The sequence below is a fragment of the Vipera ursinii genome (assembly GCF_947247035.1).
Source record: "Vipera ursinii genome assembly, chromosome: 7".
Lineage (NCBI taxonomy): Eukaryota > Metazoa > Chordata > Lepidosauria > Squamata > Viperidae > Vipera > Vipera ursinii.
The window spans coordinates 51665316-52242031 of NC_139521.1; the positions used below are offsets into that span (position 1 = coordinate 51665316).

The window sequence follows — 576716 nt, forward strand, 5'->3', positions numbered from 1 at the left end:
ATAAACAGGCATATACACAGAATGAAGGCTATTGCTAAGCACATTGATTTGTGCTTTAAATTGTAAGCCACTTTGAGTCTTCGGAGAAGGGCAGGATATAAATGGGATTTTTTTAAAAAAAGACCAAATGGGAGATCTGCTCCAGGTTTTCCAGCCAGCCCGCCCAGTTCCTAAGTCAAATGTGTCCTTAGAGCTAAGCCGCTGCTCTGGCTGCTGCCTTCCCCACCTGCCTTTCAAGTTGGGATATACTACAGCTGCTCTTCAACTTTAGAAGAAAAGACGCCCAGACCCCAGCCTGTAAAAAATCACAGACTGCAGCTTCTTCTCCAATTGGTCCCGCTTTCCCTGCGCAGACTAAATGGGAGATCCGCTCCAGGTTTTCCAGCCAGCCCTGTCCCTAAATTTTCAGCACCCGGTGTATAAGACAACCGCTGACTTTTGAGAAGATTTTCATGGGTTAAAAAGTAGTCTTATACGCCGGAAACTACGGTATGTATTAAAACAATAAAGGTGGGATAAAAATCTAATAAATAAATAACCTTTGTTTTTCATTTATATTTAATTTTTGTTCCATGTTGATATCATGTTAATTTTTATGTTTTAATTTCATAATAGATATTAGTGAAGCTGGTTTTTGCTATTAACATATCACTTATATTTAAACAAATATTTTTAAAATTTCAGTTTATTTTTTGTTGTAACATATACTCAAATGATTTTGTACACCAATTTTGCAATATACATTGAAATACAAATGTAGGCTGTGGCAAAATATAAGATTTAGATACTATATAAAATTATCTCCATTTTCTTTATCTATGAACCATGTTGTTCCACAGGTCCGGCGTAAAGTTATATACATGGTTGAAAGATTGTTTGGAGGTTAAAAATATTTAAGTCATACAAGCAGAGCAGTATCCTTGAAAGCATGAGATACAAGAAGATTAAAGAATCATACTGGTAAGGTTATAGTTTGCCAGATCCATTTGCAATACAGGTAGTGCTTGTTTTGCAATCATGACTGGTACCAGCAATCTGGCAATTAAGTAAAGTGGTTGCTTAGAGAACCACCTCAATTTTAAGATTTTACTTCAGCTTTCCTCCACTTTACAGACTTGTAAAGTTCGTAAATGCGTGGATTGATTGCAAAGTTATTTTTTCATTATTTTCAAAATGGCAAACAGTCACTAAATAAGGCAGTAGGCAAACAATCAATCAAGAAATGCATTTCGAGGAACAAAATGTATAACTGCACACCATAAGACTACTATCAGAATACAATGTCCTAAAAATTGTGTTCTGAAAAATATCTATGTTTGTGCAAACATGATATACAAAGAGATATTAAAATGTTTCAGAAATAATATATGTAAATTTAATTAACTTTACCTGAAACAAAACTAAGTAAATTGCAATCATGTATGCAACTTAGTTGTAGAATGCAAAAGTTCACTTTATATTTTTATGTAATGAAATAGAGGACAAGTTTGTGGACTAATCCCTGCAGTTTTCAGAAAGGCTTGCCACTGCCTCCATCCTAGTACGAATTTTAAAATTAATAAAGAAACCATGGATCATGTTTGTAATAAAGTAGAAACATTTATCAGTATTACACCTATTATAAACTAATTTCTGGATTAACCAACTAAATTAATTATACATTTAATTAAAATTCCTTTATATTTTAAACCAAAGTATCAGTCTCAAATAACACCTCTGTTTCCAAAAACATCTCTAGGCCTTGAAAAACCCCACTGACATTCGCAGAAGATAAAAACGCTACATGACTGTAGCCATCTTCATAACACAAAACCTAAGGCAGTTTTAGATTACCTTAGACATAAAAGCTGGTGATTTTGGGCCGCTGACTCTCTTTTAGGCCAACTCACCTTACAAGGTTGTTATTGGGGGTAAATAGGAGGACAAAAGAGTATATCTTGAATTATTTATAAAAATAATAAAGGTGAGATGAAAACAATCTTTAGAAAACCAATGCAAATCTGTTTATATAGATAATTTAGCATATTTTCATGAATACCTATTGGCCTTAAAAGAACACTGACAAGACTAGGACAGGACTTCAGGGAAGACCATCTAGTACTAAATGAACAGAAAACTATAATAACATTGCATTCACTGAATTATATTTCTATATAAAATAGGTTTTTTTTAAAAAAAATTATCACCTGTAATAATTTCAGAGAAAAATAAATATCATTGTTCAAGATACAATATTGATTCTCAGCATGAACAGCAACATTTAAACATTAAGAATTTAATACTTCCTAGCTACCTAATATAAAATGAGAGACAAAAAAAGAAAAGAAAATAGACATACATAATTAGCCAGTGCTGTTTACAAAGCAAACATTAAAAATGAAAAATTCTCTATATCCAAATTCCCTTCACTTTTACTCTGACATGAAATGTCCATGTCTCAGATTAGAACTACATCTAAATCAATTATTAGTGCATTTTCCAAGAAAATGGCTTACCTCAAATTCAGCATGCCTGTGAACATCTTCCGCTCTCTGCCTACTCAAGATAAATTCTGCTTCATTTGCTACCCTCACTAAATGATCCTTCATTGTTTGACTTAGCAACCTATAAATGCAAAATATTTAGGACAAAGAAATTGTAAATTTATAAAATAAAACATTTTATAATATTTAGCTACTGGAATAAACAGAGCCAATAATTGTGACTGACTACCTAAAACAAATTTCCTGTTAACTCCAAGAGATAGAGCTTTGTTTTCAGCAAGATGCAGATTCCACTGTCATGTGCTGACTATTATACAAACAAATTTCATCCTCATGTAAGTATATAAGGAATATGTATTTGTTGCAAGTAGTACCAAATATATGCAGCTATTCTTGAAAGAAAGTGGAAATTGGAAATCTAATTGCACAAAGATAGTTAAATGATCAAAACAAATAAACAATGCATATGGCAAATAAAAAATGAAATTCTAAAAACACATTCATAGATGAAATTTTTAATTCAAAGTACAAAACACTAAATTTCTTTCTCCATTCTTTCAAATGATTTTCTTTTGATATCATTTCTACCTTCATCATTTCCTTTACCCCTTTTAATGTTCTGCTCAGTTATTTACTATGGTTTTATATCAGAAGTTATTGAAGTATTATGATTATGAACAGAGAACATTGGCATTAACTTGTAGTTTATAGCAGCATAGTTCTCAACTAGCTGCATATTATATTCAAAACCAAATATATTTATGTGGTATTAAATCAATTAAAAATAATAATTACAGAGTTTTTGTGAGGAAATGTATCCCAGATAATTTTTAATGAAAAATTATTGGGATACATTTCCTCACAAAACCTCTATAATTATTTTATAATCAGTATAATAGCTTTTGTTTTTATTTTACATTTTTATACAAATAATATGACTGATTATCTCACCATATCCATGCATTGAAGCCAGGCTTGCAAACCTTTATTATACAACAAGGATGACTTATTTTGAAATTTGTAGATTTATTATTTAACTAATCATGGCTTATAATGCCTAAAAATCACTTCTGCTTTTCTTCCCTCTCTGTCTTTGCCTCCTTTTACTACCAATATTTAAGACAGATTTCAGAAACAAAAATATTTGAATTCACAAGCTAAATAGTACAACTATTAAATTTGGGTGCAATATACTATACAATGTAAGCATAATTTTTCTTAAATATATGTCAATTTTATTACTGTTTACTTCTGAAATCTGTATATTTTTACAAATATATATTCTCTGCCAAGGTGGTAACAAATCCTGATGTAAATATATCAAGCAGAAATATTAAAATATAAAGCATGCCTTTAACACTAATATTAAAAATGCTAAAATATAGTTTTATAGACAAAAAACTTAATAGCATTTAATATAATATTTATACATTATTTTCAAATGTATTGTTATTCTCTCTGTGTAATTTTGATTGTTTCAGTTTAGTTTATTTCACTTAAAATAATTTTGAACTGAAAATCAATGCATTTTATCCAAATTTTGAAGAAGACTTTGTTTACCCTCATATGCATTAGTCTTTGCACTCTAAAATTCACTGCTATTTTAACACATCCTGCTACTGAATACACACTTTTAGATTATTATTTTAAAAAACTGTTTTATCTTTTAGGAAAAATTTATAAAATCTCGGTGGGGATTAATGTCTTTGAGTGTCATGAATAAATAGAAAACATAGAGAAAAACATAACTGGCTAGACCACGGGTCGGCAACCCGCAGCTCCGGAGCCACATGCGGCTCTTTGAGCCGTCTCCTGCGGCTCCCAGTCGCCCGGTGCACGCGCACCTCTCCGAATGGGCAGAGGTGTGCGTGCACCACTCCGAACGGGAGGAGGTGCGCGCGCACCACTCCAAAGGTTTGGAGAGCTGCACGCGCACCTCTCGGAATGGGCAGCGGCAGTACCCGTTTGGAGACCTGCTGGTGCCGGTTTGGAAAGCTGCCGCAGCCCGCAACAACTTTCTGAACCGGCACCAGCAGGTCTCCAAACGGGTGTTCGGGCGGAGGTGCGCGCGCACCTCTCCAAAGGTTTGGAGAGCTGCGCGCGCAGGACACCTGCACGCGCAGCTCTCCAAACCTTTGGAGAGGTGCGCGCGCACCTCCGCCCAAACACCACACACCTTTGGAGAGGTGCGCGTGCACCTCCGCCCGAACACCCGTTTGGAGACCTGCTGGTGCCGGTTTAGAAAGCTGCTGCGGGCCGCGGCAGCTTTCTAAACCGGCACCAGCAGGTCTCCAAACCACACCTCAGCCCGAACACCAGCAGGTCTCCAAACAGGTGTTTGGGCGGAGGTGTGCGCGCACCTCTCCAAAGGTGCATGCGCACCTCTCCAAAGCTCTCCAAACCTTTGGAGAGGTGCGTGCGCACCTCCGCCCGAACACCCATTTGGAGACCTGCTGGTGCTGCACAAGCAAGTCTGCAAACGGGTGTTCAGGCGGCAGTTTGGAGGTCCCGTGGGTGGCTCCGGCGGCGGCCAGGCTGAAGGCGGTGCCGCAACCCAGCGCCCGTCACCACGGAGACCCGTCGCCGCTGGCATGCAGGTGCGTCCACATAAAAAAAGTGGAACCGTGTGCGTGTATCCATGCACGCGCATGCGCAAAAAACAAAACATTTTGCACATGCGGAAAACATTTTGTTTTATGCGCATGCACGTGTGTGGATGCACGCGCGCGGCTCCCACTTTTTTTTATGTGTGATGGAACCGGTTCCCAGTGGCTCTTTTGCTTTTTCAGGTTGCCGACCCCTGGGCTAGACCATCAGTTACACTATCTGCGGATTATTTTGAAGCATAGCTCCCAATGGTATTTGTGTAGACTATTTCATCTCAAACATCTGAAGTTAGGAATGAAAAAGACTTGCACTTCAGAGGAGTTAGTTTCCAGATTCAGATATCAAAGCCCTTAACTTTTATTTTAGAAATAAAATTATATCCACGTAAACATTATCTGCAATGCTTAGCACTGACTTACAGTTGCTTTATTTGGAAACATCTGTACTAAAAATGAACTCGAAAAACTGAATTAACATTTACTTTAAAATAACTGGGACCTTTTGTGAAACTATAAGTTAAGGAATAATGCAAATTACAATGTATTTTTATATTGAAAATAGTTATGCATAAATGGTTATTTTTTTAAAATGCTGATCTGAAAAAAATATATCAATCCAATATAAGTTCTAGCTCACCAAGAGTTAAATATTAGGCTCTGTTAGTAGCTGACAAGCTATTGTATTTAAGCCAAAGAAAACATGACCGAGCCCTTGTAACTTATTACAATCAACTCAGAAGGGTTAAAACAACATGTATCTTCTATAAACATATTGTGATTACAAGTAAAAAGAAGCTAAATCTTAAACTATTACCACAGAGTATTCAGGATGAAGAGTATTTAGAAATTAGATCAGACCTAAGAAGTTAACTATCCAAAAGAATGTGTAGCATATTTCTAAATAAAAACATTTGAAAACTTAATTGTAAGTGATCAGAGGAGGTAGATTTGTATGCTTAATCACTACAAAATAATAGTATTAAAGCTAACACGAGATAAGGATACATTTAAGCTAACTAGGAAGTTACCTTCCTTCATTGACAAGTTCAATGAAAGCTAGGCCTGCATTCTTCTGTATTGAGTTCTGCCATTCCTATAATACAAAAATGATAAAAAAGATAATTAAAATGTATTAAAAGAAACAATTGTTTTGCTTAACTAGTAAAAAAACTTTTTTATGACAGATAAAAAAGACCATGAACAAAATCCTAGAGCTGATAAAATATCACATAAGCTGAGTTCACTTATTGTCCTATAGTATTACAAGTTATTATGGCTAGCTTCATGCATGTCAAGCCAAGTAAAAAAAAAACAAACAAACCAGAATATGGGATAGGTGGTATATGAACCATTATGTGCCTAATATCTACTCCTAAATTTAAGTGAGTTAAGTGTTAAGTGAGTTTTGCTCCATTTTACAACCTTTCTTGCCACAGCTGTTAAGTGATTCACTGCAGTTGATAAGTTAGTAACCTGGTTAAGTGAATCTGGCTTCCCGGTTGAGTTTGCTTGTGAGAAGGTTGCAAAAGATGATTACATGACACAACAACAATCATAAGTATGAACCAGTAAAAGTTTCCCCCATATATATTTTAATAGTGGATGAAAGGGGTGAGGAAGAATATAATGCCTATTGCCTGTCATATTTAATCCAACATTCTAACACACTATACATATCCTATATTGCAATTAAATTCATGGAGCCAAGTGCACTGTTATGTCAAGATATTTGTTATTCTTTTCCCTAAAGTGTTAATAAAAAAGTATTAATAAAAACATTAACAGCCACAAAGCCAATCACTAATGAAATCCAATAATTGTAACATCATTTCAGCAGTTTAAAAAGAACTGCAACAAAAAACAAACTCAACAAATTCAACTCATAATTAATCCATATGGTGTGGCTGTAGTATTATTATTTACCCTTCTTGCTATCTTCTTTACTTCCCACTTTTATTGGTATTTTATTGGGAAGGTAACAGCGTTCCGTGCGCCTTTGGCGTCTAGTCATGCCGGCCACATGACCACAGAGACGTCCTCGGACAAGCGCTGGCTCTTCGGCTTTGAAATGGAGATGAGCACCGGCCCCTAGAGTCGGAAACGACTAGCACGCATGTGCGGGGGAACCTTTACCTTTACTATTATTATTTATACAATATTATATTATACAAATTCCTTGTATGTCTGATCACACTTAGCCAAATAAAGTATTCAATTTGGTTCAAAAATTTCATACCTATTATAAACTGATATTATTTTCTATTCCTATAAAATGTATCTTGTTTCCAATATCTCTCATCATACTGAAACTTATTGAAAATTTGTCAATATTTTATAACCAGGAGCTAGAATGTAAAATAGTATTAGACCAGTAATATGAATTGCCAGAAAACCGATTGGGCCATAAGTACAAGATCTACATCTAGATAATCTTTTATAATTTAGAATCTTTAAAAACAGTTCCTGGATATTGGAGTAAGAAGCTGGAATGTGATCAGCAGCAGATGAAAGTTTTGCTTTCATGCCAAGGCAATGTAGATCTAATCAGACACTTCAGATTCCTGACATATTGGACACCTCTGCTTAAAAAGAAACCTGAGATCTGAATACACATATATGGATCTGTATACAGTTTATGTCCTATCAAGCACCAGATATAACAGTGTCTTTGGTTGGGGCAGACATGCAATTATGAGTTTGTATGTACATGTGCATGCATGTGTATATGCATTCAAGAAGTTATTTTATGTTCATTATAATTACATTATTTTCTTCATCATTAGAAAACTGTCTTCTAATTAAATTATTTTCATTGGTCAATAGTATTTCCACTTCTTCCACTTCTTCTAATTCTATTCCACCCTCCAGGTTTTCCAACTAACTGAGGAACAAGGATAAAGATGGCCTCCAAATCTCAATTCATGTATCACACACAGTATCCTATACTTTCCTGATGTTTGAATGTTCCTCTCTTCATGCCAAAGAATTGAATGGGCAGCCCATGAATGTGAAGTCAGAGGGTTGCCCATTCCAACTCTTTAGTATTGAACTTAATTATTTATGAAGGAATAGCATGTAACATTAAATTTTGATTGTTTATGGCCATAAAAATTTAATTTGGCATTGAACCATCTATATATATATTCTTCTCCAAGGATGTAACTTTGCCGAAAACTTTATCTGAGACACATTTTTCTCTTATACAATGCAAAGGGTCTGCTTTCATAAAGTCATGATAAAAGTGCTCAAGGTCCACTCTTTTACAAGTTGCAACAGATGATCAACATTAAGCCTATATCAAGCTTCTGGGGTTGAATTGTACAAATGTGTTCTATTAGTATACAGCCTGAATGTTTGGCAACTTCATTCTTCAAGACAAATGGCAGCTGCTGCCCTTTGAGGTCTCAAGTCAAGTCTTTAGGGAAGCTCAAAGCCCAGGTGGGGAAGGGGGAGGCCTGTTCATTAGAGACTGCTCCAGGCTAAAACGTTCAAGGCAGACATTAGAAATGTATGTAAGACTTTTTAATTATAAAGTATAGTGAAATATAAGAAGTAAGTCATTCATACCCTTTGTTATGTTACATTCATATTTATATACTAGTTATAGAGCCTGACTTCCATCTAACCAACCATATTGCTATATTTACCCAAAAGGAACAATTATACAACCGTGTAGGCATACACACATTTTTATGTTATATAAGCCACTTTGTGCCCAATAAATCCCCAATAGGCATACACACATTTTGTATGTGACATCCCATTTTCAATCAATGTCCATAGGAAAAAAACAGGGAAAATTTAGACTTATTAGTGCATAAAGGAAAGGAAATGCAAATTCTGTTTGTGTCTAAGGCACTTTTGGTTTCCTCTTATGCTGTGATAAAGAAAGAAAGAAAGAAATGCTGAAGACAGTATTTTTAAAAGGTATGGGGTAATTCTGTTAACTACTAAATCTACCTGATTTAAAATCAGATTGAGATTACTACAGAAAAATGTTTAACAACCATGATTGTTTGAAAAATGTAAAGAAAACAGTTTGGGAATGATTTATATGAATGCATAGTGCTGAAGTTAATTACAACTAACCCAATAAAATAAAACCTGTATTATTATACAGCAAGTAATAACCTTAGACAGAGAAACCAGAGCTCTTTCTGTTCTTTTGCATGCTCAGTTCCACAGCACACTACATTAAGAATTAAGTAAGTTGTAAATATGTCATACAGAAACAGCACTCTTTAACTAAAAGCAGAAAACTCTCCTGCTGCTTCAGCCATTTTATGCTACACAATAGTATGCTACACAATAGTATGCTACACAATAGTATAACACCAGTTTATTAGGCAAACTTCCTATAAACTGGTTTTATACTATTGGGTAGCAAATTCCTGAAAAAAAACCTCACTATAGAATTTAATTCTAATACACAATAAACTTTTACCAGTAGTCATCCATTTACGACTGTACTTGAGACCACAATTTTGGTTGCAAGTTGTGATGGTCGTAAAGTCAGTAATCATGTGACAGGAACCAATGACTTTTTGGGACAGTCAGTGAATAACGTGATCCTTCAATAAACGCTGCAGTTGTTCACTATGTTTTTTCCCCAGAAACTTAAAGTAACTACCTATTTCTGGCAGAAATATTGTAAAATCATTGTCACAAGACCACAGGGCACTGCAAACAACAGTAAATATTGCCAAATTGCCAAGTGCCCAAAATGTGGTCACCTGACCAGATGGGCAGGACATTCAAACTTCAGAATTGGATCAAAAGTCCCATAAATCTGCTGTATGTTTGAACAGACGCTAAGCAACCAGTTATAAGTCAAGGACTACTGTATACAATCAGAAACTATAAGGTACTTCTGTTTGTTTTAAAAAATACATAGTACTAAGCCTTATACTGATACATAAAGATATGTCTTAAGTGTCATAAACCCATTTTACAGAATATTCTAATGATACTTTCTTCTGAGGACATATGTACAACCATTGGGGGAATTATGCTATTAGGAAAATAAAAATGTAGTTGGAATTATGTTACTTAACTTTCTCATTTTATCATTGTCAAAACAGTCACAGAACACATTAAGTATCTTGAAGGCCCAGCTCTGTGAATAATGAAATAATTATCTGTTTAATTCTTACCCAGCTGTATACAATTAATCGAACTAAAATCCTGAAAATGTGGGTAAAAGTAACTGGACCCATACAGAATATAATAATTCTGATATGAATATCAATAAGGAAGACAGTATACTAATAAATGTACTATTCTCTCATTTAATCTATATCCGTAAAGTACGAATACTCAGTATCATGAATAGTGAAAGACAAAATAATGTTGTATCACAAGAGGTGAAAAAGAGATTGACACTGATCATGTAATTTCATTTGTAACCATGCTTTATATAAAACTCTTACATCAAGGGTCACCAACCTTTCTGGATTGGTGGCCCAGTGGGAGAGGGAGGTGGCAGGCACCTTATGCACACATGTGCAAACGTGAATGTGGCCACACGTGCATGTGTGTGTACAAACAGGATGCGAGCACGCACACCACGCAAATGGGGCTGCGAGCATGCACGAGAGTCTCAGTGACAGTGGTGCCTGTGTGAGGCTTATGGTGCTGCCGCTGCCCGGCTCGCACCAATGCTACCAGTGACGGACACTCATGCTGTGGCCTGTAGCGATGCTGCCACTGGCACAAGGCTCGCACCACCGTCCCCGTCCAAGGATTGCACTGCAATGATGCCACCCTGGCGCAAGGTTTGCAAGACTGCTCCAATGTGAGGTTCGTGCCATCACCCCATGCAAAGATTGCACCACAGCCTGCAGCGATGCCACCCCTGTGCGAGGATCACACTGTGGCCTGCAGCAATGCTGCCTTGGTGTGAAGCTCGTGTCGCCGCCCCCATGCAAAGATTGCGCCACAGCCCACAGCAATCCCACCCCAGTGCAAGGCTCACACTGCCACCCCTGCACAAGAATCATGTTGCAGCCCACCTGCCACTTGCAGCACTGCTGCCACCAGCACAAGATTTGTGGCAATGCCGCTACCTGTGTGTGGCATGCCAACACCTACCTGCTGCTTGCGGCACTGCCACCGCCCATACAAGGTTTGTGGCAACAACACCTGTACGATACTAGCAGCACTGTTCTGTACCAGCCTGCTACCGGCCCTGCAGAAAAGGCAGGGACAACCCCTTTACAAACGGCAAGAGGCTGGTATTACGCCTGCCAAATTTATAGCTACAAAAACAAACAAGACACGAACCAAGAAACAGGAGCTTTAAGAAACACGAACTATCCAAGTGGTTGTCTTCAGCAAACCAGCCCTCCCCACACATTCCCCTTATATAGAGTTCAGGGTGTGGCTTCTCTCTGCCTCCTTCTGAGAAGCCCCACTGCCTTCCTCTGTTTACTCCTAATTGACTGCCTCCTGCGTCGGGCGTCCTTGAACAGGGCCAGCTGTGGGTCATCTTCATCCACACTGTCAGGCTCACACAGCTGGGTCTCTGTGGTGACCAAGTGGGAGGGGCCTGGCTGAGGGCTCTCATCAGCAAGATCTTCAACCCCCTCAGCAAGGTCTTCAACACCCCCCTCCTCCTCCTCTGAGTCGTCCGACCCAACTGCCGAACCCACAGGCTGACCCTGAATCACAACAGGCACTGCCACCACCCACACAACACTCATGGCAACGGTGGCACAAGGGGGGGTGAGCATGTGCACACACGTGTGCACTGCTCAGCTACTCATGCAGCCTGGCAACCTAGAGGCCAAGGCTTAGTAGTGGGCCATGGCCTATAGGTTGGGGACCTCTGTCTTACATGAAGTAAGATGAAGAATCCTAGTCAATGAAGCAGCAACAGAAAAGGTCCATGGAGGGAAACATAATAGAACATGCAGTTTTGCTATTACCTTTGAATTACAATCTTTTTGTTTTGCTACCTAATATTGTAAAATATACTGTCTTTTCAAATGCCATGCATGCATAAAGGTGTGTGCGCACACAAATACATATCCATACACAGCCAAGTGAGGCCGCTTAGGTCAACAGAAATTTTGATTTAATAAACCTAAATTGCCAGGGAGAATGATCTTTGTGAAAAGTCACACTATTGCATCATACCAATCAATAAAATGCATGACTTTCAAACATGGCATTTTAATGCAGAAAATGCATGGTAAATTGGAACCAGATTTACTGATTTTTTTAAAGATGGACTCACTTGAATCAATATTTTAAGTCAGCCTGAATCTAATCCATGCATAATTTAGATAGATATAAATTAAAGTGGAAATAGAAATATATAGCTCATAAACTCTAGGTCATTGTAAACTAAACAGTGAAATTGTTAGTAATGTATTATTGATTAATTGATTATGTGCTGTCAAGTCATTGTTGGCTCACAGTGACTACTTACAGTAAATAGATTTTTTCCATGAGTAACAGTGTATTATTTATATTATATTATTTATATTATACCTGTTTGGATATAGTACACATAGTAAACTAAGACATGTGGGCATTATTTCCAGAACTAATGGGATAATTTGTTAATTTGGATAATCTCCAATACTTTTATGATAATACCAAAGAGCCATCCAAGAAGTGTAATGCTTCTGCATGTTATAATTACTTGAATTAGGCAAAGTCAGAGAGACAAAATAGAATAATTTTGAACAGAGATATATTTTCCTAACACAAATGTTTGTTAAATAAAAAAAAACCTCAATCTATCAAGTAGTACATGTAATGAGAAAAGTTATTTCAAAATTATTCAAATTACCAAGTTCCACAAACCAGGGTTAAGGGAAGAAATACAAATTTCTATGTAACCAATTCTTGACCCAGTCTAAGAAAATCATAAACTATTTGTGGGCAGAAAACGCTTATACACACACACATACATACAAACACACATAAACAATATAGATAGATAGATAGATAGATAGATAGATAGATAGATAGATAGATAGATAGATAGATAGATAGATAGATAGATAGATAGATAGATAGGCAGGCAGGCAGGCAGGCAGGCAGGCAGGCAGGCAGGCAGGCAGGCAGGCAGGCAGGCAGGCAGGCAGGCAGGCAGGCAGGCAGGCAGATAAAAATGCATAATAAAATGTAACTTTTAATTGTATTGCTCTTTGCCATCAAGAAGAAAACTAATTTCAGGAATGTACCATAATAGATAATAGCAATAATATATATATACATTAATACATTTCAATGTTTTTAATATTTTTATATTTATGTTTTATTAAGCCACCCCGTCACTTCAAACAGTGAGATGGATGAGATATAAATTTAATAAATAAATATCATTATTATTCTTTCTAAAGGGAAGGCAATATACTTCTTCTACTGTTTTTTTAGTACAAATTATGATAACTGAAAATGTTTTTTCAGAAAAATATGATATAGCAATATTTGTCAGTAAGTTGCTTTTTCCACAAAGCTTTCCCACAGAGAAGTCTACATAACTATTGGGACTGGCTGCTGAGGTGCCTAACATATTACTTTTTTTGTCACAGTCAGCTGGATTTGATATTTTAGACAGATGTGGATGTTTCATGGTGTTACAGGTATTGTCACAGGTTGTAAGGTTATCCAAATAAAGTTGCATTTTGCAATTGACTTGCAGGGTTTTTGTTAATGCTGATGGTATTCAAGTGGTGCTCCAGTTGTTTTGGGATTGCACCCAAGGTACCTATTATTATTGGTACTAGGTTTTTACTATTAGGATTGTAGTACATAGTACAAATATATGAATGGACCAGCAATCAATCACGTTCTAGCTATAGAAAAAATAAACTGGTTTGAAACTCAGATGAAATTAGCATGACTGAACCAACAGCCAGCCAGCCAGCCAACCCTTTTATTCATACCACCAGAATCTAGATTTGTTTGATGAATTACAATAAAAAAAAGGTAAGGTAGTACATGTAGCCTTCAACTTATGACTGGTTGCTTAGTGACCATTCAAAGTTATGGTGGCCTCCCCAAAAGCTACTTACAACTTAGTTCTGAAGTTACCACAGCTGCAGCACTCCTGCGGACATTACCCTTACAACTGACTACAGGGGTACCACACTCCTTATCTAGCTCTTCCCATCTCCTGACCACATCCCTGCTTCTCACTTCACAGTCCCCACACCGCCCTCCTCACTTACTTTTCAAAGTACTCTGGAGCTTCGGTTAGAGGAGGAGGACAGGATGCTCCATTCTTGGACCACATGGCGTGATCCTAGAAATGGCTACCATTTTCAGGGTGGCTGCATTGAACTGTGAGTGCTTTGAAAATGGCAGCTACTTCTGGGTTAGTGTCACGTGGCCCAGGAATGGAAAGACCTGATCTTAACGCAAGTTCCAAAGAGAGTTGCTGTCTGCTGCAATGCTTTCCAGAGCTCATGTTAGGGAATGAGAGCAGGGTTCTTTGTTTCTGAGCTGCATGGTATGATCCTGGAAGCGGACACCATTTTTGAAGTATTCACAATTCAGTGGTTTTTTTAAAAAAATCCCATTTATATCCTGCCCTTCTCCAAAGACTCAGGGCGGCTTACAATCTAAGCACAAATCAATGTGCTTAGCAATAGCCTTCATTCTATGTATATGCCTGCTTATTAGGGCTTTCGCCCCCCCCCCAAGCGGCATTATTATTTCAGTTGTCCTGAAAATGGTGCCACTATCTTTCTTCCCTAATCTGAGCTTCAGGTATCTTCAAAAAGTGTGATGGACTATGTAAGATGAGGAGGTTGGTGTGGGTTCCAATGGGATGGGAAGCAGGCCAAGTCCTGAGGGGACCTCAAGGGTAGAAAGCAGAGTATGGGGTGCCTCAGAGGATGAAGGAAGCCTTGGGGAATTAAGGGCAGGGCATGAACTAGGCCTCCCAGGACCTCCCCTGGGCACCCTGAGGCACGATGTGCTCTGTTTAACAACTGAATTTGGAAGACCACTGGCGGGGGGATCCTAAGTGGGCACCTCATTTAATGACCATCGCAACATCCCACTATTTTGGCATAATCCATTATTAAAATGTTAATATTCACGTATAAAGGCTACTGCATACAGTAACAAGCCTTTCGAATATATATGGAAAGTTTATACAGATTCAATGACTTACATGTGTTCATGTCATATTAAAATTAGATCTATGGAATAAGAGAGTCTCAATTTTAAACTGTCGTGCCTATGTTTATATTTAGCATAAAAGGAATAGTCTAAAAGAATCGGCTTAGATCTATTTCTTTTTGCTAACTTCTCAACCAAAAAAAGTTGTAAAACAGCAGGCTCTCAAGTCATAGCACTTTATTTTCGGGGGTCTCTATACTCATAGACTGACTTCCTGTCAGGAAGGGCTCTATTTCACAGCCTAGGACAATCAGCAGGGTGCTCATGGAATTAAGTGCCAGTTGATGTTACTTTGTTTTACATTTAACACTCATGAGAATATTGTTCAAAGATTCAGTTTGAAAGCCAGCATGGTATCATCCTTCTGACTAGACTACAAACCCCAGGGTGTACTCTGTTAACACAAAATTCACCTTAAATGGTTCAATTTTTTAAAGACCTAGTGTGCAGGTGAAGCAACAGGATGCCTTCAAGTTTAAGGGTGAAGGAAACACTTGTTTCTTCTCTAAATTATGTTCTCTTAGTTCTTGACATCTATGGAGACATGCTTTGACTACTATTTCTAGACTAATTTTATTTTTTTTATTGAAACTTTGGAATTTTCAATGTAGTACAATAAAGCAATTTTCTTTAACAATGGCCACTAAAATAATAAATATGAAGGATAGGTACAAAATCTTACAGATTTATTTATTTTGGAATACAGAATACAATCTTCAATTATTCAAAATACAGGTAATATTTTTAGAGCTGCTCTAGGGAAATTTAAATGCATGTTTCTTGTTCACAATCTTATGAGGGGAAAATAACTTTTTAAAATCCAAACAAAAACTATTTACAGTATATCACAGTTGTATCTATGCAATCCTAGCCCTAATCTTTAGACCTAAAGCTTAAAGACTTTCATCTATCAATATTCAATGACACCTTTTTATATATCTTATTCATATATAATAAAACCATTTGAAAAATCTTAAACGTTTAAATGTTAATGAATTTGGAACATATAAGAAAATAACAATACAGGTAATCCTCAAGGTACGAACCTAATGGAGCCTGCCCACTAGACTTGTAAGTCAAAAAATTCATCAAATGAATCAGATTCAATTTTACAAATTGTTTAAATCAAATTCATTAATTGAATCAAGTGTATCATTAAATGAACGAAGATCTGACTTACTATTTCCTCCTATTTGTTAATTGCTCACTGCCTGAACTGAGAGGCTTTCCCCATTGCTGCCGGCTGCCCACCAGCTGTTTCCAGTGCAGCCTTCAGCTCAGGAACTAAATTGCCTCCAAGCAGGCTGCAGAACTCTCCATTTGTTGCTAGTCTGCTTTTTAAAAAAAATCACTTGCCAGTAATTAGCTTGTCTTCAGCCAGGCACCCAAAGAGAGATTTTTTTTGGGGGGGGGGGGGGAGGGGAGGTTACAGAACTGTTGGCTTGCAACAGTAACAGATAGAAGGGACCTTGAGGACATCTAGTCTAACCCACTGCTCTCACAAGAGAGTATTTCTGATAAATGCCTATCCTGTCTCTTCTTAAAAGTTTTCAGCAATGGGGCACCCACAACCGTTGGAGCCAATTTAAATTTAAAACCTACAAACTACAGTAATATATGCTAATCTCCAAAATAAAAGCAAGGAAACACAACATTATAGAATGCTTTGTGTAGATGCTGGCTAGTATTTCTACAAGCAAACTTTTTCTCTGCAAAGTACTGTACTTACAAACACAATAGTTTGCAAAGTACAGTACTTAAAAAGAGCAGTTTTGAAAGTGCTTGCAGCCTGCACCAAGTAAAAAAAATATTAAAATACTTACAGAAGCAATTCTAGCACTCCAGTCCCTTGGTGCAGGCTGCAAAAATCACCGGCTTATTTGGCCATGTGATTAGGGACAAAAAAAACAACAACCCTGCCTACTTTAGGAAATTGCATTCGTAACTGGAAAAGTACAGGCAAATTACAGAGTGAAGATGGCCCTTTGCAGCAGTGACTGAATCCAAGTCACATGGCTATAGAGGCCTCTTTTTGGTCGCAATTTTGAATTTCTAATGTAAGTACCCTTTCTGAATAAATTTGTTTTTGTGAAAAGTAGCTAAATCAGGGGTGTCAAAGTGCCGGCCCGCAGGCCGGATGTGTCACGCAGAAGCCGCGCCCACCCCATTGCCAGCAATGGCAAAACAGTCCCAATACGTCGTGCGATGTCACATAATGTCACGAGTTTGACATGTCTGAGCTAAATGAATGTTCATACCTGGGGGATTACCTGTAATAGCATGATTTTTGCCTAGTGGCATTAATTCTAAGATAAATTAACAGATTATCCCATGATTTGTTTCAGTATGTTTAAAAAGTGCATCAGGGTAAAAAAATGAAATATGTGGTTCATAAGGAAACAAAATTTAGAAGGTAAAAAGATGATGCGAGCTGTGGGAAAATGAAAATAAGGAGGTGATGTGTGATTTTGGTGTTGGGAGTACTTCCATTTCCATGTGATGGGTGCTAGCTCCAAGTAGCCCAAGAAATTCAAGTTCTTTGCCAACCACAGCCTTGTTTTGATCGGTCCCAGGATCAACAAACAGAGGTGGATCATTTTATGTTTTCCACTTGTTTCGAGTGGTTACCATATGATCTGGATGTAAAGTGTACTATCATCAACCCAAGTCAAAACACTTCTGGCACAGATGTGATTGACTGCCATTCAGACTCTTTTAGGGCTAGAGCTATTTGAATGGTCCATTCAAGGCATTCAGGGATCCAAATAATCTCCAGAAGGTGCTTGGGAAATTTAAACAACAATCTGATAGATTAATCTACTGAGGATCTTGTCTGGTGTTATTAATATGTGACTCAGTTCTCTGTCAGTCATTCCCTTAGGGTTTACTGATTTAATGGAATCTTCAGGACATGAAGTAGTACAAACAATACTTAGAGCAATAGTGGAGAAAGACAACAAATCTGAACAAGCACAGATATAAATACCCATGTTCAGACCATCTGTGGCAATAAGGAAATCTATTACTTCTTATTGTGCCAATACGTCATCTGACAGGTGCACCATGTAGGAGAATAATTCTCTGCTAGGAAAAACCCAATACCAAGAATTCTTCCTTGTAGCTCTGATTAATTAGACCTACATTTTGCTGACAAAGTTACCCACTTATCTTTGACTCAGTGATGACTACGGAATCATTTTGCTTGGTTACTTGAGATTTCTTTTAGCCTATGATCACTTATGAAATAAAGCTCTGCCACCTATGAAGTAGATTTCTGCTGACTTCTTTGTGCAGCTGGAGAGTGAACAGCTTTCTGGATCAGGAGATTAACACCTCATTTCAAGAGGGAATGCTATTGAAGAAAGCTGTTTGGTGCTCTCTCCTAATGAAGCCTTCCCTGGATCCAGAGGTGCTAGACCAGGGCTTTTCAGCCTGTGGTACGCATACCACCAATGGTACTTTAGCACCTGGCTGGTGGTACGCGAGCCCTAGCTAATTGTAGTGGGGGCTACAGCTGATACAGCCACCCAGAAGCGCGGATCAGCTGTAGCCCGGCGCTGATCCTGGAGCTTCAGTTAGCAAGCAGCATGTTTTCCAGAAGTGCAAGCAAGTGAGAAGCATGGATCAGCAGTAGCTACCCACACCAATCCTGGTCTCCTGCCCAGTTCACTTGCAGAAAACATGCTGCTTGCAAGTTGCACTGTACTGGGGGGATCACGTGATCGAGCCGGAGTCAGTTAAACAACTCTGCGACTAACTTAACAACTGCAGGGATTCACCAAACAAACGTGGCAAGAGAAATTCGTAAAATGGGGCAAAACGGGGCTGCGAGCATGCGCACAAGGTTCTCAGTGATGGCGGCATGTGTGAGGCTTGTGGTGCCGCCACTGACAGGCTCTCAGCAATGATACCACCAGTGCTAGGATCGTGCCACAGCCCACAGCAATGTTGCCCAGGTGCAAGGATCGTGCCGCAGCCCCCATGCAAGGATCGCACCGCAGCCCGCAGTGATGCTGCCCCAGCACGAGGCTCATGCCGCTGCCCCTGTGCAAGGTTTGCGGCAATACTGCCACCCGCGTAATACTAGTGGCACTGCCAAGGCCCGCACAACACTCACAGCGATGGTGGCACAAGGGGTGAGTACACGTGCACATCCGCAGTTCTGGGCAGCTCTATCAGCTGTAGCCCTGCACTGATCCTGGGCTCCTGCCCAGCTCACTTCCTTGCGGAAAACATGCTGCTTACTAAGTGAAGCCCCAGGCTACAGCTGATCCTGGGGCTTCACTTAGCAAGCAGCATGTTTTTTGCAAGCAAATGAGCTGGGCAGGAGCCCAGGATCAGTGCCAGGCTACAGCTGATACATCCGCCCTTCCTTCCTTTCTTCCCTCTTTGTCCCTTCCTTCCATCCTTCCCTCTTTGTCCCTTCCTTCCTTTCTTCCCTCCCTCCCATTGTCCTGCACTACGCCGCCCAGACCCCAGCATGGTTTTGGCAGGCAGCAGCACATTCTCACCACACGAAGCGGCCGGGCGAAGTGAACCAGTGACATCACGGCCCTGCCTGTGCGTGCACAGAGACACAGTACAGCGCATGCTTGAAGGTGGCCGCACGTGCTTGACTTGCTGCAGCCGGGCATGTCGCATGGCTGGAAACTTTGCAGTAAGTGAGCTAACAAGCAAGTGGCATTTGGAAGCGACGGGGAAGTAAGTGAGCATGTGAACGAGCAAGTGGCATTTGGAAGCGTTTGGAAGTGACAGGGCAGTGAGTGAGTGAGCAAGAGGCCTTTGAAAGAGATGGAGTGAGTGGGGGAGAGATTGAGCAAGGAGCCTTTGAAAAGAGTCGGAGGAGTGAGTGAAAGTGAGTGGAGGGCTTTGTGAGCAAAGTGTGAGTGAGTGAGGGGGGCTTTTGCAAGCGAAGGGTGAGAGAAAAAGGGAAAAGTGAGGGGGAGAAGGGAAAAAGAAAAGGCACTGACTTCTGACTTCCTCTGTTGCAGTAGAAGGAAGCATTAACATTGAGCCTCAACTTTTTACTTTTCCATTATATTATAAACTAACCATTTCTATAACAACAAATGAATCTAACCAATAAAACCCAAAATACCCCCCCCCCCTTTTTTTTTTAGTCATCAAGTTTTTGACACCTTGTTAAGCACTGGTGGTACTTGAATATTGTCATGTCCTAAAAGTGGTACAATTTCTATAAAGGTTGAAAAGCCCTGTGCTAGACAACCATCCCCCAGTCTCCAATGTTCCTTTCTGGGAAAGGATATTGAGACAGTGGTCAAGAATCAATTGTGACACATTATAAAGGAAATGAAAATACCTCCATCCTTGTCTATAGTATTCAGTCCTTAACATGGAACAGATAGTGACAGAATCTAGTCCTTTTAGGTGCCCATGTACATTACTTATAGTGTTTAAGTTATATCAAATGATTAACCAACCAATATGCAGCTTTTCCAAAAAAAAACAATTAAGAGTAGAGTTATTATTTACAGCATAAGAAAAAGCACGTTAGGATTCAATCTTGTGATATTTCCATAGCAAAGTTAACTTATACTATGGGAATTCAGTATTCTTTTTAATTACATCTGTATTCACTGAAGAATTGGACTTCAAATTATGCATCAGGATAATACTATCACATCTATATGACTCATCAAGAATCTTTTAGGATAGCATGCAAGCAGCCACATTTACAGCAAATTGGAATGAATTAACTGGGAAGTTACCAATTATTAGAAGGCTGTTTCTCTCCAGTTAAGAGCATGGTTTGCATATCATTCTAAGCTGATGCCATTTTAGTCTCCAGTTATTGTGATGATGACTGGAATATCACTAGGGTATAAGCTAACCAATGGTAACCAATGCCATTTAAAGCATGAATACTATTTAAACGCAGAAGAAACACCAGGAGCACCAAGAATAAAATGTGTCTTGTTTGGATTCTCAGTTTATTTTTGCTATCCTTCAATATATACATGCACATATGCATATCTTTCAACTATTTATTTTTTTTTTCAAAATATTGTGCATCTTTCTATTGGTTAATTATGTTGTGAAGGGTTTACTTCTCATTTATTGCTTGAATTCATTGTGGCTGTCATGTGTGATAAATGGGATAGTGAACTCTGTGCCCCACCTTACATCGGTATGCACAGAGACAAATTAGTTCTGTACTTTGCTTTTTCGTTTTTTACCAAAGAGCACATTTCTCTTGTTTGAATCATATCTAAACCACCTTTTTCATCAATTCCACTATATGTTGGAATGATCCTTACATTCTTTAGACGTTATCTGCCCTTTTTCAGTGTCATATAGCATTTGTTAATTCTAAGAATATTTATGCTGATTTTAAGATTAGCCAGTTATAAAGGTGGCAGTGTTCGGATCAAATCCATCAGACTCTGGAATGTTCTACAAACAGAACCAAATGATATGAATTCACAGATGTTGACACAGAGAACCGCTATTACAAGTAAGCAAGCCATTCTATAACTTCAATGTCTATTAGTTCTCTGCATCACACTCATGAAGAAAACAGCATTTTTTTATTTTAATTGACATTTTAAATGTTTAAAAAATAATTGTGATTGCTCATATTTTCTGGTTCATTTAAGAACTATGCGCAATTCTGGATCTTTGCAGCAAATGAATCAGTCAAATAATTTATAAACCAAATGAAAACTATTTTGCTTGGTCAAGGAATTTTGCTTATTGTTGTTTCTAGAATCATTTGTGAATCCTTATTATGCATAACATTTATTTATCAGAAAGTTACACAATCAACTAAAAGATCACAAGGAAATAAAGAATTTTTCATTTGTTGTAGAATGAATTAAAGGAAACAGATTTGATAAACTAACAGCTGTACAGAAATTAACTTGTGCATATCAGTATGCAAGCAATAGTATAAAACTTAAAATTGTTCTTATTCAAGTAGCATTTCAAAAGACCTTTTCAATAAAAAGCATTTTGGAGTAGGACAGAAATAGCTCTACATAAATTCTGGACATGATATACTCAAAAGGAGCATCTGGCTGAGATTTTCACACTTTCTGTTGGTATAATTACTTGGACAGGAAGCCAGACTAGATGGTGCTTCAATGTACTGTATGCATTTCTGATAAATGGGAAAAGAATAGATGACCTGGCAGAAGGCTCAGACAATAACATGTGATTTACAGGACATAAATGCAGCTACTATAAGATTTATCTGACAGCCCACTACGATAGTGGACTGTTGACTACCCGAAGGAATGATTTCTAGTCTTGAATGTCTACTATTGAGTAGCCACACACATTATTTATTTATTAGATGTTTTGGGTTGAAACCATTTTTAAATGATGCACTTCACAATGCTTAGCAATAAATTTAGCGTTAAACTCTAGAGGGGAGGTAGTGTTATTGGAATATATGTCAGACTGAATTAGGATGAGCAAGCCAATGCTTTTATAAAGCAGCCTTGAATGTAACATGGATTCTTTCAAAAAAATGATATTAATGTCAAGTAAGCTAGGACATTCTTCAGTTAATACTAAATGCAGAATCCCTTTATGCTGTTAAACAACATTGGTACTTGGCCTCAGAATGCAGTATCAATTAAAAATGTCCTGAGGTATTTAGGACAAATGTGGACATCTGATGGAGTTGACAAGAAGAATAAACAATAGTATTTCAAATAATTTGACATTTTGTGTATACTATAAAAAAAGAGCTAAGGCACTCAGTGTTCACGAAATAAGTAGCAGCAAAATAATACCTGGATTTTTATTGCATTATAATAAACCTTTTTTTTAAAAAAATTACTTTTAAAAATACCACTATATTACTTTTAATATACTTTTTGTGCACAATTTGCATTTGTAAAACTTAATTTCTGGATGGATGATTACAGAAAATAATTTTAATAATACCATATCATGATAGAAATTAATCATAGCAGTGCTTTAATGTGACATTATGTCTGCCAATCCATAAAAATTTTAAAATCACATTTACAGATGCTTATGTTTAACTGTATTGTATTATTTATGTGATTAAATCTAGTTTCTGACCTGATCTTTTGATCTTTGGCCCCTCTATCCTCTCCATCTCTTCTTAAAAATAATTAAAATTTTAGCAAGAGGGTCACTTCATTTTCCATCCTATCCTAGTCCCACAAAAAGAAAAAATCAATCAAGCTCAACCCTGTGCCTTCACAGTATCTGTAAAATGTCGGGCTGAAATTCAATTTTGTATCTCTCAGGCTTCCTATGGCATCACAGTTTGTCTCTTAAAAATAGATAATTTCTGTGATTGCAATACTAACTTCTGTAAATTAGAAATACAGAGAAAAAATATGTAATTATCACCCAAGTTTAAATCTTTATACCTCTGAGATCCTTTCAATTTCATTTCTTAAGACTGTTTTTTTTTGTATTATAATTATTCTTTTCAATCAGGATATCATTTTAGTTACTGTATTGGCTTTTCCAACTATTTAATAAAAACAATGTATCTCACTGTTATCCTCTCAATTAATTCATTACCCTATTCTATTCAATAACAGGACATAAACAATATGAATGAAAAGTAGAGACACTAGAGTATATCATTCATTCCTCTTTGAATCACAGAGTATTGAAGTAATTTTGATACATATAATTCTCATATATATTCATAGTTATGTATATTTTATATTAGTGCATGTGATATGTTTGTGTATTGTGTGTGTATTTTCTCAATAATACTTTTATATGTTTATCATCATTTCAAAGAAAGTATTAAGCAAATAAAGTTCCTTCCTTTTCAAAAATCATTATTTTAACATATGCTGCCTTGGAAATCAATCTGTCTATCTATCTATCTGTCTGTCTGTCTGTCTGTCTGTCTGTCTGTCTGTCTGTCTGTCTCTCTCTCTCTCTCTCTCTCTCTCCCCACATACCTAAAATTTTATATTATCCAAGTGCTTATGTGCATTTTTAGAAACAATTCAAACAGCTCTAACATATTTGAGTGCATTACTGAATAACAGACTCACTAGAAACAAAACTATTCTTCACTAGTTCATTGTAAAAATCCATTAGCTGTAATCTCCAAAAGTAATTGTTTTTATTGCACTTTATTGTCGATGCAAGTTATTGATTTTTCACACCTTCTATGATTCTTTCATTTGTATTCATGAAATGTCTATCAGCACAGACTAAATACATTTGGCAATACAGGCACTAAAACAAATAAATCAATGTAAAAAAAACATTAATTTTGCATTAACCTTATTCGTCAGGCAAGTAAACCATAAGGGCTTTAAATGAAGGTCAAAGGTTCTGAAATGGGTCAAAACCCTTGACCTCTAGACCAATAACATTCCCATTAAAAAAAGCTATTTTAAAGTTTTAAGTAGGGGAATTTACTATCAGTAAAGATGTGATTTTTAAAGGCCAAAACAAAAAAGCTTGATAAAAACTTTCCATATAATGATGAAGAAAAATGGGAGATGAATAAACTATTGCTATTTGATCTATTACATATTATAATTTGTTGACATATCTAATTTTTTATATATTTTTGTAAATCGCAATTAATTGCAATGCTACTTTCTACAATAGTATAAAATATGAAGTTATTCATATTACTAATAGTTGTATTTTACATTTCTCATAGAACCTATGTCAAGAGCAATTAGTATGAGGCCCCTTTATTTTAAAAAGGCAAAGATCAAATCCCATTAATTCTAATGCAGCTATACTATTTTACATTAAATATTAAAGTCCATTGTTTAGTCTTTTTCTTGTTAAATATGTTATTGGGTAAAAAGATGCCTCATTAAAATAATATATAACACAATAAATCACAAAATTTAAGGCAGTATCTATCTTGATCACATTTGATAACATAATATTGTTAATATATTGTTTTATATACTAGGGATCTTATCTAATTTTTTCTAGAACTTCTGCTATTTCCAGGCAGCACAGCCATTGGCTTGGAGCTGGAGAATGTAAAATATAATGGACACCAAATTGCAGCTACCTCTGCTGGTGTTCTGAATCTCTCAAAGAGCTTTTGTAATCAGGTTTGTTTGAATAACGCCACAATGATGATGTTGTTTAGGCTTTTATCATTGAACAGAAAGAAAGACAGAAGCTCTAAAACTAAATGTTTTTTGATTGCTAGTTTGCTTGCTTGTTTTATTGGCAATACTAACTGTTTAAAGTCAGCTGAAACCTACCTGAGAACAAAGCAGCATGACCAATTCCACAACTGAACTGCTAGATTTCATACATACAAGACCTAAAGGAAAAAAGAAATGGAATTACATACTTTGACTGACTTTAGTTTCATATATTTAATATACAATATTGGCATTTTATTATATAATAAATATTCTATTTGAGATTTCATAGTATTATCCCTATGCTGTAGAATGACTCATTTAATACAAGAAACTTCACATATTATTTTATCCAAATGTTTATGGCAATAGAATATGTATTTAAATATATACACTAATTTCATTACTGCAATGCATAATTTTAATATAAAATGATGACCTGAAGCTGTTCAATTGGCATTACATAAATATTAGGGTTTCAAGTTAATAAAAGTAAGTATGGCATATTGTATATTGATTTATAATATTACATTTCTTCACCTTGGAATGGATTGATCATTATATATGCAAAGAAGGGAAATGGTTCTGTGACCTTTGCTTTCTCCATTGAGCTCTCTCCCTTCAGCCCTCCAGCTATCAATCAAGTTTCCATTTTGTTTCATGGCAGCAGACATCCCAAGCACTCTTATTAGTACTTTGACCCTTGACCCCCACCTAAACCTTAAGGAGGTGGAGAGCACAAGAGTAATCTATACATTTATAAACTAATTTGGTTATTAATATCAGTTCACATTTCATGCTATTTCCCAAGTATAATATGAAAACATGTTATCCTAAACGCCCTAAATTGATGGTATTCTTTTCAGTAATCAACGTTTCACTATGCCAAGTTTAATTCTGTTTGTCTTTGGGCTTAATTACACTGGGGGGGGAAAACCAAGCCAATATCATGCATTTAATATATTACAAAAATAGACTAGCTAAATTTTAGATTTTAAACTCAGTGTTTCTATATACTATTGGATACAACATAATGTATGTATATGATAAACATTTTATTTATTAATTCATTGAATTTAGGAATCATTCCACTAAATAATGCACAATAATAATAAATTATCAAATTCTTTAAAAATCATAAATTTGTAATGTATGCTAAATATTTCCCTGGATTCACCATTTAGCTTGCCCAGTTTACATGACCTTTTATAATGGCATTTTTAAAGTACACTAATACGGAAAGCAGAATCTCTAAATTTTTTGGTGTATTTCCTAAAAGTCTGTAAGCATGTCACTAAGCTATCACACTTCTACTAACCAGAATTGAAAATGTCTCAAAATCTAATTTCTAACAGAACTTTTTATCACCATTTTTAGTTTTTATCATTTAGAACATTTTATAAACTTTTTAATAGATTTCCAATTGCTTTGAGATGTTTTCCTCTGAAGAAGAAACACCCATATTTCTGGAAAAGTAATAACACAATAGCTGATACCATCCACTGTACCCCCATTAAAATCTATGTTTACATATTGTATATTACTAAACAATTATATAACCTGGACTTTTAAATGAAAAATGGGCAACAAATAGGAATGAAAATGTATACAATATTGTTATATGATAAATCTGTGAGCAACAAACCTTTTAAATGCAGTTGTCTGATCCATACTTCATTTGTACCTCCTAATACTTGAATTCTATACAACAAAAGGCCACCATCTGCCTGTTCTTCTATTTGCTAACTCTTTCTGTAAATCAGTTTCAGATGTTCAAGGTTACTATGCATTTCCTGTGTTGTTTCTCTAGAAACTGCCTTGCCCACTCACTATTTGAAGTACTGTCCTGAAATTATATATAGTTGTCTTTATTCTTTCAATACTATAATTACTTAATGGTACTTACTTTCAACCCTTTTATAATCAAAAGTAATAATATAATAGTTTAATAAACCTACTCAAGTTTCTAAACCTGATATACCCAGGTGATTATATTTTACAATGACTCTTATATCATCCTAGCATTTTGTTGCTCAACTAACAATAAAATTATCCTGTTTAACAGTGTAACAAAAAAGTCATGAAATCCTGGAAGGCACTTTGCTATTTCAGAAAGAGAAGAATCTAATTTATATTTATTACAGTGACAAGGTAAGATCAAAATCAGTACAAATGTTCAGAGTAGATGCCCAAGTAAGAACCAAGGTGGCAGTCATGGCTAAGAGCAGGAGTCCCCAACCCCTGGTCTGTGGACCGGCACTGGTGCACAGCATGCCAGCAACCAGGCCACACAAACAAGTGAAGCCCCATAAATAGGATGCAGGCAGTACGCAAAACCACACCCCCTCACAGCACTGGTCTCTGGTGCCCAAAAGGTTGGGGACCTCTGGCTAAGAGCACTTTTGCTAAACTTCATCTTTTTCACCAGTTATACTCTTTCCTGCATCAAGAAGCCCTTCTTTCAGTCACTCATAATCTGGTCATTACCTATATGAACTATTGCAATGGGCTGCAGATGGGGCTACCCTTGAAGAGCATCCAAAGTTGTAACTGGTGCAGAACGTGGCAGTGTAAGAAGTTTTGGGTGCCTCAGGGTTGCCCATGTAACATCTCTACTATGTGAGCTGTACCAAGTGCCAGTTTGCTTCCAGCTCCAATTCAAGACATTGGTTATCATCTTTAAAGCCCTTCGTGGCATGGTTACCTGAGGAACCATCTCATGCTAATTATATTGTCCCATCCCACCTGGTCAGGCAGGGAGGGTATGTTGCGAATGCTGTTGGATAAAGAATTCTTACTGGTGGGATCCTGGAAGATAGGCTTCTCTGCCATTGCTCCTGGTCTTTGCAACATCTCACCCCCAGAGGAGAGGCAACCTCCTGCCCTTCAGATAGAGTGTGAAAACTTGATTCTGCCAACTGGCATGGGGGTTGGACAATGCTATGTGACTGTGACGGTACTAATAACAGAATAACAGAGTTTGAAGGGAGCTTAGAGGTCTTCTAGTCCAACTCCCTGTTCAAGCAGGAAACCCTATACCATTTCTGACAAATGGTTGTTCAATCTTTTATTAAAGACTTCCAGTGTTGGAGCATTCACAACTTCTGGAGGCAAGTTGTTCCATTGATAGTTCTGATTGTCAGGAAATTTCTCCTTAGTTCTAGCTTGCTACTCTCATTAATTAGTTTCCATCCATTGCTTCCTGTCCTGCCTTCAGGTGCTTTGGAGAATAGGTTGACTGCCTCTTCTTTGTAGCAACCCCTTAGATATTGGAACACTACTATCATGTCACCCCTAGTCTTTCTTTTCATGAGTTGTAGGTGTTTTTCTGCCTTTTTAACTCTATTTTTAAATATTTTTATCAAGTGTTTTATTTATGTCTTTAACTTTGTTCTTTATGTTTTATATTGTGAATTCTTTGTGGTATTGTAAACCGCCTAGACTAGAGCCACTTCGATGAGATGGGTGGGATAGAAATGTAATGAATAAATAAATAAAAATGTTGGACAGTGTTTACTGAAGCTAACAAAATACTGAAGCCACACAATGTTTTTATAAACCACTGGAAATCACTGAAAACAAACTACATATTAAAAATGTACAGATTCAGCATTTCATAAAAACACTGCATGGCTTCAGCAGTTTTCGACTTCAGGAAGGAGAACTCTGTCTGATGTTTTTAATAAGAGGCAGTCCATCGTTAACTATGGGTTGTCCATAAGTCAGACATTCTTAACTCAGAAATGCCTGTATGGAACTATAGAATATTCTAAGAGAAAGTAAAGAAAAAAAATATAGTTGATTATAAGGATAGGTAAAATGGATAGATGAATAGGAAAAGTGGCCAAGCAATATGCAAAACAATAATAAATATTGAATAGAATATGAGGGCTGTAGCTAGTACAGTCCCCCCCCCATGTATACTGAATCATCTTGTGGCTTTTTAACTCTAATTATATGAGCTGAAAGTAATCTTAAAATAAACACTAAATAGTTTGATAGCAATACTCAGCTATGAATATTATTTCAATAATTTATTCAATATAAATAATTTGAAAATATAAATTAGCTTCCAATGTCAAATATTTAGTTCTTATAAAAACATAAAAAAGGGAAACTTACTTGTACCTTCTATCAGTAGTTCTTGACCATGACTACCCAAGAGGGTGCGCGAAAGAAAAGGGGCAAAGTCCACAAATATTTCCCTCAGAAGAGGGGCAGCTTTTTCCAAAGCATGCTCAAGCCTCTCTGAAATACTAAGAGATGTACAAGTTCAATAAAAACATAATTTAAGGAGCAAAAATTCTCTAAGGAGAAAAGCAATCTGCAAAAGTACAAAATACATCAACAAAAGTCAACAAGTTATTGGCTAAACACACTGAGTTTAATTACTATTTAAATGGAAATAGCAGTGATAGAAAACCAAAACTTCCTATCAGCCTCAAATGAAACAGCACAATCCAGTCAGAAGTGTAGAGTGAATTCCATATTACTTAAATAAATTGGAATATGATATAACCTGCTGGAAGAAACTTACAAAGTTACCTCATGTTTGAAGCAGAATCCTCAGGCACAGAAGAAAGTGTAGGAACAGATGGTAATCTTGAATCTGATGATCCATTGCCTACCAAAGAGATTTTTAAGAGTTCAAATAGCTGTAAATATACAAAACTGTCTTTAATCAAAGCCCATGCTAATTCAGTACTTTCTACTCTGACTGGAGCAGTTCATTTTAGCTCCAAGAGCTTTAGTAGGGCCACTGACTTTGAACTTTTTAACTGAAAATGTCACTGACTGAAAAATTAATCCTACCTCTATTCCCATATAAAGTAGACATAACTAGTGGATACTTGAATTTAAATTTACCAGCTACCCAAACATTTATGTGTGGGACATATTAAAGGTTATATTTCTTTTCACACTTCTAATTTTTATGCAATTTATCCTAATTCTACAGCTTTATAATGCTAGTTGATGTGTGACACAATAGTTCTGAATTCAAAGCATGAGTATCAATTTGTAAGTATACAGAGTAATTCATATATAATTCAGCAAATACTGATTTGCACTCTACTTTATCATCATCAGCATACTTCATTTATATTGTTCTTGGAATCTTGGAAAAAGATAGCTCGAATCCTTAAGTACCTGGATAACATTCAAATTATTCCCTGTATTGCTTTTGGGAAATTCTCATTACCAAAGTTATCCATTACCAAAGAGGCACCAATTAAAACTTGTTTTTAACATTTTCAGACTAGGAAAAGAAAGAATAAAAAGAACAAAAAGCTCTGTTGTTTTTCTTCCTCTACTTTGATTAAGATATGTATGTTTTACATTAACAGTGTGTCTCTACTCTTTAAAACTTGCCCACTTCTAAGAAACAGTGTTCACACTTGCCAAAATCTGGTAGTTAAAAGAAGTTATGATACAGAGATGATGAAAAGCTGCTATAGCTTAAAATACAACTGTGCAATTCTATCAAGCCCTGGAACTATAGAGTATCCCCATTCTTGACTAATAGATATACAAGATATAAAAAGTGTTTTTGTTAACTATACAGAAGGTCTCCCATGTTTTTATTCAACTATCAGAATATATCAGAGACCTCATATTGACAGCTATGTTTCTTAACCAATAAAGTGCTATCTAGGATGATTGAAACCAGGTGAAATATTTAAAAAATATCTTTATTCAAAATAGTTAATTTCACTAACTCATTTTACAATTTGAGAAAATAACACTAAAGCTAATTTCAGACTTGTGTCAGCTTGCCAGGTTGCTCATGTGCACCCATTATATTTTATTGTAAGGTTATATTAATAGAATCTTGAAAAAGTAAACCTATATTAAACTATGTTCCAAAAAAATTGAATATCTCAAAATATGAGAACTTTGGATTTATCATGCATTTTTCATGTTTTTTTCCTTAACTTCTGTATTTGTTTTTAAACCATTTTAAAAATGAATATCTGCAGGGAAACCTAGAGTATACTGTTAACGGTATCCTGTATTATACGAAATTTGCAATTGTAATACAGAATCTATGATAAAAAATGTTAGAGAATTCTGTAATATATGATCTAAAGAAGCAAAATATAGCAGCATTGCATGTATATTTGTACATATATGTTTTGTGTGTCTGTATGAAAATTATTACTTCTCCCATAATATTTATATTTTAAAAAAATAAACTTACAACTATGACAAAGTTCAGGAGCCAAAGAAAGGTAAGCACACAAGCTAAAAATCTATTATAATAAATGTTCTTCCTTTTAAGTTGCTACTAACTCTGATCCTTCGGGATATGGCAAGCTATAAATCTAACAGGACAATATTAAGTTATTTGAGATATCAGCTCCTGATGTTAGACATTCAGAGTCAGCAACAGAGTTTTTAGTTACCCTAACTAACTGAAGAGCTTGGTTTATGATGAAAAAGTTGGCTTGGTGCCCAGATAAAATGAAGTTTTATTGCAGCACAAGCTACTTCAAATCGCATTTTCCATACTCCTAGAATCAGTAGAATGTAAATAGCAGTGTAGCACATCTGTTGAGGCTAATGCCTGCCTTAGAAAGGAGAAGCAATTCCATAGCAGTTCCACTCCAAACTTAATTAACTAGTCAGAAAAAGATTGTGTGTAGTACATGTTTAAAAAATTACTTGGTCAGTTGATAGGTTTAAAACAACTGTGCAAGTTAATATGAATAAGATAAAACCTAAAGCTAAATATATACAAAATGCCACACAAAATTGAACCTCAAATTTTACATTTCCTATATACAGTATATGAGACAGTGCTAAAAATCCAACCAATTTCTTAACACATTTAGATTTCAGACTGTACCCTTTAGGGTAAAAAACATCAAAGCAGTTCTGTAGATTAAAATGCCATTTAAGGCTTATAACTTCAGCACTGATAAAAAATAGTCTCAAAGAATATATTAAATTAAAGATTAGGAAAGCACAAAAATGCCAGTTAGGCATTGCTCTGCAAGTGTTTCCAAAGCACTACATCATATAAATCTTATTTAGATAAATGTACTAAATGTACTTCCAGCTGAGTTTTCATTTTAAAGTGGCTTTTATTCATTTAAGGGATGAGAGATCTTTCAGAAGCATGTTTTCTTCTAAAGCAGACATGCAAGTAAATGTGGTAGCTACTTCAAACAAGTGGAACACAAGTGGCTTATCTTTCTTATCCTTTCATTGATAAACTGGCTCCCTCAAACTGACAGTTTTACAGACATATGTAAGGACATAAAAGGAAATGCAAATAGATCATCTGTCTAGCACCCTTCTAGTGAAAGCTTATTGTTTATTCAAGGTCCCCAAGGGTCCAAACAAATAATGTCTCTGGCAATAAACTGCTCTTACGGGGTTGTTCCCCAAACACCTGCATGTCTGAATGTGTATGTGCAAACAAAGGTCTCACCTAACTACTAGCTTAATGACAAAGTAACAGCTATGAGACAGATTTTATTTCTCCTTTCTTTAGTAACAAAGAATTACTTTTTAAAGGGAATATTTAGTTAGCTAAAGTAATATTTTGGATATAAAAACATAAAAAAGACAGATTAAAAAAGTAAATCTTAAGTTATCTGTTGCTATTTTAAAATACAAGAGTGAATTTGGTCACTTACTGCAAAATTTAAATACTATGTATCTCAAATGTATTTTCTTTACAATTATCCGGTGCTCTCTTTAGGACTTAAAAATAAATCTTGTCCACTATCCTAAACAGCCTTTGTGCAGGATTATTTCCTATTTCAAATCTACATGAATATCATCTCAATAGTTGAATGAAGGTATTTAAATAATTGATGCATAAGAATAACAATGGGCAAGTAAAATAATCTCTAGAGAATCATTCTAAACCAAGGTTTCATACAAATAAAAAGATAGAGAGCATAATATTTTCTTTCATCAGCCACTAAATCATCAAAATAGATATTGCAATATATATAAAATAAATAAATGAACCTCAATTTCAGCTTTGTTTATAGTATCAAATAATTTTATTGGGAACTAATCAGAGTTAGTTTTCTTCAGAGGTTAAGGAATCAGCCTAGAAACAGTTGGGTGACATTGGCCCAATCACTCCCTCAGCCCTAGGAAGGAGGCAATGTAAACTATTTCTGAAAAACTTTGCCAGGAAAACTGCAGGGACTTGTCCAAGCAGTGTCTGAGAATTGGACACGGTTGTATGAAGGAAAAACCAACCATAGGTGACTACTGACATTTTTGCATTTAGTATGGAATTCTGCTGGAAGGGAGAATGTTGTAATAATCCAAGGCAGAATATTTTCATATTATGCAGTATGTTTAGGGAAAATCCAGGAGCACAAATGAAAACCAATGGCTAGTCTCACTTTATGTGTAGTATTAAAAGCTATTTATATGAAGAAGGATAGGCTCGGAGTTCTCCATCTTATTACTGTAAGTTCATATATTTCCTACTGCTAAGCTTGTAAGCCGCCCTGAGTCTTCGGAGAAGGGCGGGATATAAATGGAATTAAAATAAATAAAATAAATAAATAAATATAACAATCTTTGCAGTAATGTCAGCACTTAAACTGGGGACATAATACTTACGCAAAAGTATTCTAAGAGCCAAATTTATAATAAATAAAAATAAATTAAAAGTTAAAAAAAGAGAAAAGATCAGTGCTTAGGATTCTTTTGAGTAGTTCTTAGCCAAGGAAACTCAACTTTGCAATTTCAGTTGGGTGGTATATGATGTCTCGGTAGCTGAATTACAAATATATATCACATTGCTTTGTTATTTTATTTTGCACAATTCATCTCCATTCTCTCACTTACTTGGAGAGCTTCCATTTACATCTGGGCCTTGGGAAGAATCCAAAGAAGAAACCACACTAACAGCATTTGTAGGCACGTTAATTGTAGCTGCAGATGAACTCACTGACTTCCTTGGTGCCACAACCACACTCCTATGACAGAAAAGAAGTGTTGCAAACTATATTTTAAATGCTTGTGAATGACCAAATGTATATTTAAAATATATAACAAACTCAGACTTATGCAAAGTAGTCAAGTTTGAAATTTAGATATTACTTCTCTTTTCTCAGAAATGTCAAAATTTTATTGTATGTTCTAAGGATATCAAATTGTTATTAAAAATCTACTAATCTTTAAAGATACTCTAAAACACATTCTGATTTTGCCCTTTTATGTCAACACTTTATATTATTTCTAATGAAAACTATACAAAAGTAGTTTTAAGCAAAGTAGTCATCACTGGAATCTCTATACTTAAAACAGACATTTGCACAAAAGATTAAATAAGTTGAAGATTACTTAAACAGAAGTTTAAAATTAAAATAAACTAGACCAATATATGTTTTTAACTTTATATATAAGTTACTATAGAAATGACCTATGAAATTAGTGCTCTAGCTTAAATATTCAGAAATATTCAAAACTGAATATAATCCATGTTTCAGTTTAGAAATTTATATTAGAAAGAATAATTGTGGCAAACCAATTTCAATTAAATAGTAATGTTTTATTCCAAACATCTAAAATATCCAGTTAACCATACATAAAAGACACTTTTAATTGCAAGTTAGCTCCATAAACATGCGACACCCCTGTTAATGAGCTAAGGAGTACAGTTGATATATATTATGGACTCCCAAAGCAGTGCTTCTTTTTAATTACCTGGTGTTAACTATAAGCCAAAAGTCTTCAACATTCAATTTATTTAATCAATTTATTCTGTTGACAGTACTGTTAAGTAGTGGTAGAAAGTATTCCCTTAATAGCATTAAAAATATGTTGTTTGTAAATAAAACACATTAACACTGACTCCAAATTCAGATATATAAGGTAGAAATGTTCTAGCAGCTTATAAATTTATTAAAAAGATATTCTTATTTCTTCCCATTTTAAGTTCCACTGATTGCTATAACTAAACTGGGCTTGATTAGACATTCTGAACATTATAAATGAATAGGTATTCACCATGGATGTTATAGTGTGGATTGAATTATTACAAGGGTGATTGCTAATGTTAACTATACATTAAAATATGGAAGCAAAAGCCACCTGAGCCCCAGACCAAGGAATTAAGCCATAAATGTAGATATTTTCCACATGCACATAAACGTGCACAAAAAAGGTTATATATTCATTTATCAGAATATGATCTTTGATTTTCAATTTAAAAACAATTTAAGATTAAAGACTTATCGATTTTAGATGTATGCTAAGTTTTGATTATTTTTTTTATTAATTATGATTAATAGTTTAATTTTGAATGGTCAGGGATAATACTTAATGCCCTCCAAAATACAGATATTTTTTTTAGCTACATCATTTTGCTACGTAGAAAAAAATACAGTATTTTTGCTACATCCTATCAAAAGTTAAAAGTTAAGATATTGTGAATGTGTGATTAGCAATTATCATTGTACTTTGCCATAGATTCTGAATCATTTATTTGTAGCAAGGATGCAGTAGTGTTACTGTCCTTCAATGAAAGAAAAATGTTTCCCTTTTCATCCTGTAGAAACTGTACGCATTGGTAGATGCATGAATGAAAAGAAGAGAATTTGTTGGATTATGTCTTTTAAGAGATACATGTATCCATGTGAGTGTAGGAATATTTGGAACCCTGCAAGCTCTACTTAACATCCCAAGTCAAGTAGTTGTTCATTAATTAACAGATATGAACCCATTATTAAGCAACTGAATAATGTAAAACAAAAACCAAAGGCACTTTTAGGCCCTGTGGCTATGGGAATTCTTTTGGCTTTTTTTTTCAAAGCTGAAGCCAAGCCCAGCCTTGTCCATCATCCAGGACAAACATGCGGTGGTAGCAAGAAGATGGCGAAGGTCACCTGGGAGAGTGAGTGCAGGCCAACAGAAAGCCAAAAGGCTTAGATGGGGGGAGATAGGCAGATGTGGCCATAAGTGTGGGCAGGTTGCCAAGTACCCACTTTTAAGCCAATAATTAAAACGTCTGCACTGCTTACATTATTTATTTCATCTATTTTTTTCAAAACTGATGACTACTGAAGTAATACAACTACATTCTCATAATTCAGTTAATTTGCATATTTGACAGATGACCTCGTATGTTAGAAAGATAAATATATAACCACACTTACATAAAATCATTGCAAAAACTCTGAAATACCTTAAAAATAGGAAAAGGTTTGCCTTCAAATCTAAATTTCACTGCAAAGAACAACTATTTCTACTACTCTTTTTTATGACTGAAAAATGTAAGATCATATTTCAGTACTTTTAATAGCTATACCACAGACAACTTTGCTTACTTTATTTTATTCAACGGGACATTAGATAATTCCTAACATTTCTACTGTAAAAAATGAAATAAAATAGTATTTTGGCTCCTGGTAGATTATAGAAAATAAATACTGCAAATAGTCTGCCAATTCACTGTCTCTACTTCCTTAACGAAAAAGCCAGACCAGGCCTTGAACTTTTATCAAGATAGATCCCTGGCACCCACTAATCACCAGATTGGATCTCCATGTAAGATAAAAGAGTAGTTTGGTGTATGGGAAAAAGCACACATCATCTTCTTGTTTGCAGAAATCCACAACCTGCCAGCCTTTCAGCTAGGTCTCACTCACGTAGCTGTTACTGTATATTCTCCAGCAATGGCTGAAAAGTTGATAATCCTTAAAATATGAGGAGAGTTTTGATTTCTGACACAACATTCCTGAGATAAATGTAGGATCAGAGAGATGCTTTGAAATTCTGAGAGATACTTTTCTGTTAAACTGCTACATAGGAAAAAATATTAACAAGGTTTCTTCCCCCCAACCCCAAAAATTAATTAACAAAGCCCTGTGTCCCACATTAGACAATACGTTAAATATAAACCAGATACACTTAAGTTCCATAGAGCATCCTGAAGCCAGCTTGCTCCAAGTTTCCAATTGTAACGTTAGTATTGTGATGTCCCTGGAGATAAAACCCAGTTCGTTTTCTGAACAACAGGTCATAACCCATTACCCATAATCAACCTAAAACTGTAGCACATGCGCAAGCACACACACACACAAATAAATAAATACTGGGGGTAAAAATGAGAGCAGACAATGGGACAAGTTTCTATAACATGTTAAACTCTTACAAGAAAATCCATTTTACAAAGTGTTGGTTTTAGTTTTTGCTCCTTTAATGCACCAACATTATATTTTGTATTCACTAATGCATTCAAATTAATTTTCATCACTTTCTTCAATCTGCATAATAACTGGAAATTTAGAAGCTAAGTAAGCAAATTCACATTCCTGTATAAAGCCAAGAATATAGTTTATTTTAATGAAACCTAGTTTGTTTTAGCTCGAATGAATAAAATTGAACAATTGAGCATTAAAAAACAACTTTAGTCATGCAAAGATTTTCAGTTTTATGGTTATTTTTTCCTTTCACAAACACTACATGTATACAATTCATTCACTGTATCTTTGAGACAATATGATAGTAACTAATTTTTATTTTATGTGTTAAATTTATATGTCGCCCATCTCACTAATGGAGGAGTCCCCAACCCCAAGTCCATGGACCAGTACTGGGCTGTGGCAGGCCAGCAACTGGTCCTCACAAACAAGCAAAGCCCCATCTGCAGGATGCAGGCAGCACACAAAACCACACCCTCTCCGGTCCGCGGAAAAACCTCTCTCCACATAACTGGTCCCTGGTGCCCAAAAGGTTGGGGACTTCTGCACTTCTATTAATTGACTAATACAAAGTATAGAATGCATGTGACAGAGATTAATTTAATTAATTGTTAATTGTCAGTTAAATTATATTATCAAAGAATTAACAATCCTAGATGCTAACTACAAATATACATTGAATGTGGAATAGAATGATGCGTGCGCTATGGTAGAGCAATACATGGCATTAAAATTCACCTTACTAGTATACCTATTCATTATATAGTAAATTATGACCCAGAGATGCATACACCTTCTCATGAAATTCCTTTTCTTGCAGTTCTTCCCTAGCAATTATATATCTTTCAATCTACACTCTTAGTGTCCTTTTATTCTAATAAAGTTTTGAAAATAAATCACATGCAGTCTGGCATAAAAAATGATACTATCTTTTATGTCATTATTTGGTCTTCTTAAATCGCAACAATATAAATGTATGCTTATGCTTTTTAATTCTGAATTTGTTCCTGTAATGCAAAAACAGCACAAAGCAATCCTGAAAAAAACCTGAACAAATGCTGACTTTCCTTTCTACCATCTGCAAAAGCTTACTTTTTAAAACTTATTTTTGCTGGTTTAACATTTTAGCATTATGGCTAAATTATTTGCATTTAATACCACAATATGGAATCTCAATCCAAATAGTTTTACTGTTATTCTATGATTGCTTTACTTAAAAGTTGGCAATATTTCTTAAGTATATCTTGGTGATTTGGATTCTAAAATTATTTATTAAATAATCTTCACTATGTAACACATATTGCTAATTAATAATTAACATTTTTATGTGTTTTATCTTTAAGTTAGAGGTAGTCCTCAACTTATAACCATTCATTTAGTGACAGTTCAGTTACAACAATTCTGAAAAAGTGACTTATGACCATTTTTTACACCTATGACTTGCAGCATCCCCATGGTTAGATGATAAAAATTCAGACACTTGGCAACTGATTCATATTTATGAGGCTGCAGTGTCTTGGGGTCATGTGGTCATGTTTGCAATCTTCTGACAAGCAAAGTCAATGGGGAAGCCAGATTCACTTAAAAACCGCGTTACCAATTTAACAACTGTAGTGATTCACTTAAGAACTATGGCAAGAAAGATCATAAAATGGGACAAAATTCACTAAACAACTGTCTCACCTAGCAACTGAATTTTTGGGCTCAATTGCAGTCGTTAAGTCGAGGACTGTCTATACTATCCTTTTAGATTTATAAAATATATTTGCAGGGAAAATATTTTTAAAAATTAAAGTTATTTTATATGTTATTTTATATAGGTCAAGGTTTAATCATCCTTACCTGTCAAAGGATTGGAATTGTATTGGTTGTGCAGAGGCACCATCACCAAGGACTCCAAGAAAAACAGGTGGAAGAACAGCAGGGTCCACCGTGGCCCCATCTGCAGGAGCACTGACCAAACTTCTTAGGATGTCTTTTACATTGACGTTTTTTGCAGTTTGCATAGAGGATGCAGTTTTACCATCTACCTCATTATGTACTTCATTTTTATTTTCTTGAGATTTATTAACTTCTGAAGAAAGAGTACATAATATTTCACTGATTGCATCTGGACCTGTACTTATACTCTGTCTTTCTGGTTCAGTAACCTTCTCAGAATTGTGCCCTGATCCAGAATGTGCTTTCTCCTGAATTCCCGAATCCGTTCTTTGTGCAGACGTCACACTTTCTGACTCCTTGGCAGGTTCCTGACTTAAAATGGTAATAGCTTCAGATTGTTCTTCCTTATCTTGAGAAATAAATAGGATATAGTATAAAACATCAGAATTTTTAAAAGTGATGAGATTATTTTATAAACAACTGCTATCTTAACAAAAATTACAACAAATACCTGTTCTTAAAGATTCCCATTCTTAATTCATCATATAGACAATACTAGAGGTTACTGTAACTAAGAATTCCAAATTGATTCTATGCTAGAGCAATTAAAATTACATTGCATTTATAATACTTATGAGGTCTCTTTACTTATCAGATACTAGGGGTGAAAAGGAACTGGTTATGTAGATAAGCTACAGCTTGTCAAAAAAGAACATAGTGAATCTAGAAAACATTTAAGGCTATAATGTACAGAATATCAGGTCTGCTATAACTGGTGGAAAATTGTTTCAGATTCCATCCAATCTTGCTATTCTTATAAAGCTAATTTCCAGCAGAATCATCCTATTTGGGAAGTATGTTGATGGCTTCTACATCTCTTTCCTGCCATCTAGTAATTATCCGGAACTTTGCAACTTTGAATTTTCCAGTCATACAAATCATACAAGCAAAAACAGCAGGACTCTTTACCTACAAGCAAAAACGTACTAATAAATCAATGCACGAATCTGTCTATTCCAGTCTATTTTTCTACTTGAAATGATCAATTTATCCTTCAGCTAAACACATTGTTGCACTTGATTGTAATTTATATCAAAGTATGAACATAAGATATCATCCAATTAATTTCTGAAGAACATTGATCCTATTTTGTGTTTATTACTAATATATTTTTATCTATTAAACTTGCATTAAATGAAATATTAAAAATAATGTTCTGGACAGTAAGCAAAACTTGTTTGAAAAATAAACTTTGGATGATCAGTTCCAAGAATCTCTGAGGTCTAATAAACTAACTTCATATTTAGAAGTAATATTCAGAAGTTTTTGATATCAATTTTCAAGTGGCAGATTAAATGTAATCTTTCAATTCATATTTTTAAAGTACACATATGAAAGTCTATGTTGCTAATATCATTTTTCATAATCAAAACAAGTATCATAGATCAATGAATTATTCAGAATGTTAACAAAGATTATTTTGAATAGAACCTAATCTAAAAATAAAAATATTCACCATTATGCCCCCATTATATAAATGAATAGAACAATCATATACATATACACATACACACACACACACACACACACACATATTGTACACTGTATGAATATATTTACTGAATAGTAGTTTGCAAACTGATCTGTATGGCCTGCTAATGTTTTTAAGAGTATTCCCCAACCTCAGCAATGTTAAGAGGAATGGATCTCAACTCCCAGTTTGAATTCTCCAGTAAGCATGGCAAATGCTAAGAATTCTAGGAATTGAAGACACATGTCTTCAAGTTGCAGAAATTTATAATATTATGAATATCCTACTCTGATCAATAAAGTATATTTCCAGGTGCTACAATACTAACCTATTTTGGGTGACTGAGTAGGTTGAAATTGCCTCCGTTCATCTTGAGGTTCCAAGATATCCCTGTATTTTGATACCATGAGTACAGAGATAAAATATACTACAGCCAAAGCCAAGAACTGTGCTTGCTTACTGTCCTCCTAAAAAACCAAAAACATATAGAAATTATTTTGTCATACGCTAAGACCTGAATTATATATTATTACCACAAAATAATTTCCTAAATAATTACAAAAAAAATCAAAGGAATTTATTTATTAGGGCTGTGTGAATCACATGGAGTGATTCTTTGGGAAGCAAAGTATTCATTCAAATCTGTTGCTTGATAAAACAGCTTACCACAAGTCTTTCAAAGAGCTCCCCATAATATGTTATGATGAGAATATAAGAAAAGACTCTTTACCAGCACTAGCAGTGGAATTCAGAGGAGCTCTTTTAAAATTTGCAGAAGCACGTTTAGAACTCTGCATTTTTATTCACTTAATCCTGGACTAAATCCTGATCTTTGCTAATCGCATATGTTGATAAAATAGCAAAACATTTTGTTTTATAACTTTGAATATTGTGTTACACAGAGACTTCCTCTCATGTAGAAACGTTCTAATCTAGGCAATTGATATTATTCTAGTTTTATATTTGAATGAAATAAAACATCTACAACTTCAGAATTCTATTGACATTGGGAAATATTCTACTGCCATTGACATCTATTGGTGATGTACTAAAAATCATTTGAACTCATTCCAGTCCTATTTTTTAAATAGAAAGAACTTGTGTTGTCCTGATGGCTCAACTATTCCAGGAACACAGTGATAACATTCTGGTCTTTAATACATTCCAATTAAAAAAAAATATTCACAAAATTGAAGCCACCTGCAGAAACAACTGTTAATATAAACTTAAGCTTTTTACATGATCTCAATTCCTGATTTGCTATTTCCGTAGTATTTTACAATTCTTGTACATCTACTGTTAGATTTTGGTATTATGGAATGGTGCATAAGTTTAATAACTATACATGATTATTTTTAAAAAAGAAGTAGGAAAAATTGCTCACTATATCTCTGAATACCACTGCACGGAGCCGATTAATATCCATATCCTGTAGAAGCCTCTCAAGGTCTCTTATTGGAGACATACCTCCAGTTACAATATCAACTGGATTCTGTTCAAAAGAAAAAGGGGGCAAATATTATTTCATTTGGAAGATTTATCTATAGATCTTATCTATATCTGATGAAAAATCAGTTACATTGTAGTTTTTCAAATATTTATATAAGGTTTGAAAACTCTTGTGCCTGTGATCTTTAGCTGGGCAAAATGGTGCATCATAGGGCAAAATCTTGTCCACAAATGTACCTCAAATGGGCTAACCTACAGAATGCCACAATCCATTACTCCTGAGAAAATGAAATTTGGAGAAGTTAAAACTACTTCAGTAGCTCGGCTATTGCTATAGTCACACGATCCTCAATTTTAACATTCCACAGCAGCTTCTCAACCACTCGATCCCTCATTTGTTCGCCCAGGGAAGGGGTAGGCAACCTTGGCTCTTTTATGACTCATGGACTTCAACTCCCAGAATTCCTAAGCCAGCTTGGGGAAGGAAGAAAGAAGGAAGAAACAGGGAGGGAGGGAGGGAGGGAGGGAGGGAGGGAGGGAGGAAGGAAGGAAGGAAGGAAGGAAGGAAGGAAGGAAGGAAGGAAGGAAGGAAGGAAGGAAGGAAGGAAGATATCTGAGGTCACTGCCAACTTATATTTGATACATATTTCTTCCTGAAAGGTGTCAGCATTTATATGTTATTACATACAATTTAAAATAAATGTCTAGGTAATTAAACAACCATACTTGGTTTTTCATACCTACATTAATATAAAAAAGTCACATAAATGTACTCATCAGGATACAGAGGAAAAAAATCATCATTTGCCACCATTAACTTAAAAAAACCCACTTGCCTTTGCTCCAGTCCTTCCTGAGGCTATAAGGCTTTGTATTGTTTTCTGATGTTTAACATTTTCTCCACTAGTCTTCATTAACATATGCTGTTGCTGACATTCCAAACAATTTCTGACGGCTATCGCACATACTAAAATGAAAGGATATATTTTAGGGACTGCTGAATTTCAAATACAACCAGCAAATAAACATAACTAACCTAAAGATAAAGACAAAATGTTGTCACAAAGCATGTAGAACATTATATGGTTCTGGACCATTTAGTTGCAGAAATACACTAATTATCCCTAGAACATTGGCTATTCTAGAATGTTTTGTACATAAGACTCAAGAATTTCCAATTCCTTCTAGAAAGGAAGAAATAATTCCTTTTCCACTCTGCAGAACTTTTCTCCAGTCAGCCTTTTTTATATAAATGGCCATTAGATCTCTAGACAGATACAGGAGCATTATAAGTTTGACAGGAATTTTCTTTGTGAATATATTAAAGATAATTTATCAAAGATAAAAAACATGTCAATGCTAGACAACTATTTGCTTACCAAGTCGAAGACATTGCCTTAAAATTCCACCAGATGACATATTTTTCTCTGACTCAATTTCAGTAAATCCAAGGGAACTTGCAAAGATCAATACATCCACAAGGCTAATTAATCTTTGAAGGAATGCTATGGAAGCTTCCACTGATAATCCTTGAGTTGGCTCAATGCTTTCCAATTCATGCTGGAAAATGGAAAATATTTATTTATTTTTATATGCTTTCCTAAATTACCCTAGTCCAGAGGTAGGCAACCTTGCCTCTTTTATGACTCTTGGACTTCAACTCCCAGAATTCCTGAGCCAGCATGGCTGGCTCCGGAATTCTGGGAGTTGAAGTCCACGAGTCATAAAAGAGCCAAGGTTGCCGACCCCTGCCCTAGTCCAATGTCACTATGGTTGTTTATCAGGTAGATCTCACTTAGCAACTGCCTCAGCGAGCAAGTATTTGAAGTTACAACAATAACGAAACTATAATAACGAAGCTACTAAATGCTATAATCAGGAACCCTTTACACTAGATGGTGCTAGTACATTCCTTTCAATGCATATTCCCCATTGTGTGCTTCCTTACTTTCTTGTAATCCTTTCCTCTCCAATGAATATAAACACAAACATTAATTCCCTTTTTGCTAGTTATCCCAGTACTAGGGTAAGCATTCCAAAGGATGAGACAGTGGGGAAAAGGGGAAGGTACAATAAAATTGTAAGCAGTCACAATCAAATTATTTTCCATAGTTGCTATGTCATTTAGCAACCAAGTTACTGGTCCCAATTCTGGTTGCTAAATGAGGACTAGCTGTATACATGGAATTGATGTTTGAATTCATTTGTCCAACAATCTAGGAAATAATGACAATATGAATAATAAACATTGGTCCCAATTACTGTTGGAACAGGATGATCTCTATTTTCCCAAAGAATTTTTTAATCAACTGTGTGTTGAAGGAATTGGCCAATTGGCTTGTTGTCTGAGCCTGACCTTTTGGGCTGAAATAGAGTAATTGATCTAAAGTCACCTAGCTAGCTTTCATGCTATATTCTCTTGGTTCTAGCTTTGTGTCTTAATCACTAGACTAAATAATTATAAATAATTTATATTGTTTATAAATAATATAAAACTATTTCAGAATTGGTTCTATGAAGAAACAAGTATAACATTAAGTGAACTTGACTGTCTAGGTATCATAACAAACAAACTTTAAATTACTACAGAGAAAAATCTGAAATAGAAATAAAATCGACAAATATTTCAGCAAATTGTAAAAAAATACATGCCAGAATGTGATTGTAGTTTCCAAACATTAGTAGTCTAGTGAACAATGATTGACACAACAGCACAGAGAATCTTGTTCCCTTTAGCCCTTTCCTGGATACAAAAGTTCCATGTCTGTTACTTCCAAAACCCTCTGTAATTCCTAGTGTGACTGCCTATTCCCCAGAAAGGAAATTTATGACAGCACATCACACATTATTGTTTTGAGCTGACAGTCATGGTGCCCTGTTATATATAGGCTAAGGAACTGCATCAAAGTCATGGTGTCCCTATGGGACTTTTGAGAATAAGGGAAAGGGATAACATATGAGAGCGAAGGTGTATGAATAAATGCATATGTTATTCTTTAACTGGCAATCTGGTTCAAAAAATTGTGAATCATGCATTAAACTAATTATGAAATGTTCCAAATTATTTTATTCTATGATAGACTTCATTAGTAAAGCAAAAATTGCATTTATGATAAACTTTTAACAGCAAAAAGATTAGAAGTGCCGAAAACACAAAACAGGCTACCACTCCAATCTGGTATCCCCTTCAAAAATTGTTTCCTGGGCTTGGAAGAAGCTATATGCACAGATGATAAATTGATATGTCATAAACATATACAAATGGCAGTGCTTCATTCACATGGTTGCAACTGTCATCTTACCCTTTTGCCCTCCTTACATATGCCTCTGGATGATACTATAGAACATGAGCACATATGGGCAAGAAGGGGAAAGAAACAGACTGATTCCAAGTACCTCATCTTTAATAAACTTAGATTGGATCTGAGAGAATGTTTTCATTTATCCTTTTTCACTCAGTGAAAAGAAAGGCAAAATGAAGTCAATGTCACATAATTCAGTTTTTTAGTGTTGGCTCACAGAACAAATTCCCCCCCCCTGCAGCAGAGCCATAAGCAAGCACACTTGAGCATAATTTTAGTTTAGTATAATCCAATGCACAAAGACACAAAGCATCACTTATGTATTGGAAATTGGATTTCTTACCGTAGTAGATGTAGCAGCTGAAAGCAAAGGTAATATGCCACCACAAGCCATAATCATATTGTCCATCACTTGAGAGACAAGATGAATCGTGTTATGTACAAAGATGACATTATCACTGCTGTTCACGAAGTCCATCACAGTCTTGGTAGAATGACTGCTCCAAAATAAAATATACAGGATATATGTATTTTCTCTTGCAATGTTACAAAGTACTTATTTATTGAAATATTATTTACTTACATCCACCAGAAATTTCTCCTGCAGCCAAAAATCACACATCAGCATTCTAAGTTATTTATTTATTTATTTATTTATTTATTTATTTATTTATTAGTTTTTAGTTACCAATGCATCTTCTTCTTAACTTGAAAATCCCTCTCCTTATCTTTCTAATTTTCTCTAGAACATAGAACTCTAGAAACTATGTTTAAGTATGTGGTGAATATTTATTATTAGGAACCCCAATTATTTAATATCTGCAAAAGACACTGAATAAATTATCAGAATAAGTTTCCCTTGGGGGGTCACTTAGACAGTGAACTGGGTGGTGTTTAAATTTGATAAAATAAATTAATAAAGTGGATCTGAAATCATTCCTCCTAAGAGGAAACCAGTAACTTATAATGATATTGCACACTTCACTCTCTAAGCCAAAAGTTATAAAAATAGAAAGCATAAAGAAATTTAATTCCTGTTACAACAAATGGATGCAATAAATTCCTTCTATTTCACCAAAGTATTCACTGCATGTGATTTAATACATTTTCATTTCAGTCAATCAATAGACTAAAACAATAGACTAAAACTTTGGGTATCCCAAAGGTACTTTTCCAAAAGGCAATTGTACTTTGTTTTTCCCTGAAGATATTTCATTTCTTATCCAAGAAGCTCCTTCAGTTATGAGTGTTCATCTGAGTGTTCACACTCAGAACTGAAAAAGCTTCTTCGATGAGAAGCAAAACATCTTCAAGAAAAACAAAATCCAGCTGCCTTTTGGAAAAGCACCTTTGGGACAACCATGACCTCGATGACTGAGAATCTCCATAGACATGATAAGGATGGTAAGTTCAGACTGGACAGTTAGACAATAGTCCTTTTTATTCATCTATATATCTTACAAAATCATTTTCTAATGAGGGTGAAGGTTTGTTCTCCAAGTTTGTGAGTTGGTTTCTGAATGTTTCATTGCCAGGCTAGGTAACATCTTCAGCGGCATTTGAAGATGTTACCTAGCCTGGTAACAAAATGTTCGGAAACCAACCCACAAACTCAGAGAACAAACCTTCACCGTCATCCTAAACCCAAACTACATATATTCGTCATTTTCCAATATTTGATTCTTTTTTTAAAATAACACCCAAATGCTCAAGGGAATGTCTTGCGCAAGGCAACTTCTTTTCAGTAATTCTGGATGTTGCTGAATCTCATTTTAAAAAAAGAACCATAGTGTTTCAGTAAAATAGAACAAGTTTGAAAGGGGGAAAAAGCAGCTTACAAATTTGGGTTTTGAAGAAGCATTTTCCTGTTCAAATAAAATAAAATCACAAGGAAAAAACGTATAGAAAGAGTATATTTTTAATGCAATGCAATTCTTGATTCTGAACAATCTTTGTATTATATGAAAACATTATTCAATCAAGCATTTCAGAAGATGCTAATGCAACTTGGTTACAAAAGGCTCCAATTCAACTTTGAGAACTGAGTTATATATTACAATTCATCCATTTTAAAATATAATTGGATTTTTTTTCTAATTAGGATACAATTTTACAGATTTTGCTTATACTATGTAAACTGTCTAAGATTTCATAGACATTACCTTCTCCACATTTGTACATCTGTTTCTATTGAAAAGAGGAGATCTGTAAGCAAGCGTTGATGCATTTGAGACCATTGGAATTCAGGAATACGGAACATGGTAGATCTAGAATCCTTCCTCTGTCCATCTGCAGGAGTTACTACATTTTGATGTGATGAATCATACTGCCTAGATGTCTTCGTAAACAATATATATTGAGAGATATAAATCAAGCTGAAGATCACACTGAAAGTTTCATCTGAGCCTTATATATCTAATTCCAGGAAAAGCAGATATCTAACAGGAAAAGCTGTTCATACTCTAGAACAGATATGTCAAACTCACAACATGTGACGTCACACAACGTATTGGGAGAGTTTTGCCATTGCCGGCAATGGGGTGGGCACGGCTTCCAGATGACGCGTCCAGCTCGCAAGCTGGCAGTTTGACACCCCTGCTCTAGAAGGTATGATATGGTCAATACTAATGTTATAAAGTCATAATTATTTGAGGACTGTGCTTAAATAGGTAAAAATCATATCAATTCTATATACTACTTAGCAACTATGCCACCATCTCTGCCAACCAAGACAAGAATAAGCAGCAGCTAGACCTTACCACATAGGGTGCATATATTGCTGCTGCCTGTGATTTTCCTCCTTTGAGGAACTGTGATGTAACTTGATGATTATCCATTGGAAGGTATTTCTGCAGGAGGGAAGCACTTAGGAACATCACTTTAATTAGGAATAAAGCATAAGTGATGCAAATCTTGCATACACTCTAGTTCTAAATTATTAAACACAATTATACAGAAACCTATGTAACATTTTAATCTTAGCTTTATAATATTTGCAGTTAAAACATCTAACCTATTTAGGTCACTTTATAAATCTGTAAACATTCTTAATTATAACTGCTATAAAAAGTTAGCTAAGTAGACAGACATTCACACACAAACATACACACAATCATGCCATCTGGTAAATATTTTTAACTTAAGAAGAGAGTAGTGCAAAACCTACCTCAGTAATGGCTCTAGGAGATTGATTTACTTCTGGATTTGCATGGGGTTTTAATTCTAATCTTTCGGTATCTGATGCAATGCTGGAAACATCAAGTCTGGCAATTTTCTTATCTGAAGCAATTATTGCTTCTGAAGTCTGTGGTTGTGTGCTATCTACAACTGTCTTGGTTTGGGGTTGATTAGTATTTTTGTCATCAAGGTTATTCTCATTGTCTGAAGTTGACTGAGCTCTGTTTATTTCAGGACAACTGATTTCTGGCAAGCCATCCGGCTGTTCTGTTTCCACTGATCCTTCAACAGTTTCAGGAACTACTTCTATTGAAACAGGTTCTTTTGAAGCAGTGCACTGCTGTATAATTGAGGTTACCTGGCTATCGCACAAGTCATGATCCTCAATGGGTTTTGGAACACATTGTTCTGATGTAAGTGCCAGATTAGTCTCCTCTTTTAAATCAACAAAATCTTCATCCTCCTCCACATACACTTCTGGTGTTACATTTCCTAACATTTCTGGACTTTCTAGTGTTTCAACATTTTCTAAAGGTGATTGTGAATCAGTGGTACATATTCCTTTTTCTTCATGGTTTATTCCAGTAATTTCAGCAGTACAGTCTAAGCTCTGTTTTGTAATTTTGGCTTGTAGGGGAAGATCTAAACTAGGTGCTCCATTTAAATCAAGAGGTCTCTGAATATTTTCTGTTTCGGTTTTTTCTTTGTTTGTTTCTGAATTATTGTGTTCATCAAAATCAGATAATCTGCTTTCATCTTTCAAAACACTATTGTTCATGCTTCTGTTGTCAGTATCAACTGAAGAAGTGTCAGCTTCTTTTTTTTCAAGATGATGGAGCTTCTCTGTAACTTCACCTTCTTTACTAATACCTGAAATTGTTCTAATAATGGATGATGGACCAGCAGTGCAGCATTTGTCTCCTTTCTCTTCATATTCCCTGAACATCCGAGAAAGGTTCTGTTTATGTATTTCAAAAGTTACCTTTTAAAAACAGAGCAGATGGAAATGTTTTAATTTTAAAATATTTAATATTTACGTCTTGCTATATTTCCCCAGTAATATGTAGAAGTTTACAGAGTAATTGTAAATGTATGTACCTATCACAGTATCCATATAAACCAGTTAGATAGAAATTAATATAATTTGGTCTAGTTTTAATGGAGTGAGTTTATGGTTTCATGGATACTGTATTTGCAAGCTACCACAAGTGATAGAATAAAAACACTTAATATATAAATAAACCCATATCACTCTGTAGACTGAACGCTTAACTACGGTATTATTTTTATATAGATAAGAGTTACCTCAAAATAAATCAATGTTCAATTCTAGAAGCACTTGGGCTGGAAAAAGCCATATATCATACCTTAGCCAGCCACATTTCCACACCTACTTATGAGCATCCTGTACTATATTCCTTTTATGTATTTACTGCAGGGCAACAAGTTTTAATATTAATCCATTTGTTTAGTTCCAACTGGATCTTTCCTTAAAGTGAAACTGAGTTCATTTCTTGGTCCAGGCATTGCCTATATGGTTGGTGGTACTTTATGGGGTTATTAACAGCTGCAATATCATTAACTGGATTCTTATTATGCAGCAAAGAAAAGAAAAGGGAGAGATTGAGGTAAATATGACTCAAAGGAACTATATCTCAGCACTAGAGGCATAGCAACACAAGGTCTCTTGCTGCTGCTGACATTTCAACTATGGATACTGAACACATAGTCTGCAAACACATTGTACTGAAATACCAAAACTAAAGAGACAGAAAAACATCAAATTGTGTTGGCAGCATAACCAACCTTGCAATCAAGAGCTGATTAGGCCAATCACAGTTCAAAGAGAGATCCAAATGTATAGTATACATATTCTACATACATATAATTTCAAATATACAATTTCTATCTGAGAAAAATTAGACATTAGGAACTACCTCTGTGATAGGCTGGGCCTATATAAATTATCATGCCAAAAACATTTATGCCTCCCTACTAAATTCAAGCCTTTATCCATCCTGACAAAAACAGAGTTAAAATCATTTTAATTTGTAAATCTTCATGTCTGTACAAATTTTTTGTACATTGTGTACAATGTACAATCATGATCATTAGGTCATACTCTGAACAAGGTTTTTACCTATCAAGGTCACCATGAATACCTTTGCCAATGTAAACCTTTGACTGTTAATTTCTTTGTGAACAGGACAATTTTGAAATGATAAAAAATTATGAGAAGCAAATTCTGCCTTTTCAATTGGGAATTAGAATGTATACCATTTTCTAAGAAAGGTTTCCAGGCATGTCACGTTTCAATGATCTGCTATTTTTCCAATACTGAGTTGATATCAGGTAATTCTATCTATTTCACTCTAACATTCTTACCACTTCATCATTGTTTTATATATAGTAAATTCTATATAGATAAACACTGTAAGATATAAATTATAATAGAGTATTTTTATACTCGGGATATTTAACATATATCTATCATACTTATTTTATATATAATTTAAACTTCCACACTGCTATAACAATTCATCTAACTAGTAGCACACAAAATATTGTTAAGATGGTAGGAAGCCTATGTTTTAATTTCATCATCAACATCACAGAAAACAAAGAAAATGATGGTAAAATAAAATCTATAGTGATCTGAATTTCACAACAGCTCTTCCTGAACCAAAAGCGAATCAGTATTTTCTCCTAGTTGCTATCATGCATTTTTCCATTTTGTTCACTCTCTCTTATCTATGTCAGCAATATATATTTTTCATTCATCTTGACAAAGGTGCAGTGAACTGAGAAATATATAGCTCAATTTTTTAAGATTCATTTCCCAAAGAGCTAACCTAAGCCCTGCAGAGTTTTTCATCACCTAACTTGGTATCTGCAGCCTTAAATATTCTCTTAGGCAAACGAGTTTCAGGGCAATATGCTTTGACAAGGAAATTCATGGACAACTTCTCATTCAGTAACAGGGTACATATTCTATCCTGAATTTCTGTAAAATTGTATTGTTTAATGGATATATAAAAAAGGAACAAATCACAAGTTAAAACTTGCAGAACGTCTTTTCTGTAAAAGCCAGCATTTTATTAGTAAAAGTACATTTATTTATTTATTTATTTATTTTATTTTAATTCCATTTATATCCCGCCCTTCTCCGAAGACTCAGGGCGGCTTTCATTTTTCTTCAGCATGCTTATAAAATGGACAAAATGGCAAGGTCTTTAGAATTATTTGAGGTTAAAATATGTACGATCTCGAGTCCAGTTTTCCATGAAGAACTCTCAAGGTACAGGTCAATATTCAAAGTAGATGAAATGATTGCAAACAACTTATGCTCAAACTACTAATCCTTATATCTATTACTTCTATCCTAAACAGCAGTAGCTACAAAATCAGATTTTACATACTGTAAATGTCTTGCAAAGGTTGGTTCATCAATATTTGTAGCAACAGATTGTGACAGTTGTCTCTGAGATTGTCTTCTAGCCATTGCTGCTTATTGACTACAGCACAGTTGAAATGCTGGAAGCCTTAATTGCTTAGTATTTTGGACAGGAATTGTAAGATTGTGAAAATGAGCTGAAAGCAGTACAACCTGGAAGAAATGCTTCTCTAGGGATGTGATCTTTGCCACTGAATATTGTTCTTTAGAATTCACTCTCTGCCAACCATATGAAAACAAAACTTAGAATCCCTGGCTTTCTATATTCAAAGATAGACTGCTACAGTGCTCTCCAGAATTCCTAAAGACATAAGACAGGTTGATCATTTGATTCTTCAAATATTTTCTAATCCATAAAAATCTGTGCCACAATTGTTAGGTATTTAAAAATACAAAATCTGTTCAATAGATCTGGCATCCACTGAAAATGATTTGTATTGCATATTAAGTTTTTATGGAGGAAAATATATATTTGTTATTCACATTAATAAATAAATAAGGTAAATGACCCTTATTTTTTTGTGCCAAGACAACTGGATAATGTCATCCATTGTTTCACACAAAAAACATGTTTATTTTGGTCTCATGCTTTAAAATAAAAAGAAAATTAATGGCTTTAACCATTATCTGCATTAGATCCTGGTCCCTAATACCACTCAAACTGAGCATGACATGAATTCCGGTTGCTGTAAACCTGCACCGACAACTTGAAGCCTATTAGGTTAGCCAAGGGAATTTCACGTGTACCCTATCTTTAATTTTATACTTCCCTTTAGGTATTTGCAAATGTGCAACTGATAATTTAGAATTAATTACTAGGTATTGCTTTAAATTATCAAGCTAAAAGGCCATTCATTAATCTTCACAACCGTGTGATACCTAATCTATAGCTATTTGCAACATTTGGAAAGCTCCTCTATGCACAACCAGTTAGGACAGTTTCAAGCTAATAAGTACAAGATTCCCTCTATCATTAATTTTAACTTAATTTGACATTCAAGCTCACTAATTGCTAGACAGAAAGATTAGAATGTACTACAAAAAGGCTATGATGATATATTTGGCACTAGATTCAGAGTATAAAAATGATGAAAAGTTAGCTGTTTATAACGATTTAGTTTTTGTTATTCAATGCATCTTTAGGGTATATCACATCAAAGATGAGGTTAAGATTCAAGGCAAAAGAAGACTGGGCATACACTTAAGCAAAAGAGCATTAATTTTGGAGGGTTCTTTTGTTTTAATTTTACAAGATTTCCTGGAAATTAACTTGTGTGCTACAAATCTCCATCAATAATACCTATTCAGCAAAAGTTTCTATTTTTTATCTTAATGAGAGCTTTATTGACCTGTTTTTCCACCCTTCTACAAGCAATGCTAGCAGCTCAGACCTGGAAACTCTCCACACCATTCAGAAAACAAATCAAATTTGACTGTAGGCACCATTACCTGCTGAAACCAATCCCAAGGAATCAGTGAAAAAGAAACTGAGGTCCTGTATACACAAAAGCTTGGCACTTTCTCCAACATAACAAAGCATTTAGCCCCCAAACTGGCAATCTACTTATTATACAGATCAAAACACTGTTTTAAGTCCCAACATTGAATTTAACTGTCCGAACAAAAAGAATTTATGTTTACCATTACTATTGTAAAATAGTTTAACTGACAACATTAGTTGCGTCATTTTAAGATGTATATTATGGAAAATGTTTTCCAAGACTACAAAACCTGTCATATCGATCAATTATGTTTTTCACAGAAATAATATATTCTATAAATGCTGCCAAACTAGTTAAATAAAGGCAAACATTTGTATTTTAGTGATAGTGTACTTCCACAATGTATTTCAATCCTCAGGTATACCCTCTAACCTGTAAGTTATGTGTTGATAATGTGTATTAAAATCATGGAACAATACTAATTTTAATTAGTGTTTAAAACTTAACTCTGAGAGTTCATGATACAACAGTCTAATAGAGGCTAAGCTGGTTTAAATCTATCAAAGATAAAAGTCCACCTGGGAGCTCTATTTTTAGTATTATGCATAATGTTCCATTGTTTAAGAACTGGAATAGATTTACTAAAAAAAATACAAACAAATACTATGAGAAGATGCTGAGAGAAATGGGAACATTCAGCCTTGAAAAGAAAATACTGATGGGACAGGATGGGGGACACAGAACTACAGTAGCACTCTTCTATTATGTGGTTTTTAATACAAGATGATAGTAACCCACAGTAAGGACATGGACAAATAAATTTAAGACAGATTCTAGAGTATTTCAGAGATCTTCCTGGTGACAAAAGCACTAGCTGTTCTTAGAAGAGGATTACACTCAGTGCCACAACACCATGATTCTTTCAATGTCTTGAGTGATAATGTCTTAATTTCAGTATGCTTGTTATATAAAGATAATGCTCAAACTATTATCCATGCAGTTGTTGGGGATTCTAACTTGCACAGAAAAGCAAAATGGAGAAGAAATATAGTGTACGTATGCTTTATTACAAACTATGTGACAACATACGTCAGAGGAGTGGTGTTATATAAATGGCATTCAAAGCATGGATTCCCCAAAACTAGCACAAACATGCTTATGTTGGAGACGGCCTTCAATTAGCTTGTAGAATATAAACCAAAAGATATCAAAAAGACCAGTACCATTAGCATGGAATGCTGCATGTGGAATGGGTAAAACAACTAATTACAACAAACCCAGCCTGGGGTAGAAATGTAAAGTTAGTATCATAGGTGAAAGGAGTTCATATTTCAAACTTTAAGATGATCATACACGGTAGCTTCATATACATGCTAGAGAACAGGGAAGAGTGGAGTCCTATGGCACCCCATAAAACCAGACTGATTTCTCATCCTCACTACTACAGACTGAATTGAATACAGAACAAAACCATTGTATAACAAGGTCTCCAATGTCCAATCCCAGTCCAGAAAAATACTATGCTCAATGGTACTGAAAGCTATTGAGAAATCTAAAAAGACTAAAAAGGCTGCTGTTGTGTACTGGGTTTGTTGCGCAGGAATGAAGACGAGGCGAGTGAGTCAGCAAAGAACATGGTTTATTGCTTGCAAGATCTGAACTAGAGAACAGGGCTGCAGCTGCAGCAATTTATACCTTGGCCTCTAGGCAGCCAATAGGTTTGAAGCAACCTATTGCCGCCTAGGGGCAACCAATAGCAGTGCTGGAGAAGGTTTGTCTGAGATGCTGGGAGCCATTAGCTAGCTCCCTGCTCTAGCAACCTACCAGCCGTTACCACGTGGTGTTAACCAGCAAGCCCAATACATTACACCCCTCCCCCCTTAGAACGAACAACACTATAGCAATAATAGAAAATAATTACAGCAATACTCTTACAAAGGCTTAACACTGATGTGAATAGATTCCACTTAGCAGCACAATTAAGTACTTACAACGTTATAGCTCCATTGTCTATTACAGTCTTGTAGGTCAGCATTAAATACAAGGTACATACAACATTATAGCTTTATTATTACCGAACAAAATCTTTCAAATAAGCAGGAGATTTGCGTGGCCTTGTGGAATACCTGGGGGACCCAGGCATGTCCTGGCCTACCAGCTTGCCCGCCAGGCTGGGTAGACCAGTGTCTCTCAGTTCAATTGATTCAGGCTGGCTTGGTGCTCTCTGGCTGGCCATTCCAGGTTGGCCCACCCCAGAGTCAGTTTGTTCAGCAGAGAGGCTGTAACCATCAGGTTGGCTTTCTCCATCAGGGGACCCATGTTGCACGTCCGGGCTCCCCTCCTCTACGGCCAACTCCTCGTTGCTTGGGCTGTGTGAGCCTTCATAGTCTATGCATGGGTTGGCTTGGCTACTGGTTTGTGGAACTTGGTAAGGACTTGAGATGAAGTTCTCACTTTGTGGCCATTCTGGGAAATGCTTTCTAAGCTGATCAGCCAGACAACTCGCCCACCCTCCAGCCCCACTTCATAAGAAAGGAGACCTGATGCCCATAGTTCCTGGCCCACACCCCGTCACCCACTTGCAGCCCCCTCGGGATGCCTTTGAGTGTGCATTCCATGATTCCCTGAAAAATGCCCGGGGCTACACTGACCCCAAATTGCAAGCACTTTACTCTGAAAGACCCCTGTGGGTCACAATTGTCTGTGCTGCAGCCATGGCCTCATCAACAGGCCTGCGCCAAATCTAATTTTGCAAAAGTGGTGCCACCCTGCAAAGATGCCAAGATGTGGCTCACCACGGGACTGGGTATGCATGCTGTTTAAGGGCCCAGTTAATTATCCATTTGTAGTCTGCACATATTCTGACTTCCCCATTGGCTTTAAGTGGTGTTACAATAGGAGTTTCCCACTCTCCACCATCTACTGGTTGCAACACACCCTATTCCACAAGCTTGTCTAGTTCCATGTCTATTTTGTGCTTCAGGGCAAAGGGGACCCTGAGAGGCTTAATCCTGACGGACACTACGTTTGGGTCTAATTTAAATGCTATTGGTGGGCCTGTGTAAGTTCCTAGGGCTGAATCAAATACATGTGCGAAGTCCTCGCAAACTGACGCTAGACTTGCGACTTGTGTCCGGTTGATACAGGTTACTTGGATGCCTAGTGCATCAAACCAATCAAGCCCAATTAGGCTCGTTCTCTGCCCCCCTACTACAACAACATCCAGGTGCCCTGCAAACCCTTTAAATTTAATGGCCAAGGTGGCTTCACCCTTGACTACAACTTTTGTGTTCTGGAAATCTGTTAAAAGTATGTCAGAGGGCCTCAGCTTGGCCCATCTCCTACTGAGACTGCACACGCAATTAAATGTGTCCAGTGAAATAATGGAAACGGCAGAGCCTGTGTCCAGCTCCATCTCACAGGGAACCCCTTGCAGCTCCACCTGGAGTCTATACTTTGGTTTAAGGGGGCGTTGGGCCCCAGTACGGCAGACACTACTACGGCTTGAGCAAAACCCCACACTGAATGGCCCCAGGGCCCCGGTACCTCTCCTGGTCGGATCTTCTGACTGGCAATTCGATGGCCAGTCCCGCTGGCGACCTCTGCAAACAGATGCGATGTGGCCGGTTTTTCTGCAGGCCCAGCACATGGCTGTCTGGAACCTGCAGTCCGAGCGTTGGTGGCGGCTGCCACAACCTGGACATCTAGGCAAGAGATCTGCCTTGTAAGAAGTCTCTTGCTACTTGCTGCTGCGGGGCTGTTGTTCGGGTTGTCTGTGCAACTTATCGACTTTGGTGTCTTCTTCGGAATCCTCGGTGAGTTCTGTGTCCTCGTGGTGGACAGCTTCTTCATGTAGCATGATTCTGGCGGGCCGGATCATTCAGACGGCTCCACCGGCAGCTTCGACCACCATGACTTCGTTCTGGGCATCGGGCGAACAACAAGACTTCTCTTGCAAAAAGTTTCTGCTGCAGCTCTCTGTTGCGGAGGCTGCAGACGAGCTGGTCTCGAAGTCGCTCTTCAACATCTGAAAATCAACACAGGCATGTGGCCTACCTCAAGACCGCAATGTACTCGGATGCAGTCTCTCCCGGCTGCTGTATTCGTTGTTCGAAGGCGTAGCGCCATGCAATCTCCGACATCTTTGGTTGGAAGTGTTCTCCGAGCTTCTTCTTCAGTTCAGCATAGGAGACGGATTCCAATGGTGTGGGCGCAAACAGGTTTTCGGCCAGATCGAATGTCGCTGGGCCGCACACACAAAGCAGTGTGGTGGCCTTCAGTCCGTCCTCTGCGACCTGGTTCGCCCGAAGGTAATTCTCGATCTGGGACAGGTACGAGGGCCATCCTTCTGTTTGTTTGATGTTGAATTCTTGCAGCCTTCCGACCTTGGGCATTCTGTTGGTCTTCGCGGCTGGATCTCAGCGTTTTCGGCTCCTGCCTCCCCGTTGCCCAGGGACTGGTCCTCTGAGCGCGTGGTCGCTAGCGTGGCTTAGCTAGCTGACCGTAGGGGGGGGGATTTTGCTTTCCCACCAGGCGTGCGCTGCCTCTCCCCTAGTGACTTTCAGCTTTGACGGAGGAGCAGGATCCTAACTTCGTCACCAGTGTTGTGTACTGGGTTCATTGCACAGGAATGAAGACAAGGCGAGTGAGTCAGCAAAGAACATGGTTTATTGCTTGCAGGATCTGAACTAGAGAACAGGGCTGCAGCTGCAGCAATTTATATCTTGGCCCCTAGGCGGCGGCCAATAGGTTTGAAGCAACCTATTGCCGCCTAGGGGCAACAAATAGCAGCACTGGAGATGGTTTGTCTGAAATGCTGGGAGTCGTTAGCTAGCTCCCTGCTCTAGCAACCTACTAGCTGCTACCACGTGGTGTTAACCAACAAGCCCAATACATTACAGCTGCCCTGCATCATCCAAGTCCTGACATATGCCATTCAGGAGAGCAAACAATGCTATCTCAGTCCTATGTCCGGACCTGAATCCTATGTGAAACTATATGAAAGGTTGAGAGGAAGGAGACTTCCTTTCTGCTTCCTTCTGAGCAGAAAGAAATCCTAAACAAGAGATGTCTGTCTAAAAACAAAAATCAATATAAGGCCAGGGTAGGAGCAATGATGGTTTATAGTTAGTTTATACAGACAGAAACAGAGGTTTCATTGTAATAAAATAAATTTGATTAATTTCTTTTTCATATTTCTATATTCTATATTTCACATTTTAATTTTTTAATTTCTTTTTCTTTGAGGGGAAGGTTGTATAACATTGCTTCCTTAGAAAGAGTATGCTTATTAGCTTGTGATTCTAATAAAAGGAGGAATATTAGTTTAGTTTAGTTTAGTTTTTATTAAATTTTTATACCGCCCTTCTCCCTAGGGACTCAGGGCGGTGAACAGGGCAGATAATAAAAGTACAAAACTACAAAAGTTAAAATAGAATTAAATTAATGCCCAAGATAAAACAGTAAAATATACAAATATTTAAAAACCCAAATTAACTCCCCATCAGGCCAGGCCAGCTTGTTCAAACAGGTGGGTCTTTAACCCGCGCCGGAAGGAGCGGAGATCCGGTGCCATCCGGAGCTCCACCGGCAGTTCATTCCATAAGGCCGGGGCGCCCACAGAATATGGCTTCTTATATGTCCTTACAGCATATTAGATGCAAAAGAAAAAAAATGTTGAAACTGAGAAAAAAGGGGTACAGTTAATAGCTGATATATCCCATCTACAATGAGGCCAATTATTCTAGTGGAACAAGAAACTGCTAGCCATAGAAGCTATAGCTACATATACACATAGCATTTTTTGCATACAAATTATGTGTTCTATCAATCACTAATGGTAGCTAATCCTTAAGAGAAGTCTTCACTTCTCACTATTCTTAATCAACTTTTTTATTTGTCCACTATGCTGGTTCTAAATTGTGAGAGGGTTTTTGTTTTTTGACAATACCTAAATTGGGTGAATTTTGTGTGGTTTGTTTTTACAAAGAGAGAAAGAAAGCAACTTCCGGAATTATAATGAATGCAGTTCATTACAGTGAAAGAAAAACTTATTTGATCTCCTGCTGATTTTGTACGTTTGCCCACTGAAAAAGAAATAATCAGTCTGTAATTTTAATGGTAGGTTTATTTTAACAGTAGAGACAGAATAACAACAAAAAATCCAGAAAAATGCATTTTATGAATTTATTTGCATTTTAATGAGTGAAATAAGTATTTGATTCCCTATCAATCAGCAAGATTTCTGGCTCCCAAGTGTCTTTTATACAGGCAATGAGCTGAGATTAGGACCGCTCTCTTAAAGGGAGTGCTCCTAATCTCAGCTTGTTATCTGTATAAAAGACACCTGTCCACAGAATCAAGCAAGCAATCAATCAGATTCCAAACTGTCCACCATGGCCAAGACCAAAGAGCTGTCCAAGGATGTTAGGGACAAGACTGTAGACCTACACAAGGTTGGAATGGGCTACAAGACTATCGTTAGTCAGCTTGGTGAGAAGGTGACAACAGTTGGTGCGATTATTCACAAATGGAAGAAACACAAAATAACTGTCAATCTCCCTTGGTCTGAGGCTCCATGCAAGATCTCTTCTCGTGGAGTTTCAATGATCATGAGAACAGTGGGGAATCAGCTCAGAACTACATGGGAGGATCTTGTCAATGATCTCAAGGCAGCTGGGACCATAGTCACCAACAAAACAATTGGTAATACACTACACCATGAAGGACTGAAATCCTGCAGTGCCTGCAAGGTCCCCCTGCTCAAGAAAGCACATGTACAGGCTCATCTGAAGTTTCCCAATGAACATCTGAATGATTCAGAGGAGAATTAGGTGAAAGTGTTATGGTCAGATGAGACCAAAATTGAGCTCTTCGGCATTAACTTGTTGTGTTTGGAGCAGGAATGCTGCCTATGACCCCAAGAACACCATCCCCACTGTCAAACGTGAATGTGGAAACATTATGCTTTGGGGTTGTTTTTCTGCTAAGGGTACAGGACAACTTCCCTGCATCACAGGGACGATAGACGGGGCCATGTACCGTCAAATCTTGGGTGAAACCTCCTTCCCTCAGCCAGGGCATTGAAAATGGATCATGGATGGCTATTCCAGCATGGCAGTGACCCAAAACACACAGCCAAGGCAACAAAGGAGTTGCTCAAGAAGCACAATTAAGGTCCTGGAGTGACCTAGCCAGTCTTCAGATCTTAATCCCATAGAAAATCTGTGGAGGGAGCTGGAAGTTTGAGCAGCTAAATGTCAGCCTCAAAACCTTAATGACTTGGAGAGGATCTGCAAAGAGGAGTGGGACAAAATCCCCCTGAGATGTGTGCAAACCTGGTGGTCAACTACAAGAAACGTCTGATCTCTGCGATTGCCAACAAGGGTTTTGCCAGCAAGTACTAAGTTATGTTTTGCGAAAGGGTCAAATACTTATTTCACTCACTAAAATGCAAATCAATTTATAACATTTTTTTGAATGTGTTTTTCTGGATTATTTTGTTGTTATTCTGTCTCTCACTGTTAAAATAAACCTACCATTAAAATTATAGACTGGTCATTTGTTTGTCAGTGGGCAAATGTACAAAATCAGCAGGTGATCAAATATTTTTTCCCCTCACTGTATATTTTAGAAGAGACTACAGCAAGGACAAGTATAGTAGGGCTGCCCATCGACATAAGAAGAAATAGGAGATATTACTTGCTATCCAACCTAACAGTTCTATGTTACTCCCTTACTTTCTAAGAGGCTTTGGTGTTTTGTGAACCTGTTTTGAGAATATGGGGAAGTTTAGCTGCATTACAACAATTCCCTAAAAGTAGCAAATTTCCACTTATTTGGGGACTAGTTAAATATACAGGGAGTGCAGAATTATTAGGCAAATGAGTATTTTGACCACATCATCCTCTTTATGCATGTTGTCTTACTCCAAGCTGTATAGGCTCGAAAGCCTACTACCAATTAAGCATATTAGGTGATGTGCATCTCTGTAATGAGAAGGGGTGTGGTCTAATGACATCAACACCCTGTATCAGGTGTGCATAATTATTAGGCAACTTCCTTTCCTTTGGCAAAATGGGTCAAAAGAAGGACTTGACAGGCTCAGAAAAGTCAAAAATAGTGAGATATCTTGCAGAGGGATGCAGCACTCTTAAAATTGCAAAGCTTCTGAAGCGTGATCATCGAACAATCAAGCGTTTCATTCAAAATAGTCAACAGGGTCGCAAGAAGCGTGTGGAGAAACCAAGGCGCAAAATAACTGCCCATGAACTGAGAAAAGTCAAGCGTGCAGCTGCCAAGATGCCACTTGCCACCAGTTTGGCCATATTTCAGAGCTGCAACATCACTGGAGTGCCCAAAAGCACAAGGTGTGCAATACTCAGAGACATGGCCAAGGTAAGAAAGGCTGAAAGACGACCACCACTGAACAAGACACACAAGCTGAAACGTCAAGACTGGGCCAAGAAATATCTCAAGACTGATTTTTCTAAGGTTTTATGGACTGATGAAATGAGAGTGAGTCTTGATGGGCCAGATGGATGGGCCCGTGGCTGGATTGGTAAAGGGCAGAGAGCTCCAGTCCGACTCAGACGCCAGCAAGGTGGAGGTGGAGTACTGGTTTGGGCTGGTATCATCAAAGATGAGCTTGTGGGGCCTTTTCGGGTTGAGGATGGAGTCAAGCTCAACTCCCAGTCCTACTGCCAGTTTCTGGAAGACACCTTCTTCAAGCAGTGGTACAGGAAGAAGTCTGCATCCTTCAAGAAAAACATGATTTTCATGCAGGACAATGCTCCATCACACGCGTCCAAGTACTCCACAGCGTGGCTGGCAAGAAAGGGTATAAAAGAAGGAAATCTAATGACATGGCCTCCTTGTTCACCTGATCTGAACCCCATTGAGAACCTGTAGTCCATCATCAAATGTGAGATTTACAAGGAGGGAAAACAGTACACCTCTCTGAACAGTGTCTGGGAGGCTGTGGTTGCTGCTGCACGCAATGTTGATGGTGAACAGATCAAAACACTGACAGAATCCATGGATGGCAGGCTTTTGAGTGTCCTTGCAAAGAAAGGTGGCTATATTGGTCACTGATTTGTTTTTGTTATGTTTTTGAATGACAGAAATGTATATTTGTGAATGTTGAGATGTTATATTGGTTTCACTGGTAAAAATAAATAATTGAAATGGGTATATATTTGTTTTTTGTTAAGTTGCCTAATAATTATGCACAGTAATAGTCACCTGCACACACAGATATCCCCCTAAAATAGCTATAACTAAAAACAAACTAAAAACTACTTCCAAAAATATTCAGCTTTGATATTAATGAGTTTTTTGGGATCATTGAGAACATGGTTGTTGTTCAATAATAAAATTAATCCTCACAAATACAACTTGCCTAATAATTCTGCACTCCCTGTACTTGTAGTGTTTGACCATTTTATCATTTTGATTGAATATCAGCAAATGCCATACTAGTATGGACTGAATATTCATAGAAATATTCAAAATATTTCTTTCTATAATTACAATTATAGGTCAGTAGCTCTTACATAACATTTTTCTATTGCACAAAATTTATTAAATCTGTATTATTCTTTAGTATCCAGCTTAAGCATTTCTTCTAAATTTAAGGCTCTTATTTTGACTTTCTGTACTTTCACAATTCTGATCTTTAATTATATGTCTTATAATTTCTAACCATTCCAGTCCAATTTAACCTGACATTTTTCCTATACCTTCTATTTTTATCTTTTCTTCTGCTCCTCATTTATGCTTCAAAGTCATTCTCATGAAACAACAGAAATTTCTCAACTTTTTTTATTTTAGACATATGTAAAAACATACTCTTATGTTTTCTCTCTTTTTCCCTTAGGTGCCTTTAACTAAAGTAGTATGGACCTTTTGCAAATTACAGCTCAAGAGTCACTAGGGTGTTTTTAGTGTGCTATTTCTTTATTTTTCCACTTTATATTCTATACTTCTCTTATTCTATTTTGAAGTTAATACTGAGTGTTTTACATTTTGACCAATCACTTAACTTTAAACAGCATAATTGAAATATATGAGTTGTCAATCCAAAAATATCATTTTGATAATAAAAGCCAACATATATAAGCAGGAACCTCTGATGCTGTAGAAAGTTTAGGGGGAGTCCTGTAGATATATTGAGGGGTAAATGCATTTTCACTGTTAAGGAGTCTACCCGCTAAGGATATGGGATAGCTGTGTAAGTCAAGGGTTATATGTTAATTTTTTTTCATTGTCTTTCCAATCACGGCCCAAAATTTTATTCTTATTTTACAAGAGTATTTTCATGTTTTAAATTCTGAAGGTTTATATGAATTCTAATTCTACTGCTTCTTTTCCTCAAGTTATTCTATTGGGATAAGAACATCCCAAGCCTTCAAGGTCTGCCATTTTCAAGCTCTATGTGGCAAATTTACGCATTTCAATATTCAGCCATCCTCCTTTCATGCCTTCAGACTCTTTAATCTTTCCCCATAATTCAATACAACCAACAAATCATTTTTGCTGGTCTTCTCTTTTCAATTTGTCTGCATCTGCAGGCTTGGGCAAATCAAGTAAATAACTATAATTCAACTTAATTTTATGGACATCAGTTTCACTGAGTGATTATACTTGGCATCTTATTCAGTCTTATACTTATACTATATACAAAATATTAAATAGAAAGCTAAAGTTTATCCCTTGTTTTAATTTATTGGATTTGAATTCTCAATTCTTGGGGGATAAGTAATTTCTAAAGGCTATGTAAATATAGTCAAAACTTAAAATTACATGTGACATAAATTAATGTATCAATAAATATTTTAAATATACGTTGATACATTATTCAAATTGCAACAGAAAAGTAAATATAATTTATTCATTTTGGGATTAAAAATAAATTATCCAGATTACTGCCAAGATATATTTTCAAAAAATAAATTTACTTTAAGAAGTTGTAAGGATTTAGCAAAAGTAAAGAAGACATAAACATGGTGAAACTGGAGAAATGTTAGAATAATTTATCACAATAGGAATATAGCTTCTATTTGGGTTCTTTTGTGGTTAATTCTGCTTAGGACTAATACAGAAACTAGACAATAAAATCAAGTTATTTTACACAGTATATAATAAAAAGAGCAGAAATGAGAGGGAGGAAAGATATAAAAATACTGTTTTTTTAAAAAAAAATCAGAGCATTACAACAGGCTTTAGCTATAATAGGATTATGTACACCTTCAAATCCTGACAGCAAAAGAAACCTAGGTAGTACAATTATGCCACAAAAGCCATCACTGCTTATAAAGCTAGTACTGCAGTTGGAAAAGAGGCTACAGTGACAAACGGCTTCCCTGCTACAAAGGTGGCAGGAAATCTATCAAACTGGACAATAAAATTGCAATTGAGTTTCTTTGGCTTTTTATAGCAGCTCCATGTATCTTGATGTGCAGCTCTGCAAGATCTATCCAATTTTGCAACACTAGTTCTTTCTACACAAGCTCTTTACCAAAAATAAAATTATATAGTAGAGTATGAATAGACAGTGGCTGATGCATAAATGAAATAGAGCTAAATTATAAATTAAGGCATACAAGTTTTTTTAAAAGCAATTACTGTGACACAGTTTGAGGAATTTTTTTCTTATGAATTTGAATATATTGAAACCCTACAAAAATGCATACTTACTCAAATTAACACTTCCAGAAAATTCAGAATTCAGTAACAATTTTAAGAAAGTTTTGAGGATCCTTGTCTTCAGAACATTTACAGAGAAATTTAATTAAAACAGGTTATTTTATTACTAACCCTACTCCCAATATCCAGGGTGGTATATAAAGAAAAACCAAACGATGAGAAATTATATGACAGTTTCAACAATATACGTTACAATAGCATTGACCAACGGATAGGATAAATCTTAGTTCATGCAGGTGATATATCATAAGGATAATTAAAGTGAATTAACCTGAATTCAACAGCACATGCCATGTAACTCTTGCATTGTTAAGACAGAAATGGAAAACAGTGGCTGATCTAACCCAATTATTAAAAAAATGTACAGTATGTATATGAAAACTGACTGGATTAATGGTTGAGACACCATTTTGCACTATCATAAGTTGACAATGAACTCTGGCAATAAACCCCATACAAAAAAAGCTGTTTGATTCTTCTTATCCTTAAAATGTTCCACCATCACTTAGCCATCCCACTTTACACCTGACTGGGAGCAAGCTTGGCTGAAAGTGGCATGCAGAGACCGTCTCAAATGAGTATAAAAATACATAAACTAGTAATGAAAACAGTATTCTTAACAAAAATTATTTTTTTATAATTTTATTGGATTGAAAAATGAAGTGATAAACTTAATATTAATTTAAATAATAGTTTCTCATGTCAGAATATGTAGACTATCAAAATCTATGTAATGCAGAAACTGAAGTGTTGATTCTTATAACATGTATAGTATGTAACACACACATACATGTATAATATATACATACACAACACACATGTATGTATATATGTACTAGTTGGCATCCATTCATATGATAAGATCGTTTTATATCAAAACAGTGCAGTCCAAAATTTATAGAATTATTAACAATGTTAATATTTATCTTCTTACAAATGTCTATCAACTCATAAACAAATGTTCGTGTTGTAACATTTGCTTATAAGCTGTATGGAAACCTTGAATCAGCATTAAATTGATGTCAAGTGTCTAATACCAATGAATTTAAAACTGAGTAAGTCATATATTAACGATGAAAAAATAACTACGTAATTAAAATTTATTATGAACAAAACAGGAAAGAAAGCACGCTAGAAAATAGTTATCTTCTATAAACTATAAACTATACACAATTTAAGAAAATTATCATTGTTAATTTCAACCTCTACAATTCAAAAGAATAAAATGCAAATTAAATATTAATCCAGAATCTTAATTATGAAACAGAATTCATAAATACCTTTTAAATACAATCTATGTAAGTAAAATCATAACTTGGAAAGAGAGTATCTGTTGTTTCACTTTATAAATATGATGGTCTTGTAATGTAAGGCATCGACATCCACATAACTGAAAGAACAATTTTTGTACCTGAACTGTGCCATCAGCACACCAAGTGTCCCATAATTCATGGTATAACGGGGTGTGTGTGTGTGTGTGTAAGAGAGAGAGACACACACACACAGAGAGAGAGAGAGAGAGAGAAAGAGACAGAGAGAGAGAGAGAGAGAGAGAGAGAGAATTTTTCTTACACTGTAAATCCCCATATGGAAATCCACCCAGAGCTGTATTAAAAAGGTTTGGGGGAATAGAAGAAGGAACCACCGTGGCAACCAATGAAACTTTACTCTAAAATCTGTTTTTCAGTTGAAAAGAGGTTACCCCCATTAGAGAAAAATTCTTTCCATCACAATTTTATTATAGTTATAAAAATATACTATTAATAGCAGGAAAATTGTTTTATTTCTTATTCAAGAAGAAACCTTCTAACAACCTTTCTTCTCTTTGTTTGGATGGAAACAGCTTTCGCTTCAGTTTCATCAGACTGTAGTAATTTGTATTAAGGGCATCATTCTAACGTACAAATAGGCAAGGTGTGCCACCTTGTGTTTCAAATTCATATGGTTCAACTGCACAGGCAGTTCATAATAAAACATCAACTGATCATCTACTTAGCTATTCATACCATTGGTACATGAAATTGCACAAGGATTGCACCAAATATTTTTAATTATTGCTTTATTGAATATTGGCACCTGCCCTTATTTTGTTCTCTCTAGTTAAATTCAGTGAAAATTTTCTTTTTACTAAACCCACCAAATTGTTCTTCAAAGTTCTTGAAAAAAATCAAAATTAGAATTGTTTTTGCACAACTCACCTTTGAATGTGTAATTGCTAGGGTATCCACCCAAACACGCCAGCCACCCCATTCATACTTGATTGCATGATAAAGTAGTATTCGAAAAATGGCATACACCATTTCGGTTATCTTCTGTTCATCAGAGCTTTGGGGATTAAAATAGCAAAGGGAAAGCATCCATTCCTGCCATACAGAACACTGTAATAAACTCCTGAAAAATTGCAAACACATATTGAAAATTCACTTTGAAGAAAGCAGGAAAATACAACTCAAAGACAACATTAATAGGAACTAATGACATTAATAAACACTTGATACAGCTAGTAACTGAATAAACCATGTGAAAGATTTAAGACCAGTTCTTAGTTTAAAAACAATTTTTAATCATGCAGGTTGAAGAAACAGCTTTCTAAGATACATTATTATATAGATATAGATATAAAATGATCTTACCTCCTATTCTCCCTGCTGCTATTAAAAAGCTTAATCATGTCTGATAGGAAGACTCGGTGGACTTCCATGGTTTCTGAGCATGACGGAGAATTACGCACCAAAACAGCAATAACTTTCAGAAACTCTGGAAAAAAATAACAATTTTAAAAATCAACATGAAAATAAGATTTTCATCTCCCTCATTCTAGTTCCTCTTCCTTCTTCCCAAGTTAAACATTATTACATGGGTATATAACAAGAAGCAAAGTATAATTTTTTTGGAATTATTCCTGGAACATTTCCTACAGTGCTTTCATTAACAAACTGGATTATATGTATTAAATAAGGGGAGAAGAAATATTGGTTCTTGAAATACACCTTTGTATCCTTTTTCCTTGTATCTTTATTCTGGTTTGGCATCCTGCATCTTAAGATTCAATTTAACCATACAGCAACCTGAAAACACTCAATAGTTTTATTAATTGCTTTCTGGGCCCAAGTGACAAGAGAAATCTTACTGGTGAGTTTCCCAAGGGCATCTGGGAATATTTACTAAGAGACAGAAATCAGATAAGCTGGATAGTATATATTTATAGATGGATAATTATTGCATCTTCAAATATACTTTTATAGCAGAACATATTTTCAATTAAGACAGAATATTACTAAATTCAGACCAAAACCTTATGCTGTACAGATAGTCCTAGACTTACAACCGTAATTGAGCCCAAAATTTATATTAGGGCGAGATAATTGTTGTGAGTTTTGCCCCACTTTACAATCTTTCTTGCCACAGTTGTTAAGTAAATCGTTGCAGTTGTTAAATTAGTAACATGGCTGTTAAGTGAATCTGGCTTTCTCATTGACTTTGCTTATCAGAAGGTTGCAATAGGTGATCACATGATCCCAGGACACTGCAACCAACATAAATATATGAGTCAGTTGCCAACATCTGAATTTTGATCACATGACCATGGGGAAGTTGTAACAGTCATAAGTGTGAAAACAGTCGTTAAGTCATGTTTTTCAGTACAGCTGTAAACTTCAAATGGTCACTAAATGAACTATTGTAAGATAGTATGGCTGCTTTCCTCAGAAAAAGATAAAAGGATCAGTTCCTTAAAAAAGCTGTAAACATGATCATGTCCATAGCTGCCCCAAAGCACTTTCTGGGATTAAAATCCAAAATAATAAACAATTCTAGATTTACTATTTTCTGATATAGCAATCCTATTCAGATGTTTAATTGAAAGAGGTAATAGGTAAAATAATAATAAATATTTAAGGCCTCCCAATATAGAACAACAATAATGAAAGACTGCTAGGCTGGAATCATATTCACCTAAACCCTGTTGCTTCCCTACAAATAAGAAGCCCTATAAAACGTGTTTCTAGACTGCTAATCTGAATGAACATGCTTAAAGGCCTATTGCAGGGTTACAGCTACACAAAGCTGCTGATTATGGGACTTCTGTATATCGCCTTATTCCTCTGTATATAACCTTTTTACCTCTCATTTGTACATGTTAACAGCTCTCATATTAATAAAAAATAAGTTAATTAACCATTCCCACAGAAGAGCTTTCAGGTATCTGAGAAACTGAAGCATCAGGCCAGTTTTTTGCCCAGCACTGATAAAGTTAATTTAGAATGGAAATTAATAATGAATTTAATTTCCAGTGAAGTCATATCAACTTAGGTAGTCAGATTTATGCTAAAATTGAAATTGTTACTGAAGACCTTTTCCTTAAAAAACCCTTTAAAAATACTTCAAGTAACACTTCCCAAAGTAGCAAATGTTAGATTATGAAAGCAAACATAAATATAAGAAATATGCTTCCTAGTACATTTTTTCCCTTTTTGAAACACATAAAGCACAATTTACAGGCTCTCTATAGTTTATCTGAAAGAAATACAGATGCTTACGGGGATTTTGTATTTTCACTGTTGAATCTGGGTCAGGATGCTGTTTATGCATCACTTGTGTACAAATCTGCTCAATAAGTATCTGATTAAAAAGGGGGAAAAAGGACATATTAAGAAAAATCTAATACTGAAATAGTTTCAAACCATTCAATTAAAAACAGACAAATTCTGATCTTTAAAATAACTATATCAATAAGTAAAATTAACTTTAGGTGGCAAGCAGCAAGAATGATGATTGAGGAGACAGGAGAATGGACCGGACCAACTACGAGATCGAGGATGAGACAGCAAACTGTTGCGATTAACACGGTGAGCACAGCTGAGAGGCCACCGGCTGGAGCAAACACCCAAAGTGTTGACAGCATGTCGGACTATGATGGTGGGAGAGTGACCATGTGGCAACATCAGATGGTCTGATGCTATATGACAGGCATGTTCAGCCGGCGGGGCAAGCGGTGGGAGGTAGAGCGGCAAGAGCTAGGTGGATGCCAGCCAAAACAACCAAACTGAGATCAACACATCCAATCATATGCAGGCGGCGGACTGATGGACCTATTACGTGCTCAATGGGCAAATTACAGAAACTTAAAGGTCTATATAAAACAAAGTCTCTCTCTCTCTCTCTCTCTCTCTCTCTCTCTCACACACACACACACACACACACACACACACACACACACACATCAATAAATCATATCATACCATTCTAAAATTTATGTTCATAATATTGAAAGATCTGTTTGACTATAGAAGTATTATTTTAATTAAATTAAAATTTTTATTCAAATTTAGTACTGAATTATTAATTTTGGCTTTTCAACTTAAGCATATGTTTGTAACATTTATGTTTGTTAACTAGTATTTCTCTGAAATAGAAACAAAAAAATCCAAATTTTATCACCTGGAACATATCAGTATAAATTAAATCATCTCAGCTACATATTTGAAGTCTTTTACCTCAAAAAGTACATTGTAGGTAGTCATAGAAATTAAGTTTGTTTGAAGCGTAAGCCTCTCAGTCAGAAGAGAAAACAGTCCATGTCCAAGCATAATTTCTGCTTTCCTCCTAAAATTATATGGAAAATTAAATAATAATAAATAACTTGTTGAATGTATTTTTGGAGAACTATCACTTTCAGTATTTAAATGAAAACTATTCTCCTTTTCTTCCCCATACTCATTTATTTTATGCTTATGCTTAGCATGCTTAGGTTTGTAGCTAATTTTTATATTATGAAAAAGGAAAACTATCAAGTTTCATCTCAGAGAGATTTCTTAATAAAAAAAATTAGTGTTCTGGTAGAAATTTAATCTAAATAGTCAAATAATCAAGTCTTTATAAAATAAATTGAGACATGCACACAACTGCTTGGGACCCCTGCTTTGCTTCTAAGTTTCAAAAGCTTGTTAACACCTTGCTATGTTTACATCAGAAACAAAGAACGGTTAATAACTTCCAAAGAACCCATAATATGCAAAGCAAATTTAGGGGTAAAGATGTGGCTCTGCCAGTTGGCTTGGGGCTCCCAGTAGATGAACAGCACAATGGAGATCACTTGATCAAGTAACACTTCCCCTCATCCTCCCCATGTGTCCATAGGTTTTAATGTTTGATTTTAATTACTTTTTAAATTTTATAGGTATATACATATTTTATGACTGTAAGCCCCCCAGAGTTACCCTATGGTAAGATGGGAAGCCAATAAATTTTAGAAATAAATAAATAAGTAAATAAATTTAAACTATGTTATCATGTTCTAGCTTCTTTGAAAATCATAACAGATTTACAAATTATGGTTAAGTACAGTACAGGGGAATATTAAAAGAATATGGGCAAACCTAGTTTATGTATTCTTGGCTAAGATCTAATTGTCTGTAAAATGTAATATAGGTAGACTGTTCAGTGATCATTTGAAATTACAACAGCACTGAACACAGGGATCCATGACCTCTGCCTGAAGTTCTGACCATTGCAGCACTAAATAATGAACTAATAACAATATAAAATCAGTTACAATTACAGCAATTCACCTATGACCATTAATTTAACATTGGCTTTAAGTTACAATGGCCTCAAGAAAAATGACTTATGACCTGACTTCAAAGGTATGACCATTGTACCAGCCCCACATTCACATGATCATAATATAAGCACTTGGCAACCAGTTTGTATTTACGATGGTTGCAGTATCTTGTGGTCACACAATCATGATTTGCAACCTTCCTAGCCAGGTGCTGAGAAGCAAAGTGAATTGGGAAAGCTGGATTCACTTAACAACAGTGTGATTCCTTTAACACCATGAGATTCACTTAACAACCACTGTAAAATGGTCGTAAAATTTGGTCTGGTCATGTGATGTCTTGCATAATGATTGCATTCTCCAGTCCCAAATGTGGTTGTACATCAAGGACTACTTATAGAAAACAATCCAAAAAAATATTTAAGGATTTAGATGTTTTTATGGTTTACTATTGTTTCCATCTAATACTTACTTGGGTGCCAGATGCTTTAAAAAGTAGCCCATCGCCTTCAGTGCTTGTACTCTGATCCCTTCACTTTTGGAAGCAAGAAGCTTGTAGATAACACTAAACAAAAGATTTTTTAAAAGTCATAGAGTAAAAATGACTAAAATAATTTACTTAGGCAACATTCAAGCTACACTTACAGAATAATACTTATTGTATACAGTGATAGCTAAAACAATCCCATATATTACTGAGATTACTGAATCAAAATGGAGAAAAAATATTCACGATCATCTCAAATCCTACTCCTATTAATGGAAAAGAGAATTTATATAGCAAAGGATCACAAACAAGAAAGATAGGAAGTTATTAGTTCAAAATGACAAATGCAAATTATCAAGGAATTGCGCAGCAGCTATCCAGATGAAGTCGGAGACACTGACAGAAACTTTCAGTCTGTATTTATTATTTAAATTTACAGCAGTCTTTGTCATCATCCAGAAAAGGAAGAACATAAGATAGTCAGGAACACAGGAACATCATGAGGTAAATCTAAAACAGTATACAGAACACACAGAAGAAAAAAGGAGGAGAAAAAAGGGAACTCCCCCTTTATACCTACAGCAACCAATCATAGTGCAGATTACATCATGCACGAGTCAGCCTATAACTAATCAACTACAATATGTTCTGACCTATTGTTCACTTTATCCTAACACAAATATTTATTGAAAATAATAGAAAATATTTTTTAAAACATAGTTTTTAGAACTATATAGAGAACACAAACTGGAGACCGTATATTTGCAGACTTTTTCTATTTTACAATGTTAGATAAATATTTATTAATGTGTCTATATTCCAGGTGATGGATTGAATATATCAGTCTCTTTGAGAGAAAGTTGTTAACTATAATATTTAACATATGTCCCTTGCTGGTCATATGACAGCATCCAGAAAAGTGAGGGGGAAAGGTACAGGTAGTCTTCCATTTACAACTATAATTGAGCCTACAATTTCAGTTGTAGGTCGTGACAGTTATAAACTATGTCACCATGTCACCAGATCAGATTTCTATGATCTTTTTTCATTTCAAACAATAAAGGTATTAGCAACCAGTAACAAAGCTATTTCTCAGTAAATATACACACACGAGAGAGGGAGAGAGGGAGAGAGAGAGAGAGAGAGACGATACATAGATAGAATTAGTTTCAAACTACATTTTTGAATATGATTTCACAAAAGATCTGTAACTGGATGTTTTATACAAAGTAACCCCCATATTAATATGTAACAAGACATTTATCTGACAAGACATCCAAAAATTCAAGTGATTATTGTTATTTCTACTGAAATTTAGTTCTTACCGTAATCCATTCCTCTGATCAAAAGCAGGAATCATAGAACTGGGGTGCTCAGACATGAGAGCAACAAGCAATTGCAAAACATCCATTAAATTTTCATCCTAAGTATAAAGAAACTCATGTTAAAGCTGATACTGAAACTCAAACTTTGCAGATTTTTATCAATTTGTGAATTACACTATATTTCTCCTCTCATTATAGACAAAACAAACAAAATGTTTCACGTATAGTGTTTTCTTCATTGATGGCCATAGTAATAAGCATTTGTTAAAATTTAGGATTAGACAAAATGGAAGATGCTAGAGACACATTCTTGATATTTTTAGTCTTGCCAGGACTGACAGAATGGGCATGTTTTAAGTTGTATTCTTGTAGCAGTATCATCTATTCTAGTGGGAATCAGAAGAGGTGCTTTCTCTGACGTAGAGTTTGCCCAATTGCTTGTTCTATTCTTCCCAAAACTGAGTAAGTCCCAAAACTTTTGGCCTTCCAAAAAGCTTTAAAATCTTTGCTATTCCCTTGGGTCAAGAGAACAGATAAGCTCAGCTGTAAGGCTATATGACTGTGAGATGAAAATTTTGAGAACTTGTGTACATTATAGATAGTCTTCAAATTATGACCAAAATTGGGATTGGAATTTCAGTTGTAAATTGCAGTCATACGTTGAGGCACCACATGACCATACTCAATTGTACAACCATTTTTACAGCAGGCATTGAGTTACTCAGCAATTAAATTAAGCAAATCAACCTTGTTCTTAAGTGAATCATATGGTCATAAGTGTGAATCAGTTTTTATCCAATGGGTGGCTTTGCCAGTTTCTGGCAAAAACATTACAAAATGTGGTCACATGACTGTGGGATGCTGCATCCAGTCACAAATGCAAGCCAATTGCCAAGCACCCAAAACGTGATTGTGTGATTGCAGGGGTGGTACAGCAGTCATAACTTCTAAGATGTCATAAGTTCTAAGATAAGTCATAATTTTTTTGAGTCCATTATAACTTTGGTCACTAAGTGAAACGTCATAAGTCAAGGACTGCTTGTAATGTTGTGGTATTTATTTTTCTAACTTTCTGGGTTTTATTGTCATAACTGTAGTTTATTCTTAGCCATCCAGAATCATCAAAGCAAGATGGGTGACTGTATAATTTTTTAATAAATAAAAATGCAGCTTCACAGTATTGTATTCATGTAATGATATTCATAGGAAACATGTAAATGATACTTATAAAATTTCATGATGATAGTTATAAAAGCCAAAGGAAGCAGTAGTAAGAAAAAATTGACAGTCTAAAATAAAAAAAACCAAATCTTAACTCAGATCTATATAAACATACCTAAGGAACTCAAAGTTATCCCTACTCCCAATACTAAAAAAAAGTCAATATATAAAAGCAGGCCATCTAAAGAACCAAGGATATAGATCTATTTGCCCATGAAAGCTTTGATATATTTTAATCAAAACACTCATTTATTTCATGCTATAAAAGAAAAAGTGTCAGAAGTAAAGAAATACTCAGAAGCAACTTAGTATGGCAGGGAAACTGTTATTTAAATAACAGCTTTTGTTGCATTTTATTTTAGACTCCTAACGCCAAAACCGATTAGCACATGTCCTGTCATACAAAAAACATAAAAACAATGTGTGGCTAAACTGTTTCAGACTTCAGTCCTAAACTAGGAATTGCAAATATAAAAAAAATCACATATTTTTACAAAATAAAATAGTAACTGTGTTATAAAATGCATAAATACTGTAGTCCAGAAATACTTTAAGAAACTGACAAAAACAAAGCTGCTTAAAGTACTAAATAAAACTCCATATTTAATATAAGCAGACTGTGAAAATAAGAATGTGTAGTGAATGAAAAGCCCATGGTCCCCTTACCTGTTCTCCTTTAAGGCCCCACCCCGTGGAACTGATTGACCTGGACTTTTAAAAGTGCTTGACTCTGGAGCTAGTTATGGTGGCATTGAAGAGAAAAAGTGGAAGAGAAGAAAAAGAAAAGGAGAAAGGAGAAAAGACAGAAGAAAAGCCTGAAGTCTCACAAGAAAGATAACCAGAGGACATTAGAAACTGAGATTGGATAAGGAGGCATTGGGGATGGGAAAGAAAGTAGGAAGAATTCTTGTAAATGGCCAACCAACTGGCAAAGACTGAGCAGACTGGGAGTATGAGATCAAGTGCAGCATAATATGTTGGCATCATTGCATTTCAGACTCTGGCAAGCAGCCCGAGCGCAGCTCAGGCACCTGCAAGCCCAGCAGAAGCAAATAAAAAAAGACAGTCCGGGCCCCAACCACTTCCTTGTTGAAAGCCCAGAATGGCTGCTGCCGCAGCATTTAAAAAACAGCTGAGCCAAGTAATGTCAACCTAGCAGCCAGTCATTTGAAAGTAACTATAAGACAAAGTAGGTTGGGTCTAAAAGTTTAAGAATCAAACACAAAAGGGTTAAGTCAAGAAGCATACATTAAAAGGAAAGCAGAGAAATAACAGCTATAGCACCTGCAGAATTATAGACTGTGGTTCAAGAGAGAACATGGGACCAGTTTGGTATTGTGGTCAAGAGGTTGGCCTAAAAGGCTGGCTGGGTGACATTGGGCCAGTCACTCTCCCAGAGACCAACCCACCTCTTAGGGTTGTTGTGGTGATGAAAATAGGAAGTAAGAAGATTACATATGTTTGCTACCTTAATTTGACTTTATACACATACACCACATGCAGAATAAAATATAATAATAGTAATAGTAGTAGTAGTAGTAGTACTAGTAGTAGTAGTAACAACAACAATAATAGAAATCACGTAAAATATTAATGTTGGCATTTCCAGGTTAGTATTTGTTTTACATTAATTATAGTTTTAGATGCAATCTGCTGTATTTTAGCATGTTTTCCATAGGTATGGTGGCTGTGTTTGGGCTTGCTTTATTTGTTAATAAAGATTGCCTGTTAAATTGTGAATCACATACACTGAATGGAATTTTTGTAATTACTTGATTTAAGGGTTTGCCCCTTAAACAAGGAGCAGAGCAATTATAATTGTTCATCACATAGTCAGCCAAATGTTTAGACTTGACTTGGCATTTTTATCCACCTACTCCCTTCCAAGAGCAGTAGAAAAGGTAGATGTTGATGTTTGATGGTGTTAAATGTCTCATCGCAGAATGTAAGCAGTTCTGAGTAAAGCTGCCTTTTACAATTGACTATGATTTTGTTAATGCCAATGCTGTTCAAGTGGTTCTCCAGATGTTTTGGGATTGCACCCAAAGCCCTATATCACTATAGGTACTATCTTTGTTTTCTTTTGCTACAGTGTTTCTACTTCTATTTGCAGATCTTTATATTTTGTGATTTTTCTAGTGTAGTTCTTTCTTTTCCCCTCTGCTATCTTCAGGTACTGCAGTATCCATTATCAAGATTTTTTGTCTTTCTTATTGACAGTTAAGTCTGTAGTATTATGCAGCAAGTGCTTGTATTATTGTAGATATAATAAAATAAATAAATTATATTTAGTTTTTAGATGCTCCAGGATATCTCCATCAGTGTTTTGAAAACTTTATTTCTAAGTGCCAGAATTAACGCACATAGAACTCAAAGGAGGGGGAGCTACTTAAGATGTAAAATTACTTAGTCTACTTGTTTTAATGCCCTGAAAGCAAATTTGTTTATATTTATATCCTTTCTAAATGTTTGATATTACTTCTTATATTAAACTCTTCCTGAAACCAAAACATGAAGATACAGATAATTACAATAGTAACTTCTAATTACTGCTTTATAGTATATACTTGAAGATAAACCAAGAGCTTTAGGTGGCAAAGTTCACCCTCAAAATTGCTTTTAGCTTATCCATGAATAGGCTTATCAAGAAGTATATGTAGCAATACTTTTTAAAAATATCCATACAGCTGTTGCATAATCATGGATAAACCCATCCATAAATAAGCAGACTCAATTTGAACCAAAATATAATGAAAAAATGCCACTTGTGAATAAGTAAATTGTTTAAACTTAAAACAAACATTTAAGAGCTTGGCTTATTTAAAATGCTATTATTATTATTTTGTTTTTTCATGGAAAAAAAAACTTTTGTGGATTCAGCTTCACCATTTGTTCTTTTCTCTTTCACCCCTTGATATTCCAGTTTGATGAACTGAATGAAAAAAAAAACCCTACAGAATCCTGATACACAACTGAACTTCAAGATGAGGGTTCTTAAATCATTTTTTTAGTTTAAATCAATTTTATGCATGTTTTTCTTACTTCCGTGTTATTGGATAGTAGGAGGGAATGTTTTATTCAAAAGCTTCTTGGCAGCAAGTTGCCAACTTAGTTTACCTCATGAATGGTAAGAAGATAATTCAGAATGCCCTGGAGTTCATCTTCTTTCACTCCATAGTCCTTAAAAGATAAAATCAAGAGAAATATAATTCAAGTAATGCATTTAAAAGCAGAAGAGAAAGGTTGCTCTCTAACATAAATACTAGTGAAATATTTTGGATTCATTAATAATGACTTGAGTATTAGTTTTCATTAGTATTAGTTTCCATACAGGTCCCTATGACTATGTGTACCATGAATGGATTCCGTACATCCCCATAAATTGATCCTTCAGATCAGGGGTCCCCAACCCCTGGTCTGTGGATTGGCACCGGTCCACAGCATGGCAGAAACCAGGCCACGCAAACAAGCAAAGCTCCATCTGCGGGATGCAGGCAGCACATGAAACCACACCCCCTCCAGTCCATAGAAAATCCTGTCTCCATGGAACCAGACCCTGGTGCCCAAAAGGTCGGGGGCCACTGCTTTAGATCTTGTACTCGTGGCCTTCATTCATTTAAAGGGAGCCTATAAAATTACAATATAGCTTATTCAATAAATGAGGACTGTGGCTCACTAAAAGAGCTTATGTTTGCCTAAAGGAGCTCTCAAGTATAGTCTTCGGTGCTTTCAATTAACTTGGAATAACCTTTGCCTAGAACCCCACAGATTCATTGCCAATTATTAAACCAGATAGACAACATTCCCATTATTGTTTTCATACATTTAAAGTGGTCTTCTGACTAATTTGCTAAAAACATCAAATAGAATCAATTGTTAGAAGCAAAATATCTTGCATTTTGATTAAAAAGACATAAAGTACACCATCCAGAGTCACTTTTTGGTGAGATGGGTGGCTATATAAATTTGACAAATAAATAGATAAATGAATGTCTACATATTTACATACAAGTCCCAATCTATAATCAAAGAAAGCAGTTTTTCAGTTTTCCAGGATATAGAATTGATACCAGAAGATAAAATATTTTAACTATATGTGGTATAATCATATAAAACTATTAACTTGGCTTGCCTTAGAGCAGGGGGTCTTCAAACTTTGCCCTTTTATGACTTGTGAACTTCAACTCCCAGAATTCCGCAGCCAGACATGCTGGCTGACGAATTCTGGGAGTTGAAATCCACAAGTCATAAAAGGGCCAAGTTTGAAGACCCCTGCCTTAGAGTCATAAATAAGAAGAAATACCGAACGTGCTATTTAATAAGGCTTCAGCATTCTTAAAGCAAAATTGAATACCAATTCCAAGCTCTGAAAATATTTTTAAACATTTGTCCTATAAAGCTGCTGCCTTTTTTTCAGCTGGAGAAAGTCTAAGCCCCCTTCAGTTATTTTCACTAATCTTTGGGGAGTTTTATTAACTAAGCTTTTTTTCAGTCAGGCAAGGACAGCAATGAAAAAGGGACACAAAACAAAAGAAAGAAATAGGACAAAATGGATGGCTTGCCATGGGCACAATTTATGCATGTACACGTCAGTTTGATTACAACACTGGATTCACACAGCATGGTTAACCCTCTTTTTTTACTGTATCTCTCTTCATTTCAAGAAAGAAATCCTCACTTTAAAAAGATATTGATAAGATTGAGCAAGTCCAGAGATGGGCAAAAATATGGTGCAAGGTCTCAGGAACAAAATATATCAGGAAAGATTGGAAGAACTGATTATGTACAGCCTGGGGACAGGAGGGGAGGGACATGACTAAAACCTTTAAATACTGTATATTATGGGTGTGAATAAGATTCTAGAAGGCAGTATTTTCAATATTAAGCAAAAATCAAGAACATGGAGCATAACCCTGACAGGAGGGAAGTTCAAAAGTAATGTTAGAAAGTATTAATTCACAGAAAGAGTAGTGGAAGCTTGGAACCAACTTCCAGCAGAGGTAGTAGGTGAACCATCAGTAACTGAATGCAAACATATTTGAGATGAACACATATCCATCATCTGACAAAAAATTAAAAATAAAGAAATACAATTAAAAAATTAAAAAAACCTCAAAGGGCAGACTTGATGGGTCACTGGGTCTTTTTCAATTTCCTATCTTACAGAGAAAGAAATTGTTAATTGAAGAAGAAAGCAGCTCTAGCAGGATATGGAGATTTAAAGAGCTGCATCTTCTTCCTCACCTTAATTATTCAGAGTCTGCACTTCCTACAGCAAATGTTCAGTCATCAGAAATATAAGGAACACTCTAAAGCAGGAAGTCGCCCTCCCACCATTACAATCCATTTGAACTGGAATGATGGTTCCTAGAAATTGAATTCCCTTCCCTTAGCATGCTATCTTAACAATTCTAGAAAACAATAAGCAGGGCAAACAGCTCTTTAAGAAAATAAAACTGAATAGCATAGTCTCAATTTGAAGATTTCTTACCTTTGTCACCAACTGCTTAATAAACATCAGTAAACAGGCTCGCAGAGAAAGTATTTCTTTCTGATTAGGCCGAGGTCCATCTTAATATGAAAGATACATTATATTACATCATATATTTAAACAGTCTGTCATTATTACAATGCAATTACAGTAACTCCTAATTGTTTGCACTGCATATTAAAGAAAACTTTATTATTTTGAGCACATGAAATATTTCAATCGTTATGGATTTGCTTTAATCAGGTTAATACCTTAAAAAAACTCAAATCAAATGTCTAAGCTAGAATGTTTTCATCCAGCTTAAGCAGTAGATTGCTTCAATCCTTTTCAGTGGAAAGCTGTGTGTCAAAAATATGAAATATATCTATATTTCTTAAGGAAAAACTATGCTGACCTCTTTTCTAGAAATAGATCCTAGTGTCCTCATTTGCGCTTAAACTAGGCTCATCCCCTCTTTCTTTTTACATCATCAATACCAGAGAACTGTCTTCCTTGCTGACCAGTATTTTCCTTCTGAATACTGCAGCCACGTCCAGTCTCTTGGTCAAATCTCAAACAGGCAATAGCCTTGGGCAGCCTCGGCCATGTATCTTTACTTACAGAAGTAATACTAAATCATGGTTTGTTCTAATCATGCAATACAGGTTTTCTATGTACCCAAGGAGCAATATTTTTATTTATCTGTTTTATTTGTATCCCGCCTTATTTTTATAAATAACTCAAGACAATGAACATATCCAACACACCTTCCTTCTTCTAATTTCCTAATAAGAACAAGCCTGCAAGGTGGGTTGGTTTAAGGGGGCTGATGTTGTGCTAAGTCACAAATAATTTATAGGCAATTCACAGTGCTTAAGTTTGCAAAAGCTCCTAAGCCAAAACCCAACTAAATATATATTATATGTTAGACTAAAAAGTGAATCCAGGTAAGAGTTAGTAAGAGATCCTAAAGGATTACAAAGACATCATAACAATATCAAAAGGACTATGAAAAGAGATAATATTCATATTTATTTTTAACAGGGCTCTCCCACCACCACCTTTTTGATTCCTTCAAGTCAATGTTAACTCCTGGCAAATATTTTTGAAGTGGTTTGCCATTGCCTATTTACTAAGGTTGAAAGTGAGTGACTAGTTCACCCTGCTGACTTCATGCCTAAGGTGGAGTAGAAGTCCCCTAACTATTACACCACACTGGCTCTCTTTAGGAAATATACATCCTGCAAATTCCATGTGAATTTCTTGTCACTGTAATATTTTAATGTGTATTTCCAGATGGGGGGAGGGGCTGAAATTAAATAAACATTTTTAAAACCACCTTCTAAGTTTGTACAATTTATTACCTTGGCTTGTTTACTTTTTACTAGGGATATACAAAACATATTTTCCCATGAAGAAAAGTACTTCCCGAAAGACCAGATATTCATTTTTTCTCATTGACTATTTTGACTGGTTTTTCCCCCTATTCTGACTGTTCTGGGGATAAAGCTTTCCATAAGTAAATTGACCTCATTCTGGAAAATGTTGAAACCATCTCCACAATAACCAAAACAGCATGGTCCAGAAGGAAAGGTTAACATTTGGATATTTCTTGAAACATTTTAGTATTCAAGAAGCATGTTTTGCATATATCTAGCTATAATATTCTGGTCAATAAAAACCATGGAGACAGACAGACACACACAGAGATACATATTATTTAACAAATGTAATATGACACTAGAATTTTAAAAGAATAAAGATCACTCAGTATCACACACATTATACTTAAATTCCATAAATATTAGAATACTATATTGTTTCAGCATTTAATTTATTCAAAGTTCCAAATGTTGTATTATTGTTATAAAACAAGAAAATAAATACATACCTAAACCTTTGGGAGTAATTCCACTACGGTCTTGAGGATTAACTACCCAATAGTAATACTTCAAAGTATGCATTGCCAATAGAACTGTACCAACTCGTCTAATTGCATTATATATATTTGCTATGCCAATGAACTCAGTAGACAAGTAAGTGTACAACATCAGTTGAACCTGTATCATCCAATTTAAAACAAAACAAAACAAAACAAAGGAGAGTAAGATTGCATACACAGGGGAAATTAAATAAAGGCAAGGAAATTACCACTCCCAAAGGTATATTTATACACTTATTTATCTGGAATTAATACCAATAGATGTGACTTATAACATTTGCAAAGATTTTCAGAAGTTTGATATTATGGTATATCACTGCATTATGGGCTTATGTACAAAACAGAAAAATTGTGGTTATCAGTTCAAAACAAAGCAACCCACCAAAGCTCATTCTCTGATCTTCTTTCCATGGAATAAAATCTGAAACAGTTCAAAAGTTCTACTTCATTGGAGTAACTCAGAATATTCCAAGCCATATGAAATAGTGAAAACTTGAAATAAAGTTTACTTTTCTTTTTCATGTATCACACGAAGAGGAGGGTAATCCACATTAGCTTGCTTCAATGAGCCAACTGGCAAAATTCTTAATGAAAGGGACAACTTCTTAAAAAATAAGACCATCAAAATGTTCAGTTTAGTAGTAATAAATTACTACTAAAAATTACTTACCTGAAACAAAAGACTCAGACCGTGTTTTTGTTTAAGCATGAAACATCTGTAACAGCTGCTCTGTATTCAAAACACTTTGACAAGTGAAACGTATTTCACTAATTTGTATCATTAATTCACTTTTTTCCCCTTCTGCACAATTGTATCTGATTCTTGGAGACTGCCTGACAACTGCCTGCAGTTCTCCTGGCAAGGTTTTTCAATAGTGGTTTGCCATTGCCTCCTTCCTAGGGCTGAGAGGAAGTAAATGGTCCAAGATCACTTGGGCTTTGTGCTCAAGGCAAGACTAGAACTTCCGGTCTCCTGGTTTCTGATGCCTTAACCACTACACCAAACTGGGTCTCTTAGTTCATATTATTTTTCTCCAAAATACAGTATTTCTTTAAACACAGGAAAGGGGAAACAAATCTAAATTCTTGAATCCGTATATCACATTAGTACTAAAAAAATTAAGTCTTTTTACACTGTGTTCACAAATGGAATGCATCCTACCTTGGCTGGAGTATGAATCCATATTACAGGGTTAAGTAGAATATGATCACAGAGCTGCTTCAGCAAGGGGGCTCCATTATGCAAATTGCTCAAATATTTAGCAAAGGCAAGGCAAAGGTCTAAGACAGTTCTGTTAATGTGTGCTTTGGAAGACTGTAGAAGGAAAAAGATACTTAAGTAATGATGAACATGGCCAAAATATTAAAAAAATGCAGAGAAAGAAAAACATTTAATTTTCCTTACCTTTTCAAGACTGTATCCTATTACAAGGAAGCCCTTACAAGAAAGCATTTGTTCTTGCATAGCGACTGAGTTCTTCAGCAATTCCATAATGAAAGCCAGTAAAATAGAACTGAAAAACATATTGCACTGATGTAGCATATTAAAAAGTAGCATTTTTAGGGTTTAGAGTAGGATTACACATTTTTGATTGATTGATTCTGGTTCATTTTTCTTAATTCAGCAGATTACATTATTTCTATGTTTCAAATAAAATTACTGCAGTTGCACAATTTAACCAAAACTTTGCCAAGTAACCGCTATCACCCTATAGCAATCCCAAAGAGAGATGACTAGAAAGAATAATCATGGGTGTTCCTCCTTGAAGAAATATTCAATACTAGTGGGAAGCTTCATTACATTAATTCACACGGTACACAATCCAGTCTGTAATGTACCTATATTAAGACAAACTGTGGGTTGTGAGAGTCAGAGGGTAAGCCATGTTTAAAACACACTCGACTGCAAAGCAAATCTAGAGGACCAGAATACATAGAGTGCAAATTAGAACTGAGGTCTGTCATGAAATATAGTTCATTTTCCAGTATTAGGGCTTTAAACTATATGGAATTAAAGGTATGTAAATTAGAAAAATAATACATGCAAATAGTATTTTTAAACAACTCTTTAGCCTGACAGCTGAGCAATTTAGAAGGTTATGACTATGCTTCTTGTACAAAATTCAATCAAGAAATAATACCACAAAAAGGGAAGGAACCAAGTACAAAACCAGGTACAATTAGCTAATTAAAATATTTGGGTAAACAAAAGATTGTCCTTTGGTACCAACATTTTCAATTACTTTATAAAAACAAGTAGTTTAATAAAAACAGACCATCAGCCATACGAAGAAAAGAAATGTCAGTTATTTCTAATATAACATTTTCATTTAGATGGTACAATACGATGACATCTGGATCAAAATCAAATATTATAGATTTGATTTATATTTATAGTTATTGCAACCAAAGCAAATAATTTAAATTGCTGCATAATTTACTGGGGAAAAAATAGGTGTTCTAGTCCAGAATATGATTCATTAAAATGTTACCTGTACAATGACCAGAAGTACCAATTGCTTTTGAAAGCCATTGCATTTAATTCCTAAAAACATTTCTACGGCAATTGCTGGAAGCACACCCATTGTTCTTGACAATCCTATACCAGTTTGTGCATATAAAGCATTTTTCACTGATCAAGTACTGGTTCAGGAAGATAAACTCTCCTTGGGCAGAACCAGCAGCCCTGTATAAAAAATAACCCTGTACACCTTTTGATAGAAAGGAATTCATCCCTGAGGAATTTTTCATATCTCCCCCTGCCTGACTCCATAAATTACATAGCTACTGAATGATGTACACATTTGTGTAGGAGACTTAGTGTCAATAATCTGACTTCATCTCAAGGTCTTCTCTGCACAACAGATTTAACATGATCTAACCTTGAAAATATAAATAATGTTCTCCAAGCTGCAATATAATTGCATTACTTGGGGATAATCCTCCCCCCCCCCAAAAAAAGGCTAAACCTGCTCTCATGTATTTTCACCTCAGATACATTTATATGTGTGTGCATGCATTTTGTTTTCAACTTACACTACCAACACAAACATTTTCCAAATTAGTGCAGTTGCTACCCAGTTGTCACTAAGAAACCAGGCATAAAAATCCTTTACTATTGGAATGTAATATTTTCTCTAAAATTCAGACCACCCAAAATGAAAGGCAATTTGAAGTGAGAATAAGGATTCTTACCAAAGAGTTGTGTCAGGTTGATCCAAGGAATATTGCCTATAGTCCAACTGTGCAAACAGAGGAAATAATACCTGCACTCCTCCAATAGAATGCATTGCACTTTGGATAGAATGGGTTATGACTGCTTTCACATCCTACAATGCCAAATTGGAACACATTAAATGTGGATTTTTTATTATTATTACTTTTAGGCTTCAATGTACCAAAAGAGTTTCAGTAAGATTACAGTGCCCTGCTAAGGTCATACATATTATGAGAGAGCACAATCATGTTTTATACAGGAAATCTAAATAAAATCTAATCTAAATCTAAATAAAAGCCTTTAAAATAATGATGAGAGCAGAACTTCTATCAGGCCTTAAAGCAATGGATACATTTAGCTTGAAGAAAATACCTGAAAGCTTATGATTGCACATCACTAATCAGTCACATCTGGTCTGAAAACAGGCTATGTGTTGAAAGGATCAAGCCATAAACCTTAAATCTTTTGAAGAACACACTAAAAGATCAAAACACACCCAAGGGGGGAAAAATCAAATACATCTCCCTATGAACCCAAAGTCAGACACACCAAAATACCTGTAACATGAGGGCATGTGGTGAATGTACAAAGATAGAAGGATTGTCTTTGGGTGATGATTCTAGGCAGAGCTGTGCATCTGTAGCCCTTGGGTTGTATGTAAAGGAAATAGCATTAGACAGTTTCCCATCATATAATAATTGTTTATGATGATCAGCTAGGAACAGATCACTTTCTCCTTTGAACTTAAAAGCTCCCTAAAATGAAAGATTAAAAGAAAGATAGTATTTAACCAGAAATGCAATTGGAATGCAAAGTTTCACAAGCAAGTGTTCAGGATGATTCAACTATATAGTATATATCTGAGATGCAGTAATGAGTAAAAAGAGCAATGAACAATATTTTTGAAAAGAAATTATACATTTATATCTTAGCAATGTTTATTTGTCAAAAGAAGAATAAGGATAGGACAAAATGTATTTTAATACTATTTATTGGTAAAATTGAAGAACAAAACAATTTTGTGTTTGTAGCAGTACTTCAAATGTTCAGAAGTACAGGTAGCTTTGACTCATGACCATTCTTTCAGATACTATTCAAAATTACGATGGCATAAATGAAAGGACATATGACCCCTGCCTGAAGTTGCGGCCACTGTAGCATCCTTGCAGTCATGTGAACAAAATTCAGGTAAATGGCACTCTGCCTGGCCTTACACCAACCTCAGGGATGCTGCAGCAGGATTCCCCACCTAGCATTTCCCTCATCCAACTCTGCTAGTCCCCACAGGTCTTAGGCCTGCATCCTATCCTGCTAGGTCCCACACCTTCCTCCCCACCCTGTCATGGCTTGGTCCGCTTCATTGTGTCTGCTTCCAAAATGGTGCTCCCTTCTGTGGTGGCACCATGCAGACTCCATGTAGGAAGGCTGTGTGGCAGAGGAGCCGCTTCTAGAGGGAAATCAATAGAAAAGCTAAGTGGACCAAGCAATGGTGGAGGGAGGGGAGGAAGGTATGGGATCCAGTAGGGTGTGAAGCAGGCGTGAAGCAGGCTTAAGGCCAGTGGGGACCCAGTGCTGCAGAAAATGGAGCATGTGCTATGTCAGGGGGTGGGGCAGGCTCTGGAAGGCCCAGGGCAGGGCACATGTGAGCTGGGGAAGTGAAGCAATGTGGGTCTGTACCTGTGCTAGGCCTCCCAGGGCTTCCCTCACCTGAGGCAACTGCTGCTCCAGTTAACGACCACAATAAGGAGAGCAGAAATTGATGTCATTAAGTAAGGCGTTCACATGGGCACCTCACTTAATGATGCTCATGATTTACAGCCATAATAGTCATGTTCCATAATGGTCATACGTTGAGGACTATCTGTATAAGACGTACAGAGATTTGCATTTAAAATTAAACTATCTGACATTATAGAAATGAACCATAACTGTCATGACTCTGTCGAAGCCTGAATCTGCTGAGGAAAATGACCTGGAAGGGCATCCTATGGAGGTTGAGGGAGAGGTGTCTGTGGCTTCAGAGAAATGGGGAAGAGCAGGCCGAGGCAAGCTAGGGCCTTTCAGGATTGGGACAGGATGAACATGACAGACAGAGCTCAGGCGATGAGCAAGGGCCACCCACTCCTGATCCTAGAACACGGAGAGTGGAGAGAAGGAGGGAACAACGCAGGCAGGCTCAACTACTCGGGAGGAGAGGGGCATACCTGGAGACTGAGACTTAAGGAGACGCTGTGGGGAGGGGTATTTGTCGGGAACAAATGCTGATTTCTTGGAGTTTTGTGTGCTGTTGCTGATCTTGGGAACAACTCTCTGATCTCTTGTTCAGTGTTGTGATTTCTGCTTGGAAACCCTGAAACTCTGACCATTGGACTGGCTGACAAACTTGATTTGTGTTCAAAGACCTCGGATTGTGTTTTGGTTTCTCTTCTGAAACTGCTCAGGCAAGCTTGTGTTTCCACAGACTCATTAGATTTTGGATGTATGTTTCATTCCTTGCTATCTACATGGCCTTGAGTAAATTACTCTTCTAATCTAACTGTATGTGAAACTACCTGCAGCCAGAGACTGCTGAAGGTGTGTGTCTTATTTTGTTCTGGGGCTTGCCAGAAACACGGGAGCATTTGGGGAAAATTTGGAGCAATTAAAGGTTTGAACTGCCAGCTGACTGCATTACCTCTGTGCTGTGCCCTGGGTCATCACACATAACCAGGTTTGAGCTGTACTTAGATTTAGTTCAACAAGCTGAAGTACCAGAGGGTCAAATCCCTGGTTTTTGAGTTTACAAACAGTTTAAATTAGTAATATTTTACTATTATATTCTGTATAAAGTAAATCAGAATATTTAAAAATCCACTCATCACTTAACAGGGATACTACTATCTTTTTAAAATTAATCCAGTATAAAATTAAAGTTTTGTCAGCTCCACCAAAATTCTGTTAGGACTATACATACTTTGTATCCCAGACCAAGTTGATAAATCGCAAAGATCTGTGCAGCATTGAGAGCTTCACTGAAAAGATAAACAGCTGTCATCTGGCCACAAAATACTCGATTGGCATCTGCTGTTTCTGAAGAGCCCAGGAAACATTTGTCAAATGTCTAAGAAAGTAAATAAAAGCATCTAGTCAATGTTAGTTTAATTCATTTTCGAAAGAGAAGACTATATACATGATAAAATATTTTCCATTCTTTTTTTCTTTTTCTTGTTGTATTTGTATTTGGGATGAATAAAGTAGTTCAGTCATTGGAGTTGTAGATATAGCTACCTTAAAATCAATTTTAGTGAAGTCAAAATTTCATTCGTTATTCTTTTTTAGGGATGAGTTTTTTCTTATTTATGATATTTTCTTAGATAGCATTTTATTCCAGCTGGTATGGTGGTGACTGTGATGTTTTTGTTGTATGGATTGTTTTCACATTGATCAGAGTAGAGATATGAGTAGTATATACAGTAATGAAATAAATAAATCAACAATAGCAATAAATGTAATAGAAAAATCACATAAATTATTTCTTATCCACATTTATTTCCTTAGTTGGTAAGACTATTTTCACATAAATATTCATTCATTCATTCATATATTGTCCAAGTGTCACAGATTATCCAAAGATATAGAACTTTTATCCTATATATAATCTATAAATGTTGCTAAAGATATAAAAAAGAAGAGTTCAATTACAATTGAAGCAATGTATATGCCAAACTAAGAAAATAAATGTGAATAAGAAATAATTTATGTATTTTTTCTACTTACTGCTTTTATTAATTTATTTATTTCAGGGCAGTATATACTTCTCACATTACTACTCTGATCAATGTAAAAATAGTCCATACAACAAAAACATTATAGTCACCACCATACCATCTGTAATAAAAGGCTACCTAAAAAAAAATTATTTATATATTACAGGTGGTATGGTGGTGACTATAATGTTTTTGTTCTATGGACTATTTTTATGTTTATATAAAAAACAATGGTATTCCTGTTACCCATTAAGCTCTGACCAGCTACTAAAGTAAAATTGTTTTTATATCATTAAAAGAAAGGGTCCAAGTGACCAAGATATTCAAAGCATTGAGATGACCTTTGAGAAAGCTTGCCACTAAAAATGACTGCCTTCTCAGCCATGAGGTCCCTCATTTCTGACAAGATTGACTTGAATTCTTTAAGAAAATGTAGTGTTGCATTTGCTCTAATGGGTTCATCATAAGCACCATTCTGAAATGGGCTCTGAAGCCTTCAATGACCAATATAATTACTGAAAAATAAGACCCCCTTTTCTCCGAAGATGCCAGACACAATTGCCAACAATATATCAGGAAATCTCTTATCTAGACCAAGGTCAATAAACCAACAGGCCAATAATATTATTCGTTAGATTTGCATCCCATCTTTTAATAGCAGCTCAAAGGGATATTCATATTACTCCACACAACCCTGTAAAATTGTGACAGGCCTACTTATATTTTTAAATAAAAAATATCTATGTCAACACTCAAGATCTCTGCTTCAGATTATTAGATAGATAACCTTTATTGTCATTTTTTTACTGTGGGCACAGCAGCACACATGAAATTTTGTTGCCTACTCTCAAAAGTGTACACATACATAACACTATTGTTGAAATGCTAGTGCAAAAAGTAAGTGAACAGGAAATTTCCATTTTTCCTTTTCAACTTTAACATAAGCAACACAGGACAGAAATGACATACAATATGTCCTGTATATAAGTGATATAGTGAATTACTTACATCACTGGCATTGACAAACCATGTTATCTCTCCATATGATGCTAGTTCTCCATTCACATAACATCTGAGTTCACTGTTCTTCCAACGATTATAGATATGAACAATAGTAACCATGTACCACTATATAAGAAATGTAGATGTATTATACAAAGTGTAAAAATAGAGTTTTTACTGTTTTGAAAATTATGTAAATCTGAAAAGCAGAAATATTTTTTCTGTTAAATTGTTAACTTGTAGGCAATACAAATTGAACAGACACATCAAAATAAGCCTGCTACCAGGTATAATTTCTTTTGAATAATATTACTAATCTGGCTGAAATAAAATGTTTCCTTCAATGAAAATATTCTCTATAGAAGACTTAGTATAACAAAATAATGATATAAATGTGTAAGAAAGAAACTATTTCCTCTTGTAAAATCAGAAAGAATAAAGAATGCCAGCTGAAAATTAGTCAGTCTGCACCTAGTGGGAGAAAAGAGCCTTGGTGGAGCAATGGGCTAATGCCTGCTTAAGTAACACCAGCTGCCTGCAATTAGTGCAGGTTCGAGTCCCACCAGGCTCAAGTTTGACTCAGCCTTCCATCCTTCCGAGGTAGGTAAAATGAGGACCCAGATTGTTGGGGGCAATAAGCTGACTTTGTAAAATGCCACTTGGGGGGGGGTGAAAGCCCTAATAAGCAGGCATATACATAGAATGAAGGCTATTGCTAAGCACATTGATTTGTGCTTCTTAGATTGTAAGCTGCCCTGAGTCTTCGGAGAAGGGCGGGATATAAATGGGATAAAAAAATGCATTGTTGCTGTATCGTTCTTTCACTTACAGTCATCCATTTAATAGCATTATTTTTTTTAAGTCAGGGCTTTGCAACCAGTAGTACAGGTACCACCTGTGATACATTGGCACCTGGCAGGTGGTACGCGACCATCCTAGAAAAGTGGTAGCGGGGGAGGGGAATGAGCTGAACCCGTGGCAGTACCGCACAAGCCTGAGTGAGAGATGGCTGGAGCTGCAGGGCTGTCAGGGTTCAGCGGAAGTGCCAGCATCAGCGCCAGGCTCCAGTTGTAGCTCAGTGCTGATCCTGGCGCTTCTGCTGAGCCCAGAAGAAGTGCCAATCAGCTGGAATGTTGCAGCATCTCCAGGGTCTTGTGATTTACATTCAGACGTTTGGCAACTGATTCATATTTATGACGTTCACAGTGTCCCAGGGTCATGTAAAATGACCAAAACCTGCTGCAACCACCCAGCAGACAGGGGGAATAAAACCCAAACACCCCCCACCCCACCCCCGCTGCCAATCCTCAACAGAAATGCTCACAACAATGAAAACCTCGGACAGGAGGAAGAGTGCCACCGGGCAGGCAGGCAGGTGTCTTGCTCAGCTGTGGCTTGGGAGGCACTTTTTCAATGCCATTGTAACTTCGAACAGTCACTAAGCGAACTGTTGTAAACTGAGGACTACCTGTACTTCATCACTTTTTTTTCCTTTTTTGGGGGGGTCATCAAGTTTTTGACACCTTGCTAGGCGACTGGTGGTATTTGGATATTGCCATATCCTAAAAGTGGTACAATGGGTGAAAGCGTTGAAAAGCCCTGCTTTAAGTAACAATGTTACTTAATTTTTGCTATTGGGAATTTGTTTTGCATTCTGTTTTTGCTTTGTTTTTTTAATCTATGTCTGCCTCTACAGGTAGTCCTCAACTTATGACCACAACTGAGCTCAAAATTTCTGTTGCTGAGACATTTGTTAGGTACGTTTTGCCCCATTTTACAACCTTTCTTACCACAGCTGTTAAGTGAATCACTGTAGTTGTTAATTTAGCAACACGGTTGTTAAGTGAATTTGGCTTCCCCATTGACTTGCTTGTCAGAAGGCTGCAAAAGGGGATCATGTGACCCCGGGACACTGCAACCATCATAAATATGCCAAGCATGGGAATTTTGGTCACGTGACCACGAGGATTCTGCAACAGTCATAAGTATGAAAAATGGTCATAAGTCACCTTTTTCGGTGCCGTTGTAACCTTGAATGGTCACTAAATGAACTGTTGTAATCATTACCTGTATTTCATTTTATCTATCTGGCTACAACAAAGAAAGCGGATAAATTCCTGAACTGATCTTTAAATAACCAGTTATTTATTTATTTATTTATTTATTTATTTATTTATTGATGGGATTTATATCCCGCCCTATCTCCCGAAGGACTCAGGGCGGCTAACAGCAAAACATATAATAAGTACAGAGATCAAGATAGAAATAAAATTGAGAACATCTGTGCAATAAATTAAATTAGAGAATTTAAGAGATAAATTAAAAATACTAAATATAAATTAAATAAAATGCCTGTCAGGCTAGGTCGGCCTGGTGGAACAGGAGTGTTTTGAGGCCGCGGCAAAAGGATTGGGGGTTTTGGGCCATCCGAAGCTCAGGGGGGAGCTGATTCCATAGGACTGGCACTCCCACAGAGAAGGCCCTCCCCCTGGGGGTCGCCAGTCGACATTGCCTAGCTGACGGTACCTGAGGAGGCCTTCTCTGTGCGAGCGTACTGGACGATGGGGATTTGTTCCCGGCAGCAGATGGTCCTGCAAGTATCCCGGACCTAAGCCATGTAGGGCTTTAAAGGTAAGTACCAGCACCTTAAATCTCACCCGGAGGGCAACTGGTAGCCAATGCAGCTCACGCAGGAGGGGTGTAATATGAGAGTATCGGGGAGCTCCCATCACAACCCGTGCAGCTGCATTCTGCACCAGCTGAAGCCTCCGGGTGGTCTTCAAGGGCAGCCCCATGTAGAGAGCATTACAGTAATCAATACAGGAGGTAGCGAGTGCGTGGGTGACTGTACGTAGGGCATCTCGGTCCAAAAAGGGGCGCAATTGGTATATAAGACGAATCTGTGCAAATGCCCCCCTAGCCACGGCTCCAATATGATCTTCAAAACTGAGTCGTGAATCTAGGAGGATGCCCAGATTGCAGAATTAGACATCCTAAAATTGCATGATTTACACATACAAGTTCAGTAGTTACTGAAAGTGACACACACTAAAGTCTTTCATCTCTATTCAATTTTAGAGAAAGTTGTTCATTTTAAATTAATATAAAATTTTATATTGGAATTTTCTTTGTATGTCTCTAAAATGCAGATTATGAAAATAAATGTCAATCTAATATCGCTAAAGCCAATGATCATTAATTTTCAAATGCAAAAATATCTATTATACTTTTATTAGCTGTAGATTAAACATACTGTGGAACAAAGTTTACACCAAACAGAGTATGGAAAGTGAGAGCTCTTTCTTCACATATAAGTCCAGCTGTAATAGATTGGAAAAAAGCAGAGTTTTCCCCTTGTCTGGTGTTTTGGAAAGAATCCAAACTTCTGGAAGATATAAATTATTTCCTGTACAGTGGATTCATAACTGTTCTAAAAGAAACAGGAATCTCTGTGTGTTTTCCATCTACTTAATAGTTGATAAATAGAATGATAAATAGAATTTAGGCAGAAGCAGAAGCCATGTTGCTGATAGTTGGGACTACTGAATAGCTGAACAGCTTCTGGCATTGAGTATGGAATGTGTTGGAGAAGGAACTGTTTTATTTGAGCCTAGAGCATGCAGGTCAAATAAATAAAGCACAATTCACAGTTCCCAATGAAAATGGAAAAGAACTGAATCACCATGGGACTGATAAAAAGTAAAAAAAAAAGCTAAAGCAAAAAGTTACTTACTAGCCAAAGAGAAACAATCTAAAATTTGAGATAAAAGATGAAGTTTACTTCCAAATAGTTTATAGTTTATTATATTTGTATACCGCCCTTCTCCCACCATCTGGAATCTCTGAGAATGATAGAAACCAACCTCTTACTTTAGGAGGCAGTAGATTAGGAAAATATTGTGTAAAGAAATTATGAAGGTGAAAGCTGTTTAGAGGGCAGAAAAAAAATCTATATACCACTTAAAGGAACAAACAATAAAATAAAAGAAATAAAAGCAGAAACTGAGGTGGACTCAGTCCACAAAACTAAAAGGAAGTCCAAAAACACTGTAAATTAGGCTTATAGGAAAGTTACCTGGGATGTAGGTTAAATGAGGTATAAGAATATGATTGATAGTTTATGTTACTTAAATTTAAGTGCTACCTGGGAAAAAATGAAACCTATACCTACTGGGCTGTCTGCCAGTGGCTGGATCATCTAAAACAAACCCATGACACATACCTTTTGTGGCTTGAAATCAAATTTCACACAGTGCTGGAAACCTTTTCCTTTTGATTTAATTGATGTCACAACCAAACAGCCTCCCACAAAATGAGCAGAATAACCAAGCCCTTTACTTGTCCTAAAACTGAAACAAATAAAATTATTACACTTACATGTATTGATGCAAGTCAATTTTACAAACAGATATATAACAACACTAGTAAATATATCAGGATATATTTATACACATATTTATAATAAAATATATAGTAAATATGTAAATATATAAAATGCATATATACATACCAATATAAGTAAGGCTTATCTTTGTCTACATTAATATTATTTACAGGATCCATTCTTAACCAAGTATGAAAGGTAAATCCATTCTGGTATGGCCACTTGGCTATAGGAGGTAAGGCAATAGCCTAAAAAAAGCAATGGATTATCATAAATGAATTTAAAAAAAAACCTTTAAAATATGTTTTAATAAATATCCTTGTACTCATTTCAATCTTTGCTGTATGCAAAGGCAATATTTCAAGCTTTTATGTATGCAAAATAAATATTTTCCTTTGTTTTTGCTTTTTTGATGTTTTAATATAAATAAATGTGAAATCATTTCAGATATAAGGTCAGAAAGGATACCAGTGATTTATATTAGTACAATGATAGAAATATTGACTGTTCATAATTTAATCACATGAGACACTTCCAGGAAGGTGAATGAATGGACATTCTGCATTTTGTAGAGGACATTGCAGCCAAAATATAAGATGCAGACTGCTAATTCTCTCTGCAGTAAAGAGAGATCTTGAGATCGCCCTCATGTATTCTACATAGCTGCTGGCGTTCAGTTTTTTGTTTCTTTGGTTAGTGGACAACAGAAACTCAGGTATTCGCAGCTACTTGCAATCAACTGGGAATCATAAATTCCATCATCATCTAAGCTGTTAATATAGCCTTCTTTAAGGAGTTAAATTTTGACCTAGCCTCACTTTTGTAATCATGCTGGAATTTAATATAATTTTTATTACCTCTTGAAGAATGAAAAGCCCTCAGAACTGCAAACTTTGTATTTGCTATGTGATTCCCTCTTTCATCCTTTTACAAAGAAAGAGAAGTACCTATTTCCAGTTTTGAAAGTTTTTATTTTTTTTCTAATATGCAGCTAAAAGATGACTATATATTGCCTTTTGGAAAGTTTTTAAATGTGAAGAATTTGGAGGAATTTGATTTAAAGAAAGATGTGGAAGTTAACTAAAAATATCCTCTCATGTGGGAAAGAATTTCTGTGTTTATAAGTTGCTGATAAGAAGCTTTGAACTTTAGCTACCAGATGGCTATGTTAAAGGAAATTTATGATTTATGGACTCAAGAACTGTGGAGTACTTAACCCTATATTACAATCAAAAAGTGCTGAAGAGAATCAAGTCTTTGAATAAAGTAGAAAAGCTATTATTGAGGATCCTAAAATTATAGCCTACAAGAAAGAGATGGAAATATTGGATTTACAAATGGACCTGGAGGACTTTTAAAAAAACAACAAATGCATAAATAAGATATAAGAAATGATGTGAATTATTATACTGCTTGACTATTTATTCAGGCAAACCACTTCTTGCTTCAAACCATGATATCAAAATCTGTGACAACTCCTTTTCATTTATTTTAAGCTAGGTTTATTAATTTAATATATGACTCTTTAAATAGTATGTATCAGATTTGCTTGTACTCAACTGTTATAAAGCTTATTAAACATTCTCTGCATGTATATAGATCCCAGCCTCCAAAATTTTTGAATTACTTTTCTTTTAGCTATTATATATTATATTTAAGACTTCAGAAAAGATGAAGTACCTTACAAAACAAAGATTTAAAAAATATAAACATAATAGATAAAATTACTTACTGCAGCACTTTTTCCTGGGAAATTGAAGAAGGCATCGGGCCCATATTTCTGAGGCATATATTTTAATACAGACAGTAGCTTTCCAGCATACAGAGGCTATTCAAAAATCAGTTTCTTATTACAATGTATAATAATAACAACAACAATAACAATAATAATATTATCTGAATATCCTGATTTTCCAAAAATCCACCCTACTTGGAACTGCCTATATACTCAGACACTAACTTAATAACTCTTAGGTCCTTGGTTAGGACTTGAACTGTTAGGTTTTTACCAGTCCCAGATTGTGAATCAAATCGAAGATTAAAATTTTAATAATAATACAAAATTCAATTAAAAAATATTCTACTTTCATACCTCTAATAATTTTAGAAGTTTCTCCAAAGCTCTTGGGCCAGAAAATCAGGATATAAATAATAGTTTATATATAATAATAATTATATATCAGAATATTGCTATTAAGAATGTAAGACCACATCTATTCTATCAAAACTGTTTGTGCTGCTGCAGCCCAAGGATAAAAATTAAGATTTCCACAAAGGCAGGCAGGAAGACATGTAGTATGAGATGGAGAAGGCCACCCTCCCAGAAAGCAGATTGATCTTCTAAGAACCAATCCTTGTTTCCAGCATTCTGCCATTATCTGGGATCCAGCTACCAGGTCCTTGAAGGCTCCATGTTCTGGTTGCTACTACTTAATGCCAAATTCACCACCATCTGGTTCATAGGTTGGCATCATCTGGTTCACCACCCACCATCAAGGTTCATAAGTTAGCATCATATGTGAACCTAGCAACCAGAGGCATTGTTCTACAGATAAGTCAGTATGATGCTTTACAATTGAGGCTGAGTGTAAGGCACAAGTAGAAATTGCTGGGGTTATACCATTTCCTTAATATCCCCTTAATATGAAACTTACAGACAGTTAAACCCATCATCAGTATTTCTCCATTCGTACTGCATGTAAAAAATTGTCTGTCTTGCTTAAAATTACCCAAGGAAAAAATATCTGCTGACTACTGTACTGTGAAGAGTTTTCAAGTTATCTGGAGGATAAGTGAGATGACTGAGGTGGCATCTTCAAAGATTATCTAGCAGGAATTTGAGCCTTTATTCCTAAGGAGGTGGACAGGGTTCTTTGTAATGTTAGCCCAAGCTTGGAACTCTCCCTTTCCTGGTTGGTGAAAACCTCCAGGAAGGAAATATGAGGTTGGTCAGGAAAATAATAATGCTTCCTTGAAAGAGGACAAAGAGATTTATCTAAAATAGATTTGTCTTAAGGCCATTGTTTGACTTTGCAATACTAAACAGCTATTAACCCAGTCTCCAATTTACCCTTCTAAAGAATGATGTTAGTCTGGAGGGACCTTGGAAGGACCCTGGAGGAAATTATTTCAGTCCTGGGTGTGGTACTGAAAGCACAATTATCACTCTTGTGGATAACCTGTGATGAGACTAGCAAAATGGAATGCAATTGCTCTGATCTTGCTGGACCTTTCGGTGGCCTTTGAATACACTGATCATGGTATTTTACTGACCTGCCTTTGAGGATTGGGAGAGGGAAGCACTGTTTTGTAGTTGTTTTCCTCCTTCCTTAAAGTTATTTTTAAATAAATAATACTAAGAAGGAGAAGAAGTCATATTCTAGGATTCTCCGTTATGGGGCGTTAACAGAATTGTACACTATACATTCTCCTCTATTTAATAGCTATATAAAGCCACTGAATGGGATTATCTGCCAGCACAGATTCAGGTATCATCAATTTGTCCTTACGTGATACCCAGCTGTATCACGTACCTACCTACCCTGTACCTACCCTGTGCCAAAATAGAAACAGGATGGAAGTCTTATACTAGTATCTGGAACCTGTTAATCCCAACAAGGTGAAAAAGTTATGGGTTCTGATAGCAGGAACATTTGTGGCTCTGGATGGGGCTGTGCTGTTCCATGTAGAATGGGTTTGTAACTGAGATGTCCCCCTGCAATTGCAATTATTGCTTAAAGAACAAGACATCTGGGGCAAGAAAGCTTTTTGCACATCTTCACGCCCTAGTTTTGACCTTTCTTGGACAGAGGCTCCTACTCATAATTACTCAAGCTTCTGTCACATTTGCTTGGATTAATATAATGTGCTATACATGGGATTACCCTTGAAGAACATCTACAACTTCAATTGGGCTAGAACACAGGTCTGCAACCTGCGGCTCCGGAGCCGCATGCGGCTCTTTCAGCCATCTCCTGCGGCTCCCAGTCCTCTACCATGTGCAGTCCAAAAAAAAAAAAGTGGGACTAAAAAATTTCAACCAATCAATTCAAATATGCAGGGTAGGTGCATATCTCGCCTTGGCTCCACTCTTCACTCAAACCCTGTTCTGCGCATGCACACATGTACGCGCATGTGCACACATTTTTTGCGGCTCCGTTTTTCCTTTTGTGAGGCAACCTGTTCCGAGTGGCTCTTTCACTGTTTCAGGTTGCTGACCCCTGGGCTAGAATATAGTACCGTATCTTATATGGAGATGGGAATTTCTATGTTTCACTATGTAATATTTCTATTTACTTCCAAATGGAATTCAAGGTGTAGTTTATCACCTTTAAAGCCCTGCATGGTTTAAAACCTCGTTATCTACGGGATATGCTCTTTCCAGCTCCCACTTAAGACAGGTCATCTGCAGGGACAAGCTTCACAGTGTGTGCTGCTGTTCTTCTGAACAGCATGTTCCCCAAAATTGGGGTGGTTTCCATGAGGAAACCATTAAAACCTGATTCTTCTGATGAGCCTTGGAATAAAGCAGGGACAAAGGGTACCTTCCTCCTGGGTATTTGCAATGCTTTTTCTCAGGGCATTGTTACTTTGATTTTGTTTTAGTTTCAATTATTTTTATTTGAATGGTGGATTCTGCTTTGGATCTTGTTGGACACAATGACATATAAACAAAAATGAAAATCACTACCTGACTCCCAGTTTTCACCTATTAACCATAAAAATCTATTCAGTGCTACTACTCATAAAGTTATTTTACAATATGAAAAGTTAAGGATATCAATTTAAAATAAAAACTACTTTTTACTAATGCAGATTTTTACATACCCAATTCCCTTTGTCTCCTTGAAGTTTGCTAAAGTATAGCTTTAATTCCCGAACTGTCACACTGTAGCTTGCTAATACGCCAAGCATATCAACTAAAAGATCTGTGGAAAATTAAACAAAGGTTATTAGATATAGGTTAATATTTATTTTTTTCAGACATGTGTTAAAAAGGGTTCCATACTAGTTCATTGGAAGTTTCTTCCAATTCTAGGACCATTTAAGAAGTCATACCTGCAATCATGTTGTCAGCTTTATCAATCCTCTGAAGCACATGCTCAATAAGACCTACTTCTGTGCAAATCTGCAGATTCCGTATACTTTTTTTCAGGACGGCTGTAAACATGCTCCATATCTCTGCCTGGCAAGTGACATCACATTTATCCAGCAAGTCCAACATGCATGTAATACTTTCTCCTTCTTGTATAATAAAATTCATTTCCAGATCGAAATGACCACCTACAAGCTGAAATTTATAAAAAAGGAACATTAGTACTTATTTTCAGAATTATGTCTTTAAAATGTATAATTTTCAGGGTTAGCATTTTTCCTTGCAACAGATATTAATAGACATTAATAAGCTGTGCAATTAACAAAGAGGTTGATAATACAATCTTATACATATTTACCAGGGTACAAATCCTATAAAGTTGAGTAAAGTTCCTAACAAAATTTGCATAAAACAATTGATTGAATTCCTATTTTATATTAGCAATATATGAACTAGTATCAACATACATAATCAAAGCATATAAATATGTGCAGGTTATGTTTCTTTTTTAAATAATATTTTTATTAATTTTCTAATTTTACATTTAGGTATTTAAAAAGCAATGTAGTGGCTGGATTAATCAATAGTTCAGTAACATACAAAAATCTTTAGTACAAATCTCAAACTACAACCTCAAATATTTCCTCTTTTTTCCCTTAATATCTACTATCTTATATTTACGTTAATACAGTTCTTATTATATCAACTAAATAAAAACATCATTATTACATTTATCAATAATTTTTTAGCTTATACATATCTTACCGTATATACTTGAGTATAAGCCGAATTTTTCAGCCCACTTTTTGGGCTGAAAAATTCCACTTCGGCTTATACTCCAGTCAACAAAAAAACTTACCAAGGACTTGTGCGCGGCCGAGGCTTTGGAGCTTCCGGGATCGCGCTCACCTCTCCCAAGCCACCGCCGTCCGGAGACCTGCCGAAGTTTGGGGAGGTTTGGGGAGGTGCGCGCGCACCTCCCCAAACCTCCCCAAACGAAGCCGGGTCTCCGTTCCTCTGCGCCCTGCCTGCCTGCTTCTTTCCACAGCGGAAAGAAGCAGGCAGGCAGGGCTCGGAGGAACGGAGACCCGGCGACGTTTGGGGAGGTTTGGGCGCCTCTCCAAATATCCCCAAACGTCGCCGGGTCTCCGTTCCTCTGCGCCCTGCCTGCCTGCTTCTTTCCACAGCGGAAAGAAGCAGGCAGGCAGGGGGCGGAGGAACGGAGACCCGGCGACGTTTGGGGAGGTTTGGGCGCCTCTCCAAATATCCCCAAACGTCGCCGGGTCTCCGTTCCTCTGCGCCCTGCCTGCCTGCTTCTTTCCACAGCGGAAAGAAGCAGGCAGGCAGGGGGCGGAGGAACGGAGACCCGGCGACGTTTGGGGAGGTTTGGGCGCCTCTCCAAATATCCCCAAACGTCGCCGGGTCTCCGTTCCTCTGCGCCCTGCCTGCCTGCTTCTTTCCACAGCGGAAAGAAGCAGGCAGGCAGGGGGCGGAGGAACGGAGACCCGGCGACGTTTGGGGAGGTTTGGGCGCCTCTCCAAATATCCCCAAACGTCGCCGGGTCTCCGTTCCTCTGTGCCCTGCCTGCCTGCTTCTTTCCACAGCGGAAAGAAGCAGGCAGGCAGGGGGCGGAGGAACGGAGACCCGGCGACGTTTGGGGAGGTTTGGGCGCCTCTCCAAATATCCCCAAACGTCGCCGGGTCTCCGTTCCTCAGGCAGGCAGGGCACAGAGGAACGGAGACCCGGCGACGTTTGGGGATATTTGGAGAGGCGCCCAAACCTCCCCAAACGTCGCCGGGTCTCCGTTCCTCCGCCCCCTGCCTGCCTGCTTCTTTCCGCTGTGGAAAGAAGCAGGCAGGCAGGGCACAGAGGAACGGAGACCCGGCGACTGTGTATTCAGGCTTGCAAAATGGCGGATCGAGCCTCTGCTGGCGGCAGAGGCTTGCAGAACGGCGGATCGGCTTATACTCGAGTCAACAACTTTTTCCAGTTTTTGGGGGTGAAATTTGGGGTCTCGGCTTATACTCGAGTCAGCTTATACTCAAGTATATACGGTAATTATTTTTACATTCAATCAATATTCTGTTATTGGTTTTTCCCAATTTTTAGTTTCCCATCAATATTCAAACTTAACATTTGATATTTATAATTTCCAGGTTTTAGGTAACCAATGTTTCCTTTATCTTAATACATAACAGAATCTAATATTCAAAATACACATCTTATCTATTTGGGTATAATCTTCTTCTATTTCCTAAAAGTTATTTATATCCCCCCATCTTACATCATCTAATTAGTAATACAGTATCCCCTTTAATAAATCAAAGCCCATTATATATGTTGTCTGAGTTAATCAATAAATCAAACATATTCATAATATTTTTTTCTTTTGGGTCTAATTTTTAAGTATTAAACAAATACCATCCTTATTTTCAACTAATTTCCAAATGTTTTAAATTTAATGACCAAAATTTCCCCTATCTCAACTTCTCCCTTTGACCCTCTAATTAGTAATATGAAATTCCCTCTGATAAATCAAAACTCCAATTTTCTTCAGCCTTATTCTGGCTTTCTTTCTTTGCCAATTTGCCTTCCACGTCAACAATTTTAAATCATCAAATAGATCTTCCTCTATTATTATATATATTGTTTGGAATAAGAGAGACCATTTAAGTTGCCATTTTTTTGGATGGGCTAGTCCATTTGTATTCCAAATCATCTCCCTATTATTTCAAATCCCCATAATTGTCCTGGTATGTTTATCTTCCATTAAGTCTGTTCTTCTTGCTACTCAAATTTCTTCTGATTTATATAGGAAGTCTTTTCCATTTTCAGTGTTGTCAGTCCCTTTTCTGGATATTCCATTTACTGTATTTGTTGGTCAATTGAATCCTCTGTCTTAGTATTTGATTGTTCCACTTCTTCTGTTACCTTCTGTGTTGTTAGTTCTTTAGTTGTAGTCAGAATTTGGGTTTGTATATCTAAACTGACATCTTGTTCTTTTCTGTAACATCTTATTTCATCACAAGCTGAAAGGATGGTTTCATGTATTGCTTTCAACATGGAAAGAATCTTTTCCTGGTCTTCATCCATCTTCTCTTAATGGTGTGTTAGATGATGAAAATAATTTTATAGCTGAATATGGGACTCTTATTTCACATGTTTGTAGGTAGTATTTATAGTAAAAGTCATTTGTCAAGTAAGATTTTATAATCCAAGGTATTCCATCATCTAAAATAATGACCGATATTCCTCAGATAAAAAAAGTAGGAAGGCAATTCCCTAAAAATTAAGAAAGGTTTACATTCATAGTTCAAGGAGGCCAGCCATGCCACCCAGAAGTTCTCTTTACAGCTGAACTTCTCATAGGCGGTGTTTATCAAAGTTAAAAGAGTCTTATCTGTAGTCTGGGCTTCAAGCCAAGTCTCCTTTAGGCAATAACAAGTTGCAATACCAAGCTTTGCCACCCAAGGTTTTTTTAAGTTCAAAATTTTAATAGTCCTTTTTCCAATTTTATTTCTTTTTTATAGATAAAAACAAAAGTCTTTGGTGAAAATAAGAAAACATTTGGTCTCCAAGTTTCAGAAACATAAATCCAATTAGATTAAAGTTATTCTTTTAGTGCTTTATTCTTAATTTAATTTAATTTAATTTATTGAGATTTCTATACCGCCCTTCTCCCAAAGGGACTCAGGGCGGTTCACAGGGCATAAATATAAATGACAATACAAAAATTAAAAGACAATTAAATAATGCCCAAGTTAAAACAAGAATAATAAAACAAGCCTATAAAAACCCATGTACCCCCATCAGGCCAGACCCGCTAGTTCAAATAAATGGGTCTTCAACCCGCGACGGAAGGATCGGAGGTCTGATGCCGTCCGGAGCTCAACCGGCAGTTGGTTCCATAATGCCGGAGCACCCACAGAGAAGGCCCTCCCCCTGGGGGCCACCAGTCGACATTCCTTGACAAGAGGCACCCTGAGGAGGCCCTCTCTGTGGGCGCGCACAGGGCGGAGGGGAGTCGACGCCGGCAGCAGGTGGTCCTCGAGGTATCGCGGACCCATGCCATGTAGGGACTTAAAGATCATAACCAAAACCTTAGAGGGTGGGATAGAAATTCTCTTCCCTCTCTCCTCACAGGGGGAGATACTTTGGGCAGCTTTTACAGAAAGAAAAATACTTAGGATCTTAGAGAGAAGATTGGATCTCACCCAGTTTCACCCGCGTTGCTTTAAACTTACCTGGTGGTAAGTTTGACTTTGGCTGTCTACAGCCTAGTGACGAGCCATATTGCTATGGCCAGTCTTTCCTCCACCAGTTTGGAGAACTGCTCCAGATAAAGCGGAAGTGCTGCCGCCCTCCCGCAATCAAGCAGGAGTCCCCTCCTTGCTCGTCACCCCTACAAGGCAACTTTCAACCCTTTCCAGGGTCCCTCAGGGGAACAAAACCGAATGCGGAAGACAGAGCTCGCCTTCCAGCATCTGCAGTGGCCACAATGGCAAACCAGAAGTCTGCAGGTTGTTTCTAATCATTCTATCATTAGTATAGCTATTTCTATACTATGTGTTCTTTAAATCAATTACCAAAGATTAATAAAATAAAATAAGCTGTAACAAAACACGTCTATGTTTATTCAGTTGTAAGGAACACTGAGTTCAATAAGATTTATTTATAATTGAGTAGCACCAGGTACAGATACACTTATATACCAAGTTAAATCTATCAAAGATCTATTGCAGGAATGTCAAACTCATGATGTCACATGATGTTGCGCAACATATTGGGACTCTTTCCCCACGCCGAAACCCATGCAGTTTTGGTGTGACGCATCTGGCCCACGGGTCTATTGAATGAATTAGGCAAACTCTGTATATAGGTCTCCAGGTTAACTTTTCCAACTATTTCCAGCTGATCTTTAAGTGTAAATACCATTGAATATGTAGCTCTGTTCCCAAGCATATAAAGCAGACATGTCAAACTCACAACATCATGTGAGGTCGCGCAACATATCGGGACGGTTTTGCCATTGCTGGCAATGGGGTGGGTGCGGCTTCTGCATGACGTGTCTGGCCCGCAGGCCGGCAGTTTGACACTCCTGATATAAAGTGTTCTCAAATGAGAAAGGCAAATTGTTCACCTGTGAGAGTACTCTGAAGAGCATCAAGCTGTCGCTTATGGGATTTGCATTTTATAAAAAGAGTATATAATCAGCCAGTACAATGGTAAAAAAAATGTCCAAAACTACTAGATCTGTCTTCCCAGCTGACAAATAAAAACAATGTTCTGGGTAACTGCCATACAGTTGTCATTCAAAATTTTGCAACCCACATTAGAAATCATACCAGTCTCTCTCCCTTCATTTACATGCTAAAAAATATCCCTTCTATCTTATTCCACAAATTAAACTTTTGATAAAAATGGAGGTGAAATTAAAACACAATAATAAGAGCAGCTACAGCATGGTATAAGAGAGATTTGTGTGACTGAACCAATTATCTTAAACATTCCTTTACAATTTCTTCTTCGTGATCTCTAAACAAACTAGGTATAGTTTGTAGGGCAAAGTACTAAGAAAACAAAAACCTATTTGCTCCTCCAAAAAGAAATGTTAGTCCTAACCTGAATATACAGCTGTCTGTGATCAATGACAATAAAGAGATTGGACTGTAGCTGCTGTTAAAATAAGGCTACATATTCTGCAACTCTTGAAAAGAGAGTGAATTTAAGTGGCATGATACCTGCACTTTTGAAGGGAAAAGCATTGAATTAACCCTACTTGCCCTCCTTCGTACCTTCATACATGAATGTTCTATTACCTATTTCATGATTTGAACAGACCATGGATGTGGAAATGGCAGAATTTTCACTTAAATCCCCATGTTTTTCTACAAGAAATTGTTAATATTGTTATTCATATCCTGGTCAATGTTACTGAATACAGCCTCCTCAAGCTGATGAGCATGGATTTCATATTACAGCACACAGTGTATACTGCCACCTGCCAGCTAGTATGGATGACAGGTTTTCTTATTGGGCCTATATTTATTTCTGTGAATGTCACGTAGTGGGTATATGAGTTAGTGGCAGAGATCTATTACTAAACAGAAACTAATCATAGATGGTTTTCATTTAATATATAGCAATTCTGCAGTAAGATTTGCTAAACGAGTCTGTTTCCATGCTTTTCCATGAATTCAAGCAGCTTCCATTCGTTACACAAGGTCAGAAGTGTTGGAGAAATATGTAACTTGGAAAACACATTTTTCAGCATTCTCAAAATAAATCAACGGTCGAACATTTCAAGATTGGAAATATATAATTAATATATGTGACATTTTAAAACAGAATAGACAGACAACAGAAATGAATATTTTAATATTTTCTTTTAAAAATTTCTTTCTTAATGAAGGAGTAACAGCATATCTCAAATATGTGTTTGTGCAATGACAAGCTATATGCAAATCCAAGAAATATATGCAAACTTCTTAAGTCTAATGGCAAGATGTGTGTTTTATGGCCTGTGAAAGTGCAAATTCCTTAGCAGAGACGTTTATACCTGTAGATATGGTATAACTATCATTATTTCAGGTTATTTTAATTATAAAATCTAGACCGCTTTCATTATATCTAAAGAGGCCACAATTTCTACTCCGATGGTCCCATAGCAACACCATCATAAAAAAAATTTCACCAGAAATGACAATCAAATAATACAGAATTTATGGCTTGAAAATTTCTCTTCACAACTGGATATTAGCAATAATAGCAATTATGAACTTGGTTCAATAGAAAGACCAGAAAAATGCAGTTATAATAAACTTCAAAGCAATTTTATTAAAGGAAACATTTGAATTTATGCTTAGCAATACAACTTTTAGCCAATGCTAAGCACTGCCCCCCCCCAAAAAAATCTGGCCCATTATCTTCTTAGAATTGCTTGAGTTAGTATATTTGATTCTAAAGAACCATCAACTGTCATACCAGCACCTTATAGGCCATACATTTTGCTCTTAAGTAAAGTGACCTCACCTTCACCTCAATTCTCTACAAGTCATCTTTCACTTTTAGCTACACCTACATAGGCAGTAACCACCCATCCAAGAAGTTGACATATTAGTTTTACTATCTAATCTGCAAAACACAAATAATTCACCAGCAATTCGAAATAGTACATTCAGGAAATCAGACTTAAGTAATTTTCATTTAAATGTTTTATGAAAGTATTTTTACAAATGGGAATGTTACATGTAATTTTTGGAAAATCTGATATAGTATTAATATGGCAACACAGTATACATACGTATAAGCGCACACCTTAACAGTATATCATATTAACCTATTCTAATAGTAATTTGAAGCTGATCAACCTTCAAGACACAAATTTGCTGCCAAAGACAGGGATCACATAATCCAGGTATGTACACCAGCTAGTTATTTATCTGAGCAGCAGTAATGGCTGTAAACAGCAAAATGTAATCTCATGAAATGTCACAGTAAGTTATGAATATCTGAGCAGCCTAATGCACCTTACTAGCCATGAAGTGTGACAATGTAATCTTATTACCTTTTTTATGGTTGTATTTTTTTTAATAATATAGTCTTTGAACTGATGTATAGTCTTTTTCTGCACCTTAACATGATTTGGTCTCTTGTGCCATACAGTTCATTTTTCAGAATTCCCCAATTCAATGTATGAGTCTTAGATTCAACTTCATAAACAATCTTTATAACAACCAACGGGCTGACATAATATTTTCTCTTTCTAGACTGTGGAATGATATGTAAGCATACAGCAATGATTTTCAAGCAACATATTTGAAGCATTCAAATACATCTTCCTGACTTTTACATTTCATTTTAATATTTCCCTGGATATTTGTAAATTTAAATATGTCATAAATATATCAATATCTGGATGAATTTTAAAAGCACCGGAAACTTTTGTTGTTGGTATCTATAGATCATTCCTCTCAATCATAATTTCACATTCCCAGGGATTAAGTTTAACCAAAGAGATTGAAAAATAAAATAAACTCTCTTTCCTCAACTTCTTCACCAAAAAAGAATGACAGCATCCTTCAAACCCAAATTTTAAATTTCTGCAGCAATTATTCCAAAATCAGGTGCATATAAATCTCTATTAACAATACAAATTACAATTTGCCAATTCTTTAAAAAACTACCTACAAAATTTATTTATTAAATTTATATGCTGCTCATCTCATTGACAAGGCAAGTATAGGCAAAATACATTTAGGAAAAACAATTACTCCCTTAATCTATTTATTACTAAAACTCTCATTGTGTTTATCTGTTAGTACTATCAAGTTAACCCAAATGGCGCATTATATCACAAGAGTTTTTGTTTTAATTTCTTCCTTCTCCTTTTGCTGCCGGTACTTTCTTGTCACATCTTCATTTTAGTAAAATACAGTGTTTTCCATTCACTGAAACTGACCATTTGGAAAAAAAGGAAAAATTTCTATTTGGCTTAAAGGAGAATGGAGAAGGGGAATCATAAAACATAAAGGCCACGTAGCTAGTATGACTGACACGATTCATTCAGGCAATGCCAAATCATGTTTTGATGTTCCAACTGAACTTATTAACATGAGTTTTAATATCAAAACAATATTGTGCCGAAATGGACTTTAGTCCACAAAATATTTTTTTCTAAAATAAATATAATCTTCAATCTATAAGTCCATCTCATTGTAAGAAGTTAACATGTATTTTCCACCATCCATTCCAATAGTAGAAGAGAAATGTAATGGTATACGAGACTGATTTTGAGGGATGAGGAGAAGAGATATTGCCTAGGAAATTATCAGACAAGAGAAGGGGACCTTAATGTCAAAAGAAGAAACTTAGGAAGGACCCATCCTAATTGATCAGGTGGCTAAATGCGGAGGCAGGAGATTTATATCTGCAGACCTGCAAGAGTATATTAATGTAGCCTTACAATAAAATAAATTAATTAGCTCATTTGGTCATTTCTGGGAAAGCTGCCAGAAAAGCTCTGTTGCATCACCAGAGTTTTGTTCAAATCTGGAAGCAAAACTAGGAAATTGCCATCGCAAACTTTATTTCATTAATTTAGGTTTATCAATAACTGAACTACTGTTACATAATTCAAAACATAAAAACAGAAAAGATTCAAGTTTGACAGTATTTTTCAAGACAAGATTGTTTCCAGAAATAAATTTCTAAAAATACTGTTGTCCAAATCTAAAGTGAAATACAGATGATGAAACAATTCAGACTAACAGTATAACAAACCACCATTCTAGTCACATACATAACTCTAGCCTACTTTTGACTGCCCAATAAGAGATACAAGAACTTGACAGATTCCAATCAGAGTAGAATAGTACAGAGAAAATAGGAAAAGTAAAGAAAAATTATGAACTTATGTTTATTTGAAATTTATATAATGCGGGTATCAACAAAATTGTATTGTAAGCATTTTATTTATCAGTGGATGTGTACTGAAAAACTTGTACTTTGAGAGAGTAGAGAAGATTCCGATTGATTTATATCACACTTTAACTGATTTTATAAATAACTCAAGGCACCAAACATAATAATCCTCCTTCCTCCTCCTATTTCCCCACAACCACAATCCTATGAGGTCAGCAGGGGCTGAAAGAAAGTGACTGGCCCAAACTCACCCAGCAGGCTCTCATGCTTATGGAGGGACTAGAACTTTTTTTCTCCTAGTTTCTAGCCTGGTGCCTTAACCACTAGATTAAATTAGTCTCAATTTTTCAAGGAATTTCCACAGTGATAAAAATAACTATATTTAATTCATAGTTGTACACTTATTAAGCAATATAATATTCAGAGTTTAATTTAATTTAATTTAATTTAATTTATTGAGATTTCTATACCGCCCTTCTCCCAAAGGGACTCAGGGCGGTTCACAGGGCATAAATATAAATAACAATACAAAAATTAAAAGACAATTAAATAATGCCCAAGTTAAAACAAGAATAATAAAACAAGCCTATAAAAACCCATGTACCCCCATCAGGCCAGACCCGCTAGTTCAAATAAATGGGTCTTCAACCCGCGACGGAAGGATCGGAGGTCTGATGCCGTCCGGAGCTCAACCGGCAGCTGGTTCCATAATGCCGGAGCACCCACAGAGAAGGCCCTCCCCCTGGGGGCCACCAGTCGACATTCCTTGACAGGAGGCACCCTGAGGAGGCCCTCTCTGTGGGCGCGCACAGGGCGGAGGGGAGTCGACGCCGGCAGCAGGTGGTCCTCGAGGTATCGCGGACCCATGCCATGTAGGGACTTAAAGATCATAACCAAAACCTTACAGTTTACAGATTTAAGAATAATTGTTTCTAATTTTCCTGTAGAATAACAAAGGTTGTTACAATGCTCAATTTACATGGAAGCATTCAACTGAAATTGCTGATACTTTATTCTTATATTATTCTGATTTTTATTATAACAAGTTCATGTTTTTAAAACGTGATCTTTACAATCAAATTGTCACCTTGAACCTACCTATAAGTAAAACCTAATCATACAAATAATCAAAATCTAACTTTATAGTAATGCAGACATTAGAATATAAAGGTAAAACATTTAACCTAGTGTCATATGAAAAGCAGGCATCTTCTTACAGAAAATAGATTTTCAAAATCCATTACATCATAGATTCATACATGAGCATTGAAATCCAATAAATCACTTAAACTATGATAAAGAAACCCTTTTAAAATTTGCATCTACCTATAGTAAATACTACCATGTTTTTTAATAGCTTGCTACTGCAATTTTAGCAAGCTGCTGATTTATGGTTGTGACAGATTTTCAAAATCAGAAATCCATCACTGTATGCCATCTACTTAAAAATCAGTTCAACTTACATTACTCAGAATTTAAATCCTATGTAATACGAAAGTCACAGCAAAAGACACCACATTGCTCAGGCTATTTTCTTTACTATCCAAGTACAAGGATATACAATAATTATTTCTTAAAACATGTGTCATTTTAGAAGGTTATTCAGAAAATGTTTTGAACATTTAAGCATAATCATGCACAAAAAAGAACATTTGTGCAAATTTTCAAGCCTAAAGATACTCTATTTTTTAAAAACATGAAAACTAAATAATTGGCATAATGTTTACCTAAATTATACCATTACCTAAATTTATCTTCAAAATATTACTAAACTTTATCAAGTGCATTTTCTCAAATGCATACAAAAAGTCTTGTATTAAAGTCTATACTTTAAGACTAATGCAACTAATGCTAATTTTAAAAGGTAAAGGTAAAGGTTCCCCCACACATGCGTGCTAGTCGTTTCCAACTCTAGGGGCCGGTGCTCATCTCTGTTTCAAAGCCGAAGAGCCAGTGCTTGTCCGAGGACATCTCCGTGGTCACGTGGCCAGCATGACTAGACGCCAAAGGCGCACGGAACGCCTTCACGGAACCTTCCCACCGTAGTGGTCCCTATGTTTCTACTTGCATTTTTACGTGCTTTTGAACTGCTAGGTTGGCAGAATCTGTGACGAGTAACAGGCACTCACTCTGTTACGTGGCACTTGGGATTCGACCCACCAAACTGCCGACCTTCTGATCGTCAAGCTCAGCTAATTTGTTAAATACTTGTCTAAAATAAGTGGCTGTGGTAAATAAATCAGATAACATTAATTTTTTCAATCAACAATCAGAAAATACAAGATAGAAAATCAAGTGTTCAGCCATTGTCTAATGGAATTAGTAAGAGAAATATTTTTTTAAAAAAATGGCTTTTTAAAGTAATCCACATTTTGACTGCAAGTTTTTCCTAACTCAGCTTCTCAGATTATTAAACTGAGGTGATATGGATGTTAAACAAAGTATTTCCATTGTGGTTTGGCTGAAAGAGTTACAATGAAAGTACTAGTTATAAACAGGGGAAATCAATCTGTTTTTTATCCCTGCTTTTGGCCTTCAGTATTTTTTGTGGGACTTTGTGGATGCTAGGGCTGAATGCTAAGATCATGAAGAATAAGACCTTGATAGATTCAAGGATAAACTTTATTTGTATTACTGAAGACTGGTTGGGAAAGTACAGGAAGAATATCTTATCTGAGTTTTGCCTTTGTGTTTTAGAGAGCATCAATGCCCAGATCAAGGGGGAGAGAAGATGTTGATTATTTTTCATGATTCCTAGTTCCTATATTAAATTTTTGACCAGAAACAAGATTGGGTTATTGCTGATAAATAAACCTTGCTGCTATTTGCCAATAGACATGTCTGAGCTTCTGAATCCCATAGCCAAACTGATATTCCTAGCCATAGTGGACATCAATATTGAAGTCTGGAATATGGGATACAGGAGCTATCAATCTAAGTCTTTTGCTGTTGTTGGATAAACATTTGGCAAACATGCAGATATATTATTATGATGGTCTGCACAGGCAACTAACTACGTGATCTAAAGGTATTATTGAGAGACTTCAAGGATTATCCAATAACCAGGCAGTATATTACACCATCTTGTTCTTTAAACTCTGCAATCTGAAGACAAGGGCAAGAGCAAGACTGGTCATAAGCAACCTACCTGATACCATAAGATCCTTTATAGCAAACATCTCAGGAAGATGAAGCAGATGAACAGATGCTTGGTACAAAACTGACAGAAAAGAGTACATGCAATTAAATAACTATTAAAGCATGTTCAAAGGTATACTACAATGTTAAGAGTGCAACACATGGGTACTTGTCCACCCTTACTGCATTTTTAGATTTTGTTTAACAATAGTGTTATTCAGTTGCTTATGTCACATTGGGAAGTAATCAGTCAGATTTCAATGCAGACCACTGCAACATTTTTTCAAAATTCATTGTGGTTAAAATTATTCATATTCACTGCAAATGCTTACTTGGGCAAAATTGAAAAAAATTACTGGGGTGACATCTTACAATGTCATCTGGGATTCTTGTCTGCTTATGGCATCTGAGGATATAGCTTGAATTCTTGATGGCATGAATTCTGCCATTTCTGCATTGGATCCATGCCAAACCTAGCTCCTTTAGGGAGCTGATTGGGATGCTTGAAACTGAATTTAGGAGTTGATATCTGTTTGGTTGAGCATGTGATATCAACTGTCTTGAAAAAGTAGTGATGTATCCCCACTGAATATATTAGCCAACTTTCATCAGTCCCCACACTTCTCATTTCAGAGAAGAAGCTTACTTCCTCCTTCCATTATATATTCAAGATGGACAGTATTTAATATTTGTTATGTATATGTAGGGGTGTGGGTCTATACATATGTGTATATAGTATGGTTAGGTGTGTGTCATGTATGTGTTCCACTTTGAAAGTGGGCAACTAAATTTCATTTTTGATGTGTGCCGTTGTACCCACAGTAAAAAAAATGACAATAAAGGTTATCTTATGTTATCTTATCTTCTTATTTATACTGTATATGCTGCTTAATGCTATTTTGGTCAAATCTTATATTAAAATGCACAGAACTTTTGTTTGCATCATTAAAAATAAAGGCATGAGTGCCATCTAATGGACACTATAAATAATGTACTACAAAGAAAATAGGCAAGATTCTAATATTCAGATAAGGAAAATAGTTCAAATTCTTAACAAAAATCAGTATTACTGTTGCATAAAATATTAATCACAATTTCATGGTTTTAGAACATATGCATGCAAAATTTTCTTTCCTTAGGGGGGAAAAACATATCTCTCTCTCTTAAAATATAATAATTCAAACCTATATGTTTCATAGAGTTTATGCTTCTAGGCAGCAATCCTACACATGCTTTTTCAAAAAGCACTATTAACTTTATACAGCAAAATATACTTTAAATATTTTTTGTTGAGCTTTATTAAAAACAGCAGCACTTTTGTTTGAACATGTATAGAATTGAATTATACATACATATATATCAAATTCTGCTATCCATATCTCTTTTGCTTTTATTATTAAGCAAATATATTTTGCTTAGTAGTAAATTGTGCTTTTTCCCCAGTGGTTTCTGCCCCACCGCCCATTTTTATTCATATGTGAACCAGAAGGAAATATTAATCAGCTGACATCAAAGTTAACCATTAATTCCAAATAATGGTACCTAGCCAGGCACCTAGTTGTCAAAGAAAAGAGGCCTGTATTACAAATTTTTCTTCTATTAATTTAAGGATCTGTGATCTGAAATGCAATATAGGCAACAGTAGACATTTCAAAGATTCCCAACATTTATGTTCTCTGATGGGTTTAGTTGTAGTAAAAAATACTTGTCTGCTGCCATGCAGGAGTTCTCAGTATAGATACAATCATAAGCTACTCATTTGTCCAGGATTTGGGCTTTTCATTAAGCCCTGATTGGCTTAGTCAAAATAGTTACTGATTTAGTTATGATCTCTAGAACTTATTTACCATTTGTATAAAATGAAAATCAAGCAATTTAAATTTGTAATTTGTAAACATGTTCTGAACAGCTTTAATTATAAAAATAAAATAGAGCAGCAGAAATGTAAGGGATGCACAAATAAATACAAAAATGACATTTCTTTAATGATGATTAGGAAATGGAGATGCAATCTGCTTGTGGGATGTATACTGACTGTCTTGTTCTAAATAAAGGACATTACTGTCTATCCTATTTACAGTATATTTCACACAGTCAGGTACAATGTGATCACTAGCATACAATAAACTAATTTGAAATTAAACAGCAGGCCTTAATCATTTAAGCACTGGTCCATTATTCTACTCTACACAGGGTGAAAAACTGTTATTTTTTAGTCATTCTCTGCACTAACATCTGATTTCCACTTTAGCAGAAAGAGTTGTAAACAATTATACTGCTTGAGTAGGTCTTCAATAACTACAAGCTACTTCATTATAACAAACTGTACCATTTATTGACAAGATGTCGTGTTCTACCGCATACAACTGTAACAGAGGAACAAGAATCAGGGTTGAAAATCACAAAGAACATGAAAAAGGTATTCTGAAAATGGTTAATTGATCTCAGATGTAGGATTACTAGACAGTCTAATCAATTTTGAGGAGCTTGATTATTCATTGTTACAAATCAGAAAATACCAAAAAGAATTGAAAAAAGCAAATAATAACCCAATTATAATGTCAAGTATTCCGACTTTGTCAAAGGTCTCATTTGACATCAGTAAAACGTTTCACAAAGACTCCTTACTTTGTTCTGAAAGTAGAGTCAAATAGACTTCCAGTGAGAAAGAATGAAACCCTATATTGTATATACCAGGGGTCGGCAACCTTAAACACTCAAAGAGCCACTTGGACCTGTTTCCCAAAGGAAAAAAAAACACTGGGAGCCGCAAAACTTGCGCATGGGGGGAGCTTGATTGAAGAGTTTAATTAAAAAGAAATAGATGCTGCTGTGCATGAGTTCTCTCTCTCTCTCTCTCTCTCTCTCTCTCTCTCTCTCTCTCTCTCTCTCTCTCTCTCTCTCTCTCTCTCTCTCTCTCCCCCCTCTCTCCCTCTCTCCGATCTTCTGCTCACCTGGCAAGCTGGCTTCATGCTGTTCTCGGACAAGCTGACACACATTCTTATTGGGCTGGCTCTCCTGCCCTGCTTTCTGCTGCTTCCTGCTTCCTGTGGAGATGCAGCAAAGGCAGGAGCCCCACCCAATAAGCTTGTCAGCTTCTCGGAGAACAGCATGAGGCCACTCTCTTTTTACACACACACACACACACACACATACACACACACACAGAGAGAGAGAGAGAGAGAGAGAGAGAGAACTCATGCACAGCAGCTTCTATTTCTTTTTGATTAAACTCGTCAATCAAGCTCCTCCCCTCGCGTGCACATGCACGTTTTGCGGCTCCCAATGTTTTTTTTTTTTTCCTTTGGGAAACAGGTCCAAGTGGCTCTTTGAGTGTTTAAGGTTGCCGACCCCTGGTATATACAATATCGGATTTCATTCTTTCCCACTGGAAGTCTATTTGAGTACAATTATATTCAGAACTCTACCTTCAGAACAAAGTAAGGAGTCTTTGTGAAACGTTTTACTGATGTCAAATGAGACCTTTGACAAAATCGGAATACTTGACATTATAATTGGGTGAAGTTATTATTTGCTTTTTTCAATTCTTTTTGGTATTTTCTGATTTGTAACAATGAATAATCAAGCTCCTCAAAATTTATTAGACTGTCTAGTAATCCTACATCTAAGATCAATTAACCATTTTCAGAATACTTTTTTCATGTTCCTTGTGATTTTCAACCCTGAGAGAGAGAGAGAAGGGAAGCACAAGTGCCTCTCTCTGTCTCTCTGCAAATGGTGAAGGATGACTGGGACCCGCAGGAGAAGGCTGAAAGAGCTGCATGCGGCTCCAGAGCCGCGGGTTGCCAACCCGTGGTATATATGCTTAATGAAAATGCAAAACAATCAAGTTGCAAAATCAAATTAAATATATTAATTGAAATGAATAGTGATATTAATTTATAATCATGTTAACTCACAGGTCCTGACCATTCAACAATAAAATGCACTTCATTCAACACAAAGAATATACTCCTGAGGCTAATTTGGTTAAGGTTGGGATCATACTTTAATTAGAAAATGCTTTCATCAAGAAAACAACATAATTTCAGGAACAAAATGTAAAATTATGCACTCAAAAATTCAAGCAATCAAATAATGTAGCTCCAGGACATCCACAGAGTAAACTGTCACACCATGAAATGCCTACAAAATAGCAACTCTCAATCTGCTAAAAATATTAAGCACCTGGGATTTGACACCTACAGATAGGTTGCTCTACTGCCAGCCTGCCTGCTACTGCCTCTAGTTTTGCAACATACCAAAAATCAAAAGCATGAGACAACTTCTAAAAGAATGAAATTTCTCCAAGCAAAATCTTTGGTTTCATGGCAGAGTTTAATAAGACGAATTTAGGAAGACAATATGACAGCCACATCACTTGTATTAGCTACGTTCCTAGCTTTTTTGAGAAGTTTAATATCAGCTTATTTCTCTTAGCTTTTATATTACCAGGTTCCTTGAAGTGTTTAAATGGCTTTTTAAACTGCATTTTCATTCTTAATTTGAGATTTAATGTCCTTTTCTTAAAATTAAGTTCTACTGCTTTATCAACATAGCCTTCTCAAGTTGCATAAATTATTTAAAACTGCTTTTTGGCTAGAGGTGGGGAAACAATCTAAATGGCACGTTTTGGGATGGCCTTTGCCTGCTTTTGTTGAGAAAAAGATTCTTTCCCACAATGCAACTGCAGACAATGGCCTTATAGAAGGAAGGCTGAATCCAGCTGGAACAAGTACTGCCAGCATCTTAGTCTTAATGGTTGTATACAGCTTTCTGTATCAGAGACAACATGCCTTAAATGCCAGTTGCCAAGGAGCAGTTGTAAACAAAAGCCAGCTCCCCTTAGTTTTGCCTGTTAATTTCTCTATGTATCAGCTGGTAAGAAAACTACATCAAGGTAGAATTCTTTAAAGTTTACCATCTGTTCCTGAAATTTGGAGCAAGAGAAGTAATCACTGTAGTATTTCGCCAAGTCATCAATAAATAAAAAACAGTTTTCATTTATAAAGAAAAGCTGAGGAATGATACCTTGGGGGGGGGGAAATCAGTGAGGACAGCAGCCACAATTTTCCCCATATTGTTCTTTTAATGAAAACTGCAGATGGAAAAACATTTCTTAAAGCATTTCAATGATTTTGTTGGAATACAGGAAGTCATCCCATGCTTCAACACCCGAAAAAAATGATAAAGGAGAGAGTGAAGTTAAGTAGGTGAGATGCAGCATGCATGTTAGTTCAAAAGTATCAACGATCATTTATATCTCAAGTGAGAACTCTGGTTTTGTTTGCTTCCTTGACTGCCAATAGTATTCTCAGGAGTTCTACAACATCAAAATTCAAAAGTATCAACACTGTTTTTCTATTGTGCTTCTTCAAGATCTGGTGATAAAATTATAACCTGTGAATTTGGGAATGTACAACTTCAGCACATCTGGAAGGTATCAGATATGGCCTAAAGCTGTCTTCAATAGTCACAAAAATGATTACTGTTGTAAGTTAAAATAATTTGACATGCTGATATAATTAATGTTTAGCTAATTCTAACATTAGGACATTTCAAGCAAATTTCAAATTTCACTGTCAAAACAAAAATTAGTGTTGTGATTACTTTGGACTTAAAGGAGACTAATAGATAATTGTTTAGAGTTTCATTCGTACTAGAACTATAAGTAGTGGTGGGATTCAGCCGGTTCGCACTACTTTGGTAGAACTGGTAGCTAATTTTTTGTTGCAAAGCCCCAGAATGCACTTCCGGAAGCGGCATCCACACAAAGAACTGGTTGTTCACATATTTGAATCCCACCACTGACTATAAGGCTAGAAGTTGGACTAATAAGGCAATACTTGTCTCATCAAATATACTATATGCTATCTGAATAGTATAGACAGAAATGTAAAAGAGATGGTAGACCAATATGGCTTATACTTCCCTAATACCTTTATCAAAATTATATGTCAGTAATCCAAACTTCATTCAGTATGAAGCAATTCTCCCTATGTTTTCTTACCTAATGAGGAGTTCAGAAGAATAACAAGATAGTAAATTTTAGATGTAAATTTTAGAAGTTTATTAAATGAAAATAATGTCCCTCACTTTCTTAAAACTAGAAATAGAAAAAAAAGCTGGAAACATTGTGATGCATTTAATGTAAGCTATAAATGAATCAAATAATGTCCCAAGGATTACTCTAATACAGGTGTTGTTGTCGTTAGTTGCAAAGTCGTGTCCATCCCATCACAACCCCATGGACAATGTTCCTCTAGGCCTTCCTGTCCTCTACCATCTTCTGGAGTCCATTTAAGCTCACGCCTACTGCTTCAGTGACTCCATCCATCCACCTTATACTCTGTCGTCCCCTTCTTCTTTTGCCCTCAATCTTTCCCAGCATTAGGCTCTTCTCCAGTGAGTCTTTCCTTCTCATTAGGTGGCCAAAGTATTTGAGTTTCAACTTCAGGATCTGGCCTTCTAAAGAGCAGTCAGGGTTGATCTCCTCTAGGACTGACCAGTTTTAATGCCTTGCAGTCCAAGGGACTCACAGGAGTCTTCTCCAGCACCATAGTTCAAAGGCCTCTATTCTTTGGCGCTCAGCCTTTCTTATGGTCCAACTTTCACAGCCATACACTGCAACTGGGAAAACCATGGCCTTGACTATACGCACTTTTGTTGGCAGGGTGATGTCTCTGCTTTTTAGTATATTTAATGACCGTTCAATTTATGATGGCATTGAAAAAAGTGACTTAAAAACCGGTTCTTGCAGTCAGGTGATTAAAATTTGCTTGGCAACCTAAAATTATGAAAGTTGTAGGTCTGTGTCATGTGATCATTTACACTCCTCTCAGGGCCTTCTGACAAGCAAGTCAATGGAGAAAGCTGATTTGCTTAATTATCACGTTTCACTTAATTACCGCAAAAAAATTCATAAAATCGGTCATGACTCACTTAACAGCAGCACTGTTTAGCAATGGAAGATCCAATGCCAATTGTGGTCATAAGTCAAAATTAGCTGTTGTATTAGATATGCTCCACACATTTTTGTTTATTACACTCTTGAGTTCAGAAGACAAATAGCCCTCTGGAATGAGATCTACACAACTCCTCCCATTGATAGTGTTCTGTAAGACTGTTCTCTGGGGTAGGAGAAATGCAATGCCCCATGTTAAAGGTATTTGAGATAAAATATATGCATTTATATTAGTTGTCAAGCCTGTGATTCTGATACTTGGTATTGCTTTATTATATTAAAAGTAAGATCAGAAGAGTATTAACGCTTTCAACTTTGAAGTTGGGGAAGATTTCTGAGAAAAACTATGCCAAGAAAACACAAGGATCATTGAATTAACCTAAAGTTCTCATCTGAGGTGCAAATTATCAGGTTCAAATAATCCTATTTTGACAAATTATGCAACTTGAATGCCGTGGAAACAACTTGAATGCCGTGGAAAGAGAAAAAAGTGGATAACTAGCAGCAAGGTGGATGGATTCAATTACAGTGCAATGGGTACATCGTTGAAAGACCTGAAGGACCAGGTTAGAGACTGATTGTCATAGGAAAAGTTTATGTGGTTGAAGAGTTAAACTAAACTTAATGGCACAATATATATCTGTACTTTGGTTTTCTCCATTTGACTCTGGCTAAGCAATTTTGAAACTAAGGACAGAGCCTTGGTGGAGCAGTGGGCTAATGCCTCAAGTAACACCAGCTGCCTGCATTTAGTGCAGGTTCGCATCCCACCACGCTCAAGGTTGGCTCAGCCTTCCATCCTTCCGAGGTAGGTAAAATGAGGACCCAGATTGTTGGGGGCAATAAGCTGACTTTGTAATAATGCCGCTTGGGGTGTGTGTGAAAGCCCTAATAAGCAGGCATATACATAGAATGAAGGCTACTGCTAAGTTTGTAAGCCGCCCTGAGTCTTCGGAGAAGGGCGGGATATAAATGGGATTAAAAATAATAATAGTAATAATAATAATAATAATTTGAAACTGCATATCCATAGTAATACACTATGTAACTTGTTCTACTCACTTATAGCACCCTATAGCTTCACAAATGACTTTAAAATCAAAGATATTTTATGTTACAATATTATTTAGTACTATGACTGAAAAAAGTAATGGAAGAATAAACAACCTGCATGCACTATAAAACAGCACATTAAAACTTGATGTATGTAAATGGGATTAGTGTAGATGAGAAAAAGAATCAAAATTCATAATACAGATCCGATATTGTTTAGTCCTAGAACTAAATATCCTTAGATGCACTCTGTTTGGGATGGCACTCAAAATTGTTTCTAATACTACTATCTGTCTTTCAAGAACTGTTCTACCTGTTTCCAATCCCCGACTCTTATGTGTGTGAGATACAGGGTCTCTATATGCTGCTTTCTGATGATTAAAATATAAAATTTTAAAAAAAATTAATTAATTTCAAAGGTACCTTCTGGCCATCTAACATAGAGGAAGGTGGTAAAAAAAAAACCCAAATCTTTATTGGGAAACAAACCAATCTCACAGATAAACAATATCAAACTTTATTTAAAAAAACAACAAAAAGTAAAAAATAAAAGTTAAATTTTAAATATAAAAATACAAAGATTCAATGCTGAAGAGGTTTTTTGTAGAGCTAGCCAATCATACTAGAAAGCTATTTAAAAGAAATGCATGAAAGAAAAGGCAATATTCCCCAAAGACCATAAGACTAGTGTTTTGTTACAAATAGCTAATTTTTAATTTATTTTATTTTATACTAAAAAATAGCAATAGCAATAGCACTTAGACTTATATACTGCACTGCTTACTTCCCAAACCTGGGTAAATTCTTCCCAAACCTGGATAAATCACCCAAAATTGAAGTGTTTCTTCTTTATGTTAAGGACACCTAATCCAATTACAATTACAACAGAGACATTTAAATTTACTTAAAGATTGCCATATGTACTAATATACATTCAAAAGTCTCACAAAATATTCCTATTAAGATGAAAACCAATGAAATTACCAATAGTAATTGTTGAAATGGCATAAACATTATTCAATGATGTTCTGTAATACAAGTAGTCCTTGAGGTATGACCATTCATTCAGCAACCATTTGAAGTTATGTCAATGCTGAAGGAAGGGATTTACAACTAGTCCTCAAAATTCAGTAAGACTTTCTGATAAGTGGTTTTGGATAATGAAGGAAAAAGTTTGGGAAGCATTGTACTAGAATCTCATAAAACAATAGAACTGGTTAGACATTTCAAATTAATTTGATAGATTACAAGAAAATCGGTATCTTCATGCACAACCTGTTATGGAGTTCTCTGAGGCTGAAAAGCAAAACCGTAGAGGTCTCTCAGCTTACAATTCACGAGGCAACCAGTGATTAGCCATCTATGAATGATAGGTATGACTCAGTGCACGTGGCCACTGAATTCAGTAGAAAAGAGTCAGAGACTCTCTTTGGGAAAGTACCAAGCACTAAATCATACACTAAAGTAGGCTGTATAGTGGAGGTCAGCACAGTTCTGTAAAAGACATCTACACCTCTTATTAAGCTAAGTAAGCTCTGGGACAGGAAGCTGTAAACTTCCTAGTTGGAAAACTGTTTTCTGTGGATATTTGTTTAATGAATCTGATATCTGTCCTCGATTCCTCTTAACATTCTTGTCTCTTAACTCCAGGTTTATTGTTATTAGTTTATGGTGTTTATTAGCCAAGCAAAATTCTCTATGAACTGCCCAAGTATTTGACCAAATTACTAGCTTTAGTTTTGTCTTGGCTACTGGTAGATAACACACACAGAATCAGGTTTATATATACTGGGGCAACGATAAGGTTTTTTTTTGGCATTTGGGCTCTTTATACCACCACAATGAATCTTAAATGAACATTCAAGATGTGAGCAAAGACTTTCAGCTTTAATTCATGGGGTTTAACAAAAGTATGGCATTAACCATTGAGGAATTACAGCTATTTTAATACACCCAACCCCATTTTTGGTGGCTCATAAATGATGGAACAAACTAACATTATTACAAATATAAGGATTGTAAATACTTGGATGAAAATCCAAGTATAGAATTCACGGACTAGCCTCCAAAGCTAAGTATCCTCCTTTGAGATGCTTTGCCTTGCTTTTACTGCAACTGCCTTTAGCTGTTGCTTGTTTGTGGGTCTTTCTGTTTTCAGTCTTGTCTTCAATAAGTAACAGCATGCTCTATTTATTTGAGATCAGGTGACTGACTTGAATATCCGATTTCTGTGCCTTGAGGAACTCTTGGGCTGCTTTTGCTGTATGTTTTTGGGTTATTATCCATCTGCAATATGAAGCGGTATCCTAACAAGTTTTGCAGCATTTGGCTGAATCTGAGCAGAGTATAGTCCTATTCACTTCAGAATTCATCCTCTACTTTTATCAGCAGTTAGGTCATCAATAAATGCCAGTGACCCACTGGCAGCCATACATGCACATGCATAACATGTTTGACAGATGATTGGTATGCTCAGATCATGAACTGTTCCTTTCCTTCTCCATTTTTTTCCCCATCAGTCTGGTACAAGTTAATCTCGGTTTCATCAGTCAAAAGAATGTATTACAGAACTGGAAAGGCTTTCTAAGGTGTTTTCAGGCAAAGTCTAATCTGGCCTGCCTGTTCTTGAGTGTGGCCAGAGTTTGCATCTTGTTGTGAAACTTCTGTATTTACATTCATGAGGCCGTTTCTTGACTGTAAACTTTAACAATGACACGTCTACTTCAAGAGTGTTCTTGACTTGGCTAGATGTTGTGAAAGGGTTTTTCTTACCCAATGACAGAATTCTGCAGTCATCCACTTTATCTTCCATGACTTTCTAGGCCTTTTGTTATTGCTGAGCCCGCTTGTTAATTCCTTCTTTTTAAGAAAGTTTCAAAATATTGTTTTGACCATTCCCAGTGGTTTTTCTTTCTCTCTCATAGATTTTGCTTTTTCAGCCTAATTATGGCCTCCTTTACTTGTATAGACACCTATTTGGACCTCACGTTGAGTGTTCCAGTGAACAGCTACCAAATGCAAATGTAACACTCAGAACCAACTTCATACCTTTATCTGCTTGATTTGTCACAAAGTAACAAGGAAGCAGGCCACACCTGGCCATAAAAATGCTTCTCAGCCATTTATCCATCACCAAAAATGGAGTCGGTGTATTAAAAATGGCTTTAATCTCTCGATGGTTATTGCCCCAGTATATACAAACCTGATTCTCTTTTTCATATTCTCTGTGTATCCGTGTGCGTGTATGTGTGTATGTGCACTTGTTGCTACAATTTTCCTGGACTTCCCACAATTGGAAATTCCAATTTTTAATAAGCTATGGGGAGAGAGTAAACCACTTTTCTAGCTTCTTTAGCCAAAGGTTTCTCTAGTGTTTGTTTTGGTCCGTTGGCTGCCAACAGAGCTAGCAGCCAAATCAGAGGAGGGGGGGGAGGGAAAGCCTTGTTCTGTACCAGCCTGCTACCGGCCCTGCAGAAAAGGCAGGGACAACCCCTTTACAACCGGCAAGAGGCTGGAATTACGCCTGCCAAATTTATAGCTACAAAAACAAACAAGACACAAACCAAGAAACAGGAGCTTTAAGAAACATGAACCATCCGAGCAGTTGCCTTCAGCAAACCAGCCCTCCCAGACATTCTCCTTATATAGAGTTCAGGGCGTGGCTTCTCTCTGCCTCCTTCTGAGAAGCCCCATCGCCTTCCTCTGTTTACTCCTAATTGACTGCCTCCTGTGTCGGGCGTCCTTGAACAGGGCCAGCTGTGGGTCATCTTCATCCACACTGTCAGGCTCACACAGCTGGGTCTCCGTGGTGACCAAGTGGGAGGAGCCTGGCTGAGGGCTATCATCAGCAAGATCTTCAACCCCCTCAGCAAGGTCTTCAACACCCCCCTCCTCCTCTGAGTCGTCCAACCCAACTGCCGAACCCACAGGCTGACCCTGAATCACAACAAGCCTTAACTTCGAAGCCTTTGGAAGGCGCCAATGAGCAAGAAAACTCAGAGCCAGATGCAGAGTCAGGGCCATCTGCCCATGCTCAGGCAGAGAGGCAGCTGTTTTCTGGGCCTGAGCTGAGTGAGGAGGAACAGATGGAGCCCATCCCAGATGCGCGTATGCGTAGAGAGGAGAGCAATGGAAGGCAGTGGGCCAGCTCTCAGGGCAAAGGAGGAGACGTTAGCCAGCCACTCCCTGGCTAGAACATAAATAGGAGGAGTTTGGGAGTGGCCTGTTGTCGCAGACAACCGTTCGTGTTACAAGGTACTTCAATCAGTCAGATTTCTTTGTCAAGATTTCTTTGCCAAAACCCGGGTTTGTTGGGGCTACTTGTGTTGTGTTTGAAGTGCTAACTGAGTGTCCCTGCTGGGAACTAATGGACAATGACATTGTCTCAGCCAGGGCGAGCCGGGACTGCTACTGCTTGGTTAAGCATTTAAAGACTGGTTATCTGGTGTTCTCACGTGAACAAAGTTTGTTCCTCCCTTGTTTAATAAAAGGGGTTTTTACTTACGAGTAAGAAGTTGATCATTACTCGTGAAGGTCTGGGTCAGAACAGTGTTCTATTCTACTTTTAAAACAATAAAAGTGTTTTTACCCCAACTCCCTAATAGAGGAGCCATGGTATCTGAATCAGAATATGACCAAGAGTCACATCACACTGCCCAAATTGAGGAACATATTCAGTGGCAAGAAAGAGAGGGTTTATGGGCCCTGCCCAACTGGCAAACTGTATTTACCTTAGTTAAAATAAATACTTCAGAAATTTTCACTATTAAGTATGGAAAGTCTCATTAAAAAATAAACAGATACAACTCATAGAAATAAACATATTTTCTTCATGAGGAAGGAAAGCATTGGCTTGTGGAAAGAGTATATACTTCCCAAACTGAAGCCCAATCACAGCATTATGCATTTCATTATTTCTCAGTAGGAATAAAACACATCTACTGGTATACCTGAATTTCTAGAGCACAGGTCTAAACTTGTATCCAGACTAAAGTCAAAGTACTCTAGATGGAAGCTGCCAGATGGAGGTGGGATTGGGTAGAAGATGTCCAATGAAATTTGGTGTTCCCACTGTTTCTTTACTTCAAGCCCTGCCTATTACCCAGCTCTCAAACCACTGTGTATGACAAAAAAAATGCTTACTATTTCACAAAAGAAAAGACAATCATACTGGATAACCTGTCCCACTCCTTTGAAATATTTCTAACTGGACCAATTTATATAGTCTATTCACATATAGTAATATTGCAGACAGACATTGACAAAAATCCAATTCACTGTAAAGGTACCTCGGTATACCTCTAGTGCGGGGGGGAGGGGGCAATTTTATATTTAGTTTCTGCAAAGTTCTATAATTCAGTTTGAATCATTTTTTAACAAAACTCGTATTTTAAATATGACTTATAATTATTTTCAAATAGACTGAAATAAAATACACCAAACTGCTGATTCTATACACTTGCAATACTGTGTACAAAATGCTGCAATGCTCTAGAGAGTTCAACAAACTTTTATATATCCATAAGCATAAAAAGTATGTCAAATACTTTTTGAACCCAGGAATTAATATGTAAGATCTTCTGCTAATGCCATAGAAAAAAGTGTAAATATTTTGGATTTTTAACTCAAAAAAACCACAAACGGAGATCAGTGCAGTATATAGCCTAGAATAATCACTTTATGTTTATGGCATAATAAAGCTATGCCACAATTATTCTTGACAAATCTTCTATTTCTGCAGCTTACTTCTAGCAAATGCTTAGGGCTTAAATGAATATACATACATAATCCCTAACTCACACTTCAAAGTAAAGAACTATTATAAATATACCAGGAATAAAACAACACAAGATTTTCTCTTCTTATAATACTTTTACTACATGTTTTATTAAATTAGGAATGTTTTTTCTCTAATTTACATTGCAGAGCCTAATTTGACGTAAGTAAACATTTCAGATTTTATTTAAACCAAGTTATATCAAACTCAAGTAGAACTTTATGAAAATTGTAGGCTACAACCTAAGCAAAGACCTCATGAGGAATGTGAAATTGTCCATATTGTGTGCCCAATTTTATTTCAGCCATTTCAAATGTGAGACATTTCAAAAAATGGTCTTAAAAATCAGACCAATCATTTTTAATTCTGACTGAGCCAGAGGAAGTAATTATTCTTGCATTCTAAAGTTTATGCTATATATCAATTGCCTGGATTACCATATAATTACTGTTCTCTGCCACCAGACTAATACTCAAATTTAATGTCATTTTTCCTCATGGCCTAATATTTGTGTTTCATATTAATCAGCCTAAACCCATTTGTAAGAGAACTTTCACAACTAGGAAAAGTTGAGGGTACAAAAAGTTGAGAGTCTGCAGTACAAATAATGATATATATCCCATAACTATATCTATACTTTTGCTGAGCCATCAATTACAAGCTTACAATAGGATATATTGGTCCAATGTTACAAACATAAATAGCTTATTTTAGGTGCAAATTTTAACACCTACCTATTCGTGCATTATACATTTATAAAGCTACAAGTGGCAGAAAAGTTGTTTGACAACAAGAATTTGAAACAAAGTCCCAGAAAATTCAAGCAAAGATAAAAACTATAAGGAAACGAGAAATGCAACCTTAGATGAGTTAGTCGGCATTTCTTCCAGTAAAATGCAGCAGCTTGCTAAACTCAAATCCCTGTTACAAATGGCCCAGTGTGTACATTTGTGTTTAACCATAGTAATGTGAATACTGAGAGAATGTATATCATTTCATCATATGCTTTTGTTCATTTGGAGAAAAAGAAAGATAAGTGACTCACCAGATTGAACACAGTTTCTACAATATCCCTGTTGGATACTTCCCCAACTTCCACCAGTCCTGTCAGAACAGCAAATTTCATCCTGATACCCCGGATAGGGATGCCTGGATTCAAAGACTGCTTTTCAGCTAAGCTTCCATCTTTTCCTTGTCCAGTACCACTTTCTCCTCCGCCTTTATCATCCCCTGTTGACAGCGAAGAGGACCTCTGTCTTTCTTCACTAGCCATAGTTAGTTCACTTCCGGAAATACAGAATACACTCTCTAGCCTGGATTTTCAGGTCCAATTTTTAAAGCACCCTGAAGGCAGAAACAGCAACTCGAGTAGAGACTCCTCCTGTTCTTCACTCAGTGTCAGGGCCTGGGCAAATGGTCTGTTTAAAGAGGAACAATTCCAGAAAGACAAGAGTTAAGTACGGACACTTGTTCACAAATATCTGCAAGCCTGCCATCTACCTAACTATAAAACTCTGCTCTGTTCTTGAAGCACATGCCTCCCTCTCCCTCAATAAAACCAGAGCAGGAGCAACCACAGCATACAGGTAAGCTCCTCCTCGCCGCAAATGTTCAACTTGCTCGCACCGGAGAGAGGGGAAAAAAAAAGATGTTTTCCCAAAAGACTGTTCTAAAAAAATAAAATAAAAGATATTATAGATTTGAAGACGCACCACCCTCCCCTGGGCTATTCCCCAGCCTCGCCTGCTGCTGTCCTTGTCTTTTAGCAGCCCCGGGAGGAGCAAGCAACGTCCCTGCTTCTTGCCCCCCTCGCGCGCGCAGTCACAGGTGCAAGGACGAAGTCGGGCCAGCCGAGGAAGTTCGCACTCACCCCAGCCGAGCTCTCCGTTCCCGAGGCGGTCGGGGCCAAAGGGCAGGGAGACGTGCCTTCTTAAAGCCCGGCGGCTGATCCAGGCACGGAGATGTCTTCTTCGTTTCTCCGCCACCAGACTGGCGCTGCCGACCTGAGCTGGATGAAAACCAAGCGGGAGGTTCCGCTTTGGGGAAGACGCCTGAAAGTTTTTTTCCGTGCAGCTCTTTCACTCTGCAGTCGCCACACTTAGCTCGTCCATCGCTTCCTGCTCGCTCCGGCTGCTGCCGCCGCCATGATAGCGCTAAGCCGAGCCCGAGGAGAGTTGCCGGGCGAGTCACAATGCGCCTGCGCGCTCAGGAACAGGCAGGGCGGGCAACGAGCGGGACGCAGCAGCGGGCTTGGAAAAGGAAGGCTTCCGCGCAGCCTCAGGTGAATTAGGTGTGTCCAGGTGAGAGAACCAGCGTAGAAAGTAGAAAGAAGAGGAGGCGGAGGAGGAGGAGGAAGCTGGCCTCTGTTTTCCCTGCGGGAATGGAGGCAGCTTCCAGTGAAGACCGCCGTTAAGAAGGAAGATGTAAAACCCGTTTTTAGTATTGGATTCTTAAGACTCTGCAGCAAGTCCTGTTTCTCCAGGCTCCGTTGTTAGACGGTTTGGGGAAGGAAATTGATGATTGATACAGTCGGATGGAATATTAAATGTTGTGGTTCATTTGGAAGTGCAGTCTTGTAAATACGGAATTGGGTTTTAATTATACTCAGCAGGAAATTTATTTTCACTTGGGGGGAAAAAATCAGGATATTACCACATGGGGGGAAATGTTCTCTGCTCCTGTGCTAATTATAAGAACCTGACATTTCTTTTGGCTTGACTGCACTTTACAAATAATTTTTAAAGTGGATTTTTTTTCTGCATTTGTGTCATACTAAATAGGGTGGTTAAGGCATCAGGCTAGAAACCTGAAGACCATGAATTCTAATCCTGTTCTGGACACAAAGCCAACTGGATGACCATGGGCCAGTTATTTTCTCTCAGCCCTATAAATAGGGCAATGGCAAATCATTTCTGAAAAACCTTGCCAAGAAAACTGAAAGGAGTTGTCCAGGTAGTCATAGAACATAGATTAATAGAATTGGAAGGGACCCTGGAGGTCTTCTAGTCCAACCCCCTGCTTGAGCAGGAGACCCTACCTACACCATTTCAGTCAAATGGTTTTCCACTCTCTTTTTGAAGTCCAGTCTCTTTGTGAAAGCCTCCAAAAGTCTTCCAGAATCAGGCATGATTGAATGGAAGGGAAAAAATATATAGGGCTTGCATATAATTGAAATAATTTTCTTTGAGCATCTGAATTTAGGTTCAACATGTTTAACTTCCCAAAAACAGAACATGCAATATAGCAATGGGCTATTGTCCCCCTTTCTAGCAATTTTTTGATTCATCCCAAAACAAAGATTTTATTATCTTTGTTTTGGGATGAATCAAAAAATTGCTAGAAAGGGGGACAATAGCCCATTGCTATATTGCATGTTCTGAATGTTCAAAGATAAGATGAGTTAGGAAATAAGAGTTTCACCCTCTGAGTTTTGGATGTATTTTATACATTTTGCATTTACTGAAATAATGGAACATATAAGCAAATGAATAGTGTTAGTTGAATGCACTGTCACATATTTTTATATCTAGTTACGAATCTGAAAAAATATGTTAGCATATAAATAAATTTACACATTTAATTATTCAAAGTACAGTATGCAAACAGTGACTTATGAGTTGCAAAGTTTCACATAATAACTTAGCTCTCAGAGTAGCTATGCTTCGTGTTCATTTGGAGAAACTGCATGGTTTTGTAAAACCACCTACTTTTCATCTCATCTTGAATTTCCTGTTTTCTTATGTTTCAAGTGTGCAAATGCACAACAAAATGTAAATGATATATTGCAAGAACAGGTGTTTGCAATGGGGTAAATGATGACATGTTGACAAAAACTACGTGATTTACATATCAGTTGTGATGCAAGTACTAAACGTATCCTTCACATGACATTGTGCCCTTTGCATAAGTCCATAATGAAAAATGCTTTAATAGTACCTCAAAGTTTTTGTTACTGTTATGCTCCCATTTTATTACTGCTCTTTTAAGAATGTTGGTTATCTTTAAAACCCTTCATGGCATGGATCCAGGCTACTTGAGGAACCATCTCATCCCACTGGGATTGTCCCATCTCAGTAAAGAAGGCATGCTGCAGGCCCCATTGGCCAGATTATTCCAGCTGGCAGGGTCGAGAAGGGCCTTCTCTGACATGGTACCTGCCCTCTGGAACATCTTGCCCCCCCCCCATGTAAATTCGGCCTCAACCTTCCTGAACTTTTCTAAGGGTCTAAAGACCTGGCTCTTCCAGTTAGTTTGGGCCCCCTATGTGGGAGCATCACATTGGTTGATTAACCACAGTTCCCACTTGCCTCCACCCTGTCCCCCCTCCCCATCTGTAATTGGATCAAAGTGTTTGCGGGTATTTTATTGTGTCTGTCTGTGTGTCTTGACTGTCTATCAATCATAATTGTAAACATCCCAGAGGTACCTTGATAATAAGATGGGGACCAATAAACTTTTAAATAAATAATAAAATTGCATTTTATATCTTGATTTTTGCATTAATGCACCATTTGAACCTTTTTATTAAAAATGAAGTCTAAGCAAGTTAATTTCTCAAGATTAGAGTAGGTAGAGTAGTTAGGCAATTAAATTTGGTATAGTTTGGACCACGTAAAGGTAAAGGTTCCCCCGCACATGCGTGCTAGTCGTTTCCGACTCTAGGGGCCGGTGCTCATCTCCATTTCAAAGCCAAAGTGCCAGCGCTTGTCCGAGGACGTCTCCGTGGTCATGTGGCCGGCATGACTAGACGCCAAAGGTGCATGGAACGCTGTTACCTTCCCACCGTAGTGGTCCCTATGTTTCTACTTGCATTTTTACGTGCTTTTGAACTGCTAGGTTGGCAAAAGCTGGGACGAGTAACAGGCGCTCACTCTGTTATGCGGCACTCGGGATTCGACCCGCCAAACTGCCGACCTTCTGATCAACAAGCTCAGCGTTCCAACCCACTGAGCCACCGCATCCCTTTTTTGGACCACATACAAGCAAGTAAAAACACCTCTTTGCTATTAATTAAAGCAAGCTTCCACCCGAAGCTGAAAAAGATGCTTCTATCTTAACTTTTAAAGTAGCAGTTTCCTTTTTTGGGATTTATAACCTTCAGCAGAATCTGCAGAGGAGGGTTTAAAATCAGCAAGATGGCAGATGGAACATCACAGTGCCAGTACCATTCATGTTGATGTGACGTTGGCAAGTGTTTGAAAGGCACACAACTTATGATACAGGGTCCCATCTGCCATCTTCCTGATTTTGTTCCTCTGCAGATACAAACTGAGCTGATTTAAGGAATAGCAAAGAGATACTGTGGTTGATTTGAAGAAAAGATCTAATGAAGATTGTCAGGGAATTGCGCAGCAGGTGTCTAAATGAAGTCAAAGATGCTGAAACAAACTTGTATTTTATATAAATAAATATATTTTAGATCTATATTTACAGCAAACAAGATAATCAGGCAATCAGGAATATCATGATGTAAATCACAGAGCACACAGAAGAAATAGGCAGGGAAAAAAGGGAAACTCCCCCTCCACACCCACAGCAACCAATCACAGCATAGATTGCTTCACACAGGAGCCAGCACCCTCTAACCAATCAACTACAACTGTATGTTCTGGCCATTGTACAACCCTACTGTTCTATCCATTAAATTTAAATATCTTAACAAAGATTCTTTTAAAAATGTTTTAGGACTGATTACTTTAATTCTCTGTTAAATGTAGGAGTGTACCTATTTTATTAAAGATTTTTTTAAAAAAACATAAAAAATACAAACTAATATTTATTAAATTTATATGGCACCAATTTGGATATCAAGGATGCATTTGTATAGTTGCAAATATAAAGGAAGAAAAATAAAAATAAAAAATAGGAAGTTAAAAGTGCAAGAAAGGGTGAAAAGAAAAAAATACAAAGAAGTAGATACCTATGTTTTTTTAATTAATTTCATTGTGTTACAGAATGACAAAGATATTCTATTCTATTTTTATAGCAGTTATAAATACAATTACGAACTTACCTCTTACTCTGTGTTATGTATGGGGTCTAAGCAGCAGCTCAGCAAATACCACCAGGTGGCGCTGTACCGTAACTGGATTGGCTGGTTAGCTTTCAGCGGGAGATTTAGATGAATGGATTGGTCAAGAGCGTACCTGGCAAGGTATATAAGGGGTACAGGTAACCCCCTTTGTTCAGTACAGTTCCTACCCACAATAAAGAGCTGTTTGCTGTACTCATCTGCCTGGTGTCTTCCATGCGGTCCTGAACCCACTACACAATACTATGGTTACAATATAACTCTTCTTTCTATAATCTATTCTATCAAATCATAAAACCCATAAATCATAACTTTTTTCCCCTATTTCACACAAAACATTTGTAAAAGGTTTCCAAACAGCAATAAATATAGTTACTGTCTTTTCTCTGATCAAAGAAGTCAATTTAGCAATTTTAGCAAATTCCATCATCTATCTAGCAAATATGTTATTGGTACCAAATTATATTTGTCAACCTCAGTCCAGTCAAATGAGTCTGCTGAATTCCTGTGTGGGCCAGAACCAACTTTTGCTCAATGCTACCAAGATTGAATGACTGTGGCTACTTGGATTCCTAGGTCCAGTGAATTTCTATCTTTATTGCTAGGTAGGATTGCAGTTCCCCAGTCATATGTGACATGATCCTTGAGGATTCTTGTGAACTTACAACTTCTGCTCAAAGAGCAAATGATGGCTTGGCCAAGAGAGGTTTTGCACAGTTTCTCCAGCATGCCAGCTGTACCCTTTCCAGAGTCAGATGGCTCTCCAAACAGTCACTCAGGCCTGATCATCTCATAGCTCAAATATTACAGCTTATTCTACCTGGGCTGCCCTTGAAGGCCACCCAGCAGCTTCAACTGGTCCAGAATTCAGTGACACAAATAGTATATACTTTCATCGACAACCCCACTTGACATGTCCGCTTTGTGAGTCAGTTTACTTTCTCTGAAGTATTTGCTCTTTAGAATAAGACCCCTCCCAGATCCATGTGACTTTCCCTTGATGGTGGTCCAGAAGGTCTTCAAGCCTGTCTATTCTCCCAAGCTTTGGGGTAGAATGAATAGGACTTCCCTGTTTCTGATGAATTATTTTTGAAATTATTTTTAATTTATTTTGATCTAATTTATTGTATTTTTTTACAGAGTAAGGAAGATGACCTTAGTATAAATATGCAGAAGCAGTTGCCTAAGCAAAACAAGGCCAAAGTATTTTCTTTTAAGTCAACAGCAGCTATATAACACTTGAAAACTATTTAGACAAACATCTCCCTAATTCACTGAACTACAAAAAAAGGAAATAAGCACAATTAGCTATGCAAGTTTCTGTTATTATAGCCAACTCCAGTAATTATTGTTTTACCCTTCATGTGGTATTGATTTCATGATCTGATCTACCTAGCGCAGCTGATAATTTTGTTATTTTTATGCCATTCTTGAAAACTAACATCAGGCAATATCAAAACTGAATAAGTAAAAACTACATATACGGTATTTCACAGAAAAACAAAAATTTCTAAATCATTGTTAAATTAGTGGTAATGGAAGTTTTAATTTGAAGTAACTGGCATTCAACAATAAATAAGAGGACAGTGGTAAGGAAACTGGTTACTTTCTCACAAGAGCTGGAAGAAAATATTAAATTTGTTTTCTTTTCTCTGACTTTGTAAGAGTACATTTGCTTTTGTGCATTATCAGTATATTTTTCAGTGCTGCTTTAATGTAAGAAAATAGATCTAGATTTTAATACAATATATTAAGCAAAACGTGCCATTGTGCATGTTAATAAAAGTCTCCTAGGTTTATTATCTTAGCCAAACAATACTAGATAAATAATTACAAAATTGTGATGATTGGTCATGCTTGATTGTTTGTTACAGCTAAATTCATTTCTCTGATACACAGATTAACCAGTTCATCTGGTGTCTTCTTATAGAAACTCTGCTAAAGAAATCTGAACACTATAAATAGCACTTAAAAATATAAGCCTACCTTAGTAGAACTGCAACACTATTTGTCATGAGAATAGGAAAAAAGGAAGCTGGAAATTCAGTAGTGTCTGTGGGAAAACCCCAATATACGTGGAAATATTTTCATTGCAAAATAATATTCTACAAATATAATTGTTTTGACAATGTGCCATAATTTTATTTGGATTGATAAAGCCTACTAAGAATGTTCCAATGTGCAAGTCTATTTCAAAATCTGCATGAAGATATTGTGGTTTCATTTATCCAGGTCTTCCCTGTCCAGATGTTATATGCTGATTTACTTTGTGGCTTTTGACATGTCCACATTAGGATAATATTGATATATGAAAGTTGTTCTTTCTTGAGAATTTCTTTATGCAATTTACCTAATAAATATGACAATAACATTCCTATGAATCTATGGATATTCTATTAAGTTTTCTTCCTCCCTTTACAAGTGGAATTAATCCAATTTCTCACACTGCAAAATTTTCAACACTGGATTTTTCCTCTTTTGTTGATGGAACGGTATCATGTTACTGTTCCAACTGGATACAACAAGGATATGTTTTAATGACAAGGAAGTACAGCTTAAAACAGCAATTATTTATCATTTTTAGAATAAAGTTATTAAAAAAGCTGATTATAAGAGCTCACAGTTCACAGAAGTAGATATTTCTGAGTGTGCTATACAGATGGTAACCAATTTCAAAACAGTAGTGGATCAGGGTTCAGCCAATATTTATTGAGTTTTATTATTTTCAGCTCTACAAATATAGCCAATTGTGTTTTATGATTGAACTATGGCTTAGTGCATTGTGTAAATCATTAAATATTATAGTGGTAATATTCCTCTTGCACACCCCACGTGACCTTCCTGACAGACATTGCACCCCCATACTTCATCCCCAACCCATGCTGCACCTGTTCCGCACTACCAACCTACACATCCTCGCATCACCTCCCTGATCTGCGCAGTACCTTTCACGTACCCATCCTGACTCAAAAGCCCACGCTTCCCAAACTCAGACACCACCTACCACAAATGGGAAGGGTGATGGGAGGAAGGAAGGAAGGAAGGTTTCTGCTACTCCTTGTCAGCTTTCCATAAGGAAACTCAATTAAATTCCCTAATAAGCAGGCATATACATAGAATGAAGGCTATTGCTAAGCACATTGATTTGTGCTTCTTAGATTGTAAGCCGCCCTGAGTCTTCAGAGAAGGGTGGGATATAAATGGGATTAAAAAAAATGCAGAAGCTGGCAGGGAGTAATAAGTTGCTCCTGCTCGTTCTGCTTTCTGCCCGCCCATGGTCATTCTGGTACTTCGGTTCTCCTTGTTAATTGGTTCCAGGAAGCAATACATAGCGGCATTGTGGCCTTGGTGGAACAGTGGGCTAATGCCTCCTTAAGTAACACCAGCTGCCTGCAATTAGTGCAGGTTCGCGTCCCACCAGGCTCAAGGTTGACTCAGCCTTCCATCCTTCCGAGGTAGGTAAAATGAGGACCCAGATTGTTGGGGGCAATAAGCTGACTTTGTAATAATGCCGCTTGGGGTGTGTGTGAAAGCCCTAATAAGCAGGCATATACATAGAATGAAGGCTACTGCTAAGCTTGTAAACCGCCCTGAGTCTTCGGAGAAGGGCAGGATATAAATAAAATAAAAATAAATAAATAAAAATAAATTTTCATACAACATCAGTGTGGACCATGTTTCTTTACACAATGGATACTTTGTTCATACAACTACTAAGATCCAAAAATACCTAGCATTTATCTAGCATACAGAATGTATGTATGTATGTATGTATGTATGTTTTGCTTCATTCCCATCAGCACGTAAAGAATATGTGCCGTGTTATTTACATTCAAAGTGGAATTGTTCATTTCAATTGGGAATAAACAAGAAAGAAAAAAGGAAAAATATTTTGGGCAGAATTAAACTGAAAGATTGTTTCTGGAAGATAAGTAAAATGTATTCATTAGCGTTGGCAAAACAAAGAAAGCTATATCAATAGCCTCCCAGTCACAATGGCTCTGGAACAGATATTAATGTATCCTCTCGAGGTTTGTAGTGATAGGTCAAGAAATCAAAACAAAAGAGTATCACATTCACACTAAGATTTAGATAACAAAGGAATTATTAGTGTGTAAAATCAAATCTATGGTTCCATATTCATGGCTGATTCGCATTTCACAAATGGTCAAGGACATAAATTATCTGGCATCAAAATGCTATTAAGCCTTCCTTTCATTAATATGGATGGCAGTTGTTAATCAGGCAGGACAAATAATTCTTTGGTGTGATATGCAAGATGCTTATTACCTGTATTTGTAAATATTTCAAAGCAAAATCTCCACATAAAGGAACATTATAGGACCACTGTTTTATATGTAAGGTACTCTGTTCTGAGAATTCTGATTGATTCGTGAGTACCATTACAATGTCAGACAAATGAAGCTACTAGAAGCGATTTCATAAAGTCTACTAACATGAACAATTAAATAATATGAACTATTAGTATAATATAGAAGGTAAAACAGGTCACAGATAAATTCCTTATTACCTCATTTGACATTTTTTATTTTTCAATAGAGGGATATGAAGCTAAGCTGGGAATCAAAACAGCATAAATAGGAAGATACAGTAATGGGGACTTGTATGCCAATATTGCTTTCAAATTGAGGTGTTGGAAAAGACTCTTGAGAGTCCTTTGGACTACAAAGAGATCAAATCAGTCAATCCTAAATGAAATCAACCCTGACTGTTCTTTGGAAGGACAGATATTGAAGAGACAATTCATTGGAAAAGACCACGAGGTTGGGAAAGATTGAAGAGAAAAGGAGAAGGGAACAGCAGAGGATGAGATGGTTAGACTGTGTCATTGATGCAATGAACATGAATTTGGGCAAACTCCAAGAGACAATGGAGATCACAGGGGCCTGGCATGCTATGGTCAAGGGGCATCGCTAAGGCATGTTGTAAAGAGTTGGACAAGCCTTAGCGAATGAACAACAAATGCCCATATTTCTTATTGCAGCTGTTTCTTGCTCTGAAGAGCTATTCCCGACAGATCATCTGGAATGATATGAATGGTGACACTGAAACATAACCTAATTTATGTTGATTCTACTTCTATATTGCAGTGTACACCAAGTCTCATGACACATCACACCAAAATCTCCTCTGTCTTCTGGATTAGTGTCATGAGCTTTGCACCTGGTACAGCAACAAGGAACAAAAAGATATACAAAGGATTAGAAATAGAAGTTTTATTACGTACGAAGCACACATCTAAGCATTTTACTGTCCTCAGCTCACATTGTTTATAAGAAGTTAAACATCGCAACTATTCGCAGTTTCAAGTAAACACATTTTCTTTTTTTCAGTTTTAAAAAAAGTTTAGTGGGTTGAAATAAAAAAGTTGATATATATATAATACTGAATTGTTTTTGCTTTTATTAATAGTATACAAAAATAAAAATGCATAAATTTTAAAAGAAAATAGAAAATAAAAATATACAGGGGATATATTATTTTAAATATGCAGCCATCTAATAAAGAGGGAAGATTTGGTTTTCCAAGTCCCGAATTGTATTATTCTCACTATTTATTTGTTGACTAGTAACAAATTTTGATGATTCCCTTTTCCTGGAATTCTCCTTCTTTGGCCCCTTTAGAATATTCATTATTTTATTATTATTTATTGTTTATTAAATTTGTTGGCTGCCCATCTTATCACAGGGTAACATACATTAAATCTTTCGATATTTGCACTGTCTTGGAAGCAAAATATAATTTGACAAAATACATGTCAAATACAGTTGACTTACAGTCCAACCAGTCACTAAAAGACCATTTAGGGTCATGACAGCCTTGGAATAGGTACTTTAGAGCCCATAAAACACTTCCAGCCATTGTAAAACATCATGGCAGCCCCCCACCCCATCGCCCAGTCACATAACTACATTTCAGCTGCTTGGCAATCAATTCACATTTATGACCAGTTGCCAAGTACTCTGTGATCATGTGATAACCCTTTGCAATTGCAAACAGTACTAAGTAGCTTATGGTGACTAGAAAATGATTTAATGGACTTAGATATATCTTCTATCTCAATATTTTTGCACACCAGATAAAAGCTAGATCCAACATGAAGCCTCCAACACAAGCCAAGGTCATGACATTCAGTGTGAGTATGTACTCATATATAAAAATGCCTCTGTATGATTGAACTACCACAGAAATAATAGCCAAAAGAACAAAAACAGAGAGATAAACAGAAACCTTTATTTTTCCAGTCCACATATTTGCATATGGAAATATTTCTTCCTATGTGGGTAACTTTCTATGTGTACTGCATAATCCTAACTAAACCTGCCTGCTCAGAGGTAAGTCCAACTAACAGGTCAAGTTATTGGGAATGGACATGAACATGATCAACAACAAAACTGTTTTATGTTCTTCACACCTGTGAGAGAAAACGCAGTTCTTATTTTTGGACAACATATTGAACCATAAGCTGATACCAGACTGGGTTCACAAAACACGCTAAGCCAAGATATGGTTGGCTGATTTTGTGATTGTAAGTATCATAAGGTAAAAGGTTCCCCCGCACATACGTGCTAGTCGTTTCCGACTCTAGGGGCCGGTGCTCATCTTTGTTTCAAAGCCGAAGAGCCAGCGCTTGTCCGAGGATGTCTCCGTGGTCATGTGGCCGGCATGACTAGATGCCAAAGACGCACGGAACGCTGTTACCTTCCCACCGTAGTGGTCCCTATTTTTCTACTTGCATTTTTACGTGCTTTCGAACTGCTAGGTGGGCAGAAGCTGGGACGAGTAACAGGCGCTCACTCTGTTACGCAGCACTCGGGATTCAACCCGCCAAACTGCCGATCTTCTGATCGACAAGCTCAGCGTCCTAACCCACTGAGCCACCGTGTCCCTCTGTAAGTATAGTTGGTTATAAAACAATATCTTTGCATGTTTTTGTGAATACATCTTACTTATAATATTTGAAGCCCACCTATGTTCATTGTGAAATACATATTTAAATGGTTATAAACTTTCTATTAATGTTAATTGAAGATCATGTAATTGAAGCAACTAAAACTGTTTCCCCATTGTTTGAGGCATTGCTGCTTCTAAGTAATCAGTAACTATCTTCCTAAAACATCCTCCAGAAATTCTGGTATGTGAGGTTAGAAAATTTTATCAGACTAGTAGCTGTGCTCCATGTCCTTCCTTTTCAGGTAATAATGATTAAAACAAGTTGTGACAAACTTCATCTCTTTTTTTTTGACTATGTTATTGGTTAAATGGACTGAGGAAATACTGTGGACATAATATACCTTGACCTCCACAGAGCATTCAAGTCTCTTGCAATGTCCACATTAATAAAATTGCAACAATCAGTATTTCTTTAACTTTTTGCTCTCAGGATCCCTTCCCACTTTTAAAAATTATGGGGGACCCCATAATTTTTATACTTTATAATTATCAACATTTAGCATATTAAAAATTAAAATTGATGTATTCTAGATTTATTGAATAATATAAAAATAATACAGGTAGTCCTCAATTTACAACCATTCATTTAGTGACCATTTAAAGTTACAACGGCATTGGAAAAAATGACTTGCAACCAGTCTGCACACATACGACTGTTGAAGCATCCCCACGGTCACATGATCAAAATTCAAGCATTTTAGCAAGTGGTTTGCATTTACAATGTTTGGAGTATTCTGGTGTCACAGGATTGCCATTTGCAATTTTTCCCAGATGGCTTCTGACAAAAAAAGTTAATGGGGGAAGCTATATTCATTTAATGACCATGAGTCACTTAACAGCAGTGATTTATGCAACCACAATGGCAAAAAAGCTCATTAAATTGGGCACAACTCATTTAACAATCAGCTTGCTCCCTAACTCTAACCCTAACCCATTTGATATTAACAAAAATAGTTTTCATGAGAATAGCTTTATTTTTAACATAAAAGTTAATGAGAAGAATATCATTTTAGATTTTTGCAAATTTCTTTAATATCTGACAAATAATTTGACCTCACACCGCTCCAAGGGTCCTCAGATTACACTTTAAGAAACATTGGGCTATGATGGAACCTTTAGAGCACAGGTGTCAAACTCACCGTGTCACGTGATGTGACGTGTCACAACTTTTTTTGCATTGCTGGAGCAGGGGTGATGCAACCGGCCCATGAGTCAGCAGTGTGACACCCCTGCTTTAGAGGGATTCATAATTTGTTGAATGACCACACAGACTGCATTCCTACATCAGTTTGGAGGATCATCCTGAGTGACTCTAAGAGCTCTTAGTCATGAGCCCTACATGGCTGAACATTTTTATCAATGATCTGGATCAAAGCAAGAAGGCAAAGTGTTTTACACCACCCATTACTTAAGCAGGAGAGTTAGCATTTACCTGCACATGAAGATCCCTTCACCACTCTACTAGATCACAAAGTGAACAAGAGCCAACAGTGTGATGCAGCTGCTAAAAAGGCAAGTACTGTTTTGAGACAGGTTGCCACTGTGACAGCACAGTATAAGTATGCATCAAAGTATATCCTCAAAATATGCATTTGTGATTGCCCGCGTCTAATGTGGCACTGCAAGGCGATCAAACCGGTCAGTCCTAGAAGAGATCAACCCTGACTGCTCTTTAGAAGGCCAGATCCTGAAGCTAAAACTCAAATACTTTGGCCACCTAATGAGAAGGAAGGACTCACTGGAGAAGAGCCTAATGCTGGGAAAGATCAAGGGCAATAGAAGAAGGGGACAACAGAGAATGAGGTGGCTGGATGGAGTCACTGAAGCAGTAGGCGTGAGCTTAAATGGACTCCAGAAGATGGTAGAGGACAGGAAGGCCTGGAGGAACGTTGTCCATAGGATCGCGATGGGTCGGACACGACTTCGCAGCTAACAACAACAACATGCCCATATTGCTTTCAAATTGAGGTGTTGGAAAAGACTCTTGAGAGTCCTTTGGACTACAAAGAGATCAAATCAGTCAATCCTAAATGAAATCAACCCTGACTGTTCTTTGGAAGGACAGATATTGAAGAGACAATTCATTGGAAAAGACCACGAGGTTGGGAAAGATTTAAGAGAAAATGAGAAGGGAACAGCAGAGGATGAGATGGTTAGACTGTGTCATTGCTGCAATGAACATGAATTTGGGCAAACTCCAAGAGACAATGGAGATCACAGGGGCCTGGCATGCTATGGTCAAGGGGCATCGCTAAGGCATGTTGTGAAGAGTTGGACAAGCCTTAGCGAATGAACAACAAATGCCCATATTTCTTATTGCAGCTGTACAACAACAATGTGGCACGCACACGCTGTAAATTTTCCATGACAGCCCATTTATGAACGTGTCTTCTTCCCATGCTAATTCAAATACCGCACGTCCTGCTTCTTAAACGCTGACGGCTCACGTTTGCCATCGATCCAGAATACCGAGCCATCCCCACCAGAGGGCGCTGTGACTTCGCGCCAACGGCTGAGAGAGGAGCCGAGCGCGTTGCTGCAAGTCGCGGAAGTCGCGCTCACGTGACCCGGCTCTCGCCGCAATCTCGCGTTCTTTAGGGTTTCCGGCCTCTTTGGGTCCCGGTGCGGTGCTATGGCGGTAGGGAAGAACAAGCGCCTCACCAAAGGAGGCAAGAAAGGTGCAAAGAAGAAAGTGTAAGTGGCGCCCGGGGAGAAGCGTCGGGATGAAAGCAAGGCGGCCGAGCGGGACTCGCGGCCCAGGACCCTCGGATGCCTACGATGTTGACTGGATTGGGGAGGGGAAGGGACGGGAGGAGGGAGCGCGGCCAAAGGAAAGAGGCGCTGACATGGCGGCTTCCAGCAAAAGCCAGCGCGTGGGCACTGCTAGCGAGTCAGGAATGGGCGCGAGAAAAATCTGCGGGGCTCGTCAACGGCCTAAAATTCAGGGGTCTTGTGCATATTTGCCCTCGCGACGACGAGGAGAAATACACCCAGGGAGCCTGGAATCTGAATGGTACCATTCTTTGAGACCAAAGCTCCGGTGGTTTTCGGGTGCAAATTTGGGAATAATCCCATTATTATTATTATTATTATTATTATTATTATTATTATTATTATTATTATTATTATTATTGGCGGTTGAGGCAGAGAAGGGTGCTTGAGGAGTTGCAGCAAGAATAGCGTTGAGGCCTAACGTCCTAAGGCAGGGGTCTTCAAACTTGGCCCTTTTATGACTTGTGGACTTCAACTCCCAGAATTCCTCAGCCAGCAAAGCTGGCTGAGGAATTCTGGGAGTTGAAGTCCACAAGTCATAAAAGGGCCAAGTTTGAAGACCCCTGTCCTAAGGGTTAGGGCTAAGTCTGATAGTTTTATGTGCATTGCTTTTAAATAAAAGATTTGCGAGAAATGGTATCCTCAGCTGTGTATCGCCCTATTCGTGATTTGCGCATGTAAAATGCTACTTTAGTAAAACTACCAGACTTTCTTACACTTAAGACTTGATGTTTGATTCGAACCTTCTTAAAAAGAACTGGGGGAAAAGGTGGCATTTCAAGCTGCTCTTGGATCAGCTGGGGGGGATTCTGGGAGTTGAAGTCCACAAGTCATAAAAGGGCCAAGTTTGAAGACCCCTGTCCTAAGGGTTAGGGCTAAGTCTGATAGTTTTACGTGCATTGCTTTTAAAATAAAAGATTTGCGAGAAATGGTATCCTCAGCTGTGTATCGCCCGCCCTATTCCTGATTTGCACATGCAAAATGCTACTTTAGTGAAACTACCAGACTTTCTTACACTTAAGACTTGATGTTTGATTCGAACCTTCTTAAAAAGAACTGGGGAAAAGGTGGCATTCCAAGCTGCTCTTGGATCAGCTAGGGGGGTGGGGGATTCTGCCAGTTGAAGTCCCCAAGTCTTAAAAGTTGCCGAGGTTTGGCATCCCTGAGCTAGAAAATGCAAGCCTAAATATGGAAAAGGCCCTCCTGATCATTTTCTTTTTTTTATTTTGAAAATCAGGGTGGACCCCTTCTCAAAGAAGGACTGGTATGATGTCAAGGCTCCAGCAATGTTCAATATTCGAAACATTGGAAAGACATTAGTTACCAGGACTCAGGGAACAAGTAAGTTACCAAAATAAGAAATCCTGGCTTTTAAGTTATGCTATATTTCTGAAACACTAACCAAATAACATTTTTATTAATGTTTTGAATGTTAGGTTTACGCATTTTACTGTATGTTGCTATGTTAAATTTATACGCTTCCCTTTTCACTTTATAAAGCAATTCTGGGTGGCTTACGATTATATATATGTTTAATATATTATATTATAATATATTTAATATATTAATAATATATTAGCAGTGGGCTAATGCCTCCTTAAGTAACACCAGCTGCCTGCAATTAGTGCAGGTTCGCATCCCACCAGGCTCAAGGTTGACTCAGCCTTCCATCCTTCCGAGGTAGGTAAAATGAGGACCCAGATTGTTGGGGGCAATAAGCTGACTTTGTAATAATGCCGCTTGGGGGGGGGGGCGAAAGCCCTAATAAGCAGGCATATACGTAGAATGAAGGCTATTGCTAAGCTTGTAAGCCGCCCTGAGTCTTCGGAGAAGGGCGGGATATAACTGGAATTAAAATAAAAAATAAAAATAATTATTTTGAATGCAGAGGACCATTTAAAATATATCTTAGAAAGTCATGTGTATCTCTGGTGTTTTTTATGAACAAGTTAACTGTTTTAATATTTATAGAAATTGCCTCTGATGGGCTGAAAGGTCGTGTATTTGAAGTAAGCCTTGCTGACCTACAAAATGATGAAGTTGCCTTCCGCAAATTCAAGCTGATTACAGAGGATGTCCAGGGGAAAAACTGCCTGACGAACTTTCATGGCATGGATCTCACACGGGACAAAATGTGTTCAATGGTTAAGAAATGGCAGGTTAGTATAAGTATTGGTATGTACTTAAGCTGAACAATGAATACTGGCAAGTAAAATGATTGTTTATCAGCTGTTTTCATATATCACCAGATCCAGTATTTTAAAAAGTTTCCAGAAATCTTGCTAGTTCTTATCTGTATTCTGGTATATAAATATGTAAATGCTCCCTAAGAGTACTCTGCAGTAATTCCTCTGAACATGGTTATCTTGTACAAATGCTTTAAAGTAGGCAATCTCATCCAAACATAGTAATTTGATGTGTTAAAATATCTATAACTCAAATGTTCCAGACTATGATTGAAGCCCACATCGATGTTAAAACTACAGATGGATATCTTCTACGCCTTTTCTGTGTTGGCTTCACCAAGAAAAGAACCAACCAGATTCGCAAGACTTCCTATGCTCAGCATCAACAGGTCCGCCAAATCCGCAAAAAAATGGTGGAAATCATGACACGTGAAGTACAAACAAATGACTTGAAAGAAGTTGTCAATAAACTGTAGGTGGAATTTTTTAATCTATGTTTAGTAAGACAGTCTCAAATGGCATGCTACTTTAGAATTTATTTTTTGGATTTGCTATTTAATTATATTGTTTAGTTTTAGATTCTGTAACAATTCAAATAACTAAGTATCCCTTTTAAAGAACTGAAAATTACAATTTATATTTCTAGAGATTATTCATAAGATTAGATTTGGGTGGATTTAGTGGGTTCTAAGGCAGTGTTTTAATGAAATAAGTAAATTGACTGGTTTCAATGTCACAACATTCTAAGCCCAGGCCAATAAATTATAGTAGTGTGTAATTAGATGTGCACATATTTTCTTGATATTTTATTCAGCCACACATGGAATGATACCATTCTCATTGCCTTGCTTCATGCTGGGTTAACCTATAATCTAGTTTGTTTGCTTTATATTAATGTGTTGGGTGAACATAGTTTGTTTATTCAAATTGTAGATAAGCATATTGTGTAAGTCAAGTCATTGACACTTTAATGTTCACGTTTATTTCAGATGAATAAATTGAAGTTTCTTTGTGAATGCAGAGGGTTAGGTTCCAGTTTATGATATAAGATTATTTTTCTCTACCTCACATACTTGTTTTAATCTATTCCACAGTCACTAGTAATTCTGCTGGTTTATGTCTAATTACTAGTTCGGAGACTTCAAAATGAAATATTTTTTCTTATGAATCTAGGATTCCAGACAGCATTGGTAAAGACATAGAAAAAGCATGTCAATCAATCTACCCCCTTCACGATGTCTATGTTCGTAAAGTCAAAATGCTCAAGAAGCCCAAGTTTGAATGTAAGTATGTGTCATTGAAAATACTGTGTTAACGTTGATTGTAATTTACTTGAAATGGGAATGAATGATGACACTTTGTTTCGGTCCCAGATGAAGAAATGATTACTTTGTCCCAATGCTGACATTCCCTTAAAACAAGGATATTTACTAGTTCGTGTAAGATGTATAATGAACAGTGAATATTTTAACAGAAAATACAGCACCCTTCCTCTTAGTATGGAATTATATATATTAATTTACATTCTTGATTATTTGTAGTGGGCAAGTTGATGGAACTGCATGGTGAAGGTGGTGGTGCTGGAAAACCATCTGGTGATGAAACTGGTGCCAAAGTAGAAAGAGCTGATGGATATGAGCCCCCTGTGCAAGAATCTGTCTGAAATCAATTACAGAATAAAAGACTTAATATAAATAGTGTGGTAATGTGCGTTTTTAATCGAACGATTACTCGTATTTTACATTCATCCTACAATTTGCTAAGCGACTTCAACTACCCATTGATCCGCTGATGAAATAGAATTGGTGAAGAGGTACGCTTTATTTCACACAAGTGTTGCAATTTGGGTAATGATACTACCTGAATAACGTTCAGTAACTAAAAAGCATACATTCAAGCTATGGATTTTTTTTTCATGTTTCATTGTTTTTTTAAAGATCCAGGTAATAGTGTACCAAAGCTAGGTATTTTTAAAAGTATTCTGCATGTAATTTATTATCACTTGGTTATTAGTGCATTTGTAATTGATCTGGCTCCTAGTCTTACGAAAGTATTTTATTAAATTTCTATGCTATCCATTCCACTAATGTAACAACTCTAAAATAAAATAAAATGTCTTAAAAACAATTAGAATAAAAAGATTAAAAGTTAAGAACCAAGATGATGGGCAGCCAGGGGGCAAGGCTCTTTTCTGCCCTGTCAGCCACCCCCAATATCGGGTCTCTTGTCAGAGCTCCAGGCCAAGCAACAGAGCCAAGTTTTTAGACTCTTCTGGAAGTCCAGGAGGATGAGGGTAGATCTCACCTCTGATGGGAGAATACAGTGGAAAAGACTGTTCTCCTGGACCCTGCCAGCTGGAATTCTTTAGAATTTTTTAGAAGTAGGCCCTTTCCACTGGAACAAGTAGGGCGGGCTAGTCCTATTGTGTAAGGTGGTCCCTCAGATAACCTTGTCCCATACCATAAAGGGCTTCAAAGGTGACCCAACAGCTTGAACTGGACCTGGAAACAAACCAGAAATCAGCACAGCTCGTGTTGCGTTCTGTACCAGTTGTAGCTTCCCCATGTAGTTGTTGAGCTTAGCCTAGTCAAGTTTATGGTGCTTGTATGGAAAAATATTGAATAAAAAGTGTTTAAAACATGACTATAATAGGCTGTAGTATCTTGAGCTTTCTAAGCCAAGAGATGAGTTTGTATAAAGTGTCCAGCAGGATATTTATTATATAAAAAAGTGCTAAACTGGTAATATGGAGAGGGGAGATAAAGTATTCTGGAAAGGGGTATTGAGATTATTATTGCAGCATCCATCATGAGGATCTAAAGGTTTTAAAACATTTTCAAGGCAGATTTTTAAAACTAGTAGAAATGGTAAACCAATTTCAGTGGGTTTATTTTACATTATATTCAAATAATGCCTTTAGCCTCATTTATACAGATGAGAAATGGAGAATTTCCATTTCATTGATAGCTTTTAAAACCACAGCCCTATTATTTGCTTCGTTTATGTCTTTCCTTTTTTCTTTAAGTTCTAGGCTTCATACATAATACTCCCAATTAAGTATTTCCCTCCCAACAACTCTGCTATGTTGGATTTAGAGAGGCAATGAATCCAAAGTTGACCAACAAGCTTCGTAGTCAGGTAGAAAAAGGATCTTGAATATGGGTCTCAACCAGTACACTAGCAATACTGTGCTACCTTTGTGCCATTAATCTGTCAGCTACTGGTTCTGGGCTTTGATTCCCAATCGGTTCAAGCCTTAGAATGTGTAAAATTTAAATGCATTAAATCAAACACAAGAAAACTTCCTTTAATTGTGAAGCTTTTAAAACTGCATTCATTTATGATAAAATTTCATTCCAGTTTGCAGAGTTCATTGTTTGTAACAAACACATTTATTGGTTATATACAAATGCCATAAAGCTGAGGAACATCATTTTAATTAATATTTCCTGAAGCAAAAGTATTTTTGTACAGATCTGTGTAATCTTTGAAGAAAATTTATTAAACTGATCTAGAGATTTAATAGCTACTATAATAACCTGGTTCACATTATATATATAATATAATGTTTGTATCTTCAGCTAACTGCTGTACTTTTATTCATTTGAGAATCTTGTGGCATGTGATCTATAATACTTTATGGCCACATTCTAGAAACTGATGCCAGTTTCTTAAATGGGACTGTCATTAGTATTTATCTACATTATTAATACTATTAAAAGCCCTTTAGATGGCACTCTTCAAGTGAAGTAGCTGTATTTGGCAATCTGTATACATAGATTGGTAAGATAACAAAGCTTGCTCAGGTGAATGCTTGCTTACTTTAAACAATGATAAATATAAAAGGCATGTTTACTAATGTAGAAAAAAGATATTAGTGCATTTTCATTAGTAACAAAACAATTATTTCTCACTTGAAAATTACATGTTGAGAATCAATATGGAAAAATCCAAAATCCCAAAATACAGGAGTAAGAAAAATTATGTAAGCAATTTTTAACAAGCATTGCATTCAATCTGGTAGACATTGATTTTCAGACATCACTTGCAATGACCCTCAAAAGCCTAAATACTGCATCTGACATACAACAAAAAATTATCCATCATTAAAAAAACCAGCAAAATATGAGATGGCAACAAAGGTTGCTGTTGTGAATAGTGGGTTCCGCCTTCACTAACCAATTGCACATTACTGTACTTGATAATAATACTATTTTCATGTACTTCGGCTCTTACATCTCCCTAATGGAAAGCTGAATTTTGATTAACTATATCATGCAACTATTTTATTCTTAAAAGAATGACCACAACTAGGGAAAAAGATAACATTCAAAGTCAATTACCTGAACAGGTGTGTATTTTCCTCCAATTTTTAAATAGAAATTTTGATTAATATTAGTGACTGTCCAATGACATCAATAGCATTTATAAGTGCCAAAGTATGCCATTGTGTACAGAAAGCATTTATAAAGGAAGCTTCAAAAATTAAAATAGTAAACTACCATTTTACGAATGAGCAACACATTTATTGAATCAAAAGCAAAATGTAAGTTTTTTATTGCTTTTGTCCTCTAAAATACAGAAAATTTTATTTGCACAATATGCTAAACTTCAAACCAACGTGTACTTTGGTTTAAAGTCTGCCCTAATTAAAAGTATGGGTGGATTGTGATCAAAACACTCCTTGCAAACCAGAAATAACTGCAGTAAGCCTGCTTATCACAATGAGAAGCTGGCTTCTGAATACAGGCAGCTATGTATTTTATGGCTTAGCAGCTAACTATTAGTTCTGGAAAAAAAAGTGTAACAGGTCTGCAAAGGGAAGCTGTTCCAGCATGCTTCCTCCCACCCTACTACTCTCAAAAGGATAAGAGTTTAGAGAGAAAAACAGGAATTCTTTTTTCATCCTTTGGGATTAGGTTTGTTCACATGATAGTTTTACTATTGAACCTTCATTATTTATTCTTGTTAATCATCGCTTACACACAAAAGTAAGGTTTCAACCAAGTATAGGCAAAGCTGTGATTATGTGCTTAAGTACTGTTTCACCCCTTCATCAAGGCCACAAAGTGAAAAGTCAAAATGTAATAGTAGTATTAGAAAAAGAAAGAATGGATTTGGAGCACTTCTTATTCAAGTCTTGAGAGATAGGAGGAACTATATTTTAGGTTTATCTTTCGCCACTATCAGATTTATAAACATTTAATATTAATTTCTGGCAAAACTGACACGATATCAGCATTTATAAAGAATGCAATCTTAAGAAATATGGGGCAAAAATGGGACTTAGAAGTTTAATGTTAAGGTGTATTTTCTATGTTAAATTACATCTACAAAGTTGGTGATGGAGATAACAAGACAATACAGGCTGTAGTACAAGTTTATAACAATATCTATTCTTATAAGATAGTCATGGCAGCAAGATCCATGAAACATTCTTTCATCACATCATTGATAGTTTTCTGAACATACTTAATTTCTGACAATAGATTTGATAAGAATAAGGCAATAGGGAGCATTACAGAATTTAAAAGATCCAAAATATCAGATTTAAAAAAGGATCAAAGAAGAAAGATGAATCTTTGAAAAGTTACTCTAGATAGAAATTAAGATTTATGACGCAACAACACAACCCATTGGCTGTAGAAAGTAAGAAATCTCTAAAAGTCTAATTTTATTTGCTGAGAATAATAAGAAAAGTTACCAGCCTTTCTTATCATAAAATATATACAGTTATTATACATTAGGATTGCGCAAAGTGTTAAAGCATGTGCATGTGTACTATGAGGCTTGCAAAAACTGGATATTTTTAATCAGAGCAGGCATTTTGCACCTGCTGAACATTACAATCGTCCTCTTCAATTGCTTTGCCCAGCTCTCTTGTATATATCTTGCAGTTACCCATTAATATTGGGACTCAGCACTGTTTGAAAGATCCTGGAGAGCCATTAGTAGCTAGGATAGAAAACTGGATCAAACAGACGGTCTTCCTAGTCTAAGGCACACAAATCCATAGCATCCAGTTGTTTCAGGATACCTGAATCCATACTAAAAGTAATTTATGTATTCTTAAACAACTTAACTTACTTGGTTTAAGTAAAGAAAAAAAACCCCGAACTTTTTACTGTGAAAATCTTGTTTATGTATCAGGATTTAATGTTTTCAGATGGTAAAATATTTCAGTTTCTGAAAACTTGACTCACAAACTATAGTGTGGGATATGTATTGTAAAAAACCCCTACTTGAGCAGTGTAATAATTAATTGGACTTCACATAAAGAATAAAAAGTAAAGGTAAAGGTTTCCCTTGTCCAATTGTGTCTGACTGTAGGGGGCGGTACTTATCTCCATTTCCTAGCCAAGGGAGCCAGGGTTGTTCGAAGACATTTCCATGGTCGTGTGGCCAGCATAACTGCTTGCTGAGGCACATGGAATGCTGTAACGAGCTCACGCCATTTAATGGCACTTGGGTCTCAAACCCAGGCTGTCAGGTTTCCAGCTGGCAAGCTCAGCATCTTTAACTGCTGAGCCATTGCACCCCCACTGAAAGAATATAAAATGATTGAAATGCACCAAGTTTAAATAATAAGCCTTTGTATTCCTTTTGTTTTTTAAAAAAAATCTGCTCAGGGTCTGCTCAGTATAAACTAAAAACAAAATACTGTACAGTCTAGTAAACATTTTACAAAAATAGTGCAAAAATGCATTTGATAATCTAGATAAAATGATCACAGGTAGCACTCTTTCTCTGCCATCAAGAATATAACGTGCTTCTCTTCCAGCATATTCACTTGTAAAATAATGCTCCAGAATTGGATTTCACCTTAGGAAAGATGTAGAATTTGGACAAAATTCTTTGGAAATATTCCAAATTTGCCTTGTAATTCTCCACTCATCCATTCTTCATCTACAGATTCTAGACCTGTTATGATATCACCAACCTGTTTAAACAGAAATTGAAACCAACATTATTTGTTTTTCATACTATCCTTCACATATACTTAGTACTCTTAAAAACTGTAGACTCTTTCTTCTCCCAAGTGATACTTAGTTCATTTTTAAATTAATTTTATATCAGATCAAAATAACTGATAAGTAAACAGTGTTTTATACTAGATGAACAAAATGCCTTAATATGTCAAGTGAAAAAAGTAGGGCTCATATTCTTTGGGACAGCTAGAAGCTTTGCAGTTAGATAATCCCTATATGAGAAAGACAATTTCTTAGAGGGAAAAAAAGTGGTTAAGTTTCATTTAAGTATTTTTTTATGGATTGTAGTAACAGTTATAGTAGAATATCAGCCCACTTTTCAGTTGCATTCAGTTCATTACAGAAACAGAGTAAACTGTGTTCTGGCTGGTTCATACATCACACTAAATCAAAATAACCTTAAACCGAACAGTGGGTTTGTCTGTGGGTTGTTTAACTCTTCTCTTTCAAACAGATTTTTTTGCAGAATAAAGCAGAAGATGCTTACCACCAACCCCAAATAAACACCGTTTTGCAACAATTTCCCTAATTTTTATGTTGCAGGAGAAATTCAGAAATTTTTCACAATGATAAAATATAATGTCTATATCACTGCAGAATAATTGTATGTTTAAATATGCTTACTTTGAAAGAAAGTTCATCTATGTTCTCTGCATGAAAATCATACAGGGCCTTAGCTTTTGGTTTCTTCCCTCCCTGAGGTTGTGATGACTGCATTCCACCTGGAAGATATGATGATCCAATTAAACTTCTATCTTTGGGATAATATAAGAATTATTTTTATTTGCAAATATCTTCATCTGGTTTGAGGTTAACTGACTGAAGGGAATGAACAACACAATTCTTTTTCATGACACACACACTGCAAGTTTAACTTATGCCTTTTTTCTTTGAAAAAATACCTACTTGCATTTTTGAAAAACAAAAAGTGTTTTTGTAATTATCAAATATGAATAAAAATATACTTTTTTAATTTTCCAAGGGAAATAAAACCATTATTCTTATATTGGACAAAAGCAAGCACTAATTCCTTTTTCATGTCATAAATCTTCATTTCTTACCTTGGTAATTAACAAAGAAAGTTGCCTTGGAATAATATATCAAGTCACTGGGAGGATTCTAATTGACCTCTTAAATTACTCCAGATTTTACCACCAGGGTATGCTCATGAGCAGGTTACCAGGTACACTGGCCATACTACTAGTATACAATAAATGAGCTATTATATTCTATGTAATTTATGAGGGCAGACTGTGGGTATCATCATGCTTTTCTATATGAAATGGCAGAGACAGCATTTATTATGATGATGAACTTTTGCAAGTGTGGTATCACAGAGAATTTACTTATTTGATTTTTATCCCACCTTTATTACTTTGTAAGTAACTCAAGGCAATGATCATATCTAATACTCCTTCTTCCTTTTACTTTCCCCATAATAACAACCTATATGGTAGATTGGGCTGAGAGAGAGACTGGCCAAAAGTCACCCAGTCCCAGCCAGCCGCATGCCTAGAGTAGGACTAAACTCACCGTCTCCTGGTTTCTAGGGCAGCACCTTGATCACCACACCAAACTGAATGCCAGAACTTTTGGAATCCAAGTAAGCTTATAAATACTAACATTGTGTTTGCATATTACAAACGTATAGTATAGCAGTCTAACTTTGTAATTTGACCTCAGCAAATAATTTGTTGTTCTGCACACTGTTTTTGAGATAGGGCAAGAATACAGATTTCTCCAGAAATTTTGTATATCTTTTCTGAGAATGAAAAAGAAGCTCATAGCCAAATTCCACAATTAATTAAAGCTGTCTGTTTAAACACTACACAAAATAAGTTTACTTTCAGTCTGTTTGAAAGATATTTGCTTCAAACTGTAAGGCACTGCAAAATTTCTTTTGCTTAATAGTCATTTAAAATCATAAGAAAAAAAGAAGAAATGAAAGTCTTCATGACTTAAGAGTTTAGCAGAATAACAGTAACTCTCGGAGCTCTCAATACTGCATCCCATTTTCCTCAGACACCTTGGACATTCCTCAACTGAAAATTTCAAGGGTATCTGTAAACACTGTAAAAATGGTAGTTGTATGAACTTTTTTTCGGTCAAAAAGTTTTGTTCATAAGCATATCTACTAATCAAGGGATTTCTAAGAGCTTTTGCTCTACAGTGATTCGTATAAATGAGAATATTTTTTTATCATCAATAGTATACTACTAAATAATTATTTATTATTATTATTTGTTTCGATTTATATACCGCCCTCCACAGTATATTGGGAGACTTATTTTTGTTTCCATCATCAAAATGAGCACAGGCTTAAATATTAAAATAGAAATGTTTTAAAAATTGTATTTGCATAGATCATATCACCATGTACCTTCCCTGTCCATGCGGAAGTTCCCATGTACAGGAGAGCACACCCCTGTACATAACCACATGCAGAGCACTTGATAATCAGCTTGCATTTCTGGCTGTTTGCAGCATTTTGCATTCATGATCACAATTTTTTTTCCCCAGCAACTGCCATTTATTTCATTTCTTGGCAAACACATCTTTTAGCGAACAATGAGTTCACTTTACAACCCGATGTTTGCTTTACAACTGCAATGGTTGCTTTACAACCACAGTAGTTGCTTTATAACCACAGTATTCATTTTATGACTACACGTTTCCCCGAAAATAAGTCTTATTTTCTTTTGGGCTCCAAAATAAGCACTAGGGTTTATTGTCAGGGGATGTCTTACCCACTTACCTTAGGACCGCCACAGCTGGACCCCCTCTGCACTGACACCTGTCGTGCTGCTGTCTGAGTTCTGCGGCTGCTTGCAGCTGCATGCCACATGGTGCACTGTGCTGATGCCACCACTCATGGTAGGACACGTGGGGCGGGGTGCTGGTACCACCGCTCATGGTAGGATACTACACAGAGCATTGCACCGGTGCTGCCACTTGTGGCGGCCTGCCGCAAGCAGTGGCACTGGTGTGATGAGCCACACAGCATCCTGTTGCACTGGTGCAATGCACCATGTGGCGTCCAGCTGCAAGTGACTGAAGAATTCAAGAGTAGTGACAGGTGTCAGTGCATAGGAGGCCTGGCTGCAGTGGTCCTAAAGTAAGCAGATGCAGGGCATGTGGGGCAGCTCCACACCCTCATCTCCAACCTAGCTTGATTTTTATGCATGCACCTCAACCCCAAACTAGGGCTTATTTTGGGAGCAGGTCTTACCATGTTTCCCCAAAAGTAAGACCTACCCCCAAAATAAGCCCTAGCTTGATTTTTGGGGGTGGGCCCAATATAAGCTCTACCCCAAAAATAAGCTCTAGTTTGGGGGCAAGGCGCAAGCCTAAAAATCAAGCTATGGTGGGGGTCGGGGGTAGAGTTTCCCCATATGACCGTACCCTGCTTACATTGCGGCCAGGCCTCCCATGAATTGACACCTGACTAGCCTCGCCGCCCCACTTCTTCTGCAGTGCCCGCCAGCCAGCATTTCGCCATCAGAGGTCTTTCTGGAAGGCTTCTGATGGCAAAATGCAGGCTGGGGGGGGGGGGCACAGCACGCGTCAATATGGAGCTCCATTCTCAGCTGCAGAGGCATTTCCTTCAGCTGCAGAAGAAGTGGGCCAGCTGGGCAATGCAGTCAGGGCCACCACTGCAAGGTGACACCTTGGAAAAGACACCCCTCGAAAATAAGATATATTGCCTCTTTTGGAGGTAAGACTGGGTCTAACCTTTAGGGAAACATGGTATATTAGGCATACATGTGCCACCGGTCAGAGAATGTCGGCTGGTGACCCCCAGGGGGAGAGCATTCTCGATGAGTGCACCAATCCTTTGGAACCGCTTACCAGCTGAAATCCGGATGGCCCCCGACCTTCGCTCCTTCCGGCGTGATCTAAAAACTTATCTATTCCAACAAGCCGGCCTGGCCTGATGGATTTGGGTTTTAAAATTTTCTCACTTTATTGCTTTATTGTATTCTTACTTTATTGCTCTGTACACCGCCCTGAGTCCTCCGGGAGAAGGGCGGTATATAAAACAAATAAATAAATAAATACATGTAAAAATCAAACTAGACCTTATTTTCGGGATAGGTCTTATTTCTGGGGAAACACAGTATCATATTCCCTTAACAACGGTTGCTAAAAAGGTTGTAAAATTGAGCCACTTTATGATCATCATGACCTACAACAGAAATTGTGGCTCAATGACAGTTGTAGATCAAGGATCACCTGTATCTTTATAGCCTGTACAACAGGATGAAAAGAGTTCCATTTTTCTTTCAGCAAGCACTATACCTGAAGAAACATGAACAAACACAGCTGGGAAAATGCCTTCCTTTCCATTTAGCCTTCCTCTATACCATTCTGAATCCAGTTGTTCTAATATTAAGATACGATCTCCTTTTTTAAATGATAAATCTTCCTGTGTTTCTGCTGTAAAATCATGAAGAGCATCACACCACTGTCCAGCTTGTCCTTCCAGCTTTGAAAACAAATAAAACATCTGCATGTAAGCTCTAAACTTTCTAGTGTCACTGAGAAAACAACAGTCTATCCAATGAACTCTATGCACATCATTTAATAAACTTAAACAAATTAATTACTTTAATGCAATAAATTAACATATTAGGAAAAGTAATTTTTAACTCTGCAATGAACAAACTTGGTGAATCGTTTTGTTTCTTCTAATGTATATAATAGAATAACTGATTGTGTCTGGTTGATTACATGCTATAAAATGATAAATACATTACCTGTGTCATTGATCCCGAATGTTTACTCCTCAGTGGGAAGCTGCCATCATCTATAATAAAAGGTTAACAAATCAACATTATCAAATAATTTTTAATATTATTTAGACTTTAAATATAGTCTCTGCCAGTAATATTCATAATATGATACATTCAGAGAAAAACAATTCCAAGAAACAATTGTTGAAAGTCTGAACAAGAATGGTTGGATTCATTTATCACATTAATAATCTTGTTTGTTTTACACTCTGCATATTGGGCAAACCTAGTCACTGTGGTTAATAAACTATAGTTAACCGATTTATAAATTGTATAGCTGATTTTACCATTAAATCAACTTAGTGTGTCTTGTGAACCCAGCCAGATGAGGTTTATTTAACAAAACAGAGCTACCTCTCAATTTGGTGTGATTTGTGAACTTTTCACTATAAATGTTCTATTGCATCCCACCCTATCATTGCTTTTAAAGGGGAAAAAAATCTGAGCAGTGTAGAAAACTGATCGTAGGCCTGAGAGATACATTTCAGCAAAAGTTATCTTAGTGCTGATACATTTTAAAGGTGACTTTTCCCAAACTGCATGTTTCTAAACAAGCATGTGACTTCTGACATTCTTTGGCCCAAGTATTTTGGAGACTATATACAATTTTAGGATTGAACGATAAGACAGAATGCAATGAATAGTTCCTTAACACAATCTTAACACTAGTATATCACACACATGTACACAGATAGTCCTCAAGTTACGACTACAATTGAGCCCAAACATTCAGTTGCTAAGTGAGACAGTTGTTAAGTGAGTTTTGTCCCATTTTACTTTTCTTGTCAGCATTAAGTTAATCACTGCAGCAGTTAAATTAGTTACATGGTTATTCAGTCAATCTGGCTTCCCCATTGATTTTACTTGTCAGAAGGTCGCAAAAGATGATCACATGATCCCAGGACATTGCAACTGTCATAAATATGACAGAGGCTATGACAGAGGCTGAATTTTGATCATGTGACCATGGGGATGCTGCAATGGTCATAAGTATGAAAAATGGTCAAAAGTCTCTTTTTTCATTGCTGTTGTAACTTTGAACAGTAATTAAATGAACTGTTGTGCGGACTACCTGTACAATAACTATTATAAAATTTTGTAGAAGTGTTATGATTCAGCTCATACAGTATTCTTTCATTGTGTACCTGGAGCATACATACTGTATTTCCCCGAAAGTAAGCTCTACCCCAAAAATAAGCCCTAGTTTTGGGGCAAGGCACATAATTAAAAATCAAGCTAGGGCAGGAGTAGGGGTGTGGACCTGCCCCACACTCACTTACCTTGCAGGCAGGCCTCTCCTCCCCAGCCCATTTCTTCTGCAGCGTCTTCTGCAACCAGACCTGCATTTCTCAAGAGGCCTTTCCAAGAAGGCCACTACAGCTGAGAACCGAGCTATGGATTGAATCCATAGTTCGGTACTCGGCTGCAGAGGCCTTCTGGAAAGGCCTGACTGCAAAATGCAGGCCGGAATGCAGCTGCAGAATGAAGTTGCTCCTGCAGCTCCAGAAGAAGTGGGCCAGCAGGGCAGGGCTGTTGGTGCTGGAGATAAGACATCCCCTGAAAGTAAGACCTGGTGCCTCTTTTGGAGGCAAAAAATATACAAATAAGACCCAGTCTTATTTTTGGGGAAACACAGGAATGTTTAAAATTGTAATTTCATGTTAACATAAGCACAGTATGACCAATAATAGAACAACATGGAAAAATACTGATTTATATAATATATAAAATATCAATGACGGAGGCTAAAATTTCTAATTGGTATATGTTCTTCTATACACAAACATCTAACTGTCTTTATTACATAAGACATTTTGGTCACATTAATTATCGACTGTGAGATGCTGTTTTTTTGTTCATCAGTTTGTTAGCTGTTTGTTTTGTTTGTTTTTACCTGATTCAGGCAGATCTTCAATAACTTCCACAAAATTTAAGGGAAAAATTCCAGAAGTACTTCTCAGCTCTCCTTTGGCCCACTCTTCATTAATATACCCTTTTAAAATAATAATTTCACCTTCTGAAAAACTTAATTCATCTTTCTGGTCTCCAATGTATTCAAATACAGCTTTACATCTTGGGCCGCTAAAATAACAAAGAAAGAAAAAATAGTAAAAGGAAAAGTATCATTCTTTCATTCATTTCACTTATTATTCGGAGTCCACTGCATTAAATATATATTCATTATTAATAGAAAAAAGTAAAAATCATCTTACATCATTTAGGCCCATGATTTTATATTTATTAGACCTTTATCACATATTTCTTATTTGAATGGTTTCTCTATTAGAACTTCAAAGAAATATACACTGCACAATCTCTTTTTTTGCCATCACATATATATTTCTATCATATATTGTATCTGTATCTGTAGTAGATGTAGTAAAAATAAATCATGTGTGTATATGTGCATGTATATATAGACACACACAGACATGGACACACACAGACACACACACAATTAGGCAAGCCACCCAAACCCTAAATATTTAAACACCAATTTAAAATCCTTAAACAATCCTGTGACTTTGTTTTGTAATGTTCTATGGTATGCTATTTTATAATTCCCTTTCCAAGAATTATTCCGTGTTTGAAAGTCTCCAAGACAGGATTTTACTTGCTGTGTGTGAGTGGTAGCCACAATACCTTTGTATGAATGGAAAATAAATCTGCGTGTTCAAGACTGAAAAGTCAACACGTCTACGAAAACTTACACAATATTGGATGGTAAAAGCTGCTCCTTTTTCCACCTGTTTTCTCCTGGAGTATCAATCTAGGAAGGAGACCATAGGAGCATTTAACTATTTCATATATGAACCTTAATTAATTTCTTAAAAAAATTATTAGGGCTCTATTCCTCCTTCAAAAGTCAGAAAAATGTTTAAAATGCAGGAAGGTGCACAGCAAGGAGCTGCAGTAGTTTAAATCAAATACCGTATATACTTGAGTATAAGCCGACTCGAGTATAAGCCGAGACCCCAAATTTCACCCCCAAAAACTGGAAAAAGTTGTTGACTCGAGTATAAGCCGATCCGCCGTTCTGCAAGCCTCTGCCGCCAGCAGAGGCTCGATCCGCCATTTTGCAAGCCTGAATACACAGTCGCCGGGTCTCCGTTCCTCTGTGCCCTGCCTGCCTGCTTCTTTCCACAGCGGAAAGAAGCAGGCAGGCAGGGGGCGGAGGAACGGAGACCCGGCGACGTTTGGGGAGGTTTGGGCGCCTCTCCAAATATCCCCAAACGTCGCCGGGTCTCCGTTCCTCTGTACCCTGCCTGCCTGCTTCTTTCCACAGCGGAAAGAAGCAGGCAGGCAGGGCACAGAGGAACGGAGACCCGGCGACGTTTGGGGAGGTTTGGGCGCCTCTCCAAATATCCCCAAACGTCGCCGGGTCTCCGTTCCTCTGTGCCCTGCCTGCCTGCTTCTTTCCACAGCGGAAAGAAGCAGGCAGGCAGGGGGCGGAGGAACGGAGACCCGGCGACGTTTGGGGAGGTTTGGGCGCCTCTCCAAATATCCCCAAACGTCGCCGGGTCTCCGTTCCTCTGTGCCCTGCCTGCCTGCTTCTTTCCACAGCGGAAAGAAGCAGGCAGGCAGGGGGCGGAGGAACGGAGACCCGGCGACGTTTGGGGAGGTTTGGGCGCCTCTCCAAATATCCCCAAATGTCGCCGGGTCTCCGTTCCTCTGTGCCCTGCCTGCCTGCTTCTTTCCGCTGTGGAAAGAAGCAGGCAGGCAGGGCACAGAGGAACGGAGACCCGGCGACGTTTGGGGATGTTTGGGGAGGCGCCCAAACCTCCCCAAACGTCGCCGGGTCTCCGTTCCTCCGCCCCCTGCCAGCCTGCTTCTTTCCGCTGTGGAAAGAAGCAGGCAGGCAGGGGGCGGAGGAACGGAGACCCGGCTTCGTTTGGGGAGGTTTGGGGAGGTGCGCGCGCACCTCCCCAAACCTCCCCAAACTTCGGCAGGTCTCCGGACGGCGGCTTGGGAGAGGTGAGCACGATCCCGGAAGCTCCAAAGCCTCGGCCGCGCACAAGTCCTCGGTAAGTTTTTTTGTTGACTGGAGTATAAGCCGAAGTGGAATTTTTCAGCCCAAAAAGTGGGCTGAAAAATTCGGCTTATACTCAAGTATATACGGTACATCTTTATCCTGGATTGTACTGCGGTTTCAGAAGATAGTCATGCAAGCCATTAAGGTGGCCCAACCCCACAAATGCAGTGACTGTGAGAGCACAGTTGACTTGCTTGCAGTCCAGGATTGCATAGATCCATACCTCTGAGTTCCTAAAAACCCAGTTGCCAGTTTGTTCTAGTGATTAAGGCAGCAGGCTGGAAATCAGAACATTGTCAGTTCGAGTCCCACCTTAGGCATAAAAACAGGCTGGGTACCTTTGGGCCAGTCATTCTTTCTCAGCCCAACCTACCTCACAGGGCTGTTGTGGGGAAAATAGAAGGAGGAAGGAGGAGGTATGTTTGCTGTCTTGAGTTACAGGTCGTCCTCAATTTACAGCATTTCATTTAGTGACCATTCGAAGTTACAACGGCAATGGAAAAAATGACTTATGACCAGTTTTCACACTTAAGACCATTGCAGCACCCCCATGGTCATATGATCAAAATTCAGTTGCTTGGCAAGTGGTTCATGTTTATGACTGTTGCAGTGTCCTGGAGTCATGTGATCTTCTTTTGCAACCTTCTGAGAAGCAAAATCAATGGGGAAGTGAGATTCACTTAACAACCCTGTTACTAACAACTGCAGCGATGCACTTAGCAACTGTGGCAAGGAAAGTTGTAAAATAGGGCAAAACTCACTTAACAAATGTCTCACTTAACAACAGAAATTTTGGGCTCAATTGTGGTCGTAAGTTGAGGACTAGCTGTATTTATAAAAATAATAAAATGCAGAATTTTAAAAAAGAATTGTTAGAAAGGTGAATATTCCTGTGCTTTCTGTTGGCCTTTGAATCTGAACAGGAAGCCTAATTTTTATCAAACTTGCTTGGTCAAAATGCAGTTCTAACTATCTCTTCATACGGAAATGCTGAGTATTTACAAAAATTTAGTAAGAGGTTTCATTTTGTTGTCATTCTTCTACAGTCAGCATATTAGAAGATGCACCATTGTACTTCTTTCTGATTTTCATTTCTTGGGCTTAACTGCAAATTTTATGCTAACAATCCTCTCTTGATTGCTCATATAATAACTAAAATCAACATAATTTGTAATTTTAAAAATTACAATTTTTTGCTTTTGTTTTCTGCTCCTAATTGACACTCTGGTCTATTTTGAATGTTTTCCCTTCATAGCGATTAGCATTGTTATTCAAACATTATAGACTTCAGTAGGGCTTTTCACCTTTGATCGCCAAAAAAAATATATGTCTCAAATTCTACCATTTTCTCATAAAAAGAAAAAAATTAAGAATCTGATTGTAATAATATATTACCCAGAGTCTCTAGTACGATATTCTTAATGTTTTGTACTTGCTGGATAGTCCCACTGCTGTTTCCCTGATGGCAGGAACTCCAGCTAACCATAGTCTTGAAAACACTGTGGCCACGTAAGAAAAAAAGGAAAAAAATGTTCTACAAATACATCTACATAGACCAGGGGTGTCAAACTCAATTTCATTGAGGGCCGCATCAGCATTGCGGTTGCCCTCAGGGGGCCGGGTGGGCATGGCCAGGGTGGGTGTGGCCTCCTGGGTGGGCGTGGCTAGAGTGCATATGGCCTACTGGGTGGGCGTGGCCAGCTCTACATCGTTGGCATCAAGGATGCCTATGGGGGCCTGGGCAGGAGTGGGACAAATCTGAGGGTCTCTGGCAGAAGGAGGGTCTCTGGGCCAGAGCCAAGGCAGTGGGGGCCGTTCCCTCACTGTTTCCAGGATGGCTTCGCAGGCCGCATGAAACCACTTCGCGGGCCGGATCCGGCCCCCGGGCCTTGTGTTTGATATGTCTGACATAGACGATTAGGGGGCTGGAGGCTAAAACTGAAGAATGGTTGCAGGAACTGGGTATATCTAGTCAAACTAAAAAAAAGGTCTAGAGGTGACATGATATTTGAAGGGCTGTCATACATAAGAGGTGGTCAACCTGTTCTCCAAAACCCCTAAAGGCAGGACAAAAAGTAACAAATGGAAACTTATCAAGGAGAGATCCAACCTAGAACTAAGGAGAACAGTGGGAACAATTCATCAGTGAAACAGCTTGCCTTTAGAATGGCGGGTGCTCCATCACTGGAGGTTTTTAAGAAGAGATTGGACAACATTTGTCTGAAATGATGTAGGGTCTCCTGCTTGAGCAAGGGGTTGGACTAGAAGATCTACAAGGTCCCTTCCAACTCTTATTATTATTCTGCTGCAGCTTTTTAAAAAGAAATTCTGGGAAAGCTTAGACCAAATCAGTTGATAAAATTAAAATGACTGTGTCTGGAAGGACATTTCAGGGAAAAGATGTTTTAAAGACTTCACGTTAATTAACTCACTAAAATGGAAGCCTAAAAATCTTACTACAGTATTTTAAAAATCTCTATTTATACCAAACTCACACCACATACCCCCTAGTGAAATCTGTGTTATTCTTCCTTCCTAATATCAGATATATGGGGATTGACATTTTCGGATTATCATCAGGATCACACAAAATGTAAAGCAATGCTATAGTGGTGAGATTGTTAGTGCTAATCCAGTGTAGCTGGTAGAATATTAATATACCAGCTGAAATTTAGCAAAGGTCCTCCTCATCTGTACTTCTAGTGGACCTATCTCGTTCTGCTTCTGTTCCTCTCTTCCTTCCTTTGGATACTACTCCCAACCCAAATAGCGATCGTTCCAATCCTGGACCTAAGGATCAAAATCATAAAGTCAATTTCTAGCTCCATCAAGGGAGGGATATCTGCATATTGATGACACTGCACTCTAAATCTCTGGATGATCACAATGGATCAAGCAGTGTCCCTCAAACCTCATTCAATTTTGCATGACTTTACTGAACATTACAAAATTTTATTGGTGAGTCATTTACATGTGATTATAATACTGAAATGGAGCAAGGGAAAAGAATCATATCAGATACACCCAGGAAAAATCTAAAAGCAAAACCGCACTATATACCCTGGTTAATTTATGAGCACATTTGAATTAACTAAAGAGTATTTTCTCACTTAATTTCAATTTATTGTGAAAATGAAAATCGTAAAGATCAAGTAAGATGCAAATTTAAATAGATTTGCTGCATGTTACAAAAATATGATATCTACTTTGTGCGCTCAAGCAAGATTTAACTGCATGATATGCTCAATAAAATGCACAAGGAAAAAATTAAATTAGAACTCAAATGTGAACCCAGATGAAATTCAATATATTTCACTTACAACAATTTTAACAAAGCTAGCAGGAAAAATTCCAGTACGATTCTTGCATTTTCCTCTATACCACTCATCATCTATTTTTTCCAGAAGAAAAACTGTGTCCCCAGTACTAAGGTCCAAATCATCAGTATGCTCTATGGGAAAATAAAAATTAAAAGTTTTTTAGTTGATAGTTTAGGGCTATCTCACTTAGGCTAAAATCTATTTCTGGTAGCTACATTACATAAATATAGGCCAAAGGAACAGGCACCTAACAGCATTAAAGGTCATTGCTCTGAGTTTTACTAAGGAGTACAAAAAGAAAGTGATGAAACTCTTTGTAGAGAAGAAAGCAACCTAAGCAGAAAAACCAAAGGGAAAAAAGTGAAACTGAAATCATTAAGAACAGAGGCTTCAAGCATTTGCTAATATTTCTCTCCCCACCAGTCTTCCCACCAAGGACTATGCCAGAAGCCAGGTTTTGAATCTAATGTCAGGACATGGCAATTGCCCTTTAACAGTTCAAAAAGCGAAACTATATTTTCGTTTACCCTGATGTCACTTCTTACCTGCTGTGAAATTATGCAGCACTATTGCATGAGGAACATTTGAATCACTAATCTTCTGCATTTTAGCTGGATCCTTAAAAACACAACAGATTTGGCAATTACGATAACTGATATTCTATAATTTCTTGAGTAAAGTACTCTCTTGACTGATTTCAAGTGCAAAATCTCCCACAGCTAAAGGGAATCAATTTAGATTTTACTACAGAATAAGTCAACAAAGTGCATGCATCATCAAAAACAAAATCAGCTTTGCACGATCTGCTTTGGGTTCTTTGAATTAAATATTTTCAAGTAAGATTCCTTGCTCCTTGTTTTTTATATTTTCTAATTTTTCTAAATGCTAACATTATAGCAGTGACAGTAACACCGAATCCCTTTGATAAATAGTTACTATTCCAAAACACAACATGTTTTTCGAAGATGTTTTATTTGTTCAATTCATATACCACCTCAATCATCCAAGGGACTCTTATTAAATCTTCGATGCAATCCAACATGATAAAATACTTAACAGACCCTTACATTGCTGCAAAAATTATATTTGGGATTAGGATGCACCAAATGTATTCCAGGCAATATTGTATGCCTAGAAAAGTGTTTAATTATTGAAATTTATACTTGCTATTTGCTTTGCACCCTCAGGGGAGATTATGTGCATTTGGGATAAATGAACTTTGCCAGTTTCTCCTCCATGTTTGCATTCTATGTAGGTATTTTCAACTTGATCCACCAGAACAAGTACATCTCCACACTTTAAAATTATAAAAAGTTAGCAGATCGATGACTAAACATATTTATATACTTTCATAGATGCAGAAATAAACATTACCTTACAAGAGAGATGTCCAGCATTTTGAGATGAAGTGTCTTCTTTAGCAATTCCATGATGCATAGGAAGCTTGAAACAAATTATTCACATTTTAGTCAAAAATAATTTTTGACAATCTAATATACATTTCATGCTTTATTATTTGTCATGAAAATGCATTCAAGTATTACATGTCATTTTCTTTTCTAGAATTCATTTTGGGGATCCAAATGAACTGTTGTCCAGTTAATCCTACAACTAGTTAATTCCAGTTCTTTGTTTACAAAATGAGAGACCCCTGGTTTGAATTTTGCACGGTATTCCTTTTAGTTCCCATAGATGAAAGTTTTTGTCCATAATTGCTGATGGAAAGTTGAAATAATTACCTCATTTGTTACTTGGTAAGTTTCAAGAACTGATACTTGCCCACACAGCTACTAAAATGATATTAAATGTTATATCCCAAAAGGGAGAAAATGATGGAATTATATAAAACTCCAATGCCACCAGAAAGTACATCTGGAAATATGATATATTTTATTTGCTGAACGTTCATACAATTAAAATCAATCTGCCTACTCTTTTAATAAGAGATGATATGTGCAAACTCGCATCTCCCCCTAGTGCAGGGGTCGGCAACCTGAAAAAGCAAAAGAGCCACTGGGAACCGGTTCCATCACACATAAAAAAAGTAGGAGCTGCGCGTGTGCATCCACACACGCGCATGCGCATAAAAATGTTTTGCGCATGCGCAAAACATTGTTTTTTGCACATGCACATGCGTGGATACACGCGCGCGGCTCCCACTTTTTTTTATGTGGCCGCACCTGCACGCCAGCGGCGACGGGTCTCCATGGTGACGGGCGCTGGGTTGCGACGCCACCTTCAGCCCGGGCGCCGCCGGAGCCACCCCCGGGACCTCCAAACTGCCACCCGAACACCCGTTTGGAGACCTGCTGGTGGCGGTTTAGAAAGCTGTTGCGGGCCGCGGCAGCTTTCCAAACCGGCACCAGCAGGTCTCCAAATGAGTACCGCCGCTGCCCGTTCTGAGAGGTGCGCGCGCAGCTCTCCAAACCTTTGGAGTGGTGCGCGTGCACCTCCTCCCATTCGGAGTGGTGTGTGCGTACCTCCGCCTGTTCCGAGAGGTGCGCGCGCAGCTCTCCAAACCTTTGGAGTGGTGCGCACGCACCTCCTCCCGTTCGGAGTGGTGCGTGCGCACCGGGTGACTGGGAGCCGCAGGAGACGGCTCAAAGAGCCGCATGCAGCTCCGGAGCCGTGGGTTGCCGATCTGTGCCCTAGTGAAATTAATCTTCTTACCATGTATTTATTGTATAAAGGATGACCTGGCTTGGGTCGAGGGGGTAAAGCTGAGCCATGTTTTTTAAAATCATCACTCTTTGTTTTTTTGATTCCCAATCCAAGCACGCTAGATTTCTTATGGAGTGTTACATCAGATGATGAACGTGGAACTCTATCAGTATCTGATGAGAGTTTGGTGGATTTTGGTGGTGGTGGTCTTCCTGGGGCACCTTTAGGTGGAAAAGGCCGAGATGGTATGATTTTCCCCTGAACGGGTCTAGAAATTATGAAGAAAGCATAGTATTAAAAACACATTTTATTCTAATTATATTACAAATACACTCTGAATTATTAAAAACTATTGCTAGATTAATTATCATCAACTCATTTTTTATTCCTGGTGACCATGAAGATAAGAGTTTCTCCACAATGATCTATCCCTAACCTTCTCTCATCTGACTGTTCCCTTGGCAGCATCTCTTCTCTCCTCCCCCTCGTCTCCCAAAAACACTTCCACATACCATTACAATTATCGATACGTAACAAGTAATGCTAATCCCCATTAAAGAGTTTTCTAAGAATATGCTAAGAGTACTAGATGCATTGCAACCAAGCTGAGTGAAATGGTATGTGATTATTAAACTATATTCTTATTCATGATATAAAATATATAATTTAACAGTCTCTCTTCTTTAAAAATGAAATTCACATGCCAAATGTATGCATCTCATCAATATTATATTAGCTATCTGAAAATAAAATGAGAAGAGTATCCTACGTGGAAATCTTTGGCTAAAACAGCTCTTCATATAGTTAGACAATTTCAATCAAGGAAACACAGCACAAAAAGGATTGCATTGGCTTGATTAAAACATCAGAAGCCCATTGGCTAAAACCATTAGAATCCCACTGGAAGCAACTTCATTGTTAGATTCCTCTATTCAATACTTGGCACTTTGTTTTGTTTTTCTAATTAATGTAATACATTAGTTTACCTTGTGCAATTTGTTAAGCAGATTAAAATGTACATAAAGATTTCTTTAAAATTAAAACTGGAGGTCTGCTTTGGTTTATTCACAATGACAACAAACACTGATTTACTAATATACACTCTCCCGTAACTTCATAACAGTCTGTTCTGCTAAATATTATGAATGGGTCACACTGTGAATATAATTATTTCTATCTTCTGGGCGAAATAAAAGAATAATCAATATAATCTATAGTCCATATGTATTTTAAAATTGTAGAATATTTTACATTTTGCTATATAATGTAACAAATTAAAACCATACAACTAATATTCACATTATCATGGTAGCAGAATATGTACTGCACAACACCAATCCCTTTACCTGTGCTGCTCATTTTGATACTTACCTTGGAGGCAGAACAGGGTCCTTCCTGAATGGCTGTATCAAGCTGGGCTGTTCAGGTTCCTATTGGGTCATTAAATGTTATTATTATTTGGACAAAACACAATTAGAATTGTTATGATCATTTCAAAGGAAAATACAAGATAAGAGTGGTAATTGCCTGGACAAATCTATACAATTTTTTTGGCAACATTTTTGGCCAAATGCCTTCTTCCTAAGACTAAGAAAGAGAGAGCCAGCTGACTTCATGATTAAGGTAGACTAGAACTCAAGCTTCCCAGTTTCTAACCCTGGTGCTTTAGCTATTACACCACACATGCTTTTGCATATATACAGGTAGTCCTCAAGTTCTGGCTGCACTTAGAACCCCAGAATGTCTGTCACTAAACAATCTGAAATTTGCAATGTCACATAATCACATTGCTTAGTTATGGCAGTCCATGGAATCCCTGTTGCTATTGTTAAGGGAGGGTTGTGGGTCATTAAGCGAGCAGCTCCTCACAACGTCCTGCTGGTTTCCAACAACCCCAAGTCAGTGGGGAAGCCATCAGGAAGGTGTAAGTCTTAGGCAGCTTGGATATAGGCAAGCAGGCAGATAAGTGACCGCTACCAGGGGAGGCAGGGCAGGGGGGAGGAGAATGAAGTGTGGCTGAAGAAGTGCAGAATGAGCATGAGAAGAGAATGCACAAAGGTGCACAAAGAGATGCAAACATTGCAAGGCTCAGGGAGGTGCATGAGGGTGTGTAGGTGGCAGGGGAGGGGGAATTCAAGCAGAGTGTGCAAGGGAACATGGGTGGCAGGGGAGATTCAATGCAGCATGGATAGGGTGGCTGCTGACCTTGTTAAAAATGGATGAGCTTTTTACTTCAATACATGATATGATTAAATGTCAAAAAGTACAAGACAGAAGGGACAATTTTTCAGAATTTCATGAGTGGTCTTTCATATGAGTAATTCAACAACACATAGTACAAACTAAAGCAGACTTTATACTATCTAGGAAAATTGGTTGGAATTAGGCAAGGTAAGTGCAGTAACCAAAGCAGGAACTGGATATGTCTGAATTCAAGGAATCTGAGTTTATTTCTTTGAAGATTCTAACAATTTTCTCACCAGTACCATTTTGGGGAGAGGGGGGAAGTACCTAATTGGTGAAATATGCATACTAAGCAGTGTAACACTTTTAAGGACATTCAGCCAAAAATACAGTGAATCAATTATAATTCCTGCTTGATGCAGGAAATCAATGTAGTAGATTCCTCTGCTAGGCTTTCATTAACACAGCATACATTGCATGTATGAAGAATTATCTTCAGTGAAAATAAATTTTGCTTAAAGATTAACTAAAATAATTCAATATTATGGCTTCCTTTTTTAGGAAGGAAGGAAGGAAGGAAGGAAGGAAGGAAGGAAGGAAGGAAGGAAGGAAGGAAGGAAGGAAGGAAGGAAGGAAAATGCATTACCTTGTTAAGTATGTCGATGTTATTAAGTTTTCCAGTTGCAATACTAGATGTGTTTCCAATTGGTTTCTCTGTAGGTAATGGAGGAGGGCTTTCCAGAATGTCACTTAAAGCTGCAAAAATATTTATAATTTCCCAATATTAACTATCAAAATTCTGAGTTATTTAAGAAAAGTTGTTCTACAAAAATATTCAATGGAAAAATTTAACAGATCTCACTGATATACAATGGAATTGCACTACAGGTAGTCCTTGAGTTACAGTGGCAGTTGGGACCAAGATTGCCATCACTAAGGAATGGGGTTGTTAAACACAACATCACAATACTGCATCGCTTAATCCTGGTTGCCATCAAACTCCCAAGACATTCAGGTCATTAAACAAGAAGCCTCAGGCATCCCTGGTAAAGAGCACCAGGGGGTCACAGCTAGCACTAGCTGCATGCAAATTGGGGGAGGGAGCTGCTGCAATGTGTTCAGGATAGGAAGGCCTGGGAAGGAGGACATAAAGCGCAGAGAGGTCCAGGAAGGAGGTCACTGGTAGGTGCATGTTTGCAAGCAAAAAGGGGGAGGAAAGCATGTTGCACGCAAGTTAAGTGAGGCAGGGAGGAAAGTGCAGTGCATGCAAGCAAGCAAAGTCAAAGGAGGGTACGATGCTTGTGAGCAAAGAAAGGCTGGGGAGTAGAGTGAAGGATACTTACCTTAAGTGGCTTGACTTTGCTTGGGAGAAGCTGGCAGGGAAAGTTGCAAATGGCAACTATATGACTATGAGATGCTGCAACCAGGTGTAAGTGTGAACTGGTTGCTAAGTACCCATATTTTGTTTACATGACCGTAGGGGCATTACAACAATCATAACTTCAAGAACCGTTCATATGTCCCTTTATTCAGCAGCCTTGTACTTCAAAACAGTGATTGTACATATTGTTGTATGTTGAGAGTTACCTCTTTGTAAGTATAAATTGACAACATTAAAATGTGCAGATTCCAGTTTCCAGAATTTCCAGCCAAAGTCCACACATCTTAAAAGTTGCCAAGTTTGAAAATCACTAATGTAAGAAGAGTATTTGATTATTTTTAAGGGTACACAATTGAGAAATGCAGATCACTACAGAGACTCATGCTGGAAACCTGTCAAATTAGCTTGGGAGAGGCTGCTCGCCATGCAAAATTTAACTCAGTTTAATACTTAACAAGGCTTTTTAGTTTATTTTTTCCTCTCTACCCAATTACCTCTTTCCCTTGCCTTAATTCTACCCAGGTTTTTTTCTTTTTCTTTCTTGCTTTTTCTTTTTCTTTCCTTTTTTATTTCTTTCTTTCCTTCCTTCCTTTTTCTAGCAGTGACACTCTTTCACTGTTATCTCCATTCTGTTTTTCCCTACTTTTTTTTCTGTTCTTCCTAGAAGGAGGGAGGGGAACAAGTATTGAATTACTATTTATTTGATTAGCTGCTCAACTCTAATGGACTCATGATGGTTTACTTGAGCCTTGAGAAAAGAAAACCTGAATTCAAAAAATTAAGTACATATACATGTATATGACTATTTGAACATGTATGAAATCTCCAATTTTGTTTCATTTAGAATTGGCAAGCCCAATTTAGCAAGAAGGGGGGGGAAGGATATTTGTGATTATAATTTTTTAAAATATTCTTTCTTTTTACAGGGGTTTGTCTAGAATTTAGAAAAATCATCCTTTGAAGTAAATATGTTCTATCAAAAACAACTTTAGGCAAAGACAGATTTCTCAGGGTCATATATTTCATACAGGATGGATGGATGAATGGAGAGATGGATATTATAGATATTACCTTTCACTGGTTTAGATGGTATTCGGATTACAGTAGGTTTACGCACAACAGCTGGCTGAACTGGTTGCTCTTTTGCAGATTCAGCTTTGGATGGCAAATTGGTAAGATCTAAGAAAAATGCAAAACATAGCATTCTGTTTTCATTCAAGAGAAAATATCAATAACATTCATAGAAATCTAGGGTTGTATGCTGAAAGAAATACTACATCACCAGTGCTTTTTTTGTAAAAGAAAAAGGTGCCGGAACTCACACATGTCATACAACCCGCCTTGCCTACCCTATAAGGTTCCATCCAAAAAAGGTGCCGGAACTCCGTTCTGAGCGTTCAATGAGAAAAAAAGCCCTGTACATCACACAGTCTAAAGCTTAAGTTTATTTCAATAAGAGAATTCCAGCCTAGTAAAGATAAGGGTGTCTTTCAAAATATTGCAAATGAGGAACAGGTGGACATTTCAGCCTTATCTGTTATGTGTGGCATCCGTAATCAGTTACAGAATTTGAAGAATTAAATTCAAATAACTCACACAAAGCTTCTCCTTAAAAGGTTCAAAAATGAGTATTTTTTAAAATTAGTTTACAAGATTTTTTAATCTAACTCCTTTTTCCTTGCATTAATCCTGATTAATAAGACTGTGTGAATCCTGCTCCCTTGGTCTAATGCTATTAGGCGCTTGACAGCTTCCCTCTAAAGAGAATATTTCACTCACATTCATTCTCAGGGTTTTGTTTTTTTCCCAATTTACCCTGAACACTCTTTGGCTGCTGAGCTTGCTTTTTTTGACCATCCCATGTGTGTGTGTTTTTGCTTTATTATTATCTTTTACTTCCTATAAAGCTTTCCAAAATACACATAACATCTATCATATCCGGCTTCACATTGAAAGATTACAAAAGCCACTTTTGGTTGCCAGTTATCTCATTCTTCAGTTTTGCATAGGCCTGCAGCAACTTGATAATTAGATTTCTCACAATGCCAATCTGATGATGCCAGTCCACATTCACAGGAATGAGAGCCAGTCACTAAGCCACTGAACATACATTGGAAAGCATGATTTTGTTCATAAAAAGAAAGGGCTAATGTACCAGCCCCTCTCTTTCCTCGTAGGAAAAAGTGTTATTTTCTAGGGAGTTCTAGGGAGTATTTGTTGTGCTTAATCTGGGAATAAAAAAAAGAGTGTATACTATTTTTCCAATATCTTTCATTAAATTTAATAAATAAATGGCTGGAATTATCCTCAGGGGCTGGGAGAGATGCAGGGGAAAGAAGCAGAGGACTTTAAGATTCAAGTTAACTTTAGGAAATAAGAAAATATTTTAGACAGTAGCTATGTTATTTTATGGGACGCGGTGGCTCAGTGGGTTAGGACGCTGAGCTTGTCGATCAGAAGGTCGGCAGTTTGGCGGGTCGAATCCCGAGTGCCGCGTAACAGAGTGAGCGCCTGTTACTCGTCCCAGCTTCTGCCCACCTAGCAGTTCGAAAGCACGTAAAAATACAAGTAGAAAAATAGGGACCACTACGGTGGGAAGGTAACAGCGTTCTGTGCGTCTTTGGCGTCTAGTCATGCCAGCCACATGACCACGGAGGTGTCCTTGGACAAACACTGGCTCTTCAGCTTTGAAACGGAGATGAGCACTGGCCCCTAGAATTGGAAACGACTAGCACACATGTGTGGGGGAACCTTTATCTTTACCTTTTTTATAGGCAGATATTTTTAAGTAGATCAGTTGTGCTTTATTTATACAAAAATAAAATGGTACTAAAAAACTGATTTTCTGTTGAAGCACTAGTTAATTTAAATACCAAAGAATGAAGATTACAATTTACTTTAAAAACTATAGAACTAGTTTATGAAGTTAAAACCAGGAAATTCCTGCAGTTATTTCCATCCCATCAATGTGACCAGCTATAGGGTGAAAAATTATAATTATGAAAATAGTTCTTTTTTCTGTTTGTTGTGATTCATGTGGTGGCATTCAAGCTGAGTTCATAGGATGATTAGCTGAAGAGTTCACACATCCTCTCTAAACTTTCTGGACTTCACCCTTTGGTCCCAACTCCTGCTCTGAGGTACTGGCTTGGTAGTTCCTGCTACCAACTCTGTTCAAGTGGTGAGCGAAAGAGGCATCATGGCCTTGCATCCTCCTCTTTAACTTTGAGACTGTTGGCAAGTAAGAAGGTAAAAATTAAGAATGAGAGAGTAATTGTACCTCCTGGCCATATAGCATCAAGGCAAGTGACTAGAAATGGTATTATTCCATTTCTCTGTCACCTCTACTACTTCCACCCTGGGAGAAGGACCTCACAAGAGTAAATAAAAAAATCTTACAAGAGTAAATAAAAACAATTTAAATAAAATAACATAGGTAAAGGTTCCCCCGCACATGCGTGCTAGTCGTTTCCGACTCTAGGGGCCGGTGCTCATCTCTGTTTCAAAGCCGAAGAGCCAGTGCTTGTCAAAGGACACCTCCGTGGTCATGTGGCCGGCATGACTAGACGCCAAAGACGCACAGAACGCTGTTACCTTCCCACCGTAGTGGTCCCTATTTTTCTACTTGCATTTTTTACGTGCTTTCGAAATGCTAGGTTGGCAGAAGCTGGGACGAGTAACAGGCGCTTACTCTGTTACACGGCACTCGGGATTCGACTCGCCAAACTGCCGACCTTCTGATCGACAGTCCTAACCCACTGAGCCACCGTGTCTGCCTATAAACATTGTTAATTATAATAAGATTCTTCTTTGACTGGGACCTTTGCTATCCACTGGTTGAAAATCTTTTATAAATCAGTATATAAAATTGTATTTCTAATATACACGTATTTACACAAAAGTAGTCTATTTCACACAAACAGCTAAGATTCTAGAGCTAAAAATTACTAAGTCCAATATAGGAATTATTAGTTTACACCAACCAATTATCAGCATCAGTATGTTCCACTTGCATTTCTAGTAACAATAATTAGCTTATTAAATTTCAAAAGTGTTCACAATGGTTCCCAGAATTGCATTCACTCTTGCAACTATTTGGGTTTGACATGTAAATTCATACAAGTACATTTATTTAATTCTTAACCTCTCTGGTACATATTTCCTCAGTGTTATTATCAGACCTCAAACTTACCGGTAGTATTTTTTATGCAAGCCTTACAAAAAATTTAATAAAAAATTGAACTGAATTTCAAAAAAATCAACCATAAGCCAGTGCCTTTTTTCTGTTCAATTACAGACTAATGTTCAGTTCTCTTTGTTGTAAAAGTAAATTCTGAAGAAGGATAATTCTGTCAGTATTTGAAATAACTAAAATTTCATAATTCAAAGAAGACCAAATGTTTACAAATTTTAATGAGAAAGGAAGGATTTGAGAAATTGGAAAGCAAATTATTATGAAATATTTCAGGGAAAATATGTGCAAAGCTCACACCTTAAAAATAATCTGAAAGAAATATTAAAAGTTTATTACTATACTGGATAGTATAAAATATATTTATATAATACTATATATTTTCTTTCCCTCCCCTTCAAATATTCAAAATGGTGGAGGGGTTCCAGATAAACAAGCACAAAAGGAGTAATGAGAATTGGAGGGATTTGTCAGAATCCATTTATATCACATTTCTTAATTGTATAGGTAGAACAACGTGCTATTTCTGAGGATTCTGTCATCTCTCCGAGGGGGGGGGGAGAGGATGGTTACTAAAGCGATTTTCAAACAACAGGGGATGTTTTAACGGGGGAAGGGAGGGGGACAGACAGGTCTGGTTTGTATCTTCATTTACAACTGAAAAGGAAAGCAATAACCATAAAACCAAGGAGAGTTCCCTTTCCCATGGAAGGACCTGACACCTAGCAACTGACGACAGCCTGACCAAATGGATGAGGGGAGCGGCTGAAATGGGGATGGTTTATATAGGATTGAAATGTAACTTTTGTCAGATTCCGTCTTGTATTCCCACAATCGATTCCATCCTAGTAAACATTTTCCTTTTGGACTAAACTTGCATCCAAGAGTTCTTATTTCCTAAGATGTGGATTGAGGCGGGTCCTGACAGGATTCCAGATAAACAAGCAACAAAAGGAATAATGACAGCAGAACAGAAAGAATAAAATACAATTCAGGGTTGAAATGAGAGGTCCTTGGTGCTCCCTGAGCTTGGTTATTTTCTTGCATGCATTTCATTACTTAAACTTGGTCAGGGCTTTTCAACCTTTTCACCCATTGTACCACTTTTAGGATATGGCAACATCCGAGTGTCAAAAACATGATGACCCAAAAAAATGACCCTGGGACAGTGTGACTGTCATAGATATGAATCAGTTGCCAGGCATCTGAATGTAAATCACAAGACCCAGGAGGTGCTGCAACATTCCAGCTGATTGGCGCTTCTTCTGGGCTCAGAAGCATCAGGATCAGCGCCGAGCTCCAGCTGGATCCTAGCGCTGATCCCGGTGCTTCTGCAGAGCCCCGACAGCCCTGCAGCTCCAGCCGTCTCTCGCTCAGGCTTGTGCTGGGCTGCCACCGGTTCAGCTCATTCCCCTCCCCCGCTAGCACTTTTCTAGGATGATCACGTACCACCTACCAGGTGCCAATGTACCACAGGTGGTACCCGTACCACTGGTTGAAAAGCCCTAAACTAGGTAATGTATGATGTATTTTAACTTTTAATTTTCCCTGTAAACCGCCCTGAGTCCTACGGGAATAGGGCAGTATATAAATTTAAATATAAATAAATAAATAAACATCATCAGTGCTAGTCAGGAGTGGAGTTCCTGACCTGATGTTACCTAGTTTGAAACATTTATAGAAGCGTCTTGCAATTTACAGTATTTACTGTTAGATGTGGCAATAGTATTTTTCAAAACATTGTTTTCCTTTGTTGTAATTCAAGCATGTGTTTTCTAAGAAATCAAAGATAAGGAGGGCCGCTCCAGAGTTCAGTTTCCTTAAAGTTAAGCACACAAACCAATCCTGGCTATAACCTGAAAGCTTATCTGGAGTCTTTGGCATACTGTAATCCAAATAGCATTTAAATTTTATCATATTTCTGTTAACTTGGAGAACATGGAAGATAGCAACAAATAAACAAAAAAATCCAGTAATTCTGCCAACCATGTATTTGGAGGCTAATGTCAAATAAGAATACTGTAATAACTGAATAGGCATTGATTTGATACCACAGTCCTCAACTAGAAAGTTCACCAGTGCATCTGACTAAATCCATCGTAGACAGAAACATTTGCAGATGAATGAGTTTTGGTTTCAGTTTTTATATACATACTAATGTTGCTATTAAAATGTACCTGAATGTACTATACAACCTGAAACTATTTTTTAACAAAAGCTCATTTTCTCTTTTTAAAGCTTACCTGATTCTGAATGAGAAACTTCTTGAGCAGCTTTGACAGGGTTAAAGGATAAAACATCATCATCAAAGCTGATCAAATCTCCTTCTGCAGAAGTAATATTTTGTGTTGGAGATGGTACAACACTGCTTGGCAAACACTCCACTGGGGATCTAAAGGCATTTGATTGGACAGCTATAGGGTGCTTGGGAACAGTACATGTTGGTTTCAGGGGAAGCATAGGAAGAGAAGGACTTTCAAAAGAGACTGACTTCTTGGGAAGAAGTGGCCTAGGAGCAGGAACGGGAACTTTTCTCTGTCCATCAGTATTTTCCAAAGTTGATCCGCTTCCTGAATTAAGGAGCCCATTGCTATTACTCTTTACAGTCACTAATGTTGGCTTCTTTGGCAATTCAGGCTTGGTTATAATGTTGCTCCCAACTTCCTCAGACTGAAGGGGCTTCTCTTGGGAGGTGGCTTTTTGTCTGCTTTCTGTCCAAGACTCCCATTCTCCTGATGCTCTGTTAACGCCTGGCTTTGGTGCCACTACAGGCTTTTTTGCACTAATGATAGGTTTGGGGCCTAATGAGCGTGGAGATGCTTCTGGTTTCTTGGCTAGTCCTGAAGTTTCAATGTTCCCTTGCATTTCAAATGATTTAATCCGTGATAATACATTACTTTGGTTGTTCTCTGTATCCATGCTGTCCATTACTATATGACTTTCCCTAAGGCTACTGTCTAGTAGGAACATCAAAGGATTAGATAACTCATCATTTTCGGTCCTTGATGGGCTGGTTTGTTCCTGATTGTTTGTTTGATTGTCTTTAGCCACTGGTTTCAGATTGCCTTTTGATCTTGGTTTTGGCACAGGATATACTCCAGCATTAGACTGCTCTTGAGATGTCTGGTCTTCTAAAATAACTAAGAGTTGTTCATTTATGGGAAGATTGTTGTTTATCAGAGATGATGAAGGTCTGGATGGCTTCTGAGAAATATGTATAGCTGTAAAAAGCAATGTACATATACAATAGGTTTCACTGAAAGATTGCAACATCAAATAACACATTAGGTCAGTGGTTCTCAATCTTTTCTTCACGATGGACCCTTTAAATACCTTCTGTGGCCATAGACCACAGCCACAGACCAAGATTTAACTCAAGATTTAAATCAGAATATTTCTTCAAGATTTCACGGACTTCCTGTGATGACATCACAGCCCCCCAGGGGTCCATGGACCACAGGCTGAGAACCACTGCACTAGGCTAATCATTTTTAAAATAAGTATTGCATAGCATCATCCCACAGTCATAGAATCAGTTCAATTATCTGCAGAATATGATATCAGTGCTAAGAGCAAATAGATAATAAAATTTCACCTAAGAACCTATAGAAATTGTATATTGTGTCCAAACATATTTTGAAAACATATGCAAAAGTTATCTTTCAAACTTTGGTCAGTATCTACTAAAATAATTGTAGTTTTAATTAGATTATATCTTAACTAAGCCTATTTATGTTTATTTTTCATATCTCACTAAAAGTCAGATATGACTTTTAAATTGTCTGTGCATTAGAATTTACTTGCTGATAAACAGTTTGTGTAAATAAGATTTTTTAAAGTATTTTGGTCATTTCAATCATGATAATCAACTATGCATATGTAACATTGATGGATTGTTTCACTGGTGGAATACAAGATGCATTGTGGGTTCATTTTTTATGACAATGTTGAGATATACACCTTCAGCACATAATTTTTGTTAATAAAAATTACAGTAGATTGCTTTTTACCAGAAAAATATGTTTACAAAATATGTTCTTTGGCTAAATATTTGTTCATTTCTTTAAGTAATTGGAAAATTATTTTCAGTTTGCAAGAAGTTTGGAATTTCAAGTTTGGCTATTATGGGCAAGAAAGATCTTTCCCCCAAGGTCATATTTTATAACTTATTTTTTATTCATTTTTAACTTCTGAAAAATATGTTTGAGTTATATTCCCCTAGATTTTCAATTACCCACTACTCAATATCTAATTGTATGGCTGTGCCCTGGTGGCATATATTAAATGTTATTATATATACCAATGCCATCTTTTTTCAGTTATAAGACTTTTGTGTCAAGCCATACAAATAATAGCTGAAACCACAACATATATTTTGCATAATATAGCTATCAAAATAAAAAAAAATATTCTATCCAATACAATCCTTTTAAACATCATCAAACTAAAATTAACAGGAACATACCTGGAGTATTTTTGCATTCAGAAAGAATGGAGAGATTATTTTTCACATTTATTCCTGGCAAATTGCTGATTATCTCTTCTGGAAAGTCAGTCTGTGTTGAAGATGTAGTAGTACATCTAGAATTAGCAGCACAGGTAGCATTATTATTGCTGGCTGGGATGATTGGCACTTGATTGATCTCTTTGATTACCTGCTCATATGAAGGTGGCTGAAAAATAAAAATACCAAATGTACACCACACTATTAGTGTTAACAATTCAGCATTTATAAATGTATGAAATCCTAGTCCATGTCCTAAATTCTTTTTTAATAGTAATTTTATTTAAAAAAATCCAGCTATGATAAAAAAAAACTAATACAAACTAAAAAATAAAAGAAAAAGAAAAAATAGGTTAAAAAAGAAAAGGAAATAAAAATAGAAAAAATAACAATATTTGTTATTCCCATAACCCATCTATTATCTAAAAACAAATCCTTAAAACCTCACCATTTCAGTCCTATCAGCTAATGTTCATTAAGAGTTACCAGATATAACATATCTATTTTAATCATGATTACATAAACCAAATTCATATTCCTTCCTTTTACTTTTAACAAACTTGATCTTTAGTTCCTTCAAATCATGCTCTAAAACTTTATTTCTTTTTATTTTTTCTTCATTTTTTTTCTCCTGAAATTCTTCAAAGCCTTAAGAAGCATCTTTTGTAAATACAATATAAGAAAATTCTCCAGGTCACTCTCTTGGTTTGTTATGTATATATCCCTATTAATTATTAAGGCTTCCACTGATTTCTTTTGTATGTCCAGTATAAAATCTTTTTTCATATCATTTTGCCATTTAGATCTTCAAATTCACCTTCATAGCAGCCTCAATCCTATCCAGTAAAACTTGTTCCTCTTCCCTAACATCTTTTAAATACAGTCTATCTGTAGACGCAGACACTCTTAAAATTAACGTCTGGGTCTATTGTTCAAAAAAGTACCTTTAATATGTCCAATATTAAAATACTTTACTGCATCCTGTTTTAGTAAGTCAAATTTAAGCATTCTTCTTCTTTAATGGCAATCTTTAGTTCCTTTTGGTTCCCTCTAATGTCCAAGCATCAAAGTGCTATTGTATCATTATTTTTTTAAAAAAAAAAACCAATTCAAAACCAAAGCATTTTCCCATGAGGACTGTTATAATTAATTCCAAAATCTTATTTCAAATTTATCTGGACCCTTAGTCCCTTTGTAATCTTCTAAAATCAAAGTTTTACTTTTTCTATAAAAGTTTCACTTCTATGCTGTTTATTCCAGAAAAAAAATAAGGCCATAAACTTAAATTTAAAACTTGTTTTGCTAAGGATTGATGGACACTCAATGTAATGGAACAAATGGGTGACCTTGAAGAAAGAGAAGAGATGCTGCTTAGGAACCAATCAAATAAGAGCCCAAGTCATTTTTTGCTCAGAGGAAACTAAGGAAGGATCCACCCTATTGGAGGAAGCAGTTAAAAGTGAAGGATACAAATCTGTACTTTCAGACTCTATTAATGTAGCCTTGCAAAGAAGATTTAGCTTATCTATTCATGTTTCCTGTTTGATTTACCCAGGAGGATTGATACTCACTGTACAATTTGTCAATGCAAAGGTTCCTAATAACTGAAAAGCAGTTAACAAGCAATTTCCAAAACTGTTTAATAAAAGAAGTATGTGAACCTAGTTTCTTTTGAAGGCACCAACTGTGGTTATGGCCATAATTGAGTCCAAACTTTATGTTGTTACGTGTTTTGAATTTTGCCCCAGTTTACAACATTTCTTGCCACAGTTGTTAACTGAATCACTGCAGTTGTCAAATTAGTACACAGCTGTTAAATGAATCTGGCTTTCTAATTACCCTTGCTTGTTAGAAGGTTGCAAAAGTTGATCACATGACCCCAGAACACTGCAACCATCATAAATATGAACCAGTTGCCAAACATCTGAATTTTGATCATGTGACCAGCGTGATGCTGCAATGGTCATAAGTGTGAAAACGGCCAGAAGTCACTTTTTTCAGTGCTGTTGTAACTTTGAACAGTTACTAAATGAACTATTGTAAATCAAGAACTACCTGTATTCCCTTGTCTCCCAGACCTCCAAACTGCAAGAGACTGCAAGCTTTTTTTATATAATATTTTATTGGTTTTCCAGTTTTACATTTGAGTATTTAGAAGGTGATTGGGTGAATAGTTCAATAACAAAAACTTTAGTACATATCTCAGATTACATCATCAAATATTTCTTCTCTGTTTCTCTTAACATTTGCTATTTCATATTTAAGCTAGTAAATTTCTAATTGCATCAAACTCAGTGAAAACTTCATTATTGCATTTATGAATACATTTTTTGCTTATACATAAATCTTGATAAACAATCCATATCCTATTATTAAGTTTTACCTAATTTTTAATTTTTAATTATAGTACTCCAATTTAACCTTTAATATCCATAGTATTTGACTTTCAGGTAACCCAAATTTCCTTTATCTCACTTCATAAAAAATCTAATGTCTAAAATACACATATTAGTTACTTAAATATATTCTTATTCTATTTCATAAACATTTTCTGTTTCTTACCCTAATACATCACCACCTTAATAATAGAGTATCCTTTGTTAGCTAAAATCCCTCATCTATGAGATTGCAGGCTTATAGTTTATTTATTTATTTATTTATTTGTTTGTTTTTATAAACCGCCCTTCTCCCGAGGGACTCGGGGCGGTGTACAGAATAAGGTAGGTATACAGAATGAACAATAGTGAAAAAACAATAGTAAACAATAGTTGCCTCATGAGAAGCAATTGTCTGAAGAATTTATGGACAATCTCAATTTTAGAGAGGAATTTCAAAAGCCAGTCTACCTTCTGGCTTTTTATTACGTTCTGATCATCAGTTCTATTTTTTGCCTCTTCAGTTCACCCTATCTTCCCCTGAACTCACTGTCCATGTCCTAAATGCTGTTAACAATGAATTCTGATACTACAGTTATTTCACTATATTATAATGCTCAAACAAACATCAATTTGAACCAAGGAGGAAATCCTGTGCTTCCTCACCTCTGCTGGAACAAGGTCACTGGCTCTCCAAGGTGTCTGGCTATGAGTTGACTGGAACAGTAGCCCTTGTTGAGGGACACGGTTTCCACCTGGAAACCAGGAGGATGGTCCAAGTGGCTCAGCTGCAACTATTGTGATTTCAGGGCGTCTGGATGGGGGGAAAAGAATAAAACCAAATTCAGTCTTTATGGTTACACAATATTTGGAAAGTGTTTGGGTTTTTCTAATTCAATTGCTGGGAAACACCTTTTCTCATTCTTCAATACATCGGTGCCCATAGATAAGTCCATTTACCACCTTATGTTTCTGTTTCCTATATCTAAGAAGCCAGTCAAATCTCCAACGTTCTTATAATTGGCAAGAATTCAATTTTTGAAGTTTTGAAATATGCACACAGATTTGTTTTAACCATGGTTATCCAACCTTTTTTTTTGCCTGCACCACAATGAAGAATTATCTAGGGCTGCGTATAAAATATGTAATATAGTTAATGTATATGAACCACAAACTTCATTTATTTTTCTATATTTTTTATTACCTTGTGGAGCTGTATTAGTAGATGTCATTTCTATTTACAGCTCATGAACTGCAGGTTGGGCATTCCTGCTCTAAATAATCAGCCAATATAATTTTGGGTATTTAAGACATGAATTGCCACAACACATAAAATATTGTAGTCCTCAAAAATTGATAGTATCCTGTATGTCCAATCTCAACAGACTTGATTTATCACTTTGTGATAACAGCATTCATGCACATAAGAAATCCTTTCACCCTAGCCACTTTTCCCAATATTTTGGAAAATGATAAAAGTCACTTGTCTTCTATCAAGACTATAATTGTTAATTTATTATAAATTTTTAATATCAAAATTCATTTTAACTGTATTGTTAGTTTAGGTTATATTATGCTTTTAATCACCAGATGCCATCCTGATTGTTGAAGAATTAGACAGAAAGAATAGAAATCAAATAAATAAAAGAACAAAGTACTTGAAAGTATATGAGTTCTTTCCATCCCAAATCTCTTTTTCAGTTAATGCAGCCCAATGAATATGCCACAGGAGACAGGATTGATTTTAAAATACAATTTCCAAAGAAAACGTATTTAAATCTAGGTAACATATGTAATAAAAGATACCCGATGCAACATTTTGATACCCGATATCAACATTTCATTTATATGTCATAAGTCATCTCTTACACTTATTTTATGACTAGAATAATTACAAATGAAGGAGTGATTATTACCGTACCTTCTTTCTCTTTGCTGTTCACTTTGATAAGTTGTCCGAGAAGCTAATTTTAAAAAAAGATGAACAATTCATTTTTTACCACTGGTAACATAACATTTAAATTTGTGTTTCCCAAAATTCTTTAGAGATGATTATTATCTATAGGTGATTATCAAAAGAATAATTAAATTATTTAATTAAAATACATGATTAAAGTGTTTTTGAGTCCAGCATTTGATCAGCATCTTCTTATGGCTCTGTGATTAAGGAAGTTTCATTACACATACCTTAAAGCTCATGAGACAATATATAGAGAAATCAAGATTAGCCCCACAATATTAAAAAGTAATTATATATGCTTGATTTAACTTTCACATGTACCTGATCTAACCTCATTTTAATACAAAGGCCAAAAATATGCAAAACATCCACACAATGAATTAAACCATAAGAACTTTGGCTTAGCATTATTAAGTGAACCATTTCAGGTTTATAAATCAGAAATTACTTAGTGATCCATCATCATATATATTCATTATTACTACAAATGAGTCGAAGTGAATTTCCAACAACCATGGTTAAATGACTTAGCATGCTATATGAACCCAAAACAATATGTCACGGATTCTGCCAATTTGTCCTACTTTCCTGAGACCCCCATTTCACGGTCTGTGCTTTCAAATGACAAGGGAAAAGTGGACTGGCATTTCCAGTAAGTGACACCATCATTCCAAGCATAACCTCAGTAAGGTTACTACTACTAATAAAAAAATAATGCTTATGTTAGATGGTTATATTAGAACACATTTCATTATGTAAAATAACTTAACTATAGATTTTCTTATTAAAATAACTGAAATTTTATTTGAATGAAATCATTTGCATTTATCTTATATAATTAAAATAACAAATTAGAAAGAATAGTCTCCATATAACATGATTTAGCAGAAAAACTTAATTGATTATGCAGCAGCAAATTATTCTAATTACACAATTTCAAATTCTTAGCACCAAAGCACCAGGTGGGGAAGTGGGAAAAGACATACCTCTTCTACGGGGCATATTTGACGTGCACTATTCATGAGTGCTAAAGAAGAAAAAGAAGGGTTACAGAAGAAGATAAAGAAAGAGAAAAAAGAATTAGACTGTCTTTGTTAGTCAGAAAAGGGTATCATAGTATTATTTCCCTCACAAAATGAACTCTGGCAGTGTTTTAATGCCAGTTTAAAATTCAAATATGGCTTAAAAAAATTCCCAGCAGCTTTGTACTGTATTTATTTAAACTGCAGATTTAAACAATTTATTTTGAAGTTGTTGGTACATTTTTTTCCTGACTATTCAGCACTCATGTACAGGTAGTCCTCAACTTATGACCACAATTGAGCCCAAAATTTCTGTTGCTGTGAAACATTTAAGTGAGTTTTGCTCCATTTTACAACTTTTCTTGCAATAGTTGTTAAATGAATCACTGCAGTTGGTAAATTTGTAACATGATTGTTAAGTTAAACTGGCTTTCCACTGCTTGCCAGATAGTTGCAAAAGGGTATCACACGACTCCTGAACACTGCAACCATCATAAATATGAATTAGCTGTCAAGCATCTGAATTTTGATCATGTGACCACAAGGATGCTGCAACGGTCATAAGTGTGAAAAACAGTCATAAGTCACTTTTTTAATGATGTTGTAACCTTGAACAGTCACTAAATGAACTGTTGTAAGTCGAGAACTACTTATATTAATAGGAGATATTAGTATTATTCAAAATTTCACTGTTCTACAATGGCAAAATGTTGTTTTCTCTTAGTAAACATCAGTTTTGCGACAGATGTTCATGTTTCCTTATTACTGACTTTTTCTGGGAAAAATGTATGTTCCTTTTATACTTTCCCTCAGTGTCGGAGGACAGGCTACCTGCAAACTAGCCAGCACCTATAGCCCAGCAATGTGTGGCTATAAAAGCTGAGCAGACAGATAGCTGGGTATGGTGGTGTGGGGGTGAGAGAGAAGGTGGTTTGTCTTCGTTTGGGAAACTAAAATAGCCTGAAGCAGCCTAAGGCAATTGTAAGAGTTAATGTTCTTCGGAAGGAGGGCTTACAAAGAAAAGCCATGAAGCAACAGAACTTGTAGTAAAATAGGGGAAGAATGGTATAGTAAACTGATTACTAGCCTTTGAGTACTTAATAGGTGTGTTGCCTAGAGGCCAGGTGAGGTTGTGTTGTCCCTCTGGGGTTTTGGACATTCAGATAAACAGATTTATCTTTGAGAAACAGAATCTGTCTCTTGTTTTTATCATAATCTATCACTGTTTTTAAAAGGTAAAGGCTCACTATGCTTCATATAAATCTGCACATAAAGAATCAAACTTTACTGAGAAAACTTTCAGTCAAAATCAATGCATATATAAATATAATCTCTGCTTGTAAATTTGGTCTCAACTGAAATTGCTATTTCTTGAATTTAAAAAGCTTTCTAGCAGTGAGATAAGCATTAGATTGTTATGCTATGTGTAGGGAGACCCAGCTTCAGATTCTGTTCAGCTTTAGAGACATTAAGCCCCTCAATATCTCTTAGTGTAACTTATCTAATCTGATGATAAAGTTATTTTCCCTTAGGCATATGGAACTATACTTACTGAAACCTAATAAATGCCAAACCATTTCTTTTACATACATACAAACAATGTCCAGGTTAAGTATGCCCAACTTAAAGGCAACTCCTAGATAGGTCTTATTTTCAGGGGATGTCCTTTTTTTTAGTCTCATCTTGCATCAGCGGCACCAACAGCCCCATCCAGCAGGAGCCCATGTGGCTGCCGCTGGCCCACCGCTACTCATGTGTGTCACCCTGGCCTCCATTTTGCCAGCAGAGGCCTTTCCTGAAGCCAAGAATGGAGCCCTGGGTTGATGTGTGTGTTGTCCACAGCCATTTTGCCAGCAGAGTCTTTCAGGAAAGGCCTCTGCAGCCGAGAACGGAGGTCGGGAGGGGGCGACGTGTCTCTCAACCTGGGGCTCCTTCTTGGCTGCAGAGGCCTTTCCTTAAGGCTTCTGCTGGTGAAATGGAGGCCGGGGGTCGACGCATGGAAGCAGCAGCAAATGGCCACAGAAGAAGTGGGCTGGTGGAGGCCATGTGGGCTCCTGCTGGATAGGGTTGTTGGTGTCGCCACAGGGAGGTGAGGTAGGTGTTGGGGAGTAGGACACCTGGCAGTGGGGGCCCTGAGGAAAGTGGGTGCAAGCCGTATGGGGCAGCTCCAGTCCTCCCCCACCTCATCTCGTGGCAGAAGCACCATAAATAACCAGGCAGAATGGGTGGGCTGCCAGCTGTGCAGGCTCTTAACTAGGGCTTATTTTGGGGGTAGGGCTTATATTAGGTACACACGTAAAAATCAAGCTCGGGTTTATTTTCAGGATAGGTCTTATTCTTGGGGAAACATGGTACAGCATGTTTTCAACAGTTCCAGAAAACATTGCACAGCTCCACTACTTTATGAGCTTATTCTGTCAGTTTTAGCAAGAGGCAGTTCATTTGCAGAAATACGCAGTCCAACCTAAAGACAAACTCAGGTTATAGACAATTAGGGAAGAAAACTTCCTAAACCGGAGACTGTACTTTTCCCCATCAGCCTTCCCTGTTCATTTTTCCAAACCAAACTATTGTAAGCATGTATACAGTAATTGTGTGCATCATTTTGTAAAAGCTACCAGCTATTCATAATAATATTCCAGAGTGGCAGAGTGTCATCTTGTAGGGGAGATAGGTGGCATAAAAATTTAGTAAATAGTAAATAAAATATCCCTGTATGCATGCTTTTGTGCATGTAAGTTGTACATACTTATATATAACAACTTTCAGTAAAATTGCTGCATAAGCACTCACCAGTATGCTTATGTCTGAACTCACTGTCTGAACTACTACATTCTGGGAAGAGGTAATAATATTTTAGATCATCTCATGAAATGTTGTCTTGTTATTAAAGATTTCAATGGAAATAATTGTGTATATTTGTGAATAGAGATAAAGTAAGCAAGGAAGAAAATGCTTGTTTATAGATAAATTACCTATAAAGGAAAACATTCCTTCTATTCTAAACAAAAAGAAATAAGTATATAGAGAGGGATACAACCAATTTCAATATATGCACAAATGTTCATCTGTACACATGCTCACACAATCAGTGTGTTCAATGTATAAAAAGGGGAGAGATGCGAAAACTTATAGTGCTATCACAGATAACAAAATCACAAACCTCTATGCACTCTAGAAAAGGGTTTTACACTTCTAATGTATGTAATTGTTTTTGCTGGAATATTATCCCAGTTAAGGGAAAACTTGAAAAAGAGACAAACTTAATTAATAGACACAAACATTTTTAGGACAACTATTAATGTCATTAATAGTTGTCCTAAAAATATCTTCTGAAAAAAACTCTACTCTTGAGAAACTTTGGTTCAAAAAGCTGGGAAAAGTTACTTTGATTGGAAAATGGTTACAGGAAACATGGAAAGTAGTTTAGTAAAATTGTATTTATATAGATGACAATTCCATACAAGCAATAATGTTAGTTTGAAGTAAAAAATTGTGAGAATTTGACAAAAATGCTTAAGAGTAAAGGGATGAAAAGGAAGTGAAATAGTATTAGTTTATCAGACTCAATTTAGTCTGCCATGCATTTATATTATCTAGAACATTATAATTTATCTTTAAGCTTGAATTAATATAATCATACTTCTTCATATAGTATATTTTTCCATTCTTACAATGCAAATAATAGTATGAAAGTTGGCCTTGTCAGAGAATCAGTGACTTCTGAGCCATCAGCCATTCCATGTTGCCAAGATCCTAACCCTTAATAGTTTTCAGATACCAGATCAGCATGCCACATCATTCAAGTGGCTTGAGATAAATATGTAGTTGTGCTACCTTAGAAATAGATAGCTCATAATTTGTGGGTCCTCCACAACTCTTAGCTGCTGTTGGAATAGCCGATGAAACCTGTACTCAGGGTCACCTTTATCTAGCTGCAGCTACCCTGCCTATCTGGAGGCAGAAGTATAGGCAACAGTTGCTCATGCCATCATTTCACTGTTGGAATACTATTATACATTCTACATGGGACTGCCCTTGAAGTGCATCCCAAAACTACAACTGGTGCAAATTGTGCCTATGCATATGCTAAAGAGATTATAAGCATAGTTCTAAAGCACCAATTATTGTAGGAGCTACACTGGATGCTTCTGGTTGTAGTTCAAGGTGCTACTTATCAGTTCTAAAGTCCTCATGGCAGGAATCCTGGTTATCTGTTGGATGATAGAACTAATCCATCCAACCAAAGCATTTGTGCAGAGAACATTTGCTGAGAGGCCCAACCCATATGAAATATAACTGGAAGACACTCAAAAGCAGGCATTTTCTGCAGGGGCTCTGTTGAGTAGAACAGGCAACATGTGAAACCACACACATACTCTGGTCCACTGAGAAATCACCCTCCATGGAACCAGTCCCTGACATCCAAAAGATTGGGGACTGCTGGAGTAGAACACTATATTATAATATACAGAATTTGTGCCTGGACCTTCAAAACCCTGGGGTAAAAGATAATTGTGCCTGTGGTGAACAATGGTGGTGCTATTAATAAGGTATACAATTCTTGACTGATTATTATAAAGAATTTGTGTTATTGTTATGATTATCAATTAATATTTACTCATTTGCTGATAATATAAGCTGTTGATATTGTAAGCTGCTTAGATTTGTACTGATTGCTATGACATAAAAACACCAAAAATAAACAAATCTTTCAGCTATTCAAATAACTCTAAGATCAAACAAATGCTAATAATATCCCCCGTGCTGTACCACAGTATAATTTACAGTCACTAAATATAATGACATGGTTTCAGGCTCAGCTAAAAAAGAAATAGAGTATTATTTTGTCATTTATTAGACAGAAGAAGCAAGAACCAGATTCCTTTCCTCCTGATTCCAGATCAGTACTTCTTCTGTCAGCCTGCTTTTAATTCTGATTCAGAATTAACATTAACATAACTTAGCATTACAATAACAAGCCATAGCAAGTTTTACAACAATCATTTTTTTCTTCTTTTACAAAGAGAATTTTTTGAAAAAGTTTGTTAACTATAAATTTCCTCATCATCCAAATTCAAAGAAATGTTAGACAATTTCATATTTTAATTTATGGTAGTGATGTGTTCAACCAATTATTAAGCCATAGGGGTGCAGTGGTTAGAAGGCAGTACTGCAGGCTACTTCTGCTGACTGCCTGCAGTTTGGCAATTCCGATTCTCACCGGCTCAAAAGTTGACTCAGCCTTCCATCCTTCTGAGGTCAGTAAAATGAGGACCCAGACTGTTGGGGGCAATATGCTGACTCTGTAAACTGCTTAGAGAGGGCTGTAAATCACTGTGAAGCGGTATACAAGTCTAAGTGCTATTGCTATTGTTCAGATTATTTAGAGGATAGAAATCAAACACTACCGTGTTTCCCCGCAAATAAGACAGGGTCCTTTTTTTCTGGCTCCAAAAGAGGCACCAAGTCTTACTCACCTACGGAGGCGACAGCCCCGCCCAGCAAGTCCACCTCTTCTGGGACCAAAGGAGCAGCTGCATTCTGCAGCTGCATTTTGGCCTGCATTTTGCAGTCAGGCCTTTCCAGAAGGCCTATGCAACTGAGTACCTTGGCTGCAGAGATCTTGCAGAACTGAGCTATGGATTGAATTCCTAGCTTGGTTCTTGGCTGCACAGGCCTTCCAGAAAGGCCTATGACTGAGAAATGCAGGCCTGGCTGCAGAAGACACCGCAGAAGAAGTGGACCACTGAGGAGAGGCCTGGCTGCAAGGTAAGTGGGTGAGGGGCGCATGGGGCAGATCCATACCCCTAACCCTGCCCTAGCTTGGTTTTTAATTGTATGTCTCGCCCCAAAACTAGGGCTTATTTTTTAGGGTAGGGCAATCCAACTCAGGTTTTTATACTAAAAAAATGAGAATGAAATATAAGGAAAGAAATACATATAAAATACTCTACCTTATCAACATTTTTTCCTTTAAACGTATGTTCGGTGGGAAGGGGAACAACTGATCTGAATAATCTAACTCATTTATTTTTATCAAAATATGTTGCATGCAACTTACATAATTTTGATATATTATCATGAATTCCATTTAAAGGAACTCAAAAAGAAACACATGTATCTGTTAAACTAAACAACAAGAATCAGGTCGTGTATAATGATGATAGTCAATCCTAGAATTTGAAATATCTATGACAGACAGATCAGGGAAGAAACACAATATATCTGCAATGGTTAATCAACTTACAAATAACATTAAAAGCACCTGCAGTCCGTTTAATGAAAATGTTAATAAACATTTGTTCATCTCTTAGGCATTCATCAGGTGGATATAATAGACCAAAAATCTACTTACTTCTCTTGATTGCTGCTTTAATAGATGACAAGGGACCTTGGCTTAAAAAATGAAAAACAGAACAAAAATATAATTACACATTATACAAAAATACAGATCATTTGATAGAGAATTATTCAAAAACATTGCTTTTGATAGTCCTCGACTTAAAACCATTTTAATGACCATTCAAAATTACAACAGCACTGTAAAAAATGAGTTATGACTCTTTTTCACACTTAGGACTGTTGCAGCATTCCTGTGGTCATGTGATCAAAATTTAGATGCTTGGCAGCTGGCATGTATTTATGACGTTTGCCATGTCCCACGGTCATGTGATCACCTTTTGTGACCTTCTGAAAAGCAAAGTCAATGGGGAAGCCATATTCACTTAACAACTGTATTTCTAACTAAACAATTGCAGTCATTCACTTAACTGTGACAAGAAAGGTCATTAAAATAGGGCAAATTTCACTTAACAACTCCTTGTTTAGCAATGGAAATTTTGGGCTCAACTGTGATTGTAAGTCGAGGACTACTTATAGTCATTATTGCAAATGAGCAGATTTACAGAAAAAAGGTAAAATTTTCCTTCTTCATTGACTGACTAAAATCAATTATGGAAAGAAGAACTACAGGGATTGTCACATGGCTACAAGAAAACATTCAGTTGTTTACCAATTTATCAGTTACTTCAGGATATTGGAATTTGGATACTGAGAATAGTTTCTATGCTCCAAAATACAGAAATATGGGCAGAAGTGATGCTTTTAGTACTAACACTACACTAACTTGAAATACACTGTATGAAGCTGTAGTATGGGTTTGACTGGTTATGCTTTACTATTGTGAGAACTCAGTCTTCATGTTTGGTGGCTAATCCAATTTAATATAAACCTGCTTAATAAGTCAGCCACAATTTAGTATGCTAGTTGAACTCATTCATTTTGTCCTTTATTATATCATCCCTGAAAGGAATAGATAAATATTTATGCAGGCAATATATTTTGGGTTTTTTATTTGTTTTGTTTTGTTTTACCTGGGATAAATATATATTGGTAAAATATATTATTTTACCATATTTGAGATACAGTTCAAAATCCAGAAATCAATTTAGGACAATGAGAATCATCACATACAGGCAAATTCTGATGTTCCAAATCAACTATTTCCAGCAGCCTAGATTTATAGGTCAAGATTATGAACAACAAAAAGGAGGAATGTAAAGTTCAGTTATTTGACCACTATTATTATTTGGCTCTGTTCTGGGCCCAGTGCTCTACAACATCTTCATCAACGATTTGGATGAGGGGATAGATGGGAAACTCATCAAATTTGCAGATGACACCAAGCTGGCAGGAATAGCCAACACTCCAGAAAACAGGCTTAAGATACAGGAGGATCTGGATAGACTTGAACACCGGGCGCTATCTAACAAAATGAAATTCAATGGTGAAAAAGTAAGGTTCTACATTTAGGCAAGAAAAACCAAATGTACAGGTATAGTATAGGGAGTACCTTGCTCAATAGTAGTAACTGCGAGAGGGATCTTGGAGTCCTAGTGGACAATCACTTAAATATGAACCAGCAGTGTGCTGCAGCTGCCAAAAAAGCCAACACAGTGCTATGCTGAATTAACAGAGGGACAGAATCAAGATCACGTGAAGTATTAACACCACTTTACAATGCCTTGATGAGGTCACACTTGGAATATTGCATCCAGTTTTGGTCACCACGATGTAAAAAAGATGTTGAGACTCTACAAAGAGTACAGAGAAGAGCAACAAAGATGTTTAGGGGACTGGAGGCTAAAACGTATAAGGAACGGTTGCTGGAATTGGGTATGTCTAATTTAATGAAAAGAAGGACGAGGGTGGACATGATAGCAGTGTTCCAATATCTCAGGGGCTGCCACAAAGAAGAGGGAGTCAAGCTATTCTCCAAAACACCTGAGGGCAGGACAAGAAGCAATGGATGGAAACTAATCAAGGAGAGAAGCAACCTAGATCTAAGGAGAAACTTCCTGACAGTTAGAACAATTAACCAGTGGAACAACCTGCCTCCAGAAGCAATGAATGCTCCAAAACTGGAGAGTTTTCTTTTTTTTTTTATTGAAAAGTTTTAAAATACAGTTTTCCTTTAAGAATCCCCCTTAAAAACTGGAGAGTTTTTAAGAAGAGACTAGACAGCCATTTGGTATAGGGCTTCCTGCCCCAGCAGGGGGGTGGACTAGATGACCTCCAAGGTCCCTTCCAACTTTATTTATTTTTTATTATTATTATTATTATTATTATTATTATTATTATTATTATTATTATTATTATTATTGATAAGGCATGTTTGATATTTCTAGTAACTCTTAAAAAGACTGATGAACTATGATTGAAAAGAGGATGATTTCTGTATTGTGTTTAGATACAGTTTGGCTCTCAGGATGGGTATTTTGTAATATTAAAATAGGTAGAAAAGTTAGTATATTAGCTTATGTTGGTGTGATGAAGGTTGAAAACCACTTTTTATTATTGTCTTTGTTGCCTTTTTCTTTTTCTTTTTTCTTTTTTTGCACCTTCTGAGCTTTTTTATCTTCTAGCTTAGTTTGCATTAATTTTAACTATGTTTATTAAAAACCTCAATAAAATTACTAACTAAAAAACAGAATCCTTCACATGATTACTCATTTAACCCATCCAGGGACTGGTAACTAGATAAAGTAATTCTATATAAAAGTAATACAATCTATTTTATGTTCTATTGTTTTAATCTGAGCTTTAGCAAAAAATAAAAATAAAAAACAAAAGGAAACCCTAGAAAAGTATATACAATAAAACAGCTGTCACCACAAACATTTAGTTTCTCTGGTTACTATTAAAGCAATAAATTGCACACAGTTTTTGAAAAATATCTATGAAGTGTTATTTCAAAAATTTCTGGGCAGCACCAGCAGGATGTTGATATTTGGTTGCTGAGGTCCACATAATACAATGTTAACTGACATGGTTCTCTTTCCCTCTTATATTTTTATCCTGAAATATATTTCACATTAACTTGAAAATTTTTCAACTAAATTGATCTATATAATTTTATTGTGCTTCGGTAATGAAGTCTAACTGAAAACAGATTGCATATACTATGAAGGAGAAGAATACAGGAGGAAAAAACCTGTTTAACAGGTTGTACATTACCCAAGAATAAAAGGAAATAGGTCTAGAAGTTGTAGTAGAACATTTATTTTTATTTTTTACATCCTATTTTCCTATTCAGTGCATCATATCACTTCAGCAATCCTTCTGATCCTTTCAAGTCATCAAGAGAAGAAAAGAGAGGCAAACATTCTCACTTTACAGCTTCTAACCTTTATTTAAAAGCGACTCCAGAAGTAAAGGCAAACAACAGAGTGTCCCTTGCGGACTAGGTGCATTTTCTACTATAATTTTGAAGATTCCTGCTCTGAGTAGGAATAAATAACCTCTTCTCTTTTTAAGCAGAAATACAGAAAACTGAGAAGAAAGAATATTTTTGTAGAGATTTCTGAAGTGGCAAAAATAATTTTTTGTAGGCATTATAAAATCTACCAAATGTGATAAAGTTCATTTCTAAAAAGATGCTTACAAAAGGACCTTTAATTTTTTTGTCACCTATTGTGAACAACAACACCTACAAAGCCCTCCATGGCATGGGTCCAGAATACCTTGGGGAGCACTTGCAGCCGGCGTCAACTTCCCTCCGCCCAGTACGCTCCCACAGAGAGGGCCTCCTCAGGGTGCCGCCGGTCAAAGAATGCCGACTGGTGGCCCCCAGGGGGAGAGCGTTCTCTGTGGGTGCACCGGACTTATGGAACCATCTTCCGGTAGAGCTCCGGATGGCGCCCGACCTCCGCTCCTTCCGGCGCGACCTTAAAACCCATCTCTTTAAGGAAGCGGGCCTGGCCTGATGGGACGGGGTGGGTTTGTTATTATGACTTTAATTTTAAATTTGTACTATGGGCATTGTTTAATCATGTTTTAATAATTTTAACTTTTGTATCTGTCTTTTACGTATTGCCCTGTTAACCGCCCTGAGTCTCTTGAGAGAAATTAAATAAATAATAAAAAATAATAAAAAAAATAATTAAATAAATAAATTAAATAAATAATTAAAAATAATAAAAAAATAATAATAACATGCTCATCACTGTTTTAATTCTCTTAGGCTCTTAATTACCAGCACAAACAAGAAAAAAAACTTCATGAAAGCATCTGCAGTTGTTCTTATAATAACAGAGGATGTTAAATATCCCTACGATTCTGTTATCTCACATAGGCGTGAATCACTGGCTGGTTTTCTGGATCTTCATCTATTCCTCATTTCAAACTAAGAGAAAATATTAATGATGAATTATCCTTCATAAAATTAGTTTTGTTCTTAAGTACTAGCTCTCCCAGATGGGCAAATTAGTTTGGGGTCTCGACATAAAATAAGGCACAACACTGTATATTTCAACATTGTACAGTATAGCAATATGATAAAAACATTAAATTAAACCACTATGGGTTCCCATACTACAAAAGTGAAAATAGGATAACAACAGATTTATTGTCGAAGCATTAATACTATAAAACAAATGTGTTTGGAAATAAGCTTTGTGGATCGGAATCTAAACAATTTTAATACTTAAAACTTCACACTTTAAGTTTTTAAGATCCAGAGAATCCATTCCAGCAGTTCTTCCATATTTTATACTAGATTATTTTAAGATTAAAAACTTTACAAAATAAAGAATCTCTTCTACAAAAACATTATTTTTCTGTTCAGTAACAGCTTGTTCCAAATTCTCTTTGACTCAACTGAGTTACACCCTTTATACATTTTGAAGTACAAACTTGTTAAGAGTGGCCATTTATGAATATGCAATGTGCAGACATTCTAAAGTAATGTAATACAACCACACCTCTTCTAAACTTGTTTTTCCAAATGCAGTAGTACAGTGTGCAGAGCTATAGTAACAAAATGTTTAATGTTGTTATCCTGTCTCTAATTACATTTCTATTACATTACATTGAAGAAAACAATACTTGTTATATCCTAACACAAAACTCTTACATCCTAACCCGTGATACTCTCATTTTTAAGTGCTGACCAATATTTACCTTCATTTCTACATATTTTTATTTTATTTATTTGCAGGACTTTTCTTCTCATAGAACGCTCAGAACAGAGTTCCGGCACCTTTTTTGGATGGAACCTTGTAGGGTAGGCAAGGTGGGTTGTATGACATGTGTGAGTTCCAGCACCTTTTTCTTTTACAAAAAAGCACTGTTTATTTATATCCCATTTTTATTACTTTTTTACAAACAACTCAAGGCAGCAAACATATCTAACATTCCCTAACCCTAACCCGTTTCGTATTTTCCCCACAACAACAATCCTGTGAAGTAGGTTGGTCTAAGAGAGAGTGACTGACCCAAAGTCAGCCCCAGTATGTAGAGGCTAATATTTAAGGCATCCAGAAACCTGGATGTATGTAGCTTTCAGGCTGTAGAAACCATTTTTAAGGGTGTGTCAAACCCTATCAGAAACATTATCCAAATCTATTTCCAAGAGCTTTACAACTACATGCCTTAGTGACTTGCCAGAATAACCTCAGTATAGAATTATTTTACCATTCAGAGACTGGGACAAATTCAAATTATCATTCAAGTACCATATTTTGTCTCTAGCAGGTTGTCTTTTAATAATATAAGTTACAATAGTCAAATAAACATAACTTAGGGAACTTTTATTTTCATTGCTCAGAATATTGGTAAGCCTTATTTTGTAATAGCTCAGGTGGATACTAAACAGATACTGAAACAGATTCACTTGAAATATACCTGATCAAATAATTGTTCAATTTGGATTTATCTCTGGTGTGTTAGGACAGGGCCACAGTATGCCAGAAACCAGGCCACACAAACAAGCAAAGCCCCACCCACAGGATGCAGGCAGTACATGAAACCATGCCCTCTCCAGTCCACCAAAAAAACTTTACTCCATGGAATTGGTCCCTGGTGCTAAAAAGGTTGGGGACCTCTGTGTTAGAACACTGCTCTCTAAATTTCCTCAAAGATTAAGACTCCTGATAGGTTTAGCCACCTAAGTCTGCTTAAGTTCAGTTAGCAAAGCTACAATTTTATTTGTATTTTTAAAACCATTTCTGACTCCTGTGCACTAGCTACTTTAATAAACATGCTACATTAGAAATTAGAAGTGATAAATTATAAATTTATAATAAATTTATAATTATAAATTATAAAGAGTTGTCTTATCCACATAAAACTTTCCTTTCTACAGAGGCATTTCTTAGCTCTGAATACTCATGTGTTTTTAACCTGAAGTTTATTAATTGTTGTAAATTAAGGGAGTGATGTCTAAAGTATGGCTGTCATATTTCACACTGTTGGAGGTATAAATGTTCTTTTCTGTCACACAGATATTTAACACAATACTCCTCAGTCTGGTGTATTTTTATAAGCTTGATTCAACTATGATAGTTTCCTACTGCACAGTTTCAACTAAGTTGAGTAATTATAAAAAATCTTACAAGAAAAGCAGGCCAATTAAAGCTTTCATATCACCTCAAGGTATACACTAAAAAAGTCAAGTAAAGTAATTACTAAATTCCTTGCTGTTGGCACCTATATTCCTTGTGTTAAAAAAACAAAGAATAGCAATGCTTTAAGCACGTTAAACTACTAGACATAAGATTAAGCAACCTACGGCCCTAAAGACACATATTGCCCTTAGTTAAATTACATATGACCCTGTCCTAGTCAAAAACATTTCCAACCTTGAAATGTGAGAAAACTGAAACAGTTTTTAGCAATAATATCTTAAAAGGCTCACCATTCAGTAGTTTAAAATCAACAAACTACTTGGTAGGTAAAAAAACATTTGTCTCAGCAATCAAATCAGATTATAACCCTTTCATATTTCTTTATAATTATAAAAAAGTAAAATTCCCCATTTGCTGATTGATTAGTGATATTCATCCACGTATAAGCACGCTTACGCGAAGTACAATTTACCATTACCCATATATTATTGTAACAATTTTCAAGTGAACATTATCTCTATCTTTTTTATTTATGAACTGTTTACATTTACTGAGTAGGTGCTAGTATCTTCAGGAGGTATCTTAAATTGCTTATAATCTTTGAGATTATCATAGATAAAATAAAGCAGAGACTAATGTTCTGTAATACAAGTTGTATACATAAAAAAGATAAATAGACTAACATGAGAGATATGCATTTAACATCTTGTGCTCCTTGTATGGTATGCTCCACACATGTATTTTACCCAGTGCTTTTTTTGTAAGAAAAAAGGTGCCGGAACTCACATCTTGTTAATCTTTTATTTGAAAAATTATACATTCAGTTCTTAGGACCGGTGGTTGAGAAGTAATTAGTAATTTCTTTTCATTTTTAAATTTGGGGTCACACTTTTACACTAAAAATTTAAAAAGACTTTCACCAACAAGTTTTTAAAATAAATTATTTACCTTTTGCACATAGTCAATCACTATACACACAGCCACACATGTCAGTTGTGTGCCTCCCGTAAGCACACGACCAATCAAAAGTCGAACAGCACCATCACTACCAGCGTGGATGAAGTACGCATGCATTGGACTCAACACACAAGCAGCCTGCATGCACCATTTTAATGATTTTGCTGCTGACCTGCTATGCTCAACAGGGCAGTTCAACCAAATATCATTTTTTTCAAAAGTTACTTTTAAAACTTGAACAATCTGTCGAAAAAAGGTGCCGGAACTCTGTTAAAATAGTTAAAAGAAAATACAGTGGTAAAATCAGTACTTTTATCGTCATAGAACATCTATGACAATAAAAGCACTGATTTTACCACTATATTTTCTTTTAACTATTTTATTCCAGAATAAGATTATGTATTTTTTTATTTTATTGATAAGATCATAAGATTAATCAACTATTCTATTCTACAAGGACATGTGGATGGTTTTCAATGCTTAATTATACAATAAATAAATGCTACAAAATAATACATTCTAGTTATTTTAAGTTCCATAATATCCCTATATTTTTCAGTGGCTACATTCACAGATTATGATATGGTATTTTTAATCATAGTTTGTAAAATGTACTGAGTCAGGGATATAGAAATTTTCTAGGCTAAAGGGCACATTTGGTCTTTGAGTGGCATACTGAATACTAAAAAAACAGAATTATGTCCCTTTGTTACAATTATTAAAGCTTTGCATATTTTAGAACTCCTTTTTTGTTTCTCAGTCCTATATACAGAAAATTATATGCAAAAAATAGAAAGAGAACACATATGGAGCCAATAAAATATTTACTCTATTTGGAAATCTGAAAGGACTCCATGTGATCCTTTATACACTTTAATTACCAGACCAAATCTAAAATGCAAAATTAATGTTTTTAATATTTTCATTTAATTACAAAATTTTAAATTCTTTTTGGTACAGTATAGAAGAGCATAAACACAACCCAAAACAGGAAAACAATCTCACCCTGATGAACGGTGGTCTGGTTTATTTCTTTCTGAACGATCTAGAAGAAAAAAAACATGTCCACAAAAAAGGTTAATTTAGTTAGCTATCCCTCAGATATGAACTTACTTTCAAATGATATTTTTAAAAGCTAGATTTTACTTTGTAGGAGATACTTTGCCTGAAAGAAATAAAAACATCTGCAGAGGATATTTAAGCGTATCACTCAGAAATACAATTTTTTTATGCTTGTTAAGTTTGTTTTTTTATGTTTAACAGATGCTGTCCTCTTTTAAAAACCCAACAGTTTTCCAAAGAATGTAGCAGAGGAATGGAAAAAACCCCCCACAGTATTAGTCAGTGCCTAAGAATCATTTCATGAATCACAGCTGGCAGACCCTAGGAAAGGATGGGAGAAATACTCAGTGGCAGGAACAGTTCCTACAAATACCGACTATATTTCTATTACGTGATTCTCCATGATCTTCTGGAATTGGAGGCATCTAAGCCTTTCTTTGTTCTTTATCCACAGAAGTATTATTAGTACTTATTTTCTTTTTAGTAAGATTTGGGTAAAGACTGTGTGTACTGGGCAAGATGACTTGAACATTAGTTATATTTATAAATCATACTATACTAGAAAACACTTTGGAGTTTTAAAAATACAATGAATCTATTGTATATATAATCAAAATATAGTTTCCCAAGACAGATCATTTCCTCTGCAAAATACAGTATTCTCTGCTACTTTTTTTCCACAGAATTTTTTTCTTCTTCCATAAAATCCTGTCCAATTTTCAGAGGCTGCCTGAACAAGTCTCAGCAGTTTTCTGGGCAAGGTTTTTCAGAAGTACCACTGCTTCCTTCCTACGGCTGAGAGAAATTGATTGGCCCAAGGTCACCCGGCTAGCTTTGTGTTTCCCTGTTTCCAGCCTGATGCCTTAACCACCACACCAAATTTACAAATACAGCTATTCAAATATAAAAAACACATAAATATTACTAGCACAGTAATCTGCGATAAATCCTATTACAAGTATTGCCATTAACCTCCTTTCTTTTTCTTTTTACAGCATATGTAAACTATGTATTGCTTTATAACTGCTATATAAATAAACATATAGTCCCCTTTCCATATATAAAGATTTTTCCAAAAGAGTACTTTTAAGTTATAGTATAAAGATTTTTCCAAAAGAGTACCTTAAGTTATAGTATAAAGATTTTTCCAAAAGAGTACTTTAAGTTATAGTATCTGGAACCACATAAAGGTCTTATTTCACGTTATAAGCTGCCAAACTAGGTTAAAATACTTTTAATACAATTTCTTACACTGTAACATCATGCTTAATAAACAGAATATCCTCACCTATTTCATTTCTTGTATTGTCAAACTATGCTGTAGTTTTAATCTATACTTCATTTTTCTATTCTGCAAGCAAAAGTACCTACTAGTGTCTATTCCTAGCAACTGATGCATGACAACATAGCAACATAATTAGCACTAAAACTATGTTTGAAAAACAGTCAACATTCAAGATATAACCTTAAGAAGTCATCTTTTATATTTTTTCTGTTGTTTTATTTTATTACATTTTCTGTTTTCTTTTCCGTCTTCTACTTTCCTTTACTATTCTTTTTTAAACTTTTTATATTTTTCTTAGATTTTTTTAATCTATTTGTAAGCTTTAATACAATTAGTTTTTTTTAAAAAAAGCTTTCCATAGGGAAATATAAGAAAAAAATGTCTTTTCTTTCTGTCTCCACAACCTGGCAATTACCATACCTGAAATTACAGAGGAGCATACAATCCTTTCCTTTCATGTTGTTATGCTGTGCAGAAAGTAAACTTTTATAATCATACAGATGTTCAGCAGAATGAATCAAGACATTTTTCGAATTGTACAACACCAGGAATGAGAACCACAAAACATGTAAACAGCATTCGAAATTATCCCTCTAAGGAGGCTTCTGATTGGCAGTTATACTGTAGCCAATCTCAGAACTGGAATGCTGTCATTCAGGAAGTGAATGTTATTCCATTTTCCCCTTTTTCTTTGTTTAAACAGGAAATAGTTTGCTGGACTTGCATAATTTACTGCTTAAACCATTACCCCAAAATGATAGCAAAACTTTTAAAGTAAGAAATGTTTAAAAAAGACTGATAAGTACTAATCTTAATTTCAATAAATATTTTCATTTTTTTTAAAGAAACATTTTGTTCTAGTTTAAACAGGATTATTAGTCAGTGAAAGTAAAGTCTGTTAGGTTTCTTAGTCTCACAACGTGGTTCTACATACATGGGGAGGAGTTATTAGGAAAAAGTTATAAAAAAAAGACTCAAAACATGAAACTGGTGTTAGGCATTTAAAATATTTTTCCAGATTTTGTTTGCCATAACTACATCAGAGGTAATATTATTTGCAAGAATGTTATTATCCAACTCCAGATTTTAAAACAGTGTTGTGTGCAGATTATAATAAATAGACATGGATGTTAACATATATAAAATTTAATAGCTAGAGCAGTGAAGTGTTGGGCAATGAGTAAGAACACATAGTTATAGCTAATTGGTTAAAGACAGCTGGCCACTACATAAGGCAGCCTGACAACCTAAGCTGTGATTGGTTGCTGTGAGGGAAAAGGGGGAGTTTCCTTGCCTTATGTCCTCTGGGTCCCCTGCCACGCTGGGCCGGGACCAGTGCAGCGGGGGCTGGTCCCTCACCATCTCCAGGGCGGCCCTGTGGGCCAGATATGGGCCCATTGTGGGCCAGATACAGCCCGCAGGCCTTGTGTTTGACATGTCTGCTGTACCTAAAAAAAATAAAGACATCACCTGAAAATAAGCCCTAATCACTGAGCAAAAATTATTATAAGACCTGATCTTATTTTGGGGAAAACACAGTATTAGTATCAGCAATATAGGGTGATCATAATTCTTTGTTGCATAGGTCTCTAATTTTATCCCTGCATAAGAAAAGAAAATGAAGATCATTTTACTCTGGTATACTAAGAACATGATCTAAGTTTGTTTTCTGCCTCATAAAAAAATTAGAAGAATGCAAGCTGAAAATGCATGGTATTAAATCTTGCTTCTACAGATGTTTCACACCATATTCAAGAACTTGCTTACAGCAGAAGATCAGAGGCATAACATGCTAGCCAAGTTATTTTATTGCCGACAAGACAAGCCACATATGCACAGAAGGTCTGCCTATTGAACAATGTACAAATCAGACTTTATATGTAAACTAGGGTAAAGGTTTAAATTCTAGCCCTCTTTAATCTGATTTTTTAGGTCAATAAAATTTGGCCATTCTCTTACCTTGAAATCAAGAAAGATTCACTCTATGTTTAGGTATTGGTTCTATTTATCCTCAGAACCATTTGTTTCCACACTCCTAGATTTAGCTCTTTCATTATCATTATTGTTTACAATGCTTTTACTGATAGTCCTTGACTTGCAATCATTTATTTAACCATTTTTCAGAGTTACAACCAGTGCGGGCTTCATCTGGTTCGCACTGGTTCGGCAGAACTGATACCTAATTTTTTGTTGAGTTCGGTGAAAAATCTGTTTTTTCCAGAACACGTCTGGTTTTCATTCAACTTCCTTCCAGGTGGGGAAAAAGTCCAAGAGAGGAGCGACGAAAACCAAACGGAGACACAGCACCTTCAATTACCTCACTCAGGTGAAAACTGGGTGATGCTTCTAAGAGGTAATTTTAGGAATAGATGCTTCATCTCTCTAGTTTCCCACAGGTATTGTGGCTCTGGAACTTTTTCCTGTTTAGCTATATAGAGTGCAACTAATGATGAGTGGAAAAACTCTTAAAGGGTTCTGTTTTGAGAACTGGTTGTTGTTACATTAAAGGTAAAGGTTCCCCCGCACATGCGTGCTAGTCGTTTCCAACTCTAGGGGCCGGTGCTCATATCCGTTTCAAAGCCGAAGAGCCAGCGCTTGTCCGGGGACGTCTCTGTGGTCATGTGGCCGGCATGACTAGACGCCAAAGGCGCACAGAACGCTGTTACATTATTTTAATACAAATAGTTGTATTTTCAGTACTGGTTACAACTGTACTGAAAAAAGTGACTTATAATCCAGTCCTTGAACTTAACAATTGTTGCAGTGTCTGTGTAATGTGATCAAAATTTGGGCCTTTGGCAACCAACGTAGATTTATGATGATTGTAGCAACCCAGCGTCAAGTGATTGCCATTTTCAATCTTCTCTGAGCATTTTCAACAGGCAAAGTTGAAAAGCCACATTTTCTTAATGACTACCTGATTCACTTAACAACTGCAGTGATTTGCTTAACAATGATAAAAAAGGCTGTAAAATTGGCATGACTCACTTAACAACTGCATTGCTTAGTACCACAAGTTTCGATTCCAATTGTGGTCATAAGTAAAGGACAACTTGTATTTAATTGGTATCAATTAAATCTACCATAGAAGGGACGCGGTGGCTCAGTGGGTTAGGACGCTGAACTTGTCGATTGGAAGGTCGGCAGTTTGGCGGGTCGAATCCCGAGTGCCGTGTAGCAGAGTGAGCGCCTGTTACTCGTCCCAGCTTCTGCCAACCTAGCAGTTCGAAAGCACGTAAAAATGCAAGTAGAAAAATAGGGACCACTACGGTGGGAAGGTAACAGTGTTCCGTGTGCCTTTGGCGTCTAGTCATGCCGGCCACATGACCATGGAGACGTCCTCGGACAAGCACTGGCTCTTCGGCTTTGAAACGGAGATGAGCACCGCCCCCTAGAGTCGGAACGACTAGCACACATGTGCGTGCGGGGGAACCTTTACCTTTACCTTTTTTAAATCTACCATCTCTTATACTTACGTATGTCACTGTGATTATGATAATCTTCCATACTATGGCTTATGCCAGCTCAAGATAGGCCAGTTCAGGAAACAGACACAAAAAATATTATATCAATATAGGCCACAATAATAGAATCTTGAAACCCTCACAACGTATTCCTTTCTTTCCTTTTTATATCAAAGAGATTCAAGGAAGGGCAATTTTAAATTTCTTTCTCATGCTTTCTTATTTTGCAGACCCAGCTCATAATTTGCTAGCACATGATTTGCTAGCACCCTCCATGTACCTCCTCCAAGGTCAACTTTGCTTCACTACTATTTTTCAAACTGTGTCCTATAAAACGTTAGGTTCTGTGAGAACTTCAGTGTGAGGTTCCAGGAGAGGGTAGAGTTCACTCAAACTGTCAATTTAATCAGGAGTTCCAGGAATTTTCTTTTCTTTTTTAAACCAGCCAAGCTATTGCAATTAATGGTGTTTTTAATTGCATCAATTGCAATAGTGAAATATTTCTTCTATAAATATTCAGTTTTTGAGATATGATCCATTATTAAAAATAATATACGGTACCACCAAAATCTCAAATGTTCATTAGTTTTCTACATAAAACAATACATAACCAGTGAACACAAACTATTTAATTACCAAAAGTAGAGTTAATTTATTTAGTTAATGGAAAGAAAATGGACTTCAGTTGTCTTATTGGCCTAATGCAGTTTTAAAATTATGTAAATAATTTTACATCAACTTCCCTCCGCCCAGTACGCTCCCACAGAGAGGACCTCCTCAGGGTGCCACCGGTCAAAGAATGCCGACTGGTGGCCCCCAGGGGGAGGGCATTCTCTGTGGGTGCACCGGATCTTTGGAACCATCTTCCGGTCGAGCTCCGAATGGCGCCCGATCTCCGCTCCTTCTGGCGCGATCTTAAAACCCATCTCTTTGAACAAGCTGGCCTGGCCTGATGGGACGGGGTTGGATTTTATAAATGGATTTTAACTGTTAATCTGTATTAATTTATTATGGGCACTGTTTAATTACTTTTTAATAATTTTTAATTTTTGTATCTTGTTTTTATGTATTGCCCTGTTCACCGCCCTGAGTCCTTCGGGAGAAGGGCGGTATACAAATTAAATTAATAAATAATAAATAAATAAATAAATAAATAAATAAATGAACAAACCTAAATGCAAGAAATGGCAAGATGGTACAATTATGACAGAACTTAAATATTAAAGATTTCATACATTAACAAGGTCAAGGATGAAGTGCATTTTTATTTATCATTTATCTACATGTTTTTTATGATGATCAAATATCACAATTAAGTTATTTCAATTACTATATATGGAAGAATGCTGAATCTCTGCATCCAGCAGGACCAAAGCTATTTTAAACTATTAAGTATCTTGGATTTTGAAAGCCAGAATATGAACAGTATATCAAGGATAAGTTACTTGGCAACTCTGCACAAAATCTTTCCCGGAGGGAACTTTACAATGTGTTTTCTTATTGCTCTTAATATCAAAAAGTACAAATAATGTACTTTTGACACGACATATTTGCATAAGTTTTTGTTTCAAATATAGGAAATTTTAAATCCAACATACTTCCCAGAATGCATTGCCTCCCATACTTCTAATACAGAAAAGAGAAAGTAGAATGCGTACATATGCCTACAACATGCCTGCCATTACAGATAGTCCTCGACTTAGAACAGTTCATTAGTGACCATTCAAAGATGCACTGAAAAAAGTGACTTATTTTTCACCCTTGCAACCATTGCAGCATCCCCATGGCTCCATGATCAAAATTCAGATGACAGTTGCAATATCCTGAGGTCATGGGACCACCTTTTGCAACCTTCTGACAAGCAAAGTCAATGGGGAAGCCAGATACACTTAACAACCATGTTACTAACCTAGCAACTACAGTGATTCACTTAACAACTGTGGCAAGAAAGGTCGTAAAATGGGGCAAAACTCACAACAAATGTGTCGCTTACCAATAGAAATTTTGGGCTCAATTATTGCCATAAGTCGAGGACTGCCTGTAAAGGAAACATGCTGTTAAGCAACAGTGACTAGAAATTGATTGCATGCTAAGTCTGCAATTTTTCTGGCCAATCAGCTAATCTGAAGTTTTCAAATAGTTTAGCTGGACTTGAATAATTTACTGTAGGGGTGTCAAACTGCCAGCCTGCGGCCGATGCATCACGAGGAAACCGCGCCCACCCCATTGCCGGCAATGGGAAAAAAGTTCTGATACATCCCACAATGTCATGTGATGTCACGAGTTTGACATGCCTGATTTACTGCTTAAAACATCGCCCCAAAATGATAGCAAATCTTTTAAAATAAGAAACTTTTTAAAAAGACTGATAAGTACTAATCATATTTTCAATAAAAAGGTTATTTTTTAAAGTACCATTTTATTCTAGTTTAAACAGGATTATTACTCAGTGAAAGTATAGTATGTTAGCTTTCTTAGTTCCACAACTTGGTGCTACATATATGGGGAGGAGTTACTAAGAAAAAGTTAGGAAAAAAGACTCAAAATATGAAACTGGTATTAGGCACTGTATTAGACATTTAAAATATTTTTCCAGATTTAGTTTGTCAAAAGACTACGTTAGCAGCAATATTATTTGCAAGAATGTTAGTATCCAAGTTCAATGAACTAATCTGAAATTTCAAAAGTTTAGTATGGATGCTATAGCAGCTATTGTGAAGGATGCTTGCCCTTCACAAAATGGCTTCCACAGTCTAAACAAAAAACAAAAAAGTTGGATGGGATAGGAAGTTCCAAGGATAAGAAAAGTGACACATATCACACTGGTATCCTTGAGCGTCATATTTAAGGACTCCAGTATTTAGCCATAATTGATATTGTTTTTCTTAGTTACAGCATATTGAATACGAGTGGTCCTCAACTTACAAACATGCATTTAGTCATGGTTCGAAGTTACAAAAGCATTGAAAAAGTGAGTTATGACTAGTCCTTGCACTTAACAACCATCACAGCATCCCCCTGGTCATATGTTCAAAATTCAGATGTTTTCAACCAGCATGTATTTACGATGGTTGCAGCATCCTGGGATCATCTGATCACCACTTGTAACCATCTCAGCCAACTTCCAACTGCAAAGTCAATTGGAGAAGCTAGATTCATTTAATGACTATTATTCCCTTAATGACTGCAGTGATTTACTTAACAGCCGTGGCAAAAAAAGGTTGTAAAATTGGGCATGATTCCCTTAACAAACGCCTTGCTTAGCAATGGATATTCTGGTCCCAATCGTAAATTGAGGATTATCTGGAATTATATTTAACTGTGGCTTATTCAATAAACCATACTCAATCTATGACACAAAGTATAAATCTAATCACAGTTTTACACTTACATCTTACTTGTTTTTGTACAAAAAAAAAACAAGCTACATTCTGTTTTAGCACAAATTTAAACTCAACCACTGTCATTTGATCACATACACAATGTATAGTATAAACACGTTAAAGAAGCTCCCAATATAACATTATGTTCATAAGAGATATATACTGTATAAGAGAATATACAAAAAATGATTTTGTTGTAAAGAAGCAGTTTGTTTATTTTTTTTCTCTTCTTTCTTTTTGCTATTTTCTTTCTACTATTTTTCTTCATGTTTTTTTACTATCCATAGAAGCAGACATCATTACTGATGTTAGCATGTTTTGTATCATTTTATAAGTGCCTTAATTTGATTTGCACCCCACCCACAGTGACCATAACTTTCCAAAATGCAGCCACTGGTCACCAAAAATTAGTTTACAGAAGAAAGCAAATACGGTAACCTATTTGATCTGTTATCTTGTACTTCAATTATAACCCAATAAACTTTTAGCCATTTGTAGTATCAACAATTTTTCTAGGTAAAATACATTATTTATATATAATCCAAACATGAGGTTTATTTTATTTCCATATAGTTTCCACACACATATACTATCTTCTTATGTAAATAATTGTTTCTAGTCATCTTCTTGCAGTACTTTTCTCAGTACAATTTACTTCTGTTTCATTGATGTTTATACACATAATGGTCTTATTTGTGCTGAATTCCAACATACAAGTCAAGTAACAGAACAATAATTAGGGGGGGATACTTTATAAGGAGTCCTCTCAACATTTATTTCCAATATATAGCTTTCAGCAGAAGGGGCAAATTTATTGCTCCTCAGGCTAATTTAATAAACCTGTGCCAAATTTCAAAAGCTTTTATAAAAGATCAGTTAAGATCTTTAAGGTCTCTGCCAAGATCTATCTCACCCTTCATATAACATGTTAGGTGAAAAAAGAAACAAGAAACAGAGGTGAAAAAAAGAGAAGAGGAGAGGAAAGGGATGATTAGAAAGGAATAGCTTTATCCACCCGCTGTTGCTTTGCTTGAGCTCTTTCCCCAATCAACAAATGGCTTCAATAACTTATCCTTGAGAAAATCGAAGGAAGGAAGGAAGGAAGGAAGGAAGGAAGGAAGGAAGGAAGGAAGGAAGGAAGGAAGGAAGGAAGGGGTTTAAAAAAATTTCACACCTAAATAATTTCCAGAAACACATTTGTTTGAAACTATAGAATCACTAACAAAGCACTTGTTAGGGTGATATAGAACTTATACAGATCAATAATACAGGAGTTTGCAGAGCATAAAAATGGGAAGGGGCCCAAGATACCAAGATGTGTGTTTTTTACAATGAACTATTTTATAGTCTTAAAATACTCGCTCAAGATACAGTGTGATAATGGAAACCAAGAATCCTGGATAAAGAATGCAAACTCAGAAATAGGTATTTAAAACCTAAAATTAGAGCATCTAATTCCATACCAATGTCACAGACATGGTCTTCCAGGATTTATTATCAGAAGTTATTTTCAATTTACTGGCAGATTTGCATGTAATCTTAAATACAGTAGAGTCACTTTTCAGAGTGAGATGGAAAGCATATAAATTTAATCAATAAGTTCTGATTCATCAAATTAAAGATAATAGTTTGATTTGCCACAAAGGCAAGCAAAGGAACACCACCATCTAATTATAATTTAGTATTATGTAAACTAAGTCATTCAAACTCATATCTGATACACATTCAATGTGATTTGAAGCACTTTCATTCTTGTTTATTTATTTTACTGATCAAATTTATATAGCTGCCCATCTAACTGAAAATGACTTATGCCATTTAAGGGTGAAAGCACAAACCCCACATACACTGTAATAAGCCTTAATAGAGTTTCTTGATTTTATTCACTGAATTGACCTAATGATATTTGTAATGTATTGGGCTTTGTCTTACTAAAGAGTATCACCTGGGGTTAATTGCTGGAAGGTTGCTTTAGCAGGGAAGCTGGCTAAGGGCTTCCAACTTCTCAGACAACTTGTCTCCAGCGCCACCATTGGCTGCTTCTAGGGTGGCAATAGGTTGCTTTAAACCTATTGGCCGCCACCTAGAGGCCAGGGTATAAATAGCTGTATTTGCAGCACTGTTCTCAGTTCAGTTCCTGTAAGCAAATAATAATTCTTGCTGAACTCACTCACCTCGTCTCTTCAATCAAGCACAGGACCCAGTATATAACAACGTTTATGTGTAATGGTGTTGTGTGACTACATCCATTTATGACAAATTTTATAAGCAACGGTTAAGCAAACTATATCAATCCACTCAGAGCCTATAAACTGGGCACTCCCAAATCTTTTAGCTAGGAATAAACTACAATGTACACACTCGTTCCTCTCAAGCTTTCTTGTCTGAATGCTAGGAGAAACTACTGGAGTAACTGAATCTTATGTGTGGAGAGTGAAGTATGCATGGATTTTACATGCTAGAAATGTAAAAGAAAAAAAAACAAGAGATGTCAATGAAAGAAAAAAAACCTGTTCAAATAAATGGACTCAGATATACATTTTTAGCTTGTATGTATTTTTTTGAAATGAGTGTTCATGAATGGCAGTATTTCCATTATAACAACCACTTTTCATGATGATTATACCATTTCTCCAAATTCCAAATGTGCATATTAGCCAAAAGTTTAGAATTTCCTGATCTGTCTACCCTAAACTATCTTAAATTTTTTTATTGAAAAGTTTTACAAAATTTTAATGAAAGAAAAACCCCCTCCCCACCAACCCTCCCCCCTGGACTTCCCAAAGCAGAATACAGGGTATTACATATAGCAATCTTAAGCAAACATATGCTAAATATCTATTACATTAACAAACCTTCCACCCTTTAACTCCCTTATAACAAAACTAAAATAATTATAACAACACTTCTATAATTATTAAAAATTATTCATATGCTATTTGAAACTTTCTAGTACCATATTTGTTTTGAATATAATCAATCCATCTTTTCCATTCCAAAATATATTTTTCTTGTGACTGATCTTTCAAATATGCTGAGACTTTTGCCATTTCAGCTACTCCCATTACTTTAAGTATCCATTGTTCTACTGTAGGTAAATCTTCTTTCTTCCAATATTGCACCACCAACAATCTGGCTGCCGTTATTAAATGTAACATTAATTTAGTTTCTATAACAGTACAATCTGGAATAATCCAATAAAAATAACTGCGGGGTAAATCTTATTTTTTTCTTTAAAACTTTCTGAAAAATCCACCATATTTTTATCCAAAAAGCTTTAACATTTTTACATGTCCACCATATATGATAATGAATTGCCTCTTCATTACCACATCTCCAACACTTAGGTAGTTGATTTGGATACATACATGCTAACTTTTTAGGATCTAAATGCCATCTATAAAACATCTTATAAAAATTCTTTTTTAGGTTTTGTGCTTGTGTAAACTTTACATTTCTAACCCAAATTTTTTCCCAAGTATCCATCATTATGGGCTCTTGAATATTCTGAGCCCATTTTATCATACAATCTTTAACTAACTCTGATTCTGAATCTTAAATTAAATTGAAGTTAATAATGAAACGTATTAATCGGTGTATAAAATTATTTATTTATTTATTTATTTATTTAATTTATATACCGCCCTTCTCCCAGGGGACTCAGGGCGGTGAACAGGGCAATACATAAAAACTAGATACAAAAATTAAAATTATTAAAACATAATTAAACAATGCCCATAAAATTAATACAAATTTAAAATTATAGTCGTTTATAAAAATCCCACCCCATCCCATCAGGCCAGGCCAGCTTGTTTAAAAAGATGGGTTTTAAGATCGCGCCGGAAGGAGCGGAGATCAGGCGCCATCCGGAGCTCAACCGGAAGATGGTTCCATAAATCCGGTGCACCCACAGAGAACGCCCTCCCCCTGGGGGCCACCAGTTGGCATTCTTTGACCGGTGGCACCCTGAGGAGGCCCTCTCTGTGGGAGCGTACTGGGTGGAGGGAAGTTGACGCCGGCTGCAGGTGCTCCCCAAGGTATTCTGGACCCATGCCATGAAGGGCTTTGTAGGTCATTACCAACACCTTGAACCTCACCTGGAAGACAACTGGCAGCCAATGCAGCTCGCGGAGCAAAGGTGTGACATGGGAGTATCGGGAAACTCCCAGTACAACTCTCGCGGCTGCATTCTGTACCAGTTGGAGCCTCCGAGTGGTCTTCAAGGGTAGCCCCATGTAGAGAGCGTTGCAGTAATCAAGACGAGAGGTCACGACTTCCGGTGGCGGCGCGGCGCCGAAGACAGCCTCCCCTGGCTGCCCGCGGCTCAGTTGTTTGTTTTTTCACCCGAAACAGCGCCGATCAGCTGTTCGGGCGAAATTGAAGCCCCCTCCTCGGGAGAAGAGGAGGGGGTGAGGCCCCAGGTAGGGGTAGAGTTCTCCGAGGCCGCCTGAGCTTGGAGCTTGGGCGGCTGAAGGATCGAACTCCCCCGAAGCCTGGGTTGCTCCCAGCTGGCCGTCGTCTCTGCTCCGAACTTCCTGGAGCAGAGCCAGGCGTCTGCGAACCATCCCTGCCTGAAGAAAGGACTATGATTTAAAGGAACAGGCAGAGCGGTACAAGAGGAAAAGGTGAAGAGGACTATTTTACTGTACTCTCTAACTTGTTGGACTTTTTAAACTTTAATTGAAAGTGCGTCATAATTGAGGATTAAAAGATGGCGGCTAAACCTCCCTCTAAAACTCTTCGGAGTGGAGGATCCTCGCCGGTGCAACAATCATCACTACAGGCATTGCATCCTCCTGAAGTGCTGACATCGAAGGATTTGCGAGATGCCTTGGATAAACATGCCCAGGTACTTTTGGAATCAATTAATCAATCAATTGCTGATAAATTTGCACAGATGGAGGAGAAATTGGAGAAATTTGAGGAAAGAATGGAAAAGAGGATGGAACAGAAGTACAGCGTGATGAAGGTAGACATTTTGACTTCAGTGCATAAAGTGGCGGAATGTGTGGAAGATTTAGATGAAAAAGTGGATGATTTGGCTCAAAGGAATGCTATACTAGAAGTAAAAGCACGGGAGAATGAAATTGAAAGAGGCAAGTTGGAAAGGGAGTTAAGCCATGCCCAATATTACCAGATGCAGTTTGCTGTCAGAATTAGAGGCTTAAAAGAGAATGTTAAAGAAGATTTAAAGCAGCTGATCTCTGAGGCTCTCGAAGGGGTATTGAACCAGCCAGCATCTGAAATAAGAGCAGCTATGGATAAAGTGTTTCGGGTGAATTCATGGATTGCCAGACAGAGAAAGTTGCCTAGAGATGTGGTGGTTTATTTTGCAAAAAGAGAAATTAGAGATCAAGTTATACAAGCTGCCTATGATGCTAAGGTTGTGATTGCTGAACAAGAAGTCTTGGTTTTAAAAGAAATTCCTCCAAGGATTTTAAGGGGAAGAAAGGACTATACATTTCTTGTGCAAGAGCTCAAGCAAAGAGATATAAGGTTCAGATGGGAGATTCCAAAGGGGCTGATGGTGATGTATGAAGGTAAAAGGTATAGGCTGATTACTGTGAAACAAGCACGTGATTTCTACAATAATGTCTTAAAAGCAACCCCATTAACGCTCCTGGAAGCTGGAAAGGGATCTGGAGAAGAAGAACAACAAGAGGAGGAAACAGAGGAAAATGGTGCTGGAGGAGATCAAGCTACAATCTCTTTGGATGATCCTGGAGAGCAAAGAGTGACGCGTGCTGCTTTAAAACGAGCAAAGAAAATAAAAGAACAAGATCAGCAAAAGTCTTCAGATTCTTCACAACGCATTCATAGCCAAGCTGTGGGAGGAGCACGGCCTAAAGTAACCAGTCCTATCAAAGCTGTGGTCCAAGAGCTTTTCGGGGATATACCGTATATACTTGAGTATAAGCCGAATTTTTCAGCCCACTTTTTGGGCTGAAAAATTCCACTTCGGCTTATACTCCAGTCAACAAAAAAAACTTACCGAGGACTTGTGCGCGGCCGAGGCTTTGGTGCTTCCGGGATTGCGCGCACCTCTCCCAAGCAGCCGCCGTCCGGAGACCTGCCGAAGTTTGGGGAGGTTTGGGGAGGTGCGCGCGCACCTCCCCAAACCTCCCCAAATGTCGGCAGGTCTCCGGATCTCCGTGCCTTGCCTGCCTGCTTCTTTCCGCTGCGGAAAGAAGCAGGCAGGCAGGTCACGGAGATCCGGAGACCTGCTGACGTTTGGGGAGGTTTGGGCACCTCCCCAAACCTCCCCAAACGTCGGCAGGTCTCCGGATCTCCGTGCCTTGCCTGCCTGCTTCTTTCCGCTGCGGAAAGAAGCAGGCAGGCAGGTCACGGAGATCCGGAGACCTGCTGACGTTTGGGGAGGTTTGGGCACCTCCCCAAACCTCCCCAAACGTCGGCAGGTCTCCGGATCTCCGTGCCTTGCCTGCCTGCTTCTTTCCGCTGCGGAAAGAAGCAGGCAGGCAGGTCACGGAGATCCGGAGACCTGCTGATGTTTGGGGAGGTTTGGGCACCTCCCCAAACCTCCCCAAACGTCGGCAGGTCTCGGGATCTCCGTGCCTTGCCTGCCTGCTTCTTTCCGCAGCGGAAAGAAGCAGGCAGGCAAGGCACGGAGATCCCGAGACCTGCCGACGTTTGGGGAGGTTTGGGGAGGAGATCCGGAGACCTGCCGACGTTTGGGGAGGTTTGGGGAGGTGCCCAAACCTCCCCAAACGTCAGCAGGTCTCCGGATCTCCGTGACCTGCCTGCCTGCTTCTTTCCGCAGCGGAAAGAAGCAGGCAGGCAAGGCACGGAGATCCGGAGACCTGCCGACGTTTGGGGAAGTTTGGGGAGGTGCCCAAACCTCCCCAAACGTCAGCAGGTCTCCGGATCTCCTCCCCAAACCTCCCCAAACGTCGGCAGGTCTCCGGATCTCCGTGCCTTGCCTGCCTGCTTCTTTCCGCTGCGGAAAGAAGCAGGCAGGCAGGTCACGGAGATCCGGAGACCTGCTGACGTTTGGGGAGGTTTGGGCACCTCCCCAAACCTCCCCAAACGTCGGCAGGTCTCCGGATCTCCGTGCCTTGCCTGCCTGCTTCTTTCCGCTGCGGAAAGAAGCAGGCAGGCAGGTCACGGAGATCCGGAGACCTGCTGATGTTTGGGGAGGTTTGGGCACCTCCCCAAACCTCCCCAAACGTCGGCAGGTCTCGGGATCTCCGTGCCTTGCCTGCCTGCTTCTTTCCGCAGCGGAAAGAAGCAGGCAGGCAAGGCACGGAGATCCCGAGACCTGCCGACGTTTGGGGAGGTTTGGGGAGGAGATCCGGAGACCTGCCGACGTTTGGGGAGGTTTGGGGAGGTGCCCAAACCTCCCCAAACGTCAGCAGGTCTCCGGATCTCCGTGACCTGCCTGCCTGCTTCTTTCCGCAGCGGAAAGAAGCAGGCAGGCAAGGCACGGAGATCCGGAGACCTGCCGACGTTTGGGGAAGTTTGGGGAGGTGCCCAAACCTCCCCAAACGTCAGCAGGTCTCCGGATCTCCTCCCCAAACCTCCCCAAACGTCGGCAGGTCTCCGGATCTCCGTGCCTTGCCTGCCTGCTTCTTTCCGCTGCGGAACAAAGCAGCCTGAACGAAGCAGGCTGCTTCTTTCCACTGCGGAAAGAAGCAGCCTTCTTTCCGCAGCGGAAAGAAGCAGCCTGCCTGCTTCTTTCCGCTGCGGAACGAAGCAGCCTGAACGAAGCAGGCTGCTTCTTTCCGCTGCGGAAAGAAGCAGCCTTCTTTCCGCAGCGGAAAGAAGCAGCCTGCCTGCTTCTTTCCGCTGCGGAACGAAGCAGCCTGAACGAAGCAGGCTGCTTCTTTCCGCTGCGGAAAGAAGCAGCCTTCTTTCCGCAGCGGAAAGAAGCAGCCTGCCTGCTTCTTTCCGCTGCGGAACGAAGCAGCCTGAACGAAGCAGGCTGCTTCTTTCTGCTGCGGAAAGAAGCAGCCTTCTTTCCGCAGCGGAAAGAAGCAGCCTGCCTGCTTCTTTCCGCTGCGGAACGAAGCAGCCTGCCTGCTTCTTTCCGCTGCGGAACGAAGCAGCCTGAACGAAGCAGGCTGCTTCTTTCCACTGCGGAAAGAAGCAGCCTTCTTTCCGCAGCGGAAAGAAGCAGCCTGCCTGCTTCTTTCCGCTGCGGAACGAAGCAGCCTGAACGAAGCAGGCTGCTTCTTTCCACTGCGGAAAGAAGCAGCCTTCTTTCCACAGCGGAAAGAAGCAGCCTGCCTGCTTCTTTCCGCTGCGGAACGAAGCAGCCTGCCTGCTTCTTTCCGCTGCGGAACGAAACAGCCTGAACGAAGCAGGCTGCTTCTTTCCACTGCGGAAAGAAGCAGCCTTCTTTCCGCAGCGGAAAGAAGCAGCCTGCCTGCTTCTTTCCGCTGCGGAACGAAGCAGCCTGAACGAAGCAGGCTGCTTCTTTCTGCTGCGGAAAGAAGCAGCCTTCTTTCCGCAGCGGAAAGAAGCAGCCTGCCTGCTTCTTTCCGCTGCGGAACGAAGCAGCCTGCCTGCTTCTTTCCGCTGCGGAACGAAGCAGCCTGAACGAAGCAGGCTGCTTCTTTCCACTGCGGAAAGAAGCAGCCTTCTTTCCGCAGCGGAAAGAAGCAGCCTGCCTGCTTCTTTCCGCTGCGGAACGAAGCAGCCTGAACGAAGCAGGCTGCTTCTTTCCACTGCGGAAAGAAGCAGCCTTCTTTCCACAGCGGAAAGAAGCAGCCTGCCTGCTTCTTTCCGCTGCGGAACGAAGCAGCCTGCCTGCTTCTTTCCGCTGCGGAACGAAGCAGCCTGAACGAAGCAGGCTGCTTCTTTCCGCTGCGGAAAGAAGCAGCCTTCTTTCCGCAGCGGAAAGAAGCAGCCTGCCTGCTTCTTTCCGCAGCGGAAAGAAGCAGCCTGCCTGCTTCTTTCCGCTGCGGAACGAAGCAGCCTGAACGAAGCAGGCTGCTTCTTTCCACTGCGGAAAGAAGCAGCCTTCTTTCCACAGCGGAAAGAAGCAGCCTGCCTGCTTCTTTCCGCTGCGGAACGAAGCAGCCTGCCTGCTTCTTTCCGCTGCGGAACGAAGCAGCCTGAACGAAGCAGGCTGCTTCTTTCCGCTGCGGAAAGAAGCAGCCTTCTTTCCGCAGCGGAAAGAAGCAGCCTGCCTGCTTCTTTCCGCTGCGGAACGAAGCAGCCTGCCTGCTTCTTTCCGCTGCGGAACGAAGCAGCCTGAACGAAGCAGGCTGCTTCTTTCCACTGCGGAAAGAAGCAGCCTTCTTTCCGCAGCGGAAAGAAGCAGCCTGCCTGCTTCTTTCCGCTGCGGAACGAAGCAGCCTGAACGAAGCAGGCTGCTTCTTTCCGCTGCGGAAAGAAGCAGCCTTCTTTCCGCAGCGGAAAGAAGCAGCCTGCCTGCTTCTTTCCGCTGCGGAACGAAGCAGCCTGCCTGCTTCTTTCCGCTGCGGAACGAAGCAGCCTGAACGAAGCAGGCTGCTTCTTTCCGCTGCGGAAAGAAGCAGCCTTCTTTCCGCAGCGAAAAGAAGCAGCCTGCCTGCTTCTTTCCGCTGCGGAACGAAGCAGCCTGCCTGCTTCTTTCCGCTGCGGAACGAAGCAGCCTGAACGAAGCAGGCTGCTTCTTTCCACTGCGGAAAGAAGCAGCCTTCTTTCCGCTGCGGAACGAAGCAGCCTGAACGAAGCAGGCTGCTTCTTTCCACTGCGGAAAGAAGCAGCCTTCTTTCCGCAGCGGAAAGAAGCAGCCTGCCTGCTTCTTTCCGCTGCGGAATGAAGCAGCCTGAACGAAGCAGGCTGCTTCTTTCCGCTGCGGAACGAAGCAGCCTGCCTGCTTCTTTCCGCTGCGGAACGAAGCAGCCTGCCTGCTTCTTTCCGCTGCGGAACGAAGCAGCCTGAACGAAGCAGGCTGCTTCTTTCCGCTGCGGAACGAAGCAGCCTGCCTGCTTCTTTCCGCTGCGGAACGAAGCAGCCTGCCTGCTTCTTTCCGCTGCGGAACGAAGCAGCCTGAACGAAGCAGGCTGCTTCTTTCCACTGCGGAAAGAAGCAGCCTTCTTTCCGCAGCGGAAAGAAGCAGCCTGCCTGCTTCTTTCCGCTGCGGAATGAAGCAGCCTGAACGAAGCAGGCTGCTTCTTTCCGCTGCGGAACGAAGCAGCCTGCCTGCTTCTTTCCGCTGCGGAACGAAGCAGCCGGCGGCGGAGGCTTGCAGAACGGCGGATCGGCTTATACTCAAGTCACCAACTTTTTCCAGTTTTTGGGGGTGAAATTGGGGGTCTCGGCTTATACTCGAGTCGGCTTATACTCAAGTATATACGGTACATGGCAACTAAATTTTTAAACTGGAATGTTAATGGACTAAACTCACCGCAGAAGAGGAAGAAAGTTTTTCAATATTTAAAACAATTTAAGATAGATGTTATATGCCTGCAAGAAACGCATATTAGAGTTTTGGATCAAAAGTATTTATTGAACTCGAGGCTGGGTACGCAATTTGTTGCTTCTGCAGAGAATAAGAAAAATGGAGTGGTTGTTTATGTTAAAAGTGCCTTAACAGCGGACCTAATTGAAGCAGATAAGCATGGAAGATATGTTATGATCGAGCTGTTGTTTGAAGGTAAAAAGACGCTTTTAGTTGGATTATATGCTCCAAATCAACAACAAGCTGACTTTTTTAGTTTACTTCATACAAAGCTTACCCAGTTGGATTATAAATCCTTTATTTTTATGGGGGACTGGAATGGAGTTATGGATGTACAGTTGGATAAGGCTGGAGCCTTTAAGCGCATTCCAAGTCACGCTAGACTGCCTAAATCTTTTTTTGAAATGATGGATGACCTGGAATTGCGAGATATTTGGCGTGAGAGACATCTGCAGGAGAAGGATTATACATTTTATTCTGATAGACACCAATCTTTTTCGAGGATTGATTTTATTTTGTTGACTAATGATTTTCTTTTGAGAACTAAAAAGGTGAAAATCTGCGCAAGAATTATCTCTGATCACAGTCCAGTGTGGTTGGAGATTGATAAGGAAAGAGGAGATAGACGCTCATGGCGCGTAAATGAGAATTTGTTTAGAAATCAGAGAAATGTGGAAGAATGCAAACAGCGGATGAAGGATTTTTTTGAGATGAATATGAATAAGGGTACCTCTATGGATATGGTTTGGGATGCTAGCAAGGCCTATATGAGAGGGGTGTTGATATATATGAATAATAGACATAGACGTGCAGTGGAAACTAGAAGGAAAGAACTGGAGAATGAAATAAAGGAAAAAGAAAAGGCTTTGATTTTGAACCCAGAGGAGGTGAAGATCAAGGAGGCTATTAGACTGTTACGAGGACAATTTGATAAATTAATGGCTGATCAAGTGGCGACCAATCTGCGGTTTGCTAGGCATAATACTTTTTGCAATGCTAATAAGCCAGGCAGATGGTTGGCTTATAGACTGAGGAAAAAACAAAGGGCATCTAATATAGATAAGATTGAGTATAAAGGAAGGGTTGTGTATCAACAGAATCTTATTAAGGATGCCTTTGTGGATTTTTACTCGAAATTATATACTAAAGAGGACATTAATGCAAAAGATATTGATACGTATTTGGAGAAGGCTAGCATCCCGGTTCTTACGCAAGTACAAAAAGAGGGGATTAACCAACTGATTACAGAAGAAGAAATTTTTACAGCTATTAAGGAATTGAAGGTGGATAAAGCACCAGGCACTGATGGCTTGACTGCGGCCTATTATAAAAACTTACAATTAGAGATGATAAAACCGTTAAAGGAACTGTTCCAGACAATCCAGAGGGGGGGAAAGGTGCCCCCGTCTTGGAGAACAGCTTTTATCTCTTTGATTCCGAAGGAAGACCAGGATGCTACTTTAGTTAAAAATTACAGACCGATATCGCTTTTAAATACAGATTATAAGATATTTGCTAAGGTTTTGGCTAATAGACTGATGAGGGTTCTGCAACAGGTGATTCATGGGGACCAAACGGGGTTTATTAGTGGAAGACAAATGAAAACTAATGTGAGACATATAGTTGATGTGTTAGAGTTTTTGGAAAGGCACAACCAGATCTCTGCTGCGCTAATCTTTTTAGATGCTGAAAAGGCTTTTGATCAATTGAACTGGCAATTTTTGTTGAAAGTTTTAGACAAAATGGATTTTGGGGAAAAATTTTTACAACCGATTAGGGCATTATACCAAAAACAAACTGCCCGAATTATAGTTAACAATAGTTTGACAACAGTATGTAATATTGAGAAGGGCACAAGGCAAGGGTGTCCGCTATCGCCCTTGTTATTTGTATTAACATTAGAGATATTATTGGTTAAGATTCGGAATTCGGAAAAAATTAAGGGGATACAAGTTGGAGATCAGGATTACAGATTGAGAGCATTTGCAGATGATCTGGTTGTTACAGTGACCCAGCCAGAGAACTCTGTTGCGGACCTGATGGAGATAATAACACAATATGGGAAGGTTTCTGGATTTAAAGTAAATATACAGAAAACTAAAATTTTGGCTAGAAATATGACAGTTTCGCAGAAGGCTCTCCTAGAAGGATTAACTGGATTTGAGATTGTTAAAAGGGTTAAATATTTGGGGGTGATTTTGTCGCCCTCTAATACAAAGCTATATAAAAATAATTATGAAAAGTTATGGGGGAAAATTCAAAAAGAACTGGAGAGTTGGGAAAAATTGCAATTGTCTTTGTTGGGACGGATTGCAGCAGTGAAAATGAATGTCCTGCCCAAATTTTTATTCTTATTTCAAATGATACCGATTCTTAAGAAAGACTCTAACTTGGAGGAATGGCAGCGTGGTATCAATAAATTTGTGTGGGCAGGGAAAAAGCCACGAGTTAAACTTAAGATTATGCAGGATACTCGTGAGAGAGGTGGCCTTAAAATGCCTAATTTTAAATTATATTATGAAGCTGCTGCACTAGTAGGAATAAGTGATTGGATTAATTTGACACAATCGAGGTTATTAAATCTTGAGGGCTATGATCTGTTGTTTGGCTGGCATGCATATTTGTTGTATGATAAGAAGGTAGATACTGTGTTTAGGATGCATATTTTAAGACAGGCATTGCTGAGAGTTTGGAAGAAGTATAGACATAAGTTAAGCAGCAAGATACCATTGTGGGCAATCCCAAAACACGCAATAGAAAATATACATGCTGGTTTCAAACATGATGAGACTACTTACAAGGAAATTTTAAGTTTGGAAAGGAATATTTGGTGCTTGAAATCATATAGTTTCTTGCGAGAAGAGAAGGTTGTTCAGACTTGGTTTCAATATATTCAGTTACAGGCCAGGTGGAAAGAAGACCAAAAAAATGGATTTGCAACGATTGATGAAAATTTGATAAAGCAAATTAGAAATCAAGGACCAGCACATATTAAATGGATATATCTTGCATTGATAGAGATCGATTCAGAAACAGAGCTTGTTAAGGATTGTATGATAAAATGGGCCCAAAACATTCAGGAAGTTATTACAATGGACACGTGGGAAAAGATCTGGGTGAGGAATGTAAAATTCACTCAAGCTCAAAGTCTAAGAGAGAACTTTTACAAAATGTTTTATAGATGGCATCTAGATCCTAAAAAGCTTGCAAGTATGTATCCGAATTATCAGCCTAAATGTTGGAGGTGTGGTGATGAAGAGGCAACATATTTTCACATATGGTGGACATGTAAAAAGGTCAAGGCTTTTTGGATAAAAGTCTGGTGGAATATGCAGAAGATTTTTAAACGGAGGATAAAGTTTTGTCCGCAATTTTTTTTGTTGGGAATAATTGTTGACGCTACAGTTGTGGACTCTAAGCTGATGTTGAATTTAGTTACGGCAGCAAGACTTTTGATAGGTCAATATTGGAAGAAAGAGGAACTGCCGACTATACAAGAGTGGATTTTAAAGGTTTCCGACTTGGCAGAAATGGCGAAGATTTCAGCCTATTTGAAAGATTACTCGCAAGAACATTATATTATGGAATGGAGAAAATGGATTGAGTTTATCCAGAATAAGTATAGGGTCAAGAAGTTTTATCTAGCATTTGAATAAGTCTTCTTTCGTTTTCTTTTTTCTTTTTTTATTTTGTCTTCTATATATATTTAATAATGCTAAGTTTTGTTTGATCCTATATAAGTTAGAGAGTGATGGATTTTAGAATTTATAGTTGTTAGTATATGGTTGTTTATGATTGCTTTTTTATATATATATACCTTGTATTTAGCTCTGGGAAGTCCGGGGGGGAGGGGGGTTGGTGGGAGGGGGGGAGGAGGGAGGGGGGAGGGGGGGGAAGGGGGGAGGTAGGGAGGGGAGGAGGGAGGGGGAAGGGGGTTTTTTAAAGGAAAACTGTATTTTTAAAACTTTTCAATAAAAAAAAAAGACGAGAGGTCACGAGCGCATGAGTGACCGTACGTAAGGCATCCCGGTCTAGATAGGGCCGCAACTGGCGCACCAGGCGAACCTGGGCGAAGGCCCCCCTAGTCACAGCTACAATATGGTCTTCTAAGGAGAGTTGTGAATCTAGGAGGACTCCCAAATTGCGAGCCCTATCTACAGGAGGTAATGACTCACCCCCCATAATGAGGGGTGGGATATCCTGAATATCCCGAGATGCCGGTACGCACAGCCACTCAGTCTTGTCAGGGTTGAGTCGAAGCCTGTTCCTCCCCATAATATTAGGATCTTAATTGTAATATTTTTTTGTCTATTAGGTTCCTGGTTATCACTTTATTCTTGCAAAGTTACAGAAAGGGACATAAGGAATTGACAGTATTTATACAATGGCTTTGCTAAACTTTTGCTAAACTCTTGTGTGCATTTACTTGCTTTCATCATAGGCTTTCTGACATAAATATCTAGATAAATATGAATGTCAAATCTCATATTATTCTTAAAACAACTGGAATTTACAGTTTCAATTTGTCTATTTCAATTTTACTTATTTGACTATTCCAGAGAAACTGCTTTTTACTCGTTACCTTTGGATTTTTTAAAACATAATTTTTCATTTTCTATTAAGAAGCTTGCTTAATTATATTATTACAGATCATGTTTTTACAGTTAGTGAAAAACTGCAACTTCTTTGTATCTCCATGTGTCCTTTAGTACAAATACCAACAGACAAGTACTTTTCTGTAAAATTAAAACAGCATTGTGCTTAGTGGTGTTGGTTCATTTCCAAGGACAAGCAGTGATAGATAATAGTCAAAGAGCCTCTGTTACCATTCCTAATTTATTCCAACAGTACGTGAGCCAGAAGAGCTGACTTGAACAGATTCTTCCTACTGACTTCTTTTGCCTAAAGAAAAGTCATAGGGATAATCTTTTGCTTTTCATATAATCAATGCATACATGCTCACTGACTACTGGGGAATGTGGTCAATTGTAAATTCAAAGTAGTGAAATGGGAAAATAAGAAACAATGAATTCAAATGTCTACTAAAATGTAAAATTATGTACCCAACGTTTGATCACATATCAAAACACACATTTCTGACATTTTGAAAAAAGCATGTGTGTTGTAACAAAACTAGGTGCACAACAATGAAGATAGCTGCTTGTTGCATACATTCACATAAGTAGTTTGAACCCATAATTTGATATACTAAATTTTGTAGCCCATATAATAAATTTATATGGGAAAATAATAAAAGTATAACATGAATTAAAAATCATCATTAAAACACCTAAGGGATAAAATGGATTATGCTGCAACTCTATACTCCACATATTGAGATTTCATGGCCTTCCAAACTGAAAAGCAGGCAGGGACTGTATGAATTTTTGGGTAAGCATATTCCATAAAGTGAGGTGGGGGGAAAGGAAAGGGCTCTGCTGAAAAAAGACTTGCTTCTAGGCTTGCTTCCACCCTTTAAATTTCCTGGAAGGTGAACTTACAGCATGTCTCTGATTGAACAGGACAAGTAGATTTCCTCTGAAAGAGACGGCCTTAGGTTTCCTGGACATAAATAACATACAGTGGTGCTTAAAAATTTGTGAACCCTTTTCAATGTTCAATGTTTTATTTTCCTCAATAAATAAATAAATAAATAAATATAATGTTTTTGATCCATTTGTTTAATTGGGTTCTCTTTATCTAGTTTTTTGACTTGTGTAGAATATAAACCACATTACATCATATTTATATAAAGATATTGAAAATTCAAAATAAGTCACCAACTTTGAAGCATCACTTAAGGCTTTATAAATAATGACCAACAAACATATTTACCAGAAATAGGTAATACACTGTTTCATAGCATATGGACCAATGCATGAAGTTTTCAAGTTGTCTTCAGGGCTGGTGTCAGATGAAGAGTGTTGCAGTGGTGTTTACAGAAAAAGAAAAACTTTGATCTATGACTAATCTTTAAGAGGAGAAGTTACAGGAAGTATTTAAGGTGGCTAAACATTTTGAATTGCAATTCTGACTGGTTGACAATTGACTCCTGAGAGAAAGAATTGTTATAAAACATTGATTTTACTGAAACCTTGACAATTTAAAATACAGTGGATTATAAAAATTATATATATAAAAACAAGAACTATACAAAATTGGACTGTTTGGATTTTGAGTTTAGGCCGGTTTGACAAGGCTAACTACAGAGACTATGGCACTCATGACAGATTACTCGAAAGGGGGAGACAACATAGATATGACATATTCATCAAAAATGATAGGAAGCCACACTTAATATCTACTCCTGAAGGATTCAGCCTGAAAGATCAAAGACTCTAGAAGCAACATTTCAAGACAAGACAAATACTTTCCAAGAAGAAATTTATGCAATCCTAAGACAGATACAAATCACAATAGTCTAAACCAGGAGGAGATTAAACATAACTTTGATAACATAAATGAATACACTTCTAATTTAAATTTACAATCAAAAAGCATTCAAAGAATGATGGTAAAGAATGAACAAACAAATCAGATAACAGAATGTGAACTAGAAAAAAATGACTTAATTGTCAAAGTCACAAATGAAGGGAATCATAACTTAATACAAACAAGAAAAAACTCACAACATTTGGATACAACCAGGGCTTTTTTTCTCATAGAACACTCAGAACGGTGTTCTGGCACCTTTTTTTTACACACACACACAAACACACACACACACTTTTGCACAAGCTGTGCTACTCCCTCTATTGGCTTTTGAAAGCCTATTGGCTTTCAAAAGCCAATTGGAATTGCTGCTGAGCCCTCCAAAAGACCCGGCCAGAAAACTTTGCACAGGAAAGTTGTCTGCAGCGAAGGCTAGTTGTCAGGAACTTTGCACCTCTCCCTGCTGCCCAACTACACCATCTCAACTAGGTAAAAGAAGGCAAGGAGTGAGAGGTGGGTTCTGCGGAGTGCATGTGCACTCCTTCCTTGTGCTCACCTGTCAGCCAGGCTGGTGGCCTATCCGATCCTGGACCTGGGGGATGATTAGCGTGCGTCTCCGAACTACGTCCACGTTGGTCTTTCCCGGCTGTGCCTTCCTTGTGTGATGAAACCCAGACACGTAGCTGCAGCTGGCATCGTTGCTAGAGGGGGGCCAAGTGGGAAGCACAGCTGAACCCCAGGGCCTCATGGAGGCAGCCCAGGGTGGCTGTGTCAGACACCTCGCAGCCCTGCAGCCCATAAATAGCCACAATGTCTGGGAAGTCCCCCAGTGTCCAGCTTCCTTGGCATGGTGACGAAGGCAGGGGCCTTGGCGTGTTGTAGACCAGGCTGCTGCAGGGTGCCACCGCGGCCATCACGCAGCCACTGCCCGGGGCCAGCCCTGGCCGGCCAGCAGTCCCGCAGAGTGTGTCAGGCAAGACTGCGCAGGCGGGCATCTATCTGAGGGGCGCCGATGGCCCTGGCAGGCAAGCAGGGGAGTGTCCACAGGGCTCCTGGCCGGCCCAGCTCCTCCGCCTCGGCCACTACTTGTAGTCTGGGTAGTCGAGCATGTGGAGCACCCAATGCCGCTTGGTCTCGTTGATGAAGGGCTGCTTCTGGGCGGTGTTGAGGTACGCCAGGCAGCACCCAGCCGCTTGGAGATCTCCATGTTGTGCAGCCAGGGCTGCTCTTGCGCGATCTGCCACTGCTGCATGCACAACCAGACCATGAAGGCGTTCATGGGCCGCTTCACCTTCTCTGGCCAGGCTGTTGAGGGCGGCAGCAGTGGGGCTGGGGCCGGCTGGAATGGGCCCGCTGCCCAGCTGCTGGCGGGTGCCTCCAGGGTGTAGAAGCCCATGAACATCTTCCTGCCCATCAGGGAGGGCCCGACTAGAGAGCCTTGAGAGGTCCCTCAGCTGGAGCAGCCGGTAGCAAGCGAGCCGCAGAACGTGGGTCCCAATTTCTACTTTCCAAGGTCAAGACAGTGAAAAACAAACTAGTTCTTGCCTTGCTCAGCAGTGCAGGTTGATCCCTTTCCATTGTCCCACCCTTCCATTCCTCACACAGCCTGTTACTCAACCACAAAGAGCTTCTGCCCAGCACATCAAATTACAATGAATCACTGGCTGACCTCTACCTTCTGGAGTGTTCAGTTTCTAATTTTATGGCCTGTATCAATCGGATTATTGAATCCAGATGTCTGTGAAATGCAGCCATCTAGCACAGAAATCCAACCCACATGGAGTGGAGCTTTGAGATCCAGACTAGAGTTTACAGATGCTCACTTTTCATAAACTAAATCCTTGGCCAGGAGGCAGAATCATGCATCTCCTTCCTTGTGATCAGAGTTACTAATAACACACTATGCAAATACACAGATCTGGGTCAGTAAAGAATCCAGATAGTCTGACACTTAATATTTCTTATTTCTTTGAATCCACAAGTAATCTTTGAATTGGACAGACATACCTGTGTCTGATATTATTACACAGTTATAAAATAGACTGCTAGTCAATAAATAATTATATGAGATTCTAGATCTGTCAGCTCAGTTCATCTTGGGTCTGAATTCCCCTTGCAGTGAAAAGGAGAGGGCTTGCAACTTCTGGTTGTAGTTATCCATGTTTCTGTACACTGAGATAATTGGCCATTTGTACAAATACAGAGCCTATCATGCTTTTATATTTATATGGAACAGATACATTATCTGAAAATTATCTGTGTGTATGTGTGTGTGTGTGTGTGTATATATATATATATATATATATATATATATATATATATATATATATATATAGAGAGAGAGAGAGAGAGAGAGAGAGAGAGAGAGGAGAGAGAGAGAGAGAGAAAAGAAGAAGAAGAAGAAGAAGAAGAAGAAGAAGAAGAAGAAGAAGAAGAAGAAGAAGAAGAAGAAGAGAAGACAAGAGATGGGTTCTGACTTTACAAGCATCTGGCATGTCTGCACTGCCAATTGTACTGTCAATTATAAACCTATAATAAATACATCACTCGTGACGTAATTTTTGGAATGTGTAAAAAATTTGGGGATAGCTGGTGCCTCCTTCCGCTTCTTACCCAAAGCAGTTACTTGCAGCTTCCGAGATCCAGGTTCCACTAAGGCGACAGCCCCTTCCTCATTTCCCAGCTGCTGAAGTTGCTCACCCCATCTTCCCCCACCCCCTTTAATATCATGTCTTCCCCCACCCCCTTTAATATCAGTGAGGCTCCTCCAGTGGACCATGACCCAGCACTCACTCTGGTCCCATCCCCCCTCTGCCGGAGACCCTCAGATTTGCCCCAGTCCTGTCCAGCTCCGAAGAAGTGCCCCTGACGGAAGTGACATTGAGCTGGCCACGCCCACACAGTAGGCCATGCCCATGCCAGATTAACAAGATGAGAGTTCCGGCACCTTTTTTTTTAGAAAAAAAGCACTGGATACAACAATAAATATGAAAAAGATACCTTATGGATTAGAACAGACATGTCAAACCTGCGACGTCATGTGACGTCACGCAACATATCGAAGCTTTTTTACCATTGCCGGCAATGGGGTGCGCACGGCTTCCAGATGACACATCCGGCCTGTGGGCCGGCAGTTTGACACCCCTGGATTAGAACATCACAAGAAACCTGAGAAGAAAGAAGACTTAACAAAATGGACACTGCTAGGAGAATCGCTGTTTGGGAGACAAAAAGCATACACCTTATGTATTATGCATCCTCTATGCCTAACAACAAATACAAAAATACAAAAACTGTTTGACAAGTCGAAAATATTAATTCGGAAAACAATTTGGCAAAGGAAGATTAGAGACGGGCTTAAGAGACTTGACTCACCTACCAGATGGAATATTATACGAGCAAACACTTGTTTTAATATGGCTAAATAAACAAATAACTTTGGCTATAAAGGGGTTTTAAAATAAGTGGGATAAGAGATATAAGTAATATGGTATTTTCTGATAAGATACAAAATGTAAAAATATTGGGATGATGAAAGTGAAGGAAAAGTTTGAACTTTAAAGACAAATTAAGTTTGAAAAGATTTAGGATTAAGAAATGATTGAAATGTTGAGGGAAAATTAGGCTTAATAAGGATGTATAGTGATCAATCAATTTTTACAAATATAAGTGAAATATAAATTGATTAGAAAATATGTTATAGGTAGATGTTATGATAGATAAATTGTATAGTATTTCTATAATATATGAAATATGAAAATACTGGGATGATATATTTAAGTGGAAAATTGGGATATTTAGATATTAATTACTGAAAAAATATGATTGATAAGAATTGTTTGAATATTATGAAGAAATTGACTTAGATTAATGAAAATAAGATATATGGTGAATCAATAAGATGACATGAAAATAACATAAGTTGATAAGAAAAAAATGCTATATGTGTATGCTGTTATTGTTGGTATAAATATAGAAGAAAATGTTCTTATTTAATCATTTATATATGGAAAATATCAAATATCAAAAATTATATTTGTTTAAAGATGAAGAAAGAGAATACTATTGGGAGAAGAGAGGATCAAGGAAATATATTATCAATTGATATACTAATTATGGAAATATAAAAATTAATTATTATTGACTGTTAATTAACTATTATTGATTGTAAAAAAATCATGAACCAAGACGACACACTGTACACCAGGCACTAAGGTTGTTATTGTAAAAAATCAATAAAACAGTTACAAAAAAAAAGAAGAAAAGTGTTGCAGTGGTGGGATTCAGTTGGTTCGTACCAGTTTGGTAGAACCGGTAGCTAATTTTTTATTGACTTCAATGAATCGGCTGATGCCCTGGCCTACCCCTTTTTCGCAAAGCCCAGAACAGACCGCCAGAAGTGTGTGAACGCCACTTCTGGAAGTCCATTCTGAGCTGGGGAGGCCTCCCAGACCCAGAATGGCCCACTGGAAGTGCGTGGACATCACTTCCAAAAGTCCTTTATGAGTCAGAGAGGCCTCCCAGGGCTAGAACGGCCCACCGGAAGTGGTGTCCATGCAGAGAACTGGTTGTTCAGGTATTTGAATCCCACCCCTGGAGTGTTGCCCTGGTTTAATTCACAAATAAAGAATATGTGTGTTATGGTCTAAAGCAGGGGTGTCAAACTGCCGGCCTGTGAGCTGGATGCGTCACAAAGAAACCATGCCAACCCTATTGCCGGCAATGGGGAAAAGTTCCGATACGTCACGTGACGTCACAAGTTTGACATGTCTGGTCTAAAGTCTCCATATATACTTGGGGCCACAAATAGCTTCTAGATTAAAAGTAGGGAGACTTGCTGGGATTCACCTTGGCTCACTCTATCCAGACCCTTACAAACAATAGAGCATCACCTGCATCTTCTGTTCAGTTCATAGTTATAATCTACAATTACATGTCATCCATATATTGATGCTGCCTCATCTGAACCAACAACCTACTGTATTCCAAGGGTACCATTTCTATATTACTTAAAATGGGGAAAAGAACAGGATACCCAATGGCAGTCATCAGGGATATGATATTCTGCCCTGGCTAATATTATTTTGAATTACCCACTCCGGAAGAAGTAAAACTGTAATCCAATATCTTCAATTCCTAACTCTCTTAGTTTAGAAGGATACTATAGTTGTGCATGAGAGCAATCAATATAGCTTCAGTTCCATATCCAGACCTGGTACTTATTAACAGCAAACTGAGACCGAACAAGACTACCAGAGAAGACGATCTTAATCTATAGTGGAGAGATCAGCACCACAAACTGCAACCTTTTCCCCCATATCTGATCTCCTCTTCCATTTTTACAATGCAACTTTTTATCAAAAGTAAGTATTACTCGTTAATATATGACTACGTAAACACACACAACCAGATCACAAATATAGGCAAATTCTATCCCATAATAACATAATGCCACTTAGTATCTTATTTCACTCCAGATATCCTCCAGATATATTCTGGCAGTTCCAGCTGCCATTGTTAATTGAATTCCACATGGTTGCGGCATCTGCCAGTCATGTTATCACCATTTGTGACCTCCTGCCAGTTTCCCCAATGTCTTTGCTTGTTAAGCCAGCAGTGGAGGTTACAAATTGTGATCTTGACTGTGTAGCACTGCAACAGCCAAAATTATGAGGATCCGTGATAAGTACTCCTCATTCAGCACCACTTTAACATTAACAGCTGCCAAATGAATGGATGCTAAGTGACATTTACCTGTATTTCATATGTACCTGCAAGGAGGATGTAATATGTATAAAACAAAATGAAATGCCTCAAATGCAACTGAATATATGACAATTAAGTAGCATGCAATATCTTGTGAAATTCCATGGCTCCTATTCAATTGAAATGCACAAAATATAGCCAGTAGGTAATGTGTGAGGATAATGGATTAGTAAACTTTCAGTCAAAGAGTGAGGAACGAAAATAGCACTTTAACACAGAACCTTTTAGTGCTTTGCAAACATAATGACGCGGCTGATAATTCAGGAAGTTGGCAAAGTAAGCAGTCCAAGTCAAGTTTAAAGTATGGCAAGTTTCAAAGGAGATGGTCATGCAGTGTTCCCTCCCTTTTTAAAAATACTTGATAAGCTTCCTTAAACTAAGCTAAAGCGTTGACTTATATTGCTCATTATTTTCCATTTTATGGGGACTGGCAATGCTTCCATCAATTCAAACTGAGTATTTCCCAATCCTCCCAGGAGGTCACTGAGGAACTAAATCATGACATTTGTTGCACTAAGATTCATGTCTACCAAGAAACTATCATTCCTCTTTTTTTAAGAAAAAAAATGCTTTTACAAAATGTCCTATCATGAGAGAGAGGGAGAGGGAGAGGGGGAAGGCAGGTGGGGGGAGGGAGAGAGAGAGAATGAATAATCACTTCATGGTCAGAAATGTTAAACTTTGAACCTTGCTTCCTTTTACCCAACAAATTCATTGTGAGATTAAAAAAAGGTTGAAAAGAGTGGTAGCAGTTTGCTTTTTCCACTAACTCATTTCCAGAATAAATGGAGGACTCTAGGCATCACTGGCTGGGTTAATACTTAACACTAATCCATAGTTTCTTTAACCAAGGTTTACTGAAATCACCATAAAGTAAGTTTCCAACCAATTCTGAGTAGGTCCCAAAAATGCACTAAACCCGAACAATACCAAAGATACATGACAACTCCCAGCATTATAATGAAGTACTGATAAGCTTTTTAAATCCATTCAGAAATCCATCCCTTTCTTGTTCGAACAGGAACTGGTAGAACTTCTTTACAGAATAAAGGAAAAATCCAAAGACCTCCACCTTTCCTTTTGACCGGGTCCAAGCTATTATCAGTGTCGTGGCACGGACAGAATAACTGGGACTGAGAACTGGGAGACACAACAGCGATATTCAGTGTAACCTACGCTGCGCGTACGCTATTGTGCTATGGAGAAAATTAAATGCAGATATAAAAGCAGGTCTGTGGAATCAAGATAGATTCATTTAAGCCCCTCCAGAAGATTTCTTCAATAAACACACACAGAGAGAGAGACAGAGAGAGAGGCGACAGGGAAAGCTCTCCGTCTGTGTTGCAGTCTTGATCCCAAATACAGCGGTTTCTCCTGGCACGCAGCCCCTTCCTTCGGCTAAACCAGGCAGCGCGGGCAGTTCTCCGGCGAAGTTCCCTCTCGCCCGCCAGCGCCGCCGTCACGGCACTCTCGCCTCCTCCGCTTACCTGTCGCCGGGTTCAGAAGCGCTCTCCGGTGCCTTCTGGCGACCTCTTTCCGCTCCTCCTCGTCTTCTTCCAGACGCCAGGCTTCAGCCATCGGCGCCAGGGACAAAGGCGGCCTTCAGGCAGCGGCGTCCACCATTAGGCAGACTCTGGGCTCCCCTTTGTCCGCACCTGCACCTGACGCTTCCCGCCGGAGAGGGCGGGGAGTCCCAGTTTCGACGCGGCCCCTTTGCTTTTCTCCTCCCTCCCTCCCTCCCTCCCTTCCGTCTCGCCTGGCTGCAGGCCAGGCCTTTACGGTTCCGTCCCGCACACGGCTCCAGTTACGGAAGGCCGATAAAGGGACGAGTGAGCGAAGGCGGCTTTTCCCTGCCCGGTCGTAACACTCTTGATATCAACGGGAAGCGAGACTCCGGCCTGTTTAGTAAAACAAAAGGAGAAGCGAAGTGGGGGGGCGGGCGGTAATCTGGAGCCACAAGGAAGGATCGCAGCTCAGGAATGCGAGGGGACGGAGCGACCTCCGCCTGCGGTGGGAAGCGAAAGGGCGGAGCACCATCAGCCGCTTGGCTCAAGGAGGGGGGTGGGCGCAGCGAGCGAGAGGTGCTTTCTATTAAACCCAAGACCAGGGGTAGGCAACCTCGGCTCTTTTATGACTCATGGACTTCAACTCCCATGCTGACTCAGGAATTCTGGGAGTTGAAGTCCATGAGTCATAAAAGAGCCGAGGTTGCCTACCCCTGCCCAAGACCATTCCTTGGACTCCGGGCTTTGCTTTTCCTTTCGCTGGAGCTCTGCCAGGGACATTTTCTCACACTTTCGAGATTTTGCAACGCAAGCAGCCACGCAGATTTACTTGAGGAGCCAGGGCGCCCCTTTTGCGTTTTGCATTGCACAGTTGAACGGAGATAAGGCAAACAGGGAGGTTTGTCATTATTTAAAAAAAAATCCTGTGGTTCAGGCCTGCTGTATTATGTATTTTTCTGTTGTATCCCTCTTCGTTAACCCCATATCCCATGGAGGTGATGGGCAGTGGCAAAAGAGAACGAAAGAACCCACTGATAAGAGATACTTGAATGCAAGGGTCAAGTTATCCACCGTGTTTAAAAATGCTGATTATTAAAAACATGGGTGGGGCTTGTCTCCACATTATGTTTATACTACAGGGGGAAAAATTCCATAGCAAAATTATAGAGTAGTTTATCATGAATCAAAAAAAACAATATGCAGTTTTACAAACGGTAAAATGATAGGTCAGGTTTTATAAAGATACTGCAAATGAAGATAAACGTAGAAGTGAGGGAAAAGCACACATCATACTAGTCAACAAGGGCATCCATCAGCAATAATGGAACCTTTAGTTTTAATATGAAGAAATTGCCAGGGAAGAGCAGACTAATGAAGTAAATTACTATCATGTCATATAAAATAAATGAAAACTAAGCATAGTTTAGAATAGAACAGAATAGAATAGAATAGAGCTGGACGGGACCTTGGAGGTCTTCTAGTCCAGCTCCCAACTCAAGCAGGAGAACCATACCATCTCACACAAGTGACTGTCTAGCCTTTTCTTAAAACTCTCCAATGATGGAGCGCCCATGATTTTTGGAGGCAAGCTGTTCCACTGGTTAATCGTCCTCACTGTCAGGAAGTTTCCCCTTAGTTCTCTCCTGCAATTTACTTAATAAAATTTACTTAATAAAAGGAAATGCCAGAAAGATTTCAAACTATGTTGTGCACAATGAAAAAAAAAATTCTGTCAACCAAACTTGTTATTAATAGTTTATAGCCAGTTTATAACAAAGATTTATAACCAGTCATCTGAAAGATGGTCTGATTATACAGTAATATAATTATGATTCTGTGCTTTGTAATTAATGCTGTTCTTTAGTATAAAGTAATTTTGTATTTAAAAATGAATACAGTTATATGGACCTCACTTTTCCAAGGACTGAGAACCTGGAAGGGAACATCAATTACTCGGACCTGACCTTTCAGTTTGTAGAAACTTATCGGTGTCTTACTGGCACTCTCAACTTCGTATGTTCTGCTTGAACACAGATGGAGATATCTAGTATGATCTTTCCACACCCAATTTTTTTATGGAAACAAACATTTTTATAGATTCTGTAAATCTAGGTGTGCATAGATGAGCTGATATGTTGTGCTAAGCTATAATTTGCTTAACCACTGACGAGCGAACCACAATTAGCTAGTTTCACAGTACTAAGCACAAACCAAATAGACTTCATGTCTGCATAATGCAAAAAATATATTCAAAAATAGTATGTCCATTCTTTCCAAAGAGATGGGAAAATAAAATCTGTCTATTGTGGCTTCTGCTTTGACTGACAACTGCACATATTTTTTCTTTCAGTCAGGAAAAAAAAGGAGCTGCAAACAATGATGCCCAGCATATTAATCAAGATGGCTTCTGTCTTACAAACTGAGGAAACCCTTGGTATGCATGATCACCTGTTGCCACTGAAACACTGGCTGATTAACTAATATATAGTTTCTATCAGGCCATTGTTGTACAAATTGCAAACTGTGCCACAAAGTTACCAGAAGAGTATTTCCTACATTTTTCATCTACAATAAGAGTTGTAAACCGATATTTGCCCCTGCTCAGATAAGCAGCATGAGAATCCTGATGGATTCATTATACCTTCTGTTCTTTTGATCAAGATGTCTATACTTGAAAAAAGTTATGGAAGAATATTAGGATTCCTACTTCTAACAGATTTTTATGTTAAACATTTGAACATCTATTAGGATGCCAAGTATGCCAAATCTATTAGGATGTTGGGACTTGCTGCCTGAGCACGACTATCTAGCATTCACACAAAAACAAACAAGGTTTAGGAAAGCATCACAAGAAAGAGATTAGTTGCATCACGCATTATATTAATCTCTGAATAACTATAGTGAATAAGATGCAACTGTATTGTATGAATTCAACCAAATCAATTTCAATGCATTGTGGTTAAATAAATCATGACTTATATAGAGTGAGCCCAGCCAAGGGTAGTTTATTTAACGAAGCATAGCTTAAAAATATTGGCTTAATGCAGTGTGTAGACACTGGCATGAAAATGCAATACGTGATTTCTACCTTTGCAATTTTGGTAGCAAATATCGATTGACTGAATTTATATCCTGTCTTTTATCAGGAGCTCAGGATAATGAATGTACACTCTTCCCTGTAACAGCAATTTTATGACAGATTGGGCTGAGAGAGAGCATAATTGATCCAAAGCCACCATGGGTGAATGTGGATTCTGTAGTCCTAGTTCAATATGTTGTCCAATGTACTATACTGCTTTTCTTAAACTATATAAAGAGGCAATAGATTTACTCATCTGCGCTTAATAACATTTAAAGCTAATTAGAAAAAGCACAGGAAATGCATCACATTAGTGCCATTATTATACACAGTTTTATGTAAGAGTTGTCAAGCCCAAGAAACTACGATAGGTAAAGCAAATATGTGGACAGGTTTTGCCTACATTCCCAAAATAATACTAAGAAACCTAAACTTAAGCCTAATAGATACAAATACTGAAAGAATCTGGAATTACAGAAAGATTAAATTTTTAGAAACAAGATTCAAAGGGGAAAAAACTGACTTAATGCAGTTTTGTGCAGAGGGCTGCATATGACAAGCCCAAACAAGTCCATGTAATACAAAATAATACTTTGGGGCATAATCCTATATAGAAACTTGCTTTAGGGAAAACAGGATTTACCCGAAGACCTCCATACCAGCTAAACACCTCATATCTTCCTGCTATGACTAAACAAGTTCACATATTATTGCAATGGTATGCAGAAGAATAACTAAAAAGGTGGAATATGTCAATGCAGAGAACAAATACACAATGACCTGGTTTAAATAATACACTAAATCATGTTATGCTTAGGGTAAAAGAATTCTCTTCCAGTGATTGTAACAGGAAGAGGATTTTAAAATAGTTACATATCTGATTTGTATCTAGTCACTGTTTCTAGTACACCAAAGCAACTTGGAAGGCTATCAATCTTTTCTGATAACCTTGCAACACTGAAATAAAGAAACATAACTGCTCCATCCCAATAGGTCTTAAGTCCTAGAGTAGCAACAAGTATTTCACCCTGAACTCCATGCATAAGGTTAAAAAAAGGAGTCCCTGCAGATTTTACTCTGCTAATCATTGCCCATTGTAGGGGGTGGTGCTCAACTCCATTTCAAGGCCAGCATGTCCAAAGACATTTCTGCGGTCATGTAGTCAGCATAACTTCATGTAATTAATCCACTATAGCTATCTACACCCAAGTTGTATTGATCCAGTGTTTCAAGGAAATGATTAATATTGTTACTCACTGCTTCAATACAGCCAGTGTCATGGAATCATAGAAGTCTCGATTTTATCTGACATGCAGTCTTTCTGTAGAAATCATGTAAGTTAACAATGTCCAAGGAGAGTTCAGTTGCTCTATTAAATCGATATGAGGTTAACTGTAAAACTCAATTCTCACAAATAGTTCCAGGCAGATAGAATAGAATAACAGAATTGGAAGGGACCTTGGAGATCTTCTAGTCCAACCCCCTGTTCAAGCAGGAAACCCTAAACCATTTCAGACAAATGGTTGTTCAATCTCTTCTTAAAAACTTCCAGTGTTAGAGCATTCACAGCTTCTGGAGGCAAGTTGCTCCACTGATTAATTTTTCTAACTGTCAGGAAATTTCTTCTTAGTTCTAGGTTGCTTCTCTCCTTGATTAGTTTCCATCCGTTGCTTCTTGACCTTCCCTCAGGTGCTTGACTCCCTCTTCTTTGTGGCAACCCCTGAGATATTGGAACACTAATATCATGTCACCCCTAGACATTTTCATTAGACTAGACCAGGGGTGTCAAACTCGCCACGTCACATGACATGTCATGACTTATTGTGACTTTTTCCCCATTGCTGGAGCTGGGGTGGGCATGGTTTCGGCATGACGCATCTGGCCCATGGGCCGGCAGTTTGACACCCCTGAACTAGACATACCCAATTCCAGCAACTGTTCTTTATATGTTTTGGCCTCCAGTCCCATAATCATCTTTGCTGCTCTTCTCTGCACTCTTTCTAGAGTCTCAACATCTTTTTTACATTGTGACGAGCAAAACTGGATGCAGTATTCCAAATGTGGCCTTACCAAGGCATTATAAAGTAGTATCAACATGATCTTGATTCTATCCCTCTGTTAATGCAGCCTAGAACTGTGTTGGCTTTTGTGGCAGCTGCAGCACACTGCTGGCTCATATTTAAGTGATTGTCCACTATGACTCCAATATCTCTCTCACAGTTACTACTGTTGAGCAAGGTACCACCTATACTGTACCTGTGCATGTTTTTTTCTTGTCTAAATGTAGAACCTTAGTTTTTTCACCATTGAATTTCATTTTGTTAGATAGTGCCCAATGTTCAAGTCTGTCTGTTTCTTAAGCCTATATTCTGGGGTGTTTATTATTCCTGCCAGCTTGGTGTCGTCTGCAAATTTGAAGAGTTCCCTGTCTATTCCCTTATCCAAATCACTGATGAAGAGGTTGAAGAGTACTGGGCCTAAAACAGAGCCTTGGGGTACCCCAATGCATATTTCCCTCCATGTAGATGCAGTTCCACTGAGAACTACACGTTGAGTGCAGTTGGTCAGGTTGTACAAGACTGGGTTCATAACAAAGGATTTCATAAAAGAGCAAACATTGGTAATTTGGTTCATGCATTATACTAAACCCGGGTAGGCATCCTGAAGCCTCAAAGCTGCCTGTTGCCTCTAGACCCTGTGAAGAGCCTACACTTATCCCTAGCTTCTCAGTGAGCCTTCATGTACTCATGTAGACACCCAAACAAAACAGATCATACTTACTTTGCTGAAAGAAATTCAGACTATGTATCAGCATTAGCTTAGATTCCGATAGGAAATCATTCACAAAGAAGGGTAGGGTGTCAAATATGAAGTGGAAGAATTTCCCAGGAGAAATGTGAGAGGAAAAGCTTGGAAAGCTTTAGTTTGCCTAAAATGGTTAACATGAATTTAGTAAGCCTATATCAGACTTTCCCAGTGCTTTTTTTGTAAAAGAAAAAGGTGCCAGAACTCACACATGTCATACAACCCACTTTGCCTACCCTACAAGGTTCCATCCAAAAAAGGTGCCGGAACTCCGTTCTGAGCGTTCTATGAGAAAAAAAGCCCTGGACTTTCCAATTTTGTACTCTACAGATGTCTTGGGATTTCAAATTTCAGAATTTTAATTCGGAATGGAAGGGTGGAATATAGCAGAAAAAATAATTGCATAAAATTATGTATAATTTTAATAATAAATATATTAAGTTTACATTGAGTTCATACAACGTGCTAAGCTACAACCAAACAAGCAACATTATTGCTTCATGTATTAGATAAACAGTTCTGAATCATTTGAGCAAACTATTAAAATCAATTGATTTAGTTAAACTGGTTTCCTATGCAAGAACCAGAAAAGATACTTGCACATTTTTCAGTCCTAGGAATTGAGTTTTTTAGAGTCTCATATCATAAAACTGATACAGCTTAATATAACTGTTTCGTTATAAATCTGTGACATCCCAGCAAAATGCCATGAAGAAACCAGAGCTGCTTTTTTGAGTCCCTGGTCTAGATACCAAATGTATACAGATATATGTATGTATGTATGTATGTATGTATGTATACATATACATATATACATATATACATATATATATATATATATATATATACATATATACATATACATACATATACATATATATACATATACATACATATACATAAAAATACATATACATATACATATAGGAGGAGCCACTGGATGCAGTCAGACCACATATACCAGCATATTGCTCATGATTTAGGAAATGGTTTAGGACAGGGTTGACAAATTCAATTTCATTATGGTTGCCCTCAAAAGACCAGTTTTCTTTCCTTCAGGCTTGCCCCACAGAAGCCTCTCCTCTCCCCTCCCCCTCAGGTTTGCCTCACCAACATCTCTACTCCCTATTGCTTTCTCTCCTCCCCTCACTCCTCCGCCTTCCCACCAAAACCCCTCCTTTTATATCCTCTCCTCCCCTCCCCCATGCATTCACTCACTGCCCGGCTGGCCTTTTCATGCAGCACTCATCAGCTGGAGCTGTGAGCGCTGATTCTGGGGACCCCACCAAGCCCTGGCAGCCCTGCAACTCCAACTAACTCTCCCCCAGGCCTCTCTGGTGCTGCCATCACTTCAGCTCACACACACCTGTTACCTATCCAATCACCTCCTCCTACTAGTCTGCTTGCGGGCCGGATGTAAACACATCACAGGCTGGATCTGGCCAGCGGGCCTTGAGTTTGACATGACTGGTTTAGGAAATCAGAATTTCTGTGATGTGCAAATATCTAGCAATTTAGCCATGTTTTTTCTCTTAGCGTGTTGTAAACATCAATAATCCTCAACATGCTGAGGATATCCTGACAATACAATTCTCCCCTCAAAAACCAAAGGAGGTCTGGAAGACCTGATCAAGAAAATCAAAGAAGAAAGTGAGGATTTTGGCTTCTTTCTGAACATAAAAAAACAAACAAAACCAAGCTCATGAGCACTGTAAGGGAGGGAAACATCAAAATAGAAACTGACAGTGAAGAGAGAGAATGTGGGGAAAAAATTCACTTTCTTGGGATCACAGATAGCTCAGAAATGTGAATGCAGCATAGAAATAAAACATCAGCTTGCATGGGGTTACACAGCAATGATGAACATGAGCAGACATTAGCTTGGCAACCAAATGCAAGTTAGTTTACTCTGTTGTGTTCCATGTAGCTACCTATTGTTGTGAAAGTAGGGTTTCACAAGAAGGAAATCATCTTGTTTGAGCTGTGCTGCTGGAGAAGGCTCCTGTGTGTTCTTTGGACAGCAATAGCGACTAAACAGCAAACACTGGAGTGCATAACACCAGACATGGCATTAAAAGGCAAAATCACGAAACTGCATCTCACTTACTTTGGCCATGTCATGTGGGGGAATTCACTGGCGAAAACAGTTGTGTTTGGAAGAGTTAGTGGTAAAAGGAAACCAGGCCATCAAAGAACACGGTGGTTGGACACTATCAAAGCTGATACCGTAGGAAAAAGAAACAGTGCAAGATCAGAAGATGTGGAGATACCTAGAATTGCCAAGTCAGACTCAACTGAATTGATATCATCATCATTAATGGTTTAAAAGGTATACCAATAACCTATTGCGGTTATCACATCCACTTTTAGATTCTAAAGGGTTTTTTAAAAGTGTTTTTAATTATTTAAATGGATTTTTGTTGACATATCAGGAAGATCAGGATTGAGAACAACCGTTTTAGAAAGCTAAGCACCACACATACACACTACGGTACTTTATATCATACACATATCTTACATATTACATAATTTTTCTTCTTCGTATCATTCACACTGATCTTGGTTTGCTGGTAAACAGAAGCTTATCTTTTCTGCATCTGCTTTCTGCAAATGGAAACCAGTGAATTTTACTGTGGTTGTTGGGATGGAAAACTAGCCTGTAGGCTAAAGATTAGCAATCCGGAGTGGAGAAATGAGGAAAAACTAGCAATTTGGGGTGGGGACTAGTAAATAACAAGATTTCCTCCTTTCTCCCAGTGGTTCACTACAAATGGCTTGTTGGGACAACCCAAGACTGAAGATTGCAAGTAAATCTTTTTTCTATATTCCAGCGGGGGGCGGGGGGGGGAAGGCATCAGTACTTAGGTCAAGCTTTCTGCTAATCAATTTTAAAAACATGTAAAGTGTTGCAAAAATAATTTCTTAAGATTGCTCAACAGCAATTTATTAAACATATATTTTAAAATATTTTGTTAAACACTTATTGATTTTACTACTTGGGCCTGGTGATCTCTGGCTCATAAATTATATTATGGAATGGAGGAGCTAAGCACCATCTGCTACCCTATCACATGACATCCTAGCTATACCAAGTGTACTTGTTTGACAAAAGGGGAGGGGGAGAGAAGGGTTTTTCACAGACAGAGGAAGTCTAACTGTGTATGTTTGTGTATTAAAAAATTAGGAAGTCTCAGCTGCTGAGGAGATACAGATTCTAGGATGATTCAAGACTATCAATAAGAAATTTTATATATATGTTCATTTCACAAATATGGCTCTAGGTGACCTACAATAAAAACCATTAAAAAGAGTCAAACATTGAAAAGTATTCCATGATTGAAATATCAATATTAAAAACACTAGAAGAAAGCATCTTCATTGTTATGTTCAATGTAGTCATGTTATCATGTTTTCCCCGAAAGTAAGGCCTACCCTGAAAATAAGCCCTAGCATGATTTTTGGGGGTTGGCCTAATATAAACCCTACCCCCAAAATAAGCCCTAGTTTTGGGGCGAGGCACACTCTTAAAAATCAAGCTAGGGCAAGGGTAGAGGTGTGGATCTGCCCCACACACCCCGGACCTACTTACCTTGCAGCCAGGCCTCTCCTCACCAGCCCACTTCTGCAACGTCTTTTGCAGCCAGGCCGGCATTTCTCAACCACAGACCTTTCCAGAAGGCCTCTGCAGCCAAGAACCGAGCTATGGATTCAATCTTCAATCCATAGCTCGGTTCTACAAGACCTCTGCAGCTGAGGACCGAGCTGCATAGCCTTTCCGGAAAGGCCTGACTGCAAAATGCAGGCCCGAATGCAACTGCAGAATGAAGCTGCTCCTTCGGCCCCAGAAGTGGACATGCTGGGCAGGGCTGTCAGTGCCGGAGGTAAGACAGTCCCCGAAAATAAGACCTGGTGCCTCTTTTGGAGGGAAGAAGAAGGAGGAGGAGGAGGAAGAGGAGGAGGAGGAGGAGGAGAAGAAGATCCTGTTTTATTGTTTGGGAAACACAGTAATAGTTGTCCAAATCCCTGCTGACAATGCCATGTTTTGAGGAACATCTAAAAGGATAGCAAGGATGAAGCCACAGAATATTCCACAGGGTGGGCTCCATGGCAGAAAAAAAAAAATGAGAGCAGCAACATATTCTTCTACCAGACCTGATGGGACTGGCAGTTGTAATTAAGAAGAGGCAATCTTGCTAGGAGAATGCAGTGTGGAATGTTCTATTTCATGGGTGTCAAACTATCGTGTCATGTGCAGTGTTTTTTGCCTTTGCAGAGCCAGGGTTGGAGTGGCCTGTGCATGACGCATCTGGCCGGCGGACCTCCAGTTTGACACCCCTGTTCTACTTGGTGATATTCAAGAAAAAAGAGAATCCAAGATGTTTCAGTAGTCATGAAAAGTAGGTAGACAAATTTTAATCCGAGGCCTCAATTATTTCTTTGAGGAATTTAGTAACCATTAAATTTTGGAACAGGCATTCCTTCACTTTACTGAGGAATTACTATTGTGGGCTTGGAGATAGATAGTCTTTGAATGGTGCAACAATTAGGTGATGAAAAATTGTCCAGGAAATTGAAGTTAGGAATGGAAAGGATGCAGAATGGAACGGATCCTAGGTCTATTTATATATTACCAATAGAAAAGAATATATGTAGCTCAGGGTTGAACTGTGGAGTCCTTGGTGTTCTCTGAGCTTAATTATCTAATCAGTTAATGAAACATCTGCAGAAAACAACTAAACACTATTTTTATGTAGTAGCTGAATTGCCCTTTCTTAGTTATTTGACTGGAAAGGTCAGTCTTCCAATGAAAGTCATTCTATCTTTGCTAGGAGGAAGGTTTGTTATGGTAAAAAGGGTTTTATAAGCTGTATTTTATTTCAGGACAATATAATTTAAAAAGTTTACAATTTTTCTAAATTTGCAAACAAAATTTATATGCAATTGTAAAGTTGTACTCCGATCAATATAGAAAACCTGCAGTTAATCTTAAAGTAGTAACATCCCATTTTAGCAAACCTGTGTGCTAGTTTTATACATTATGAATGTTGCAGGTTCCTAAAATTAGTTTTGAATCTGTTTCAGAAAATATGTAGCAAGGGTTTGATTTCATCTTTGGTATGTTGGAATTATATTATGTTTGGCCTTGTTCTATGCTGATACCATTTTAGTTTATTATTCATAAAATTATAAGTAGGTTGATAGAAAAGGGAAAGGGAGTAAAAAAGGGTTGCTGAATTATATTCCTAAAAATTGGAATTTCTCTAAGTATGAAGAACTTTGGAAATATCATCTGTGGGCAGCATTAAGGTTTTATTTTTGTGGATTCTAGTAAACTTGACGTAAAAGTCTGGATGAAAATTGAACACAATTTAAAAAGATAAATTGATTTTTATCACCATAACAATAAGCTGCTGTGCTAGGCATTCTCTTATAATATAAACATTACATCACTTTTTCAAACAGAAATTTCAGTAGTTAAAACTCATAAAAGCACTGTAAAATATCAATTAAATAATGAGAAAATTCATTATTTAAAATGAGTAAAATGGGGAGAAGAAAGAAGAAGAAAATGGCTTTATACCATTGTTTCTGCAAGATTCGGTGAAAACTTCTCTTCTCTCTCCAAACATCCTTCTTCATATATACTAGTAGAATAATTTTTCTTAACACATATAAATTTAAAATATAGATTTTGTTGTGGTAAGGAATTAATGTTCAGCCTGTTTCACTTTCTTTGTTTTAATAGTTGTTAAAGTAAAGAAACTTTATTAGTCTCAGCCTCTCCAATACTTTAATACAGTGGTGGGATTCAAATATGTGAACAACTGGTTCTCTGTGGGGATGCCGCTTCCAGAAGTCCATTCTGGGTCTGGGCAACAAAAAATTAGCTACCGGTTCTGCTGAAGTGGTGCGAACTGGTTGAATCTCACCACTGCTTTAATAGCAAAATTCTGACCTTAATTTTTCAAAATGATTTACAAATGACAATCAAAAAACAATGTTGCTATGCAGCAGAGTAAAAATATAAAATCTTATCTCCTGCTGCTGCTGCTGCTGTATTCTGTAGTATATATTTATCCAAGCCCTATGGAAAGCAGAATGTTTTAGCACAAAACCTGTAGTTCTAACCAACACCAGAGAGTGGCAGAATAATAACAGTAAAAACAATTTATCCAGCTCTTACAAACATTGATCCATTTCTGTAATATATTCTGAATTCTACAGTGCTTTGAATACTGAAAAAATAAATAGAAGATATGCTCACTAATGAACATTACTAGGATTAATAAAACTGTGCTATTTAGTAGTATTAACTTAATCCAGATATTTTCAAATAGAATAACTACCCATAACGTGTTCTGTCAAATAATCTTGTATTTTATCTCTTTTGGCTCCAAACTCAGTAGAGTAATATCTTCTCAGACTTGGTGACCCATCTCTGTGTACAGTTGAAATCCAGGTTTAAAGAGGGCAATAGAAGATGGTTAATGATTGATTATGAAGAGAATATTCTATACAACTTATTGTCAGAGTTGCCAATGAGGTTTTGGGTTTAGGACAACTCGCCATGGCCAACTTGCCACAGGACAGCTCGCCACCGAACTAATTGTGGACAACTCACTATGGGACAATTTTACATGGGATAACTCAACATGAGATAAATATACTGTTATCCGCCCCTATTTCTTCAACATTATTTTCATTTTTGTCATTCACATTTCATTTGATCCCTCCTTTAGCATCCTTTAATTATTCTATTCCACCATTTCTTTGATATTAGTGTAACTCTTGTATTTCTTGATTCACTTAGTTTCTTTTACCTGCACTTAAGGCACACAAGAAGAGCCTTTGGGGCAGTTGCAGATGCCCCAGGTAAACCCATTTTTTGGGCAGGATTCACTCATTCTGTGCGGTTTCCTACCAAAATTTCACACTAAAATAAAGCCAGATTCTACACACACATACACATACACACAGAGATAACAAAAAAACACAAATGTTTTAAATCATTTTTACCTATTTAACACATACCATATAATTTAATGTATAGAAAAAACTTAGATTTCATAAAATTTTAAAATAAAATAAAAAATCTAGAAACTCGGATCTGGATTTAAAAACCCAGCACTGGTAAGCCTGATACACATGTACACTTAGCATCAGACATCTATGCACATATTTCCTACGAGAAAACGTAACAGAACATTTTATTCTATCTTGTTCGTAGCTGCATTGATTTTTAGAAAACATATTTCTTGTAGCAACAAACTTGAGCTATAATATTTTTTTAAACTGAAAGAACCTGTGCATCTCAATTTATATGGCAAAAATTCAAAACTTCTAGTGACATTCAATCATTTGGTTGATACTTTCTGAGTGTTAGGTAATAATTTTCCCTGAATATCATATGACTTTTGTTGTGTACTGGGTTCTGTGCTTGATCGAAGAGACGAGGAGAGTGAGTTCAGTCAGAAACATTCTTTATTTGCTTGCAGGAACTGAACTGGGGAACAGGGCTGCGAATGCAGCTATTTATACCCTGGCCTCTAGGTGGCGGCCAATAGGTTTAAAGCAACCTATTGCTGCCCTAGAAGCAGCCAATGGCGGCGCTGAGACGGGTTGTCTGAGGAGCTGGGAGCTGTTAGCCAGCTTCCCTGCTTAAGCAACCTTCCAGCAATCAAACCCACATGATACACTTTAGTGAAACAAAGCCCAATACATTACACCCCTCCCCCTAGAATGTACACACATTATAGCAACAAAAGAAATAAGTACAGCAATTACAGAGTTTACAAGAATACAAAATAGTAGTATGCATGAGTACACATTGTTCCACATCTCGCTAATACAGAGGCTTTCCTGACTAGCAGCATTTCAGTGACAAACACACATTACAGCACTATTATTTTAGGACAAAATCCTGTAAGTACGCAGGTGGTTTGTGAACCCTTGTAGATTGCCTGGGGGATCCTGGCAGCTCCCGGTCCACCAGCTTGCCCTCTGGGCTGGGTAGACCGGGGTCCTTGAGTCCAAGAGAGTCAGGCTGACTCGCATTTCTCTGGCTGGCCATTCCAGGCCAGTCCACCCCAGAGTCCATTGTTTGCACAGAGTTAGCACAGCAGCTGTATTGTTCGGGTTGACTTTCCCTGTCGGGGGACCCATGTTGCACTCCCGAGCTTTGCCCTTCTACGACCACCTCCCCGTTGCTCTGACTGCTAGGGTCCTCAGAGCATGTGAATTGTTCAGTTTGGCTGCCGGTTTGAGGTCCGTGGATTGGACCTGGAACAAAGTCCTCACTTTCCCGGGTTTGTGAATTAGCCTAAAACTGTAGGCCGATAAAAAGATGGACCATCTTAACATCCTAGGGGATAAGATGTGGGGTGTCTGTCTGTCTGTAGTGAATAACCCCAATAGCGGTTTTTGGTCTGTGAAGACCGTGAAGTCCCTGCCATACAAGTAGTTGTGGAATTTTTTTACTCCAGCTACTATGGCCAATGCCTCCTTATCAATTTGTGTGTAATTACACTCTGCAGAGGACAGTGTCCTGGAATAGAAAGCAATCAGGACTTGAGTCCCATTGCTCTCCAAGCGGCTTAGAACAGCCCCCACCCTTTATGGGGATGCATCACACGCAAGGCATACCAGCATCGATTCCTTAAAATGAGTGATCGTGGAACTGACAGATAGTAGAGCCTTCAATTCCTGAAAGCTGCTTTCGTGAACATTGGTCCATTTCCAAGCAGTATTTTTATCCAAGAGCCAGTGTAACGACTCTGCCACTGTGGCCTTGTTAGGAAGGAACGCATGGTAAAAATTTAGGAGGCCTAGGAATGCCTGAAGTTCTCCCTTTGTTTTGGGGCTGGGTGCCATCTGAATGGCTTTCAATTTTGACTCAGCAGGGTGGATGCCGTTGATATGAAAACCCAAGAACTCAGTTGAAGGGACTCCAATGCTACACTTGTTTTTCTTAAGCTTAAGGCCTGCTTCGCAAAGCGGTTGAAGGACGGCTCTGAGCCTCCTTGCAAGCACCTCAGTGGACTGACCGGCGATGAGCACTTCATCAAAATAGGGGCAAACCCCGGAATGCCCTTGAACGCGCGCTCCATGATGCCTTGAAAAATTCCAGGGCTACACTAACCCTGAATTGCAGGCATTTTACTTTAAACACCCCCCTGTGGGTTACAATAGTCTGTGCCGCGGCTGTGGCCTCGTCCACAGGAAGCTGTTGGTAGGCCTGAGCCAAATCTAACTGCAAAAACTCTACCCCCTTGCAGAAGTGCCAGGATGTGGCTTACTACTGGCACTGGGTACGCATGCTGTTTGAGTGCACAATTAATTGTGCACTTGTAATCAGCACAAATTCTGACCTCTCCATTGGCTTTAAGTGGCGTGACGATTGGGATTTCCCATTCACCCCCATCTACAGGCTGAAGTACTCCCTGTTCTATGAGTTTATCTAACTCAGCATCTATCTTATGTTTAAGAGCAAATGGCACTCTTCGCGGTTTAATCCTGACCGGCATTACAGTAGGATCTAGTTTAAATGTTATTGGCAGGCCTGTGTAATTTTGTAGACTTGAGTCAAAAACATCTGCGAATTCCTCACATACTGTCACTAGACTTGTGACTTGCGTCTGGTTGATTCAGGTTACATGGATGCCTAATGCATCAAACCAATCAAGCCTGATCAGGCTCGTTCGCTGACCCCCTACTACGACAACGTCCAGGTGCCCAGAAAACCCCTTAAATTTGACAACCAGTGTGGCCTCACCCTTGACTGCGAATCTGGCTTTCTGGAAGTCGGTCAGTATAATGTCAGATGGCCTGAGCTTGGCCCATCTCTTGCTGCAATTGCAGACCAAGTTAAATGTCTCGAGTGATATAATGGACACAGCTGAGCCTGTGTCCAGCTCCATCTTGCGAGGGACCCCTTGCAGCTCAACCTGAAGCCTAAACTTCGGCTTAATGGGGCGGCGAGCTCCCATGCGGCAAATATTTCTGTGGCTGGAGCAAAACCCTACACTATACTGCCCCAGGGCCCCGGTACCTCTCCTGATCGGAATGTCCGACTGGCGATTCGATTGCCGGTTCCTTTGGTGACCTCTGCAGATGGACGCAATGTGGCCAGTCTTCCCACAGGCCTGGCATGTGGCTCTCTGGAACCTACAGTCCATGCGTTGGTGGCGGCCACCACATCCTGGGCACCTAAGGAAGGGATCTGCCTTGTAAGTTGTCCCTTGTTGCTTGTCGCTGTGATGTTGTTGGTCGTTGTGCCTTTGGAGCTTGTCAACTTGTGTGTTGTCGTCGGACTCTTCAGAGTGTTTGGCGTCCTCATGGTGGACAGCCTCATCGTGCTGTGTTGTTTTGGCGGGCCACATGGCTCATAAGGCCCCACCGGCGGCTTTGTCCACCATGATCTCTTTCAGCATCTCTGGGAATGACAGTGTCTCTTTGGTAAACAGTTTTTGATGCAACTCTCGATCCTGGAGGCTGCAGATGAGTTGGTCCCGGAGCCTCTCCTCTACATCAGAGAACTGGCACAGGTGTGCGGCCTGCCTCAACGTTGTGATGAATTCAGATGCTGTTTCACCCCGCTGTTGAATCCTCTGTTTGAATGTGTGGCGCCACGCGATTACCGACAGCTTGGGCTGGAAATGGTCATTGAGCCGTTTCTTCAAGTCCATGAATGTTATGGACTCCAGTGGCGTCGGTGCAAACAAGTTCTCCGTGATGTCGAATGTGGCTGGGCCGCAAACACACAGGAGCGTAGCGGCCTTCAGGAGGTAGTTCTCGACCCTTGATAGATACGAAGACCATCTTTCCGGGTGAGCTATGTCAAATTCTTTCAGCTTTCCGACCTTCGCCATCTCGGTTGGTCTTCGCGGCTGGGGCTTGTCTTCTTATCCTGCTCCTCCGTATGCCCAGGGACTGGTCCTCTGGGCACGTGGTCGCTAGCATGGCTGTGCTAGGCTGACTGTAGGGGGGGGAATTGCTTTCCCGCCAGGCGTATTCCAGTCTCTCCCCTAGTGACTCTCAGCTCTGTTGGAGAAGCGGGATCCCACCTTCGTCACCAGTGTTGTGTACTGGGTTCTGTGCTTGATCGAAGAGACGAGGTGAGTAACTTCAATCAGAAACATTATTTATTTGCTTGCAGGAACTGAACTGGGGAACAGGGCTGAGAATGCAGCTATTTATACCCTGGCCTCTAGTTTAAAGCAACCTATTGCCGCCCTAGAAACAGCCAATGGCGGTGCTGGAGACGGGTTGTCTGAGGAGCTGGGAGCTGTTAGCCAGCTTCCCTGCTTAAGCAACCTTCCCACAATCAAACCCTTATACACTTTAGTGAAACAAAGCCCAATACATTACAACTTTATTTGTTCAATAATTTAACAATCTAAGCATTAAGTGCAGATGGTTCCTTTATTCCCAATGGTGACCACTTTTAATGTAATTAACATTAAGCAAATTCTCCTCAGAAAAAAGGATCTTCCTATTGATCTATGGAAGCCTACTTAATTGGGAAGACTGAATTACAATTTGGTTTGTTTGTGTAAAATATTGCAAGCGCTTACATTTCTCTGTGATAGGTGGAAAGCACTTAACATGCTAGAGTTATGTTATTTATTGAAGTTATTAAACTGAAACAAACAAATACACATGTAACTAGGGCTACTATAACTATGTGCTTTTTAATATTATGGTGCCATCTAACTTCAATTTCTGGAATCAAATTCTGTCAATTTATACTTTTGCATAGAGTTTCCCACAGAGGATTGATGACAATTATGACATATTTTGCACTGAAAAAGGAGAGGAATATGAACCTCTAACGTTATCTATGATATTGTTAGATCTTAAAAATCTTGCTGTCGTATTGTTATGCTGAGTGCTCTGGTCTCCCAATTTAAGTGTGCAAAATCCCCACAAGCTCCTGCATTAGAGTGATGGAAGTGAAACTACATTCAGAAATAAAGCAAGGAAATCACCAGTTTTATGATTGAAGGTGTCATTGCTCAGAAATTGACAAGGACCTGTCATTGATCTATGTAGGCTAATGAGATAAAATCCAAATATCTCTCAGCTGTAAAAGTCTACAAATGAACATGGAAGGTTTTAAATTTGATCAATTCTTAATGCTGAACTACGAAGACCAAGGCTGTGATTATTTGGCACCCTGGGGGGTTTGAAGACATAGCTTTGGTGGAGCAGTGGTGGGCTAATGCCTTCTCAAGTAACACCAGCTGCCTGCAATTAGTGCAGGTTTGAGTCCCACCAGGCTCAAGGTTGACTCAGCCTTCCATCCTTCAGAGGTAGGTAAAATGAGGACCCAGATTGTTGGGGGCAATAAGCTGACTTTGTAAAAATGCTGCTGGTGGGGGGCAAAAGCCCTAATAAGCAGGCATATACATAGAATGAAGGCTATTGCTAAGCACATTGATTTGTGCTTCTTTGATTGTAAGCCGCCCTGAGTCTTCGGAGAAGGGCGGGATATAAATGGGATTTTAAAAAAACTGTTGATCTTGGATGGAGCATTTCCCAATTTGAGACTATTTGGAGGTCCTTCTGAATTAATAGTTACTCCTCAAACAGCAGATGGCAGGTGTGGCCCGGAGGACCATCTCTACATAACTTTATATTGTGTACCTTCCTCATTCCAAAGGCTCTTCCTGCAGTTATTAATGCCCTGTTTGCCTCATACACTACATTGAGGACCACCCAGAAGTTACAGTTGCTTTAGATGAAGTGGTATGAACAATAACGGGCACTTTTCAATATTCCCATGAGTCACCTCTGCTTAGGTGAGTTGCATCATTTTCCAGCTTCCAAGTGCAATTCAAGGTGCTGGTTATTACCTATAAAATTCTGCATGGAATAGAACCTGGACATCTGAGAGGCCACCTGTCTCCAACTGCCTGCATGACAGGCTTCAGCAAATCAGGACTGAGGAAATGTATCTTCATCATACTCCATGCCATCTGGAACAGCACCCAGTCCCCTGAGGTTCTAGAAACCTCTTAAAACCTGGCTTTGGTTCCTGTATGTATTGGGTGGGGTGGAGTTCTTGCTTTTATGATTATTGTGTGGTTTTGTACACTTCCCAGAGTCTATTGGAACCAGGCAGCTATAACAACTTTAATAATAGTGTTTTAGACTTTATGAATTACTGTTCAAATTTTGAGAATAAAATTTAATTCATAAACTGTCCAGTTTAACAGGTACCATTTATTTGAATTAAATGAAGATGTAATTTCTTGTTGTGTTCTGCTTGTCTCTCTGGGAGCTTGAAAAGCTTTTCCATACTGCTAAAAATCTGCATGGATGTACCCTTGAAGTCATCAAGAGTCATGCTTAATTTGACAGCATCTTATCTTTACAAAACTATTCAAAGTCTAGGAAAAGCTCCCTATTTGTGTCAAGATAGCATGGAAAAATAATTAGCAGAGCTTGCTGCAGAACTGGTCCATATATCTATAGCTATTATATAATATGGTATTGTGGCTAATAAGAAACCATGCTTTTCTTGTAAAGGGAACAGTTATATATGCATAAAGGAATGAAGATTTCTTAGACACACAGGCTGGGCTTAGACATATTAAACCACAATGTGATGTGGTTGTTAGTTGTCAATTTTCAAAAATATTTTTACAAATAACGGCTAAGTGAAATGTTTGATCCCACTCATTGCATCAGAGCTAGACCTTGCTTAATGATCATTTGTTCAGCAACCATTTGAAGTTACAACAATGCTGAATGAATGGTAATTATGACCACTCTTCAAAGTTATGGTCATTGCAGTCACATGATGAAAATTCAGGCTCTTAGCAATTGGCTCAGTTAACAACCACAGCATGCATTTCAACTCCCCAAACTATTTCCTCCATCTCTGTCCTTTTGGCCACCCTGCATTTCACCACCTACTCTTGCCACCCCTCACTGACCTTCAACATTTTCTTCCGCCTATTGCTGGTTTGGGACCCAGGCTGGATAACTGCACGATCCCAAGATCCATGCAGTGAGTGCAACAGGGAGCTCACTGGGCCTGGCCAGGGAGGGGGCAGTGGGGTAGTTCATGCAGGACAGAAGCAGGAGGTCCTCATCTAAAGATGACATAGTCTTTGCCTAAGAATTGCAACCAGAACTACCATTTCTAAGTATCCCAGTCATGTGTTTTGCCTAATGACCACCTAGCTTAGTGACAAAAATTTCAATCCCAGTTAAGTGACATTAAGCAAGGAAGTAGGAAATAACTAAAAAGGAACAGCAAAGTCAAGTTGCTGAATAACAGGTTCTCAAAAAAATTGGTAGTGGTGCAATGGAATTAGTCAGCTATTCTGCTGGGAAATAATTCATACTGTTAAATGTATATAGGTGCCTGCACCTGCATTGGATCTGATCTGTTGGAAATCATTATCCTCAGGTGGAACTAACTTTATCTTCTCTTTAGATATTACATATTTTTAGCTTGGCCTATACCCACAGTCATAAGGAATAGCTGTTTGTTCCATGTATATGTTTTTGTGCTACACAAAATGTATGATGAGTCAGTACTGAAATTAAACTCCTTAAAATAAAATGAAAGGAAACAAAACAATGTTGGGGAAGAAAAAAAAACAGTTTTTATTTAACCATGAACGGTCCTGGTCATTGTTCCATCAGGAGTTCTGCATTAGTAAGCATTAATTCTCAATATTCTACAAAGCACTTCAGCTCATGTTTCTGTTCATCTTAGCTTTTTCTGTTGTCCATACAGAATTACAATACATTAGTTTGTTGGTTATGGATTGCTCTAATTTTTGTCTTCCATTCCAAAGTTTATTCTAAAGAGATTATTTAGGGGGGAAAATCCACTCTGACATCTTGCTTTTCCTCTAGGAGTTCAATACAGTTTACATGGGAAGCTCCTTTTAACTCCACAAAAACAATCCTGAGAGAGAGAGAGATTTATTTAAATTGATTTACATGGTTGCCCATCTCAAAAAATGTGACTCTGAGTGGCTGAGAACAATTAAAAACACAATGTAAACACAACATAAAAATATATTTCACAACCAACTAAAGCACAAAGTGGCCTCAAAGTGGCCACAATATCTTCAAGGTTTTCTGAAAGATAAGCAGAAATGGGCCAACCTGATCTTCGGTTGTGTGGTGTCCAGAAGGCAGCTACAGAAAAGATGTGGAAAAGATTGGCCTAAGAGACAGTAAGTAAATAAAAGTCACACAATGAGACTCCATAGTTCGGGACAGATTTGGTCTTGGTTAACTACTACACATATAAAAAAAAGAGTTGTGAGATGTACATCTATTGAACAGTGGGACTGTGGCTGAAAATATAAAAAAATAATCAGAAGTGTACACTTTATTCCTTGCCATTTTCGAGATGGTAATGATTTTAGAGATTTAAATACACACACAAATTCTTTTTCCTTGATGACAGATATGTCACTAGCACTCCTAAAATTGCTATACACTAGATGATCCTTTGTGCAATTTTTAATAACATATTTAACAGATATAGAAGGGAGTGGTAGTTATAATTTTTATTGCTGTTTAATCCTGTTTCTAACCATCAAAATCACTTTTTCCAGCTGTTTTCTCTATCAAGTGGAAAAGGTCCAGAAATTGGTTGATGCCAACAGAAGATTTAAACATTAAATCTCTAACAGCAAGAGATTTAAGCATTAAAGATAAAGCATTCTCAAAATAGTTTGTCTGAGAAATATATAGCAGTATCATGGTTCATTGAATAAATATGGGTTTTTTAATTAAAAAATACAGCAGATAAATGTAACATGGGCTGAATTATCTGTCAGGATGTATAGACTTGAATTTTGCATTTTTACAAAATTGCACTTTATAAAGATTGAGTGATTTACCTTTCCAAGCAGAAAAAATAGGCTTTCTGAAGGACTTTTAGGTACAGAAGCCTGATTTACAGAAACTAGGAAATAGATGCTTGTATGTATGTATGATTATCTCTCAGTGTGTAACCACAGTGTGGCAGTGGTTAAGATATTGTATGAGAGTTAAGATTGAAGTCCACCCTCAACATGGGAGTCACTTTTTTACCTAATATACAGTACCTCACAAAGTTGTTGCTCTGTTAAAATTGGAGAGAAACCATCATCTCCATGACCTTTAGCTCCTAAGTAGGCTGACTTTTCTCCACTTTCCAGTCCAAGCAAGCGCTGCCACCTATTAAAATATGGCAGGAATATTTAAGATTTATTTTTTTTAAAAGAGCTACTGTGAATATACATTAATTTTTAGGATCATTCTTGGCTAAAGCAAGACAGGACTATTCTTATCTCTTTCTAATCTGCCACTAGAAAGTTTGGGTTTTTTTAGTTTTGGGAAACGAAAACAGCAAAATTAAATGGGACAAGAGTACTTATGGTATTAGAAGCACCACTGGTTGCCTGGCAGCGGACGAAAGGTTTGCATGGAATCTTTGGAGAATTAAGCTGCTTTCTAGAGAAAAAAGCCAGGAAGGCGGAACTCCAGTGAGTGTTTGTACTAACCAAGGTACATTTACAGGTCGAATGTGGTTTATTCAATAGCCCCATAAAAGTTGAAATGGACTTTTGGCAAAAGCATAGAGTGATTTGTAGCATCAAGATGGCACACAATCAGCAGGCCTCTGCTCAAACTTCTCCCAAATTTTAGTTCTAGATTAATGTAAAGAAGGACAAGGGGTGACAGGATAGCAGCAGCGTTCCAATATCTCAGGGGCTGCCACAAAGAAGAGTGGGTCAACCTCTTCTCCAAAGCACCTGAAGGCAGGATAAGAAACAATGGATGGAAACTAATCAAGGAGAGAAGCAGCTTGGAATGAAGGAGAAATTTCCTGACAGAGCAATTACAGGTAATCCTCGACTTCATTTAGTGACTGTTCAAAGTTACAACAGCACTGAAAAGTGACTTATGACTGTTTTTCACACTTACGACCATTGCAGCATCTCCAGGGTCACGCGATCAAAATTCAGATGCTTGGCAATCGACTCACATGTATGACAAGCTCGTGTGATCCCCTTTTGCGACCTTCTGACAAGCAAATTCAATGGGGAAGCCAGATTCACTGAACAACCCAGTTACTATCTTAACAACTGCAGTGATCAACAACTGCGGCAAGAAAAATGGGGCAAAGTTCACTTAACAACAGAAATGTTGGGTTCAATTTTGGCCTTAAGTCTCGGACTACCTGTAATCAGTGGAAAGAGTTACCTTCTTAAGTTGCGGATGCTCCAACGCTGGAGGTTAAGAAAAGATCGGGCAACCACTTGTCTGAAATGGCACAGGGCTTTCTGCTTGAGCAGGGGGTTGGACGAGAAGACCTCCAAGGTCCCTTCCAACTTTTGTTATTCTGTAAATTCCAAGTTTGCATCCCGCGCCCGATTGCTGCCGGGCATCCCTTCCCTTCCTCTCCGGTACAGGATGAGTAAATCCGCCACGTGGTCGCCTTAACTCCTCCTGGAGACTCCAGGAGCCGGGAACCCAAGACTTACTCCGTCTCCCCGCCCTTCCTCTCAGCGCTGGAGGATTATGCCTCAGAGCGGGCCGCTGACGCTCAAAGCAGGCACGGGGAGGGACTTACCTGCTGGGGCTGTTGTCGCGAACGGCGCTTCCCCCGCCTGCCGCCTCTCTCTCTCTCGCTTTCCCCGAAGGCCGCTCCGAATTGCGCATCCTGGAATCGACGTAAGCGAGCCGATCGAGGTGGGGGGGGGCGCTTCTTGTTTCGCCTCGAAAGGAAAACTTTCAGCTGTCCAAACAGGCGGGTTCTTATTATCAGGTCAGTTGAGACACGCGTCGAGGGTGGGCTCCGGTGGCGAGGACAGCACGGAAAGGAGAGCGGAATCGCTTCAACAAACCGACAGGTATCCCCTTCGGCCCTTCCAGAGCGAATGGGTGGGAGCGAGCGCATTCCTCGCTCTTCGCAAACACGTGGTTTCCGAGGGAAGAGTTGCCTCGTAGATCAGGGGTCTCCAACGACGTGAAGACGTGTGGACTTCAACTCCCAGAATCCCCCAAGCCAGCTTTGAAGTCCACAAGTTTTGCTGGCTGGGGAATTCTGGGAGGTCCACTAGTCTTCAAGTTGGCAAGGTTGGAGACCCCGGTCGCTGGACGGTAATGCGTGGGGCTGTCAGGGATATGGAGGAGAAAAAGGGCGTGGGAACCGCCTGATGGAGGAGGGCTTGTGCTACCCAGATGGCTGAATCTTCAGCGGGCGATAGCACCCCTATCACCCTAACTCTCCGGGCTTTCCATGGTCATCTTCCTCTAACCCAGGGGTCTTCAAACTTGGCCCTTTTATGACTTGTGGACTTCAACTCCCAGAATTCCTCAGCCAGCAAAGCTGGCTGAGGAATTCTGGGAGTTGAAGTCCACAAGTCATAAAAGGGCCAAGTTTGAAGACCCCTGCTCTAACCAGATGCCTCTAAAGCAGGGTTCTCCAACCTTGCCAATCTCAAGTCTTGCGGAGTTCAATTCCCAGAATTAGCTGGCTGGGGAATTCTGGGAGTTGAAGTCCACATGTCTTAAAGTGACCTCCTGCCAGAAATTATTTCTGAGACTTGTTGCTTAACCAGAAGTACTCGCCCCCCCCTCCCGCCCTCCTTTGTAAATTGTCAGCATACTCGGGAAAGTCAAGAGGCGTGAACGCAATAAACGTTACAACTGGATCGGGCCGACCTTTGAATAGCTGGTTCAAAGCAACCTCTTCGCTGTTTTCCTTTCCTCCCTCCCTTCGTGCGCGTCTTGTTCTCCCGAAACAAGGCCGGAAAACCGTGAGGTTAATCCGCTCTCATTTGGAGAGGGATGGCGTCGCGCTGCTGGAAAAAGAGGCGAACGCGGAAATGAGCTCTTCCTTCGTTGTGGAGGCATATTAAAGCAAGCCTGGTTTATACAGATTGCTACCGATCGTGAAAGTACGGTTACACTTTCAAATACGTTGGACCGACCTCTCTTCTCGTTGCGCTTTAAAAGAATTAAGAGTTGGCTGAGCTATTGCGACTTCATTTCTAGGAAGCTCAGTGGCATCTCGATTCATCCAGTGACTGCTCGATTCATACGTTATTTAGGTCACCAGCTAATAACTCGAATGTAAGGTTCTTTGGAGAAAAGGATTTCCTCTTACATTGGTGCCTATCTTTCCCTTATCAAGGCTCTATTTGGAAATGACAATTGTTTTTTATTTGCATATTATTCAAAAATACTCATTGGAAGACTTCATATTCTTTAACCATGATGTACTGGACTACGAATTAGGCAAAGCTATTTTTAATATAGCATTACTGCAGACCATATAGCTAGCTTGTGTGGATCTGGAAAATTAAGTAAAATATATAATATTGGATCAGTGTGTCAAATGATCACATTTGATAGATGATGCATTTTTCCCCCTAAATTCACAGTACTTATTTAAAATCTATGAAAAGAAATATCTTGATTTTGGATAAAATATTCATAACAGCTACCTCACATTTTATGGCTAAAATACATGCAGACTACATGTATTTTCTTCCTTGGTAGATATAGGCCAATAGTGGGAAAATTTGCCCTGAAAGATATAATATTGGACTCCACAAATGGCCACAGCTCTTTTCTCCATCTGACTTTTGTAATTTTTAAGGGTACTTTTAATTATGTTTTCAATTACATTTACCTGTTTTAAAGTTTTTTTAATGTAGGCATTTGTTACTTGAATTTTTATTTTGTAAGAAAATTCTGCAAACCGCACCCATAATTCTGTTTTCTCTGACATGGTACTTCTTAGATACGTTGTTAGTTTTTTTTGTAAAGGCAGTTTAAGAGCATAAATGCATATTTTTCATTTTTGGTCATAAGACAGTAAAAATAACATTTTTGTAATGTAATAACATTAAGAATTACAACCATTTTAGTAATAACTGTGGAATCTGTGAGGTACCTAAAAGAGAGCCAGTTTGATGTAATAGTTAAGGAAGGTCCTGTCTTAGAAACTAGGAGAGTGTGAGTTCTAGTTCCACCTTCAACATAAAAGCCAGTGGGATGACTTTGGGCCAATCATACTCTCTAAGTCTAAGCTGTTGTGGGGAAAAGGAAGGATGAAGGAGTATAATGTATATTTTCTGCCATGAGTTACTTATAAAGTAATAAAGCTGGGATAAAAATCTAATAAATATACAAATTAAAAACTGGCATACTAACACTATATTATATTAAAACAAAAGGCTTCTTGGTCTTGGGCTAAGATCAAGTGTAATTAAAGAATATAAAATTACTATGCTTGTCTGTTGGGAGTCTTGGGGTAAATGGGGAAGGGATGATAAGATTTCTGGTTCTTGCTATACTAGCAAGCTGCTTCCTCATGCTTTGCTGCATGTCCTTCAGCCAACTTTAAAGCAATAAACCTCTGGATAGGAAGTAACCGTGTCCTTTGGATTCTGAAAAGATAAGTTTCTTCCCTTCCCTTTTATCTGTTGGTAGCATTAACTTTTAGCAAACTCCTTCATGAAATAAATGGAGCAAAATACAGTCATATGATTTAGCACTTTGTACTGCTTTGTAACCAAAGCTGAAACCTCTTGCATAATAGGCACACTGAACTTGGTAGGACATTTGATGAACATTCTTTCCTTATATTGTAAATTTATCTCTATTGTGGTTTGGAATAACACTGGGCGGGGTGAGGCAGTTTTTAGGCATCCTGTTTACTCCTCTGGGCATGTATTGTCTTGCATCAGCTACTTATGCTAGCTTAGTTTTATGGTAGGTAAAATATTGCCAAGTCTTGTGGGAAGAACACGTGAACCAAGCACATCTTTCTTCTCCCATATTCCAATACTTCTCCAGCTTCTTTTATCTGTCATACTAACCATATCCAATATGGCGCTCAATATATGGGATTACTCAAAACTCATCATTCTTTGCCTGTGGACCAAGAAGGTACAGAGTTAGTCAACACTGCCTTACTTTGTTACCGCACTGTGTAATATTATGATGCCATAACTTGGACATTGTACTATTGCAACTTGGAATAACAGCAGTATAAATGATTTATTGCAACACTATCTTCTGTTGAGCAGGTATAGTTCAAAGACAGAATGTCATTGTCTATTACGGTAAATTGAAATTGAATACAAAGATTGATACTTGAATACAAGAAGGATTTAAGATGAAGACATTTAAAAGTGAATTTGTTAGGAATATTAACTAATAATATTTATATATTTAGCACACTTCCTTTTCCTAAATTTCTTACAGTTAATGTTTGCGTTACACTGTAAGTGCTTTCTCTGCAATGGTGTTTTCCCTGTGAGTTGGCTTCCTTCTCCCTGAAACTTTGATGGTCCTGGCCCTGTTGGAAGGCCTTAAAAACCTGGTTTAAATCAAGGAGGTTAATGGAGTTTGGGCTGAGAAATTGATTACTTTTTCCATTGTGGTTTTTATTGTTCTTTTTACTGTTTTATATTTGTATGTTTTTGGTCTTATAACTAGTTAGCTTCCCAGAAAATTGCTAAATAGAAGTAAAATTTCAGAATAAATTGAGCACAAATAGAGTCTGATTCTTGTCACAATATGAAAGGTGGAGTTAAGATAGTTCAACCTCTGTTCTATTTACATTTCTTATAATTATGTCAGTCCTATTGGGAATACTGCTACATGTACTTACTGGGCCTAAACAACAGTGTTTTATCATCCTTGGCAACAAAGCATTTAAAATACTTTGTTGCTAGCAAACTGGTTTATTTCTTAATGGATTTCTGATGTAATGCTGAGGTGTTTTTAAAAAGCAGTTTTTATTACAAAATAGAACAAATGGTACATGAGTTTTGACTATTGATATTTATATGCTTAAAAGGGACGTGGTGGCTCAGTAGGTTAGGACGCTGAACTTGTTGATCAGAAGATTGGCAGTTTGGTGGGTCGAATCCCGAGTGCCACATGACAGAGTGAGCGCCTGTTACTCGTCCCAGCTTCTGCCAACCTAGCAGTTCGAAAGCACGTAAAAATGCAAGTAGAAAAATAGGGACCACTATGGTGGGAAGGTAACAGCGTTCCGTGCGCCTTTGGCGTCTAGTCATGCCGGCCACATGACCACGGAGACGTCCTCGGACAAGCGCTGGCTCTTCGGCTTTGAAACGGAGATTAGCACCGGCCCCTAGAGTCGGAAACGACTAGCACACATGTGCGGGGGAACCTTTACCTTTACCTTTTTTATTTATATGCTTAGTATAATGGAACAGAAAGATAACTTTAGGCAATATTAGTTCTATAGAGGGAATCCACAACCTATGACCATAGTTGAGCCCAAAATTGCTGTTGTTAAGCAAGATAGTTGATAAATACGGTAAGTTTTGCTCCATTTTATGTCTTGCCATAGTTATTAAATCAATCACTGCAATTGTTATATTAGTAACATGGCTATTAAGTGAATCCGGCTTCACCATTGATTTTGCTTGTCAGAAGGTCGCAAAAGGTAATTTACATGACCCCATGACACTGCACCGTCATAAATATGAGTCAGTTGAATTTTGATCAGGTGACCATGGGGATGTTGTAACGGTTGTAAGTGTGAAAAATGGTGATAATACGATTGGTTTTATTTTAAACAATGTGTCTTCAACAAAATTCTATATAGCAAAATTCTTTCTGATTGGAAATTTAGCTAATCCTATCAGTATAAATTGTTTCATACCATCCTGACAGATATATTTATTTATTATATTTTTATCCCATCGTTACTACCTTATAAGTAATTCAAGGTGGTAAACTTACATAATACTCCTTCTTCCTCCTATTTTTCCCACAAAAACAATCTTGTTAGGTGGGTTTGGCTGAGAGGGAGTGACTGGACCAAGGTCACCCAGCCAACTGTTACACCTAAGGTATGACTAGAACTTACAGTTTCCTGGTTTATAGGCCAGCACCTTAACGTCTATACCAAACTGCCTCTCACAAAACAGATATATAAGCATGGAGAAGTTTGTGAAGACACACACAAAGGTCATATATATGCTGGTTGGGTTTATTAGGAATGTCAAGAGGCTTGATAGTTGTCTTACGTGTCAGTGCTACAGTTGGATTTCTAGATGAATGTATTTTAATAGCCATTGGTATCAGACTGGATAAAGCAAGAAACTGTTAATTCTTTTTTCTTGATAGCTGTCCTTCAAGGAGACCAGTCTAGGAAACCATTGCCATGTATATCCTACAATACTGTACTGTTTTTATTGGAAAGCTATAGTAATAGAATGTTGGAAGTTTGAACGGGCTTTTTCCTTCCCTCTCTTCCTTTATTGTTGAGTGTCAACCTTGCCAAGTAGACCAGACAAGAAATATGACCAGACGCGCTAATACTACTTTCCAGGTAGTCCTAAATTTATGACTAAAGACAGTTGTTAAGTGAGTTTTGCCCCATTTTATGACTTTTCTTGCCATAGTAGTTAAGTGAATCACCGTAGCTCTTAGCAAGTAACAATGGTTATTAAACAAATCTGGCTTCCCCATTGACTTTGCTTGTCAGAAGGTTGCAGAAAAGGCTCACATGGCCGAGGGACACTGCAGCTGTAATAACTATGAATCAGTTGCCAAGTATCTGAATTCTGATCATGTGATCACGGGGATGCTGCAACAGTCGTAAGTGTGAAAAATGGTCAAAGGTCACTTTTGCAGTGCTATTGTAATTTTGAGCGGTCAGCAAATGAACTGTTATAAGCCAAGGACTCCCTGTATTGTAAGGCTATATTAACAGAATTTTGCAGGTCCCAACCATTTCCCTCTCTCACTATCCAGTGCAGACTATGCTATATCTTATCTGACTTCTCCCTAAGCAGTGTCACAGGACCCCATCTCTCCCAGTCATTCTCAGATACCCTGCCTGACATGTCCCTCCAGATTCACACCCCATCAGTTCCCAGGGGAAATTTATTGTGGACTCTGAGAACAAAGTGTACCTGTGTTGTTTCCCTCTTCTACTGGTAACTCTCCAGGATCCCACAAGATGTCCTGTAAAGTCACCTTTGGTGTGTGATCAGTGGAAATGCCACTGGCTTACCTGCCATAAACATTTTACACTGAGCAGCAAATATTCAGAATAGATCTTTATCACCTTCAAACTTCTCTAGCAAGCCCCCATATATACATAGGAGCACTGGATGATCCACCATGTATTCTGCTGGGGCAAATTCTGTCTCAGCTGTTGTTTTAGTTGTTTCATGATATTCTGCAAATTAATCGTGTTCATACTAGCAAACTTGCTAAAAATTGGTAGTTCCTTGAAATGAGTAAATGGAATAACAATATTAACATTTTTCTGCCAGGATTTGAACTGATGGCACTTTGCCCTCTGCCAGGCGAATATTACAGCCACCATACTATAGGTAGTCCTCAACTTCCAACAGTTCATTTAGTGACTGTTCAAAGTTACAATGTCACTAAATCACTAGAAAGTGATTTATGACCATTTTTCACACTTAGGACCTTTGCATCATCCCCATGGTCACCTGATCAAAATTCAGACATTTGGCAGCTGACTCATATTTATGATGGTGCAGTGTCATGGGGTCATGTAAATCACCTTTATAAGCCTTCTGACAAGCAAAGTCAATGGGGAAGCCGAAGTCACTTAACAACCATGTTACTAACTTAACAACTGTAGTGAGTCACTTAAAAACTGTGGCAAGAAAAGTCATAAAAAGGGGCACAATTCACTTAGCAACAGAAATTTTGGACTCAATTGTGGTTGTAAGTTGAAGACTACCTGTATTAAGAGAGTCCTATGATAATTGCAATTGAGATAGTTGAGTCAACTCTGACAAAATATAAATAGATAATTTAAAAATGCTAACCTTGCTTAGAATCCAACGAGCCTGGGAGAATAGCATCTTAAAGTTGCAGTGCTGATACAGGTACTCTTTGATTTATGACCATTCATTTAACAAATGTTCAAAGTTACAATGGTTCTGAAAACATGATCACCATTTACATCCTTGCCAGAGAGCTTCCAATCAGCAGAGTCAATGAGGGAAGCTGGATTTGCTTAACAATTGTAATTCGCTTAATGACCATGGCAAAAGTTATAAAGTCAGCCACAACTCATTTAACAATTGTATTGCTTAGCAACTGAAGTTTCAGTCCCAACTGGGGTTTAAGTCAAAGACTACCTATTTGTACATAGATATGATCAGTAGGGAAGGTAGAATACAGTACTTAGAAAAAGCTCAGATATACTGTAACTTTTATTATGATCAATTGGTCATGTTTCTTGAGAAGTAATTGGAGTTATTGATTAATACATCTGGAATGCAACTGTCTGGGAAAAGGTATTCTACCTAATGTAATTTCCAATGACTGCACTGAAAGCTGTGGTTCTAAATGTTGTTTTCTGGATGAAAATGTTGGCGATAAAACTAAATATAGAAATTAAGTTTCTGTTTATATGGGTACTAAATTAATAATTTGAAGTAATATTAAAGCAAAAGGTGATAAAACATAGCTACAGAATGTGGAGTTTGTTACTCTGCCGTTTCTCCTCAAGCTACTTACGGTAACCTTTCACAGTGGATTACTACTTTTTCATCTCCATATTTGTGTTGTTTCCTTTGATAGCTGATATTACTAACCCATTTGGCTTGAAGACAGAAACCTTTAATTTAAAAGGATATCTAACATTCTAAATTAAAATAACCATCTGATATTATAGCTATGGAGTTTTTGTATTTTAAAAATATATATTTAATATATATATATAATAACTCTCCCTGGTTTAGATTTAAAGGAACACAAAGTTTGTCTATGCTAAATTTCTGGAACTGATATCAGGGATGGTGTAATAATCATAATAGTTGTGTGTATTCTACATATTTGTTAATAAAATTTTAATTTGTGTTCTTAGGGGGGCACTTTAGAGTGTATGAAACTGCTCAAAGCCTTATGTTGTAACCAGATTAGTAGGTGGCACTGGAAAGAATTAGCTGTTTTCATTGTATTGTATTGTAAGGATGTGACCATAACTGTCAAAAAGACAGATTTTTCATTAAAGTTAATTTGCAGTTGAAACTGCATTAATCATTGTATTGTATTTCCAAAGAATAATAGTTTATATAATTCTAATTATAACACGTACAGTCATTTATGATACCAGGGTACAATATCATTAATAAAGTAATACTGTTTCCCCCATTTTAAACTACAGTATAGGTGAGAATGAGATGCTGTCAATTAGCTCTTCAGATACTGGAGGCTGTAAGACACTGGTTGAGGGAGAACAGTTTAAAGCTGAACCTAATAAGATGAGTTACTGTTTATACACTAAGATTCATTGTCAACTCCATGTTATTTCTGGATGGTCAGGCACTTTGAAAGAACAAATCTGGGGCATCCTCTTGGATTTACTGTTCCTCCTCAAACAACAGAAGGAAGCCAAGGCTAAAGAGAACTTTGTCTGACTTCATCTGGTCCAGCTGGTAGGGGAAGACATAGCTATAGTGATTCACATCCTTATTACATGTTTGGATTACTGTGACCTACTTTACAGGTGACTGTGCTTGAAGAATATTTGGAAATTACAACTGATCCAGAATGTGACTTGCTTACTTACCATCTCTTGACATTGGAAGCATTTAACCCCAATTCTGTGGACCCTGCATTGATTACTGGTAAGTTTACTTATCCTTGTAAGCTGCCTGGAGTCAGAGAGTGAGTTTGGCAGCCATATAAATTTTCTTAAATAAATAAAATGCTAGTATAATTTAAGCTGTTGGTATTAATTTGTAAAGCTCTTCTTGGCTTGGCTCTTGGATAGGACTGTAGGACTGCCTTTTTTCAATTACATCAGCCCTATTTATCAGATACCATAAGGAAGACCTATTAGTGATTCCACACTTCCACAGGTGCTGGGGTGCTGAAACTAGATGGTGCTGGTTCTCTATAGTAATATTGGTTTTTCAGTGGAGCTCAGGCTCAAATTTCCTTACTATCTTTTAGGAAGCTACTAGAAAACCTGTGCCCTGTTGATTCATTGTTTCAGAGATATTTCCTCACCTAAACAGAACAACAGAATTATCAGAAGTGTGTGAACATGTCAGTGGTAGTGGCTTCTGTTTTCCTGTTGGCTTCCCTATTGAATACTTATGGAAAGCTTGCAGAAAGCATTGGAGATCTTCCTTCCTTCCTTCCTTCCTTCCTTCCTTCCTTCCTTCCTTCCTTCCTTCCTTCCTTCCGGCAGGTAGATCGCACCTAGAGCTTTGATCTTTGGAATCACCTAGTTAGTAAGTTTTTTCCACCAATCACAGTTAGCAGTAGATGTGACCATCCATGGTTTTGTTCTACAAATCAGCAAAGACCATGTTTTTGTTTTTCCATCTACTCACTTTTTCATTTGTTGGGTATCCAGTCTGTGTCTAGAGTATTGGCACCCTCCCTAACTTTCTTCATTCTCTGCCAGTTTTAATTTATCTACATCATATTGTCGTTTGCTATGCATTGAACATTGCCATTCATACTGTTTTGCTTTAATTAAATGTAAATTTACTGTTATTTTTGAACTATGGCTGTTGCTGCATTATTTTATTTATTTGTTTTTTATTCTGCCTTTATTACTTTTAAGTAACTCAAGGCAGTCAACATACTTAACACTGCTTTATCCTCCTATTTTCCCCACAACAATAATCCTGTGAGGTGGGTTGGGCTGAGAGCAAGTGACTGGCCCCAAGACACCCAGCTAGCTTTTATGTCTAAGGTGAAATTAGAACTCACAGGTCTGCAGGCTAGCATCTTAACCACTACAACAAACTGGTTCTTAATTAAGCACAAAATTGTATTCAGTTCCTCCCTTCCCATCAAAATTGAATTTGAAGTTTGTGATGTGTTTTGTACTATTACAATAAGCAGAAAATCATTGTTATATATATATATTAAAAAATCTCTGTATTTTTTTCCTTATGGGAATTGATATTACTGTAGGTAAATGTTGCAAAGCTTACTAAACTGGATTTATAACACAAAAGTGCTGACCTTAAATTGTATACTAACTTATGTAAAAATAATTTTGTTTGCTTCAAAACAAAATGAAAAGGCTATTGGAAAAGTGAGGCAACCACTTTCAGCCCTGCAAAGTGGACTACATTAAAAAAACAATGCCAAATAGGTGGGGACTACTTTGATTGTAAAAGCTATAGTGACAAAATAGTAACAAATCTGAATGTGTGTGTCCCTCCCTCCTTCCCTCCATCTTCATGTGAACTAGGGTGGGGCTTGATGAGACATTTTAATTTCTCAAGCTATCTTCTTCACTGGCTCAAGTCCCATTGCCTTGGTAGTGGCTGGTCCAGTAGTGGGATTCAGCCGGTTTGCACCACTTCAGCAGAACCGGTAGCTAATTTTTTGTTCCCCAGGCCCAGGATGGACTTCCAGAAGCAGCATCCATACAGAGAACCAGTTGTTCACATATTTGAATCCCACCACTGGGCTGGTCCTTCTGTCCTACAGGGCCACTACCTATGCTCTCTGTAGTCACTGACAGGGTTGCATAGCATGTATTTTTAACAACTTGTTTTGAGATTTTACTCTCTAGCAGAGTTGTATTTATTTTATGGTATGATATACAAATTTAGCTCTAATTGTTCCTACATTTCCTCTTTAAAATATAATGCTGTTACTCATCTTTACTGAGATAAATCAAAAAGTTGTTGATTAATTTTTAATTATCTATGAATTCATATCTGGCATTAATTAGCTATGGTTTATAGACAAACCAAAATTAGTTGGTTCATCACTCTTAAATATAATCAGTAAATGTTATATTGTTTAATGCTTTGTATAAACCATATCTTAACTATTCTAAATACAGTTTTTATTGTTTTTTTTCCAAGGCAAACTGATTTCACAGCACATACATGACTGCTGCTTTTTTAGGAATATAGCTTAATTGAAACTTGATTACAATTATGTATAAAAAAGGAAAGAAAAACATTGCTTCTTCTTCCAAATGAACAGCGTTTTAAATGAGTCATTCTGATCTGGTAGAAAATGTCAAAAAGCAGAAATCACTGCAAATTGTTGTGCTGTCACATGGGAGCATTTGGTTAATAGTTCCCAATTGTAGCAAAGAATGAGATACTAAAAGCCCATAAATCATTTTAAAGACTTATCAGCAGCAAAACAAGTGCAAAAGCCTGCAATATTATATATTTATCATATGATGATGGTGCAGAGAGATACTTTGCTTGAGGTTTAGTTTAAAACATTACATACTTGCTTTTCTTATGATATCTTGTTGGTGAAATTTGCCTTCTCACTTTCTTTCTCAGCCTTAAGTTTTAACATAATTGTCTTATTCGGCTTTTTATGGTTGTATTTATTATGTATGTATAATTTAAGAAATATGTAAATTTGTATAAATGCTGACAATTTTATTGATGGGTGCTATACAAAATTGTTAACCATAAATATTGTATTTTATTTCTAAGGATAGAATTATTTTGTTCTAGGATTGCTCTTTCAGGCTTTCATTTAAAGCATGAAAAAGATTTCTTGCAATTTGGATGTTTCTGTTCATGTTTGTAAGGCAGTATCTCAGTGATAATGTAACATTATATAGATGCCATCAAAAATTGGCATGATTCATAGTTATAAAATTATAAACAGGATAGTTCAGTATACGCTTCTGTTACCCTGATGGTACAGGACTGCATATTTTGTTTTCCAAAAGCTAAACAGTTTGGTGAGATTTAAACCATCTGTACACTAGATTAAATTGTTCAAGGCTTATGGGAATATTTTCAGATGGGCTATAAAAACTACAAACCAGAACAGATTATTCTGTACATAGGAAGAAGAAAAACAAGCAGATTTACCATTTTTATTATATAAAGAAATGTATTATTGAAGTCTTCATATGATAATTTTTGAGAGATAAATTCCCATCTTATTCTTCATATATAATTCCTGCCTGATGTCTGTATTGTAGTTTTCATTATTTAGCATGAAGGAGATCAGTAATTTTAAATTATTATCTGAAAATTGGTTTAATAACTATTGATGCTTATAGGTCATCATGGGCAAATAATATGCATAAATCTTCCTTGTTTTCCTTTACCATAAAAGTCCTTTCTTAATGATAATACACTGAAGTAATAAAGCTTACATGACCATGACATGAACCAAGGTGATATATGTCTATGACATAAATTAGAATTGCATCATAACAGGAGGCGTATCTTCTTTGTCATGAGGCCTGTTTCGTGAAAGAGCCTCTCCCCAAAATACAGAAGCCCTGATCATGCCTGCTTTTTGAAAGATCATGAAGGCCAGGCTTTTCCCCCAGGACCTGGGGCCATGATATTAATAGTGCTCTGGTGTGAGTGTGGATGTGTCTGGATACAGTATGTCAGCATAGAGATTTTTAATTGTTTGTACATTTGGATTCTGTTTTCATATTTGCTTGTGCTCACAGTCCCTCTGGTAGAAGGCGACTATATACATTTCTTTAAGAAATAAATAGAAATAAAAATCATCATACAAAAATGTAGGTGGACAAGCCTTACATCACGACACGTATTTAGTCACATACCTCCTGCCGTCCATGGACAACTATGATCAGTATGCAATTTTAAGTAGATTTAGTTTGTACATGAACTCCAATATACAGATGAATGTGGTATTTTATTATACAGACGTTCATTTTCAAACAAGGAAAAGAACTACTGTTGACAAAATGCAGACTTCTTCTAGTATGGTTCTTGCACGGATTCACTAACCAAAATTAGCAGATTACTCTGGGGTCACTTTCTACTCAGTGATAACAAAATTGGGATGAAACCTTTTAGGAAAATGTATTTGTTAGGATAGAATTAGTATTTTAAAAAAGTATTTTTATGCTTGTTGCTTAAAAGTAAAATATTTTAGACAAAATGTCCTTTAAATGTAAAGAAATGAGCGATGCTTAAAAAAATTCATGTACAAATTACAGTGGTATATAGATCAAGAGGCACCAAATTATGTGTAGCCTTTTGAGATTTCCAGCTTGATGAGAATAGATTTAATGAAAAGGGAGATGAGTAGGGTAACACTGGCGGAATTGAAATCAGAATATGAACATGAAATTAGGCTCTTATTAGCTTTTGTTCATGATACATCTTAATTTTTATTTGAAGCTCACATACTATGAAACTAAGAGTCTAAGAAAAAATATGAAAAGGAAATAATATATACTATGAGAATGTTGGAAAAATGGCTGAGCTGCAAATATAGTTGTATAACTGGAGAAATTTTAAAATATAGGTGTCGTTTGCATATGGAGCACTGTAACTTGTTTAACAAATGCTGAATAAAGCATATGTGTAAGAATTGTTTCTCAGAGTTACAGGAATTCAAGCAGTTGTATAAAGTTCAGATTCATAAAGTCCCCAAACTAAAGTATATATAGAAATATTAGATTTAAATGGAAAAGGATTTATTTGCTGAAATTCTTATACCACTAGTGCTCTCATTTGAATCAATTTTGCTAAAGAAAATTCTTTAGGAGTCATGCTTGGGGAGAAAAGCAAATTATTAATGCTGGTAAAATTAATCCTCTCAGAGTTCCAAGTACGGTATATATTTCTTTGGGAAATGTATTAAAAATGTTCCAAGTACATTTCTTATTTCAACTTTCCTGGTTAGTATAAGAAATGGAAATGGAGAATGCCTGGTCACATAGTAATATACAGTAGTTAGCTTTGAAAATGTGCATCTTCCCAGTAAATATTCTAATCTAGCGTGTCTTTGTGTCTTAATGGGAGTTTGGGTTTTCAAGAGTCCAGCCAGCAGATAAATGTCCCCTGTATTCAGGCAAGTCTTTTGATCTTCTCAATTTTGTTTTCCCATTTTTCACCAACACTTAGTAGTTTTGGAATATCATTTTTCAGTGCATTTATTTTTTAATTTTAACGATAATGTGTATCTAATTTGATTTCCTGGGTCTAAATTTCAGAATTGCTGAATTCTGCAGAATTGAAAATTATATGACATTTACCCTCTGAATTTATAGTTAAAAAGAATGACCATAGGTTTTTAAAGTACTTGTTCTATTTTTGATGTCTGCTAGCAAAAATACTGATTGTTTTTGTAATTTTTAGAACTTCTGGTTACGTACAGAAGTCATTACAAATTTTTAAATATTTTAACATATTACTATTTTCTTCATCCTATCTCTATATATTTTGCTTAGAATTATTGCTGCAATTATTACTTGAAATCCTTTCCTCCCCCCTTTTTTTTAATAAATAGCAATCAGTCTAGATGACATGTGATTACTGTTTTCATTGCAGAGGGTACTATTAATGAATGTGATCATTTATACAGTGCCACTGTAGTATTGGCATGCTGAATAATTTAGAAGACTGTGGCAAGTAGATAGCTGTGTGGTGTCCTTGTTACTATGGCAATATATTTGCTTAATGCAAATATTAGTCATTGTAACTATGTGGATGTGTAGATCCAGGAAACGTATCAGTAAGAATGATAAATTCTTATCAGTAAGAACTCAGCCTTCCATCCTTCCGAGGTAGGTAAAATGAGGACCCAGATTGTTGGGGGCAATTAAGCTGACTTTGTAATAATGTCGCTTGGGGTGTGTGTGAAAGCCCTAATAAGCAGGCATATACATAGAATGAAGGCTACTGCTAAGCTTGTAAGCTGCCCTGAGTCTTCGGAGAAGGGCGGGATATAAATGGAATTAAAAATTAAAAAAAAGAATGCAGAATTCTGCCTAGAGCAGTTCATTTTCCATGCTTATATAATGATTGGTCTGATCCTTGTGGGTTGAGTTTAATATCCACAAGACACACAATTGGACTGTATATGGGGTAACAGAATAACAGACAAATGGTTGTTCAATCTCTTCTTAAAAACTCACAACTTTGATGCTTTTCATTCCCAGAAGCAACTTTGTCACAGCTGCACAAACTTTTGTTTTCCTAATCTTTTGATGTTTATCATTAATTCTACTCATGATAGTCATTTTGGTGAGGTATTTGGTCAGATGTTTGAAGGTATTTGGGATAGCAAAAAATATTATACAATATATTTTTATCTATCTATCTATCTATCTATCTATCTATCTATCTATCTATCTATCTATCTATCTATCTATCTATCTATCTATCTATTTATTTTATATACCGCCCTATTCCCGAAGGACTCAATTATTGTTTTTATAGTTATTGTTTTTCTTTTTTTAAATTATAAAGGGCACTATTATAGGGTTGTCAGAAATTGATTGGGATTTTTTTTACAAATCATCTTCTGAAGACTGCAGTCATGGATACTTAATTAAGGTAGGCTGTTACTAGTCAAACTGAACTTGCTGACCTCCATCCGGTTGTCTGGCTGGACTGTTCTTAGCTCTTCTAACAAGAACTCTTTTAGACTCAGATCTGCCCTAAGAAACAGAGAAAGGAAGTGCTTTGTGTTCTTGCCTAAAACCCATAAATACTGAACAAACCTTGTATCTTTTCTGGGGCACAAGAGATCGGATTTTTTGATGAATTCCCTTTTTAAACCACAGAAACCAAGTGTTTAGAAAAAATCAGTTTCTAGAAAAAACACCAACACTGTACAACAATCTTCAAAAGCAGAATTGCAAATAAAATCAACAGTTGCTGTCAGGTAGACTAATTAAAAAAAAAACCTTTTGTGATTCCAGGAAAGCTATTTTATTTTTTTCAGGGAGCAGAATTTTGAAACTCTATTCGAGTTTCTGTCAGTCTCGTTTTATATTAAAATCGGAGTGGCATGGGTTTGGAGTTTTTTTCTCAACTTTCCATCTCTGGACTAGGTAATCTCTTGGCCTACTCCGTACCTAAGAGTTCTTGCATAGTTTCCGAAAGGTCAGCTATAAATTCCTTTATTGCACACCTATTTGTTACTGCTACTAATTCTTGGATCAACAGTATTTTTTTAAGAAGAAAAAAACTGTCTAAAACAGAAGCAACAAAAGTAATAGATTACTAAATCTTGAGGAGATCATCATTTAATGATAGTCTCATTTCGACTGTTCATAATTACAATATAGATGTAACTTACGATCAGTCTCTGGATCTGCAATCTTTGAAGGTCATAAGGACATTCATTGTTTCCCTTAGTAGCCATTTCATTTCATGACTGTTTGGTCAGCTGGTCCCAACTGACCACAAAACAAGGAGTACAAGTATTTCACCTTTGTCATTATATTTTATATGTTGAAATGGATTTTAACATTCTATATTGGGCAGTAATAAAATGTAGTACAGAAATATCTCTCAAGTACACACTGTTCTGAAGCCTTGGCTTATATAATCATGAATTATTGGAACTCAGCATTGTGCAAATATGGCTTATAAAATATGGTTTTGACTTAGCTTTATGGCATGAATCCAAATAATGGAAATTTAACCATGATTAAGCAAATAATGTATAGATATCCTCACTTAATGAACCTAATTGGGATTAGAATTTGCATCGCTAATTAAATCAGAGTAGGTGAAGTATCCTCATGATTACACTTCTTAGCAACAGTAGTTAAACTTAACGCAAATTTCAGGTGGTTGGCAACTGACTCATATTTATGATGGTTGCAGTTTCTCCAGGTCATGTAATCACCTTTTGTGACCCTCTGACAAGCAAAGTCAATGAGGAAGCCAGAGTCACTTAAGAACCATGTCACTAACTTAACAATTGCAATCATTCACTTAACAAGTGTGGCAAGAAAAGTCATAAAACGAGGCAAAAATCACTTAACATTTGTCTTGCTTAGCAACAGAAATTTTGAGATAGGCATGATCTCTTTGCAATATGAAAAGGAAATTGTTCAGTATAAGTATTACAGAAATAATAACAAAATAGTGTTGCAGGTGCCATATATTCCAAACATAGTCACTGCTAGATCATAATTATATCTTTAATGACTCTGTCAAAGTTCTTATAATAGTAATCTTGGCCTTTAGCACTTGGGAAACCAGTTAGAGTGCCGCTGTGATCGCTATACAGTACCTAGATATTCAGATAAAGCAATTACAAATGATTTTATGTTGTATACACAAAGCAATTAATGTGTGCTAGGAAATATTTACTGTTTATTTTTTATAAACATGCCAATCTATTTTCATCTCTCTCTGTGTTATACATTCTTATAATCAGGCCAGGGCTGCATGAGTTTTCTCACAATTCTAAGTTAGCGACTTTTATTTTTTCTTGCCTTGCTACTCTCTAATCCCTGCATGCTTATATGTAAGTGTTTCCTTCATTCACCGAGCAGTTCCTCAGGGAAACTGAAAGAAAATGGATTGCTTGCCTGTATCCTGTTGGTTCAAGCTGAACGGCTCTGATTCTTGGGGATTTTAATTGTCAGATAATCCCTCAGTCTCATTTCTCAGGATTAAGAGAGCCAGATACATGCACAATACACGCAGGCTATTACACTGTTCAAAATCTGTGCCCCATTGGTGTATCTTATAAAATAATTGGGGGCAGGGAGGAAATTCTGTTATCTGTGGCAGAAAAGATAGAAAAGAAAATCACTCTTTTTCTTCCCCAGATAACCATAGCAATTAGGGCTGCTCAATGATCTGGATTCAAAGGGCAAAATATAATTTAGTATGCATATGGGTGTGGATGTAGCACCAGCTGAAACATATTAAACCAAATGCATATTTTCTTGGGTCATCTGCCAATTGATTTATGGACTTCCCACAAGTCAAACTTGCATAATCACAAATGGTTCAAATAACATTGTTCCCTTTGAATTGGGATCTTTGATCTTTGTTCCTAGTATTAATTTCTCATAAATTATTATTCCAAGACTGGGAGGAGCGACACTTACTGATCCTATGTAGCTTATATTGGACATACTGCTGAAATGAAGCTATGGACCAAAAGTATTGAGAATCTGGGTTGCAGCTGTTTCCTCTGTCATTGCCAGAGCTCAGTGATCTGGACATCTGACCTTCCAGAAGCCAAACATAAAGAGAGAATATCAACAAACTATTCAGAACAGGAGAAGCCATAGGCATTTTTATGTATTGTTTATAGTTGTATCTAGATCTTTCTAGACCAGGGTTCCCCAACCTTTCCGGCTTTGCGGAGCAGCCAGAGGGGGAGAGGGGATGGTTTCATGCAAGTGGTGGGCAAGCATGTGCAAATCCATTTGTGCAAATGGTGGGCATGCGTGCCTGTCGCTTGAGCAAATACAGCTTGCACACCCATACTTGCCCACTACTCGTGCAAGTCATCCACCAATTCTGTTGCCCGGTTCCGAAAGGCTCAAGGCCCAGTAGTGGGCTGTGGCCCAGGGGTTGGTGAGCCTTCTAGATCAGGCATGTTAAACTCACGATGTCATTTGCCGCCCATGGGGCCGGTGTGGTTTTGTCATGATGCATCTGGCCTGTGGGCCGGCAGTTTGACATGCCTGTTCTAGATTATCACATGGTGAGCCTTGTTACTCAAACATTAGAAGGTGGAACTCCAATATAGAGCTTAAGCTGCTCAACCTCATGGTTATGCCTTTCACAGAGAAGTAGCTATTTGAGGAGTTGACATATTCCTTGATAAAAAGAAATCTTACTTTTCTGCCCTGATAAATGATAAGAGCTTGTGCGTGAGAAAGCCACATTTACCATTTGATTCCATGCTCCAATTTTTTTTTTGAGGGAAAAAAAATCAGCCACTGGAGTCAACACAGATAGCACTAACCAGCAAGGTGAAAGAGACAAGAACCAAGGAAAAATGACCCTCAGATGCTAGCATCTGCCAGGTGGCAAAACCTTTGGTACATGTGGAAACACACATGCAAATATATTTTGCAAACAGAGGAGAATATGTTTCTATAACAAGAAAACCACCTTATTAATTCCTATAATCACTCTATATCCCAAAGAGAAGCTGTTCAGGCTGAAGGAGGCAAGAAGTTTTTCAAAGATCAGGAAGTTTCTCAGATTTGAATATGGTAACAGTCTGTTTCCATTCAGCGCTTCCATTTTAGATGGACCTCCATATCAAAGAGATGGCAGCAGGGATGGTCATAACTGAAGCCTATCAAGATGAATCCAGAACAGAGTCTTCAGAAAGAGGCTACATAACTAGAGATAAGAATGGAGAAACTACAGATAGTCCCCAACTTACAACTGATTGTTTAATGACCATTTAAAAATACAGTGGTCTCAGAAAGGGTATTTTACAGCTCATAAAGCACCTCAAGCTGTTGTAGAACATTGCTGTCCCTCAGTCATGTGACTGCAGTCTGGTCCTTGGCAACTTGTTCAGACTTATGACCAGGTGTCCCGTAATCATGTGATCACCATTTGCAGTCTTCTTTACCAGATTTCCCAGAAAGCCAACTGAGAAACCAACAGGGAAGGTTGCAAGTTGTTGCTGCTTGCCAAGAGGGACTCTCTCTTGTCTCTGGGAGTTGACTGAAAGAGCTGTCTGCCAGAGGGAGCCAAACTCATTTAGCAGAAATGGAGCTCAGACCCTGATGATTTGAACTCTTTTTGTACCCTTCTGAGAGCATTTGATCAGGTGCCTCCGATCAAAGAATGCCGATTGGTGACCCCCAGGGAGAGAGCGTTCTCTGTGGTCGCGCCAGACGTATGGGACCGCTTGCCGGTCGAGCTCCGGATGGCCCCCGACCTTCGCTCCTTCCGGCGCGATCTCAAAACCTTCTTTTTTGAACAAGCTGGCCTGGTCTGATGGGATGGGGTTGGGTTTTTATAAATTAGTTTTAACTTTTAATATGTACTAATTATTACAGGCACAGTTGTTTAATTACTTTTTAATTTTTGTATCCTGTTTTTATTATGTATTGCCCTGTTCACCGCCCTGAGTCCTTCGGGAGAAGGGCGGTATACAAATTAAATTATTAAATTATTATTATTAAATTAAATTCCCTTCTGTGTGTGAAGGGGAGATTACATTCTGCAGGATGCAGAAATGAAGTTCAGATCCTGACAGTTTTAGCTCCATTCCTACACCTCGTGAAAGGAGTTGCCTTCCACATGTGGATCCTGCTGAAGAAGTTCCCTTCCATGGACGGAGGAGAGATGACATCCTTCAGCAGGCAGCTCTTTCAGCCAACCCCTAGAGACAGCAGTGAGCCAAAATTCAGTCAGCAAGCAGTGAGGCAGTGCAATAAGATAAGTAGCATGCGCCTTTCTCCCTCAAGGGCTGAAAATCCGGCTTGGATTTCAGCAGGGAAGATTTTTGTGTCTCTGAACAGACCCTCCCACTCTCCCCCATCCAAGGCACCCTGCATTCATTACTGGGACTTCATTAACTTATCAACCCACAAGCAATTGCTTAACAAGTACAGCCAGGAATGCTGGGATTACAATCATTAAGCAAAACAGTCCCAGTAAGCATTCACATGGCATTTTACTTAATGATCACTTTGCTCAGCAGCAAAGATGCCAGACTCAGTTATGTCCTAAGTCAAGGATTACCTGTATTTTGTTTGTTTGTTTGTTTATCCCACTTTTATCGTTTTTACAAATAACTCAAGGCAGAGAACACATCTAATACTCCTATTTTCCCACAACAACAACAACAACAACAACCATGTCAGTTAACTGTGGGGGGATGTAGTCTGAACTTGCAGGAAGGAGTGGGGGCTCTTTCCCAGAGAGCGAAGAAACAGTGGAGCTTGGAATGTCTGCTAGGCAGGAAGAGGGAAAAGGCGGACTCCCCCCCCCCAACAACTCACAAACTATAACTAACAGTTATGCAGATAAGTGCTTTAGTCTGGAAGGATTTCTGTTAAGAGGCAAACAGTAAAGAACTCTCATAAGCAACTCCATGTGTCATTCTTGATTCTTTGTGCATGACATTAGCAGAGAACGTAGAAGGAGCATTGAACATCACAGCTCACTAAGTTGGAAAGCTTGCCCTAGGAAAGAATAACTCATCTGAATATTCCTAGATCTCATTCAGACAACTATTTGGACAGTTGTCTGAAGTACATCTTCCAATTTTTAAACAAGAGCAAAGAGAGCTAGTATTATCCAAAGTGATACACAAAGTGATGGATCTTAAGGAGACAGTTTATTTCAGTTGTGCAATTCTGCCTCAAAAGATTCTTGTACTCCAACCAAGTGGAGAAAACTGAGATGCTCATATAGCGTCTCACAAAATGCCTTGACTGGCTAAAACTTGCAGCCTGGAAATTGAACGGGAACATCTCTTGAACTCCTTGCCTCCAGCAAGATTTTTATCAGTAAGGTCTATCATTCAGTAAACATAAGCTACACTTAGTTGGAGTCGGTGTATGTGACTGAAACAAAGAATTTTTCCTCCAAGTGACAGGAAGAGATGTTAAGCCTTTTAATTAGAAGATATGGAGTTAACTCTTCCCTATAGGGTCTGTCCTTTGATTATCAGATCCTTTACAGAGAGATCCTTTCCAGCCAGCATTTATACTTCCTAAAGAGGACATTTTTCTCTTTCCTCTCCTTCTTTGTTTTTTTCCTTTGTCGATCTCCATCCAGTTTCCTTTCTTTCTCAGTTCACCTACTGTACTTCTTCCTCTTACCTTCAACCTCTTCTGCTCCTCCATTTTTGTTCTTCTCCTGAGGATGAGGGAATAGTATATGCAGATGGAGATTGTTAGGTGACTGCCTGAGCAAGTCCACACAGTTTTCTTGAAAATGTTTTCAGAAGTGGGTTATCATTGTTTTCTTCCCTGGGCTGCAAGAGAGCAAGTACTGTGTTTCCCCCAAAATAAGACCCAACCGGAAAATAAGCCCTAGCATGATTTTTCAGGATGCCTATAATATAAGCCCCACCCCAAAAATAAGCTCCAGTTAAGATCGTCAGCCAGATGGACACATTTAGTACCCTATTTTCCCCCCAAAATAACACCTAACCGGAAAATGAGCCCTAATGTGTCTTTTGGAGCAAAAATTAATATAAGACCCAGTCTTATTTTGGGGGCTGGCTGTGCCTAAGGCAGTACTAGAACTCACAGCCTCCTGTTTCTAGCCTGGTACCTAATTCAAATGATATTTATTTTTATCTTGTCTTTGACTTTTTTGAGGGATGGGGAGAAATAAGACTTTTCCACTGCCACAAATTTATGTACATAGGATACTTGCATGTATACATACATTACTAAACATGTACAAGTTTATGGTGAGATGAAGAAAACTTCAGGAATAATTTCAACTGCAGTCAGCTGCCCTACTTTAACAACATAGGGAAACTTGGCACTGCAAAGGGAATAATGTTTAGAATTTTTTCCAAGTGACTCTTAGTCTTTCTTCTTTTTTGTGGGGGGGGGGATTGTCATAAATTCAGGATTATTTTCCTTTCAGGCAAATATGGTAATTGAGAGATAGAGTTTGTTAATAACTGAAATACGAATTTCTAATGTGATATATAGCTGTATGCATTATTTTATCTTATTTAAATAATAATGCATGTCTGTGGGGTGAAATTGGGAAATGAATATACAGTACATCAAGATACCAAGTTCTTGATTATTTTTTGAGAGACCAGTACTTTCATAGTACAGTATATTTTTAGTTGAATCTTTAATATATGAAGAAAACATATTTTGTTTTTGTTTATGTATAAATTGTATTTAAGCATATAGATTTGTAATGTTAAACTGAATTGTCTATTCCCTCCTCTCTTATAACTCATACAAAGTGCTGTTCTAGCAGTAGTAGCTTCGAGTAGTAAGCAACCATTCAAACTGTAATGAATATAGTTTGTACAGATGCGAAAAGAAGGAAGGGTTGGGAACTTCACTTGTATAAATAGTTTGGTTATGCAAATTTTGTCTCTAGTATATTAAGTCTGTAACGTTACATTTATATGAACATACATGGATACTTTGATTAAATACAAGAACTTCTGTTTTTATAATAATATTTTCTTATCAGTACAGTGATGCTTTCAGCCAGAGTAATTTAACATGGTGTAATTTCACACATTTTTGCCACTCCTGAAAAGAAAAATCAAGTATTTCTAAACCAGTAACTCTTTGTGCCATTTTTTTTACATTTGCATATAATTGTTCTCATTGTTTAAATAAATAATATTTTCTTACAATGAAAAGGAGACAGTGTTACCAATTTTAATTTTGTTCTATTTTATATTTGTCCAGTCTGGACAAATTTATTGAAAGCTCTTATCTCTTTGAATCAGGAATCCAAACTGGCTACATCCAAACTTAACAGTATTCTTCTTTTGAGAATGATTGATAACTTTTTCCTGTAACATCTTCCCAACTGTAACTTCACTGCAAAGGGATTATAGAGTTATATAGCATTCATAGTGCCAAACATTGCACAATATATGAGAAATGCAGACTTGTTTATGGAAACAAAGCATATTTATATGTTACATTGTTCCAGACATTTCTGAGAGCCATCCATGTTTCTTGCTTTTATATCTATGTTATAGTCCACATGCTTTATCTGGATTATTCTGAATTCATTGCAGATCAGAGATGAGTATCCACATGTTATGCAGTGATTCGCTACTTGTGTTGCAAAGGAAATTTACTATGGCCTAGTAAAATTCTCATTGAAGAGCTTATGATGTCCACAGGTACAAGTGGGAAAAAATCCCATCAGGCTGTGAGCCTAGAAGGAGTTGACCCAGAAACATGCATGATAGTGTTTAAAACCCACTGGGCACAGGTAATGGAGCTGTGAGAACTTTTCTTTTTTTACTGCTCTTTATTATTGATTGCATTGTTAGGAACCCATTTAAACCATCAAATATTTGCTTGTATGGTCAGAGTTCAAGCCAGTCCCATATTGTACAGTACTGAGTGACACCAAATGTATCTCTATTGACTTTTTAAGAACTGTATAATTCACTGCTTTAAATAAAAAAAACCATTGATTAGTAGATATATAACAACCAGTTGAATAAGCTCTAATTAAAACTGTTAGGCTCTACTGCCTAAGTGAAATAAAGTCCTTTTAAAATAATTTTATTTTGAATCTTCATGGACAGTTCATTTCTTTGCCGGATTATATTTGTTAAATCTATCAAAACACTAGGTGTGCTGAAAAGCTGCATTAATATATTTAGAACATGCAGTATATTATTTTTATATAATATATTATTTCTGAATCCTGAATGGTTTATTTTTTTTAAATTTTATTTATATACCGCCCTTCTCCCGGAGGACTCAGGGCGGTGAACAGGGCAACCATATAAAAATACAAAAAAATACAAAAGTTAAAAAAGAATTAAACATATGCCCAAGCTAAAAAACAGTAAATACATATATTAAAATGACAATAAAAACCCAACCCATCCCCCATGTCTAATGCCCACCTATATTATATTTGCCAATACAGCCCCTTTCAGTGTGGGCATTAGTATCAATCTAGTATTTTATATCTTATATTTCAGCTATTGAATCTTTACTCTTTAAATGTACTTGCTCATAAACGAAGCTAGGAAGATATTGGATATTAAAATTCAGGTGACCAAGAACATTCTTAGTTGCTCAACATGGTCATATGTTGGTGAGTAGATTGAGTCGTGCTGCTCTTCTTAAGTAGCACAATTGGTTAGATTAGCCATTTTGGGACAGATATTTCAGATAAGTAATGCATAGGCTGTTTCCACTCATTAATCTATAGCTTGCCTGTTATGATCCACTTAGAATGTTCTGAATTATTATGAAGATATTTGTTCATAAATGCAGTTTTTCATAATTAAAGATTGCAAGAATGACTCTATTAAAATGCCTATTGTATGATTGAATATGTATTATTTAATTTTTCCATAGGTTATAAAAATTTTAGAGAAGCACGATCCTTTAAAAAATATTCAAGCAAAATATGGGACAATTTCTCCAGATGAGGCCAGCACTGTGCAGAACTATGTAGAACACATGCTCTTCCTTTTAATTGAAGAAGAGGCAAAAGATGCAGCAATGGGTCCCATCCTGGAGTTTGTGGTTACAGAGAATATCATGGAAAAGCTCTTTCTTTGGAGTCTCAGACGGGAATTCACTGATGAGATGAAAATTGAGCAACTGAAAATGTATGAAATGCTTGTCACACAGTCTCATCAGCAGCTTCTGCATCACAAACCCATCCTAAAACCATTAATGATGTTGCTGAGTTCTTGCTCAGGAACTACCATACCAGCCGTTGAAGTAGAGCTGGTGGTTCTTCTCAACCAGCTATGCTCAATTCTAGCCAAAGATCCATCCATCTTGGAACTTTTTTTCCATACCAGTGAAGACCAAGGAGCTGCAAACTTTCTAATTTTTTCTCTCTTGATTCCTTTTATCCATCGGGAAGGAACTGTTGGCCAACAGGCTCGTGATGCTCTACTTTTTATAATGTCTCTTTCTTCAGAAAGTTGTGTGGTTGCTCATCACATAGTAGAGAATACTTATTTTTGTCCGGTAAGTTTTTTCCAGCTACTCATTCTACCTTCCAAATATGGATTCCTTTGTAAATGAATATTCAAGCAAGAACTTGCAGGTAATTTATATCTTCCTGGTAAGCTTCAGTAGAGGAGATACAATTCTGTGATGGCGTGTCACTAAACTTTGATATATGCTCCTTCACTTCCCATTCACCTGTGAATGGGAAGGTTTAAAAAAAACATGCTGATATTATATGTTATATCAACATGTGTTTTTATTAATCTTCCTATTCACAGGTCTGTCTTGAACAATGAAATTGAGTAAGCTGAAAATAATTTTATTGATAACAAATGTTGTAATCCTAAACATTGATATAATGTTAACTTTTCATGTAATCATCTAGTTAGAAAGGACCATTTAGACACTGAGCCTAACCCCCAGTGGTGGGATTCAGCCAGTTTGCACCAGTTCGGCAGAATTGGTAGTTAATTTTTTGTTGCCCAGGCCCAGAATGGACTTCCGGAAGCAGCATCCACACAGAGAACTGGTTGTTCACATATTTCAATCCCACCACTGCTAACTCCAAACTAACTGCAGCAATACACGATCAAGGATTGCCAATAAGTGGCTGCTTATTCTCTGCTTGAACTGATGGGAGATTGTTCCACTTTTCAAATTGCTGTTAGTGGTAGAAGGTTTTTTTTCTTACAATAACCAAATATGCCTTCCTGTTACTTAAATTATTTTTATGTCTTGCCTTCTGAGATGATGGATAACTAGTCTTGATTGTCTTCTATAATATTGCCTTTTTTAGATATTTGAAAAGTATCTGTCATATCCCCCTCAGTCTTCTTAAACAATCCCAATTCTTTCAGGCATAGGACTTAGTTTTTAGTACCCGTTAGATCAAGGGTCCCCAACCCCTGGTCCGTGGACCAGTACTGAGCCACAGCATGCCAGCAACCAGTCCGCACAAACAAGCAAAGCCCCATCCGCGAGATGCAGGTAGCACACAAAACCATGCACTCTCCGGTCTACAGAAAAACTTCCCTCCACAGAACCAGTCCCTGGTGCCCAAAATATTGAGGACCTCTGCCTCATTTCCTTTCTCTGATCCATGTTCCAAAATGTCATAAAATGGGTTGGGCTTCCGCAATGCAGAATAAAGTGGAACCGTTATCCCTCCCATCCCAAATGGCATTCTCCATAAAGGTATTTCCAGCCTAGAGAAATCTTGTTGGTTTAATTTAAATGAATACATATAAAAAGTGCTTATTTTTAAAAAGGTATTTCCGTGATAAATACTTTTACTATATCCATGCTGTTGTGTACACACCTATATTTGCATATTTGCCAATTAATTTTTAGTAAGTCTTTTTATTTAGAGGAGTAAAGCTAAATCTGTTAACCTTCAAACAGTAGGGGCCATTATCACCAAAATACATTTCTAATTAGAATAATTGTCTTAGAATGTTGGAATGAGACAAGTAATAAAGGTAGCAAACCTGAGGCTATAATAAAAAGAACACAGACTATTCCTGAGGGCTGTTCAATTGTTAAATAACTCTAATATGCAGCCTTTATAAGAATGATCTTTCCAGTTTGGGAAGCCTTGGTCTCCCCTTGAGAGAACTCAGAATGATGCCTCAGATTTTGGGTTTCTTATTATTTCCCCATGGATGCAATTGAATAATCTAATTCTGATTAAAGTGAATTAATTCCAGTTAAATGTTCTACTCTATGTAATATTTCCTTATGATTAAAATATATAGAATGGAGCTGTATCCTGCTGTATTATGCTGTTATATTTAAGATATTTGAAGAGATTTATTTAGGACATACATTCTATTTTAGAAGTTGGAGACTCTCTCCTCAAAACAGACACAGTTTTTAAAAATTGCATGGTAGATGCTTGCAGACCAATAAAATAGTTTGATTTTTAAGTGGCAGTTTATGTGAATCCACTTACTGTGATTTACACAGTGTGGTTTATAGCTTAGCATATTGTATGAACCTAGGCAATTGTGATTCATTTAATAAACTATGGTTAATCAAACCAGACACCGCACATATTTGAATTCTGTCAGTAATGTTTCTATAGGAGTTTGGCAAACATGTCATGCCCTATAATGTTCTCTGACTTCATAAATATGTTCTGCCTCTGGAAGCAGCTAGCAATTACAAAGATCCATGCTCACATATATAAGAAGCTATGCTAGATATTATAATTTGGGTTTAGAGAATTGACCTTGGAAATGTCATCCCACAAGGAAGTTTAAAATAGTAAATTGGCCTCCCACAAGCGCAGATTATAGCTGTGATTTGCATGCAAAATATCTCGTAAATCTATTTTGCCGCTGGCAAAGTTAAACAGTACTGGTTTCAATAGATGAATTGGGAATTGCCTTCAGTGGCTTGGAAGCAAAGCATGACCAGTATCAAAGACAATAAATTCAAGATTGTAATTAAACTAGACCAGGTTTTAATATACAATAGCTAAGCATAGTAGTACTTTAAAAGTAGACAATAGCATTATTTTAGTACACTTTGGCAGATTTTCTGAAACGACAGAAGTATTGCAGCTTCTTATCCTGTGCAAAATTGTTGTGGCCCATGGTAGCATATTATTAGATAATGTTTTTGCACCATGACTTTCTTTATCAGCTGTGATGACTTCACATGGAAAGTTTCTAACATTCAGCAAAATTCAATTTGCATTGAGCTGAATTTTCCCAATTGTCATCTTCATCCATTGTGGCTCCTATAGAATTAGAAGAATTGATTAACTCTCCCTGAATCTTAAGAGCAAACTTTTCCCCATTTCCCGTATCCTAAAATATGATAAGAAATCTTCCTCTGACCCAGTCCTGTTGTGACCCAAGTCTGTTGACTTTGGAGACCCAGTATATAGTCAAATCATATTCATTCTCAGTGGGATGAGCTACCTAGAACTTGTAGTAGCTAGAAAAATGAAAAAGGAGAGAGTGAAAGAACTGGATTTACATTTCTTTTTAATATTCCCTATTATCAGTCGGGTGGGGAAGAAAAGTAAGGAAGTAGGGAAGACCATTCTTTTTATACATTCTCCTGTTGCTCACTTTTATTTATTGAAATAAAGTTGATTGGAAGGACAGCTTCCAAAATTGTATGCATGTGGATGGGTAGATAACTAATAGATACATTTTTTTCTCTCTCAATCTTATCTGAATATGTGTGTTTGTGTGTTTAAAAAACAGTAATTATTTTCACTGCTCCGGTCAAGATTTTTTAAATTTGAATATGCATTTGTAAACCTGCAGAATTCTGCAGGTAGTCCTTGATGCATGACCACTAATGAAGCTTGCCAATTACAATCATAAGTCAGGGCAGCCAAAAAGTGGGTCATGATGAGACTGACCTGATTTTATGACAGTTTTTGTGGTGGACATTAGGCAAATGGCCATGATTGTTAAGTGAATCTTTGCTGTGAAGCAAATGCCATGGAGATTCAAACCTATTGGTTGCTATGAGACATTTTTGCTGAAAAGACTTACAAATGGATGTAAACACCAGTTTTCTGCAAAAGCATCATAAATCATGGTCACTTGATTGCAGGATGCTGTAAACGGTTATAAATGATGGACAGTTTCCAAGTGTGAACACAAGAGGGCTCTGGCCATTGGAACTTAGGTAGAAGTAGGTTGTAAGTACTTTTGTGTGTGGGGTGGTGGTGGTTTCCTATGGTAATTTCAAATGATCACAAAGTAACTGGTTATAAGTCGAGGATTACCTCTGCCTAGTACTCTTTCATGAAGCTTTGCTTGCATTGATGCCAAGTGTAAATCATTTCATAGTTATTTAGCTCTAAATCTATAAAAATATATTTAAAGTGAATTTAATCTACGCCTTGTCTTTCATAGATATTTTTGGGGGCTACCATAAAGATGGTATCTTTGTAACATAGGCAGATTGTGGATGAGCGAATCCCATTTTAAAAGACCTATAGCCTATTACTTAGAAATAAGGTAAAGGTAAAGGTTCCCCCGCACATGCGTGCTAGTCGTTTCCAACTCTAGGGGCCGGTGCTCATCTCCGTTTCATAGCCGAAGAGCCAGCGCTTGTCCGAGGACGTCTCCGTGGTCATGTGGCCGGCATGACTAGACGCCAAAGGCGCACGGAACGCTGTTACCTTCCCACCGTAGTGGTCCCTATTTTTCTACTTGCATTTTTACGTGCTTTCGAACTGCTAGGTGGGCAGAAGCTGGGACGAGTAACAGGCGCTCACTCTGCTACGCGGCACTCGGGATTCGACCCGCCAAACTGCCGACCTTCCGATCGACAAGCTCAGCGTCCTAACCCACTGAGCCACCGCGTCCCACTTAGAAATAAAGAGATATGTAAAAATGCAAATTGTGGGAGAAAATTGCCAAAATTTAGAAAAAAGATTTCCACTTCTATGCTTTCCATATCTAATGTCTTTCCTGGGTAATATGGATATTTACGAAGCTAAACATTGAGAAATATGAATCAGATCAACAGACTTCTGTAAGTATATATAATTCAGGAAGCCATAGTTGCATCATACAAATATGTGTTTCTGTTTGCTATTTAAATGTTTAATCCAGGCATCAAAATTGTGGAAATATTGTAACATGAAGGATATAGCCACCCAACACCATTGCTTCATAGAGAGCCTTACCACTTTTCTGTTTTCTATAAAAAATTGCAAGTTGTATTTATTTTGCAAATATTTCAATTGGGAAAGTTCTCTTTGCGTTAATTTTTTTGGAAATACTTTTCATGTGGTAATGTTAAGTACATACAAATCTGCCATTAGCCTAAATTCAGATGCTATTCAACTGCATAATAGCAATTATTGGAAGGAAATAATTTAGATTACTGAAATTCTGCAAACCACCCTGTATTTCTTCTCTTTCTTTTTTTCCCCCTCTTTCATCTTGCAGGTGCTTGCAACAGGCTTAAGTGGTCTATATTCATCTTTGCCTACGAAGCTGGAGGACAATGGAGAAGAATGGCACTGTTTTCTAAAAGATGACTGTTTACTTTGTCCAGCTCTTGTACAATTTATGAATTCTTTTGAATTCTGCAACGCAGTAATTCAGGTACTGGGCCAGAGAAAAGACTTACAAATGGAAATAGTATTTTAAAATAGTAGTATTCATTTTTGAAGATATTTAGAAAAAATATTGGGTTATTTATCTTATATGTGTGATATTCTAAAAATTTTAAATGAGTGAATATCAGCATAAGTTATATTTTGTTAATATATAAGTGAAATACAAGTTTATTTAGAGGAGCCCTGATGGCGCAGTGTTTAGAATGCAATATTGTAGTATATACGGTAATAAGCCTAAGTGCTATTGCTATTATTGTTACAAAAAGTTAACAATTTACATGTATTTGTAAAGCAACTTTTATTGCAAACCAATAATTTAGGGTTTTTTGAGGGGGGCTGGAATACAGTGCTTCGTTGTGATACAGGTAGTGCTTGACATATGACCATAATTGGAACTGGAACTTCCATTGCTAAACAATGTGGCCCTTAAGTGAATTGGTGCCATTTGTAACAATCGTTTTTGCCATGGTCATTGAGCAAATCACATAGCTGTTAAGTGAATCCAGATTCCCTCATTGACTTTGCTTGGTGGAAGCCACCTGGGAAGTCCTAAACGGTGATCACGTAATCCCAGTATACTGCAACTGTTGTAAATACATGCCAGTTGCCAAGAGTCCAAATTTTGTAACTCAGGGAATGCTGCAACGGCCATAAGTGCGATTAGCAGTAATTCACTTTTTTCAGCATCATTGTAACATTGAAAGGTCATTAAATGAATGGTCTTAAGTCAAGAATTAACCTGTAATTACATTTTGCTTTATGATAATAGAATATACTGTGTATATATGTACATGAGTTTGAATTGCTCAATATTTAAAATTTGTCTGGTTTTCTCATTCTTTATTTCAGATGGATTAGCAATCAGGCATTTTTTTTCCATTCTGCTACTTGTTCCTCATCTGTTTAATGATAAGATTATATAGAATACCACTTTCATGCTGTGTTCAGGATATTATTGCATCTATACCTTTGATTTGATTTGTGCAGGTTTTATTAGTCACAGAAACTCAGTAGTGTTTCCAGAATACAAGACTTTGTATGAGAGGTTTTTGTCAAAGGAATCTGCCAATTATGTTTTTAAAAGGTTGTATATTTATTTTGTATACATGCACATTCTAAATATAGAATAATTTCTGAATGCGGGAGCCATTCTTAGGAGTCAAAGGCTAGGCGTTCCTTTGAGTGGAATTGTTATGACCCAAATAGGGGAGACTAGGCAGGCCTCCAGAGAGTTCCTTATTGCTCTTGGAAAGGGTTAACAAATGACCCTCCATTGACCAGCCAGGCTCCACCCCCAGTCCCCCAAACAACAGCCCTTAATTACTTGGCAAGTCCACAAGGCAAAAGTCCAGACAGCAAGCCAGGACAGTTCTCAGAGCCAGGCAAAGGTCCAAGGCAAGGAGCAGTTTACCAAAAGGGGCACAGGGAAACATGCTCTCACAAGAGAACTAAAGTCAGCTCCCCATGAATTCCGTTGACTCTCATATAGTGCCTTGACTATTAGTAGATCAGATTTTTGTGTATAAGTACCATGAAATAAACTCGTAGTACTTTTGAACTCTATCCCAGTTCTGGTGTCTTCTGCGTGAAACTGTTCCATCTTATCTACCTTTTCAATAGCTAAAATGAATTGACTTTTAAAAAACAATTTGATACTGAAGTTTGGTGATTTAATTTTTAAATTTCATGATAGATTAGAGATAAAGAGAAATATAACAAATACTTATTGCATAGCTTATACAGTTCATTATCAGTAAAATATTAAATTCAATATTTGGAAGTCATGAAATTTATAGTAATTTTTTTAACATTAACTGGTTAAGATTTAGTAGGTAATTTGGTGTGTGTTTCTCAGCATTGAATTTACGTCTTCATAGTGAGAGACTAATAGTTAACAGTGTATGCAAAAATGCTTGAATTGAAATCATTTTGATGGATTTTTTTTTAAAAAAAAGGTATTTATTTTTTATTTTGTCAAGAATGCTAAAGAAGGAGCCTGCAATGATTTGGAATAGATTGAACTCAGGCATGATGGGAAGGTTATGTTAGAGATCTGTATGGAAATGATGGTGATTAACTGAAGATTAGAACTGAAAAACCTGCTGAAAGCATTTATTTCCAATAAATAAATAAATAAATAAAACAGAGTAATACATTTTCACTTGGGGCACATAGCTATAGGGTTAGTGGCCTGAAATCCATCTCCCACTTTTTATTTTTTTAAATTTTAGTTGTTATTTTTTCTAGCTGCTTTTTATTAAATGTTTATAAATAGCTTTTATGCATATTTGTACGCTGGAGTCGCTCTCTGAGGGGAATGGGCAGTTTCTAAATATATAAATGATGTAAAATTTCTGAAAAATGTTAATTTTGCAAGTGTAGATGTTGGACCTAGAGAATATTTAAAATATGGATATGGTTTATTCATCAAGTTCAGCTTCTTTAAATGTATGTTAAAATGGCACAGTAGTAAAGTAAATGATTATTATTTCAGGTATACCCTTCTCTTTCAATTTTTAGGTGGCACATTCTTTGATTCGTAACCAGCTTGTGAATTACATTTATAATGGATTTTTGGTTCCAGTTATGGCCCCGGCTCTCCATAAGGTTAGTGATAAATAATATATTTTAGTCAATGAATCATAAAGCTAAATTAATTTAAATTCAATATTTGGGCTTTGAAAACCCAGAGAACCTGTTTGGTGTAGTGGTTAAGGCATGAGGTTAGAAACCAGGAGACTAAGTCGTAGCCCTGCCTTGCTCAGAAAGCCATGATATTGGGTGATGTTGGGCCTATCATTTTCTCTCAGCCCTAAAAAAAAGGCAATGACAAACCACTTCTGAAATAAACCTTTGCCAAAAAAATTGCAGAGACTTGCCCAGATAATCTCCAAGAATGAAAAGAAAAAAAAAGCAAAAAGTGACTTCTCTTCAGTAGAACAAAGTATTTTTTTTTAAATTTGACGAATGAGATGTCAAATAGATAATACTCCAAATCATAAGCTGGCATGTTTTTAATATAGAGGCTTTTAATATATATTTTGGCAATAATGCAGGTGTACTGCATTAGATAGTAATGTGTATTTTCATTATGTAAGAGGCTTGACTAATACAACTTGGATTACAGGAGTAAAAAAAAATCAACCTAATATTAAAAGCTTGTTCATACATAGGTTCATAATTCTACCTCTGGTTCTGATATTTTCCTGATATGTTGAACAAAGCACAAATGTTTGTTTCACCTGAAGAGTTTAATAAAACAGGCATTCACTTTTAGTTGAATGTCTCCATTTATACACAGAACTTTCATTAGCTCTTAATTATTGTGTAGTCTTTTATTCGGTATAAGAGTAGTAAAACCTTTCTTTGTTCCTAATAAAGCCTTTTTTATTTTTAGAAAAAGGTATGTGGATAAGCAGTTCTCTCTGCCTTCTCTCTTTGAATCTTGTAAATCTTTTGTAAACTTTTTTAAAAAACTTCAAATAAAAGAAAAATCACTTTAATAAATAGAATAATTAATTCAAAATATATGGATTTCCTTGACAAAGGATTTCTTGACAAAGTTCATTGTTGCCTAAATAAACATATTATTCTCCAGATGCAACCCATAAACATAACAAGCTAGACTGGAAATTTAAATTAGAACCTAACAGTTACCTCAAATGTAGATTGATATTTCAAAATGTATTCTTGCAGTATAAACATTTTAGGTATTACATGTTGGAATGTTACAACTTAAGAAAATCTTTCAGGATAACATGCTATTTAGAACATCAATAAAAATCTTAATTTTGCTTATATTTACTTAATTTACCTTCTAATTCTCAAAATGTGGTATGATGTCCACTTATTAATTACTTTTTTGTGGTCATTTTTCAGGTTTTGTGGTCATTTTCACACACACACACACACACACACACACACACACACACATACATACATCACATCTTTATTAAGTGTGCAAACTACTGATAGTGGGTGAACATACCTAATACTCCATCCTCTTCCTCTTTTCCCCACAACAGGGGGAGACGGATTGGGCTTGAGAGAGAGTGAGTGGCCCAAGGTTACCAAAACAGCTTTTCTGCCTAAGGCAGGACTAGAACTCATAATCTCCTGGTTTCTAACCTGATAATGTAACCACTAGACTAAACTGCCTCTTTTATCAGTCCCCCCCCAGCAGAATAATGGTATCAGTAGAGAAGATTTGTAGGATGTGAAAGGGATTTTGTAGATGAAAAAAAGTGTATTTAAAGTAGCTACTAATAAGATACTTGAATAAAAATATGATTGCAATCTTACATTTTTTTCACATGGATAATGCAATTTTCAGAGCTGTTAAACCCCTAATAATTTATTAAACAAAAGTGGCCACATTTCCACATTCAGAACAATTTTGAACATACACCAACTTTTATCAGTGTCATTTATTTTATCTTTAAATACATTAGCTAGAGAAGGTGAGTGTCCGCCATCTAGTGGACTTGAAGAAGAGCCATGATACAGCTCTGAAACCTAGGATTAAGATTATATTTGCTAAAGAATATACATCGTCCTTTTTTGTTTAGCCCCTCTCCCCCAAATATTAATTAAAATCTACTCTGTCCTGGTCAGGCCCCAATAAAGTCCTGTGTCAAGTTCTGGATGCAAAAATAAAACAAAACAAAAAACAAATAAAAGTAAACTTCTGATTATCACAGCTTAGGAAGGATAGTGACAGTAGTCGGAAGTTAAAGGACAGCTCCCAAATTAGTAAAGGATCTGAAATCCAAGACCTGGAGGAATTGTTAAAGGATCTCTCTCTATTAAGCCTACAAAAAAAAAAAAGCTGATATAGCGGTCTTCAAATTTCTTACAACAAGCGTTGACATAAAGAAGGAGAGTGAACGTACTGTCTGTGGGTCAGAATCAGGATTGATCTAGACATTCATAGAAACAATGAGAGAGAATATGCAGATTGTCAGCCACTGAATCAGGCTGTTATATGATGTGGGGAGACTTCCTTTGCTAGGAGTCTCAAATAGAACCAGAATAGTCATCTTTCTGTGCAATCTTGCATTCAGTATGGGGCTGGACTAGATTATTCTAGTGCAGACATGTCAAACACAAGGCCCGGGGGCTGGATCCAGCCCACGAAGTGGTTTCATGTGGCCCGCAAAGCCATCCTGGAAACAGTGAGGGAACGGCCCCCACTGCCTTGGCCCTGGCCCAGAGACTCTCCTTCCACCAGAGACCTTCAGATCTGTCCCACTCCTGCCCAGGCCCCCATAGGCACCCTTGATGTGAACGATGTAGAGCTGGCCACGCCCACCCAGTAGGCCGTGTGCACTCTAGCCATGCCCACCCAGGCCACACCCACCTGGCCCCTTGAGGGCAAGCGCAATGCTGATGCGGCCCTCAATGAAATTGAGTTTGACACCCCTGTTCTAGTGGCATCTGAATGACAACTTTTGGGGGTAGATCACTTCCTTCTAACCTCAATAAGAAAGTTTTTTTGTCCCCACATGTTACAAAACTCTCTGATCAATAATCCATTTGATCAATAATCCATCTGATCAATAATCCAAGCTGAGTCACTGTTGTCTCTGGCTAGCACTTGTACATGTGTTTTTTTTTAAAGATTTATTTCTCTGTGTTGGTCTCTCATCTCAACTAACTTAAATGAAAGAATACTTTTACATTGTGCTAATTTGAATAGAATTGTATGCCCCAGAAAGTGATGATGTAATAAGAAATTGCTGTTAATTATAGAAACCTTTTTTCCATTAACTGTTAAAACTTTTTTTTGTTGAGAACTTTATTCTGATACCATGCAAGCTCAGTTTAATGAACCACTCAAGGGACAAACTGTCCATTGTTCCCAGTTACTTGTTAAGTATGAAGTTAAATCTTCATCTCTGTTTTCACCATTGTGTAAATCTAAATTATTCTTTTCAGAAGAATTCTTTAAAATGTAAATTTTTATTACTATATGGCATTTATGTAAAGACATTATTATGCAAATTATATAAATTGATATAAATGTTATTGCTATATTTACATCATTATGGAAATTGTGTAGATCGTTACAGATAAAGTATATTTCTAGATACGTCTGGACTTACAACTGGCAATTGGGGCCAGATTTCTGGTCGTAAGTTGTTTTATTCATAAGCAAAGGCCCAATTTTAAGACTTTTTTTGCAGCCCTTATTATTAATTAATTTTATATATTACTTTAAGAATCTTAAGTATTTGACCACTGTTTTTCAAAGCTGTTCTACAAAGTTGTCTCTGGCTTTCATTCTTTGTATGTTATTTCAACATTTTTATTTCTTGACTTTTTCTCTCATGATAATCAGGGCTTGTAATCTTTGTAGTGAAATTGATTTTTCAGATGATTTTCTTCCTATTTGAATTGTTGGCTTGTAATATAACATACAATCTTCAGTATTTTTAGATCTCAAAGCTTCATACAAAAAATTGCAACTATGCAGGTACAGAATATTCCATGGGGAATATTTTTATAAGACTTCATTGGCAAAGATAACAGTTTATTCTCTAAGCTACTGTAAATTTGAATGCATATCCAAGCACCATGCATTCCCAAGTAATTTTGCAAGAATGAAGTAAAAGCATTTTTTTTTGCTGAATACATTCTGCGCCATACTTCAGCAGTTGCTCCACTGTTAGAACATTTATTTCATAAGTGTTTATTAGCAAGATTTTTAGGCACTGAACTTCTACAAGTAATTTGATAAAATAATATGTTTCCTGCAGAGAACATAATGTGCAGTACTTCAGTTAATGCTCCTCTGATAAAATCCTTAAACGTCTTTCTCTTGGTGGATTCACATATAAAGGAGGTTTAAACAGAAGTTTTAGAATGTCTGTAATAGGCAATGCACAACAGGAATATTTTCATGAGACCATAGTTCCTTTGATTCTGAGGACTTGGTTTCTGAATTTTTCATATAAGCGTATCATTTGTATCTTTATTGAAGATAATGTCACAAAGATCAGTCCCCAAATTTAGTTTAGTTTACTTCACTCACTGCACTTTACTTGGCTTAGAAGCCTCTTCAGCTGAGCAGTGTACCTGTTTTACCTCGTGATGCCTCCTGATAATAATTTTAACTTGTTGAAAAATAACATATTTTTATTACAAGCATAGACATCTACCACATGAGAATGAGATATATTTATATGAGTATGACATAGATACATTTTTGTGGCATTTCCCTTCTTTATTTAATTTAATTTTAATTTTAATTTTATTAAATTTATATACCGCCCTTTCCCGAAGGACTCAGGGCGGTTTACAGGGTATTTAAAATCAAACAGTACAAAATACAAAAGTTAAAAAACAATTTAAAAAGATTAAATTATCCCTTAAATAAAAAACCCAGTTAAAAATTCTCAGCCTGAGCCGGAGAGCTCAAAGAGCCAGGTCTTCAGGTCCCGGCGGAATGAACGAAGGTCAGGGGCGGTCCTAAGCTCCATGGGCAGCTGGTTCCAGAGGGCAGGCGCACCCACATAGAATGCCCTCCCCCTGGGTGTTATCCGCCGCCAATCTTTTACCAGCGGCACCCTGAGAAGACCCTCCCTGTGTGAGCGCACTGGACGAAGGGAACTTGATGCTGGCAGGAGGTGTTCCCTCAAATATCCCGGACCCAAGTCATTTAGGGCTTTATAGGTCATCACCAGCACCTTGAATCTCACCCAAAGGGCAACCGGAAGCCAATGCAGTTTGCGGAGTCTTTTGAGAATTAAAAGTGTCTAAGTAGCTAATTGGTATCTCAATTGCCAATGCACTTCAACTATAGCTAACTACTTCCTACAAGTAGGAAGCACAATTGGCACAGAGCATAGCAATGAAATGGTAGAATAAAGTAAGACAATTCATTTTTTCTACATTTGCATTGCATTGGTGGATCCTTTAGCCCAGAGTTCCTCAACTTTTCCAGCTTTGCAGACCAGTGGGGTGGGGGAGAGAGGAGATGGTTCCGCATGTGTAGGGGGCAAGCACACGTATGCACAGCTCTATTTGCACAAGCGACAGGCACATGGGCCCACTGCTCATGCAAATGGAGCATGCAGGTAAACATTCATCTGCTACTCACGTGAGTGGGGATGTGCATACACACATGTATGCTCACCTGCCACTTCCATGGCCCGGTTCCAAAAGGCTCAAGGTCCGGTAGTGGGCCATGGCCCAGGGGTTGGGAATCTCTGCTTTAGATGAAGGAAGAAATCAATGTATAATTTAAAATATGTGAGTTTGTAAGAACTTGTTTTAGTTGTTAAATAATAGTTGGTTATATAGGGGCAAGAAAAATAAAGTAGATTTTCATAAATTCCGATATTTATTGTGGTAGACTTTTCAAACAGCAAATATCACTTTGTTGGAGATGTGGAAAACCTATAACATATTCTGTGCACCAAACTGATTTGACCATTCCAGCAATCAAATAATGGCTTTTGAGAAGATTATTATTTAGTATATCATCAGAACATGACAAAAGAGAAGTAAACATATATACACTGTCCATGTGTATATATATTTAGTTACATAGAAGTAAAACTTCTATGAGGTTATGGCAGTAGCCTCATAACTGGATGTCCAATTTAGCTACCCAGATGATTGCCTCTAGCATGACTTCATGCAGATCATCTAGGGAATCAGAGAATACATGTTGTGGGCAATCTTGCACAATATATTTAATAGTTTGCATATTGGCACCACAATTCTTTTCAGAAGAACCACATTGTCGTGAATTGGAGAAGTTGAGAGTTTTGCAGAACATACTGTTCCTAAGACGACCTGTCATCAGGCTAAAGAATAGCAGTTCCAAAAATGGAATTTATAAAGGATTCCACACTTATTTGCGTCAAGGGTTAGTTACTTGCATTCTTGATTTTCTAGCATGGTGACAAGGCCTTTGCATTTTCATTTTTTATGACCTTCTAATCTCTTAATTTGTGGCAGTTGAATGGAGCTAAGCATTTACTAGCCAGATTAAGTCATCAAAATAAATAACCACATACTTGCTACAATGTAAAAAAAAGCCATGTATATTGTTATTAGGTTGTTCTGACTGTATTGAATGTTACTGCTGTTTTTATCTTTGTAATGTTTATTTGTGTTATATTGTTTTTGTAATTTGTTTTACATATTACTTTTTAAACTAATTTGTCAAGCATTCAGGATATTCTAAAAATTTAAACAAGTCTGAATTTTGGTATAGATCATAATAAGTGTTCATTTTTAGGTGACAGTGGAAGAAGTGATGGCTACAACTGCATATCTAGATCTCTTTTTGCGGAGCGTTTCTGAGCCAGCCTTACTCAAGATCTTCCTCCGTTTCATCCTTCTGCACCGTCATGAGAATGTGCACATCTTGGACACTCTTGCAAGCCGGATAAATACTCCATTTCAGGTGAGTGGGAGGGGAAGTCTTTCTTGCTCTTCCTCATTATTGTTGTTACTGAAATTGTTTTAGATAAATGTGAAATTTATAAACACTTATAAAGGAAATTTTTGATAAACCGAATTAAGTTCATACTTTCAGGATAACAATCTAATGCTACACGAGGAAAAAAAGGAAAGCAAATGGAAAAAATAAGAAAATTGAAATCTTATCACTTACATAATGAGTGTAAATCATCTAGAATAGATCATCGTTTCTTAACCTCACCAAGTTTAAGATGTGTGAACTTCAATTCCCCAGCCAGCATCTTAAAGTTGCTTAGGTTCAGAAACACTGCTCTAGATGGCTGCCATTTGGCAGAGGTCATTTCCCCCCTTATATAATCTGACTATTGTGTAGTATTTTTCAAGTGCAAGAAATCAAGAGTTCAGGCAAGAGTCCAAATGAATATAAGGGTTTATTGGAAGCTTAAGCTCTCTATAAGAATCTGGATTATTAACTACTGAACTACTAAGAGTCAAAGCAAATAGGCGCTAGATAAGAATCAATGGAATTCAAGGTGGGCTGGACTTAGATCTCTTGTGGGTGTGAAGGGGCTTGGGACTGATGATGTGTTTGACCCCTCTCTCGGGCTTAGCCTGGTCATCTTCTACAATATTAGGTCAACAACTGTTTTTTTCAGAATGGACCTGAATGATGAAAGCATTTGATCAAACAAAGTTATGGCCGGAAGAGTACTAAGATGACTTTGCTGCTGAAAATGATTTCAAATTCAGAATACTTATACATGAAAAAGAAATCTAAATAACAAGAATATGACAAGCGTGAATATAACTGAAGGAAATAAATGAGTAATTATAGAATAGACTGCTTAATTTCATTGTAACCATACAAAACATTTATAAACTATTTTTCTCCAAATTCCTAAGTGACATTGAACATTTATCAAAATTCCAGATTTACAATGAATATCTTTAGTCAGGGACGAGTATGCTACAGGCTGCAGGCTTAGGTTTCCAGCTTCCCATTTTGTGGCCTGACAAACAGTAATCAATAATCGCCATCAAAATTTGGCAGCCAGATCAGTTCCTTTCAGTGCTATAATTTGCTGTATTTGTTTTCTTTTTGCATTTAATAAGTTAAATATGGCTATATAAAGCTTCTGTTCTGTTTGGTGCCTATTTCTAATCTTGAAATTATTCCAGCTCTCCTCATCTCAAAATTCAGATCTGCCAATAAAACAATATCATTACACCATTGGCTACAAAAGAATGTGAATCATATCCAAAATTATGTTATTCATTTTTCTTTTGTCTTTCTACACCTCTTCCCAATTATATTTGAGCCACATAGATTCATGCTTAAAAGTGTTTCCTGCCTCAGTTTCCCCTTGTGTTTTTTTGGTGAGGGCTGGAGAGAGATTTCTGTTTATTGCCTGTAGTCCAATCAAATACAGTGCAAACCTATTTTACATACTACAGTCCTGTGTTTTAAAAAGTTCTTAAATTCAAGGGAAACGTTATTCAGAGATTTAAACTCTTTTAAGGCCGACTCTACATTTTGCCTAGGATGCTCAGGCATACTGTTTTTCATCTATTAGTAAAGTTTTTAAGATACTGTTCATTTTATTATTTATTTAGTTTTGTGTCCAATTATTTCACTTGCATCAAATCCTTGTTTGATTCCTTTAATTGAAAATAACCATAGAAATACAATAAAGTTTAATTGTACAAAAAATTAAAACCATCAAACAATTAATTCAAACAACAATACAATCACAAGTTGGCAATAAAATCAGCCATTCAGCATTATAAAACTGATTTATTTTTTTGTCACTTCATTAGACTATTTTTGGTTTTTTTTTCTATAGCTGTGAAATACATAACAGCAGAATATATGTGGTTGTATAAAACACTAGTGATATTGATTTTTTAATAGTTTGAAATTATATATATATATATATATATATATATATATATATATATATATATATATATATATATATATATATATATATATATAAAAATATTTCACTAACCCAATTTTAGAGAAATAGAATTAAGTGGTCCATTTTCATGAAGCTAAATACTTGTTTTGTATAATGTTGTTTGATCCAGTGTCATCAGTAATAATAATATCCACATAACCAGCTTGATTACTTCATTGGATTGCCAGTATAAATAGAAATACAAGCTATTAACTGGTTGCCCAGATCCTCTTCTGAATAATTGTGGCATGTTACTTATGTCACAAAAATAGCTAACGTGGTAGCAGATTCCAGTTGCATAGGATTCTGAAGCAGTAAATAAAAACATTTGCTTCAGTCTGCATTCCTGCCTCTCCCCTTGCCTGACACTTTTTTGGGGGCCAAATAAATATGATTAATGGAGGTATGTATGCACACACATATTCTGCAATGATTCCAGTTCCAAAGCAGATTTACTCTAAAACTCTCAGTTTCAACCAACAGCTAAATTGCTAGTGTTATCTTTGTTGAACTGTATTGGTAGAGAGTTTGGGTATTGTGAAGTATTGTCCTTGGGAATCAGTGCATAAATGATGCGAAATGACTTCTTTGTTGTATAATGTAACAATAGGACTGATTTTTATAAATAGGTAACAGCAGAGATACCCAGAATTACGCCCATCTGTTGCCACACAAGCTGACTGGGTTATTTTGGACCAGTCACTTTCTCTTGGTCCAATCTTACCTCACTAGATGACTTTCAGGAAACATTACATGGAGTCTAGTCCAGAATTATGGGTGTGGCCAAGGTGGCCTCTTTTTGTCTTTTCCATTCAGTTCTGCCTGTTTTTTGGAGACTGCCAGATCAAGGTGGTTCAGTTATTTTGGCAAAGTATTGCAGAAGTGGTTTACCATTTGAATCCTGGGCTGGGAGAAACTGACTGCTCTAAAGTCACACAGTTGCTATTACCCATTTCAGCAACCAACCAAACTGGCTGTCTAAGATGGCCTGTAACTTTGATTAAATAAAATAGATATATGCTGTCTACTATAACATAGTTTTTCATATTGGAAAGAACAGTCCATTTTCATTTTAAGATCCATATTTAAACATGGCAAAGTTGTCGTGCAGATGTTTGAGAATATTGAACTTAATTACAGTTTTAATTCTCTTTCAAATCATATTACAATTCTTTTTCTTGCTCTTAAAACATTTTTCCCATATCCCAGCATATATCTCTGTTTATCTTTTGTTTATACTTTTAGGCATGCTAATTTAATTGTTCTGGAAATATGTAACAAAGTGAAACATTTAAATAATTCCTTTCAAATGTATCACAATTCAATTCTATTTGCAAGTATGAGGGTTTTTTTCTTTTTTACTTTGGAAAGGATGAAAAAATTATGCATTCATATTGTGCTTATCATTTCCCAGCTTTGTGTGGTGTCCTTGGCATTGTTCAAAACACTTATCAGTTTGCATTGTGAAGATGTGATGCTTCAGCTAGTTTTAAGGTAAAGTCAAACTTTCCTTTCTGAAATTACAGTGAAAATTATTCAGTGAAAATTGCTATCTTGGGATTAATACATATATACATTTATTTATTGGTTGGTTGGTTGGTTCATTCATTCATTCATTCATTTATTCATTCATTCATTTTCTGTAGCCACCCATCTCAGCCACATGACATGGCTTACAATTCTAAAACAATAAAGCAGTTTTAAAACAACTAAAAAAATTAAAACAATAAAAACAACAACAAAAAATACATGCAGCAGATGAGGTAGTTATCTAAGTAAAGTAAAGCCAAGGAATATATATATTAGTATATTCCGAGCTCCAGGCCCGGGCACGCAGGTAGGTTTTTAAAGCCTTATGAAAGGCCAACAGGGTTGGGGCCATTCTAATCTCTGGGGAGAGAATATTCCACAAAACGGGTTCCAGCAGAGAAGGCCTACCTTCTAATTCCCACCAGCTTTAATGATGAATTATACCATGGGAGTAAATGTGAAATTCAGTATGTAGAAAAAAGGGAAATTTATTTAAAAATGACCCCTTAGCTGGCTGAAAGGGGCTTATCAGAAATTTAAGAGAAGGGCAGGGAAGGAGTGTGACAAGGTCGAAAAGTTACATTTTCCTAAATTCACATAGCTGTTGAATGACCCAGTTCACCTTTGTATATACAGTAGGCAACAAGTTATCTCATGTTTTAGTCCTTCTGTCTTCCTTCTTCATGCAGTTTTTCCTCCAGAGTTGGCAAGCTTTTTCAATTGGAGGCACTACCTTCAGAAAGCCAGGGGTGAATAATGGAAGGAACATATTTCTGAAGAGATTAGGAATCTGTTCTTGTCCCAATATTTTTTGCTTTCCACCCCATCTCCTGCTCAGGAAATACAAGAAGGTGCTCCTTCGTCATCAGTCCATTTGATTGTCTATATAAGCTGGTAAAACAAAAACATTCCGCTTTTATTTTGCCACCTAATTGATTCTGCAGTGATTAGCCAAACAGACACCATATATCTTGTTTTTCCAGGCCATGCTAAAGCTAATTAATTAGGTGGCATAATATTGAACATCGACATCTTAGGTATCAGCGAACTAAAATGGACAGGAATGGGTGAATTTAATTCAGATGACCATCAGGTATACTACTGCAGGCAAGAATCCCTCAGAAGAAATGGAGTAGCCTTCATAGTCAATAAAAGAGTAGGAAAAGCAATACTGGGATACAATCCTCAAAATGACAGAATGATCTCAGTTCGAATCCAAGGCAAACCATTCAATATCACAGTAGTCCAAGTCTATGCCCCAACCACCAGTGCTGAAGAGGATGAAATTGACCGGTTCTATGAAGCCCTACAGCACCTTATAGAAGTAACACCAAAAAATGATGTCCTTATCATCATGGGGGATTGGAATGCTAAAGTAGGAAGCCAAAAGATAACTGGAATAACAGGCAAGTTTGGCCTTGGAGTACAAAATGAAGCAGGGCACAGGCTGATAGAATTTTGTCAAGAGAATAAGATGGTCATAGCAAACACTCTTTTCCAACAACCCAAGAGACGGCTCTACACATGGACATCACCAGACGGTCAACACAGAAATCAGATTGACTATATGCTCTGCAGCCAAAGATGGAGAAGCTCTATACAGTCGGTAAAAACAAGACCAGGAGCTGACTGTGGCTCAGACCATGAGCTTCTCCTTGCAAAGTTTAGGCTTAAACTGAAGAAAGTAGGGAAAAGCACTTGGCCACTCAGGTATGAATTAAATCATATCCCTGTTGAATATACAGTAGAGGTGACAAATAGATTTAAGGAATTAGATCTGATAGACAGAGTGCCTGAAGAACTATGGACAGAGGTTCGCGACATTGTACAACAGGTAGCAACCAAAACCATCCCAAAGAAAAAGAAATGCAAGAAAGCAAAATGGCTGTCTGAGGAAGCTTTGCAAATAGCTGAGGAAAGGAGGGAAGCGAAAGGCAAGGGAGAAAAACATAGATATGCCCAATTGAATGCAGAATTCCAGAGAATAGCTAGAAGAGATAAGAATGCCTTCTTAAATGAACAATGCAAAGAAATAGAAGAAAACAATAGAATAGGGAGGACCAGAGATCTTTTCAAGAAAATTGGAGACATGAAGGGAACGTTTCATGCAAAAATGGGCATGATAAAGGACCAAAATGGCAGGGACCTAACAGAGGCAGAAGAGATTAAGAAGAGGTGGCAAAATTACACAGAAGAACTATACAAGAATGAGCTTAATGTCCCAGATAATCACAATGAGGTGGTCACTGACCTCGAGCCAGACATCCTAGAATGTGAGGTGAAGTGGGCCTTAGAAAAGCTGAGCAACAACAAAGCTAGTGGAGGTGACAGTATTCCAGCTGAACTATTCAAAATCTTAAAAGACAGTGCAGTAAAAGTGCTACACTCAATTTGCCAGCAAATTTGGAAAACTCAACAGTGGCCACAGGATTGGAAAAGATCAGTTTACATTCCAATTCCAAAGAAAGGCAGTGCCAAAGAATGTTCAAACTATCGCACCATTGCACTCATTTCTCATGCTAGTAAAGTCATGCTTAAAATCCTACAAGCTAGACTTCAGCAGTATGTGGATCGAGAACTACCAGAAGTACAGGCAGGATTTCGAAGAGGCAGAGGAACTAGAGATCAAATTGCCAACATACACTGGATCATGGAGAAAGCTAGGGAGTTCCAGAAAAACATCTACTTCTGCTTCATTGACTATGCTAAAGCCTTTGATTGTGTGGATCATAACAAACTGTGGCAAGTTCTTAAAGAGATGGGAGTACCAGACCATCTTATTTGTCTCTTGAGAAACCTATATGCGGGTCAAGAAGCAACAGTGAGAACTGGACACGGAACCACTGATTGGTTCAAAATTGGGAAAGGAGTCCGGCAAGGCTGTATACTGTCGCCCTGCCTATTTAACTTATGTGCAGAGCACATCATGAGAAAGGCAGGGCTAGATGAATCAAAAGTTGGAATTAAGATTGCCGGAAGAAATATCAACAACCTAAGATACGCAGATGATACCACTCTAATGGCAGAAAGTGAAGAAGAACTAAAGAGCCTCTTGTTGCGGGTGAAGAAGGAGAGTGCAAAACTTGGGTTGAAACTTAACATTAAGAAAACCAAGATCATGGCATCTGGCCCTCTCAATTCTTGGCAAATAGATGGGGAAGAAATGGAGGTAGTGACAGATTTTATTTTCCTGGGCTCCAAGATCACTGCAGATGGGGACTGTAGCCAAGAAATTAAAAGACGCTTGCTCCTGGGGAGGAAAGCCATGGCAAATCTAGACAGCACACTAAAAAGCAGAGACATCACCCTGTCAACAAAAGTACGTATAGTCAAGGCTATGGTCTTCCCAGTTGCAATGTATGGCAGTGAAAGTTGGACCATAAGAAAGGCTGAGCGCCAAAGAATTGAGGCCTTTGAACTATGGTGCTGGAGAAGACTCCTGCAAGTCCCTTGGACTGCAAGACGATCAAACCGGTCAGTCCTAGAGGAGATCAATCCTGACTGCTCTTTAGAAGGCCAGATCCTGAAGCTAAAACTCAAATACTTTGGCCACCTAATGAGAAGGAAGGACTCACTGGAGAAGAGCCTAATGCTGGGAAAGATCGAGGGCAATAGAAGAAGGGGACGACAGAGAATGAGGTGGCTGGATGGAGTCACTGAAGCAGTAGGTGTGAGCTTAAATGGACTCCAGAAGATGGTAGAAGACAGGAAGGCCTGGAGGAATGTTGTCCATAGGGTCGCGATGGGTCGGACACGACTTCGCAGCTAACAACAACAAAGTTTGCAGTCTTTTCCTGAAAAGATGAAGGAATAAAGTTACTCTGGATAAAGTTACCGGTAATCCCATCTTCCTTGTAGGCTTGTTGTGACCATAATGCCAAGTGAAATGTGATGTACCTGTTGCATTGAAAATATTGCCTTCCAGGGTTCTGCTCATCTTCCTGGCTGAGAAAAGTCTGTCCAAAGTCTGTCTTAAACTGCTGCTTCATTTGGCCCACTATTGATGCCTCAGGAAGTCACAGTATCCTGATACTTCTACCACCAAAAATGCAGTCTTTTTTTTTTTTACCTATTACAGGCAAAGCATCTTCTCAGCAGCCTAATCCTTAGTCATTCAGTAAAAAATGGTTTTTGGTGTGTTTCAATTTAAATAACAAATAAGGTTTCCTGGAAACTTTTTACTTTTCTCTCTGCTATTTTAGTTTAATGATAGCCTCTTGTTTTTCTAGGTACCTGATACCCTGTAATCACATCATGTTCAGCCAGAGATGGTCTGTGAGAGAGAGAGATTGGTATTCTGTATCTGCCGCTAAGCTGCTTGCCTTGACTCCAATCTGTTGTTCAAGTGGCATTACTCTGACATTTGAAAAGCAAGAGAAAGATTATATTCTCTGGAAAAAAAATAATCATTGCGCAGGTAAACATTTATCTGCTTTCTAAAAAGACAGTCCTTGTATTAAGTTGATTTGATTTTTTTCCACACCAATATTCATATTTGGAAATGTTTTAGAAAACTAGTCTACAAAGGAATTTTATATACAAATTTAAGTAAAGGTAATAATCAAAATCTCTTAAAATGAAAGCTGTATCTAGGTAATCAATAGTAATTATCCTTTTTTGGGGGAGGGTTTTTTACATGATTCACAAATCTTGAATGTAAAGATTTTAAGAACATGCCCCATTATTAGATAATTTGAAAATCTCAAGCAACTATTTTTAGGATCATAAAAGAAAAATAGAGAGCTTATTTTAGTCAAGGAGAGGTAGACATATTTATGGTCATTGTTGTCTTTGATTGGTCTTTACGCCTAAGAATAGGAAAGAACCATTTCCTGTTCTATACCAAGTTGCAGAATAACTTGTCAATCCCAAATTTTATCTAATGTGGGCTAAAAAAATACTTTTTGTCATATGTGTTTGATTCTATGCCATACAACACTAAACATTACTTTGCAGAAATAGAAACTCGTCCAAGAATTGATAACATTAAGCATGCCAAAAAAACCGGATGAGGAATTGTGTCATGTTTGACAGTCCTGATCTAGGGCTGTGTGCTTCCAATAATTTTGTATTCATGTATTGCCTCAATCCACGTGGATTCTGAGCTTTGCACAAGAACTAGAAACCACATCAAAACATAATGCTAATAAACATGGTTGCCTATAATCACAGAAAAGGCCAATAGTCCAGTAAAATAAAATGGTTTTTAGATTGTGGGACAAAGAACTACAGTTTATGTAACACTTGAGTTCATCCTTGAGAAAGTATACCTGTGTGATTGATAAAAGTCATCATTGATTCAATGGCAAATAATATTTGGACTAAATCGTGTCAAATTGTGCAACTGCATTTTTGTGTGATTTTTGAGGCACTGCATAGATTACAGAATACATGTCTCTGAGGATGGGAAGAAAGCTGTTTCATTTTGCAGGACATACAGAAAAAAAAGCAACCATAAATGTGCCATGGTATTATTTCCTGTTTTTCCATGGAGGCACCATAGTTCCAGTGCTCTATCACAAATATCTGATAGCATTATGGAGAGCCGAATGGATAGCATTTCCATTCAGCTTAACTTGCCTGTCTAGGTTTATTGTGACCGTTAATGAAGATAGAAATATATGGGTTCTCAAGTTGAAACACGGCACCTAAACAGAAGAAATTAAATCTCCTTTTCTGACTTAAAAGAAGTGCAGCCATTTCCCTAGGACAAAAAAAATCTCACCCATACAAACAAATAAAACGTAAGCTAGTTGCTTGAAGCTTTCATATTCATTCTACAAGGGCATCATAAATATCTCAAGACAACTTGGTCGTAGGTCAGCTAAAATAATTTATTGGAAGTTGCTTGGAAATTACCTATCTAGTGACCAGTGGCATGATCTTTAACTTCACATTGTTTTGTGTTTATGGTTGACAATTCAGTCAAAGGAAGCATCGCAATGTTAGTGAAGAGAAAAAAAGAAATTCTTCTTTATGATGAAAAATAATTCACTGAATTTGTTTAATGTCAACATGTTCTGGAGCTATCAAGTCATTCCATACGACAGAAGTATATTACCGTATGTTTTGCCAGTATGCAAAACCTAATGACCTTTTAATTTCATTTGTTCCCTATAAAACCAAAACAATTATTCCTGTTATACTTTCTTAGTGAGACATATTGGACCATTACACTTAAGTAAGATTAAAGTTAAGAACAGGCTCTTCGACCATAATAAGGAAAGGATAAAAATTGATGTACCACTTGGGCAAGTGCTGCACCTTGCATCTCTTCTATACTGTATCATGCAAAATCCAGTAGCTTATAGAATAAAGTGTTCCAAACTTGCCCCCTTCCAGAAGGTTAAATTTTAACACTAGAATCCCACCATCAGATGGCCATTGCCAAGAATTTTGAAAGTTGAAATCATTTCATATGGAGAGGTCCAGGTGAGACCTAAAGGGCCTATCCCTGGATAGATAATATGCCTTAGAAAATAGAATTGATTTCCTTTTATTTTATTTTGTCTCTCTCAGAAAAAATGGCAGATGCTTCATTTTTCCAGGGGTAGGATGTGTTTTTGTAGCAGAAATACAAATCAGGATTTTATGTTAATATGTCACAAGGATCTTGGCATGCCGGAGTTTACCTGCTGGCAATGTAAACTATTGGAATACTTTGTTGAAAACTATGTTTTGTAAGGTGATACCCAAAGTTACATTTGCAAGTATAAATAATAAGTAAAAATATAATTACCACAGTGCAAAAGAAATAGGGAAAAGTTAACTAACTTTAGAGACAGTGTGGCATTAATATTGATATTCTCTCTTTGTGCTCATTCAAATGCTTAGCATTAAATCTGTATCTTGTTTAATTATACTATTTATTGATGTGATGTACGGCTGTGATACCCATGTAACAATGATGTCTAAATGAAGATTTGTATTTCCCCTTACTTCCCTGTAACGTTTTGCTGCTGCATTGCAGATTCCTCCGAAGAACTGTCCAGGAAGAGCATTGCAGACTCCACATGTATTGTGAAATACGGGAAAACTATTGATATCAGTTATCTGCAGTACCTTTGGGATGCTCAAACTCTCATACTGCACTGTATAAAAGATTGTGAAGTCTGGTCTGCTCCATATGATGGGGAAAATCCCAATCCATATACCTTTATCCAAACTTCAGTTGAAGAAGAGGGTAAAAACCTAGACCAGCCTATTTTCCAACTGCAGCCCAGAACACCTAGTAATGTTTCTTCTCAGGTGAGACCATTGAGAGGAAAGGCACAATTGGAGCTGGAATGGGATGATAGCTATGATACTGGGATCTCTCCAGGATCTGATACAGGATCTCCCCAGCATGATGATAATTTTAATACCCAACCTCCTGCAGAACCACCGAAGCACATTCAAGAAATGAAGAAAAATGCTATCATGTTGATCAAGGGATCATACATAGAAGAATCAGACTTTCAGGATGATGTCATGGTTTATAGGCTATGTGCTGAAAAGGATGCACAGGAAGCAGACCGCTTAAAGGAGGAACCTTTAATATCAAAGTCTACAGATGTAGATAATCCAGATGCCATCTCAATCAATGGTCCTCTAGAAAGTCCCACGTCAGATTTAAATTTGGAGGAGGAGCGCAATATGAAAAATTCAAATCTGATCCAACAAGCAGAAGATGGAATCCAAGGCAGCATTGTTGAAACAACTCTGCAACCTGATTTGGAACAGACACTTTCTTCCCTAGAAGGAGACCATCACACTAACATGAACTTGTTGAATCCTGACCGTGAAGATTTTATTTCCGAATGTGATAACATCATTAAAGAATTGGACTCAAATTCTTCAGGCTTGGTAGAACTGAAACTGCTGATTCCTGATCCAGTGTCCCCTATTGAAGAGGAAGAAGATTTTGAAAACTTTTCAGCAGATACTCCATCAGCGGAAAGTATGCCCTCACCCTTTGGATTAAAAGAAGCCTGGCCCAGCAACCCTGCAAGATTCCAGAATATCCCATTTACAGGTACAGTTTTCTAATTAATTAAGCCACTCCTGCTTGTTAAAATGACACAGTTCTAGATGTGAATAGCAGGTGCTGGCGCATTATTTCGTATGCTTGCATTTTTATTTGGGTTCTTTGTTTAAAAAACAGGTAGTGTTCAACTTACGTCCACAATTGACCCCAAAGTTTGTGTTGGTAATTGAGAAATTTCTTAAGTGAGTTTCACCCCATTTTATGACTTTTCTTGCCACGTTTGTTAAGTGAATCACTGCAGTTGTTAAATTAGTAATCCAATTGTTAACTGAACCTGGTTTCCCCGTTGACTTGGCTTTTCAGAAGGTTGCAAAAGTTGATCATATAACCCTAGGACACTGCAACCATCATAAATGTGAGTCAGTTAAGCATCCGAATATAAATCACATGACCATGGGGATGTGGCAACGGTCGTGTGAAAAATGGTCATTCAATGCCGCTGTCACTTTTTTAAAAATAATATTTTATTTTCCAATTTTACATCTAAGTATTTAAAAGCAATGTGGTGGCTGGGTTAATCAATAGTTCAATAACATACAAAAATCTTTAGTACAAATCTCAAGTTACAACATCAAATATTTCCTCGCTTTTTCCCTTAATATCTACTATCTCATATTTAAGTTAATACAGTTCTTATTCTATCAACTAAGTAAAAACATCATTATTACATTTATCAATAATTTTTTAGCTTATACATTATCTTAATTACTTTTACATTCAATCTTTATACTTTTACATTCAATCTTTATAGTCAATGTCCTGTTATTGATTTTTTCCCAATTTTTAGTTTCCCATCAGTATTCAAATTTAACATTTGATACTTATAATTTTTAATTGCTTTATTTTCCCTGAGTAGTCAGTCGCTGCTGTTCTTAGAGGGTGGGGCAGGAATTCCCTTCCCTCTCTCCTCACAGGGGGAAAAATACTTAGGTCAGCTTTTGCAGGAAAGGTATTTAGAGTCTTAAAGAGAAGATCAGATCTTACCCAGTTTCATCCACGTTGCTTTAAAGGTGCTTGGTAGTAATTTTGTCTTCGGCTGTTAGCAACTTAATGACGAGCCATATTGCTATGGCCGGACTTTCCCCCACCGGTTTGGAGAGCTGCCCCGGATCAAGCGGAAAGGCTGCCGCCCTCCCACGATCAAGTGAGGATCTCCTCCTCGCTCGTCGCCCCTACAGGGCGACTTTCAACACTTTCCAGGGTCCTCCAGTGGGGTGAAATCGGATGCTGAAGACGGAGTTCACCTCCATGCGTCTGGAGGCACTGATGGCAAACCGGAAGTCAGTACTGTTGTAACTTTGAATGGTCACTAAGTGAACTGTTGTAAGTTGAGGACTACTTGTAGTTTATTTAATCAGCTTGACTTTATATTTGCTGTATAGAAAATCTCTAATAGTGACACCATTTCAGGCTGTAGTTCTGCATACTTTAAAAGAAAGACAAACTTAACTATTAGTGTTAAATTATATGTTACATGTTCTTAAGGAGAAATTGCTACAGAAAAAAAAATATTCTTAATCTAACAATCACTTCTCAAAATATTGAATATAAATTGAAAGTTGCTTGCTTTTGCTTTCATTTTTTAGCAGTACATGGCAGCTCTGTTACCATTTGGTGTATTTGCCCCATTTTACCCCCACAGTGATTATTCTTTATCAATGTGAATATTCTGTAACATTGCAGAATATTCCATCTGCTGTCAAGCGACATGTAACTTTGTATCATAATGCAGCAATCAGTTTGTAGCATCATTAGATGAAAGCATTTTTGAATAGATTTTATAAATTCTTGGAAAACACCTTGGTCTAAATGCCTCAAATTCTGGAATTAGATCTCTCATGTAAAACTCGCCCAATGAAACCAGCAACTGGAGAGAATTCCAGGCAGTCCTTTTGTTCGCAGATCATTGGATTCCTGCATCCACATGAGCCAAGAGCATATACATACCATATGCATTAGTTTAAAAACAAGTTTATAATTGCTTTATAACTGATTAGGAGGAAAGCAATAGAAAGAGGGACATGGATGTTTGTGAAAATATTACAGACACATTCCTTGAGGTGCAGCCTAGCAGTTTTGATCTACGACTTATGGCAATGCTCTTAATTGTTATTCTTAACAATCTTGTACTGTATGTTATTGCAAGGGCAGAAAGATAAAGGAACAAACAAATCTGGATGCGTCCTTGAATCTTGTTTTATTTCAAGGCGTGAATGTTATAACCAATTAATCATCACAGGAATAGATTGGCTCACTTTTTAAAAAAATAAATAAAACATTCTTGAGAAATAAAGAGATACAGTAAGGGGATGATGTACCGTATTATATTACAGTGCTGTAAGCAAGCATATACTTTTGTTAATGATTTCCATAACTAATTCAACCTGAATTTTTATTTCAACTTTCATAGATTCTATTAATCTTCATTCATTAAAGAAAACAGAAAGCAAACAGTACTTTTAATTTTTACAATGGTAGTAGATGGATTGATTTTACAAATCTTAATTCAGTTATGACAAGAGTATAATGTGCAAAGATTTCTTTGTATTCTATGTCAAGTTTGTTATCTTTCTTTGATGTGTTCCAACAGTTGTTTTAAAATCTGCATTTATTCCATTCACCCTCTTCTTTTTTGCAATATACAGCAAGTCATTTTCTAATGACTTTATTCATCTATAAAAATATGAATAAAAATAAAATTGCCTGCTAGTTTTATGGCAGAGCACAGGGACAGTGGAGAGGATTCATTGTTCCTTTTTTACAGGGGTAAAATGTGGAAACAGAACTTGTCTTTCCAGGGAATAAGCAGCAACTATGGAACTAAGCAGATACGAATACCCTATATGTTTTGACTAATATAACATCTGCTGCTTTTAATTGTTTATAAAGTAATGCTCACCGCTCACTCACCTATTAACAAGGACACAATTATCATTATAAAATGGGAATATAATGTTGCAAATGTAACTTTTACTATGAATAGGATCCAAATAAGTTTTAAGACTGTATGGTGAGTTGTGGGTAATATCATTTTTAAAATCTAATTTACTTTGTATTGCAAAAAGTTCAAAACCTATAAATCGCTTTTTGTCACAATTACTGGAAGTTAATTTAATAATAGGCTATTTGTATGTGTCATAATAAATTTCTTCAGAAGCATCCCCATTCTGTCTACAACCATTACCAAAGTTTTTCTGTTAATAGATACAAAAAAATCAAGAGCATTTTTAGAAAGAATGTCAGTCTAGCCAAACAATGATCTATAGATATAAAGACTTAAAACCTATTTATAGAGCTATCTCAAAACATATCCAAAGACCCAGAAGTAATGCATGAGCAGCCCACAATATTTTTCCCATATCACAAACTAATCGACCAATTCTGAGATAAACGGATAGACCCATACTATGGAATCAATAATGAAAACCTAAGTAAATTCAACAATCACAGGGAAAGAAACTATTGTCTCAGTGAGCCCATCCCATCAAAAAGCTCATTTCACAGATACGACAGAGTTGTCACCTTGCAAGTCAAAAATCTACCAACAAGACATCATTCAGTCGAAAAAAACAACATTCGCTTGCAGCACCACCCCCTCCAAGCATTGGCAAGCAGGCAAGACAGATGCGTGTATAATCTCTGCCAATCTCGCTTTCTCAAACTTTGTCCAGTGATAATGTTATGTTGTATAGTAACAAAACATCTGCAAACCAAACCAATCTTGCGATATGCCAATCCAGAGTAACAGTTCTAAAGCATGGCAAGGAGAATGGGATTACTTTGCCCCATTCCATTCTGTGAAAAAATATCAGTATAAGCCAAGCTATAATTTACTTTTATCTCTTTGAAAGATATATTTTCCAGGGGCAACAATTACTTGGCATGTGTGGGAAGATAACAGGAGAAGAGACCTTGATTTGGAGGCTTGCTAAATTCAGAATGTCACTGATACTTCACCCCTGAGAAATAGGATAGGAGGATTTCTCTCTCTCTCTCCTCCCCCCCTTCCTCACTCTCTCTCTTTGTAAAAGTGGCATTTAAAATCTTGAGGAAAAGAAAGAGAAAATTACAATAGTGTTTTCTCCATCTCTTTATAAATATTTTTCTTTTTTTAATTTTTGAAGCAGCTGTGCTTATTGCTAAGTCATTCTGTTGTACACTGGGGCAGGAAGCATATACTTTTCTGTATATGTTCCCTGTCCTCTGCCCAGTCATATGTACTCCATAACAAGATATTAGCATTAAATGTACCAGTTGTAATGCCCCCAGTTCCTAGCCTCTTTGTTGAAAACAGAAATGCAGAATACCTGATAGCTGTGGTTCTTAATCCAATTTCCTGTGACAGCATACCACAGCCTAGGGCTGCCTGTTATCCTGCCGTATATTCACCCAAAGAAATACATTGGATAACATGTTTCCTCACAGAAAAAGATCAGCTGCTGTGAATGGGGAAAGGGAGGAGAGAACCAGGAACATAAGACTTTTGGGGAAAGCACAGAGGAATGGCTGTCAATCCTCTCCCCCCCCCCCAAATATATTCTAGATAATAGAAATCTAAAATAAAAAACGTTAAAAGTCGTTGGCACTGTTTGAATTTGTTCTACCAGCAGCAAGATCTGACTGCTGGCCCAGTGATGGATTCTATTGCAAATCAGGGCTGTTTCCAGAGGAGGCAGAGGAGGAGAGGACCTGGAGCTTATGGAGCGAAGGAACTGGATGAGGCTGTCGGCAGGCCCAGAGGAAGAGAGAGAGGCTTTTGGAGGAGTTGGTGGCGGCGGCAGCGTGCTCCAGGGGTGAAAAGAAGCAAGGCCTCTTTAAGGAAAAGGTGGAAGAGTCAGGATCAGAAAAAGGAAAGAAGGCGAGGTTGTCGGAATACAAGCTAACTTGAGGGCTAATCCACATGGAGCCCCATTTCCATCTGTCCTGTTTGCCATCGTTCACTCCCTAGAGACTAAAATGGACAATGTGAAATTTGAGCGGGCCACGAACAAGGAGTATATATTGGAGGCGGTGACCCTTTGAGAGCTGTATGCAACGAAATTTCATTTTGATGTATGCCGATTGGTGTACATTCAAAGTGACAATAAAGTTATCATCATCATCAATCATCATAACATTGGCTGCTGAAGAATCCTTGGTTTCAGGAGAGCCCAGGCTAGACAAGACAAGAGTTGAGTGGGGATTTCAGGACTGAAGGTGACGTACCAATGAAGGATGACTCTACTCATTGCAAATGGCTTTTATGGGAAGTGGGCTAAGGGAGAAATCATATCCTGCCAGCCTAAGAGAGGCAATGCCAGCCAGCACCAGTCAATCCCCCCCCTTTTTTTTAACAGTAGGAATCTAGAAATAGCAATGCATACATTTAGTTAACACAATGGACTGCACACATATCCAGTGGAAAGGCAATTTATTTTTAAAATGCTTGGCCAGATGCTAATAAATCAAGCCTCTTTTTCTTGCAGTTCTGCTCCTTAGCAGAAGAGAAACAAGAGAGCTGAAGAAAGGAATACAGCCTGATTAACGGTTGCTTACCTTCTGCAATTACTGTTTGAATTTGTATGCCTGCAAGTGAAACGAATAATTGGCCTTATGCTGCTAATTTTAAATAAAATCTTAAAATGAGTTGATGCTAATTTTAAATAAAATCATAAAGTATGTTGAGTTGGATCAGATCTCACAAACGCCTTGCCTTTTGTTTCTCCTTTCTTACGATTCAAAAACCTGCTTTGTTTTGATTTGCTTTTTAAATCTGCAGGCCCGTTTATCAGCGTTGTGCTATCAAAACTGGAAAATATGTTGGAAAACTCCTTGCATGTAAATTTGCTGCTTATTGGAATAATTACTCATCTGGCCAGTTACCCACAACCTCTTCTTCGTTCCTTTTTGCTCAATACAAATATGGTATTTCAGCCTAGTGTGCGGTCTCTGTACCAGGTACTACTTTAATGCTAAAAAGAAATCTTTTAAAACTCACTTTAAAGTGTAGCACTTACCCTTTTGTTTTGTTTTTTAAATACATTTTGGCTTCAGTTTTTACAGAGTGATATCTTAATGTTGATTTATTAAAATGTAATTGTTTAAATCAAGAGAATATAAAAATATCACAGTAAGATACATTATGAAGGACAAAATACATAATTCAGTCATAATTTAACGAATAACTGATATAACAATTTGTAGCTATATAGATGCTATTTATTTATTTTACTTTATTTTTGGGCAGGTGCTGGCATCTATAAAGAATAAAATTGAGCAGTTTGCTTCCATTGAAAAAGATTTCCCTGCTCTTCTGATACAAGCACAAAAGTACCTGCTTTTACGAGTAGATGCCCTGGATGTTCCTTTAGAATCATTAAATAAAGGTAATAATCATTCCTGATAAATTAAACATATTTTCTAGCTTTAATGAGAATGGAATAAATGGAAAGTAAACTATATTTTTTATACTGTGCAAGTTTATTCTAGATAATCGTTGGGATTAATTTTGCAAATTATCCTTACCATTCTCTTTAGGTAAGGATAGTTAGTATCTGTTCACCAATCTAGAGTTGCATTCATCTTGACCAGAACTGGCAGGTATATTAAATGGCCAGGACATATGTGAGCTTGAACTATTAGCCTATTTTAATGTTGGAAAACCAGAGAATAATCCTTTTTTTCTGAGTTCCATAATATTTTCTAACTGCTTAAAAATAGTGGCATAAGTTACATTGTTGAGCTACATGACTACATTATATAAAACAACATAAAATCTAAAGTAGGTTTAACATAACTGAATGTTCATTGCAATATTCGTATGAACCCAAAAAACTATAGGAGAAAAAAAACCTGACTCTCAGTCCTCATGGATCACAAAGTGCTGAAACTTTGTGTATGCAAAATAAATGTGCAACTTTTTAAGGTAAGCTGTAGTCTTACCTTTCCTGATATCCTACTTTTCTATCAAGAAAAGACTATTATACAGTTATAATTTTATTTATGAAAGACTACCTTAAAACTCTTTGTATTAATACTACTACAGATATTTGAAAATCACAGCTTTTTAAAAATAATTTCCATCTATAGGTGTAACAGCCATTATTAAAATATTGCTTTAAGTTGCTTTATTTCTAGCAAGGCTATGTGATGGAGAGAGCAGCTTCAAACATTCACTTGGGAATTCTAATAGTAAAAAGTTCTGCAGTTTATGCGTTGTTGCCAGAGTTGAACAAATCTAACATCTCATGAATGCACTTGCCAAGTGGAATGGACTGTGGTAAAAATAAGTCTAGGTATACACTTTAGGGCAGACAGATTAGGTTATTTCATATGGGACAATTCTCCAATTGCAGCTGCCTTTTGATTAAACTGTTGTCAATTCTAACATGTTAGCCAACTTTTATTGCAACAATTTGTAGGCTAATAAAACAAAAAAATGCATTGCTCCAGGGAGAAGATAATCATCATTTTCTGCAGCCCCACTTTGACCTGGGATGCTTGCATAAAATTACCCAATAACTTTATGTAAATAACACTTTGGTGAATTTTGCTCAAGAGCTGTTTAACTGTAATTCAGGAAGAAAAATTCTCTGTATAAACTAGTGGTTTATTTCTTTTAAGCATTTCTTGTACCAGATTCCCCAAACTGTTTTTTGAACTTGGTCTTTAGGATTTTGTCACATCATTATTTTTTTGACAATGAGTAGTTTATAATTCATTATTGAAATTGATATGCCATATGTAAAGTTAGCAATAATTTTCTAAGAATTTGGCAGAGTTTCCCTGATCCTCTTGCTAACCACTCCACAATGCACTGGGAGACGGAGAGGACGTAGTGTTGGTTCCTTTTCATATTTTGTATTTGTAATGTTTGACAAACTGTTATCCTTTGCTCAGGCTCTGAAAAATTCTTTATGTCTATCTACACGGAGTACTATATCTGCTCTTATTTTATTCCCACAGCAAACCTATGCATGTGGTTGCAGCTGCACTAGATCAGCTGCTTACTATATATGCTCCCCTAGTGATAAAATTTAAATACTTCAGTGACAATGGAATGAGTTTAAAAGAAGACCAATTAGCACAGATATGAAAAAAGTAAATGGAATACAATTAACTTACTATTTATATAAATGGAATTGTCAGTTTTGTATGTATATGTGCATTGTCTTTGTAAATTGGAGTAGGTCAGGGGGCTTTTATTGCCTTTCACACATCCTCCTCATACACTTCTATATAGAGTATGTCTTACTGGTAACTCATTATTCTTGACCCTCATTTTTAACAAACCCACATTATTCTGAAAAGTCATGTCCCAAATTGTAAATTGCAGTATGAAATATATAATTCAGCTGAATTTTTTAATTTAGAAGACAAAACATGGAAATGATTCCAATTATAAATGCTGGAAGTGTTAATTAAAAGTTGATCTTTTCCCCATCGTTGCTAATGTTTGGCTCATAGGTTAAGAATAAACAACTTGGGTAGCATTCTGTGCAGAATGAGGTTACTTTCCTAAGATGTAATAATATATTACCTTTAATCAAATTCATGAAAAGACAGGGTGAGTAAAGGGAGCTTTCCTGTTCAGGGGCATGAGTATATTTACTGGATGACCTGAAAAGGTCTAAAATACGCTCCATGGGAATGATACTGAGGAGTCTTTTAGAAAAATAGCGTACTTGCAATCTTTGGACTGGAGTTTGTGTGTTCTGATTTCAGAATTAACTTTTTAACCCCACTAAGCCTTGATTAGCATTCTGCTAGAATCTTGTGTCAGAGGATTGTTCTTCTATAGCTGTTGTATATAGGAATTTTCATTAGTGGCTGCGTTCAGGGATAAGGGGACTTTTCAGAATCTGATGAGAACAGTAACCATAGTGACTAATTGCTTAACAGTAGAATGGGTAAAGAGGTTTCTTTATTTTTTTCCAGAAGAGTCCACCTTTTCTTGCTCCTTAAGTTCATTGTAAGCTTCTTTCCCTCCTGCCAATTTTAATTTCAATGCTTCTTCATTTCTGATTGCCGTCCTAATATCTGCTGGTATCTTTTATAACCATTGTCTAATTCACATAATTAGTGAATCATGTGAAAAAATACATTAAGTAACTAGCTGGTAGGAGATGTGGCAGTTGTTCCCTGGAGTTTGAATTTAAAACCCAACATACGGAGACTAGGATTCAAACACTTCTGGTTTCAGTAGGCTGAGTTAGCCAGAAGATTTTGACATCATATTATAACAGGGGTGTCAAACTGCCGGCCCGCGGGCCAGATGTGTCATGGTGAAACCGTGCCCACCCCATTGCCAGCAATGGAAAAAAAGTCACGATACATTGCGACATGTTATGTGATGTTGCGAGTTTGACACCTCTGTATTATACTTTTCAGAACTATTTTGCAAGACTTCTAAAGTTTTAAAAATAAAATAAATAAATTTATTTTAAAAATAAAATAAATAAAAAATAAAGTCTCCTGTCAGAGAAAAATAGATATCTAATGCCTTTCCTTTGAATTGTAGCCACTCTTTTTATGTGTCCCCCAAGGCATGAGCCAAATGCCTGCTTTGATATTTTTAGCCCTGCTTCATCTATTTCCAAAATATTTAACGCATGCGGTATGAACAACACCCAACATCCAGTGAATATTTATTCATGAGGCAGTTTGGATTATTATTTTTTTTAAATATTTGAGATATTTTAAACAGGAAAATATTTTTAATTCCAGCTACATATACTTTTGTTATAGCCTTGATAATTTGTCCTCCCTAGTTTTTTCGGTCAGTCTGTAAGCTGAATCTATCTTTGTTGCTTACACTCCCATTTTGTAGTAGCTTTTTAGGAATCACTGACTAATGCCTAATAGTTAGTTTACAGTGCTTATTGTAAACCAGATGTCATCAACACAGATCATGCCAATTAGGAGAAATGAAGTAGAATTAATTTGGCACAAGACTATGCTTTGAAATTGGACAACCATTTGTAGAGATTGGACAACTATTTGTCTGAAATGGTATAGGGCAGGGCTTTTCAACCTTTTCACCCATTGTACCACTTTTAGGATATGGCAACATCCGAGTACCACCAACAAGGTATCAAAAACTTGATGACCAAAAAAAAAAAAAAGGAAAAAAGTGATGAAGTTCAGATAGTCCTCAACTTACAACAGTTCGCTTAGTGACTGTTCAAAGTTACAATGGCACTGAAAAAATTGGCCCCCAAGCCACAGCCGAGAAAGGCACCTGCCTGCTCGCCCGGCAGCGCTCTTCCTCCTGTCCAAGGTTTTTATTGTTGTGGGCATTTCTGTTGAGGATTGGCAGCAGGGGTGGGGTGGGAGGTGTTTGGTTTTTATTTCCCCCCCCCATCTGCTGGGTGGTTGCAGCAGGTTTTGGTCACTTCACAGGACCCAGGGACACTGTGACCATCATAAACATGAATCAGTTGCCAAGCATCTGAATGTAAATCACAAGACCCTGGAGATGCTGCAACATTCCAGCTGATTGGCGCTTCCTCTGGGCTCAGAAGCACCAGGATCAGCGCTGAGCTCCAGCAGGAGCCTGGCGCTGATCCTGGCGCTTCCACTGAGCCCTTACAGCCCCGAAGAAGCGCTGATCCTGGCTCTTTCGCTGAGCCGTGACAGCCCTGCAGTTCCAGCCGTCTCTTGCTCAGGCTTGTGCAGTGCTGCCTCCGGTTCTGCTCATTCCCCTCCCCTGCTACCACTTTTCCAGGATGGTTGCGTACCACCTGCCAGGTGCCAATGTACCACAGGTGGTACCCATACCACTGGTTGAAAAGCCCTTGTATAGGGTTCCTTTTTCAGCAGGAGGTTGGATTAGAAAACCTCTAAGGTCTCTTCCAACTCTTATTTTGTTAAGACTGTTGGTAATGTCCATAAAGGTATCATAAGGTGTTCATTTTTTTTTTAGGAAAATGAAAAATTTCTTCCCCAAACAATACATTCTGTATATAAATATAAAAGATTTGTATTTCACTTTCATGTCATTAATTTAAGTTGCAAGACACAAGAGCAGAAGTACATGAAATGCACCTGTTAGGACACTGAAAAATTCCCACTACATAGCCCTAAATAATATCCAGAATTAGAATGGCTTTTTCATGTTATTGATACTGCCACATTGCTTAGAGTTATAAACCCTGCATGTTGTGATGTGCCACACTTAAGAATCTTGGTTGAGAACCCCATTCATCAAAAGATAAAGTAAAATTTTCCTGTTAGTAAAATAAGAGTATTGATTTGTATTGTGAGGCTGGTGGTGAAAATAAAATAATGATCTCAAAATACATTTAAACATCCTGTAAAAATAATCCAATAATTTTTATTAGAACCTCTAGCATTGCACGTGCATTTAAAGTATTTTCAAAATTTTTTACTCTTTTATTTTTAATTTTTCAGACAATGGGCAACAGAAGAGTGTCACAGAAAAAGTTAAGAATCTCTCAGAGGCATCCCAAGCCCTCCTCCAGACTTACTTGGGAAATAAAACAAAAAAAGGCTCTGGTCTTCCAAAAGTCTCCTTGCACATTCCAAACGCCATCCTTGCAGCAGCTCTCTTCCCAGAGTTTCTCAAGGAACTAGCAGCTCTTGCACAGGAACATTCGATTCTATCCTATAAAGTATTGGGTGATCTGGAGGATTACTACCGATTCTAAAACCTTTAAAATACATTTTCACATTTGTTTTAAATGCAGAACTACTTACGAAACAAATTTGAACTTCATATTCCTGGTATTACTTGATTCAGGAGAAATTGTTACTTTTGGGGTTGTGTTTCATTTTCATAAGAAGTTGATTAGTAATGAAGCCAATACTTTTATTTATATCCTTGATTTGGCTGACTTTCAGGTGTTCTCTTTTAAACTTTGCTGTTGTGACCCTTCAGATTAGAAAGATACAGTTATATAAAAAAGTGAAAATATTTTCTCTCTCGCAAAGATTCATTAAATCCAGCGTGACAATCCAATAAGATGATCACAGTTGAAAGGAGAGTTAGCAGTCTTCTCTCCAAATTCTACTTTACCAGTGTTTAGACTTCTGAATCCAAATGGATTCATTCTAAGCCTGTGATTTGCTGAAAGCAGATGCAGGTGCTGAATGCATACCATATTGCCTTATGTTGTGGGCAATGCAACACTAAGCTGTTGACTTCTTTGAAATTTAGATTAAATGAGTACAGTAAGTGGATGTTAAGTGCAGACTGCAGAGTATTTTTTTTTGCCATTTCTTGGCATATTTGTTTTTTAAAATTAGATTGCTGCTAAAAAAAACTCAAGCCTTATTTTAATAAAATTTGCACAAGGCAAAATATTTCTATGCAAACTAACTTTTTTTGCAGAATAAATTTGTATACTTTTATTGACAAGCTAAAAGGTAAATGTTTTAGTAGTCTTAAAAATGTAATTATTTCTTAAAAAATGTGATTGTATATTTTGTAAGTCATTTTAAGCAATGAACACGGTAAATTTCCAAATAGTTTTTGCTGAAATTTTATTTGGTTCAAGAAAATCTTTGTGGTACATTCGTACATTGGTAAACCTTTTTGATGTACACTGATATGCTGCAAGATTGCACTTTAGAGAAATGGCTTTAATATATTGCTCTACTAGAATCAGAAAAAAGATTGTTTTCTGGGATAAATACAGTGCAACCTGTTACAATTGGTGTAGCATTCCTTAAGAACATTTTCTTTTTTGAGTAATGAGACTCATTAGAAGACTCCAGACATGATGAATTGGTATATTATAGCTGCATTCCAGTTTGCACTAGTAAGAATAATTGTCTTTCCAGTGTTGAAGCTAACTTTGAGCAATAAGTGGCCCAACAATGGAAAAAGCCTTTTTTTCCCATTGGTGAAAAGGAGAAGCAATTTTACAACAAATGAAAAAAATGGACATAAATACCAAGCTGGAAAACAATTATTTTCATCTGTTTATATATTATATTTAGAGGAACTGATAATTGCAGGGAGAATTTGTAATTCCTTCGGTAAGAGTTAATATAGTATTTCTACACATAGAGAGTAAAGGAGAATCTGCCTGTGTATTTTTCAGTTCATCAAAATTTTGCAGGATGTAAAAATCTTAAAAGTTATAAGTATCTTATTCTGTCCTAAGTTCCATGTTTGTTCATACCATACCTCTGCTCTTTGCCCTTCCTTTGGCAAACAACACATCTTGGGCATTTTACATTTTTCTTTAGACCTGAATTTGTTCCCCATAGCAATTCTTTTGTGTATTACTACTCCAGACTAAGGAAAGATCTTAAGTAATTGGCACTATACCGATTGAAGCCAGAATGGTTCCTTTTTAAACTTATGGATAAACAGTTTAAAAAGAACAATGGAAGATTATTTCAATATACAGATATTCCTCGATTTGTAACCATTTAGCAACTGTTCAAAGTTACAACAACATTGTAAAAAGTGACTTATGATCGTTTTTCACAGTTATGACCATTGCAATACCTCCACAGTCACGTCACTAACTTTGGTTGCTTGGCAACCAGCATGTGCTTCCAGGGTCCTGGGATTATCATTTGCAACCAACTTAGAAAGCAAAGTCAATGGGGAAAGCCAGATTCACTTAACATCCACATGATTCACTTAACAACCATTGCAAAAAGTTCGTAAAATGGAGCACAACTCCCTTAATAGTTGTTTTGCTTAAACAATGGAAATTTTGGGCTCAATTGTGGTCATAAGTCGAGGACTGCCTGTATGATTACAGTGGGAAGATTACTATATGCACAAAGATGAAAAGATTTGCTATCATGGAGGAATGAATGGCTGGTGAAATGGACGGAACTTGCCCAGATGACCAAACTCACCTCTTGGATTAGAAAAAGGACAGCATCTACATTTGTTGGTGACCTTACTGATTTTTTTTATGTAAAAAATAATGATTTTGTGACTTACGGTTTTGAAGATTAGAACAATGAAGTTATAGAAAAAAGGGAAATAATCATTATGTAATCATAGAGAGGCTTTATTAGAATTATATGTATAACTGCAGAGAGGCAGATTGGAAGCCACTTCTTTTATTTTCTGTTCTTTTATTATTACTTTTCTCTTCCTTTCCTTTCCTTTCTTATTTTTCACGTTTACTGATATTTTCTTTGAATGTATTTCTTATTATGTATGTAAACGTTTTTAATAAAAACTACTTTAAAGAAAGTAATTGGCATTGTACCATTAACTACATATTGAGAAAATGACATGTGATTGGATATTTTTGTGACAAGCAAATATTTTATCTTTCCTCCGCCTATCTTCAATCTTAGCCAAATAGTAGGATCATTTAAATGCATGTTCTCTTCAGTACCTTCTTCCTGGTACCTCCCCTTGAACATTCTGGGGAGTCTTGTTATGATTTCATCTAATATTCTATAAATCATAATTAGTAATAACTAATTATTAGGCTGAGCACCAAAGAATTGAGGCCTTTGAACTATGGTGCTGGCGAAGACTCCTGCGAGTCCCTTGGACTGCAAGGCGATCAAACCGGTCAGTCCTAGAGGAGATCAACCCTGACTGCTCTTTAGAAGGCCAGATCCTGAAGCTAAAACTCAAATACTTTGGCCACCTAATGAGAAGGAAGGACTCATTGGAGAAGAGCCTAATGCTGGGAAAGATTGAGGGCAATAGAAGAAGGGGACAACAGAGAATGAGGTGGCTGGATGGTGTCATTGAAGCAGTAGGCCTGAGCCTAAATGGACTCCAGAAGTTGGTAGAGGACAGGAAGGCCTGGAGGAACGTTGTCCATGGGATCGCGATGGGTTGGGCACGACTTCGCAACTAACAACAACAACAAATTATATGGTTCACAACCCAGAGTCATTTGTTGAGATGGCAATTAAACAAATTGAATAAATAAAACTGCTCAGCCCCCCCACCGCCCCGCCCCCCCCAGCTAAGCTTTCTCTGAACAGAATTCAACAGTGTCCATTATTCCATTTTCAATCACTGCCAAAACTGTCTGATCCACATTATTCAGTGTAAAACTTCTAGCTGCCAGCCAGTTCGTTCATAAAGTTTTCCCCAAAATCCCTTGTGATTTTAACATGTCATCCTGGACGCTTTTAAGTGCATCTTCTTTTATGACAACTTCATCTTCTCCTATGGGGAAACTAAACTTATTACCTTACCAACAAAGAAAGGTGATACAGAGGGACAGTTTGAGTTATTTTCTGTTCTCTTATCACCAGCTCCAAAGTTCCTATGCATATGTGATTAGCTAGCCACAAAGCTATGGCAGAATGTATTTTTATTTATCGCATTCCCAATTTATTACAGGGTAGAGGAACTATATATTTGGAGAGAAGATGACCTAGAATTTTAGGGAATCTGCTTAAGAGTTTGTCTATGTGTGCATGCACAATTCTTTCTGAGGAGCCAGAGGCAAGCATACAGTAAAAATGTGCTTGGGTAAGAGATTAGCAATTAGATAAAAGCAAGCTGTAAAAAAATATGCATGCAGATAGTGCAAAGAATGCAAGGCAACAAAACAGGAAGTTTGAGTACGGGATTTATGTTTGCATGCCCAGTTTTCTGAGAAATGAGAAAGAGACTTAAGGCAAGTCTAACAGTCTCCGGTCAGAAAGCATAATGAGGTCTGAAAGCTCAAGACACGGTCAGAAAGGAAGCAAAATCTGGGAGTGTACAAGGAAATCCCAAAATTACATCCAGCAACTAAAAACTGGCAGGATTCTTTAAATCCCCTCCAGTTAAGCAAGCACAGCTGCACCTCCTTTAGCACAGCTGGCTGTGATTATGAGCAGCCAGCCAGCCACAGGGTGTTTGTTGGAGGCTTGCTGCTTGCTTGTGAGTTGTTCACTCTTGCAGAACGCACAAGGTATTGAACTACTGTGTAATGGTAGACTGAGCAGTTTGCCCTGCTGTCTGATGCCTATGCTGGGGAGGTCTGTCCACTGGCAAACAAAGCACTTGGCTGGCATCAGAGCATCTGGGAAAATGAAGGGCAGAATCCTGAGGCACATAAGACACAAATCCTCTGTAATGCCTAGTTTTTTCTTCCTCGTTCAATAGGTTTGACAACTCAAGCTGTAACCAATTCTGCAGATTCTATCCACACTCCAGTGAATGTCTGCTTATGAAACATGTTTATATATACACATGGTTATGTAGAAGATATGCCAGAAGGTTATACGGTTATATGTGCCAAAAGCCATATTTTAAAAACAAAGGTAGGGTCAGAACCAAAATAAATTTAATTGAATTACCTGCTAATTAAAATGAATATAAAATAATAGCCCTTCACTGATCTTCGATCTGCAAATACCAACCATTATGCAAAAAGATGTAAGTTTTTTTCCTCCTACCACCACAAGTAAGAAAAGGAACAGTGAATGGAGATTGGGAAGGGATCTTGTTTAGGAATGGAAAGAAAGCAACAAGGGAAGTCTAAAATGTGAAGAAAAGAGACAGCCACCCTTCCTTGTCCCTCAAAGTCTGATAAATACAAGTGAAGCATTTTCCTTCTGATGCGCTAAAACTGCATGTTTGTGAAGCCAGTCTATTGTTTTTATCTCCTTTTGAATAAAAGCTACCACAGTAGATGTACTGCAATATACTTGTAATAGCAGTTCCCCAAGAAAACACGTTTTCTCCCATTTGCATTTTTCATGAGCCTTAAAATGGCAAGGTGAAGAGTAAATTTGCTCAATGGTTATATAGTGCACCTAATTTTACGGTTGCAGGTAGTCCTCGACTTACGACTGCAATTGAGCCCAAAATTTCTGTTGCTAAGCAGGACAGTGAGTTAAAGTCAGTTTTGCCCCATTTTACAATCTTTTTTGCCACAGTTGTTAAGCGAATCACTGCAATAGTTAAGTGAATCATACAGTTATTAAGTGAACCTGGCTTTCCCATTAACTTTGCTTGCTGGAAGCCGGATGGAAAGATTACAAACGGTGATCAGGTGATCCCAGACCATGCAACTGTCATAAATACATGCCAGTTGCCAAGCATTCAGATTTTGATTATGTGACCATGGGAATGTTGCAGTGGTTGTTTAAAACATGGTCATAAGTCACTTTTTTCAGTGTCATCGTGGCTCTGAATGGTCAATAAACAAATGATAGTAAGTTGAGGACTGCCTCTACTTTGAATTCAAACCATAGCTTGTGTGGTAGGGCAACCATTCACTGTGATTCTGTTGTGCCCTTTATGTCATTTCTGTGCCATTGAGATGGGTGTGCTGTGCCCCCCCCCCGCATGGAATAACTGCATGGAAAAACCATTTTCATTTGTATGGAGGCTGCTTTGGGATTTTGGGAGTGGGGGAATTAAGACTCTATAAACAAAGAAGAGACAACAGCATTTTATATTTTCCTTTTACTATATAGAGCTACTGTTATGAGTTACTAGAGAAATCGTTAACAGTAGAAAACAGTGAAAACACAAAGATTGGAAAGTAAATATTACAGTCACAAAAATGCTGTGAGCAGACAATATACCCCAGTGAATATAAGACCTAAGAAAACTATTCTGTGCTGCATTTCACACATCAAAAGCCCACAAATCTTTCAAAGGCTCTGAAATCGAGTGCTGCAGTGTACTTCTGTAATTACCCAGCCATGATTACAGCACTAATTCAAGCTGTAGTGTTGTAATTATTCTGATATAAATGCCATCTCAGGGAAAGGGAAAATTGCATCTTGGTTAATGTGGCTTTGGATTGCTTGCATAAGTAAGCTATTTGGGATAATTCTGTGATGGGTACTATACCAAAAAGGCATTTAAGAAGTAAGCAATCTCTGAAATACTTTTTCAGTAGTATTGCGTTAACAGCATTCCTTAACAATCATTTTACATTTAAGTATTTTACTAAATTCCACCTATCCAGTTGCAGCCCGGGGTATTTCCAGCAATTTTTCCTGGGTGTGGGTATTTATTTGCATCTATTTGAATTGAATGTATATATGTTTATATATATTTTTATGTTCCTTGATGAAAATGAGCACCACACACTTCCAGGTAAGTTTTTATTAATAACAACATACAATTATATTGTTCATAAGTTCAAAATATTACAATACTTTTGCACAGGGTGTTATGCAAAAGCAGCACTATAGAAAAACAAGTTCAATAGTTACAGGACATCTGTTTTCACATTGCATAACATGAAACTTGGGATATTTTGAATGTAACTTTTTTTTTAATGGCACCTCTCTGATTTCAGCCCCCCGTCCGACGAATCACCAAAAAGAATGAATCCGGAACGGGAGCTGGTTCTCCTGAGCCACGTTTATTATCTTCACAAACAGCCGCTCGAAGACAAACGAAGTCAGCGTTGATCTCACAGCACAATCAACGCTGTAAAATAGCCGGCAAAGCCGACACCCACCACCACACCCTTAATTGCTGCACCACGCCCTCACCCTACTTAACTACCACCCCCCTTGGTTCCCACCCTTTGGCACCCGCCCCCAGGTACGTATCCTCCCTGGCCCCATCCCACCACCATTGCAGCCGGTAAGCCACCCCCCAGCCCAAACCACCCTCCTTTCCCCTGGAACTCCGCACATCTTCGCCTCCCCCCTCAGGTCCCCAGACCGCCGTGAGTTGCGCCGCTCAGCCCATCCGCCGCTGGTGCCTGTCACGGGCAAGGAGGCCGGCAGAGCGTTAGGACGTGGCCTCTGCGGGAATGGGGGATGCAATGTTGGTGCGAGTCCTGAGCCCCTCCCCGTCCCGCCGGTAGACTCCGCCGCCTCCTGCTCCACCCTGGCGCCCGTCCTTGTTCTGCCGCTCGGACGCTGGACAACTACCGGCTGCTCCACCGTACGGCCGCTCCCCGGCCTTCTGGACGGCCCCGGAGGCTGCTGGGCCGCGTCAGCAGCCGCGCCCTTCCCTGGCTTGTTCCCGGGGCCCGGCGAGACACTCTGTGGCCTCTCCAGGTGCCAGGCGGGTGGCCGCTGAGCCGACTCAGCGGCCGCACTCCTCCCCGGCTCGTCGGCTGCTTCTGAGGGCCGGCGGGTTGCTCCGCGGCCTCCCCAGCTGATGGGCAGGTGGCCGCTGCGCCGTCTCCTCAGCTGTTCTCCTTTCCGGCATGTTGGGAAGGCGCGGACGCTGGCGGCTGTTCCCGGAGGCCGGTAGCTTGTTGGGCAGGCGCGGGCACTGGCGGCTGTCCCTGGAGGCCGGTAGGTTGCTCCGTAACCTCCCCAGGCGTCGGGTGGGCGGTTGCTGGGCCGTCGCGGCAGTCGTGCACTTTCCCGGCTTTTCGGGAGACCGCGGGCGCCGGCGGTGGATTTCGGGGCCTGGTGGGTCGCTCCGCGGCCCTGCTGATTGTCGGGCATGCCGGGCCCGACATGCCGCCCCCCCTACCAAGGGTCCTCCTGCAGATGTAGAGAGCAAAGTCACACAATCACTCACCCCACATACACCACCATTCCCCCTACCTCCCGGCCTGTTAGGGTGAGCACGGTGGAATGCCCGAACTAAGCGTGGAGCATGGACGTCTTTTCCCAACACCCACGTTGCCTCCTCCACCGGGTATCCCTTCCACCGAAGAAGATACTGTATGGCGCCCCTCCGCACCCTGGAGTCCAATACCTCCTGCACCTCGTATTGATCAGCATGTACTGGTCCGGGGCAGTAGCCGCGGGAGCAGGTTTTAGCAGTCTACTGTGAAATACAGGGTGGACCTTACCCAAGAACTTCGGCAACCGCAGTCGAACCGTAACCGGGTTTACCACCTGCACCACCTGGAACGGCCCGAGGTACTTTGGTCCTAGCTTGCGGCACGGGGACTGTAACCGCAAATACTTGGTGGACAAGTAGACCAGATCCCCCACCCGCGGTGTAACAAAAGGCCTCCGTTTCTTGTCAGCCTGTGCCTTGGTCGCAGCAGCGGACCGATCTAATGCTTCCTTTGCTGCCCCCCATGCGGCCTCGATTTGTCGCATCCATTCCTGCAGTGAGCACGTAGGCCCCTCCTCCTGGGCGCATTCTGCGAAGGGGACGAATTCATGGCCGGTGACCACCCGGTATGGAGAGAAGCCAGTACTGCTATGAACCGCATTATTGTACGCCACTTCGGCGAGCAGTAACAGGTCCACCCAGTCAGTCTGCTGGAAAGAAACGTAGCTCCGTAGATACCGTTCTACGGCGGCGTTGGCAAGTTCTGCGGCCCCGTACTCCAGTCTCCTGAGGCCCCAGACCAGGGCTGTCAAGAGGGGGAGGCCTTTCCTTCCGCCGCACCGAGGGCAATGCCTCCTCCCCCACCTCCACCGACTCAAGGAGCCCAGCCGTAGCTCCAGCCTCCTCCTGCGCCTCAGCCAGCGGTGCAGGATCCTCCGTACCTTCCATACCTTCCGCCATAGCAAACTCCCAGAGAATGCTCTCCACCAAAAGTAAAGGAACGCTGACTTACTTTCAGCCCCCCATCCGACGAATCACCAAAAAGAATGAATCCGGAACGGGAGCTGGTTCTCCTGAGCCACGTTTATTATCTTCACAAACAGCCGCTCGAAGACAAACGAAGTCAGCGTTGATCTCACAGCACAATCAACGCTGTAAAATAGCCGGCAAAGCCGACACCCACCACCACACCCTTAATTGCTGCACCATGCCCTCACCCTACTTAACTACCACCCCCCTTGGTTCCCACCCTTTGGCACCCGCCCCCAGGTACGTATCCTCCCTGGCCCCATCCCACCACCATTGCAGCCGGTAAGCCACCCCCCAGCCCAAACCACCCTCCTTTCCCCTGGAACTCCGCACATCTTTGCCTCCCCCCTCAGGTCCCCAGACTGCCGTGAGTTGCGCCGCTCGGCCCATCCGCTGCTGGTGCCTGTCACGGGCAAGGAGGCTGGCAGAGCATTGGGACGTGGCCTCTGTGGGAATGGGGGATGCAATGTTGGTGCGAGTCCTGAGCCCCTCCCCGTCCCGCCGGTAGACTCCGCCGCCTCCTGCTCCACCCTGGCGCCCGTCCTTGTTCTGCCGCTCGGGCGCTGGACAACTACCGGCTGCTCCACCGTACGGCCACTCCCCGGCCTTCTGGATGGCCAGAGAGGCTGCTGGGCCGCGTCGGCAGCCGCGCCCTTCCCTGGCTTGTTCCCGGGGCCCGGCGAGACACTCTGTGGCCTCTCCAGGTGCCGGGCGGGTGGCCGCTGAGCAGACTCGGCAGCCGCACTCCTCCCCGGCTTGTCGGCTGCTTCTGAGGGCCGGCGGGTTGCTCCGCGGCCTCCCCAGCTGATGGGCAGGTGGCCGCTGCGCCGTCTCCTCAGCTGTTCTCCTTTCCGGCATGTTGGGAAGGCGCGGACGCTGGCAGCTGTTCCCGGAGGCCGGTAGCTTGTTGGGCAGGCGCGGGCGCTGGCGGCTGTCCCTGGAGGCCGGTAGGTTGCTCCGTAGCCTCCCCAGGTGTCGGGCGGGCGGTTGCTGGGCCGTCACGGCAGTCGTGCACTTTCCCGGCTTTTCGGGAGACCGCGGGCACCGGCGGTGGATTTCGGGGTCCGGTGGGTCGCTCCGCGGCCCCGCTGATTGTCGGGCATGCCGGGCCCGACATTTGATTTATATGTAAAGATGCTGTTCCTAGAATTATTGCTAGACTAGGTTTAAATGGATATTCTTTCCAACTATAATCACATTCCACAAGTTCTGAGAAACTGTTTTGGATATGTCACACTTTAGGTTAAGCAAAATTTAAATGTGCAAAGTTTTGTGTCATCCCACCTGGAAGGATCCTGAGATATCATAGAGCAGGGTTCCCCAGCCCCCGGGCTGTGGACTACTACCGGGCCGCAGCATGCCTGCAAGCGGTCTGCACAAACAAGCAAAGCCCCATCCATGGGACGCAGGCAGCACACAAAACCACATAACTCTCCAGTCCATGGAAAAAGCCTTTCTCCATGGAACCAGTCCCTGGTGCCCAAAAGGTTGGGGACCTCTGTCTTAGAGGGCAAATTGGGCAGGGGAGGGTTTGGATTATTGCCTTCTGCATCTGTGACGGTTTTTCCTTACTGTCTTGATCTTAGGCACTCACCAATCTCTCTCTGACTCCCATCAGCCACGGCTGTTGCTGTCCACTTGGCTGAAGGGAGGAAAGCACCTGGCTCCCCCATAAAGATAAAACAGCCATGGAAAGGGTTAGCTCTACCGTTTCATTTTTCACTGCTTCCATACATCACCACTGGCATTATAGGCCCAAATCATTATCAGGGGAGCCCCTCACTTTGATTTTTCTTTGTTTCTCCTACTTCAAAAAGCAAACAAAAACTCACTTCAGTCTGGAACAATCAATTCAATTTGTTGACCAACTCAACCCATCAATAACAGACCAATTTTATTCTGCATCCAGACCAAAATGTATATTTGGCTTTCAGGCACAGGCTACCTGAATCCAGTTGTTTTGTGCCTGGATTCTTTTGTACATCTCTTTTAATTATCGTCTTGCAAAAACAGTGCTGTTCATGAAAATAGCCTTTATGCATGTAGAATATTATATTAAAGGAATAAAAGTAAATGTAAATCACAGGATGTCAATTTCCAATCAAGTTAATATCAACTTTATTCACTACAACTCTATCTTCCATTCTGGAAATAATCCATACTTTCACTGTGCCCATATACCAATTAGTATATTGCTTTGTTCCCTTTATACCATTCAATTATCTCTGTTTTTAGGATCCTGACAAGGTCTAAAATGAACATAATCGCTTTATCCCTAAAAAAAATAAAGACACTAAAAAAGCAAAATTACTTTAAAGCACTTAAGAAAAATTGTGGTGTGGAAAACATTTAAGCTGTTTAGATAAATATATTCCTCTTCATAACTTTACACTTTATATTACTTGTACAACAGGATTATAGAATCTAAAGTGTGACCTTCAAATTGTATGTACCAGTAACATATTTCTTTCAAATAGTTTCAGAATGTGGAGCTACATGGTAAAAAGTACTCCATTTTTCCAGTGGAAGATTGTATTGGTCCCACAAAGATTAGCAAGGAGGTAAGAGTAGTCTCTTTTTCTCTTTTGTACCTAAAAGATTAATCAGCTGAGACAATATGCATGCAACTTAACAAACTTCTACTGTAAATTTCTCTGCAAGCATGCTTTAAAAAAGTAATTTAGCAAGCTCTGCAGATTGCATCATTGTAAATCCCTCATCTGTGAACCTTTTGTCTCTTTATACCTGCTTTTAACCATTAAGATAAAGAGAACCCAAAGATGCTTTTTCACAAGGCAACTGGACTTTTTCTTTGGAGACGTTTCACTTCTCATCCGAGAACTCTCAAACTCTCAACTCTCAAATCTTAACACTAGCTAAAGGGAAAACAATGGCTGTATACTAGACAAAATATTTTCCCCAAGAGTATTAGCATGAATAAGTTTTGCCTTAGTAGTTTCTTAATTAGGGTTTGTTTTCTGTTTGTCTGGTGTTAATCCCTGCTTATCTGGATATTGCTTAGTGGAAAAGATGTTTTCTGGTCTTTATATTTTTTTCTTACCTATTTGTGTCTTTTGAATGGGATACAAATGTCATTTATGTCTTTCTATTTGTTATGTAGGGGTGTGGGTCTGTGCATATGTTGTATACAGTATGTTTAGGTGTGCGTCATGTATGTGTTTCATTTTGAGAGCGGGCAACTAAATTTCATTTTTGATATGTGCTGTTGTGCCCACAGTAAAAAAATGACAATAAAGGTTATCTTATCTTATTGGTGGCTGATTTGTCTGAAGGCCAATCTCCCAGGAGTTCCCTAACATTCTTGGATTTAGCTTGGTCTAGGATACTTACACTTCCCAATTGAAACTATGGTTGAATTTATTCATGCATTGTGAGATTAAGACGTTTTCACTATGTCTGGTGACTGGTAGTTGGTGTTCATGGATATGGTCTGCTAGTCTTTTGCCTGTCTGCCTTATGCAGAGGCTGTTACATGTATGTATGTAGATGATGCCTGTTTTTTTACTTTTGGGGCTATTGGGTCTTTTGGTTTACTTAAGATGTTTTGAAGAGCTTTACATGTGTTATGGTGATGCTGTGTGGTTGTAATAATCTGTTGGTTGCTTCTGAGATGTATTTGATGTATCATAGTGTTATCTTTTTCATAAATTTCCATGGTCAGGGCCTTTTTAAAAACGTTGTGAGAGTATCCATTTTGTTGGAAAGTATTGTAGATGGTATGTTTCCTTTTTGTGCTATTGTTTCTACTTCCCATCTCTTAAGTATAAAAAGGTGGCAAAATCCCGCAAACAGTTTAAACATCAATGGACAATTAAGTCCTGGGGAAAAAAGTTCTGTGTAACTGACAGTTCCAGATCTTTTATTTTATTTTATTTTTGGTAAGCTGATGAGATACAAATTGGTATACTTTTCTTTTTTTATTGCGCTCTTATTATTCAATAAAATATTTTTTTTTGCTATTTCACCTGGTCTGACCCTATTGTCTTAAGAGTCCTAAATAATTCCTCTCCCAGCTGACTCCTGGAAACACAAAGATTCAGATGAGGAACCCTTTCTATGGGAAATGAAGAAGACTTTCCATTGAAATATGATCACTTTATTTTTGACTTTGAATTGTTGTGGGGAACATAGGAAGGAATATAGGTATGTTCAGCGTCTTGAGATATTTACAAAAATAAGGTGAGATAAAACATAAATAAAAATAAATAAACTTTAAAAACTTCAAATTCTGGCTTAGCACAGCGTGGGAACCCTATCAGTGTTTAGAGATGTGCCACAAGGCTTAAGTCAGTAAACTATTCCCAGAATTGAGTATGTAAGAAATAACAATGACTGGAGCTAGAAGATCCATTGTGGTAGTTTTTTTTTAAAAAAAAAATCTACCTGCTTCATCTGCTAATTCTGTTGAACTCTTTGACACAAGACGAGAACTGATTTGATTATTTATAAGAAGCTCCATTAAAAGGCTGTAGTTAATATTATTTAGTTATCAAAAATGTATATTTTTTGCTACATATCACAATATTACAAAAGCAGGTTTTAATTGAAAAACTCATGCACACTGCAGTCTTTTTCCTTCTTTGTAGAGTTTGTATTCTGAATCTATAGGAACATAAGAGGATAATAACCTAATGTGCCCCACTCCCCCAAAAAATGGCTAAAAATGATATACTGGTCTCAGCACTGCATTAAAACTTATACAACAGTTTGGTGCTATTGAGGTGGTTAAAAAAAACAGTAGATCAGACACATAATTTTTAGTCCCCTATGATAGCAGTTTCTCTAGAATTTGTTTCACAGTTACAGGATCGGATCGTCCTCTTGTGGTTCTTTGGACATGTCCAATTATGGAATTCAGGACCTTGAGGTTCCCGTTCTTTATCTCGGCCACCTAAATAGAGAAGTTTCATACACAATGGGTTATGATTGATTGTACTGAACATTATTGTATAACATCTTTTTACCATGTTTCTTTTTTCTCTGTTAGCGTGATGGAATGTTGTCACGATTCAGGAGGAAAGGAACACATTACAGAGGAGCAAAACACAGCACAGTTTATTTAGATAGTTTGTGCAGGAGAAAGAGAGTGAGTTAAAATGGCTCCTTCCTCGTAGTTCCCAAAGCATATGTTTATAGTTTATAGTTGGGCAAGATTTCTGTCTATAGGTGAGGAACAAGAAAAGAAACTGCTTAGAAGACTCTTAATGTACCTTTCTTGGTTTGGGGAGCCTAATATCAACTGAAGTAGAGAAAACAATAAAGACATGTTAAGACTCTTCTTAACCTTTTCCTTTATTGTTCCTCACCTATTCTTCACCTGTAGACAGAAATGTTGCTGAACTAAAACAGATTCCTTGCACTATAAAACATATACCCTAGGAACTACGAGGGAGGGGCCATTTTAACTCTCTTTCTCCCACACAAGTTATTTATAAACTATGCTGTATTCTGGAATGCATTGCCTCCCAGGAATCTGGATGACATTCCATCACAGTTAGTAAAACCTAGAGCCTTCCTTCTTAACCAAAAGGTTAGACTATTTTTTTTAAAGAGGAAGAATCTTCCTGTAATAATGGAACCACATAAATCACAATAGTTTAATTGCAGGTACCTTAAATTAGATCCAATCTAGTAACTTATAATAATTTGTGTAAAAAGTACAGGAATCAATTCATGTATGTACAATAAACATGTTTCGCAACAGAAAATGTCAAGCCAAATTTAACCCGGGGTGGTGGTGGTGGTGTATTTTCATATATTAACCCCCTCCTACTGTTTCCCACAAAAAGGTACTTAGTTGCATCTTGTTTTTGAATGAGCAGGTTCCAAAACAGGTAACCATGGCAAGATCTGATTTTAAAGGAAAGGCAATACCATTACAATCTAATGTCTATTTTCTGGTTTTAAAAAAATTGTTTTTAGATTAGACAATCTGCTGATTCTAGCAGTAAATCCTGAATTCCATCAAACAATATGTGCTACATATTAGCAGCTAGGTACATTATTACAATAATCTTAAAAATTGTAATAATATACAACTGCTGCTTCTAGAGAATCAAATACATTCTAGATTAAGCTATTCTTGAAAGGATATGTTTTTTCTTCTAGCATCAAATTATTATTATTTACTTAAAAATAGCCTAATTTTCCAAGATAGCAGCATAATTATTAATAGGATTACCAAAACCATCTAGAAAGTGTTTTTAAATTTATTACAGGTTCCTAATGGCAAGAGGAGCCTTGCCTGGGCTGCCTCGTTATTAATAGATGTTAACATTTTTTTCATTCTCAAAAGTACCTAGATAAGATTTCACTTATCTAGTCATTATTAGCCTTTGGAGAAAACACAAATGTTCCTATTCCTTAGGTAGCTACATCTTTGAAGACTTTTTATTTTAAAGGTTATTTTAAAGGTTTATTTTAAAGGTTTCAGAAAAATCAACATTGAACTATATCTTCGGGAACAAACAGAATTGTTTTTACACTTATTATACGAAAGGGAAATGCTACTTTGCTGTCCAGGAAGCATTCAAGTCATGTAATCTGAGACATATTCAGCAAGGAGGTGTTTAATTTTAAATGTTAGGTCAGTTTCTATCTTTTGTGGCCATTTCATGTGTCACAATGCAATTTCTTTCTTTCTTTTCTCAAGAATTGCCAAACAACATGGTAATCTGAATGGAAAAGGCAATTTACATTTCGTATCTCCACCACCCACCCAAAAGTGCCAAAACCTCTTTGTTCCCAATTTCCCTCGTCTGTTATCAATATCACCTCTTTCTGATGGTCTCTCATCACAGTCTGACAGATACTCTCAAGTTCATTCCAATCCTGGATTAGATTGAGTTTCTTTTCTTTTACAATCAGAGCTGGAGACTTCACTTCCCTCTTCCACATCTCTTCCAACACCTGCAGCATCAAGATAAAAGAAAATTGATGGCTGAAGGCAAGACTGAGGCAAAGAAGGTAAAAATAGACAAGAAATTAAGGCTTCAAAATTCCCCTTGTTACTCAAAAAAAGATACCAGTCTAGACAGGCAGAAAATTCATGGTTTGGTTTTCTACTTAATTCAAATGCTATTCTACTTCTTCAAATAAGGAGACTTCTGCGTGAACTAGCAATTTATAGTTGTGTCCTAATTCTTATTTTCATTCCAAATTGTTTTGATTGCTTTAGTTTTGCCTAGGGACCTCTTGAGAGACCATGTAACTCCTGTTTCATCTTTTCAGTCATGCTAAAACACAGCTAATAGCAGCAGCAGTATCTCTACTTTAGAATTAGGAAACATTTTTATTGTCCCGAGCTGTTTTATAGGTTTTAAAGGTTTTCTTAAAAGGTTTGTTGTAGTTGTTAAGACAACAGGCTAGAAACCAAAAGACTGTGAGCTCTAACCCTGCCTTAAACATGAAGCTCTGAGCCAGGCAGTCTCTTTCAGCCCTAGGAAAAATCACTTCTGAAATCTTGTCAAGAAAACTGCAGGGACTTGTCCAGATGTTCACCACCAATCAACACTGACTTGCAGGGATCAAACCCAAAACCTGCATACAGTCGTAATTCCTGCCCTTGCTGAAAATATATTTCCTGGCTTGGATGGACTTTTGCTTTAACTCACAAATGTTCTGAGGCTTTATATAAGAAAACACTACTCAGTTTTCTACAATTCAATCATTCTCCTTTTCCCCCTATATACGATAAATATTAAAGAGAACAGTATCAAGTCATCAGTCAGTTCTATAAAAACATAGGATTATCCAATTATTTAGAAAAGGAGGTTAAATGAAATAAAAGAATCACTTTCTACAGTACATGCTGACCAATGTGTATGAATATAGCCAATATCATGGTCTGAATATAGTGAGCTGAATCTTAACCTTTAGGGCACAATCAAATGAAATAGCAAAATTCATTCCCACAAAATTGTTGGCTAAACAGTCATAGGAGACAGTTTCTGATCAGTACAAGAAAAAGGAATAGAGTTATATAATTAAAACAAACCATATATTACAAAGCTATGGGAAGATTATATACAGGTAGTCCTTGTTTAGGGACCACAATTTGGACTGGCACCACTGTTAAGTGAAACAGTCATTAAGTGAAATCGCAACTGTACTTACCATGTTACTTCACCTTTCCTTTGTTTTACAGACCCAAGAAAGCAGTAAATGCAATATTTGGTCAGTTACTTTTTCCTTACTGTCATAAGAGGTGAACAGGTGCTAAATTCGCAAGTCATTAAATGAGGACTACCTGTAATGCAAAATCTATAGCACCTCTAATCAATATTTATTTTGTAAAGCACAACTATATGCAACTATGTGTCAGTCTGGAATAATTATTTCCTAATGTTATAATGCTTCCCAGCTTTGTGGTCAAGCTACAACACAATTGTAAAAATATCTAGAAACAGCTACTTAAAACAGAAACATTATTTGGGCATTTTCTGTGTTGTACTTGCTTCTGTTTCAAACAAACACACTGTAACACAGAAGGTGCCCTTTTAAAACAGTTGTTTCTTCTCAATTTCCCAGTGAAGAAATAATACAATGCTTGTCATGCTGGAAATTCTGTACTATTAATGTATGTATGCTAAAAATGCAGCAATTCCACTCATAATTAGCAATTCCTTAACAAAATTAGATGACTGTATTAAGTATAACACAGTTTTACTGTGTTATACTTAAGTATAGCAGTACAGTACAGTTTTCTTATAACAAGTAAGAATACTGTCCCAGAATTTAGTTACGTGTCTTCTATGGGTTGATAATAATAATAAACCTTTATTGTCAAAGTACAACACGTGTACATTGAGATTAGCTGAGCCTCCCCCAACACACAGTGACAACAAACCCTCCATCCTACCACACCATGTGAACCAACTACACCACACACCGGCCTCCCAAGTCAATTCTGCATAAGTTCACAGAGATTATTTCCCATTTAAAAGCCTAACAGCCCACGGATAAAAGCTATTTTTCAGCCTGTTGGTACGGCTGGCTATACTCCTATATCTCCTACCGGATGGTAGGAGAGTAAAGAGATACCGTCCAGGGTGTGAGTCATCCCTGAGAATCTTCCTCACTCTTCCAAGGCAACGAGCCCTGGCAATGTCATCCAGTGGTGTCAGGGGACAGCCCACAATGTCTTGTGCTGTGCTCACTACCCTCTGTAATACTTTCCTGTCCGCGTCTGTCAGACCAGCATACCAAACCACAATACCATACGAGAGGACGCTCTCTACAGTATAGTAGACCGGTAAAAGAGGGTCATTAGCCGTTGTTCTACCCTGTTCTTCCGCAAGACCCTAAGAAAGTGAAGCCTCTGTTGGGCCTTTCTAGCCACCTGGGTTGTGTTAACTTTCCAGGTCAGATCTTCACAGAGGTAGACTCCCAGAAATTTAAAGGAGGAAACTCTCTCCACACAGTCCTCCCCGATGTAAAGTGGGGCAGGTTCCTCCTTTTTTCTCCGGAAGTCTAACACCATCTCTTTCGTCTTGCCAATGTTTAGGTGCAAGTTGTTGTTACTACACCATATGGATAGTTTTTGTACCTCCGCCCTATATGCTGTCTCATTGTACATTCAGTGCAATGATCTGTAGCCGACTCTATTCTCTATTAAGCTGTACTTGTCCTGCTGGAGACCACAACAGCCTAATAACAATGTAAAGTGGGGTATCTGCTGTACAAAATTTGCATTGGTTGGGAAAGAATAATAAGTCCCATGGTAAAATGTTCAGCAAATGTAACTATTTATTGATTTAAATGAAGTATTGATCAAAAATGTTGTACTCCTAAGAAATATAAGTGCAATACATCCAGACTGTAGTGCAAGGATAATAGATGTCTTAAGAATCAGTGCTGTACCAGAGAAAAAATGTTTCAGCGACTGAAACATTTGAAGACAATGACCTTGTGCTCATTAAAATTGACATTTAATGCTTTACTATATAGGACATTACCCTGCGTTACTGTAAGTTGTCATCCCATTTGTTTTGGACGATAAAAGAGTTGAGCAATTTTCTAATAGTATAATTACAGTTAGCACTATTATACTGGGCACTGATTTTCATTTAATGACATCTAGGGATATTGAACTAATTTTATGTTAAACAGTTTAAATATTCAGTATGATTGCTTTTCAAATATTCCAGAATTTTTGTCACTTTTTACATTAAAAATTACAATTTGGAGGCCATATGTGACTTTGAAAGCACAGGCTGATGAGCTCACATGCAATAAACAGATTGAACTGTATAAGCTGGTAGAAGAACTTGCCCAGGATGGATGGTTTTACAGAAATAAAACAAACTCAAACATATCACAATTGCCACCCACACTATGACTTCAAAAATATTCATAAAGATCAAGTCCTATCTGTACACCAAGATATCATTACCATGTAAATTATTTCAAGAGCGGTTAAGGGCAGACACGAGCTATATATTTTTACTTTCTGGAGAATATGTTTAGATATCCTTTCCTATCTTGCCTTATTTCCTTATCTATTTATTCTTTAGAAAATCACATTTAGGAAGGAACCATTATCTTGTATCTTTTTACTGAATTGATTAAATGGGCTGCCATATTGACAAAATCTTAACTGTTTAAGGAAAAAATAGTCAATAAAAATAGATCTAAAAGAAGGTGGTGAAGATAGGTTGTAAAAACGGAAAACTAAGTCTAAGTTAATTCCAAACTTTTTTCCATTTTGAATTTTAAAACAAATTAAATAGTAATATCCGTTAGAGAACAGATGGGTTTCATTCTGATAAACAGTGTGGTGGGATCAAGATTAATAAAACAATTCAAGATATTTACCTTCAGCTAAGAAGTACTCCCAAATGGTAATGAAGGAGTATTTCTTGCCTTTGAAAGTTGGGAATTTCAGGCTAAGAAAGTCTATAGTATGTAATTATTCTGTTTACTGCAGCAATTTGCTGCTGCATGGATATATTTATAGTTTTGCATTTTTACTTTTGGGTAATTGTTCATCCCATCTGCATAGGACTTTGTACTCTTTAAGAGAAAGAGTACGAGAAGCTACTTTTGCCAAAAAAAATGAACATGTTGCTCTAGCAAAAATAAATGGGCAAAAAACCATGCATACATATACACACCTATCTCCATTAGAACATTCAAATTTAAACAGACATTTCTTAAAAAATGTTACTCAGCTTAATAACATGTTAAAATTATCTCTTGCTAATCATAATAAGGAATTGGTTGGTTTTAACTTTTGGTTAACCTTATTTGCACTTACTTCATTAAACATTTTCAGCCATACTAAAAAAATCAATTCACCTAAATAAATAAATCATATTGACAACTTGATGAAAGAACAGTTAGGCAACTATTGTTTGTATTGTGTACTGCATTGTACACTGAAAGTTATAGAACTGAAAATAGACAATGAAACAGATTCAAATAAATTAACCATGTTAATTATATTCACAAATTAATTGATAAGGCCAAATAAATATTTATAACATCAATTAAAAAACACTCTTTTTCTTAGATGGAACTAAAGTTCTATGTGATGAGTATGTAGACCCTATTCCATTTTTTAAACCTGAAGACTCCATAGGAGGAGTCTTCAATTCTTCTTCAATTAAGGACTAACACAAGGTAGAAGTGGACACATATGTTTTCATTAGTTCTTGACTGTCAATTTAACACCATCACATTATTGAAAATTTTCACTTTCAATCATCTGAAGACAATAGGTGAAAGGTAGATAATTGTCAGGCAGCTTACTGGTGAAGAACAATTAAGAAGGTCAGTTGATCTTTACCCTTCCAATCTCCAAAAGAAATTTTTGAAATCAAGAGAAGTATATTTATTGTCACCTCTCATTTGGACTTGAAGCTAGACCATATGCCCAGTGTTTAAATAGAATTTAAGACTGGATTTAAGTCTGGATGATATGTAAATACTTCTCATAACAGCAGCCCACATTGGTTGTACATTCCTAGTATCTTAACACACATATGAGGTTTGTGGAAATAGCAGAAAACTTTCCTTTTTGGTTTTTTTTAAATTGAGTCAGAATTATAAATTATACTAGTTATTGAAATACACTGACATAAACAAACCCTATACGAAAATAATATTTCAAACAAATACCTGTTTGGCTGCTGAAGATGAAATTTTTCTACTTGATATTAAGTCCAGTAATTCAGCCAAAAGAACAGGAGTGACTGGACTAAACAATAAAGCAAATAAAACAAATTAGAAATGATGCAACCTTCCTGATTCAGCAGGCTTATAAAATATTTTGTGTCATATACTCAAGAAGTATTGTTGCTATGGAGTGCTTACTGCTGGAAAGGGGATGTGGCAGTTCCCAAAAGTAAATTACCAGAAGGCTAATGAATGTGTTTGCCACCTTCCACTTTTTTCTTGTCTCCAAAAATATTCATTCAACTGCCAATTTATTTCTGCATTCTTTATTGTCAGGCAATTTATTTGTGCAAATTCAACACCCATTCAGCCTTCCCCCCCCCAAAAAAAAATATATATCAGAAGTTGGCATACTCTACTACTATAAGCTGGCAAATAGATTGAAGTATTTTATATGCACGAAAGCATGTTTATTGTAAGTTATGCTACATTTTCCATTCCATTTTGTTGCCTTAAGAAAGATGTCCTTTCCAGATGACAGTTTCATACAAAAGGCCATAGTTGGTCCTGCAAATCCATGACCATAGAAAGACTCAGAAATACAAGCTCAGGTTCATAGTACTTAGTTTATATTGCATATTAGGCTTTTATCATACATGCCCTAATCCAGCTTTCATCATGCTGAGTTACAAGTCAGCATTTGCAATACGTTTGGTGGTGTACCTCATGGAAAGCAATGCACTGATAACTGATATTTGCATTCTTTAAAGTGTATATGGCTAGCTGTTCCTAAAACAATACTCTCCAGATATTTGAATTATAACTCTCATATTGGCATGCCACCTGCAAATATTGGATTTTTTTTCAGATTCTCATCTGGAAAACACTGAACTGGCAAAGGCTCTTATGGATATTACTTATTTTACATTTCCTTCCTTCCCTTCTTACTTTGATAATGGGAGACTTTAGTTTCCTAAGGATGGATCTTCTCCCTCTAAGCAAAAGTGTAGAATAACTCTGCTTTAACAAAACAAATATTCAGATGAAATACTGAATCCGGCAAACTGCTGTGATAGCACATTCACAGAATCCTTTATTTATATGCCCATAAGTCATCAGAAGATGTAAGTTTGAAGTTTGAAGAAGTAATTATTGGCATAGAAGATCTGTTTGATCAAAGTGAAAGATCTAAAGCCTTACCTTTCTTTTACAGTAATGTTATATAATTTTAGGTAACTGAGGAAATTATTTATAACCCAGCCAATCACTTTCTGGGGATTCATTTCTGTTGCATTCACAACGCTTTCAAAAAAATCCATTAAGCCATCTTCATTCTGTTAAGAAAGAAAATGTATTTATACATAGCAACCAATCAACTTTCCCCTCAACAATCCATACCTTCAGATTTGAACTGATTAATTGTGTGATATAATTAATCTCTTGACTGTTTCATAATTCCCAGCGGTTGAAGAAACTATATAGTTCCAACAAAGCCATGGCATGAATCGTCAATGAAGTTGCTTAATTTAGAACAGATCCATTTCTTTGCCAGTCCTGCTGATGTTATCTAGATAGTATTATCATTAATTCACTTCTAAATGGAGATGATTGCCACACCTATGGAATTGATTACAATTCTATGTCTTCCATGCTGTGGTATGCAGATTTTTACAAGTAGCTGACTAAAATTTAGAAACAGGGAAGTACAAGAACAGCTAATCAACCAATATTGTTTCCTGCCCAAATAAATTTCCTTTCTCTGAAAAATCTACAGTAAGCTTTTTATTCTAGCACATTACAAAGGAAAGAACCACAAGAAAAAGCTATATGACTACTGAATCAATATCTCCACAACCTCTAAACATAGAAGCAGCAGCATGAGGGCATCATTTGATTGGCACAGGGTAGAGATGCATAGCTAAATATCATCAGCATAGTAATGATATTTAACTCCCTGCCACCATGTAGATCTTAACAGGAGTGACTGGAATTTAGGGCCTTGAGAAACCCCACAAAGTAGGCATTTAGATCCTTCCTATCCCAGTTGTAACTAGAACTGAAAAAAGGAGATTTTTTTTCAGGACTGATTTCCCACACACATACGTTACTAACCCCTGAAGCTATTTCAGCACAATACCATAAGCAATGATACCAAAAAACTGCTGAGGGATCAAGGAGGCCAGGATAGATATACTACCATCATCCTGGTCGCAACAAAAGTCACAAACAAATGCAACCTGTACATGTAGTCCTCGACTTACAACAGTTCATTTAGTGACCATTCAAAATTATGACGGCACTGAAGAAAGTGACTTATGACCATTTTCATAGTTACAACCTTTGCAGCATCCCCATGATCATGTGATCAACTTCTGATGCTCGGCAACCGGTTCATATTTACGACTGTTGCAGTGTCCCAAGATCATGTGATCACTTTTGCGACCTTCTGACAAGCAAAATCAGTGGGGAAGCCAGATTCACTTAACAACCAGATTACTAACTTATCAGCTGCAGTGATTCACTTTATAACTGTGGCAAGGAAGGTCATAAAATCAGGCAAAATTCACTTAATAAATGTCTCACTTAACAACAGAAATTTTGGGCTCAATTGTGGTTGTAAGTTGAGAACTACCTGTACAATATTTCAGTATTAATCCCCCATGTTCTAAATGTTTACATTGTGAACTAAAATATGCACCTGAATCTTGAGAGAAGAACAAAGTACATAATGTGCTGATTAGCTTTGCTGGAGCTTCTATCTGTTATAAAAAATGTTAAGCCACATGCAAATATTTACAACAACAAAAGAGCATAGAAATATATATTTTTTAATTTCAAGGTTGATAATAGGGCCTGGGTGGAACTATGTAATGTCTGGTTAAAACTTAATTTCCTGTCACATGTACCCACTGATTTTGGGAATGAGATATGCCTATACAAGACTAATTCATGTGTGTAGATGATTGATCAATATAGAATTCCTGCAAGCGTCATTTAGCACAGAGGTCCCCAACCTCTTGGACACCAAGGACCGGTTCTGTGGAGAGAGGTTTTTCTACAGACTGGAGAGTGCACGGTTTTGTGTGCTGCCTGCATCCCACGGATGGGACGTTGCTTGATTGTGCGGACCGGTTGTGGGCATGCCGCGGCCCAGTACCGGTCCACAGACCAGGGATTGGGGACCCTTGGTTTAGCGTACACCCCCCCTGCCCATTTTCTGAAGTATCATAGAGGTTTTTTTACCCTTTCTCATTTTGACATGCTTAGGAGTCCCAGGACAAAGCAATCCTTAAGGCAGACATCAGAAGATATTCTGATGTGGGGACAGGGATTAGAAACATTCATGTCCTTTGGCATTGGTATCTGCACATGGATAGCCATAGAACTTTGCTAGTCCCTTTGTGAAAAATTCAGAATGTCCCAGATAGCATTCATTTGAAACTTTGACAGTAAGATTTCAAAAATTACCAGGAAATACCAGAATTCTGTGTGACAACATGCCAAATAGATCATTTTAGAACTTCATATTTAGTTACAAAAATATTTAAGGATCTCATATATACCACATCATATTGAATTCATGGAAGCCTAAAAGGGCACCTTCTTATAATTTTAACAAAGAACTCAAATAAAATGTCTCATTATTGAATAGCTTCTGACTTTAAATATTTTAGAATTTCAAATTTTTAGAATTCTAGTGCATTGGACCAGCATTTTAGTTTTAAGTATTGCATTAATTAAGTATTGCATTAATTTTATAGATATAATAATTTATCAAAGTGGTATTCTAACTTTTGGGGATGTTAACATTATGCTTTCAATGTATTAAGTGTGAATGAATATTACTTACTGAGTAAATATTTCCTAAACTGTTTTAGTTTTGTTTTCCTTTGTGTTTCTTCTCCCTATCATCTCACTATCAGCATGTACTTATTTTATTTATGCAATTTAATACATACTTTTTTGGCATTGATAATTTTAGCAATAAAATTGTATATTTTATGAGTCAGTGACCAAAATAAAGTCTGTTCATTCAAATTTATAAATCTGCTTTTGGGCTTATTACATTTTTTTAAAGCAAATCACGAAAGTCTTAGAATACTGTAATGTTGTAGTATAAATCAGGTTTTCTTTTACATTTATAGGTGTGCTGATGCAAGTAGAAACTTGTGGATACTTCTCAAACATGAGTTTTTCTTTAAAAAATGCTATGTTCAGTAAATTGGCAAAATATAAAGCTTTTTTTACTGTCAAGAAAATTATGCACTAAATTTATATTGGTATGGACACATAATGTTTTATCTATCTACTCTGGTCACCTAATTCCCTGGAGACACACACACACACACAAATATATACGCATTTTCTCTCTGTGTGTCTCTCTGTCTCTCATATCTTTCTTCCTTCCTTCCTTCCTTACTGCATATCTTTAATTAGTTCCTGGCAAGTTTAATGACCATTCAAAGTTACAATGGCATTGAAAAAAGTGACTTACAAATAGTCCTCAGATGTACAACCATAGCAGCATCCCCATGATCACATGGTCAAAATTTGGGTGCTTGGCAACTAGCATGAATTTATGATGGCTTCAGTGTCCTTCCCACTCAGCTTCCAACAAGCCAAGTCAATTGGGGAAGCCAGAGTGATTTCATGATTGTATCATTCACTTACCACCTGCAAACATTTGCTTAAAATCATGGCAAAAAGGTTCATAAAATTGGGCATGATTCACTTAACAACTGCCTTGCTTAGCAACAGAAATTCAGGTCCCAATTGTGGTCATAAGTTGAAAACAACTTGTACTCAGTAGGCCATTCCTTACATAGCTTTAGCGCACAACTTATTATGTTTACACCACTGTTTCATTGTTTTTATTATAGACTTACTGGATATAGTATATAATTAATACAAGTATTTATGTATTGCCCTAATTTCAAGGACTTGTTAACCTCTCTAATTATGCTGATTTTTAAAAACCTTATAAACAACATGGGATATGATGGGGAAGAAAGATGTATTGTAGCAAGTGCTGATTGCAATTAGGATATCTAGTGGAGATTTAATAATATGTGCTTTGAAATCTGTCAAAGCAAAGGGAAAAAAATATATAACTCCTGATGTCTGTACTTTTCTAATACAATTTAGAAAAGCACACAAGTCAGATGAATTTAGATTATTTGGGTGTCTCGGGGTATCCAGACAATTGGGGGCGGAGATGTTCTTATACCTAAATTTCAACAGAATGGATGACAATGACCTATTTTTTTTGTACCAGAAATATTAATATATTAATCCTGGCTTCAAGTGGTTGGTATCTGTCATATGTATTCAGTTTACAATGATATAAGATTTCAAAAGTCTGAAACCTATCAGAGAAGGTTACATTATGAGATTTAAAACTATTTAATGAAACAGTGAAACTTTTACACTCTTTACTTGATCATTTGATCAATAGCGTTACCTGTAAGATAAAGCTGTGTTGAGTCTGAATCCCATAACGTTCAACAAACTTTGCTCTTTTGACACTAGGGAGGTCTGGAAGCCTCTCCCGAATCCAATCAATATTTATTACTTGCTGGTCATTTATATGAGTAGGCAAGGATTTAGCATCATAAAGAATCAATGGAGGAAGATTTGGCTCAGGCATGAATCTGGAGGAAAACAACAACAAAAGAACATTTATTTTGATTTTTTTTAAATTAAATTTGCTATACACAAAAGCACATGGCTAAATTGAGGCTCTACATAAGAACAAACTGACAATACAACCAATCATACACACACAAGGAAGTCAAGGCTGAGATCAATCTTCTGAGCAGGAACAGATAAACACCAATTTATAAGATGTAACTGCCTTCTGAAAGTCATTAGCTTTTAAATGTCTACCATTCAAATGGTTTTACATTCCTCCAGAAAAGCAATAAAATACAGATGGTACTCATCCCATGCCAAATGGGATTGGTTATTCAGCTGGCAACATACTTTGGTGAAGACTGAGATAAAGTTGTTAAGAACACTTCATGTGGATTGAAACCCTCCTTGTTATGAAACTCTGTAGATTTAATGGAAAAAGGAAGTTGTGCTAAGAGTCCAGTTGCCATCTTTGATGAGGTGCCCTGCTAAGTAAAGTGAGTGACAGTATCAAAGGACAAAGGCTTTATGGAAGAGGACACTGATTCAAGATGTCAAGAAAATATAGCGATTAAACCCTAGTTTCAGCCTTGCAGAACCAAATGATGGATTTGCAAACTTAATTCAAGCTTTATATATCTCTGCAAGTGAGATGCACAAGCAATGAAATAACAATAGCAATTGTAGTAGTCATACTTAATAACTATGTTTGATTCACAGAATTATGACATGGAAGAGATGGAGAAATTCAACTTCTCATGCTATTTCTCTTCTAACCCTAACCCTAACCCTAACCCTGTAAAGTGCTTGGAAAATAGGGCGGGAAAATAGAGTGGGATTTCAGAAAATTGAATGGAAGAGTCCCTGCAAGCAGGAAGCTTCTGCCTATTTTCAAATCTAACACTTTTTTCTTCAAATCTTACATATCACAGCATCCTTCATTCAGGAGAGTTCCCGAACTTCAGAAGGTATTTAAGGTGAAGAAAGGAATTGAATGGGTGGAAAAATCATAACTTATCATACATATATTTGCCTGAATGCAACAAAACATAAATAAAATTACCGATAATCTTGTTTTCCTTCTTTGTCCCTCATTGGCACAGTGCGTCTATAAAATCAGAAAAAAAGCAATTATAAGAACTGGATTTAGCAAACCTGATAGTTACGTAAGTGATTCTACCTCACATTAAGAGCTTTCACATATTCTTATCACAATGTTTAATATCATGTGACCTGGATGGTTTCTTTTGCCATAAAATCCTTAAAGGCATGAGTTGATTATTTAAAGGCCACAGCAACTAATTGTAAATGAATATGTTGTGCTTACTTGGTGGTTTCTATCTTCTTCTGTCTCCAGACGGAAGAAGCATATTCATTTATAATTCTTTCGTAGAGGCGTAGTGGCATAGTGGCCTAAGGATGCTGGACCTGCCAACCAGAAATGGTCAACACTCTGGTGGTTAGAGCTCCAGTAGCACTGCCGGATGGGGTGAGCACATTTAGCTCATTACATTTTGCTCATTACATTTTGCCCAACCAGCAATTTGAAACCATTATTTCCAGTGGGAAAGGCTTGCTGCACAAGGAAAATGGGAGCCAGTGCTAAGCCCGCCCAAACGCAAGGCGAGATCAGCAGGAGACCCTGAAGGTATCATCAAGCCAACCGCTGCTAGTCAGCTGGTGCAAGCCAGTTCACCTCACCCATGGCACAACGTGAAGCGTGCAAGCACGAAACTGAATGAACTAGCAATTCACCTGTATCATAAGAGTGTAGATCTTCCTAACAAATGTATACCATATGAAATTAAATAAAAAAAATCTTCTTCTATGTAAACTTGTATAACCAACTATGGTTGAATACTGTCCTGACCTAAGTAAAAAAAATCTTGAGTGTATCATAACTCAAATTTAAAGAATAGAATAGAATAGAACACAACAGAATAGGAGTTGGAAGGGACCTTGGAGGTCTTCTAATCCAACCCTCTGCTTAGGCAGGAAACCCTACACAGACAAATGGTTGTCCAATCTCTTAAAAACTTCCAGTGTTGGAGCATTCACAATTTCTGGAGGCAAAATGTTCTAGCTGTCAGGAAATTTCTTAGTTCTAGGTTGCTTCTCTCCTTGATTAGTTTACATCCAAAGAACTACCATTGAGACAGCACATTAATTTAAATAATAAACACCTTATTTTAAGTAACTTTCAGTGGTGTGAGCAGCCAAATCCCAGAGATGGAATGAAGCCAGACTACCACAGGGTGAAACTGTATAGAGGACTTTAAAATGGCAGATGATCACAAGTCTAAAGGTTGTATCAACAGGCAAAAGGTACACATTTTTAAGAAGTACAAGAATGCTAGGTAGCTAATAATTCTGCTTCTGCTTTCAGATGATATTAATAAATAATAATAATAATAATAATAATAATAATAATAATAATAATAATAATAATAATAATAATAATAATAATAATAATTTTATTTGTATACCGCCCTTCTCCCGAAAGACTCAGGGCGGTGAACAGGGCAAACATATAAAAATACAAAAATACAAAAGTTAAGAAAGAATTAAACGAAATGCCCAAGTTATAACAATAGGTTAAAATACATTTAAAACAACAATAAAATCCAAACCCATCCCCCATCAGGCCAGGCTGGCTTGTTTGAACAAATAAGTTTTCAGATCGCGTCGGAAGGAGCGAAGGTCGGGCGCCATCCGGAGCTCAACGGGCAAACGATTCCATAAATCCGGGGCACCCACAGAGAAGGACCTCCCCCTGGGGGCCACCAGACGACATTCTCTGACCGGTGGCACCCTGAGGAGGCCCTCTCTGTGGGAGCGCACAGGGCGGAGGAAAGTTGACGCCGGCAGCAGGTGTTCCCTAAGGTACTCCGGACCCATGCCATGTAGGGCCTTGAAAACCATTACCAGAACCTTGAATCTCACCCAGAAGACAACTGGGAGCCAATGCAGCTCACGGAGCAGAGGTGTAACATGGGAGTATCGGAAGACTCCTAACACAACTCTCGTGGCTGCATTCTGTACCAGTTGGACCCTCCGAGTGGTCCTCAAGGGCAGCCCCATGTAGAGAGCATTGCAGTAGTCTAAACGAGAGGTCACGAGCGCATGAGTGACTGTACTCAGGGCATCCCGGTCTAGATAGGGCCACAACTGGCGCACCAGGCGAACCTGGGCGAAGGCCCCCCTAGTCACAGTTATTATGTGGTCTTCCAAAGAAAGCTGTGAATCTAGGAGGACTCCCAAGTTGCGAGCCCTATCTACGGGGGGTAATAACTCACCCCCCATAGAAAGAGATGGAATGTTCTGAATATCCCGAGATGCCGGTACGCACAGCCACTCAGTCTTGTCAGGGTTGAGTTGAAGCCTGTTCCTCCCCATCCAGACCCGAACCGCTTCCAGGCAACGGGACATCACGTCGAGGGCATCACTGGGGTGGTTTGGGGTCGAAATAAAAAGCTGGGTATCATCAGCATACTGATGATACCCAACTCCAAAACCACGAATGATCTCACCCAGCGGTTTCATGTAGATGTTGAACAGGAGAGGCGAGAGGACCGACCCCTGAGGAACTCCACAAGCGAGAGGCCTTGAGGTCGACCTCTGCCCCCCTGCCAACACCGACTGCGAACATCCCAGGAGATAGGAGAACCACTGAAAAACCGTGCCTCCCACTCCCAATCCCCTGAGACGCTGCAGCAGGATACCATGGTCGATGGTATCGAAAGCCGCTGAGAGGTCTAATAGGACTAGGACAGAGGAATATCCCCTGTCCCGGGCCCTCCAAAGATGATTCACCAGAGCGACCAATGCCGTCTCTGTTCTGTACCCGGGTCTGAAACCCGATTGGTACGGGTCTAGATAATCCGCTTCATCCAGAACCAGAGGGAGCTGATGCGCCACCACACTCTCAACAACCTTCACAAGAAAGCGAAGGTTGGAGACCGGACGAAAGTTATTTAACACAGCTGGGTCCAAGGCAGGCTTCTTGAGGAGAGGTCTCACCACTGCCTCCTTCAAGACGGTGGGGAAACTACCCTCACTCAAAGACGCAGATATAACCGCCTGGAACCAGCCTCGTGTCCCCTCCCGAGCCGCATAAACCAGCCAGGAAGGGCATGGGTCCAATAAACCTGTCCAAGAGGTTCCATCTTTGGTTATGGGAGGAGAGGTGTTGCCTCCTGTTGATAGGGTGCGCAATTTAGGCGTCCTCCTGGACTCACGACTCAGTTTTGAAGATCATATTGGAGTCGTGGCCAGGGGGGCATTTGCCCAGGTTCGCCTGGTGCGCCAGTTGCGCCCCTATCTGGACCGAGATGCCCTACGTACGGTCACTCATGCACTCGTTACCTCTCGGATAGATTACTGTAATGCTCTCTACACGGGGCTGCCCTTGAAGTCCACCCGGAGGCTTCAGCTGGTGCAGAATGCAGCCGCGCGGGTAGTGATGGGAGCATCCCGATACTCCCATATTACACCCCTCCTGCGTGAGCTGCATTGGCTACCAGTTGTCTTCCGGGCGAGATTTAAGGTGCTGGTACTTACCTTTAAAGCCCTACATGGCTTAGGCCCGGGATACTTGCAGGACCGTCTGCTACCGGGGACGACTTCCCATCGCCCAGTGCGCTCACACAGAGAGGGCCTCCTCAGGGTGCCGTCGGCCAGACAATGTCGGCTGGCGACCCCCAGGGGGAGGGCCTTCTCTGTGGGAGCACCAGCCCTTTGGAACCAGCTTCCCCTTGAGCTTTGGATGGCCCCAGACCTCCGGTCCTTTCGCCGCGACCTCAAAACTTTTCTCTTTCATCAGGCTGACCTGGATTGATGATGGGTTTTTAAATATGTTTTAATTTTTAACAGTAGTTAATTTATTTTGGGGCTGTTATTTAATTCGTTTTTTAATTTTTGTATTGTTGTTTTTTATTGTTGTAAGCCGCCATGAGTCCTTTGGGAGATAGGGCGGCATATACCGTATATACTTGAGTATAAGCCGACTCGAGTATAAGCCAAGACCCCTAATTTTACCCCCAAAAACTGAAAAAAGTTATTGACTCGAGTATAAGCCGAGTATAAGTATAAGTTTGGCCCCTTCTTAGCAACATATCTATATTCTGTGCCACGACGAGCCGCTCGTTGACTCTGGCAGCATCCCGGAGCTGGCTCGGCCGCGGTTCGCAGGGTCCGCTCATCAGGCTGCCAGGCTTCCTGGCAGCACATCCCGCAGGGAAGGTCTGCTAGGGAGGCGGCAGTCAAGCGTTGTTTCCCTCGTGCGTGTGTGTGTGTGTGACCTGCGGGAACGGCTGGTAGAGGTGGCGGCAGTCCGGCGTTTCCCCCCCTCATGCATGCGTGCATGTGTCAGACCTGCGGGAATGGCTGGTAAGGAAGCGGCGTCCCCCCCTCCTGTGTGTCGGGCCCACGGGGCTTGACACACAGAGAAACGCAAATGCCGGACTTCCGCCACCTTTACTAGCCATTCCTGCGGGTCTGACACACACACACGCACGAGGGGGAGAAACAACGCTGGACTGCCGCCACCTCTGCCAGCCCTGCGAGGCTTGCAGGGCTGGCAGAGGTGGCGGCAGTCCAGCGTTGTTTCTCCCCCTCGTGCGTGCGTGTGTGTCAGACCCACGGGAACGGCTGGTAGGGAAGCGGCATTCTGGCATTCCCCCCCTTCCTGTGTGTCGAGCCCACGGGGCTTGACACACAGAGAAACGCAAATGCCAGACTGCCGCCACCTTTACTAGCCATTCCTGCGGGTCTGACACACACACACACACACACACGCACGAGGGGGAGAAACAACGCTGGACTGCCGCCACCTCTGCCAGCCCTGCGAGGCTTGCAGGGCTGGCAGAGGTGGCGGCAGTCCAGCGTTGTTTCTCCCCCTCGTGCGTGCGTGTGTGTCAGACCAACGGGAACGGCTGGTAGGAAGCGGCATTCCGGCATTCCCCCCCTTCCTGTGTGTCGAGCCCACGGGGCTTGACACACAGAGAAACGCAAATGCCAGACTGCCGCCACCTTTACTAGCCATTCCTGCGGGTCTGACACACACACACACACACACGCACGAGGGGGAGAAACAACGCTGGACTGCCGCCACCTCTGCCAGCCCTGCAAGCCTCTGCTGCCCCGGCGTTGGTGGTCGAGCTCTTCGGAGCCGGCAGAGAATCTCCCGCAGGAGGAGGTCGCGGCTTTCTCTCTTGCTTCGGACTGCAAGGATTTAAACTCCAGGAACAAATCCCGATGGAAGTTTTTTTTAAAAAAATACTCCTCCGGGTCGGACAGGGGACCCAGGCTGAGGTCTAGGGGTAGTGGGGGGGGGGGGCTCGTGGACATAGATGGGCTCAAGTGGAAGCCAAGCAGCCCTCCCGAATCTGGGCTTCTGGACGGAGCGGCCGGTGTTGCGTTTCAAAAAGCAGAAAAGTTGGATTTTGAACATTTCAGTAGCGCATCTGTACCCGCTGCTTTTAGAAAGTACGAGGACCGGCAACTCCACTTCTCGGCGGATGCAGCGGGAGGCCCAGCCTCTCTTCAAACGTGGCGGGGCTGGATCCGCCACCCGAAAGACTCTCGGGTGGCGCTTCCACGACGCAGTCGAAGCGCTTCGCTCCACACACGGAAGGAAAAAGGTCGGCCCTCCAGCCGCGACCCGTCCGGCGGGCGCTCCTGCTTTGCGGCTCTCAACGTCGCTGCCGGGAAGCCTCCGCAGTCGTGGAGGAGCGAAAGGCAGTGGCGGCACCTCCCCACAGCGGAGGCTCCCCGGCGTGTCCCTGCACCGGTCTCCCCCGCCGGCCGTGGGTCAAGCAGGCTACGCTTCCCCGGGCGCTGCAACGGCACCCGTCCTCCCCGGCGAGTCTTCACTACCTGGCCCCTGCAGAATCGCGGCGGCGCCCCCGGAGAAGCCGACCCCAAGGCTGCGGCCGATTTTTCATTCTCCAGGCCTCTGCCGCCCAGAGCATTGTTTCTCCCCCTCATGCGTGTGTGCCAGACCCGCAGGAATGGCTAGTAAAGGTGGCGGCAGTCCAGCATTTGCGTTTCTCTGTGTGTCAAGCCCCGTGGGCTCGACACACAGGAAGGGGGGGAATGCCGGAATGCCGCTTCCCTACCAGCCATTCCCGTGGGTCTGACACACACACGCACGCACGAGGGGGAGAAACAATGCTGGACTGCCGCCAACTCTGCCAGCCCTGCAAGTGGCAGAGGCTTGCAGGGCTGGCAGAGGTGGCGGCAGTCCAGCGTTGTTTCTCCCCCTCGTGCGTGTGTGTGTGTGTGTGTGTCAGACCTGCAGGAATGGCTAGTAAAGGTGGCGGCAGTCCAGCATTTGCGTTTCTCTGTGTGTCAAGCCCCGTGGGCTCGACACACAGGAAGGGGGGGAATGCCGGAATGCCGCTTCCTTACCAGCCATTCCCGTGGGTCTGACACACACACGCACGCACGAGGGGGAGAAACAACGCTGGACTGCCGCCACCTCTGCCAGCCCTGCAAGCCTCTGCCGCCCGGCAGAGGCTTGCAGGGCTGGCAGAGGTGGCGGCAGTCCAGCGTTATTTCCCTCCTCGTGCGTGTGTGTGTGTGTGTGAGGGGGGGGCAGTCAAGCGTTGTTTCCCTCCTCAGTCAAGCGTTGTTTCCCTCCTCGTGCGTGTGTGTGTGGCAGTCAAGCGTTGTTTCCCTCCTCAGTCAAGCGTTGTTTCCCTCCTCGTGCGTGTGTGTGTGTGGCAGTCAAGCGTTGTTTTCCTCGTGCGCGTGTGTGGCAGTCAAGCGTTGTTTCCCTCCTCGTGCGCGTGTGTGTGTGGGGGGGCAGTCAAGCGTTGTTTCCCTCCTCAGTCAAGCGTTGTTTCCCTCCTCGTGCGTGTGTGCGTGTGTGTGTGGGGGGGGCAGTCAAGCGTTGTTTCCCTCCTCAGTCAAGCGTTGTTTCCCTCCTCGTGTGTGTGTGTGTGTGGCAGTCAAGCGTTGTTTCCCTCCTCAGTCAAGCGTTGTTTCCCCCCTCGTGCGTGTGTATGTGTGTGTGTGTGTCAGACCCGCAGGAATGGCTAGTAAAGGTGGCGGCAGTCCGGCGTTTGCGTTTCTCTGTGTGTCGAGCCCCGTGGGCTGCATCCCCCGAAAGAAGTCTCCGCTGAGCGAGAGAATGAGGCGTTGGAGCTCTCGTCTCAGCGCCCATTTTCTCGGCGAAGAAGTGGATTTTTTCAGCCCAAAAAGTGGGCTGAAAAATTCGGCTTATACTCAAGTATATACGGTAAGTCCCAAAAATAAATAAATAAATAAATAAATAAATAAATAAATAAATAAATAAACATGTGGTGGAGCTCAACCTCCCCATAATCCTGTCCACTTCCTCCGGAGTCACAGGATCAAACTCCTCCCAGATTGTAATTTTCTTTTGATTTCTTCTATATACTTATGGTTGGGTAAGTTATAAACACTCTCCACAAATACGAAAGTGGAAGGAAAGCTCTTACCCAAGCTTATAGTCAAAGGCTCTAGTTTCATTTAGAATGGTTCCTCCATTCTCCAACTCCTCAATCTGCCTGTGTATTTCATAGTCTTGAAGAAAGAAAGAAACAGTCTAGGTTAGCTGTTGCATACTCACCTATTTCTCTCTAACAGCCCAAGCAAAAATGGTTTTTAATCATGATGATGATTAGCAAAAGAGATATACGAAGCTATATTGCTGTGAGATATATAGGCACACTTAGGGAATTTCATTGAGAATATAAGCCTATTCTTTAATTCCTCCATGATATGGATTCAGATTGCTTAGACATTCTTGTAACACCTTTACTTCTTAGGCTTTTATTTGGCCATTCTGTGTCTGTATGTGTAAGAGGCTTCTACCTCTGTCTCCTGCTTGTTTGGGGTGACCATAATAGGTCAGTTTGCCTGTTCCTTCCTTCTGATTTTATTCTCAGCTGGATCTTCCCCTTCCCCTTTTCTTTCTGACTGAGGAAATTAGGATGGAGGAATCTCCATCTCGTCTTTGGCTGAAGCGATGACATCTCTTCTTTCTTTCTGGCTTCTCTGTATGCTCCCCTCCTGACTCTAGACAGCAGGCAGCAGAAGGGAATTTCCATCTTTTCTAGGTTATGCATCTTCTATGTTGCTTGTTGGGAGCTCTCCCACTTTTTTTTTTTGCTTCTCACTTCCTTTGCTTCCTCCAATAATTCTCTTCTCCCACAGAGCCAGAAATACTAGCAGATGTTGAAGCATGATTATGCAACCAGTCAGTAAACTTTGGCATGCAAAGATATTGCAAGCAGAATTATTGAAGATGTGGCTGGCTTTGCAATCAAAGAAAATAAACTTGGCGCTGAGCTTCTTCGTTATGTAGAAGAGAGAAATAGGGTAGAAAGCCAGAGTGGTTTCCAATGGCAGTGGGCCTAACAATGAAAATCATCAGAACTTTTATTAATTTGTTTGTTTTTTATGCTGCCCATCTCCCTGACACAGCAACTCTGGGCACCATAGACATTAGAAATCTGGAATGCTTATAGAAAGTTGTGGCCAGATGAGATTCTTGAGAAGATATATAAATCTTAATAAGATTTAAAATTTCCTGTTGGAGAAGCTCTATTAATAAAAATAACAATCATAAACTCAGCTTTGTAACATGACTTTACATTATTAATGCACACCTATGGTATGAGTTTGCTGTAGGTTCTTTAAAATAAAAAAATATTAGAAAAGAATAAATAAAATCAGTAGGTATATTTACAGCAATGATGTAAGAGTAATTTCTTAAAGTAATTTCTTAAAAGGAAAGATAGCAATATCATTCTCCCCCCAACCATCTGTCAAAATTTTTCCATTGCTTCAAACTGGGAGTTCAAGACTGTATCAGTAACCATTTCCTAATAGTTTTATGGGATGAAAAGTACTGATAGCCCTTGACTTATGACTACAGTCGGTATCAGAATCTCAGTTGTTGAGCAAAGCGGTCATTAGTCTAGATGCCCATCTGACTGCTTCATTCAATGACCACAATTCTGGCTCTCCCACATCTGGTTAGTAAGCAACTGCGTGGATCTTTAAGCAGTGGCACAAAAGAACTGCCTGGCACAGGAAGGAAGCAGCATTCCTCCATGCGTGGAAAGGAACCTCTGTGCTGGAGGACAGGAATGAAACAACCGGTCGTAAGTCAAGGACTATCTATAATGTAAATTAACTTTACATTCTACATCAACATGGCACAGATGGGGAATTTGTATATGCAGTTTAAAGACTTAATAGATTTGTGTCAGTATTAACTGCCTAATTCTACAAACAAATTTTGTTGGGTACAAAATTTCAAATTTCTAGGATTTCAGTTAGGAAGAAAAATTTTATTTACCTATTGCCTTTGCGAGAAATCGAGCACTGTTGATATTCTTCACTTCAGTCCTTATTCCATAAAGTTGGCCAGGACGATGTATAGATACATTTGCATCTACTCTCAACTGGCCCTCTGAAAAAAATATCAGTAGTTGAATAAACTCATACCGCTTGCAAATTATTATTTTTTTGCAAAATTGCCATAAAAGATTATATGATGATTATCCAAGGCTTGTATTTCCTTAGGCTCTCCAGAGGAAACTGTGGCCCTTCAGCTATTGCTAAGCTACAATCCCAAAATACACTATCATTGGACATTTGATCAGAGAGCTGCAGTTGAGAAAATATTCAAGGACCACACGGTCTCCACTTCCTAGGTCTAGTCTAAAATTCTAAGGATATATACCTTAAAACTCAAATACTTTGGCCACCTAAAGAAAAGGAAGGACTCACTGGAGAAGAACCTAGTGCTGGGAAAGATTGGGGCAATAGAAGAAGGTGACGACAGAGAATGAGGTGGCTGGATGGAGTCACTGAAGCAGTAGGCATGAGCTTAAATGGACTCCAGAAGATGGTAGAGGACAGGAAGGTCTGGAGGAACGTTGTCCATAGGGTCGTGATGGGTCGGACATGACTTCGCAGCTAACAATACCTTAAAGAAATTATTACACTTTTTTTCAAATGAAATACACTCCAAAAGCATTCCTGGAGACTTTTTTCAAACAGCAATATGTGCATCTCTCTCTCCATGGCATCTGTACACACCTTAAGGCATTGATGAGGAGTGCTCCCAAGTGGTTTAACTTTTATGCACAAATCATTGTTTTAAAGCTCCACAATCAGTTGAGAAAAACTTCATGACTTTGGGAACAAAATAAATTTTGCTTCACAGTAGTATAAGATTTGTCATATAGTCATGTTACAAAGACTCTGAAAATTGTTACGTTTTTGTAGCTTAGATACAAAACTACATGAAAGGAAAAAAATATGAAAATTGCTGCATAAGCACTGAGCTACACTGTACCTATTTTTCTCAGATGTTGCTCTGAAGATGTTCTCCTAATCAACAATCCAATAAACTGTAACCAGCTTCCTATCTTTCTAATATAACCACTATGAAAAATCAATGGGGCTTTTCTTTGGCGAAGTTTGACAGGTTGCCCCCGTGACACTCTGTCAGATTTTATAGCATGCTTGTTTTACAGAGACTATTATCCTGTACAGGACAGGCATTGTTGAAATTGACTCATATAATGTTTTATTGCCCATTTTAAAAGAATTCGTACTCTTACTGATTTATTCTGTTCTAAGAGTTCCAAGCAGTGAGCTTCATTACTGTTATAAGTTGCCTGATTGCTATCTGGAGTGTTACTAAATTTTGCAACTCTCTCTGTGCATCTACACATTGCTGCAAATACTACTGTAAAACTTATATTGTATGTTTACCTTGGATGTACATTTCATTTTTGTTGTAAATTTACTAATAAACATTATTTGATCCGTATCCTCAATTATATATAAAAAAGTTCTAAACAAATATCCAGAGGACAAAAAGTGAAACATCTAAGCTACAAGTCTAAAGAAGGCTTTGTCAAGGATTTTGATTGTATGAAACTATGATTGGAAGCCCTGGTAGAATTCTATCACAAAGCCAACAGCAGTCCAAACAGATTTACTCAAGTGTCCTTGAAAATTTATAGCTCAAGGACAGGTGAGAAAAACCCATTTTCCCCCTCAAGGACTTACAATCTTTGCAACAAATACAAGTGAAAACCCTTTCAAACAGCCAAACGAGAATACAGATTTCCACATAAACTGATAAAGCAATCAGACACTAAAACATCTATTTGAGGCAGGCTCCAGAAAATTGTTTTCAGATGTATACTTCTTTGTTTTTGCAGATACAATACTTCCTGATCAAACCTCTAAGAATCTAGAAGTCAAACTGATAAAGCAATATAAAATCTCCTCAATAATTCTGTACTAATAATGGGGGCATAAGAGGGGAAAGCTTTTCAAATAAGACTGTTCTTATTTGCTGTAAGTTAAAAGGTAAAGGTAAAGGTTCCCCCGCACATGCGTGCTAGTCGTTTCCGACTCTAGGGGCCGGTGCTCATCTCCGTTACAAAGCCGAAGAGCCAGCGCTTGTCCGAGGACGTCTCTGTGGTCATGTGGCCGGCATGACTAGACGCCAAAGGCACACGGAACACTGTTACCTTCCCACCGTAGTGGTCCCTATTTTTCTACTTGCATTTTTACATGCTTTCGAACTGCTAGGTTGGCAGAAGCTGGGACGAGTAACAGGCGCTCACTCTGTTACGCGGCACTCGGGATTCGACCCGCCAAACTGCCAATCTTCTGATCGACAAGCTCAGTGTCCTAACCCACTGAGCCACCGCGTCCCGACTTGCTGTAAGTTACTATTACATAAAGTGAAGCAAGTATTTACTCAACAGATAACCATCATATTACATTCCATTTATAAAAAAGAAAACATGAGCATTCAATCTGTGGTACGTTACCTTGATGGCACTTTCTTAACATATCAGTATTGCCTTTCCGTTGTTTTTTACTTCTTTACTATTGCTCAAGAAAAATGACCAAAACCATTTGGAAACTTCCCAGAGTTACTTAGGTAAGATAGGTGATGACAAGGTGGAAGCTTACCACAAGGAGTTTGAGGGGTTAGTGAACTGGTGTAAGGAAAACAGCCTAGTTTTAAATACCAGAAAAACCAAAGAGATCATTGTCGACTTCAGAAAGGCAGGCATAGCCACACCTCTCTGTGCATTAATGATTCACCTATGGAGATGGTTACCAGCATCAAATTCCTGGGTGTGCAGCTAACGAGTAGGCTGGCTTAGTCGCTCAACAGTGAGAAACTGGTGAAGTGGGCACAGCAGCGCCTGCATTTTCTGCATCGCATGAGAAAAGCACATCTTCTTCCCCCTGTCCTGACCACTTTCTACAGGGGAACGATCGAGACCATCCTGTCATACAGCATCACAGTCTGGTTTGGAAGCATCACTGCTTCAGACAGGAAGGCGGTGCAGAGAGTGGTGAGGATGGCCGAAAAGATCATTGGCAGTTCCCTCCCTCCCATCCAGGACATAGCACAGAAGCGTTGCTTGAGCAGGGTCCGTAAGATTATCTGGGACACTACACATCCTCTTCACGACCTGTTTTCCTTGTTACCTTCTGGGAGGGGGCTTCGTGGTATCCGCAGTAGAACAACCAGATTCAGCCATAGTTTCATTCCATATAGCATTAACCTTGTGAACTCTCAAGCTTCCTCCTTCTGTTATATATTCAAGATGGACAGTATTTAATATTCATATGTTATGTATATGTAGGGGTGTGGGTCTATGCATATGTGTATATAGTATGGTTAGGTGTGTGTCATGTATGTGTTCCACTTTGAGAGCGGGCAACTAAATTTCATTTTTGATGTGTGCCACTGTGCCCACAGTAAAAAAAATGACAATAAAGGTTATCTTATCTTATCAGCAGTGTAGACATTTGATAAATAAATAAGACTAAATTGAATAAAAAGGTCTGACAGAAAAAACTCTCTGCCTCCATCAATAAACATAATTTTCTAGAATGATCCTCCCATTATTGATTATGCATTGTAAAGTCAGTGACAGTTCTTAGTGGCCACACAGACAAGACTTCCCAGAATGTCACTAAGCCTAGCCTCTCACTACTTTAATCCATCTACTTTGCTGCTGGTTGTGCTCTTCTTTTTTCTTCCATATTGCCCAGCATTATGGACTGTTAAAAGGAGCTGGATTTTCTCATCTTGTGCCCAGATATTGTCAGAATCCATTTATATCACATTCATAAATGTATGTTTAAAACATTATCCCCCCCCCCCCCGGATTCTGCCATCTCCCGAGGAAGGAGCAGCGGATGTGGATTCAGCCTGCCTTAGATTATTTCAAAGACCAAGGGAAACCTTTTGAACTGGGGGAACAAAGGGGAGGGCTAGGGAAGAAGGTATCTGGCCTGTGTCTCCATTTGAATCTGTAAAGGAAGAAGGCAATAACCGTAAAAGATCTGAAGTCCCCTTTTTCCCACGAAAGGGATGACACGAAGTAATGATGGGGGGCGACCAAATGGGGTTGAGGGAAGGGGGGTTGAACCGGGAACTCTTTATAAAGTTTCAATCTGTAAAACAATACCAGGTCCTGTCTTGTATTTCCACAACCAAACATGTCCTAGTAAAAATTCCTTTTGGACTAGAACTGACTCCAAGAGTTTTTGTTTTCCTGAGACGTAGATTGGGGTGGGTCCTGACAGATATGATAATTTGAGCCTGATTATTTTGTGCTTCAAATGTATTTTCTTCTGCAATTCATTTATTTTCTTGGCTATCTATGGTATTCACTAGAGTCTTCTGCAACACTGGCGTTCAAAGCAATTAATACATTTTTTATGCTACTTCTTCAAAATGCTACTTTCAAATCATAGAGTATTACAGATTCTTTGTAGCTATCAGAATATCTCACAGCATCTAATTACGTTTTCCAAGGCTTTCATGGCTATCCTATCAAATGCTAGTTTGCAGCATGCTTGTTATTTATTTATTTATTTATTTATTTATTTATTTTTTATTATTTTAATTCCATTTATATCCCGCCCTTCTCTGAAGACTCAGGGCGGCTTACAAGCTTAGCAGTAGCCTTCATTCTATGTATATGCCTGCTTATTAGGGCTTTCATACACCCCCCAAGCGGCATTATTACAAAGTCAGCTTAATTGCCCCCAACAATCTGGGTCCTAATTCTTTATCCTAAACAACAAAAGTTAGTGACCATGCCACTGTCTTCTCTGTCAATTCCAAGGATTTAAGATTGTTGTACTTATCATTAGTTATTTTAATCAATTTCTTTTTTCAGTCCCTCAACAGTAAGCAGTGTGATCTTCTGCCTGAAAGTGTCCAATTCTAGTCTATTTCTATTTGCTGATACTGAATATGTCAATAGGTTGATTTATTTCATCTTTTACTGTGATGATCTTTTGTATGTTTATCCTTATGTTCCATATTTCCACTGCAATTCCTTTTCTGCAGCTTTTGATTGTCATTTCCAGCAAGACAATATCAGCTACTTTAATCTAGCCACATCATAAACACTATTAGATTGTCATTTCTTCCTCTGCCAGCATCTGACTTGATGGGCCCATCATCTGGCACTACAGTATATCGACAATCACTTTATTAAATCTATCCATGCGATTTTCTTAGTAAAATAAAGAAGTGCTTATTCTTGTTATTCTTGTTTCTTCTTAGTAAAATAAAGAAGTGCTTATTCATATATTGTACACCACGAATGATGGTTTTACTTTTGTCACTAAAACAACAATCCACCCACATCAAATTCCTATATCCCTGTTGCCTGATATAAGCACATAAGTGCTTTAGCTGGGCAGGTGGCATTATCCTGATGGAAGTGTAGCATTTTGGTGTGTGTTCCTGATATTCCTTATTCATCCTTTCCAGTACCAGCTTCCACCTTCACCACAATCAAGCAGCATAGCAGGAAATGGGGAGGGGAGTGCTGAAAATTTTATCATTTGGGTAAAACCCAGGCTTTGTTTCCTAAAAATAAAGTATTCAATAAAAATACGAACCAACTTGCAATCAGACATTTACTTGAAGTTGAATCTTAAATATTTCCATTTTGCAACATCCCCAGAATCTCTTGCAACTAGCAGTGTAAAACTAGAAATTATTAGTCAGGTTACAATTAGTATGGTCCCAAAGATTTTGCATTTTGAGCAGCTAACGTGGAAGCAAAAGAAAAAACTGCCTGGGAGCCATCAATCATTTTGCTCCCACTTCTGTTTGTTGTGCACAGTTTCAAAAGGCTGACAGTATAGAAGTGTCTGAGCTGAATCAGAAGCCCTGATGTCTCCAAGTTACCAAAGGTAGGAGTACCACATACAGCATCAGAAAATTTTATGAAGAAGAGAAAAACTCCAACAAAAGGCAGCCCAAATGATTAGTAGCTGCATGGCAAAGAAAAATGCTGTGAAAGAGCCTTTCTTGTAGAAAATCACAGCTGAGGAAAGATAAATATGCTCTGCAGGTCCCCTACCTGCCATGTTTGCCTGGCTGCTCCCGAGAGCCTGCAGGATGAGCTGAAGTTCTCTCACCGCTGCCGCCGCCTCTTCTCCACAACACATATCTGGTTCCATGACAAGCTCCATGAGGCCGATCCCTACCAGAGACAGAGGAAGGATAAAACAGCAGCTTTTTCATCTCACTGTATCAGTTCAGTTGAGCATAGTTGAAACCACTGTAGGTTTTATGCAAGGCAATTCAGAATCATTTATTATTTAATCACTGTCAAAATTCATACAGCAACAGAACTGTCATTCTGTCTTACGTAAATTCACATCTCACTAACATATAAAAAAAGAAACTATATCTAAAGTCCCCCAAGAGAAATGCAGGATGCTCATAACTAGCTGTAAAAGAGTGTCCTGCAAATTTGGTAGCAAACAGAGGAATGTGGCCTCTGGCTTTGAAATGTAGCATCGACAGATCTATAGGAAATATCCTGTCTCTGGCAAGTCTTCTGGTCCCTGAACACCTGATATAGCAAACAGATCTCTGTCTAGGAAGAAAAGTGAAGATTTTTGTGCTCAGACATCTTGATGATATATGATTTTCCCACCTGATGATACCCATAGGTATTCGAAGACAGCCTGATCAAAGGGACTGCCTTCATTTGGAAAATGCCATCAAAAATTCTAATTGGTCATTTAATTATTCAGTTAAATTTAAACGGTTAAAATATTTTTCCATCTGGGTTCCATTATTTTCCAGCCTGGAAATTCAGGCTCCCAGAAAAGCATCTAGGTTCGTGTATAAATAGAAAATGAAATGGGAGGCCATGCTTCCAAATATTTTTACAAGACATAAGTGAGTTTCTTTAGACTTCTTACGTATAGCTAATATAGTTAAGTGTTTCTTTGAAACTTCAAGAACCTGACTTCAGATCCAGTTATTTTGAGAATTTGCATTCAGTTGAAAACATATAAATACTTGTTGCAATAGTTACATGCATAAAAATGTTCCAAACATACCTGCTCTGTTGAGGTCAACGAGTGTTTCGTTTCTAAAATCATCATGAAGGCTCTTTCCACTGTCTTGCTCCAACTGTATTTGCTTGATCCTCACAGCCTTGCTTACAATTTCATTTTGATTTTTACCCACTTGCATAAAGTATTGTAAGCAGCCATTCACTGCAATGGGAATCCTATGCTGAGTAATCTGATATCCAGCCTGCATTTAGAAGGTTAACAGATAGTTCCTTTCAAATGAAAGCTGTGTCTTTTAACACAGAGATCCAGCCTTCTTGTTAACCATTAACACCAAGTGATATACACATGGTAAGCTGCATGTAATCTTTCCATTCTGACCACCACCCTTCCCTCAAGGCACTTCTTACTGAAAAGATTAAAAAATAAAAACACAATATGAGTGATACTGAATAACAAAATTTCAACTTCTGCTAATGCTTGAATGTTAATATTTAGCCTTTCAAAGTAATTAGTCATACATAAATGTTGTGTTAAATGCCAAAAAACTATATGGGATTAATAACTGGAGGGAGGGAGGGAGACTTGCATGAGAGATCTAATTGGCAAAAAAGCTAAGGTCTCTTTCCTACTTGCTAGCTCTCTCCTTCAACTAGACTAAATACCACCTTAAATGTGATAGGCATTGCCTCATTTTACTGGCGTAAATAGAGCAGTGATGAGCTTTTGGGTTCAAGCTAGTGATTAATTTGGGCTGTGATCTAGTTGTCTGCTGTTTTCATCCACAGTTGGGCTGGCATCTTCAGAAATAGAGTGACCCTATCCAGACAAGGTGGCAAGTGAAAGGCATACCTTTCGTTGTGCCTATTGAGGATATGATGTCAAATATCGAAACAGATATTTGAAACCTTCCAAATGATGCCATATAAGGATTCATATACAAGATAGCATACAAATTTAATAAATACATTTTACAAAAATCCTGTCCTCCCAGCAGCAACTTGAAGGAAACATGCATCTCAATGTAGAAGAGAACATGGTTATTCTGCCAACAGATAACAAGTGCTGTACACTAAGAGAGGACCATCTGAACCCAGTCATAGACAATTTCTAAATGGAGAAATCTGAACAAAGGACATGGATACTGCACCGTTAAAGCCATACACTTGGTTCTGGATGTGGATGATACTTATCTGGAGTCACAGTGAAGAAAAGTTCAAGAAAATCCTATAACATTTGAATAATATCCAGCTAATACTCAGATTGTGAAGAAAAGAATGACAAATTTGCATTCTGATCATTTGGAAAGGAAATCTACAATGAGGATGTACAGGATATTAAAAACCAGTACACAGAGATCAGTATCTATATAAAAGTTCCAGCCATCACCCCAGTAGAACAGATGCATCATGAAAACTCTTAATGACCATATCAAACACTTCTGTGAGCCCAGAAGATTAACAGATGAGTTGAGATAGCTTGCTAATGCTCCACAATCTAATGAATATTCTGCGAATACAGTCATATTAAGCAATGCAATCTAATAACAATAAATAAACAAATACAAACTTCTAATAGGAAATAGGTTTCCTACATTGAGAAAGATACAGAACATATTGGTTAATGATTAGAAAAGTACAACCTGAAACAGTGTACAAGCCAACAAAAAAAGATTTAGGACATCATTCAATCTCCCAAGGATGGCAGAACGCCATTTTTATTATCAGGGGTCTACTGCAACCCTTGTAGTTCTGGACAGGTGTATATTGGAACTACAAAATGCTTGTAGTTTAATCAAGATATACTTGATTAAAAGAGCAAAAAGACATTGCTATCTAGAACCTGAAAAATCAGCAGTGGCAAAACATGTGCTTCCTCATATTGGACATGAGGTTCAATTAAAAAAAGACATAAATATTGGCAATCATGTTCAAACTACCATATACAACTACACAAAGAGGCTATTGATAATTTCAACAGCAAACAATTTCAGTAGTAAGGAAGTTTGAAAATCAACAAAACATGGATTCTTGCTTTATGCCAGCTCTTAACTGAATAACAACAAAAAGAATTTGCAAGTCTCACCAGAAAATATACCTAATGGTAGCCTGGTTCACAGATGGGCTAATCAGGATCTGGTTCTCTTAGAACTTCTTTAAAATAGACCAATAAGAAATCTACCTAAATGAGGATCAATTAGGAATGAGCTTTCTTGGACTCCTGTGAAATAAACCATTCAGAGATCAGCTTGCTAGGTGTCAAATGCAAGAGCCCAGTCAATACTTCCTCAGTTGCATACAGCAGCTCAGTTTGCCTCTGAAATTACCAGTGACACATCAGAAATTTGGAAAACTGGACCACAGCCATTCAGCCTGAAACCTCATCACTGCTTTGATTGCCTCATTTCCTTAATTACAAGTTAGAATTTTGTATTTGATGTTCAACATACTAAAGGTCAGGGGATATGGGTACATTTGCCTATGAAGGTGGAGGTTCGTTCTCTGAGCTTGTGGGTTGGTTTCCGAATGTTCCGTTACCAGACTAGATAACATCTTCAGCAGAGTTTAGGGGATGTCTGTGTTTTTCTGCTAATAAAGGTTTTGTGTGGTCAGTAGGTCATGTGATGGGTCATGTGTGGGTGTGTCAAATGAGGGTGTTGTGATGGGTCTTATAATGGGGAAGTCATGTTGGGTGAAGGTCACTGGGAGGGTTGCTTGGGTTGGTTGAGGATAGTTGCCGTTGCTGGTTGGTTGTGTGGTTGATTTTAATTCTGAGGAGTTCGTAGGCTGATTGTAGGTCAATGTATCTGTTATGGAATTGCTTGTCGAGTGCCCGGCTTTGATGGACTCACGCCCATTTTGGGTGGTAGCATGGCTAATGATTCTGATATTACTCCAATCAAATTGATGCTGTTCGGGGTCAGTGTGAATAGAGATTAGGAATTTGGGATTGTGGTGCTTGACTGCCAGCTGATTTCATGTATTCTGGTTTTTAATCGATGGGATGTTTGTCCCATGTAGAATTGGTTGAAATTGTTACAGTTAAACTTGTAAATTAATTGTAAATTGTTTCTTTCATCCTTCTGTACCTTGTCCAGCACTTCACCTCCCAGTGATCCTCAACTGACATGTCCTCCCTATCACAAAACCCATTACAAAACTCTTGCTTGACACACCCACACCTGACCCATCACAAGACCTACTGACCACACAAAGCCTTTATAAGCAGAAGAACACTGACACTGACATCCCCCAAACTCTGCTAAAGATGTTACATAGCTTGGTAATGAAATGTTCAGAAATCAACCCACAAGCTTGGAGAACGAATCTCCACCTTCATTCTTCACCCGAGTTACAGCTATTTGCCACCATCACAAACATTTGCTTAGAAAAAAAAGATGGAACTAATCTTCAAGGCAATCTGCTTCTGTTACAATGCAAAAAATTCTTTGTTAAAGGTGCCTATTTGGCTGCCGCTTTTAATAAAGAATAGCATGTCAAAACAGTTCATAACATCCAGTAGTTGATCTGAATATTAAGCTAAAATATTTTTTTTATGTAATTTGATCTCAGTGGTTGGTTTCCTACCATCTGCAGAATAGAGAAATATTCTGAGCTAAACAGCACGTCTATATTCCCAGGGAGTGTCATGGATTGTCTCATGAAATTGCTCCTATTGAGAGGTTTCTTGTTTGTAAAATGCCTACTGAGATGGTTCTGACCAAACAAAAAGCAGCTGTTTACTAGAAAACAACTCATAGAGATGCTATGCTGTTCTACGGCATGCTGAATAGGGTAAATTACTTATGTGGAAGCTCTTGAATGTGGCCAGTTGGTGCCAGATTCTCTACAAGACTTGATGCTTTTGCAAAATGACTCAAGCAGTGCCACCACACTGTGACATAAGATCAACCCCTTTCATGTGTGCATGCAACTTCATGAGAACTGTACAAAAGGGACAGAGCTCACACTGCAATGGTAAAATGCTTTTAAAATTTGCTCACTCCCAATGCCTGGTTTCCTGAGTCATTCTGCCTCCTGTGGGATCTGACCTGTGCACTTGCCCCAGGATTTTCTAGTATGAGCTGCTGCTATAGGGAATGTTTGTGGCAGTTATAAATTCCCTTTGAGGAAAGAGTAACACCACCTTACTTAAGAGATGGGTGCTTCCTCTTCTAAAGAAGCTATAGGTAATTAATGTGGACATCTATTGGCCCACCTACCATCTCCCCTTCTTAGGGAAGGTTGATGAGAAGGCAACAATGCAGCAATGACAAAGCACCTTGGGTGAAATGGTTCATCCAGCCTAAGATTAGGGGGAAAATCACATTTGGTAGTGTAACCATGTGGATTATCTCTGTCAGGACTTAGATAAGGGAGCGCATCTATCTTTATGTGGCTTCAATACCATAACTAATAAAAATTTACAGTGGTTTCATTCCTCCCAGAATGATCGATTTCAAATGATGTTAACAAAGGTTAAAATTCTTTTCTTTAGGTAATCTGGTTTTTTTCTCTTTTTCTTCATACTATGGAGCTTTTTGTTGAATTTTAAATTATACAAAATTTAATTTTTAAATTATATAATTTTTAATATACTGTAATGCTGTTACTGTACTGCTTTCATTTATGTACATTATTATAGGCTACTAAGGATTTTAAAATTGTAATTTTTTTGAAATGTAATAAAAACATAAAAAAGAACATACCTTCTTCATCTGTCTGAAGAATGCTAATCTGACAACAGGTACTTATTTAAACCTCTTTGCCAACTTATCACACATCACATATCATCACTCCATTTCACAGTGTCTTTACAAAGATACAGTGTGGGCCTAAGGCAGCCTTTCTCATCAGTTGTGGGGAGGACAATGAGACATGTTATCCAACAAGCACACCTGCAATATCCTTATTTAAATATTAAAATGATGAATTCTGTCTTTCTTTTGGATTTGGTCAGCTTCAATTTGTTAACTGTAACAAGTCAAGCCCACTCTCGTGTGTAATATCTAGGGTCACAGATATTACTGTTTTAGTTTGCCTTTATTTGTTTTACACATCTGAACAAATTATAAACAAAACAGCGTGTTTGAAATTCTCAGAGGTAATGACAATAAGTGCTTACGATGTCACTGGAGCGCCAATATGTGTCTCTAATATATTCATTTGAAAAGATTTGTACTGTTTGTCTTAATCCTAACAGGCCACTGATGAGAATAAAGGAAGGCTTGTCCTAGCAGAACCTTTCCCAGTTCAATTACTCCCAAAGCCCTGAAAACATGAGGCACAGCCATCAGAACAATCATCATCAATCAGCAAGCTCCTGGCTGCAGCTGCCCATTCATCTGAATTCAGGGCTGCATCCAGCTTGGATGGGTAAACAGTGGCTGAAAAAAAACAAAGCTTCTCTTTTGTTGGCCTGTCCCCCATCTGTTCTTCAGGCATGTTCCTCTTCCGATTTGTCAAGGACAAAGCCTGATATATACTCACAGGCAGATCTGCATAGAAATAGTGTTTTCTGTCAAACAAGGACTTCTTGTTTATGGTGCAGTTCAGTGCAAGGCCTGTTGACACGGCTGCTTCTACGCATCGTCTGTTGAGAACCTAGAGAGACACAACACATAACTTGATTCAAATCATTTTAAACAGTGTGCGTTCCCTTTTTGATTGCTTTAAAAAAACAAATGGGAAGTACAAAGGGTAATATAAGGGAAAACTTGTTCAAAGGAATATTTTTCCATTTCTTGGTGGGAGGACAATTGTATAGTTTTAAAGTATCTTAAATTCAACCAGCAAAACACATGTTTTTAATACAGCACACTGTATGTTTAAGTGTGGTGCTTTTGTTTTAGTGCTCTTAACTACATTCATTGGAAGATGACACAGAGTGGAGTTTCAGCTTCTAATACAGCACTGGCCTAAATTAACATGGATACATGGGTTGAAATGTTTTGCTAAGTAACAATTCCAATATGCTCTAAATCAGCGGTTCTCAACCTTTTCTTCACCATGGACCCCCTTTAAATATCTTTTGTGGCCACAGGCCATGGCCACAGATCCCCCCAGACTTAACGTAAGATTTAAATCATAACATTTTTTCAAGCCTTCACGGACCCCTTCTGATGACGTCGTAGCACCTTAGGGGTCCATGGATACAGGTTGAGAACTACTACTCTAAACAACTAAAATGGTAATGAGGAAATAGCTAGGTAGAGAAAGAGCTATTAATTTATTTGCCTGTTTGTTAAATTTATTTGCTGCCCAACTTGTCGTGGGGCTACTCTAAGTGGCTTACAACAGTAAAAACAGAGAAATGAAAAGAAGTGTAAATGTAACAGTAGCAAAATAATGAAACAATAAAATAAACAATGATAATACAATAATATGAGATTAAAACATGGGTGAAGTAAAGCAGGGAATACTGGGAATCCCCATTGGGTTCCTGGGCCAAGTTATACTTTGAGTAATACAAATATTTCACTATTAAAATTATCTGGTACAGTACTCCACTGCATTCAAAAAAATATTTTTTAGCCTTACCTGGTATAGTATATAATACAAAGCAGTTTGGACATACCATGTACTAAGTAGTGGTGAGAAAGAAACCCGCAATCTCTCCAGCCAGTAGACTGAAAATCTAACTGCTCTTACTACCCATGACCACATTTCCTATAGACTGTGTATAGGTAAATATAATGAAATATGAGACTCATACAAATTACTCTAGATTAAAAAATATGATCATTATATAAATGTATTAGAAATATACTTGAGTAATAAGGTAGATAACTATTGCAATTATTCACAGCTAAAACGATAAACCCTTTTTCTTTTCTTTCATTTTTTCACTTTAAAAAAAATAAAAAACACTGTTTTTTCTCTCTGACAATATATGTATTTTTATCTGTGTGGGGTTTTTTCCTGTTTTGTGTCATTATTTTAAAAGCAATAAAAACAATAAATAAAAAGAAACTCTCCTTGTATAGACAAAAAGCTATTGTTGGAGATGCAAATCACCAGATTCATTTTTTCCTCATAGGTTAACTAGCAAGTCAGGAGGATTTATCATTTTAAAAGCCAGTAGTTTGAATCAAAATAATCTACTACTGAGCAATTGTAAAAAACAAGTCTTCTTAAAATGTATAGAAGTCAGGTTATCTGCACACAGCCAGTATGTGTTGATAGGAATCTGCTCTTCTCATTTTGTTGAGGGAGCTTGTCAGAGATATAGCAAACACTATACTGCATCATCTCTCAGACTGTCAGGGTACATATAAGCTAAACCCATAGCTGAAACTAGCAGCGTGGTACACAAAATATGAATATATTTTGTTATGTCAAAATGAAACACCTTATCTACAAAGGACTTTTATGAAACATCCTGAAGTAGTTTTTCCAAAAAATAAATAAAATTCAAAATAACCAAAAGATTGCATGAGTTAAAGGCTTAAATATTCTGGCTATTAGAAACACAAGAAAACAGAATAGTGTCCTTATTTTTTTGCTGTATCATCAAAAGAGTTATGTGGGAGTAGCAGTTACTGTTTCTCGAATTATCAAGCTATTGGCCAAGTTTATTTTAAAAATAATAAAAGCAACTCTGAAAGAAACAGTGAACTCACCCTAGCTGTCAGCCAATCTGCAGAAAAATGGACTTTATGGATTGTGTTTGATGAAGAATGAGGACTTCAGTCACAGTGGTCCAACAAAGATAAATTGGCATTTTAGTCTTTGTCTGATTTCTGTGCCTATCTGGGTTTTGTGCATAGAGTGCTGGTTTATTTATTAACTCTAAATGTTATACTCTACTCCAATTTTAACCAATTCTAAATGACTTATATGTCCTATTTATGTATGTAAGGTTTAAAAGTGGCTAGTCTAAAAGACAAATACTATGGAAAAAGAACCAAACAAAAATAAAAGGCAACAATTATTACCTTTCACATTATAGATTATTATTATATGAATAACATTAATACATGTGGCTGGAAAAAAAACATTGCTGCTTTATTTTGCATGACCAAGACGGTGCAGTGATTAGAATACAGTATTTCAGGCTGACTCTGCCCATAGCCTGGAATTTGATCCTGACTGGTTTAAGGTTGACTCAGCCTGCAATACTGACCTTTCAAGGTTGGTTTGGGGCAATATGCTGACATTGTAAACTGCTTAGAGCAGGGGTGTCAAATCAATTTCATTGAGGGCCGCATCAGCATTGCGGTTGCCCTCAGGGGGCTGGGTGGGTATGGCCAGGGTGGGCGTGGCCTACTGGGTGGGCATGGCTAGAGTGTGTATGGCCTACTGGGTGGGCGTGGCCAGCTGTACATTGTTTGCATCAAGGGCGCCTATGGGGGCCTGGGCAGGAGTGGGACAGATCTGAGGGTCTCTGGCAGAAGGAGGGTCTCTGGGCCAGGGCCAAGGCAGTAGGGGCCGTTCCCTCACTGTTTCCAGGATGGCTTCGTGGGCCACATGAAACCACTTCATGGGCCGGATCCGGCCCCCGGGCCTTGTGTTTGACATGTCTGGCTTAGAGAGGGCTGTAAAGCAGGGCAGAGCGGTATAAATGTCTAAGTGCTATTGCTAAACATTTACAACAGTAATAAATAAATAAAGATGTATTATACTGTAGAAAACTCCATATAAAATCAAAACCTACTTCTAAATGCTCACTGTAGTTTAACAGTTACAGGACAAAAAAACTAGATGAAACGCTCAGTAATCAACCAAAAGAGTACTATCATGTTCTTGACTTTTCAACCTCTTCATTATTAGCAAAACCCTAAAGCACACGTGCCCACTGTGATACTACCTGCCTTCATTTATCCAATTAACTGATTTCTTTTAGAGGCTATGGGCATGCAGATTAAAATAGAACACAATATGAAATTAGCGTTCATGATGCAACTGGTATCATGAACACTACCTTACCCATAAAAAAGAATTTAAAAAACAACAATAATTTACTTATGTAGGCAGACTCCTTGGAACAAGAGAAACAAGAGAGCAGATCCCACAAAGGACATAATACAAACACTTAATAACTTACATATTACACCACCCTATTACTCCATCCAATCTATACCAATAGCAACAAGAATATGAGTAATATATCATATAACATAACATTGTAATTCATTACATAAACATAACATAAGGAGAAAAAAAGAATAAATATAAATATTGTATATACTCAAATCATCATTATAAGTCCTTTTTGGGGCCTCTTAATCACAATAAATAAGACAAGAAATAGAAGGTGGTAGCCAAGCTACTCTTACTTTGTTAATATTCTTAGTTCAACCCATAGCAAAAATTCCAGTGTAGCTTAGCTGATACCATGGAATTATCACTATGGAATTCCAGAGGGAGTTGGTAATTGTATAGCTTTAAAATAAGTACAAATGTGCTGTTTCAGTTTGACTTGTAGGACAGAATCTGATTTGAGATCTTTACCATTTCAAGATTATATCTATTAGCTTACATTTCTCTGATGGACTCTAGGTTCTCCTTTGAGGTCTGATAGGTGTGTGTAACCATGTTTCAATAAAACTGCATTTTTTTATATACTCTACATTACTTTGAGCTTATTAAAGTTTGCTCCTTTCCTTAGAAAAAGACAGGTTAACCTTGTTACATTTCTACTCAGGACTAAAAAAACAACCTACCGGTAGAGTGCCAGGAAGAGAAGCATCCAAGAATGATACCAGAGAATTAGGTGGTGCTGCAAACTGAACTTGGGAACCAGAAAAAAGCTTTGAGTTGGATGAGATCTGTGCATGGATTTCCAAGCCTACAACTGTTGCCCAGGAAGCATCACTAAAAGAAAGCCAATATGTGTAATCACTAGCTAGATAAATGCAATTAAAATTTTAAAACAATTGGGAAAGGGGAAAGAAAATCAAGCACAATTAATACTGGAACAAAAGGAACATTAAACATTGTTTAATGAACATTAAAAGAAATTCAAATTCTGAACAGCTTGAATAAATTAAATAAATTAAAAACTGCAAGTTTTCTCAAAACAAAACAAAACCCACAACCCCCAGATTTGTTAGATATCAACCAATTCTTATAGCCAAGATACATTGCACTATTGTCCTATACATACCTTGTCAAAGGTCACTTTCAAATAGAGAAGGTGTCAAAAATTGTCATTTGAAAAATGTACAGTCACTGAAAAGTAATTGCACTTCATGCACCTGTATTTTCATATGACTGAGAGAATGGAGTAATTTTGCAGTAAACCCTTTACAGAATCTCAAAGCAATGATTTTGACTTACACAATGAGATACACAAATGAATTTAATTAGTGAAGTCAATATTATGCCATTGTAACGATAATAGCACTAAAATCAATACCTGGGATCCATAAAAGAATTAAGTAGATAGATACAAGTTTTTTTCTTTTCTTAAGAAGATGACAATTCTGTATTTCTTTGTAGTGAAATAATTGAAACCATAATGAAGTGAGGCTCTCAATATAATCATATTAATAAAAGTGGACTTTTTCAGAATTTTTCAGTAGGTATGTAAGTTCCTAATTTTACATTATTATCTGTCCATACAGTGTGTTCAAAATGTACTTAATAGAAGACCAGATAGTATAGGAGATATTATTTAAAGCACAGCATTATATGTATTCTAGATCAGGGCTAATTTAGAAAACAATAGAACATTTTTTTCTCTTTGCATCATCACTGTAAGTAAATGGGGCTTCCCAAATGGTATCCTACATAAAAGTTTGTTCTGTGATCATGTTTTAAAATAGCATGCAGTTTAAAAACTGTTGCTATAAGATTTTTGTAATTACAGACAGGGGAAGAAAATCTTGCAATATGAATATTCACACCATTGTTTTTTTAATATAAATTTGGTTACAAGATGGTGTGTGTTACAGTCTCATACAATAATGCATTTACCCATAGTAAATGTTTTCCTTTTCCACGCTGCAAGGGAAAAGTGCTAGTTGTGAAGCAGCCCACGAATTTATGCAGCAAAGCAGCATCACATTAAGATCTGCCAGCAGGTAAAGGATACCAGTTTGGATTCTTCAGTTCTATTTAAATTTGAGAAAAATTACGTTATTTTCCTTATCTTTTAGTGCTTTAGCTTATTATATTTTCATCCAATACACTAATACTAAAATTATTCAATATCGTATATAGAAGGACATTTGAAATCTTGTGAGATTGTTTTCGCGTTTCAATCCATACAGTATTAGCAAGAGCGGAAACGTGAAACGAGAGGAAAGTTTTTTTTTTTTAATCAACGAAGAGCGACAAACCAGAATATCCACAGTCATACCGCTTCTCTTTCGTTGTAATCCCCTTTGAATTCCAGCAGAGAACGCTGGTGGATACCGGTCTCTTCCAATCTCCAAGTACGGTATCATTCGCAAAGCTTACTTTGCCAGCTCGAAGCCAAGCAGGGTAGCGTCGCATCATGGGTGCCGCCATTTTGTTCAGCTCTGGGGAAACATCAGGTGATCTCGTTCTTACAGCAAGTTCTCATGGGAAATGCAGTCCTGAGCTTGCTTAGACTTGGAGAAAACGGTATGGAAAGAGAAATGCAAGCCTTCAGTTCCCATGATGCTCGACCACTGAACTGCTCGACTCAAATTGGGAGACTTAGCAGGGAAAGCGAGCAGGAGCTGCGGGACTTTTATGTGAGTTAGGTAGAAATGAGTCAGTGATTCGCGTTCATTGAGTAGGCAGAGGAGCATTAGATGCATATGGGTGGAAATTAAAAAAACCCCTACAAAAGCCGTTTTTCAGAGAGTCATCGTGACAGATGTTTAATAAATGTTAACAAATAGCATGCCTGTAATTAATGGCTTGCTTTCCTTAAAAATGAAACAAATGTTCTTTATTATCAATTCCATTCACTTGTAATGGAGAATCCCTCTGCATTAGGACTGTGGCTATTCACGCTTGATTATAAAGTAATGTTCACCCAAAGAATTGAAGGCCAATTCATTGTTAAAATGTTACTAGATTCTGTATTTTATGGCAAAAACCATGGATAATCACCAGAAACAGCAATAATAATTAAGGAATGCTGACACTCATCTATAGGTCTTTTATTACAGGGCAGCAGTGATGTTTTTAATAGATATTTCCTAAAAAGGAAAAACATTTCCCTAAGAGCATAAATAGTTGCATTTCTATGTAGTTAGATATGGGAATATCCAGGGCTTTTTTTGTCATAGAACGCTCAGAACGGAGTTCCGGCACCTTTTTTGGATGGAACCTTGTAGGGTAGGCAAGGCAGGTTGTATGACGTGTGAGTTCTGGCACCTTTTTCTTTTACAAAAAAAGCACTGGGAATATCTTAAAGATTAATAGCTTGTCTGCCTTTGAAAAGAATAACATTTTGCAGGTTGTGTATGTGGTTAAATAGAAGCATGCTACTGTACAGATATTCTGATACTGCTGCATTTTTGAGCATTTACCACTTGAATTTATTTCTGAGGGCCTTTTAATGACGTACAAATAACAGCCATAGGGATTTCTTCACTTGAACTGAGTTAGAAGAGTCATAACCCTTATGGTAAATTGAACACAGTACAACAGAAGACCCTTAAGTGCTTTAAAATATCACTCTATATTCCTGCTCCAGTGTTTACCAATAAAGTTGTGACACAGTCCAGATTAAAACATTCTTAGGCCCTTGGGCTTGGAGGCAAACACTAACTTTATCTAACAAAAACCACTACATAAGTTACATTGCAGATACCAACTGTAAGACTTGGCATATAGCAATAGCATTTAGTCTTATATACCACTCCATAGTGTTTTATGGCACTCTGAGTAGTTTAAAACTCTATTCTATAATACAGAGCTCCTACAACTTTGCTGAAATGTTCTTGTCATCCTTGTAGGAGGCTTCTTTGAAAAGATGATGAGTCATGGGCTTGTTGAGTCAGCAGCTGAATTTTTATCCAGTAGAGGTCAGTGGAGTACATAAGCCCTCAATGGTATTTCAAATCCTTATAGAAATGGAAATAAGCATTGTCAGTTTCTTTAGGAAATATGACAATATTGTATAGAATAATTGCCCCTATTTTCTTTGGAGCAAAATGATTATAACATGGAAATAATAATAAATGATTTAACATGGATGAAAGTAGTGAGCTATGCAATGGAAATAAGATTTATGGAAAACAAGATTGGAAAGGTGAAGCATTTTACTTACATTACAGATGCTGCCTAACCAGTACATGCCAAATTATACTTTTCCATAATGAATGGTGTTCCTGGCTGAGCTGGCAGTTAGGTGTAACAAATACTTCTTTATGTTTCACTGTTCCATCCAGATTTAAGCTGATGTTTGTTTGTTTCCTCAAATTCTCCTCTCTTTCTGCTCAGGATGAATTGAACTTCTATAATAGCAATAAAGGAATTGGAGGCAATCCCTCTGTGACACTTCAGGAAGGAATAAAGGCCATTTTAGATCTTAAATCACATGCATTTGTAGAGCTTTGAAAGGTTTATTAGAGTTTCTGGCATTTTTATTATTAATGGTAAAAAAGTTTTGTGCTCCAATGCAATGGGGACATCTATATAGGCACCAGGTATCATCCTATCCAATTTATTATTGGGCTGATTATTACAGTAAAAAGGAATATATTCTTCCATTTGTTTTTCCTTTTTATTGTGTTCATGAATTTAGCAACATGTTGGGCAATGAATGTAAAACAGTGATTGTATATATATATATATATTCAGAAGCAATCATGTTTGCTTCAATTGGATTTGTTCACAAATACATATTACCATTTAATAGAGCATCCTCATGGTATAAAATGAAAAACTTCAACTTTTCAAATTGATCATGGTAATACAACACCAATAACTTTGAAACTGAATGTTGTAATAAAACAGTATAAACAGAATGTTATACTGAGAATTAAGTAAAAACCTTATCTTTAAAAAGTTCTATATCCAGCCAGTTTTGGCTTGATGCTTAGCCTGAGAAATTGCAGGTTCAGTTCTTGGCACCTTCAAATGGGGTTTTAAAAATACATGCTGAATCTACAGTATGGTATTAAATGATCATAATATATTGGGCAGATGGTTCAATATTCTGTGTATGATGGGTGGGGAAATTGTGACCCTTCCAAAATTGCTGAACTACAATTCCAAACATCCCTCCCTTCAAGCTACATTATTGGGACTGCTGGCAGTTGTACTTCAATAGGATCTAGAAGATGCTTTAGATTCCTCACTCTTGTAAAATAAAATCATGTTTTAATTGGACAGTTTGAAATAATTTCTAGAGAATTACACTACAGATGTACTCTGTAGAAAATACCATCTTTGTAACCAGTACATTCTTCATAATGCTTTATATCTCGTGAACAATAATAAGGGCAAAACTTGTGGGCAAATGGCATTTAAATGTTTAGGGCAGGGATGTCAAACTCAATTTCATTGAAGGCCACATCAGCATTATGGTTGTCCTCAGGGGGCTGGGTGGGTGTGGCCTACTGAGTAGGTGTGGCTAGGATGGGTGTGGCCTACTGGGTGGGTGTGGCCAGCTAGACATCACTTGCTTCAGAGGTTCCTGGGTAGGACTGGGGCAGATCTGAGGGTCTCTGGCAGAGGAGGGCGGGACCCGGGCGAGTGCTGGCACATGGTCCCTCCCACCTCCCTCCCTTCCATCCTCTGTTCTTTCCTTCCTCCCTCCCACCCTCCATTCCTTCCTTCTTTTGTTCCTTCCTTCTTCCCTCCCACTCTCCATTCCTTCCTCCCTGATCCTTCCTTCCTCTCTCCCTTTTCCCTCCCTCCCACCCACCCTCCCTTCCTTTGCCTTCTCATCTTTTTCTTCCCCCCCCCCGCACTTGGGAAGGGGTGATGGGAGGGGGAGGGATTGCCAGCACTAATATGCTGCTGCTGGCCATTCCTGTATATGTGGGTGGGTGGGGGCGGTCCTGTTGAAAGGGATGCCTTGTGGCTGCAAGGCTGGAGGTGCTGGTGGGGGGTGGGGGGGTTGCTGATCTACAACCTGGTTGCGTCCATCAAAGCTAGAATGCACTCAGCCTAAGATCCACTGGAATCAGCAAGGAGCTGCCTTGCCACCTCTGTGATTAGCACAATGCCAAACTATAATAGACGGAAAACGTTCTGACAGCAATTTTTTCACTCCACTTTTACATCCCATCATCACAGCACTGTCATCCCATAAGAATAAAAACATTGGAGTAGGGAATCAAATATCCCTTCTGCTGTTACTTTTTCAAGTTCTACCAAGTCCAAAAACAAATTTACTGGTGAATTCATTCCCATACCTTTGATACAGCATCGAACAAATACTATGAGGGTAGTTTTTTTTGCTTATTATGGTTGATTCATCAATTATCAATGAAATTTTATTATTGGATCAATTTCTTTAACCACAGTTTTCCTCATTTCTTCACTTATATGATTAACAATATATAATCTTAAAGGGCTTGCCATTGTGACAAAAGATTGCTACCACTGCTCCAGGGTTTGGCTAACTTAAATATGCATAGCATAATTAGATTTATTATTGCTGCTAAAGCTATTGATTATGGATTCACATTTCCCATGGATTGTCTTCTGTCCATGGGAGGGAAGCTTGGTAGATTCTAAATTTCATAATTTTAGTTATTCCTTTGTGGCAGGGTATATATGAGAACAAGCTGCAAAGGTCTTTAAAAACATGTTTCTCACATATTTATATTTTTGAATCATAAATATTAAATCTTTTTTCTTTCCAATGATCCAAACTAATGCTTTAGAAATATAATTTCCAGTTTTAGCTACAGTAAACAAGCAAATTACACTAAAGCTAAATTTAACAGTACTTGTTAAAAATATTTACTATATTTCAGAATTAGTATTCTTTCAGTCACAATCTTATTCCTATTCAATTTGGCTGATTTTAAAATGTGATGTAAAATCATAAGCACATAAAAAGAAAACAGCAGAAACAGCTGCAAATTAACTCAACTGTTCTATGCTTAGCAACATTTCCATTTAATCAAAGTCCTTGCTCTTTCCAAATCTATTTCAGAGTTTACTTTCTATATACACAAACAATGGGAAATGAGTTTCTGGGCTGGTTCAAATTTTTTACACATTCCAAAAATTTCAGTTAATGTATCTGTTCCATATAAATATAAAAGCATGATAGGCTCTGTATTTGTACAATGGCCGATTATCTCAGTGTGCAGAAACGTGGATAACTACAAACAGAAGTTGCAAGCCCTCTCCTTGACTTCAGAGTCATCCTGGTGAGATAGCATATAAATTTAATAAATAACTTTTTTTTTCAAATGCCCCTATCAGGAATTGAATTTGAGTGAAGTTTCAGAAAAGCAAATGTTCTGTGCTGGTGGTACTAAGCTCCCAAAGATCTAGCATGGGATAAATGAATTCTTCCTAATAAAAATAACTTCTTGCCTTTTTCTAATCATCATTTCTTCCCTACAGCAATTTGAAAAGTAAAACAAAGTGAAACAAACCACTACTCCCTCCATGCAGGGAAAATTTCCTTGAGTCATACTTGGATATCCTATTTGCAAATAATATCTTACTTACCTAGTTGAGTTGGGGAGCAGGGAAGAGTGCAAACTTCCTGCCTTTGCTTGCAACATTTGCCTGCCGGGTCTTTTGGCAAGCTCAGCAGCAATTCCTATTGGCTTCCAAAAGCCAATAGCATAGCTGACTCAGGAATTCTGGGAGTTGAAGGCCATTAGTCATAAAAGAACAAAGCCTGCAATAGGCTTAGCCTTAAGCCAATAGCAGCACAGCTTGTGCAAAAGCTTTTTTTTTTTTTTTTGCAAAAAAAGGTGCTGGAACACCGATCTGAGCATTCTATGAGAAAAAAAGCCCTGGATTTAAACGCTGAGCACGTTCTGGCTTTGATGGATACAATCAGGTTGTAGATCAGTGTCCGGGCCGAGGAGCAGCGGGCCAGTTCTTAGCTCTTTTCAGAGCAGGTCCCTGGGCCAGATGGAAGCACAGGTCGGGCCGCATCCGACACATGGGCCTTGTGTTTGACATGTCTGGTTTAGGGGCTTAAACATTATATTTTACAAAGTATTCTTTTTTCAAATTCTGAGCTAAGTCAGAATTGATTCAGTTATGTGATTTCCATTAAAAATGTGTGAGCATGTGTCAAAATGTCTAATGTTCTAAAACTGTAACTTTAATTTCCTCCTTGAACTATCTTAACGAATTTAGAACGATAGTAGGAAAAAAGCCCAGCTTTGCTTATGTCATAACTTGTAGGTATTCTAATGCCAAAATATTTTGGTTAATGTTTTATAGTGGGACTATTGGTGCCATTGATCGTAGTGTAGCCTTAAGAACTATTTTCTTTTCAGCACTTGTGTTATCTCCAAAATTATTAAATAATGGCTTAAAATGTTGTGATACCAGCTGCTATTATTAAAACTTTTAATTTGCCAGATTGTTAAAATTGGGTTAAATAAGGATATGTATTTGAAGCAGGATTATTATTAGAGTTTTGCACAATTACAGAATAAAAGATGCTAGAGTCCTTCATTAGAATAGCAGGTGACTTCTAATACTACGGGAGAATTTTTATAAAAAAGTATATGAAAGATATAAAATAGATAAGCTTAGCTGAACGGGATTCAAGTACACATTATGAAGAATATGTATTTTAACCACTTAAATTTCTGGAAATGTGTAAGAGGTAATTTATGTTCTGTAGGCATATATGCTTGTACACATGACATTCAAAATACAGATACTTATCCTGAGGATTACCTAGAAAATATCCAGAAAGCTTGAAGTATCTGTAATAAAAGTATAAGAAATATACTGGAATTCCTATTCAAAAATTTAAGAGACAAATTTGCTTTGGGACAGTCCTAGTTTTAGTTAAAATGCCTATGCTATAATATAAAAAGAAAGAGTAGGATAAAGAGTGATACTAAATGAGAAAACCAGGTTGAACATTACAGGATTACATTTATAACAAACATTTTAACAGGTGGTCTGTTATCACTTTCTGGTTTAGACAATTATCAAGTCTCTAAAGATAATAAGTGTATGTTACCCAAAAGCAGAAATTTGGCTAGGTGAAAAGGAAATGAGGAAAGTATCTAATGATATTCAGAAGATTTGCTTATTTGTTCTTCAAATAGACAATCTTCCTTATTTATGTAAATGTCTGTCCATAACAGATAGTATATATTTATATTTATATTTATTAAACTTATTAAACTTATATACCGCCCTTCTCCCGTAGGACCCAGGGCGGTTCACAAGGCAATTAAAACAACATTACAATACAAAAATTAATACCAATTAAAATAGATTAAATTTTCCTTAATTAAAATCCAAAACCCCTATAACTCTGATTAAAACCCCAATTACAATAAGTTAAAAAATTAAAAAATCCTCAGTCCTGGCCGGAAAGCTCAAAGAGCCAGGTCTTCAGGTTCCGGAGGAACAAACGAAAATCAGGAGCAGTCCTAAGCTCTACGGGTAACTGGTTCCAGAGGGCAGGCGCACCCACAGAGAAGGCCCTCCTCCTGGGTGTTGCCCACCGGCAATCCTTTGCTGGCAGCACCTTGAGAAGGCCCTCCCTGTGGGAGCGCACAGGACAAAGGGAACTTGATGCCAGCAGCAGGTGTTCCCTCAGATATCCAGGACCCAAGCCATTTAGGGCTTTATAGGTCATCACCAGCACCTTGAATCTCACCCGGAGGGCAACCGGAAGCCAATGCAGCTCGCGGAGCAGAGGTGTTAAATGGGAGTATTGGGAAGCCCCCATCACAACCCGCGCGGCTGCATTCTGCACCAGTTGAAGCCTCCGAGTGGTCATCAAGGGCAGCCCCATGTAGAGAGCATTGCAGTAGTCTAACCGGGAGGTCACGAGTGCATGAGTGACTGTGCGCAAGGCATCTCAGTCCAGATAGGGCCACAACTGGCGCACCAGGCGAACCTGGGCAAAAGCCCCCCTGGTCACAGCTCCTATTTGATCTTCAAGGCTGAGCTGTGAATCCAGGAGGACACCCAAGTTGCGAGCCCTATCGACGGGGGGTAACACCTCACCCCCCCATCATTAAAGATGGAATAGAATGGTTCACTCAAGATGCCTGTACGCACAGCCACTCAGTCTTGGCAGGGTTGAGTCTGAGCCTGTTTCTCCCCATCCAAACCTGAACCGCCTCCAGGCAACGGGACATCACGTCGAGGGCATCACTGAGTTGGTTTGGGGTGGAAAGAAAAAGTTGGGTATCATCGGAGTACTGATGATACCCCACCCCAAAACCACGAATGATCTCACCCAGTGGCTTCATATAGATATTGAACAGGAGGGGAGAGAGGACCGACCCCTGAGGAACTCCACAACTGAGAGACCTCGGGGCGGACCTCTGCCCTCCCGTCAACACCGACTGCGAACGGCCCAAGAGGTAGGAGGAGAACCACTGCAAAACTGCCCCCCACTGAGATATCGCAGCAGGATACCATGGTCGATGGTATCAAAAGCCGCTGAGAGATCTAATAGGACTAGGACAGAGGAACAACCCCTGTCCCGAGCCCGCCAGAGATCATTCATCAGCGCGACCAATGCCCTCTCCGTGCTGTACCCGGGCCTGAAACCTGATTGGTACGGGTCAAGATAATCAGTTTCCTCCAGCAACAGAGGAAGCTGATGCGCCACCACACTCTCAACAACCTTCGCTAAAAAGCGAAGATTGGAGACTGGACGATAGTTATTCAAAATAGCTGGATCCAGGGCAGGCTTCTTGAGAAGGGGTCTCACCACCGCTTCCTTCAAGGCGGCGGGAAAGACACCCTCGCTCAAAGAAGCAGATATCACTGCCTGGAACCAACCTCATGTCTCCTCCCGAGCTGAATAAACAAGCCAGGAAAGGCACGGGTCCAATAAACAGGTGGTAGAGCTCAGCCTCCCCATAATCCTGTCCACCTCCTCAGGAGTCACAGGATCAAACTCAGTCCAGATAATACTCTCAAGACCGCTCGATTCCTCCCCATCAGACTCTGCCAAGTCAGAGTCCAAACTGGTCCAAATCTGAGTGATTTTGTCCGCCAGATGCTGGCTAAACTCCTCGGCCCGCCCCTGCAAGGATTCCTCCCTCACCTCCTGAGAAAGGAGGGAACGAGTTACCCTAAACAGGGCGGCCGGGCGATTATCTGCGGACACGATGAGGATGGCGAAGTAATTAGACTTCGCCGTCCTCATCGCTGCGAGATAAGATCTAGTGAAAGATCTTATTCACAATCGGTCAGATTCAGACCGGCTGGATCTCCAACAGTTCTCCAGACTCCGTCTCTGACGTTTCATCTCCCGTAACTCCACAGAAAACCATGGAGCCCATCGGGATCTGCGCCGGAACAGGGGTTGCAAGGGTACAACCGGTCAAGTGCCTCGGTGGCAGCCCTCTCCCAAGCCTCCACCAAGGCATCAGCCGGGCTGTGGGTGAGGGAGATAGGTATAGACCCAAGCGCCGTCTGGAATCGTTCTGGATCCATTAGGCACCTGGGGTGGAACCACCTGGTCGGCTCCGCAGCCCAGCGGCGAGGGGTAGCGTATCGGAAGACCAGCCGTAGGAGGTAATGATCGGACCATGACAGGGGGACAATATTTGGTGTACCCCCTCCCAGATCATCAAACCACTGTCCAGATAGGAAAACCAGGTCGAAAGTGTGGCCCCCTCCATGGGTCGGGCCCTGAATTATCTGGGTCAGGTCCATGGCCGTCATGGAGGCCATGAACCACCAGCCCTGAAAGGGTGTCGAGAAGCCCGGGCAGAGTTATTATAATTATAATTATAGTTATTATTATTATATACAGATAGTGTCACTGTTCTTTTATTTAATAAATATCCCCTTATGTCACATTAATAATTAGCTTCCAATGGTAACTTTTGAAGAGCTCTTGGAGCCAAATCCAAGGTTGTGAAGAGGTCACATGTGGCTTGGTGCCTCAGATATTGGGACTGCTTTTGAAATGAATAAAGTCTGAACCAAATTGCCATTTGAACATTCCTAATTATTCAAACGTCCAATTCCTTTCTAGTCTTTTGAAATGGATGTTAATGCAACCTGAATTGACTCAGTGAATGATTGAATAAATGATTGTTTCCTTCATCGAAACATTCATATGAGTTTTAAAATGTATATTCAGTTTTCCAGATGTCTGGAACTAGCAAACCAAACTAGTCACTCGTTTATAGTAATTAAGTTTGTGAATGACATTAATTTCATCTGGATTAACATCTTCAATTACAAAAGATTGATATGATAGCAGTGTTCCAATATCTAAGGGCTGCCACAGAGAAGAGGGGATTAACCTCTTCTCCGAAGCACCTGAAGAAGGAGCCGTGGATGGAAACATAATCAATCCAGAAGTTGTGAATGCTCCAACACTGGAAGTTTTTAAGAAGAGATTGGACAACTATTTGTCTGAAACGGTATAGGGTTTCTTGCCTGAGCAGTGGGTTGGACTAGAAGACCTCCAAGGTCCTTTCCAACTCTGTTATAAGAAATAAGATTGTACTATATTTCACTATTAGCGTAGGTGCAGATTTAAATATCACATATATTTTTGGAATTCCCAATGAAAACAAAACAGACTCTCTTAAACACAAAAAATTATAAGATATCCTCAATGTTCATCTAAACATGTGCAGTAAGAGAAAAATACGTATTCTTTTTAATGAGAGTTGTCACATTTCTTACAACCCCATACTTAGAAAGTAGAACAGAGTTAATGAATAGTAAAAACCAAAAGCCTATTATTTATCAAGCACTTGCTTACTGCTATTTTTGTTTCTATTTAACCCAAGTAATATCACTGTTCATAAATGTTCAAGCTCAATTGCTCCTCAAAAATCTAATAAAAGTATATTACCCATCAAATTATGTTGCACTATTCACATAAAAATGCACAAAAACCAACAGACATTAGTAAGATGTTAGGTAAATGTTTGAGAACCATTTAAACAAATATCCATAATAATATTATTTTCTATAAAATCTCCAGTAACTATGGGACGTGAAAACACTACGACTTCCTTAGAGTAAAGCAATGAAATATCCCTCATCACCCTAAACCTTGATTACCTTGACAAGAGAAATGTCAGTCATCCATTTTGGAGATCCTTCTGTGAAAGTGTTACTCATTAAGAAGGAAGCACAAAGCTAAAGGTTTGGTTGACCTTGCTTTGTTACATCTTGGGTTGCTCTAATCTTGTAATAGTATTGCCTTTTACCTATTCTTGGTTTTAATTAATATATCCATTGCATCTGGTTAATATATGATTGTCTTCCTGTATAGTACATGCTAAGATTTGTCAGCAATGCTCCATCAGCATTTCATTTGAAAAAAGGCTGCACCTAAAATACCAAACAAATAAAATATCTCACCTTTGCAAACCATCACAGCTGTTTAACTTCCAAAATGGCATAGAAATAATTGTAAAAAAACAAATTTGGGTTATGATGATTAAGCAGTCTGACCCAAATCAATACCAGTAATTCTAGTAAGGCCTAAAAATGGTTATAGTCCTACAGTCAAATAAAAAAAGCACCTACATTTATTGTCCAATGGACTTGAGGGAGAAGCTATAAGTCTATTGGATTCGTAGTTTCCTTGCTATCCTAACATTGCTCAGACTGGTTTATAATCTATTCATAATTGCAATGAAGAAAATGGTTTTATATTAAAATGTCCTGGAAGGACTTCCGGTTTGCCATCATGGCCACCGCGGTTGCTGGAAGGTGATCTCTGTCTTCTACATTCGATTTTGCTACACTGGGGGACCCTGGAAGGGGTTGAAAGTTGCCCTGTAGGGGCGATGAGCAAAGAAGGGACCCCCGCTTGATGTGGGAGGGCGGCAGCCCTTCTGCTCGATCTGAGGCAGCCCTCCAAACTGGCAGAGCAAAGACCGGCCATAGTAATATGGTCCATCACTAGGCTGCAGACAGCCGAAGTCAAACTCACCACCAAGCACTTCAAAAACTGGGTGAGATCTGATCTTCTCTTTACCCTAAGTACTTTATCTTCCTGTAAAAGCTGCCTGAAGTATCTTTCCCCCTGTGAGGAGAGAGGGAAGGGAATTTCTATTCCACCCTCTAAGAATAGCGGTGTCTGACTACCCAGGGGAATTAAAGCATTAAAAGAACAACTTTAATCTAATTGGATTTATATGTTCCTGAAACTTGGGAACCAAAATTTTTCTTCTTTTTATTGTAGACTCTTGTTTTCATCTACAAAAAAGAAATAAAATTGGAAAAAGGAATAAAATTTTTGGACTTAAAAAACCTTAAATGGCATCAGTGACATCTTGTGGCAAAGTTTGGTATTACAACTTGTTATTTCCTAAAAGAGACTTGGCTTGAAGCCCAGACCTTAGATAAGACTTTTCTGACCTTGGCACCACCTGTGAGAGACTTAGCTGTAAGAGAACAGCTGGGTGGCATAACTGGCCTACTTGAACTGTGAATGTAAACCTTTACTGACTCTCAGAGTTATATGTGAGAAATTGCTTTCCTATCTCTTTATTTGAGGAATATTGGTCACTATATGAGATGTTGAAATACCTTGGACTATAAAGTTTTGCTTGACAAACGACTACTAGAAGACTATAAACACGTGAAAGAGATGGATGAAGACTAGGAAAAGATCCTTTCCATGTTGAAAGCAATACATGAAACCATTCTTTCAACTTGTGATAAAATAAGACCTAACATAAAAGATCAAGATGCCAGCTCAGATACATAAATCCACACTTTGACTACAACCAAAGAACCAACAATGCAGAAGATAACAGAAGAAGTGGGTCAATCAAATATTAAGACAGAGCACTCAATTGACTAACAAATACAGCTGATGGAAAATCCAGAAAAGGGAGTGACAACACTGAAAATGGAAATGACTTTCTATATAAATCAGAAGAAATTTGAGAAAGAAGAAGAACAGATTGAATGGAAAGCAATCATATCAGGGCAAACATGTGAAATTGGAATAACAGGGAGACAACTTAATGAATACAAATGGGCTAGTCCTTCCCAAAAAATGGCAATTAAATGGTCTCCTTTATTTCAAATAACTTATTTAACAATAGAGGAGATCTATTTGATGATCTAAAAGCACTGATATGGAAGCCTAGTTGGCAAAGGAAGAAAGCCAGAATAAGGTTGAAGAAAATTGGGGTTTTGACTTATTAGAGGGGATTTCATATTATTAATTAGAGGGTTAAAGGGAGAAGTTGAGATAAGGGGAATTCTGGTCATTAGATTTAAAATACTTGGAAATTAGTTGAAAATAAGGACTATCTGTTTAATATTTAAAAATTAGACCTAAAAGGAAAAAGAAAATTAATTATTATGAATATGTTTGATTTACTGATTAACCTAGATAATATACGTAATGTTTTTGATTTATTAAAGGGTATAGTGTATTATTAAGTAGATGATTTAATATGGTGGGAAATAGATAACTCTTAGGAAATAGAACAAAATTACATTCAAATAGATAAAATGTGTATTTTGGATATTATATTTTGTTATGAAGGGAACAAACAAGGGAATCTTGGTTACCTAAAGCCTGAAAATTATAAATATCAAAGGTTAAATTGGAATATTGATGAGAAACTAAAAATTGGGTAAAAATTAATAACAGGATATGGATTGTTTATGAAGATTGAATGTAATTAAGATAGGTATAAGCTAAAATTATTGATAAATGTAATAATGATGTTTTTACTGAGTTGATATAATAAGAACTGTACTAGCTTGAATACAAGATAGTAAATGTTAAGGGAAAAAGAAGAAATATCTGATGTTGTAACTTGAGATTTCTACTAAAGATTTTGTTTTCAAACTATTGATTAACCCAGTCACCACATTGCTTTTTGAAATACTTAAATGTAAAATTGGAAAATTAATAAAATATTATTTTTAAAAAATGTCTTGGAAGGATAGTAGAAATGATAAAACATGCCCATGATTCACCCTTTTAGGATGAACTCTAATGTAAAGACATCATTGGATTTTTCTGATTTGGCATTCTGCACTGTTGTCATGCAGGACTGCCTGCCCCACTACACATAGTCTTCCTACACATAATTTTCTAGGTTTAAATACCACTGAACTCAAGGGACTAATAGGGTTGCAGTATTAATAATTGTAATCTATTTATAAATGAAAAGTAACTGTAGTATTTATTAATTTAACATGTATGCTGCCCGGCTCTAGCTGGCTTATAGACAATTAAAATATACTATGAATCATTAAAACAATAAATAATCATAATTTAATATTCAATTAAAATAAAAATAATCAAGATGGGAAGGGAGGGAGCAAGGTGCACACAGGGAAAAGCCGATGTGTTTCATATTCCATTAGCCACTTCCAAAGTTCTACATCCCGATTGAGGCCTCAGGTTAGTTGACACAGCTGTGTCTTTAAGGCCTTTCAGAAGGCCAAAAGAGGAGTTACGGATCTCAGCTCTTGGGGTCATGATGTTCCAGGGGACATTGGTATAAAGCATTTAATGAGTCACAACGGCCCTTTTTGTATGACTTCTTGATTAAACCTAAGTTGATAATAAGAATTTAGAAGTATACGTTTAGAAATAATATTTAGAACAACTTACAAACAATAAGTGAAAAACTAATAAAACACTTGTAAGAATAAACTTTAACTTCTGTAGAGATGATCCATTCCCCATTATTTGTTTTTAATTGAATCCCCAGTAAACACTATCAGAGAAAATATTAACGTTATTTATATCATAGTAAAACAGACATAATTCTGTATGAATCTGATGCCTGTATTTTGAAGATGATTTGAGACAATGATATTTAAATTAAACTATAAGAAGAAATAGTAAGACCTTTCAAAAGACTACTATATGTTCAAATATGGAAAAGTTTGACATTACTCCAATAGAGGAATTGTTGGTGAAGATGATGGAATTTGCAGAAATGATTAGATTAATCATTTTGATTAGCTTTTAATTTTTTTTGTATAAAATGGAAAAATGCACATGATTTGTAGTGTTGATTAGAAAACAAATAGAAAAAACAGCTTTCTTTTGTAAATATAGGGTAAGAGATAATTTTGTACTCACATTTTCTGCAAGGGAAATCAGGAATTCCCTCCCTTCTTTCCTTCCTCCCTTCCTCCCTCCCTCCCTCCCTCCCTCCCTCCCTCCCTCCCTCCCTTCCTTCCTTCCTTCCTTCCTTCCTTCCTTCCTTCCTTCCTTCCTTCCTTCCTTCTTAATTCATGTTAGTTGTTATGTCCTTTGTAAAACTATATATATTTATTATATGTGTATACAAACATCAGATTAAAAATCTGAAATTATTTGTATAGGCTGATTTTTTTAAAAAAGCAAAATTACAAAGGAATGAAAGTATACTCTTTCCCCACAGTGATATTAACATGAGGTCAGATATAGTAATTTATTTTTGTTACATAGCGCCCAATGTTCAAGTCTGTCAAGTTCCTTCTGTATCTTAAGCCTATCTTCTGGAGTGTTGGCTGTTCCTGCCAGCTTGGTGTCATCTGCAGAGTTGATAAGTTCCCCATCTATCCCCTCATCCAAATCATTGTGTGTCCTCCTTTTCCCCCTATTTGCCTTCCTTTCCAATTATCTATGGTCTCCATTGCCTGTGCAGATATCTGATAAGGCTAAGCTTGTATAACTAAAGCTAGACTATCTTCTTCCAGTAAAGGCTGTGGCTGTTGTGCCAGCTAGACGTAGGCCCTTCTTCCTACTGAGCTATCTTTGCCTCCATTAGTAGCTTAGAACCAGGGGTGTCAAACTGCCGGACTGCAGGCTGGACACATCATGTGGAAGCTGTGCCCACCCCATTGCCAACCATGGCAAAACCGTCCCGATACATTGCACAATGTCACTTGACGTCGTGAGTTTGACATGTCTGGCTTAGAATGAAGGCAAGATCTTAAATTATATACAAATTCCCTTTGGAAAATAAATAATAAAAACATCTCTGCAATGTTAAGGAGAAATTAAAACTTTTTCATTTTTGGGCCAAAGAAAATTTCCACACATTGAAATGTTGCCATATAAAGAAAGATATTAATTATCCATATTTTAGATAATAAACATCAAAACCAACATTACACATGCTTCTATCTTAACTCAATTCCTTGTTCTATTATTCAATGAGTAAGGCAGGAATTTGTTGTTCAGTCGCTAAGTTGTGTCCAACTCTTCAGAAACCCATGGGCTCCCCTGTCCTCCACTGTCTCCTGGAGTTTGTTCAAATTCATCTTCGTTTGTCTTTATTGTATTAATTACATTTAATATGTTAATGTATTGTTAGAAGAAAGCTTCTAAAATAGGGGTCCCCAACCCCCAGGCCAAGGCCCCTAGCAGGTCTTGAGCCCTTCAGAACCAGGCTGTGAAAGTGGCAGGCAAGTTTGTGCATGCACGTGCACATCCCCACTTGTGCGAGCAGTAGACAAGAGGCAAGCTTGCTCCATTTGTGTTATTCACACATTTGCTCCATTCACGTAAATGGAGCTGTGCATGTGTACTTCGGCTTGCCCACCGCTTGGACAGAACTATCCCTTTTCCCCCTGGCCATTCCACAAAGCCGGAAAGGTTGGGGAACTCTGTTCTAAAGTATATTTAGAATATTGAAAGACCTTTTATATCAAATAATCTCAACCATCATTATTTTTTTGAGTTAAAAGGAAATGCATGGAGTGAGGGCAGATAGATAACTTCTTTAATTGTTTCCAAATTAATATTTGATATTATTATAGAAAAGCTTAGTGGAAAAATAACTTGGTAGAATAAATTTAAACATTACTTCTGAAGAAGAACAAGAAACAGCATGTTTCGATCTCTCAGGATGTACTATTGAATGCTGTCCTCTCCTTGCATAAATGGAATGACAATTTCAAGATGTCAGTACATACATCAAGAAGTAGTGAGTGTCTAACTTTCTTCTTCAGAATTTAAAACACATCAGATAGAATAAATAAGATTATAACGAGCTCTTTACATCAATTTCCCAACCTGTGCTGTCCAGTTGTATTGAATCTGAATTCCATAAATCTTGGGAACCTGCTGAATTCAAGGATTTGAAATATTACATATAAAATTTAAGGAAGGTTGCCTCTGTATTTACCAGATGTGGAAGATTAAATCTATTCTAACATATGGGAGAAAATGCAGTTCACATCCAATTTAACATCTGTGTGCAGCCTTTGGGAGAAGTCATCTGCTTGTTTTGGGTGAAATGTTGTAAGTACACTGAAGATCTCAGCTATCTATATCTATAGCTCATCTTGAGCTATAGATATTGTGGAAAGCCTGAAGCAGTGTCTGAAGACTGTCAGATTCTGAATGGTGTAAAATAAGTTTATATAGAATGCTTTCAAGTCTGAGTTAGTCTTTATCAATACATATTCAGGAACAGTCATTGTAATATTCTGAATGGGGTTGCAGTGCTACTGAAGGAGCTGATTTGTGTTGAAGCATTCTGGATGTGCAGCATTTATGAGAGTAAAAATCTAGCCTTAATGCAGATTAATGAAGCATGATTTCTGTTATAAACTTATTTGTAGGAAATACATTATGGAGGTAGACAAAGTCTGGCACCTAACCTACATCTTGACTGGAGGAAAGTGAAATACCTGTGTTTTGAGAACCATATGTTGTTTTTGGTCCTACAGAGACACGAATGGCCAACATAAAAATTCCTGCAGAAAACCATCATTAGAGTAATGCTGGTGAGAAGAAAGCACAGTGATAGCACTGGATTTGTATCTGCCTAATGAACTTAGGGATGCGGTGGCTCAGTGGGTTAGGACGCTGAGCTTGTTGATCAGAAGGTCGGCAGTTTGGCGGGTTGAATCCCGAGTGCCGCGTAACAGAGTGAGCACCTGTTACTCGTCCCAGCTTCTGCCAACCTAGCAGTTCGAAAGCACGTAAAAATGCAAGTAGAAAAATAGGGACCACTACGGTGGGAAGGTAACAGCGTTCCGTGCGCCTTTGGCGTCTAGTCATGCCGGCCACATGACCACGGAGACGTCCTCGGACAAGCGCTGGCTCTTCGGCTTTGAAACGGAGATGAGCACCGGCCCCTAGAGTCGGAAACGACTAGCACGCATGTGCGGGGGAACCTTTACCTTTACCTTTTAATGAACTTAGGAGAGGCGTTTGAAGATTCTTCAGAGGTTTGGTAGCAGAACATTATTAAATTGAAGTAATTATCCCTGTAATTCTTTTCTCCATTGTAGTAAGTGGGATTCCGAGGAAAACATTGAAATGATGAAAAGACTGGATTTAATTTAAATGTATTAGTTTTACTACCTTGAATGAACAATATAAATTCTTCTAACCACTTCCAATACTGAAATGTACTAGGAATGCAGTCTTTCTACATGTGTGAATCTGGATATTGTCCCCATTGTCCTTTCCTGCAAAAAGCTCCAAATTGTTATTAACAAAATTAAACAATGTTGGAGGAAGTAGTGGAATGTTTCTGAACATGCACTCATAAGAGCTTTTTATGCGCAATTAAATAATATGAGCTATAATTCTGCTATGAGTTGTATTATTTCTTTACCTGTTTAACATGGGCTTACATGGAGATAAGTACACTCTAGTGATTTAATAAACTAGAGAGTTTATTTGGGAATTGGAGCCATCAAACAGCACTTAGCCTCCTACCATGAAGAGGGTTAGACCTCAGTTGCAGGGTGCAGAACTCTTTAATAAGCTACCATTATCATATTTAATGTAATAGATAGAAGTTATTAAACATATGAGAAAGAATATTAATTGTATTTAATGAATATAAAATTTAATTGCTTTTATGTAAATTTAAATGTCATTTTTGTTCTGATCAATCATTTGGATTTGACTATCTTAAAGTATAACCCTCAGGTTACTACTAGTATACCCGCTGTGTCTCTTCCACCATCATATTCTCCCATTCCTATTTTATGGGATATTGGGAGACAGCAGGGACAAGACAGGATAAGACAATTTGTGGCCCTGTGTGATGAATTTCACTGTACCAAAGGCCTGACATAAATGGTTTACTATATTTTCTTTCTTGAAATTCTGTGATTTACTGTTTTGGAAACAAGAACACAAACCACAAATATGGCCTGGTGGGATCTCCTATAGAGCTGAAAATTCAATGCCCAGTTATTCTATATATAGGACAATTGGTGGGGCGAGAAAACATTTTGGTTCACCATGAACTGCACGGTCATTCTGCATGTGGAACACCACATAGAAGAGCTAGTGTAGAAAGGTAAAATATAGAATAGCCCTTAGGTTGTATGTTACACAGCGTCCAAACCATTCCACTAACACCCTAGAGACTGAAAGGTAGTTGAATTCCCTGCAGCAGCTGAAGATTTAACCCACAGATTCCAACCAGACTGAGATCTATGTAATTTACAGAGCCTCTGGCAAAGTCACTTAAACAATTCCCATATAAAATGTGAGTCCATCCAGTTCAATCCTATCCAGAAAATGACAGTTACTGGCTAGGGACAGCATCTCCTTATTTATACCTATTAATACCAATTAGGAGTGAGCGCCTGTTACTCGTCCCAGCTTCTGCCAACCTAGCAGTTCGAAAGCACGTAAAAATGCAAGTAGAAAAATAGGGACCACTACAGTGGGAAGGTAACAGTGTTCTGTGCGCCTTTGGCGTCTAGTCATGCCGGCCACATGACCACGGAGACGTCTTCGGACAAGCGCTGGCTCTTCGGCTTTAAAATGGAGATGAGCACCAGCCCCTAGAGTCGGAAACGACTAGCACACATGTGTGGGGGAACCTTTACCTTTTACCTTTTTACCAATTATGAACAACTTGTTTTCTTAAAGTTGGGTCACACAGGTCATACCATAACAATGCAATATAAATACAATTGCAAGTGAGCAATTGAAAGAACTGGCTATCCGATAAGAAGATCTTACCCATTTGTTCTCCCACAAGTCCCTTCCACCTTCAATTTCAGTTTTCACAGTTTAATCACACATTCCCTTATATACAGTATAAATATTTAACGCCTCCATAGCACTTCACAGTTTCAAAGCATAACACACACATTTAACTAATTAATCAGCAATTTGTTAGTTAAATAATCGTTAGTATTTATAAATATCTCAGCCTTAATTTGCTGTCCATGTAATGGAGGGAATCGTGATTGCAATGTGAGTAAAGCAGTTCTTGATTGCATTTAAATAATAAAAATGTGCATTTTGTACCTCAGAATTCCTGGTTGCTTCTTTGAGTGCACTTAGGGCATTCATTCATTGAGGAGTGAGACCAAGGATGCAACAGAAGCAAGGAAAAATATATAACAACAACAACAACAACAACAACAATAATAATAATAATAATAATAATAATAATAAGTTGGAAGGGACCTTGGAGGTCATCTAGTCCAACCCCCTGCTCAGGCAGGAAACCTTATACCATTTCAGGCAAATGGCTGTCCAGTCTCTTCTTAAAAACCTCCAGTGTTGGAGCATTCACCACCTCTGGAGGCAGGTTGTTCCACTGGTTAATTGTTCTAACTGTCAGGAAGTTTCTCCTTAGTTCTAGGTTGCTTCTCTCCTTGACTAGTTTCCATCCGTTGCTTCTTGTCCTGCTTTCAGGTGCTTTGGAGAATAGCTTGACTCCCTCTTCTTTGTGGTAGCCCCTGAGATATTGGAACACTGCTATCATGTCACCCCTCACTCTTCTCTTCGTTAAACTACACATACCCAATTCCAGCAACCATTCCCTATATGTTTTAGCCTCCAGCCCCCTAATCATCTTTGTTGCTCTTCTCTGTACCCTTTCTAGAGTCTCAACATCTTTTTTACATCGTGGTGACCAAAACTGGATGCAGTATTCCAGGTGTGGCCTTACCAAAGCATTGTAAAGTGGTATTAGTACTTCACTTGATCTTGATTCTATCCCTCTGTTACTGCAGCCTAGCACTGTGTTGGCTTTTTTGGCAGCTGCAGCACACTGCTGGCTCATACTGAAGTGATTGTCTACTAGGACTCCGAGATCCCTCTCACAGTTACTACTATTGAGCAAGGTACCACCTATACTATACCTGTGCATTTGATTTTTCCTGCCTAAATGTAGAGCCTTACTTTTTTCACCATTGAATTTCATTTTGTTAGATAGTCCCCAGTGTTCGAGTCTGTCCAGATCCTTCTGTATCTTAAGCCTATCTTCTGGAGTATTGGCTATTCCTGCCAGCTTGGTGTCATCTGCAAATTTGATGAGTTCCCCATCTATCCCCTCATCCAAATCGTTCACGAAGATATTGAAGAGCACTGGGCCCAGACCAGAGCCTTGGGGCACCCCACTACACACTTCCTTCCATGTAGATCCATTGAGGACCACACGCTGAGTACGGCCTGTCAGCCAGCTACGAATCCATCTGGTGGTGATGCTATCTAACCCACATTATGATTGTACTAACCCTGTTGTGGCTGAAATAAATTCAAATTAGGGCAATTCTACCTTTGTTCAAAACAGCCCCATTGTGAGGTACACAAGAAATGTACATGTTGTAATTTTCCATTTCTGTTAAAGGAATAGTCATATAGAGGCACTTAGCTAAGGTACTTTTAGGAAAAGAGATATAATAAACTGAAGGATCAGAGAGGAATTATATATACTGACTTAAAGCATACTTTTAGCATAGTGCACACTATTGTAGAATAGCATATAGCTTATAAATAACATATTATCCATTTATATAAGGTTTATTCTTTATAAAAACTGCCTAGAGTTAGTATTTTAAAGGGGGTGCTTGCTACATATTAAATATTCTAGACCATTATAGCAGATATGGGTTCTGTTATCTCCTTACGTCAAAAACTGAAACTATACAAACAATATCTAATTGGCTCACGTTTGTACAAAGGAAAACTCAGTTAAATGTAAAAACCATAATAACAGACAATGGAACTGAGTTTGTTAATAAACAGTTCAATGAGCTGTTAGTTTCAGAGGGAATAGAGCATAGACGTACAGCTCCTTATAGGCCTCAGCATAACGCATTTGTTGAACGGAGGGGCCAAACATTGCAAGCTATGATTAGATCTATGATTGAAGATTCTGGTTTACCTGATAGCTTATGGGGAGAAGCAGCAAAATGTGCTAATCATATTTTGAACAATGTGGTTAGTTCAGCTACAGGTAAAATTCCTTATACCTTATGGTATAAGAGAAAACCAAATCTTAGTTATATTCACACATTTGGGACACCTGCTTGGGTACATATTCCAAGTTCAATAAGAAATAAAGGAGATCATAGAGCTAAACAATTATTTTTTGTTGGCTATGAGTTAAACCATAAGTCTTATCGGTTATGGGAGAAAGGTACTAAAAACATTTATTGTAGTTCTAGCGCTGTTTTTCAAGAACAGTCAGGCTGGGAAAGGGTAGAAGATATTGTATATATTCCTCAACAAGATTTAACTAACTCTTCAAATGAAAGTGATAAAGAAGAGGAGGAACCTGCTAGAGAGATCAAACAAGAACCACTGATAGTGGAGACAGGAGAGGAAGAAGATAATAATGTAAATGTACCTATAAGTCCAATAATTCTCAGAAGGTCTAACAGGGAAAGACGACAGCCTGATCGTTTTGAGGCAGGTTTAATTTGTCAAATAGACATTGAACCTTCTAATGTTGAAGAAATAAAAATGTATCCTGAGAATGAAAGAAAGAATTGGAAAGTAGCTATGGATAAAGAAATAAAATCTTTGCAGGATCTTAATGTTTATCAAGAGGTTAAAATACCTAAAACAGAAAAGTTAATTGGATGTAAATGGGTTTTTAAACTGAAAGAAAGTGTTACAGGAGAGGTAATACATAAAGCAAGATTAGTTGCTCAAGGATTTGCACAGAATAATAGTGATTATGATGTAGTATTTTCCCCAACGTTAAGAGCTTCCACTCTTAGGGCTGCTTTAGTTTGGGCAGCAAATAAGAATTATAGTATAAATCATGTAGATATTGAAACTGCTTATTTGCATGCAACATTAAACCATGATATATATATGAAAGTTCCATCAGGAATAGAAAGTAAGGTAGGGTACTGTTGGAAACTGAATAAGAGTTTGTATGGTTTAAAACAGTCAGGTTATGAGTGGAATAGATGTTTAGTAAAAGAGTTAAATAGTTTGGGATTTAAAGCTAGTATTGCAGATCCTTGTTTATTTATAAAACAGCAAAATAGTGAATTATCATTGTTATTATTATTCACTGATGATATTGCTATTATAGCAAAAGATGAAACAGAAACTGAAAGAATAATTTCAGGGTTAAAAAGAAAATTTAGAGTAAAAGATCTAGGAGCTATTAGTCATTATCTAGGGCTGGATATTATCAGGACTAGTAAAGGATTTAAACTGTCTCAAGCTAAGAAAATTAATGGTTTGCTGAAACGTTATAATATGGAAAACTGTAAACCAGTAAAAACACCTATGGTTCAAGGTTTTGAGAGTTCAGCAGATAACAGCAATGTCTTTGATAAAAAGATATATCAATCATTAATAGGCAGCTTGATGTATTTATGTAACTGGTCAAGACCTGACATAGCATTTACAGTTAATCATTTAGCTAGATATTGTGAGAATCCTACAACCAGATGTTGGCAAGGTGCGAAAAGAGTTTTAAGATATTTGAAACACACCATACATTATTCTCTATATCTAGAGCCAACAAAGGAATTGGAACTAAAAGCATTTGCAGATGCTAGTTTTGCATCTGATACTGTAACCAGGAAATCCACTTCAGGATTGGTTGTATTATTGGGAAACGCTTTAGTAGGATGGAGGTCTAACAGACAGAAGCATATAAGCTTATCAACAACTGAATCTGAATTTTCTTGTCTATCTTTATTATGTACTGAGCTATTGGTATGGAAACAATTATTGTTTGATATGGGTTTACATTGTAATGAACCAATAAAAGTGTATGAAGACAATCAAGCAGCTATAAAATTAGCAACTAATGCTGCAGTGAAAACTAGATCAAAACATACGGATCTACGGTATCTAAATGTCAGACAATGTGTTAAAGATAATTTGATTAAACTGGAATATTGTGCAACTGAAGATAATATTGCTGACCAGTTTACTAAAGCTCAGGGTGCTATAAAGCATAAATCTGTTTGTGATATGTGTAATTTGAGATTGTAAAAATATATGTATAATATGCCACCCAAAAAGGGGAGATTGTTAGAGATTAAATTTGGTTTGGGTGACAATATTAGATAATGGAGTAAAAGCACCTTTAAGGAGTTAAATGGCCTAAGGGTGTGGCTGTAATTATTCCACATAAAAGAGAGTTAGATGTTACACATAGTTGCTTTTGTATATGTGTTTGATGTTAGTGTTTGGATACCTCTTGTTCTCTTGTTTGCTAACTTGATATTTATTCTCTCAAGAATCAACTGCTTGCTACAGTGTATATTGTTTTTGATATTGGTAAGCAGCTTTTGTATTTTGATACTATGTTTTTATGGACTGACTTTTATGTGCATGATACTGGATTGATATTTGGACTATTTCTTACTGTGTTTTCTTTTTGTTGTCTGAGTAAAAATAAGTTATAAAACTCATGTTAGTGCATTACTGTTTGCCTAAAAGTCCCAGTACAACTTCCACTGTGTATTAATAATACTCTGTTAAACAAACCATTTTTTTTAACAACATATTCTAACAATAACTATGAACCAAAGTGCAGCCATGTTTAACCGAACCATGAACTCTGTTACACACATAGCTTCTAGATGAAAAGCGGGCACTCTTATAGATAAACAAGGGAAGACATAAATCCTTGCAATTATCCAGTTTGGGTAACAGTTCACCTTGTAGATAAAGCTACACCCTTGGTTAGCAGGATGCTACAAATCATGCCATAGAAAAGAGAGTGAAGATAAGATAGGAACAAAAGGGGCTTTTGATCTAATAATTAGAGGGTTTGGTAATTGTAATGGTTGTTAGGCGGTCGGAAAGCATGTGACCGGGTGGGCCTATCAACTGGGCTCACTTTGGAAGGATGTGGTGTGATGCACGGGGCAAGGTATAAAAACCTATGCAAAAATTGATTCAGGTGTGGACTCTGGGATTTGCCATTACCAAGAGTTCCACCAGCTTTTGCAAAAGCTTTAATAACACTTTTTTTGTTTCCCGATAACCTTGGAGTTGTATTTTTATTCCTCACACCATTGATTAGACTGTGGCTTGTCTCTAAGTTATATGGTTGCTGCCTAAAAGCATCAGAGCAGCTACAACTGGGAGATATCTTGGTAGGCCTTCCTGAATATGGAATTATCTATTTGTCTTCCTGATTTGATTCAGAACTGGCCTCCAGAACCTTAGGAGCTCTAGTGAAAACTATAGTTTTCTCTAGCTCAGCAGCTCCCAACCTTTTCTTCACCCCACACCCAGTGGTGAGATTCAGCCAGTTTGCACCACTTTGGCAGAACTGATAGCTAATTTTATGTTGCCCAAGCCGAGAATGGACTTCTGGAAGCAACATCCACACAGAGAACCAGTTGTTCACATACAGTATTTGAATCCCACCACTGCCTGCACCCCTAGAACGCTTTTGATATATTCTCACACCTTACAAAAGTTCAAAATAACGGCAATGAATTATGCATATACACTATAATTTTGAAAAACCAATTTTTCGCACCCCCTGGAATATTGTTTCACACCCCCTGGAATATTGTCTCGCACCCCCAGTTGGGAACCCCTGCTTTAGCTAGACTGCCAGTTTCTTGGATTCATTTCCATTGATTTTCTAGGTCAAGAGCAGTGATTCATGCAATAAGGTTAATTCACACTAAAAATTTCAATATAAGGCCATGAAGATCTGACTCTTTTGACAGGCTCTGGGGCAGAGTGATTTGTAGGCTGCTGAGAAACTGTTTTGTAACATGAGCTGTTTTATCTGTTTCTTATATTATTATATTTGTGTTTTCAATCCTTTGCTTGCTTTGAAGGCTAACAAACTGATGAAATAAATAAATGCAAGACTGAGACTGGTATTTAAATAGATGTTTGGTTTGCTTTTCATTCCCTCCTCCAAAGAATCTAAGTACAGTAATATATTAAACTGATGAACAAATTCTGGTTTATGTAGGTCCAATTTAGCAACATCAGTTTTCATTAGCTTCACCCTTAATAAAGCCCACAGGCTAGGCTTTGAACAAAATCATTACTGAAGTGAACAAATAATGTTGGCATAATAAAGGGTTAATCAGTGTTATTGTATATCAGCTACTGCATGGGGAGTATGCCCATGGGGTTTCAAATGAGATATTTTCTCTCTTGTTTTTGCACACAGATATTGAAGTTGCAGCCAACATAACAGTATATAAATCCTATATCACCACAAACCAACCTTATAGCTGTCTGTGGATCTACATAAACTCACTGGAAAGTAACCTCTACATTTTTAAAAACATAAAGTCCAAGATATTTTTGATTAAAAACACTATAGTTTCATTTCTAATTTTGTAAAGTTCTTTTTTTGAGGATAGGATTTTATTCAGCCAGGGCAGAAGAACAGTCAAATTTATGGAAGATTTAGGATTATTTGTACTAAGCAGTTTCAAGCTTGCTCCTTTTCTTTGTATCCTCCTACATATCTTTCTTTTGCAGAATTCTGCCATTATGGTTTGTTGTGGAACATATATATATTCCATAATCTTTCAAATATGTGCAAGCACCCCATATTACAGCAAATCTGACAGCATACATGAAAATTGACTTTTTGTATTGTGCTAGACCTGCTTACTTAACCACAACTTAACCAATAAACCACAATTGGCTTATAGAACTAAGCCATAAATTGTAGTTTTTAAACTGAGTGGACTGGTTTACACAATACATCAAACAAAAGCAGAATAAATCACATTGCTTAGTGTGATGTGGGAAGCCAGTCAAGGTATTGCACAATGGATTGTCTTTGACAACTAATAAAAATGCACTCAGTGTAGTAGTCAGGTGTGCACTTAGTCAATACAAAATGCAGCAGCTAGATTGCTGACATGGTCTGAAAAAAATTTGGTTTAAAATAGCTTCACAGACTGCTCATGAATCAAATCAAAATGCTTTAAATGCTTGAAGGACTGCCTTCTCCCATATGAACTTGGCTTACCTGCAAAGATCATCTTCAGATGCTCCTCCTAGCTGCCTCCAGCAAAGCTGTTTCCAGCATCAATTCAGAATGCTTGTCTACAGGGAGGCTCACCTGGTGTGATTGTCTTGGGCTTTTTCACACTAAAGAGGATTGTTTTTATTTTTTTCACATCTTAAGAAGATCAGTTGGATTTACTTTTATCTGCCAGGCAGTGTTATTGTTTGATGTGTCGTGCTGCAAATGTGATGCTTGATCTTACTGTTTTAATGGTTTTATGAGTCATTTTGGGAGTAGTACTGCTAAAGGCAGCATGACATTTTTTTTGAAAAGCTGGTTCTCAGATTCATACAAATTTGAATAGCTGTTATTAAAACAAGCAGCATGACAAGAGTCAAACTTCTTTCCCTTTACATAGAAATCATGCAAGAAAGAAGCAAAACCTCCTCACTATTTTGCCTGCATACAGTCTGAAGGTCTTTCATTTGAAAGTAGACTGCTCACCAAAATTCTTGCGTTGGTATTTTAATCATTATTTGAAATACATTTTACAAATTGGAATTTAGAGAGGGTTGCTTTTAGGATTAAACGTGTTGAGTCCAGTCTGCTTCCAGAAACCTGACATTTTAAAATAGTGAAATAAAGTAACCTAATAAGTCTACAATAAAAATGTTATTTGAAAAGCTAAGCTATGAGCTCTTTGAAGAAAACATAAGATACACATGTGAAGATCAATACATTGGAAAAATGCACCTAGATAGAAAAAGAAAGAAAACGTTCTTGCTTTTTACAGCACTGTGGCATTGGTTTCTCTTCCAAAACTCTTCAAATGCGATATGTCAGCGTTAAAATATGCAATTTCTGGTAGAAAATATCTACTGAAAGGAATGAATGTTTGTCAGAGAACTAAAAATGGTGGTATATGACAGCAGGCTTTTGCCCATGGAAGCAAGAATTAAGTTATGGCAAGAGAAGCACCAAAATGAGTTGAATTCTGTGCCAACAGAAGTGGGTATACAGGAAGAGATAGGGTAAAAATGACTGAATGGTGAATGAATGTGAATACAAATTAATAGAAAAGAAGTATATCAGGATGATTTGGAAATTTGGAATGAAGGAATTAAATGGTTAAACAAATCTATAGGGAAGAATGAGTGAGTTAAGAAAAAGGTGGGGCTTCCGGTTTTGTGCAGTAGCACAGCAGCCAAAGGATTGTGGGGCTCCACACTCTATGGCCGATTGCTGCCTGCTAGGGGACCCTAAATGGGCATGAAGGTGCCCTGTAGAGGCAACAAAGAAGGAAGGAAATCCTGCAGATTGCAGAGAGATGGCAGTCAATCCGATCAGTCCAGGAAAAGCCCTCCAGAAACCAGCAGGAGAACGGTTAGCTTAACTTCAGAGTCTAGCCCAAGCTACAAGCAGCCGAAGCCCAAAAGCACTACTTTAAGCTGACTGTAAACAACATGTTTGGAACTGGGTAAGAACAGTGATTTTTCTCTCTTCTACTTGAAAATTGATTTCCTGGAGAGAGAAAAAGAAAGAAAACCCCCAAGAAGCAAAAAGCCTCCGAAAATGAGAAGGAGGGCGATCTGCCCCACCCTTCTGTAGATGGAAGCAGTGAATTAAACTTTTCAGTGGGAACAGAAATATATTGAAATGAAATGAATATAAGACTTCATTTGGATAAGTTTGAAATCGGTGGAAACTGTTAAGATTTTCCTCTTAAACCATGAAAATAGAAGTAAATAATAAAAATAAACAGTTGTCAATTACTGAAAAATCAACTGGTGGTGACATCCAGTGGTAGATGAAAATATACAACAACAGTTGCTCTATCACAGGAGCTGGTAAAGCCCAGGAAAAGACAACTTGTTTCTGGTGACCTTAATGTCTTAATATCAAAGAACAGCTGGGCTATTTATAAAGTGAGAACTATAAAGTTTATGAAAAAAATTGACCTTTCTGGATTACAAATACTAATTCAACTGTGACTTTAAAGCTATCTGCAGAGAAAGAAAAGCCCTGATTTTTGGCTATCATGGAAAACCAGAGATCTGCAGAAAGAACATATCAAGAAAAAACAAAAACTTTCAAGGAGAAGATCTAAGCTATGTTGCAACAAATCCAAACAACAACGATCTCAAACCACGAGGAAATTAAAAATAACTTTGAAAATATAAATAAACACATCTCCAATTTAACTTTACAATACAAAAATTCTCAGAAAATAAAGATAGAGAGTGAGCAGAAAAAACAGACAACTGAAAAAGAGACAGAGAGAGATTTTAAGGTGGAGCTTAACAATAAAAGGAAGTATGACTTAGTCCAGATGGGAAAAAAAATTACATGAAATACTGGACATGGAAAAGACAACCTATACTCTAAGACAGGGGTAGGCAACCTCTGCTCTTTTATGACTCATGGACTTCAACTCCCAGAATTCTGGGAGTTGAAGTCCATGAGTCATAAAAGAGCCGAGGTTGCCTAACCCTGCTCTAAGATCACAAAATAAATTTGAGGACAAGAAAAAAGATTTGACAAAATGGATTCAGCCAGAAGAATTACAAGAACGAGAGACAAAAAATGATAAAATCAAGAAAGAAAGAAAGGAAAAGATTCTCAATGAATACGAAGGGGCAAAACCTTCCTATAAAAACATCTTACCTGTTGTGCCTTTTGTGCCTGCAACAACACTTACAAGATTATGGGAAGATTCTTTGATTCAGAAAAGCATATTGATCAGGAAAGATGTTTGGCAACAAAAAAAAGGCTAAAGTGAGAATTGGTGTTGGTGAATGCTCCAACACTGTAAGTTTTTAAGAAGAGACTGGACAGCCATTTGTCTGAAATGGTATAGGGTTTCCTGCCTTAGCAGGGGGTTGGACTAGATGACCTCCAAGGTCCCTTCCAAATATAATAATAATAATAATAATAATAATAATAATAATAATAATAATAATAATAATAATAATAATAATAATAATAATAATAATTATTATTATTATTATTATTATTATTATTATTATTATTATTATTATTATTATAAAAAGGCTAAAGTGAGAATTAAGAAATTAGATGATGGGATTTACCAGAGGGAATATTTAAAACTTAAACATCTGTTTGAATATGGTTAAAGAAATAGAAAGATTTTGGGTATAAATGAAGATTAGTTTAAGAGGGATGAACCACTCAAGTAATACAATTGTTTTCTTTCTTTTTTCTTTTGTGTTTTGTTTTTTGACATGAGAAATATAAAAATGTTGGGATGGTTTATATAAAAGAAATGTTTTCTTTGTTTTTTAAGATATGAGAAATGTAAAAGTGTTGGGATGACTTGTATGAGAAAAAAAACTTAAATACTTGGAAGTGTAACTAATTTTGAGAAAATCTTAACCAGTAAGAATGCTTTGAATATTGTGGGGAAAACAAATTTAAATAAGAATTTTGTAAACAGGATATATGACGAGGCAATCAAGATGATCAATTAGAAAAAAGCTTTATATTGATGTGGTTATTATTTGCAGAAACATGAGAAAAATGTCTATATTTAATTATCATTTATTCAAATAATAAGAAATGTATTAATTTAAGGTTGGCAAAAGAGAATATTATTGGAAGAAGAGAAAGTCAAGCAAAGCCATTATATGGACTATAGAGTTATAGAAATTAATTGTTATTGATTGTTTTGTAAATACTAATCCAGACAACATGCTATTTACCAAATGTTAAGGTGATTATGTTAAAAATCAATAAAACATTTTTTTTAAAAAGAAGAAATAGGTGGATGGAGAAATGGAAGAAAAATAGAATTGGGAGTGATTCAAAATGGCAACAGGGTGAAAGCTCTTTAATGATCTCTTAGGTTTTTTCATTTCTTTTACCTATTCTAACCAAGTAGTTTGTTAGTATCTTAAGAGTTTTGCACCCAACAATATCAAATCAACTATAAAGCAAGAACAAAAAGGAAGAACAGCAAGAAAGTTGTGGTTGAAGTGAGTTGATAAGTTCCTCAAAAAAGAGAAAGAGAAATGAGAGGTTTAAAGAAGAAAAGGCAATATATGAAGCAGGGAATGGACATTGTAAAATAAACAAGGTCTTTCAAAATTATAAAGTGATGAACTAGTAGAGTGAATGTTAGGCTGTTTTAAGTATCCAGATCATGCTATACTATCCTGATCTACTTGTCAGAAAGTCAATTACCTCTGCTTTCTTTTGATCTCTGCCCAGATTTTATGTCTCTATGGAAAACCTGAGATTTATTTGCTTCACTTTCTTGCTTTATTCCTTACTGAGGATGGAAGCTTCTCTGCCTCCCCCCTCCTCACCTTTTATGCTGCCTGAAATTGTTTTTAGGTTGGAGTACCTGTTGCATGCCAGGTTTGTTGGGAAAACACCACAGGAGGAGGTAAATGAGCTCCTATTGCCAAATGCATAAATTAGATGTTCGGCTGAATCAGTTTTATCTACACAAGAGTTGGATTATGCATATGAGAAAAATCCTCCTGGAACAAGCTAAGAGTCCCTTTAGAAACTTGCTTCTGACATTAGCTAGTAAGAATGGTTAAAATTTCACAAATACGTATTTAAATTTGGCAATTAATGCCTCCTTAGGTAACACCAGCTGCCTGCAATTAGTGCAGGTTCGCATCCCACCAGGCTCAAGGTTGACTCAGCCTTCCATCCTTCCGAGGTAGGTAAAATGAGGACCCAGATTGTTGGGGGCAATTAAGCTGACTTTGTAATAATGCCGCTTGGGGTGTGTGTGAAAGCCCTAACAAGCAGGCATATACATAGAATGAAGGCTACTGCTAAGCTTGTAAGCCGCCCTGAGTCTTCGGAGAAGGGCGGGATATAAATGGAATTTTAAAAAAATTATATATACATATGATTGGAGGGGGGTTGTTTCTGTGTTAATAAAAGTTTGATACTGAATGAAATAGGAGTACCATATAATTCACGGTTAATTTTAATAGATCTCATTCACTTAATAGTTACAGTTTTTTTTAAAAAGATCTGTATACTGCATGCTTGGGTTTGGGGTTAGCTCATTTGGTGTCAGGCACAAACATGGTTATATCATTCTCCATATCATTTACAAACAGTATAATCTCACAGTGTAGATGTTTGTATGAATTATAGGTGTAAAATATGTAGTTAAGAGAGAAAGCATGCCAGTAAAATCTAATTCAGAGAACATATAGTCAGAATATAAGATCAATGAAAGCAACAGATTTAGTATGCTTAATTTATGTTAAAGTGAATCTCATAATATCTGAGAAGAGATAGATGACACTATGTATAAAAGTATAAATATTGCCAATATTTCAAAGAGAAAAATATTCAAGTAGCTTTCATGATAACCAAAGATGGAGCAATAGAAAGATAAAATATGATTGAATGCATATTTTAATGTCCAGCAAAAAGTATATGAATTCATTATAAAAGGAAAAAGAGCTATTTGTAAGATGATCAGAGAAATCACAAAAAATTGTCAGAATATATAATAACCACAGAAGAGAAGAAAACCTATACTATACTATACTATTCTAATACTAATACTAATCTATACTATACTAATACTCTACTATACTTTATAAGTAGAATTATATAATATTAGAAATATTTTTAGAAAGAAAACATATTCAAGAATTGACTCCATTAAAAAGTGACATACAATTCTCAATGTTTGAAAGCAAAGATAGCATACTATTGAAGAATTTCACATTGCAGGGAAAAAGAGTTGAAGTGGTAAAAGCTCTTTGTTGACAAATATGACTTAAAATTGTGTTCTAGTGCCTGGCAAGAATTAATATATAACTAAGTTATGGATTTATTGAATGGCTGCTTTTCCATCATAGACTAATGTTCAGAGAGGGAGAAGCACTATGTTCCTACGGCTATCCTTAAAGTTTTTTTCTATAAAACAGAGAGACTTTCAGGGGAAGTATGGTGAACCGATGTTTCCATAAAAGCAGAGACAATGACAGCAGCAAAGACCAAGAAACAGGTGAACTGAGCGTTTTTTTTGGATCAGCCTTAAATAACATACATACATCATAGCATAGACATAAAAATAAAGGAGAGCAAAATAAATAGAATAGGTTTAACTTTCAGAAACTGCAAGGCTTCAGTGAATGGAAGGGTCATAAATTTTAATGGGAGACATAAACCAGGGGTTTTATAATAATTATTATTAAACTTTTAACAAGCTTAATCAAATCAGACTTTTGTTAAGGAGTCCTACATAACCTTTCATCTTCTATATGCTTTTCTCATTCAGTCTGATGAAATATAATTTGCTTTTGATTCTTTCAAACAGGAAAAGAATTTTGGTGAAATTTTGAAAGGGAGAAATATACTTTCTTAGCTATCTACTGGGAATGGAGATAATCTTGAAAGCTTTGAAATTTTTTTAAAAATATGAAATGGAAAACAGTCCATTTTATGAGAAATATCTTAATCTGCCACTTCTAACAATAATGTACATTCCAAAGCACTACTAACATAAATTTAAAAGATTAATTTATCATGGAAAACAGGAGTGTCTTTTATTGGTGATCATCTCTGACAGCATCTAGCTAACCTTTGCTGAGCTAAAGAGGCTCAGATTTGTTGGTGTTTGAATGGGAGAACACTAGGAGATTCCAAGAGGTTAGCCTATGAAGCTGAAATCTTATTGGAAAACATGAGGGAAACCTTTACAGTTGCCAACATAACTCCATACAGTAGCTGTATCTATGAAATTTAGCTTCACAGATTAGATACGTGTCTTGCTATCTTACTCCATAATTCTATTGAGTTTTAAAGGGTTCCCTAAAACCATATTGATAATTCCAAATATCAGAGAGGAACAAAAACTAGATATGGGTTTGTGAAATGTAGTTCCACCCCAAGTTCTTTGTATAAGAGGAATATCAGGGTTCAATGAGTTGAAAGGAATAAAAGATTAGACTTTTGACAATAACAATAAATGTTATCAAAATGACTGGGAAAGGAATGTTGCAGCAGTTATTAATTATTGACATTTATGTCCCATAATTCCTTCTGAGAATTCACTGTTGTTGCAGAGCTGTATTAATTCATAGTTCCCCCCCCCAAAAAAAATGATCAGGAGGAGTTAAATAGCACCAGTACATTTTAGTAAGAGGCATAAGCTTTCATGAGCTGTAGTTCACTCACACAATTCACTGTTGATCTGATGAAGTAAAGTGAAAGTCACAAAAGCTTTATAAAATGTGTTAGTTGGAGAAGGTGCTATCAGAACTATCCTAATTTCTCACATATGGGGAACTCCCATCATTTAGCTTATGGAAGAACCTTAGTGTATAGCTGGGATGTAAATATAAAAAGCATGAGACTAACATTTTAATTAAAATATTGTATTGATTCTTGCATGTAAGAGTTTATGCTGATTTGCTCAGTCATATATGGTTTGGTATCTAGTAACAATTTGAAGCGTTGACCGAACTGATTATATGGGAATCGAAATCTCTAGATTATCTTCAGAAGCTCACCTTCAAAGATAAGGTTTAGAAGCAAGGCTAAGGGTGACTCTAAGGACCTCTGTTTGTCAGATTATCTATTAATCCTCATAAGAAATTCTTTTCTATATTGAAATTTATATCTGAGTGGCCATTTCTCATTTTGAAAGATTTTTTTCATTTGTAATGTCTTCTTTAATCTTGTTACTTAAGTCATTGGGTAGACATGGTAACACAATATTTTGCTTAAGGCTCATCTGACATCTTTATTCATTCAGAAGAAATGATGTTTGTAGAATGCTAATCTTTCCTGAGCTTGATTTCTGAATATATTTTTTTCAGGTTCAAGAGAAGAAAAGACATTTGGATTCTTTATTACTAGACAGAATCAGATTACCTTTAGTTTTACACACTTCTGGCTTTTGACTGGCTCTTGTAGTAGTCAGTCTGAAATATTTTACTGCATGCATTTGAAATATTTCCATCTTTGGGTAATGAAGACTAATAGCACTCCAGGCAGCTGAATTGACATCCTGAAAATGCCTTGAGTCTAGTGCATGTGCTGGCACTCTTCCCTGTTGTAGCTCAACTACTAACAGTTGCCCTTTCTATAGTACAGAATTAGAATGATGAGATGACAAATTGGAAGAAGCTATAATTCCCATAGGACAGAAAGGGAGAGATAGGGAATGTTAAAACTTGTCAAGTAGAATTTTATTTTTAGATTATAAAATACATGAAAAATCTTTCTAAGGACCAAAGAAAAAAGGACATAAGATGTGATAGCGGGTACCTCTGCATTGTTTTACTTTTTTAGAATTACTTAGAATAAATGCCAAGGACTGTAGAATTGGCCGGGACTGTAGAATTGAGGAAGAGAAGTCTTTCTTCTCTTGCATATGAAAATTGCTAACCCTGAAGCGTTTATTAGCTATGCACGACAAAGCAGTAATGTGTTCTAATGAAATTGGTTTTGGGATTAATGTAATATATTAGGATGATTATGATATTTAAAGGGGTAGACATGAAACCCCCAGCTTGTATGTCAATTTGGCTTGATTGAAAGGAAGTCTTTCTTACAATAAAAGCAGAATCTTCCTCAAGGATAAAAATAACCTTTCATGTTTATAGTAGCCTGGAAAAAGTGATGTTGTAATAGATACTATTGCTGGCTGGATCTGTGTACAGTTCACTTCACATTTTGATGATAGGCATATTGAAAGTCAATACGGGCTGCAAATACTCACACAGAAAGGAAAGCATGGACATGTCCTCCTTTCCTATCAAGGTTAAGATAATACAAAATGCAATTTTCTGATTTTATGTTTTTGCTGGCATCATTAAGCCTGTTACAGTAAACATACTCTCATTTTATGAGTAGAAACTAAATCTTTTTCTCTCTTTACTAACAGTTTAGGAAATAAAAACTTGTGGACAATTTTTCTTGTTCTCATTATGAGTGAAATAAAATGCATGAAGACGATAATAAATTGGATAATCTTTAAGTTACAACAGTTAAGAAACTAACAAAACTCTTCATACAGAAATCAAATAGCCAGAAAAAAATGCTATAAAATCTCAACAGTAAGTGAATATAAATATACGTATGTATCAGTTGACATCTATGTATACATATGAGATGCAGTATATAACAAGGAATAAGAATGAAATATAGAATATAAAAATAGAGATATAAATAAAAAACTAATAGAATAAAATACAAGTAAGGAAATTAATCAGAATCTTCACCTTCAAATACATGTAGTCCTCAACTTACAACAGTTCATTTAGTGACCGCTCCAAGTTATATCACTGAAAAAAAAGTGACTTAATGAGCATTTTTCACACTTACGATCATCGTGTGATCACCTTTTGCAACCTTCTCACAAGCAAAGTCAAAAGGGAATCCAGATTCACTTAACAACTGTGTTACTAATTTAACAAGTGCAATGATTTACTTAACAACTAAGTAAAGACAGGTTGTAAAATTGGGCAAAATTCACTTAACAAATGTCTCACTTAGCAATATAAATTTTGCTCTCAGTTGTGTATTAAGTTGAGGACTACCTGCAAAATGAATAGCACAAAACGGCTAAATATTTCCAAAAATCGAAATATTCTTGGATTCTTATCAGATAAGAGGAGTGACAAATAGACATTGTGCTCTTACCTGGAAATATCTTCAAGATGGGGTGGATGAGCTAAGAAAAAGAAAGAAGCATATTGTTCAAAGACTCTATTGAGCTATCCTCACATGGGCATAGGCACTGATCTACTGTAGTATTTTTATAATTCTTAAAGAGGACTGATAAGGACATTGGGTAGCCTGGTCAAGATACAAGCTCTACAAAATTTTAGATGCCAAGATTTGAAATTATATTTTGATGCATGCTGTTTGGTTTGGTTTGGTTAAAAGAGCAGGTGAATCTCCAGAATAAGCTGCTCAATTTGGAAGGCCATGAATTAAGGTTTGGATGGCATGGGTATTTATGGTATGATAAAGTTAAAGTAAATGTTGATTTTAGTAATCATTTTATTAGATGTGCCATATTAAGAGTCTGGAATAAATACAAAACAAAATGAAATTGCCCCTATGGGTGTCCCCCCAAGAAGGTTTTTTTTGAAAAGAAATGGTGAAGCCAGATTGGTGGACATATGGTAAAATAGTATCTTTCAATTCTGGAGACCCCATCCTGAAAGGAAAGATTTAAACTAAACAAAAAAGACCACGGTTTTGAGTTTGCTAAAAATGAATTGGAAATCCTATTATGTGGTAGTGATGATCTTATAAATGCCAAGGTCTACAAAACGTTATTAAAATTGAATTTGGAAAATGAACATGTAAGACACTGTATGATCCAGTGGGCAAGGAATTTTGGGTATAATGTGATGTTTGAGCAATGGGAGAATATGTGGATAAAAGTCTTAAAATTCACATTAAATTAACCTAAAAGAAAATTGCTACAAAATGATGTATTGCTGGTATTTATTATCAGATAAGTTATCTAGAATGTATAAAGGTATTTCAAATGAATGTTGGAAATGTAAATGTAAAGAACAGACTTTTTTATCATTTATGGTGGACATGTGATAAGGCAAAGAAATATTGGAGTAGGATTCATATATTAATGCAGAAAATTCTTAAAGCGAACGTAAAGATTAAATCAGAAACTTTCCTTCTGGGTCTAATGGAAAGAGAACTGGGGAAAAAATTGGAACTCTGATTTTATATATGGTGACAGCAGCAAGACTGCTCTATGCACAAAAGTGGAAGGATGCCTCAATTCCTACTATGGATGAATAGTTACAAAAGCTGATGGACTTAGCAGAGATGGCCAAATTGTGCTAATAAAAGAAAAGAACATAAGTACTTTTGCTTCCACTTGGAAACTGCTTCTGGACTTTGTGCTTGAGGTGGAAAAAATGATCATAATCATAATAGTAAAGTTGGAAGGGACCTTGGAGGTCATCTAGTCCTGCTCAGGCAGGAAACCCTATACCATTTCAGACAAATGGCTGAACAGTCTCTTCTTAAAAACTTCCAGTGTTGGAGCATTCACAGCTTCTGGAGGCAGGTTGTTCCACTGGTTAATTGTTCTAACTGTCAGGAAGTTTCTCCTTAGTTCTAGGATGCTTCTCTCCTTGATTAGTTTCCATCCATTGCTTCTTGTCCTGCCTTTGGGCACTTTGGAGAATAGCTTGACTCCCTCTTCTTTGTGGTAGCCCCTGAGATATTGGAACACTGCTATCATGTCACCCCTAGTCCTTTTCTTCATTAAACTAGACATACCCAATTCAAGCAGCCGTTCCTTTTATGTTTTAGCCTCCAGTCCCCTCTTTGTTGCTCTTCTCTGTACTCTTTCCAGAGTCTCAACATCTTTTTTACATTGTGGTGACCAAAACTGGATGCAGTATTCCAAGTGTGGCCTTACCAAGGCATTGTAAAGTGGTATTAATATTTCACATGATCTTGATTCTATCCCTCTGTTAATGCAGCCTAGCACTGTGTTGGCTTTTTTGGCAGCTGCAGCACACTGCTGGCTCATATTGAAGTGATTGTCCACTAGGACTCAGAGATCACTTTCACAGTTATTACTATTGAGCAAGGTATCCCCTATACTATACATTTGGTTTTTCTTGCCTAAATGTAGAACCTTACTTTTTTCACCATTGAATTTCATTTTTTTAGATAGCGCCCAGTGTTCAAGTCTGTCTAGATCCTCCTGTATCTTAAGCCTGTCTTCTGGAGTGTTGGCTATTCCAGCTTGGTGTCGTCTGCAAATTTGATGAGTTCCCCATCTATCCCTTCGTCCAAATCATTGATGAAGATGTTGAAGAGCACTGGGCCCAGAACAGAACCCTGGGGCACCCCACTACACACTTCCCTCCATGTAGATGCAGTTCCATTGAGGACCTCACGCTGAGTACGGCCGGTCAGCCAGCTATGAATCCATCTGGTGGTTCTGTTGTCTAACCTACATTTTTCTATCTTATCAAGTAGTAGGTTGTGATCTACTTTATCAAATGCCTTACTGAAGTCCAAGTAAATTATATCCACAGCATTCCTCTGGTTCACTAATTTTGTCACTTGGTCAAAGAATGCAATAAGATTTGTCTGGCATGATCTGTTTTTGACAAACCCATGTTGGCTTTTAGTAATGATTTTGTTTGTGTCTAGAGGCTTGCTGATTTGTTGTTTGATTATCTTTTCCAGAATCTTCCCAGGTATTGAGGTCAGGCTGATAGGTCTGTAATTTCCTGGATCCATTTTTTCCCCTTTTTTGAAGATGGGAACTACATCAGCTCTTTTCCAGTCCTCTGGTAGTTCCTTAGTGCTCCAGGATCTTTGAAAAATATAGTTCAGTGGTTCTGAGATCACATCCACCAGTTCCTTGAAAACCTTGGGGTGTAATCCATCTGGTCCTGGTGATTTGAACTCGTCTAGGCTGGACAGGTGCTCACTTACCATTTTCTTGCCTATCTTAACTTGTCTTTTTATTCTATTTTTATGGCACTATTTTTGATAGGTTGGTCTGTTTTTTCCCTTTGTGTAAAGACAGATGCAAAAAACAAGTTAAAGAGTTCTCCTTTCTCCCTGTTGCTTGTCACCTTCTTGCCACTTTCACCCACTAATGGACCAATAATTTCCTTAACTTTTTTCTTGGTTTTTACATGTTGAAAGAAGCTTTCTTTGTCATAAGCCTTAGTTCATTTTGAGCCTTAGCTTTCCTCACTTCATCTTTGCAGGCTCGGGCTATTTGCTGATATTCTGACTTAGTTATGTGCCCCTCTTTCCACTTTCTATACTTGTCCTTTTTATCTTTCAATTTATCAGAGAGTTCTTTATGTAGCCATGCTGGTTTCTTTTGAGAGCTGTTATTTTTCCTCTTTGTTGGTATTGTGCTAGACTGGGCTTTTATTATCTCACTTTTCAAAATTTCCCAAGCTTCTTGAGTTGTTTTCCCCTTGAGGATTCTTATCCATGGAATCCTTCCCAAGCTCTTTCTAAGGTTATTGAAATTAGCTCTCTTAAAGTCCAAGACTAGTTTGACTGTGTTCTATTGCTTGTGCTTCCATAATGTTGAATTCCAATATTGCATGATCACTTCCTCCAAAGGTTCCTGGGGCTTCAACACCTTCTATCATTTCATCTCTGTTAGTAAGAATTAGATCCAAAATGGCTAATCCCCTAGTTCCCTTCTCTACTTTTTGGGTGACAAAGTTGTCTGCTGGGTTTGTCAGGAATCTGTTTGATCTTCCACTTGGTGCAGAGTTTGTGTCCCAGTTCATGTCAGGGTAGTTAAAGTCCCCCATTACTATTGTGATGTGCTTCCTACATACCTTAGTTAGCTGACTAGCAAAAAGTTCATCTATTTCCTCTGTTTGGTTGGGTGGCCTATAGTATACACCTATGGCAATGTCTTTTTTCTCCCTTTTATATTGACCCAAATGCATTCAAGTTTACAGTTTTCATCATTGTTGTGCTCTATTTCTGTAGAGATGTAGTTATTTTTTATATAGAGAGCAACTCCACCTCCTCTTTTATTTGGTCTGTTTCTTTTGAATAATTTAAATCCCTCTAGCTGTGTGTTCCATTTGTAGGTTTCATCCCACCATGTTTCCATAATGGCAACAATATCATATCTGCCCTCATTAACCTGAATTTCTAGTTCACCCTGTTTATTGCTCATACTTTGTGCATTGGTGTATAGACATTTGAGTCATTTATGATTGACGCTGTGTTTACTTTGTACATGACCTGTGTGGTGCCTGAGTTCCCCTATTGTTTTACCACCTATTTGGTTAGTGCACTTTGTGTGGCACTCGCTATTAGAAGCTTGATTTTGCTTGACAGCAAGGTTGATATTGTTGCCCACACACACATCTATGTTACATGCACTGATAGCCCTATAGTTTTTATATTGCCGGGGACAGGGATGTTCTGTTTCAATTAACTCACTGTCCCTGCTGTTTACTTTAAATATTCCTCCAGAAAGTCTGTGAATTTATAGCCAAGCAACTCCGTCCCTTTCTTTGATGGATGCAAACCATCTCTTTTGTACATTTTTTTCATTGGACCAGCTACAGACATCATGATTAATATATCCAAAGCCTTCCTCTTTACACCACTCCTTTAGCCACATATTGAATTGTGCTGTACGCTGGCCTTTTCCATTTTGTTCCTTATACAGTGGTAAAAACTCTAAAAAAGTAAGCCTACAGCCTATTCTGCTAAGTTCCTGCCACAAGCTCTGGAAATCATTCTGCACAGAGAGTACATCTTTTTGGGACAGATCATTAGTGCCAAGATGTACAATAGCCTCCACATCACAGTCCTTGCTGGCATTCTTGATTATTTTAGAAATATGCTTCTTGTCCCTACTGGCAGTAGCACCTGGAAGACATCTGACCTCTTTTGAAACCTCTGTGGCCTTTCCTAAACTTACATCCCTTATAACTGAATCACCAACCAAAAGGTGGCTTCTCTTTTGGGATGCCTTTCTGTTCTTGATATTATTCTTTTGGGTTTTACCAATTAGACTGATTTGCCGATACAGTAATGACTAGTTCACACTACTATAGAAATGTAAAAAGTTGAGATTTGATTTTAATGTCTGACTTTACTGCAACACAGAGAGTCGGAAGTCAATGCCTTTTGTTTCTTCCCCTCCCTTTCTGCACACCTTTTTTTGTTTTCCCCTTTTCTACTGTTGTCCCCTACTATTTGCTTTTGTATTGTCACATTTTATGTTATAAATGAATAAAACTAAAAAAGATATAAGCTCTACAAAATTTTGATAGGTGATAAGTAGGTGTAAGCCCTTTTGAAAGAATTTCCCAAATTATAGGACTACATGCTAGAGTTAGATTAGATTGAAGGTCCATTAATCCTAGATCCATTGGTTGAGAGTGCACCTGACATTTTCAAAGCCTAAGGAATACAGGTTCCCCAATGAAAAATATAATAAATGGAATTTCATCAATAGCTTTCGTAGGCCATGATGCTTTGCTAAGAACCAAAGAGACCAAACCTATAGGATAGGGGATTAATTTTAATCAAAAGTTCATAAGTAAAAACCAAGCTTTAGCTTCCACAGAAACTAAACCAATCTTAAAAGATTGAAATGGCATTCTTAATACATTTTGGGATAGCAGGAGTGACTCTCATAAACTTTGTTTGAACCACTACAAGAATACTGAATTTAGTGAGAGTGGAAATTAGTGAAGAGTACTGTGGAGAAACTGAGGACAGCCTTGACCAAGAGAATGGATAGAATAAGTTCCCTTTGAATGACAAAATCTCAGAAAAGCCATGGTGAGCAACACTAGCCTAATAGAAAAGATGTGCATTCCAAGCTAAGAGGAATTGCTGGAGATGGAAGGTTTTAAATAGTATGGCTTTCTGTTTTAAATTCTTGCTAGTTTGTAGCTTTCTGCTTTGATCAGAACTATTATTGAGGGTGGGAAAGTTAATCCAGTGGCAACCCTAAGGAAAGACATAAGGTGATTGATAACTGTGGGTCAGTTTGGAGAATGATATCCAGTCTGAGAATTATATGTTGCCACCTGCACCTAAATACCTGCAAAGGATTTAGCAGAATTCAGCTGCAAATTTTTTCAGTGTCATATTGATAAACAAGAGTTTGGTAAAAAAAATCTACTCGGGACAATATTTAAGAATGTTTGCTGTGTTTCTTGGAAGAAGAGCTTAAATATGCACCTAATTATACAAAGAGTGTAGATGTTACAAATTTTCATTTTTCATTTTCTTGAAAGAATTTGTCTAAGATACTTCCGACATAGAATAGATGAAGATATATAAGAAAGGAACAGAAGAGAAAGATTTTCATGTCTTGACCCTACTTTTTCCCCTAGTGTTTCATATTAAAAAATAATTCAAGTCTCATAGTGCTGATGAAAATTTGCTAGATATTTCTCTGCAAACTCCACAAATTAAATTATTCAATATGATGAGCAGATTGCTTATATCTTTCCGTTTTCTTCTCTTGTGTATATCAGTCAAGGATTTAAAAGTATTTGCTTTCACTTTTGTTCAACACTTGCTTGTCATTACATCTGAACCAACACATTTTGTTCAGCTTTAATTACAGTCTGGACAATAAGCATGAATACCCACAGGAAGAACAAGAAAGAGTGATGAAATGAACTTAAGTATATCATGATGTAGGCTTTGGACGTCATGGTCTCTAGTGATAAAACATAACAAAAACACACACAAAAAGTCCTCTTTCTAATGTAAGGAACAGTAAAAAAGAAAGAACTAGCAAGTTAAAAACTCACTTAAGTATCTTAAATTATGAACGGGTTCACATATTACACTATAAACCAGGAGTTCCCAACTGTGGGTGCTCACACCCCCCTGGGGATGCAAGACAATATTCCAGGGGGTATGAAAACGGGTTTTCAAAATTATAGTGCATATGCATAATTCGTTGCCCTTATTTTGAACTTTTGTAAGGGGTGCGAGAATATATTCAGAAGCCTTCTAGGTGTGTGAGTTATAGAAAAGATTGGGAGCCACTGCACTAAATCATAATCATAGATAAATCATAGTTGAAGATGCCATAACTGAGTAGGTTTAGAAATAGCAGTAAATCAAAATCAAACAAGTAACATTGCAGCTTAGAACAACATGAACATACAACTCCAATGGATGTTTCATAAAAATTCCATAAAGGAATTTTTCCAGCCCAATTTGCAGAATCAAGAGGCTGAATGTAGACCTCGTTGTATAAGCTACATCACAGAGTTAAAAGAAATTATGAATGCTCAGTCATGTATGAACATACACTTATGTTAGTGGGTAAACATAAAAAAGGCTTAAACATATTTAGAAGTTTAATAAATTCAGAGCACTGAATGGGGCCAAGTGGATAGTATTGACTTATAATCCACTAGACATACGAATTTTCAATATTTATTGATGGAGAAATTATGAATAAAATAATGAATAAATAATTATTTAAACTAAACAGGTTATACTTCCCAAGAGTAAAAATGAAGTCAGAATGTGTATTTAAAGTAATGTTTATGTAGTATATAAATCAAGTCAGTTTTGAAAAAGTAATGTTTTGCATGTTTTTGAAATTTGAAATAAAGATATATTTCAAAAAACATCATCTAGATATTGTATTCATCCTTTCCTTCAAATCACAAATAAATTTGAAAGCATATCATCTTTAACCCTTTACAGTTTTTAAGTCATGTATTAATTAGTAGCCACAGGTAGTCCTCACTTAATAACTGGTCACTTAACGACCATTCAAACTTACAATAGATTTCAAAAATCTGTCTATCTGTCTTCAAATTTATGACAGACAGACAGACATTATATTCATTCATCTTTAGTTGTTCACTAAGTTAATTTTAGTAATGACTAAGATCAGACCACATTTAGTTCCTATCCCTTTTTTCTACTCTATTCTGCCCTTATCAAGTGTCACCACCTATGGTTTGTCACCTATCCTACCATCCAAGTCCCTTTCACCTTGTACCAGTATAAAGAGAAATGTGCAGATGCTTGGATAGCCATAGTAATGTCATCTCACAATATTATCAGATGCTACATTTTGGCTGTCACAGTATGATTTACATTGTTGTCTTTATCACTGTTATGTAACAATTAGGAAGTAACCTTGATGAATTCAGGGCTTTTTGCATTACCGGTATTTTGACCAGGAGCCCAGTAGTCACTGTAGTTGTGCAATGCCAATAAAATACACTTTGTTTTATTTATCTTGCATATTAAATAAATGCTTTATTTAAGTGGGCATTTTGTCTTTTGAATATGGACATTTCCCCCCCCCCCAAGCACCAAGAATATTTAAACAAATTTCATCCATCTCTAGTTGAAGAGCCCTCTCTTACATTCCTTAGTATATACAAATTAGTGCCTCGTTTTACTCCTTCTCTTTTTATTTAAAATCTTTCAGAGGTTTGTCCTCTTATAATTGGGCTGTTCATCAAATCAACCATGGTCTTGCTGATCCATTTCAGTCAACATCCAAGCAGATAATTCAACTGAGTCAGCCCTGTCCTGGGTATTGAATGACACTGTGATGGCTAAGACCCAGCACTTTTTCTCCGTGCTGTTGCTGTTATTTCTGCCTGCAGCATTTGATGTTCTTGTCCATCAAATAATGCTGATGAGGCTATAATCCCCGAGCGTCACTAGCAATGTTTTTGTCTTTGTATTAGTCATGTTTTCCTGGCTATTATTTTTCAGCTATTCTAGGCTGAGTGCATTTCACACTGTTCCATCTTTCTACAAATATAACCTAAGGTTTTGTTATTTTTCCTGGTTTTTTCCCTTGCACACTTTTCCCTTGGTTAGCTAATCCCACAATTAGGCCTTAAATATCATAACTCTACTATCTATTATCCACTACCTATCTCAGTCAGGGACGCAGTGGCTCAGCAGGTTAGGACACTGAATCAGAAGGTCGGCAGTTTGGTGGATCAAATCCCGAGTGCCGCGTAACAGAGTGAGCGCCTGTTACTCGTCCCAGCTTCTGCCCACCTAGCAGTTTGAAAGCACGTAAAAATGCAAGTAGAAAAATAGGGACCACTACGGTGGGAAGGTAACAGCGTTCCGTGCTAGTCATGCCGGCCACATGACCATGGAGACGTCCTCGGACAAGCGCTGGCTCTTCGGCTTTGAAACGGAGATGAGCACCGGCCCCTAGAGTCGGAAACGACTAGCACGCATATGCGGGGGAACCTTTACCTTTTACCTATCTCAGTTCCCATATTAGTATAAACTTTTCTATACAACAGGATAGGGCCTTCTTTCCATTCTCTTTTTGTACACTGCATTAACTTGTTTGTGTACATTTCAGGACTTAGGTTCCTATTTATGGAATTCTCCTTCCCCTCCTACTCCAGCTCGACCTAGCTTTGGATGCATTTAATAATGAAAATATATTTATTTGTAAAATAGGTATTTGGAGGCAGTGGTTGTGTGCAGATGTTGCCAAATAGTGGCAGGGCTATTTTGCTGTAAATCTTATTAGTAAAAGGGATAATTGTTATTTTAAAAGTAATTGTAAATAGGTTATACTGTAGTATATATTTATTTATTACTGTTGTGTAGCTATAACTGCTGTTTTGTTTTTATTTGTTTTTATTATTGTTAAACCTGTCCCTGCAGGAGGCAAATTCTAAGGAATATATTTGTTGTTTGTTTGGAAGTCCAGCTTCATTGTCACCTTAATCTTTTTGTTGAGACTGCAACTGAATGGAAGGGAAGCTAGCTAGTGGTCTGCGTTTGCAATCATGGATGGCTTTAGGCTAAGGAGCCCCCAATTGCCTTGTTTCCAAATTATTCACAAATGCAAATTTTCACAATGGCGGGAAGGAATCCCATCAGTTAAGTGGCCTAGAATACGGCTTTTTAACCTTTTCACACATTGTACCACTTTTAGGATATGGCAACATCCAAGTACCACCAGTCGCCTAGCAAGGTGTCAAAAACCTGATGACCAAAAAGAAAAGAAAAGAAAAAAGTGATGAAGTACTTACAACAGTTCGCTTGGTGACTGTTCGAAGTTACAATGGCACTGAAAAAAGTGCCCCCCAAGCCACAGCTGAGCAAGACACCTGCCTGCCCAGCTGCCGGCACTCTTCCTCCTATCCGAGGTTTTCATTGTTGTGAGCATTTCTGTTGAGGATTGACAGGGGGGTGGGGGTGGGGTGTTTGGGTGGGTGGTTGCAGCAGGTTTTGGTCACTTCACATGACCCTGGGACACTGTGACTGTCATAAATATGAATCAATTGCCAAGCATCTGAATGTAAATCACAAGACCCTGGGATGGTGCAACAGTCCAGCTGATTGGAGCTTCTTCTAGGCTCAGCAGAAGCACCAGGATCAGCACCGAGATCCAGCTGGAGCCTGGTGCTGATCCTGGTGCTTCCACTGAGCTCTTGCAGCCCCGAAGAAGCACTGATCCTGGCGCTTCCGCTGAGCCCTGACAGCCCTGCAGCTCCAGCTGTCTCTCGCTCAGGCTTGTGCGGTGCTGCCACCAGTTCAGCTCATTCCCTTCCCCTGCTACCACTTTTCTAGGATGGTCGCGTACCACCTCCCAGGTGCCAATGTACCACAGGTGGTACCCGTACCACTGGTTGAAAAGCCCTGGTCTAGAAGCACCATATTTCCTTAAGCCAGGGGTGTCAAACTCAATTTCATGGAGGGCCGCATCAGCAGTGCAGTTGCCTTCAAGGGACCGGGTGGATGTGGCCAGGGTGGGTGTGGCTTACTGGGTGGGCATGGCCAGAGTGCGTATGGCCTGCTGGGTGGGCGTGGCCAGCTCTACATCGTTGGCATCAAGGGTGCCTATGGGGGCCTGGGCAGGAGTGGGACAGATCTGGGGGTCTCTGGCAGAAGGAGGGTCTCTGGGCCAGGACCAAGGCAGTGGGGGCCGTTCCCTCACTGTTTCCAGGATGGCTTCGCGGGCCACATGAAACCACTTCGCGGGCCAGATCCGGCCCCCGGGCCTTGTGTTTGACATGTCTGCCTTAAGCCAACACAGTTTATAGTTATCAACTTGAATCTCCCATTCTATATCTCCCTGCTAATTATTATTTCATTGTTTTTTCCTAGGCATTTACTATGCCCCGTTTCCCCCCATTTTCTGATGCAGCTCTTGAAACCAAGCCTAGTAGAAAAAGCAATTAAAAATCCTTCCTCCTTAAATCCCAGTCTCTCATGCATTGCAAAACAAATCAGATTAATGTATCTTTGGTCACAAAATGTCAGAAGGTGCAAGAATGGTTTCTAATCTCTTTCCCTCTCTCCCTCTCTCTAATTTTCCACAGACTGTTTCTATCAGAAGCATAGAATCAAAGCTCCAGTCCTATAATAGGATTGTCATAAGAAACAGATAGATAGCCACTTGGTGGTGCAGCACACCTGTTGCTATTTATTTAAATCAGATAATTGTCTTCTACTCACAGGGTGTGCTGGTGATTTTCCTTTTTATGGAGCTTACACAACTTGTAGACACCAGAACTGTGACTCATAGAAAAAAAAGTAAATGTGGTAATTGCGCCAGTTACTAATTTGAAAGGGGGTGGAAATTAGAAGATACATTAAGACCTCAGAGTACTTCAGATTACCAGTAGTAACATGTTGGTTAAGACTGCATTGAATCATAAAAAACACTATATTTATTTGTTAAAAATGCTTTAATAGGACAGAGGCATTTCCATGGAACTCTATTGCAGTTCCATGGAAAGGATCAGAATCTGTGGTCTTCCATTTCAGAACAAATTTTCTAACCTCTACTATTGTATTAGTATAAACTTCTGCAGTTTATAGTTCTGCTTCACTCAATTTCTTTCCTTCGTGACTGCCAATCTGTCAATGCTGCTATCAATTTGCAATTGCAATTAGGTTCCCTGGCTGTGTGAGTCTGCCAAATTGGGATTATAGGCATTTTGAGTCTCTGATCTATTTCTGCTCTAAATATTAATTTCCCACAGTGATTAGCAATCTTAGTACATATTATTATTTATTTGAATAATCTGCTTTATATGTGTAGCAGCAACTGAAGCATACCGGTCATTGGCATAGGTTGGGTATCTTAAAACATATCTATAGAAAATTCAAACTGACATTCACTCTGAGGTCACCCATGGATTACCAATAATGGTAGACTAGTTAACATCAATTGTTCACAAATCATTCAGTAGCTTGTAAAAAATTCAGTCTATATAAAACATAATTTATGCTGTCTTCTCTTAATAAATAGAGTCTAAGATTTGTTTTGCATGCTGAAATATTGCAAGGATAAGATTCTCTTCTTCATTGTATTTGAAGTTCATTTCACCTGGCCTTCTGTTTTATACTTTAACCTGGATCTATCTCATATATTTATTTATTTATTATTGGGACTTATATGCCGCCCTATCTCCCGAAGGACTCAGGGTGGCTAACAACAATAACATACAATAAACACAGAAGTTAAGATAAAATTACTCCCATGTTACACCTTTGCTCCGCGAGCTGCATTGGCTACCAGTTGTCTTCCGGGTGAGGTTCAAGGTCTTGGTCATGATCTTTAAGTCCTTACATGGCATGGGTCCGGGTTACCTCGGGGACCACCTGCTGCCGGCGTCAACTTCCCTCCGCCCAGTAGGTGCCCACAGAGAGGGCCTCCTCAGGGTGCCTCCGGTCAGGGAATGCCGACTGGTGGCCCCCAGGGGGAGGGCCTTCTCTGTGGGCGCTCCGGCATTATGGAACCAACTGCCGGTTGAGCTCCGGATGGCATCAGACCTCCGAACCTTCCGTTGCGGGCTGAAGACCCACTTATTTGAATTAGCTGGTCTGGCCTGATTGGGGATTATGGGTTTTTAAATTTGGTGTTTTTTAGTAGTTTATTATTGTTTTTTAACTGGGCACTGGTTTAATTTCTTTTTAACTTTTGTATCGTTATTTATATATGCCCTGTGAACCGCCCTGAGTCCCTAGGGAGAAGGGCGGTATAGAAATCAAATAAAACTAAACTAAACTAAAACTAAAATTAAAATTAAAGGCCTCTGTACATATATATATGTATATAGCCCTCCGGTATCAACAGTTTAGCAGAAAATCAATAAAAATGGTCTGCCAGTATTTTATTTTTATTTTTATTTTTATTACACTTATATCCCGCCCTTCTCCAAAGACTCAGGGTGGCTTACAAGCTTAGCAGTAGCCTTCATTCTATGTATATGCCTGCTTGTTAGGGCTTTCACACACACCCCAAGTGGCATTATTACAAAGTCAGCTTAATTGCCCCCAACAATCTGGGTCCTCATTTTTTACCTACCTCGGAAGAATGGAAGGCTGAGTCAACCTTGAGCCTGGTGGGATGCGAACCTGCACTAATTGCAGGCAGCTGGTGTTACTTAAGGAGTAACACCAGTTCCCCTTTGTTGCAAGCATGCACATAATTTTTGATATACTTAACTCATTTGTTGGTTTTTCATCTCAAGTAAATAAACAAGAACTTAGCTAAAAGAGTTAATTCATCTGTACTAGTCTAATGGAGGAATCAATACTTATCCTTATTTAATTATGTATCTGTAACTGAATTATTATTATTTATCCAAGAACATCTAGAAACATAAATATAGAGCTCCTCTATAAAAAGTCTGAATGACATGTCCTATGCCATTGTAGGTTTCACTGCAGTAATAATCACATGGAAATGCTATGAACTGAATGTTGTTTCCTTAAATGGCTATTCAGATGAAGTGGACCTTGCTGAAAGAATGTAAAGACTCTAAAGGATTTCAGCAAAATTACAGTTGCAATTATTATTGTTCATTCCTTAGAGACTCTGAGGGAATTGGCTCTTGACCTCAGACTGACTTTCTGTACTTTAGCATAGGCTGTATTTTGGTGTGGTTTCCTTGTGCAATGGCCATGCAACCTATTTAATATGTGTGTGTGAAAATTGTATGTCTGCTCACAATTGAAAGAATGCTGCTATTGTTTCCTTACAAATGGAAGTGTAATAAGAGTGAATGCAAAAAATGACGGGGAGGTCAATTCTTTAAGTATGCCTGGAAATGCAAAAAATGACGGAGAGGTCAATTCTTTAAGTATGCCTGGAAATGCAGCTTTCAGAATTCTAATTGGAAAAAAAAATGACAATGAACAAAATTTGGGAAGTGGAGTGTAGCTTTATGGAAACATCACAAATTGCCCTTATGTGACCGCTGGATGCTGTGATAGTTAGAAATCTGGGCTGGTAGCCAAGCACCTGGATTGTGATTATTTGACCATTGAGATGCTGTGATGGCTGGTGGTAAGTACCACTTGTTCAGTGCTGTCATAAGTTTGAACTATCACTGAATGAGTGGTCCTTAACTGAGGACCACTTGTAAAACCTGCGTGAGACTAAATAGAATGCTTAGCTAATGGTTCAACATTAGGCAGAACACCAGACAAGGATGTGTGAACTTCCCTTGGTTGTTTAATGCATTGATGGATAAATGTAGTAGCTCATTGATGGAATATTTGTAGTGACATTAAAGATTGTGAACTGGAGCATGGGTTGACAAGTTTTACCCTTACAACTCAAGAGCTAACAGGCGGATGAGGCTCAGAAAGAACAGGATGATAAGCTTGCAAGTCTGGAATGGCAATCAAGTCTCCCCGCTTGCAAATGCACAACCACAGACTAAGTCAGCTGAAGTAGAAGCCTAAACAGAAAAAGTCTCCCAGCCATCCACAGACAGAAAGCTTAAGTGAGTAGATGTTCAATGAGGCTGTTTGAAAGAGAGGCAAGACTCAGGAAAAGCGGCATGTCTGAATAAGTTCTGGCAAATAGTATTCCAGTTTGGACCTGGCTTTCTGAATGCCGGCTTCTCTGATTCCCAGAATGACCTTTGGACTTTCACAAATTGATCCTCAGCTCTGGTTCCTCATCTTGGATTCATCTCCATGGTACCTCAGCCTCTGAAGTAAGCTTGTTTATATTTTCTAAGCCTTATAGCTATAGATTTACAGCTGCCACAAAGACCTAAGGACTAAGTCTGACCTTCTGAAGTGGAAATTGCTGGCAAAGGAGTGTTGGTTGGGAACATGGATGTACATGTACTTTTAAGTGCAGTAACAAGTGCATTGTTAGTTGAGAAACCAGATTTCGATTTTCCACTTTGTTATATGAAACTAAGAAATGGATAAGTCGGGAGAAAAAATAAAAATAAATTGAATGCATTGAAAAGGAAATACATAACAAGTGTCTATGCAAAATGAAGAATGATGGGAAATTGTTTCCTTGTCAAGAATTAATGCTTGCATGGGTCAAGAGGAAGAACCTCAGGGAAAGGTGAGAATTTTAAACAACAAAATTCAGTGTATGAATTGGGTGAATGGAAATGAAATCAAGGTCCAAGCATAGAAGGGCAGACAGAAGTAATATGATGCTGGTATAATTTAGGTCTTTTGTTTACTAGTTCTTACTGTTTTTCTGTATTATGCGTAATGTTGCTTACTTTCAAGGGGAATAGTTTGATGGTATATGTACTATATATGTAAATGTATATGTTTTTTGTGTACATATAATGAATGCATCTTTTATTTTAAACCCACTGAAATTCTTTTGCTTCTTGTATTTCCTAAGGACATAATGTAACCCTGACAGTGCTATATTTTGTTTAATAAATTCTTACAACTTTGTAAGCAAGAAAATGAAATACCGGCATTCTTGCTATACAAATAGTATTTTTTTTTCTGCTGAAACAGTAAATGACCTTTGAAAAAGATGATTTATCAAGAAATCTGTAGTCATATTACTTTCCCCTGATATTTTTTTTCAGGAAATGTTATTTTCTGATAAAGACTGAATCCTTCCATTTTTCCAGGATAATGTTTATATATAAAAAGAAGTGACAGTTTGAAATAAAAGTAAAATAGATAATAGTTCGCTTAATTGCATCTTTGCAGGTGAAGAAAAAGGCTTAAACTATTTCCAAACATATGTTTAGCTGGAATACAATTAAGTGAATAAAATAGAAAGGGGATATAGCTCGGCATGGGCATTTTTGTTATATTATGAAAATTGCAATATTAGTCTAAGCATTGTTGAGACTTTTATTATGTGCGATTTACTTAATTCTATCCCTTTTTATTATGTCCTTCATCAGTCTTATTGTCTTACCTTGAGTGAACAGTTCATTCAAGCGCAGAAGGCCATAGCTAATGTTTAAATGGTGAAATCTGCATCCCATTTGCATGTTATGGGAGAAGCTATTCCACTACATTATAGTCTTTTTTGAATCCATGCCTTGTTTGCCATATTGTCTTCTATTTTATATAAATGAAGTCTCAAAATATAATGCTATCTAACAGGTGACATTGATTGAATGAAATGTTGAATAAACCCTAAAATAGCCCTAGTCTCAGATCTGATCAGTGAATTATATGTATATTGTTTCACTTATATTTCCCACTGCTGATACATTTTTCCTAACAAAGACTTGAAAGGTAAAGCAAATTATATGAGACCACATTTCTGCAGAATTGTACTTTCCCCATATATGTTTTTGCCATGGATAGGGTTTGGCATGTTTTAGTGATTATATGGCTTTGGCCAACTGTGTTTTCTGTTATCAGTGGATACACCAATGACTAAAGGGCCATATTTTTCACTGTTTGGCAGGGTACTGAATTGTGGCTTCAGGGCCATGTGTTGGCTACTTCTGGAGTCTGCTAGCTACGTGAACAGAGGGTTCCTCATTATTCATTATTATAGCTGAAAACAGAGGTTCCCTCACTATCAATCACTTTCTCATGTCTTTTCCTTCCTCTGCAACTGCAACCTGTCAGTCAGACTATTTTAGCACATTAATTGAACATTTAAATTGCACCAGGCTTGTCTTCAGAAAAGCTTGAATATTTACAGGTTACTCCATTCTATCAACCTGTTAGTAGAGCATCTGAGAGTTGGCTATGCAAGCCATTTAAATCATTATCTGCCTGCACTGTCCACTTCACTCCACCTTGTGTTAGGGAGTGTTTGGTGGTTTCCCTGCTAACAGGCAACACTTGGTGGCAGGAAAAATGAAGCATCAGGAATTCAGCAATCACCTCTTTTAATTTGTCCCAGATTAAAACTAAGGTATGGTAATTAAGGTATGGTAATTGGGACATCATACTTTTCTGCCAGCTCAAGGGCTAATGGAGAGCACTTTATGCAGCTGTCTGGCTATGCACTGGGGCAAAAAAGATGATATGTGAGATTGCAGAGAGTTTTCATAGGTACAAACACAATCAAGAATTCTATTTACCAAATATATCCAAACTCTGTCAGAAAATTAACTAATAAAATTCCACTGTTTGTCAAAATAAACTCTAAACCATTCTACATTGTGATATTTAATCTGGATAGTATTGTTCTAGTGGTTCAATTTAATTTACCTTTATTGTATACAAAGTAATAACAGTAATCCAGCTCCAATGCCCACATTATGAATTTGGTTCTTGTGAAAATAACATTTTATTTTTGTGTGTTTCTATGGATGGGTTCCCATTTCTTTATTCAGTAATATAAAAACTCTCTCCCTCTCTGTCACCCTTTCATTGCACTATATATTGTTCCATTTGGTACATTTTCCCAAACCAATTATTTAACATTCTGTTATAATAATTTGCATTAACCATCTGCTAGTTTAATTACCTAAATAATACAAATTCTCTGCAATCCATTTATATTGCTTGTCCTCATTTGCTCCAAGAGTTAGCAGTGAATTAGAAGTTATTGTTTCCCTCATCTTCTTATATGTGCAAACTTAGGCATAGGTGATACTTTAGCCTTTTGTAACAGATATTTGAGTTTGATACTTTATGACAACTGACTTTCCTTTATTCATAATCAAGCTTGGATATTTTCCTTAATTCTGGGTCCTCTACCAGGGGCCTGGGAGTTTAAGGGTTCTGCACGGTATCTTAGCTGTTCCTAACACTGCACTCTTTTGAACAGAGAGCTTTGATGTTGTTCCTTGGGATCTATTAGATCCATTTTCTCAGTTTAGGAGTCTCAGTCCTGGGTGCTCCTACCACCAATATTTTTGCCTTTACTTTGCACAGTCTCTCCAATGCCTCCTTCAGTCCATAGTACTTCTTCAGCTTCCCATACTTTTTTGTGATATAGCGGTGTCACTTAGCACCACTGCTAGTCTTTTGGCTCTTGTCTATTACCACCTGTTTGTCTGTCTGGATTCTGGATGCCCCACAGGATCTTAGCCCTTTTATTGTCCACAAACTTCTATGGAAGCTCCCATCTGGACTTTGGAGATACTGACCCATATTGCTATGCAAAAGTCTCGACACAATGCCAGTTATTGGAACAGATTCAGGAGAACAACTGGAATTATAATACAATGCTATGCTATGCTATGCTATACTATACGTGGTGGTGCAGGGGTTAGAATGCAGTATTGCAGGCTAACTCACTGCTGACTGCCAGAGGTTTGATTCTCACTGGCTCAAGGTTGACTCAGCCTTCCATCCTTCTGAGATCGGTAAAATTTAATTTTAATTTAATTTATTGAGATTTCTATACCGCCCTTCTCCCAAAGGGACTCAGGGCGGTTCACAGGGCATAAATATAAATGACAATACAAAAATTAAAAGACAATTAAATCAATGCCCAAGTTAAAACAAGAATAATAAAACAAGCCTATAAAAAACCCATGTACCCCCATCAGGCCAGACCCGCTAGTTCAAATAAATGGGTCTTCAACCCGCGACGGAAGGATCGGAGGTCTGATGCCGTCCGGAGCTCAACCGGCAGTTGGTTCCATAATGCCGGAGGACCTAGATTGTTGGGGGAAATATGCTGACTCTGTAAACTGCTTAGAGAGGGCTGTAAAGCATTGTGAAGTGGTATATAAGTCTAGGTGCTATTACTATACTATACTATACTGTACTATACTATAATATTAACATTCTTAATATTAACATGTTAATATGTTAATTAGTATAACATACATATAGAATATTTTCATTCTCTAACTCATCCCAAGTTCCAGTGTTTTTCAAGAGGCTTATAGTGGTTTCCTCTTAATGAAGCTGCCCACGAGCCTCTGTCTAATGTATTCAGTTATACTTTCAATGTACAAAAGGTAAAAATCCTTTGTGTTGGTCTTTATTCCTGGTGACTTTATGAACCTTATCCAAAGCTGTGTTACTTGTAACAGTATGATAAGGCCTTACTATTAATATCTTACAAGATTAAGGTAGATGCTGCTCCCTGCAGAAGTTTGGACCGCAAGGGATAATAATTTCCTAAAGAGCTATATCAGAAAAGCAGTCAGGTAAAGAGCATACTGTATAAATCAGGAATAATGTTATTTAACACAACTTAACTTCTTTGTTCTTTAAGAGTACTGCTTTTTCATTTAATATGCTTATACTGAAATGATCATGTAAATGGGGACTGATTTAGGTCTGGCAGACAATCTGGTAGTAATCACTTGAGAAATACTTGTGTTAACTATCAAGACCAGCATACTCTAGCAACAGCTGCAGCTGAACCGTAAGCAGCATGTGGATATGTCAGTGGATGTGCAAGGAGTTTCTAAAATAGAGTGACATATAATAGATAATATTTTTTATATATTTTGTATCTGTAGAAGATACAGAAATTGGTCCTTGGTCAAAGTGCTGGACTCATTTCATGTCCTAGTTCCATTTACAGTAATTTCCAAATGTTATACTAGGACATAGGAAACTATGGGGATAAACTGTCGGATACGGTATACTTTGGAATACATCATATCCCTGACATGACTTACTTAAAATGTGCATCAAGGCAAGTTTTAATGGAATATCTTTATTGTCAGCCTTAAATGATTTTTTTAAAAGGAAAGAAACATCGTTTGATGGTATTCTAACACTACAGTCATCCTGTGTTTCTCCAGTTCTATATGCATATGTTTTATTCAGATGTCACAGATGAACATTATCCTTGTGAATCTGGTCCATTGTTGAAGTCTGTAAAGGCCACTTTCCAATATCTCTAATGGGTATCTGCTGTCAGAGCCTCACCCTGGGCATGGAAATAAATCTCCTTCTAGGGTTGCAAAAACACACTAATGAGCTTAGCAACAGAAGATTTAAGGAAATTCTATGAAGATTCTCAGTCATCCAGGTCTTGGTTGTCTCAAAGGTGTTTTTTCAAGAGGCAACTGGGCTTTCTTGTTTTTCTTTGAAGATAGTTCACTTCTCATCCAAAGAGGCCATCTATGTCAAAACTGAACAGCCCTCTCTTAATAGAGGGAAAGGGATATGACATCATCTATCTCCAGTCTACAGCACAGTCCTTTCAGCAGTTCCAAGAAGGCTCCACACCTATTTGCACCACTCAGGTGACCTTGAGGACACAGATAAATCTTCAAGTGGCCCCAATGACTCTCTAAAAGAATGCAATTGACCAGCTGACAGCAAGGAGTATAAATCCTTCCATTCCCCACCATCAAGTCAGAGCTGAACAAGCTTGTTGGATGAGAAGTGAAATATCTTCAAAGAAAAACATGAAAGTTCAGTTGCTTCTTGATAAAGCAGCTTTGGGAAGATTTAAGGAGAAGACAGATATACTGTATAAATGGCTTTTGTTGGAGATATGAAAGAAGTTCTTAAAATGATGAAAATCAAATATTGCAGATTCTAGGAATATAGTCATATGTATATGTTTATTCCAGAGTTAAACACTCATCTCCTTACATGGCAACAGATGTTTACCACCTGTTTATCCACAATGAATGTTGAGGGGAATTTTCATCTTTTATGTTTTATTGATTTAATTGTAATTTCTTTGTTTGATTGTTATGAGCTGCCTGATCAGGCAGCTTTCAGGTTTACTTATTATGGTTGGTCATATAGTCAGCCAGATGTTTAGATTGGATTTTGGCATTTTTGTCCTGTTCCCAAATACCTAGGATAGGCGGATATTGTTTGATGGTGTTAAAGGTATCCTCACAGAATGTAAGCTGTTCCAAGTAAAACTGATTTTTACAATTGACTGATGATCACTGATGATGATTTTGTCAATGCCAATGGTGTTCGGACCTGGGATGGATCTGGGATGGAATCGACTGACTAGTCAACCAATGAGAGACATGGCTCAATGAATTTGGACTATGATTTAATTTGGCAAAACCCGAATACCTGGAATGTGGCAACCAGACAGATGGTACGATCGTAGTTGATGGCACCCTGCTTGTAAAGGCCTCTCATTTTCATTACCTCGGATCCTGCATAGCAACTGATTGTGACATGCTTCTGGATGCACAGGGATGAGTTAATTCTGCCTTATTGAAGTGGTGCTTGGTCCTTGGCATCCTCTGCGACCAGAAGATCCTGCTGCACCTTAAATCAAAGCTCTACCACATGGTTGTCCACCATATATTAATGTCAAGGATACTTAGGAACGGGACAAAACAGCATTCTTGGCACAAAATGCTGGCCAAAGATGAAGAGACACGAATAGCCACTGAACACAGTGGAAATGCGAATGATCAGATGGTCACTGTGGGGTCACAGGACTGGATCATATTATGAACAAAGACATCCGGGAGGCCCTTCAAAGTTGCCCCAATTCAAGACAAAATGAGAGAGGTTAGGCTGTGGTGGTATGGACATGTGTTTAGAGCTGATGTGGAATCCATTGTGAAGTGGGCACTTGCAGTCAGCTGAGATGACTGGCGGCCCCATGGATGACTGAAAAACAATGAATGGACTGCCTTCATGAAGACATGTGAGTCATAGATTGAGGCCCCAGTGATGCTGCAGACCAGACGAAGTGGAGGGTGAAATGCAAAACCGTGGACCTTGCGATATGACAGGAATAATGCAAAGAACAAGAAGAATGGTGTTCAAATGGTACTCCAAATGTTTTGGAACTGCACTCAAGGCACTTATTACTATTGGTATTATCTATACTTTTTTTGCCACAGTTGTTATATTTGCAGGTCTTTGCATTTTGTGATTTTCTCCAGTTTTTTCTCTTCTCTTCTGCTGTGTCCAAGTACTGCATCATCTACTTTCCAGACGTCTGGGGTGTTGTGAGGCAGATGCTTGTCTGTTTGAATTCTAAAGTTCCAGAGCATTTTTCATTTTCTATTATTTTGTGTATTTTGTGATCCCATCAGTTCTTGCTTGCTGAGAAGTGATGTTTCCACCATCCACTTTGTCATGCTATTGTTTGTAATCAGTCTGTGTGATCTTTTTGCAGCAGTTAACTAGGTGGTCCACTGTTTCTTCAGCTTCTTTGCAGAGCTGGCATTTGTTGTCTGTTGCTAACTTCTCAATTTTGGCTTTGTATGCATTTGTTGTTAAGGCCTGGTCCTGTGAGCCAGAATTAGTCCCTTTTTTGCTTCCAGGGTAGTACAGAAGCATTGCTGACATTTGGGTGGAGTTTTTCAACCAATTGCAGACCAACATGCTACAGAACATACACAGAGAAGAATCAGTGCAAAATGGGATATATTAATGCCATGGATTACTGCATGTACATTGACATGGAAAGAATTACAAATTATATCAAGTTTTATTTTTTCTTTCTCTTAGTTTTCTACTCTATAAGTTGCTTAATTAAAATGTCTTTTTTTCTGTGCTCAGTGATAGACTGGAGTGATGCATTACCATTTCCCCCCCCCCCCATCAATTTCTGATACTCAGTAATCTGATGTATATTCTGAACTGAAAAATGAAAAAGGGTTGTGTCAAAGAGAATTTATATTATATTTCATTTCAGGATGTAAGGCACAAGGAAAACAAATGAACTTCATCAGATTAGAGGTTAATTTAGATTTCTTCTGAATGAACATTTTTTATACTTTACTGATGCATGCAAATGCAGAATTTATGGACAGAATATAAAAAGACAAATTAGATTCGATGTGTTTGTTTTCAAGGTTCATATCTTGTTTATATATATATGTATGCATCTGTAAGTATTTGCTTATTTATGCATATATATGTATGCACTAGGGACGCGGTGGCTCAGTGGGTTAGGACGCTGAGCTTGTCGATCGGAAGGTCGGCAGTTTGGTGGGTCGAATCCCGAGTGCCGCGTTACAGAGTGAGCGCCTGTTACTCGTCCCAGCTTCTGCCAACCTAGCAGTTCGAAAGCACGTAAAAATGCAAGTAGAAAAATAGGGACCACTACGGTGGGAAGGTAACAGCGTTCTGTGCGCCTTTGGCGTCTAGTCATGCCGGCCACATGACCACGTAGATGTCCTTGGACAAACGCTGGCTCTTCGGCTTTGAAACGGAGATGAGCATCGGCCCCTAGAATCGGAAACGACTAGCACGCATGTGCGGGGGAACCTTTACCTTTACCTTTACCTTATGTATGCACTTGTAGGTATTAAACATAAAACACAATTTCTGTAGTTCGCATTTTTTTTCTAAATCCCTCATTACCTGTATTTTTCAAGTTCTTCAACAAAACATTTATTTGTTATAAACCTTTAGCTTAATATCAAGAATTGGTCCTGATATTTGTGGCTGTAAGAATGGAAAGGCAGATTGGATTGTGGGGGTCACCATATTCTCTCCAAATACATTTAGCACATTGATCCAGATTGGGAATGTGGTAAAAGAGAGAGGGAAGGAATGTGGCAAAGAATAAAATACAAACAGGGAGGAAAGGGAGTTTGCTAAGATTAGGTATCTAAGGTGAGCAGATCCAGACTGAGATATCTGATGAAGGTGAGTGAGGCTGTACCTTATCCCCCCTTTTTTTAGGACCTGGAGAGAAGGAGTCTATCAGACTGGGACACTTTGCACCAAGTGTTTGGAAGAGTAAGATCTCCTGTAACCTAGAAGTGGAAAGGAACGTGCAGAAAAGGAACGCTGTCTTCTTTTTATCCATAACAGGCCTGAGGTTGCAGTGCCTTCAACTGGGGTGTTTTCTTAGTAGAATTGGTGTAACTTGTACAAATTTTTAATCATGAATCCCAGCTCCCGAAAATACTCTCTGAGAGCTCAAACATAAAGGACATCAGTAACTAGGTCATTCTAAAGACTAAATTTCAACAGAAGGTGTTTTCCTTTCTTATCAAACACCTTTCCCTGTCTGTGACAATTCAATGATACACTTGCTGAAATGCTTTCTGTTCATGGTTTCTCTATATGTAATCATCTGCTTATTCCTTCAGTGCATATTACCCATTCTACCTAAGTCTTTAAATAACTTGCTGTCTACTAAGTATGTGTTTGGAATGGGAGAAAAGCAATTTCTCCTAATAGTGCATTCATTTGGTTCCAGAATATAAAAGAAATGCTAACATCGGGGAGCAGGTCTATAATATAGTAAAGACACCAGTGTAATTTCTATTATGAGAATGATCCAGTCACTCCATAAACTTCACTTGATGTTGTAATCAGCAGGTGCATATCCTAGTTCTGGAAGCATATCCCTACTTCTGCAAAATTGGAGAGAAAAAAGATTCTGAAGAGTGAAAACTCCTGTTAGAATAATACTTATAGTGCAAGTTCATGGGGACTTTACTGAAGTTCCTCCCATTTCAGTCCCCCCCACCTCAGGCAAGGGAATCAATTTATTTTTTTTGCAGGATAGTTTTTATAACTATCTGTAGATAACAATTTTGAAAAACTATGCTCATAAGAAACGATTTTCATGTTTTAGTTGTGATTGATACAGAATTAGTTTTTATATTGTAAAATTCATACAACACATTTTCCCTGATTAGTAACTTAGCAACAGGAATATTAAACAATGATTATCTGATCAAAATTAAAACTAATCAAGCTTAAGATGTTATGCAAACGCTACCACTGTTGTCTTTAGCAGACTTTGAAAACCATATTTTTATGAACATACATAATGAGAAAAACAAAAAATTACAAGAGATTCAGATAGACTAATCAGATATGATCTTGTCAATCTAGACAGTGAGAATAAATCAGCAATGCCCGGGAAGGAAACTATGAGCTATCCAGAACAGAGGCGTTTGATACAAGTCTTTAAAAAGGGGAAGAGCTTTTTGCTCTCTTGTCTTCCATTCTGAGAGGAGAGAAAAGGAGATCTCTTTGGAGCCTACCCCCCACCCCAGGTAAGAGAAAAAACACCTTGTCCCAGAGCAGCATTGGAGAATCAGATGGAAATGGCCCCCTCTGTGGAACCAGATGCAAGTTAGTTACAAATTGATATAATCAATTTCTTTGTAACTTTAGTTCTAGTTTTACTATCTGCTTTGGGTATTCATGTTTCTGGATTATATTCTTGTTTGGAAGATTAGTGCAAATTAAAGTTTGCAGGGTTTCATTATATTTCCCTTTCTCTTTTCTGTTTTGTCTCTCGATTAGCGCTGAAACCTTATGTTTTCCCAAATCAGACTATTTCCGATGAGAAATTTATCCTGTCATATGCAGGTAGTCCTTGACTTACAACAATTTATTTAGTGTTTGTTTCTATCAGAAGAATTATTCATAAACCCCCAACTTTATCTATCTATCTATCTATCTATCTATCTATCTATCTATCTATCTATCTATCTAAATATTTTGCCCACAGGACTTGCAGCAATAAAATAGCAAATGCGCATAAAAAACCCAAGTTAAGATTAAAACAAAGCACAGGCCAAATCGCAGTCAGGAACAGTAGAGAAACCATGTTGCAATATAACATTTTCTAGTGATTTTCTTGTAAAAGGATAAAATAAATAATTGTTTTCTTATAAGTTGTTCAGGTTTTATATTGTTCTCTATTCCTAAACATAAGTGCTATGAGAACAGAAGTTCAAATTTAAATTTGAGTAATTCTCTTGAAGATAGCAATTAATTATTAATTTATTAATAACTATTATTAATTAACTATTTTTAGGTTGCAAAAATTAGCATGAGAACGATATGAAAAATTCTAACTCTATGATTGTCCATATTTTTGCAGCTTTACATGCAGTACCTCTCCATGCGTGAATTATGTAGCGTGAATTAAATGTTTGACCATTTTGACGGGAAAAATGAGAAACAAAAATCAATTTCTTACATTCTCAAAAATGAAAAGAAAAAAAAAGAAAAATGTACATGCTTTAAAGAACGTATGCATAATTATATCTAATCTTAGCCTATTTACTGTGAAAGTACTGTGAACCTCTGAATCAGATCCTATCTGCACTGCTGGGTTGTCCAGTCATGAGAACAAGCCAGCAATTCTTCCAGGAGGGCAAAACCAGATAATTTTGCCTTCTGTTAATCCCCCCACTCAGTATCAAAGTGACCTGCCTGGCATAGTTTTCTGTTCCACTTCCAAAGGCTGCTGTCAGTTCCCTATAATGCACTTGGATGTTTGTCTGGTTAATTCTGGAAGATATAAGACCCGCCCCCCACAACTGAATGAGTGCTTAAAACGCTTTCCCATATTTTATCATGAATGCTATCATAATACAATTGTTATGAATATTATCTTGTAAATAAAAGGACAATCTTTGCGGGTTCCAAAGCAAACCTTTTTTAAAAGAAAAAAAACTATTATTTTTACTTCATTGAATTTTCTACTTTTCTTTGTGTTTTTTATTTTATTTTATTTTAAAAAAGGCCATCAGTGCACAATTTCATCATTTTCCTTCATCAGATGTAAATTTCTGGAGAAAATCCTAAAGCTTGAAATAGAAGGAAATACAGGAAGAAGACAGCAGCAAATTGGATGGATTCAGTTACAGTGGAAATTAGATCTGAAGGACCAGGTTAAGAAGATACTGTCATGGAGAAAATCTATTTATTGTATGTGGTCACTAAGAACTGACAATGACTTACTGGCACATAATATAAAGCAGTTTTATTCGGAACAGCTTATATCCTTTATTACTAATAATAACTTGAGATAAAAGAGTTTTAGAGGCAGCTCCCAAATAGCCAGAGGTTCAGCAGCAAATTCTGAATTCTAAATTTTGGGTGCATGTGTAATTGGACAAAATCTAGAATGTGCTTCATCTTACCAAAAACCACATAATCTTTGTGCTGTATTATAGAAGATGCTGGTCAAATTTTAAAAATCAGCAGTGGGAAGCTTGCCTCTGTAGAAGTGTTATAATACGTATATGCCTTTTTGTTCATAATTACATTGTTATTTTTATTCATTGTAGAGTATATATACAGTGGAAATCAATTTGGTGTAGTGGTTAAGGCATCAAACTAGAAACTGTGAGACCATAAGTTCTAGTTCCACCTTAGGCACAAACCAAGCTTGTGCCTACTTTCTCTCCGCCGTAAGAAGGAGATAATGGCAAACCAGTTCTGAAAACCTTGCCAAGGAAAATGCGGATATCAATCCAGACAGTCTCTGAGAATCTCAATCTCTCTCTTTCTCTCTCTCTTTCTCCCCACACACACAAATAGAGTGAAGGAAGAGAGAATACATCTGTTCGAAATAAAGATTTTCTTGAATAATCTTTTAAAAAAATCCTTCAAAAGCAGCATGTAAGAGGTGTTAAAAACATCAAAATAGAATGTCCATGATAAAATAAGATAAAGAACAAAAAAGCTATGTTTAGAAAGTAGAAAAAAGCATCAGAAATTGCAAAGTTCCATTGCATTGTATTCCATTGCAGAATGTGTGTGTCATATGAGATTTCTTTATATGGTATTTATCTAGCTATCCACCAGTTATCAAAATGCTGGGGGCCCAGAAATGGGTCTTTTGTAAGCTTCTTTCTTCCTCTTCTATTCCTGTGAATGTAGTTGTGAAAATAAGTGCATATGTAAGTATATATTTGTTTTCTGAAGACTCTTTGACAGGGCACACCCTTTCTACTGTAGTTTGTAAGAAATTAAAATGATAGTAAAGGTAAAGGTAAAGTTTCCCCTGCACATGCGTGCCAGTCGTTTCCGACTCTAGGGGCCGGTGCTCATCTCCGTTTCAAAGCCAAAGAGCCAGCGCTTGTCCGAGGACATCTCCGTGGTCATGTGGCCGGCATGACTAGACGCCAAAGGCGCACGGAACGCTGTTACCTTCCCACCGTAGTGATCCCTATTTTTCTACTTGCATTTTTACGTGCTTTCGAACTGCTAGGTTGGCAGAAGCTGGGACGAGTAACAGGCGCTCACTCTGTTACGCGGCACTCGGGATTCGACCCGCCAAACTGCCGACCTTCCGATCGACAAGCTCAGTGTCCTAACCCACTGAGCCACCGCGTCCCTTTCAAAATGATAGTAGAACAATATAAAACAATTTTAGGACAAGAAAATTACAACACTACAACATAAAAAACGAAAAATAGCTTTCAGCAGACTAAGAAGCAAACCTCAAATAAACTTTGGAATAACCAGAGGTTTTAAGATCAGTTCCTACTGCTGTTTTTGTTTTTGTTTTTCTATCTTGGGAATACTGAGTTAAGACAATCAAGGTCTTTTTAATGTTCCTAAGCAATGAATCCCAGCTTTGGTTTAAAAAAATAACTGACCAGCCGTCGAGTAACTTTGAAAAAGTTACAACTCTTTTTGTGTGACTGTGTATGTTGTTTGTTGTAGTAATATTAGTATAATATTACTATTATACATATTAGTATAATATTAGTTTAATATTACTATTAAACATATTAGTATAATATTACTATTATACTCTGGCTATTATACACTATTTCAAACAGTAGTGCAACATTCTACTGACTTTGCAATAAACATCTGGCCTAGTGTGCTTTAATAGCATTACCACTAATTCTGTATTACCAATTATAGTTTTATAGTTGGTATTGAATAAGCACAAGGAAATTATATTAGGTGGGAATCTGAATTTATAGATGATACTTTTTGTGCACTACATCAAGCAGGAGGAGAAAGGAGGATGGGTTATAGAGTTGGAAGTAAAACATTCTATCATTTTTTTCAATAGTCAATTCCCTGTACATTAATAATGTTAAGTAACTCCCACAGACTCCAAGCACATTTTAATGCCACAGATCTGCCTGAAATGAAAAACAAGAGAGTTAACTGTCTTGAAATTGTTCAAACTCATGAATTCCTTTCGGTGAAGTCATAATTAACTGTCTGCATGCCTGGAGCTGCCCAGTTAAGATTTCCTTGCAGCTCTCATTGTCAAAAGGACCGGAAATGCTCTTATTAGAATGCCCTATGCAGTGCCTGTTAGAGATTGTAATATTCATCAGATGGTACACTACTTTTGTCAGTTTCGATTAGAAACAACACTTCTTTTAGAGCTAAAGATGTAATGACAAGTGTCAAAATACATTTTTCATCTTGCTGCATATATAAATATCAGTTGAACTGGATCCATACAGACTGCAAGGGGGGAAAAAACTCCGACAGTTCTGCTGTAATAAAATAAAGCTAGATATAATTGTCATTATGATATCCTGGGCTACTGTCTGGCAGACCTGAATGCCCAATAATATGATTTGTGTGATCTGTGATTTTTTGATTGAAGAAAGATTTGCTCTGTCGCAGCTTGCAAAGGATCTTAATGTTGCACTTGGTTTCTCAGGAATATTGTAGGGTGATAAAGCTACAATAATAGGCAGCAGGTAGGAAGTTAAGATACTGAAGTTTTCTGAAATTCTTTATAATTGTAGGGTGAAAAAAACCAACAGTGTGGAAACTAATTCAAGGAAAATCTCTCTAACGATCATTTCAATTGTAGATGCTGGATTTCAGTCTATGTGCTTCAATCTTCTATTTTATACTAAATGAATACCATTTTGACTAGATGCTGAAATATTAGCTGCAGATAAAATTCAGTAGAGTATTTGTTTGGGTTCAATAAGAAGATTATCATTCTCTTTACATAAAATTAATAAAGCCAAAGACTTGGGGGGGGGGCATCTTATGCTTGCAAGTGAAATCAACCCATCCTAAGATTTCCAGGATACTTTTTTGGGGGGGGGGAATGCTTCTTCCTGCAATTAAATTAAACTAATCTTCCAAAAATCCTAATTAATTTTAAGATGCATTTCAGTAATGCAAACCTTTTATAATTTGTAAGTAGTGACCTTTTCCAGATTTTATGTCCTATTTGGCACTGAACTACGCTGAAATATATGTGTGTAGAGATAATAAGGGATAATAATTGAGGAGGTAGTGATATATTGGAATTCATAACCATAACCAAATGAACAACATATGCATCTTATTCTGTATAAGTTCATTCTGTCTTTCAGAAACAAAGAACTTTCAGGAAATACAGAATTAACTGGAAAAAGTAATCTGAGGACAAGTATGAACTGCTGTATTGACAGGTATTGTTTACGCAGGTCTAGGCTTGATCCATGCAAAACCTCCTAACATGAAGGAAAATCTGAAATGCTGAGGGATGCAGGTGTTTGTGAGTTCAGGTAATATATATTTAAACAATAGCTCTCCTTAGACATAGGCTTTGCGTCATGTAGAGCTTTGGGGGAAAAAGTAGAATGAATGAAGGTGAATATACATGTCCCAGGATAATGTTGCAGGATTAGAGATTTTGTCTTCCAATATTTCTGACTGGAGCTCATCTTCAGGGAACTTTTCTTTATCAGAGTGTGTGCTTCAGAGTAGTCTGTGTGTGGTATTTATATGGTGCTTGTTGTATGTGGCTTTTAAAATGTTGATTGGGGTGTTGATGGCTGGCTGTTAAGTCATTGGCTGTTTCCTTGTGATGCCAAGCCCTTGCCTCCTAGGTTCTTGATAAGCTGGTAATAAATCAGCACTCCTGTTGACTGATGAGGGGCCTGTTTCCCAGGCTTCAATCACTTCCCTGGCTGTTTTTGTGTCTGCTCATCCAACAATCTTAGTAGCTGACCCAGACTGGATCTTGCAAAAAGTGGAATATAAATGTAATAAAGAAACAACAATATAATTAGCCATTATCAGTGCTTTTTTGTCATAGAATGCATGGAATGGCATTCCAGCACCTTGTTTTGAAGGGAAGAACCAGCTCCTTCTAAGCTGCCAGCGCGAGTAAAGCTCTGGGTCAGTGAAAGGAAGCTGCCCGGGGAAATCGGGGTCATTTAAGGTTGACCTGGAAACACTTTCATGGCCCTGAAAGCAGACCCTCTTCTCTGCCTTGGTTCATGGGGCTCCCCCCACCGCTGCTGCCTGTCCTCACCCCCATGTTGGCCACCAGGGACCAGGACTGACTCCTGGAGCAAATCTCTTTGAGGGAACAGGAGCGCTCCCAAAGCAGCAGCTCCACCGCCGCCTTGGTCACTCTGGCTCCGGAGGAAAGCCTCTGTATCATCAGAGACAGAGGAGGATTATTATTTTATTATTATTATTTATTAAATTTATATGCCGCCCTTCTCCCTAAGGACTCAGGGCAGCTCACAACAATAAAAAATTAAAAAAACATAGAATACAAAGATTAAAAAAGAATTAAACAATAAATAAAGAAATAAAGGACAATTTAAGCCGATAAAAACCAAATTTAAAAACCATGATCAGTCCAGGCCCACTTGTTGGAACAACCATGTCTTCAGGTCATGGCGGAAGGATCGAAGGTCAGGGGCCGTCTGCAGCTCCGGAGGCAGTTCATTCCAGAGGGTCGGCACGCCCACAGAGAAGGCTCTCCCCCTGGGAGTCGCCAGCCAGCATTGCCTGGCTGCCGAAACCCTGAGGAGGCCAACTCTGTGGGAGCGAACCGGGCGATGGGAGGTTGACATTGGCAGCAGGTGGTCTCACAGGTACCCCGGGCCTAAGCCATGTAGGGCTTTAAAGGTAATTACCAGCACCTTGAATCGCACCCGGAGGGCAACCAGAAGCCAATGTAGCTCACGCAGGAGTGGTATAACATGGGAGTATCAAGATACTCCCATAAGCACCCACGCGGCCGCATTTTGCACCAGTTGAAGCCTCCGGGTGCACCTCAAGGGCAGCCCCATGTAGAGAGCGTTGCAGTAATCCAGGCGAGAAGTGACAAGGGCATGGGTGACCATGCATAGGGCATCTCGGTCCAAAAAGGGGCACAACTGGTGCACCAGGCGAACCTGTGCAAAGGCCCCCCCTGGTCACAGCAGTTAGATGATCCTCCAAATTAAGCCGTGAATCCAGGAGGACACCCAAGTTGCGGGCCCTTTCTGAGGAGGGCAATAGCTTCCCCCATCAAAAGAGATGGAACATGTTGGACAATATGAGATGCCGGTATCCACAGCCACTCGGTCTTGGAGGGGTTTAGCCTGAGCCTGTTCCTTCCCATCCAGACCCGCACCGCCTCCAGTCACCGGGACATCACGTCAAGGGCATCACTGGGTTGGCTTGGGGTGGAGATAAACAACTGGGTAACATCGGCATATTGGTGATACCTAACTCCAAAGCCACGGATGATCTCACCTAGCAGCTTCATATAGATGTTAAAAAGGAGGGGGGAGAGAACTGACCCCTGAGGTACCCCACAAGAAAGCGGCCTTGGGGTAGATCTCTGCCCCCCTACCACTATGAACTGCAAACAGCCCAAGAGGTAGGAGGAGAACCACCGTAAAACAGTGCCTCCCATTTCCAACCCCTCGAGCCGTCGCAGCAGGATACCATGGTCGATGGTATCAAAAGCCGCTGAGAGATCAAGTAGGACCAGGACAGAGGAGCAACCCCTGTCCCAGGCCCACCAGAGATCATCTACCAGTGCGACCAATGCCGTTTCTGTGCTGTAACCGGGTGTGAAACTGGACTGGTACGGGTCCAGATAGTCCGCTTCAACCAGGAATTGCGGAAGCTGACGCACCACAACACTCTCAACAACCTTCACTACAAAGCGAAGGTTGGAGACAGGACGATAGTTATTCAAGGAGGCCGGGTCCAGAAGGGGCCTCACCACCGCTTCTTTTAAGGCGGAGGGGAAGACACCCTCCATCAATGAAGCGTTGACAACTGCCTGGAGCCAGCCCCCTGTCACTCCCCGGCGGCCGAAACCAGCCAGGAGGGACATGGATCCAATAGACTCTCAAAAGCTGTGGCAATGGCGTCTGTCAGCTGATGTTGCTCACATGATCTGCACCTTGGAAGCTCCCTAAAGCGGTCCCCCCACTCTGTAAAGGGCTTTTGACTGGAGTCGGAGCTGTGCGTGAGTTCCGGCACCTTTTGTTTTACAAAAAAAAAACACTGGCCATTATAAGTGGTGATGACTACTAATTCAAATTGTTTTCAATAAGATTAGATAAAATCAGTGATGTTTAGTGATGTTTCAATAGCTACAAATCTTAAAAGCTGTATATTATCTCCTGTACCACAGATAGCATATTTTAATTGCATAATGCTAGGGAATAACAATAGAAGATGATTATCATCTTGAATGTATAGTTACCCTTTGTTCTCTAGGGCAGAGGTCCCCAACCTTTTGGGCACCAGGGACCAGTTCCATGGAGAAAGGTTTTTCCATGGACCAGAGAGTGCGTGGTTTTGTGTGCTGATTGCATTCCACAGATGGAGCTTTGCTTGTTTGTGCGGATCAGTTGCTGGCATGCCGTGGCCCGGTACTGGTCCACAGACCGGGGATTGGGGACCCCTGCTCTAGGGAGCCTACTGCTACTGACTTGTTTTATCTATGCTTTTGGATTCAAGCATTATTTTATACTGTAGCTTCTTATTCATCTGTGTATGGATCTTCTTGCCTCTAAATATGATACAAATGACTTGGTTTCTGTGTTTCTAACTTTGTTGAACAATCTTGCTATTTGTTCAACAACCTAGCTATTCCCAATAGTTCTCAGCATTGACCTTCTAGCTGCTGAAGGGGCTGTGACATATTTCTAGGGGGACCTTATACTGCTGCTAGACATTTTATGTCTTTAAAAATTCTTGTTTGCTATTATACTATTATGTCTAGCATAGGATTGTTTTTGTTAGCTGATTGTTTTTATCTTTGTGTGCCTTCCAGTCAGTTTTTTGATTCCTGGACACTTCCTGGACTAGTCCTGGTAGTTTTCTTGGTAATGTCTTTCAGAAGTGGTTTTCCATTATCTACTTTCTAGGGCTGAGAGAGAATGAATGGCCTCTGTCATATGGCTAGATTTATGCCAGAGGCGGAAGTAGAACTTCTAGCCTGGTGCTTTAACCACTGCACCAAATTGTTTCTCCTTTATAATATAAAGACACTTTAGATTATCATCTACAACAGTGCAGATGGTAAAATTTCTCCATGATTTTTACCTCTCATTTACAAAAGAAAGTGAAGCTCAGAAGGGGGTGATGACTAAAGAAAAAAAGGACTGAGAATCTTTGTCTTAAACACGTATAGTCACATAGGCATCTGTCTTACAATGAGCCTGACCAATTTTCTACCAGCAAAGTATTGTGTATATTGACCACAAGATTGACAAGGTTAGAATTAAGGTATAATACAAAGCATAGATCAGGAAACTAAATGCTTTTCCTTTGCTATTTATAAAGGTAGCTTTATTAAACAAACTACACACTCGCAGTGTGTTAACTCTATTATATTCAACTTATTTAACCTTCATATAGATATAGCATTATCACTTATAAATATAAGCCACAGGACTTAACAAAGTTACAAATGCTTCTTTCATCTTGTGTGCTTAGCAATTTTCTTAGCAATCAAGGCAATAGCAATACAATTATTTCCCTAACCCTTTAAAACTGGGAATTAAATATTGTTCTAACACATTTAACTGTATATTTTCCTCTACCCTCCAAGGAAAAGAGGTCATCTGAGATATTTCTAAATGTGGATCTAGTGCCCTTTTGAAACAATGCTAAACCCATGTATAAATATAGTAATAGAGAAAGCTGTCTTGCTTCCCCTTGCATCCTTCCTCTGGGCCTCAACCAGATGATTTTGCATTACAGATGTAATGTTCTTTGGAACGAGTGCTGGATCTATTTTCATTAACAGCTGCATGTCACGTATATAGTTAAAGGATTATAGGAAGTGTATAGATATCCCTTTAGCTTCTTATATTCCTTCTCCTTATCATAAAACTGTCAACTGTACTAAAAGAAATAGAGGAAGGAAAAAAGGTACAGGATGGAAAATGATGAATAATATACAAACTCTATCTTTGATTGGTGCTGCAAGGAAATAACAGTACTCGTACTGAGTGGCTGTGACTGGCAACACATAAAAATCAAAATGTAAATATAGGAAAATTGATATTCCTCCCACAAAATATTAAAAGTAATAAAAATATGGCCATGTGAAACTTCTTTTTGACACAATACCATTGTATTATCAAGTCTAAAATACATTTAATTGATAACAGAACCAGCAAAACATAGCTTACAGAATTGAACATAGAATAATAGAGTTGGAAGGGAACACAGAGGTCTTCTAGTTCCACCCCCTGTTCGAGTAGGACATGGGTCCCCAACCCCCAGTCCATGGACTGGCACTGATCTGTGGCATGACAGATACTGGACCACGCAAACAAGTGAAGCCCCTTCCATGGAGTGCAGGCAGCACACGAAACCATGCCCCCTCCAGTTTGTGGAAAAATCTCTCTTGATGGAACTGGTCCCTGGTGCCCAAAAGGTTGGGGGCCACTGTAGTAAGAGACCCTATACCATTTCAGACCAATGATTGTCCAGTCTCTGTTTAAAAGCCTCCAGTAATGGAGCACCCACAACTTCTGAAGGTAAGTTGTACCACTGATTAATTGTTGTAACTGTCATGAAATTTCTTCCTCGTTCTAGGTTGCTTCTCTCCTTGATTAGTTTCCATCCATTGTTGCTGCCGTCAGGTGCTCCGGAGAATAGGTTGACTCCGTCTTCTTTGTAGGAGCCCCTCACAATTTGGAACACTGCTATCATGTCATACCTACTCCTTCTTTTCATTAGACTACCCAATTCCTGTAACTGTTCTTTGTATGTTTTAGCCTCCTGCCCCCCAATCATTTTTGTTGCTCTTCTCTGCATTCTTTCCAGAGTCTCAACATCTCAACAAATTCTAACATTATTTCAAAACACACTCAACTATGTTGATGAATGTTCAAAAAATGCAAAATCTGTGTATATGTAAAGCTTACAAAAGGCCCGACACTTTGAAAAGCAGCAGACGTAATGCAGATAGATGTCTCTGCAGAAGCTATGTATTGAGTCTTTCTTGCAGCCTAGTCCACATTGGCCATAGGGGAATAAGTAAAGACACAGTAACCCCCAGTGAGATGCAAGAGTGTGCCCAGAGTAACCAAAAGAAGCTTGGCATATTTTGGCATCATCAGTTACATTTTGGAGAAAGTAGGCTAAATCATGTGCCCAGAAGAAATATTGTACATTACAAGATGATGAAAATATTACTTTAAACTGGGAAGAGCTAAAGTTATCTGTAAGCTACCTCCCTGAAAGCTGGAGTCAAGACAAGGCAATGTTCTGAGGATTTGTCAAATGAAAACTAATACTGAAATAAGTTTATGTTGCTGTAAGAAGGATTTTTAGAGTGTGCCCATTGTCACATAAACATACATACCAAAAAGCCAGTATCTTAGCTAGAAGCATGATCATATGCAGAAAGACAAAACTGTGTTTCAAATGCACAAGTAGTGTTATAAATAAGAGTGGAATACTTTAATTATATTCTTTCCATTATTATGTATTTTTATCTGCATTATGAGACTCCTGCTGTCTTACTAGGTCTTGGCTAACATATACTTCCTATATTAATGCCATTTTGTGTGCCATTAGAAAACAGAACTATGAAATTAGCTTTGAAAAGCCTGTTGGAGATGAGATAAAGAAGATAAAGCATTAACTCTGTTTCTTGAAGCAGGAAGAGGAAGAAAAATTCCAGAGAGAGAAAGAAAATGCAAACTGAACTTGATCCAAAACTGTAGTTGTTAAGATGATAACTAAATGTCTGAGTTGCTAATATATCCAGCAGTTGATTTTCTTTTTGCATCAAGTTAGTTGCTTCACCCACTTGGAATTCCAAGGTCTATACCAGACATGTCAAACTCGTGACGTCACGTGACATCACGGAGCTTTCCCCCCATTGCCGACAATGGGGTGGGCACGGTTTCGTCGTGACGCATCCGGCCCATGGGCTGGCAGTTTGACACCCCTGATCTATACCATTATTCTTCATGATAGCAACAGGAAAAATGTGACCTTCTAGACATTGCTAAAGTACAGTTTCCAGCACTGGATATTATGACTGGGACTACTGGGAGTTATCATTCACCACCATCTGGAAGTCCATAAATTCCTCACCTTTTTATTTGAGATAGTAAGAAAGTACATTTTCCATAATGTAAAAACTGAGTCTCTTGAATAACAGCCTTTACTGGAAAGTTGGGCAAAAAGGTTTCAAAGAATATAAAGAAACAAAAATAATCTCATACAAGGAAAAGGAGCTACTGAGCATGAGTCTTTGATTAAGTTTGCATAATTAAATATTTGGATTGTATGGCCTCTGTTCATTTCTCTGTTCTCTTGTGTAGCATTACATGTATATAAAGCCGTTATATAACCATGTTTCAGCTCTGTTAGAGTGGGTGGTAAGATGAATACATAATTCCCTTGGAAAAAAAATCTATCAACATGCATTTAGCTCTAATTTATGGCAATATTGGGAGTTCAGTTGAAGCTTCCAGTGGCTTCTGAAATATCTAATGATTATTATGTTGTCAGATGAGAAAACAAAGTTGCTGGGCGTGCATGAATCATTTATGTATGTGCCATGCAGAAAAGGAAAGAAATGAAAATGCATTTATGTGATAAGAATGAGTTATACATTTTCTTTAAATTATGTAATCAAAATTTTAGCAACTTGACTGTTTTTATTACTGCACTTCTCTCCCAGAAGAAACTAGTAACAAACATTTTACCCTCCCACTATTAGTGTTTTATTCATTATCTTGAATCCTTCACCAAACAGTTTTGAGAAAAATGTCCTCAGTTCTGCTGATTCAAAATACCAAGAATATCTGGGGAAATTGTCCAGTGCTGACCAACAGACTAAGCAAAAAGGGTCAGTTAGCCAATATCTTGCCATAGGCATGCCCTAGATCTAGTAGCAACAACAATCCATTCACTTTACTTCCACTCAAAAAAGAAATGAAACAAATTGCTAGCATAATTGGTTGCTGTTGCAGTTATTGATAGATTGATTGCTTAAAATAAAACAGAATGCTTGCTATGAGAGAACCCTAGCTACAATGAAATCATTATTTTGTTGCATGTAAAAAACATTACAGTTGAAAATTATAGCATTTTTTGGAAACAGCTGCTGTTCTCAATAGCTGTAGTGGTAGTAGCTGTTGTTGGTGATGTAAATACTCAAAGTGAAGGGAATGCATTCTAAATTAGGCACCAATAACAGGGCTCTAAAGTTGGGGTAGATGGGGGGAAGTAATGCTTTCCTTGATCATAAGAACTAAGGTGATTGAGTGTTTCTACTAATGGGAAAATCACTTAGGGCTGTCCATAATTTTCAAATTACAAAGAAAATAAATATTTTAAAGTAAACTGTACAGAGCCAGAAATACGTTATCTCAACTCCCAATCATCTAGCATCATGAGATTGGACAAGTACAGAACCGCTTCTGATTTACCACATAGTGCTCATAGGAACATAACTTTAATGTCTTAAAGATCGAGAACAAGAAGTGCCCACCCTGTTGACATCAGATTATTTGCGGTTTAGCCTTATGGTAAACTGGTTCATTTGAATTCACTAAAGGCATGCTGTCTCTTTTGGTTAGGAAAGATGTTACTTTCTTCAAAAACTCTGTTTTTATTTTTTTTAATCCAATACAAGAATAGGGCTCCGGTTCATTTTCCAACTGTTGTTTGAAGTTGGCTCTTCCAATGTGATCATGTAGATCAAATAGAGAATGAAAGGCCTGCAAAAACTTTCACTGTAGTTTCCTGATTGATCATTAATGATGGATAGTAATTGCATATTATATTCATAATATAATCTTAATGATTTATGGTTTGCTTTAATTAGAAGAACTTTATTAAAACACCTTGTATATTGATATGCAGCAAAAAAATACTGTGGAAAGGAATTATCAATTACAAAACTGACATAAGTGATTAGGAGCAATATTCTCTAGATCAATCTTCCATAAGTTGTTGCCCTGTTCAGCTGAGTGGACACCAAGCCCCTAATTTCCAAGCTAGCTACTCATTGTTAAGAATGGTGGCAGTCGAAATCTATATACTTGGGCGTGGCTAATATAAATTTCTATGTATGGGTTTTCAAATGTGTATTTTATTTATTTACTAATTAGATTTATTTCCAGCTTCTATTTTGTGCAATTCAAGACAATGGACATAATGTTCCCATAATAATCAGTGAGATAGGTTGACATCATACAGCTGTACTTCATGTCTAAGATGGACTATTCAACAAAAGCAAAGAAAAAATAGATGCTCTTATCATAGTCAGAAAAGGTATATGAGAATGAATGATTCTGGTTCTGGAAAAATAAAATATTAGATATGCATACTATATGTCTTTAAGCTGCTACTGAGCATCTTGATCCTTGTATTTCTGAATTCTTGTATGCAATGAACCTAGAATCATACTGACAGCTTCTAGAAGTGTGATGTACAGTACACATCTAGCACTAGGAATGTGTGTGTTTTAGAATAAATTTGAGTCTATAGAAGTCAAGATATCAGTGATACCAAAAATGTAATTATGTTCCCTGAGCAGTTATAGTTTTGGTGTTCGAAGGAAGATTGAGCTCAAAATGTTTGTCAATACCCCACAGAAGGTAAGCTGGCCAAGAAGCTACAATCTCTAGTCTGCTCCAAATGAAAATGAACAAAGTAATCCTATTCCATTTTTAAATCATTAGTTGAACCCCCCCCCTTTTTTGGGGGGGGGACAGGGATTGTATCTAAGGCAGCTAAGATTTACATAGCAACAAAGCTACTTTCAGACAACTCGATTATATTTTATTTCATTCAGGAGCTTCTCCAAGAATATAAGCATTACAATATCCGGTGGTGGGTCCCGGTACAGCAAATGCTTCTGCGGCTGGAGCAAAACCCCATGCTGTACGGCCCTGGGGCCCCAGTACCTCTCCTGGTCGGATCTTCCGACTGGCAATTTGCAGACTGGTCCCTCTGGCGACCAGTCTGCAAATGGATGTGATGTGGCCAGTCTTCTCACAGGCCCGGCACGTGGCTGACCGGAACCTACAGTCCAAGCGTTGGTGGTGGCCGCCACAACCTGGACATCTAAGAAAGGGATCTGCCTTGTAAATAGTCTCTTGTTGCTTGTTGCTACGATGCTGTTTGTCAGGTTGTCTGTGTAACTTGTTGACTTCTGTGTCTTCTTCGGGGCCTTCTGTGTGTTTGGAATCCTCATGGTGGACGGCTTCTTCGGCAGGCCGAATAGCTTGTATGGCTCTGCTGGTGGCTTCATCCACCATGACTTCCTTTTGTCCATCCAAAAACGATAGGACCTCTCTGGTGAAATCTGCTGTAGCTCTCGGTTGCAGAGGCCACAGATAAGCCAGTCTCGTAGTTTCTCCTCGATGTCGGAGAACTGGCACAGGTGTGCGGCCTGCCTCAAGGCCGCGATGTACTCGGATGCAGTTTCTCCCGGTTGCTATATTCTTTGCTCGAAGGCATAGCGCCAATGATCACCGACATCTTTGGCTGGAAATATTCTCCAAGCTTCTTTTTCAACTCTGTGAAGGATATGGACTCCAACGGTGTTGGTGCAAACTGGTTCTCGGCTAAATCGAACATTGCTGGGCTGCACACACAGAATAGCATGGCGGCCTTCAGTCCATCCTCGGCGACCTGGTTCGCTCAAAGGTAGTTCTCAACCTGGGACAGGTACGAGGGCCACTCTTCTGGCTGCTTGATGTTGAATTCTCTCAGCTTTCCAACCTTGGGCATTCTGCTGGTCTTCGCGGCTGGTTCTCAGCGTCTTCGAATCCTGCTCCTCCATTGCCCAGGGACTGCTCCTTTGAGCGTGTGGTCGCTAGCGTGGCTGAGCTAGCCAACCGTAGGGGGGGAATTGCTTTCCCGCCAGGCGTGTGCTGCCTCTCCCCTAGTGACTTTCAGATTTGAAGGAGAAGCAGGATCCCATCCTGTTCGCCAGTGTTGTGTACTGGGTTCGTTTTACAGGAATGAAGATGAGGCGAGTGAGCTCAGCAAAGATCATGGTTTATTGCTTGCAGGATCTGAACTAACGAACAGGGCTGCAGATGCAGCAATTTATACCCTGGCCTCTAGGTGGCAGCCAATAGGTTTGAAGCAATCCATTGCCGCCCTAGAGACAACCAATAGCGGCACTGGAGACGGGTTGTCTGAGGAGCTGGGATCTGTTAGCCAGCTTCCCTGCTTTCCAGCATTTATCACGTGGTGTTCCCTTAACAAAGCAAGCCTAATACATTACAATTAATATGCACCACTACTAGTTAGGTCAGGGGTCTTCGAACGTGGCACTTTTAAGACTTGTGGACTTCAACTTCTAGAATTCCTCAGCGTTCATGGCTGGTTGTGGAATTCTGGGAGTTGAAGTCCACAGGTCTTAAAGTTGCTAAGTTTGTAGACTCCTGAGCTAGCTGATCGGGCCCTTCTTCCTCTTTCCCTTCTGAGCTCTTTCACAGTATAGTAAGAATGCACCCCCAATCCCTTCCCTGTACACTTAAAGACACAGGAATCTAGTGCAAAGCAAGAAACCCAAACTCAATTTTTTTTTCTCCTTAAGGTGCCTCAGGCGTGTCATGTGTCATAATGTTGCAATATTGACAGAAAGGCTCTGGTATTTATTCTCTTTGTTGCCATCTAGAATATTGTTTGGATTTTATGAAGTGTACATCTGTAATTCCCAGTTTGGGTATCTCCACTATTAAGGCTTTCTGACTGTAAAAAGCACGTTATATCTGTTAATACTTTTCAGATCTGCCTGAAGCTGCAATTAGAGAGTCAGACTATAGCATTTAGGCTTATATACCACCCCATAGCCCTGAAAAGGATTGCATTTTTAAAATAGTCTTCTGAATATAACAATTGGGTAAAGTGCTGTGCATTAATATCAAATGTATCAACTATATTTTCCATGCTATCTGATATTATTATTGCAGAAATATTTCTTATATGTATACATGAAACATTTACAGAACATGCCCCCTCTGTTGGATCTGGTGGATGGGCAGTTTATACAATGAAATGTAGAATCACTCTCCTTCTTCAAAATTGTCCACAATTTCAGTTATAACATAATAGTGTTTGAAGCCAAGGTAGCCTTAGGTGCTGAATTCATGCATTGAGCCAAGATATGTTTTCATTTAGTGTTTAATGTAATTATTGATGAATGTTTATGGCAGTGTTAAAGATACGTTGGATGGGAATGCAAATGTAAAGATATTTTTGTATGCAGGTTATTCTATGTTGTTGGCATCAAATTCAACTGATTTTCAGTGAAGGTTAAGAGGCAACAAAGAGTATTGATTTGAACATTAATATATCAAAAAAAGGAATTTTATTTGACAAGGAAGATGGAATGAATCTTCATACATAAGCGGTGGAAAACTAGAGCAAGTAGATGAATATTTGTATCTTGGGAAGGTGAGAAAATGGATGAAGAAATTTTAAAATAAGCAAATTGTGATAGACAATGGGTGGACTGTGGACTGTTGCAAGGAATACATGTTTGTTGAAATAGGGAAAATATCTCAATAAGGCTATGCTTCTGCCCACCTTGTTATTAGGAACTGTATATTGGGTATACTGGGAAGCATTAAAATATATTGAAGTAGAAATAGGGCATTTAAGAAATATGAATGTTGAATTTATGTATTTTTCAAACTGATTATACCTAGCTATCTCACAAAATATGTGACTCTGGGCTGTGTAAAGTAAAGCAAATTATAAAACAAACACATAAAGGAAGAATTGAATGGCCCCAAAAAAGACATAACTGAAAAAACTGTGATTGGATGGAGTTGATGAGAAGTTGAAAATGTGAAGAGTTTTGAAAAACAAAAGAATCAAAAGCAATGAATAAAGTATGTAACAATCTTGGTAAAACGAACATATTTTGCAAGAATAGAAGGAATATATACTGTAGTGAACGGTGTTCATGAAAATAACTTCAGTATCTTTTATTACTTTGCTTTTCATTTACTTTTATTTTCTTCTCTCTCTATAAAGTTGCTAACCTCAAAAGGAATAGCACATGTATATAGCACATATATGTAAGTATTTGTGTAGATGATGCGGTGCCTCTTGACCTTTTGAAGCAGAAATATGGTTTTAGATTTCTATTCAGCAGCCATCACCAATGAACTAAATGTAGGTTTTACAGGAGAACGCAAATAATGTTGGTCACAATAATGCATTCACTTTTGAAATGAATAAAGGTGGCCATGAATAATCTATATGTATGGGTGTTTACAGAAAGAAAAAGATTGCCTGGTATGAAATAAAGTGCTAGCATTAACACTTGCCTGTCTTTTAAAAGCAAAGGTTCAGTTTCAATTTAATACGCTAGCCACTATATCTTATATCTTTTTTTTATTAAAAAGTTTTAGAATACATTTTATCTTTAACAAACAACAAAAAAGAAAAAGAACCCCCCCCAGCCCCCTTCCCTCCCACCCTCCCCAACCCTCCCCAACCCCACCCTCCCTTTCCCCCCCCCACCCACACTTCCCAGAGCAGAATACAGGGTATAAAAATACAAACAATCATAATCTAGCTTACGCAAACAATCCTGAACTATATAGACTATCGAACTTTAACTCATATAGATAAACTCCACATCATATCAATAATTATTCAAAAACAAGATAATACTTTTCAATCTACCCAATAAAAACAATCACAAATAAAACAATTTATATCAATTGTCTAAAGCTGTTCTTCTTCCCAACTAAGCTTTAGATTCATATTATCCTGATATATTATACAAATTAAAATACCATAGATTACTTCCAAACTTAAATTTTTTTTATATAATCACATCATTCTTATATTCTTATATTCTATTACCTACTCCAATATTGCCCATAAAAGTATTACAAATTAATTTTCAATCACACATAAAACAATTTATATCAGTTTTATAAAACTATTCTTCTATCCAACTAAACTTTAACATACTAAAACCAAGTTTATACAACCTTTCCTTCTCCTAATGTATTATACTACTTAAAATACCATACATTACCTTCCAGGCTTAAAACTTTCCATCCAAATAACAAAGCATAACCTACAGAATATCAATAAACACTACTACAAATCTTCCCAATTAAATTTTCATAATCATCTTAAAACTAAAGCAACACAAAATATTATATAATTATTTTATAAGGGTGAAAAATGAATCCCCAAATACTTAATCCTTCTAGCATCCTTATTACATTATTATCTCTTGCAATTATGCAACTAAATCCTCAGGTTTTTCTTCCAGAAGCAGCACACCTCTTCCAATTTCTGGCCTTCTCCCGTGGTGATGAAATTTGACCCACTCCTGTAGCTTTCACATCTGTCTGCATTAACCCTTCAACATCTTGTGGATTCTCTCTGGAACGTTGAGGCTCTCTGTCACCATTTTTCTTTGTAGACTCCAAAGACGGTATGGGGACTGCTTTTAAAACATTACTGTAAAAGTCACGTGCCTGAATCACCGTGGTTAAACAATGCCTCGTACCTTCATAAGTCACCACCATACCCTCTGGTATTTGCCATCTAAACTTAATATCACGTCGTCTCAATTCTTGTGTCAAAAAAGCAAATTCCTTCCTTTTTCTTAAAATTCTTGCAGGAATCTCTTTTAAAATCAAAACTTTTTGCTCATCCATTACAAAATCAATATTATAGGAGGCCTGAATAACTGCATTTCTAATCTTTCTCTTTGTAAAATAAACCACCACATCTCTGGGTAATTTCCTTTGTCTTGCAATCCACGAATTAACATGGAAGATTTTATCTATATCTTCCATTATTTCATCTGCTGGTCGCTCCAACACCCCTTCCAAAACCTCAGAAACCATTTTCGTCAAATTTTCCTTAGGATTTTCTTTTAGGCCTCTGATTCTCAAAGCAAACTCCATCTGAGAATACTGTGTTGAAATCAAATCATAATCCATTTTCTCTATCACATTCTCAGTTTCTGTCATTTTGGCTTCCATTCTAATATCATTTTGAACAAGATCTTCCACTCTTTCATCCAAAATCTCAATGCTTTTAGCCATGCTTAACATTGCAGATGTGATGTCTGCTCTCATTTCTGCTACTTTCTCTGTAAACTTCTCCTCCAACTTTTTCTCCATAATCTCAACAAATTGTTGCATTTGCTTTTCCATAGTCTCTAGCAGCAAACTCTGCAAATCTTTTACTGTAAAAGCTGCTACAGATTCAGATGCAGAGTACAATGAAGTTTTCACCGAAGACTGCTGCCTCAGGGCAGGAACTTTAGAAGATATAGCCGCCATTTTCACCCTCTATTGTTAACTACGCACTTTCACATGCAGATTCAGCAAAGTCCATTGAGTTAAAGATCAAAACATCATCTTCACCAAAATCTCCTGCATCGCTCTGCCTGCGTCCTCGTTCTCAAAAGCTCTTCCTTGCTAGCAGGGATGGTTGCGAACGCCCTGTTCTGCTCCAAAAAACCCGGAGCAGAGACGCCTTGCAGTCCGGAGCATGCCCAGGCTTCGGGGGGGCTCAATCCTTCCGCCACCAAAACTCTAAGTTCTGGCGGCCCCGGAGAGCTCTACCCCTACCTGGACGCTCACCCCCTCCTCTTCTCCCGAGGTGGGGGCTTCTGAGCCGCCAAACAGCTGATCGACGCTGTTTTCGGCGGCTCTACGGAGCCGCGAGGCTGACAGCCAAGAAATGGCTGCCTCCGGCGTCGCCTTGCCATCCGGAAGCATCTATATCTTATATTTTGTGTGATTGTAAGTAGTCCTTTCTCTGCCCAGGTTTACACACTTGAAACATAATTAGTTTGTTTTTGATTTAGGTGTTGTAAATCTATAGTAGCTACTTGTTCAGCAAACTATGGTTAAACAAACCATAACTTAGTCTATGGGTTAAACTAGTTGTTCTCTTTAAAAAAATGTATTTTTTGCCTCACTTAGTTATAAAAGATAAATTTTCTTAATGCACAAAATGATTCTGTAATACTACTTTTCCCTAACATGAGCATCCTCTAATTATTTGGGCTCCAGCTCCAAAAATTCCCAACCAGAATAACAATTATTGAAAAATATTATTAGCATTGAAATTGATACCTTTGGAGAACGTCTAGACTGAAAAAATTGTTCTATGACATTTACCTTGTTTTTACCTCACTGATATAGGATATATCTTACATAGAATTGCTATCTAATGTTTCTAAAGAAATTATTTCTAAAATTATTTTATTTTATAAATAGTAACTCATTAGCCACCTTTAAACATCTAGATTAATATAATAATATATTAACATTTTCTTCCAAGATGTTACCTGGCTATTATTTCTACTCCTCTTGTAATTGGCTGATGCATTTTTTTTCTGTCAGAGAAAAACATGCAAATTCAGGATTCATTATGTATAACAAATCCCTGTGTGAGGGTGATGGGCAGTTTCTAAATGTGATAAATAAAATAACAATTTAGATTATTTCCAGCCAATCTGAAGTTCTTTAGTTAATCTAAAGTACATGTTTCAGCATTGGTAAGCAGTTCAAGTCCCAAAATACTTCAGCTATGTTAACTTCAGTTTTTCCAAAACTATCCCTCCCACTTTTTTTGGTAACATCAGGAATCTCTTGAAAGGTAATAGAGTGATAATTATATAGCACTTATTTATATAATCTTCTCTATAATTAGAGAAAAAAGCATTAGGCATTTTGAGTACACATTCTGGAGCTTGTTTTCCTTAAAGCTTCAAAGATACATACAATCTTCCAATGAATCTTTTGTTAAAATCCGATATGCCTCTGTGCAGGTGGGAAAACTTTAGTGCTACAGGTGAGGAAAATAGGACACAGTATCGCCTGACTCTAGTAGTATCAACATATTCTTGGCAATTGAAGGCATTGGCTCCAGAAAGCAGATTAACTTCAGTGCACAGGTAACTTCAGTTTTTAAAAGATCTTTTGCTTGTGAACAATTCATGTCTGCAACTAGAGTGACAGTTTTAGAATCAGAGGATCAATGCTGGAAACCATAGCTTTACTACAACAACTTCTCCTGCTTCACAGGACAATCACCAAGCTATGTCAACATCTACTTGGAGTCAGGAAATAAGATACAGACAAAAAGCCTTTGTTATCATTTAGGAAAAATGGATGAGGTACCAGAAGACAAATGTCTCCCCCACACCCCATCCCACCCACCCACCCACTTTTTTTTTAAAAGGACCAATATAGAATTTTCAAACCAGTTGTTTAGAGAGGTAATTATCATATTGTCCTCTCCATGCTCCCCACTGCAAGGTCTCATGGGATTTAGAAATGGCAGAAGCATCTTGTGGGTTTTAGAAATGGCTCTGACCTAGAAAAACAATGTGAGGGACAGATCCTGTAAGTGCAGATTCTCTGGATTCTAACAACATAAACCTTGATTGTGCCCCTAGCACTTCTCCAGTAAAAGACTATAAATTGTAACTTAAAGCTGATGAATTAAGGCTAAGCCAACTGAATTTTTCTTCTGGCTGCATGCAATTTTTTGTTTTGCTTTTGCCTACCATTTATAGTGCAATTCCTAGTATACAGTGGACATGTTTATACTCAAAGCTGCCAGGTAAAGAAAAAAAAAGATCCCTATTAAAATGAATTTTTCAGCAGTCTTGGAAAAAAAGTTTGCTTACGTCAGCGAGTTATACACAAATAAGACTACCATATTATCCAGAGAAATTAAATAATTTCACTTTGAGTAGTTTTTCGGATTCAAGTGCAGAATGCACAAGTGTATAAGGCATGATGACAACTTGCTGAATTATTGTAAGGGAAGTGAAAATGCTTAAAGCCAACAGCCAGGGCAAGTTCCTCATTTTACATTTTCTTTGTTTCTGCACATTACAGAATGTCTGTCTAGACTTGACTATTTTAGCTAATTAGTAGCTAGTACTAATCTATGTAAGGCTGCTTATACAACCTCTTTGCCACAGAAAAAGTTCCTGCAAACTGGAAGTGCATTTGAATAAGTAAGTATGGCTTTGCAAAATAATCATCAGCCAATTGTAGCAGGAATATGCACCTCACATTCCATATGCATTCCCCAATGCTCTGTACCCAACCCTTGGAAATTTGGATATGACTTGCACTCAGTTGCACTAGATTTTTTTAAAAAATTAAAATTACATTAGCTTTAAAAATGAAATTGTCCTGATCTTTTGCAGTGCAGCCTTGAGCACTCAGCAAATAATACCAAAACACCAAAATATTCTTGGGCTAGGGAAATTAACTGTCACCCAGCCATGTTTTAATTTTAATGAATGAACCAGTTACTGAATTCAATTGTCCTAGGTAATTTTTTAATATAATCTACCATTAAGGTGTCCTTTAAAATTATTGGGATTACAATTCCCAGATTTTGAGGTCTAGAGGGAATTATGTAGATTGAAGAAAGACTAGTCTGGTAAGACAGCCAAATTTATTGCATTATGGATGGTTAACTCTTTGGAGTTTTTAAAATGAAAATCAATGAAAGATAATATCTTGATGTTCAGCCAAGTCAGATTTCTTTGCTTCCATATGATATTTCCTTCATTAATCATTGGCAGTTATAGTCTAGTTTACATTAAAGCACACACTCTGGAGTAGCTCAATATTATAACTTGAAAGGTTTTTGGATAGCATGCTGCAATTTATAAACTGCTTTTCAAAAGAGAAGTGTCAAACAAAACCTTCTTAATAGTTTACAACAGATTTTAGTATTTGTTCATATATAGTGTATAAGAATAATATGCAATGGGAAACATTTTGCCAAATAGGCCTCGAGTGATAAATCTATGAGAAAAAGTGCTAGGCAGGTGAAATGCTTTCAGACTTCATCTAATCTGTAGAAGGCTTTGAAAATAAAAAAGAATAATAATAAAAAGACTGTTTAACATTAGAAATGAAAATGTGAGTATGAAAATAAAATACATTTACAGAATATTTGTATGATTATATGACAGTGTACTCCTCAGGTGATTTTTGGTGGCTAACAAGGGATAAAAAATGTCAGATACAAATTAAAATGATAAAATAATAAAATAAAACATACTGGTGGGGACCAAGTATAATCCAGTGCCTATAATAATGTAAGTTGCAGTTGTAATGCATCTAAGGATTGCCACATTTACTGTAAGAAACTGGTTTGGCCATTCACTTGATCTACAAAGCCATTGAACAGTCTGGGAAACTGAGTATTCTGTGTCCCCAGTGTTATTCTTAAATGGCAGCCTAAATTGCTGAACATCACAATCCTTGTAAAATGTATTAAAAGCTTTTAAGCTTTTTGCAAACGCTCACAATGAACACCTGAAAAACTCAAATCGAAGATCTAGTCTGCTTCCAAAGTCTTCTTTGGCAAACAAGTCACAAAGCAACATGGACACACTTGCCAGGGAACTAAAAGCAGGACATCCCCTCAGTGTCAACTTCATTTTTTTGTAATTCTCTTACAGCTGCAAGAATTGGTAGTGGAAGTGGGGAGATTTTTGTGCAAAGGGAAATTAGTAGAAGGGGCTAAGGCCAGGGTAGAAATCCAGATCTGAATGGGGATGAAATTATTTCAGAAACAGCACAACTTTGGGGGCTGGAAATTTTCAGAGCCTTTCAGATAGTCTGTTCCTATTTTCCTATTTGTGTTCTGCAAAGAAGTGGTACAATATAACTAATTCAATTTGTGATGCTTTGTGATGGCTGTTGCACGAAATCCAGATCATTAGACAGCTAGATGCTGCTAGGCTTAAAATTAAAATTCTATTTCCTGAGTAGACAGACCCAGTTCTCATGTCTTAGCAAGTTCCCTATTCTTTCCTGTCAGCTTTGTAACATGTAACATAAGACTGTGATTTAAAAGGATTAGCCAGACCATGACAAATCAGCTGTTTTGAATAGCACTTGAAGACAATGTTGGAAACAAATAAAAAGGAAGGGTGGGAGTGTAGATTGGAATCTAAGGCACGGGTGCCAAACTCGCCACATCACATGATGTGTCGTGATGTATTGTGACTTTTTTCACATTGCCGGAACTGGGGTGGGCACGGCTTCCGCATGTTTCAACTGGCCCATGGGCCAGCAGTTTGACACCCCTGATCTAAGGCTTTCCTAATTTTAAACTATTACTTACAGTATATGGTAAATCCAAAGTTTTAATAATGATGTTTTACAAGTTCGAACCTCACTTTCAAAGTTTGATCAGAAAGTGGGATTTGCAGAAATTGTTTTTAGTGAACTGCAGATTTTCAACAATCTGGAGTGTTCACACTTAGAAAGTCCTTTTGGGTCTTAAAGAAGTAGTTATAGGTTTTACTCCATTTAAAATATAGAGTATTTTAAATGGAGTATTGAGAGTATTCTTATCATCTAGTCTGGGCAGTTAAGACAAACAGTCCAGGTGATATATAATAGAATTGCTTACCTCCTGCCTAAAACTAGTAGGGATTTTGTTTGATGTCTTTGTGCAAAATCTGATAAATCCCATACTTATTTGGAGACAGAATTAATTGAATTAAGTAATCAAAATGATAATATGATAAAGAATAGAGACTTGACAACTTTGAGCTGCTTCTTGCTCTTGCAATCACCTAGAGTTCCCAAACACCTGAATATTGTAGGCATTTTCTAGATAAATTTAAATAACACAAATTCAAATTTCTTTTTTTATTCTGGTCCTGTCTGCTTTTTATGTCAGGCCACACCACTAAAAGTGGTTCTTGATTGCAAAATATTTATAGATCTTTACTTTAAATCAGAAGTAACATGGTAATTTTCAGATGTTTTTATCTGAAATATTGGTTACTTATTTGTTGTTTGGGATTCAGATATCCTATAATTCCAAACAAGGGTTTTACTATACAATTGCCCTACCTTATTCACAAAATTCTAAATGGCCAGATGGCGTTCATTTTCATTTCTATCACTCCTACCTTTTCACAGAACTTCTTGTGTCATTTTTTTTCTTTCCAAAGAGCATCTGTTAAGATGGAATAGCTGTAGAATGTGTTTTGATTGATATCGTTAGAAGCTTGCTCTCTGGAAACCCATATTTCTCCAAAGTAAAATTGTTTTTTTAGACATTCCATCTTCCAAACATACAAATCACCTTTTTTTCTTGTATAAGAAAAAGGGTTCTTGTATGCCCAAAAGATTTTAAAAATTCTGAGAAGCCTGAGGGCAGAATGTTTATTTGATTCTTCCCATCTTCTCTCTGTATCCTATTTCAATGGGGGGCCCCCCCGCAGGGGAATAGTTTGCTTCTTGAAAAAACAATCCTAGTAAATAAGAGTGTATAAGTAAAGCAAAAATAACTATGAAATAACCTTTGAGATTATCTTTTCTCTCTGTAGTTTTACTGCATTGAGGGAAAAGTATTATATCACTTCAGACATTTTACGTAGCTTGAATGTCCTTCTATATATAGAACATGATGTTATTTCTTCCTACAAGAAAGAGGTTTCTGCATACCTCATAACTAGGCAGTGAAGTTACTTGATGCATGTGTTGCACAGTCTGCATATAAACTCAGATAAGAAGAAAGTCTGGGCTTTTCAGAGCATGGACCCTTCTCCAGTGGTGGGATTCAAATATGTGAACAACTGGTTCTCTGTGTGGATGCCGCTTTCAGAAATCCATTCTGGGCCTGGGCAACAAAAAATTAGCTACCAGTTCTGTCAAAGTGGTGCAAACTGGCTGAATCCCACCACTGCCCTTCTCCTTAAAGGAGAAAGAAGAAATTGCAATAGTAAGGGAAGATAAAAAAGAAGTGAAGAAAGAAGTAAGAAATATAAAGAAGTTATTTTTATATAAATATTCTTTTCCTACTCCTGAGGTAAAATAATATCCACAACTGGCCCCACTCTTATTAGTATCCCAGGTAAGTCCTGAACTGGGAAAAAGGAAAAGAACAGAGACAGCCTTACAGGAGTCAGAGGGTCAGTGTTGAAAAGCTATGTTTCAAGAGAAGTTAAAAGACAAGAATGGAAACCAGGGACAGCCTTTATTTCTTTCTTGGACAGCACAATGTTCCAGTTGTCTTCTCAGCCTGACAAAGCAGTTGTGGTGAATCTGGAACTGAGTTGCAGGAGGGGAGGGACTCTTTCCCCAGGAGCTAAGAGGCAATTCAGTCATGAGTCCTTGGTGAGCAGAAGGGATCCTCCCCAGACTTTCGCAAGATTTTATCTGATCGTTATTCAGAACATGTTTTGGTCTGCCAAGATTTCTGTTATAGGTAATTAGCAGTCAAGAAACTACTCTGAACAATTCATTGTGTCATTCTTGGTTTCTCGCCCCTCTCAGCAGTGGAGACTCAAGTGGGAAATCTGCACTGAAGCTGGTGAGTCTGGACAGTGAACCATGTCCAGAGCATCTATCTTGACACCACAAACCTAACAGTAGTAACCAGCCTTGGAAGATAAAAGGGTGAGACAGGGTGAAAGAGATGGTAGAGAGCTATTTTGAGACACAAATAGAATGGGTCTACCTGCACAAAAAGAAATAGGCAGGCAGATAGATAGGATAACTTGATAACAATTAAGTAAAACTAAAGATAGGTGTAGGAATTGGTAAGTTAATGATGAAGTAAAATTTCCATAGAGTAAAATTTTGCTGCAGATAAAGAAGAAAGCACTACAAAATACAAGATAACACTGAAGTGATTAAGGCCAGATGAAAGTGTAGTGAATTTATGGTAGAGAACTCAGAATAATTGTAATAGACTAGAATAAAGATCCACAGAAAACTACCAAAACTTAAAAAGATCAGTGAAGCATTAGGAATAAGTTAAGATGAATTAGAATGAGAACAGAAAATCTAATTAAATGTACAGAGAACAGAAAATGTACATTATAACAAAGGACTTCACTGTTCATTTATTTTTATTTTTTAAAATGTTAGTTATTCATGATAAAAAATAATTTGGGACTGCCCAGGGCTATTTTTAACCTTAGAAATTTATAATAATTCTCTTGTCTTCATTGTCTTGAAAATACTTCAGGAATTTCTGTATGATACAGTTCTACCATAACAGATTTCGATCCAGCTATTTCTGATGTTTATATATACATGTTTATTTTCTTCCTTCTAGTGCTGAACATCTTTTGGACTTTGTCTATGATAATTTAATGCTGGCTGTAAATTACAAAAATTGAAGTGCATCAGATCTTATGGGTACCATTCTAGACTATGGATAATATATATATAGACAGCTTACACAAGGCAGATGATCTGAGGACCAGGACTACACGTGGCTTCTGATCCCCTTCTAGGGATTCCCTCTCTGATTACAACTGCTTAATTTGACTGGTATGGTTTCCCAACATTATGGGCAAAAAAAATCTGATAAAAAATTTACTTCGGCTAGCTTTAACATTATAAAAACATGAACACAAATCTCACTTCCAAATCTATATAAAAAAAATCTGTTGTTCACTGTGGAATATAGTACCTCTTGTTTTGCATCATTGCCTGTTTTGAATATATTAAGTGCTGCTCAGACTTCGAAATGTTGCATAGCCCTCGTTTCCACTGTATATCTGCAGATTTATTTATTTAGTAGGAAACATGATCAATGGCCAGCAGGAAATTGCAGAGTTGATCTGCTCAGTGGACAATCTGGATGGAGTTTGAAAAGCAGCAGCCAGACCTTCCATCTTCAGTATGCTCCATAATTTCAGAAGCCTTTGCTATCTTTCACAAACACCTGTTGGTGAACATAACTCCTCTAAATGTTCCACAAAACAATTCTTAGGTGGGAAATGACTGTTATTCAGGGATTATGGATTGGAGCTGTATCTCCAAGTACAGGAAAAGCTAAAGAGAAAAGTATGTTTCAAAAACATTGTAGAAAGCCCTATAAAGGAGATGCTGAGCTTTGACTGACAAAGAAAAGCATTCAAAAGCAGAGAGTTGGCAGGGTTGCTTGTTAACACCCCCCCCCCAAAAAAAAGAAGAAGCAAAAAAGAGGGAACACTGGACAACCCCTGCTACCAGTGGAATGCAGTTCTTGTGATGAGTACCACAATACATGGATTGGTAAAAGGAGGGGCTTTCAATGCCTGCTATTAGAGTGAAATGCATTTATTTGACAGACAACTCATTGTACTTCAATAAGAAGGAACTATGACAGCCAAAATAAAGAGAGTCTCATTTAATATCAGCGTAAGTGCATCACAAATCCAGAACGAATAGATCTGAAGACCCTTTGAAGGAGCTTAGTGCTGTGCAATTTAGAAACCTTGACTGTGGGTGTTAATTCATCTTGCATCAAAGAAGATTGACAATCTCCAATGTATGTCCAGAACTGATGAAAAATGTCGCAGTCAACCCTGTGAACAAAGTATAGTAAGCAACTGGCAAAGAAGCAATTAGAGATAGAAGGGAATGTGTGGAATTATTCAAAAGTCAGTCACTTCTTCCCCTGGACAAAGTTCTAATCAGTTAGGAAAAGGAAGGCAGAATGGGGTTCTACTGCTATGGTCTATAATGACATTGGTATGGCAAACCTCATTAAAATCTTTTTCAAAAACCTGTGAGCTTCTATAAAAAGAAATAAAAATAAAGAAAGGACAGTATGGAATCTATTGAAGTGATTAATATCTCATTTGCTCACTTGCTTTCTCTCTTTTATTTCAAGTAGTAAATTTCATTAAAGGCATGACAATCCTGTATTTTCATTATTCTGGGCCATGAATAACAGCATGAGAACTGCTGTCTTCTTCTGCATGTGTTCAAGAGAAAATTGTTTCTAGAAAAGATTGAAATGGCAGCAATCTAAAAGCTCTGTTAGCCTTTACTGATCAGAGACTGTCACAAATATGCTTCTTTGTAATACCACAAGGTCTTTTTGGCCTGAAAAAAAAATACTTCTCAAGTTTTTTTAAAAAATGAAATCAAACCTGGTTTATTGTAGAGGAAATGACTTTGAAGGACAAATGGAAAATCTTCCACCAAAGCAACAGTAAGATAAAGAAGGCCTGAGCCCAGGTCAGAACAGAACAGAACAGAATACAATAGAATATAATAGAATAACAGAGTTGGAAGGAATCTTGTAGGTCTTCTAGTCCAACCCCCTTCTCAGGCAGGAAACCCTATACCATTTCAGACAAACCATTGTCCAATCTCTTCTTAAAAACTTCCAGTGATGCAGCATTCACAACTTCTGGAGGCAAGTTGTTCCACTGATTAATTGTTCTAACTGTCAGGAAATTTCTTCTTAATTCTAGGTTGCTTCTCTCCTTGATTAGTTTCCGTCCATTGCTTCTTGTCCTGCCTCAGGTGCTTTGGAGAATAGCTTGACTCCCCCTTCTTTGTGGCAACCCCTGAGATATTGGAACTTGAGTAACTTGAGAAAATATCTCAGACAAATCCCTCCATAATTCATATGAAGATAAAGAGAAGGATGGGGAACCACATTCAGATTTGCAATATTCTGTTACAGTAGTTGCAATAAAAGTAGTATTGATTACATGGCATTGATTTCTTAAGACGGCTCTTGTAGGGCTGGCATTTTGCATTTGGGGTGATGGTTGACCTCCGGTGACTCTGTAGGTAAGTCCCAGAAGAAGTTTGCCATTTACTTTTTTCCTAGGACTGAGAAAGAAACTGATCCAAAGTCACTAGAGGTGCTGGTGGGGCACTGGAGACCCAACTCCAGCCTTACCCATTACAGCAAACTGGCATTCTTATCTTGCACTATGATACTTATATTTTCATGTTTAATGCTTCTGCTCTTTTAACACATCATTGTGTTGCTTTATTGTTTGGTCATGCTGGAGACTGGAATGCATACAACTTAGTAGTCAGCAATATCTGGTCTTTAGTTTGGATTCAGATTCTTTATTTCGGATTTAGAGATCATGAGACTCCCAGATGAATTTGAAGGGCTTACATTTTAAAAGTAAAAAACAACCAAAGAAAACTGAAGAGGAATAAAAATATATGTCCAGAGAGAACACACCCAACACAGCAGAAAACAAAACAAAACAAAACAAAAAACCACTTGATGGAAGCTTGACAACCAGCCTAATTCCAGGTCTGGGAGCAAAGCCAGGTGTTCAAAGACTGAATCATACTTGAGTGGCGGATGCTGTTTTAGAGGGCAGGCAACACGATAATAACAGCAACAATAATACACAACAAAAAGCAAGTATATAAATTATATCAGGAGAATGAGACATGGAAATAGCAAGTGATATGCATCATGCTGCCCACTCTTAAAGGATGACAGAAGACCTAAAATAACGTAACCTGGATAAGGACACTTCCACCAGATTTTAATTTCAAAATGTTATTGTATATACATTTTTTTATGTTAACTTCCATTTATTTATCCTTTGTTTAATTCTTCTATTCCAGCATTTGGCAACTGGGTCTATAATCCAAAACATTATGTTATTATTATCTGATAGGTGTATGTGAAACTATATTCAATTGCAACATTCTATTTCTCAAATATGTTTTCCAGATACTTTCTGTAAACCTGCTGGGATGTTTTACATAGCAATTGGATTACTTGCTGAATAACTAATGTGGCAGGGACAATTGGGAAATGCTGGTCAGATGTTGCCAAAGGGGTTGCAGCCACTTCACTCAGAAATCCTGTTATGTGAATTTTGAAACAAAATCCTCAAACCTGGCTTATTCTCTCTGTGTTGGATTTCAGTGCCTTCATTCCCAGGACACACTATTGATTGGGGGTTATGGGAATTAAAATTCAGCAGACCTGGACCTAATAACTTCTTCTTTGTGAGTTAAATCATTTCTGAGAGGGAATTCATTAAAGTAGCTGTATCTTTTCCCAGAATTGGCCATTAAGTCCTGCGAAAAGACCCATTTGTTTAAGAAATTGGAGACAGGCACTGTGTGCATGCCCTCATCAGCTTCAAAGTACCTTTCTGCCTGCACAGTTTTGATATGAACTATAGACTCTTTAGGGACGCGGTGGCTCAGTGGGTTAGGACGCTGAGCTTGTCGATCAGAAGGTCGGCAGTTTGGCGGGTCGAATCCCGAGTGCCGCGTAACAGAGTGAGCGCCTGTTACTCGTCCCAGCTTCTGCCAACCTAGCAGTTCGAAAGCACGTAAAAATGCAAGTAGAAAAATAGGGACCACTACGGTGGGAAGGTAACAGCGTTCCGTGCGCCTTTGGCGTCTAGTCATGCCGGCCACATGACCACGGAGATGTCCTCGGACAAGCGCTGGCTCTTCGGCTTTGAAACGGAGATGAGCACCGGCCCCTAGAGTCGGAAACGACTAGCACGCATGTGCGGGGGAACCTTTACCTTTACCTTTTATAGACTCTTTAGACAACCATGTTAAAGTGCTATCCACTAATCCTTGAGTAAGCAGAAAAAATGCCAGTATAAACCTTGGCGCCAGCACTATTTTGAAACATTAATAACATTGGGTGAAGAGGCTAACTTGAAATTTCAGCCGCTAAGTTTTTCCAGATGCCAATCGCTCTCAGGTGGGACAAATGCAGGTAGATATTTGGAAGGGTGTGCTAAGCTACATGCCAAATTGTTTGATGGATAGGTCATGGACAGGGAAATCTCCATCTCTGTTCATGCTATTTCTGAATGTGTGTCTAGTATTCTTATGGAGAGGTGTAATCCCTTAACCTAAAATACTGTAGTTTGGTTGCTATGTTGCCAGTGAGAAGGAGGAACATAAGATGAAGCGAGAATATTCAGCCTTTGATTACTGCTATAGGGGAAATGCAGGAGTGGCAGAGAATCTAGTTCTGTCTCTATGGCTGCTTGGAAATAGCTTGTAGATGGCCATGAATGACATGGTATCACCAGACTCCAAAGCAATAAAGACAGTAAAAATTATGGGCACATGAGTCCTTAAATAGAAACAGCAGAAACTCTTAAGTCACATAATGGTGATGGGATCAACATTGCACAACTGACAGACATGATTTTCATTTCCAATTTGACCTTCCACATGTATTTGTAAAGCAGGTATTTTTAAGGCTGTCTATGACTTGGCAGTGAGGTTAGCTTGGCATGTCTCTCCTGAAGCCTAAGACAAAATTACCATAGAAGGCAGTTCCCAATGATTGGCAGAAATGACATGTCCAAGCTAAAAAGACCAATAGAAACTGGCAATGTGCCTCCCCCTCTGCCAAGCAACTATCTCATTAGTAACGTGTGATAGGTTATATCTACAAAAAAGACCCTCAGGAAAAAAGAAAAATATTCATTTAAAATTAGAACAGTAAGGACAGCTTGATGTTATCTCAGTATGGAATGGGAATGAGGCAAAGCCATCCATATGGAGTTGTGGTGTGGGGGTGGGTAAATCAGCTGCCAGGATATGTTCCTATGTGCATTAGGGAGCTATGCGAAACGACCATTGGTGTGGTTGAAAGGGCTCATATCAACTCATGAGAACTAATTTTAAATTTATTGGGATTTTGTGAGGCACTTGAGGGTAATGCTGAGTCTCACAACTCAGACACACAGACTGGCTATATAAGATAAGATATAAACTGTGTATATAAGGCTCACCCACCCATCTTGAAACTCTTAGAAGAATTCGTAGAAGTGCATCAAAATCTATCTTCCTATTTCTCAAAAGCATTTCCCCCCATACAAGAAGCTTTTGTTTTCTCTCCATTCCAAGATTCCTGTGCAATTTGAGTTTATTTTATTGTTGCAAGATGGCAGTGATATTTCTTTTTTTCTATCACATATCCTTCTGTTAGTTTTTAGCTTTCTGGTTACCCAACTTCCTTATCAGAGAAGTCCTCTTGGAAAGAATTCACTCATCATGCTTTCTCGTGGGATTTAACTGAAGAGTGAGAAGCAGATGGTTGTAAAATGAAACTTTGGACACAACGAGCATCTCTTAGTCATCTTGTATAAAGCACAAACACTCCCAATTTTTCTACTCATATTGAAAACATTTTGGAACCATTCCAACATCAAACAAAATAAGAATTGTTCCCAGAAGGCAGAACAAAATAAATCTTCAGCATAGTTCAGATTTTCACCTCTCTACACTGAAAGGTAAGATATGGTCTTGTCATCATAATTAATTTCTCTATATATATTTGATATAAATATTTTGAATGTATATAGTGAATTTAATTATTAAGAATTCAAAGTGGCTGAGTCAATATCAGTTGGAATAGCATTTCTTTGATTATGTGCCATCAAGTTGGTGTTGATTTTAGAGATCACATAGATAGATTTTCTTCAGGAAATACTTAAAATCATGACAGAAATCCCTTCAAAAATCTCACAATGAGTTCTAAGGCAGGTTCCTGTACCTATTGTCATTAATCTGGTTTTCTTGATTCTTAATCTCAGTCTTATTTTTCTCTCAGTGTTCCTTGACTTTGTTTCCCAGAACTTGCAGGTTACTTGAATTTTCAGCTGTCATGGTGCATGAAATAAGTCTGTTAACAAAACTCAAAATTCCCTTGGGTAATGTCTGAATAGACATTCCACGAAAAATCAGATCTGCTATTTGGCACAGCTTCAACCTTCTGCTTCAAATGTGGCAGTTGTACTAACTGGAACAGATGCTAGTAGGCTTTGTTTCTTTTGTATTAGAAATGGTGCCTTCTTAAAAGAAATGTATTCTTTTGTTAACTGTCTAGTCTTATGTGTACATAATGATTATAGTATTCTGGAAGTTTAAGTTTTATATCTCTTCTATCATTTGGCCCAGCTTTATTTGAAGCACTAAATTGTTATTTAAAGCTTTTAGGGATCATAGATAAGTAATGAAATACCTATGGCTATCATGAAACATCCAGATGCTTCTGCAAAACACTGATGTCAAATTCTCATTATTAATTTGGTTTTAAGCAAAGGATAATCTAAGATCATGAAGTTTCCAAAAGTTTTGGAGTTCTGAATCTTGAGCAAGTTTGGCAGGAACTCCAACATGTGAGATTTCAAGAGACAGTTAGGTTATCCCAGAAGATTTTGGCTATTGCATATGTTTTTAATGGTTATGCACCAGGGATCACCTCTACTATTGTCATGAGCAACCAGTTGATCTAGGTCAGGGGTGTCAAACTCGCAACGTCACTTGATGTGTCACTACGTATCGCGACATTTTTGCCATTGCCGGCAATGGGGTGGGCGCGGTTTCACTATGATGCATCTGGCCTGCGGGCTGGCAGTTTGACACCCCTGATCTAGGTCATAAGTTCTAATTATATCATTGAATACACCATAAGAAGTTCTAATAAATTCATCAAGATAATAGCAGTGATAGATATATACGTAAATAGTCAGAGACAAACAATTATATGCAAAGAAATTAACTGGCAAGTAACCAAAGTTGCTTACATTAGCAACAGGCAGCAAACAAACAAACAAACAAGCTTCCAGGACTTCTATGAATTGATTGGAAGAGGTGTGGAAAGAATTATCAATTAGCTAGATCCTAGGAATGAAGAAAACTTACAGTAAATTAATTATAGAAAAATATTATTGACTTTTATTGAATATTAAGGAAAATATAGAGCCAAACTACTATATACTCATCTGCTCAGCTATACTTGGTTGTGAAATTATGTAATTTTAGACACATGGGAGGGGGGAACCTCTCTGGCAAAGGGTTAAATCCCAGTATAGAGGTACTTAGAATTGCCCCTTTGAAATCAATATAATTTAAGTGAATTGGCTGAGGTAAACTATGTATTTAAGTGAGATGTTTTATGTATCATTTGATCTGCATCTAGCCCAATCTGCATTAGTTTACTTATTACAAAATGTGTAATAAACTTGTATAATGTTTAATAAACCTCATTATACCTCAAACTCTGCTCTGGTAGCACCACTTATTTTCATTAAGCACCACAAAACCATTCTTAATTTCAAACGTAACTGTGTCATTGTACAATTTCATTTGTTAAAGAGATGTTGCTCTTCATGACTTTATAAAGTCAGTACTTTGTAAAAGAAATGTCACTCCTAGAAAATATCTCCCTGGCCTTCTGTAATGCTTGATGTTGTAAGTATTTTGAAGCAGATTTTCAAAGTCACATGGGTTTATGACTGCTGAAAAGTTAATTAACTGTGTGATCAGTGGACACTGGAAAAAGATCCATACAGTAAAAATATGACATAGATTTTAATGTCTGAACAATGCCATTTTTAAAGTGTTATGATAAGTGTACATTTATGTTAACCAAATGCATTTTAGAACAGAACAATTTTAATTTTCTTAATAATTGAATTTGATTCTTTGGCAGAAAAATATATTTTCTTTTCAAGAATCATTTAGTACAGATATATTTCAAATGAATGGGAATGACTCTGATAGATTACGGTATATATTTTTCCCTCCTTAACTGGGAGCAAGACTGAGTTGATAGCACATTGATCCACCCTGGCTGAGCAAACGAAGTCTGTGTATGCAAGGCAATAAAATTGAGGTAATGAAGTAAATCACAGCTACATTAATTTTGCTTTACATTATACAGCTACATTAATTGTGCAAATATAGACAATAAGTTTAGTTGGAGAAATATTGCTAAATGTTTATTGGTGGTCCAATTCACTACTTTCATTTTTGCAAAAAAAAAAAAAAACCACAACACCCCAAAACCCCTTAAGCTATATTTTTTCAAAACAGTAAGTAATTTTTGAAAAAAGCATATCAAAATCCCTATTGTCTGGACTTCCAAATAAATTGACAAGTAAGCAATTTCAAACTATTTTTTTACTATTTTATGTTTCATTTTACTCCAATTTCTATATTGGATATATATCCAGAATTTACCATGATTGGAGTTGTCAGTAAGCTCAACAAATAAGTAAAACACACATTTATTAATATTTTATTTATTTATTCACACATTTATTCCCATGAATCACCATTAATGGAAATGAGAATAATAATAGGAAAAACAGAAATCAAATTCAAAGTATGGATATGAGTTTTTTCTAATGTAATAAGCACTTTAGAAATTTGGCCCACTACAGGATCTTTTTCAGAATTTATTTGCGTCTTACTAGCGGTCCTGCATTCTAAAATAGTTATATTTTCAAGGCTATTGTTCTATGTTGCCTAGATATCCTAATTTTCCTGCTTTATCACACTATATTTGTGCTATAAGTAATATCCTGGGATATTTGCAGACTCAGAGCAGTTGCATTTTATACAAAGGATAAGAAAATTGCTATCATGTGAAGCAACAGACAGAAACAGGATTCAACTATCTTTGCTATAACTACCTTTGCTGTTTGATTTTGATGAACCTTGGTACTTTTCAAATTGGCCATCCTGCCTGAATAACTAGTTTGTTAATTTTCCCATCATTTTAGAGAGTCAGAAATGAAATAAATAAATAGACAGAGGTCAGTTAGTTCACACTTATTCAGTGTAGCCATTCAGATATGCAGCTAACATTCTGGCTTGATCAACATTGTCATACTTACTGGAATTGATGAGAGTTGTAGTTCAGTTCATTTCCAAGATTGAAGAAGGCTTGTATAAGGTAAATTAGCCTTAATATCTACATGTAGATAGAATAGAATAGAATAGAATAGAATAGAATAGAATAGAATAGAATAGAATAGAATAGAATAGAATAGAATAGAATAGAATACTTTATTTGGACAAGTATGATTGGACACACAAGGAATTTGTCTCTGGTGCAGAAGCTCTCAGTATACATAAAACGCAACAGAGTACCTGTAATAATAATCATAATAATGATACCAATAAGAGGGAGTAGTAGAGAAGATGTGAAGGATAATTATAATACTACAGCCATACAAAATGGGTAAATATACTTAGAAATAAGACAATATTGTGTGGATGGAAAAGCTGGAAGCTCAAATAAAGAAACATTTTAAACCAGTAATGTTCTGTTTACAAGGAATAACCTTTATGTTAATACAGCACTCATCATAAATGTAGGTTTAAAAGTTTTAGACAGCATGGCTCAGTTGAACAGGCATTCCTTCTTCTGCAAACTGGCCAGTGAATTGATAGGTTTAAACTGAAACAAATTGAGGTGTTTATCGGAGGTTTCCTGAATCCAACATCACATGAAATAGTACACTTGGGAAAATGCAACCTGAGCTTATGTTGCTGGTGTATGGAATGGTGTTGTCCAGCAATGGCTGCTTGCCTATTCTAGCAATGGGGCAAGCAGATATAGCCTGGGATATTAAAAAAAAGGTATAGCAAGAAAGAGGGATGGAGAGAATCAAATGACTTGTGCCCAATGAACATGTAAAGATGTTGGTTGTATCCTTTGGAGAATATGCATAGGAGATGTGAATTGTTTCTGTCTACTGAAGTGTTTCTTCTGGTTCTTCAGCTGTACCAATATTCAAAGCCCCTCCTGTAATATTCTTCCAAGAAAATCACATTGAGTTAATGATAACCCTCAATTATTACTGCCCAGAAGAACAGAGGAAGGATGCTTTTCTATTCATCTTGTATTTTTTAAAACTTTTGTTCAGTTTGCTCTTACTTTTTGCAGTTTTGACTATTGTGCTCTTTTCAGGAGTACTATGTGTTTCCATTATAAAGTCTGAATACCTTTGCATTAAAATCCAGGGTATTCTGGGGTTTTAGATATGATTTTTATATTGCTGAATTATACTTTAATGTATTGCTACCTTTTCCCATTTTTGTATCAATGTTTTATATCAATATTGTATTTTTACGCTTGTAATTTATTATGGCTAGACTTATTAATATTTAAATAAAATAAATGAATAGAAATGCTCATTTTTATCTTGTTCGTCTATTAATACAAATGAAGTACTGACATGCATCTTTTGTAATATATAATTTATTGTCTTCTATTGCAATAATGCTTGAATGGAAATATAAAGTTATGATTTAGTTAATATTTAATTGTATGCAAAAGTCCCTAAATGTCAACAATAACAGAAACATTCTTACCTAACCTAACCTCAGGGTTAAAACCTGCATTCTGCATTCTGAATTTTTTTTCAAATCTGGGGATCCTGACTCATAACCTGAGGTTTTCCAAAAGGTTCCACCAAAGTTTAACTTTAATTAAAGTGCAATTTTTAAAAAGAATATTTTTAAAGGGAAGAATTGTGGTCATATTAGATATACTTAATTAACTAGATTAAAATGAAATTAAATTGAAAGGAATAATTTATTTTCCTGGCTTGCATAGATTTTGGAGCACAATATATGATATACCAATAGATGCTTCCAGCATCCAAAAAAATATTTACCCTTGCTGCAAAAACATCTTGGTTATAAGTTGCTAGCATAGAGCCAAGTTCACGATGACACCAATGAAATATGTGCCCTTCATTAGATTTACTGGACTTATTTCTAAATGCTTGTTTTTCAGAAGTGTCTGCACAAGAGTAGATGGAATTAAAGAAAATCAAGATGGCAGTCACAATAATGTAATCAAAGTCTGGCCCTTTGCATGTAAAATGGTTGAGGCTTTGATTATATGACTGAGGTTAGCCTCTATCTTTTTTTATCCTTACTCCATGGATACCTTTGTTCCCTTTTCTTGTAGCCTGGATTTTTTTTTCTTTTGAATGGCTTAGTTGTGCTGAGTTTTCTTTGAACCTGTGTCCCTAAAACAAAAGAACACCTCTCACCTGAATTCCCTAGTCTAGTTTTAATTCTTAATTTAAAATGTGATTAATGTAACAAACCTATTTACTTTCAGAATCAGTGAAGAACTGAAAACATATTTCTTTTAGAGAAAAGTAAATAAAACAGTCTTATCTGTTTCCATTATGTCTTCATATTCTTGTACGTTCTGTGTTATTTTTATTAATAATGTTAAATTAATTAAATGCCAAGTAGAAAAGATTATACACTGTTTCTACTAAAGACATATTTTGTATTTCATGGATTATTTAAACTATGAAAATACTACCTGAATAATGCTTAGGTTGTATTGTTTTAATTTAAAGGCTAATATTTAATTAACGAAGGGAAGCAGTGGCTCAGTGGGTTAGGATGCTGAGCTTGTCGATCAGAAGGTCGGCAGTTTGGCGGGTCGAATCCCAAGTGCCGTGTAACAGAGTGAGCACCTGTTACTCGTCCCAGCTTCTGCCAACCTAGCAGTTCGAAAGCACATAAAAATGCAAGTAGAAAAATAGGGACCACTACGGTGGGAAGGTAACAGCGTTCCGTGCTAGTCATGCCGGCCACATGACCATGGAGACGTCCTCGGACAAGCGCTGGCTCTTCGGCTTTGAAACGGAGATGAGCACCGGCCCCTAGAGTCGGAAACGACTAGCACGCTTGTGCAGGGGAACCTTTACGTTTACCTTTACTATTTAATTAACACTACTTAGTTAGGTTTCAGGCAATGATTTGGAGGGGAGACAAAAATGCTAATTGTATTTATAGATAGATAGATAGATAGATAGATAGATAGATAGATAGATAGATAGATAGATAGATATAGACACAGTAGATAGATAATAAATAATCTAAGAGTAACTATACCCTCATTTTTATCTTGATAATGAAATGTTTATAAAAGAAATCTAAACACACACACACACACGTATAAATTGTCCTTCTGTTTTTAACCTTTATTTTTGTGTTCATACAATGTTCTGTGGTCTGTAAATTTTATTCTAGCATTACATCTGACAAAATAATAATAAAAAATTGAAGAGTACAGAGCAGGGCTGAACATTATGTCAATCCACTCGATAACTTATTTGGGTTTGATAAAGAACCATGATGACCACTTTTGAAATACAGTGTTCCTGCCTGCTGTGTATCCTCTTAGTTGTCATGCCATCCATCTAGTTTGCTAATTAGAATGTCTCAGAATATTCTGTCAGATGCTTTGCTGTAATAAAGATATGTGTCCAACATTCCAACAACCTCCTCAAAAATGATCTGATCAATGGAATGATGAAAGGTTAATCTGACAAGACCTGTTCTTGATAAATCCACACTGATTTCCAGTAATTACCAATTTGTTACAGACCCACTACTATTTACAGATCAGTCTCTTTGTGATCTTCATTAGAATCTTCCACAGTATTAATTTTAGATAGATGGATTTGGGTGGTCCTTATATTCTTCCTCAAGCTACCTGCTACTTCAATATTCTCCAAGTGTACCCATTCTTCAGTAGTTCTCAAAGTTAGTTACATAAACATTTGGGCAGTTTCAGAAAATACCTTCAGTACTGTATAAAGTAATTTATTTAGTTTTATCACATATTCTTACCCTGCAATGTTAATCTTTATGGAATACATAAAAGATACAGAAGGATCTCGGCAGACTTGAACACTGGGCACTATCTAATAAAATGAAATTCAGTGGTGAAAAAGTAAGGTTCAACATTTCGGCAAGAAAAAAACGAATGCACAGGTATAGTATAGGTGTTACCTTGCTCAATGGTAGTAACTGTGGGAGGGATCTCAGAGTCCTAGTTGACAATCACTTAAACATGAGACAATCACTTAAATATACTGCAGCTGCCAAAAAAGCCAACACAGTACTAGGCTGCATTAACAGAGGGATAGAATCAAGATCACATGAAGTGTTAATAACACTTTACAATGCCTTGGTAAGGCCACACTTGGAATACTGCATCCAGTTTTGGTCACCATGATGTAAAAAAAAAGTTGAGACTCTAGAAAGAGTACAGAGAAGAAGAACAGAGATGATTAGGGGACTGGAGGCTAAAACATATAAGGAACAGTTGCTGGAATTGGGTATGTTTAGTTTAATTAAGAGAAGGACAAGGGGTGACATGATAGCAGTATTCCAATATCTCAGGCGTTGCCACAAAAAAGAGGGAGTCAAGCTATTCTCCAAAGCACCTGAAGGCAAGACAAGAAGCAAGGATGGAAACTAACCAAAGAGAAAAGCAACCTAGAAGTAAGGAGAAATTTCCTGACAATTAGAACAATTATTCAGTGGAACAACCTGCCTCCAGAAGCTGTGAATGCTCCAACACTGGAGCTTTTTAAGAAGGACACTGGACAGCCATTTGTCTGAAATGGTATAAGGTTCCCTTGGACTAGATGATCTCCAAGGTCCCTTCCAGTTGTATAATAATAATAATAATAATAATAATAATAATAATAATAATAATAATAATAATAATAATAATAATAATAATAATAATAATTAGAAGTCACTACAGCCTTCAAGCAATCACAAGGAATCACAAGTTCACATTAATCTTTAGCAGACTGTAAACATGAGGTCCTCTACTGTATTTTATACACAGCCACCCATCCAACCAGACACCATAGTTAGTTGCTTTTCCATGAACCAGTTTGTGTGGCCAAGCCATGTAAATCTCTTATTTTTTTGTACTCCTAGCATGGATTGTGAATGCAGATCTTCTTTCTGGTCTTGGCAATGAGAAATGGAAGGCAAGGATATGGTTCTGATCCCAGTAATAAAGTAGACAATGAGTAGAGATAAGCAATTTATTGAAAAGGCCAAAGCTCCGTTTTTCCCACTTTAGAGAAAGAGAGAAAATGTGTGAGAGAAAGAACATGGGGGGAATAGGGTACTTGAAAACTAACACATTTATCAGCACAGGGAGGCACTTCCCTTTCATTTTTTTCTTTTCACTTTGGCATTCATTCTATCTTAGCTTGAATGCCCGGCTGTTTTAAACAACTATCGCCCAGTCTCCAACCTTCGCTTTCTGGCGAAGGTTGTTGAGAGTGTGGTGGCGCATCAGCTCCCTCTGTTCCTGGAGGAAACTGATTATCTGGACCCGTACCAATCGGGCTTCAGGCCCGGACACAGCACGGAGACGGCATTGGTCGCGCTGGTGAATGATCTCTGGAGGGCTAGGGATAGGGGTTGTTCCTCTGTCCTGGTCCTATTAGATCTCTCAGCGGCGTTCGATACCATCGACCATGGTATCCTGCTGCGGCGTCTCAGGGGGCTGGGAGTGGGAGGCACCGTTCTACGGTGGTTCTCCTCCTACCTCCAGGGCCGCTCGCAGTCGGTGTTGACAGGAGGGCAGAGATCCGCCCCGAGGTCTCTCATTTGTGGAGTTCCTCAGGGGTCGGTTCTCTCGCCTCTCCTGTTCAACATCTATATGAAGCCGCTGGGCGAGATCATTCGTGGTTTTGGGGTGGGGTATCACCAGTATGCTGATGATACCCAACTTTTTCTTTCCACCCCGAACCAACCCAGTGATGCCCTCTCCGTGATGTCCCGGTGCCTGGAGGCGGTTCAGGTCTGGATGGGGAGAAACAGGCTTCGTCTCAATCCCGCCAAGACTGAGTGGCTGTGCATATCGGCATCTCGGGTTAACCAAGTTATTCCATCCTTAATGATGGGGGGTGAGGTGTTACCCCCCGTTGATAGGGCTCGCAACTTGGGCGTCCTCCTGGACTCACGGCTCAATTTTGAAGACCATATAGGAGCCGTGACCAGGGGGGCTTTTGCACAGGTTCGCCTGGTGCGCCAGTTGCATCCCTATCTGGACCGAGACGCCCTACGCACAGTTACTCATGCGCTTGTGACCTCCCGTTTGGACTACTGTAACGCTCTCTACATGGGGCTGCCCTTGAAGACCACTCGGAGGCTTCAACTGGTGCAGAATGCGGCCACGCGAGTTGTAATGGGGGTTTCCCGATACTCCCATGTAACACCTCTACTCCGCGAGCTGCATTGGCTTCCGGTTGCCCTCCAGGTGAAATTCAAGGTGCTGGTTATTACCTATAAAGCCCTACATGGCCTGGGTCCGGGTTATTTGAGGGAACACCTGCTGCCGGCATCAAACGCCCTTCGCCCAGTGCGCTCCCACAGGGAGGGTCTGCTCAGGGTTCCGCCGGTGAGAGATTGCCGGCGGGTGACACCCAGGGATAGGGCCTTCTCAGTGGGAGCGCCTGCCCTCTGGAACCAGCTGCCGGTGGAGCCGAGAACTTCCCCCGACCTCCGATCATTCCGCCGGGGCCTGAAGACCTGGCTCTTTGAGCTCTCGGGCCCAGGCTGAGGAGAAATTTTTAATTGGGGTTTTTAAGCGTACAGGGTCAATTTAATGTTTTTTAATCTGGTTTTTAACTTTTGTATGTTGGCTTTTTAATTCCCTGTAAACCGCCCTGAGTCCTCAGGGAAAGGGCGGTATATAAATGCAACTAAATAAATAAATAAATAAATAAAATAATTTATTGTTCAATAGCTTTACAACTAAGTTTTGAAATATGGAACCAGAGAACAACTGGTGCAGCCAGAACAATCTGGAGATGAAACATGCTTAAAACTGTAGAGATGAGAGTTTTTAGGAGGAGCACTCCTATTATCACCTCTTACTAAATTAGAGAGCACAGTATCAACAGCAGATTTCCTTAAGTTTTTGGGTTCTATAATCTTCCAGGATTTGAAATGGAGACTTAACATTAGAACCATCATTAAAAAGGCACAACAAAGAATGTCCTTCCTGCATCAACTCAGAAAGTTCAGACTGCCCCAAGACCTGTTGATACAGTTCTACAGTTCTTACTGAGTCTGTCATTTGTACTTCCATAACTGTCTGGTTCGGTACAGGAACCAAACAGGATGTCTACAGATTCCAATGGATAGTTAGGACGGCAGAAAAACAATTACAACAAGTAATTGTCCATGTGCTGAATCAAAATAGCAAATAATAATAATAATAATAATAATAATAATAATAATAATAATAATAATAATAATAATAATAATAATAATAATAATAATAATTTTATTTATATACCGCCCTTCTCCCAAAGGACTCAGGGCAGTGAACAGGGCAGATATATAAAAAATACAAAAATACAAAAGTTAAAAGAAAATTAAACATATGCCCAGCTAAAAACAATAAATACAGATATTAAAAATGACATAAAAACCCAACCCATCCCCCTTCAGGCCAGGCCGGCTTGTTCAAATAAGAATGTCTTCAGATCGTGACGGAAGGAGCGAAGGTCGGGCGCCATCCGGAGCTCAACCGGCAACCGATTCCATAGCTCCGGGGTGCCCACAGAGAAGGACCTCCCCTGGGGGCCACCAATTGACATTCTCTGATCGGTGGCACCCCGAGGAGGCCCTCTCTGTGGGAGCGCACAGGGCGGAGGGAAGTTGATGCCGGCAGCAGGTGCTCCCTAAGGTACTCCGGACCCATGCCATGTAGGGCCTTAAACACCATTACCAGTACCTTGAATCTCACCCGGAAGACAACTGGTAACCAATGCAGCTCACGGAGCAGAGGTGTAACATGGGAGTATCGGGAGACTCCCAACAGACAAGTCCTAGTGCATTTAACCATAACTGCATAGGACTGCACATTTATCTTCATTCTAACTCATGGAAAGGTTATTAAGAGATTGTCAACAAAGCTAGCAGTCAATTGTTTTAGCATATGATTTGTATTGAAAAGATAATAGCTTTAACACTCATTAAAACGCAGTGAGGGTAATGCCTATAGATTCAGCAACTGGGTTCTGAAGCATATCCTTGCCGTTAGTTGATCATAATATTTTCAGCATTGGTGTTTGTGGAAAGTAAGCATTGGCATTCTTTGCTGACTTTTACAGTTTCTTTTAATTGGGAGCCAAATCAGAGTTGGTTTGGTTTCTGAGATATTTGAAATAGTTTGCCCTAGCTTTGAATCATGCTCAATCTCTTAATTTTGATTCATTCTATTCTCCATTTTTTATGAAACATCCGAAGTGGCCATAGATGATGATTCTAGAACATCAGTAATAAAGGAAACCAAGTACAGTAAAATTGAATTGTGAATATTCCAATGATGTTAGAAAAAACAGGGATGGATTTCAGTCTAAGAGAAGGATGTAAGATATTTAAGCTAACCATTTCCAGATATTGGTTTTGCAGAATACACAGACTTTGAAAATAATAGTAATGCTACTACTAATAGAAATATTGAATATCATTGGCATTAAAAAATCAATCAATTGCAAAAGGCAGTTCTATTTGGTACAGCTTACATCTCGTGACAACACCTTTAACATCATCAAACAACATCTGCCATTTGGCCTAGAGAAATATGCTGGACTAGCAATAAATCAGGGTACAATCACAAACAATAATGGAAATGAAATGCTAAATGGCCAAACCATCAAGGGCCATTAGGATAAGGACTACAAATATTTGGATATTTTACAGTTGGACAAAATCAGGCATGGACCAGCTAAAAGTATAATTAGTATAGAATACATCCAAAGAGAAGTGCTAATGGAAAAAATAATGGTAGAAACACCATCATATCTGTCAAATCCACCTGGACCACACCTGTGATATTATACACTGCTGGAATTATTAACCGAACACAAGCTGAACTAGACTGTTTGGACAGAAAAGCAAAAAAAGCTAATGACTATTCACTGTGCATTACAACCCTGTAGTAATATTAGTAGATTATAAAACCTGACTATGGCTTACAACTAAAATACTAAAAAAAAGAAACTGAAGGCTTGATTTTGTCTGCTTAAGAGCATGTTATTTGAATTAATTCAATCAAAGCAGAAGTGAAAATCAAATTATTCAAAGTGCAGATTGTGCAAGGAAGCAAAAAAAGTAGTTCATGTGCTCAGTCATGCAATAAGATGGCATAAACTTATTAAGAACAATAATAGAACACTGTCACCAAAATGTTTTACTAAAAACCCTGTAAAATTGGTTATCTGCCAGTAATGAAATATTGATTGGAACATAGAGTTGAAAAAGCATTTGAAAATGGGTAGGTTAAAATATTGTGGGATTTCCGAATAGAAACTGATAATGTCATGGTGCATAACACAAAGTGTGGATAATTGATGTGGCTATACCAGGAGATAGTAGAATAGAAGACAAATAATTGGAGAAGATCATGAAGTATCAAGGTTTGAAAATCAAACTTGAAAATTTGTGGCATCTTTGGTGATCCCAGTGGTTTTTGGCACACGGGATGCTACACCTAAAATCCTTGGATGGGAGATTTGCACATTGACAAATTCCCATCTGTCATTTACAAAAGACTACTCTGCATATATACTGCACCAATACATTACAGCATCCTAGATTCTTGGGAAGAACTTGATGTGTATGAAATCCAAAATCAGCTAAATAACTGGTAGCTGTGGCTTCACATTGTGATGAACAGATCGTAATAATAGTACATTGGCACTCATCTATTTTTTTTTAAATGCATATGAAAGGAAGAGACCAGTTAGGAAGATTAAGTTGCACCTAATGATCGCAATCAGAATTACCTCTCCACAATTTCATCAGGGTCATCTAAAAATAAGATAGTACTTGCAGACTAGGCATTTAACATTTCATGCAATTTAGTCCTAAGGAAAAAATTAAGAAGACATTTGTATAAAATTTATGCATTGACAAATTATGATGATTTTTCTTAAAACTTTAATGTCACTGTTGATTATTCAGCAGCATTAAAAATTTGCAGAAAATCTGGGAGGTTTATGTTAGAATATTATTGTGTTGAGGAAGATTCTTTAAATACAGGCTTCAGCTTCTGATGATATTTTTAAATTGAAGCTGCAAAGTAACATAAAAGAAAATATTTAGAGATAACCTTTGAAAGATTTAACTGAAATGATATGTAATGAAACATAATTCTGATATGCATCTTTACATCTATTCTAGTATAATTAAAATATGGTAAGATATTCTTCTATTAAGCATAGAAAACATTCTTAATTAATCACATATCTGAAAAGATACCGTATTTTCCGGCGTATAAGATGACTTTTTAACCCATGAAAATCATCTCAAAAGTTGGGGGGTCGTCTTATACGCCCAGTCATCTTATACGCCAGAAAATACGGTAGTGTTCCCAAGCCATGTTGATCAAGTTGTTTATATAGCTGATACTATTCCCTTTCAGAGAAAGCAGTGTTCTTTAAAGTGCAGAGGGAAAAAACAAATAATTGTAGGGGAAAGTTATTTTTCAGTGTATGGTAGTAGAAAAAAGTTAAAGAAAGAAGATAAGAGGAAAGAAAGGGAATTTAACTAAATCTAGTTCACACCAACACCAATCACTATCCTTTTCAATATTTGCAAACCATTCTTGTTTTCACCATATCTGTACAATGATTCATTCAGCATTGCCTCTTGTTTTTACTCCACTCTATTTTTGAACATTTAATCAACTCCCATCAATCACAACTTTCTTGGTCTTCCCTTTGAACTTGGTTTCTCCATTCACTCTTATTCTGAGATTTGATCTTCATTTACTCTATTTATATGACCAAAACACTCCAATATATTTATTTTATTTTGTTCACATCATGCATTTCTCTCTCTCTCTCTCTCTCTCTCTCTCTCTCTCTCTCTCACACACACACACACACACACACACACACACACGCACGCACACACACACACACACACACACACTGGTTTTGGAGGTTTTGGGCTGCAGGATAAAGGGTGATGATATCATGGGATGAGACACAGGCAACATTTTCAACCGGTTCTGAAAGCATCAAAGAGTTTCAGTAGGCTGGATACAAATAATTACATTAAGACATCAGAGGCATAATAAACTTTTTAAGGAAAAAAATTGCTTTGTACTCTTGAATTATAGCTGTACAATCATGGGGAAATCTAAGAGCTGGAGAAGTGGTACCTAGTGTGATATATAACCTGCAAATTGCTCATACTTTTATTTAGAAATTTAAATATGGATGAATCCATACTACACCCTGACCCCTAACCGTGTTTTTTGGTACACAGACCAGAATCATATATGTGAGATGGGCAGATATATAAATTTGCTAGACAAACAAGCAAACACACTTTTTGGAACATTGCAATTTGTGGACTTATAGCAGTTCTCTCAAAAAGCTCTGTTAATAAATTTGAGTCTTCCGAATAAAGTAGACTCTTTACAGAAAATACAAATATGCATAAACACTTTTATGCATATGTATAAAATTTTTACATTCATACATTTTATACATTATAAAAATACAGAAAAGTTTTATGAACACTGTCCCTGAATTCATGGACTTAATGTGGAAATTATGCAAACTGAAATTATGGTGAACAAGCATGAATGTTATGAACTGAATTCATCCTTTCCTGATTTATGAATATTTGTTTGTCTAGATGTATGAAACTATAAAAATTTGTATAAACATGGTAGTTTGGGTTTTTGTTTTCATGTGCATATACGAATTACATAATTGTGCAGTCTTTCATCTAAAGTGCATATGAAGGAACTGTTGGTTTATAAATGTTGCCTTAGAAGTAACTTATCTAATCATTTTGAATTTTATTTATTTTAAAATTTACACTTTTTTGGAATATCTTTATTTGAATGTGTTCAAGAATGCATTATACCTAAGGAATTATTTTCTGAATTCTCTGATGATTAGCTACTTGATACTTTATTAATCAAATATACTTTATGCGAATAACAAGTGGAAGAGAGATAAGATAGACATTCTGAAGGATAATGATGATCTAGCTTTATGACTGACAATTAATTAAGTGATGAGGGGTTGATTACTCAGGACAACTCTCTAGTTAAAAAAAAAAGCATGGGGAAAATTTTTGCATACATCTTTTTTACCAGTTGGAATTCCAGGACCTGTAATTTTGTCTTCGCAATGTATAAACAGGAGACATGATATGATTCTGGGTTATACTAGCCATCTAGAACATTTATCAAAACAACATTATTTTATTGGTATAACATTTCACCAGCTTAAACAGAATGTACATCTAAATATAATAAAGTGAGAGCAATTCCAGTAGATGGATTTTATTTCTTTGAGTTACTGGTCACCTAATCTTAGTTTAGGTTTACATGTCTTTATAAAGAGATTATATCTAGGCTTCTTGAGGCAAGTGCCATTTAGTATTCATGCTTCTATAGTTATACATTTTGTAATTATTTTGTAATGTCATTACTATTTCTCTTCCTTGGATCTTAATCTAATAAAATGAAGCAGAAAACTTTATAATTGAATTTTAAAATGTTTCTATGTCTTTAGATGTAATATATAGTCATTACTTTTTTTGTTCATTAGAATTTATTAATAACTTTAACTAGTTAATTGATATAGTCAAAGTATGCTACTATCTATACCATTTTATTTTGATGTCCATGTGATCTTATGCCTACAGTGCATTCTTTCTGACATGCCACAATGGCAGAATTAACTTCTTCAAAATGTTCAGCACGATAGATAGCCATCTGCACTTCCCACCATTCGTCCCTGGTGCCCATGCTGAATTTTAATCAAGGTATACAGTTTCATTCTTAGTATGTGAAAGTAATGGATCTTATTTAGGTTTATATGCAATATACCAACTATGACCAAATAACTGTTCCAAATAACTGCGACATCCTTGGAGATACTGGATATGGCCTCTTAACAACTGTTAATGGCAGTAAAGAATTAGAGCTGTATGTATCTCTTTGCTACCTCTTAGTGGTGGCCTATATTTTAGCAACACATATTTGTAGTCCTAAATTTTTGTTTTCTTTTAGTTTTTTAGTGCCTTTACGTCAGCACTGATTTCTGCTGACTACGTGGACAAGTTTTGCAGTTTTCTTGGCAAAATTTCAGAAATGGCTTGTGACTAATTTCTTTCTAGGGTTAAAGTGATTAGAAGCATCTTTACACATCTTTAAAAAAAATCTGGTATCACATACTAACAGTACATCATTTTAAAAAGCAATCCGTTCAGAATTGATCCATTTGAATATTATAATGAAAATTCTTGGCCCATTTTGCCATACATTCTTCAGCCTACTCTTCCTTCAATTCAAATCTCAACAAATGTTTATATATTTTATTAATCACGTGTTCATCATTTGTATGCAATTCATTTTCAAATTCCATTTTATCAAATTCTATTCCTGGTACTTTTAAAATCTATATTAAATCTTTTTTGTAATTGTGCATATGAAAAGCACTAAAAACTAAATCCATCTGCAATCAAATTGTTCTCTTGATTTCATATTAAGCTTCCCATTTTCCTGTATTCATATGTCTTTTTTCTCCATTCCTTTCCTTTCCTTTCCTTTCCTTTCCTTTCCTTTCCTTTCCTTTCCTTTCCTTTCCTTTCCTTTCCTTTCCTTTCCTTTCCTTTCCCTTCCCTTCCTTTCCTTTCCTTTCCTTTCCTTTCCAACTGAAGCCAACAAAGGTATTTTGAACATAGCCTGAATATTCATAGCATAGCATTCCTAATATAATTATTTTAAAAATCTACATTTACTTTATCATACCATAAGTAATCATGCCACCCAAATCTCAGACCATGCTCTTCTAAATCCAGTGCTTTTTTTGTAAAAGAAAAAGGTGCCGGAACTCACACATGTCATACAATCCGCCTACCCTACAAGGTTCCATCCAAAAAAGGTGCCGGAACTCCGTTCTGAGCATTCTATGAGAAAAAAAAGCCCTGTCTAAATCTAAAAATTATTTATTTCTCAACAGTCATTCCTTCATACAAAGCAAACAATATCCAGCAAAATATAATTTACAATCAGATTATCTCAGTCCTCTTTCATTGGCATCTTGGAAAATGTTACATTTAACACTTGATCTTCCCTACCATATAAAACTGGGTGTGTCTTTTTGTCATTGCTTAAATGGTGCAACAGTTCTCAAACCATGCCTGAAACACATTAATTTTTACCACAGAAATTATTCCTAACAATGAAAATTGTTGTTTCCCATCCTAATAAATCCTTCTCAATTTCATTCCATCCCAGAAGACAAACTCAGGATCCAAAAAGATCTAGACAAACTTGAACAATGGGTCCTATCCAACAAAATGAGTTTCAATGTGGAGAAAAGCAAAGTTTTACATTTAGGTACAAAGTAATGTACAAATACAGATTGGGTAAGACCTGGCTTCAAAACAGTAACTGTGAGAGGGACCTTGGAGTCCTAGTGGACGATCACTTGAATATGAGCCAGCAGTGTGCAGCAGCAACCAAAAAAGCTAATACAATCCAGGGTTGTATAAACAGAGGCATAGAATCAAGATCATGTGAAGTATTAGTACCGCTTTATAAAACCCTAGTAAGACCACATCACAGCCAATTTTGGTCACCATGTCACAAAAAAGATGTTGAGAGTTTGGAAAAAAAATTCAGAGAAGAGCAGCTAAGATGATCAAAGGCTTGGAGACTAAAACATATGAAGAACGGCTGTGGGACTTGGGTTTAGCAAGTCTAAAGAAAAGAAATAGGAGAGACATGATAGCAGTATTCCAGTATCTGAGGGGCTGCTACAAAGAAGAGGGGGGTCATGTCCACCAGAGCACCAGAGGAAAGGACAAGAAACAATGGTTGGAAACTGATCAAAGAGAGAAGCAACCTGGAATTAAAGAGAAACTTCCTGACAGTGAGGACAATCAATCAGTGGAACAGCTTGCCTCCAGAAATCATGGGCGCTCCATCACTGGAGATTTTTAAGAAGAGACTAAACAATCACCTGTCTGAGATGATATAGGTTCTCCTGTTTGAGCAGGGGGCTGGACTAGAAGAACTCCAAAGTCCCTTCCAGCTCTATTCTATTCTTTAACAGTTATTTTGAAACTGGATAACAGTTTACTACTTATAATTTTTTTGGTCTTCCATCTTCATTTTTAAAGCCCTTAAACTCCTCACGTGTGTATGTGGGACAATAGAACAAGGGCTTAAACTGAGCTATTGGGTAATGAAAGCTGTGTCAAAGTAGTACATTATACTTGTACATAAAGTATAGGTTTCAGATCTGTTTGATGTTTGTGTATGGAGCAGAATGGTAGCTGTCAACAAATTTCTCTTTTAATCTCATGCACTTCCTGACAGACTTAAGATAACTTCAATAATCAGGCATCTAGTCCCACAGGCTTTCTTTTCTTGTACCACAGGGAATGTTTATTTTGTACATGGTGAATGTTTATTAGCTTTGCTTGGTGCAAGGTATGCTTGGCATCAGAGGAATGATCTTAACTCATGTATGTAAGGATTGCTGAGGATCAGAAGGTGAATTCCTTGGATTTTCTCCACTCAGTTTATGGAGCTGCTTTCTCCATTGGAATTTTTGAAGAATCTCTTTTGTTTCCAAAGTGTTTTAAAAAAAAAGATCTTAAGTATAAGACATGGAACCTTGCTTTCACTTTGTCAGTAACAAGTAAATGGGACAAACCTAGTAGAGATCATATTTTATATAATAAAATTGACATTAATTGAATTCACACACACATACTCAAACACACACACACACAAAGAGGGGGCATTAGCTAACTGGCATATCTTTCATGTGAACTGGAATGTTGTTCTGTTTTGACAGAGTTTAATGAATATGGTTTAAAATATGGTTTTAGAGGTTTTATTTATATGATTTTAATTAAAAGAGGATTATTTTTCTTAAATTAATGCTACTTCTATTTTTGGGATTGATGAAGTCTTAATATACATGTTAAACATTTCTCCGGTTGCGCTATCCTGCAATCTTATCATTTTCAACATCCTTACAGCATTTTTCATAAGTTTTATTACATTTGTTTCAATTCCACTCTTTGGCATATCATTATCATTTGTATACAAATATCCAAAATACTCTCTTCCCATACCTTAGGTTCAGTATTAATTCAGTTTTAATTTATTTTTAATCCCAATCATCGTGCTAAAGACTCTTTGTTTAGCTCTCCTCATTCACTTCCAAAAATTGAAAGAGGGAGAGCTGTATAAACCATCTTAAGCTCCATGACCATAATCTGAGGTTCTAGGGTCACATGCAGCTCCCCAAATATTTATCTACTGATCCTATACCAAAATTGTCCCCAAATTGCAGCTCTCATCTCTAAAGAATTACATGGTGGTATTAAAATCTGTAAATAAATTAACAAGCAATGTTTGTCATGTTAGGCAGGTTGGCCAGTGCAAATGTTAAAGATTTTGGACATTGGGCTTTTCAAAAACCTACTTCTTGTTCACAGTGAGAGAGGAATAATTTTTGGAGAGGATCTAGAAAAGAAAAATATATGTATTCATCACAAAAAGCCAGGAGTGGAGACAGATCAGATATGATATCATCAGCATTCAGTACACTGAACTAACATGGTTAGGGCAGGAGTAAAAGAAGGACAGAAAAGAGAGAGAGAGAGAAAGAAAGAAGGCAGGGGACACAGAACAGCATTACAAAAAAAATTGGTGAACTAAAGAACAGTATTACAAGAAAATGTGCTCTCTAAGTATTCAGAGGAAGAAAAGACAGCTTGGCTTGTGAGTTTATATTAATGTTTGTGAAATCTGTGAGCAATAGACAAATCTAAGGCTCTTCCGCCTAATATAATTTCAGTATTCCAAGAGTGGTCACTAATTAAATTAAGGAAAGGATGAGGGATAAGTTTTGCTCTGGTCATATTACTGCTCTTTTGATAACATGTTTTTGTTATTATGGTCTGAGGAGGATCATTGTCTGGTACATTATTTTTAATTAAGCAGATTAGATTTTAACACTGCCCGCCCCTTCAAACTGAGTCTGCTTTTGCATCAGCCAGAAACTAAATTCATTTTTCAGCATTAGATTTTTTTTATTTTATTGATTATGTTTTCATTTTCCCTATTTTCTTAAGTAAGATTTGGAAATTAACATGAAAAATATATTGTGTGTTAATTTAAATATGCACAAGCAATATATTACTGAAAAAAAAAATCCTACTCCAACAAGTTCCTGAATTACAATGATCTGGAGCAAACATCTTTCTTTTCTTTTCCCAGAAAGCTTAAACTTTTCTGAGACAAACTGATTTATTCTTATTCTTTATTAAATAGTTCTTCCTTCTGCATACTTCTATGATCAGCATCACAATCACAAAAAGATGAATCTTTCCATCTCCACTGATATAGGGAGTATCGCTTCGAGTATCACACCTAATAATGCTCGGTTTCGATCAGACAAAGTGAGGCAGGTCAAAACCAGGTGGTTTGGTTAGGACGGATCACTAAGGGCCAGGCCACAAGAAGGCACTTTGGGCCATTCCTCTCTCCAGGCATTTTCGGGGTTAAACTGGGTAGATGTTAAGTGACTAGCTGTTTTCCAAGCTGGCTTATGGGATTTCAATCCTGTGATGGGCTGTGCATTGTCCTGGTGAATAGGGAGGGCATATCCAACGATGAAGAAATACAAGGATACTATTTTGGGTACTTTTTAAAAATCTGAAACAAATAACATTGTGTACCATTTGAATTTAATATGTTTTCTCCATGCCCCAAAACAGAAATGCAAATCTTGCTCCCTTCACTTTTAGCTATATCATAGAGATGTTTCTTCTTTAATGTGTGTCTTCCACTCCTGTCATACAGGAGTTTCACTTTCTAGCAGCCTGTTTGGTTCACAAAGAGAAGTCAGGTGGTAGTTTCTTACTTTATCTTCCTGTTCCAATATATATTTTTGGGTTCATGAGCTGCTCAAATGTTCAGTATGGATTGCAATTTTACAAATGAGCAAACATTCAAATTATTTATTTATTTATTTATTTATTTATTTATTTATTTATTTATTTATTTAATTTATATACCGCCCTTCTCCCGAAGGACTCAGGACGGTGAACAGGGCAATACATAAAAACAAGATACAAAAATTAAAAATTATTAAAAAGTAATTAAACAGTGCCCATAATAAATTAATACAGATTAAAAGTTAAAATCCATTTATAAAATCCAACCCCGTCCCATCAGGCCAGGCCAGCTTGTTCAAAGAGATGGGTTTTAAGATCGCGCCGGAAGGAGCGGAGATCGGGCGCCATCCGGAGCTCGACCGGAAGATGGTTCCATAAATCCGGTGCACCCACAGAGAACGCCAAACCTGAATCAGGTTGGATTCAGAATACAGATATAGACTTAGAATTCTTTTGCATAAAGTATAAGATTATAGCATGAGCAGACTATTTTTTTTCTTTTTGTGGTCCAAGGTATTTGCAGCAGATACCTTTAGAACAGGGGTGTCAAACTCACAATGTCATGTGACATGTCATGACGTATCGTGACTTTTCTTACATTACCGGCAAATGGGGTGGGCGCGGTTTCGGCATAACGCATCCGGTCCGCGGGCTGGCAGTTTGATACCCCTGCTTTAGAAGCACAATTCAAAGGCATCCATGTGTTACAAGTATGAAAACAATATCCTGGGCTATATGTATCTTTACAGTCACTGTGATATTTCTGTAGTGGCCTGGTCTTTCCAGATTTATTTTAACTTTTTGAATACAGTCACCATTCCTGTATTTTTGAGCCTAGAAAGAAAATGTCTGTTACTATTTCCAGTTTTTCTCTACCTATTTTTCTATTTCCTTTTAATATTATCTTGGTTTCTTTCATATTGAGCAGAATTCTTGCTTTTACACTCTCTTCTTTCACCTTCATTACACCTTCATTACATCTTCTTTACTTCCAGCTATCAAAGTAATATCATCAGCAAATGTGCACTTGTTAATTTTTTAAGTAATACTGATACTACTTTTAATTTTAACTTCTATTTTTTTTACTGTAGCATTTACTGTAGCATTTACACGTAATATATAAGTGAAAAAAGATATGACGACAGTATATAACAGCATATGATTTGGATGAACTCATTGTCCAATTTTGAATCATTTAGTTGCTCCTTAATCTGTTCCAACTGTTGCTTCCTGGTTATCATAACAATTCATTAGACAGATGAAGTGGCTAGTACACCCACTGGGCTATCAACTATTGTTGTAGTCTACATTGCTAATCAATATTTTATAATGGAAAAAACACTCCATCATAAAAAACCCTGTTTTAAAAAGGCATTGTTTGCCAAATCCATTTTAAACCATTGTTTAGACTATGTTGGTCTTTTTGTGCATATCTGTATGTCTTACACATATATACTCATACATACATACAAAGTATCATTTTTACATTATTTTCAATAGGGTAAATTATATTGCTCATGTTGTATATGGAGGTCAAGACGATATGAACAGATGCCAGCTTGTTACCCTCTATATGTTTGGTATAACATGTTCATAATGACATGAAGCTGGTTCCAGGCAGTTATAGCTGCTTCTTTGAGTGAGGGCAGTTTTCCCGCCGCCTTGAAGGAGGCGGTGGTGAGACCTCTCCTCAAGAAGCCTACCTTGGATCCGGCTGTTTTGAATAACTTTCGTCCGGTCTCCAACCTTCGCTTCCTTGCGAAGGTTGTTGAGAGTGTGGTGGCACATCAGCTCCCTCTGGTCCTGGATGAAGCGGATTATCTAGACCCGTACCAATTGGGCTTCAGGCCTGGGTACAGCACGGAGACGGCATTGGTCGCGCTGGTGAATGATCTCTGGAGGGCTCGGGACAGAGGATACTCCTCTGTTCTAGTCCTATTAGACCTCTCAGCGGCTTTCGATACCATCGACCATGGTATCTTGCTGCGGCGTCTCAGGGGATTGGGAGTGGGAGGCACGGTTCTTCAGTGGTTCTCCTATCTCCTGGGACGTTCGCAGTCGGTGTTGACGGGGGGGCAGAGGTCGACCGCGAGGCCTCTCGCTTGTGGAGTCCCTCAGGGGTCGGTCCTCTTGCCCCTTCTGTTCAACATCTACATGAAGCCGCTGGGTGAGATCATTCGTGGTTTTGGAGTTGGGTATCATCAGTATGCTGATGATACCCAACTTTTCATTTCGACCCCAAACCACCCCAGTGATGCCCTCGACGTGATGTCCCGGTGCCTGGAGGCGGTCCGGGTCTGGATGGGGAGGAACAGGCTTCGTCTCAACCCCGACAAGACGGAGTGGCTGTGCGTACCGGCATCCCGGGATATTCAGGATATCCCACCCCTCATTATGGGGGGTGAGTCATTACCTCCTGTAGATAGGGCTCGCAACTTGGGAGTCCTCCTAGATTCACAGCTCTCTTTAGAAGACCATATTGTAGCTGTAACTAGGGGGGCGTTTGCCCAGGTTCGCCTGGTGCGCCAGTTGCGGCCCTATCTAGACCGGGATGCCTTGCGCACGGTCACTCATGCGCTCGTGACCTCTCGTCTTGATTACTGCAACGCTCTCTACATGGGGCTACCCTTGAAGACCACTCGGAGGCTCCAGCTGGCACAGAATGCAGCCGCGAGAGTTGTGTCAGGGGTCTCCCGATACTCCCGTGTTACACCTTTGCTCCGCGAGCTGCATTGGTTGCCAGTTGTCTTCCGGGTGAGGTTCAAGGTGTTGGTAATGACCTACAAAGCCCTCCATGGCATGGGTCCAGAATACCTTGGGGAGCACCTGCAGCCGGCGTCAACTTCCCTCCGCCCAGTACGCTCCCACAGAGAGGGCCTCCTCAGGGTGCCGCCGGTCAAAGAATGCCGACTGGTGGCCCCCAGGGGGAGAGCGTTCTCTGTGGGTGCACCGGACTTATGGAACCATCTTCCGGTAGAGCTCCGGATGGCGCCCGACCTCCGCTCCTTCCGGCGCGACCTTAAAACCCATCTCTTTAAGGAAGCGGGCCTGGCCTGATGGGATGGGGTGGGTTTGTTATTATGACTTTAATTTTAAATTTGTACTATTAGTACTATGGGCATTGTTTAATCATGTTTTAATAATTTTAACTTTTGTATTTGTCTTTTACGTATTGCCCTGTTAACCGCCCTGAGTCTCTTGAGAGAAGGGCGGTATATAAATTAAATAAATAAATAAATAAATAAATAAATTTTTCATTAAGCTGCCTATCAAAATATGTTTGCTGACTTTACAAGAAAGCTTGCAGGTAAATAGGTTTGTGATTGAATTATAAGGCTTGAAAAATTTAGAGCATGCTAACAAACTTGGCCAAATTGTTTTTGCTTGATTTTCATCTTTATTTATGTAAGGACCACTTTTTATTTTATTAATAATTTAGCCTTTATATCTTTGCTGCTTTGGCATTATTTTAGTTAGACAATAATTTCAGTTAAGATAAAAAAAAATTTGAAAAGCCACCACACAATAACCAATAAGCTATTATTTCACCTTGAGTAAAATTGGAAAATACAATTCATTAAAATATTATTTATTTTGCAGTAAGGTTAAAATATAAATAAATGCAAATGTTTTTATTGTAAATTAAAGTTATTTCAGTGTATTTTGAAGAAACAGAATTTTAGTATTAGAAGCTAGGAAATATACAGAAAAAAATATTTTTGCACTATAAGAAATCAGGAGAATATATATGCGAATCAAATGTTTCCCTTAATTTTTATCTAGCTACTGCTACTAGCTACTGCTATCAAGAGCCTTGGTGGAGCAGTGGGCTAATGCCTCCTTAAGTAATGCCTCCTTAAGTAACACCAGCTGCCTGCAATTAGTGCAGGTTCGCATCCCACCAGGCTCAAGGTTGACTCATCCTTCCATCCTTCCGAGGTAGGTAAAATGAGGACCCAGATTGTTGGGGGCAATAAGCTGACTTTGTAATAATGCCACTTGGGGGGGGGGGAAAGCCCTAATAAGCAGGCATATACATAGAATGAAGGCTATTGCTAAGCACATTTGATTTGTGCTTAGATTGTAAGCAGCCCTGAGTCTTCGGAGAAGGGCGGGATATAAATGGGATTAAAAAAAAATTATCTGTCAGTGATTCCTAGGTATATAGCACTGTAAAATCTAATTTGGGGTTGTGAAATCAAGACAAAAAATATGTAATACCAATTATTACTTTCATCTTTTATTATAACTTAGTGGAATATTGATTTGGATTTCAAGATGAAATTATTTATGGATTTTATAGTCCTAACAATTTTCATTCCATTGCCATCTGTATGTTCACCAATCAGAAAAGCATCTCCAGGACACTGGAGAATCTGTCTCTCTCTCTCTCTCTGTCTCTGTCTCTGTCTCTCTAGTGTGTGTGTGTGTGTGTGTGTACATCCAGCCCGAGAATCCAAATAAAACTCCAGGTTCATTCCATTTCTGAAAATCTTACTGCTTATTGAATACATGGCATGGTAATGTTAAAACAAAATATTCCAACTGTTGTGGGTGATATATCCCCTTGCTGAGACCCCTGTGCCTGGCCTGTATAAGTAGATACTATCACTGCTGACAGCCTTTGCCAGATAGCAGAACTCATGAAATTACCTTTTTATCAACCACGAGGACCTTTATTTGCATGCAGAGAAGATTACAGCAGACAAGATGTAGTAGATGATGAAATGGATGGTATTTCAAGGTCAAAGACAGTAATGGTCCTACCATGAGAGCAGACCACATGTAAAATGGTGCCAGGAAGTGATAGAACATTCAGGGTTAAGAAGGAGGAGGAAGTACATCACAAATGGGAGGGATTGGCTGAACAAATTAACATAAATGTTGTAGTTCCCAAACAACCACATGGTGGCAGCGCAATATGCACTGCATAATACTTTATGGCTGATGTAACAGCACACAAAACTAACTCTGAGGTTCCCAGACACCAGTTCATAGAATTAAACAATTTTTCTGGCCAAACCCTCTCCCTCTCACCTAGTCGATGTAAACAATTTCACTTTGTTATGGGAACTGTCGGCTTCCTCTTCCCATCTTTTTTTCTAGTTTTTATTGATTTTTTAATAAATTCAAAAGTACTTATTCAACGAACATGTTGTCTGAGTATATCATTCACTAATACAAATTGAATTCCTAACCCCTTATTCCAGACATGTAAAACTTGCGACGTCACGTGACATTGTGTGACGTATTGGAACTTTTCCCCCACTGTCGGCAATGGGGTGAGTGCAGTTTCCTCGTAATGCACCTGGCCTGCAGGCTGGCAGTTTCACACCCCTGCCTTGTTCTTTTCTCCAGCCATTGATAAAATAAGTCCCAAGTTTGAAAATATTCTGTTTCTTTTTTTTCTTTTAACCTCAAAGTAAGTCTGTCCATTTCTGCACATATGTGCAAATATGATTCTTGCCGCTGTTATCATATGTAAAATCAAGTATATACTTTGTTTGTCAGGCTTTTCTGGCATTATACCTAATTAAAAAAAGTTCAGGTTTAAAATCTACATGTTTTCCCAACATCTTTTCTATCCAAGTATGTATTTTTGTCTAACATCTCTTCGCTTTAACACATATCCACCATACATGATAATATGTATCTGACTTGTATTTACATTTCCAACATCTATCTGACATCTTTTTAAACATTTTTGCTAGTCTTGCTGGTGGCAAGTGCCATCTATAAAACATTTTATATAAGTTCTCTTTGTAAGAAGTTGACATTGTCAATTTATAATTTCTTTCCCATAAGTTTTGCTCTTTCTCCAAATCTATATTGTATCCAAAATTCTTTGCCCACGTTATCATTGTTTCTTTTACTTGTTCATTTTCCATTTTCAAATTGAATAAAAAGTTATATTTTCTTAATTAGTTTCTCATCAGAGGTTAATAATATCTGATCAAACAAGGTCTGCTCCTTATAAAATCCATGTCTTTGTCATATCTCACCTGCATTTGTAAAATGCCCACCATGATAAAAAATCAATACCCTGATTTTCCATCTCTTGTTTAGTTTTTAAGTTCCCTTCAAAGTTTAAAATATCTTTATATATCCATATTTTCTCAAGACTGACTAAATTTGGATATACAAATGCTTCCATTGTTGAAAGCCATCCTGAAATTTTCAAGTATATTTTATTGTTGGTTGTGATAAGTCCATTATTTTTAGTTGTTGAGTCAATTGCCAGGAAACATTATCAACTGTTTTTTGACAATCTAGGAATACTAATGCCAATTGTTGAAGTAAAGATTTTATAGTCCACATTTAGTAAAGATATTGGTCTGTAATTTTTTTATCTGTGTCAGGTCTGAGTCCTCTTTTGGTATCAAAGTAATATTTGCTTCTGTCCATGTGTTTGGGAGTTTAGCCTCCAATAAAAGTTCATTACACACATCTTTGAACAATACACTTAATATATCTTGTAGACATTTGTACAACTGTGCCGGGAGCCTAACCGGTCCCAATGTTTTTGTTTTGTCTTTTTATAGCCTTTACCAGTTCCATCACTGTTATTCTCTCATTTAACATAGTTTTAAAATTTTCTGAAATTTTTGGTAAATTATTTTTTCCATATATTGAATCATTTTCTCCCATGAAATTTCTTCTATATCACACAGTTTCTCATAATATTCTTTGATTATCTTTTTTATTACTTCATTTTTAAATTGTAAACAGCCTTTTTCAGCCTACTAAGTTATTGATCAATTTTTTCTACTTCAGTTTTTTAAGTTTGTAAGCTACCCATCTTCCTGATTTATTTGCATTTTCAAAAAAGGTTTGTTTTGCTCTTTTAATTTGCTGTGCCAGATTTTCTGATTCTATTAAATTTTATTTATGTTTATTATTTCCATTTGTCTTTTCAGTATTTTCTTTTGTGGATTTATTTGTAATTCTAATTCTAGTTTTTTAAATTCTTCACTTAACAGTATATATTGTTGTCTTTTTTCTTTGGTTTTTTTTTGCCATGTATGTTATAACTATACCTTTAAAGCAGGGGTGTCAAACTGCCTGCCCGCGGGCAGGACGCGTCATCTGGAAGCTGTACCCACCCCATTGCTGGCAATGGCAACACCGTCCCGATACGTTGCACGACGTCACATGACGTCACGAGTTTGACATGTCTTCTCTAAAGTATGCTTTGGCTATATCCCATACATTTTGTAATGTTGTATCTTCTTTTTTATTTTCTTTTTTTTAACTCCGTTTCTTTTGTTGCTAATTTTATAAATTAGGTTCAAGGTACATCATAGTTTTTTTTTGTACTCCTTTCCACGTCATTTTGAAAGAATCTGCCCAAGTGCCTAATTCTATCTCAATCTCCTGCATATTGGTTCTTAATTCAGGTGTTATCCAAATCATGTCAATTCTGGACCAAGATTTATGGCTATTTGAGTAAAATGTTTTTCTGGGTTAGTTTCTCTCCAAGTATCTTGTATACTAATTCTTCTATCATATTGAAAAAAGTCTTAGGTAATCTTTTTCTTCCTTGTTTTCATGTTTTGCTACTTTTATAGTCTAATGTCCCATCTACTATAGCATTAAAATCCTCTACTAGGCAAATGTTTTGATAATCCATTTCTGCTGTGAAGATTTTGATATAATTCTTCTTGTTTATTGTTTTGTGCATATATCACTACCAAAAGTATCTGTTTTTGATGTAAAAATGTTTCTACCATCACAATTCTTCCTTCTTCATCTGAATAAATCATTTTAGAATCTATTCTCTCTTTAACATATACAGCTACTCCTATTTTTGTTGTTGTGCTGATGCATAATAGAGTTTCCCAATTTTGGAGTATTCCAAACGTTTATAATATTGTTTTTTTTATATGTGTCTCTTGCAAACAAATTATGTCAATATTCAATTTCTGCAATTTTTTAAAGATTCTATTCCTTTTTGATGGGGAATTCAGTCCATTTATATTCACTGAAAAAAATTCCGTTTCCTTCCACATTTTATTTATTTATATTTCGGTCTTGTCGATCTAATAGTCCTCTACTCTCTTGCCATTCCCTCACCCTCTTGATCTGGCTTCTCTTTCTCTTCTTCTATTTGTGCAATTGTTTCCTATGTTGCTTGTTCTGTCTGGTTTTGATCTTTTCTATCCTCTTGTTTATGTTGTACTCTTTCATCCAGGAATGCTCTATTCCTTTCGTCGAAATCTTCTGCCTTCCAAACTGAATCCAATCGATATCTTGTATTATTCCGGTTGATTAAGATCCCTTCTGGCATTAACCATCTAAAGTTTACCCCTTTTGCAATTAACTTTGTAGTCAAGAAGTGATATTGTTTTTGGGTGTCCCTTATTCTCTTAAGAATCTGCTTCAACACCACAATTTCTTTGTTTTTATATCTGTAATGCTTCCTCTCCACATCTGCTGCATTGTCCTTGGAAAGGTCTCAGGCTCTCATGGTCTTCAGTGGAATCATAGAGTTTTCTTTTTTCCATCTAACCAATTCTAAAGCAATACCTCCCCTCCCTTACTTTAATGGCAAGTTGAAACGAAGAGGCATGTAGCTGCCAAAGTTTCATTCTTGACAGTATGTGTGCGTGCGTGTGCACACATGTGTGTGCATGAGTACTTGTACTTTTGGGAGGGGCATTTTGGAAGTGTGACTATATTTGTGGCAAAATTATAATGAGCAGTCCAGTTTGTTTTCTGATATCTACCTGATATGGTTTAGTCTCACGCCTATGGCTCTCTGTGTATATAAAGGTAAAGGTAAAGGTTCCCCCGCACATGCGTGCTAGTCGTTTCCAACTCTAGGGGCCGGTGCTCATCTCCGTTTCAAAGCCGAAGAGCCAGCGCTTGTCCAAGGACATCTCCGTGGTCATGTGGCTGGCATGACTAGACGCCAAAGGCGCACGGAACGCTGTTACCTTCCCACCGTAGTGGTCCCTATTTTTCTACTTGCATTTTTACGTGCTTTCGAACTGCTAGGTTGGCAGAAGCTGGGACGAGTAACAGGCGCTCACTCTGTTACGCGGCACTCGGGATTCGACCCGCCAGTGTATATACACTGGAGTAAAATAATATCTGTATGCAATGTCTTGCTTGCTTACAAAATACAGAAGTTGTATTCCTGTTGTAATCCTATACATTACTGGCTATCAGTGATGGTTTTTCCCTGTCCCACTAGATCCAGAAGTGGATGTGCTCTGGTTTCCTTCAGTGATGCCATGTATTATGTTTTATCTTTTCTTTGCTGCCCAATAAATTCTATTGGTATAATATAAATTTGTTAGATTAAATAAATAAAATTACTTATATCTGTTCAATGCTCACAAGAGAATAATTTATAATAGGAAAGCTGATGAGTATTCCATTGGCAATGTAAAGCAAAGAAGCAATGTAATGAGGGGAACATGGTCAAATTTTCATGGACCTTGAACATGGACAAGAGATGAGTCATCTCCCCCCGTATGAATCTCTAATGGTCACAAAACTCTTGTTCCTTTGAAAATGTGTTTTATGAATTGGGCCAGCTGTGGCATTAAAAAGGGATGAAAAGCACTCCTTGCAATAACTTCCTCAGGTTAACTTAAAATCCAAGACATTGTTTTTTCAGGCTCCTTAGTGAGCAAGGACATGATTTCCAGAGAGATGCCAAATATCAATCTTTAAGCATATGTCTCAAACCAACTGAATCTTGGTTTGGGAGTATGTTGCCCTGGCTCTAAGCAGCAATAATTTCTACATCCTCTCCTCTTGACTTGGACATTTACATAATGCTGGGTGTTCCTCACCATTGGAAATCCTATTTAGGACAAACAGAGCTAGTCTGGCAAAAATCTTCTTCCTGTCTTACAGTAAGATTCTGTTTCAGAATGTCAAAAGTGTATTGATTTAGTGTCTTGAATGTCTTCATATGATTTATAACAAAGAACACAGTGTCCAAACTGTTTGGACAGGTTTTAAATGTTCTAGACCAGGGTAGGCAACCTCAGCTCTTTTATGACTCATGGACTTCAACTCCCAGAATTCCTGAGTCGGCTGACTCAGGAATTCTGGGAGTTGAAGTCCATGAGTCATAAAAGAGCTGAGGTTGCCTACCCCTGTTCTAGACAGTATAAAAAGAGAGCACGAAGAGCTCCTGATGCTTTTATTTTGCTACCTTGAAAATGTGCTTCATTGTTCTAAAAATGTCATGTTGATAAGACATAACAGAATACTAATGAAGAAAGTCATAATATCTACTTTTTTAAAAAAGAAAGAAAGAAAGAAAAGGGTTTATTTAGGCATAGCAAGAGCTATTAATGTTCATTAGGATATTTTTTCCCCTGAAGCTTAGGCCTCTCAAAGGCCTAAAGATCTACTTATATATTTTGTTCATAGGTAGCATTCATGAAGTTTTATTTATTTATTTAACTTTAAACCATTGATTGATTTTTTGATTACGTGACTCCTAAGAATCATATGACTCCTAAGAAGCTTATCTTTATTATAATCTATACCTAAACTAGCCTTTCAATTCTTCTAGGCTACACTTATCACCACTGAGTCCATGCACCTTGCTGCCAATTATCTTCTTCTTTTTCCTTCCACCTTTCTCAAAATTAGAGCCTTCTCTATGGATCTAGATAGCATGTGTTTGAAGTTAGATAATCTGAGCCTGGTCATTTACACCTCAAGTGAGAACTCTGGGTTGATTTGTTTGACGGTCTGTTGGTTTGTTTTCTTTTCTAAGGCCATCATAGCTGCCTTAAAAATGCGAATCTACAGCATATTTCTTGACTGTTTGTTCCTTTACTGTAGATTAAAGCCTTCAATATCCTCAATAAATCTAGTCTAGAATGTACAAACCCTCAAGACATATATCTAACATTTCCCATATTTGTGATATATTGAAATGCAATTCCAGTCCCTGTTCATGCTACTTGATTGTTACAGCAAAGTATAGCTGGATTTCTAGATATTTCTGTCCTTCCATGTTATCTAGTGGATCCGTGCATAAAAACATGGATATTCACTCAGTTACTGAAGCTGAATAAATGAGATCTTATGAAGTAATAGAGGAAACATCTGATGATGTGATCCAGAGTTTTTGAAATTATGGATCTTAGAAAATGGGCTTTTCAATGTTCATGAGCAACATCACTTGTGGATATTGTTACCTGTCTCTTCTGGCTAGCTAAACATACTAGCAAGGAAACTTACTGCATGGGCAAAAGATGCAAATGGATAAACTTCTCACTGATAAACCTATGAACAGACATGAATGGTGGGACTCTATCATTCTTGTCTTACTTGATGTTTCAGCAATTTTTGGTGCTGTCTTCCTTCTAGGCCAACTGAAAATGTTCATAGTAGGATGTTGTTTGACACTATTCTGTGGGGTGGGTAAGTAAAAATGTCCAGATTTGGATGACTTCCACTGTGCAGCTATTGAGAAGAGTGGTGAAAAGATAGCCCTTCATCCAGACCATTTGTGAGGGTGTGTGTGACCACCTTTTATTTTGTATTAACGTTATTGTAATTTCTTTGATTATTGTGAACTCCTTAGAGTTGTTGGAAGTTGGGTGGCATACACATTTATTGATATATACACAAAAACGTGAAATCACAGCTGCCAGTATTTTAGCTGGTGTTGACCTGCATATTCATCAAGTTCTTCTCATAAACCTATGGTCAAAATGTATTGATGCAGTATATTCCAAGCAGCAATTGTAATTGATATTGGATGTTGAAATTTTGTCAATGCTCTTAATTTCTAAGTGCCAACCATATATTATTGCATAGTCAGCCAGACATTTACACTGTATTTGGCAATTTATTAACCTATCGAGGACCTGGGATAGGCAGATGTTGATATTTATGTTAAATATCATTGCAGGATATTGTTGTTACTGTTCTAAGTAAAGCAGTCTTTTGCAGTTGACTGATAGTGATGGTGCTGGTGTTCAGTTGATGCTCCAAATGTTTTGAAATTGCACCCAAGGCACACTTTGATACTGTCTTTATTTCCCTTGTCACAGTCATTCTACTTCTATTTGCAGGTCTTTGCATTTTGTGATTTTCTCCTGTTCTTTCTTTTCTATTCTGCTGTCTGTCTCTTTCTTCAACTTTCCTGCTCTTAGTCATTTCCAGATCTTGTTGTTATCTGCTTTGCCTGTTTGTGCATACTGGCTATGTAATACTTTGCCTTGCCATGATGATATTATTATTATTATTATTATTATTATTATTATTATTATTATTATTATTATTATTATTATTATATAAAACTTTTATTCATAAAACATGAAACTCAGTCAACTGAACACTCAAATTGACTGGCACTAATGGTTGACATGGGTTGCTGCCAGCATCCTAGGTATCAACCAGGTATCTCCTTAAAATGTAAGATGTTCTGAGTAGCACAGTTTTTTTGTAGCTTTGCTGGAGTTACTGCAGGAAGCTGCAATTTCTTGAGGTATTTTGCAAAGTTTTTGGACATAGTTCCCAGTGCCCCAATGACAATGGGTATCACTGTTACATGTTTCATCCATAATCACGCAGTTTCGATGGCCAGGTCACGGTATTTCGTAATTTTTTCCAGTTCTTTTTCTTCAACTCTGGCATCTCCTGGTACAGTGATATCAATCAACTGTACGCTTTGGTTCTCTATGACTGCGATATCTGGCGTGTTGTGTTTCAAATGGCAATTTGTCTGTATTCGGAAGTACCACAAGATCTTCATCCTCTCATTCTTGACAACTTTTTCCACCCTATGTTCCCATGACTTTTCGGACACAGGCAAGTCATATTTTTTACACAAAGCCCAGTGGATTAGTTTAGCAACTCGGTCATGTCTAGCTTTGTAATCAGTTTGCACGATTTTGCTGCACTCACATATTAAATGTGAAACAGTTTCAACTTTGTCGTTGCAAAGTTGGCAATTTGGATTGTCAGTAGATTTTTGTATCTTCACTTTCATGTCATTAGTTTGTAGTGCTTGTTCTTGAGCAGCCAGTATTAAGCCTTCTGTTTCTTTCTTGATGGTTCCCATCTTAAGCCATGCCCATGTCAAATTGTTATCACATTTTCCTTCAATGTTTTTCAAATGCTGTCCATGCAAATCTTTGGTTTTCCATCTATTTAATCTGTCATCCAGCCATTTTTCCTTATATTCTGCCTTTGTTTCTATTATTTTTATAATGCTCTCTGTTTTCACAGCCTGCAGCAATTTTTCTGTACTTTGATTTACATAGTCATTCAAACTTCGTTTTTCTTCTTCTATAGTTTGGTGGATTTGCAGTAGCCCTCTGCCCCTATTCTTCTTGGCAGGTACAACCTGTTGATGTCACTTCATGGATGTAGAGCGTGGTGCATATTAAAAAGTTTACGCATTTTCCGGTCTAGGTGTTCCAATTCAGCCAAAGTCCAGTTGATAATTCTAGCTGGGTAACGTATCACTGGGACTGCCCATGTATTAATGGCTTTAATTATATTTCCAGCATTCAGCTTTGATTTTAGTATTTTACGGACTCTCCTGATGTATTCCTTTTGTGTTGACTCTTTGACTTTTCCATTCAAGATGTTGTCTGCTTTCAATATGCCTAGGTATTTGTAACCATCATCCTTTGCTAGTGTTTTCATAATACTTTCGTTTCCCAGTTCTATTCCTTCTATTTTTCCCATTTTTCCTCGCTGCATGGATAATATATCACATTTTCTAAGTCCATAGTCCATTCTGATGTCGCTGCTAAACAGTTGAACTGCGTTGATTCAAGTTCAGTGTGGCTTTTCGCATACAGTTTATTTTAAAATCATCCATGTATAGTAGATGGTTTATCTTGCCATGCTGGCTTGAGATGTGGTATCCCAGTTTTGTGTTTTGTTGTTGTTGTTGTTGTTGTTGTTGTTATTATTATTATTATTATTATTATTATTATTATTATTATTATTATTATTATTGTTCTTTTTATACCCTTCTTATAAATTTCTTGATTACACTGGCTTTGATTTCCAAGCGTTTAATGTTAAGACCTGGCTCTTTGAGCTCTCGGGCCCAGGCTGAGGAGAAATTTTTAATTGGGGTTTTAAGTGTACAGGGTCAATTTAATATTTTTTAATTTGGTTTTTAACTTTTGTATGGTGGATTTTTTAATTCCCTGTAAACCGCCCTGAGTCCTCAGGGAAAGGGCGGTATATAAATGTAACTAAATAAATAAATAAATAAATTCATTTTTAAAATGTCCTCATATTTGTAACTATGCTGTGATGTAAGAATTCTCAATTTGTTTCCATCTGCCATTTCAATTCCAACACTTTAAACCATTTTCCCTTTGTTTACTACTAATGCTGCATACTTATCCAACTAAAAATCCATGGCAACTTCATTGCTATAAATGTTGAACTAGGGATTCCATTTCTAATTGTGATTTTTCATATGGTTTCATCCATATAAAGCTGACATATCATGCTTTATTCAAAATTATTATTATTGGAATAAAAGTGTCAGGGAATCTCAGATATTCCTGTTCTTTTATTAACTTGGCCAATTTATTCAATATTATCAGTTGTGTTTTTCACTAAACTCAAGGTCTTTGAAACAGATTACCAGAAACCAAGGGTGGGCTGAAATAAATGGAATCTTATCTGATGTTTCCTGCTATGTTTAGATGTGGTTCTACCACTTTTAAATTTCTTGTAATATAAGCTATATTTTTTTTCTTAAAAAAAGGTGGGATATAAAGCTAAAAACATTGGCCACATTATTATCTTTATTGAAGATGTTTATTCTGAATAAATCTCTATTCTGATGTCCTGTTACTTTTCCTCCCCGAAATGGTTATATGTGAAAAAAATAATGTACTTTTAATAGATCCAGAAATAAACTTAACAGATGGTGTAACGGAACAGCAATATGCAACAGTTTCTCACATCTATAACCGTTATAGTTTTAGGGGGGGGAATGCAACAAACCAGAAATTTGTCTGTTGTAACTGAATGTAAAAATTCAGATTCAAAAATGCATTGCCACCAGCATACATAGAGTAAAAAAAGAAAAGAAAATACGGAAACTAATATTAGCACTTTCACATTTCTTTCTTCTTTAGAGGGAATGCAGTGAAAATGATATACAAATGTTAGAACTATGATTGTAACTCCTACATAACTTCCCTAACCACAAATCTGAATAAATACTTTACCAATTTACAGTGACTATACAAATTATACTAATCTATGAGGCTGTTAATATAAATTGTCTGATTTTTATTTAAATGCAAATTACCCTGCTTTCATTATAACACATATATTTCCTCTGTTCAGGCTTTTTAAAATATAAATGTTCCTAATGTAAGTCTTTTTCAAATGAATCTATTGCTGTCTGTATAGAACTACTAATAAGTTTAATTTTCAATAGTTATTTGGTAACTTTGGTAGAAATAAACATTAGTAATCTGATCTGAAGTGGCACTTCTAAGTTCACTAGGAAGAAAAGAATGCCCAAATCTGTTGCCAATGAAATTGTTAATTTCTCTCCTAAAGAATTAAAACACAGGGAAACAGAATCTGGCTAAATATAATCAAAGCCTTCTAAAGTTCTAAACTTTATGGAAGTTTGTGGGCTAGCCTTTGTTTGAGAAATTTAAATAAAAGTTGGATGGCTGCCATCTGCCAGGGATGTTGAAGTTTCATTGATCATCCTGAAGTTGAACTAGATCAGGGATCTTCAAACTTGGCCCTTTTATGACTTGTGGACTTCAACTCCCAGAATTCCTCACCCAGCGTGCCTTTGACACAAGAGCCTAAAAAGGCATCTTTTTCTTTGAAGATTGTTAATTCCTAGGATTTATTTATCTACTAGCCCAAATAAACAGACCACATTGTATGTTACAGATCATAATCTATTGTTGTGGCCCCGTGGGAGATTGCTAAAATAATTTTACAGTGATTGGCCTGAAGTCATCTGGATGTCCTTTTAATCCTAACATAATGGGAGTATTAAATCTGGATCTCCGTACTCCTGGTCCAGCCATTTACATCACACTGATTCTCATCATAGAATCTGTTGTCTAACAGTTTCCCTCTTTAATTATTTCTTTTATTCCATTCAGTTGTGTGCAATTCTCTTTAGACAAGTGCTTGAAGTTTCTTGGCAAGATTTTGTGGTTTGCCATTACCTCCTTCCCAGACCTAAGCGACTAGCCCAAAGTCTTCCAGCTCGCTTTGGTTTCTCAGTTTCTGGACTGATGTCTTAACACTACCTCAGGGGTGTCCAACCTTGGCAACTTTCCCCATGCCTGGCTGGGAAATTCTGGAAGTTGAAGTCCACAAATCTTAAAATTGCCAAGGAAGAACACACCCTTGCATTACACCAAAATGGGTCATTATAATTTTTATTGCACCAATAAAATAAAGAGTCAAGCAGAAAGGCTACAGCTTAATTTGTTTCATTGGAGAGAAAACTGGTTTCTGTACAAGCAACATAAAGGAAAATCACTGATATTTCACTGGAGCAAAAATAAAGGATATGGTAATTATGAAACATCCTCCTGTCCTCTATAAGTTAGCTGTCCTATTTTAGAAAGCTACAGCTAGATGATCTTGATTCATTGTTGACAATATTTAATAACCTTGAATTTTGAATCTCAGGCAGCAATTTTAAGCAGCTTGTTGGGAAGAGAGGTTAGTTGCCTTCTCTTCCATTGTTCTTGTTACAAAAAATGGGCTTAAATTAAGGTAAAGGTAAGGTAAATGTTCCCCCGCACACACGTGCCAGTCGTTTCCGACTCTAGGGGCCGGTGCTCATCTCCGTTTCAAAGCCGAAGAGCCAGCGCCTGTCCGAGGACGTCTCCGTGGTCATGTGGCCGGCATGACTAGACGCCAAAGGTGCACGGAACGCTGTTACCTTCCCACTGTAGTGGTCCCTATTTTTCTACTTGCATTTTTACGTGCTTTTGAACTGCTAGGTTGGCAGAAGCTGGGACGAGTAACAGGCGCTCACTCTGTTACGTGGCACTTGGGATTCGACCCGCCAAACTGCCGACCTTCTGATCGACAAGCTCAGCGTCCTAACCCACTGAGCCACCGCGTCCCTTGGGCTTAAATTACAGGAAGTCAGATCTGATTTAACAGGAAGAGTAATTTGACAGTGCAACCAATTGCCTCCAAAGTTGGGGGATTCCCTTTTAATAGATGGACACATGACAGACTAATAATCATTGCCATTTGATGACTTAAACTGCCTTTTTAAGATTTTAAGCAAAGACATCTATAGCAAGCCAACTTTTTTATCCAAATGATAAAATGTGCATCTTAGCATTACTCTGAATGTAATTACTGTAGGTGTGACAACATAAGGTGTATTGCATCTAGCTAGAGTTGCTTATGAATCTAATTCATTTCCTATACTTCTGCAGGTTTAATAAAATCTTTATTCTCCAAAATATCTTCTTAAGTACTAATCATCAGTATGCTTAGTGCTACACATATTATCAGTAATTATATATCAATTAATTTTATAGATGGCCTCCCTCATTAAAAACACATTTCATTTTCTGCCACTCAGTCATGTGGATGTGAAGAGAAAGTGAATTAGATTTCTTAGCAATTGGACCAATTTTTACTATTTCATATAATATGGGCAGTTATCATAAACTTTAAGGACAGGAGCTTCTGTAAGATAAGTACACAAAAATATTTTACAGTTGCATAATCATAGAGGAAAGTTCAGATCTAATATTCCATATTTTTATCAAAATGCAAGATTTTAGGAATCATTTTTAAATGGGCTTAACATGGTGTAGTGACATGCAAAAAAGTATTTTCTTACATTAAAGGTACAGTAACATTATGGACATCAATGGTGGCATGGAGAATTTCATACTAAAAAGATGGCAGGTAGTGTTATTTGCATTAGAGAGGACACCCTCATTCAAAATACTTGTATCATTTTTAAATCAAGGCCATCTTTTTCTCAGTGGTAAACGTGAAATGTTTTTAAAGGCCAGACTTAGCATAAAATCTATTGGTTGCTATGGATACCACTTACCACACAGGACTGCACTCTGTGTTTGACTCTGTGATTTTTCTCTATTCAGAGGTTCAGCATTGTCAAAAAAACAACAACAACCCTACCCCCCAGTTGTTTATCTCAAAGTTCATTATGGGAATACGCAATACAATGTTGTTCATAAGTGTAGGTAACAGTAATATCTTAAATCACTTGAGCACTGATCTTGAATATTTGACTCTTTTGAAATAATTAATGCAAATTTTGTTGTTAAGGCAATGAAAAAAAATATGATTTAGGATGCAAACCAAATTCTTGGAAGCTGGATTACATAACAAGGTACCTTTTTTACTTTGTACAGGACACTCAGGAACAGTGATGTGGAAAGAATAACACAAGTGTAATCGACTGCAACTTTGTGCCTGAGGTGTTTTCTCACAAAGCAAAATGTGAGTTCGACAGTTAACACCCACCAAGTAATTCATGTTGAATTATTCAATACTATCTTTTGCATCAGATATCTTCGGGTTTGAAAGCATTGGGTTCTGATTAGAGAGGCACAGATTTAACTGGCTACAAATGTCAGAAACATATACATCTGTTTTTCCTCAAGCATTTTCTTAATTAGCAAGATATAAATATTCAGGCTTTACTCCACTCTGGGTTTCTCTTTCCTCCAAACTTCCACTTCATTGCGCAAAGGGGCAGGATCCATTGGGACACGGAAGGAGAGCTAGAAGGAGCTACCTGGCTTTCGTTTGAAGTGAGCTTGCCACTTTTCCAGTTCTGCCTGGGAGGCAAAATAAATAGGACTTACTACATTACCTAAGGGAGTCTTTACTGATCGACTGCAGCAGCTTTGCTGCTCATTTAACTATAACAATGAGGTGTAACTTCTTTTTTTTTTTGAAAAAAAATTTATTAGCTTTTATAGGGTTAAAAAGGAGGGTAGGGAAATGGGGGTTTGGGATAGGGTAGAGAAAGGGTTGGGGGTGAGGGTTGGGGTTTCCCCCAATAACATTCAAAATTTGGCAAACAGCATGGTGTCTGGGTAAATGTACATAAATCAAGACAATAAAGCTAACAATAACACTGATAGGTATAATAAATTATCAAAAACAATACTAAATTTTCAATGTATGATATCATTCTTACTCAAATAAATTCAAAATTGCATATCACATTCCTTTCTCTCTAACTCGCTTATCTAGCCATTGATAAAATTTATTCCAAGTTCTATAATAAACTAAATGTTCTTTCTCTTTAATCTCTAAAGTTAGTCTATCCATTTCTGCACAATCCAATATTTTCTTAATTAATACATTTTCTTCTTCTTCTTCTTCTTCTTCTTCTTCTTCTTCTTCTTCTTCTTCTTCTTCTTCTTCTTCTTCTTCTTCTTATTATTATTATTATTATTATTATTATTATTATTATTATCTTCAGTCGGTAGCTTTTCATTTTTCCAATATTGGGCATACATAATTCTTGCTGCTGTCAATACATGTAACATTAAGTATCCGTTCTCCTTGTCATAGTTAGGGCCTATCATTCCTAAGAGAAACAATTCTGGTTTAAATTCTATTTGTTTTTTAATCATCTTCTCTAACCATAAGTATATCTTAAGCCAAAACCTTTTTGCTTTTGGACATAATCACCAGATATGGTAATAAGTACCTGGTCTTTGATTACCGTACATTTCCAACAAACATTTGAGGTATTTTTTAAACATTTTAGCTAATCTCACTGGTATCATGTGCCATCTATAAAACATTTTATACAAATTTTCTATATGATACCGCTTTGGTTAATCTAATATTTCTATCCCATAGCTTTTCCCATTCTTCAAGCTCTATGGTGTTGTGTATGTAAATAGTTAGCAATAAGCCATGAAAGATATTGCAAACACTGTGCAGCTTTGCTAGGTTTAAAGCGGGAAAATAAGGTGCAATCATTGGACGCCACAACCAAGGAGCGGGAAAACAGACTGCTTGTATTGGTTACAGTTCAAACGCTTTCTCTATAAAAGGGTTGCAACATTTGACATTTGACAGTTGACTTTGTGTATTCAATAAACTCGTTCAGTGTTAACCACTCTGAGTCCTCGTCAATTCGAACCAAACAACTGGCGACGAAGGTGGGATTGACAGAAGACCAGAGATTAGGAAGAATTGTCGTGAAGGCGGCAAAGTCTGAGCGAGTCACAGTCAACCGAGCGGCCGCGGCAGAATAGGAAAAAAATTCTCCGAATGGCGCAAATCGGGTCATTGAAGGAATTTGACCCTAACTTCCCCGAAGATTGGGAAGAATATATTGGTCAGGTCGAAGGATTCCTGTTAGTGAACGGAATCACCGACGACCGGAAAAAAGCGGCGGCACTTTTGACAATTTGCGGCACACCGGTCTACAGAGTCGCTGTCGGGCTGTGCCAGCCACAACCAGTCTCCAGCGTGCCCTATGCCGACCTCCTTGCAAAACTAAAGGTGCACTTTACTCCCCGAAGGTCCGAACTTTTTTGGCGGCGCATCTTCGAGAAGAGAAATCAGAGACCGGGGGAGTCCATACAGAAATTCGTCGCTGCCGTCAGGGAAGCCGCAGTTCGTTGCAAATACGATAATTTAGAAATTAGGATTCGGGACAGAGTTGTGCTGGGCTTACGCGATGAACAATTACAAAACAGAATAATCGCCAAACCTACTGGCGATTTACAGGAAGTGCTCGACGAACTCCTAACGTATGAGTCAACCGGGTATCGCGACCCCCCCCGCAGTAGCATGGCGACAGCACCTGAAATTAACCAAGAGGGCTATGTGGACTGCGGGGAGGTGGATCAGCAGTGGGAGGAAGAGATCGCCGAAGTCTCCAGGCGATTTGGGAAGATGGCACCCAGACAACTTAGAAGCGAAGGGCCCGAACCCGGCCGCCGGCAACAACCCGCAACACCGCAGAGACCACCGACCGGGGCACAACGACCGTGGCGGGACACCGCAACCAGACCGCGCGACAACGACACCCAGAACCGATGTGGCAGCTGTGGCGGCAACCATCCCCGCGCTTCCTGCCGATTCCGCACCGCCAAGTGCAGGGCTTGTGGCAAGACCGGCCACATCCAGGCCATCTGCAGAAACCGCGTCCGGGACTCCCGTCTGAATGAAGTCGATGTGTGGCCAGAGGGTAAGGTAACCCCCAATGCTAGTGGCAAGGAGACCCCTAGATCCCGGGCGAAATTTTCAAACCCAGGGGAGGTGGCCCGAGTCAATCGGAAAAGGCAGGGAAGGGGGCACAATTTTCCGGACGGAAAATTAAAAATCACAGTCCTTCTGCAAGGGGTTCCTTGCAGAATGGAAATCGACTCTGGGGCTTCAGTGTCGATAATTTCCACTGAAACCCTGGAAAAAATTGAACAACTAAGTGGAAAAAGAATTCCACTTAGCCCAACACATATTCAATTAATGGACTTCCAAAAAAGTCCAATAATCGTAAAGGGAAAGACCAGCCTTAGAGTTAATTTTAAGGGATTTAAGGGGGTCTTAGATGTGGTAGTTACGGAGGGGAATAGGACTAGCTTAATAGGGCTTAATTGGTTTCCTGCCCTGGGAATTTGGATAGGGGGAATAAATTCTGTGATTAGAAATAAGACCCTCGAATCCGTCTGCAAAGAATTTGCAGACGTATTCGATGGATCTCTAGGCAAGTACAAAGGGCCCCCCATTAATTTTAACCTAGACCCCTCAGTAAATCCAATCAGGCTAAAGGCCCGGAGGGTACCTTTTGCCTTAAAAGAAAAAATCGAGGCCGAGCTCGACCGGCTTGTAGGCCTCGGAGTTTTAGAACCCGTTGAGGGCGGTTTATGGGAGACGCCGATCGTCACACCCCTCAAACCCAATGGGGATGTGAGGATCTGCGCCGACTATAAAGCGACCCTCAACATTGGAATGAAAAAGCATGCTTACCCGGTCCCGACGGTGAAGCAGGTCCTCGCCACGATCCAGGACGCCGCCATCTTCGCCAAGCTCGACTTGGCGCATGCGTACTTACAGTTGACTGTTTCCAAAGAGGCTGCAGAGGCGCAGACAATTGTTACCCACAAGGGGGCGTTCCGAGTCCACAGACTGCAATTTGGGATTGCAGCTGCTCCAGGCATCTTCCAAGAAGTGATGGAGAGGACCTTAAAGGGCATACCTGGAGTATGCCCTTACTTTGATGATGTCCTAATAGCTGGAAAAGATGAAGGAATGTTAGTAGAGCGACTGGAACAGGTACTGGGTAGATTTAGAAAGGCTGGATTAAAATTAAAAAAGGAAAAATGTAGCATAGGGGTTAAGTCCACTGATTTTTTGGGGTTCAGGATTGACAAAAGCGGAGTCCACCCTACCCCTGAAAAAATCAAAGCAATAAAAGGGGCGCCTGAACCAAGGAACAAGGCTGAGCTACAGGCCTTCCTAGGCTTGGTAAATTTTTATCACACTTTTGTGCCACATAAGGCTGCCATTGCAGAACCACTGCACAGGCTTTTAGATAAGAAGACCCCTTGGCATTGGCAAGACAAGCACAAAGTGAGTTTCCAGACCTTAAAAGATATCCTTTCCAGTAGCTCAACTGTAACCCACTTTATAGAAAATAGACCAATCTACCTGGCGTGCGATGCTTCGCCTTATGGCGTTGGGGCAGTAATCAGCCATTTAGACACCCAGGGAATGCAAAGACCCATTGCTTACTACTCCCGCACACTAACCAAGGCAGAGCGGAACTATGCTCAAATTGACCGGGAAGCTTTAGCCATAGTGGCAGGAGTTAAAAAGTTCCACGACTACCTGTATGGCAGGAACTTTACAATACTGACAGACCACAAACCCCTGCTGGGACTGTTTACCACAGATAAACAGACTCCCCAAATTATGTCTCCCAGGATGCTGAGATGGTCCATTTTCCTCTCAGCATATTCATTTTCCCTCCAATACCGACCAGGTAAAGACATGGGTCATGCAGACGCTCTTAGCAGATTGCCCCTTAGCACAACAGAGGAGGACCCTGCCCCAGTGGGACAAGTAATGTCCCTACAAGATATTCCTGATCTGCCCCTAACTGCTAAAGACATAGCTGAGGCAACCAATAAGGACCCCATCTTAAGGAGAGTAATGGCCTGGGTCATGAGCGGTTGGCCCAACGCCAACCCAGACGTAAAATACAGTCCATTTTTCCGAAGGAAGGATGAACTATCAGTTCATATGGGTTGCTTACTTTGGGGAACTCGTGTAGTAATCCCAGGAATCCACAAATCAGCTATTCTATTTGAATTGCATGAGGGACACCCTGGAATAGTAAGGATGAAGGCCCTAGCTAGGAGTCACTTGTGGTGGCCAGGATTGGACCAAGACATTGAGGAATGCGTTGCCAATTGCCATCTGTGCCAACGTTCCAGGCCTGAACAACAACACATCCGCACACATAAATGGGAGCTAGCTAGGAATCCTTGGTCCAGGATTCATATTGACTTCGCTGGACCTTTCCAGGGGTTAACGTTCCTTGTAGTGGTCGACAGCTACTCTAGATGGCTAGAAGTAGTACCGGTCAGTTCAGTAACGGCAGGCAGAACAATACAGGCATTAAGGGGCCTCTTTGCCACTCATGGGTTGCCGGATTTAATAGTGTCTGATAACGGGCCACAATTCACATCTATTGAATTTCAGGATTTCCTCAAGGCCAACTCGATTAAGCATAAGACTTCTGCACCCTTCCACCCCTCCACCAACGGATTGGCTGAAAGGAACGTGAGGACCACGAAGGACGCGCTTAAAAGAATCATTCGAGGTGACTGGCATCAGAGACTAGCTGAGTTCTTGTTGGCTCAACACACAACCCCTTGTTCGGCTACAGGGAAAAGTCCAGCTGAAATGAGGTGGGGAAGAAAAATCTTGACCAAGTTGGACAGACTACACCCCGACCGACTCCAACCAAACATTGAATTAGACATTCCTAACAGAACATTTGAAGTGGGGGACTTGATTTGGGCCAGGAACTACGCCCAAGGGGATAAATGGATTCCTGGGGTGGTAACTGAAATCTTAGGTCCCCTATCATACATCATTGAGGGGGAAGGGAATAGGGTCTGTAAAAGACACATAGACCAGCTGAGGAAAAGATCTAGTGGGTGTGTGCCAGCTGAGGGGGACCAAAGCTCAGTTAGGGCAAACAGTACAGATAACATTAGGCCAGAAAGTGGTGTAGTGGTTGGGCAAGATGACATATTTCCTGATGCCCATCAACAACAATTCAGTCCAATTGATTGGGAAATACCCCTGCGAAGTAGGCCAGTGACAACTGAATCCCAAACACAACCTAATACACAAGGCAGTACATCTGAAGCCAGTAACCCTGAGCCCAGGTCTAGTAGTAACCAGCATAGTAACCAGCAGCCAAGCAGTCAACCAGGAAGAAGGGTCCCTAGCAGCCAAAGTAACAGATACCCTTCTAGAATACATAGGCCACCAAAATACCTAATGGACTTTGTAAAGAAATGACACCAACTGGGGGGTAAGGGGTGTTGTGTATGTAAATAGTTAGCAATAAGCCATGAAAGATATTGCAAACACTGTGCAGCTTTGCTAGGTTTAAAGCGGGAAAATAAGGTGCAATCATTGGACGCCACAACCAAGGAGCGGGAAAACAGACTGCTTGTATTGGTTACAGTTCAAACGCTTTCTCTATAAAAGGGTTGCAACATTTGACATTTGACAGTTGACTTTGTGTATTCAATAAACTCGTTCAGTGTTAACCACTCTGAGTCCTCGTCAATTCGAACCAAACATATGGTATGTCCAACATTTTTTGCCCATATTATCATTGTTTCTTTAACTTGTTCCTCCTCCATCTTTAAGTTAAGCAATAATCTATAGAGTTTTTTAATCAGCTTTTCATCTGTTTTTAGCAATGTACGATCAAGTTCTGTCTGTTCCTTATAGAGCACCTTATAGGTGCTTTCACATCTTTTTCATATCTTGACTGAATTTGTAAATATGGCCACCATGATACCTTGTTGTTGTAAGTCTTGTCTGGATTTCAATCTTCCTTCATTGTCCAGTAAGTTTTTATATGTTACAAGTTTATCATAGTTAATTAAGTTTGGATAAGCAAAGGCTTCCATTGTTGAAAGCCATTCAGGAATCTTAGTATAATTTTTTTTCTTTTATTTTTTTCCCATTCTAAGAGAAGTGCATTTCTTATAGCATGGTTCTGAAAGTATCTATGCGCTTTATTCTTTCCATACCACAAAAAGGCATGCCAGCCAATCTGCAGGTCATGGCCCTCTAGGTATAGTAATCTTTTGTCTCTAAGTGTTATCCATTCTTTAATCTACGTTAAAATAGCTGCTTTGTAATATAACTTCCAGTTTGGAAGTCCAAGTCCTCCCCTTTCTCTAACGTCCTGTAGCAATTTCACTTTAATTCATGCTTTCTTCCCTTGCCAAACAAATTTCAATATAATAATAATAATAATAATAATAATAATAATAATAATAATAATAATAATAATAATAATAATAATGATGATGATGATGATAATAATAATAATAATAATAATAAAGTTGGAAGGGACCTTGGAGGTCATCTAGTCCAACCCCCTGCTCAGGCAGGAAACCTTATACCATTTCAGGCAAATGGCTGTCCAGTCTCTTCTTAAAAACCTCCAGTGTTGGAGCATTCACCACCTCTGGAGGCAGGTTGTTCCACTGGTTAATTGTTCTAACTGTCAGGAAGATTCTCCTTAGTTCTAAGTTGCTTCTCTCCTTGGCTAGTTTCCATCTGTTGCTTCTTGTCCTGCTTTCAGGTGCTTTGGAGAATAGCTTGACTCCCTCTTCTTTGTGGCAACCCCTGAGATATTGGAACACTGCTATCATGTCACCCCTCACCCTTCTCTTCATTAAACTACACATACCCAATTCCAGCAACCGTTCCCTATATGTTTTAGCCTCCAGGCCCCTAATCATCTTTGTTGCTCTTCTCTGTACCCTTTCTAGAGTCTCGACATCTTTTATACATCGTGGTGACCAAAACTGGATGCAGTATTCCAGGTGTGGCCTTACCAAAGCATTGTAAAGTGGTATTAGTACTTCACTTGATCTTGATTCTATCCCTCTGTTAATGCAGCCTAGCACTGTGTTGGCTTTTTTGGCAGCTGCAGAACACTGCTGGCTCATATTGAAGTGATTGTCTACTAAGACTCCGAGATGCCTCTCACAGTTACTACTATTGAGCAAGGTACCACCTATACTATACCTATGCATTTGATTTTTCCTGCCTAAGTGTAGAACCTTACTTTTTTCACCATTGAATTTCATTTTGTTAGATAGTGCCCAGTGTTCGAGTCTGTCCAGATCCTTCTGTATCTTAAGCCTATCTTCTGGAGTATTGGCTATTCCTGCCAGCTTGGTGTCGTCTGTAAATTTGATGAGTTCCCCATCTATCCCCTCATCCAAATCATTAATGAAGATATTGAAGAGCACTGGGCCCAGAACAGAGCCCTGGGGCACCCCACTACACACTTCCTTCCATGTAGAAGCGGTTCCATTGAGGACCACACGCTGAGTACAGCCTGTCAGCCAGCTACGAATCCATCTAGTGGTAATGCTATCTAATCCACATTTTTCTATATTATCAAGTAGTAGGTTGTGATCTACTTTATCGAATGCCTTACTGAAGTCCAAGTAAATTATATCTACAGCATTCCTCTGGTCCACTAGTTTTGTCACTTGGTCAAAGAATGTAATAAGATTTGTCTGGCATGATGTTTTTGACAAACCCATGTTGACTTTTAGTGATGACTTTGTTTGCATCAAGGTGTTCGCTGATTTGTTGTTTGATTATCTTTTCCAGAATCTTTCCAGGTATTGAGGTCAGGCTGATAGGTCTGTAGTTTCCTGGATCTATTTTTTTCCCTTTTTTGAAGATGGGAACTACATCAGCTCTCTTCCAGTCCTCTGGTAGTTCCCCAGTGCTCCAGGATCTTTGAAAAATATAGTTCAGTGGTTCTGAGATCACGTCTGCCAGTTCCTTGAGAACCTTGGGGTGTAATCCATCTGGTCCTGGTGATTTGAACTCGTCTAGGCTGGACAGGTGCTCACTTACCATTTTCTTGCCTATCTTAACTTGCATTTCTATTCTGTTTTTATGGCACTGGTTTGGGTAGGTTGGACTGTTTTTCCCCTTTGTGTAAAGACAGATGCAAAAAACAAATAGTTCTGCTTTCTCCCTATTGCTTGTCACCTTCTTGCCACTGTCCCCCACTAATGGACCAATCATTTCCTTAACTTTTTTCTTGTTTTTTATATGTTGAAAGAAGCATTTTTTGTTATTTTTGACTTTGATCGCAAGCCTTAGTTCATTTTGAGCCTTAGCTTTCCTCACTTCATCTTTGCAGGCACGGGCTATTTGCTGATATTCTGACTTAGTTATGTGCCCCTCTTTCCAATTCTTATACTTGTCCTTTTTATCTTTCAATTTATCAGTATTCAGTTCATCAAAAAAGGCTTTTTCTAATTTTACCGGAATGGTCTGAAATAAAAAAAGTATTTTCGGTAAGATATTCATTTTAATTGTAGCTATTCTCCCCAATATTGACAGTTGGAGATTTTTGCAGTTTTCTAAGTCTAGTTTTATTTGTTTTAATAGTTTTGTATAGTTGTTCTCTTTCAGTGTTATACATCTTGCTGTTAAATAAATTCCCAAGTATTTAACTTTTTTAACTATTTGAAGATTTGTTTTTCTTGCAAGTTGTGTTTTCTGTTTTTCTGTTAAGTTCTTTGTCAAAACTTTAATTTAATTTAATTTAATTTAATAATATTTATATACCGCCCTTCTCCCTGAGGACTCAGGGCGGTTCACAGGGCAGAATAAAATACTAAATACAAACGTTAAAACAAGATTAAATAATTGCCCATATTAAAACAGTTGGAATCAAATTCTAAAGCACCAAGTTAAAATTAAAACACAAGAATAAAAACCCCACCAATCCCCATCAGGCTAGGCCGGCTTGAACAAACAGAAACGTCTTGAGATCGCGACGAAAGGAGCGAAGATCGGGCGCCATCCGGAGCTCTACCGGTAGCTGATTCCACAGCTCCGGAGCGCCCACAGAGAAGGATCTCCCCCTGGGGACCACCAATCGACATTCTCTGATCGGTGGCACCCTGAGGAGGCCCTCTCTGTGGGAACGCACAGGGCGCAGGGAGCTTGATGCCGGCAGCAGATGTTCCCTAAGGTACTCCGGCCCCATGCCATGAAGGGCTTTAAACACTGTTACCAGTACCTTGAATCTCACCCGGAAGACAACTGGCAACCAATGCAGCTCACGGAGCAGCGGTGTAACGTGGGAGTATCGGGAGACTCCCAACACAACTCTCGCGGCTGCATTCTGTACCAGTTGGAGCTTCCGGGTGGTCCTCAAGGGCAGCCCCATGTAGAGAGCGTTGCAGTAGTCTAGACGAGAGGACACGAGCGCATGAGTGACCGTGCACAAATCATCCCGGCTAAGATAGGGCCGCAACTGGCGCACCAGGCGAACCTGGGCGAAGGCCCCCCTAGTCACAGCTCCTATATGGTCTTCCAGGGTGAGCCGTGAATCTAGGAGGACACCCAAGTTGCGAGCCCTATCTACGGGGGGTAATAGTTCACCCCCCATAGCCAAAGGTGGAACATCCGAATAAACCCGGGATGAAAGTATGCAAAGCCACTCAGTCTTGTCGGGGTTGAGCTGGAGTCTGTTCCTCCCCATCCAGACCCGAACCGCCTCCAGGCACCGGGACATCACGTTGAGGGCATCACTGGGGTGGTTTGGGGTCGAAAGGAAAAGTTGGGTATCATCAGCGTACTGATGATACCCAACTCCAAAGCCACGAATGATCTCACCCAGCGGTTTCATGTAGATGTTGAACAGGAGAGGCGAGAGGACCGACCCCTGAGGAACTCCACAAATGAGAGACCTCGCGGTCGACCTCTGTCCTCCTGCCAACACCGACTGCGAACGTCCCCGGAGATAGGAGGAGAACCACTGTAAAACCGTGCCTCCCACTCCCAATCCCCTGAGACGCCGCAGCAAGATACCATGGTCGATGGTATCGAAAGCCGCCGAGAGGTCTAATAGGACTAGAACAGAGGAATATCCTCTGTCCCGAGCCCTCCAGAGATCATTCACCAGCGCGACCAATGCCGTCTCCGTGCTGTGCCCGGGCCTGAAACCCGATTGGCACGGGTCTAGATAATCCGCTTCATCCAGGACCAGAGGGAGCTGATGCGCCACCACACTCTCAACAACCTTCGCAAGAAAGCGAAGGTTGGAGACAGGACGAAAGTTGTTTAATACAGCTGGGTCCAAGGCAGGCTTCTTGAGGAGAGGCCTCACCACCGCCTCTTTCAAGACAGCAGGGAAGCAACCCTCACTCAGAGAAGCCGATATAACTGCCTGGAACCAGCTGCGTGTCCTCTCCCGGGCTGCATAGACCAGCCAGGAAGGGCACGGGTCCAATAAACATGTGGTGGTGCTCAGCCTCCCCATGATCCTGTCCACTTCCTCCGGAGTCACAGAATCAAACTCCTCCCAGATGATATCGACAAGACCGCCAGTGTCCTGATCGTCAGACTCTGCCCAGTCAGAGTCCAGACCGGTCCGAATCCGAGCGATTTTGTCCGACAGATGTTGGTTAAACTCCTCGGCACGACCCTGCAAGGGATCCTCCCTCACCTCCTGATTTAGGAGGGAGCGAGTCACCCTAAACAGGGCGGCCGGGCGATTATCTGCGGACGCGATAAGGGTGGCGAAGTGGTTAGACCTCGCCTCCCTTATCGCAGTGAGATAAGACCTAATATAGGCTCTTAGTCGCAATCGGTCGGATTCGGATCGGCTGGACCTCCAACCGCTCTCTAGGCCCCGTCTCCGGCGCTTCATCTCCCGAAGCTCCGCAGAGAACCATGGAGCTCGACGGGATCTGCACCGGGTCAGGGGCCGCAGGGGTACAACTCGGTCAAGAGCCTCAGTGGCCGTCCTTTCCCAGGCTTCCACTAAGGCATCTGCCGAGCTGTGAGCAAGGGAGGCAGGTGGGGACCCCAGCGCTGCCTGGAACCTCTGGGGATCCATTAAGCTTTTGGGGCGGTACCATTTAATTGGTTCCAAACACCCACGGCGGGGGGTGGCAAAACGGAAGACCAGCCGCAGGAGATGATGATCGGTCCATGACAGGGGCATAATAATTGGAGAGCCCCCACCAAGATCATCTAACCACCGTCCAGATAAAAAAACTAGGTCAAGGGTGTGGCCTCCCTCATGAGTCGGTCCCGAAATTACTTGCGTCAGGTCCATGGCCGTCATGGAAGCCATGAACTCCCGAGCCAACTCAGATGACCCTCCCAGCGATGGTAGATTGAAGTCCCCCAAAACTATAAGTTTCGGGAACTCAACCACCAGCCCAGAGAGGACATCGAGCAGCTCAGGCAGGGCTGCTGCTGCGTGACTAGGCGAAAGGTACACCAGCAGCAAGCCCAACTGCGCACCAGGGCCGCATCTCAAAAAGAGAGACTCACACCCGACTATCTGAGGAACAGTGGCCTCCCGCGGACACAAGGTCTCCCTCATAACAACAGCCACACCCCCACCCCTACCCTGAGCCCGAGGCCGGTGCAGCACCCGGAAACCTGGTGGGCAAAGGTCAACCAGAGGAATCCCGCCCTCTGGGCCCAACCAAGTCTCCGTGATGCAGTCTTTAGTCTCCGTGATGCAGTCTTTAGTCTTTTCTCTATTTATTATCAGGTCTGCAACCTCAACATATTGTTCTATTATGGCCAACAATTTTGTGCTTGTTTCCAGAGGTTCTTCCAGTATAAAGACCAAGTCATCCACGAATACCTGCAATTTATATTTTTCACCCTTTATCTCCAGTCCTTTGATCTCAGAATCTTGTCTAATATTTCTGTTCAATACTTTCAAGGTTAATATAAATAGCAATGGTGCTAAAGGACATCCTTGTCTTGTGCCCTTTTTAATATCAAAGTTTTCTGTGTAGTCTCTGTTTACAATTACTCTAGCAGTTTGTTTATCATAAATTGCATAAATTGTATTCATAAAGTTTCCCCCAAAATCCATTTCCAAAATTTACTGAAACATAAATTGCCAATTTAAGTTATCAAACGCCTTTTGCGCATCAAGAAATATCAAAGCCATCTGTTTGCCTGGATAGGCCTCATAATACTCTAGAACGTCCAAGATTGTTCTTAAATTGTTTTTTATCTGTCTTTTAGGCAGAAAGCCATTTTGATCCGTGTGTATAAATTCAATCAAAAATTTCTTAATTCTTTCCGCCATTATCGAGGCAAAAATTTCATAGTCTACATTTAGCAACGAAATTGGTCTATATTTTTTTATATGTGTCAAATCTGTATCTTCTTTGGGTATTAAGGTGATATTAGCTTCAGACCATGTCTTTGGTATTTTGGTTTTCAGGAGAGTTTCATTACAAAGTTCTTTCTGGATCGGAGTAAGCACGTCTTGTAACGCAGTATAGTATTCTGTAGGTAATCCATCTGGCCCCGGAGTCTTGTCCTTCTTTTGCCTTTTTATAGCTTCTGTAGTCTCCATCATTGTTATTGGTTCATTTAATATATTTCGGATATTCTGAGGAATTTTTGGTAGATTTGCTTTTATTAAATACTGCTCTATTTTTTCCTTAGAAATTTCCTTTGCTTTATAAAGTGTCTCATAATATTATTTCACAATTTTTCTCATTGCATCATTTTGAAACTGTGTTTCTCCTTTTATATCTTGGAGTTTCTTTATTATTTTCTTTTCTTTTTCCTTTCTTAATCTATATGCTAACCATCTTCTCGGAACGGGTCAAACAGAAAAAAGTTCTGTTTGACCCGTTCAATCTGTTGAGCCATTAATTCCATCTCAGCTAAGTTTAATTTGTGCTTTATTATTTTCATTTGTTTCTTGAGTATTACTTTCTCTGGATCTATTTGTAATTCTAATTCTAGTTTTCTAAGTTCCTCCCTCAGCTTTAATTGTAGTTGTTTCTTTTCTTTGTTCTTCTTAGCCGTATAAGTTATGGCCAGACCTCTAAAATATGCTTTGGCAGTGTCCTAAACATTTTGAAGTGATGTTTCTTCCTTCTTGTTTATTTTAAAGAAAAATTCCATTTCCTTTATTGCTAGTTGCAGGAATTCTTTGTCCTTCACTATCGATGTATTTAGAGACCAACTATGTTTCTTATTAATTTCTTTCCATATCATTTTTATTGGATTGTGGTCTGCCCAGTCATTGGTTTCAATTTCTGCCCCTTGGATCATCAGTTTCAAGTCCAACGACATCCATATCATGTCAATTCTTGACCATGATTTGTGTCTGTTTGAGTAAAATGTATATTGTAGTTTCTCTGGGTTTTTCTCTCGCCATATATCTAAAATACTAAATTCTTCTATCATTTTTGAAAATGCTTTAGGTAGTAAATTTCTTCCTTTCTGTCCTTGTTTAGCACTTTTATAGTCCAAAGTTCCATCCACTATTACATTAAAGTCTCCCATTATACAAAAGTTTTGGTAGTTCAAGTCTAATATTTTCTTATATAGTTCAAGATAAAATTGTTCTTGTTTGTCATTAGGTGCATATATTCCAATAATTAATATCTGCTTTTGGTCCATCATGATTTCAACCATTAAGATTCTCCCCAATGAGGTGTAACTTCTAATGAAGGGAGGAAGGTGTGAGCTCTTCTGTTGAGCCTTATAGAAACAGTCTGTGAATATTCCCTATGGAAATTAAATATACAAATTATATGCTCTACTTTGTAATAGTTAAAAATACTTTAGTAGTATTTCATTGGATGATGGCAGGTAAAAGGCAAGGGGCAACCTCTTTTGGGTCCCATCTGCATACTTTCTTCTTACCATATTCGATGCTGTTATAAATTTTTTGCCCAATGTTTTGTCATTTAAATCAATGGCCCAATAAATAGGAACATGTGGGAAACTTGTGGGAAAAACTAAACACACTGAAATAACTCATGGAAGTACATTTTTACACATTAGCTTTACCACTTTGGAGGAAAAATATAAATACATCTGATTATTTCAAATATGACTGAGGATGGGATTCTCTCTGGTAATCTTACTATAGATTAGTATTCTTGCTGATAAATTCATACTGACAAAATCCAAGTGAAAGTCCCTGACACCGTATTGATTTTACAAAGTAATGTTTATAAAAAGTTTAGGAATGTTTCCATTCTGAGGCCTTCTAAATGCTGACCAAAATAATTTGTGTGGCTTTTCCATTTCCCCCTCTTTAACAGGTTGTTTCTAGTAAGGAAAAAATAAATAAAGCAGTGGTGAAAAAAAATAAAAATTAATGAATGCAACCAGGTTTCACAATGGAACTATTCTCTGAAAGAATTCTAAAACACTGGATCTTTTTCACCTGCTTTATTATATGAGTACATTGAATTGCTTCCAATATTTTAGTTTCATAATAGGATTCCTGTTTCACTAGAATAAACACTGGAGCAAAATCTGTTAATAATCAGTGCTGAAGACATATAATTAAAATAAACAGGATAAAATCCAAAGGGAACACAAAAATATAATTTGATTGTGTGGCTATTATTTGGCTCCTCAACAATTTGCAGATGCTCTAATCTTATTCATCTCGAGTATGCACTATTTCTACTATGCATCCTAAGAAACTCAGGTAAGCAGAAATCCTTTTAACATGTGTGAGGTCAAAAAATCTCATGTGAAAATTAATTATAAAAGGTAGAAAACTTTACAGAGAAGTGGAGTATTCATATTATATTCTTGTATGAAGGAGAATCCTATTTTAAGTTTCAGTGTTCTTTTATATTTCTATTGGCTAGCTAGACAATGATTTCAATATAATGAGTTCTTGTTGATTATAATCCATATTATCCTACATAGAAATCTGATAGATGTTAACCCGTAGGGCTATATTAGATTTCAAAAAAGTGTTTCAGTCACTGATGTTGATGTTAATGTTATCTATTCAGTCGGGTCTGATTCTTGGTGATTCTATGGGCTAGGTCTCTCCACATCTTCCGATCTTGCATTATTTCTGGCTGATGTCAGCCTTGATGGTGTTCTTTGATGGCCTGGTTTTATTTTACTGCTAACTGTTCCAAACATAATTGCTTTCTTCAGTGAATTCTCCCCCTTGACATGGCCAGAGTGAGATACAGTTTAGTGATTTTGCTTCTAGTGACATGTGTGGTGCTATGCACTCCAGTACTTGCTTGTTTGTCACCTTTGCTGTCCAAGGAATACACAGGAGCCTTTTCCAGCATCACAGCTCAAATGAGTCAATTTTCCTCCTGTCTTGCTTTTTTAAAGTCCAACTTTCACAACCATGGAAAGCTATGGGAAATAAAATAGAATGAACTAACCTACATTTGGTTACCCAGGCTGATGTCCTTGCTTTTCCATATTTGGCTTATGTTAATCATTGCTGTGTGACTCAGTGCAAACCAAAATATCCAGTATGGGATTCTGTTGTCTCAACATGGTTAATAGGTTTGTGGATACTCTTAGTCTGATTTTTCAGTTGATAACTGTCTGTCTTGGGTGACCCTTCTGGTATATTTCCTGCTGGTATACCTCCAACATAGCTCTCAATCTTTTTTTTAAAATTCCATTTATATCCCGCCCTTCTCCGAAGACTCAAGGCGGCTTACAAGCTTAGCAGTAGCCTTCATTCTATGTATATGCCTGCTTGTTAGGGCTTTCACACACACCCCAAGCGGCATTATTACAAAGTCAGCTTAATTGCCCCCAACAATCTGGGTCCTCATTTTACCTACCTCGGAAGGATGGAAGGCTGAGTCAACCTTGAGCCTGGTGGGATGCGAACCTGCACTAATTGCAGGCAGCTGGTGTTACTTAAGGAGGCATTACAGGGTTTCAAGCATTGTCTTCCTGTAATTACAACTCATTTTTGTTAATGTGGTGATAGCACAGTGGTTAGAAAACAGTATTGCAGGCTGACTCTGCCCACTGCCAGGAGTTTGATCCTGACTGACTCAAGGTTGACTCAGCATTTCATTTTTCCCAGGTTGGTAAAATGAGGAGCCATATTGTTGGGGGCAAATGCTGACTCTGTAACCTGCTTATAGAATGCTGTAAAGCACTACGAAGTGGTAGGTAAGTCTAAATGTTATTGCTATTATTATTAGCATCTTATTAGAATCTCATCTTATTAAAAAGCTGAAAGCAGCTAAGTGGAAAATGAACTCTGGTGTCTGGATTTTACAACTTGAAGTCCATATGGGGGAATTCAATTGGCAATTATTTGCCCAAATAAATTCTCTCAGAAATCCCCACATAAACAAATGGAAGCATAGGAAAAATTGAGAGGGTGAAGCCTAAAGGTAAAGGTAAAAGTTCCCCTGCACATGCGTGCTAGTCGTTTCCGACTCTAGGGGCCGGTGCTCATCTCCGTTTCAAAGCCGAAGAGCCAGCGCTTGTCCGAGGATGTCTCCGTGGTCATGTGGCCGGCATGACTAGCACGGAACGCTGTTACCTTCCCACCGTAGTGGTCCCTATTTTTCTACTTGCATTTTTACGTGCTTTCGAACTGCTAGGTGGGCAGAAGCTGGGACGAGTAACAGGCGCTCACTCTGCTACGCGGCACTCGGGATTCAACCCGCCAAACTGCTGACCTTCCGATCAACAAGTTCAGCGTCCTAACCCACTGAGCCACCGCGTCCCTTTGGGTGAAGCCTACAAGGTTGCAAATAAAATATCTGAAATCAGACTAGATTGCTATGAAAACTCTGCAAGAAACCTCAATAGAAGGGGATGGTCAGAAAACTACAACACATCACTTACCATGTGTGAATAGTAGTCATACACAATAATTGAAAACCCTGCAGTTGTGGTAAATGTACCTTCTAGACTGCAAAAATCCAGTCCAGATCTGGACTGCAAAAATCCAGATAACGACTTGGCGAAAGCGAAATGAATTTTCTGTTGAATGGATTTCTGCAGCCAAGATTGGTACCCCTATTTTGTTCTTCATTAAAGAATGGAATTTTTTAAAGGCTTCTTTGAGAACCCCCCCAAAAATGCTGCAACTAAATAATTAACATGAGTTTTGAAGAATCATTTCCTTTTTTTCAGGATCTTTTGAAAGCCTGAAAAATATCAGTCAGAGAAATTATGCTTACTCTCACCTGACTTCCAAAGCCTATCTTACCATTTCTGAAGCATACATAATGCTATTAACCATCATTTTATGGCTATCTTTTTTTGGAAAACCCTTGTGTTACTGCAAAAATATCCTTACTAGAGCAAATTCTTTTCTTTCAGTTAAACACATTAGAATCATTGACAGTACAGAAATTCACTTGAATGCTTGTTAATATTTGATTTCAGAAATACAGGTTACATTGGAAATAAACATATCCCAGGTGAAGAATAACATTTTTTCCTAGTTAGTGACCTAGTAAGAAATACCTTGAAAGAAAAATGATAATATTAATTTGCTAAAGATAGCAAATATATATTGCATTTGACAATTTAAACTTTTTTCCAGCTTGAATTTAATACGACACTATAGATTTCTCTATGTGCCCTTTCAATACTTCTTTTTTCCAATTAGATTATCAGCCAAAGATATCTTAATACAGTAGCAGTATATATAGCCAGCATAGAATTTGGATCCTGCAGGTGACTTTTCAAATGAACCATAGCAATAGGGAAGTCTAAATTATATTATTTATGCTCCCAGACTGTTCATTTGTTTGTTTCATTTAAACATGTGTATATAAACTTTAATATGATTAAATGACAAGGGAAAATGTACTCCATTGATAAGCCAGTTGACAGAATGAGATGGCCTATTTTAAGACCAAGCAAAATTTAGCAATTTCTTAGCCTTACCTCTTCCAATTTTATCCTCTTTCATGTTCAAACATCACCAAATGATGATTGTCACTTCAGACAGTCACAATATAATCCAATGTATGCATTCTCAGAAGTATGTTCTCCTACATTCTCTGTGTGAAAGAACTTAGTTCATATTAGCATGTAAAGTTAGTTAATTTCAAGGTTTTTGAAATAAGGTAGGAAAGAGGAAGATATCTTATTTACATTTTGGGGTGACAACTGGTCTCTGAAATAGACAAGGATGGGGTTTTCTGACTGTGTTTCCCTTGGGTATTATTATTATTTTGCAAACCAAATCAGACCTATTTTAAAACTTACCTTTGCAATTATGTAGTGCTTTCCATCTTGTAATAGAAGACATAAAAACAGGAGAGAGAAATTGAGGTTTCGCTTGGGATAACCTCCTAGACCAAGTGTATGTAACTAGGACAAATCAGGCAATGCATCCTGGTTATCAGGCCTGTTTCTGATTTACCAAGATAAGGAATCAGAGCAATATCATCACAAGGTTTGGAACCCACTTCACCAGATTTCGGGCAGCTACCTGAGTGTTTAGATGGGAGCTGTCTAACAGCCTATTCAGGCCATTAGCAGATGGAGATTGGGGACATAAAATACTATATTTTAAATACAAAAACTTCACATCAATGCTATTCCACTGGCATATTTTTCCCAGCATATAAAAAGCACCTTTCATGTAAATTTGTATACAGTTTATGCCATAGCATTGTTCACCGAGCCACTAAGGATGCAGACAAATTACTAGGACCTCATCTCATCCTAGAAGACAATCTACACACCCCATGACTAGATATGGCACCTTTCTCTGCTAAATGAGCAGCATTATATTTAACTTACTTTTTTCAAAGACAAAAAGTTCTTAAACAACTACATAACATGTTTCTATTATTTGAAAGCTACCTCTTGTTCATTGCTTAAGTGCCAAGAAAGAATTGGGCTTTTAAAAAAAATAATTCCACAGTAGTTTCTCATTATTCTGTGGGTAGCCAAAGATTTTTGAAAATAGATGTTATCAAAGGACTCAATAAATTTAGTACAAAAAAATAAAGGAAAAACCCTAAAAATATTTTGCTATGCATACCCCTGTAGGAAAAATATGATGAAAACATAATTCAACCTAATTTTGAGTTAATTGAATGTTTGGTTTCTATTATGCATATGGCTCAATGGTACTTCTGTAAGTTTGGCCTTTGAAAATGAAGTTAGACTACCCCCTTTTTTTACAGCTCTGTGTCATGTGACTTTGAGAAGAGAACTAACAGATTTATTATTTATTATCTACAGTAGCTAAGGACATGAAATAAACCTAAACAAAGGACTGTAAATTTCAATAAATTTTGTAAAGCAAAAAGTTACTTAGATCAGAGCTGTTAAGACAGTACTGGTATTAGTATAAACAGTTGTACATTACAGGCAATGAATGTGGTAGGATAAAATATTTGCCCCTTCTATTGCTATTAGAAGTACGACTTCAATTTTAGTCCAATTACTCCAAGCATATGGAATTAGTTTGGAGACTTCAACTTTTGAAAAATGCTACTGTTCTTCCAGATAAATCAAATCTTCCTGCCTATATGGAGAACTAAGTTCTTCCCCACAGAGAATGTAGGAGCACATATTTCTGAGAATGCATACTGTATTTACCATAGCATTGGAGAGGAGGAAAATAGAGCTTGTTATTCAAACATCTTGAATGACCTTACTCATTGGGCTTACGCATTGGGCTATAATAGAATGTAAGGATTACGATGGAATCCCAAGTGGAAGAATCATTGAGTTGAGCAAAAATTATATGCAGCAATTTCTTCAGAGAGAAAAGCTTATGGATTAAATAGATTATGCTCTGTCAGGTTTCCCTGAATAACTAATAGCAATTTTAAGCAAAAAGTTAGGTTTTATTGTCTTTCCACTTTGTATCATTTTCATGAATGCACCACTATGACTGCTATTTAATTTTTTAAAAAAATATTTATAAGACCATCTGTAAATAGTTATATAATACAACCATGCTTTAATATAGAACTTTCTGAATGTATGTATTGTTTGAGAAAATAATCATATTTTATCGATATTTATTATCTTTGACAAATGTTTTTGCATACTCTGATTTATTTTTTACTCTAACGACACCTCTGTGTCTATTCTTAAATATGGTTAAACCAATATATTAAATAAATATGCCCCTGAGCTCAGTTTATGATATTGTATGTTTTCTTAATAAGGAAGTAGCTAGTCATTGCTTTTTTCCATAGTGTTTCTTTGACTTCCCAGTCTGGTCTACGGATATGAGATTTCCTGATATTCTCTGCAAGGTCTCACCTATTTAGCATGCATGTTCAAGCAAAATCAGACACCTGTTAGGCACCTAAATGAGTAAACAATTCAAGCTAAAAGGAAAACATTAAATTTGTCTTAGAAAATCCATAGATTATTAAGGTTTCCTTCAGAAGAGCTTTGGCTCTGCTTTTTCTCTCAGACTGTTGCAAAGACTACTGCTGGTTTGCAATATTCCAATTTTTCAATATTCCTAATCCGGCAAGTCTACTTAATAAAATGAGTGAAACCACATTAATATGCAGATAGTATGTTTACACCTGGCAAACTATGTCAAGTTCCCTCATGAGACCTGTGGAGGAAACTCATTTTTTAAAGTCCCTTTCTGTTCTATTTTCTAAATTTAATCAAAATTTTCCTGCATTTAGAGTTCAAAAAGAAAATCATTGACTTTTAAAAATTCTGTTCCATATACTCTTTTCATACCCGAAAAAGAACTGCATCTCCATTTTAAATCTTTTATGTCCAGCCACCAATCCTGTTCTATAGAACAATCAATTTTAAACTAAACTGCAAGAATATGCCAGAAGCAAAAGGAAATTAGTTGTGGGGCTTGCTATATAATAATAATAAAGAGAAAGTTCACATCTCTTTCACATTGTGTCATGTTCGCCTAATTTCAGAATGCAGATTAATTTCTAGACAGACATTTAATGGGTTTGAAAAGGGTAACTCATTTAATTAGTAAGAGTTAACAGATCCATATAATTAAAAACAGACATTTTAATGAAAATGCAATGGAAGTAATTGACCCTGTTTTAAAATACCTACCATCTGCTATTTTAATGTGCACTCATAGGAACAATGCAGATATATAACATTTCTTTAATCCTCCTTCTAACTGCACTGTGTTAATTAGCTTACTTCTTTGAGATACAGCTGAGGAAATTGCATTTGGTCTCTAACCCAATTGTCACCTTTATTTCTGATAAGATAAATTCAGCCAGGGACAAGTTCATCATTGTCATGCAAGGGCCTGCTCTGAAAGAGATCCTGCATGATGTGGCAAAATTGATTACACAGTGTTTGTCCTTTCTTTTTTTTTACCCCTTTATGTATTTTTATGTGCCTGAGCTAAAAAGAATCTTAAAGTGTGAGCCAACAAAATTAGAAGCAACAAACAGCAGCAATTATATAAAAGCTTATTGGAATAAGTGAACTCCAAAATCAATTAACGGGTCTTCATTGCTCAGAAAAAGAGAATAGTAATGAAGGCAAATGATCTTCTGATGTGCCATAACTTCAACGGTTCTACTTTTAATGTTTGTCCCATCCTGCTAGATAACATGGGAACTCTGCATACAGTATTGAACTCTGTAAGTGTAGTATGGGTATAATACATGTTGAAAATGTTAAACGAAAATCAAAATATTGGTGTGGGCCAAACATTTACTATGCATACTTACTGCAACTTTTCTCCAACATTGCTTTACCTAAATGATTATCACCAGGTCTATTTCCTTCCAGGCTGCCAAACATCCACTCAACTGAAGTTGGTGAAACCACTTTCTGCTTCTGCTATATAGGTCTGAAAAGTATGAACAATCCCAGACATTCCAGGGGTAAGAAACTATTTTCTAAAAAGATTATCAGTTTCTGAAAGAAAAAGTCTGCAAGCCAGAGTTGCTTCCTTCTGGGTAAAGCTTTATTATATTTATGCACATTAAGTTGATTAGTATCTTCAAATAAAACCCACCATCCTTGTAGAGCAACAGTAGAGAAAAACACAGGTATGGCCATCTCCATGTTAGTACACTTTAAAGGTATCTCTTGAGGTACTCCGTAATTTAATGAACTGTATTATAACATAGTAATTTTATGTATAGGTTAAATACGAGCAATGTGGCATTTTGCATACTGGTATATACAAATAGTATGAACAAAAACAACTTTGGAGACCCAGTGGGAAAACACTGACTGTACCCTATAGGAAACAGTTTTGCAAATTATATTTTATAATATAATATTATATTGTAGCTCATAGTCTTGAGCTACATCTACCTCAACCTTATTCCGTTAAAATGCTAGGAGCTGGCTAGAATTCCAAATATATCTTTGATGTTTGTAATCACATAACACAGGATGAATTCTGTATAATACAAGATGCAAACTCACCCACATCTTGAACCGAGAGGAAATGTCACATCTATTTCTGGATGTTACATTTTCTTTCTTTCATACATACAACTGCGCAAAAATAATTCCACCCCCTATCTTGGAAAGGAGTGTGTATGTGCAAGAAAAAGAAAAAAGAAAGGGAGAGAAACACTCACCAGAAGGCTAGTATTATATCTTGTTGTCTTTTGATATTACAGCTAGAGCACAAGAACCTGAAAACTTTTTTAGCCATGAATTAGAAAACACAATAAAAAATACACTTAAGGCCACTGGAAAATAAAGTAAATAGACATTTTATAGCCAACAAGACAGTCTCCCTATTTTCTGCATCCTCTCATTATCTCTTACTGTCCCACCATCCATTCCTTGAAACAATGGACTATCCAGCTGGCTGCGGCAAGAAGATTGCACAAACTGACTACAATAAATGGCATTAACAAAGCAGAAAATGGTCCAGCCATCACTAGCCACTAACACTATTTGGGCATTTTACTGCTGAATAACATCAAGCATGGATAAATTAAAATGTGATTAGTAGAAAATTGCTAAAGGTAAAACTGAACAGTGGAAACACTGATATATATCCATCATGTAACTAGATATCAGTTATACAACCAGCACTGTTGAAATTGTTAACTGGACACAAGCTAAACTGAACAGTTTAGACTGAAAAACAAGAATTATTATGCATTAAATCTCCATAGTGATATTGATAGATTATACCTGTCCCACAGATTTGGGGGCAGAGATTTACTTTAAGTCAAATAAACTGTCAAAGAATAACAGAATAACAGAGTTGGAAGAGACCTTGAAGGTCTTCTAGTCCAAACCCCTGCTCAGGGAGGAAGCCCTATACCAGGGATAGGCAACCTTGGCTCTTTTATGACTCGTGGACTTCAACTCCCAGAATTCCTGAGCCAACATAGCTCAGCTTGGAAAGCTCTCCCTTTTCCCTCAGCATGGCTAGCTCAGGAATTCTGGCAGTTGAAGTCTACGAGTCATAAAAGAGCCAAGGTTGCTTACCCCTGCCCTATACCATTTCAGACAAATGGTTGTCCGATCTTTTCTTAAAAGCTTCCAGTGTTGGAGCATTCACAACTTCTGGAGGCAGGTTGTTCCACTGATCAATTGTTCTAACTGTCAGGAAATGTTTCCTTAGTTCTAGGTTGGTACCCTCCTTGATTAGCTTAGAAGAAAAGTATGCACGACTGATTACATAAAAGACAACCAAAAATAAGTTAAAATTGGAACTTACTGAACATGTAGGAAACAAAATGTGAACATTGAAATAATGAAATAAAAAAAACAAAGAATGCTGGCAAAGAAAAGCATTACAGTCAATTTCTACAAAAGATCAAAGGGAAAGAGGATAAACCTAAAACTTTGGAACAGCTTACAAGTGGAACATTTTATAAAAGGAACTAAAGGTTTGATTTTTGCTGCTCAAAAATCTGCTGCTCGAACGAATGCAATTAAGGCCAGATCATCAAATGATTCAATGTGCAGATTATGCAAAGAAGCAGAAAAGAACAGTAGATTATATATTCAGGCTGCACAAGAAGATTACATAAACTGATTATAAGCAATGATATAACACGGTCACCAAAATGATTCTCTGGAACATCTATAAAAATGTACCTGTAATAAAAAAGGGTGGAAATCCAGAGCTGAAAATGAGCAGGTTAAAATACTGTGGGATTCCAAATGCAGACTGTTGCATAACATACTAGAATTAACACTGGTTGAAAAAACAGAAAGCGTGGACAGTTGAAGTGGCAATACCAAGGGGTAATAGAATAGAAGTCAAAGAATTGGAAAAGATCAGAAAGTATATCAAGATCTGAATATTGAAGTTGAAAGATTATGGCATAAACCGACTTTGATTGTCCAAGTACAGTAGTTATCTGCAATTGGATAACATACCCAAACACTTTAGTGGGCATTAGAAAATCTGGACATTGACAAATTTCGATCTGTCAGTTACAAAGGCCACACTGCTTGGAACTATACATATACTACACCCAGTGTTTTTTTTGTAAAAGAAAAAGGTGCCGGAACTCACACATGTCATACAACCCACCTTGCCTACCCTACAAGGTTCCATCCAAAAAAGATGCCGGAACTCTGTTCTGAGCATTCTATGAGAAAAAAAGCCCTGACTACACCAATATATCACAATAGAACTGGCAGCTGTGATCTCATATTATTGTGCATGTAATATTTATTAAATTTGTATGCTGCCTGATTTTCAGTGATTCTGGGCAGTCCACAACAGTAAAATAAATTACAGTAAAATCTATAAAGGATCAAGTTAAAAGATGGCAATCATGACAGATGGAATGAACTGAGGAGTGTTGCTCTCCCTTGCCAAAGGCCTGGATGAAGAGCCATCATTTATTTATGACCATTTAACAATGTCCATCATTAAAGCTTTATAGTAGTTTCAGTTGGCTATTAAAATGAGTTGTATACGTTACAATCACAGCTATATTGCTATTTTATTTAAGCAATACAAAGTATTCAGAAATTTCCATTCTCCTCAATGAAAAACAGAGCCAAAGGTTAATGCCTATGTGCATGAAGACTACAATAGAACCTCCAGCTAATTTAGAGTACTCACTTTCTTATTTCTTAAAAATCACACCCTGCTTGTTTATAAACCAGGTTTTACACTGAGCAGAACTCCTGAAATAAAACTCATCATAATCTATTTTTATTTTAATAAAGGCACTTTCCTTCCGCCACGGAAGCAAGCAATTCAGAATAGCCCATGCATGTATACAGGATATTATTTCACTTGTTTCCATTAAAATCATTTGCAGGGGTGGAAGAATACTTCAAACAGCTATAAATCCTCCCACTGACATTCTTACTTTTTGGAAAGTAGAGCCAAAGCCAACATCAAAGTCATTCTCCCCGGCAAAAAGAAGGGGAATTTATTTTTTTTTTCCAACTTGAATCAAACAGCTGGGAATAGTGCAAATAGTGAAATAAGCTCACTTAGTAAGAATATAACTTTTTGCTGGATTACTCCTGTCAAAAAAGTATTAAATGCTTTTATGTGGTGGTTTCTGGGCACTGCAAGATGAGAAGATATTTTAGGGGAGGCCTATATCTGGAGCTGTTTAAACATTTGTTTTTTCATAGCTCTTAAAATAAAACGGCCTTTCTCCAATGTCATGTATATAGCAGATTGGATAAATAGCTGAGAGGGTCAATGTTGGTTCAAAGCAGTAGTTTCACCACACTTGGAGCTAGCAATCTACAGTACAGTTTACAGGTGCCTACATTTCTCCATTTTCAGATAGAGAGGAAGCAGACCAACTGAAGATACTCAGGAAAATGGGTGCCACTGCCTGGCTATATTTGAGGTAGTGAGCTCATTTTTCCCTATTGGAAGGTTGGGCGTAGCTCTTCCAGATTTGGGAGGTTCAGAGACAGACAAGTTCATTTTATACTTGAGAGTACAGCCAAATAAATGGGGAAATAAAGCAGCATACAGTAAAATGTTCTGCACTAATGGCAGGAATTAAGAATCATTGAATTATGGTGGCTCAGGGGTCCTGTCTGGTGAAGGGTAGTAGTGATAAGTTTCTGGCTGCCTATTAATACTTTTATATTGGACTTTAATTTGGAATTGCTTTTTAATTTTTATCTTTTGATTTATTGTAAGCTGCTGAGTTGGGAGGCTAACAAATGCTTAAATAAACTCCTCTCTAATTTCCATCCTGCCAGGAAGTAGTTTCATCTTATCTTTGTTTTTCTCCTAGACAGCTTGGCACATTTCTTGGCTGTAGTCAGAATTAAGGGAATGTAGAAATATTGCTAGAAATAAAAATGTTCGAAATTAGTGTTTTGTAGTATACTAATGTCCCATTTCTAATTAAAGTAATATCAAAACAATTAAATATAAGTGAGACCCTTTACTATGTTTTTGGACACAATTTGTTGGCATATGTATGTATGCTAATAATACAAAATGAATAATGGAAATATTTTTTCTGTACCAGATAACCAATTACCGGTAAGCTATTTTAGGAATCTGAAATATTTTGCAGGACAGAGAAAGATATTAGACCAAATTTCAGCAAGTTAAATGCAGTTCAAGTATTGAGTAATTATAGACGGCAGCAGGAAGTATCCAGCTGTACAACTGTATTTACATGCACAGTTAAACAAATACAATTATCAACCAAAGATGTTTGGAACGTGGCTCAAGATCCCAAAACAAACAAACTCACTTGGAATTCCAGAAACAAAACTTTATTTGAAAAGAAGCATTTTCAAAGGCTTGATGAGCTGATGAAGCACATGTAGGAGTCCAACCACACCTTAAAGAGCTGTTTGACACATTTTTGTATCTTACCCCCGACACAAATTCTCCCCTCACCTATTCCTCTCAACACCCCTTGTCTGAACATCCAATAAACTAACTCAAAGCGCCTAAACACTCAAAGAGCCACTTGGATGCCTTTCCCACAGAAAACAAAACACTTTGAGCCACACACCCTTTTGACATCTAAAATGAAGATAACACTGCATATATCCTTTTTTACCTTTATTATATGTGTGTGTGTGTGTGTGTGTGTGTGTGTGTGTGTGTGTGTGTGTCTTTTAAGGCTGCAGACTTTCTGGATCTCCCTCTTCTTGCAGGTTCCAAGCAACTGCTTTGTATCTCGCTGAGGTCCCCGGACTGTAGCCAAAATAGCTGCGATCAGAATATGCAGATAAAGCAGCGTTACGCTGGCATTAAAGGCAAGCGGAGGCAGAAGACAGAGCAGGTAAGGCTCACTCCTAATGTGTAGCCTGGGATCTGGGGCAGCTCCCTCATTTTAGTCAGACTGCCTGGTAGCTAAGCACTCGGAGCTGGCAGCCTGGCGAGCGAGTCTGACTGCACACCACAGCCAAGCTGCTGCCAAAAAGGCCACCCCCATTTCTCCTCTTCCACTTGCCCTTCCTGGGATGGCCTTGCACGCTCTCTTGCTCGCCTCCCACGGATGATGCAGTGGCATCCCGATGGCAAGAGATGGAGGAGCCCTGCCAAAGAAGCGGGACCAGGCGAGGGGGAGCAAGGGAAAGGCAAGCGGGCTGGGGAGGGAGCAGCTTGCTTCTCTTCTCTCTCTCTCTCTCTCTCTCTCTCTCTCTCTCTCTCTCTCTCTCTCTCTCTCTCTCTCTCTCTCTCCTTCCTCCCTTCCTTGCTGCATCTCCGCCACCAATGTAAGTCCTGCATGCGGGGGGAAAACCCAGCAATGGGAACTAATTGTTTACCTCTTCCAGGTGATGGGAGAGGAGCAGGCTGATTGCCTTCGCGGCAGCTGGGACTCCAGTGTGCCTTCCCAGCAAGCAGGGCTAATGGTAGTGCTGGCTGGGGATCGCAGGGGCTGAGCTCCTTCAGGGCTGTGGCTTGCAGGAGCACTGGCCTGCTTAGCAGAGGCTCCAGCAGGCTGCTCTCAGGGAATCCTGGGGCTGCCCCGTGCGGCTCCCCAGTCAAGTGCACCTCGGATGGGGCCAGCCTGGGAAAGGGACTTCCTGGCCACGCTTCTCCCATGGGGCTGGGTGCCCAGGTGCAGGGCCAATCAGAAGCCCCAAGAGAGAGAGAGAGAGAGAAGGGAAGTGAAGCAAAGCAAAGTGTAAGTGCCTCTCTCTGTCTCTGTCTCTCTCTCTCTCTCTGCAAATGGCGGAGGAGGCTGGAGCCACAGTAGAAGGTTGAAAGAGCCGCATGCGGCTCCAGAGCTGTGGGTTGTCAACCTGTGGCCTAAACTATTCCCCCCTCATGTTCCAGGAAGCCCCCTTTGTGCACATCTTATCTATCACCATCTAGTTTTCTGTTAACAAAGCTCAATTCTTATAATTATTTCTATATTTGTTTGCTGTTATACCTTTGCTAGCTTAAGCTCTAAACTCAATCTTCAGTTTTTGTGTTTCCTCTACTTGCAGTTTCAGTTAGCCATCAACTTCTGCTTTTCTTGTTTGTATATAGTTAACTTGTCTGAGTTTATGACTTTCAGGTGGCTTTTCCTACAGACCTTTAGATTCATTAGAAATTTCTGATTAATAATCTTCGCCTGTCAAAGTTAATTTTATATCTCTTTTTCCCATTCTCATATATATATATTACTATAGTCGGCAGTTTGGCGGGTCGAATCCTGAGTGCCACGTAACAGAGTGAGCGCCTGTTACTCGTCCTAGCTTCTGCCAACCTAGCAGTTCGAAAGCACATAAAAATGCAAGTAGAAAAATAGGGACCACTACGGTGGGAAGGTAACAGCATTTTGTGTGTCTTTGGCATCTAGTCATGCCGGCCACATGACCATGGAGGTGTCCTTGGACAAACACTGGCTCTTCGGCTTTGAAACGGAGATGAGCACTGGCCCCTAGAGTTGGAAACGACTAGCACGCATGTGCGGGGGAACCTTTACCTTTTACCTTATAGTTGCAAATAATGCTGGGAAAGATTGAGGGCAATAGAAGAAGGGGACGACAGAGAATGAGGTGGCTGGATGGAGTCACTGAAGCAGTAGGCGTGAGCTTAAATGGACTCCAGAAGATGGTAGAGGACAGGAAGGCCTGGAGGAACATTGTCCATGGGGTCGTGATGGGTCGGACATGACTTCGCAGCTAACAACAACATAGTTGCAAATACAACATAGCCCTTTATTTTCCTGAATTAAAAGAATATAGCTTATGAGCAAAAGACAGAAAATTTTATTTTCATATATTTCTTCTTTCTGATTTTTTTGTGTGTGTGTTAAACAGAGAAATGCCAGATTCTCCGCCTGAAGTCATGTAAACAGACAGATTGGCCTAGTTTCTTTCTTGTTCTACTCTCATACTTAACATTTACAATGTCATATTGCACTTTATTTCAAGCAGATTAATATTTTCTTAAGTTCACAAGTCATACCAATTATGTAAGCTATTGCTTTTTAATATATCTTTCCTTTAGGTTGTTTTCAACTGGCATTTCAATGTCATACTGTGTTTTGGATTTATCACTTTAAAGGAATAACTTATGCAAAGATAAATTCCTCAAAATCTTTGCAACAAAGAACCAAGAAAAGAATTTGTTTAGCTTCCCTGCAATATACATTTATGCTTGAATGTTTCTTTTATATCTTCATTGTTTCATGACCCAACAAATTCACTGACAAGCTTCATGCTTTCAAGGAAATTTTTAAAAAGATTTGATTTTGTTTACTAAAGACTCCATTTTTTTTTCTCATCAGGCCTTGGTCTATTTTGACACTTAATTTTCCACAGTTTAATATATTTACATTTCTAAGTCTCAAACTGAAGTTTATACTAAGTACGTGATCTTACAAAGACCACAACTTTTGATATTGTCTTCTAATTACAGTAACTTAACATTTCTTTTCATTTCAACATTTAGTTGTACATGCATAATTGTAATGTTCCTTACAATATGTGTTAGCAAACATAAGCCAGCAAATGTGCTTGCACATGATAGCTGAAACTGGTTGGTTGTAGCAAAGAACCGGAAGGATTGGGAGACAGTGGCGTAGCGTGGGTTGTCAGCACCCGGGGCAAGGCAAGTAATTTGCGCCCCCTAACCCGTGGATTTTAACACTCGAGTCTCTTCCACTAGATTAGTTAAAGAAACCCTTACCCCCTAAGCACATGTATTGTTTGTTATGAAAATACTGATGTAATTAAAGTAAAATGCATCTAATGCGCCCCTCCAGATGTTGCGCCCGGCCCCCCCTGCACCCCCCCACGCTACACCACTGGCTTAAAGGAATGCCAGGGATGACTATTGCTCCCCTTGTCGTGTGTTCATCAAAACCCTAAATAAAAAAAAATTGGCGTGTGATGCATGCCTCCCTGAATAAAGGTGGGTCGGGGCGAATGAATCTCTGCCCCCCCCGCTTCCGTTTGGATTGGTGCTTTGAGAGGGCTGCCTTTGGGTCAGCGATTTTCAGAGTTCAGCCGCAAATACTCAAGGCTTTTGATGTGCGGAAAGTAGCTTCATATTCCCTGGGACAGGGGTAAGCAACCTCGGCTCTTTTATGACTCATGGACTTCAACTCCCAGAATTCCTGAGTCAGCATAGCTGACTCAGGAATTCTGGGAGTTGAAGTCCATGAGTCATAAAAGAGCCGAGGTTGCCTACCCCTGCCCTGGGGGAAAAGAAGCGAGGAGGTGGGGGTGGGTGGAGGGAAATAATAAAAAAAGGCGAGTAACTCGACCCTCGAAAACTTAACCCGCCGTTCCTTTTCCCCCGCCATGGCAGCCGCAGGTGCAGCGGGGATTAACCACGGCACGGAGCCACGTGGACACTGCGGCGTCCCGCTCCGCCCCTCCCGCGAGTGGGTGGCTGATCTTCCGCGAGGCTCGTAAGCCGAGCCTTTGCCGGCTGCCTCCATCCCCAGCTTGGCTTCGCGCGCGATCGCGGAGACGAAGCGGCAGAGCCCACTCGGGCCTTCCGAAGCGCCGCTGAGCGGGCCCTCCTTGGCGCCTTTGGTTTTTTTTTTTTTTTGGCCCCGGGTGCGAATCCGGCACGGAAAGGGCGGCAGCGGCGCTGCTCTTCTCTTTGTCCCCTCCCAACGCGCCTTGGCCTGATCCCAACGGGGCGTCGGCGGACGGAGAGGTGCCGGTGCCGGCGGCGGGATCGGACGCGTTGCCGGGCTTGACCGGCTGCCGTCCCCCCACTACCACCGACCCTCGGAGAAGCGGAATCGTCCCCCTCCGGCGAGCTTAATGGGCGCCCCCCCAGATGTTGCGCCCAGTGCGGCCGGGCCCCCCTGCACCCCCCACGCTACGCCACTGTTGGGAGATCAATATACAATAATTTGCATTATAGCCTGTCCAGAAGCGATGAAAGATGCCTCAAACTGGGATCATGAAAAAGATATGGTGGAGGATTCAAATCATTCTCTTTGTAAGGAATAATTTTTCAGGGTTTTTGTTTTGGTTGGGAAAATGTCAAAGCTAAAGAGGCAAATATCCCAGTTTATATCAATTCAATCAATCAATCAATCAATCAATTTATTACAGCCAAAGGCCACACATAAATCAAACATCCAGATAAAACAAAACTAAACAGAACAATCACAAGAGAACATAGCAATACATCACAATCAATGATGAAATCAATGGGCGACTAAGGTCTGCCTAGTTTTACAGACAGTATGTCAAAAACAAGCTAGCTTCAGAAAAACTGAATCATACTGGCCTGACAATAAAAATACATTGAGTATAGTCTAAAACTGGATAAAACATGTAATAAAATTAATTATAAAAGATTATTAAAAAGATCTAAAATGATTATTTATGTTTCTGGTGAATTCCCAATGCTGCTGCACAGAATCTATCCACCTGTGCCGTGATCACTGCCTGCTCATCCTTAAGCAGCCACTAGACATAAATACTTTCCAAATGACCAGGATAGGTATCAATTATGGGGACGATATGTTTTTCCTGAATGGCTCTGTAGAAAGAACATCAGAGTATGTGTCCAATGGTCTCCACCTCTCTTGAGCCACAGGAGCAGAGTCTTTCAGACAGTGGTGTCTTTAACTTCTATGGACTTAGTACATTATTCCAGTTTATAGAAATTTGTTACCCAAACTTTAGAAACTGATTGGCTTTGAAGAACAGATATAGCTAAATGTTTAAACAATTAAGCAGTAAACGATTTCCATTTGGCTTACATCTCTCAGCTAGAAATGTACCATAATATCTAAAAATGAAAATGGTTTGAAAGCAACCCAGAAATTATTCATATTTCTGTTTGATTCCAAAGGTCACCAGGGCCATCCCTTTCATTATGCAGTGCAGCAATTACTTAAGCAATAGCTTTTAAGGAGTGAAGATGCATGAACATTTTGTTCAAATGGACTCTCTGTCTTTCTCAGAGGAAGCAGAAAAAATTATCAACTGATTCTCAAGAATCAGATTGACATTGCTAGATAAACCCTGCACATAACTCCTGACCTAAAGTGGGATAGAGAAGACTTATATCCACTTCAGTTTCTAGACAGATAGGAATGCTGTCATTTTGTCCTTCCACTTACAGAAAGGAATCTTGTAAACCTATGCAAAATTTTGAAAAACTGCAATTAAATATTTTTATATTTTTATTTTTCAAAATAAAAAACAATTGATAAGAGAAAAATTCACTAACCCCCCCAGCAATTTTACTTAACTCATAAACTTTTTTTAAAAAATGGAAACAAAAATAAATAAATAAAAAATCAAACTACTTATATATTAAACTTACCAGTCGTCACTTCCACTTCCACAAACTGCCATGATTGCAAGGAAAGTAGATAATAGATTTCCAACATAGCCATAAAGAATAATATTCCACTGTTATTTTCATATCGTATACCAATAACTGATAAAAAAGCTCAATTATATAGATTAGAAACACCTTCCTCAAATGATAATCTCAATTTAGCTAAAGAAACACTTGGTGAGCAATTATTCCAAATAAATTTCCTAAGTAATCTCCTATCTGAAGTAAACATTTATTTGTTATTAATTATTACCACATATATAGTTTGATATGCACTAATAATTAACAATATAATTGGGGTATGAATGTGGAAATGGTATTATATAACAAAAACATTTATATTACACTTGCTGATTTGTGTGTTCCTCAAAATCCCATTACTGATGAACAAATTAATCAACTTATCCCAGTGGTTCAAAACCTGAAAATCCTTCCAAAGGAATAATAGGACCAAACAGAGGTTCTCAGCCTTTTCTTCACCATGGACCCCCTTTAAATACCTTTTGTGGCCAAGACCCCCAAGACTTAACTCAAGATTTAAACCCTAACATTTCTTCAACCCTTTTTGGATCCCCTGCGATGACATCGTGCCCCCCCTCAGAGGTCTGTGGACCACAGGTTGAGAACCACTGGGACAAAAGAAAAGAACGTATACAGCATGGGCAATGCAGGTTCTATCATACTATTTTATGTATATTTTCAAAATATTGTTTATCGTCAGTCTACAAAATATCTAGGAAACTAGAATTTTTCATCAAATCCTTGTTTCAGGATTAGCAGCTAGATCTCTGAGAAACTATTGTTTGCTACAGTGCTTTCCAAGATCATTTTTTTAGATGGTGGGCAATAATTGTAAATGTGGATTAAAATAAATACATATAAGTTTAAATAAAGATCACCAGCTGTTTATTTGTAGGACAATGTTAAAATATTGCTCTGATGTGCCCTGGGTTCAATTGGCTGTAACCAAGATAAATAAAATTCTCTTCTTTAATTTAGTTCCATGATCCATAAAAAATTCAAGGCAATTCTGTTATATTATTATAAGTGCAATTCAAGGCAACAGCTTTACTTTAATTGGAAGGAGTCTATCTTTATTAACATTCATGTTTGTTACTGTAAGGTATGACTATTTTTCCTCTCTCTCAGCAGCTTTAAAATTTGACATCAGCTCTAAATGACACCCTGAACTCCAGTTAGGATTCATTAGTATTCCAGGTGTTTATGTCTGCTTGATATTTTACAGTCTGGAAGATCTTGCCCAGTGAAATGGCTCAATGCCACTTTAATAAAGGTCACCTGTCTTAGAGACTGAAGTGGAACTTTTGTTAGACATAAGTCCAGTCAAAGGAAAGGCTAGTTTATTTCTTTGTTTTTCCCTCTTGGAAATGTTTTCTGCTCAACAGAAGAAGCCTTTTATAAGAAAAAATATTTTACACATTAATCAATGACCTTCCAATTTCAGTGCAACTTACCATTTTCCTAATTCGTGAGTTAGTAAATTTAAATTATTTCCTCGACAAAAGTTGTTAATTGCCTTATATACTATAAAACAGTGTAGCCCCAATAAGGTTGTGCTTTGATTTTCTGTGTCAGAGAATTATTGCTGCTAATTTCCAGAATACTTTTTCCATTATACAGTGTTCAATGTATTTTTCTCAGGTTTTTAATTTATCAGAAAATTGTAATTTTGAATCTGTTTATAGAGTCTGAGTCCCCCTTCATGGATTACTGCCTTGTCGTGGCAAAGAGGCTTGCGTAATTCAATGAAGCTTTGAGCTGTGCCGTGCAGGACCACCCAAGATGGACAGGTCATAGCAGAGAGTTCTGACAAAATGTGATCCACTGGAGAAGGAAATGGCAACCCACTCCAGTATTTTTGCCATGAAAACCCTATGGACAGTACCAAAAGGCAAAACGATATGACACTGGAAGATGAGCCCCTCAGGTCGGAAGGCGTCCAATATGCTACTGGGGAAGAGCAGAGGGCTAGTACTAGTAGTGCCAGAAAGAATGAAGCGACTGGGCCAAAGCCAAAAGGACGCTCAGCTGTGGATGTATCTGGTGGTGAAAGGAAAGATTTTTTCTCCATAGGAATCTGGAATGTAAGATCCATGAATCAAGGAAAGCTGGACGTGGTCAAACAAGATGACAAGACTCAACATCGACATCTTTGGAATCAGCGAACTAAAATGCAGAGGAATGGGTGAATTTAATTCAGATGACCATCAGGTATACTACTGCGGGCAAGAATCCCTCAGAAGAAATGGAGTAGCCTTCATAGTCAATAAAAGAGTAGGAAAAGCAATACTGGGATACAATGCCCAAAATGACAGAATGATCTCAGTTCGAATCCAAGGCAAACCATTCAGTATCACAGTAGTCCACATCTATGCCCCAACCACTGGTGCTGAAGAGGATGAAATTGACCGGTTCTATGAAGCCCTACAGCACCTTATAGAACTAACACCCAAAAATGATGTCCTTATCATCATGGGGGATTGAAATGCTAAAGTAGGAAGCCAAAAGATAACTGGAATAACAGGCAGGTTTGGCCTCGGAGTACAAAATGAAGCAGGGCACAGGCTGATAGACTTTTGTCAAGAGAATATGATGGTCATAGCAAAAACTATTTTCCAACAACTCAAGAGATGGCTTTACACATGGACATCACCAGATGGTCAACACAGAAATCAGATTGACTATGTGCTCTGTGCTCTGCAGCCAAAGATGGAGAAGCTCTATACAGTCAGTAAAAACAAGATCAGGAGCTGATTGTGGCTCAGACCATGAGCTTCTCGTTGCAAAGTTTAGGCTTAAACTGAAGAAAGTAGGGAAAAGCACTAGGCCACTCAGGTATGAATTAAATCATATCCCTGTTGAATATACAGTACAGGTGACAAATAGATTTAAGGAATTAGTTCTGATAGACAGAGTGCCTGAAGAACTATGGACAGAGGTTTGCAACATTGTACAAGAGGTAGCAACTAAAACCATCCTAAAGAAAAAGAAATGCAAGAAAGCCAAATGGCTGTCTGAGGAAGCTTTGCAAAGGCAAGGGAGAAAAAGAAAGATACGCCCAATTGAATGCAGAATTCCAGAGAATAGCTAGGAGATAAGAATGCCTTCTTAAATGAACAGTGCAAAGAAATAGAAGAAAACAATAGAATAGGGAGGACCAGAGATCTTTTCAAGAAAATTGGAGAGATGAAGGGAATGTTTAATGCAAAAATGGGCATAATAAAGGACAAAAATGGCAGGGACCTAACAGAGGCAGAAGAGATTAAGAAGAGGTGGCAGAATTACACAGAAGAACTATATAAGAACGAGCTTAACGTCACTGATAACCACGATGACCTCGAGCCAGACATCCTAGAATGTGAAGTGAAGTGGGCCTTAGAAAAGCTGAGCAACAACAAAGCTAGTGGAGGTAATAATAATAATAATAATAATAATAATAATAATAATAATAATAATAATAATAATAATAATAAAGTTGGAAGGGACCTTGGAGGTCATCTAGTCATCATTGTCAACTTTATTCTCATTAATACCAATATCTAATACCAATAGATTCACTTTATATTGATAAACCTAAAAACATAGACTGTATATTCACAGAGAAAAGAATAGCTTGATCATTTTAGTCATCATTGTGCATATTTATTTCGTTTACTATTTGGAGTTGATGTTGAACTGAAAAAAATGAGCCTATCCTGGCTGGATTTCCATTCCCTAGTGTCTGTATTTATCAAAGCATGCATGTGTAAATAGAATCATGCCCATTATGGGAAACCAGAAACAGATGGCTGTAAGATCCAAATGAACAATGAGATTTATTAAGGAAATTACATGTTCTGATGGAAAGCCTGGATTTCTTATTTTCACTGTGAGAAAAATAAAAATTAAACAACTATTATGTTCTCTCTTGTAGGAAACGACTAAGAGGACAATCAAAAAGGCTTTCTCCACTTGCACCTAAGCAAAGTAAAATGTGCCCCAGAAATATCATTTTTCTATAGTGTCACCTTTAGGTTGCATTTATATCATGACTTAAGCTAACTTATGACTTAAGCTAACTTATCCTTATCTATATTGGGATTGTTTTCATGACAACATCCAAGGACAATGGAAATTGCGTGAAACCTGTTGTGCTTCAGCACCCATTTGGTGGGAGGCAGCTGGAAGCATCATCTGAGATCATTAAAGCATTTATTGGCTGATATAGGTTTGCCCCTTCCCCGGATTAGCCTTGCTTCCTGAAATCTTACTCTGATCTCCCTAAAAAAGCTAGATTGCGAAACAGAAAATTATTTGACTGGGCTTGAAATTTTGCGATATCTATGAAATAAAGTAGGACTAAAATCTATAACATGCTGAAATGACAGGCCAGTTCAGCGCCTCCTGAATAACATGGAAGAATCTGGAAGTCGACATTTGTCCCTTTGTAAAGAATAGGAAGGAAGGGAAAATGCTCTTTCTAACACAGCTCTCTTCATGACTCCATTTTTTTTAAAAAAAGAAAAAACTTTATTCAACGCAGTTTATGACTGAATGTATATAAAAAACCCCTCTAGAAATGCCAGATAAAATTCTGCAGCCAGATCCACCCCAGTATTATGCTTGACACCCCAGTATTATGCTGTATTATGCTTGACAGATATTTTACCTACCAGCAGGTGACATGTTGAAGAGGGAGAAAAGGAGACGCAGAAGTTCTGTGAAGAGAGAAAAAGGAGGCTTGAGAAAAGGTGATAGCTTTTGGGTAGTGTAATCTCAAACTTCAAATACTTGAATGGATGTCATAGATCAAAATTTGTTCTTTCTCATTTCAGAGTGCAGGACTTGGAATAATAGATTTAAAGTACCAGAAGGCAGGTTTTCTTAAAATGCCTTTTAACAGTTGAAAAAAACCTTTTAACAATAAAACCAATTTGGCAGTAGAATCAATTATCCAGAAAATTATACTTGTTCAAGTGGAATCTAGAAAGACATCTGTCTGGTACACTTTGATTTAGATCCATGAAGTCACAGACCTTAAAAATTCCATGAAACAATCAATTTCCTTGTCACTTGCTATATTAATTAGGACAGCACCTTATGACTTGGATTAGACACAATAGATACATATAACTGGGACAGCAAATTTCATGCTAATAATTTTCTGCTGACTCTAGGATTGTTGGCTAACAATTAACACAACATGGGGGAAATTTTATACTGTCACAATATTTCTTTTCCATTTATAAAAAGCTGAAAGCACCAAAATGCCCATTGGTTGCTATATTTACTTCTAATTCCCCTAAGTGTCAATAAGTAAAATGTACAGTATAAAAAATAGATGCCTCTAGAGTGGTATCTCCAATGGATTTCCGATTAAGAATCCCTGTCTGTATTGTGGAGTTACTGTGTCATTTTGGCAATTTTCCCCAGTTATGAAATTAGAATAATATAATCATGAAAATATATGCAATAAACTCTGTGCAGTACTTAAAAAATAAAGAGCAATGGGTAAGCTACAGCAATAGCTATTAGTACTGTAGCAATTGTTTCTGTATTAGCAGAAACACTAAAATATTTACATACCTAATTTGGGATTTTGCTGTAATTTCTATTGCAGTTATGTATATGATGGCTTGCTTTTAAGATATTATGCCTTAATAACACAATGAAACAATACCTCTTGAATTTAGGAATTTATTACTTTTTGTAGTAAATTTAACTTATTTTGCATTCTTTCAACAGTCTGCTTTAACCATGCACATTAACTCAAACTTATCTTCCAAAGTTTTCAGTTGGACACTTTTTCTAAAATAAAGCTTTGAACATGAATATGTAACCAGTTGGTAGGCCCAGTGCTTCTTTTTTACAGAGATAAATATTTGATGGGATTTGTTCAGGTACTAGATAAGTTTCCAGGAGATACCCTTGAGATACTCTTCTCATACAAACTGAGCTCCACTATGGTATTGCAACACTCTGTCTACCCATCAGATAGAAAGATAGAATAGAATAGAGCTGGAAGGGACCTTGGAGGTCTTCTAGTCCAGCCCCCTGCTCAAACAGGAGAACCTATACCATCTCAGACAAGTGACTGTCTAGCCTCTTTTAAAAAACCTCCAGTGATGGAACACCTACAATTTCTAGGGGCAAGCTATTCCACTGATTAATTGTCCTCACTGTCAGGAAGTTTCTCCTTAATTCCAGGTTGCTTCTCTCTTTCATCGGTTTCCAACCATTGTTTCTTGTCCTGCCCTCTGGTGCTTTGGTGAATAATGTGACCCTGTCTTCTTTGTGGCAGCCTCTCAAATAAATACTGGAATACTGCTATCCCCTATTTCTTCTTATCTTTAGACTAGCCAAACCCAAGTCCTGCAGCTGTTCTTCATATCATCTTAGCTGCTCTTCTCTGATTTTTTTCCAAACTCTCAACATCTTTTTTGTGATATGGTGACCAAAATTGGCTGCAGAATACCAGGTGTGGTCTTACTAGGGTTTTATAAAGCGGTACTAATACCTTGCATGATCTTGATTCTATGCCTCTGTTTATACAACCCAGGATTGTATTAGCTTTTTTGGCTGTTGCTGCACACTGCTGCTTCATGGTTAAGTGATCATCCATTAGGACTCCAAGGTCCCTCTCACAATTACTGTTTTTAAGACAGGTCTTGCCCAATCTGTACTTGTACCTTTGATTTTTCCTACCTAAATGTAAAACTTTGCTTTTCTCCACATTGAAACTCATTTCAGGACCCATTATTCAAGTTTGTCAAGATCTTTTTGGATCCTGAGTTTGTCTTCTGTGGAGTTGGCTACTCCTGCCAGTTTGGTGTCATCTGCAGATTTGATGAATTCTTCAATTCCCTCATCTAAGTCATTGATGAAGATATTGAAGAGCACTGGGACTAAGACGGAACTTGTGGTACCTCACTGCTTACTTTTCTCCATGTAGATGTAGTGCCATTGAGGACTACTCACTGAGTACGGTTTGCCAGCCATCTGGTGGTGATGTTGTCTATTCCCCTTTTTTCTAGCTTACCAAGGAGTGGTTGTGGTCTACTTTATCAAATGCTTTACTGAAGTATACTACATCTACAGTATATCGCTGGTCTGTTAGTTTAGTCACTTTGTCAAAGAATGAAATGAGATTGTTTTGGCATGATCTGTTTTTAACAAACCTGTACTGGCTACTAGTTATAACTTGTTTGCTTCTAGTTGTTCGCAGATCTGTTCTTTGATTATCTTTTCTAGGATCTTCCCAGGTGTTAATGTTAAACTGATTGGTCTGTAGTTTCCTGGGTCTGTTTTTTCCCCCTTTCTTGAAGATTGGAACCACATCAGCCCTTTTCCAATTCTCAGGTTCTTCCCGGTGCTCCAGGATTTATGAAAGATGTGGTGCAATGGTTCTGAGATAACATCTGCCAGCTCCTTCAGAACTCTGGGATGTAATCTGTCAGGCCCCAGTGATTTATATTCATCAAGGTCAGATAGATGTTCTTTTACCATTTTCTTGCTTATTTTAATTTTTCTTTCTAATTTTTCTTTTGCAGTGGTTTTTTTGGTACGTTGGGCTATAGTTCTTCTTTGTGTGAAGACTTATGCAAAGTATGTGTCAACACTGCTAACATCGGATGTTCTTGCTTTGATGACAGATGAAAATGCAGCCATTTTCTCTATGCTTTTAGAATTAGTTGCTGCTGGGAGGGGGGATAGGAATGAGAGTTCAGCTAGTCATAACAATAATAACTCGGCTGTGGGAACCCAAGGACATTGGGCCCAGAGCTGATAGCGTTTTGGCAGGCTGGAGAGCTGGGGAGGAAGCCCGTGCTTCAAGCTAATTGGGGAATGTGATTTATGACTGTTTATTGGAGGTGAGAATTGTACTTTGCTTCTTTCTATTTAGGGTAGGGGAATTTAGTTTTTGGGTTGAACTATGTAGTGCCGATACTTTGTTTCCCAAATAAAAGATTCTTTAAGGTAAACAATGCCTTGAAGTTCTTTTGAAGGGTTTCATCTGTTGGAACCATGACATTAACCCCCAAACTACAATTTTTACCTATCCACCCTGGGGTCCCAAGCTCCAGTCGCTGTCCCTAGAGTCAAGAGATAAACTGACAAAGTTTTGGGGAAGATTTTAACATGGAAAAGGAAGGGGCACCTGAAACCAGCACCCTGGCAGTGGCTGCTGCCTCAGAGGGAGGAGCGCAGGCCAGCACACTGTTGGAGAAGGAATCTTTTCAGGTCTCCCAGATGGGGGCAAGACCCAAGCCGGGAGGAAAACTGATCTGGTCGTCGGACTGGACTTTACCCAGTGGAGACTCCAGACACCTTGAGACGGCCTTGCCACAATCAAGTGCTTTGAAGGCAGATGAGGTCGAGCTGCAAAGAGGGGTTTCTCACAAGTCACATTCCCTAGACCGATGGAGAGCCCTAATTGATGCACTACAGTAAATAAACAAAATCTGAAATTAGTCTTACATCATTATTGACTAGATGGACTTAATAGCATTGTCCCACAACATGCTTAACCCAATCAGCCACAAAATTATTCAAATGATCTTACTGGCAATTCTAACAGCAGAAAATCACAATAACTAAGTGAAAATTCACCACTTAATTTCTCCAGAATGTCCACTGAATTTGTGTATCAGAAGGTTACATGACATCACTAGCCCCTTCCCCATTATGCAGAAAGTAGTGGTAGACGTGATTTGGCTAGTGCAGTCAATTAGTGTGTATATGTAGGGGCTATTTTTAAAGGCAATTTAAAGACAGTTATTTAAGGCTGCTCTTGAAGAATATCCAGAAGCTTCAGATGGTACAGAATATGGCAGGGTGGGCAGTTATGTGTGCTTCTATAGCAATACGTTACACCTCTGCTCTGCAAGCTTTTACTGGTTGCCAGCTTATGGAATTGCCAGCACCAGTTCAAGATGCTGGTTTTAAATTTTAAGGTCTTCATTGTGTGGGACCTGGCTATCTGAGCAAGCTGGCCATCTGATTACATCAGCCTGCAGTATTAGTTTTGGCAGAGAAGGCATGCTGCGGGTACCATCAGCTAAGGATCTACATTTGGCAGGCTCCAGGTTACATGCCTTCTTTGCTGCGGCACCTATTTCATGGAACATTCTTTCCCCAAATTAGATTAACTCCATTCCTTTTGACTTATTGAAAGGTCCTCAAGACCTAGATATGTAGCCAAGCCTGGGTTTTCTAGGGAACGATAAATTGTCCCAATGTTACACTGCTAAGAGGGCCATTTTTATCTTTCCACAGTTAGTATTTTGTTTTTATGTTATTTACTACTGTGAGTTTTTAGATATAATTGGCTGTTTTATTTATTGTGTGCCTCCAGAGTCTCTTCTGGAGGAAACGGACTGCTATATAAATTTGATCAATAAAAAATAAAACATAATGTACATTTCCTTGTCAGGGGGTGGAGGAAGTATGTACTGTGGACATGCATATAAGTCTAACATCTTTTTTTTAAACTTCCCCGGGGAAAGCAATATAATTTCCTCTGCACCAGGTACTATTTGCTTTCTGTTCCACAAGTTATGTGGATCCTGCATTTGGCATCTTTGAATTGGTAGTACTGATTGTCATGGTCAGATCTCATTGTGAAGAAAGCACTTCTTTGTCGTCAGGTATATCCAGCAAAGCTTCTTAACCTTGGCATCGTTAAAACGTGTGAGCTTCAGCTGCCTTGCTGGCAAGAGAATTCTGGGAGTTGTAGTCCACACATTTTAAAGGAGTTGATGTTGAGAAACATTGCCAAGAAGATGAACTGGAATTCATAAGTTCTTTCTTTCTGAAAACTTTGAGTATTTCTTACTATATGGTGGCTTTTATTTTGTTTCTTTCCTATGGATTATCTACCTTTTTAAAATATCTTTTTTTGTCTTAAATTTGATTAGAGGAAAATGCAATTGTATTCTTAACAACACAACAGTCTCCCAAATTAAGTTGCACTGAATTCAATTAAACTTAGGCTGATCTAGGTAGAATAAGAGTGTATACTAAATGTTCTTCAGTTTCTTATAGCAACATTGCTCATGCTCAAGTTACTATTATCAGTCTCTCCTATTTCTCAGGCCCAATGCTTGCTTGCTAATTTTTTTTTAATTATTAAAACTCTGCAATGGCTTTGGCTAATGCTTTGGGCAATTTACTTTGGCCCCATTATTGAATTATTTTCACAGAAGAGTTTTTCTAATTTATGAGATTTGCACTTCATCTAGTGAATGATGGATGAAAATGGCCCCTCTGATGGCCGTGGTGAAAGATTTATAGCAGAAAATTTTCTTCCATCTTTCATAAAAGTAGTATATAATAATGTAACTACATGCTAGAAACAATGTAGTTCATAATATGAAGTTAATTTGATCACTGTTCTGTGCAGTTCAGAAGCTAATGTACAGAACACAACTGTAATATCTTTGTAGCACTGGAAAACATAGCCCTCCTTTTTTCAGCTTATTCAATAGATATCCAAAAGTTTCACATCCACAAAAAAATCTGGTCATGGCATTGGTTTTATTATATATAATATAGTCTCTGGACCCTCTTTTAGATATTGCTGTTGAAACTAAGGCCAGTTTATCATTTATCATCACCAATTTTAGTTTTTACCCTTCTTTTCACATGAAACAATATATTTTGCTCATTTCCAGTTCTACCTCTCTATTATAAAGACCTAATCAATATTTTTTTAAAAATGCAGCATATCACCATGTAAAAACCATTAGCATAACCAGAAAATATTGACCTCTAGCCTACAGACTCATGAATACACTCAGGTGAAATCATAAACTATTTTTCAGGTCATGTATTAGTTATCATAATTTTACAATTTAGGTAATTTATCTGTACTTCAAGCAATACTTCAGTGCTGTTCCCTTAGGTTTGTACTAGTTAGCAATACATTACATACATACAAAATGCATTTCTAACCTAAATAATGTGTAGTTGGCCAAGAAGGCCTTAAAAAGAACTTATCTTTATTTGCAGTTCTGAATTCTTAGGACAATGCACATAAATAATGTAGCCACGCAACTGTCTTCCAGCATATCATTAACTGATATTAATTTTTTTAAATGTATGTATAAATTTTAAATTGTTTGACCTATAGTTTTTTTAAACTTTCAGTGCATCTAGCTTTCTATACTTTCATGGTACTAAATTGATAATTTTTGAGTCCAGCACTCTGAAATCCTTCGGGCTATGAAATGTCTGCTTTTGTACATTTCAATCATGCTATGGTTTGGAAACAATCTCTGGTAGCAAACTGTTGTCACTACATTTAAATGGATCAAAATGTGGTGCTTACAGATAGGAGGGTTCTTGATTTACTGAATGAATTGTCACATATCTCCACTGCAGCATTACTTTGAACGCAGACCTGTCACTCTCCAATTTCTACGTGTTCAGGCAAAAAATCTGAAGGCCTTCTATAACTGCACACATGTGAATATAAAGATAACTTTCCATACAATCTGGGTCCCCAATAAAGCAGGTTCTTGAATACCGCTGGCAGCTGTTTGGGTCAAATCCTTTTCAGACATTTCTGAAAGTTTGAAAAAGGTAGGGGCAGACTACCTCTCTTTTCTCCTCTTTCATCTCTCCATATGTTCAAACAGCTGCCTGAAGAGGTTTTTTGTCTCTTCCATCTTGCAATCTCAGATGCTGTTTCTTTGTATACACATGTTTTTTCACACTTAGTCAAGGTGAGTGCCTGCACATATTGTTTTTCATAAGCTCTGGTGAATATTTAATGGACACACGTGTATCCAAAGTACCCATTAATCATTACCTTTAATTATCTGAATATTTAGAGCTATTGACCCATGATCCCTTGAACAAAATACATTTGTGCCTAGCAAATTTGTGTGTGCTGAAAACACCCAAACTTTTAAATTTCATTTTGAGCCAAAATCTTTCAAGGTGTCTTTTTATTCTACTAGCAAAATATCCCATTTACTCACAGTTTCATGATGCAGAAGTTATCCATTATACATGTATGGGTTTTTCATTGGCATTTTCCCAAACGAATGAAAGCTGGTTATCCTTTGAAATATCCAACATTACCAAAATTCTTATATACTGGGAAATGCAGCTGCAACTCTGCAAAACATGAGGCAATAATCTATTTCCAAAGGGGGCATCTCTCACCACACTTTCCGTTTTCCTGCATCTGTGCTCAGACTTTGCATTTTATTTCTATCTAATCCCAGAATATTACACCATTCACAGTCAATATATTCCCCCACCTCATAAACATTATATTGATAGAGCTTCTAACATCCTGCTGTTTGTATATGTATGCAGTGCTTTTTTTGTAAAAGAAAAAAGTGCCGGAACTCACACATGTCATACAACCCGCCTTGCCTATCCTACAAGGTTCCATCCAAAAAAGGTGCCGGAACTCCGTTCTGAGCGTTCTATGAGAAAAAAAGCCCTGTATGTATGTAAAATCAGTCTTCTGGCATTCTCCTACCCCATCCACTCAAAAGAGCTTATGTACTATATCTAAGAAGATTTGCTTATTGTATAATAATAATAATAATAATAATAATAATAATAATAATAATAATAATAATAATAACAACAACAACAACAACAACAACAACAATAAAATGAAAAAGATGGAAGGGACCTTGAAAGTTATCTAGTCCAAATCTTTGCCCAGGCAGGAAACCCTATACCATTTCAGACAAATGGCTGTCCAATATCTTCTTAAAGACTTTCAGTATTGGAGTATTCACAGCTTCTGGAGGCAGGTTGTTCCACTGGTTAATTGTTCTAACTGTCAGGAAGTTTTTCCTTAGTTCTAGGTTGCTTCTCTCCTTGATTAGTTTCCATCCGCTGCTTCTTGTTCTGCCTTCAGACGTTTTGGAGAATAACTTGACTCCCTCTTCTTTGTGGCAACCCCTGAGATATTGGAACACTGCTATCATGTCGCCCCTCGTCCTTCTCTTCTTTAAATAAACATAATTTCTATTACAACTTCTCAGAAGAAGTTTATCTTGTTTTATTTCACAAATTAAACAAGAACAACATGTAGACAAATGTATGGATTGGGAGTGGGAATTTTTTTTGTGTGGTAATGGAATAAAGGGATTTTTTGTTCAGTTATGATTTGCACCATGGCCAGTCATCTCTTAATCATCTCATGCTTGGGGGCAGCAACCACTAGATTTACCAAATAGAGATTTGCTAGTGATTAAAATGCTAGGGATATCGATATAGAGCAAACAAAAATTAAAATAACTTTATTTTCCATCTGATTTCATATAAACATACATTGTAAAGGTTTTCAAAATTATAGGGTTAATTATAGATGGGATCTATAGATATGAAGAAAATTTGCTCTACATAACAGCTGTTTGTTGAGAGAATGCTACATTAACTTCACTGATCTAAAAGAAATGGGTTATTTTTATTTGATGCCCACTATCCAAATATACTGTTCTAGCAGCACTGCACAATTTTCACTACTGAAGGGTATAGTTATCAAAACAATGGTCACAAAACCGATATTAATTCATTTTATAGCCATCCTGCTTAATCAGGTATATTTTGTTTTATTACATTATTCATACGGTAATAGGACCAACATAAATAGGCTTTTTCTCTTGCTAGGTCCTCCCTGTCCAGCCAACACAGCCAAGGACAATGCTGCAGTTACTGATATTTGCAGCCACAGCCTTCTTTCCATCCCAGAACCAGGTACAAGGACAAAACAAAGTAAAATGTCTTCTCATTCCTTTTTAAAACTATAGACATAAGACAAGTTCTGTCTTATGTCTAAGTATATTACCCATGTAGTCTGGCTATATATATTATTTTTATCCTTTTCATCTGTTCCACTTCCTTCTCTATTGGTATCATTATTCTGATTATTATCCTTTGTTATCATGATTATTGTTACATTGTTGTTTTGCATGTACACTAAGACCTTATGCACCAGAGACAAATTCCATGTGTGTCTAATCACACTTCATCAATAAAGTATTCTGTTCTAAAGTATTCTATTACGGTATATTAAATACAGCTTCCAGCAGTCAATCTGGATTGGCCTAGAAATTCTAAGGCATGGTATCAGATTAAAACCCCAACATATAAATTGACAACAAAATGACTATTCAAAATGATTTAGAATTTATTAATAACAGATATCAGCAAAGGAAAATAATGTGGGCGAATGTTAATTATAATGAGAATGCTCATCTCAAGCCTCAGAGAAGGACTAGCTGAAAAAATAGCTCAACCAAGTCCAGTTGCTCCGTGCAGGTAGAAACTGTTAAATTCCATTCTTCTTCCTAGAAACTTTACTCCTGTTTTGGAAACGAATTTCTATTATTTTCTTTTTTTCCTCACCGCTAGAGAGTGCTCTCATGGATATTCTAAAGAGAAAAAGTATGCACAAAACCTCTCTCTCTCACTATTTATCCCTATGGGGAGGGAGTGGAGGGGGGCAAAGGGAAATGCTTTATTCAGGGATTAACTGCTCTCCCTCCCAATTTACCTTTTTTGTTTATAAATCAATTGTAGATGGATTCTGATAGATTGGGATTTTCTGCATTACTGGAAGTGCCCAGTACAAGCTTGGTATGGTATGATACCATGACCAAAGAATTGAACATATTTGGATTATTTAGCTACACTGAGCTTCTTTCTCCTTCCTTATGATAATTTTGCTTCTTGTTCATGGATCTTTGTTGAGCCTTGTCTAATATTTTAAAGCCACTTTTAACAAATGAAATTGCTTATCTCCTCTCCTGAGTTTTAACCTTTAAATTAAGCGACATGGGTCTCAGTATGGTTAGAGTACTTTGATCTTCCTGAATCCTAGGTTGTTATATTTAATTTAGCATCGCTGCCTTGCAATCTTTCCTTTCCTACTGATTGGACAATGCTGAATCATGACCCAAACATCCTTGACAATCACTATGTGCAGAATCTAAATCAAAGCATGTAATTTTAAAGGAGAGTTATCTTTATGTTTAGAAAATAAACATTGCTTATACACTACTGTTTTTCTTTTAGATCTTATAGGTATGATGATTGCATAACATTTTCTCTGGGGAAAATATGTGCATGTCCCATAAAGTGTTTATGTGCAATCACTAAAAAGCCCCAGTTCAAGAAAGAATTTCTGCCAAATTGAGTCAATATTTCTTTGCAAGGTTGCATACCACATTTTTATATAAAACTAACCCCATTCATTCTTTTACTGTTCCCATTTCAGGCAACTTATTTTTTTCCCCAAAATGCCATTTCCAGTACTTATAAAACTGCATCTAATGACTTCAGTAGTAGAATGCCATTTAATCTTGTTTATTGATGTACTGCAGATCCTTTGAAAAATGATATTTTCAGACAGACATTTTCTGGGAAGCTGTACTATAACTAGCTGTCATGGCTGAATTAAATTCTATCTGGCTTTCCGAGATGGATAGCATTTTTAAATATCCAAAACATTTAAGTTCATTGAATTATTTATCAACATGACAATAATGCCTTGGAATTATTAAAACTGCTTAAATAATTTACCATGAATCTTATCCTTTAACCACTGGGGCAGTTACATTGATAATGCAGTGCAACCTTAGTTCATTCTGAGCTTATTCTGTATATGATTACTAAATTTGCACACAGAACATTGCAGCATCTTTTGAATTTGATCTGTATGACATACTGTTAAGGTCTTTTTAATACATTCTGGGGGAAAATTAAATAAAAGGTCCCACTATAAATCAATATTCTTTTATATGCACATAAATACAGCTAGTCTAATATAAACATATTTCTCCTCATGCAAGGAAACTTCCCTCTGCTGTCCTCATTCAGCTCTCTCTATGTACTCAAATTGTCCATACAGCAAATTTTGGAGATATAGAGAGGAAAAGAAAACCATGTTACCAGGATTTTTCCCCTTCCTGGTAGAACATATTACTGGATTCTACCTGTAAGCTAAAACATATAAGATTCATCTTTTTGTTAGGCAGTGATTTATATCTTAAGCCAATAATTCTGAACTCTGAGTCATGAGAGACATAATGTGAAAGCAATGGATTCAGTATCTCTTTTCCCTCCTTGCTTACATAAAGAGAGGCAAAGACATTCAATAATGGATGAAAGTGCAATAAAACAACAACTAAAGAGGCTGCATAGTTTTAGCTTCTCAAATTTGTAAGATAATGATTTAAAAATAAATTTAACCAAATCACTCTATACTAGGAATAAAATAACAAAAAGGGTATAGTGGGCCTTTCATCAGTGAAATCATGTATTCAATTTTCTAATAGATCATAAAGTTTCCTGGTTCACCTTATGGCCATTCTTTTAATCTACCTAATGCAATTGTTGCTTCAGACAAAATGAGCATCTAGTTTAGTACCGGGAAACTTGGTTTAAATTTAGTGTTCAGTAACTTATTCCAAACTTGTATTTATTTGCTTAATTGATTGGCTTTTATCCTGCTCTATTTTTTTATAAGTATCTCAAAGCAGTGAACATGCCTAATACTCCCTCCTTCTCCTCTTTTCCTCATACAACAATCCTGTGGCATGAGTTGGGCTGAAAGACGACTGCTGCATAGTCACCCAGCTAGCTTTCACACCTAGGGCAGGACTAAAACTCACAGTCTCTTGGATTCTAGCCTGGTACCTTAACCATAAGACCATTTGGTTATTGTCACCATTTATATTTTGTTATTAACCTTTAGATTTTGGTTCTTATTTAGAAGAACTATCTGCAAATCTTTGAAAATATATGACAATTGAACTCTGAAACATTACTGATACAATATTTGTCACATATTTTCACTTCTCTAGTCAGATAATTGTTACACCGCTTTGAGGTATCTGACACTGAAATTCTATATCAACTTCTTTGAACACAAGCTTGCTTGTGTTTATTGGGGTGTGTCTGTCTATCTGTCCATCTGTCTGTCTGTCTCTCTTTCTCTCTCTGTGTGTGTGTCTCTGTGTGTAAATCACTATATACCGTATATTGTGCTGCCTTATCTTCCTTTAAGATAGACCTCAGGTACTTAAAACACAGCTGACATTGTTCTGTGTTGCACATTTAAACTATCTGCAAATCTTTGAAAATATATGACAATTAAACCATGAAACCTGAAAAAAGTATTTATAGAAGAAATCTTACTTATATCCTCACTTGGCAACATGTTTGTTAACATTGTATGAATATTACATGCTTCAAGCGTAGAGTAGTATTTTCTGATGTAAAGTTATGGGCTGTAATATAAGGAAGAAGAGGAGGAAGAGAAGGTTTTGATATAAAGCCAATTTCTGTTCTGCATGATGAGAAAGCTTAACAATGAATATAATGAAAATATGTTCAATTTCAATTGTATCTCTTATTTACTTCTAAGAAAACCCAGGAGCAAAAAATTCCTTCCTCCCATCTTATTATCATAAGTCTTCAAGGAGCAGGATAGATGAGAGTGATTGACATAAACCTATCCAGTAACTTTCATTGAAGCGTAAAGATATGAGTATAGCCCTACTTATTCTGAGCCAACTATCATGGTCATCACAATGCTTCAATCAACTCAATGCTTTCTAGATATGTGGAACCCAACTACTGTAAGAGTTTTTATGAATAACTTTGTTGGTTCAGATTTAATTGGTCCAGATATGGACAATCCCCAGACTTGGGAAGGTTGATATAACCGTTCTACCAGTTTTCCAGGTAAATGTAGATACATGTAGCTTTGAGGTGAAATGCTAAGCTTGCTTAGAAAAAAGGAACTCCAAGTGAATTTACCAAGATTTTTGGTTGCATTGTCTTGCTTTCTATACCATAGCCTTCATAAGTTTCCTTTTACCTTTCCAATTGGAATATTTTCTTTTCTGCACCTAAACATATATGCATAAATATCATGTTAATGAATGATAATCAGTAATGCAAAGTGGATATATAATAAATGTCTCAAATGCTAATAACTACATTTATGTGAATATTTCTTAAATCAGACCTAAAGAATTAGTGTTAATTCTTTCTGGACATTTTTTCTTATGAAACAGGCAATGGCACCATTGCTTTGTTACTGATTATGCCCAAGTTGTATACATACGGCATGAGCAGCTGTGAAGAATCAGGATACTGGAAATGATGCTTCCCTTGTGGGAAGCTACAACAAACTGTTGTATTTGGTGTTTTGATTTAAAGCAAAAGAAATCTCCAGTGAAATCTGCCTGAACATTGGAGGATTATTTTCCCTTTGCAATTACAATGGGGAAAATATTCTTAGACTCTTATAGAAAGTTAAATACGAGGCTTTGATTTATTATCTGTTTTTAAAATGGACCCTTGCTGAAAGCATATTAAACAGAGTTTACTGTGATGCATATCAGATTAGGATGTAGGATATTTCACTCTATGCTTCATCAACCTAGCCTTATCTTGACTACAGCAGTATATTGTACTATATTCATTTTGGGCAGCAATTCCACATTCTAGATATAGCATGGGCTGTGGTTGCTAGAGCAATGTTTCTGCAGCTTCTGCTGAATGATTTATGGAGAAGCATTCACACTGGTTTCAAAGGAAAATGTTCTCTCCTTCTGTGTGATGAACAGAAGGAGCCGGTAGAAATAATAGCAACAAGAGGAACTAAATAGAATATGTGATGAGAAAAAGCAAGTGCAACCCACATAACTGAACTAAATGTATTTTTCTCATTTAATATTAATGGAAATAATTTATATGTGCATTTATATGAATGCCAGTTTATATATGCAATAAAAGTTAGTATATTGAACTTATGCCAAATAGGTGCCTAATATATATGTATATTCATTTCCATATCTCAACTTATTCTACATATATTTTTATTTATGTATACATGAAATAGTTATGGGTTCCTGAAAGCTCTATATGGGTACAATCATGATGGATATACTGTATATTACTTCTAGTCTCTCAGGCAATGTTCTCCTAAATTGAAACTGCTGGTAAATCTGAGTAAGGAAGGACTGCTGCTTTGAAACCTTTCCAGAGGATTTCTAGAAAAAAATGAGTGACACAGAATGAACTGAATAGCCTTTGACAGAAACATCTGTGGGGAAGATAAGAGGAGTAAATGGTAATTTTGCATTGTAAGCTCTATTTTTTTTATTTGCTTGTGACCTCAAGGGCAAGCGTGAAAGGATGCATCTTGTATTATGATGTCATAATGCATTTTTTTGTCATTGTGGGGTGGCACTGTGGTTAGAACTGGATGCCTATGCCTTTGGTATGATCCAGCAGGTGTTTCTTAAGTTCTTAAACATTTGAAGAACATTAAAATAGGGAAATATAAAATGAATGCAATAGGAAAGCAGTGATGAAATAGATAAGGAAAATTGTGATGTTCAAGCCAAACTGTTAAAGCAGAAAGCAAAGGTAAAGAAACGGCTCATGCCAGATAATGAAAAGTAAAATTTATAATTAACATATAAACAATATTGAAAGTTAATTAAAAATAATAACTGCATGGAAAAATCAGAAAGGAAGGAGAACAAAACTCAGCTTGAGGTACCTACTAGAAATGAAAAGTATAAATTAAACAAGAGACAAAAGACAGCTATTTAAAATCCTGTTGCTTGTTTAGTCCCGGCTGGATCTTCACAATGGCCTACCTATGTGTGGAACTTTCAAATTATTCCTAAAAACAAATAAACCATTAATCTGTAAGTGCATTTCATAAGGATCCTTTTCCTTGTTATGATTCTGGTCATACAATGATCCAATCTGCATGGAACATAGGGACAGGATTACAGTTTACAGCAGCTTATTTTGTTGTAAGCCTCTTTCCTGTATTATGAATGGGACTAATAACAAGGTGTGACAAAGTCCCGTGTAGACAGAAAGATCAGGAGAGATGACTTGTAGAGAAAATGAACTCTGGACTCTCCAAAAATATAGAAAATATGCTGTAGTTTATTCTGCCCAGATCTGTAATCAAAAACAGACTCGGGAGAACCAGCAGTCCAAATCAAGAATTCAAAAGTAATAATAATGATGATGATGATGATGATGATGATGATGATAGTACCAATAGTAATAGGTGCTTTGGGTGCAATCCCAAAACAACTGGAGCACCACTTGAACACCATTGGCATTGACAACTTCTCCATTAGTCAATTGCAAAAGGCAGCCTTACTAGGAACTGATTCCATCCTGCGACAATATCTGTAATACCATTAAACATCCACATCTGCCTATCCCTTGGTAAGGACTCGATCGGAAGACAAAAATGCCAAATCCAGTCTGAACATCTGGCTGTGTGATTAATGATGATGATGATGATGATGATGATGATGATGATGTTGGAAGGGACCTTGGAGGTCATATAGTCCAACCCCTTGCTCAGGCAGGGAACCCTATACCATTTCAGACAAATGACTGTCCAGTTTCTTCTTAAAAACTTCCAGTGTTGGAGCATTCACAGCTTCTGGAGGCAGGTTGTTCCACTGAATAATTGTTCTAATTGTCAGGAAATTTCTCCTTAGTTCTAGGTTGCTTCTCTCTTTGGTTAGTTTCCATCCTTGCTTCTTGTCTTGCCTTCAGGTGCTTTGGAGAATAGCTTGACTCCCTCTTTTTTGTGGCAACCCCTGAGATATTGGAATACTGCTATCATGTCACCCCTCCTCCTTCTCTTCATTAAACTAGATATACCCAATTCCAGCAACTGTTCCTTATATGTTTTAGCCTCCAGTCCCCTAATCATCTTTGTTCTTCTTCTCTGTACTCTTTCTAGAGTCTCAAAATCTTTTTTACAGAGAGCCAGTTTGGTGCAGTGGTTAAGATGCTGCTCTAGAAACCAGGAGACTATGAGTTCTAGTCCCACCTTAGAGATGAAAAGAGGCTGAATGACTTTGGGCAAGTCACTCTCTTTCAGGTGTCTGCCTTTAAGATCCTTTGGGGAAATATAATATTCTTCATTTTAATATTCCCCAAAATATTTCTTTCTTGGGGGGGGGGCTGACTTCCTATACTTCTATACAGGTCTTGATAAGGGTAATTTTAGCATGCACCTCTTTGCCATCTTTCACCTTCTATTCCATTCTCCATACCTATTCTTTCGAAGAGTCGCCTTTAAGATTAGCCAGCCCTGAGTTTGAAGGCACTTTCACTCAGGCACTGTGGTCCCTTCATCAGGTAAGGCCTGAGAATAATTAGCCACCGAACCAGATTTTAATTACTATGTAATTATCAACAATAAACAATTCATTTTACGTATGGTGTCATAAACTTGGATTTTTTCCATACTAGAAATAAAAACATTCCCTTGTATTCTGCTTAAATTCTGGTGTCTAATGAATACAACATACAATAATTAATTTAATTTAATTTAATAATTTGATTTCTATACCGCCCTTCTCCCGAAGGACTCAGGGCGGTGAACAGGGCAATACACAATAAAAATCGAATACAAAAATTAAAAAGCCATTAAACATCATGCCCATAAAATCAATACATATTAAAGTTAAAACTAGTTTTAAAAACCCAATAATGGATGCAGGGTTATTGGTTTTTTTGGCAACATTTGCTATTATCTTTTGGATGGTGACATTGTTCGGTGAGTGGCATTCTGTCTTTTGAGAATGGGACATTGAAACTTCATTATAATGTATACCATTGTGCATACAGATATATGACAATAAGGTTATCTTATGGTTTTTTTTCACAATTAGTTTACAGCCTTGGGTTCCCTTGGTCTTCTATACAAGTATTAATTGTGCCCCATTTTGATTCTGACCCTCGACAAGCTAGTTACACTTATGCAAACTTTTTTTATACTTGAGCTATGAAATTAAGAAAACCGTTTATTAATCATGGTTCATTCCACAATAGAATGGCAACTCAGAATTGTGCCATCAGCAATAGCCACAAAGCCAACTGTAAGAAGGGCCAACTAATTCTATACCATCAGATATAAAATTCTGGCGTACCATTCTATACCATCAACATCTTGAAGGAAAAACCTTGAAGAAAGTCTAGTTGCCTCTTGTAAAAACACCCTTGGGATGCCCAGAACAATTGATATTCAGTAGAATCCATGCTCCCAAATGTGGAAGTTCCATTCAGGCTTCAGGGCAAACAAAAATGATGCTTATAGAGCTATATTGTGCAAATTTTTATTATAAGGACCTCCTTTCAAAATTTCCTGATCATCTTCCAACACTTTTGAATGTTCATTACAAGAAAACTACTACTCAGAAAGTTTCTTGACAGAAATAATGTTAAGTATTTATGCTATGTTTTGATATCAATTGGCACACTCTTCGTAAAATCTAATAATTAATCTCTACACTATATTGCTTTGATTCACACTACTCACTCCCACTTGTTCTATGATATAAGTAAGAGCACTCTATTTCATAGCTGAATGCACAGAACTTTCACTGAAAATAAGTTTTACCTATCAAAGATTACACAAGTGTTTATTTTCCCTGACATTCGCTGTTTAGAATTCAAAATACATATTTTAAATGCCTGGAGAAAAAAAGCAAAAAATGTGCATCTCACATAATGCAACAGCAAGATAGGCATAATCAAGGCTATCACTAGTGTCAAGCAAAGCTATCTTTTCAGACCTGTAGTGATCTGAGTAGTGATCTGCATCATTTTTTTAAAAAAAATTGATTAATTAATATTCTTTATATTAATATTCTTTATATGGTATAGACATTTCTATTTTTTAATTGACATCACAAGAATTTGTGAAAGTTTTGGTGCAATCTGTTGAAAAGAAAAGAAAAACCTCTCTCAAAATGACTAAATTTTGAATAATTGTGATAATAAAGAACATAACTAAACTAGATTCTTAGTAAGCAGCAGTTAGTAAGCAGTTGCTGGAGAAAAAAGGCAGTCAGAATGTAAAATTTGCATTGGACATATAGCAACAGCTTGAGTGACTGTTTTATCAATAAATACAGGGCTATGTCTTACTGATAAATATTTGTGGTTCAAATGCAGGGTCCTTGGTTGATTTCTTGTAGATGTTTCATTACTCAAACTAGGTAACACCATCAATAGTAGTAGGGAGTGGGGTTTGCTCTTAATTTATTGTCTAGTAGTGGCTTGCCCTGCCGGTGTTGGAGGTTGTGGAGGTTCTTTGGTTGGGCTGTTTACTGTTAGCTTGTTTGGCCATTGTTTGATTGGGTTATTGTTTACTTCTTGATTGTTGGTCTGATGTTAATCTTGATGTTAAGCTATGCTCATCTGGGTGTTGATTGCTGGTGGAAAGATATTTTAGTCTTCTTATTCCCTTTTTGGCTTCTGATTGTCCCTTTTGCATAGTATGTAGATGTTGTTTCTGTCTATATAAAGTATAAGGGGGTGCCTATTTTTATTTGATTGCATCAAAACTTTTAGGCCCCAGGTTTAAGGGGGTCTTACTTGTATTGTAACCTCTTACAATATAAGTTCAGATATACTGCAAGATCACATGCAGTATTTTATCACTGAGCAACTTACAATGATACTCTGTTTATTATGCTACCATTGTACCATTTTGATTAATTGGCATGTCGTAACTATGAATTAGAAAGTATAAATGAACATTCAGCCTGAATCTCCTCAATTAACCTTCTTGACAAGCTACCAGAGTAATGTAAATTCATTGCAAGCCTAGTAAAAAGTAAAAAAAAAACCATACATATTTTCCTGAAGGTTATTATTCAATGTATTTCAACTAATAATCCCCAAATAAACTCACCTGCAACATTGGGAAATATACATTTGCTCATTTTCCAACATAACAAAGGCCTACATCTCACAATCTCATAAAGCCCGTAAACATCTCATAATTGTAAATTTTTGGCTAGTGTCATTAGCATAGTGCAGGTTATTGATGTTTCTTCCTTCCATTCTAAAACTATGTCCATCTTCTTCAGCTTTCCTTAATATATATTCAACATAAAATTGGAATAAACAGGGGGAGTATACAGCTTTAACCTACTACTTTACCAATGTGGAGACAGTCTGTTTTACTGGATAATTAAAACGGCAGAAATTGGGGATTTGCATCATTATACTGAATTGTTGGTTTCTATTTCATCATTTTGTTTTGTACCTAGTTTTAAGTGCATGAAAATTTAACCCTACTATGATTTTCTTTCCTTTTACCAGTTCCTCTCCCTTCTCCCCAAAAGCTGTGTGGGTATGTCTTCAATTTCTCAGGATCATATTTTATGCATCTCATGAAGTAAATTGTGATGAACCCATATTATATGTGTTAAAGAATATATTATTCAATAACATGCCATAAAAGTCTTCTTTTATATTTATATTTAATTGTTTAATTATTGTTCTAATTGTTTTAATGACTTATTTTATTATATGCCACCCAAAGTCATGTTTGTGAGATGAGCTGCTATATAAATCTGATAAATAAATAAATCAGTTTTGCTGAAGACATTAACAGTTACTCCTTTGGAAATGAAATGTAATTCTGTTAATAAGCAGATGGTACAGCAACCTGTTTATTTCTCTTTTTAAAATCTGACCAAAAGTGTGAGCATCTGCTGAACTCTTCTAATATTTCTAATTCACAGAATTTATGGTCTAATGAATCTGAATCTTTATATTTGAATTCAGGGCTTTCCAAGTGAGCAATGATTTTTGAACGCTTAAACCAGAGCTTCTTGAAATTGACACTTAAATGAAGCTGAAGTTTCTGTCTGCTAAGGCCCACTTCATACAATTATGAATTCTTCTGAAATAGGAGCCCTGGATCTTCAGATACTGCAGTGGTATCAGTATAATTCCTATAATAATGATTAGAAAGCAGCTATTAGACTTTGATTCAAAATGACAACAAACAAATTAAAACACTATGAATAGCCATACCCCAGATTATTAGCTAATGCTTAGAAAAGGAAAAACCTATCAAAATCCAATAATTACCTGACAGAATAAAAACAGAAAATGGTTTAGAATATCACCATTAAATAATTATATTTTTCCACTTCAAGTTTGCCAAGGGAGATTATGGCAGCCATCTCCCATTACCTAGAGACTGTACAGGCTAGATGGGAAAGAGACAACTCTAACTCTTAACTCTAACTCACACCTACCAACATCAAGTGGCTGCAGGCACTATGGCCACCTGGACCCAGGGTAATTTTGTGCAAGAGTTCCATATATACTCTTGGATGGGGTAGACTTGTCCACTCAAGAGTAGGACACAATTTGGGGCCCTCTTGGATTCAAAGTTCCTACCCAAACAGCAGATGCAACTGTGGCCAATAATGGGGCCTTGGCACAGCTTTGTCTGGTGCCCCAGTTGCAGCACTTCCTGGATTGAGAGACCTTTCAGACAGACATTTATGTTCTAATCACCTTGCATCTTGGTATTGCAATGTGGTGTACATTGGGCTGCCCAGCCTGCCCCCCCAAACACTTTTGCCTAAATAATGGCTATTTCCATCAAGTTTACTTTCCATTTTCTTTACTCTACATAGGTCTTAAATACCTGATTGTTGTAGGTTAAGACAGACCCTCATATTGGATGTGGGGTTTTTTGTATTAAAAAACTGGGTCTGACTTTGGTTTCTTTTGAATTGTGTTTTATATGTTTATTATATTATTAGCTTCCTAGAATTGGTTTGGAGGTAAGTAGGGCCTTAATTAAGTTAAATAAATAAGGAATTCACGATTATGGAAAATTTATCAAAACATAATATACCCCTGAGAATGCTACTGTAAGGATATAGAAAAATTCCTATATAATTGAAATAAATATACTGCTTTAAATAAACACATGTTGGCTACAAAGAAGGCTTTTCAGTACAGTACCTTTTCCTGGAAGAAGTGAAACATGCTGTTGAAATATGGCCTGACTATAAAAATTTGGAACACTTACAAATTTCCAAGAGATTTTGAAATTACTTCTAAGATGGGGATGAGTTAGCATCTTCTGTCAAGAGCTCCCTCTAAAAGTCAGTTCTTATTTTTTTCCTCTTCAGTTGTATTACCCTGTAATAATCCCCCCCTTTCCAATGCACATCTCTGCCCCATGTCTATCTCAATGGAAAGGAAAGATGAATTTGAGATAGATGCATGCTAGATTATTTCGGCCAAGCTCTGTCCTGATTAAGGGCTACTGGGAAGCAATAATTTTCCCACTGCTTTCTCCAGCGCAAAGATATCAATGGAGGAACTACCAGGAGGCAAATGATGAAACAAGCATTACCATGTTGCATGTTTTGCCTCTATATGGCTAAGGCGAAAATTTACCTGGCAACGTTCTTATGTTCATGTCATCTTTCTGATTAAACTATTGGATTGTATGGATCCCTCTGCTTTGGCAGATCTGTTTATATACACTCACCCAAACACGCAAGCCTAAACCTCCAAACTGTCCTCCCATTCCAGCTTCCAGATGTCAACAGACTGGGAAGACTGGAGAAGAGGGAGGAGGTGCTCACCTATCTTCTGACAAAAAGAATGAATCTGTGCAATCTACAATGAAAAGAGATGGTTCTGGATAGAAAAAACTGATAATGAAGTTAATTGACATGGATATTTGCTGTCTGATGTTATAGTATTAGAGGAGGCATACTCATTTTATGGATTGTATCTATGAAGAGGGAGCTGAGGTAATGAACCACAGTGACCTGGCAATTTCCCAGGAAGGAGAGAGCACAATCCAAGGGGGAGGGGTGAGACAAGAGACAACATGTCTCAGAGTTAGATAGGAAAAGGAAGAAGAGATTTAAATGGCCATTTTCCTAAAATCTCCCAGGGGATATCTGATAGATTTAGAGTAGTACAGACTTAGTCTGACAATTTTCTGTCTATATGATGTGAGCAAATAAAGAATTAAACTTTAATTGGATTGTTCTATGTCATTCTTGGGTTGGGCTTGCCATCCTGAGAGGAAAGAAATAGAAAATTCTTCTGCATCTGTTGAAGATATGGAACTCTATCCCACTTCTCTGCTGTGAGTTTTTGTTAGAATGGAGAAATGCAATACCTATAAATGGGAAAGAAAAAGAGGTAAAAATTCTTTCCTGTCAGAAGTGAAAGAAAAGGTTCACAAATGAAGGTTGAATTAAGCTGATTTATTGCCAAAAGCCTATCCATGGGAATCTTCTCAATTAAAAGTTGGCATCTTCTTGGGGTTAGATAAGGGTCAATGGTACTCAAGGGGGGGGGTTGGACTTAGTTCGCTTGTGGCTATGTAGGAGTTCTAGGCTGATCCACCTTTTCATTCTGCCCCCAGGTTCTGTCATTCCTTCTCCTACATTTCTCAGGCTGATATCCATGGGCAGGAAGAAGTGGGAAGAGTGAGAATGAGAGAAAAACAGGTGAAGGACAGTATCAGATAATTAACAGAGATAAATTATAAAAGAGAAGGTGGCACTTGGCACCCCATGTTTCAGAGAAGTTGAGAAACTGAGACTAGAAAGGCAGATGACATGAGAGCAAAAACTGCCAAGGTGAGAAACAAAGACTCTGAAATCGGACAGGACTCTTTTGTGAACCCATCCCAGGTGCAGTGTAAGAAATAGACTGCAAGCTGCCTACTAACAGTACAAAAGAAGTTCAATATTTAAACCTTTCAGCATCTGTCAATCTGTCTTCCCTGTCTGTCTGCCTGTCTATCATCTCTATCTGTCTGTCAATATGTCTGTCTTTCTGTCTGTGTCTCTTTCCAGATTTTTAGTTTATCAGAAGATGTTCTTTATCTTACTAAGGTTATAGTATCTACAATAAAATATCTTAGTCACTTAAGTTGAATCTCTGAATTCCCATGAGTGCTAAGTTCCAGGAAAATGAATATTGAAGAGAATATACAAAGGGACATCCTCAGTTTACACTGTCTACTTTCATCTTTAATATTTTCACATCCATTTCTATCAATCAATCATCTATCTAAGAATATCCTATCATTTGGTTCAGAATAGTACTGTGATACTGCAATATAAATGTGGGGAGATGTTTTTAAAAAACTCTTGGAGCTAGATTCATATTGATCATATTTATTTAATTCAAAAACTCAAAAGCTTTTTCTTTCATTGCTTAAATTGCAATAGAATAAGGGATAAATTCTAATTTATCAATTAAGAAAAGGCCATGGAATTTCTTATGCCAAGAGATACACAGAAGTCATAACCCTAATCTAAAACTCCAGTCCTTGTTATATGGCCCAATGGTACCAAGTCATTCCAATTTACAGAATAACCAGACAAGATACTAAACTTGTGTATTAATGAGAAAATACAATCTATGTAAAAAAAAACAACACATAATCTGTTTATAGTCAATTCTAATATTGCATTGGCCTACTTTAATTCCCATAACATCTTAATAATTCATGTAAGATTTGGTAATGCTAAAACAAAAGGAAGGAAGAAAAGTGGCAGGTATTATGACATAAATTTAATAAATTTAACATAAAAAAGAAACAAAGAGAACAGATCATTAATAATCTATAATTTAAGGACTAACCCAAATTTAAAAATTGTGAAATCAAACAGAAGACATGCCTCAAACAAAAGTCAGAAGTTTGATAGCATCCAAAGTGATTGCTTTCTGATTATTTTAAGTGCAAGATCATAATTCAGAAATAATATTGTCAGAATCTTGATGATCATATATAAATCCTTTTTGAGTCTCTTTGAGAAAGGTGGGTAGTTTGGAAATATGAAATATAAATAAACAATTAAAATCCTGGCTGAGTTGAGGACACTATGGTTACAAAAATATGCAGTTGATTTGCAAGCCAAAATAGTTCTTAAATCATGGTATCCACATTTATCAATGAAATAAGTCTATTGTAACATATTAAGTATTTGAAATAATTATGCCTGGATTAGAAATAACTATGATATATTTATTTATAAAACTAAAAAGTCTGAATTTATTTTAAGAAATGAAAAACCTGAATATATTTTGCCCCAAGCCAGGGGAAGACTCTCAGAATCTATAGCATTGTTATAGGTGTAATTAAAACCATAATGTTGGCTATACAAAAAATTGATCTCTAATACATGCTTTCTAAAATTTATTCTTTTACTATTTTTAAAATAGATCTTTAGTGGTATCCAATTCCAAAGACAGTGATGTAAAGAAATCCCCATTAATGCAGAAAATTCTGCCATTTCCTATTGTATCTTCTTAATAAAGTCTTTATCTTTCAATAAAGAGACTTCAAGGACTGCTTAAAGTATGACTTTAATTTCATATCGAACAATAAAACTGTATCAGTGTCTATATCATGTGTTTTAATTTTAAACGGCAAAGAATGAGATATCAGAAAACAATCCATCTAAAAAAAAATTCTGTCTGTGCAAGAAGGAAATATATTCCTATTGAGAAGATTAATCGGTATTCATTTAAATTCAGACATATAACTTTGTATTTTGAAATATTGTTCGGGCTGATTAAAAAAAATCAGTTGCATGGTTGATTGCAATGACTGTGATGGTTTTCAATGAAAAGAAATTAAAATAAATAATTTAAAATATATGTGCTCAATGCTTACCTCCTTATCTCACTTACCTTCATTGTCCCAAGTATGAGAGCCTTCCTGAGCCCAATTTGTTTGATTAAAATTACTTGCATCCATTAGATCAGAGGTGTCAAACTCAATTTCATTGAGGGCCGCATCAGCATTGTGGTTGCCCTCAGGGGGCCGGGTGGGTGTGGCCAGGGTGGGTGTGGCCTACTGGGTGGGCGTGGCTAGAGTGCATATGGCCTACTGGGTGGGGGTGGCCAGCTCTACATCATTCGCATCAAGGGTGCCTAGGGGGGCCTGGGCAGGAGCGGGACAGATCTGAGTGTCTCTGGCAGAAGGAGGGTTTCTGGGCCAGGGCCAAGGCAGTAGGGGCCGTTTCCCTCACTGTTTCCAGGATGGCTTCGGGGGCCACATGAAACCACTTCACGGGCCGGATCCGGCCCCCGGGCCTTGTGTTTGACATGTCTGCATTAGATGATCCATTAGATTAAACTCAGATATTGATTATGTATTGTCCTGTAGCACTTTTGATGAATCATGTACTTTAAATACAGGAATGTAGATCTTGATCATTCTACCATGTTGTGATTATTTTCTATTTTATTAAAATGGTGCTTTTTTGTAAATTAGATTTCTTATTATTTTAATTGAAAAATAGCATATAAATAGGAGTTATATTAAATTAACAAGAGAGCCAAGGAGATACTTGCTGCTATTTCTGTGCCTAATTTGGTAGCCTAATAGCAATAAGGAGAAAGTTCTTATTTAGTACGTTTAATTGTAGAAAAAAATTAGCTAAATTTACCTGGCAGCAGGAAGCATACTTGAGGGAATTGAGGCCTTGGAGTTTTAATTATGTAAAATTATAATGTTAAAAAGTGATAATTTGGCAATAGGGGTGTTATGTATTGAGCTTTTGGGAAGACCTTATCATGTATATGCTTGAAAGCTAATGGTTCTCCAGCAACACAGATGGGACTTTTCAGTCCAGGTTGCAGTCAACTTGGTGGAAATGATGGGCTCAATCTGATTGGCTGTTCAGACTATGGAAGACTATATAAAGACTGCATGGATACCCCTAACCCTCAGTACAGTTAAAGTTATGAATAAAGCAACTATTCTTCTGTACTAATCTGCCTGGCGTCTTTCCTGCTCATCCGAACCCAAAACATAACAGTGGCGACGAGGATGGGATCTTGCTTTGCAAAGAGCTGAAGTCACGAGGGGTTGGCTTTACATGCTGGTGGAAAGAGGTATCTTTCCCCCCTCTCTTTCGGCTGGCTAGTATTAATACGCTAGTGGCCACATGCTCAGAATTACCCGCCTGAGCTCGTGAAGCAGGATCCAGAACGCAGGAATTGAGAAGATGCTAAAGGTCGGCAAGCTCCGAGAGTTCAACATTCGCCACCCCAAATATTGGCCGTCGTACCTCGGGCAGATTGAAAATTACCTACGGGAAAATCAAATCACTGAAGAAGGCCTCAAGGCAGCAACACTGCTCTGCATATGCGGACCTGCAATGTTTGATCTAGTGGAGAGCCTATTTGCCCCCACGCCGATAGAGTCAGTATCATTTGCCGACCTCAAGCAGAAATTGAATGGACATTTTAAACCAAGAATATCTGAAATGGCGTGGAGATTCAAATTTAATTAGAGAGTGCAACGCCCAGGAGAAACAGCATTGGAGTTCATCGCAGGCCTGCGCCAGGCCACGCATCTTTGCAAATTCTCCAACCTGGAAGAACGCCTGAGGGATCGGTTAGTATGCGGCCTTCGCAATAAAGCCCTCCAACAGAGACTATTCTCAAAACCAAATTTTACACTGTTAGAGGCACAAGATGAAATAATGGCTGACGAAGAAGCTGGAGGCACAGTACAAGTAGTGCAAACCACCAAACCTCTCAAAACAGAAGAATCAATCCACCACGAGCTCGCAAAATATGGCGGCGAAACCACAGTAGAGGAAGAGACAGAGATAGACAAGCTACAGAAGCAAGCAGGAACACAAGAACGCGGACTTCAACAAAAAGAGAACAGGCAGTTATAAGGCAGTTCTCTTCCCTAGATGCATGGGTTGTGGTGGCAACCATGCCTGCGTGAACTGCAGGTTCTGGATGGCTATGTGTTGGGCCTGTGGAAGGACTGGACACATCGTGGTCATATGCCGAGCTCGTCAAAGAGACGGTCAACACAAGCAGCAGTCGGGGGAGCCGAAAAGGAGAGGTACCGGGGCCCAGGGTCCAACCGATGTGGGGTTTTTTAAAAGCCAAAGGAGTATCTGCCACACAGGGGCTCGTCGTCCCCTTAAATCCAAGCTTAAACTTTCAATTGAATTACAAGGTAAAATGGAATTAGACTCTGGCTCAGCAGTCTCGATCATTTCACACAAGACATTTAACTATGTTTGCAGCCGCAGCAATCACTGGGTGAAATTGAAGCCCTCAAGCATTATTCTCACCAACTTTCAGAACGCCCATGTTAAAATCAGGAGGAGACCACCCTGTCAGTAAAATTTAAAAAGTTTCTAGGGCACCTGGATGTCGTAGTGGTAGAGGGCCAACGAACAAGTCTGATAGGACTTGACTGGTTTGAGGCATTGGGAATCCAGACAACAGGCATAAATCGAACACAAATTATTGACCTCAGAACTGTGTGTGAGGAATTTGCAGATGTGTTTGATTCTAAGTTGGGAACTTACACAGGGCTGCCTATTTTGTTTAAAATAGACCCTAATGTAATGCCAATCAGAATAAAACCAAGAAGAGTTCCGTTCGTGTTAAAACACAAAATCGAAGCAGAAATAGATAAATTAGTGGAACAAGGAGTGTTACAGCCTGTTGAAGGGGGGGAATGGGAAACCCCTATCGTTACCCTACTTAAGCCAAATAGAGAAGTTTGTATTTGCATGGACTATAAGTGCACCCTAAACAAAGCTTTAAACCAGCATGCTTACCTGGTTCCAATAGTCAGCCATATTCTCGCATCTTTACAGGGAGGCACCATTTTCGCTAAGCTCAATTTGGTGCAGGCATATCAGCAGCTGCCAGTAGATGAGGCCACATCAGCGGCTCAAACTATATTCACACACAAAGGAGCTTTCAAGGTCAAACAGTTGCAGTTTGGTGTAAGCGTTGCACCAGGCATATTTCAAGAAATTATGGAATGCACATTTAAGGGCATTCAGGGTGTTTGCCCATACTTTGATGATGTTCTCATCACAGGAGAATCTGAAGAGGTTTTGGCCAGTAGGCTCAGGGCTGTATTGCACAGGCTCCACAACGCGGGCCTTAAATTGAAAAGAAACAAATGCAGTATAGGGGTCACTTCAACAGAGTTTTTGGGATTCCGTATAGATGCCAGTGGAATCCACCCTGCAGAATCAAAGGTAAAGGCCATCAAAATGGATCCTAGTCCCAAGAATAAAGCAGAATTACAAGCATTTTTGGGTTTATTGAATTTTTATCATACATTTCTGTCTCATAAGGCAGCTATAGCAGGGCCCCTCCACAGGCTGCTTGATAAGAAGGCTGTCTGGAATTGGACTAATGTACATGAGAGGAGTTTTCAGGACCTTAAGGGCCTGTTGTCAGACAAATCTACTGTCACACATTATATAGAATCTAAACCTGTTTGCATTGCTTGTGATGCATCTCCTTATGGAGTGGGAGCTGTTCTAAGCCACTTAGAAAAAATGGGAAGCAAGTCCCCATAGCATATTATTCTAGAACCTTAACTGTTGCTGAAAGAAATTATGCACAAATTGATAAGGAAGCCTTAGCCATAGTGGCTGGGGTCAAAAAATTCCATGATTATTTATATGGAAGGAAATTCACTGTATTTACTGATCACAAACCTCTTTTGGGCTTAGTCACAACAGATAAGCAAACCCCCCACATATTATCACCTAGAATGCTCAGGTGGTCTATATTTTTGTCTGCTTATAATTTCAAGATGATTCACAAACCTGAAAGGGTAATGGGCCATGCAGATGGCCTCAGTAGGCTACCCTTAGATCTTATGGATCCTGATCCAGCCCCTGCTGCACAAATACTGTCCATACAGGAGTTACCTGAATTCCCCCACCATGCTGGGGACATTGCTGCTGAAACTGCTACAGATCGAATTCTAAGCAGAGTATTGTCATGGGTATTCACGGGATGGCAAGACAGAAGTCCAGGCCCTGAATTCCAGAGTTATTTTATCAGAAGGCATGAGTTATCTGCACACAAAAGGTGTTTGTTATGGGGTAATAGAGTCATTATTCCCTCAGTTTTAAGGGATAGAGTACCACAGTCCTTGCATGAGCCACACCCTGGTATAGTACGCATGAAAGCATTAGCTGGAAGCTATCTGTGTTGGCCTGGTTTAGATAAGGCTGTTGAGGAGCAGGTACATGGTTGCTATACCTGCCAAAGGTCAAGACCTGAAATGCCTCAGGCACCTGTCCATAGATGGGAGGCAACTCATACGCCCTGGTCCAGGATTCATATTGATTACGCTGGGCCTTTTCAAGGACAGCTATTCTTAGTTGTAGTGGATAGCCACTCAAAATGGCTGGAAGTAGTTCCAGTCCCCAATATGACTACTGCTAGGACCATCCAGGTGCTGAGGAAACTTTTTGCTACACATGGGCTACCTGATGTCGTGGTTTCAGATAATGGGGCTCAATTTACTGCTGCTGAGTTTCAGGCTTTTCTCAGAGCAAACATCATCAGACATGCCACATCTGCACCATTCCACCCATCGTCGAATGAACAAGTAGAACGAATGGTGAGAATGACCAAAGATGCACTCAAGCGCATCATCACAGGTGACTGGCACCACAGACTAGCAGACTTTCTACTTTGTCAACACTCCACACCTTGTACAGCCACAGGAAAAAGTCCTGCGGAGCTTCGCTGGGGCAGACGCTTCATCACTAAGCTTGACAGACTCCATCCAGACAGAGTGGCATCAGATGCTGCTCAACCCAAACCCCAGAGGGGGCTACAACCTGGTGACTTGGTCTGGGCCAGAAATTATGGGCCGGGACATTTGTGGGTTCCGGGGAAGGTGGTTGACACATCAGGGCCCCTATCATACACAGTAGGGGTGGAGGGAGGGTGTCTGGTAAGACGGCATGTGGACCAACTAAGGAAAAGATTTCCAGAACGGTCACTAAGTGAGTATGTGAGTACTAGTCCCTCTCGTAGTTATCAAGCTGGCACACAGGCTAGCTCTTATCCTCCCTATCAGCGTTTTCAGCACACAGCAGGTTTCAAGTCTGAAGAGGACCAAGATAGCATGGAGGTGCAACATGGAACCCCTGATCAGTCGGATCAGCCAAACTCCAGTGACCACTGCACTCACTCTGCTTCAAGTTTTGACTCTGGGGTGGGCCTACCGGGTGAGGCCAGCCAGAGCAATTCTCCATCCTCACATTCTCCAGCACAGGAGAGCATGAACACACCTGGCATGCCAGATAAGTTGGTAGACCACAAAGTGGGTGGAACTCAAAGACATTCCTCACGGCCTCACAGGCCACCTGCATACCTTGCTGACTATGTTGTCAAATAAGACAAAGTATTGTAAATGGTTTACCAGCTTGTGAGCATGCCCATTGTTTTTTGGATTTTGTTAATCAACAAAATAGGTTGCATTTGCATATTGAAAGGGGATTAACTGAGAGAGAGAGTCTTTTCAGTGAGACGTTCTTTAATCTCTTTGTAGTCCACTATGTACTATTAGGTAGTGCGATACTACTGGCAGAACAATAAAACTGTTAGTCTCATTGGATGCAACCTATACATTGCACGTCCGAGAAGGTCACATTATGATAATTCTACCTTGAATGGGGTCAAATATTCAAATTAAACATTGGAGGTTGGGAGTGTATCATAATCCTTAAATGTCAAGGGTTATAATGTCTGTTCCTTAAAAGGGGAAGGGGTGTTATGCATTGAGCTTTTGGGAAGACCTTATC

General features: G+C 37.9%; 5 protein-coding genes and 2 long non-coding RNA genes across 16 annotated transcripts in view; 4 read left to right on the forward strand and 3 right to left on the reverse strand.

The window, feature by feature from the left end:
* LRBA (LPS responsive beige-like anchor protein) overlaps positions 1-128404 on the reverse strand; it is a 370314-nt gene extending 241910 nt beyond the window's left edge. Inside the window, exons 1-36 of one of the 2 annotated variants that reach the window (XM_083367801.1) lie at positions 128123-128404; positions 127298-127670; positions 99862-100093; positions 99631-99731; positions 96536-96631; positions 94930-95051; positions 94642-94768; positions 90426-90545; positions 88625-88771; positions 86229-86426; positions 85650-85783; positions 83860-83968; positions 83617-83769; positions 82404-82572; positions 80534-80613; positions 78160-78222; positions 73822-73919; positions 72482-72574; positions 70946-71054; positions 69989-70070; positions 68084-68207; positions 67649-67841; positions 48838-49830; positions 47834-48009; positions 46015-46168; positions 43749-43929; positions 43206-43336; positions 42305-42412; positions 41249-41387; positions 39351-39798; positions 34150-34280; positions 29872-29950; positions 29449-29582; positions 25444-25505; positions 6118-6182; positions 2496-2604 (exon numbers count right to left, since the gene is read on the reverse strand). In XM_083367801.1, coding sequence (XP_083223927.1) covers positions 2496-2604; positions 6118-6182; positions 25444-25505; positions 29449-29582; positions 29872-29950; positions 34150-34280; positions 39351-39798; positions 41249-41387; positions 42305-42412; positions 43206-43336; positions 43749-43929; positions 46015-46168; positions 47834-48009; positions 48838-49830; positions 67649-67841; positions 68084-68207; positions 69989-70070; positions 70946-71054; positions 72482-72574; positions 73822-73919; positions 78160-78222; positions 80534-80613; positions 82404-82572; positions 83617-83769; positions 83860-83968; positions 85650-85783; positions 86229-86426; positions 88625-88771; positions 90426-90545; positions 94642-94768; positions 94930-95051; positions 96536-96631; positions 99631-99731; positions 99862-100093; positions 127298-127525 — 5688 coding nt within the window. In that variant the 5' untranslated portion in view covers positions 127526-127670; positions 128123-128404. Of the gene's footprint in view, positions 1-2495; positions 2605-6117; positions 6183-25443; positions 25506-29448; positions 29583-29871; positions 29951-34149; positions 34281-39350; positions 39799-41248; positions 41388-42304; positions 42413-43201; positions 43337-43748; positions 43930-46014; positions 46169-47833; positions 48010-48837; positions 49831-67648; positions 67842-68083; positions 68208-69988; positions 70071-70945; positions 71055-72481; positions 72575-73821; positions 73920-78159; positions 78223-80533; positions 80614-82403; positions 82573-83616; positions 83770-83859; positions 83969-85649; positions 85784-86228; positions 86427-88624; positions 88772-90425; positions 90546-94641; positions 94769-94929; positions 95052-96535; positions 96632-99630; positions 99732-99861; positions 100094-127297; positions 127671-128122 lie in introns of both variants that reach the window. The other variant, XM_083367800.1, reaches the window with a different exon arrangement.
* A 13421-nt stretch (positions 128405-141825) lies between these two features.
* On the forward strand, positions 141826-145911 carry RPS3A (ribosomal protein S3A). The gene is made up of 6 exons (XM_083367809.1): positions 141826-141952; positions 143268-143371; positions 144002-144189; positions 144480-144688; positions 145390-145499; positions 145758-145911. Exons 1-6 carry the CDS (start codon positions 141891-141893, stop codon positions 145877-145879), a joined length of 795 nt encoding a protein of 264 aa, XP_083223935.1. The 5' UTR covers positions 141826-141890; the 3' UTR covers positions 145880-145911.
* A 199-nt stretch (positions 145912-146110) lies between these two features.
* SH3D19 (SH3 domain containing 19) lies at positions 146111-230967 on the reverse strand. 6 transcript variants are annotated; one of them, XM_083367807.1, is made up of 22 exons: positions 230783-230827; positions 198501-198540; positions 191486-191568; positions 189989-190029; positions 183595-183635; positions 182570-182612; positions 181315-181462; positions 178235-178442; positions 176013-176990; positions 170649-170756; positions 168843-168952; positions 167384-167442; positions 166022-166280; positions 164726-164794; positions 163897-163969; positions 163352-163482; positions 158710-158768; positions 157893-158080; positions 155963-156012; positions 155505-155691; positions 151830-151927; positions 147336-151156 (listed from the first exon to the last, which is right to left on the reverse strand). In XM_083367807.1, the coding sequence occupies exons 5-22, from the start codon at positions 183608-183610 to the stop codon at positions 151040-151042; spliced, it is 2901 nt and encodes a 966-aa protein (XP_083223933.1). In that variant the 5' UTR covers positions 183611-183635; positions 189989-190029; positions 191486-191568; positions 198501-198540; positions 230783-230827; the 3' UTR covers positions 147336-151039. The 6 variants fall into 6 exon arrangements, with proteins under 6 accessions (XP_083223928.1, XP_083223929.1, XP_083223933.1 ...); XM_083367806.1 differs by lacking the exon at positions 230783-230827 and adding an exon at positions 200263-200502; XM_083367802.1 differs by lacking the exons at positions 183595-183635; positions 191486-191568 and adding an exon at positions 146111-146717 and having other exon boundaries at positions 151039-151156; positions 230783-230967.
* Positions 230968-233182: 2215 nt separating this feature from the next.
* On the forward strand, positions 233183-241008 carry LOC310643375. The gene is made up of 3 exons (XR_014493060.1): positions 233183-233234; positions 239442-239491; positions 240960-241008. It is a non-coding gene; the product is annotated as an uncharacterized lncRNA (long non-coding RNA).
* Positions 241009-254249: 13241 nt separating this feature from the next.
* Positions 254250-320717, forward strand: FHIP1A (FHF complex subunit HOOK interacting protein 1A). Of its 4 annotated transcripts, none has more exons than XM_083367795.1 (13): positions 254250-254378; positions 263200-263320; positions 278118-278317; positions 279427-280053; positions 284961-285119; positions 287654-287740; positions 294384-294551; positions 297944-298023; positions 302289-302476; positions 305030-306073; positions 311844-312022; positions 312312-312450; positions 317477-320717. In XM_083367795.1, the coding sequence occupies exons 3-13, from the start codon at positions 278213-278215 to the stop codon at positions 317731-317733; spliced, it is 3033 nt and encodes a 1010-aa protein (XP_083223921.1). In that variant the 5' UTR covers positions 254250-254378; positions 263200-263320; positions 278118-278212; the 3' UTR covers positions 317734-320717. The 4 variants fall into 4 exon arrangements, with proteins under 4 accessions (XP_083223921.1, XP_083223919.1, XP_083223922.1 ...); XM_083367793.1 differs by having other exon boundaries at positions 254293-254472; XM_083367796.1 differs by lacking the exon at positions 317477-320717 and adding an exon at positions 314030-314164 and having other exon boundaries at positions 254293-254472.
* Positions 320718-324068: 3351 nt separating this feature from the next.
* GATB (glutamyl-tRNA amidotransferase subunit B) lies at positions 324069-373075 on the reverse strand (the record flags this gene model as incomplete). Its single annotated transcript, XM_083367808.1, has 14 exons — positions 324069-324267; positions 327602-331398; positions 333282-333416; positions 338628-338706; positions 339825-339958; positions 344086-344275; positions 345319-345363; positions 352721-352805; positions 354589-354702; positions 360671-360793; positions 361665-361863; positions 367109-367222; positions 371284-371434; positions 372924-373075. The coding sequence occupies 13 exons, from the start codon at positions 373073-373075 to the stop codon at positions 331273-331275; spliced, it is 1647 nt and encodes a 548-aa protein (XP_083223934.1). The 3' UTR covers positions 324069-324267; positions 327602-331272.
* Positions 373076-373163: 88 nt separating this feature from the next.
* On the forward strand, positions 373164-424197 carry LOC310643515. The gene is made up of 4 exons (XR_014493096.1): positions 373164-373284; positions 374500-374568; positions 419192-419417; positions 424135-424197. It is a non-coding gene; the product is annotated as an uncharacterized lncRNA (long non-coding RNA).
* Positions 424198-576716: the final 152519 nt, after the last annotated feature.

Coding starts and splice junctions, on each gene's coding strand:
- FHIP1A (XM_083367795.1), top strand. CDS start 278,213: ATGATGTCCACAGGTACAAGTGGGAAAAAATCCCATCAGGCTGTGAGC. Junction 278,318..279,426: donor TTAAAACCCACTGGGCACAG/GTAATGGAGCTG, acceptor ATTTTTCCATAG/GTTATAAAAATTTTAGAGAA. Junction 302,477..305,029: donor AAAAAATAATCATTGCGCAG/GTAAACATTTAT, acceptor GCTGCATTGCAG/ATTCCTCCGAAGAACTGTCC.
- SH3D19 (XM_083367802.1), bottom strand. CDS start 230,873: ATGGCTGAAGCCTGGCGTCTGGAAGAAGACGAGGAGGAGCGGAAAGAG. Junction 164,795..166,021: donor CTTTATACAATAAATACATG/GTAAGAAGATTA, acceptor ATTTGTTTCAAG/CTTCCTATGCATCATGGAAT. Junction 158,081..158,709: donor CTTTTACCATCCAATATTGT/GTAAGTTTTCGT, acceptor TTGTTATTTTAG/CGGCCCAAGATGTAAAGCTG.
- RPS3A (XM_083367809.1), top strand. CDS start 141,891: ATGGCGGTAGGGAAGAACAAGCGCCTCACCAAAGGAGGCAAGAAAGGT. Junction 141,953..143,267: donor AAAGGTGCAAAGAAGAAAGT/GTAAGTGGCGCC, acceptor TTTGAAAATCAG/GGTGGACCCCTTCTCAAAGA. Junction 144,190..144,479: donor CAATGGTTAAGAAATGGCAG/GTTAGTATAAGT, acceptor CAAATGTTCCAG/ACTATGATTGAAGCCCACAT.